Source organism: Magallana gigas, chromosome 2 (assembly GCF_963853765.1).
Source record: "Magallana gigas chromosome 2, xbMagGiga1.1, whole genome shotgun sequence".
NCBI classification, from domain to species: domain Eukaryota; kingdom Metazoa; phylum Mollusca; class Bivalvia; order Ostreida; family Ostreidae; genus Magallana; species Magallana gigas.
In genome coordinates this window covers 52,557,627-53,110,934 of record NC_088854.1, presented here as the reverse complement: position 1 = coordinate 53,110,934, position 553,308 = coordinate 52,557,627, and the positions used below count along the sequence as shown (strand labels likewise).

Here is a 553,308-nt window from a genome sequence, read left to right as displayed (position 1 = left end):
TTCACACTATTCACGACAACGATACCTGGTTTTATGACATAAAAGCTTTCATATAAATCGGCGACTTTTTCACTCCCGGTACAGATCCTTACAAAACACTACGAATAAAACATTCCGTGCTTTCCCATGGTTATAACTTAATTCGTATTTAATAGCATCGTTAATTATGTTCCGATATTCGGTAGTCAACATGTTTTCAAGTTGTATTAATGCCGTAGTGTATATAAAACCCGTTGTATAATTCGATTAAAATGTAAATATGCAAGGGGCGCAACTCAAGTTGCTCGCTAGATAGCGCCACCACATCACCAAGTTTTGGTAATGAAATCCGCCAAGGGTTTATGGGGAGCAAAGTGGACCGAAAACCCTTGGCTAGCGAAGATGAGACCAGTCCGCAATGGCATTAAATTTAAAAGAACTGGTTTTTGAATCAGGAAGTAAAAACATTGTACTTCATTATTAAACAGGTATTGATGTAAGATATAATTATATATATATATCGAATTCTCCATAAGCTGAAAACAGCTTTTAAAGTGTTGAAATTGCGTAATTCATTTGAGTAATTTGTGAGTCATTTTTTTTAAAGACCAGAGCTATAAATATATCATGATCTGTAAACTTTATTCTTATGGTATATGGTATAATTGATATGTTTTAAAACATCTTCTGTCTATGCAAAACGTTTGTCAAACATGTTCACATGTATACCTTTATATCCTAGTAGCTGTACATAAGGTGATATTGTTACTGAAACGAAACAAAGCAAGGAATTGGAAATCGTAAAAGAGGAGGGGAAGAACAGAAAGCACGGACCAGAGAGGTGTCGAGGAACCGTCCTCAGTACGTGAATCACTTAAGGAAAAAATCTGTTGGCCTAAGCATGGACAACAAACTTGATCTTATTATGAAAAGTTAGAAGCATTAGATAGTATTGTTGAAGCTATTAAAAGTACAGGTTTCCCAAATTGAGAAGAGGACCGACCTTGTACAAAATAAATCAGCAGATTTCGAAACATCGTCTGAGTATTTATCGAACAAGGTAGACGAGTTTGATCAAAATAATGTAGTGAGATATCTAGGGTAGCATCAGCACAGATTAAAAAACAGCAACAGCTTGAAAAATCCATAGATAAAGTTGAAAAACGATTAAATGTGACCGCCAAGACCGAAAGAGAGTTTAGAGACACAGTGTAAGATTTAAAGTGTCGGTCAATGAATAATCTTGTTTTTTTCCTGGTTTTGAGGACCAGCGAGGACGCGGAAGGGAAACTTCAAAATTTCGTATATTACGAGCTCGAAATCGAGAAAAAACATTGAATTTAATAATGTGTACCGTTTTGGTCAAGGATGGATCGTCATATAGTCGCCCGCTTCTTGTACCATTTTTTGGATGAAGTACATGTTTTAAAAAACGCCCACAAACTACAAGGGAAGCCTTATTGGATTCACGAGCAGTTTCCAAATGAAATCAAGGACAAACGTCGTCTGCTGTATCCAAATACAAAAACATGTAGAAAAGCTGGTCAACGGACAAAAATAGTTAAGGACTGGTCTTATTTTTGGCCTAAAATTTGGCTTTGTCCCAAATTTTTGCATGGCCTTAATTTTGGCCTTGTTTTAAATTTGGCATATACAAAAATGTTTTGTCTCAATTTTAATTTTATTTTTTTTATATTTGGCGATTTGTTAATTTTTTATTGATTTATGTTCAATACACATGAAACATTCCACTAGATGGCGTTTAGTGCCGTATGGTGATAGTTCTATTGAAACATACGAGGGTCAATCAAAAAATACGAAGACAATGTGGCTGTCTATCATATATTTTTCATGAAAGTCATACTTAACATATTAATCTGTGCACCAACACTTATGTTATTGATATGCGAAGTTTTAGTCCATTTGATGAAACAGTATTTTTGTTATCCCTTTTTAAAAACAACATGTTTTGTCACCACGGCGCAAGGTAACGCTCAAAACATGACGTCAAGGTTAAACACGCACAGTTTATAGATATACCCCATCTTTATATCACGCTTTGTCTCCTGTGCCTTTCTCCTTACACTTTAAAATTACACTGAACCACTTAACATCTTATTTGCACACATTTCTTCGAGAATCAAAGGTTAGTTCTTCAAAGTTTTCATTTTCTTATCGTGTATCTCATAGTTTACAGTAAGGATATCCCTGAACGTCGGTTGACGATACCTGTTTTTGACCAAATATTTAAAAATATTCTGCTCTTTCGGACTGTTTTATATTCAAAATACAATTACCCCCACCCCCACAAAATGTATACAGTTAAACACAAACTTGCAAATAAATGTTGACTTATTTTTTGCACCATTGAGCATTTTCACAGCTTGTGTCGTCTTTTTCCTGCGTTAAATCCATTTTGTCTGTACTTCTCGTTGCGCCTTGACGTCCGGCGACGTCGATGTTTTCAGTCAATTCTATAGAGGACTGTCTGTCTTTAGTAACTAACATCTGTTCGACAAAACAATATATCCCGTCATTATTTGGAACATAGAATACCAAGACAAAACTTAATTTGAGATTTCAACATTATTTGGTTTTAGGCCCAATTTATAGAGATAGAACTTAATTTGAAATTTGAACATTATTTGGTTTTAAGCCCAATTTATAGAGATATTACTTTCAATATTATAAGGTTTATTGTTGATAAAACACAAATTTTGACCGTGCGCCGTGACATCATTTTTGCAGGATTAGATTCTAAATAATTCTTAAAAATAAAGGAATTTATTAACCTTTTTCTTGCAAATTGTTTGAAACTATTGCTCAATTATGTCTACCAAATTTAGTAATGATATGACGTTAAGTAACATAGCTTTGACAAAAGTCTTTGATTTTGTTGATTGACCCTCGTACACATGACTACAGGTATCAGTGATTGATTCTAGTAGAATTTTATTTAGTCTGTTTTAAAAATATTCAAAAAAGAGTCAATTTGAAATAAATCGCCATCTTTTCTGTCTCCGAACAGACAAAAAGACCGACCCCCTTCGTTCAGTTTACCTTTAAGAGCTCGACCCGGATGCTTAGAGACAACTCAGACACTATCATTAAACGTTCTATAAAAACAGTGGAGGGATAAAGTGGCCTCGTTTACTATCCGTGCACATCTTTTGGTGTGATGCACTCAGAAATAAAGACGAGTACCAAAAGCACAGTCGTGGCATTGTACTTCAAATTTAATTTGGTAATATTCTTCATATCGAGTGTTACGTAAATGAACTCACCAATTAGGAGTTCTAAACTACAATGCCACTGTATTACAATATCAAAGACAACACGTTAGTGAAGAATTGTCAAACAAACCTAATAGATATATTTTGTATTCATCTTCTTTATTTGCTTCTCACCACATCCGTCAGTCTCACATAGTGTAGAATAAATGTCTGCCATTTTGAATCTGGTCCAGAGTACATTATCATGCCCCGTTTGTTACCAGGCGTGAATTCACTTAAATATGTCTCCTCCATCAAACTTTCATTTCTAGACTCGCTTCCGTTCTGCTTCCTCCATTTCGAATCATTTAAAAAAGGTCCATAACCTGAAAACTTAGCTTAAACCAAGTACAGGGATACATGGCAATGGTATGCTTCAAAGTTAGGAGTTTGTATCAAAAAACAACGCAGTCCCTGGACGGTGGTGTTCCATCTCAGGTCTTCACCACACCAAACCCTGTGTATGTTCTTGTCCAGTGCATTGTCTCGGCTACATTGTGGGGTATCCACCTCATATACCGTGTTATTAATTTGAACTGGTCTATCGGTCTCGGTCCACAACCTGTCAAAATCGAACGCATCGTAGATTAAACCAAAAACAAGTACCCAAAGCAATGGTGTGTTAGAAAGGGAAGTCGGCTGCAAAGAAGTTTTTACCATAAAGACATTTCAGAACCTGGATGCTGGCGTCCCATCTCAGGTCTTCACCATACCAGACGCTGTGGATGAAGGTTCCTGTTTAGGATGCCATCCTATACATCTAGGATAGTATGCCTCATACACCGTTCTATTGACCTGTAGGGCTGTATCGGATTTTGCTTTCCATGAATGTTCGTCGGACCTTGGCAAAGGTCCACAGTCTATAAAAATCGAACGTATCATAGATTATACCATATGCATTGTACAAGTATACAAGGCATTGGTGTGTTGAAAAGAGGATCGATTTTGTACGATAAAGACATCACAGTCCCTGGATGCTGGCGTTCCATCTTAGGTCTTCAGTACACCGGACGCTGGGTAGGTCCTTGTTCAGGACGCCATTCTAACTACATATAGGATAATACACCTCATACACAGTGCTATTGACTGGCAGGGGTCTACCGGACTAATGTTGGTAAAGCCGTTAATATCAGAATAGAATATTTGCTATTTGTAGCACAAGAAATGTGCCGTTAAAGGATACTTTGGAATCATTAGAATTCGTAATGGTTCAACTTTCGTGGTATTCTTGGGTATCCCTCACCCATGAATTTACATCCTCGACGAAAACAAATTATAAAAGATTTAGTTTTCCCCCACGAATAAGCCTGTACCTGGTATAATGGCGTCACTAACGCCCTCCTTTTGTATTGATTCCTTCTTGCCGTCGGACATTAGTCGGGCATTTGAACCTCAAAGTTTGCAGTCAGATTGTTGAGTTCTTGAGTTGTTGAGTGCGTCATTTTGCCCCGTTTTGCATGTGGTACAGTATCGATGTTCTCCATTGTTGCCTGTATAGACACTAAACAGAGAACATTAAAAAGTAGGAATGTTATACCGTCATTGATAGAATCACCCTCACCTATTCCTACGAAAATTATGTTGCTAAATAAATTGCTTAATAATTGCTAAATTAAGGGGCAACAACCATAGCTCGTTTATAGTTTTTATACATGAACAAACATATGTTTTACAAGTGATTATCTACTACTGCATTAATTGTATCAAATGACTACTTAAATCTCAAAAGAAGATGATAACCCAAGGCCTTTTATACCTTTCCACATTAAATTATTTTGCTCACCTCGAAAAGGATCTAAGATCATGTATAATATTCTAAACATGGAAAATGTTACATCTTTCAATAAATCAAAATGGGGATTATTTTTATGTTGTCAGATTTACAGTGGAAAACCATATACCAGTTACCTGTTGTCAACATTAAAAGTACCAAATTACAATGGCTGCAATTTAGAATTAATCACCACATTCTAACAACTAATAAATATCTATTTAAAATAGGAAAGTTTGGAAGGTCTCCTCCGATTCGGTAAGGAAATAGAACAATTTTTAGGCAAATTGTTTCCTTGTAAACGACAAAACTCTACATGCTGATAAACACGTTTACTCGTACGCAGACGGCAGTTGCAATTTTTTTGCGGCAATGAAAATGTTACTTTGTTCATAAGTTTTCATAAATCCTAGTGTTGCATATTTAAACGTATATATGTATATTATGAACAGACACCTAAATGGCAGCACTATATTCTACATAGTAGCTACAGTGCCTTCTATAGTAAAAACAAAAACCTACACCTTGTGAAATACCTTGTGAAGGACAAAATAGTAAATAAACTAAGGGTACAATAACATAAAAATATTTGCAAATATTTGCAAATTCTCATTCGTTTTCACCTGGAAGCGGTATCAAGCGCAACCAAGCACACGAGATAAAAAACAAAAGGCAGAAATGAAACATAATATAAAAGGCGTAAATTAAACTGAACTTAAAAAACATGCACATGATGCTCTAAAAAAGTCTTCCTATGCGAAAACATGTGCATATGTATGTCTGTTATAATATAAAAGTCAAATAAGTTTGTGTGCTTAATACGTAATAATGAAGCGTGGGAGATCACAACAACAGTTAAAACAAAAACCCGGATGTGAAAAAGATAACCATCCTGGTAAATCGTCTGTTTAAAGAGAAATAACTCATAAAATAATTTGAATTTCTAATGAGGTGAAAGGTGAAGGGGTTCTGCTTCTCCGTACTGTAGTACACAGATCGGCGATTAACCCTTGGCATGCGAAGACGAGTTACACCCAGCTAACAAATTAAATCAAGGTATCTTACGGCTTTGTTAACATTTTAATAAAAAAAAAACTGCTAGAGTCGCGATTTTTGCAATGCATGCAACAACAGACCGAAGACCTTCCGTGCTATTCAGGAAATAAAAGGGGCATAAAATGATTCTAAAGAAATATGAAATCCATATATTTTAGTTAGTGTGGGTAAGGGTTAGGTTGAGCGCAATAGTAAGCGAGTGCTTAAATGCTGTCACGCTATAAGACCCCGTATTTCATTTTTATTTTCTTAAAAATAAAATACACGTATTTACTTTTATATACATTTGTACCATGCATTATTCTTTGGACTATAGCACAGTATTAAAAACATAAAATAGGCTGACGGACGAGTACCAACTACTAGTACGTGTACAACGCAGTTAAAAGTACAGGTAAATGGTTGTTAAGTGAATACGATAAACTGCATATGATTAATATTTACATTTTGTAGTGTATCTGTGTATTATAACTCTACAAATTGATTTTGTAATGAATAGTTCAGAATATTTCATCAATGACTATTTATACCCGCACTTTCTAAAGAAAGTTCGGGTATATTGTTGTTACCCTGTTCCGTCCGTCCGTCCGTCCGTCTGTCCGTCCGTCCGTCCGTCTGTCACGTTTTACTTTCTCAAACTGCTCTTACATCTTATAAACCAGCAAACTGAACTCTTGGAGTTTGATTTGGGGTATCATGTTGTTTTGTAAAAAAGTTTCAAAAATTCTCTGTTAGTCCTGGGGGTCAAATAATTGGTAAAAAATGACGTTTTTTCACAAAAAACCTTCTTCCTCGAACTCCTCCTACATTTTCAAAAGTAGACAAATCATCTTTTGGAATATGTTTTAGGGTATCCTATAGATGCGCAATAAGGTTTCGGAATTTTCAATTTTGTCCTGGGGGTCATTTAATGGCTAAAAAATGACATTTTTTTACAAAAAAACTGGTTTAAAAAACGTCATTTTTTTTAAGCAGTAGCCAAATGATCTTCTAGAATATGATTGGGGGTGTCATATTGAGGCATGATCAGGTTCCAGAATTTTTTTTTTAATTAAGGGGATCAGTGGGCAACAAAAAATGACGTTTTTTGGCAAAAAAAATATGGTTCCCAGAACTCCTCTTACAACTTTTGGAGTAGCTACATCATCTCTTGGGATATAATTGGGGCTGTCCTATAGATGTGCAATAAGGTTTTAAAAATTTAAATTTCATCCTGGGAGTCAAATAGTAGCAGAAAATTGACGTTTATCACTAAAAAATCAAACATTGATCCAAGAGCTCCTCTTATGATTTAATGGATAGACAATCATATCTTGGGATATGATAGGGACTATTCTATAGATGTGCAGTAAGGTTTTCAAAATTTAAATTTCATCCAGGGAGTCAAAATGTAGCAGAAAATTGACGTTTATCACTTAAAAAAAAACATAGATCCTAGAACTCCTTTTATGATTTAATGGATAGACACATCATATCTTGGGATATGAAAGGAACTGTTCCATAGATGTGCATTACGGTTTTGAAATTTAACCCTGAGGCCCATTACCTACCGGTACATACCTTTTGATGCCCTTTAAGGATCAAGAATATATATGGTTAAGGGGTGGGGATCTCAACCGTTTTCGAGATATTCGTGCACTTCCTGTTCAAGGGGGGTCATGACAACCCCCGGGGCCCATGACCTACATACCGTTTGATGCCCCTTGACACAAGGTACAAGAATATATATGGTTTAAGGGTGGGGATCTCAACTGTTTTGAAGATATTAAGGGACTTGCTGTTTGAGGGAGTCAGGACCACCCACAGGGCCCATGACCTACATAACATTTGATGCCCCTTGACATCAGAAACATGAATATATATGGTTTAGGGGTCATGATTATAACAGTTTCTGAGATATATGGTAATTTCAAATTCCTGGGGGGTGGGGATGACCCCAGGGGTCAGATCTAATAAACCCTATATATTGCCAGTAACAGCCAATATATGATTAAATATGAAAACCCTATATTATTATCTTTGTCCGTTTTCAAGTTACCATTTACAATAGAGTCTATGATTCTTTCTACAAGGTTCAATGTTAGACCCCACACCCTTTTGACACCCCCCTCCCCCCCCCCCCCCCCCTCCCCCGAAAAGTGGTTGTCTAACCCAAAATGAGAAAAATCAAACCAGGGTGCACAACTAGATTTGCAGGCCTATCATATCCTAGAGTTTTGTACAATTATGTTCAGCCATCTCTGAGAAACAAGTTCAGAGCGGGAAAGAAGAAAAAGAAGATGAAGAATATATACATGTATTAAGAACCGTACAAAAACAATAAGTCTCCAAACTTCATTCAGGAGACTTAATAATTAATAAAGATTAAATAGAGATAGGATCATCAAACATCAATAATTTAAAGATAATTGACAATTTCTGATTCTAAGGGGGTCAGGATGACCCCTTAGGGTCATGACTTACATGCCATAATGATCTGATGCGCCTGCATGACCTAAGGAGGAATAATATCTTTGGATTAAGGTGGGGATCTCAATGGTTTTTATGATATTTGATAATTTCAGGAAGAGCACTTGGGATCATGACCTACATACCATCTTAAATGCCTTGAACAAAGAAACAATAATATAATATGTACATGATATATGATTCAATTTAAGAACCCAGATATAGATCAATCATCTGTTTTGTAATACTTCCTATGTATATATACATGTACATGTATTAGTTTGTGTTTTGTTCTATACTATTCATGTTCATGACTGTAGTATGGCTTAGTCTTATTTTAAATTACATTAAAAAAATTGTCAAATATATGACTTGGAACCCCCACTCCCAAACAAACTCAAATATAAACTGTTCTCTCCCCCCCCCCCCCTTCCTTGTCGAATAATCTATTAAAATCAAAATATAATTTGGGTGTCTAAAAACTTTTATAAACTGGTAAAAAATGTTATTCTTAAAAAAAATTACATTACACCTTGCATAATTGACAAATGATCTATTGAGATATGATCAGAGGTCATATTTCTACCTTGGGATCAATAAGTAGTATTCATTGACAAGTTAAAATTAATTAATAACAATAAATGATTCAAATTATAAATGTTTATACTCCACATTCATCCCCCCCCCCCCAATCTAACCTGCTTATAAAGATTCAGTCTTCTTAATACATTCTTACATGTGTACAGTAGCAAATTTTAAATCATTTCTTGATTGCTTTTTCTCTCGTGATTCACATTAACATTTTGGAAATTGCTTAATTCAATTTTTAAGATTTATAAACAAAATGTTATATGCATCACTGCCATGTGTATTCACCTATTTGGGGCAATTGTAAAGTCTCCTAAACAAAGCAGTGACATCATTAGGCTAGGAATTACCCACATGGATCAAACACTTATGTGACTGTATAACATATGAATAAGATAAAATACATTATTATTTCTAGTTCTAAAATGTCAGGGTGTCTCCAAGGGGGCATAATCTTACAATACAATTTTACGCGCAATGACACAAAGAGCAAAAATAAATTAAACGTTTTAGGGATGAGGATCTCAGATCTCAGAAGTTAACAAAATATACAGTGTATCATATCATTTCCTATTTCATAAAGGCGGGGGGGGGGGGGGGGGGGGGGGGGGGGGTTAAAGACAACACCTGGGGGTCATTAATGTACTTTACACCAGTTGATGCATCATAATGACTTTAGAAGATATTTTGTATTTTCCTGTTTCATGGGGTCAGAACAGTCCCATAAGGTCATGACCTACATTGTATTTGATGCATTATAATACATTAAGAAAGAAATACTCCTTCCTTCCTATTATTACTCATATAAAAAATATAAGTGTCTACACTTACTTACATATGAAATACACAAATTTAATAAGAAATTGTTTATACAGGGTCAATATGGGGTCAACTCAACAGTGCATGCAGTCTGACAAATGAAAAAAATAACTTTTGCAACTAAAATGACAGAAACTTTACAAATGCGATAGGATAGGTAACGATGATAAGCTTATTTAAATATTAAAAGATGATGATACAGTATGCTGTCAAAGGGAGATTACATTTAGAAAGTGAAAGTAGAACTTATATACATGTGTATGTATGCTGGCAGGAATCCCATGCTGGCATCTTATTATATTGTGCTACTGCTACTACATGTATTATGCTTACCTAAATTGGTCAACATCATAATGATAATCCAATTAAAACACAATAATGAATTCCTTTAGCTGATCTTAACTACCGTAATCCTTTTCTGCATACGGAAAACACAGACATGTATGTATGGGTGTTGCTAAAACGCGGAACGGAAAACGGAACGGAATGGAAAATATCATCACGTTTATCCCTTAAAAAGGGTATAGACTGGCCAGAAACGATTTACTTTGTATCTTTTATTTATATCTAATGAATGATTATCAACATGTTGCTATCTTATTAATATTCATATGAATGTCTATCAATTATAGCATTGTATTCATTCGGCTTTAGTTGAGTACGAAACGGAAAAATCAAATGTATACGAATTGTGAAACATTAACATGATTAAACGAGCAAATTAGCTATAACTTTTTACTTATTTCTCTTATATGGTATTGCTGGCATATTAGCGTAACGTACGCAGTTAGTGAAAGCGTTTTATGCGTGTTTTGAGTATTTTTATATTATTTTCAAATATGATGTACATGTATATACTTACATCAAAATTGAATTTTCGGTGTTCTAGACGATCTTTTATCATACAGACGATACAGTATCATTGAGATGGAAGAAAAATACTGTAGGACTGACGACATTAAAAAATTAAAATACAGTAAACATTTAATTACCCGGTAATTTGTGAAACTAGTATTTTTAGCAATGCAATTTTGTTTACGTTTGCATTACAAAGCATGCAGTTGTTTATTCCAGCAGCTATATACATATGATCCGAATAGAGAGCTCTAGACGTTGCCTGGTTTGATTTTCCGATTATATATTGGGACTATAGTCTGTCGATCCCAAAATATTCATGCAGCACATTTGGACGATTTATAATGGAAAATGTTGACATCTTTTCTCCATTTGGAAGTCACTCAGAAGACCTTGCACAATTTTTCAACACCATCATCCGGGTCTGTTAAAATGCAAAACCCCGTAGACTTCTTTATTTTTAGCCGTGTATTTATACCAGCTGATAAGCTAGAGAGGACGTTTTAAAGAAAGAATAATGAGAATGTTTAATGCTTCTAAAAGAGAATCGCTTGAACCCTGAGGTATATATAAATATACAGCAAAAAGTGAATCGAGGATATTTTGGGACAGAATATAGTGGTCAATGCATGTACTGTTAATTTTGAGGAAATAAATATTCTTGAATAAATAATCTAATATTGCTAATCTTTCAAAAACAATTAAAAAGGTACATAAAGTATATCGTTTTAGCATACTTAACAAATCTATGAGGTAAATAACATTAGATAAGATTTTCCGTTTTCCTTCCGTTCCGTTTTCCGTTCCGCGTTTTAGCAACACCCATGTATGTATACACGTGAACCCATCTAATCGAAGAGCTGGGTAAAACTAGTACCCGCTAATGAGTCATGCAAACCTGTGTTGTGTACGTAACTTCAGACAAAGATCAGTCATTTGTAACATGCATGTATTTTTATGACCTATTCTTCAAATCCACTTGCACTATTTTATTAGGTAAATAACAGCTTTAAGGTGGTGCAGGACACCTGCATATTGTGATGTACATGTATACTTCCTATTGAGATAAACAATAAAGTATGTTGACTATTGATTAAATATTTACCCCCCAAATAATGTTACCTAACATTGAAGCGCAATGGGTTAGAGCGTTGACATGTCTGTAAGAGCATTGGGGTCCAAGGTGTATTTTTGGTAATTTACGAATTTTCATGGGGAGGGGGGGGTCTGGACCCCTCACTCCCACCCCTTCTCTAAATCTGTGCACACGATGATGTTCATGTAGGCACACAGAAGCAAATCTAAAACCGGCAACCGCCACGGGGAGGGGGCATAATTTAATTTTTAATTTTGTTTGTAATAATTATATAGACCATTATACTTCCTATGACATAAAATGTTAAGATTATTGATTAACTGAAAATTCACTGCAAACAGTTCTACCCCAAATTGCACATAAAGTGCTGCTCATGTCACGATGTGTATTATCTTATGGGCAGGGATCTCTTCCTTCAGTTATGAAAATTATAATTTTTAAATGTATTACCGGAGTTTGCATGTAGCCTTCATTTTTAATTAAACTGGTATAAAACAGTGTTATTTAGGGGCAAACACATGGTGCGGGTATTACTGTCTAATGACAGCATCTAGTTTAATATTGCTCATACAATTATTGAAAACTATATAAATCTAAGTAATAAGCAATCATTCTTTGGATGTTGTGAGGTTATCAAATACGGTCGCGGTGATCAAATCTAATAAAGCATGTTTTTTGGATATCATCACCTCATAATACTAAAACATCGATATTTATATAAAATTCCTGATAGGAAAAGCTTTTGAATAGCTGCTTTAAGTGGATAATGTTGCTCTGTACCTACTAAAGCATTTCACACTAAAATCAATAAAAGCATATTCTTATCCTTAATGGAGGTTTAGATATGTGTTATTACTAAGAAGATGTTGTTCGTTTCTTCCTTCAATGGCCATATGATAATTCTGCTAGAAACTCTTTAATTGAATAAATATGAACGGTCATGACACACCAATAAATGTAATTATTGTGTTATTAGGCTACGATTGTTTATCTCTTGAAGAAAGTGTTATTCTCCGATCCAGTTAATAATTTTACGTAAAAACAAACAAACAAATTAGTTTTTAGAATGTACATTGGAATATGTAACAATTCGTAACTTAAAAGTATGTGTACACATATAATTACTGAGCCTTTTTCCATTAAAAAATTCGATGTTATTATATTATTTTTTTTCATTTTTTTTCATACTTTTGGAGTTTTATAGATTAGGTATTTGTCTAGGTCTACAAATATATCATTATTGTATCTTTACCTTACTATCATATTTTATGGGAAGAACTAATGCATCCGGCTATTGGCCTGCTGTTACATCCACGTTCACTGTATATATGTAATTTGTAATATTTATGTAATATCATGAATAAAATGATTCATAAACTAAAATAATTTTGAACATCGTTTTAATGGTAGAATTTAAAAAAAAATACACTAAGTATCATTTTAATGGTAGAATAAAATAAAAAATACACTAAGTATCGTTGGGTCAAATTGAGCACTTGACTAAAACGGATACCGTTTCGAATGCATCAACAATAGCCAAGATGATTATGGATGTCCATGTTTATCAATTTTAGCACGGATGGTGGATACTGTGTTCCCTGTATCAAGCATAAAACATAATTTAAAAAAAGAAATTGTTGAACTTATATGTCACCAATTGTATTGGTAAATTGCTTCATGATCATCGATCTAAGTATAGAAATATAAGCGATATTGCTCACTTTTACGTTAAACAGGTTTATTGAACTATGATACAAATGATACCATCCCCAACAAATATGAAGGCCCAAAAAAGGGAGACAGGGTGTTAGTCAGCCCCTTAATAGATATTCCCATCGTAACTGAATTGTACGAAATGTACGGGTTTTTTTTACCAGGCTAGCTAAGCTAAAAGTTATTATGCTCGAGCTTTTAAACATGTAAAATTAATGTTTCTTGTCAAATTGTCGGTGTTTCGGTTTTTCTTTTTGTTTGTTTGTTTGTTTGTTTTTTGTGGGTTTTTTTTTTTGTATTTTCGTTTTATTCTGTTTCTTTGGTGAAACAATTTCTTTACAACTCATCAAATATATATCTACTTTATAACATTTTTGTTTTCTTCAATTTATAAGTTTTATTTGAAAATTTGGAAAAAGCACAAACAAGTATGCAGTAAAACAAAGATCTCAGTTTTAATACGTATTTGACGTTAGAAAAGGACATACCATATTGAAATATAAAAATTGTTTTATTAATAAGCCACAGTATTTGTTTATACCAAAAATTCACATGCAAGAAATTTGATATTTTCCGCGTCAACTAAAATTGTATAAAAAATGAAAAGCGGGAACTAAACATTCTACTACAGAGGCAATTGTCACCCAGAACATTATGCCACATTCAATACAGGTGTAATTAAATGCATTTATGTCCGTATCTAAATGAGAATATGGATGTTCCTTGTCAGTTTTCATTTGTGTCATTATTATAAATCACGTGAGTCGCGGAAGTTTTTGTACTCAGGCAGAAGCCGATTCATGTTTCGCAACTGTCATTTGTACAAAATCCCCCTTTGAGTCCCCCTTTGTTTCAGGTTTCTGCCCCCCGGGGGTATTGCTGACTGTGTATTTGGATTCCTTCAATGGGACATCATCATCATCCTCGGGGGGGACGGGTGTTTTCCGCCGGCTACGATAAACAGCATACACAATGAGTGTTATTAAGGCAGCTAAAACAAGCACACCAACCCCAGCACAGATCCCTGAAAGAAGAGACACCAAATAAAAATCCCACAGAAGAAATGTTAACTTTGTAGGGATTCAGAGTATCCCTTAGATTTCTATGTAGACTCAACGCCATTTCGTAAACTCTGCAACCACCTCATCAAATCAAACACATCTGTATATATATATGCACATGCATTCAAGTTGAATAATGTACTTACCAATAATGCAGATAGTAGAACAGAATGGAATATCTGAAAAATGAAACAACGAAGAATTTCTAAACAGGCAGTTTTATAATTAGAGAAACTGCGGTTTTTTTTTTTTTGCAAGGCATGTGCAGCGGAGAGTACCTGTGCACCGGAAGTCAGCTGGGTCGACATCCCACCTTAATGTCTCCCAACAGCGGACATTAGCCGTGTCCCTGTTTAATTCGCCGTTTCTACACTGCGGAGTATACACTTCATACACCGTGCTATTGGTCTGAACTTGTCTACCGGACTTCGTCGTCCAGAAAAGTCCATCTGACATTGGCAAAGGTCCACAGCCTGAAAGTTTTACGTACATGCGTTATACGAATTAGAAATAAAAAAAAAGACATAATGTTTATAATATATCATAATATATTATACTATACATGTTTCGTGTATCGTAGGCATTTTAACTGATATAGTCATAATTAGGATAATATATTACATAAACTGGTTTCTTACATTAACTTTGATATCAGTCAGTAGAATGAACAAGAGGCATATGGGCCACATCGCTCACCTGAGCAACCATAGCCATAATAATACCAGCTTTATGGAGTTATATACAAAATATCTGGACAATATAGTTGAACATGCATATTTTGTAGAAAAAAAAGTTCAATTTTCTCTCTGGATATTCTAATGTTTATCATAAAGCCCCTTTAGTATCAGGGTGATTTTATAGTCGTATTACATACATGTATTGAGAATTGCAGTTCTAAAGATCTTTTAAAACAACCGTTAATATATAAGATATAAACCTATGAATCAAACTTTGAACCCCTTGTGAGGCCAAGGAATTGTATAGGGCCAAAGACTGAACAATTTTGAGAATTAACAATTTGTCAAAATGCTTGCATACAAGTAAAACCATATATTAACACACTTGAGGTTTTTTTAATAATCTAAAATGTTTTCGTTTGTAAAATTGGACCCCAAAATTGGGCCCCATCCTACTCCTGAAGATTTTGACGAATTTGATTCTACGCTATTTAAGGTTGCTTTCACTAAATTTACAGCTTTTCTAGCAATTGGTTTTTAGAAGAAAATGTTTAAAGATTTACATATATATATATATTCTATGTAAAAATTCGATACCCCCCCCCCCCATTGTGACCCCACCCTGTCCCAAGGATATCATGCTTTGAACAATTATAATCTATCCTACCTAAGGGTGCTTCCATACAAGTTCAGCTCTCTAGCCGGTCAGTTTCTGAGAAGATTTTTGAAGATTTTTCTCACTATATAACTATGTAAAATTGGAACCCCCCCCCCCCCCCCCCATTGTGGTCCCATCCTACCCGCGAGGATCATAATTTGAACAAACTTAAATCTGCACTACTTGAGGATGCTTTCACAATATTTTCAGCTTTTCTGGTCAAACGGTTTTGATAAGAGGATTTACTCTATATATTCTTACATGTATGTAAAAATTGGACCCCCATTGTGGCCCCACCCTTTCCCCCAGGATCATGATTTGAACAAACTTGAGTTAACCATACCTGAGGATGCTTCCACACAAGTTTCAGCTTTTCTGGTCAAAAGGTTTTTGAATAATACAAACAATTTTTTTTTAATTATCTTTCCTTTAAAGACGGCGTGGCCCTTCATTTAAAGAAATATGAATTTTCTTTACCCATTGATACTTTGTGCCAAGTTTGGTTGAAATCGGCTCTGTGGTTCTGAAGAAGAAGCCGAAAATGTAAAAAGGTTACATAGAGACAGACGGACAGACGGACGGACGCTGGGAAAAAAGTGATGAGAAACGCTCATTTGAGCTTTCAGCTCAGGTGATTTAAAACTGTGATTGTATGATGTTACTTTATTAGAAATTTCAGGTGTGAAATTATTAATTTTACATAAAATTAGCAGGTACGTGTGTTTACCTGGAATGACCCCACCCGTTGCGCTCTCCTTGCACATCGGTGTTTGTCCACCGCCTGGCATTTGAAGGTTCTCATTATTTTTTATACACTCAGGATTGGATTCTTTATCATACATTCCAGTTGCACAAACAGTGCAATACATCTGCATTCCATCATGTCCATAAACACTTGATAATAGATCAAAATAGCATTACAATACTTTCATTAATCAGACATGTAAAATGAAATTGAACAACGATGACCCTCAATTATACATTCGAGCGGTCTTGTGGATTCGCTCAAAATACTAGAGTGTGTGTTCAAATTGAGTTTGCTAAGCATGGATTACTAGTAGTTTGATCCTGCCATGAAAACACGAGCAATGTTGGATCAATGAAAACACTTACAACCGCTTTGTTTCGTTGGCCTCAAACGTAAAATTGTTTGCTGAGGTTGTTGCCACCATTAATACTAAAAACAACCATAGGTACAAAGTAGATTGATCCATCATCAAAATCGTCTTTTCCTAAGATAGATATAAGATAAAGACTCTTTACTGGGTAAGGTTATGGAATAATGAGGGTGTTTTTGCCAATACACGATGGTATATTCGATAATATTGACATTAAAAATGTTGAATTACGTTGGCAAGATATCGAGTTAACATCGGATTACGTTGGCACGATATTGAGTTAAGATCGGATTACATTAGCGCGATATTGAGTTAAGATCGGATTACATTAGCGCGATATTGAGTTAACATCGGATTACATTAGCGCGATATTGAGTTAACATCGGATTACATTAGCGCGATATCGAGTTAACATCGTACACCTCCACACTGTTTACATCATTAAATTCTTAGGGTTTTTTTTAAACCATCGTTTACATCGTATGCATCGCAAATGGTCAAAAATATTGAATCGACATCGTCACATCGTGTACCTCCCATCGTGTTGACATTATCGTGCATCGTCTCTGCATCGTGCACCTCTTATCTCATTTATATTGTTTACATTTAATTAGTCGGCTTCGCAATGCTGAACGCATCGAGATGAGATCATATCCCCATCGTGAATCATACCGATGGTTTTTAAAAGTATGAAGTGGACATTGAAATGTAGACGATAATATTAATATTTTTGATATAACTATTGTAATAATTTAATTCTGGTTGTAACGCGCTTTCTGACTGGCTAAAAATTATTTTATATCATGTAAAGAATGTTGCCTACGTCATAGTAAGACTAACGTCAAAAACGTTTGAATTTTGTACAATATTACGTCATTTTAAAGGTTAAATGACCGTTTTTATCTACAATGAAGGGTAAAAAAATTAAATTATAAGCAATGAATTCAATATTTATTAGTTTTATACGATATAAAATGGTTTGAAACAGTTTACGCATTTTTATAAACAGCTTCGCGGTTTATAAAGCGTAAACTGCCCAAACCATTTTATATCGTATAAAACAAATAAATATTGAATTCATTATGAATTCATTATGAGTTACATTTTTCACGTTGAGTTTTTTATTTTACTAAAATGTTCTTTTCTACTGAAATGACAAAAAAATCATGGTTTTTAAATTTCTGTTAGCCATATTTTTGTGGAAATGGCCGTTAAGAAGCCTTATATGGAGCAAAATTGAATTATTGTAGTCCTGTACAAAAATTGATTTGCTATATATTCCTTAGAAGAGAAATATTTTCTTTGACAAAAATTAATGATTTTTTCAAAGCTTATTTATCATAAAAGTTTAAGTTATATGCAGACTTTTCATACTAGCAGGTTTTTGCAGCAAAATAAAATTCTAAAAAATACAGCCCATATGGCTTTAATTAAGTAAATTCGACATGAAATATAATGAAAGTAGTCTGCTCAGCTCGATGAAATATTGGCTCTTTATATGTATTAATATAGATTATCTGGTTATATATTTTTTACAAACTAAATAAGTCTTTCTCTCCATTAAAATAAAGTTTACAGACTTATTTTGTAAGTCAATGTATCAAGATGATTGGTGTGGATGAGCCATTGCTGAGCTATGTAAGGACTACCGGTGTTATAGGGGTAAACAACTGTACTAATCGAGTCGAAGTCTATAGTATGCGCAATCTAACCTTTACGATAACCCATATTAATGTTATGTGTTCAGTGGAAGACTTTGATCAAAGGAAGCAATTGAGATTATGTAAGTAAAGATGGGTTTTGTTCACCGGAGTTTGACCAGAGACCTTTATAACATTTTTTTTTTCAGCGCAAAAGTCATGAAGGTGGGACATTTACGTATTTGATTATGTTTTGATTGAAGAAAAGAGCTAGTCCGGAGAAGCTAAAATAAAACCATGTACAATTTTAAGTGTTATGTTGTTTTTGGTTTTTTGGCCTCGTGCAAAGTGTGTCCCATCAAACTACATATTTGAAGGCTTTTGATTGTTACACTCTGGACGATTTGAGCCGCTTTTCCAGATTCTTCGATCGATCTAAAGAGATGCTATCCCTAATGATTGCGTACTCAAGAAGTTCTTTGACATAGAACACGTAAAGTACATGTAGAGATCTTCGATTGGTTCTCTCAGAGTCCCTATGACGCTTTGACAAAGAATGCTTTAGTTCATATGATTATTCAAGTTGCCATATTCGATAAGATTGATAAAGGTCCTAGATTTTTTTTGAAAGGATTTCCATTGAATGATATTGTATAATGAATAGTTATAAAAATAGTAATTAGTTAAAGAATCAAGTATACTTTGGGTTCGGAGGCAGTGGAGATTAGTACCCATTGGTGGTCCATCAATGATTCTTGTTAAATAATGTCAATACATGTATGAAAAATACGTAAATCTTGGGCGCAAAATAATCTTGCGTGTAAAACGTCGATGCTACCGTGCCTCCGGTCTTATTGACCATGGTACGGTTGTTCGACTGCACACGTGCTGAGCAGCAAAGCCGCCATATTGTAACCACCCATAGCCCGTGACGTCTCTAAATGACTTTAAAACGTAATTAAACAATTCATGCAATAATGGTGCATTTTCATAAGTATTAATTACACATTTGTTTAGCATTGATTCTTATAAATATTGCTAAAAATGAAAGAAATTAACAAATATTCGTAGATTAAATCGGCCTGCTTACCTGTAAAATGACAAGGTATTCTTGCATTCAATTTCCTGTTGAACCAGATTATAACTTCCTTTTTCGTCGCGGCACTTTAGCGTATGATTACAAATCAATGTTACATAACACGCATGTCGTGTGAATTTCAGTGAAAAAAAATGATTTTTTATTTTATGCAAATAATGATTAAGTTTAGATTTTAATCAGTTCAAAATTTATTAAAATGAAATGCAATTTAAGTACACGAGTGCATTTTTTTTTAAAGAAACCAGTGTTTAAGCTAAGCATGGCGAGCGTGTATCAAGTTTTCGTGCGTGTCCTTTTTTCATGAATTTAGTAATTCTGCATTCCACTTTTATTAAATTTCCCACGCATTTTCATTCTCCACGCATGAATGCTTTAACGACTACATAGTAGAAAACTAAATTTGTAATACGTGCTGGTAGCAGGCGGTAATTTGATCCGGAGAGGGGTTCAGAATGCCGCTAGTACAATGGACAGGCACGCCGGGGTAGCCATTTGTGAAAAGCTAGTAGCTTGCATTTAAACTATACAAACTGCACTGTCTAAGGTTGTTTTTTGTTTCTTACTGATAATATGCATATGAGCGAAAATAAATGCTTAAAATTTTATTGTTTAATAGTTCATGTTTTATTATTCTTCATGCAAAAAATACTTCCCAACACGCAGTAAGTGACCCTGGGTTAGCTTCCTTGTATCAATACAACCAGAATGTGCGTCAACATATTGCACTCTTTTACTCTTAAGCCACGAAACTGAAACTAATAAATATTCATTTGTGAATCTCTTATATGTCATTGCAACAAGGTGAGTCACTCTTGAACTCAAAATAAAAGTAAAAAATTGAAAATGATCCATACATATTTATTGCATCTATATAGTACATGTAGTAGAAACAATTAGCTCACACTCTGCTACAACGGTGAATAATGACTAAATGAAAGCCCCTCTCATACAATATTGGTCTCAATCTATGCTATACAAATCAATCATTCTAATTTGGATTTTTCAGTGATCTTCCATGCACCTAAAAAGTATCGCAGTCGTATTAAAATAATGTCTTTTCCCATCTGTATCCATGAAAATACTGGAACCATTTTTGAACCTGAGAACAAAACATAGAAAAAATAATTTATATTCAAATACCAGCTTAATTTCAAAGTGACTGTGACTATATTTAAAGTATAATTATATCATCAAATTTTAGTATCTGAAACATGGATTCCCTCCAATACCATGAAGGGTTATACTGAGGTGAGTTGGAGGTCCCAGTTTCTTTATGCATTTTACCCTCAATATCTTAAAATCAGGATGTAAACTCAAAGGTTTTGACCAAACTGAGTTTGTGATAACAAGGTTTCACTGTATGTCCATTACAACTGACTCAATTCAAAAGCAATACATTGGTTTGGATATTGATAAATTCCCCTTACCTTCAATTTCAGTCCAGTTTATGGCCACCTCTCCTACTGGAATGTTAAAATACTGAGCCAGGAATAGCATGTCTACATCAAAGGCCCTGGAAACATAATAAAATACCACTGTCAAATAATGAACTTGGCAACTACTGACACTTCAAGCCATTTCATCATTACTTTTTGTGAGTTGATAAGGTCACTTGTCAAGTACCCAACTAATTTTGTTTAGACATATTATTTAAAGAGACACAACTCTAACATCACACTGATAAATCTACAGATATGTTAAGGCTAATTGATTAAAAAATGTTCCGTATTTTCAAGTAATGATGTTTCTTAATAGTTTTTTTTTTTGGTTTATAACATAAAGTTACCACAGCCAACAAATCAAATTTCAACTGATATCTACTACATGTACTTGCAATTGTATGCCATTTCTAATTGATATCAAAATCTCAAGGGGCTTATACACCATGTAGTTGTTTAGAACCCTTGTTCCTTCTTTTAATTGAGTACAATGTATACATATGAATTCTACATCGATATTAAATATTCTCTTATTTGCAGCATTTCTTAAAAATATATTCCCTTGAAAATGAGAGTCTAGATGAGAGGTGGGAACAAAGCAATAGCTATTTGTTTTATTTCCAAATAGAGTACCCAAGAAAGTGACAAATGTATCATCATTATTCTCTATTGACTTAAAGGTGTCTTTACTATTTAACAGTAGCTCATCTACCCAGTAACCAACAGAGTATCTCCAAATGAAGATAATCATCACCAGAGTGCACAAAAATACATAGGTACTAACTGGCACTCTTCTTTTCCCTACTCTTTACACTAAGTAAAATATTGCCATTTTGTAAGCACTGACTGACTTTGAAACCCCAAATCATAGCAAATAGTGGATAAAAATACTGCAAGGGAAATGAAAAGCAAAATACACTGGATACAAATTTTTTATAGGTTTTAAGAATAAAGCCAATAATAATGATTCTTCAATTTATCTATCAAAATAAATATTTAACTAAGTGACGAGTCGACAAGTGTTAATGTCAACAAAAATGAAGTAAAAAAAATCTCTCGACGAAATCAAGCATATTAATAACTAAGAATCATAAATTAAAAGGTTAACAAAATATATATGATCCCTCTTCAAATCATTAAAACCAAGCTTACCATCTCTCTACATGCAGGTTAGAGAACAAAAGAACAGCTGCCTCCCTACTGAGAAGTTTAAATCCACATTGTGTGTCCTTGATTCCTCGAACACAGAGAAACCACACCACAAAGTGGAATCCTTTCATCAATATAGTCCTGAAGAAAGACCTCTGAAAATATTGATAGAAGAAAATAAAGTCATGAAAATGAAGACATAATGGAATTTCTAGGAAATATGTAGAGAAAATATGAGTCAACGGATGACTTTAATAGATATTTAAAATGTAGAGAAAATAAATTTCATCAAAAATAAGGGAGATAATAAACACTGTCAATTCTAGACAACTGTTTTTATTCCAAAGGGTTTATTGGCACCAGAGAATATTCTTTGATAGGTAAAATGAACGGTCAACAAATATGGTCATTAACATGTACATTTTGTAGTTATAATGCTGACATACACTGTACAGGTAAGCTTGTTTTCAGCTCTGACAGAGCCTTTGTTATTAAGAATCTTTTATGCATTTCTTTGCAGATGCCTAGCTATTAAAATTTGCAGATGTTCCTTTTTTCATAATCAAAAGACATACAGTATCTTGTTTGTATAGATTAAGATAGCTGTTGATATGACCTTGCCTTTCAGTTTTTCATGTGCATATTTCAATTTGCCTGTATGTTAATGGCATGTGAGCGGTTTACAAGTATTTACCTGAGCTATTGACCAACATTACCTGAGCAATGGACTCTTCCTCAAGGTGGGCCCGAGACCCACAGACCACAGCTCTATTGCTACTGTCCTTTTTCATGTTTTTCATTTCGTTCTCAAGTTTAGTAAAATCACTGAATTTACTTGCACCATCAGCATCTGCAAACAGCAGATAACGACCTCGAGCAGAAAACATCCCCTGTTGGAAATAATATTTTAAATATGAAAATTTAATTCTGAAGAAAAATTACCTTTCAAATAATATTTTAGAAAGAGAAAAATGTGAACTATAATCTACATCTTCACAACCCATTAAGGGTTCACGATTTGCTCTGCTCTTCTCCATTTTAGAAGGGCATAGAAGATCAAAAACCATTGGCTAGCAAAGATGCAACCATCATAAACCAGCATAAAAGAAAAATTTTAAAGTTTTTTGTATAGATTTATGAGTTTACTATCCACTCAACACCTTTACAAGGGAGATGAGCAGAATGGATTTCAATCATTTTTAAACAATATCAATTACAACTCAGCTGGGTAAATAATATATAATTATGTAAAACTTTTAAACATCATTGAAAAATTTCTTTTTTAGATTTCAATCTCTTTACTGTTATATAAAAAATGAAGAGCAGACAACATATTTTGGATTGTTTCAAACAATACTTCATTACCTTATTAATAACCATAACCATACAGATTATTATCTTTATACACATAAACTAAAAATAATTTCATGAATCATGCCAAATTTTGATTTATTTAAACATCTTATCAAAGCTTTGTTTATTTTTAAACATACTGTGCATACAAACTTTTTAACAAATGTAATGTTGAGAGGTAAATTATTTTACCCTACCCTCTGAATGACAACCTTAGTTAATACTCACCAGTCTAATGGCCCCTCCTTTCCCTCGATTTTTTGCGAGAGTTAAAACTCTTATTTTGTCAGATCCATATTTATTACAATAACTTTGGGCAGTCTGAAAGAAATTAAGACAATCTCAAATCATTGGAGCTTTGAAAAATATGAATAAATAGCAATCTAATGTGTAATTTTCTGAAAATTTTCATAAATATCATTTTAAAGAGTAATATATTTTAGTACCTGTGTGGTTTTATCTTTACTACCATCATCAACAACAATGACTTCGTATGTAAATGATTTCAATTTTTTCTACAAGGAAAAAGTCCTAAATATCAAAATAGATGAAATGTTTTAAATATATGTAAATAAAAATACATCGATAAAATAAGTGTTATAAATATATACCAGTACATATAAATACAAAATGTTTACTAGTCAAAGCTGTAACTGTTAACTTTATCCTTTACCAGTGTCTGATAAAAAGAAGATCTCTAATGAAAATTAGCTCTTTAACTTTACCTTTGACAGTCTTGAAATTATAGTACTTTTTAGACTATTATATTTTATCACACAAACCTTTCTCTCCTCTAAGTATTCTAAAGCTTCATCCATCATCATTGGCACTACAAAAAATTAAAGTTATAATGTATTAAAAAATATAAATGAATGAATGAATGAATGAATGAATGAATGAATGAATAAATGAATGAATATTTACATCTTTCTTCCTCGTTGTAGGCGGGTACTATCACAGACAGCTCTACACTGGCAGGGTCATTGATTGACGGAAATAAACATTTCTCTTGCTTCTCATTCAAGAAATATTTCTCACTATCATACCGTCCCAAGTCTGGATAAGGCTTAGTTGACATGGCAACAATGATCAAAGCCTGCAACATCAAAGATTACTTTAAATAATTTTACACGTACCTAGTAAATGCATAAATGGGAAGATGCTTTTAAAGCTTAATTGGGCTTGCAAAAATTTTCAATCATCTGCAAAATTTCACAGCAGTCTCACATGTCTGATAGATGTGATTGCTTTTCTAGGCATCAAAGTAGAAGTAAATAAAACCCAGTTATCCTTGAGAACTGAGCACTAAGCGTAAATGTTGCAGGAGAAATGAGCATATAAAGGTTGACAATTTATAAATCTGGACTGGGAATCAAACCTAAGACCTCTGCAACTCTAGTCAGAAACTCTACAACTGTATTTAAATTTGCCTGATTAACTAACAGGCTTATTTGATGTGAAAAAAACTTGTTGTTCATGTATATCTTAATCAAATTAACCAATGATTAACACCCCCCCCCCCCCCAAATGCACATTAGCATTAATTTTGCATGATATGCATCTGTAAAATGCAATTGATAGGTAACCTCTCTTTTTCATAATGATAATTAAAAAACACGTGTTATTTCAAAAAGATGATTTATCATAAAAAGTTACTGCAGGGGGAGGCAGTTGCAGTTGTAACATATGCAAAAAGCACAGTGACTGATTTAACTTAAAAAAAAAATTAAAACGTTCTTTAATGCAGGATTATTACTTACAATAACAGCAATAAAAATTGCCACGCCCACAAGGGACAGCAGCATCGACAACAAGTCCATCACAGCTGCAAAAGCTTGTCAACTTTGCTATTTCATCATGCTGTCGATGCAGAGCCAACACAACACAAGTTTACCCGGAAGTGGTTGGATAAATCCTGGTTTTTAAAATGTTTCGAAACAGCTTTTACTCGGAATGAAAAAAATATAAATGATTGGTAAAATCTCACAAATGTGTATACATTTTCCTTCTTTAAGCATTTTACTTGACAATTAGGAAGATATAAGGTTGCAGATATCAACTTTTGATAAAATGGTACGTAAACAATCCGGATACCACAAATCCGTCCGTTTTTCAAGCGTCAGAAAGATAATGTTTACATTTCTACTTTGGTAAAAATTCCTTGTGGATTAATGCATTATTTAAATAGGTAAAGAACCATGGAGGAACGAAGCCAGTTAATACCGCTGAGAGATCTTATCAGAGAAACTGTAAATGGTAGGTTACATATAGTGCCATTTCTGCTTCAATGCATAATCTTTGATATCAAGTTTAAATTTTGCGAGGAAATGCGGAATATGCCGGTCTATCATTCATTCATGAATATGATGATCGATTTGCTTAGCATTGTTGTACGATATCTTCGTGTCTTGAAATAACAGAGTTATTATTAAACAATTTTTGGTATGTCGAATAGATAAGTGTATATGTTGTGATTTTTGTAGGGTACGTATTTTGGTCCCTGTTTCAAGGCTTGGGCCCAATGATATGGTTTTATCCATTGAATGAGCTCGACATTTCTGGATATGAAGCATTTGCTGCAACATGGTTTAGTCCTATTCTGTTTGCAATTCCCGGTGTGATGTCACTGGTTCAGAATAGATGGGTCCTAGGAGTGCTTCGATTGCTGATGGTCGGGTCACTAGCTTCCTTTCAGGCTCCCACCACATTAAGTAGACTGATGATCCTAGCCGGAGGAGCTGGAGTTTCTATGTTAGTTCTGGCAGCCACTCTGTGGAGTCCTGATGTTAAAATTAGGTGAGTGATTTACCATAAAGCTTTGGATAATATGTAGGCCCAACATCTTGAGTTAGCAGCCATCTTGGTGTTAAAATTATGCATGAAGGTGTTTTAAACTACTTTGAAGAAAACTTAGTTTGAAGTAAAATAATTTTTTAACCTTTTTGTTCTTCACCAAAGTACACTGAAGAGTGGGGAATCTTTATCATGCCAATGCCTACTTATTTACTAAAGTCTCCTACAGCGCACACTTACTTCATAATATATTAATACATGTATTTGAAAAACTGCCAGGTGGACAGAAACCTTACCCACTGACCACATTCTTTAGGTGGTTAGCATGTAAAAAGAATATGCGTGTACATGTGTAAGACTAAGAATTAAAAATGTTTTTAACTGTCATAGAATTTGTAAATTATTTGTATGAGTATACAAAGCCAAGAAACAAACATTGTTTTTGATTTGAATCAGGTCATCCACATTCTGGGGCCTCTTTCTGGGTCTGTTATCATTGGTTACCAGCAGGGTGTGGTTTGTCTCCTTCATGCCCACATGGTGGAGTAACCAGACTAACTCGGCCATCATTACGCTTGCTGCTATTGCCACGATAGACCAAATTCTCTCAGGTATTCTGAATTTATGTAGAATTGATAAATTTTTAAAAGAATATATTACAGTCACCTCAATGAAAGTGTCCTTTAAAAAAAACTCTCCCATTGCAGTAAAGTTTTTTTTTTGGTATTGAAGCTGAAGTTCAAAGTGTTTGATATACTAATGATCATGGGATTGTTATTACTCATTTATTTTAAAAGTATTTTTTTTTATTTTCTAATTGATGCAGGTGCTGATGTCATAAACAGCAGAGACAAGGTGAAGCCAGACCAGCCATACTGGTTCCCGACAGCTGTTGGGCTGGGAAGTCTCATCTACCTTACACACTGGTGCTTTGGGGAGGTTTCCTTGGTAACAAGATGGGTTGTTACCGGCTTTCCTGACCATGGACCCACACCATATTATGGAGGGTATTGTAGTTTTATATACCGTAAATACTGTTTATTAATTCATGGTTTGCTTCTAGTTCTAAGAGACTTCAAATATGTTAAAGAATTGCCTCTTTACTTTGACCAGTCACAAAATGTTTCTTGTCAAACGTCTTTAATATTTAAAGAGGCTGAGTGGTCAACAAATTAACCATCAGATCTGCCTCATCATTTTACATATAATTTTTTAACTATACTCTACTATATACCGGTAGTAAAGAAAAATTCCTAAATTTTTTTTATAAAAATGGCCATGACGGTTGACCATCAAGCCCTCTTAATTGCTAAAAAAATGAATTTTACAGTACAAAAGTAAAGCAATGACAAGAATGTACAAAGTCATTTCGTAGTGTTTCATTTGTATTGTAATGCTACAATGTCACATGTGCACTGTTCATAAGATACTTATATTGTTACTAACCAAACTAAATTTAAAAGAAATGTTGTTTCATTGTAATTTTTATTTTAATTTTTAGGGTTGGAGTATTCTTGTGTCTTGTTTGTGGATTTTACATGTCAGGATGTCATCATGTAGCTCAGAGTAAAATCTGGTGGTTGATTGGTGCACTGTCTTTGGCTGGGCTCTACTATTTACCCACGTATCAGGGATACACAGGTCAGCTGAAATAATGCAAATAATTAACTTATAAAATACATGTAGTACTATAATCCATAAAAAATTATACCGTATCTTAAAAATTGTATGTTTCACTCTTTGCTGTACATTATTCAGGAGGTCTTGTATTAGCTGTATACACCATGTCTATCTGGCCGGAAATGGCCGACAGAGTCAGCAGATGTCCTCCAGCAAGGTCACTGTTAGTTGCCATAGTAACCTATCTGGTGGAGATCTTTTTCTTTGTGTGGACGGTGGCCTACAACTTTGTGCCGGGCGGAGTTTACACAAGGGAACACACTGACTATCTGATGGCTGCTGTCATGTTAGGCATTTTTGTTGGACTTTTTGTTGGTAAGAGACACTTATGCTAGTACTTGTACCCGTATGTTATCTCGCTTCATCATATGTATTGTAGATCTACCGGTATGTCTTATGTAGTTTCTCTTTTTGAATAATGTCTTTAAGAAAAAAATCATTTTTTTAAGGTCATATACCATTAACAAACTTTCACAAGTATGCAAAATATTCTGTACGGTTCATGCAAACAATATATCCTGCCACAAATAAGTTCTTTATTGCATTAGTTTATCACTAGTAAATTGCTCAAAAAAGTTGCCGCAAATAAAAGTTTGTTTAAAGTTTACAAGTACCAGTAAATAAAAATTATTAGACAACCTTTATACTAAATTTTGCAATTAAGTAAAAATAATTGAAAGTGATTTCTGATTTTTCAGGTAAATCTTTTGACCAGAGTTTCACTACACTACCTGTGATAGAAAAGAAAAGGATTTCATTGTCCAAGGTCCACCTTTGTAAGTTTATATAAATATAAAGAGTACAGTTATTATGTACAGTTAAACTTATATCCCGAACCCTGATATCTCATTTCAAATACAATGGATATGTCAAAGTGATTTGTAATTCCCAATCACTTATTTTTAAGTATTTTACCCTTGATATCTCGAATACTCGGATATCTCGAAGTTTTAAAAAAAATACTCCCATCTAGTTTGAGATAATGAAGTTTGACTACAATATATGTACCAGTTTGTCTTTGTTGTTGGTATAAAAATATTGTCCTATTGTTTTACTAGAATTATAACAAACCCTTTGTTTTTTTGTTTGGCAGTGTTGGGTCTCATCCTATGCTCTGGCCTGGCTGGGTTTGCTAAACGATACAAGCAACAGGAGTTCTCTCCTCCTTCCCAGGTATTTATATAATGAGCAAGATGAAAAAATTGAATTACCCCAGAACATCCTCAGTAAGGTAATAAAATAGGAAATGATTAAATTTACTCAGACTGTGTGCAGCATGAGTGTTTTTATTTTACATCAGGGCCCACAACTGTGAAAAGTAACCCAAGAAGTTGAATATCTTTAAATTGGAATAATCCAATTAAAATAAGATCGCTTGACCTACTCTCTAATGTAATGGGTTCTCATTTCATCAAATCACATACTCTGTGTCCTATTGTAGAGAGAGCCTGGAGAATTTTCTGCCATGATTTGGACCTATCATTTTGGTTATGACAACAGAGGCTGGCCAAGTCTGGAGCGCTCGGCTAAACTCATCAATGAAACAGGTAGTTATCCACCTGTATCATGTTATATGTGTATCAGATTTTATCTCTGTTGTAACCCCATACAAATCTAGCATTCAGTTCCATAGTTAGAAATGTGAGCAGCAAAAAATTCATGACAACCATTTCATCATCTGAAAAAAATGGTTCTTTAAAATTTTCTTTCAGTGCAATTTTTAGCTCACCGAGACGAAGTCAGGGGGAGCTTATGCTATACCCTCGGCGTCGGCGTCGGCGTCCGGACCTGGTTAAAGTTTTTGTTGCAGGTCCTGTATCTAAGCTATTACTTGTCCTATCTTCACCAAACTTGCATGGGTGATGCATCTGGACCTACATATGGACTTGAAAGACTTCGATGCTGAATCTGAGTCCTAAATTTTAGATGCTGGAGGAGGTTAAGGTTGTTGGACCAGGTTAAAGTTTTTGTTGCAGGTGCCCTTTGATAGCAATATCTAAGTTACTGCAGGTCCGTACTTCACCAAACTTGCATGGATGGTGTGTCTTATGATACTGATGCACCAGACAGGCTTGAGTGCTGTATCTGAGCTATAGGTTTCGGATGCTGGAGGAGGTTAAGGTTTTTGGAGCTGGTTAAAGTTTTTGTTGCAGGTGCCCTCTGATGATTATATCTTAGTTTGTCCTAACTTCACCAGACTTCCATGGATGGTGCGTCTTATGATACTGATGCACCTGACAGGCTTGAATGCTGAGTCTGAGCCATAGGTTTCAGATGCTGGATATGATTAACTTTTTTGGAACAGGTCACAAATAATAGTTAAAATAGATAATAGTACTATTTCAAACTTGCATAGTTGATTAAACTGTAATATGAATGAATATCAGAGGAAACTTCAGATGCAGAGCTTGATCTCCATTATCAAGGATGCTAAAAAATACATCTTAGTTATTACAGGTCCTAACTTCACCAAACTTGAATGGATGGTGTGTCTTATGATACAGATGCACCTGACAGGCATGGATGTTGAATCTGAGCCAAAGGTTGCGGATGCTGGAGCAGGTTTAGGTTTTAATTGCTAGTGCCCTCTGATGATGATATCTTAGTTATTACTGGTCTGAACTTCACCAAACTTGCATGGAGATGCGTCTTATGTATACTGATGCACCTGACAGGCTTGAATGCTGAAATCTGAGCCATAGGTTTCGGATGCTGGATGAGGTTTAGTTTTTTTGGAACAGGTCACATGTTTTATAGATGATCGCTTGCATAGTTGATTTAACTATATTATAAATGAAACGCAGAGGTTGCTTCAGATGCAGAGCTGATCTCCATTATCAAGGATGCTAAAGAAATCTCCTACCTCACTCAAACCTGCTTGATAGATAGATGTGTTTGTTGATAAATGTTAAACATGATTCCTATGATATAGAATTGTATGGTATGAAACAATATTGTTTAATATGATACAATAAAATATCATATGTAATATTATAAAAAGTTATATGATACGATATGATATTGTATCATTTTTTAAATTTTTTATGTTATGATATTGTATCATGATATCATTATGTATATTATTGTATTTTAGGAAACAATATTGTATAATATTATATTGTATTATTAATTTATTATTTTATCACATGATACTATTACATAAGATATTGCAAAATATAATATTGTATCCTATGATACAATATTGTATATTCTATAATAAAGTATCATACGATCATATTGTATAATATAATATTAGTTTCCTTTATTTAGAATTATATCACATGAAATTGTATAATATGATACTGTAATATTATATAATATCGTATCAAACGATATTGTATAATATGATATTGGTTTATAATATGATATATTATCACATCACATGAAATTTTGTTTTCCCTTGGACTGAAATGTCACATTTTCATTGGTTTAAACATAGCAAGTGATTGCCTCATATATCTCTATATTTGTTCTGTGAGAATTAATATTAGGCAATATGGCCGTCATTGGTCAACGCTTCGCTTACTCATTTCGACATTTCATAGTATTTAATACATAAACCGCATGCCGTAAGTTCTTAAAGTATTAGGAGTAGTCGCCCTTTGAAATTCTTTAAAATTAGAGTAGTTGCCCTTAGAATATTGACGTCACATTGTTTTGTCTGGAGCAGAACAAAATGGCAGCGTCGAAATTTGCTCAAATCTCTGCAGAGAAAAGGGAGAAAACATTTAAAATTGAATAGCAACAAAACATTGTAGGTAAACATGGGTGTAGCAAGATTTTTAAAGAGTATTGAAAGATGAGATTGAAAATTTTGAAGAGTTTAAATGAGTTAAATTGGACGAGATGTTAGGCATCTTGTACATGGCTGTGCCATGATCATCGCTATTTGTGAATAAATATGTCACTTAATAGTCCTCGGGAAAACAAAACACTTATTAGGTTAGTTACTGACTCACTACGGAAATATATTGGGTTGATCAATCTCATAGACGGCTCGGCTTCGCCTCGCCATCTATGAGATTGATCAACCCAATATATTTCCGTAATGAGTCAGTAACTAACCTAATAAGTAATAGTATTGTATTATATTATTGTATTATATCATATTATGTATCAAATATGATACAGTATCATACAATATCATACTATATTATACAATATAATATCATATGTTTCAATGTTATGATGTTTTATGTAATATGATATTGTAATATAATACTTTATTGTTTTATATATTATGATATTGTATTATGTGATCAAATACAATAACGTATAACACAATACAATGTCATATCATATGTTATATCATATCTCATCATTGTTTATTATGGTATTTTATTGTATTATATGATATATGTTGTAAATATGATAGGATGCAATATTTAATTTTATATTATTGTATTGATTAACATATGAACATATGATTATCATACAACTTTTTAACAGATGATATGCGATATTGTGTCAAAACAGAATCCATGAATATCCAAGATCATAAAGTTTGATTTTCATTTAATATGATAAAGGTGGTCTCATAAAGGTGAAGTCTCATAAGGGTGATGTCTCGTCTCGGTGAGCTTTGTAATCTGTGATTACCTATGTTTTGTTGTGGACTAATCCTGGTACTGGTAGATTATCTGTTAGATTGGGAAATACATGAAGGTCAAAAACATTGTTATTGATGGGTCTAATGGATGCAGGCTACTTGACATGCACTTTGCTGATTTTTTTGTTGCAGGAGCAGATTTTGTGACCCTCTTGGAGAGTGATGCCTCTAAACCATTCCTTGGGAATAATGACCTAGGAATGTGGCTGGGAGAGAAGCTGGGGATGTATGTGGACTTTGGACCTGCCACCAAGACACACACATGGGGGTCAGTACATTACCAGAAAGAAGTACAGCAAAACTCGGTTATAACGAAGTCACCGGGACCTAAGAAATTACTTCGTTATATCCGTAATTCGTTATAACCGTATAAGAAATTCATTAAATTTACATAGCTGGGGATCCAAGATGACTTCGCTATATCCATGAATTCGCAATATTCGTGTTCGTACTAAACAAGTTTTACTGTAGTTGTGTGAAAGATTTCTTTATAGTAAAGGGGAGACAGTTTGCTCCACTTTTCTTTTCCTGTAAAGAGATGAGTGAATTGTCCCAGTTGGTTATCAAAATGATTCAGAAATTTTTATCATACATTTATGTGGTCCAGTGAGGAGAAATGACAGACACAATAATGTGATTATTAAACTTTAATTAAAATTTTGGTTTTCTTTTCACAGGAACTTGATTTTATCCAAATACCCAATAGTCAAGTCAACTCATCACCTACTTCCTTCACCACATGGTAAGTTACCACCAGTTTACAGTGAATAAGTTTTTTCTCTAAAATGTCATCGAGTTAAAGATGATATCTTTAAATCTCTCAATTCTTTAGGTGAGCTAGCTCCAGCCATTACTGCGACAGTGGATGTGGGAGGCAGACATGTTGACTTTGTGGTGACACACATGGGGAATGACCGCGACGTCCTAGACCGAAAACTACAGGCCAAATTCCTGGCAAACGAACTAAAACAGAGGTCAGTACTTAGCTCAGTATTATTTTTATGTCTTGGTAAAGTTAAGATCAAGACTTAAATATGAATTATCATGTGGACTTTATTTGTGCGTTATAACCTTTTTTTTAGCAAGAATCCAGTGGTTTTCCTTGGCTATGTGACCTCAGCACCTGGTAGTCGTGACTACCATGAACTTCTGACAAATGGCAATGTCAAGGACATTGATGAAACAGACAGAGACAGATGGTGTGAATACATCATGTACAGGGGTCTCCAAAAGTAGGTGCTTGACATGCATTAAACAATTGGAGGTTTTCACTCAGCTGTTGTACAACTTTCCACCAACCCTTATTTTGCTCAAAATCTATAATACTGTTGAGCCTGATCAGTAATGTTAAAATTATAACATATACCTGTAAATTTGTAATTTTAACATGCAATTAAAAATGTTTTGATTATTGATCACAAGGCTTGGCTATGCTCGCATTACACATGGTGGCCTGAGTGACACGGAGGTCCAAATAGCTAAGTTCCACATTCCAGACAATCCGGATAACTACAAAGACAATACCAGGCTAACCACAGACCCCTCCAAAGTGGACAGCCATGTTCACTTCAATAAAAGGTGAAATTACATTAAGGATGACACATCCTCTGTCAAGAGATGTAACTCTCACTGAGATAAAAAAAAAACTATCATTGCTATTGTTAATTGTTATTGTTAATTAAAGTGAGATTTCTGATGAATGTCACTCTATATGTATGATTAAATTGTGTTTTGCAGATGTAACTTAGATTTTTGGAAAAACCATTTTGGTGCAAAGTAAAGTTTTAATAAAAGGGTGATGAACTGTATAATGATCTGTATTACTGTACACATTTTATACATGAAGAGATGAGTATTATAAAAAAAAGTTATGTTTTACAATGTCATTGTGATGGTCTGTCCATTCTTTTTCAGGTTTGGATCCTTTCACCGTGGTCATGGTTATTTCTCTGACCACAAATTCCATATGAGCACTCCCAAATACTTCCTGCCATAGTGTCAGCCATAGCTTGCCATTCCAGACTCCATCTTTGTCAATCAGCCACTGACAGAGCTAAAGATAGCATGTGCTTCTTTAATGTGATCAAATTCTGAGATCCTACTTAAAGATTTCTGGCCATAGTGGATTATAGCTTTTCAACTTCCAAAATCTCTTTGCATGTGTTTCTATGCAAAATAACCTTTTACTTTATAAATGAGAGTGAGAGAGGGAGAAAAAGAGAGGAAAGAAGGGAAGGGAGAGAGATAGCTAATGATATGATACTCAAGAGTCAATTGCTTCAATTTTGTCCATGGGAATAGGTGTTTTGTAACATACATACATGTATACATGAAACTTCAGTGAAGTGAGGAAGAATGTCATCACTACCAAATCACTATTTAATCTTGAGAAATTGTTTTCATTTTTATGCTGAAAGTACAGATGGATGAGTGATTTTAAAATGACAATTCATTCCATGATATGCGTTTTGTTTCAGATATTTTGTAAGCTGTTATTATGTCTTTTGTTTCTTTTTATATTTTCATGCAAAAGAAAAAAAAGGATGAAAAAAATTAATATGTTTATAAGGCATTGCTTTCTGTTGTTCTTGAAATCGGGATACTGTAATTGGTAAATGTTGTAGATAATTGGATAGAAGGGGGATAGGATATAACAATGGGGGGGGGGGGGGGGAGAGCTATCCATGAAGAACATTAAATTGATAGTCTGACAGACATGTTACCTACAAACTCGCTGTTTTGATGTCTTTCTACACAACAGAACCACATCAAACGGGTGTTTTAGAGTCGAAACACCGTCCACTTAGTTTCAATTTTTGATGGATTTTGTTAAGGTAAAATCTCCCCTGGGTACAACCCTGAATAATTAAAGTCTTTATCTTTTAACATACACTTTGTTTCCGTGAGTTTACACCGCGGAGGCTGGTGAATTTCCGCGTCACTGCGCGACATCCATTGGAGCATTCTTGCGTGTCTTAAAGCATCCAGTTTTGGATTGTAATTGATTATTTTATATCTTATTAACGATGAATGCTTAGAAACGCATTAATAAATCATGGTGTGTTGTTACCTTCCCAACCACTGCAGTCGGAATTGTCCCGTGTTACGGTGAGTTCAGCATATTGCTTGTTTCAGGGGATTGGGGTTTAATTAATTTTACTGAAATATTGCTTTCTGATTTTTTTTCGGGTGGGGGGATTGGGTGGAATTTACCAAATATTATTTCTTTGTTGTGGAGATGATTATTAAAAATGAACTTAATCCTAAGAAATATTATAGTTTTCTCGTTTCTAACATAAAAAAACTCTTAAAGATTGTTAAAACCTATCAACAAAATTTATATATTGTTGTATATTGCGTTATTTTGTATGTGTGTGAGGACAAATTGGTGAACAATTTTGTAAGTTAATAATACGGTGTCTGAACATTTATATTGGCCTTTCTCGTATGAAGGTATAAGAGAGAGTACGCGTTTTCATTTTCAAGCAATGTTTTGATTAATTTTGTAATGAGTTACAGCATTTGTCTTTTTCCACTTGCAAATTTAAAGGCGGCTAAAATCCAAGAGTTTTTAAATTTTTTTTTTAAAAATCTCTCTGTTTAAAAACCTTTTTCACTCTTTGATTTTTCATGGAATTAGCCGTATTTCTGTGGATTAACTAAATGAACTGCCGGACCTCACATGTCAGACTGATAAATTGCCCTTTGTTTGTTTTGATCTTGAAGTGTTTAAAGTCGATATGACAATGTTTGGTTGTTCGCAATATAATTCACTCCAATCTAAGTGGATTACACAGAGAATGTGATCGATAAACGAAGATCAAATAAGTAAAATCGTCTTTTCTTTTATTGATTTTCCTTTCAATTTTTTCCTTTCTAAATTATCCAAGCCTTGGTCTCTACTGTCAATAAAATGACCGGACAAGTATTTATCAAACCTTCACATTTAAACTTCATGAAAAATGAAATTTAAATGATCTTTTATTCCTGGAGAAAAGACAAGGTTCCGCACCACGTAATAAATCGTCAAGAAATCATCCAATATAAATAACAGAGCGTTCAGTTAGACAGCGGTATTGGTAATGTTTAAATCGACTCGCTTGACAACGGGACTGCGGGCTTTAACGACAGCAAATCATATGGTTCATTTGTAAAATTCCTGTTTACAATGTGAAAATGGCGACTCTGGCATATTATCGTAAACCAGTGAATAATATTCCAACACCCAAATTGGAATATGTTAACACAGAAACACGGGTAGGTCTCCATAGTTTGTCTCTACCCCACGGCTAGGGGTGGTCCTGGTGCACGTAATCTAATGGTGGGTTTCTATTCCTCAGATCGGAGACGAACTCGTTGTTCCAGGTCTCCAGAAGGATCTCCAGGCGTTCTATGAGAAGACCGATTCAGAGGCGGACCGTGCTAAGGCCTTACAACTCCTAGCCTCCTTACAGTTTGGTCCGGAGAGCGACCCCCCACCCCCGCGCCCCGCCACCGCCTTCCCAGCTTACGGTAAGTTTCTCTCTCTCTCTCTCTCTCACTCTCTCTCTCTCCAACGACGTACGAGCTCCCTTTGACGATTTTATGCTCTCTCTCTCTCTCTCTCTCTCTCTCTCTCTCTCTCTCTCTCTCTCCAACGACGTACGAGCTCCCTTTGACGATTTTATGCTCATGCTCTCTCTCTCTCTCTCTCTCTCTCTCTCTCTCTCTCTCTCTCTCTCTCTCTCTCTCTCTCTCTCTCTCTCGTTGATTTTTAATCCACCTCTGATGTAGCAAGACTTTGTTTCAGACTCTGATAACGAGAACGAATATGAAGGTAACAATCATTAGTGCAGATTAACAGGCAGTTTGATCATGCCTTTTGACCCGGTGTGTACTGCATGAAAGTAAAGGCAGATTACTTACTAACTTAGCTTTTAATTTGACGTGCAAACTTAACTCATGTGCCGGATTAATAAAGCGCATGTGTAAGCATTTATATGAGTAAATATGTTTTTGCATTTGATAAACGGCTGTTTGTATTTAGAATTAATCTACCCACAGAATATTCATTGCGGCGTGTATCGGAGAACTAACACTGGGGATAAATAATGACAATGCGATAGTTTGTACGCAAAGTAATAAGAAAGTTTCTCTTAGAATTCCTTATCAGCAATTTATCGTTCATTCCTGTGTATACATTAAAATGCTTTGACTAATGTTTGGTTTTTATATTTGACTTTTTCCAAAGAAAATTTGTTCAATTTTCTTTTTACCCACTAAAATAACCCCATATTAAGTGCATACCTGAGAGAAAAACCCCACTTTCTCCTCCTAACGGATACTATAGTAAATTGCCCACTGCTACGCAACGCCAGTTTACAACCCAACCATTAACAGAAATAAACGGTAAACAAATCAAGTTAATTGTCAAGTCAATATTCCCTTTTCTTCAGTTGTGGAAAGAATATAGAGTGTCTTGGATCACATTTACCTTTCCGTGATGTGTAGAAAAAGACCAAGACGCGGATCACTTATTATGACGTCATAAACCTTATTGTGATGTCATGAAAATGCATTGGTGTCATAATAATGGCAAGTATTTTTGTTTTTAGGAAGAAAGGATAATTTTTACACAATGGACCCGTATCAAACGTCGTACACCAGAGATTATCCAATAAAAGAACCTAAGGAAACCACCGCACACAGGTGAGTTGTTTATTTCACTGAGTTCTGTAAAAGATGAGGCTACATATATTGATTATGAGGCCTTGGTACATTAGCGTAATTTTTTTTTATTTAACTTTATAAATCATTATATTTAGATTTCATAAACAGAGTTTACGTTACTTTTTACCAGAGTTTTAAGATTGAGCTTGAAATAAAACTATTTGCAATATAGATGTGATGCATTAAGTTTTTTGGTGTTATTTTTTTTTCATTTGGAAATTACTTAGTATACTAGTAGCTTCTAACTAAGATGGCGATTATATTCTTTTATCTCGATTTTACTTATTTATAACAGATGCACACTTAGTGACTGCTTTTCTAGGGTTAATTCATGCGATGGAGGAATATAAATATTTAGTAAAGAATGGGGAAAACCCCAAATATTGAATAAATATTTCAATGATCGTAAAATTAGAATAATGACTAAATAATATTTGTCAATTGGATATTTTACAGTGAATCCTAATTCTAAGATTTATTTATTCTTAGCATGCTACGATGAGTTTTACAAATAAAATTTAAAAACAATTAGATTATAAACTAAATAGGAGAAACTAGAAGTGATTTTATAAATTGGCACAGCGGTTGTATTAGTGTCGTTCAAATTGAGCAAGTGATGGTTTCATACAATTGAAGTTTGAATTTAGTGAAACATAAAACAATAATGAGAAAAGTAACACATCTTTAACCCCCGCTCTCCCCCCCCCCTTCGTCCAGAAGAACACGCCAAAAACAAACCCACGCAATTCGTTCCAAAAGTAAGACCTGGGTGTCCCTAGGTCCGGTACTTCACTCCCCTTTTTAAAAAAACCCATATTTCACTCATATCCCCCTTTATTGTTGATCGGATCAGCTTTTTCATATTGACCTCCTCCCCACAATGAATTTTTTTCCTCATCTTTTAGCCCCCCCCCCCCCCCCCCCACTTATTTCGTGTCATCATTACAGTTGCTGATATTGTCAGACATCTCTCATATAAATAATGTTCATGTTTCTTGTAGGTTCACCTTTTGCCAAAATTATTTAGATTGACTTTTGCCTTCGATACGTTTCCCCCATTATGCTCTTAATTCACGCTGTAAATTCTTAGCATGCTACGATGAGTTTTACAAATAAAAATGAAAGAAAAAATGGGGAGGGGTGAAAACAAAGAAAAAATTATATGAACGAACATATCCATTATCTTCAGATTTTGACAGAGATAATGTCATCTTGTCCATAATATACTCAGCATTTTACCTCTTACTAAAACAATTTTTTCAGTAGTATTTGATTAAAAGATTGTTATGTTTGCAATGACGTAACAGCGGCGGCCATCAAATATTTACACAAATCTCGGACTCCTGTGCTAGGTATGGGGTGGTATAATGTATACTTACTCGAACAAATATCGAGAACTCTCCAATTTCAATTTCGAGGTTGTACGTAAATCAAGGACAAAATTAAACGCAAAGACGCAGAGAATTTTGCAACTAAGTCATCCTATATTGTAAACTGGAAAAAAAAGTTGAATGATATGGCATGTCGACACAGTCGTGACTTATACGTATAACTCACCATGCAACAAACCTTAAGATAAAAAAAAAAAACGAATTCTAGTGTACATCCTCTGTCAGCAAAATTGTATTTCTGACGGCAGGCGATGTAGCGATATAACTGTTAGAATTCACACATCGACTGATATTTAGTAAAGTTGGGTCAAAACTAAACCATATTTGTGAGAACTTGTTCCTGTAAAGTATGTCTAATAAAAATAAAAGCAGATAACTTTGGAATTATTAACATGATTTTAAATAAATTTCTTTTTCTGACCATCAATTTCGTCCTAAGAGAAGTGCTGCGACAATTCAGAATGTTCTATCGATAAAATTACACGAACGATGTATACTAGTATATTTGCAATTTCTATAGAGAAAAAAAATCAATGCCCTTTGTACCACAATCTATTTTTTTTTTTTTTTTTTTTTTTTTCTCTCTCTCTCTCTCGCTTACGCATGCATTGTTAATTATTAAGAAATACCACATATTGTATTATTATAATCTCTGTGTACCATTGTGCAATGGTGTTGAGATTGAAATAAATGAATGAATGAATTCGGGGGGGGGGGGGGGGGGGTGGTTACAAATTTCTTCTCATATTTTCCTAAAAATTTTATAGGTATTTATTTCATTAACTATTATTCTTTTTGCAAGATCTGAAAAAAATTGAAAACGAAAACGTAGTTTGATTTATGAAACAGAGCGAGATAAATAAGATGCCTAAATTTATAGTGATTTATTGGGAGTAGGGCGGAGGCTTTTATCTTATAACCAATGATTTAATTTGAACAAGTATTTGTTGTACAAAAATACAATTGGGATTAGGCACAAGTTCCATAACTTAGACCACCCGCTCCCAATACAAAGATATAATACAATATAATTATGTGTACACAACATAGATAAAGGTCAGTGGATAAAATGGCAGTTTACATATAAATGCAATTGACATGTATATAATTAACAATGGTATACTGTGTAGTAGTTTTAATACCAGTTAAATCTTTCAGAGTTTTTAATATAATCATAAACCAATGTAAATAAATGTTTGTTTTCATTGTCTCTTATTGCACTGTCACCCCAGAGTAAAACATGAGTATTGACAATGTTTAGATTTACAATATGAAAAATTTCATTGGATAGGGCATTTCTAGCATCTTTATATTTATTACATGTGAAAAAGTAAGTATCCTCGAGCTAACCACCCGAGCTTATAACCAATAGAATGGTTTCATGCCATTAATATGATCTGGTCTTTTATTATCAAAAACAGACCATCGAGTTCCCAAGGGTTCACAGCCTCGCATCCTTTGGAGGGTCCTATTGGGGACACCCACTACACGGAGGAGTTCTTTGAGAAACCTAATAGACCGGCCACGCCCATCAGAAGCGGAACAGCTTCAGGGTCAAGGAGTAACAAACCACACCCTCTTGAAGTAGGTTATAGATTTTGAATACTAGTATATTTGAATTGAAATTTTCACGGAATAAAAAAACATATTTTGTATCAATATCATAAATTTTATTATTTTAATAATTTGGGGGAAAATTAATGATTTCAAGAAAAAATTTACCGCTGCGAGCAGGGTTCGAACCTGCGCGGGGAGACCCCATTGGATTTCAAGTCCAACGCCTTAACCACTCGGCCATCACAGCTTGTGTAAAACACAAGCATATAAGTAATAAACCAATTATATACATAGTATATATATTCCAGTATTTACCTGTGCAGGTAGCATTTAATTTATCTTAACAAATAATGGATACCACTTTAACAATTCTTTATTCATACATTTATTTATTAACATCAGAATAGAAAACAAACTTCACTGAAGCGCGTATAAAATTAATATTTTTATAATACATGTAGATGTGAAATTTTCACTTTAAATTTCTCATTTATTTTGTGAATTCTGATACAGTTATTTATTTCTAATCAGTTTGAGCAAGAGATTGAATGCTCGAAATACCTGCCAACGTAGATTTAAAATTAAACCCAGACTATAATTATTAAAGGTCCCCTTCGATGCAATCCAAATATCTCTTTACGAGATGGATTTCCACTTTTACTGAGCAACGGTTCGTTATTTTGACATATGTGAGTTTGTTTTACTGCTTTTAATCCTAAAGATAAGGGTCTCCTTAGTACACGGTGTGTATTCTCTCTGTCAGTCATTTCTTGTTTGGCGGTTTCCATCGAAAGCTAAGCCGGAACAAGAATCCAGTCCGTGGTCGGAACAGGTGACGGACGAGATGATTAACCAGGTCCACAAGCGGCTGTGTCAGTCCACCTACCAGAGCGATTACCTGGGGATTCCGCAGGGTAAGGCCGCTAGCACTAAGTCAATTTGTTAATTGTTATAAAGAAAGATATGCTTCTCATAGGTTACAAAATCGCAGGATTATATGTATCTATTCTACAGAAGTTCGGACATGTCGAATTAATGATCGTCGATTTTCGTTCACTTTGCTTTTGATTTGTTTTAAATCTGTTTAATAAATGTATATTACTGTTATCGTTGTAAACTTATCATCATCGGTCGATATTAAATACAAAGAAATTAATCACACCGTATTAAATAATCGATGTCAACACATGTTTGACGCGTTGTAACAGATGGGAGGCCGAGACATAGATCAAAAGTGAATACATGAGATGGTTTAGAATAATGTTAGGTACCACTTTTCACTAAAGGAATGTGTTTCATTGAAAAAGATATACATCGTATCATTTATTTGTCGCTATCGGATTTACCACGTTAACTAGATTTAAAATATTTCACGATAACGCATGAAATATTTATATAAAAAAAATTGAAACTATATACTTGTAAATTGATGGTTTCTTTTACGGGGTTGATTACGATTGTATCGAGACATAATATGGATTATCATTTACATTATTTAGATACTAATGATATTAAAAATTATGTTAAAATTTCTGCAAATTATAAAGGGACTGGTTGGTCGTGGCAATTTTTCTAATTTGAAAAAAAAGAGTTTTTATTTTAAGGAATAAGAAATCATTCTTCGCGTATTCTGATCGAAGAATGATTCCTATACTACTTATATTCATATACTTTCCAGTAATTGTACGATTAAATATTAAAAATAGTCATTAATGAAATGTATTGGACAATACGTTATATACAAAATCGATTCGTAGAGATATAACAAAGGCACTGGAAACTGTAAATATAAAATACATTAAAAGAATGAACATGAATGTCAGAGCTTAAAATTGCATTTTACTGAAATAATGTACATAGCTAGAAAACTTATATGTAGAACTTAAAAGTGTATCTGCTGATCACTTGGCTTATTTAAATAAAACATAAGTTGTATTTTAGGTGAAGTGATCTTGCATCCATACTGAAATCCTTTAGTTTCACAGTCCACACAAAATAAAATAAAAACTAATTCAAACGTTTAATTATAACACAATATGCGGTGTATTTTTTTTAAATATGGGAAAATATATACCGGTACAATTTGAAGGAATCGAATTAGAAGCCGCAAAATCATATGCAAGTGTACATAAACCTACAAAGACGTTACGCATACAATTAAACTTTCCTAAAAGATAATTGTAGGTACATCATTCAACAACATTTTTCAATATTTGTACATCATAATCCACTCTTTCTTTCTTTTTTCTTTGGTTTAAAGTGATTCCAATGTTTTTAATTATACTCGTCAGTTCTCCGTATGCTTCACATAACTATTGAGAGATGTTGTATCTTTAAAAAAAAATGATTTGGATTATTTGCATATCTTGATAGTCATTCTAACGAATCAAAAATTATTTTTTGACGTCAATTTGAAATAGTGTTGTGAAGCTTTTGTAGATTGCGATACAAAGTAGACATATTATAAAAGAGTTATCTTTCTTTAAATACAGGGTTCCAAGTGAAGCGAGCGTTTACCTTGCCTCCAGACTGGAAAGCTAACGTACCGTACACCCTTGACAGTGTCGCCAGGTACTCATACCAGAAACCCAACCCCCAGGAGGAGCTCCAGGTTCCCATCACCAGATACGGCAGTAATAGGAAAAAGCCAATCGCCGCAACAGGAACCAGTAAGTCTTCATTCGTCGATATATCTTGGATATAAAGTATGCATTGATACTGAAAAGAGTGCAATTGAAAAAAATAATAGTAAAGTCCAAACGTTTACATAATACCCCCTCCCCCTTCCAAAAAAGATAAAGAAAAAACCCAAAACCTAAAAAAAAAAAAAGACCAAAAAAAGAAAAACAAAGAAGATGCGATAAATGAAATAACGAAATTGTTTGATACAGATAATGCCATGACCTTTATTAAATATTTTAAAATCTCCGTTCTTTTATTCAAGTTCCTACCGCCTCCTCGCGGTTCTATCACATCAAAGGACGGACCACGTACGACCGGCACTACAACGACAACGCCGAGAATGTGGTCCAACAGGTGCGAGAAGTAGGCCACAAACTGGAGCAGGAGGCCCTGCAGAAGTACATGGAGAAAGCGGAGGGTCAAGGTCAGTATCCTAGCAACGCTACTGTGTGGGAATAGCAAGAGCCAGCACACTCTGACTTCATGCATGAAGAAACGATTTTCAGCCATTGTTACTTGTATATAATATGCTACATATATTCATTAGAATTCCCATTTTAACGCGATTTTTGTTCACTGGTATTTTTTTAATTTGGAGGTTTTCATGAATTTATAGAAGCCCAATTGAAAAGATATGTTAAGCCTTTTTTTGTGAACAAGGAAACGATTTCAAAAATAAATAGACTTGAAAATGGTTAGTGATCGTGTGTGAGGGAATGCCTTTATACAAATGTAGTTAAGTCTCTTTGGTCAGTAGCAATTATGGAGATTTTTTAGACTCTATATAAAATTATGTATTTCCCTTTACTAATACCATATTGAAATAGACACAATGAAAACGAAATGATACGACTGGATGATTGTCGGAGGGGAAGGGGTGGGCCTATGGAGAGAGGGAACTAACCAAGGCCACATCCATTGAAAAATGATAACGTTTATGATGATACATGCTGAATCAAACCTTATATTTTTTAATCATTCATGGCTGAAAATTGTTTCACATTCAGTTTTGTACAATAGCACGATATGGTGCACTGCATGTCTTTGCGCATGATGCTGCAACTGGTAGCCACCGTAAAATCATCGACATCTTAGTGTAGCAGTTGCGTTCACCGTTTGCGGTTTTTTGTTTTACTTGTGCGGTGACGTCATGTTCATATATTGCCATAAAAGGCTATGCTGGAATTTCAATTCATTATCATAATTTTCACGCTGCAGGATGTAAATGAGACTGAAATATTTAACCGAGCTATTCTGATCTAAATTAATGTCAGTGACCAAGACACGAATTCATTTTACCACTAAGGAACGTACATACTATTATAGTATGCATTGTAATTGTCCTTTGTGTTGCGTCATGTATTGGACAAGGAAATACAAGTAGTTTTGATGTTACATTGCTAGCGTTTTGCTAAAACTTTAGTTGTGTGATTGTGTGTATTTTGCTTTCATTCCTTTGATTTCAGAAAAGGATACGGCTAACCGCCTTCTGAACGCGTATCAGAGGGGTGATGGCCTCTCGCCCCGCCCCCCGGCACGCATGTCTGCACGCTCTGAGGTCCCACCTGTCAGCACACCTTCTTCTTTTAAATCTCGGCCCCGCACTCCAAGTTCTGCGCGCTCGGAAACCAAACCTCCGCCACATCCATTTTATCAACAAAAGCACATACAAGTCAACAAACCACGTGGGAAGTACCCGGATCTGAGGCATTCGTCACGATCTACACCATCAGCAACGCCAGTGACGTCATTTAAGTACACGAAACGAGAATCTACCTCGTCTAGTGGCATCAAAACCCCTCCCCAAGTGACAGATTTTGATATAAATGTAGCATTACACGCGCTCCAGAATCCAGATACGCCCAAATCGTTACCAATCAACTGTTTTTCTCCGGGATACAACTTGTCCTAGGATTTGCACAGCACTCTAAACTGTCCTTTCATTTTTGCACTTAAATGTTAATATTTGTACACCTCATTGGAGATTGATATTATCTCAGCTCATTTGAGGTCGGTTGAATTTGCATTTTGCTTTAATTGTTTGTTTAATCAACGCTATGGCATTTAGTTGTGCATAAAATTGTGAGTATGTATACAAGAGCTACAAGCATGGCCGGTTGTTAGTTTTAATAATTTGGTGCCAATTTTTTTCTCTGATAAAATATTCATTTTTTTTAATAACAGATTTTATGTATATTTGAAATGAAGTTCTCACTATATTAATAAATCTTTATTTAAATTGTGTGGTTTCATTCATGATATTTGCTGAAATGGTGTTCGATTTTCTTTGTAAATATGTTACATCATAAAAGTCGATCTTTTTACAGAGAGAATAAGAAACGTCAGTTCCGATGTTCCACGGTTAGAAAGATCCCGAACATCATTTCCTCGGCTTAGTATGACACATCGGAATGCATCGGCACTCAAGCGTGTGACAACGTGGTCTGGACCAGACCACATATCCGCTTAGTTATTCCAAATTTGTTCTGCCTTCTATAAATTTCCTTTCGTCGTTTATCCAGAAGGTGTATATTGCATTTGGACATTGTTTTAAAGCGGTCAGAAACAAGTTATTATATGCTTATAGAAAAACTAGTCAACTTCTATCTTTGATGTATTTGTCAGTCACACAAAATAAAGCGAGGTGATATTCTGTAGTTCCATGTATTTGTATATAGGTCCGGGTTTGTTTTTCAGTTTTACTTGCCCAGTGTTGATACTGCTCAACCAATACAACTTAATTCAGAATACTTAACAAAATACGACATGAACTAATGACATCGTATATTTTTTTGTGGAAGAACTATTGTTTCGGGAAAATACTTGTACGCAAATCACGTGAATAAATCTATTAGAAATCAATTGGTCAACGTCTTTTAATTTATTGTATGTATAGTTTTAGTAATTAGTTCTGAATAAAAGAAGAACCAAGGCGGTAGCAGAGAAAAGGCGATACTTATCTCCGTCTGAAGTTTTGATATTGCTAGATTCGTACAATTTTTTTAGCCGAAAACACTGGTGATCAAATCCTCCGAGTACTATTATGTACAGTTGAGTACATGTAAATAAGTAGCATAATATGAAGTCCTTTCTATGTATCCTACACGGTGGCATTCCAGGATACAAACATCGCTGGGTTCTTCATCCGTTATTACTAGAACTGTACACCCACATATTGTCATACTGTGGGACAAAAAGAACTGTACACCCACATATTGTCATACTGTGGGACAAAAAGGAACTGTGATTCTCCCTCCTGTACGCTATTCACGCCGCCATCGTTTCAATTTCAGCGCGAAAACAACCTCTGGTAGGTCCAGGTCCGAAAACAAACAACCAACTCATCGTGCGAATAAATGGTACATCACAAACATTCCGGCAGTAATTATTTTTGCCCGACTTACAACAATACTATCTGTAAGGCCCCTCGCTCACTCTCTACCTTTGGAGTCACATAACGTTGACCATGCGGATTTACTCGGAAGCGACCTTATCCTAAAGAAATTCCAGATGTGCATGTGCTTTTCCTTGATAAGCCGCGTTGCATCAAAGCGTTTGCGAGATAAAGGAAGAAAGGGAGAGAGGCGCTTGTTGCTTCTAGCCGTCTTGGGTTACTGCTGGTGCCTTATTTGTAGCCTATGACGTAGGCCAACAATTCTCAAAAATTATCATGGCGGAAAGGTGTATCTTATGTTTTTTCCGAATGTGCAATAATTTATTTCGAAATCGATACTAGTTTTTTTTAAAAGAACTTTTTTCCATTTTTATTTGAAAAGGATTCGATATGTGAATTTTTACTTTTTACACAAAAAATGCTTTCCTGTTTGCATCGCCATGGTGAATAAGCTGCGGGAAATGTCTACAATGCAGCAATATGAGGGATTCTCACCATTCTGAGAACCATAAGTTTGATTGTTCGACGAAGAACTTCTTTGCTTTATGGAGTATTTGTTGTTAATTCTGTGATGTTAATAAAAACCGTTTCCAATGGGATTTATGCGGCCGGACACCTGCAGCTTCACCCACTGTAGTGACAGTAAGTATTTAAGTATATACATCTACATGCTACAGCGGCTGACGTCTGCAAGCCACTTTACTTCTTTAATTGAATAAATGCAAAGTATGACTAGAATGTTGAATATGCTATTAAATGAAAAGGACTTAGCACTGACCCAACTGTTCAACACACATGCAATGGAGAAGGCTCTGATGACGCAAACACTGTAGTGAAACAGAAGCTTCAGTCGCTACAAAAGATGACAGTAATGGCAACAGATATGCGGAAGTTGAAATGGCGGTGGCATTCCAAGCGATACTGGGATGTCTATGCTACAAGGGAGAGAATATCCAAGGAAATGGGGGTTTTGGACTTGAGTTAAACGAAGTTGGTATCCTTACGACGAAATAAATGGAACTATGGATCTGCTTGTTTAAATCACTTCATTCAGACAGTTGCTCAAAACTACTGAATTAAATTGTAACTCTTTAGTCATAACCATCTAATAATCTCTCTCTCTCTCTCTCTCTCTCTCTCTCTCTCTCTCTCTCTCTCTCTTGCATTCGTGCCAACACTTCGCCTTGACTGTAAGCAAACTTTCGATGACTCATCATATGTCTGTAGTTCTGTAAAACCAATATAGAAAACCTGCATTCCACCGCCCCAACATTTTTCCTCATAGTAGAAAAGGTGGGTTGTCAAAGATTTCAAACTCTGTCTTCTACTATTCTCCTTCTTGTCCTTTTACAATTGTGTTCAAATGTTTCTTTAGCTATGTAATTTGCTCTTCACATCACACGTGAATCAAACGGAGTTTTATATGCTTATTGCTGCTGTGCAGTATTATCAGATTCAGAGGGAGTTTTTGCTCCACAAAATCCTGAAATTCCTCTTGGCTTTTGCCCCTTTGTCAATCATTATGTCAGTGACGGGGTGTGTACCTGTAAGCAAATTAACAGCGTAACCAATCGTACTTAAGGCCATTTTGGCTGATCAGCAGATATTTCGATATATTACCTCTACAACTATCGCCATAGATAAAGCAAAGACAATATACATGTACTCCGAGAATGGAAGATAAATTTAGGCACAGAGTGAATTCGAAGCGACCATTGCCCCGTTTTTGTAAATGTCCACGGAACCATATGCACGATGGAAATATGTGTTGTATTATTCCCCAAATTCCTGACATTTGCCACAGATAACAATCTCTACTACTCACTTGATAGTAAATTCTTGCGCGTGAACCAAGCGCTAACTAGAAGCTGGTCTCCCCTTGTCTGTTGCTGTGGAGTCGTTATTACGCCAATAAATTGATAGGCAATTATCCTCTCCTCTATGATGGATCATAAAATCTTCGGGGTGTAAATTCTTATAATTCATATAATGTATTCTACCTATTTATTTCTATTCAAGTTATAGAAACAAGAATTACTGCGATAGGATATGCGGCGCAAATATTTAAAAGATTTTCAACTGCATTTGCTGTTCTTTTTTAATGCAAAATAAATCAAAGGACTTGAGACATTGCATTGTTTATGAACAGAAACAAAGTGGCTTTAAAACCAGTATAAGTTTAAAGGCAAAGAAAGAAATAAGAAAAGAAAGATCATTTTGGCACAATATTCCGAATTCACGTGATCTGCTAGAAAGATTTAGTCGGTTTGATGACGCAGGTGTTGCTATGGTTATTTTGTAGTAATTAGTCGAGAGTGCAAGAATAATTGTAAGTTTTGCTCATGGATTATCGTCCTGTGTAACATTTATTTACAGCAGCTTAAAGCACGCACAAATCGAGATAATCCACAGGAAAGGTTTAATAGCCGATAGCGTGCAATATGCACACGTACAAGTATCTACAAATAAAAAGGAGGCAATATCCCACTGTAACACCTGTCGGTGGGAGAAATCTGTGTACAAAAAAGATTCTATTGTTTACACACTTTATTTATTTTACAGCAAATGCCGCTGTTAAATATAGCATCAGATCTTTTCCAGCGAGACACGTATGACGTCATTGGTTTCTGATGCTAACAAACCGCCGGTACGAGCCTTCATTGGAGAGGGTTGTTAGGTGGACGGGATCCTTATTGTTTATGGTATCAAAAGACAAAAAATGGGGCCTGTGTTTGAGTGTAATTTTTTTTTACATCTATTAGAGGAAAAGACTATGGCGGCTCTCTCTCTCTCTCTCTCTCTCTCTCTCTCTCTCTCTCTCTCTCTCTCTCTCTCTCTCTCTCTCTTAGAGAACCGTTCTCTAGTTTAAATTTCATAGTTTAAGAATGAACAAATACTGCCTTACAAGTCGTCCCATTTTACAATTTGATGTGCAACTCAAACAGATTGCTTCTAGTAGCTCAAAAAGTCACAATTTTCCATTGATACATGCATAAAGCTTTAAGTAAAGTTAATCACCTTTTGACAAAAATTCAGAATTCTTTGAAATCCGTACATGCCTCGCGCTCGCAATTTTCCATAAACTCCCAATTAGATACGGATAATTTCAGCATTGTAATTTATTTTAGTATTTGCATTCTTTGACAATAAAAAAGATGAATGAATTACGCAGTATTACTGGATTGTCGGCATATGGATCAGTGAGCCAAGCTTCACCAGTCCTTGAAACTACAAGCCTGCTCAGATGATCCGAGTAATGGACCCTAATCTTTGGGTTTCATTCACTGCCACCTTTTGAAGAATGCGTAAAACAGATTTTATATCTGAAATTTAGTCATCTTAGATTTTGAAAAACGTTAAAACGAGTGACGCAGAAAGCGTTTTATCTGGCAATGTTCATTCATAAATATCGGTTAATAATGGGCCTCTTGTATGATTGATCACAGGGCCTGCATTGATGCTGTGCAATTATTTGATGCACCTAGTCAAATGCTATCTCGGCAGACACGCTTGATGCACACGATCGGGTGATTAGATTCCTTATTCTTGCTTAATACAAGGTGCTTGTAAAAGCTTTCCTGGTTCACATCTCTCCAAATTCTTGAACTGTGGGGAAAGTGCTCGAAGTTTAAAAGGTAAAAGGGAGTTGAAACGAATTCAAATGCATCAAAACGTAGATGAGAATTTTAAAAGTATTGTCAGCAGAATTATGTAATTTTGACCTTAAATTAATTAATTTTTCTGTTTTTTCGCAGCTATAATATATCATAAACATGTCATGAGCCTGTCAAACGAGCCGTTCTAGCGGGTTCTCTCTGCATATCCACACTGATTGCCATTAAAAGAACAAAACGCAGCGTTCATGTGTAAACTTAATTAAAACATGTTTTATGGTTCGTCTAAAATATGCAGCAATTAAGGGGGAACATTAATCGTAGCTCGTGCTACTGGTCGCAGTTCATACTGCTGCAAACCACTACGTACCGGTGTGCTCTCCAGACTTTATGACGTCACTGACCTCCACGTGACACGGTCAGTGCGCACTTGTGTAACCCACCCCCATCTCCCTACCTCCGGGTTGCAGATGTTATCGGGTGGTGACGTTCTTTGCCGATTGAATTGTTTGTCCCATTAAACCGGGAATTGGAAAGGCCGTTGACACCTGGCCTCTTACCTATGTAGAATAGGTCTCATTGTGAATGTATGTTTCAATCTTGAATAGGCTTGGAATCAGGAATTTTAATGTAATGAATTCTATTTTTGAAACATGACTTAGGAAATTTCCAAAAGCTTGTAGTTTATGATTCTTACAAACAATAAAAAGAATTATAAAATCATTAAATTATAATCCCTCAAATTTGAATACTTTCTACATCCTGGTAAAAAAAATAATTCTCTCTCTCTCTCCTCTCTCTCTCTCTCTCTCTCTCTCTCTCTCTCTCTCTCTCTCTCTCTCTCTCTCTCTCTCTCTCTCTCTCTCTCTCTCTCTCTCTAAATATTTACCTATAAATATAAACTTATCATAAACAGAAACAGATATAATTCAATAATGTGTAACGTATCGATAGTAAACGGTTAGATGCAATAAGGGGTTGTAAGATGGCGCCGCGGTGATCATCCAATGAACCAATCTGTAGGAGTTACGACCAAGCGTGTCCATCAATCATCCCATATCTAATCAAGCGTGTCGTTTCCGGACACGGTGCTGTTATTGAGTGCAGTCGGTGGACAGTTAGGGTGTCGGGATATCAGCACAGAGAATTTTTATGACCTTTTTAGTCTTTGATCATCACACACTAATGAAGGACATTTGACGTCACTGCTATCAAGTTTTACCGTTTTGATGTGAAAATGCTGCGATATGTTGCATATATGGCGAGCTTTAGGTGGCACATATGAACAATACTTTCCATTCAACAATTTATGGGTTTCATTTACCAAATACTTACACAAATAAAAGTTAATCTATTCTGTTGCTTCCGCCGAGATGGTTCGGACCAGAGTAGTGATAAATTATTCATAACGAATGGTCGGTTTTATTTTAACACGACAGTCATTAGAAATGTCTAGAGACACTTTGTCAAATTATGCACCACTAAAAATAATCTCAAAGTATGTAGATTTTTTCATCCTCGTACAGAAAATGTAAAATTTATGCAAGCTTTGGGTAATTTCTGTCCGCATAAAACCATTTTTGACACGTAACAAATTATGCTTAGAATTTTCCTTGTTCCTCAAATTAAAATTTTACGGATTACGGATTTTTTTTTATTTCAAAAAAACAATTGTGCATAAAAAACTGAAAAGGGGTGTCTTCACACAATTCAAATTAATTATCGATTACACAATCGAAAACATCAAACCTTCCGCCGACTGAAAGTGAGAATGGAATGTGTGTGGCGGGTGGTATTGAGTGATCGCGAAAAAGGCGCTTAATTCATTATCGTCCTCAAGTGTACACACTGTTCTATTAGAATTCAACAGCAATGCCCCGTAATTTCTCCTTTTAGATCTATTTACAAACAACAGGCCGCATCCCCGGATTTGTTTACCCCTTTGGACAGCCTATTATGGAGGGTTTAATCGGATAAGCAAATTCCGGACATGGTTCGCCAAACTGCGGCTGCGAGATTTGAGCCGGGGTTGGGTTTTGGAATTAGGGCGCTTGATACAGGTGGTACGGATTTGGTTCTGTTACATATTCCAGACAGACTCGTTAGTGGTGTTTACATCAGAGCCAACCCCCTCATTCTCATTTGACTCACAAACATATTTACAACATCTGCCAACTATTGGTTTGTTGACACAAACAACTGGAATAAATCACTATTGATTTTTCGTTATTGCAAACATAACTTAGTGTCAGAACGGTTCGGTCACTTTACCCTGCATGCTGATATTACATGTAGATTAAGATATTTGATCTCTACTTTCTACTTTTTTTTACTTCACGTATATAAGAGCTTTTTTGTCAGTTCTTCATACACGAAAGTGTTAAGTAGCTTTTTATGTCAACACAGATAAAAATCTAACAGAGTAGAAATAATTTCTTTCCCTACGGGGGCCCAGAAAACCCAGCGGACCTGAAACAAGATACCTGTTTACGGTCCCGTAATGACTCGTTCCGGTTGGTTGGAGCGCTGTGACAGGCCGTTTCACAGCTTGGCGCGGTAGCTCCGCCCACCGAAAATATACCACTTGTCGCTCCATATACGATAGAAATTATCTGTACTTCATATGTAGGTCGAATAGGGACCACTATCGGTTAAGGATATTATTTACATAAATTCTGTGTATTACTAGTTATTGGATTACTATATTTTTCTTGCTCTGGAATTACGTAAAAGTGGATGTTTTTCAAAATTGCAGTTCAGTAATAGTGACTTTTAAAGATTTAGCGTGCAGGTGTTATAAATTATATTCAGGAAAAGAGTGAAAACCATAGGACGACTTGATGTAGAGCTAACTCGAGCCATGACTGTCCATGGGCAACAATCAAGCGCCCAGAACAAGATGAAAATGTTAACTTCTCCCCAGAACGGGTACATGAGCTCTGTGGCGTACACTCAGGATTCTCGACTCTCTGTCAGTAGATCATGGAACGGACTCGTCTTCCAAGTGTCCCCCATCAAAAACGGACACACAAACGGACACACCACAGTCTCCCCCTTAGCGCGGGAAAATGGCTGGGATTCACCAAGATCGGGAATGTCCACGCCAGAAAAACTGCTGGATTCTCCGTTTGTTTCCGAACCTAAAGCTCGTTTTTCCATTGGTTCTGATGATGTGGACGAGCATTCCTATTTTTCTCAGTTTGATTATTCTGACACGGAGCAGGAGTATGTGACACTGGACAACAATTACATCGTGAGGGCTACCAGCACCCCGTCCTATACCAGGCATTACTCCATGCTGGACTTCAAGAGAAATCAACTCAATAACTCCACAAGGTCGGAAAAATCCAGACCTACCAGCTCCAGTGTTCATAACCAAGTGTTCATAGACAAGAACAAAAACCTCGACCAATCTTATAGCATACAAAAATCACTCAAGATAAAAGGCCTGAAGAAAATTGCGGAGAACATAGGGTCAGTGCTAAGTTTGTCCCCCCGGAAAGATGCAAATCCAAAGCTGTTCTCTCCCCGCGAGGAGGAAACGTGTGTTAAACGGGAGAGAAGTAAATCCGTGGGAGACCTGGAGATGTTTCAGGACTACATCGGGGAGGGGACAGTTAGGGAGGGGGAGGGTAGCGGGGAGGGTCTGGGACATTACAGTGACGATGATGTGGACGGTGATGACTATGGATTTCTAAGTTACCCGTTTTCTTCTACCTCCTTTCTCTCTACAGTGAACAAGACGAAATCCCCCACACCCTCACACCGTATCCTGCCGCGGATACGGAAAAGCAAGACCAAGCCTCTCCCCGGGGCCCAGCACGCGTGCATGTGGAGTTCACAGGTGAGTGAAAAGGAGAATGATTTGTTTATGTTTAAATTTATTTATGCTTGTGATTTATAGTATTTATGTAGTGATCGAAACCAATCATACGAGCTGTATCAGACTTGCCATCGATTAATTTGCGTCTGAGAACAATAAATCAGGTCGGTTAGTATCGTAAATAATATCTGTATAAATAATTTTTATTGATGGGATCCAAGTTGTCACCTTGTCGCAAAATTCAATAACAAATCTATAGATCAAGCAGTTTTACATAAGATGAAGAGATTTCATTGGATGATGACAAGATTACGTAATCTGGAGTCGAGTGTCCTAACGTTGATGTGACGTCGATTAGTTCTGGGGGGTGAACACAAAACTTGTAACCGACAATTTTCCACCGGGGTTCCGAGGTCACTCCGAGTTAAATTCGCCCCACAATTTAAGAGAACATCTCTATCCATTAATGCTTTCTACAACGATACTTTTATGGCCAGGTGAACTGTATAATTTCCCTCAGAACGTGGCTAATGTTTCTGATTATGGAGGTATAAATCATAATCACCTCTATTTAGCGTAAGCCTTTCGTATACATAGGTCCAATTTTCGGATTTAAGGAAATAGACCAAGCTGTTTGTTTATTTCTTGCCAAGAAAGTTAAATATTGCAAGCTATTGGACTGGAATTAAGTCATTCCTTGCATGACCAAGAGGATTATCTTGTCATTAATTCCGTTTTGTCTCTTGGAATTCTTGACGATCCATCTTCTCCCACCGTGACCTCAATTATTTAATCATTTGTCGTTCATTTGTTGGGTTTTATCTTAGCTGTGTCAATATTAGATACCGTCCACTGTTTACAAAACATCCAACAAGTGCTTACAAAATTATCTATACAGCTATTGGTTTTCTATTGTTCAATTTGTAACATCCTCTTTCGCTATTGCCACAATAGAACTTATTCAACTGGTGACGGAGTTACCGGCTCCCCTGTGGGGAACGTCAGATTTAAGGTGTCACTACCTCAAAAAATCCAGTTCACACTTATGTCTTCTTTCACCCCAAGCTTCAGTGTTTTAGGACGCGTGGGCAACTGTAAAATTTGTTGTTGGTATTTCTTTTGAATTTTTGACATTCAGAATCTTATGTAGTGCAGTCTTTGTTCGATCGATTCCCGTTACCGTTTATTGAAGTTTTTAAGGTGTAAAGTTTCTGTCGCGAAAGATTGCTACACTTCACACTGTCATCAATTCCCAACAGGTTTACTAAGATCGTGACATTTTTTAGAGTTGGGTACAGTTAAAATGATAAATGAGCGTTATCCCTGAGTTTGATCTTTAACTTCTTTGTTTTATCCTCTGTTACACAGAAAGAAGGGGTTGTTAGCAGAGTCCCTTGGCGTAAACCAAGATAAAACAATCTTTCATAAAGATCAATATTTTCCCCCGTCCATTTGTGTTTACAAAGTTGTCTCCGTATGATAAAGAATTAGTTTAAATCTGAAAGGTGGGGCTTTGAATCGGAGAGTTCTGGGTTGATGTGCTGTAAATGATCTTTAAATAGGACTATAAGTTGAAGTCCCCCCAGTTCGTAGGGTTTTTATTGACACACAAGAGACTGCCGCGCTGAAAAACCAATACTCCCTCTCCTTTTAAGTTAATTTTCGGTGTGAATTTTCGACGGTTATAACTTATTTTGGGTTTTCGTGTCCATAAAAGGTTAAGATACTAAACGGTGTTTACTTAAATTAGCTGTCAAGATGCCAGGCATGTCATAAATTGTAATTCAAGGACGAGCTTCGGACAAGCCCTGGCTGTGTCGGGCAGCGAGATGAATGGAAATCCATTAATCTCGAAAAGAAATTAAAAGGTGTTCTACATTAATTAGGTCTCGTAAACATTACCCCGGTCACACCCTAAACAATTGCAATCATAAAGAGGTCAACTGACCGTGCATGGCGCAGGTTTGGTCTTGTCTTATACCAATCAAGATCACATAGAGCACAAAGGCGGAAATTGTTCTTATCGTCAGGTTCAACGATGAAAATATTTTTGAAAGAATTACCATTATCTTATCTTTATTCATGAAAAGAATTTTAAACGAGATATAGGAAGAATAATTAGCATACTATAGAAATTGAGAGACAGAACCATTTTTGCACTAGACAATTCAATGAGAATAATTTTGAAAATGGAAATAAGGAATTTACGAGGGAAGCGTTGACAGAGACTAGGTTTTTGTGCACTACATTGAAATGCAAAGCAGTAAAAGTTCAAGAACCCCAAAACGCGACCGATCAGTATAACATTGACACTGGGAAGAGTGGACTGGTATTGTCCGGTGAACACTTGTGATTCTGAAGAGCATGGGGGAGAATGGGTAGGATGATCCCCTTTGTAAACAAATCCCCTCAGCTGGTCAGCAGCCCTGTACACGTTTATGCACCTGTCGGTAAATAATATACATTACATAGCGAAATGTGTTCGCCCTGCGTCATCTTGTCGATACCTCCTATAGGGGGAAATTTGGTAACATAAGCTGCAATGACATGGCCGATTTTGTTGGATACGTTTAACTTTACTAGTATAGTTACGGCGAGGGATGGGGGTATTCTAATATTAATATTCAAAAGTTTAATCATGCTGACCGCATAACTTATTGAGCAAACATTGAACCACAGTCATATCGCAGTCCCTGAACCTTTCCAACTGGAAAATTGGAACCGAATCTCAACCGCAAACTGCCCCAGTAGGGCGACCCGATATGTATTTCTTCAAATTAACCATTATTATGCGGTGTCGTGTTTTTTCATTATCTGAAAACAAAATCAAATATCGCTTTTTTTATTTCAAAGAAGAAGAATTAGCACGTAATTACACGCAACCTCGAAACAAGAAGCCTTGACTCAAATTCTGAGTATATCATGTATAAAAAATCGTTAGTTTATCGTTAGGACTATCTGTAAATCATTTTCTCACGCACGTGGTGAAATATCAGCAATACACATTCTATAATTTGTAGTCACCGCGGTTATTGATAAGACACCCGATTCTTTCGTCGGGTTCCTTGTCGTGAAATGGTTTCTCCTTTTGTCACCGATAGTGAGGGTAGTTCACGCGATACCAAGGGGGTCCCCTAGTATCGTTAAACATTCAGCTCCTATTGAAATCCATGACAAGATGATTGGAGCCCTAATCATAATAGAAATTTACAAATACCAGAACTACAAATTACTTCGCCGCGTGAATGCTGTAATGACCATGTGCCCTTTTTTATTGTTTAATCGTTCGCGATTTACAATCTCCTTAGATAACGCCAAATCTGTCTTTTTAAGATTATAAGTTTTATGTGTTCTGGTGTTGTCCGAGCATTAACAACATGGTCCGAAGACCATGTCTGGATACAGGGGCGCTGCCGTAGACGAGATGTGCCGATAATTGTGTAATCACGGTGTCTGTTTTATCACGTCACTTACTCTATTGATGATCGTTAAAACTAAGCACCCAGAGGTGTCTGGATTAGAATCAGATTTTTACGATATTAGCAATGAAAATAGATTCCTTACGCCATTGAAAGGCCACGTGGTCATTCATCAAACTCAAAAGCAATCCATCATTGGGTAATACATGTACTATCATGCAGAAAAAATCTGGAAAATTATTTTAGCTAGCTATATTGGATCGCATGGATTTCACACCTGTGTCCCTTGCTAATCAAAGGAACAAAATGTATTTTGTCAGTGTTTCTTCTGTCTTTTTGATAAAGTTATGAGAGAGATTTTCTTGACAACCACACAAAGTAAATGAATGTTGGGCTCATCTCACGACAAAAAATGGCCATCGGTAACGTAGTTAGGCCAGCTCATGCTTCATTCCCGGGGATTGGTTCATTTAGTAAATGACTAAGTGGGTCATCTAAGATTCAGGGACACACGCTCGAACAAATACCACTAAATAAGGCTCGAATAGGACGATACTCAAAGGAAAACTCCGGGTCACGCATGAGTAAAACCTCTGGGGTCAATTTATTTTACCGCGAAATTGTGGCGTGAGTAATCAAGCGATAATATCTTTGAGATGGAAAGTTACAAATATTTTTGCCGTTTGAGGCGTTATAATCTGGTGACTGTTTTTAGCACACGGAACATTAACATAGCAGATTGAATGATTTGAATAAGTACTAAAAGTTCACTTTTGTCTTATCAATCATAATTTCTATTAATAATTCAGATTTCTTATACATGTATATGACAGTGAAGAAAAATTCGCCATCATTTTCTTTCAAAGAGAATCGCAGTTTTCTTAGACAACATCTTTTTACCGTGACAGAGGTGTAAGACAGGGAATCCCGCTGTGTGCATTACTGTCTCTGATAACAACGACTTAATGGGGTGATGTAACATATGTCGTGTTTGAATAATAACATCTTCAACACATAAACATGCCACACTTACACATGTCATCGCTGTGAGGTCATGTTAAATGAGATTCTTGGTGTCTGACCTCTTGTTCGATTGTCTGTAAGAGTTATTACGAAATGTGCATTAACAAAAAAAAATACATTGACCCAATTGCCTCAATTAATGGACATTTGAAAGATTTCCTATGTTCCGTTAACTACCGGGTTGTCTTTTATAGGATCCCCTTTTCTATGAAGTTTAAGGTATATTAACGAAATTTAGACTGGGAAACTATTTATCAAAGTCCGAATATAATGACTAAACCAATACACATATAAGTTACGGGGACATGCGGGGAGAGCTGAGGTATGCGTGTTTTACTGTCCCCTGAAGCGGTGGTAGGGCAGTCAGAAGCACAACACCCTATTTCCTCGCTGTTTTCTTCGAATTCCTATCGAACTTAGTACACAGTTATATCATGGAGTGCCCTTGGCCGCCCTTCCCGTTTCGTGTATTGCATGCGATGACCGGGACCAGGGGGTTAATTTTGACGAAGAGCATTGGACTACCCGGACATTACTGATGGTTTGGATAAGAGACCCCTGGCGGCAAGTGGTTCAGTTTTTGTACTTAAAACCACAGGGGTCCTTACGTTTCTATGGGTTAGACACTCATTAAAATTCAAGGCATTGATGTACTAATTTTGCAACAGAATTAATATGCATACGAAATTCAATACTCTTTTTTATCTTACCCGTAATACAATAAAGTACCCAACATATAGAGGGGGTTGCTATTAAGGACAATGCTTTATCCTTGCCCAAGGACGTCTATAGCAAAGAATATTTGAAGGGTATTCAGAGATAGGTTTCCAGCATTCGGTGTCCGAGGATTCCATTCAAGGTCGACACCCGACTCGTTAAATCGGCGGATTGTAGAGCAATAAAAACGTTGACAACGCAGAAAACTGTCTCTAGTGAAAACCGAAAGATCGCAGGGGGCACGCATGAATACTAATGAAATTCTTAATTTGAAGGTGACAATCAAAAGCAAAGTACCTAGCGACATTCAGTCTTTTAAAAAACTAAAAAAAAAAGTCGAGGTCAAAGAAGACATTAAGTATGAATTTTGAAATTACGTTTTAAAAATCATCTGCGCAATATTTATTGAAAACTGTGTGAAAGAACGAGATGGGATAATATGGGGACAAAGCAGCAAACATAGGCAGTCGCTGAAGGAGGCAATAAAATAAGCTGAGGACCCAAGTTGAGACCCCAAAAGTAAAACCCCTTGATCGATTTTCCTCAATGGTCATCTATCCCCATTGAGATCATCTGACGACCCCTATAAAAGCACCAGTGTTCGCCCTAGTTCATAATTCCCTTCAATATGCCACCAAAGTAGAATTTCTTTTTTAATGTTTCTTTGTTTCGGGGGTCTTATAAATTCCTGATTTGGTAGCAGGGCGTCCTGGTCCCTTACTCAGGATATCAAACACAATGTCACATCGACACGTATCAACAATTCCTATTTTCATTGCAGTCATAAAAAGAGCTTTTATATTACTGAATGTTTACTTCATATAAATTTTTTTAGATAATTGTATAAACATATTTTTACCCGCAAAAAGAGATTTTTATCTAACGACCTCAAAACACATTTATTATCTGAGGAAAAATGAAGAGTCGTATAATTTTCCATCTTTGTTAATAGCCCTGGATGCGTCCTTTAAACCAAAACAAGAAAGAGTCCCAGTAATGAGACTGGTGGGTGCCATCCCGTGCCCAATCCCCGCTAGAAATACGAGACCTCCCCCAGTTCTATAACCTTAATACAATATGCTACTATAAAAATGCAATTTAAAGTCAAATTTTATGATCCTATATGGCACTTCTTTACTGAATAGAAACTTTATATTGCCAGAGACCCGACCGTGCTGCACATTTTTTTTTTACCTCTAGTCCTTTAACAAATCAAAGAGTGCCTAACTTGACACGCACTCAAGTTATCATGGAAGATTATAAACCTTTAATGCACGTTTGCATGATTATTGTCAATATACTTTTTTCAATGCACTTTAAATCGCGATATGTCCAAAGAAATGTGGGTCAAATATAAACCTTGGTTCAAATATGGCAAAGGGACAAAATCCTAGAAGAGGGCAGATATCATTTTTACTACCACAAAAATTTCTGGGGATTAAGAGCGGGACAATGCATGTTTTGACTAGAGATTTTTATTTTGATTCCTCGGGGAAGACTCTTTTACCAAAACGAGACGAGGCGCCGGTCTTCTTAAATTCCAGGGTCCAAGAAAAACAAACCAGGGGAAAACACTGTCCTACCCCCCCTGCCACCCAATGTCTTTTGTTTTGACAGTTAACCACGTGTGTTGCTGATTAAACAGACTTTTATCAAAATATTTCGCCAGAATGTTCTTAAGAAAGTTGTTGTACAAGCTTTTCTGCTGTTTTTGCTTACGTGTGCCATTTCTGTTTCTAGGGTCACTGCACGTGGGCCAGTCTGAGTGGACGCAGAGTGGAGCTAAGGCCTTTCTGTCTGCTCCAAATCACGGACGCTGAGAGACAGGTTCTACACAAGATCGCCTTGTCCAGGCTTCAGGCCCTGAACCTTGGGTGTCCAGTAGCTATTCCTAAAGGTAACGAACCATTATCAAAAAAGGATATAAGATTAAATTGAACAAAAAAGACACAGCAAATATAAATACCAACCACAATAAAGCCAGCAGCAAAGTCAACCGCTTTTGCAAAGGTTCCTCTATGCCTGCAGTTTGGCCTCTTTTTCTTATAAACTCTAAAATACAAATGTACATTCATACAAACAAATTCCATTTCATCAAAATGTTTCTATAAATTGGGACCGATCACCGACACAAATATACACTCAAACACTGTACGTAATAACCTATAAGTATATACACTTATGTATTTAAGCATTCGTAAACTATTTACTTCGAACGAATATATTATATCATAAGAGATATTGGTGCAAGAATTTTATGCATTGAATATAAAATTCTTGCACCAATATCTCTTATGATATAATATATTCGTTCGAAGTAAATAGTTTACGAATGCAAATTTGACAAATGACGTCTTTAAAACATGTTTGATGCGATGCTGCAACATTCCTTTATCTGAACTCTAACTGACCCTGAAGAGGATTTAATTCAAAACATAAAGTTTAGGTTTCCTAAATGTAATGAAATCTAAGATGTTATAAAGATACCAGAAACAAATAGTCTTTGAAGGAACTCAATTCTAGCACAATTGCTATTTTTTTCGTTGGTCCCACCTAATATAAAACCTATCTAATGAAAGCGGGCCTTTCTCTATTATCACGTCGTAAATTATTTAGCGTCTTTTGTAGCTTTCATGCTTATTCTCACTTAATCTGTCGGAGCAGAACGAGTTTTTGAGGATTACTGAAGATTCGTGTTAAAATGTCATTGTCAAGCCATGGAACCCTATACGCGTAAACCTCAACAGTAGGAGAGTTCCACATCCGGAACAAAACCTAAGATACAGTGGAGCGCGTCACTCGATGAAAAACAGATCACAAGAAACAACTCATGTAGAAACTGAACAATAGATCGCCATCCATAGATAGCACTGACCTTTAAATATTTTTGTTGTCTAGAAATGAAATAAATATATGTATTATCTAAATTTGGATAATATGGGATAGGCAGTAAGTCAACGGAACGTTCTTGACAAGTTTGGTCTCGGAAAGATATACAATATTTTTGTTCATAATAAAGATGTTATTTTTTTATTTTTTTTTATGATTCAATGGGGACTAGAAACTGCAATCTAATATTAGGCCTATTTATATTTATGAAAGCGATATTACTGTATAAATCAATGTTTTATACACAGGTGTTAGGCGGAAATCGATTTTTATTCTTGACATCCAATGCATGCAGACATCCCATGCATTCTTATAAGAATAATCCGACTCTACTATATTTACGTTGACACCTAATTTGTAGCAATCAATTTTACAAACAACAAAACATAGCTATTGTGAGTCCATGAAATATGTACTTGCATGTCAGCCCGAGCATTGCAATGAGATCGACTGGGTCTTTGTTTTCATGAAACAGGATAGTGTAATGAATAGGCAGGGTCCCATAAAAACCCGATAAAGCCGTGGACAGTCCCACAAGATTAACGAGTAGACAATGCCTCGGTCCTCAGCTAGGGCATTGTTGGGTCGTAAAAAACAGACAGGGAGAGGAGACCTCGGGGGGCCGGGACTCCCACATCAGACCCCACAGACCACGGAATTTTCCGGGGGACAACATTGAGATCTGATCAGAGATATTCCAAAAGTTTTCCTATTTAGTTTATGATAATGAAATGCTTGGAATTTTTTCTCCTCTCATCTTAGGGGTTAATTACCGTTTAGCTAATTTAGAGGGTTTTTGAATTCAACCAGGCGCTAGCAGAAACTAGAAGTCTTTTATTAACACCGAACAATGAGCAAAATTTGCATGTTCTTTCGAAGAGATGCATTGTTATTTTACTATTTACTAGTTTCGTTTTTTGACATGGTTCAGAAATAAATCCAAGCGTGATTCATTGACTAACTATTCTCTCAAGTTAGCATGTATAAGCCAAGAGAGATTTATGTAAGATTATTTGTAATAATATGCTTATTAAATAAACTATGGAATATTAAAAGCATTGTCGTATCGGGGAGTTCAACTCGATTAAACTTTTGATGGTGAATGGGAAACTTTTAAGAATGGTGGCCACGGAACGTAATTATGTCATCTAGAAGTAGGTTTAGCGCTTACTGCTAACAAAACTTTCAATTAAAGGACCAATGTTATTCGGACTTAAGTTTATTGTAAACTAAAACGACCCAGCGAAGTTTACGTCGGTCACTAGAAAGTCTCATTCATGATTTATTTTGAATGTAAGCTGCAATATTTTAAACCTAATTTGAGCTAACCTACAAGACCACAAACAACAAATGGGAAAAGAAATCCAAAGTACATTGATACTTTATATAAAAAAAAGCTAAAATATTTTCACGCGGATCTGATCAAAGCAATGTTAAACATTCCTCTCACAACTGGAGCGAGTCCATTATTTCCGGGATGATTGATACTTCATCCATCACGTTACGTTGAAATGCGACGGCCGTGTGACGCCATCGCACAAAATGGCGACAGAATCCGATCATGGTGTGATTAGCATTCCATCATCAGCATAATTCAACATCACCTCGTCACTCCTCTTCAGCAATTTCCGTCCCCTATCAAATAATATCTCCCGCCAATTATAGTTCAATTCAATTCAATTTCTTTATTGCAAAGACATACGTCTTATAGCACTTACATGTATAAATGTGAACAATACATGAATAAATAATAATAATAATGGACGGTCAGTCCTTACAAATCTATAGAATAATTTGTATTTGGAGAATGAAATAACACATATATTATATATATATTGATAGTAATAACAATTGAAATCAGCAAATGACACTTTATATAGTCAAACCATTCTGAGTGTGAGGGCTTTGTAAATGAATTTTCCTAAATTACACAATTCTTTAATATTGTTAACACTTAATAACTGTATTAATTTGTACATGGATGGTTTACACCAGTAATACTTTTTTATGAGCTTTGATCGTAATGCTAAGTACATTGGGCATACAAGTATAAAATGATATTCGTCTTCAATGTCTGTTATACAAGTTTTACAAAATCTTTTGTCTCTTGGTATATTTTTATGTCGACCTGTTTCAATAAGCAAATTATGTGAGGACAACCTCATTTTGGAAATACATTTTTTATACAACCTTGGTATTGATTTTTCTAAATAGTATTGTAAGCAAAAATTATCAACTAAGTGCTTGTAAATAAAACATTTTGTTTCTATTTGCATCTTGCCATGCAGCGTTTGAATAAAGTTGTCTTTAAGTCTTTTCTGAATAATTGGTAAACAAATACGACTGTTTAAATTATTTTGACCATTCCACATGTAGCCAAGTCCCAGATTATATAATTGGTCCTTAATAAATTTTGCCCAGCTTTGATAATTTTGCTTTTCGTTTTCACAAATACAATATGACCAGCCATAAGCAGCTCTTAATATACAATTTTCTGTCTGTAATAATTTAAACCAGAACTTAAACATTCGATATATACGAATAAGATATAAGGGTAGACGCCCAGTCTCGAAATATAACATAGTTGTATTAGTATTTTTCCGGACACCAAGCACAAAGCGTAAAAACTCAAGGTGGACCTTTTCAATATCTTGTCCCTTGTGGGAACCCCAAACTTCACATCCATAATTTAAAATGCTACACACATAGGTATCAAAAACAGAAAACAAAGTACAATGGTTTAAATAAAGCTGATTAATTGTTGATTTGAGAGCAAATATGGCTTTATCTTAACGTTCATCAAACATTCATACAAACTTTTAAAAACATTTTAGAGAAATAATGTATTCAGCGTGTCTATCAATTTGAGTGATAAAATTGACAACGACTTGAGTTTTATTGTCTTTTGAGAAACACTCGGCGTTCTTGTTGTCACATTATTCCTTGTTGTTTTTTTTTCCAGAATCGACCGACTGCCGGCGACCGAAGCGACAGATCTTGTCGTTTAAGAGGAGCAAATCTGCCAATCTCGCCTCCCTGATAGACAGAGTCAAATCTGACAAAGATGGCGATAGTAAAGGTAAAACCACAGTCACCTGGGATCCTTACAAAATGACCATGTCCAACAATTTGATCAACTCCCTGTCCACTTTTTATACAACAGTTAATTTCTTACACAATTAACATGTTTTAAAACAAAAATCCAATCCCTTATCTATATTGAACAAGATATACGTTTTATTTGATATCTGAAGCTTATGTTTGGACAATGGATACATTGTTTTGTGATTTCATCTTTTATTTTATGTTTATTGCATATTATGCAACAATTGTTTTAACATCTTATTTGATCTATCATTTTCAACAGAGCACCAGCCTGTCGGATTGGTTTTCGGAATACCTCTTGCGAAATGCATTGCTAATGATATAGACTTAAAAAAGAAAAGAAGTGTTAAAAACGAAAACAATGACGTCATCATCCATCGTAGAGAACCACGGTAATAATAAAAACTTCTTAAACTTTTCGTTATTCATCCTTCTACATCAATAAATGTTTTGTAAACATAATGTTTTATATTTGTCTTTTTCCAATCCAGGAAATCAAGCAGTTCATCACAAGGTTCCTTAGAAAACATGAATCAAAATGGAAATACTCTGTCCCCTTCCTCTATCAGCAAGGTGCGTTAATTTTTTTACCATCATTTAGTGTTAAAATTATCATAACATTCACATTATATGTTTGGGTTGACAACTGGTGTGTTTTCTGTTTACAGAGAGTCCCCAGCTCTGATTCTCTGTCAGAGTCGGACTGCAGTCGGCACACTACCAACTCTAGTCTGCTAGATGCTTTGTCATTGTCGACGTCACGTCCGGAGAGCTTGAAGAACGACCAACTTCCGTCGTACTCGGTCCGGGGACCTCACGTCCCGATGATCGTACAGACCTGTTTCAAGTACCTCGAGGCTTACGGTGTGTAGTCTATTTGTTATCACAATAATAGGATGATAAAGAAGAATTGTATGATGATTAAAAAGAGTATCAATGTTTTTGGTTTCAGCACGAAATTTGGTTTCAACAAAAAATGAATGAATCTGAATTAAAGATTTTTTGTTCATTTATTAACGTAAGCCTTATGGAGTTGTCATAAACATTTTACGTAAATTATCTAAGAAAAGTGATTGATGCCGAGTTATAAAAAACAGCAAATTATGAGATTCTTATTTTTTCCCAGGTCTCCAAGTTCTTGGTATTTTTCGAGTTGGGGCATCTAAAAAGAGAGTCAAACAGGTAAATTAAAACTCCGTTACTATTCAAAGAATTTTTGTAATTGATGTTAAATTTGCTTCTAACTGATTAAAACAAAACGTTTCTTGAAAATACCTCTCTCCCAAGGTTACTTTTAACACAATGGTAGTAGTGTGACTTCATGACATCATAAATGATTAATGACTTTTCAGACGTAATTATTTTAGAATCCCTAAAAATAAGTGAACTTGAACCCAGAAATGTTCCTGGAATAGAAACAAATTGAGATGTTGATATATGTGGTTGCATGAGAAGCTTTAATTGAAATTCAGGATTTAAGACATAAAGAGATAAAAGCTCAATATCATTAGGATGACTTTCAAAAGTAGAATAATATATAACATTGTTTCGAGTTGGGTTTTAAAATGAAACACAACTGAAAATACAAAATTAGAATACTTTATTATTGTGATGTATTGTTCAATTGTAAATGTTTTAAAAAAACAATAAATTACATGTCAAATGTTTATTTCTGTATAGCTGAGGGATGAATTTGACAGCGGAAAAGACGTCAAACTGGACGAATCTCACAACTGCCATGATATTGGTGCGCTGCTAAAAGAGTACTTCCGGGATCTACCGGAAGCTTTGCTAACACGTGATCTGTACTCGGCATTTGTCGCTACCAGAAGTAAGTAATGGACTCAACTCTCAGAGTTGTCGAAGACCTATAAAATGTTTAATTATAATTATATACATCCATATGTCATTTAAATAATCCTACTATTTTTCAGAGTTACCAACAAAAGACGCTAGGTTAGAAGCCCTTGGTTATCTAGTATCTCTACTTCCGGTCTCAAATAGAGACACTCTCTGGGCACTTCTGAACTTCCTGTCCACAGTCGATCAACATTCCACAGACAAAGTAGGAGAAGATGGACAAACAGTAAGCTTTATTATATTTACAATAATTAGAAAACACACTAGATTCAATTCTAATTTGACGATTAACACTAGCATTTAATGTAATTTATGCTACATGGAAGTTTTTTACTATTCAGTTGCCAGGAAATAAAATGGATTCCTACAACCTCGCCACTTTGTTTGGGCCAAATATTCTACACAAGGTTAAATCATCCGAGAAGGAGTATCAAGTGGAGAGTTTGGAGCGGGCAGAGGAGCGCAAGGACGTCATTGACGTCATCAAAGACATGATTGACAACTACAATCAAATTTTTCAGGTAGGCTTGCTGACCACGTGCTTTTTAAAATGCGAAATCAGATTTATAAAAAAAATATTTATTCCAGTAAAGTGAAATGCAATTAATCTTTTATTGTTGTTTGAAGGTTCGGCCGGAAATACATGACGAAGTGATAAAACTGTTGGTGGACACAGACCCCGAGACAGCCGATGATTTGCTCAAGGCCATGTCAAATGATATGGGGTGAGTAACGCTCACATCTCATACACAAAACCTGTCTTAACCTTGTAACATCATGTTTTGAAACTCAAACTTCGTATTTTCTTGTAATAGATTTTCATTTCTTGCTATTTATTTACAGAATCGAACCTGACCCGGACACTACATCAAGCAGCATATTCGAGGACAGTGATACTGCGTCACTTCCTCACTCACCGTGTAGTGAAGGGGACATAACTGCTTCCACGGCAAGAAATAGTGCTCTTCATCCGCCTCTAAGGGGAACTCATAGTGAGGATATAATGACTCCAAAAACGAGGCGGAGGTTCTTCTTCTCTGCCAGTGACAGTGACAAAAGTAAAAATAAAACAGACAATAACAACACGGAAAAGGAACGACCTAAATTTCGGATTCGAACGGACCGGAGCCCGAGTCCCGGAAATCGATCCAATTTGAGGCCACCGAAAGTGAAAATCTCTTCAGACAATTCAAGTCCAGAAAACTCAGTTCGCCGTGCTCGCTCAGAGTACTTAGATAGACCTCGATCCGAAAACTATTCAAACAGTCTTGCCATTCCAAAACCCAATTACGTCAGGCAAAATAGTGCCACAAGTTTTGGTAGTCACGCTAATACGTCCTCTAGTGACAGTGTGATAGAACCGACGGGGAGTGGACAATATTTGTTGCCATCTCCAGTTTCGGGAGAAAACTCGCCAATATCTTCCAAAAGTAGAGTGTCCCCCTCTCTGCGTCGGCCTTTAGGGGTGCGGAGTAATGCATACCCAGGCTGGGAGCGTGAGCGCTGGCGGCAGTGGGAGTTGATAGCCGCGGAGGGAGGGGAAGAGGGCTTCGAAAAGGAGACCCTCGTGTGATTATTACTATACACTATGCAATGACAATGTGTATGCGTGATAATTGGAAATATTTAAACATTTTTCATTAAACGGGTAAATATCTTATGTTCAAATCAGTGCTCTGCAATATATATGGAACTTATTTCCTGTGCAATATGCATTTGGATTGATGCAATATGAAATATAGAATTTTGTATTTTACGTTTTTTTATTATTTTGATGTCTCTACGCCGTGTTTTATAAACACTGTTAAAAGTGGGGTGTGTGGCCCACAAAAAAGGGCGGACAATCGTTGCAGAATTCCAGGTATTTAGAAGTGTTCGGTTTACGAAGTTACGAGAAAAGTGGGAGATGATGTGTTGCCTTTTTGCAGATATAATAAACAAATATCAGATGTCCTAACATTCATTGTTATATCGTTTATGCTTAGTAACTGTTTATTAAATCACAAAATAAATTATTTTATGTACGGATAAATTATTCTTGTTTTTGAATGCCTTACATTAGTTAAAAAGCCAAACCGTTTTAGCATTTAACGATGCAAATATGTGCAGATCTAATAAGATAAAAACCACCAAAACCAACGTTGACATTGTTAACAAGCCAATTTATATGATAATATTTAAGGAAACCAATTAACTTTCAATACATCTTTAGCTTGAAATCATAAGGTTCTTTGATCTAACGATTTAATACAGGTGAATTTTTGAATATATTTGGTTGAGATTGAGTGCGGCCTATTAGGACACTAGCGTATCACGATTTCTTACGATCCCGTTACAAGAAATATCCGTGGCAAAAATATCTCCAGGGGAAATTTGGGTATCTCCTTGTCACAAACAAGATGGTATGATCTATTTAAAAGGTCGTGATGACATAGTTTTCTACGTATATGTTTGTATTCTATGTTTGTTTTCTATTATATCAGAAATTACTATTATTTGAATAAAATCCTGTAATAATACAGAAATGATACAAATGCAATCGTCCGTAAAACGTGATTTTATTGAAATTAATTTTAGGTACATTAAAACTACATGAAAAAATATTCGGGAGGGGGGTGTTGAATTCATTGATGGTAAACTCTTAATCTATTCAAAGTTCGAGTAAATTAGTAAATATAAGGAGGTTATCTCCATATCAGCTATAATACACATCTGACTTCTACAACAAGTAGTTATTTACTATACTTTATATGCGTGACATGAGATACAATCCTGTAAACTTTACATATAGAGTTTATTCATAATCCGGTATATAATCAGTACTTGTATTACCCATGATATGTATTCCACAAATAAATCCAAAAACACCCCTGTCAACATCACCCAGGATAGATTCATTTACACGTTACAGTAAGGTTAAGTTCCTCTGCACGTTTTTCTTTTACACTTTCCACAACACGCTGTGTACAATTCTAAACACGTTATAACTACATGTAGGATATATTCCTTTGCACGTTATACCTGCATGTATAGGATACATTTCTGTACACATTATACGCAGGATACATTCCTTTGCAATTTATACCTAGGATACATTTCTTTGCACGATATACCTACATGTAAATACATTTATCTCCGTGTTATATCAAAGAGACATTCCCTTGCACGTTAGTTTTTACAGGTTTCTTAATTTATTTGCGACACATTAGACAAATTCCTTAATAACACGATATACCCCGATACTTCAATATCTCCATTATATCCTGGATACGTACTGTGTATGTTACATCAAGACACAGTCCATTGTACAATCGTTGAAACATATACCTAATTATATTACGCGGTATATTTCATGAAATGTCTCTATAGAAGTTATACTGAGGATACATTCCTGTAAATATTGTACAGGAGAATTCAGTTCTTAATACTACTCTGTTTCTAATACGCTGGATCCACTTCCTTCGTACTAAACGTATGTTACATTCCTGTACACGTTACACAGGATATATTCCTATGTATATTAATTAAGATACTAGGAATATACAAAACCAATGATACATGATTACACATTATTACTAAGGATGCAGTTTTGTTCGTGATATATCTTGGATAAATTCCTGAGCACATGCATTAGTTAGGAAATACCGGTATTCCTTTAACCGTTAATATTTGTTCAGAATTCATCCAATATTGAAGCAATTGAATGACGGGTAAAAATAAAGATGGCGATTGTATGAATTAGCTTAACGCAGTTATCCCCCTTATTTCTATATTTCTAACACACTGTGGACTCTACCTAGCATTGCAGTTAACGTAGATAATTTTTAACTTTATCAATAATTTAACAAAACGCAACTGATTTCTATCAGTTGTGAATGTGATTAGTGTAATATATTAAATATAAGCATGATTAAGATTGTGTAGACCGATACATTTACTTTGAATTTCCCCTTATTAACCGGGTCAAGAGGACAGAATCTTTTTAACGATAAAGCGTTTTCTATTATATCTACTGTACGATGGCTCGACTTATAGGCAGTGGCTTAATTAATAAATTTTTGGCTTGGTTATGATATTTAGATACTGTCTACTTAATGACATAATAAATTAGGTATGTCCCATTTCTCTAAACAAGTCTTAGTAATATTAAAATGCATTTTCTGTACAAATATATCTAAAAGCACTACCCTTGGATGTTTCAAACAGTTCCATAATCTTGGAAAGTTCTAATTTTGATTAATATTATCCCTTTTGACTTACAGCAACATAGACCAAGAGTACTCGATTTTTATATTATTATTATTTTTTTGCGAGTGAATTCCTTAATTAGTCAGATGAGAATTATAAAACAGAGTTAAAATTCAAAGGAAGACAACTCCTTTTACACACAGATAAAAAAGAATGTCCATATCTCCTCTTTATTTGTGATTTTATTTACAATTTAAATAACAGAGTAGTGAAAAAGTATCCATAAAATATGTTTTCTCTTTGCAACAACAAGTAACAAATAAGATAAAAGACCTAATATGTTTTAGCAGTGTTGACTACTCGCCCCTTGGGCCCTACCAACAGTGCCAAGTCGTGTTGAGGTTCATAGCCTTATGATAACAATGCTGTAGGAATGGGGACCGTGTTCCAAGAACTCAGCACAATGTAAATATGTGAAGCATCAATTCATAAAGCAGATTTAGAGCAATGCCTATCAGTACAACAGATGCTTGGCTGAACAAAAAGCAAGTCTAGAGGTAGTACACACTATACAAAGATTGACTAAATCTGTAAACAAAACACCAAAAAATCCATTCTGTAATATTGTAATTACCTCAGTCAATGGCAAGACAGGTACATTCGTAGACCAGTTTTTTGTTTAATTGCACCTTTTGTGTAGAACATTATTTTTTCACAGAAAATCAGCTTTTAGATACAATCAGAGAGAGAAAATGGCAATCAATGAACATGATGTAAATGGGTATCAGCAACTTAGAACATTGGTCTAAAAAAAAAACACTAAACAAGCAGGGCGAGATTCAGCTTATGATTGCAGTATTAGTGTATTAATGTTGACAATCTCCCAATGAGGTGGTATACATAAATGACCATCGTTTGGTAAAAATATAAATGTGACCCAAATTATGTTTCCTAGAGAGGGTGACAAAGGAATGTATTTAATAAACAGGTAAAATCATACCAGACAGGTGGAAAAACAAGAAAGGGAATAGGTTTCAAGCATTGAATCAAAATAAGCTATCCCAACACTAAAGCATTGACATACTAGTACCTGGCAGGAATGTTATACATTTCATCCTAATTTCTACAATTGCATTTGTCTAAACGACACCCAAAGTACATGAACACAAATGATTGTCTACTTAGCTACAATAACTAGAGCCCAGCTGAAAGATATCGTGATATTCGTTGACAAAAAACAAGGTGAATCCCAATACGGATCCATAGCCAGCAATGCTGGACAGGGTAAAAGAGGGAATGAGAACACTCCAGGAATTTGGCACAACTCTCTCTTTTTCTCTAGCCTCGTATATTCCATGACATTTCACTTCAAGATCTTTAACTTTATAAGATAATTAAGATGAAATGTGGGGATTGATCTAAAATGTCATGCAGAATTATGTATTGAATAACTATCTTTAATAACAATATTGATGTCAATTTGATTTGAAGTTAAACTTTTCTGATGTCACTTTTGATGAAATGTCATGGACATGATCCAAACTTTTACTTTGTCATTTCTTATTGTATATAATGTACCTGTTGTGAATAGGAGCATCATTTACAAGAGCTAATTAAGAAATAACTATAGTATTCATTACATGATTAGAATGATTAAATAATCTAATTACAACACAACTTAAAACTTGCTTGGTAAAGAATACTAGAGTGAAATATTTCACATATTGGTATACAGTCAAAATCTAAACTCAGCAGAACCAAACGCCAAGACAAAATGACAGCAAATGCTGAATCTTTCTTGCATTGCTACAAAAGTACTTAACCAATAATAATGATAAATGCTACATCAAAAAGTGGGAATAACTCTTCAACTTTTTAATGTTCAGAGATCACACATCTTCTATTTGTTGTAAAAAAGAAAACTTCACCTCACATGATTTTCACAGAAATTGTTCAGTAAAATTCTCAAGAAAAAAGCACTTGCATAGATTTCAAATGGAAATTTCATCTTAATCTAATGTTAAGTGCATATAATATAATTTTGTGAAATATTAAAGCACAGACAAAAAAATTTCAAGTGAAACTTCTTTTTCACAAGAAATTGAAGTGAGGCATAACAGACGATGTAGGATTTTCGAAACTTCTGCTTGCAATGTATTGTAGTTTCAAATAAAAAAATACATGCTATCTGAAATACTCACAACACTATCAATAAGATTATTAATATGCTTCTAGCCCCAGCATATGATTAGGTATGGTGCAGAAGAAAAAATCTTTTCTGTGACGCCATTTGTTGGAATTAATTCCCTCAATAGACATTTCTGCCAGTGTTCAATGTAATAATGAGCACCTTTGATAAACCACAGAAAATACAACATATCCAACATCTCCTCTTAAAGCATTCTATGTATGATAAAAGTTTTTGAAACATAATGACCATTACAATTCATTCCATAAATTATCTAAAAATATCTCCATTAGCAACTGAACATACATGACATGTACAAGAAAATACAAATTAAGGCCACTAATACAAATCTCTACAGAATCTCATCTATAATTGCAGAATCTGTATGAACAAGCATATGAAAGCATGATAAACATTCAGATTTTTCAAACTGAAGGTTAAAGTGTAACAACCCTGGATGTAACTTCCTTAAACACTCAGGGTGATGTTGCCCTGGATCAAATTCACTGTCCTCCAGCTATGGAATGCTGGAACAAAAGACGATGCTACATTTTATGCGAGAGCTTCTCTGACACTCAACAAAACCTACAGATTTGTAGATCTAGATATATTCCTCACACTTTTCTTGCTATGACTTTTTCTTTTTGAACGTTAACAGTTTGAGGAACTGATTTCGTTTTTTCTTGTTTTCCAGTCTTTCTGGGTCCAGCTTTCCATTGTTCTCTACACTTACTGACTTCACATACATCTTCTTTATGTTCAGCTCTGACTGGGACTTTGGCATTAAAACGGGACTGGAGTTTTGAGAGATCAGCTGTGAACTTGTGGGTAGACTATAATTACCCACACTATCTCTTTCCTTACTGGCCGACTGCGGTTGACTACTCCCACCGCTTCCATTGGATATAGAGCGCTCGGTGTGCTTGGTCCCTTTTGAGTCCGAGTCTGAATCCTCAGTCCGCCCCGTCTCTACAGGTTTATCTGTCTCTGAGGAGGAGGGAGATTCCGAGGAACTAAAACAAAATTAAGTTGGCTGGTTGAAAAGTCTGGAACACTTGTTTCACATCAAATAAATTTTTGAGTAATTCAACTAAAAGAAGCCATATGGATTTTAAAATGAGTCAAAAAACAATATAAACTTTTGTTCACAAGGAGTACCTCTCGTCCAGATTAAACAGCGGTCTGTCAGAGTCAGAAATAACACTGGTGGTCTCTGACAAGGGGGATACAGGGGACACAGAAGCATCACCCACCCTGCCCCCTACATGCCCTGGGCGGCTCAGAGAACTGTTGCTGCCTGCAAAGCCCATACGGACCAGCGAGGAACTGCTACCCACCAAAGCTTTGGGGCGTTGTCGCACCTGCATTTGGTATCCTGAAAGTAAAGAATCATGCTTACATAATAATGATGTTTAAGACTAATTTGAAATCCTTAAGTTTATTATTTTTTTTAACTGTTGATTGAAGAAAGCTATTTGATTTAGTGAGTCTAATAAGTCAATATGATATTAATGTGTCAAAGTTAAACCTTCAAATATACATACAACGTAAAAAAAAAAAAGAAACTTCAATATCCTTACCAATTCACCCCCTCCCTTCCTTTTACAAAATATAATTTTTATGCATACACACTTATTGATTGGTCATTTTTCAATGACTTGTGAAGGATGCTTTCTGTGATCTTAAAAGGTAGTTTATAACTCTTATAAAATAAATCCCTCCATGCTAGATATAACAAAAGGCGGGAAAGTCAAACAGGGCAGTCAACAAAATGGGAGTCATTCTGAACTTGATACACACATTACATGTTTATGCATGGATTTTCTCTGAATGAGAACATTGGTCAGTATCCCTGTTTTGTTACAGTCCCAATCAGAGTACTGACACAAACTTCTCAGTTGTTAAACATCCAATTATTTTTAATGTTTGAATTCTTGGGAACGCATGGACACCTACTGCACACATGGCATGTACCTAAATACTCCTTACATAGTTATAATTCCCCACAGACCCTCTTTCCAATTGCCAGCTTGTATGCTGATGTGGTTTTTTAGAACATGATATTTTATTACAGTTTGCCATCTGAGAAGTGAGTGGGGAAAAAACATACTCACCTTTTAACATATCAAAACATTCAATTAATTTTAGAAAAAATGGCAGATATCATAATAGCCTTCATTTTTGACAATTTGTCTCAGGTAATAAAGAAGTTACTTTAAAAACTCTACATATTCCTGCTGTCATATTTACATCTCAATTAGGGTTAGAAAAGTGGAAACTAGATATCTCTGATAAAATTGTTATTTAAAGTGCAGAAATATTCAATGTGTTTTATCATAGCCTTATTAGTATTTATATGCATGGATATTTCTGAGGAATAAGAAATTGTTAAAGAAATATATATAATTATTGCTAAGGAATTTAGAACAAAGTGTTTTGATGAAAAGTCAAAAAAATTCAGCTACCTGAATGCCTAAAGCAGTAATGAATTCTGTTTTATTCTCCATTATCTTTGAAATTGTCATTATTTTCTGGAAATTGGGGGAAGGGGGGGGGGGGGGGGGTACATGTGTACATTTGTAAAAGTTTCTTAATTTATGGATGTCCATCACCAAAAATTTAACTGCATATTAATAAAATGCAAATTAGGCCACAATAAAATTATTTTTGATTTTTTTTTTACCAATTTTTAAATAATTAAAGTTTGAAAAAAAATTCCCTACCTCCCTCTTGGGTCTAGAAACCTCCAAGCAGCAATTCCAAACAAACACTTTTTTACGGATACCTAACTTGGAATTATTGATTTAAACTTTTGATGGGGGCAAAGGGGGGGGGGGGGGGGGGCTGTTATCATTTGAGTGCCAATTTATTAAAATTAAGAATCCCTATAGTACCGAGACTATTGATATTTTAATTAGAAATCATGTCACTATATTGTGTACTCACAATTTCTGACAATCAATGAAGATGTTTTATTTATTGTATTTACCTGACACAACACAAATAGAGTTACCATCTTGGTGCAGCCAAAAATACACTTCAAAGTAGGTGCATTTTATTATTAAAAACTATGATAAAAAAATAAAATAAAAACCAACATTGAATTGCCTTGTTAAGATTTTTCATTGGCTTATTTAAAGATTTTGAAAAATCATTGATAAAATGCAAATATAAAAATCATCTGCCATTTAATAAAAAAGCAATTTAACAACATTTAAAAGGTAGCAAAATAATTAAAAGCTGAAAAGGAAATCAAATTTGATCCATGTAATGCCCCACATCCAAGTTCTACAGCCTATGACTTGTACATTTGATGTCAGTGGTAGTAGAAAGCCAAGGAAAGAGTGCAAGCTGAACAGAAGCAGGAAAGAGCCAGGAGAATAGAGAATACATAAAACATTGAAGAGGTGGGAGTGGCAAGGCGTACAAACAACTGCATGCTGGTACCGCAGTGTAAAGTCACGGTGAGAAAATGCCTACCTGTGTACAGGGGTGGACGTGAAAAACCATTTGCCATCGAAGACGTATAATACATGGCTGCCAGGGAAGAAAAATACACCCATGTTTGTCAAACTGTACTAGTTTCTAAAACGTTTACATCCACATGGTGCTAGATTTGTAATGTATTCTTATCTCTCAGATTGAATTACACGAAAAAAGGAATGCATTGTTTTATTTTCAAAAAATGCTCTGGATGATTTTCTTTTTCCTTTTGATTAATAAAAAGCATGACAAGCACACAGTTATATCAAATTAGCACACATATATAATCATGAATATGTTGGCAATCTGTAGGATTTAGAGGTGGGGCATTTAATCACACCAAGATCAGTTAAGGTTGTCACAGCAGTCTATAACATGTATCCATGTGTTATTCTGAATTCTCTTTAAATCGCTGAGAAAAAAAAACAAAAACAGGAACTGAAATATGGGGAATTTACGTTTTTGCTGCATGTTCGAATGGAAGTTCAGGCACAAAATTGATTTTGATCTTAAAAAAAATATGAAACATAACAAAGCTAAAAGTAAAATTGGGTATCATTCAAATGTACCCTGGGTTTGCAAAAATTCTTTCAAAACTTTATCCACATAGAAAATAAAAACACCTCAACCTGAATGTCAAGCAGTGTTTAAGAAGGAGAATTTAAGTGAGGGTAGTACAGTGTTAACTGAGGGAGTGACACAGCACCCGGACAGTGGGACAAACAAAACAAAATCACCTGCAGACTTGGGCCGATGTAAGCCTAAAATATAAAGGGAATTCTTCAAATTTATCTGTCACGTTCTTCTATAACCTATCTATGATCTGTGTGTTCTAGAACTGAAAATACAGCACATTTTGGACGATACAGTTGGTATTAATATCTCTGTGACTGAAGACAAGTGTGAAGCTAGGAGAGAGAGAAAAGGAAGAAAGTGACCCCTAAGAAAATAGGTCTTGATTTCTTGCATGCTAGATGCCAGAATGTGATACTTTGGGGGACAGGGTGAAAATAATTTTTGTTTACTTTGAGCAATGAACATGTTTTTGGATGACTAGTTGTTTGTGGGAGGGAAGATTGAAGAGATAAAGATTTGCAGCTTATTATCATCAAAATCTACAAAATTTATATGTGGTTAGTAAGGAGAAAAAAATTCAACGGAAAAGTACATGTGTAAAAAAAAATATGGGAAAAATGCTAAGGAATAGGAAGATAATAGTTTTTACTGTTGAATGCAATTGGTTCACCTGGAAACGTGACACCAATGATGTGACATGTATTCATGACAAGCTGCATTACATCGCGTGACAAACTCACATAGCTAACAGTGTCAGTGTATTCTGCGGCACGGTCATTCTAATCCATCCACCTCCTTACCATGCCAGTTTGTGAGCAGTAAGATTAGACAGTAATTCTATACATGATCAGCCACTTCATATAAATAGGGTGCTTACCAAACTGTGGATCTTCATCTAGTTCAGCCTCATCCACGTTTAAGCTGCCCAGTGCAGAATTAAAGCCTACAGTACTGCTACCTAAAACAGAATACCATGTCATACCACATATACCAGTAATTACAGCATTTGTTGAAACAAAAAAAATATCACACACATGTACTGTGATGTACAGCATTTATCTACATCAAATGTATCTCCAAATCTAGACTCTGTAATAAATGCAGTTTTATTTCTAGAAAAATTACTGAATAATGTATGTACCCTGGTATGTCAGGTAAACATATTTTTTACCTATAATAATTAAACCTTTGGTTTTTTTACCTTGTCATGTAAACATATCTTTTACTTTACCTATGTCAGGTAAACTTTTCTTTTACTCCTGTTTAGTAAACATTTCCATTACCTGGAAGTGCAGGTGAACATTTCATTTTCCTATGTCATGTAAACATTTTCTTTACCTATGACAGGTAAATTTTTCACCTACCTGAGTCCATAAACAGAGTCTGCAGCAGGTGCTCTTTGCCCGGGTTGTTGCTGATGGAGAAGCCACACAGCTGCTCTATGTGGTGCCACCTCTGGGATTTTTCTGTCAAACACTTCCTGACCTCATCCAGGGCCTGCCTATAAAGCATATTAAAGAATTTAATGGTGAGCATATCAAATTAATAGAAGTTATGATAGTTCAAATTTTGCCCACTCTTGAGAAAGTTAAAAGTTTCAAACCAACTTAATACATGTATTACACAAATAAATGTACCTCAAAATACTCTGCACAAAGTCAAACAAGAGCTAATAAATCAACAGACTTGTACTTGTAATGATTATTTCTACATGCCCTAGCAGCTTATTCAGTCAATTGTCCTCTTTCTGTTTAATTGCCAATAAGTATCATAAACGAATATCCTGACAGGGTGTATCAATGGACTACCATTAGACTACATTGATTGGTGTGTGACATCTGGTTTTAAACAGGACCATTAGCTGAACTTGTTCTAGTGTTGTACAATGATGTGATATCCTGTTCATGGTCACAGCCTCCTACTAACCTGGCACATTCTATCTTATTATCAAACTCGTCTATGGTGTTACTCGGAGCCATCCTCAGCGGCCCAAATAAAGTTCCTCTCTTCTTCTGAATTCTTCTACACTGTAACATACGTGAATGGAAAGTAAATAAATAACTCTATAAACTTGAAGTCCAATGTAAAGCACAAAAGTGTTTTTAAAATCAATTCACATTTCAACTAACAAAAATAGACCGTTGTTGACAGTGCTTACAATTTGAATAAGAAAAGCTATATATGTATATGTACCAGGTAATTGCTGAGTAGTGCATTTGCTTTAATGAATTATCATATTTTAGTCCTGCATAGTTTTATGGCAATTCAACACTCTTTTAAAACTATCATATATTACGTAACTTCCTCGCCAGTTCTTGAAAAAAGGCTTGATGGATATACATCTTATTCGCCATGTTTTTTTAGTCTCTGAGAAAGACCTTATGCAGTTTACTGCAGATGAGAATAAATTGAAAATAATACTTTTTGAAATTAGTAGAAAATATAAGATCTTACCTCCTCCCTGGCCTGATCTAGCTGTCTCTCTGCCTCTCGTTTCTTGATGTGGAAGTACATTTGTTCTGTTTCATACGTCAGCTGCAGCCATTGCTGGAGATCAGGTGGTACACTGTGAGCTTTCTTCTCCAGTTCTTTCTCTGCCCTCCTCAGGGCTGCTCTCACCTTTTTATTTTAATTAAAAATAATTAAATTTAAATCTAGGCATCAATCAACAATTTGATTCTGGTTGCAATATTTTATTCTACTTGACTGGTTAAAAAAATAACATTTGAAAAAGAAAATAAAGCTATCTTCTGTCAACAATGGCTTTTACAAGTACTAAGAACATAGGTTCAATCATCTTCAGTCATTTTACTTTTCCCTTTTAATTGCGTGCATCAGCAGATATACGGTCTGGTAGTGTATCAATTTTTTGTTATAAGACACCCCCCCCCCAACCTTGTCAAATCCACCCTCCATCACTGTAGATTCCTTATTTTTTGCGAGTACTTAATTCCATGATTCAGGCGTTTTGCATCAAATCACAAGATAAAATCGCGACCATCAATTTTTTTTTATCATAGTTTCATTAAGTTTAAATCTGTCAGAAAAATAAAAGCAAGATTTCAAAATCCACTAGATGTGCCTCTTGCAATTTTACAATGGTATTAATTCCTCACATTTAGTTAGGAATTTACAGTACCTGTTCAAATTCCCTCTCTGTATTAAAACCTCCACCCCACCTCATTAGATCCACCTCCCATTACCTGTTCTAGTTCCCTCTATGTATTAAGACCCCCACCCCACCTCATTAGATCCACCCCCATCACCTGTTCTAGTTCCCTCTCTGTATTAAGACCTCCACCCCCATCTCATTAGATCCACCTCCCATTACCTGTTCCAGTTCCCTCTCTGTATTAAGACCCCCACCCCCACCTCATTAGATCTACCTCCCTTTACCTGTTCTAATTCCCTCTCTGTATTAAGACCTCCACCCCCACCTCATTAGATCCACCTCCTATTCCCTGTTCTAGTTCCCTCTCTGTATTAAGACCCCCACCCCCACCTCATTAGATCCACCTCCCATTACCTGTTCTAATTCCCTCTCTGTATTAAGACCTCCACCCCCACCTCATTAGATCCACCTCCCATTATCTGTTCTAATTCCCTCTCTGGATTAAGACCTCCACCCCCACCTCATTAGATCCACCTCCCATTACCTGTTCTAATTCCCTCTCTGTATTAAGACCTCCACCCCCACCTCATTAGATCCACCTCCCATTACCTGTTCTAATAAGACCTCCACCCCCACCTCATTAGATCCACCTCCCATTAGATCCACCTCCCATTACCTGTTCTAATTCCCTCTCTGTATTAAGACCTCCACCCCCACCTCATTAGATCCACCTCCCATTACCTGTTCTAATTCCCTCTCTGTATTAAGACCTCCACCACCACCTCATTAGATCCACCTCCCATTACCTGTTCTAATTCCCTCTCTGGATTAAGACCTCCACCTAGATCCACCTCCCATTACCTGTTCTAATTCCCTCTCTGTATTAAGACCTCCACCCCCACCTCATTAGATCCACCTCCCATTACCTGTTCTAATTCCCTCTCTGTATTAAGACCTCCACCACCACCTCATTAGATCCACCTCCCATTACCTGTTCTAATTCCCTCTCTGGATTAAGACCTCCACCTAGATCCACCTCCCATTACCTGTTCTAATTCCCTCTCTGGATTAAGACCTCCACCCCCACCTCATTAGATCCACCTCCCATTACCTGTTCTAATTCCCTCTCTGCCAGAGACACCACAGAGTTCTCTTCTTGTTTTCCTGCCTCTCTTTCTTTTCTAAGTTTCTCTGCCTCTCTCTTGATATAAAAAAAAACAAAAAGATGAAACGATTTCCTTGTTTTATGTACAAACTATACCATAACCTTACATTAGATAAAAATTCTAAATGGCTTATGTAAAATATGTGATAAATTTTAACCTTACAGCAAATAACGGCTTTTAAATTCACAAAGTGCCCACAAGCAATGTAAGATTAACAAGACAAAACTATGATAACTTTTGCCAAAAAAAGGAAAAAGGGGGTTGAATGTAAACTGCAAACCATAATAATTTAAGAGACTTTTTTTATAGAAATGTGTAAGGGAACATTTACTTTTCTATTTGTTTGCTAACACGACCATGGTAAGGGGCTTACTGTGTAATCATTTAAATTTGTGAGGGCCAATTTTTATGAATTGCCAGGTTTTTTTTCAAGACTTTTGGGAATGTAATTTCATGGATTTATTCTTATAATAATTATGTATTTCATTGAAGATGTAAATTTGTTGGTACGGGGGACCATGAAATCCCCCCAAAACTTAGCCACCACGAATATCAATTATTACACAGTAATCATTAACACACATAGCCCGAGGGTAGAAACCAGTCAAGTCTACCTTTGCCAGATCAATTTCATCCTGGTATCTCATCTCTAGGGTCTCTTTCTCTTGATAAGCTGATTTCTGTTTCTCCTCCGCCTGTAACAGCCTAAGAGTCAGAAAGGTAAAACAATACATCAGCTTGTGGTCATAAAAAATCATCATAACAAAATTAAGCTTCTTTTTTACTTTTAATAATAAATGATCAATTTTTCATGAAAAATTATACTTTGGAAGTGATCCCATTAAAGAAACTGTTAATCCATGTGATTAAAATACATATGTACTACAAAATGTCTATGTGTCTACTTAGATAAATGAGATAACAGTTCTAAGGACTATGAAGAATTGTATACCGGTAAATTGTCTTGCATACTATAGCTTTCATGTTAAAATATTCTTTTGCCTGTCATTTAATTGACTTCATTTTGACTGTATGCCAACATAATGATGTCAATAAACTGAATTGAATTAAATAATACCTTCAGTTTCACCTGGTGCTTTAAAAACATCTCAATCTTACACTTCTTATCCAGCATATGCTACAAGGTTATAACAAGTGATGACAAAAGTGTGAGAAATCGGGATTGATCTCTCCTTACACAGTGTCACCTGTACAACAGATTACATTGATTCACAAGACTACATGTACCTCTTATACAACACCATGCTATCTGTGTGAACCTTATTTTTTATAACCAATCTCACAACAATGCAGCTTCATCTCACCCACAAAATCTAACTATAGATACTTGTTTTCTGTTATTTTATTGAATGCCATCTATGTCTTTTTGATATTGCAATGTGATGGGGTGACCTCATACGAGACGTTACAAAGTTAAGTATGAATCCGATGAAGGAAAATAAAAAGAAAATATACAGTGAAGAGAATCTCCCATGATTTCTAATCTGTTATGATTTTTGTCCAACTAGTCAAAAAAAAAAACAAACATGGAAAATAATTAATCAGACCCTTGTCCTAGATCTAGGTCACATTAGGGATAACCTACTTATCCTGAAGAGCCATCAGTGAGTCCTCAGCCTTCTGTAGGTTCTCCATCTCTTCCATCACTTTCTTCATCTGGTTTTTGGAGGTCTTGTGGAAGGAGTAGGCAATGCCACAGCCCAGGAGAGCTACACAAAGGGAGGTCACTAGGATCAAGTCCTTCACATAGTTAGGCTTATCTAAACAAAGAAAAACAATAACCTAGAATAGTCAATTGTAAATGAAATCAAAGACCACCAGTATGAATTTATTGCTTATGATAGACATCTCATGGCATTCATCATTATGAAATCAAATTTGTTTTGTAAATGTACTTATATTAGCATAAAATTTCAAACTGATTTGTGCCACCCTGGGTCTAAACTTTAATATATGTATATTTTAATAACTGGTAATTCAATAGAAGCATCTTGAAATGTGCTAAAATAAGATAGCTGCTTAATGAATTACATCTCTGTTAAAGTATTGAGGTACATGTACATAACGGGCCATTAATTGTTGTAGCATAAATTGAAGGAAAATGTTGCATTAATTATGAGGGTGGTTTTTTTTTCGTTTTATAAAAGCATAATGAAGATATTTTCAGAATTTAAAGCTCTTCAATAAATTATGTAACAGTTTCTGTTAATATGAAATTTAAAACAAGTATTGATGACAATGTCTCTTCATTCTGAAAACCCAAATGCGAACTACTTTTTAAAGGAAGGAAGCATGCAGTAATGCTACTACATGTACTAAGTAGTCTAATATAAGGACTTCCCATATTCAAAGCCCTTTCTTTATCTCTGCTTGATTTGTTTATTTTGACAAATTAAAATTAACAAAAATGATTCACACCATACAAAATTCAAAATAATCATTGTAATAAAAGTGTTTAGATTAAAAAAAACCTCAACAAATATAAAACACAATATGTTGTCAAAGACCATCATGAAGAGTTAGTTCCCTTACCTTTCGGAGGCCCAAACAGGATGAGATCCATAGCTTTGACAGAGATCTTCTGTCGATGGATGGCATTCTTAATCTTTAAGACATTTCTAGTGAAGTTGTTATTCTGAATGGCAATGCTGAAACAAGTTTTTAACATCTCTTTACTTCAAGTTGTAGTAAAATCACAACTGTTGTATGAAGACAATCATGCAATATGTACATGTATTTACAAATTTAGTTTCACAGAAACTTTCTTCATAAGTATTAAATGGTTACAAAGATCTATAATATCCTTTTCCAGAAAAATCCTTCATCCAGAAACTTAAATCAACAACTGAAGTGATAGATAGGGTTAATTCATGGAAACATACTCATATAATTTGTGTAAATAATCTGGATGAAGATGGAAATATGGAAAATCAGTGGATAGACAACAACTAAAAATAATTGTCATGCACATGGGCAACCAACAGATAGTTTACCATGGTGGTCAACTGATGTAAAAGGGGCCACAAACCAACCTACCGACTCGTTTGTTGGCTCCATGTAATTATTACTCTACCAAAATAAAACTGAATTATTTATAGATTCCAACAGCGAAACATGACAGATCAGCATGAACTTGCTAACTCTAATATATATTTTCTACCATACTTTATTGAAAAGAGTTCTCATTCTCTCTTCAACATAGACCAAACATCTGAACACGCTAAAGGATATTAAATAAGTTTTCTATGTAATGAAAGAACTTGTAGACTAAAGCTGTAACGTTGCTATAAATTTGTCGGTTACCTTGGTAGCATGGTGCCGTCGATTTTGGCCGACTTGAAGGTGGCTATGTATTGGCTGAGCTCCACATGTCTGTCCAACCAATCAGTGACCTCCTCCACTGTCCAGTTGTACACTGACGAAACAAAGCCATCTTTATAAGTATACAGTTGGTAACATCTTTAAAAATGTGTGCAGTACATATAGTTATTTGACATGCATATATCCTATACCAAATTTACATTGTAAAATTGTCAACATCGTTATGTATGTATTTAGGTGCTGTAGATTACTACATAAAAGCGAGGAATTAATATCCTTTTAAAATTGCGAGAAGCACATCTCGCGCATTTAAAAAATCTTTCTTTTTATTTTTTGGACATATGTTAACTACATAAACTACTATGATTAAAATTGGAACATTTGCAATTTCATGTTCTCGCGGTTTAGGGGAAAACTGGTGAATCGCAGAATTAAGTCAATTTTCTAAAATAAGGAATCTACAGAATGCCGTTAGATCTGCATTGGTACACAGGTGATGAAAGAGACATGTACATACCAGTATGTATATTATTTACAAGATCAGAAAGCTCTTTGTGCAAATTGTTTACAGGTAACAGCATCAGAGATACGTACACTTATACTCATTGTACACATATGAACTGTACGAATTGATCCCTATCAAAGGCATCAACTGCATCAATGCCTTGAATAGCTTTCTACATGAATTGCTTCTTTCCTCTCAACACAATATCTATATTCATAGAATGAATGAGAACAATAATCTCTATCTCATAAATGCTTGTAAAGGAATACATTTAACGGAACACAAAGTATTTCCTGGAATTTATTTTGTACAGACATCAACGATAGGGAAGGGGTCAACAATTGTAATCATGTTTTTATATTCAAGCTTTGTACTTCGCAGTTTATTTTGTTTACAAGTTACATCAAATATATGATGGATCTGTAAGGATTCTCTAAAGTAAAGTATATTTGATGCTTGAATAAATGATATGACTTGTAACACTATAATATGGAGATGGATTTAAATTATCAACTTTTGTTTGCAAAACAGAAAATGATGATTCATTGCTCCTACTTCACAAATCAATGGTTTAGACACATGAGTTATTAATGAAGTTTGTAGTTGATTATGTTTGTGGCTTTGTTTAACATTAATTCATCTCCCAAACATGAAGAAATATGACAATAATCTTGAGAATTTGGACTCCTTTTCTGTCAGAGTGGAATGAATACTTCTTTATTATATAATGTTATTCAGTTTGTCAAGAACACAACACTAACAGCATTGAATCGCCTGTAGGAGGACGGAGCTCAGTGATTGTTTAATATTAAACTGACATCACACAAAAACTCTTTATGTTGGTAAAAGATGATTGACTCCACCACAGTTCAATCAATACAAGCACTTTGTTTTCTATGACCTGTGACACAGACCTTGTAAATCTACCATTGTAAAAAAAAAACTCAGAAGAATGAATTTATAGCTCACATCATATATTGTCTAACTATGATACGGGCTTACTACAAGTTAGCTCCCTTAAAATTCTTAAACTCACCCTTGCCTATGATGTCGGAATAAATAAGGGATGACACATACAGGTAAATAACGGCTTTCAATAGGTCTCCATGTAGTGTCTCTATTAAACTCCTGATTACATATTCCTCTATTTTTACCTATGTCTTACAACATCATGCATTGTTATTTTAAAAAGAACAGTGCGTCTTAGGGATTCTGTGCAAGTTTCTCTACATGATCTACTATCCCAACTGCCTCACTTCATTAATATTGATTAGTGTGGACATATCCTTGTAGCATGACACCTCTGATATATTGAGTGAGCAGTTTTATCTAAAGGTGGATCAGTGGATATGTTAATGCTATGACTATCAAACATCATCAAAGAAATCTCTAGAATCTATATCCTGACCTAATAATTTGATGATCAAAGTTATCTACCCTTTTAATTTTCGCACTTTCATGCAGATTTTCTAGACCTAATACTTTTTTTCATATACATTTTGATTTTCAATTTAAATATCATGAAGATGCATATATTGTATATGGGGCAATTTTGCTACATTGCAAAATTTGCACTCTTTTTTGGCAGTCAAAAACATTATAAAATGGTATATGTATTCAAATAATAGGTGGTTCTCCAACATTTTGTCACGCTGTGTGTGTGTAGGGGGGGGGGGGGGTTGTTGTGTGCATTGCTCCTCCCTCTTACCTTGTGACTTTTTCCATGCGCGCCACAAATCCTCCACACTTATCAATTTGTCATTGCCATGGAAAATGGACAGCCTTTCATTTGAGCCATCTTTGTATTGAAGTTCATCTCTCATAAACTGTAAGCAAATACAAAAAATCAAGTCACACAATATGAGGAACATTTATAAAAACATTTAAAAAGTACATATATGCTTGGTTAATCCGAATAGCATGCTTTAGTGAACATCAAATCCCTTGGTAATATTTCAAGGTAAGCTATATTCCCCCCTTTCAAGAAAAATAGAAATACATAAGTTTCTTAACTTTATGCTACAATATTAAGTTTCCAAGACAGATATGTTAACTTTGGTAAACATAAAACTCTATTTAAGGTGGCTCGACACACCAATGCATTATTTGATGGATCGATGAAGAATCATTTTTGAGAAATGATTATACAAAAATGACACCTATATCGGCCTCTGATTATTTTATATGAATTTTTTTGTATTTTTTTATAGAAACAGGAAACATCGTTTTAGCTGCGAACAAGATATATTAGAGCTAAAAATTTGTTATCAATTAATGCACAATACAATTATCTATAAATACATATCAAAACGGCCAGATAAACTTCGAAATATTTTTGTAAAAAAAAATATTTATGAAAATGAAAAAAAAGGATTGTAGATATCTTTTAAATCTATGGATAAAAACTGCAGATAAACTGTTACTCGCATTTAACAATTTCTGTACAATCATATTTCAACAAGAAATTGAAATCAAATAGTGAAATTAAAGAAAAAATGGAAAATTTTAAAATCGAACCGATCCCGATTGTAATTAAACTGATCCCGAACGAAATCACATAAAGTTAGAATGAATCAGAATTTTGCAAAAATTTCAGGTTGTTTAGCTGTAAAATGGTTTCGTCATTTACTAACTTTATAATTTATATCAATTACTTAGAAAAAAACTGCAGTTTATTTGTAAAATTTCAATTTTAAAATAATTCTGATCGGGATCAGGTTTTTTTCAATCGGGATCGGTTCAAATTTGATAAATAGCAATTTTTCCAAAATTTCGCATTTTCATTTCAATTTCTTTGTAAAATATCATTGTTTAGTAAATAGTTTATGTGACTATATGTTATTTTTAAAATTTTATCCATAGATTAAAAAGATATTAAAGAATTAAAATTTTGATTTTCAGAAATATTTTTTTTAATTAAAAAATTAAACACTTGACCAAACGATCTTTGGCATGAATTTATTTATAATTATATTACACATTAATTGACAACAAGTTTTAAGCTCTAATATATTCTGTTTGTCTGCAAAACAGTTTTTCCTATTTCACTGAAAAAATACAAAAAAAATCGTATAAAATAACTGAAAGCCGATATTGATCTCTGTTTTGTGGAATCATGTTTCAAAAAAGATTCTCTATCGATCCATAAAATAAAATTTTGGTGTGTCGAGGAACCTTAACAGGACACAAAAAAAACAACATTATATTGATAACATTGTTTAATATCGTAAACGTTTAAACATAATGAAGAGAGTTGACCTTGTTATAACCATATATTTCTGTACCAATGATTTACATGCATTTATATGATATCAAAATGTCAATAATTTTTGTTAGCTGGTTATCAAATTTGTTGTTTGCATAACAACACAGATACCACAGAGCTATATTCTACTGCATTGGCTGTCAAATATTGCTAAACGCCGGTTTGTCACTTGAATATTGACAATTTCAGATCAAAACAAAATCCAACTGTCAATAAAAAAATTCCACTCATTGGTCAAAAATGTTAACAAATGTTATGTAAGAGGAAATTGGGATGACAAATGAAGCAGTTATCTGCCCTGATTGTGAGATGAACAGCCTTAATAAATGAAACATGCAATTTTTGACAATATGAGCAGGTAATTCCTGCAGTGTGATAGACATGGCATGTTACAGGGTCTCACTGTAATGATGTCCTGGCATGCAGTTAAGCATTATACAAGTTCACTGTATGAAAGTCTCGACCATAAGTCACCTGGTAAAGAGCTCTGCGTCAGTCCCGTGACACCTGGCCTTAGTTTATGTATGTACCTGGTCAGTACAGGTGTCAGGCCATACCTGGACATTGTAAACAACATGGTCTATTGCCTTCCCCTCAGCTGTTGCTCCATGTGTGAAAAATTCAGTACACAAATATAAATCAACTCCATACTGCAAACTGAGTCCAAATTATTTAATTTTCATTGTGTTCAGGACTGAGATAGTGGAATGTACCAGGTTTATTATTTCATGTCACACCAATAAATAAAAACTTTCTTTGTTTACAAATCTACATGTAATGATGTTTATCCATATTTTATTGACATGAGTCAACAAACCCTCAGTAAATGCATTAAGAGTTCTGGCAGCTTGTGCATGCCAGCTACATGCATCAGCTACACACATGCATGTAGTGACTACTTAGAAGAAAATCTTATAATGGAGCCAACAAGGAAACCCTGAAGGAGGGGTCATTTAATCAGATGACCTTGACTGATCAAATCTCCTGTACCTCTACAATGAGTCTACATGATCTACTTCTGTAACTTCCTGAGCCAAGACAAAGCATGGCCAATGCTAAATCACCCCAAATGCATTAATCCCAAACATTTTGGCTTTGATTTAGAAAGTCTTTGGCTAGCCGTGCCTCTTACTAGTTAGATGCTAAAAGGAACCAATGAAGTAATGAGGGTTTACCTATTTAATGCACAGACCCTGGTTACCTGGGGCTCCAGTATGCTACCTTATTACAAGATGTCAGATTACCTGATAAACAGGATTTTACTAACAGAACCCAGGTGAATTTTACTCCAATACCCTCTTAATGTATAAGCTAAATCTCCTCTAATCTGAAATACATTCTACTGTAACTTACTGCCTTATACATGTACCATTATATCTAAGATGGTATCCAATACTTGATTCATTATTTGACCATCAACCATCAGCAACCTTAGACTCAATCGTACTAAAGTCAACCATATCTCAAGAGGATTAAACAGAGCAAATACATTCTAACCTGTCAAATGGTCCTGAAGAGGATTTGCTAAGAAAAACAATAAACAACTTTCATATACATAACTTATGTCTGAATTTTCCCATGTTACCGGTAATTACGGTAAGTTTTTAGACAAACAGCATTGAATTTTTTGTTTGGTGTCAGCTAGCTTGCAAGTGTTTTACATAAGGGTTAAATTGACAGATCGTGTTTGATATGATTGGACACTTACCTCATCGCTCTCTGATTGGTCAACATTGCCATTTTGGTCGTCATCTATGAGATGGTGTATCTCGTACACAGCTTCAAGACTAATGTTATCTCGCTTGCAAACAATGTCTTTCTCGTCACAAACTACAAAAAATAAATAAATTGCATGTTTGAAAATGAATTTTCAAATTCAAACCAATTTTAAGGATAAAATATTAAAATTGTGTGTCAAAACCCTCTTATAAGGCAGATTCTATAGATGAACACATATATATAGAGTTCATTTTTATATGGAGCTTTGATATACATGTATTCCCATGGAGAATCTCTAACTTGTTCATCATGTCACAATCTATCGGTAAAGGCTTCTTCGTATATACATCTATATGATATCATAAAATTTCATATCATTTTATCACCTAAATACACAAAAAACCTCCTGACAATACAGACATAAAAAACATCTGTACCAAACATAATTATGTCCCAGTACAATAGAAAGCTCAGATCAGGTTATCAGACAACCTGGACATTCATAGAATCTGCTGCATGGTTGAGTTTGTACACACAATGCCGGGATGTAAACAGTCTTGTCAATGACCACAATGAATAACTCTGGGGTTACAGATACACAATGATTAGTGGTGGGTGGAATCTTTCTTCTTGACCAATCTGTTGTTAGAGGTTATAAGGTGATTGTGTTGGGTGGCACATTTACTCTTTTACTCAGAATCTTCTGGGTTAGAGATACAATGTTTTCTTGTTGGGGTGGCCCTATCATTCATCTAGTCAACTTACTGAGTATCTCTTGAGTGATGAGCTACTGTTTGGGGGGGGGGGGGGGGCTAGTCCATCTAGTCCAAGACCAGTTTGTCTGTCTTTTGGCTGGAGCTTTACATTTCAGGGACTCGTGCACGAAAAATCACAGAAATGCAGATAAACTTTACTGGTATCTACCTCATAAAAGGCTCCAATTATGAAGAATATTGCAGATGCATAAAAATTGAGACTTGGTTGGTTTGCATGGAAAATTTCAAATTATGCTCTTACAATAATGTGCAAAAAAAAACCTATTAGCAGATGGGAAAACCATGTTAAAATATAAACCAACAAAGATCTGAGTGACAGGATGTACATGTATGTTGTTAAGTTATTTTTACTTCAATTTGTTTACATCTATGTAATACACTACTTCAACTTGTAGCTACTAGCACATATGTAACATTGCAGTGGTATTAAACATATGTTAGTCATTAGTACTTGACAAGGACTTCTAAATTTTGATTCAGCGCCAATTTCATTTTGGTATTGATTTCTATCAATGGATTTTTTTTCTTTCCTAAAGAAATATATATCAATGTATTTTCCTCTTTCATAAAGTAGAGAGCCATACTTTTCCATTAAAATTCCTTATTGGCTTGTGAGCGTAATATTGGCTGTTTCATACAAAGCCACAGGTACCGCTATCTACATTGTACCCTCTGTCACCCCAATATCTGTGTATGGCTTGATCTACTTGTACACCAACTTCTAAGTCATATACACCAGATTGAAACACTCTACTCAGCAATAAACTTGCCTCATAAATATTAAAATCAAACAAGGCACACATTTTCAATGGCTCCCTGCCATGGAGTTCTTTCATGTTCCATAACCAAGACTACATAACTATGTATGTTGTTTTGAAAATGAAGCCACTACACCTCAACAAGGAACAATCATTGTATTGGCACATCAATAAAGAAATCAATTACATTTTAATTATCTTTCCCTCTTTTCTGTACTTTTCCCTGCCTTATTTTTAACTTTGGCTTAGAAGTCTACCGGGTATTTCATTTTTTTCTAAATAACTTAATCCCGCCAACTTGCAATTGTTGTTGTTGTTAACTTGATTAGAGAAAAAATTTTGCTTCTTAATTAATAGACATCGCATTTTGCATGCAGTAAGAAGTCCCCATCTTTTGCTTTCTAACAGACAAATATAGAATTTCACACACAGTAACAAGTTTCCATCTTAATAAATTAATGCTTAACAAATACACCAATCTTTGTGAGAAATTCCTTCCTTATTCAGATAAGTAAAAGTACCCTCTCCTCAGAGCATTAAATGGTAGATATAACATGTGTAGTACCCAGTTACATCTAGTTAGTATCAGGACATGTACTTATTGCCTGAGGCAATGGTCGTATATCCTGGTACCTTATTTAATTCCAGTGATCATGTACAGTACTGGTGTGTATATCTCAAACAGCTGATTGGAAACAATGGATGTCTGGTAATTAATTTCAGAACAATGCAAATTCATGACCACCTCATCTTATCGGCAGTCAATGCTCCAATGACTTGAAATTTAAATATCAAGAAATGCAAATTTAGTCAGATAAAACGAGACAGAGCTACAAACAAATCAATACAAAAGTGGCTGATTTAGATTCATAAATTGGGTGGGCCATTGCATGGACTATCAAACACTCTGCACATGCATGCAAACAACGTTGACATATAGGGGCTGTTTTTATCAAGTGTAAAAATAACATTGTGTACACATTCGCTGTACTAAATAACTTTATATGCATCCTTATGTACATGTACACTGATCCATCAGATGGGTTAATTGGAAATGTAAACATGTAATTAACGAGTAATAAATCTGTCCAGGAAGTCTGCTGGTGTGCGGCCATCACAAAGATCAAAGATGTATTGATGATCTCTAATCAAATATTGATACACAGTGAAACATAATAGTCAATGTGCAGGTTTACCTGAGCATGTCTAAGGTTGAGGGCTTCATGACAAAATCCTAACAAAATCATAAAAACAACCCTCTTAACTTGTTTTTCCCTGACTATACACACAGTTGCTTCATAAACAACATTGGCTGGACAAAAGAGATTGTAAAATTGCATGGGTTTAATCTATTAAACTGAAAATGAATCCAGCTGAATACTCAGATTAAATTACAAAGAATATTTTTTAACAACTAGACATTTGTAAACATTCTTAGAAAAGTAAACATTTGCATGTTGGAATGTGTTTGTATGACACTTGTACCCTGAGCGGTAATTTGTGTAATGTCTGCTGTGCAGTTTTGGGTTCACAACGCTTGCTATGCTCATGACGTGATTACAAAAAAGCAATGCAGGTGAACAAAGAGAAGACTATAGAGAGAGGTCAAGCAGTGAGACAGACCAAAGGCAAGTGTGGTGTGATTTATGAAGCAAATGTAACAAAAATCTCATTTCCTCATAATCTATTTCTTGATTTAGCCCTTTCATCACATCACCTTTCATGGCCTTTTTGTAACATCCCTTTCATGTAATAATGATCTGTGGGACTAAGATTATAATACATAAATAGCATTATTCCTGTCTCTGGTATCATCAAGCATATTTCTGAAAGAATTCCCCAATGCTTAAGCTGTGCGACACTTTCACTATAAAATGGTTCATCATCACATAAGAATGCATATATCATTGCACTGGATTATTTGTAATATACTGGATCAATGTTACTCATGAACAGAAAATGTTTGTAAAAAAAACACATAATTTCTTTCACATAGCAAGAACTGGAGGTATTTATTGAATTCATTTTACTATAGTATAAAATGTGAAATAACCTTACTGAAAAGTTCATAAACAGACTGATAAAAAAGCAAGGAAATGAACAATAATTTGTGAAAGCAGTCCCCATTAAAACAATCTTGACAATGAAAATCCATCTTCACTATCAGAATATGATTTCATCAATTAAAAAGAATAAGAATAATTATGATAACCCAATAATTAATATAACCCAAGCTAAGATAAGCTTAGTTAGTAGTCCCTGAACTCTCAATATCTTTTTTAAAAATCAATAATTTAAAAATTAAAATCCCATACCCCTATATATTCACCCTGTCTCTTACCAATAACAAACTTTCCATCGGCATTGAACATCTCAAAGTTCCTGAGAGGTTCACTTCTGTTTGTTGAATTGGCAGCAAATCCGAGAGCAGTGAAAGCAATGAAAGCCGACACTGTTACACAGAAGGCACTTGTCATTTCTGAAAGACGTTGATGATGATAGTCCTTTTCCATGAGAACAATAAGATTTAAAACCGAATTTCATCATTAATCCAAATATACAAACAATGCCACATACTGTTCGTTACAACATTACTGTGACAATTTTATAATCCCGGAGTGGTCTTCGCAATCTCGAATCGTCACCAACAGGAAAACCTTCCCCAGTTATCGGACCTGCTCTACTCGGAACATATCGTATTTTTTCATAAAGTGAAAGTACTGCTAAAAAATTTCATTCATTTTACTAAAATAAATGTTTAAAAATATTTGAGTATTGATGCAATGATTCATATCAATTCATTAAATTCGGCATGCTTAAACCACAGAATGATACTTTAAATGGGGAACAAAAATGATGAAAGCCATCGATGAAATTTGTAATAATCTGATTGGTTAAGAGAAAAGTCACATGTCTAAAACATGGCTGCGCCCAGGCCTGGTGAGTTGGCCCAGATTAAAAACAGAACTATCATGATAATGTCGTTTACATTGACTATTTACAAGTCAAGTTAGCTTTTTGATTGTTAGATTTCATGTGTTTTGGTATATTTGCTCTATACAATCTGATTTTTATTCAGGAAATTACATGCATTAAAGCGTCATACAAATCAGAGTTTGTTTTGATCATGACCATTCCAGATGGTAATAGGAAACCTCGTATCTTGACTATCTGGTACCTAAGTCAACTCGTTCCCTAAAAGTTAACTCTAACACAATATAAACAATTTTAAGAACTAGATCAGCGGCCCTTATTTAATAATGTTACAACTGACAGGAGGTAACATGTCACTTCCAGTGTTTGTTTTTTATGGCACCAAATGTAACGTGATTTTAGAAATAATGACAGAACAACCCAGGATATGAATAATAACACCTTGTAGTCAGATGCTCTATCAACTAAGTTATCTGGTGCAGTCGATCAAACTAAAGTCTGACCTTCTCATTCCTTTCCCTTTAACCCATTTTCCTCTATTGAAAATCAACATCCCAGGTTAAAGATCATTTAAAGGGTAGGGTAAAATAATCAGAACCAAAGACAAATCCAGTGTATTGCAAAATACTAAGAAGTACTTTATTTTTCTTACAGGGAATACAGACAGAGGATGGAATGACCCCCCTGTGTTTGATTATCAATCATCAAGTGCACTTCAGTCGGTACATAAAAGGACGAATCTGAATAAGAGAGTTGCTTATCCTTTATCTGACAGCAAAGACCAAGAAAACAGTGTCATTGCAGGTAAGAATCCATAACATTAGTTCCAATATAAAACTAGATGCTGTCAGTTCCAATATAAAACTAGATGCTGTTGTAAGACATTAATACAGGCATGCCATTAAGGTATGTACCCCTAAATAACACCTCTTTGAAACTGTTTTAATCAAAGAGAAGATGGGGATGGAGGTCGGATAATCTCAGCAAAATTTTTCAGTCTTGACGATTCTTGCTAAGATTATCTCTGATCCCCAACCCCTGGCAAACAAACACCACAACTACCGGTAAATGTATCACTATAAGACCCCCCCCCTAAAAAAAATTAATTATGGATCCACGCACATGCCACTACTGCCCAGGAGATAAATAAACATTAGAATATTTACTGGTATGGTGTTCAACTTGTATTTCTCAAATTCTCAATTCAAATTAAACATTAATGCATGTATGATTATTACAAATATGATCAGAATAAATTTCTTTCAACAGGTGCAGTATTGAATCCTTCAGAGGGACCTCCCCTTCTGATGACAGGTCCTGCTATCACTCCCTCTCCCGTCCAGCTTCTACCCCCAGTACCTACCACCTGTGCCCCGGCCCCTGTGCCTATCCTAGTCCCAGGAATGGTTGTTGCACCACCGTCAGTTACCACATCACCACAGTCTGTCAGTAAAAGCTGCACAGTGGGATATAACAGTTTGGAGGAGGCCATGAAAGCAATGAATCTCCAGAGTTCTGAGGAATTGGTGGATGCTATCAAAGGCTCGCTACAAGAGGGACTTGACAAAGTCAAGGCCTCATTCACTGTAAGACATACACTACTACTGACTAGTCCCTACTCCCTAATTATCAATAGATGAAGTAGGTGTGATTGAAAATATCTTTCCAATTATCAGCAACAAATATAGATAAAACTATAGCTGTATAGATCCTATATACTCTGTATTATTAATGTGAAACAGGCAAAAATTTGATTGAATGACTTCTCTTTCTGATATTTAAATACTTTTAGTTCATTTTGAAAATTAAAGGTATTTTAAAAATACTCAATTATCATAATGGTTATTTTGAATTAATTATACTTACAGGAAAGGTCATATGATGATGTGAAGAAAAAAATTAAGATGTTTCAAGAATCCTGGGACAAGTTGTCTTCCCCTGTTAAATGTGGAATGTGCAGTTTAGGAGACGGTAAGCCCTATGGTAATCACAGAGAATAAAGAGATAAATAACCAGTAGAATCTTCAATTTTTCTGTTATTCAGTGACACATTTAATAGTTCAAATAGTTTTTTTACTATGTTATCATACATACAGTATTCTATTCAACATCAATTATATTTATGCCCCCCTTCAAAGAAGGAAGGGCATATTACTTTGCTGCTGTCCACCTGTCTCTCTGTTGGTCGGTCGGTCCACTAAGTTTCCTTTCATTTTCGTCGCAAAGGTTGCACGTGCTGAAATGAAATTTGGTATACAGATTTATCATAACAATATCTAGGTCAACTTCAATTTTGGTTTAGATTGAGCAATTTTGACAGTAAATTATGCCCCTTTGGACATAGAAAACTTACATTTATTTGCAGTTCCCAATCATTTTCTTCGCAGGGGTTGCACTTACTCAAATGAAATTTAGAATACAGATTTATCATAATATTATATCTAGGTCAATTTCAGTTTTGAGTACGATTGAGCAAATTTTGACAGAGTTATGCCCCTTGGACTTAGAAAAATTCCAATTATTGTCAGTTTTCCTTATTTCCTTGGCAGAGGTGTCCAAAGGAGGAGTGCATAAGTGTTTTTACAAACATCTCTTGTTATTTCAGCTTTGAGAAAGGGTAACTATGATGCTGCATGGTCTGCTCATCAAAATCTAATGGTTGACTACACTGCTGAGGTATGTTAATGCACTTTTTATATCAAACAACAGACAAATGATCAATTGAAACAACAACCACTTAAATACAAGTATATCAAAATATACAATTATTTATTTTAGATATATGCATGGTATGAATAACTTTTTTAATATACCCGGTAATTGCAAAACGCTAAAATGGGAGCCATAAATCTGAGAAATACTGATATGTACGTAGCAGTACTCGACACAAACAATTAACCAATTTTCTCTCCATTTTATGGAAAGGTTAATGCTTGGATGGTTGGCATAAAGAAAGTTGTTCATGAATTAAAAAATCTCCCGAACTCTTCTCCAAAAATCTCTGAGGACACAGAATTGTCAAACCAGGACAACAGCCAGGTGAGCTTACTTGACTTAGGGACAGGCACCAGTGTAGACAGTGCACCAGTAAACCAGACTGCAACAGAATGTATTACAGAGGACAACGCTGCTGATACAGGGTCAAACATCACAGAGGATAGCAGGAAAGACGACACAGAGACTTGAGAGAATAGTGAAATTTTAAATATATGAATTTAAAAGGTTGAAGGAATATCATTTCTTATCTTGTTCATAGGAATCATAAAGGAAAACAAGAGAAGATAATATCATCGGTGATGGAATTTCAAAATTCAAAAAAAAAATGTAGAAGAATTTTGTCACAAAGCATATTTGTCTAGGTAGATTCATATGTGAAATGAATTGGTATTTTTAGATTTAGGAAATTGTGATAAATGCATTAGAATTTTTATGACTGATGGCCATTATTTTAAGATAGATTATCATTCTGAAAATTCAATTTTATATTATGGATTGAAAATTATTAGATCTAAAGGCTGATGCACAATGGTGCTTTTACAAATGTGGTGGCAAACTGGTGCAATTTTTAATTTTTATACCTGTAATCTATATCGTGTTGCTATGAAAAATGGTAAGGGTCCTGCTCAGCAGGTGCCCTCTAGTGATCTGTCAGTCCATCTGATATCACTCATTTGAAATTTATTTTCTCTCCCATTCTACAAGTGCTCATGAATCAGAATGGTTTGTGTAGTGACTTTGAAGCAAGGTTCTAGATCAGAAGTCATGGTCAAAGAAAATCTCTAACCAGAATCATTGTTAGCAGCATGATTTCTCTCCCCCTTGGTCTTATCTTCCTCACTAAGGTAAAGATTAAGTAAATCTCGGTGTAAAATTCTTGCATATTTTGACACTTAACGAGGCCGGGTCTAATTTGTTCTGCCCTAGATTTTTGAATGAAATTTTTTACATGAATTTCTACCGATATGATTATTATTTTAAGGAAAAAAAATAAGACATTTACCACACCGTTTGTTTAGGAGGTCATCTCAAAGTTTGTTAATTTTTAACATAGGACCCTATGGGATTTTGCTTGAAATGTATGAATTTTGCACATTTTTTACATTTTTTTTAAACTTCTGCCCTAGGGATTTCTCTTTCTGTTCTACATATCAAAGTTATTGCTAAAAGGCATCAACTGGTCAAATAATAAAAACCTTTTACTTCCTGGTTTGATCCTGGGGTCTTATCAAAGTTGATTTTTGGATGCCCAATTTCCCAGATTTGTCAGATAATGGCAATTTTTTATTTGACAAAGGCGGAAATGGTGATTTTTATAGCAGTGGCGGATCGCGCACCCCCCCCCCCCCCCCCCCCCCCCCCCGTTTGATTTTTTTTTTTTTTTTTTGTGGATGATTTTTTTCTGATCATATAAAGTCATGCTTTACTTTAATATTAAATTCAATTTGTAAAATGAAAAATACAAAGATTTATAATTTGTAGGCATATTCATGTAGAAGTGTTATTTCATTCGATATAGTTTATTCTACTACAGTTATTGCCGAGATTAAAGAGATGCCGCGGACATTATTCTCCGTGTACGATATTTTGAAGTATTTCTTGTTTTTATTTATTTTAATTATTTACGACTGACAAACTCATTGGTGCAAATTTTCTCTTGGACAATTATGACAAATAACAATATTATTGAGTAAAATTGCAAAAGCCTACAAAATGAACAAAATTTAGTTAAAAGTCTTATCTCAGATACAATGAAATAAATACTTCTTATTTGTAAGAGCTCAATTGAAACTTTCTGCAGCTTTTGTTACTTCAAAATTAAATGTCTCATAACATTTTGGTAACATTTCTAGTGACTAAAATGACTGGAAAATAAGTAAAAATTGGCCCTCCAGACAACATGATTTTGCCTTTCAAAATATCTAGATTTCAGGAGCTTCATAGGGGCTTCGCCCCCTGGACCCCCTCCAGGGTTTCGCCCTGGACCCACTGGGGGCCTCAAGGCGGCCCCCAGACCCCCTGCCTTTAACTGCGCCCCCCCCCCCCCCCCCCCCGTTTTCAAATTCCTGGATCCGCCACTGTATAGTATTATCAAAACAATCAGACATATTTAAGTAATAGATAAATTAATATAACATCACATATTAAGGGTCATTAATATAAAATACATGGTTACTGTCTTGAAATATATGAATTAAGCTATATTTAGGCGGGTTGAGAAAACGTGGCAGAGGGCTAGGCTTGCTAAACCCTCTTCACGTTTTTGACCCGAGCCCAAACATACCTTATACTTCGAGACTTTTATGTTTATTCCACAATATAACATTGATTTTACGCATCTAACGAGCTATTTTCAACAAATTTCGCTGAATATCTGCAGTTGAAACTATCACGCCATGGCGTCAACCAAGCAAAATAGTGACGTCACAATACAAATGAAACGCTGCGCGAAAGCGTCCGTACTCGTTCTGTACTCGGCCTCGTTAAATGAAATGCCTGCTTGCAGTGACCCTGAACCAAGGTTAAAATCCAAGCACAACCCTTTTATCCTTATGTCCTAAGATATCTGCAGCATGGGGTCCCCCAGAAATAATACTGACACAAATGATACTTAATATTTTTACTGGAATTTTTTTTTTTAATTAAGGATTGAGTGCCAAAGGTTAGTGCAATATTGTATAGAGGTTTACTTCTACATGTATACATGTAGTTCAAATTGTAACATCAAGTATTTATCTGTTCCAGTACTGCAAATGTATCCCAGAATTACAGTAAATGTTTATGTTTGTAATTTTGCATATTAATGGGTTGTTAAGAATCAATAAAGTATTATTATAAAAAGAAAGTTTTTTTTTGTTTTCCATCTTCTTTGAGCTTGTGTGGTAGAAATATTAGAATCAGATACTAACAGGTCATACAAACCTGCACCTCTGGTTGTACAAGACGGCTTACTTGATGAAGATTCAGCACTTATGAATCTCAAAAATGAGGCAAACTTTTAATATGATGGTAGAATAAACTCTTTTGTTTGAAATTATAGGGTTTAGTACGCTTTGGGGGTGGGAGATGTAACCAAGCAATCAACAGAAATTCATAAGATGTTGTAGAGAGGTTACCATGTATTCTGTTTACCAATCGTATTCAACATCTGGCAAATAAATCAAGACATGTCTAATTACATGTATCTTTGTGGTTTGACAGATGTTAAAAAATTATTATTTTTTCTCCAGTTTCAAGAAGTATTACCAGACATCATATTGTTTCTGCACCTGTCAGAAAAAAATGTGTAACAAATGTTTATCAAAGACTCCGCTTTACTGGTGATTAGGTCAGCTTGTAAACATCTTTTCAAAAAGACTATATTTAAAAAGGGTGTAAGAATTTCCATTTGTAATGTTTTCAATGCATTAAATGACTTTAAGCCAAAATTTGAGTGTCTTTTGACAAGTTATAAGTGAGACACAGAGCTGACGATTCTTTGTTATGTAAACCAGCCTCTCGACATGTAAAATTATAATAAGAAAATAAAAAAAAAACATCTTGGGAGCAGTAATCAATTTTGTCTTTATGTACTCAAAAAAATGTTTGGGTAAAAGCACCAAAGTTTGATATTTATAAAAAAAATCTTCAGTACCGGTACATGTATATCGTCCTAGATCATAAATTATATACATTGTATACCCCTCTTGTTCAACAAGATCATTATTATTTTATCAGATCTAACCTGGAACTGTAAATCTCTTTAACTGATGCTATTGTTGTACACAGTAAAATCCACATGGAGGACCCGATTAATGATATACAAGTATATGTAAAATAAACTTCGCATGCTATTTTTACTCAGGAATCTGATGAGAATCCAACAACATAATCACAAATGCACTGTAAATGTAAATGTTCACTTCTCAATGAATACTCGTGCACCTGTTGCTCAACTTCTTGTCTGCTTCAAGTATATGTCTGTGTATACTGTATTTAAAACAAATACCGGTAGATTGTGAAAGCTTGGCTCCAAATGTGTCAATTTTTTATTATTCTGCTCAGTGGATGAACTAGATTTAAGTAAAGGATATCTATCAATTTTGGCCATATGTGTAAATCAACATGATCTGGCAATTTTTGTTTGGTAGAAGATTTGACATAATGTAGTACAGTCAGGTATATGGCATTCCTACTGGCTCTGGCCAGTGGGATTACCCTTTAGCTTGATCAGTAGAGTGCTGGATTTGCATGCCAGAAGACCTGGGTTCAAACCGCAGCAAAGGCAACCTTAATTAGCTTTGTCTGTATCACATTGAGATATTTTTTCACTCATTTATTAGCACTCACTGGATGTACATGACATGAAAAATGATGCATTTTTGCAATTCAGTAAAATTGAGACAAAAATTATTGGAAAAAGAAAGAAGCTTTGAATGAGCAAAATCTTTCTGTTTGCAACAAATTCATTCTTATGTAAACACATCTTACCATTGGTAAAACATGATCTCATAGATAATTAATAAAGATTTTCATCATCATTAAGTAATGAATTTTGCAGGTGACTGGACCCTGTAAAATCTGCTTAAAACTGAGCCATGAATGTACATAATGATACAGTAGTCTTGTCTGCTTGATCATATAAAGTATGCAGTAACTGGATATTCAAGGGTCCAATCAATGGAAAATTTCCAACATTATTTAAGGTAGTCCTATACTCGGCACTAAATGGGCTCAATCATTAAAAGCTTAATTATTAGCTTTAAATGATAAATATATATTCTAGCAATACATATACAAAAGAAAATATGTATGTTTACATGCTAGTATGTTTGTTATCACCTCTCAGACGGGTGTACCCCATTGCGAAAATTATTGACAATTATGAAATTTGCCAGACGTCCGTTTTTCCTAAAAATAATCACCAATTTTGGGAAAATTAGAACTGAACATACAAAATAGAGTATAAATATTTATTTAAGCCATATCTCATCAATAATTTTGTGCAAATTTTTGTAAGTAAGTACGCTTTATGGACCTGATGTATTAAAATAGAATACAAAAAATGCAATGCTAGTATCGCGTTTGGTAATTTTTTTTTACTATTTTATGAACTCAAACTTAAATTCATGGTGTTCATTCTATAGATTGACATCTTAGAAAAAAGATTTGGTAAAATAAATTATATGTTTACGGATTACTTTTCACGCTATAAGCTCTAAACCAAGTAGACCCTGACGAAAAAATCCGTAAAAATCACATTTTGCTTCAGTTTTCTGCCTAGATCTGTCAACAATGTTAGATATCATTTAAACATTAATTAATTGACGATTGATTAAATTCGAAATGGCTTCTGTCTCTAAATCTAAACCAGTTTTAGTAAAAGAAAAAGAAAAATTCGGGGGTGGGGGTGGGTCAAAACAAAGAAGATATAAGCATACCCGAGATCCTGGTTAATTTCAAAAACTTCGTTTCTCATTTTACGTTAACAGAATCAAGTTTCTCAACATTAATCATTTCTATCTCTCATAGAATACATATATTACCGCTCTAATTGCTTATTATTGCCATTGTTTACAACAGCGATGTAGAGCAAAATCAATATCGGGTATCAAAAACGCTTTGTAAAAGTCGAACCAATATTGTAAAATCCGTATTATGACGTAGTGCGATACTCGGACTACTTTAAGATAGACCAATACTTTCTTGCCAGGTGGGAGATGATAATGCATTTTAACTCAGGGTTTGGGACAAGGCTCAATAGCATGTATGGGAATCAAATTCCCCTCTATTAAGAGATACCATATAGAATTCCTTCCAACAGTCCAAGCAGTTAATACAGTATTAAAATAAAACAACACAAGCATTCATGACAATTCTATATTTGCACAAAACATGTGTGATTCTTCCCGTATAAAACTTGTTTTATTGCTGTATAGATTAAATTAGAAGAAATGACGAAAATCTCCCGTTCTCCTTCCCAGTCTACATGGAGAGTAATGAGATAATGTACACGCGATGGGAGAAATGAATGGTAGAATATAAATAAAACAATACAGCAGGCTCCATCTGACAAACTCGCTATGAGTACAACTATAGCTCATTATTATAAAACAGCGTAGCTGGAAAACACAACAGTTTCGAGACTGTCCATATCTACATTTTATATCTTCAGAAAAAGGAATAAATATGTGTTCAAAAATGATCATGAATCAAATTGTATTCATAACTGCATAACTTAAATTTCAACAGAGTACACAAATCACAAAACTAAAAATCAGTCAATAAATTTCATAGTGGGGGTACTGATTGAGAGAGACGGAGAAAACACTCTGATGTTTGAATTTGTAGACGTATGCCACTGTTAACACATCTCTATATATAATCTATGGATAACAAATATAACAAGATAGACTACTCCATATAGATAAGACATGACACTACCACAAACAAAGTCTGTACAATATAATCTCTGATGATCAGTAACAAACACAGACAAAACACGCCAAGCCAAAAATGGACAATTACTGACACAGTTTTAGATACAAGGTCTTTCATAAATGCAAACAGGAAAAAAAAACCCATCAGAGTTTGATTTACTCTTCATCAACATACACTGGTTATTAGACATCTAGTAATTATGAAATTTTGACAAATGTAAAATATTGTAGTTCAGAATATACCAATTACCAAACCAAGAGTGGGACAGTTCTGTTTACTTTTATCTTCAGATCTGTGTGGTGCTACCTTTCCATTGATAACAAAAAAAGTTCATTTGATGACAACAACTATAGTGAAGAGAAAGAGTGTGAGAAAGGATGTAAAATGCTAAGCTAGAGTTGAACCAAGAAGTGTTCAAACTGTTCACTACATACTACCAAAAAATTCTACACATATCAACCAAAAGCAAAAACAAACACCAACCAGGGAAGTAAACATTGGTATATATAGAAAACATGATGTAAAAGATTAATAAAAGGGGGCATGATTAAATTACTCAACAAGTCAAAAGTCTATCAAAGATCACAAATGTACAAGAAAAGGCTAATACAGTATATAATTATTAATAATTCTTTTTCCTAGCAAATATGAAGACTGGCTATATTCTAGTATGGTATATATATATATATATATATATATATATATATAAATCTATAATGTGAAATGATGTGAGTAAGTTATGCATACTCAAGTAGTATTGAATATTGGTTTTGAAATAATAATATACATGTACGCAAGATTTTAATTTATAAACCTTGAAATTTACAAGCTAATACACTAAAATTTACATACGATTTACATATAATTTACATATAACAGCCATGCTGCCTAGTGCTGGTGAGATCGTTAAAAGGCCACATACGTCACTAACACACAACTTTCAAGCACAGAAGAATGTCCGTCCTCAAGAGGCCTCCCGAGCAACGTTTCACTCCTCCATGGAATGCAGAGCTAGGACATTCTCCCGTGTACCTCATCTTCGTCAGAATGACCCCAGCAGCCATTGTTTCGCAGAGAAGGTGATGAACTTTATATACAGATGAAAGTTAAATACAGGCAAAAACAGCACTTCTTTAAGTTTGGGATTTCCATTATGATGTATTGTACAAAAAAATGTCAACTTCCTGAGGTAGTCCACAATTACAGTACAGTCCAAAATCAGTCTTCTCCACTAAATGTGCTCTTAAACTTCCATTAGTTTGACTGCCAATGCCTAATAGTGCTTAAAGTTTGTACAGTGCAATTTCTCCTAATTCTACCTATTTCGGTGCATTTTTGGACAGACACATTCATGTCTGTAGACTGATTTATGACATGCACAAAACCTAATCACACCTTATTATGCTTGGTTAATACTAAGCATCAAATAATCTGAGTCTTTTTATGTGAAAAAAGATCATCAACAATCTCAATGTCTGACCACTAACATTAAAATTAATGTGAAATCACATTAAAGGAGATAAAAAAAAAGCTGTTTGATAAACAATTGTTTTTGTTTACACAACTTGCATAAGGGATATGGAATAAATCATTTGTACAAATTTATAATACTATTTATAGCATCATACAAAACAAAGTTGATTTCATTTTGTGATTAATATTATACATATAAAATCAATTGCACTCTTCAACATTCCTGTGAAAAAAGGATATCACACACACTTGAGGAATATCTCCTCAATTTCCAGCAAAATGTATCAATAACATACATATTTCACAAACAGACTTGTCAAAGCTCTAGGAGATCTGCGAACCTCCTTCTGAGTTTACATGGCAAATCTGAGTCTCCTTCATCCCATCCAGGGACGCTGACTGTAGAATCATCACAGAGCTTTCATTTTATCCTGCCAACTTGTATATCACACTTGTATCTCCTTCATTGTTGTGTATCAAGCTTCTAGCATTCAGTTTATCTTGCCTACAACAATTTCTGAGAAATACACAGGATTCACAAAGGAACCCTTCCAATATCCAGAATCTCCAGTTCGATATGGAGTTCATTACTGACCAAACATCCAGAACCACAATGATCCAGTTGGTGGAATGACTTTTCAGTTCATCCACTGAACATCATCACTGGCTAAAGTGACTGATTAGTCTTCAGAGACCGATTGTTTATTTGGTCAGTTCATCCACTTCCTACAGCCTGGTGCTCCACAACAACAAGGAATCTTGTGCTGCTCATCCTCAAAGTCAAACTTGTAGTCATAAGTCAGCTGAAATAAAAACAAAAAAACACATAATTAACTCACATTTCAAACTGGATTAAATTCTGTCCAGATAATTGTTCATTGTGATCTGCCATCATACCTCTTCCCCTCTTGGGATGCGCCTGTTAGTGATGATGATGATCTTACTCTCCTTATCGAATGGTACAACCTCTGCCACACAGTTGGGATTACAGGAGTGGTTGATGTAGCGTGCAGGGCCGCCGGCCATGGTAGCATCCACTACCGTCTCATTGTCAATGCGGAACATGTACACTCCTCGATTCTATAAATATAATTCAAGCAATTCAGATCAATTGAAGATGAATCTATTTCATTGTCAAAGCAGAACAAGCACATTCCTTGATTCTGTCCAAATTTTTTTTTAATGTAATTCAGAGAATACTACTTCAACTACAAGATCCATTGCAGATAAATTTAAGAACGTAAATGCACATCATTACTTGCATACACATTAAGACATGTGGTTACTTTGATACATTTGATGGCTGTTACATTTTCATGTACGTGCAATACGTAAAAAACTCCATACCCATTGTGAATGGACTAATTTGAATATAGAAACCCTCTTTTAGATATTTCACTTTCATAATTGTAATCTTGTATGCCATATGGGACCAATATTGGAAATAAAACTATTATTATATATTATTATACTTTCATGTTAAATACTGAATTCTGATTGGTTTAGAGGCAGTTGATAATCTGTTCTATTACCCTCAGCGTTAGCAACGCACTTAGCAACGGGTAACACAACGAATTGTAACATGCACGTAAATTATGCGCGTACGGTTCGCCGTAGAATTCACGACATTTCTATATAAAAGCAATATAAAAATTCTCTAAAATTAAGACATTCAGTATAATAAAATAAATAGTGCCTGTTTGGGAGGATAACAGTTGAAATTCACACCCCTCAAAAACCAGTCAACCTCCGCTTCGCGTCGGTTGACAATGGTTTCCTCGGGGTGTCAATTTCAACTGTTACCCTCCCAAACAGGCACTATTTATATAATCTGAACTTGACATTCTCACTTAAGAAAAAAAACAGCAATTAAAAAAATTCACTAGGATAAGAACTTGGTTGGTCACGTGATCAAATCCTGTAAAGCCCAAAGGGCTTTTCAAAAGATTTAATCATGTACTAACCAAGTTCATATCCCAGTGAACTTTTTAACATTGCTGTTTAATACTTATTTTTACTTTTGAAAAAGGCAAACCGTTTAGAATTGCCAAAATTACCGATGTTTTATATTTACAATAATCCAACTGACAAGTGATAAGCCCGTGCTATGGTCATTGTGACGTAATAAAATGTTCATACAGAATTGAAAGTTTTCGCTATTCTATAGGTTCATAAGGTATAAGAAAACATAATTGCTAATGTAGATATTGGTCTTTGACCATCATGGCTGGTTTCTTACCTGCTCCTCATACACAACTTCTGTTCTGTTTGCCACTTCATTCCTGATGAGATATCCAATGTACTCAATCACCATTGTGTGTTTCTCCAAGTCACGGGCAGCAAATAATCCCAGACCCTGCAAGGCATAAAATATAGTAAAAATCTAAAAATATTTTAAAAGTACATGTCAGAAGGAAACAAATTTAAAATGTCCACCATTAAACTGTTTGTACATTTTGAAAATCTTAAACCCACTTTACCTGGATTCTGGACCGCCCTAGAAAAACATTTGTCCTCCATTCGGTCTTAAGTTTCCTATACTGTGCCGACTTGGAATGAACAAATTGTTTCATGTAGGGAGAATTGATATCTCCTGAGACCCCTGTCACAGTCTGAGGGAGGGAGCGTGAGGTGTTGGCAGATTGGAGGGTATGGGGTCTGTAACACATCATTGTATAAAGTAATACACATAATCCTATACACATTTATAAATCTTTAAACATTTTGCTGGCTTGAAATTTAAAGAATACAGTTCCACTTTTAAGTTGATTTTTGGCATATCACATAACAGAGAAAATGCTTACTTTCTGAAATGAGTCCTCAGTTTTGGCTCTGTGCGTGCACACCCTGTGGGGTTGATAGTCAGGGGCATCTCAATCCTCAGAGAGCGAGGGAATTTAAAGTTGTAGTTTGTCAGCAGATCTGTGCCAGGAAGCTGTGAAACATAAAAATCTCTGGTGTTGACAGTAACACATTAACAATACAAAAACAACTTCTCAATGCCCATATAACACTGTGAAATCAGCTTACTGATTCAAGGACTCTAACAATGGCTTGCTCTGTTAAACCAAACAGTTCCTCCCCACTTGTGAAGGATGGGAAAATTTTCACCAAATCTGCATTCCGCCGGAGTTTATCCAGTGGCTCCAGGACTTTGTTCCACACAGCTTTTGGTGAAACGTCTAATAGGACAACATCTTCCTCTCCCGGCTCCACAATCCGTATCTTAAAGCCAGGCTGACCCTCATTATCCACGATGCTGCACACATATCTGCATCTCTTGTTCAACCGTTTCATGCTCCAGTAATAACGACTAGATTTATACCCAACCTGCCACAGAAAAATGTTAACATAGAGAAGAGATCCTGATCAAAGAATTATACACTACACTTATATTTTCTAAGACCTTTTTTTTTTCTGGTGAGATCATTAAATTTCATTGAGTTTCTCCTTGACTTTGAGATGTATTATTGGACTTACAGGATAGATGCAGTCCCTTGTGTGGAATTTGCCGGTCTGTAACTGGTGAGGTAGCAGCTGTCCCACACTGTGTAGAGTCAGGGAACCAATACGCAGGATGTAATGTCCCTCCTCTTGTCCATGCACCATACTACAACAGCACACATCATTGATATATCATAAAATTACAAACTGATCAAATAGCAATTAAATTTATTCTTACATCAGAGAAAGCTTTTCTATTGAAACTTAATGGAATTAATTCTTCATAACTTCATTTCTTCTTAAAAGGTGACAAGTTGAAACAATGATTTTATACATGTATCTTACTATTATCTTTTAATAATTAAATCAATTTTCTTCGCTTTGTTAAGAGAAAACAATATCTAATCTGATTACATATTGATTGAATTAGTGAATCCATGCGTAATCATTCATATAGAAATAAGGGTCCACAAAACATTTGCTTTTATCAAATGACAGTATTATGGTGTGTGTCATACTTTGCCACTTGTTTGTCCTCGCTCCTGTTGATATAGACCCGCCTGAAGACGGACAGTGATTCCAGGACATTCTCTGCTCCTTGTTTGGCAGCATGGGAGGGACATAGGATTGTCTGCAAACATACATTAGTCAATTAGATTCAACATCTACAAGCTAACACATGTATACCAAACAGTTTCTTTCACAGGTGGACTTGATGGAAGAACCCTTTTTGCATTTCTTGAATCTTATTTATTTTTCACTATGTAATCAAGATACCTTATCAAAACCTCTTAACTGAAAAATCTATGAAACAAATACATGTATTGAAGCATACATACCTTATCTTGAAAGAACATGCATCCCACTTTTTTAGCACAACCAAGATGATAATACTTTGGACACCGATTGTTAAAGCAACCCACTGTGGCCCCCTTGATGCCGCAAGCAGTACACTCAATCTTAAGCCCCCGCTTGTAAGCACTGTCCACATTCATCAGGGCCCCATTCAGAGTCTCGTACACCTCCGACGACCACAGGGCACAGTTCAGATGGGCATAGCTGTCTATATCCATGTTCAGCAGTCTGTAAAAACAGATCATGGTTAACATCACACATAGTCATGTAAACCCTGTACTGTAAGTACATGTATGTGAATGATTGTTAATTTTATTTTGCCTCAGAAATACACTAACCTCCCAGGGCCGTCCGTCTCCCCATCCCCCTGCTGCTGACAAAACAAACACTTCCTGGTGTCCTCGGGTAGAGTCTTTGGCACAATGATTGTTCCAAGGGCTTTCCACAGCTGTAAAAAGAGTAAGAAATTAGCATTATCTCACTTATTTCACAGTCTTCATACTATTGCTACAGAGACTGTCTGCGCCAGTGACTTACATTCTGTATTTCTTTGTCTGGTACTCCAGGTTCCTGGGGCAGAGAGTCAGTAAATGCTTGATCCCAACGCCTATACCTCACGTTCTTGTGCTTCTTAATAAGAGGCTGTCAAATACAATCACATATTTTGTTCGTAAAACTCAAAACACCTTCATTTATCATGAAAACTTACACGAAGCAAAAATGTTTCTTATCACAAACACATACATGTAAAAGTCACAAAATGTTTCCGATTGTAAGGTCCTTAGAACAGCTGACACTCACCTTGGGAACTGGGGCATCAATACTGGCAGTCCTTCGATGCTTTTTGCTGATTTTATCCTCCAGGCGAGATTTGATTGGGGGACTGGGCTGAACTGGGGTGAGGGCTCCCCCAGAGTTAGGTGTGGTGGGGGTGAGAGTGAGGGTGGAGTCACTTTTGGTGGGGGTGGTGGGAGTGTGACTTCCTAAGCTTCTGGGACTAAAGTCTGAGGAGTGATGCTTTGACAGGGTCAAGTTTCTCATGGGGTCCTCCGGGGGAGGCTTGTTGATTTCTTGATAGACCGTGGCAAATTTAGTATAGCATTTCTCTGTACAAAATGTCACTTCTTCATCATCAAAGTCCTGGAAATGATAACACAATAATTAAAATTAATTATTCTGAAAAACAATTAGCAAAACCATATTGAAAAGAGTACCGGTAATTGACAATATTCATAATTGCACAGCATTTATTTTTGTAAAAAGGGATGAAATCATGCAAATATTGCATTTAACAGAAACACATTTTTTAAGTCTACACAATTGCTAATATCAATTTTAAAAACAAAAAATATTTCTTACCTTGATACTAAAGTAATCCTCCTTTGCTAAGAATGGTATATCACATTTCCTTTTCCTGAATCCTGAGTCATATACAAAGGAATCACACAGTCGACAGAACTTGGCTTTGGATTTAATCAGGTTCTGTACATTGACCTTATCCTCCAAATCTGCAAAATCACAGAAATGTTTCAAATAACAAAAGACAAGGCTAACACTGCAAATAGCAACAAACTGTCTGTTAATATTGAAATGTGTATCATTTCATAATTTTTTCCCCTCCACATTGTGCTTATCATTAAACTCTTTCTAAAACACTTACGTTTGGAGTTGATTTTCCCTTGTTCAGGTGATGGACTCCGACTGCCAACTTCATAAGAAGGGGGCACTGCTATTTTTAGCAGCTCTGCAATCTGAGAAAGGACTCCTCCAATGTCATCTGCAGCATTAGCAGACAGAGTAAGAGTTACAGAAATGTCCTGATTTAGATTAGCATTTTGGAAAGGTCTTGTTAAAGCTGACAGGTTGGGAGGCAGTTTTCCATTTTCATGTTTATCAGACATAGTCAGTTTCTTCTGTGTGAGGTCAGTGTCGGTAACGGCCTTGACCTTGTCTTTGGGTTCCGACTTAATCTGGATAGCCGGCTCCTCCTTAAGCTTCAATGGCACTGATTTGACGGCAACTGGTTGTAGGATAGGAACCAGGGGTGAAGATCTGTCGTCAGCAGCAGAGGCTGGCTCTATGGGTTTCAACATGGGGAACTCCTCATCCAAGTCGCCAAACTCATGCTCGGGTGAGGAGGAGGAAATCACTGTGCAAGGGCTATCACTTCCCCTGAAAATACACAAAATATACAATAAAGCCTCTCTACAACAAGTTTTTATGACAAACAGATACAGAATTTTTTTTCTAAACCAATGTTTTGATACAAATAATAAACTGGAGAAGAAAGCTACATATAGGTCTTAATAAAAAAATACTTACTTCAAATAATCCAATCTTGGTTCTATGCGTGGAGATGGAGGTAAAGAGGGAACAGGAGGTTTTTCTCCCCTGCCAAAGAATGGTGGCAGGCCAGGCAATCCAAATGGGGGGCCAGGAATCGGCAATCTGTCCGAGTTCAGATGGTACCTCTGCTGGTCAGTGTGAAGATCTGTAAAAATGAAAGTGTGGAATAACAGTTTATGCATATACATAGCTTATGTTATGTTTACAGTGTTGTTCTATTGATAAACACACCTCCAAATAATTGTAATTTTTTTTTTTTACCACATCATGAAAGCTTGCTTATGATTTTGAAAAGTATATCCAATGTACAATGTATATGAACAAATTTAATCAGAATACTGGAAGGCTTAAAAGGTGTGTTATAGAGAAATAAACTTAAAAGTTAAGACTTTATCAAACTTTAATACTCTTTTTTTTATAATTGTACATTGTGGTCTGATTTCAACAGGTGCTGAATTGATCTGGCACCCCAACTGGTAAAGAATTGATACGGTAACTTATCATCTGTCCACAATTATTTGCCAAGCAGATGCAGAATTTAATGCTTTTGTTTTTTTCACCATTTTTTTTTTTATTCCTTGTTTGGCCTAACATAAATATATATTTCAACTGGACCAAATCTTTCTAAATAGAAATATGTTTGAAAGTTGTTGAAGGAATAATATGCAAAACTTATTGTTGCTTGTTGAGCAAGTTTGAAGCCATAACAATACTTTGGCATTGATAATAAGTATATACCTGGCCCGCTCTCTTCTTGCCCCCCTCTAATGAATTGTCTCCTGGACTCAATATCTCGTGGCTTGGGCATTCGGACAAAGGACCCGAGAGGATGCAATCCATGTAACAGAGTATTTCCATAAAAGTCAGCTACACCCTCCAGATAACTGTTTCCAAAATTTCCTTTCAGACAGTTTTCTCCTGCAAATAATTCAAAAGCTTTAGTATTCAATTGCACACACTATTCTCAGACACAAAAAAATCAAATAATTTCTAGCATTAAAACTAACATGTATTTCATAAAAGAGCTAACAATTACGATGCAATAAATACAATAATTAAGATTAATTGAACAGTCTTACCTGTGATTACATTCGGACTTCCAGGCACATTTAAAACTGAGAAGAAATTCCCCACCCTGGGTTCCTCCAGCGGGACTGTGGGGAGGGTTCCCAGCATCTGGATGAAGTGGCTGGCCTTGGCATCAAGGTCCTCCTCCAGGGAGTCAGGCTTCTTTTTACGTGGCCTTTTCTTGGCAGGAGGTGCAGGCTGACTGGGATCCACCATCAGGGCAGCCTCCGCTTCCTTCTCTTTCCGCTTTCTCTTCTTGTTTTCAGCATTCTGCTGCTTGCGCTTCTGCTTCCGCAGTTGTTCATATTCTTTCCTCCTCTGCTCGTAAGCTTGCTTCTTTAGTTCTGTTAAAGCTATCAAATAATTAGTAAAGTATTCCATCTATGTCAATAATAAGCCTGTTTTGGGGTGATTTACACAAAATAAATGACCAACAATTATGGTGTGTTTGTTTGTTAACTTTGTAAGCGTCTTACCCAGTAATCTTTCCTTCTCTTCTGGTGTTTTGGCCTCATGTTCCATCACTAGTGGCATGTTCTCAATAAGTTCTAACTGTTTCTGTTGCTCTGGTGTCAATTTCGATATTAATGGAACTGAATCTTCAGTATCCTGTAAAAAAAACAACTTTAAAATTCCATTTTTTTCACTGAATTAGAGTACTGGTACTGTTGAGAAAAAAAAACCAATTCTTGATAATATTTTACATTTATATCAGTGTAAAAAAGCCTACACACCTCTGGGTTTACCTTCAAATTCTTTCCCAAAAGCTGTTTTAAGAGTGCATTGTGTTGTTCTTGAGTCATCTCTGAAAAAAAAAACCCCAATATTTCTACATTAAAACAATGTATTTAAGCAGATAAGAAATTAATGAATTATAAAATTGTCATTTCATACCTGTTTTTATGCTAGGGTCTATTGGTTCATGTTTGACTTGAGTATTTTGAATCATTTCATCCAGGTGGGCTTGATCCACATTGGCTGGAGGTGTTGCCGGTACCTTGGGACTAGGTGAAGAGCTGTCAAGGGGAGAGGGCTGCGGTCCTGTTCCTATACTAGGGGGACGCCCCTGGGAATGTACACTTTGCATGTTGGGATCTGTCGGCAGATTTCCATGCTGACCAGGCATCATTCCTGGCATAGATTGTCCGGGGGAGATCAGACCATGCTCCGAGTTAGGTGGCATGTTAGGAGGCATATGAAGTGGTGCCATAGGACGAGGTGGGCGTGGTCCTTTAGCTCTAGGACCTCTAGGAGGATGTTCAGGTGTGGGGCCTCCTGGGGGTCTTTGATGGGGACCAATACCAAATGGCATTCTATAATTGTAATTGTATGCTTGTGCACCATCCATGGAGACAGGGGGCATTCCCGGAGTCATGCCACGTTGTCCCATCCCTGGCAAATTGGGGGGCATTCCTGGTCGGACATTCTGACCACTGACCGGTGGACCCTGCATTCTTTGAGCTAGAGAAGCCATAGCTTGCATAGAGTTAGGAGACAGAGGGCCTCCGTGGGGAGGGGGGAGTCTCTGCATGTGAGGTGGCATTGGGAACCCCTGGGTTGGAAACCCAGGCATGCGCATGTGTGGAGACATCATCCTATGTCCATCCATTCCTGAGAAAGGCACACCTTGAGTTATCCCAGGAGAGTGGTGAGGCAGCATGCCAAATGGTGTCTGTACGTAGCCCTGGGGTATAGGTGCCATGGATGTTGGAGGTCCGAATGGAGAAGGCATGTTAGGAGCAGCAGATGTAGTGGAAGAATGGGGCGGTGCAGCAGACCTCTTCTGGGCAGTTTTCTGTTGTTCCCCCTCTGGAGCCCCCTCATGAGAAGCCTCTCCAGTGTAAGGTGTTTGTGTTACAGTGGGTGTTGCAGGTGATGGTTGACTAGATGAGGTTGAAAAAGACTGCATACTAGCAGCTGATTCCATTTGGGAGGACAAAGTACTGGTTGTAGGAACTGAGGATTTATCTGCAATTCAATAGAGATCAATTTTTAAATACAAAACAATCTGCATCAGCTGCAGTTCAAACTTCAAAGGATTTTAATGATTATGTCATTTAAGCAAGAGATGAAATGAATTTATTTATGTGGCAAAATTTTTTTTCGTAAAGATGAATCCAAATGCCCACTAAAATAGTAATACTTGTTTTTTTTAAATGACGTAGCCTACAGGGTTATGAAACTCATGATTCATACAGATTCTAACTTTTACCATACTACAGCATGTACAGCTTTGACTAATATGTACACAAGTAAGCAAAATTGTTAAAATATATAGTGCAAATAAAATAAATATTTGTTGATCATGAATGTGAATTTTACATACCTGTACCAGAATATGTTGACTCTGAAGAGGACACAGGGTATCCAAATAAAGGAGGAACAGCCTCATATTGTGGGGTAGATGGACTACGACTCACTGACGAAGGCCGGCTTGAGGGATCAGCAGAGGGCGGACGACTGTTACTTGATGGAGGACGACTCACAGAGGGGGGTCTGTTAAGGGGTGGTTCAGTAGATGTAGGTCGACCGACCGAGGGAGGTCTATTTGCTGATGGGGGCCTGCCTACAGATGGGGGCCTACCTGCTGAAGGAGGTCGACCGGCAGACGGAGGCCTACCACTAGACAGGGGGCGATTCATAACATCATTTGGTAAATGGGGGGCAGATGTTGATGCAAGTGCAGTCTGTACTCCGGACTGGCTCTGCAACTCTGTGCCATTTGTACTGTTTGAGTTCATGTCCATTGGATTGCTTCTAGAAGTCACAAACTCCTGAGCATGAGGACCTAGGCCCTGTTTCCCTGGTTCGTGTGGATGATGAGACAATGGAACATGCGGGTAGGGCTGGCCTGGGTGAGGGGGGATGGGATGATGTGGTTGTTTCTGTGCAGAAGAATTAGCTGGTTGAGAGCCCTCAACACTCATCGGTTGACTAGGTATCATACTGGCTTGAGACTGGGAAGGTAACCCTTGAGGTTGTTGTTGCCCGCCAGGAGCTACACTTACACCTGTGGGTTGGGATGAAGGGGGGTGTGATGCGCGGACAGCCTGCTGTTGGGCCTGTTGCTGTGCTTGATGCATTCTTGCAAACACCTGCATTTGTTGGAGTAACTGTGGAGGCATCATACGAGGATCAGGGTACCGCATTTGCAACATCCTTATGTTTTCTGGGCTAAAGTAGGTCGACATCAGTCTTGGATCAATCATGGACATGGGACGTACACCTCTGTTGAACTGGTCAGGCATCATTCGTGGTCTCATACCCTGTGGTATTTCTTGCTGAAGCTGATGTGGCCTCTGCTGCCGCTTTGTTCCTCCTTTTTGTGGAATTCGTGGCTGTTTGGTGTCTTGGCTACTTGGGATTTCATTATGTGGTCTGACAAGCGCACTAGGTGCCCTCTGCTGATGCATGTCTCCAGGTCCTGGTGGGTGCATGGGCATGCCTGAATTTGGGTCAAACATAGGTCTGTACATTGGTTGATGATTATACACTGAAGAAGGAGGAATATTCGGGTGCATCTCTGGCCTGATACCTGGATGATGTCCTGATGGCTGTTGATCATTTGGTGTATGTTCACTACCAGTATCCAAACCATGAGATTTCACTAAACTACTTAGCTGTTCAGAAGCACTAGCATGATGAGGATTATTTGAAATCCCATAATTTGCACTAGCTGGTATTGTTTGACCCTTCATGTGAGGATACATTTGAGGATTGTATGGTTGATTTACTGTTCTATCACCATAGTTTGTATGTGGAACTTGAGTTTGTTTCGGATTTGTCTGATGCATATAGTGGGATGAATGACCATAACTCTGTACAGCTCGAGAATCACCTGCTGTACCTTTAGCACTATTATTTGAATCAAGATCACTAGGTTCATCTGGGGGTATATTGTGAGCAACAGAATTTATAACAGCATCAATGCTACTCATAAAAGGGCCACAAGTAGTCACATTTCCATTCTTAGAAGACACTGAATTTGAGCTTTCACTTTTAATTGGCTGAATCTCACTTTTGGGGACAATTTTTTCAGGCTGTGTTACCTGCATTTCAGTTTTAAGAGGGCTTTCAGAGTGTGAACATGAAACTGGAGGTTTTTCTTTTTCTGTTGGCCCATTCTGATGTGGTTTTGATTTGCCCTGCATTTCCACAGCAGCTGAATCTGCTGTGGGTTTTGTTACCTCCATTTTTATTTCACTAGTGTCACATCTTGGTGATTTTTTGCTGTTCAAATGACAACCATTTTCCTGTGAGCTACTTTCTTGGAGTGTTTTTAACTCCAAATTTGACTCTTTCTCACTTTTTTCCGTTGACCCATTTTTACTTGTTGGTTCCTGAACAGCTTGAGATTCGGAAACTTGCAAGACCTCTTCCATTGTTGAACGAATTTACGAATACAATTAATTCCAACGATGCAATTATAGACAATGCAGTTTGTGAATACATTTGTTTCGTGCTTATATCCATTCACATATAAATCATGAATCGTTACCATGAAAATATAAATTTCAAAGAAATGTCGCCATCGCGGCGGCCATGTTGTTTATATTTCAACACAAAATAACAGCAATATACCGTCCATTTTGCTTTCCATTTGGGTTAAATATAAATCCCTATCATCAAATCACATTGTGCCATCAATGATTTGTCCATTGTGCTTTGCTCGTTTCCACACATTTACTATTCCATTATGTTTCAAGCTCAAACATTGTTAGGTCATCGAACAGGAAGCGAATGTTGTTACTTCCCTTGTTTTGTTCAGACTAAAATACGAAAAAATACACTTCTCAGGAACAGATTGGTCTTTTGATGTTTATTTTTACTCCACTCAATCTGATCATGAAATTACTTCACAAAGGTTTTTGGAAATATACTTATATTCTATTTATTCATTTTTTTCGGGAGAATTCTTGAACTTCTTAAGTTTAAGTTTATTTAACTCTACAGTTCGCGTACAGTGAAAGAACTTCTTATCTCATCAAAAAACTATCAAAAACTCAAAGTAGCAGTTTCATTACACTTGAATATGTATAATTATTTTGAAAGGGATCAATTTCAAACGCAATAAGAAAACTTTAAATAAATCATACCTATTTCCTCAAACTACGGATACATGCTACCTTTATTTAAATCCATATTGTTAAAGGAAAATATTGCTGTGGTTTTTATCATGAAATATATTTAAGTTAAAGTGGAATATATTTCACAGAATGCGCATAAAGATTACTGACAATATTTAGGAGGTGTCAATAATAACAAATATCATACACATGGTAAGTAAGAGCATTACAATTCTTTCCCGTTAATACTGCAATCCATATTTACTTAACAAACCCCGCGTTTGATAGATTATTTGGATTATTTTTAGCTATTTATTATATTCTGTCGCCAATAAAAAATCCATTAAATATTTTTCTTGTAAGAGATTGAAATGATTTTACTGGAACAAGCTTTCATGGGGCGTAATTGACAACAATATTTACAAGCTAAATAATGAGGTTAATGGGTAACGCATGCGCGTTGCAAACAAGTACCTGCTTGATTGCCAAGAAGTGCGTAACGGGAAGAGGGGGAGGTGTCGTTTGGCTATGACTTTGGAAAGCAGGCGCGTAGCTAGGCGTACGCAAGTACGCATGTGCTTCCACATCATTTTCACCAAAAAATTAATAAATAAAAAAAAACCTTAAATAATGCTGATTAATGAAAAAAATTTTTTAGGAATAAATATTAAACTAAGCTGTTGGTATCTCAGAATTTGCTGAGAAATAGCATAGACGACTTGCCTTTCTTTTTCAATAAATAAAAAATAATAAATTGCTTTTCTGATATTTTCTATTATTATTTGCATACAATATTACCTAACCTGAGTGACAGGTTGACAATGATTATGAATAAAACAACGGAATCTTAAAGTTTAAATATATAATAATCTTTTGTATCATAAGAGTATTTTTGTAGAAAAAAATGTTACTGACCATTAGGAGAGAAAGCACAAAACTTATTAGATATAAATTAAAGCAATATGAGCTGTATTTTTTTAAAATTTTATTTTGGTGCAAAAACCTGCTAATACAATAGGTCTGCATGAAACTTAAACTTTTATGATAAATAAGATTTGAAAACATCATTAATTTTTGTCAAAAGAAAGAATTCTCTTCTAAGGAATATATAACAGCTCAATTTTTGAACAGGACAATAATAATAGGATAATAATTCAATTTTGCTCCAATTGAGGCGTCTTGACGGCTTTTTCCACAAACATATAGCTTATAGAAATTTAAATACCATGACATTTTTTGTCATTTTAGTAGAAAATAACATTTTTGTAAAAGACAAATTCAAATTGAAAATTGCAGCTCATATTGTTTTGAATTAATTTCATTATAAATCAGGCACTACTTTTTTTTATCGTTAATTTTATGATGATGATGAAGTTATCATTTTACACATTAAAATCTGGGGTTATTTTGATCAAACTCCTTTTTCTGGATACTCAAAATTAAGTGTCTGAAATGCTGAAAACTCGCCGGCTTCCGGGGTCCTGAGCCCCCACCAGAGCTTCGCTCTGTACCCATGTGGGGGGGGGGGGCGCTCAAGGCGACCCCAAACCCTCTGCCTTATTTTGCTTCCGCAATAAGCCAGCCTTAGCTACGCCCCTGGAAAGGAGAGTGTCTCTCTAAGTAGCACAAAAGATTCATAGATTAAGATCCACATTTGGACAAGACGAACTATTTAAAAAATATTTCGCGACATTAAAATACCTTTTCACCAGTTACACAGCACTGGAGGATACTGGAGGAAGGAAAGAAGCTAGGGTGGGGATTACCAAGAAAATGATTACGAAAAGATACTATATATTTTACAACGCCATTCGATATCATTTTAAGATGCACATAAATTAATTTGATTTAAAGAATTGATTTAATTGATTGAAAGAAGGTTAACTATTTTCATTTAATTTCACCTTTAATTTTATACGAAAAAGTATATTCTCTCTCTCTCTCTCTCTCTCTCTCTCTCTCTCTCTCTCTCTCTCTCTCTCTCTCTCTCTCTCTCTCTCTCTCTCTCTCTCTCTCTCTAATACATTCATATTCTGAGCCCAAATAGCAGTTACATACGTACGCGTCATATACATCTCACAGTTCACTATATGTATATAGATAACTGTTAAATTGCTTATTTTAATTTGCATTACTTCATTATTTCCATGTTTAATTTCAATCATATTTCTTATCTGACAAGTCAATATTGCATGACACAGTTCAAAAGTTTCCCTTGTTTTTCACTGCTTATTTTGTTGAAACTTTTCAACAATTGCACGTACCGACGCATTAACTGAAATAAAATTGGGACTGTGTAACTCCCGTCCAACTTGCTTTGCTGATGAATACTAGAAATACTGAAAATATTGATAATTTAAAGGGTCGTAATTAGACACGATTTTAGCTTTAAAAAATTCCCCATTTTTAATGTTTGGAATACATGAAGTTAGTATGAGTATTTCTAGTGCTTTGTTAAAATTAGAAAGTCAAATATTGAGTTATAAGCAAAATACAATCTTTTGGCCAATCATTCAAAATGCACAAGTAAATCATTCTATACATAAATATTGTAAAATATTATCTAAAATCGTGCCTTAGTCCTTTTGAATATCAATCAAATACGGTCGGGGGGGGGGGGGGTTGGGGGTTCAAATATATCATGAAAACCTCGTTATTTTTTAAAATTGGATTATCTTAGTTTTCAAAATAAGAAAATAACGATGATTTAGATAAAATCTTTTCAATGTAGCAATATGTTACCTTTGTCAATAAAAACATGGCATAAGTCTGGTAAACATAACAATTGTCTGGGTTTTGTATCTAGCTGGTTACCTAACATTTGACATTAACATTTTGGTCAGCCATAAAAAAAATTTAAAACTCGAAACATGGAAAAAACAAAATTTGAAATATTTGAGTTTAAATCGTGACCATGTCTTGGACATACATGTATGTCAAAGCCAAATTTGCATTACGATACTAAACGATTCTATACGTCATATATACAAGTTTTCAATATATATCTCACCAATCACGTGGACTCTAAAACGCGCTCATTTCAGATCATAATAAGAAGAGTTCTGCTTTCATTTAGATCTAAGTGAATTAAAGATAATAAATATTCTATGAAATCAAAGAAAGATCCATGAATTGACACGCGGTCGATCAGCGAACGTAGACGTTTGCGTTCCCGAGTTGTAATAAGTAGGTATAATGACGTAGATGTGGTATCTATATATGACGTCATACACGCCGAATTTTTAAAATGCTTGTGAAAATGAATGTACTTTTATAACTTTCGATAAAAAAGGACAGATTACATCATATCCTATTATATCACATCACATCATTTCTCAAACTAGCATTGTTTAATAAACGCATAAACTTAAATTTTTATTTAATTTCATGGTACCTAGTATTTGTTTAATGATTACAAAAGTAAATTGGGTTATGAGAGTAAGAATTCCAATGGACCAATATATTTTTTTTATCACGATTCTTTATTTTCTCAACGACAAGGCATGCATGTCATATGATCATGGCAGTTTAAATAGACGACCAGGTGGGCTGTGCGTGATTGGTGAATTGTATGCTCTACTACTGTCCTATAATAGTTTGTTGTTGGGTGACGAAATTCTGAGCAACCTTCTGACAAGTTTCCATTTCACGCCATTCGATGGTTGTAAGCGGTCAGTGTGTGGCCCGTAAGTCAACGTACGACTTATCTCTGCTGACCTCACAGACAGCCATTGCATTGTGTATTCAAGACGACGTTTTTCCCCAGACTTTTGAAAGGATGTATTACCAGTGGGCCACTGCATAAATCGATCTACTCTTAAAATGCACAGTTAAATAGAAGTTACGAGACACAACAACTCTTTTCTGCAAGTCATCAGAAAGAAGACGGGACACAATCATGGTGATTCAAAACGGTGACGCAACCAGGAACCGCGCGGCAGATGCGTCGTCGGCGTCACTGGCGTCATCAAATAACGTTACTGTGGTGCAGTTAAAGAAACAAATCAATTTATTTCATGCTGTTTGCATAATAGTTGGCATTATCATAGGATCTGGTATTTTTGTGTCCCCTGTCGGAATTCTACAAAATGTTAAATCGGTTGGGATGTCGTGTGTTATGTGGGCCGTCTGTGGAGTTTTTTCGGCGCTGTGCGCGCTCTGTTACGCCGAGCTGGGCGTCACCATCCCTGAGTCCGGCGGCGAGTACACTTACATCAAGCGAGCCTTCGGCGATTTTCCCGCCTTTTTGGCGATGTGGATAAACTTTATCATTATATGTCCAGTTTGTGTTGCAGCATCCTGTCTAATTTTTGCAACTTACATTCTCCGTCCGTTCTTCCTGGACTGTGACCCCCCAGTAACCAGCATCAGACTTATAGCAGCCCTAGTAATAGGTGAGGTTTCCCGGACTATTTTCACAATATGGTTTAAAAAGAGAACAAATATGTTAATTTGGCACCGTTTAGTTCCTCGTACATAGATTTTAGGGGGCTTATCTTCTTTATTTTATATACGTGCTAGTAATATGACTTGTAAAATAATATAATGAAAGCAAAATAGAAGATCTGTGTTCGTATAACTAGGTTAAGCTAAAATGTTAATTTTTGTTTGCAGTTTTTCTAATCTTAGTAAACTGTGTCAATGTCAAATGGGCCACAAAGATTCAGGTTGTGATCACGGCCAGTAAGCTGCTGGCACTCTTCCTCATCATTGTCATCGGATTCGTCTCCATGGGTCAAGGTGAGATGCTGTCTGAATAGGCATTGTGTAATCTGCACACTCTGCATAAAACATATATAAGTCATCGCTTAGTGCAACAAGTCTAAAGTGCATCACTGTCCCAGTACAACTGATAACCACTAGACAGCCCACTATTCCCGCTCTGTACTGAGATAGGAGGTCTTCTTGACACTGGTAAAAACAAAGCTGTCATCCTAGAGACACTTGGAGTACAATGTTTGTACTGCTGATAAGTCACCAGTACTCACGGTCCATTAAGATGTTGGTATTTCTGATCACCGGTCAGGGACAGCCCACGTTTACACAACGTTTCTCTCGCGTGACACCGGCAAAATAATTTATGATTAACAATTTCAGTCGTCGGACACCTGCACCTGGAAATTCACAGGACCTAATCAAGTTGAGGTCGGCCACTGCAACGACCGAATACCTGGCGTGGTCATAGACATTTTACCCACGTAAACTTGTATAGGAAACCGTTGACCCATTTCTTTCCCAGTGCGCGTCTTAGTTACGTATCCGGGCAGCAGCCACAAGAAAGGTACCAGGTCCTTTAACTTGCAAATGCCATTAATATTTTAGAGGATGCCCGCAGTTCTCATAGAGATTAATTTCCGTAAGTGATTAAATCCAGAAATTATACAAACTCTATGTAAGGATACGTGCCCGTCTTGAGAAGTTACTTTCTGTTAGAAAAGAATTGATAATGAAGTTTGAGATATCAAAATTTTCTTTAAAAATGCATACAGTACATGCAACAATATCGTTGGCGCTTAGTTGTTGATGAAAATGAACTTAGCGCAATATTTGACAGGTGTTAAGTACCCAATTTGGATGAACGCATATTAAATATTAAATGAAATATGAAGTGTACTTAACCCCCCCTCCCCCCAATAAAAATATTGGACATTGCTGCGTTTTAGCGTGATATCGCTGCTTTAGTGTATGGAAGATAGATGACGTTGCATTTATCATGCCATCGTACGTCGCTATCGCGTCATAACGCTCTTTCTGCTAGAATCTGGAGCAAGCGACGAACCCTAACGATCTTAGTGTCTACTTGTGCACACTACTCTAATGCTTAGGCTTGATGTTATCTACAAGTTAGATTTCCCATTTACATTTATCACTGTACTTTTTCATTCATATTCAATGTCGGAAATAACTATTTCCACCTCTCAGTTCTTCAACATTGCACCAGGAAATTTAATACAGTTTTAACGTATAAACCTGTCGCGTCGTGGACTCTGAGTGTTGATTTGTAACGCAGGATTTTATTGCCAAAAGTAGTGCAGCTGTTGTAAAGTCAGATTTTCAATGGAACAGCCTCAACGTACAGTCCTGAGATCCATCCAGCGAACGTCATTTTCTTTAATATATACATGTACATGAGCATGCGCGAGTGTATATGTATATATGTAATAATTTGTCCAAAAACAATAATCTCCGTTGCACACCCACCCTTCCTCAGTTATATGACAGCATTTTTTAAACGAATTTTGGAAACTTCTACAACAAAATAATAACGTACATGTATTATGTACTAAAACACAAGAGCCGGCGTTACATTGCCACTCCCTTCCTTGGTTCTTAACGAATTTCAAGGACATCAACAGTTTAAACCTTACATAACAACCTTCACTCAACTGTTCAAATGGTTTGCCGAAAACATTGTCGTAAAAGTAAACTATCATCTCGGTTATCCTTTCTATTTTCCCGTAAACCATAAACCATAGGACCGTCCCTGTGTGAAGAGTTAAAAGAGGACACATCCGAGAAGAACCAAAGAAGGAAGTCACCAGAGTGGGCTTAAGGACCCGTAATTGAAAGGTCAAGAGGCGATGCCCTTAAAACCAGAAAAAAGCCTCTTAAAATAGACAATCTGTTTACAGAGGTGTCCGACGGAAACTCCTCCTTGCTGTAATCGTGTGATATGTTAATTTTCAATGCTCATCCCAAATCAATGTCTGAGATAGAGCTCATTATAGAAATTAATCTCAGCAGAACTAATAGGGTTCGTCATATTACTCTGAGTGTCACAAATTCACGATTCTTTAAGAATAAATGCAACCAATTTGCAAATTCAGAAATAAAATACTTTATATCATATTTGAATAGAATAAACAATGGCATTCAAAACTAGTTGTTTTCTTTTTTTAAGGCAATGTCGAAAATTTCAACAAAGCTTTTGATGGCAGTGATTTCAGCGCAGGTGCTATTGCAATTTCATTTTACTCAGGATTTTGGGCATTTGGGGGATGGTGAGGTTTTAATCACCAATATGTCATTCAATTTAAATTTTAAAAAAGAATAATCAATGTCTTACTTGGTCCAATGCTATTTTCAGGAGTTATCTGAACTTTCTAACGGACGAGCTGATTGACCCTCACAGGTACAGTACAAAAAAACCCCTCATTATTGAGGAGGCCGGGTGGTCCTCAAATTAACCATCAAATCTACCTTTAACTTCGACATATGATATTTATGGCCATAAACTATTATTTAGTCAAGAAAAAACATTTTTATTTTAAAGCGCGTAGAATGATATCTAATTCTTTTAGAATTAAAAGGCAAATTTTCATCCTGTTGTAGAAACCTGCCATTAGCCATCATCATTTCGATGACCATAGTGACCCTGGTTTACCTGGTGGCTAACATCGCCTACTTCTCCGTACTTACACCGATGGAGATGCTACGGTCGTCAGCTGTAGCGGTGGTAAGTCACTGACTATATTGGTGATCTTAAATAACGAAGACCATAGATGGCATAGTTGAATAAATATTTCTTTGCAAGTAAAATATCAAATTTGTTAAAAAGCCAAAAAATGTCAGATATTTTGGACTACCATGGATTGCAGCGAGAAATATGACAAAGGTCTTGCCAGTGTCGGAAACCCACTATACACGCAAACGTATGCGATTTTCTAAATAAGCCTACGCGACCATGAGTTTTCGACGATTAGTTCTTGCGAACATCGCATAATTTTTTCTCAAGCGAACTAAAGTTGGTTTACAGTATTTTAAAAAGACGATTTTTTCTTATTTTGGTCTTTTCTACTTCTGATTTCTAATATCTGGTTGCTCTCCTTCCAGACCTTTGCAGAACAGACAGTAGGTGTAATCGCGTGGATTATGCCCGTTCTGATCGCGATTTCAGTGATGGGATCCATGAACGGGACTTGTCTATCCATGTCAAGGTAATCGAGTATTTTCATTGTGTACTTATTCATGTGTATATTTTTTTCTAATATAATGTTGGATATCATTACGTTAGCTTTTTATTGTCTGTAACAGGTTGTTCTTTGTGGGGGCCAGAAATAGCCATCTTCCAAATATAATCTCCATGATTAATTACAAGTATCTCACTCCGGCGCCCTCTCTCCTGACCATTGTGAGTATCAAACCTGGATAGATTCAAAGTCCGCTTCTTTTGATGGAATCCGTTTAATTTACATTGGTCTCTCTCTACAGCTGATATTGACACTGGTCATGCAGAGTTTTGAGGAGATTTTCTTCCTGATCGAGATGATGGGGTTTGGTTTCGCCATCGTTTTAACCTGTGTCTTCGCTGGCCAGATCTACCTGAGATTCAAAGAGCCCGACATTCCAAGGCCCATTAAGGTAACCAGAAAATCCTATAAAAAGAATAAAGTCCTGTACAGATTGTTAAGTCTATGATATACGTATACATTTGAATTTACAAAATATTTTGGTTATCAAGAGAGGGATGTACTGTAATAATGAAAAGTCTCCTTCAACTTCAACTTTAACCAGACGTGTCTGGAAAGAACATTTGTTGTTCTACGCGTTGCGTAGCCAGGGTGCCAGGTTGAAGGGGACTATACGCTACAGAAGATTTGTTGACTAGTTTAGTTTAAGAATTATTTAATTAAAAAATATGTATACAAATAAGTATATAAATGAATATGGATTGAAGAGCAGGCAAAAATAGCCTATATTAGTTCTCTCCATCAAAGATCCAGGTATAAATATTGATTTACTAACAGTGTATATTTTTCAAAGTTTTACATGGACACTTTACTAACATATAGAAAATATAGAAATAAAGGATTGTTGGCTACCAACATGAACCAGACAAACCATTGTATAATGCTGTTTCTTACATTAAGTTTTGCTTTCTTTAGCTTCCCATCATCCTCCCCATTTTTCTGCTGGCCGTCAGTTTACTGATTTTAGTCCTCACGTGTCTACAAAAGCCCGCGGAAAGTATGCTAGCAGTTATCCTCATTTTGGCGGGAGTTCCGCTCTACCTCATTGGTGTTCTATGGAGTTCAAAACCTCGCGAGATTTCAGACCTTATACGTGAGTACAGTTCTAGTATTGTAAAGATATCATAAAATACCATAAAATATCGAATGAAGCAAAACCCTATTACAAGTACTGAATGATTGAAAAATAATCGTTGTTTTGGTTTTCAGATCAAGTCACGTGTTTCATACAAAAAATTCTGCTGGTTGTTCCCCAGGAGAAAAGCAAGGAGTTGAAATAATCAGTTAAGGAATTGGTCCCGAAATCGAGAAACACAAAACTGACCAATATTTAAGCCGCATACTAGTGTTCATATCATGGAACATATTATACACTGGTGTATATATATATACATAGTCTATATGTTGTTTTCTTGGTGTGCTGTAACAGTGTGTTTTAGTACTTGTACTATAGAGTAGACTAGTACACGATATACTAGTAGTTTGAGATGCCTGCCAGATTCCATTTGAAATGATATAATGACTTTATTATTAAGTCGGTAATATTGAAATGTATGGTGTAAATACCTTTATATTTTATTGTGTTCAATTTGAATTTAACTTTCGAAGCTATATGAGAATTTTTATAGTTATATTCTTTGTCTGTCATTTTATTTAGATACGATGCTAACAAATCGTTATATAGAAATAAAACGACCTTTCCATTGGTTTAAGTCTTCAATGAATCCAGCAACTAAGGAGGTAAATGCAGAGGATACAGGAAAATATTCGCCCCGTTTTATTTTCGTCCCTCTCGCCCTCGTTGTCAGCGGGCAAATTAAACTGGGCGAATTCCAAGGTCATAAAATATCTCTCTTTAAACAAACCTATGTCTGGGCGAATTCAAGACGGGGCAAAATCGTTTGCAAGTGAAGAAGGGCGAAAATAACACAGGGCAAAAATAACCCTGTATACAGTACTCTCTTTCGAGTATTCTTGATATTTCTAGAGGCATAATTGCATCGTTAATCTAGAGCTTTAGTAGATGCTCTATATATATACTATAACAGTTCTGAATTTTTGGACTACTAGAAAATCATAATTGTAAAAGGTAGTGGATATCTAGTTGTACGTGATATTCAAACCCACCATTTCATTAAATTCAGACTTGTCCGAGCTACAAAACGCTTATGTAAAACGTACCGGGTATTACAGATTATTAAGTCCTCAACAAAGAATGAAACACTGATGAACATATGTTTCGAACATTTCAAATGTTTACCTGGGGCGTTATATCTGATTTATCTATTTGATGATTCGATTATTAATGGTTATGATAATGATAATATACTGTCATTGGAGATCTTGATCTAAACATAACCAGAAGTTTATCCAGCTCGTTAATTAATTAATTTTTCAAAGTTCGGGTAAAAAACATAACTAGGGTACCAACTACCCCCATCCCCTTTTCAATAAAAAAGCACGGCCCCATATACACAGCTCAATCGCAAATAATGGGCACTTGATACAGGAAAAATTTCCCATGCTTTAATTGCTGGTGAATGACACTTGACAATTAGACAATTAAATAATTAATATATCAAAACTACAAAGTAAAAAAAACTTCCCCTTTCCTCTTAATAAAGGATACTTGACATCAACGAATTTCTATCCTCTGATGTCGATAAGTCATATTAAAAAATATAAATTGGACTATAGTTGATTTGTATACCATCTGTGTGAATCAAAAATATATTTTATCGCGTGTGATAAATATATACTTATTTTGATTGATTTGTTTGACACACAAGTAACAAATATAAATCCGTATACATTGTATAAGCTCATCTGAGTTGTAGACTCAGGCAAGTTGCCCGCTGCGTTAACTCTTTTCCAAAGCTGACATGAATTCATATATACGAAAATCTTCGTGTCCAACGTAATGTGCAAGAGTTGGTTAAATTTTCAAATGCGACGAAGCATCAACAGTGCTCTCACCGTTATGATATAACAGGACTGGTGTGTAGCACCAAGAGTAGCTACGGAAACCAAGAAGTAATATGGTGGTAGTTTTAGTTATTAAAAAGATAATAATTCAGAAATTTTCTTCATCCGAACAAGTTACATTAGATGCAGAAATTTATAGAAACTGTATTGAAGAAATTGTGACAACAACTGCACTGATAGGAAATATCCAATGAAAGACTTAACAAAACAGACCGAAATCTAAACAGACATCTAAAATAATTCACGATAATTCCAAAAGGTTTTTATGTTAGTAGAATAAAAATAGAGTTCTTGTTATTGTGAATGTTGCAGATTAACCCTTTTATAATTTTATTTTAAGCAACAGTTTGAGACCGGGGAGCCTGAAATATTTATGAAAACTCGAGCTTTATTTATTTAATATGAATGATAGATTTTATAAAACTATTCAAATATGTTAAAATCATAACATCAAAAGTCCATCGTCAGAAACCAAAGACCAGCCTTTCATACGCTTAAGATTATACAAGACTGGTCGTTTAGGTGTCTGACGACGTCGAGGACAATGATTTGCTTTAATTTGATTGGAGTCCAAGAAAATCAATGTGATAAAGTAATTTGCAAGTTATTACTCTTGCGAGCCATGTGGTCAAAGGGCCTCATATCCTTCTTATATGCTAGTTTATTAATTGTACGGTATCACAACATATGTATTCAAGGTCGAGTTATTCTAAGTGAACGTTTGAAATAGTAGGCTAGCAAACCATCGACTTTGTCTTGATAGCTAGACGACCAGTTTACAGAATTTTCACTTGAACTCTTATGCACAAGTTTCTTAGAAAGCTAAATGTATATTATCACTTATCATCATCCAATTTGTGCAAGAACCTTTCCAACATTCTTCCTATTTTAACCTAAATACTAGTAACACAAAAACTTCCGTTTTTTACATTAAAAAAAAACATCAGTTTAAGCAACTCTCAGTTACTGATGTTTATCGTTCTTTTTTCCGATCCTAAAATCTATTTTATCGCTAGGATCTACATCAGTAATTGAGAATTGCTTAAACTCAAAACTTGCCAAAACTGAGTTTTGTATTGTGTTAAATGAGGTACACACTATCTACATGTCTCTACATTACCTCAACAAAAGCATTCTTAAAGTTTTCAAAGGCCCATGAGCCACCCTGCTAACCTGAGCAACACTATCCATATTAATATCAGCTTTATGAAATCATATACATGTAGATATACAAAATATCTGGACAATGCAATAGAATAGATCTTGTATAAAAAGATTGTTTTCTCCAGATAATCTTATGTAACACATAGAGTCCCTTTTGTAACAGGATGATTTTATATTTTTAGAAGATTTTTCCCTATATATTCTATGTAAAAATTTGCCGCCCCCCCCCCCCCATTTGTAGTCCGCCCTACCACCGCAGATCATGATTTTCACAAACTTGAATCTATCCTACCTGAAGATGTTTCCACAGACAATTTACAGTGTTTCTGTCCAATTGTGGTTTTTTTGTTGAGAGGTAGATTTTTTTTACATTGCTATGTAAAAATTCGACCCCCATTGTGACCCCACATTGCCTCCGAAAATCGTGATTTAATAAATGTAAATCTACTCTACCTGACATTGCTTCCATACGAACTTACAGCTTTTCTGGCCAATTGATTTTGATAGAGGTGTAGAGCACTTTAAATACGATTTTGCCCACAATATAGTGCTTTTGAAAACATTAGACATTTTTAAAATTATACAAAATTTAGTTCAATTTATTATAAGAAACGCAAATCACAGTTTTGATTATCTTACACAACATCACTTAAATCTTCGAATGTAGTTATGGATAAATAGCAAAATACATGTAGTAACTATATGCAATAACAAGAGACCCATGGGCCACATTGCTCACCTGAGCAACAATAGGTATGATAAAATCAGCTTAATGAAATCATATGGAAACTATCTGGATAATGTAGTTTACATGCATACCCTGTATAAATAAAAGTCCATTTTTTTACTCTGGATATTCTTATGTTTATAAGCAAGTCCTTTTTCTAATAGGATGATTTTATATCTTTATCACATGTTGAGCATTGCAGTTCTAAAAAAGATCCTAAACAAATGCTTATATATGGGATATTAACCTACATTAAACATCAAACAATTGTAAAATTGGAATCCAAATGTGGCCCGACCCTACTCCTTAAGATTTTAATTTGACAGAATTTAAATCTACATTATCTGAGGTTGCTTTTAGTAAAGTTACAGCTTTTCTAGGCAAGTGGTTTTTAAAAAAGATATTTTAAAAATTTCTCTATCTATATTCCTATGTATATATTTGTTTGCCCCATTCCCCCCCCCCCCCCCCCCCCCCAAATGTTGTGACCCCATTCATGATTTGAACAAACTTGAATCTTTCCTACCCGAGGATGCTTCCACACAAGTTTCAGCTTTCCTGGATGATTAGTTTTTGAGAAGATGATTTCAAAAGATTTACACTTAATATTCCTATGTAAACCCCCCCCCCCCCCAATTGTGGCCCCACCCTACCCACAGGGGTCATGGTTTTAAAAAATTTGTAACTATACTATATAAGGATGCTTCCAAACAAGTTTCAGCTTTCCTGGCTGATTAGTTTCTGAGAAGAAGATTTTAAAGATTAACTCTATGTAAAACTTTGACCCGCCATTGTGGCCCCATCTTACCCCCGGGGACTATGATTTGAAAAAACTTGAATCTACACAATCTAAGTATGCTTCCACACAAATTTCAGTTTTTCTGGCCAAATGGTTTTTGAGAAGAAGACTTTAAAAGATTTACACTATATATTCCTATATAAAAGGTCAAACCTCCATTGTGGCCCCACCCTACCCCTGGGGGTCATGATTTTCACTACTTAAAATTTACACTACATGAGGATGCTTCCACACAAGTTTCAGCTTTCCTGGCTGATTGGTTTCTGAGAAGATTTTTTAAAGAATTACTATTGTGTACTGTATTCTATGTAAAACTTTGACCGCCCCTTACCCCCAGGGACCACGATTTGAAGAAACTTGAATCTACACTATCTGAGGATGCTTCCACACAAGTTTCAGCTTTTCTGCCCAAATGATTTTTAGAAGGAGATTTTTGAAAAATATCAGCAAATTTTCAATAAATCCTAATTATCTACCCTTGAAAAAGAGTATGGCCATTCATTTTCGCAAACTTGAATCATCTTTACCCAATGATGCTTTGTGCCAAGTTTGGTTGAAATTGGGCCAGTGGTTCTGGAGAAAAAGTCAAAAATGTAGAAAGTTTACAGACAGACGGACGCCGGACAAAAAGTGATCAGAGAAGCTCACTTGAGCTTTCAGCTCAGGTGAGCTAAAAAGTTGGACCACTTCAAACAAACCAAAGAAGTCCGATTATGTTCTACAGGTATTGTAGTATACTTTCACATTAGGTTTCCGTACTGAAAACTAGACAAAACTTTCAATTAGTGACTTTTTTAAAACAATCATGTATATAGCCACATAGCGATATACTGAAAAGACTTTAATTAAATGCGTTGCCTAGTCGTAACGCGTCCAGGTCTTTTTGATTTTGCGGTCGCTGGATCAATTGCACCAAGTAGTATATATATATTTTTTCTTTTCACTCAAAACATGATTTTAAAGAATAGAAAGTTTAAATTACATGCATCTAATCTGCTGATTTTTTTTTTCAAACTCTTTCGTATGATTCTGAGTATGAGCAGATCTAATAAAAAGAGATCTCTTCAATAACACTTTATACTCTAATTATACTTGCATTAATGGCACTTTGCTGAAAGTAATCACAATTCAGAATACCGACTGACAATACACAGTTCTATATATTCATTCCTCAATGCAGGTATCCTGAATTTATGACAAATCAGTAGCTAGTTACAATTATAATATTTAAAAAATCATTGGGACAGGAACCTGTATTTATTTAATTCAATTCAATACTGATGAGGGCAAAAGAATGGGAAAAGGTGCTGTACCTCTTTTACCCCCATTACCAAGGATTCTTGATTTGAAAAAAAAATAAAACCCAAAAAACTTGAATTTACAATACCCAAAGATTTCACTTTTTTTGGTCAAATGATAAAGTACCAATAAAATTTCAATAATTCTTAATTATCTCCCCTTAAAAGGTGGTGTTGCCCTTCATTTTAATAAACTTGAATCCACTACACCAAATAATGCTTTGTGCCAAGTTTGGTTGAAATCGGCTCAGTGGTTCTGAAGTAGAAGTCGAAGATGTAAAAAATTTACGGATGGACAGAACGTTATTAGAAAAACTCAAAACTCAAGTGAGCTAAAAAGACAACTCAGCTCAAGTGAGCTAAAAGACATAAACTATGACTATGATAATTGTCATGTGTTTAAATTACATTATTATTACAAACTATAAATGAACAAATTTATGCAACATCTTTTTTTTTATCCAAAAAGGACTACAAATATATATATCATTGTTTCATCATTTATTTCAAGTAAAGGAGAGACAATTTGGAAGGATTTCTCAACAAGGTGTTCAAATGACTGGACATTTTTAAACAAGCAGTGATTTAATACTGAAAAGTAATTCCATTTAGAAAGAAACTGATGTTTCATAAGAAAACAATGATGTTTTAGTTAAGTAGTCAACTAAGGCAAGCATTTGATTTAATAGTTATAAAAGTATACAAATAAAAATATGCATAATACATTTACATACATGTAAATTCATAAATATTCATGAATATTCATAATGAAGTTAACTCTGATGAATACATGATTTTGTTCACTTTGTTGTGTTTAAAGTCTTCAGCAACAGAATACCTGATAAATCATATTAATCTCAGACTCTCTTATACAAACTCAACAGGTACTCTTCCCATGTTTACTGAATCCGGAGGTACACATGTATGTACATCGTAGTTATCTGGCAGTGGTTAAAAGGAAACATGCAGTTCTACTGATGATTACAGAAACATGCAGACAATACAGAGTACAACCAACAACAGAGAGCAACACAACAGAACACAGAACGACCGAGTACACATAGGGCATTTTAATTCTAAATTTAGCACAATCAAAGAAGTCCATAGGGGATGTACAGGAATTAAAGAATGGTCTTGATTTTATCAAGATTTCATATTTTCTCTTGAACAAAAGAGCGAAATTCAAAGAAAAAACATGGAAGCCCAAATTCAGGCACATAATGTGATTGACAAATTATTGCTTTGTTTGTTAATAATTTTATGTTAATTCGGCAACAACAAAAAAGTTTGGTCCCTTCTGAAGGGCAAATGAGAAAAGAAAAGATCAAGAGATTCCAAATTCTAAAAACATTGTCTTCATTTCTATTGGTGCTGAACTCTTTCAGTCTGTAAATGTTAGATCACTGATGACCGAGTTTCACTTCTTGCCCTTCTTCCCGAGCGTTGACATCTGGGCCTGGTGCTGAGCCTTACGTTGCTGGAACGCCTGCATATCGGCCTCGTACCGCGTCTTATTGTCCTCTATCTTCTTCTTTTCCTCAGCATGTTTCTTCTTCAGGGCATCAAATCTGTCGTGTAACTGTAATGCAAAAATGATTAAAGTATGTAACCATAATTCCTTTCTTAACATATGTACGGGTAACTTTAGACCAACAATGTATATTACAAAGGAAAAAGTTTAATGTTAGTCAACTTATCCTCCAAATCTAAACAGAAATGTATGAATACGGTATATAGAATGTTATGTGTTTCATAAACTAGAAACCCTTCTTTTCATCTTGTCTTAAAGGTGCATAAATTACTATCCAGTATATTCACCTAACCAATGAACTAATCTCATCCCTATCTGGCTAACCCGCCTGTTCTCTTTACTGTCACTCACCTCTTTCTCTGTTTCCTTGAGTTGTGCCTCTTTTTCCTTGACTCTGATGACAAAGGTCTGTCTCATCTCATCTTCTTTTCTCTGTAAGTCTGCCAAATGCTGCTGTCTCTTCAATTCGTATGTCTCTGATAAACTATTAACATAAAAATCATCCAAATGAATAAAGTTTCAGAATACAGACAGACTTGCTCTAAGAGCAATAACTAGCATTTCCAAATCTACTTCCTCGTTATATACATTGTAAGTCAAGATTTTTATTTTAAGGGCTTTCTACTTTACATAAAGCACCAGCAGCTGAAGTGATATTTCACTTCATTATTCTGTATTTCTAATATAAAAACATCAACCAATTCATATACACTCCTACATTACATTTTCTAGCTTATCTTATACAAACAATATACATTTTTGGGGTCATTTAATTAGGGGTTGTTACTTACCTCTTGGACTCGTTTTCAGAGAATCCCATCTCCTGGAGTTTGTTCCTGCGGAAGAGTTCGTAGTGTTTGCTGTGTGTGTTCTCCCGCATATCCTCCATGTTGGTACGGATCAACATCTCTCTCAGCTTCACAAAGTCACAGTGATTCTCGTTCTCAACTGCCGAGACAATATTCTGTATACTGTGTTTTTGCAGTGTTATATGTGTACAAGAGTACAGGATTATATTGAGAGAGACAACTACTGGTACTCATTAGCCGAGGTTTTGAGATCAGCAATTATGTATTAAAATCACACATCAAGCATCGTTGTTTTCTGTGATAGCACTGAGCAAAAGTCAATAATATTTACAGGTGTGTAATACATGTATTAATAAAAATAATGGGATTACTAAACATTTCCAGACATGAAAGCCAAATCTATGATATAAACTAAAGATTCCAAGGTATTTAGTGGTTGCTAAGGATCAGATATCTTTAACTTTTCATTAATCATCTTGTTACCTTGTACTGTTCCCCACGGATACTGTCTGGCTTTCACCATTTTGTTTCCAATTTTGACCTCATCACTGCTTCCTACCACAGCGAAAGGAACATGTCCCTGTCAAGATAAGATAACAAATCACTGATATAATTCCACACAGAGTCCACAACATGGAGATTTTAAAGCAGGGTTACTTGTTAATTGCTCTCTTACATTCATGACTTTGTTGGCTTCTGCTACAGTTTCATCATCAATAGGGAAGCTGTAAATCTGGACTCCATTCGCACTTAACTCGTTCATAATCTGTTTGAAAGAGAAAGACAACAGCTTTTATTAAAAGGGAAACAAAAAAAACCCAAAGAAACTAAATAGAGTCAAATTTTTATAATTATGGTGTAAAAAAAAAATTGCATGCAGGGTAATTTTTGCCCCATGTTTTTTTCCTCGCCCTTTCACACTTGCTAAAAGTTTTGTCCTGTCTTGAATTCAACCAAATACGGTTGTGTTAGAAAGAAATATAACTTGAACAATGGAATTCATCTAGTCTCAAATTTGCTTGCTGACAAAGAGGGCGAAAGGAGCTAAAATAAAACGGGGGCAAATATTTCCATGCATACAGTACTTCTGGGTATATAATATGTAACAATGTGAAATACATAACCTTCACTATTTACTCTGAACATTAACATTCTAGGGTTAATATTACTTCAGAATTTACATTAGAGTAAATAAGATTCATCCACTATCATTCTAGCAAGATAAAGTTGTATGAAGGTCTGACTGACTGCTAACCTTTTGTTTAAATTTCTGTAGTTCAGCCTTAGTAATGGTGTCAGCCTTGGCGATGACTGGGATGATGTTGACCTTGTTGTCAAGTTTCTTCATGGTCACAAGGTCAAGGGCCTTCAAGCTGAAATGAAAGACGATTGAAACAAATCTCCTCCTTGCTCCAACATTAATTCACAATAATGATACACATTAACAATGGCAAAGTATTCAATAAAAGGTACACATAATTTCCTTATCAACTACAAAGTTTCATGAAACTCTATTGAATGGTTTAAGAGGAGTTGCACCTACATACTGCTTATATCTAATAATGACCAATAAATGACTATGACTTACGAGTGTCCTGTGGGGGCCACAAAGTACAAACAAGCATGGATCCTGGTGTCATGGTAATTGTGTAGAGATCTCTTGATCTTCAGCTCCTCACTCAAAAAGTTGTCAAACTGGGCATCGATGTAGTCCACAATGGGCTTCCAGCTGCAGACAATCAGAGAGGATATTTTATTAATTTCAAGCTAAAATTTCAAAATACATAGATGCCTAAAGTGGCTATGTAATGGAAAAACTGACCTGTCTTCTTTGTTAATTTGGTCTCCAAACCCAACACTATCGACAATGGTCAACTTTAATCTCACACTGCTCTCTTGAAGTTCTAGGAAAGAAAAGTGAAGAAACTGTCAAAAAGAGGTTCATCTCCTAGCAATGTGCACTGTATCAACACCGCTTTTATATAATGCATTTGAATATTCAATTAGTGAAGAAACACCCAACATAAATATAAAATCCAAATTCTTTTATAGTTTCATCTTTTAAAATATAATGTTCATTAACATTGTGCACAGTGTTATTATCCCCTACCCCCTTCACCCCCCCCCCTCCCCCCATAAAAAAGAAATCCCCAAAACTTACCATAAGTGCTAGCCTTCAGTTTGACCCCTGGAAGGTCATGAGTACTAGGGGTAGAGTCAAAATGGGTATTGAATAGTGTGTCCATCAAAGTGGATTTGCCAATGCCGGTCTCTCCTGTGAAGTAAGAGAGCAAATTTGGTAAAATGAACTACAAAAAAAGACAGTAGTAAAGTCTTTTAAACTAAACTTAAACTTAAAATAAAGAATTATAATTAGAAAATATAATAACAGTTTCAAATCTTAAATCATGACGCAGAAATAAAACAAATATTGAGCAGAAATCTGAAGCAACACTCACCAAGACAGAGGATGTTAAAGCAGAAGCCCTGGGCCACAGACTTGTTGACCAGCTGGTCTGGGAGACTGTCAAAGCCAACGTGACCGTTGAGAGTCATGTTTCTTACTCCCATAGAGTGAGGGGGCTTGCTAGGCTGAAAATATAAAATAATAAAAGCTGCATCATTGAGTCATAAAATAACCTATAATGAAAGTGATACTAGTCATTAGCTCTAAATAACATGGTGGGAAAATAGTGAAAAATAGAGCCCTGTTATTTTAAGCACAAATATATGAATATAATAACATACCATGGAGCATGTCTGTGGAGCAAGGTGTGACACAATGTGACAAGTGGAGGAAAACTTATACCTGAGACTCCGAACAGACATTGTGTACCTCTGAGTGGGCACGCCTCCCCCTTACCGCTCAGAGTAAATATGACTACATACCTCATCCCTCCAAAGCAAGGCCCGTATTGTTTATATAGGAGGTATCTATTTGTGAAGATTTTTAATGCATGATTTGACCTCAGCCGGGTCTTAATGATAATAACCATCTGATGTTTATCGCCATGTGTAGCACAATGCTATACAACATCTGTACACTGTTTATAAAAACTGTATACAAAAGCCATCTGGAGAAATAACTTGTACTATAACTTTTCTTCACCCCTTCATCAAAACTATAAATATGTTATAATGAATAAAACAAGAAAATCAGTTATTATAATAAAAAAATAAATTTGATTAGTATTAACAGTGCAAGTTTCAATAACTGAACAGCAACTGTAACTTGTGCAACAGAACAGAACTTGAACCTTTCCCATCAACTGAACATGAACAAGTGCCAAAATCACCTATGGGTTCACCTTGGAGAAGTCTGGATACAGACTGCTGGTGGAGATAACTGGAAGTTTGTCCCACTTCTCAGCCCTCATCCTCTGTTTACAGTAACAACAAGAACATTAACTCTAGGCAAGCTGATGTTTTACCCACTAAATTACCGGTATATAAAAGACTGATACATCCTCGATAATACCAACAATAAAAGGACCATACACCAACTAATACATGTACCGGTAGATAAAGGTAACAGTTCTCATATGCATCTTATCTATAGTATTGTTTTTTTGGTATAATTCATATCATGATATGTATTTTGTCCATAATAATGTTTGGTAAACAGGTATAAACATTGTAAGATAATTTTTGACATATGACACAAATAAGTACACCATTTTTCATTATGTATTACAATAACCACTATGATAGGTATTCAACACTAACATGTTAATGACATTTCTCTGTTTATTATTCATATGACAGGTTTACTTGTCCAGAGGAAAGACTTTATACATCAAGACTCAGCAGGTAGATGTTCCAGACATTCTGAGGCGGTGTTTATGACACACTACACAAAGAATCAGTTAGATATAGATAGATACTGATGACAGATACTTATTGAGAAGTCTGAAAAGTAATTCGCCATGCTGAGATAGGAAATAACTGTATCATATCTTGACAGAGACAGATGTATAAGGACACACTGGGAGTAAATAATAAAATATTCACCTTTCTACACTGAGAATATGGCCTTGTTATTTGATTTTAATGAAGCACAGCATCAAATTAAAATCAAAGTACCGGTAATTTTTATGTTTCTCTTAGAATTTAGTATTGAGCCCCAGCAATAACGTTGGCACATAAATGGATATAGTGTTTTAGGTTTTAGTCAGCAGCGTCAGTTTAAACAGAAAAGTATATTTCTGTTGTTTTGCGATACTTCATTTGACATTACTAGTACAATGTACTTCCAAGCCCTCAGATGCCCTAGCATTAAGAAATCAGTTGCCCCAGTATGAAGAAAACAGACTGGCAACATGCACAGATTGCATGAAGCAGTATCTTAGGATGCAGAACAGACAAAGCTAGGATGGTAAGTCTTGGCGGAGGAATACCTGTCCTGTTTTAAGGAGTTCCGACTGGTCAAGGGAGAGATCAAGTGATAGATCAGCTGACTGATCTAAAGATGTGTCGCCATCTGATGTAGGATCAATCTTGACAAGAAATACATAGCACTTCTGTCATTTTGTGTAATATTTCTTCTGCTTTCATTGATGCAGTTCATTTTGATATAAGATATGCTTCAAATTCAAACTCTATCCAGAAAATTGTGCTTCATGTGAATTTCATGTGAAAAGCACATTCACATTCCATAAACAAATTTGATGTCAAAAAAAGAAAAAGAAATGAAAAATCCTTCTGTACGCAATTTTCATAAAATTAAATTCAAACGAGTTTAGTGCAAGTGCTTTTTCCCAATTTGAATTTCACCTAAAATGCATGTAATCAGAAGCACATTTTCCAGAGAAGTGAAGTAAGAATTTGCAGCAGTTTTTTATAACCCTCCACGTTCCTAAAAATTTATTGTCAAATAATCAGAAATTATTTGTCAATGTCCTGAGCCTAAGGTCTTAATTTGTTATAAATATATAAGGAGTGAAAATTAACTTCTTGGTCCTAGAGAGGAATAGCAAAGTCTTATCATATCATATGCGTTACATCAAATATTCACCATCATCTTTGATAGAAAATTTATATAAATGAAGAATTTTTAATTTTTATTTTCAAAATTGTTTCAAACATAATTAGATGTGATGAACATTTAAAAAAGTACAATTCTTCACATTTCTCCAGATTTTAAACTCTCTTTTTAAAAAAGTCTTTGGACATTATCAAAACTAAAAAGGCTATGAGTATGAAATACTTTACCAATAACATCAAATCTGAGATGTGTAGGTTAGAGAACACTAAAACTAAGCTTTCACTCTATCACAAGATGATGGAGATAGAAATCACAAGTCATAAGCAATCAGAGTTTCAGTCATCATAATTTTCCATCAATAATAACGATTTTTTTTTATCTCCATGATAAAGTTATGCATCAAAATATGTTCAGTGTATGATGACTGACTATGACATTGTTTCTGAATAAATGTTGGTGTTTCTTCACATTCCTGGGGTTTGGTCGACAGTGCATTTATTCTGAGATTTTTTATACATGTATTTGAAGCTTCAACGAATTTAAGTTCAAACAGTTTGTGAAAAAACACTTAACCTGGATCTCTTCATTATCAAATAAAATATTGTCGGACCAATTACCTGCATGGTGCCGCTGATTCTTCTGTCCATCAATATTAGACTAGACTATTTCTTAGTCCTTACTATGTTTATCCTTATTTGGTCTTAAAAATTTAAAAATTTTCAATTTTGGACATTACCAATTGTTCTTTTAAGTCATAGTTCATCAAAGTTAGTTTGATTTTCAGTGTCTGAATTTAAACTATACATCAAATTATACATTTTCTAGTAAATAAATGAAATCAATTGCATTTATCATGGAGAGGAAACGGTGAAATAGGGTGTTTCCGCCTTTGTGTGAGAATTTTGATTCAACATGATGCATAATCTTCTTTGTTAAACACGTTACCAAAACAAAATCAAAAGACTAAATTCAAAAACTAAATACACAGATGCACATGTAAGAGGACAGAATGTTTTACATACCCTTTGTACGTCTGGAGTTGACATTTTTATGTGTGAACTTGACGGATTCCTGAGATTCCGTTCTTCCCTTTAAACAGACCGGAAGTAAATCATTTTTATTTCTTTTTGAATGTTGGAAGAAAATTAAATATCTATGATTAGAATGTCTTATCATTATTTAATAAATTTCTTAAACTTAATAGTTAAAACAAATTCATTTTATGTGTGCATCTTTACTAAAATCACTGAATCTGATAAAAACGGAATTTCACATTACACCAAAATTTAATTTTATGGATCGTTAGAGAATCATTTCTGTAGCAAGGTTGCGTTGTTCAAAGAGGGATATATGCCCTAATTTTCTTGTACGATTTTTTTGTATTTTTTTTTTTACGAAAAAGTAGAAAATCTATTTTGGTTGCAAGTAACGCACTGTACGTTAGAGTTAAAAATTTGATGTAAATAAATTCACAATATAAATATCTAATAATTGTCCAGTAATATGTAAGACGTTTTATTTAAAATATATATATATTTATGAAAATAACAAACTTCTTTTGATAATATTTTTCAAACCCATGGATAAAATTTTCGAAAGAAATGTAAGGCAATCATTTTTTTTTTTTAAAAAGATGGGTTTTTTTGGGCAAAATAATTTTTTATTAAAAAATTTAAAACATCTTGTTGACATTCTTTGTCATCGTTTATTAGATATTTAGATTATGCATTTATTCATAACAAGTTTTAAACTTTACAGTGCGTTACTTGCAACCAAAATAGACTTTCTATTATTTCTTTAAAAATACCACAAAAAATTCGTATAAAAATTAAGGGCATATATCCTTCTTTGAACAACGAAGTCGTGCTTCAGAAATGATACTCTAACGATCCATAAAATAAAATTTTTGTGTAGCATTCCACCTTAAAGTGTCCCACTCGTCATGTCATGCATGCGCATTTCAAATTCATATCATAAATATTCATTTTTTTTTTTCAAAATAAGAAATAGCAATTTTATAAGTTTATTGAATCGGCATAAAAAGATTCTTATGATCATTATTCATTGCCGCACAACATACATAAAGAAAATTTATATAAAATCAACTACAGACGGATTAATTAATTTTTCGAAACTATATATTAATTTTGTGCGAAAGATTTTCCGGAGGAAGAAGGTCAAAATCATGAATGCTTGATCTGTCAATTTCAAAACTTTTAACATTTAAGGCTGTTCAAAGTTAATTCGACGTTTAACGTAACCCGCAAGGTAAGTTGAGGAGAAATTGGGTTTTCGAAACAAAAAAAAACAAAAAAAAACCAAAAAAAAAAACCTATTTAATTTGATATTTTTCCAGTTTGATTATACTACAATCTGTAGAAATTTGAAATGTTTAGAGCACATTATGGACTATATAAATCAGATACTCCATGGGATTTCAAGATAAATGAATCGAAATCATTTGTTTGAATTTTTTTTTTAAATTATATCCCCTCCCTCGCAGGTTTGGTATTTTAAAGTGAAGATTAAGGTTGTATAGACTAATTTGGGCGGTACGTCTTATCTAACTTTTGATAGCATGTCAAATTCAACTTGCACAAAACTGATCTTAGTTTAACTTTAGAGAGTTTGATAGGTTGTAGCAAATTTATGCATAGGAAAAAGTCAGAAAATATTTTTAAGTCAAATTTTGCAATATTTTACCATTGAGACCTATTCAAAAGATTGACTTCATTGATTCCCAATTTTTATCATTATATCTTTTTAAATTATATCCCCTCCCTCGCAGGTTTGGTATTTTAAAGTGAAGATTAAGGTTGTATAGACTAATTTGGGCGGTACGTCTTATCTAACTTTTGATAGCATGTCAAATTCAACTTGCACAAAACTGATCTTAGTTTAACTTTAGAGAGTTTGATAGGTTGTAGCAAATTTATGCATAGGAAAAAGTCAGAAAATATTTTTAAGTCAAATTTTGCAATATTTTACCATTGAGACCTATTCAAAAGATTGACTTCATTGATTCCCAATTTTTATCATTATATCTTTTTAACGGTAGACAAACTGCCTGCAATTTATGAAATTGTTGAACTTCAAAAGGCCTTTTTTCACATTGAATTAAAACTTATAAAAACCCAGTCTGATTAAAACCACCCTCTCCTCGTTTACACTCGTCAGTGTGAGAAGGAAAGAGGGGGATATTAGACAGAATAGAACCGTTTTACACGGGCTTGGAATTTGGGCAGTACATAACAAACTCTGATTTGACGAAGGCGGGGTCTACTCATGGTTAACTACCCAGTCATTGGCTAATAGATATGAATATATGAACGCAATGACACTCGTCGGACTTCATACATGGATGTATATTTCGCTGAAATAGCGTCAATTTCACACTGCAAAGCAGATCTTGGAAAACAACTTTCCAGTTTTGACAGTCTAAAAATATTAATGAGCATCTCTTAGCGAATTAGAAGAAAGGAGGCAGGCACGTAGCATCGGGGAGGGAGGGGGCAAAGATTTTTTGATAAATTTACATACAAAAAATTGAATTAACATGGAGTTGCCCCCCCTCCCCCCCCCCACACTTTTATGGGATCATGTAAAAAAATTGAATTGAAAATAATAAACAGTGAAATGATACATGTACACTACCCCCCCCCCCCCCCCCAGGGATTAGGATTTTCATGATTTTGGAAGTAATCTTTTTTTTTTGCCTGTCTGTTTTTTTTTTTGGATGAGTCTGCCCCCCCCCCCCTTTGAAAAACGATGCTACGTGCCTGGGAGGTCAATATCTGACAGCTTGTTTTCACGAGTGAGCAAACTAGATAGAAACATCCCACAGAAAGTCCAAGCTCTTGTTAAAACGGTTCTAAAAAGAACAACGACATTTAAAAAAATGTTATTTAAAGTTTCATGCAGCTGTATGTAGATTAAAAAAATTATATGCAATTTTACTGGTGTGTATACTTGAAACAATTTGCTGTCATTTTTTCGCGTGGTTAAAATACGTGTACTAGCGACAAATGTCAATAGGAATTAGGGCGTCGTGTATTGCTTTTTTAGTGCATAAAGGTCAATTAAAAGCGTCAAAATGTACAAGGAAAAACAATGCCCTCTCTCTCTCCTTTGTATTTTATGAAGAATTAAGATATACAGTGTACTTCTAAAGATATTTTTGATATACGGCCATATTGATAAGTGGGGTTATACAGATAGTAAAATTAATATGAGAATGAGAAAATTAATTTTCAGTTACTGTTTATAAACTGTTCATTTCACTTAGGTAATATATAAAAAATCATACTGTATTTCTCATTCATAAGAGTTGATATAACTATAAAACACGATTTTTCTCAGTAATGTTGAATAGAACGGGCAGATAGATATTTATGCGATGAACTCCAAAAAAAAAAAATGATAGTGTTTTTCTTATTAAACGCAAGCGTAATGCTTCTTTTTCCAAATTTATCCGATCAATGTTTTTTATCCTGTGTCTGTCCTGAAGAGGAAGTTGTTCCGGCATCTCTGCCGTAAGCTGAGGGTTTGACGCATCAACATAGAGATATTTTAGGCGTTTGTGTGTGTATTTCTACTCAATTCCAAGTTGACACGAGAGGGAGAATAATAGCGAGGTGTCTGCATTGTAAAAGGTGCAGATATGTCGCTCACTGCGACCGCAGAGGAGAAAAATGGCACGTCCACAGGGTCAACAGATGACATTCTGAAATCAACAGGCAATGATGAGCTGAAGTTTGGTCTGTTGATTAGCCTGTTGAAGGTGGATCAAGTCCCCAACAAAGATGTTGTAGATACAGTACTTCATCTGGTATGTATAGCAATATATTGTCAGTGGGCGTGGCGTTTTACCTGCAATTTTGAAATGCTTCAAAGTGAAACGAAACTGATGTAGGCTTGATATCATATGTATATGTCATGTTTATGTCACACCTGAATAGACTCATATTATGAAAATGCACAAATACTACAATATTTATATAAATTTTGAAAAATGCCAAAAGGAGCACGTTTAAAAAATCCTCCAAAAGTGGTTTGTAATTATTTGGTTGGTTTGAGATTAGTAATAGGCTTATATAGTCTATTATATTATTATATTTAAAAAAAACCCCACAATTTCAATTCAATAAACTAATCAATACTTTTTCTTTAAATATAGAAAATACATTATACCTGAAAATTGTGACTTGGAAATTGTGGCACCAGGCACACTTAAATAAATAACTATAGTAAATCTGAAAAAATATCCAAAAATCCATTTTTGATTAATAGTATGTTTGTTTGGCATTGGTATGAAAAAACTGAAGAACTTGTACACCATTGTTACTTTACATTATCTATACAGAACTTATGAAAAGAATGAAACTGTTTTAAATTGTCATTTTGTCAGTAACAAGTTATCTTTTGTTCACATAAGCATCAGTTATGATTAATGGTTAATTTTAATGTTATAGCATTAAATCTTCACCTTAAAGGTATACGTTGTAAACATAAAACTTCTAGGGTCATCACATAAAATTAAAGGCAGTGGGTAACAGTAAATATAAGTTTTCCTTATTTTTCCCAAATAGTTAAAAAATAGTTTTCTTCATTTTATTGTATGTTACCTATGCAACAAAATTTACCCAAAATTTCTGGGTTTTTTTTTTAATGTCAAAACTGTAAGGGAAATAACTCATTTGTCTTCAGGAAGTGCATATTTTAGATATAATGGAATTGTTAAATCATTTAATTAAGTCCATGTGGATCAATACATATTGATCTGCACCAGGTATTTCCGACTTTATGGTTAAATCCATAATTCAATAGAATCGTTGCTGTACAAATTGAAACATAGATGTTACTGCTTAATTACTAGAATACAGTAATGTTCTAATAGTTTTCAATAATTTAGAACTTATTTGTAAGCATAGCATGTCAATATGATATTACACACATCATGCTTATGAGCGTCTTATCTTGTTAATTTTATCTTTGTTCATTGAGACATGAAATTCTCTGAAATATTATGAGAAAAAATTGTTAAACCTATTTAGAAATTAATTTTCAAAACAACAGCTTAGCGAGAAGGGAGATGAAGAGGGTCTTTGACCTATGGCTTTTAATTGATAATGGGATATCTATGTAATGTTAACTCTCAATTTCTGAGCTTTATATATTTATTTTGAAAAGGGTTTTAAAACATGCTTTTCCCATTTTGATGGGGGATCTGGAAAAGGATGACTGAGGGGAGTCAACTCATTATGTAGTTCAGTTAGTGGTTCATGATCATTACGACAATTAGAATTCACTAGCTAGCAAAATGGTAGTTGATGTCTATAATCAGAGTTGTTTCATACTGGAACAGGAAATGTTTTCAAAATTACCAGTGTACAGAATTTGAGTCAGCAACCTAAGGCAAATTACTCAATAGTACAAAAAAGGAAAACCATGTATTGTCATTATTGGCCATTACAATGCTGTTTTCCATAAACAATTGATTTCTTTTCTTTGAAGAAAGGTAAAATGAATATTTTAACGAAAATATGCTGCAATGTCTTTAGTAAGCAAAAAAACTTCATAAATTTTCATGACTTTTTATCCTTGTGAATGATGTGGACAAACATTTCATCATCATTTCCAAAGTAAAAAGAAATCTCTGATTTGAAAGGGTGATCATATTGATCTTTCTAAATGCATGTGTCATTAAAGAGGTCTTGTCTTTTTCCTGGAGATGTCTCTTACATCCAAAACCACCATGAGGAATGTGATGGTGCATTTTACTGTAGTTGTGTTTCAGGCAAACACTATAAAAATGCATTTGATTTATTGATCTTACCTGGTAAATACCAGAAATACCAGGGGTATGATTTATTTACAGAAGAATATACCATACAACTTGCAGTGTCAAAAACAATATAATGTAGTCTTATGAATTTTTTAAAATCCATTTAATTTCCAAACAATTTCAATATAGATCTATCAGAATGTTACTGGCATTGTGTTAGAACATTATTTTATGAAATTTTTACATTAGTTAATTTTGTTGTAAGATCTTAACGTTAAACACAACCCATGTTCTCATGAAATGGGTAAAAATATAGGACATAGCTTATGTTATTTTTAATTAGATAGAGCATTTTATAAGATTTGAATTTTATTTTATATGAAGATTAAGATCTCAGAATTAACTGGTAACAGATTCTCGGATAGATCACTCTACACACTGTGTAAAACGGGAGTCTGGGTAGTTATTTATATTTCTGGTCAAAGTCACTTAATGGCATAGCGTACAATTGACACCTTTTAAAAGCAGTTTTATTTACCCATCATTGATTTTCTTTTTTCCCAATCATGATAATAAAACTAGTAATCGACTGTGAAATTATAATTGATTGGTATTCCTAGTGAACTGTGGGGTATGCTCCACTCCAGACTTGTCCCTAAATCTGATTGATGCCAAGGATCAGGCCTGAGGAGACAGGATCGCATATCCTTACCCCTAAACTCTGACCATCTAAACCACTTAGGAATCATTAGGATAATGCTTTTGGCGATACATTGACATTTGTGAGAATTTAAAAGATTTTAGGAAATTCTCCATTTTCAAATCATCAAGCAGATATGTTGAATGTAAATTGTGCAATCTTTTATGAGTGATTTGATATTTACCGGTATCTGGCATATAAAGAATTTATTAACTTTTCAGTTTGCAGTTGTTGCAGCTAATTGGCCTCTTGGTGATTTATTAGTCCTCATAGAATTAAAGTAAATGTTTTATGCTTAATATATTACTTGTATTTTGATTAATTTTTGACATTTAAAAACAAGTCTTAATTGAAAAAGGATGTAGAAATAACTTTTTGACATTGATCACTGAAGGTGAGCTAAAATGACACCTTGATGAGTGATTGATTGACTCTGTAAGATTCAGTAGAAACTGATTCAGCATTGATTGAGAAAAATCTCTATTTGGATTTTTCACATCGATGAGGCCATTCATGAAAATATCTGTTTCCCTCAAATGGGCTCTATAAATTCTGATGTTTTGTCCAGACCTTATAATATCCAATTGAATGTCAACTCAAAGTGGAATCAAATCAATTATTCTGATAAAATAAAGATTTGTATTTCATAACAAGTTACATTATAGCAATAATAGAAAAAAAGAATTACTAGTACATGAACCAGGTAATTGGTCGGTTGTGTAGTGGGAAACAAAGGTATTTTTCACTTTGGCCCAAAGACTTCCATATATGGGCTTGGCAATGATTATGGATGATTCCAGCACCTATGTAAATAAAGGTATTGGGACTTCATAGAATCAGCAACATTGTTAGGTGTAGGAAATGAGGCATGGCTCATTGCAACACCTTTGTACATGAAGACATCCATGTTGTGATTCATTGAAGTAGGCAGATTCTAAAACCTAGTTAGGCAAAGACTTTCCATATTGCACTCAATGCACAGTCAGCAACTTTGTCAGAGTAGGATGTGAGATATTGCTAACTCCAACAGTTATATACGTAAAGACTTCCAAATGGAAACTTAGCAGATTCTGCAACTTTGTCAAAGTAGGATATGAGATATTGCTTGCTCCAACACTTATGTACATGAAGACTTCCATCAGGGACATTGCAGAGTCAGCTACATTGTCAGTGTAGAAGGTGAGGCATGGCTCACTGCATGTCCTCACTATTCAAACAAGCCGAGGCTAACTGGCCACCAATATCTCATCAGATATCTGATCATCATTGTCCTCTTACTAAACTGTCTGTGTTTTTCATGACTTGTTTGCTCTCTCAGGAAGAAATAGTGAAAACAGTTTCATGATGACAATGGGTTACTGTTGGGTCTCCATAGATCTCTCTCTCTCTTGCTGTGAGAATGTTTAGAGGGAGGAGTGTTGTTGTAGAGATTGATTTAGTTCCTCGTTAGATGCATGTCATCCAGTCCCACCTAGTGGTTTATATAGGGCTGTAATTAGGCGGTAGATGGCCACTATTAAACTGATTGAACGTCAATATTTGCTTCACTTTCTCTTACATGTTGTGCAAAAACTAATGACAACTGCGCATTGATCAACTTTAATAATGTTCATTTAAAAAGTGATATAGACAGAACTGAAATCAATATTAATTTCCCAGTAATGGTTTCTTCTTCTTGTCGGGGCCATTATATGACCGTCTTTGATGCCCAAAAGAATGAAACTTTAAAACCATTCTAGTTTATCAGAAGATAATGGATCAAGAAGTATGGAAGTTGATTGAAATCACAGTGTACATGTGATTGATTGGACAATGTCAGAGGGATCTTCAGTAGTATACTTAGTTCAATGCCAAGACAAGGATGAATGATAGGGCACCATTCACCAACCATTATTGGTCACAATGTTATTACTAAAATCTCTGATACCAATATGGTTTGGAACAATTAATTTTTGCTGTGATGGAAACTGTATATGTACCGACGAAAATTTAATTAATCTCTACTGCCCTGTATTGCAACTATAAGAATGAGTTGCTTTAGTCAATATTGCAACTATTGGGTATTTGCAAATTTATTTCTCAGTATTTTCAACTTACAAGAGTTGATTTACACCTGTGCATCTCTTATCAATTTAATTGCCAGTATATATGAAAAATATGATGTTAAGAACATTTGCTTCATATTGATCTTCAAAACTGACCATTTTGATAGACAATGGGAGTCATATTTGTGACAGACTTTTATTTTTCTCTGTAATTATTGGCTTCTTTTGTATCCATAGTACTTAGTGTTTTCTACAAAAACACAGCAAGACTGCAAGTTTAGAACCTCAGATACAGAGTATAAAATTACTGAAATTTTATTTACCATCAGTGGCATCTTTAGAATAGTAGGTATATGGGTGACCAAGATTGCCTGAACACAAAGCCGGCATGTAGGTAGATGATCAGATGACAGACCAATGGTTATTAATTTTCTGTAGGTACATGTTAGCTGTAGGTAGAACTGTCAATTTTACAGTACTGTAGTACTAGAACATGAGATCTCTAACTCGATACATCAAGGAAAATCCATGACAAAAGTCGGAGAACCATTGGGGATTTATTTTCTGTCTTACTAAGCTGTACATACATTGATCTTCTGTACAAGTATTTTGTCATATGGATTCCTTTGTTTTGTCTTCTAAACATGCTGAATGCCATGATACAATAAAGAATGCAGATGTCTAGGAATTCATCCCTTATTTATAGACCCACGTACTCAGAATCAATAGCTCTACCCGCTGGGTGTTCAACTCAACCGAGGACCAAGTCTTCAATTTGTTTAATGAACTCGCTCAAGCAAGTTTTAGTTTATATAGCATTAAAAGGTTGCTTTTGGTTTAATGAGTTTTGGATTTTTTTAATTGATATTTTTTATTGGACAAGCCGTAGTTGGATCTATAATAACTTCACTGTGTCTTTTTTTTAAATTTAAATTAACAAACTACCTTGGTATGTGTTTGAAATTAGAACCATACAAGTTATTCCATTTTAAGGCAACTTCACAGAGAAAAAAAAATGATGAATTTTATTAAGTCCTACCTTTAATCTAATACATGTATGATGTAAATTGTAATTTAGTTGATACAGACATGACATTACATGTTTATATTGATTTATGTCAGCAAGCTACCAGTACATATACATTATAGTTAGCAATTGTTAACAGAAAAAAGGATATGCACAACATCCTGTTTGTTAGGAGTATAAATATTCTGGGCCAGTTCTTTTTGTGTACAAGAACATAATTGTAGGAGATACAAGTATTAATTGACTGAGTCTTTGAAAACAACCTTAGAAAATTAGTGTAAGACAGGCTATAGAGTTGGCCATTCCCCTGGGTACAGTTAGAGGAGTAATGAGCCAAAATGGTAACGAGCTGTTTAAGGAAGGTGCAAATTTGGTTTAAACCAGCCATGAAAGTGTCCCCTATAGTTGACTACAGCAGGCATTATGGTTCATTTCATGAAGACCCCGAAACCATGTTTAGAAGACGGAATCCCCTTATTATAAGCTGACAATTTCATCATGTCCAGCTACAATGAATTGATTTTTTAGGCAAGAATTCCTTACAAAGTAGACTCTTTGAAACTTAATTCTCAGGGCTTCTAATGAACAACATTGGAACCAATAGCATTGAGTTGGGCCATTGATCATTGATTGGGGTTGATTGTGAAAGGTCTGAGGGTTTTATTTGATTAGAAGAGAGGACTAACACGAAAAATAATTTTTCTCTACGCAGTGGACAAGAGTCATTAAAAAGCCTTTATTTGCCTCATCTACTTCTCATCTTCAGATCTCTTAAGTCTTATTGTGAAATTCCTGAAAATCCATAGAATCCTCATAATTCATTGCACAGTATTATTCAGCAGGTCCTTCAGTATATTTCTTTTTAGGTATGAACTATGAAGTATAACATATGTTGAGTTCCTAAAGATGCTGATTTATTACATAAAAAACATGAAATGATATAGATCTGGAATTACATGTTTACAAGATAACTGTGTGATTACGGTCACTGTTAATCAGAATTGTCGCTAGTTGCATCCTCAAATCTTTATTTCCCACATTTAATTCTGTTTCATTTAATTCACTTTTATGAAAATGTATTGAAAGCATCTTGATCAAGAGAACTAGTTTTAGCTCATTAATTTCAAAATGATTTTGCAACTGAGTGAATGATATCACTATGATTATGGATGAATCACTATGCAGCTGTTTTATCTATTGACAGGATCTGACTGTCATTACCAGGTCCACTGAACTCTCATTTGTAACTGCATCAATTGTTTATTTTTCAGCTGGTGGGCGGAGAGTTTGACATTGAGACTAACTTCATCATCCAGGAGCCACAGAACATCCTCCATATGCTGAGGGTCTTCTCCAGCTGTACCTCCACACTACAGGTATCAACAGGTGTCTCGCACCCATGGGATGTCACATTTACCCATGCAATACTGGATAGACCTTAATTGCTGCGTGCCGTGCCCATGTGATGTCTAGTGCTCATGTGATGTCAAGTACCAATCATCTATCACACACCCCATTGATTGCCCTTATGATATATCTTGCCCATGTGATGACTCATTCACAGTGATATCATGCCCCATTTGATGTCTCATTCACAGTGATATCATGCCCCATTTGATGCCTCATGCCCTTGTGATATCATGCCCCATTTGATGCCTCATGCCCATGTGATATCATGCCCCATTTGATGACTCATGCCCATGTTTTTTTTTCTTGGTTGAGAAAGGTCTCAATTTTTTTTACTGTTATTATAAAATCTCTTACAGCAATGGATTATTGTCAGTCTAAATGTATCTGATTATGTATTGTTTTTTTTAACTTTTGAGAACTTAAAGATCTTGTTTGAACATGAGAGTTTTTAGATATCAATGTAAGCAAGACAAAATAGATCAGTTACATGATGTACTTGTACTAATTTAGCAGATAAGGAATATTGTGATTTGATTTAGATCATATTGTATGGCTAGATATTTACAGAGAAATCTGGTCTGTTTTTCAGGCTGAAATATGGAGTGTATTTACTGCAATGTTAAAGAAGAGTCGGCGGAACCTACAGGCTTGTACAGAAGTCAGGCTAATAGAGCACACACTAAATTTGATGAATGATGCAGATGATGTCATAGCTGGTATAAATGCATTGTGCCTTAATAAATAAAAATGAAATTAATTTCATCATGATTCTGAATAAGTACAACATTTCTTTCCATAATGTATTTGGTTGGTGGCAGTACCTGGTAATCCTTTATCTGAATGCATTTTTGACAGCACTGTTGATCATCAGTGTATGAATTTCCTTGTATTTTACAGATTTACTGGTGGACATGTTGTGTACACTGGCCAGTTACAGTATCACCGTCCGAGAACTCAAAATGTTGTTCTCCATTCTACAGGCCGCTGAAGGGCAATGGGTAAGTCTGTCCTCTATTACAGATAATAGGGTTGTTTTTATCAGCTCATTTTGGTCTTGAATACATAGTTCCTACTTATAACTCCTTGTATCTCACAAAATGGCTGTCTTGTATGAAAATAACTGCTACTTGAAAGTGTTATGGTATGTTATGCAGTGGGACTTCAGATATGTATACATGTATTGTTTATGAAACAAATAATGCTGTTGTCTTGCATGGAATATTTTATCGTGTGTTTGTAGAAAAGACATGCTGTGAAATTACTGTCCGTCCTCCAAGTGATGCCGCAAAGGGAAGGGCCCGATGAATTCTTCAGTTTTCCTGGGAAAAAAGGATCAGTATGTTGAAATTTTTTTCTGTTTTAAAAAAAAAAACAATTCTGCATGATATTTTTTTCTATTCATTTAGAATAAAAGCAGATGTTATAGACAACATGTACCGGTATACAAAAGAAGAGTTAAGAAAATGTCAGTTCAAAAATGCTACGGTATTCAGAATTGGGTTCATCTCTATGTTTTATTTTTATTTTTTATCCATAGTTCATTGCCCTGCCTCCAATCAAGACCTGGCCTTACCAAAATGGCTGGACTTTTACCTGCTGGTTACGACTGGACCCTGTTACCGGGGTAACGGTGGAGAGAGAGAAACCTTACTTATACTGGTAAGTGTCTACCATATTTATGCAAAAAGATATAGATGTTCTAACATTGGTGGCATTTAAACACTGAAATATGATTATTTGTGGATTTTCAACCTTAATTTTTGCAGTTTTAAAACCAATAAAGGTGTTGGATATTCAGCTCATTTTCTGGGAAATTCTCTAGTCATCACAACTATGAAAGTCAAAGGCAAAGGATTCCAGCACTGTGTTAAATATGACTTTCTACCAAGAAAGGTAAGATATATAGAACAAACATGAATTTAAAGTACCTACATTGTAAAACCAGTGTGCATAGTAAGATCAATCTTATATATGTATTATTTTTATTTTCAAATTATGGGCCAAAAAGATCTTTTAAAGAGAAAATAAGCCTATGATGGCTATCGGATACTTGAATGGGTGATTGTTATTTTTTTTTTCAGTGGTACATGGTGACTGTGGTGCATGTGTACAACCGATGGAGTAAATCAGAGCTGAGATGTTACGTGAACGGAGAAATCGTGTCCGGTGCAGACATTTCCTGGCTAGTCAGCACCAGTGATGTAAGACTCGCTCAGCCGTGACACCATAAACCACAGCCGTTAATGTTCATCAACTTCTCGCATTATTGATTTCTATAAGATAATGGCAATTAAACTTGCATGTGGTGAAATTTATGCAATTTTAGATTCCCTGGATGACTCTTAACTGTTGGCAATTATTCATCCAAACAAAAAAACAAGTGAAAAAATTAATAATAATTAATGATAACAAAGGATGATGGAATTTAAAAGCTTTAACAATTATCTCATTACAAATTTTTTAAACTTTAATGATATTTATGATGCAATTCAATATCTATTTAAGTTTTTGTTTTTCAGCCATTTGATAAGTGTTTTCTGGGGGCCAGCTCAGAAGGGGAGACGGATCACATGTTCTGTGGTCAGATGTCCACAGTGTATCTATTTAGTGAATCCCTCACCCCACAGCAAATATCAGCCATTTACTACCTGGGACCAAGTTATAAGGTAAACAACGTCTGATCTTTCCAAAGCATATCAAGGGGAGTGAAATTTGTTCTTTTTCTGGCTGTGCTTGATCTGTCAGCATTACCTCAGTAATCATATAGTATATGTATTTTTTTTTCAGAGTCAGTTTCGTTTTGACAATGAATGTGGATTGGGAACAGTTGTAGTTAATAAGAGAGTAAGTATTTTAAAACAAGATTCTGATGTTGAATTTGATACCTTATGATCTTTAACTCTTTAACAAATAGAGTTGATTTATCAATTCTCTGTCCTTTGCTCCTGTTGTAGCCATTGACACCTTAACACCTTATGTTATTTGACAAATCAAGTTTATTTATTCACTTCCTGTCCATTGCAGCTGTTGTATGATGGGAAGCTGACCTCCCTCATCGTGTTCATGTATAACCCCATTGCCTGTGACGGTCAGCTGTGCCTGGAATCCTCCCCTAAAGGAAACGTCCCCCACTTTGTCCACGTACAACATGCTCTCATGTCAGGGGTATGTATTAAAGGGGCAGGGTCACAATTTTTGTCAAAAGCATTATTTTGTTTTGAATGTTTTAAATGATTCAGTAAAGTATTTCTAATAGTCAACCAAACTTTGAGAGTCAGTCATCAAGTTATAAGCGGGATACAGAGCTAACAATTCCTTGTAATAAAAACAAAGCTCTCCCCATGTTCTTGTTTACATTTTGAATGTTGAGGTGAAAATTCCAGTTTTAGATCTAGAATGAATGTGATAGATGCTAGGAACTTTTTATTTATGCATAAATCAAATTAGCAGATATGAAATTAACTTGCAAGAGTTTTTACTTATATATTGAACTAATGTTAACAAAAATAAGGGTACAGGCCTTGTTTACATAACAAAGAATTGTTATCTCTGTATCTTTCTTATATCTCTACGACTGACACTCAGATTTTGGTTAGTCATTAGAAATTTTATGCATTTCCAATACATTGTAAACAATAAAAATAGAAAAATGAAATTTGACCAGAATTTTGCCCCTTTGAAAATCAAGTCTTGGTCAAAGAAAGTTATGTCTTTGATTTTTTTATGCAAACATGCATATGATGCCTATTTTTGTGAATGTTCAGAGCATTTTTGATTTACCTCTACATTATTTTAATATCAAAATAATCTTGAAAATATGATAAATAATATGTTTTCTAATTAAGTGTTGGTCATAAAGAGAGAGAGAAAAAAAAAGAGAATATTAGCAATATGCTTCAAATATAAATAATTTGTGAAATGTACAGAACATATATTTCAATTGAATTTTGTTTTGATTAGGAGGTCAAGTCTGTGATAACGCATTCCATCTACAGCACACTTCACTCCTTGGGAGGGGTCCAGGTCAGTCTCGTTTATATCTGCTGCAGTGTCATCAACATCAAGTTAACATGTGCTAGCTTATGCTGAGTCACTGAAGAGTAAAATATTAACAGGAGGTTATTTTTCTTCTATTTATAAGGTGGTGTTTCCATTGTTTGGTCAGTTAGACATGCCAGTTAGTAAGGGAGATAACATTCCAAGTGAGGTGGATTACACTATCTGGTAAATCACTGTTCATGCTAAACTTAATATCATGAATATGTTAAAAGATTAGAGATATCAAAATGAATTCCAGTAAAGATAAAAGTGAGGATGATTATCTTCCCCTTTTTTGTAGTGCTAAGTTGATGAGTATCTTATGTAATCTGATGGAGAGCTCAGTCACCATTCAACAACAGATGATGCAGAATCGGGGTTTCCTGGTCATTGGCTATCTGCTGGAGAAAGTAAGTGCAGAATTTACGAAATTAATTCAATTCAGGCCATTTTATCCAATTAAGGAGATTCAAAGAGCAACAAGATTGTACATTGTAAACATCATATAAGGCATATACATATGTACATGTAATACTTCATACACATACATATTGAAGAGAGAAAGATATTTATAATTAAAAGAAACAGATATAAAAAGGGGAATAAACTGAATAATACATATAAATTTACTCATATACATTGTCACGCAAGTATGTATGCATGCAAATGCTAACTTAAACATATGCACATACGTATGCATGTACATAATTTTACCCTCCCCTTCAGACTCTTCATCAAGTTGGACTTACAGGGTAGTTTAGTTATGTTTCTGCTACTGTATCATACATATGTCTTTACAGGCCAACCGACAGCATGTGACCCCTGAGGTTCTGGAGATTTTCCTGAGGCTGACCCAGTACCTTGTGGCTCTCCCCACAGGCAGTGTCATCTTAAAGCACCTGTTTGACCATATCCTGTTTAACCCCGCCCTCTGGATTCATGCCAGTGTTGAGGTTTAAACTCTTTCATTAGAATTTAGAATTTGCAGTCTTTTGATACTGTAATTTCTATGATCAGAAAAAAAGCTAACCAAATTATTTTGTGCTTTGAGTGATATTTAAGGAAAAGTTTCTGAGTAATATGTTGTCTTTTAAATGAAATTCTTAAATGAAACATGATTGCAGGTCCAAACCAAGCTGTATTGTTACCTGGCCACAGAGTTTATCAACAATGCTCAGATCTATAACAACATTCGGCGGGTTAGTGCTGTGTTACAGACAATGCACACATTGAAGCTGTATTATTGGGTCGTCAACCCGGCTGACAGGAGTGGGGTGGTCCCTAAGGGAACAGGTAGGTCAAGAGAGTTTCTGACCCTTAGTTTGTTTGACTTTTAATATTTGTAGGCAACAGAGATCAATTCTTGTAATATTATTTTCTGTCCTTGGTAACAACTTTTAGTTATTTCAAAATGTCATGATATGTGTTGCTTTGTTATGCAGAAAAAGGTTGAATATGAATTTCAATGTATGATATGCCTTGTAATTTGTTTAGATGGACCTAGACCAAACTATGATGAGATTGTGAAGCTGCGATCGTTTATGCTGATGTATCTCAAACAGCTGTTGATGAAGGGACCAGGGGTACAAGAGGATGAGCTCCAGAGCATTCTAAACTACCTGTCCACTCTACACGAGGTCAGATTCTCTCCCTTTAACATAATTTTTTCTCTGTGTGTTGTGGATTGAATGCCATATGATGTTTTTGGTATGATAATATATATAAATTTTGTCTTCTCTATAACAGGATGACAATTTGATGGATGTGTTGAAGCTGTCTGTGGAACTGATGGCTGAGCATCCCATGTCCATGGTGCCATCTTTTGATAAGAAAGGCGGAATCAGGTAACTAATCAACCATTTCATACTAGCTATATGAAGCATGTAAAAAATGCTTCATATTAAGAAAGACCTCTCAGTTACATGTATGTAAAGAGTAATCAGTTTATTAATTACCCTCCTCAAAAAATTATTGCAGAACTGTGTTCAAGTTGCTGGCCTCCCCATCAGAAGAGTTGAGGATTCAATCTCTCAAGTTATTGGGCTACTGGTTGATGAGAAGCACGCACAAGTAAGTCCAGCCACCATTTACCTCCCTTTGTTCCTATATCTCTCTGCCTTAAGTTTGGATCTTGTTATCTTATCTAGTTTATGTCCAGGGTGAACATTGTATCCTTTTACAGGAGGTCTCCTCTACACAGGATAAAAACACTTTTAACTCGGTCATCAGTTGAAAGTCATTTCAGGTTCTGCAATAAGCACATTTAAAATTCTGCTGCCTATAATAACTCGTCTATCTCATGTATTGGTATTTCTCTCTCTCAGTCAGGACGGAAAAATTACTGCTATTCTTTCAAGTCAAGTGTTTCTTTTTTCTCCTTAATGTTTAAAATCAAATCATATAATCATTTTATAAACTACTGAATAAATTAACTTAAAAATTTAGAAATATTCTGCATGATTGCAATGTACAGCTTTAACTCCACTTATATTGAAATCGCTTATTTTGAAATTCCGCTTATTTGAAATAGAAATAAATTCCCAGTTTTTGCCTCTCATTTTCATTGCATTGATTTAAAGGTTATAATGAAATCGGCTATTTTCAAATATCGCTTATATTGAAGCCACTGATCGGTCCCATAGATAATAATTAGTTGTTTTTATAACGGTTATATTGAAGTACTCCCTGGCAGCTGTCGTTGCGGTTGGTGACAGTAATTATGCCAGACTGACCGGTTGATATACAAAGGTGTAAATTGATAAGTTCTCATCATGTGTGTTTTTATACTTCTTTTAAAAAGTGAAATTTATTCACTGTTGAATTTTTTGTTTTTACGTATACGGATATAATGAGGTTAGACATAATATGGAAACCCCACGGAAAAGAAAAACCTTATCTTTGGACACTAAATACGAACTAGTTATGGCTATTGATAAAAGTACAAAGGCTATATTCAAAATAGCTAAGGATTTTGAGATTATCGCGAGTACACTTACAAGCAGCGTTCAGCAGTATTTGAAGCGTTTGAGTCTGGTGATTTTTCTCTAAAACGTAAAAGAATGCGATCGGAGATTATGATGAGGTTTAAGATAGTAACAAAATGAAACTTACAGATATGATTTTAATTAAACTTTCAAGGACTAATATCCATGTAATCTGTTCACTGTAATAGATAAATGATGACCACATAATTTGTTCGGGTTTGGTTTTCTATGCTAACATCGGGATTAAACTTTCAAAAATGGCAGCTCCACGTCAGTCAATTTCGCTTATATAGAAATACGGATATATTGAAATAATTTGCATGGTCCCCTGAATTTCAATATATCCGGAGTAGGCTGTACTTCTAATTATTGAATTCTGTTTTGATCCATTCGTGACTGTCTCCATGCAAATGTCTATAGAAACATACCCTGAATGGTCTCTTAATAGCTTAATACTTGAATGTCAACATTATTTGTTTTTATTTTTACAAATAAAGAATCAATGTACATTGGTTTATTTTTATATAAAATTCACAGAATAATGTAAGTGTGTACCGGTACATACGTTGGATGACTTGATAAATGTTGTGTGACTTAGTAAACGATAGCTATATAAAATGTTTAATGTAATATAATATGTTTTCTTTAGGAGGAAATCTGAGGCCTTGGGACCACACAACTTGTTCTCGTTGATTGGAGAACGCCTGATGCTGAATGAATCCACCATTACCATGCCCATATACAACGTCCTGTTTGAGGTAGTTAGTGATGCGTGGTTATACAGGGATTTAGAGACTTATCTCATTAACATTTACTTATAATAGGATGGATCAAATTGATGTTCCATTGCAGAGGAGCAGTCTTTGTATAGGACATTTGTCTTACACGCATTGTTTGTCTCCAGAAAACATGTATTTTTCCACCAGCATAAATAACCTTTTTTACAGTTTTTCTTGATGCCAGTTCATGTGTTTACAAATCATTGGTCAATATCATTAATGTCATTAACTTTGTTACTTAAAATCCCTGTATGCTTTATTTTTATTCTTAAATTCATTCATCTGTTATTGGTTTGAAAATTAACTTTCATAATGTTTAAAAGAGTAATTTATTACCGGTAATGTATTTATTATTTATTATGTTTCTTGTTTGAAGTATTGAAATACAGGGTTTATTTCTGTATTTGGTGATAATATAATCTCCCTGTAATCTCTGTAAATGTATTTTGTGACAATACAATCTCTATTGTCTGTGTAATCCATATTTAGCTCCTGACTGAGAGGATGACCCCAGAGACGTGTACCAAAAAACACAATGAACCAGAATCTTCATTTAGAATAGAAAACTCAGGTATGATCCAGATTCAGTTAAACGTTGGTTAAATAATGCTCCTTATTACAGTTAAAACAACAACATTCTTCAACCAAAATAAACTAGAGATTGCCTTATTTTATTTAATGCATTATGCTAAATCTTTGTATCAGCTGTACTAAAGGTGGTGGCTACCATGATCCGACAGTCCAAGGTTGGCCCGGTGGTGATGGAGGTCAAACGCTGTTTCCTGTCTGACCTCACCATTCTGTGTAACAACAATCGCGACAACAGACGGTAAACTCAATTTAGACCAAGATGATTCCGTTTGAAATCAGAAAATCTTAACACTTGTAATTTAATTTTTCTATGTAAGGTGACTACAGAGTTCACTATAATATTTGCTCTAATTAAAAAGCAGTTCTGAAATCTCTACAATTAAATTTTGTAGAACTGTGCTGCAGATGTCGGTTTGGCAGGACTGGCTGTTCTCCCAGGCGTACATCTACCCCCGCACCGAGGAGGAGCAGAAGATCACGGACATGGTGATGTCACTGTTCCGCATGCTGCTGCATCATGCCATCAAGTATGAGTTTGGAGGATGGCGAGTCTGGATTGATACTCTAGCTATTCTTCACTCCAAGGTATAATAATTTGTAACATTCAAAGCTTCCCCCATATATACTTCACTCAAAGGTATTAACAGAAGTGATTTTAACACTCAGAGTCATGTCCCATAGTTGTTTGTTAAATAATATGCTCTTCCTACCTTTCATTCTTTTGGTGCTTTATGGAAAATTCGTTCCAATGTATGAAAATCTCATTCTTTCTGAATTCTATTAAATATACTTGGATAGTTGGTAGTACTACATGTAGATTTCTAAATGCATGTATTTACACAGGTAGCATATGAGGACTTCAAAATCCATATGTCCAAGATGTATGATCACTATGTCAAGGTCAGGACTGATGACATTGACCCCAGGGACCGAGATCACCACCCTGTCAGTACTGTGTCGGGAGTATCAGACCGGGTCCTTAATAAACCCCTCCCTAAAAGTACAGTCAAAGTGACAGAAATTCCAGAAGAGAGCGAGGAGGCAGACGACTCTAACACTAACAATGCGGGTCAACTGACCAATGGGGACGTAGCCGAACCCAGAGAGGAAGAACCTAAGGGTGAGGTCAAACAGTTTCTGGAGGACATTATCAGTGATGTTGTTAAACAAGTGGAGTCAAAGAAGCCACAGGCAGAAGCCGGTGAGCAGGAAGTGAAGCAACAAGAGGCAAAGGAGTTTGAACGCCAGAAGGAAGTGAGAGAATCGGAGCAGGCTGAAGGTCGTCCGACTGTGAGGAGGTCAGCATCCCTGGACAGACCCCGGCCCACAGAGAAGAGGCAGTACCCCACTCGCTCACAGTCATTCAGGGAGGGAGCCACCAAGATGTTCAGTGCTGGACCTCAGGCCCCTCCTTTCAGAATCCCTGAATTCCGGTGGTCAGGTTTACACCAAAAACTTCTCTCTGATCTGTTGTTCTCCATAGAAACAGATGTACAAGTCTGGAAAAGGTAAGTTTAATAAAAAACTGTATTAGAATGAACAGGGGTATTTGTTATGTACATACAGCTGGTTTACAATTTATCAATCCTTTTTTTTTTATGTTTTCAGTGCATTTTTAACATGTTGTGTATTCTTTTGTAGTAACAGCTCTAGGACGGTGATAGACTTTGTGAACTCCAGCGAGAACCATGTGTATGTCGTCAATGTCACACACATGATTTCCCAGCTGGCCGACAACCTCATTACATCCTGTGGAGGGTTACTTCCCCTCCTGGCTGCTGCCACTTCACCAAATGTAAGCATTTATTTAAAAAAATTGAGTAGAAAAACACATAAGGATTTAAATACCATTGATATTTTGTCTTCAAAGTTTAGAGAAATCTGAGGCTGATTGAAGTTTGTAAAAAAAAAAAAAAAATCTTTTAATTATGCCAAAGATCAGTTGAGATTGAATTACAGGTATTTAAATATTTTTGAATGAAAAAATGTTGTTAATTTTGAAGTAAAAAGGGTTGTATATTTTTAAAAACTTCTATCTGATGTTGTTTGATTTTCAGGGAGAGGTGGAGATACTGGAGCCGACCCAGGGACTGAGCATTGAGCAGGCGGTGTCCATCCTCCAGAGGATCATGAATCTGACAGACGTCCTGGTGTTTGCCAGCTCCACCAACTTTGCCGAGTTGGAACAGGAGAAGAACATGCCTGCTGGTGGAATCCTGAGGCAGTGTCTCAGACTGGGTAAGATTCTTCAGAAAATACAGTATAAAACCAAGTTTCATTTGCATGTAACAAAATTCACAAGATACACAAGGAACTTCATTTATGCAATTGTTTATCACTAACAAACAGTTCATTTATTGCCCTTGTTTTTGTTAAATGTTATGAGAAAGCATTACTTGTAGTTGCAAAAATGGACTTGTAATTGTGTAATATTTCATCATCTAAAACAGAATTTGTTTTTGTAATGATGTGAAATACTTGAGATATTTTGAATAACTAATTAAAAAACAATAAGAAAGGATTTGTGTGTTGTTGACAGTATGTACTTCTGCGGTGAGGAATTGCCTGGAGTGTCGCCACCGGTCCAACTTTAGATCCCCTCCCAGCACACCCTCAGCCTCTCCCTCCAGTAGCAGTCTGAGGGGGTCTAAGACTTATAATGGGACAGACCCCATACAGGCACTTATCATGGCCTCTCACCCCACAGAAAGGGTATGACCACAGTTGATAGTGGTTCTAATGAAGATTTTCTCTGATTTCATGAATAAAACATGCAGTTAGATTCAGTTCAATGATTTTCATGATGGTCGGTGATTTTTAAATTGGTTTAATGAATTTGTAGAATATAGTGGAGAATCTGAATGAACAGGTGTCCCCCATCAAGGACTTTGATAAGCTTCTACAGGACACGGATGTTAACCGACTGAGAGCCGTAGTGTACAGAGATGTGGTAAGTCCCACTATTGTTCTCAATGCACGTTATGTTACATAGTTTTACTTACTATAATAACACCCCCACCCCTACTTGACAATTTCTAAGACCTCTGAAATAATAATTTATTGAAACATTTTGAATGTTTTAGATGATTGTCAGTACTTTTTATATATTGAATTTTTTTGTTTGTAGGAAGAAACAAAACAAGCACAGTTCCTGGCCCTCGCCATTGTATACTTCACCTCAGTGTTGATGGTATCTAAGTACAGGGACATTTTGGAGCCCCCTAGTCTGGCAGCCACACCCACCTCACACAGAATGTCCATCAACTCACCCTCAGGTAAGTCATACCTGTAATCTATTGTACATATTGTCATACTAATCAAAGAGTCAAATTTTCTGTCTTCTCGAAATGTAGGGCAAAAATCAGGTGTATTGTGATTACACATAAGAAAATTTGTTTGTTCAACAAGCCTCAACAATATTGCAAAACCTAAGACCACTTTTGGAAGGACCTCAAAATGGAAGTGTTAAATCAGGAATACAGGTAGCAAAGTCTAAGCATACAGAGAATGGAGTTAGATCAAGTAGTGAAGAGGAGAGGTCGGACGGAGAGCAGGTCCCAGGGGACCTTCAACACAAGCCTCTAGACCAGGCCACCTACCAGGCAATCATAGCGGCAGACGATGGAGGGGGCAGTGTGCTGTCCGAGATGTTGAGTGGAAGTCGAAGTCGCTATGATGAGATCCTGGTGGACCCCAATACCCAGACCACAGAGACTGAGTCAGACTCGCTCACACACACTAACACTTGCGAGTCTGAATCCACTGACAATGGGACTACTGAGTCTAAGCAAGGTTACCTGGATGTTTATTATTGTGTGTCCCACTTAGCTGCCTGATATTTGATGACTAGCATGAATATTATTTTGTCTTTCTTGTTTATTTCTCTTTTCTGTCTATTTCATCTCTTGTTGTTTCACTCTCTCAATTTGAACAGTTGGTTTCTTGTCATTTTCCTCAGTTTTCACAGATATCACTTTGACATATGAGTTATCTTTCTTTTCATGTTGTTTTCATATTCTCTTGCTTACATGTATATATCCACATTTGTTGTGCATGGAACCATTTCAGTGAAAGTGTGAGAGGCCTTTCTATTCAGGCTACTTCTTGCTGTTCTTTAAACTTTAATGTTCAAACCTCATATACTTTTCATGATAAGAATACATGTAGTACAAAGTACATAGCAGTTTAATGAATACCTTGGAATCATTAGATTTTGTGGGGGCTCAATTTTCTTGGATTTCATGGGTCTCCATCACCCATTTATATCCTCAACAAATTATGCAACACAGTATTAAATTCTGTCTTACAAGTACATCTGGTACATGTATATCCCCATTAGCCTGTAAAAATTGACCATCCATGAAAATTGACCCCCTCAAAAGTTACTGATTTAACAGTATATGCTGGTTGAAAGAGGTAAATTATTCTGAATTGTTGAACACCAGGATTGTTGTTTTAGGTTTGTTGTGTAACTCTAGCTCTGTTTTGTGACAGATGAGGAGTTTGAGAGTGGAGATGTGACCAGTGATGGCGACGTTTCCCGGGAGGTGATTGACGGAGAGGAGGCTTCCCTAGACCAAAGTGCAGAGGAATCCCCCAAAGTCAAAATCAAAGCTGATGTCCGCATCACTGACACCACAGGTAGAGTACAAACCCAAATACAATGTACTGAACAGTTGCTTAGCAGTGTAGAAAGATGAACAACAAATGACATGTAAACAGATTCATATAATTGTGTATCAAATGTAGGTAGTCTAGAACATAACCTGTGAGTAATTTGCATGTCTAATTTCAGATGAAGATTCTGCAACAAGATCTGCCACACCAGGAAGTGAGGATTTGGACAAAAGTGCCGACTCAGCACAACTTGAAGAAGGAGATACTGAAGAAGGAGATACTGAAGAAGGAGATACTGAAGAATCAGAGAAGGAAACTCCAGTAGAAGAAACAAAGCAGGAAGATAAGGAGCCAGAAGGAGCTGAGGAACAGGCCACTGCTGAGGCTGAGAAAACTGAGGAAGAGAAAGTGGAAGATAGTGAGGAGAAGGTGGAGGATGGTGAAGAGAATGTGGAAGATAGTGAAAATAAAGTGGAAAATGAAAAAGAAGGAGGAATTGAAACAGAAGAAAGGATAGGGGATGGTATTGAGGAGACTGAGCTAACCCCTGCAGAAGCAAAGGAGGAAGCAGCAGAGGAGAACACACAACAACAAGAACAGAATGAACAAGGTATAAAATTGTTTGAATCAGATGTGCAGTCAGGGTTCAGCTCATATTTTATTTCATTTAAATTTGTATGCCTTGAACTCATTTTCTCTTTTAGAAAAAGGAAATGAGGAGAAACCAAGTGAACCAAAACAAAATGGAATTGCACAAGAAAATGCGCCTGAAGAAAACCCCTCAGAGGCAGCAGAGTTGCCAACTAATGTGGATGAAGAGAGGGATGGTAAAGAGGATGAAGACAAGAAGGCTGAAGCCAACAAGCCAATCCATGCAATCTCATCCCATGCCACCAACAAGGATGACCGACCCAAGCTGGAGAGGCTTCAGATGCCCAACAGAATCCCGGAGACCCTGGCCAACTTGCCCGCAGTGGTTGGGGAACACCCAGAGTCCCTCACGGAGAGGCTGGAGAAGGCCCTGGGGTCGGTGTCACCACTCCTGAGGGAAATCTTTGTAGACTTTGCTCCTTTCCTGTCAAAGACTCTCATTGGCTCACATGGACAGGAACTGCTTATTGGAGGTAAGAAATTGTGATGATTTTGTTACAAATTATGCAATATTATTATGCATGCTAATTTAACTTTTGATACTGTGAAGATTATAAACTGTATATTACAAGTACAACATGAATTGATGTTTATTTCAGGTTTAGTGACCCTGAAGCAGAGTAGCTCTGTGGTAGAACTAGTCATGCTGCTGTGTTCTCAGGAATGGCAGAACTCACTGCAGAAACATGCCGGGCTAGCCTTTATAGAGCTGGTCAATGAAGGAAGGTACATATCCTAAATAATTATTTTGTTTGATGGAGCTATACAAATGACAGTCTTAAATGAAAAATTAAATGGTGGAAGAATAAATGACATTTTTGACTATGGGAATTATTTTGTATAGATTGCTTGCCCATGCTACACGGGATCACATTGTGAGGGTGGCCAATGAAGCCGAGTTTATTTTGAACAGAATGCGAGCTGAAGATGTACAAAAACATGCCGAGTTTGAGGTATGCAATACTGTAGGAGTTGTTAATTGAGCATTCAAAGGCTATGGTGTCTCTAATATGTTAGGGCATCTGTATAAATCTTGAAAATGTTGAAATTGTTCTTTATATATAAAGGGACTTGGACACGATTTAAGATCAAAAATGTTATTTTTATTTTTTATGTATAAAATGGTTTACTAGTGCATTTTAAATGATGGACCAAAATATTGAATGTTTAAGTCAAGTTACAAGCGAGATACAGAGGTAAGAATTGATTGTTATGTAAACAAAGCTCGAGTCTTATAGTTGTTTACAAAAAATGTAATGTAGAGAAATACCATTTCTTTGACAAAATGACATGTAAAAACAATTTAAACTAATTCAGTATCTTCATTAATACTATTATCAACGAAAGAAAGATACATTTAATTGAATCTTGCACCTATACAACACATATGTAAAAATGACAATATTCGAGCTTTGTTTACAAAACAAAGAATTATGAACTTCGTATCTTGCTTATAACTTGATATTTGACTTTCAAATTTTGACATAGCATTATAAACTTCTATATTTATAAGTATAAACATTGAAAATGGAAAAATAAGATTTGAAAATTTTAAGTCAAATCGTGTCCAAGTCCCTTTAATAGATATTGGTTTACTTTATTTTTCATTTAAATTTAATGAATCCTTGGTTAACCAATATTTTTATAAGAAATTATGAATTTTGAACAATAAGCTGTAACGCCTTCCCATTTCCATCATATGTCTACGAAAGTTTTTTTTTGCCTCTACATTTTCTTCATGTGTTAAAATCAAAAAATGATTTTATATTCTAGTCCCTCTGTGCTCAGACCATGTTAGACCGAAAGGAGGAAGAGAAAATGTGTGATCATCTCATCAAAGCAGCCAAACGGAGAGATCACACAGTGGCCATCAAAATCAGAGAGAAAATACTCAACATCCTCACTAACAAACACGGGGCCTGGGGCCATCCCGAGGGGGACAGGTAGGGCAAACGTGTAGGGAGGGGTAGATCAATTCATTATATGGGTACATGAGGCTTATTGCTTTGGGTAAATCCATCTGTTTTACAATGTACTCAAGTAAGTCTGCTGAAATTACTGGGTAATGTTGCGAAAATGATAGAAAATACCTATTTAACAGCAATACCACAGCAAACATGAAAACGATAATTACTCATTATGCTTTAAAGATTGTTGTTATTTTTACAAGGCTGATACTTAAGTTTCTTTTGACAGTGACAGAGATTTTTGGAGATTAGATATTTGGGAGGATGATTCAAGACGTCGAAGACGATTGATTAAAAATCCATATGGATCAACCCACCCAGAAGCAACCCTAAAGGCAGCGTTAGAGCATGGTAAGGAATCTAAACTAAAGGCAGCGTTAGAGCATGGTAAGAAATCTACATCTAAAGGCAGCGTTAGAGCATGGTAAGGAATCTAAACTAAAGGCAGCGTTAGAGCATGGTAAGGAATCTAAACTAAAGGCAGCGTTAGAGCATGGTAAGAAATCTACATCTAAAGGCAGCGTTAGAGCATGGTAAGAAATCTAAACTAAAGGCAGCGTTAGAGCATGGTAAGAAATCTAAACTAAAGGCAGCGTTAGAGCATGGTAAGAAATCTAAATCTAAAGGCAGCGTTAGAGCACGGTAAGAAATCTAAATCTAAAGGCAGCGTTAGAGCATGGTAAGAAATCTAAATCTAAAGGCAGCGTTAGAGCATGGTAAGAAATCTACATCTAAAGGCAGCGTTAGAGCATGGTAAGAAATCTAAACTAAAGGCAGCGTTAGAGCATGGTAAGAAATCTAAACTAAAGGCAGCGTTAGAGCATGGTAAGAAATCTACATCTAAAGGCAGCGTTAGAGCATGGTAAGAAATCTAAACTAAAGGCAGCGTTAGAGCATGGTAAGAAATCTAAACTAAAGGCAGCGTTAGAGCATGGTAAGTAATCTAAACTAAAGGCAGCGTTAGAGCATGGTAAGAAATCTAAACTAAAGGCTGCGTTAGAGCATGGTAAGAAATCTACATCATAAACTGGAAATTGCTGAATGATTTAGTTCATTTTGGATACTTAAGCTACCTTTTATGAAATATTAGTAAAATAGTTTAATGATATTTACAGGGTTTGATGCATGTTGATTTACCTGATTTTTTTTGTAGGAGAGAATGAAGATGCCATAAACCAAGCTAGAGAGGCTTTCCATGCCCACCTGTCGAAGGTCAAAAGGTCTCAGGTTCAGCCCGACTACACTGATGAGGAACTTTTGATGGAGGAACGAGATATTGAACAGGATTACGCAGGTAGATGACAACAAATTTTGTATAAATCCACTCATAAAAGTGAGAATGATTAAGAAACCTATTTTGGATCAGTTTTTTTTTTTTGTGGATAGAAATCGAATATGAATTTCAAAAAAAAAAATGAGTAAAGTAATCGATTATGAAATAATTGAATTACAAGGTAAGTAATACATGTGTATGATGAAAAAGGCTTTATCTCTTGTTCCTTGATTTGACAGGCCCTGTAGCATTGTCCACCTCCTGTAAACTGATCGCCCCTGGAGCGGCCATTAACGGTACAATGTCCATCACCAAAACAGAGATGTACTTTGAGATGGATGAAGAGAACGAAGAAAACAAGAAGCTGGACGCTCAGGTATTGACTTTGTGTTTGTGTCTCACCTGTGTCAGCCCAGGTAAGTCAAATCAGCTGATACAGGTGTTTTGTGCTAAGGGTAAGTGTGTAGGTATCCAGGTATCAGCTTTCCTGAAAAGGATGGCTGATATCTTAAGATGGTTTGTACAAGACATTGGGAATACTGAGGTTGACAGCGGCTGAAAGGGGGGCTGTAATGATACAGACCCTTACAATTTCCCTGCTGGTCATCTTAGTGGGTTCCTAGAACAATAATGTGAGGGGTAACTAACTGGGATTTGCCTTTCAGGGTTCTTTTTTAGTGTCATTACAGTTTCCATGGCTGGTTTTGGAGATGGATAGCAATAGAACATTTGGAGCAGCATCAAATAAGGAGGAAAAGGTGTAAATAGATGCTCAAGGACCCCTTCACCATTTGTACTCTATGGTTGTGGAAGATGGACAGAAAGTGGATTAAACTGTGATGGAGTCAGCACCAAGTTCCTATATAATGGTAATCCTCTCTTCCAGTATTTGAAAACATAGAGACACTCTCTTTCCACTTTTTCCTCTCTCAGGTGTATATACTGAATACTGGGAAATATTTGCCCCCATTTTATTTACACCTCTTTCGCCCTTTTGGTCAGCGTGGAATTTAAGACTGCGTGAATCACAATGTCTCAGATTTTATTTATTTAAACACAAAAATAACCCTGTATACAGTAGAGAATGAACACTTTTAATAATAGTTTCTGCAACAAATTAAATAATTTTTCATACACTTTCCTTATCTTAAATATAAATGGCTTAGGTATTAGTCTTCATTAATGTATACACAATTTTCCCTTTGAAGAATAATCATTCCAATCATTCATTTGACTTCATCATATCTAAGGTCTGGATGATAAAATAAAACAAATGGATGTGATAAACAAAATGAGTCAAAGAGACCATTGTTGAGTAGTATAAAATTCAAATAACCTGAGAGATCTTTGATCACAGCAATGAACATCAATGCTGTCAGATACATGGAATGGCAAGAACATCTTGTAAAGGGGGGGGGGGTTAAAAAAATTACTGTTGAAGCTTGCTTCCTATAATCTAATACCAAATATTGTCTGTATGTTTGACTCTCTCAATCGTGTCACATTCTGGTCAAGATTAAGGAAGACAACTCAGTATGATTTGAGTTATATACATGCACTCTTTCCAAAGATGGAATAAATTCATATTTATCAGGTTGAGAAGATAATAGAACTGTGGGTTGGTTTGAATTTCTTTTTTTTATTCCCCATCAACAAAATTTTCACAAACAGCATGAACTACTGGTACTTCATATTCACAGCAAATGGTATCACTTTTGTCTGGCAAGCACCTTGTATTATTCATCATTGAAAGATCAATGCTATATGATATGAAATAATTTTTTTCTACTATTACTGATGCATCCATCCACTGAACAAAATATGAGATTAAATTGAAAAAAAATCCACCAGTCACAAAAGGCACCATTTTAGTAATTATGAATAAAAAAGGTTTATCAATTTTACTTTTATTAATGATTTTTTTTTCAAGGTCTACACGTGAATAAAGGTTACCTTTTGATAAGACCACCCAAATATCAATTACATTACAAAAATTATGAGGATTTTTTTTTACCAAGACATTTTCTGCTGCCTATGTACACAGAAATGTTTGGAATGTTCTTAAACTCTCTACTGTGTACAGATCAGGTACTATGGGAATTATGCTGCATTTTAGCTGATGGAGCATACTTAGGAATTAGCAATGCAGTGAGAAATTCCTTATGAAAAAGTCAATCATTGCACAAATTCAATTAGGGCCTCTTCTTAAAACCACATGAAAGACATAACATAGAACTCTGTGAAATCTATATTGTGTGAAAAAGTTTTTGTAGTAAACCACAAAAAACCTTGAAGGAATATACTTGAATATGTTTTTCAGAAAGACATTGATTTGGTTTGAAATTCTTATCACTTTTACATTGCAATTATCAAATTAATTCATTTTACCAAACTATCTTTGAATGTACATCACCAGCTAATGAAAAAAGTAAAAAAAAGAAAAAGTTAAATGTATCATATTTAATTACTGTGTCACATTTGTTTTTGATGTCATCCATTGCAAGGTTCTAAGGCACCGATGTTCAGGATTTCTGTAGAAATAAGCTGAATAATTGATAGGAGATTGACAATTCAACTTAATGAGTTTAGAATCCAGTTAAGGTTTACGAAAAAAAATTTCAAAATCAGCATGAACTTTTATATTCTACAACATTATGATAATCTTGCGTGTTTCTGATTAGTAAAAGGCAGCATAAGTTTCAGGTCTGATGCTTTATTCATTAAGGGAGCTGAAAAGAATTACAGTAAAACACACTAATTATAAATGTAACTTGTTTTATTTGTTAGTTTCACAATATGTGTAAACCAATCAATTCACTATAAATGTCAATTCATTATAAGCATGCTTCTATAAGCCTGTGTTACTGTACTAACAAATGAAAAATAACTCCACAAAAGGTTTTATATCTCAATGTTGTGACCCCCAGTTATAAAAAGTATGTCACAGGGTGTGGAGGACCCTCAAATAGGTCCATTTCAAGAGAATTTAACAAGGCAAACTAATGATTGCCAGCAAGTCCATGTCTAATAAAAAGGTCTCACTTCAATCTGGAAATGTCACACAGGAATAGTTTCTTTAATTTAAGAGTAGAATGCCCTGGTGAAAAAAATGATTCTCTTTCTCTGGGGCACTAGATTCCTCAGCATCTGAAATAAGTTAATCAAATCCTGTGTTTTGTGACATTGTAATTTTAGTCAACATGTCCTGTAGAGTTGGCTGTAAACATGAGGGAATGCTTAAAAGACAATTAATGTAGAAAGGTTAAAGTAGCGGATTTTCTGCTTTGCTGGTTTTGACAGAAAGTTTGATAAATATGCACAATTTATATTGCCTTTTTTGTAAAGTATTTTGAAGAGCCCCTTCCTTTCAAAAACAAGAATGGCAATAGATATATTTCAACTTTCCAGGATAAGAAATGAACTCATAGGGTATAATCTTTCTCTATTGTGAGATTGAACAGAAAATACATTAACTAATTGAAGTCATGATTTACCAATGTTACCTTATAACAGGTTTTCTAATTTCCACTTTGACATTCAGGAATTCTCAAACATCATTAAATGTTTTTTATTTCATACAGAACTCCAAATAAAACAAGTGACTGAGTACTTTGTCATTAAAATCTTAATTAAACAGAACTGGACTCATAGCATCGACAGCCCCCATGCCCTTGATATGTCGTGTTGTATCGGATCTTACATACGTTACAAAAGTTGTTGCAATGTTGTTCCTTGAACATACACTTGCACCATCAGGTGAGTGAGAGTTTGAAGTCTAAAACGCTGACATTTATTCCAGCCCCGACACAGTGTGGAAGAAGAATCGTCTGGCAAGATCCACTGACAGATAATGGCTTAACATGTAAGTAGTCTAACACAAAAGGAATTAACTCAATTAACACAAAAATCAGCACCTCTCACCACCACCACCTCTCTGCATTCCCCTCCAGTTTTTGGCTTGTACATGTATTTGTCCTTTATCGGTTTCTGCTAGGTTCTGGTTTACACATGGTTATGTCTTATAATTCAGTAAGTGTCATAAATGGTTTGCTGGTATCTGTTTTCTGTGATCTTTTTGTGATGAAATAAAATATAAAGTGAATATGCAGGCAGTTAAGATTTATGACTGGGCCTTGTTCTTAGCCATGCTTCATTTGATGAACAAGGGGACAAGCTTTCTTTCAGTTCTTTATGAGATGTCCTTCAGCACATCCTCTCCTTATAAAGTTTTAGCATGATGTTAGGTTTTCAATATGCTTTTATAAAAGCTTTATGTACAGTAATGAGTAAATCCTAAGTTATCACCGTCTACTGGAAATTCATTTCTACACAAACTAAAGTCTTTAATTACAAGTTTTTCACCAATACAAAATCTTGTTATAGACACTTAGCCCTCATTCCTTTCTCTTAGATTTTCTACGTTTTATTAGAATGAAATATGTCCAAAAAAACCCTGTTAAATGAAATCTTGTTTGTTTCTTTATTTTTGCCAGTTGTGTAAAAAATGTTATCAATATCTACTGCAATAGAAGTCTAACTAAATTTTTGAATTGCAAGACGGAAATAATCATGAAATACAGATTGTCCAACAATTACTCATATCAGCGTATAACGGATGAGATTTTGTAAAATGGCTTGTCTACATTTTGAACTGCCACAAATGAACATTTGTATAGTTGGAGATGGGCCTTAAGACGATCCTTCCTATATCATATAGGTATTTGTTAACCTGCATGTTAGGTAATGTAAAATATATAGCATGAAGTTTTAACATTTGACCTAAATTTTACTACTTCACATTAATATTCTGTTCCAATGTTTCTCAACAAGTAAAGCCTATTAATTTGTGTAATTTTTCATTTAATCATCTTGTTTGTTGGTAAGATATAGAATTTTGCGGCTTTCTGGGGCTTGAAAAGGATGGCCATTTCTGAGTGCAAGTCAATTCTTTATTTTTTGGGGAGAATTTTCGTGACGTGGAATTTTTGTCTTCCCTTTTACTATTGTAAATACGGATGTATTAATGGCTAATTCTGAGGGCCAAACAGTAATTAATTAGGCCCAGCTTGAACATGTTATCGTCAACAAAACCAATTTGAAACAATGCTATCCATGTTTTTGGTCAATCCAAAGAATTCAACGTTTGTGCTTTTCCATTGTTCTTACACACATATTGCCAAATTTTTTTTTTTTGGTTATTTTGTACAAATGTACAATTAGACAAAACAAAGTTAAAGGAATGATATTTAGGAACGCTCATCAAACTGTAGACAGTGGGAGGCATGTTAAACTTTTATGGACGATCGTTATGAAACGTGCTGTCTAAAATATCAAAGGTTTTCTCCCTGTTTTATTGGTGTCCTAGACATAACACTTAATTAAAAGATGTATGCTCACCATATTCAGCGACCATAAAATCAGTTATTAGATTTCATACTCTCATAAACGATGTAAATACGGATATTTATCTAAATTAAATTCTGGCAAATTGCAATTAGTTTGGTCCGTGGCTGATTTTGCATTCCTCTCAAGTGTATCTGATATGCATTTAGTGGGTTCGATTAGTGCATACAACCACAACGTGACATCTCCACGAGCATGCGTAGGGACGACGGACGTGCTGATGATGTCACAAACATGATAGCCAGCAGACGTTTGTAAGAGATAGATGACCCACGCTTCGCATTTTGCCATCAACCAATTTAAGCAAAATAAAGAATGAATGATTTCTACTTGATAGTGCTTATCTAGATTTGTTACAACACAACAGAACAAGAATGTGGAAAGAATAAGCAGTTAGTGTCTTTTTAACGAGAAATAGAAGTCCCTGCTTATCGTAGCTTTGTGACGTCGATAACGGCAACCCCCTTGATAAACGGTTGATGATAAACTCTACAAGCTTGGGAGATAACTTCGTTATTCCACCATTTTTCATCCAGAAATTAGATTTTTTGCCCCTGTCATTAAAAAGAGAGACAGTTAAAAGATGTTGAGCAGAAATCATGGCGGAAGCCCTTTAGTCTACCACTGCGCGTGATGGCACCATCTTCCTCGTGACTGAACTTTGTCTTCAGCAGACGAACCAATGACATCCGGTTTTATCTACGTTTTTATACCACGTTTTTATCACGTCTTGCATAACTCCACAAAATGATATTGTATGAAACTGTTTAATGAATCAGTGTGGATAACCCTTGGTAGATATGCGAGTTTTCTCTCTGTCAAGTAGACATTCGGTGCATGATAGAGACCACCATCATCTTCAAATCAAAATAAGAAATTGATATTTTTTGTAAACCTGACGTTGTGTTATATAATAAGACCAACCTTCTAGCTTATAAGCTATAAATATTTCTGCCGGTTGTATAAAGATTCGGCCGTTCGTTAGGACACTTCATAGGGTCGCACAAGGTCATTCCCTACAGGAAGCTGTTTGATGTACAGTCGAATCACCTGCCGTTACCTTTGATTCAGAGTAACTCATTAGTGGCGTCAATCTGGGCTTTTTTGTACCTTGTTTGATCCCTAGGATTTACAACTCTTTGCAAAATGCAACTGTCGCTCGGTGATATTAATTTCACCAGCCTTTTGGGACATTGTTTTGACTTCAATCTGTGCTGCACGTATACATGTATGTAGTAATTGCCCAATTTGGTTGCTATAATTGCTTATTATATACTTAGTTTAAATATTTTTCGACGATGGCGTTGTTTTCAGAGTATTCTTGGGATTCTCGGGATTATTTATTTGCTCAAGTTATTCTTTCGAGGCATACTAATAAATTATCAATGTTTGAATATTTACTGGTGCTGCAAATTTTCTAACGGTTAGCCAGTTCTTCGACCCTACCAATAATTTTTTCTTTTGATATATATTTTGTTCAAGACATTAAAAAAAACCTTTGTGGCGCAAGAATGGTAACCTTTTGGCAATGGAACGACGACAAGATGGTAATGACGTAAGCGAGATCAATTCGTCGTTGTCTGAAGCATATTTTATGCGGAAATGTAGAACTCGTCATCGTTCTAACGGAAAATTGGATCTGACGAGGCCTTTCTGAACGTCAGACTTCATCAGCGCCCGACCCTCCTCATCCCTGAAAATGGTCAGCCTCGCTCGCTATTTCCAGAGACAAACTGCATCTCCTAATTGGCTTTCTTTGTCTCTCCGAAAATCCGCTGATTGAGGAAGTTTTTAAGATTCATTTGTTCTGCAAATGAGATACATTTTTAACTGTCAGTACGTCACAAGTATTTTGTTCTTTTTCGCGAATGAACAAAAATTGTGATTTTTATTGATTGTGATTTTAAGCATCATACCGTTTTGTTCCCAGTATCCGAGACGCCAATTCTTAATCCTCAACAGTAAATATATAAACTGAAGGGGTTTTCTCTCTTTTTTTGCCAACTTGAACGCTTTAGGATTTTCAATCTAAATATCGTATTTTTAAACGTAAAATATCTGACTCGTGTATGTCAGAAAATTAAAACTTGAAATCTAATATTCCTATTGCATACACGGTTATTTTTTTTAAACCTTCAATTAAACGCATCATTGTATAGCCCCCAAACAATATGTCAGCGCTGTGTTGGGTCCATCATATTTTAATATTTGACAATATATATGTCGATTAATGTTCATAAAGCGGCTTGGCACTGTTGTCGCAAGATGTTATCGCCGACCGAATCCGATTCTGGTCTCGTCTTACCGTAGTTGACACTTAAAATATATGGGAGACATACGCCCAAGATCGCGCCCGATGTATTAAAGGAGAAGGTCGGACAAAGCCAGTTGTCTTACGGAACAGAAGGGATGGCCCTATTCGGAGAGGCCCCCGATGCTGCCATCTTTAGTTTATAGGTGGGAGGAGACCTCTTCTAAAAGAGATTCTTATCGCGGGTGTATTTCCTTTCAACATTGTCTTAGATTTTTGGCAATTAAATTTAATACGTGTATTAGGTTATCACTTCCAATAAAGTGCCGGTATTTGGGTAATTTAAGAGTCCTCCTACATTGAATATAAGATGACAACTAGAATGTCTGCAAACCCAAACAAGTGGTAATGAATTTGGCTATAACATGTATGTAAATGGAATAATCTTCACGTATTGTGGAAACTACATGTAATTTAGAACAGTAAGACGCTTTGTTCTATAAAAGTTTCAAACGACACGTTTAAAAGCTTTTCAAATTCAAAACATATTTAGAACTTTTAGGCGAATGTACATCCGGTTATTTAAAAAAAAAAACCAAGAATAAACCAATGATTGTATGGTTTGTTAAGCATTTACCTACGTTAGTATGTTTAGAAGTCTATAAATGCTGTGTTTTTACCCTTCTGACAAGAAAGGCATATCGTATTAAAGCCGGTTGATTAACTGTTGTCGGCGGGGCCCTGGAACCACCCGCGATGTGCTCGCTATAACCATCTACTTCTCGACACTTTATAGCGCATTTCATAAATCATGGAAGGGACAACACGCGACAAAAGAGCGTGAAGATTTCAACCCGGCCTCAGAGACCGGAAAAAAGTCAAAGCGCTTGGTTGCGTCTGAATTCCTGTTTTGCTTTGTAATTTCCCCCCATGATTGACTTTATATTGTATTGGAATTGATAAGGATAGATAAAAGGTAGTTGTAAACGTGAAAAATTGATGATGAAATGAACAAAGCTAACATTTCAACGTGTACAGAATGAGTAAGAAAAACGTGAGATTCTTCCTATTTTTCAACTGAATAATTCGTTAAAACAAGCAGGACCACACAAAAAACAAAGCTAAAAATTCGGGGAACTGCATCCAGATGTGCAGATTATCAGAGATAAGATAGGATTGTCATTGTCTCAGAAAAACTTGACAGGAATCCGGGTTTGATTGACGCTTGTTGCTGAATCTGGCATCACCAAAATTCTTTTCGCCAAATAGTAGGCCATGGAGTTTTGTGAAATTCCCGAAGTCTGGCTTCTTGCAAAGTCTTGCACGAGTTGCACACTGTATTGGCATAGAATGTCGGCTCTTTCCTTTGAAGTTCTGCAGCGCTGTTCCTGCTCATTTGTTACTTAGACAGTTTTGGTTTATGGCCTTATTAGCATATATTGGCCTTCGAGAGTTAATCCTGGGTATTATTTGAGCCTGTAAGAGTTTTTTACAAGTCTTGGTACTTGATATCTCAATCGAACACGGTGATCTGTTTGAAGTAGTGCACACTGATTTACAGACTTGGCGATTCCTCCCCAGATAAACCTGCTGCAATTCCAGGTCTGTGCAGCCCTGGTATAACAATGCCGATCTCGACCTGTGAGTGGCTATTGAGTTTCTTTGGGTTGAGATAAGAAACAGTATTGATCCGGCACCGGGACATTTCGCCTCCGGAACTCTACACCCATCGTAAATCAGCGGAATATTTCGACTTTTTAAAATTTTGTTTAAAACTGATGTAAGAAATAAACTTAAAAAATTACAATTTTCGCATTGTAGAGATGTTTGGAATCTCAGAATTCGGAAATAGAGAGCTCGTGTTCGATTTTTGTTAATGTTTTGTTTTGATTTTTGTCTCTGGGTTGATGGTCTCTGAGATAATCACAGTAATCTCGATGCATTAGCGCGATATCTGGCCTCTTATGTTTGAGCTCTAAGCGTTTTACTGTCATTAATTGATTAAGCGAAAATACCCCGAGTCTCAATCTGTCATAATTGATGATTCTTTTATGCACTGTAAATACACTGTAGTGACTGCTAGCAGATTGACTGTTTTGGTTTGAGGACTACCAACACTTTAGAACAAAATCATTATTCATGGATGGCTGAAACAGAATAGCGGGCTATGATTTAGCGCGGATTTTTAAAAGCGCATATTATCTTTTGCAAGAATCTATCCAATGACATGCCTTTTGCGACATGTCACCATAAATCGTCTGCTACGGCAGATACGGGTGTTTTACGACCCATCCGACTCATTAACGATTGTTAAACAATCATTTTACTTTACTGTGTGTTTGTAGATTATATCAGAAAATTACATCCAAATAAAATATCCCGTATTTTCAAAGACAAATTATAAAATTTACGAGAGTTTAAATGTTTTCAGCCATTGTACTGTGTCATTGTTACGTCATGGCTGTTGTACGCGGTATTCTCTAATGAACGGGTGTCTTTTATATTCCATTTCCGTCCCCCAAACAGCGGGCTAAATTTGAGTTAGTTTTAACGATTTTTCAAAAGCCTCTGCATGTTTATGATTTCTTTATCTGATTTAAATAAATGAGACATTTTGCATGGAATGGTATACGGGACCGAATCGTACGGAAGCAACCCGTTGTAATGCATGTTCGACATCAACAACTAGTTCACATAAGTTATTAAAGTGACAGTTGTTTTATTCGACAATTTGCTTCGTTTTGTGCCTTGAACAGTTTACAAACTGAGAAAATAACCACAAATACAAAAACAAAAACATCAAACACATGTAAAGATAGAGGGACAGAAAATTAACAATTTTTAATTGTACTTTTATTTTATAAATCACAAATGTTTTACGTGACACAGGACGTTCAGCACAGATTTGAACTCGACCTGAATTTAAAAGTATTTAGGAACTTGAACATGGATCATTCGAACAAGGGTTATGTCAAAATTTATGCAAGAACTGTTTTCCAAAAATTTCCTGACAGGAAATGTATTTAAAAAAAAATAATTTATCCGCACTGAAATTAGATAAAATTAAACATCGCTTGGAAAATTGTTTACATTTATTTTTTTCTCAAGGAAAAATGATTTGCGTATTTCGCTTGATAACCAAAACCAACGGTTGTACGAAACAAAAACTCATTAATTCAATGAATTGTTTAACTTGCAATCGTGAAATTACTTTTGATGAAAATTTGCCATTGAAGAAGTACAATTATCGACATGTAATAAAATATACAACAGCATTACCTCTATAACAGTAATCATAACAAAAATGTTCACTGATCGGTAGTTCCAAAAAATTTAAGTGTTCTTTCTGTTTTCCCTCATTATTGGTAATAACGCGCGATTATGTTCTAAAGTTTCAAATTAAAAGATAATTTCTTCGGGTGAGTGCCTTTTAGGCCATCACGTGTTAAAAACCGGCTGTGAATTTCATACATCAAAAACAAACTATTCTTAGTTCAGCGGGGATAGATACCCTCAAATATGTCATAATTTCAGGGCCTCAGTGTCGTAAAGCCTCACACTATATTATAATCGTTTCCAGTGGTGTAGTTTAGCGCCGTAAATCAGGCCGTGGCCGGATTGGGTTACTCCTGGTGATTGATTGGGGTAGGGGTCTAGCCCGTGGTCTGTGATCTTGCTCTGTCGTAGATTTGTTCAGTGACCCACGCCGCGGGATCTGTGGGGGAAGGGTACCAGATTTATAAGGAATCGTTAATGGCTGTGCACTCTAAATTGTCAAGAGTAAGGTTTTGTCACGGAAAGCCAAAGAGTATAAGACGAAAGGAAAGTGAAAATATCCCCAATATTATAAATAGGACTTTGTCTCATGTCGAGATTGAAAACTTTTCGAGTTCTCTGCAGTATTATAGGAATTATATATCTAAAATGGGAGAGAGAAAGAATTCTCTATAGATCCGATTGCCACCCAGGAGATCACAAATAAAAAAAGCACCCTGAAAAATACAAATAAAACCGTACTGCAAAATGGTATGGGAGAAATACGAAGTCCTAATTACATGTTGCGTCGTCCCGAGGCGACGATGGAGAGCTGGAGCTTCTGTCTGTCCCTGGGTGTTCCCCAACTGTTTGTTGTTTCGCTCCTTCTGACTTTGTCATATGTTTATCCGGGGTACTCCCTGCTGTCGTCTGCTTACAAAATTAGCGGGTAAATGGAGCTCGGATGTCGTCTGCCCTTTGTTTGCTCATCATCGTCTGCTCGTTCAGACGGACTTTTCTCTCCGTCCGGTCCCCGAGGAGCTGTGTGAAAATTTTGATAGATAGTTATCGTATTTATTCTATTCCGGGACTGAAATGTTAATGAAAATGTCTGACTTTCTCTCCCTTTTATCATTCTCCAGAATCTAGATGCAGAAATTACGGACAAATTATGATTGTTGGAGTACATCGTGTTAAAAGATTGCGGTCATATTCTTGGTCTTCATAATTTGAGTACATCCATAAAAAAAAATGATGCGACCCTGTTAGTACGTGCCGTCTGGAGACTTCCCCGAGTTTTACTTCAAATTACAAATGTCCTCTACATGATTAAAACCCAACATGAAGTCATCTAATTCTACTTTTACCGGAAAAAACAACAAATTTAAAATGTTTTGTTGGATTAAAAATAATTTGACACCCATTCTAGCATTGTTTTCACCGAAGTAGAATGAAAGTGATTTATGTTTGGAGAAGTCCCCTTAGAAGACAAGGTGAAATTTCTATCATATCTGTGTGAGCTCCGCGGAAGTCAAAGTAATACAACCCCTAAAAATATTAAATTTATCGAAGTTTCCCTTTTCCCATATCTTGAAATATTTATCACTGAAAATTGGGTAAATTTAGATTAATTTTTTTTTTAAGAAAATTTCGTTTTTGTCCGTTGTATATTAAAGTTATGATGGAGGTATTTGTCCTTTTTTTTTTTTTAACATGTATTGGAATATTTATTAAAAAAATTTCGTTGTTGTTTAAGACGGTCAGATAGTCAACTTATCCATTGAATATTCCTAAAATTTTTAGACATAATTTATTCATCCATTAATTATTATTAACCAATAAATTTAAAAAATATATTTAAACTTAAAGGGACTTTGACACGATTTCACTTAAAATTTTCAAATTTTATTTTTCCATTTTCAATGTTTATACAGATAAATGTAGAAGTTTTTAATGCTATGTCAAAATTTGAAAGTCAAATATCAAGTTATAAGCAAGATACAGAGTTCACAATTCTGTGTTTTGTAAACAAAGCTTGAATATTGTCATTTTTACATATTTATTGTATTGGTGTTAATTTCAATCAAATGTATCTTTCTTATGTTGATACTAATATTTATGAAGATATTGAGTTAGTTTAAATTGTTTTTTACATGTCATTTTGTCTAAGATATGGTAAATCTCTACATTACATATTTTGTAAACAACGATAAGACTCGAACAACCAATTCTTACCTCTGTATCTCGCTTGTAACTTGACTTTAACATTCAATATTTGGGTCAATCATTTTAAAATGCACCGGTAAACCATTTTATACATAAAAAATGAAAATATATAATTTTTTGATCTCAAATCGTGTCCAAATCCCTTTAAGAAAGTTTAAATAGTTTTAGTTATATCTATGTCGTCTTTTAGGAGAGATAAATAAAGTCTAAGAATAGCCCTCTTAATAAGGATTTTACTTTTTACAGAACATGATTTATTACGGGAGATATTTTACGTAATTTATAACCTATAAAAACTACACAATTTGTGTAAATTCTTGATTTTTTGGCGAACGTTTATTTTTAAATGAATGCTAATTTCGTGTCATGGCCATGAAATTATCATACTTTAATATACAAGTAACCATCTTTATAGAATTAAAAAACAATTCAGTACATGTTTTGTTAATATTAACTGGGTTCACTTTATTAATCCTTTGGTTTTTTAATTAAAATTACTTTGAACGAAAAATGTCATAATGATAAAATGATAATTATTAAGATAATGATAAGAGGTTTGGCATAACGAATGATAACTGTGAGCAAAGTAAATCGGCTGGAAGCTTTTGTCAATGTAGCTAACCCTGCCAGGTGCTTGCTCCGAGTTGTGAACGGATTGTGTGTACGTGTGACAACGGGTCCCTTTCTTTGCTTGAATCTTCGACCTTTTCATTTAACTGTCGTCAGATGGCTGACGTGCACGTCTGTTAATTCTGAGTTTTACAGAATTCTGCCATTTTTACGGCGTAACTGAGACGGAATCTCGCAAAAATTGCAAATGATTCACAGCGGTGAAAGTACACAGGATTTGAAGTTTGTGGGAGAAATCATCGTTTATATCGCCCCGTCCTTATTCAAAACAAACACTTTAACATTGCCTTTGTTAAGAAATATTTGGTGATAGCGATTGTGGCAAATTTTTGACACGACGTTTGTCATTTATGTTCTTTTAGCCTCTTTTCTGTTGCTGGTAGAACTATTTCTCAAGTAAATGACTTCCAACATATGTTCTAATAAAAAGCAACAATATTACAATAGTAACGATTTGTGTAAAAATTAGCGAGGTTAGATAAAACCGCCTTTCTTGCGGAGGCATAGAAACGTTAATCCCATTATCAATCATTTCACGATATCTATACCGAAGAAAACGGTGTTCCAAAAAATACACAACTTCAAATTAAAAACAAAACAAGCAAAAACTAAAAAAAAAAAGTTGAATTTGATCGACAGTGGAGTCAAGCAATAGACTTCCTGCCGGGAAAACTCTTTGTACAAAAGGAGGCACAGCAGTTATCCCCGACAAGAGATGCTAAGGGGCCCTCTCAACAGAAGAGGAGGTAATTGCTCCGAGTGCAGGTTCATTCATAACTTCAGACACCCTCCCATAAATCTCCCCGACGAATAGGTTTCCATCAACAAGTACACGGTTTTATAATCAGCCGTGAATTACTTCTGCGAGTTGACACCTCTCTTTACCGAGCGCCAAAATTCGCCAAGAAATGTGACGTGGCAGCCCTTGGTATTCGATGTAATCTTTTTCTCCATTATTGAATAATTAATTTTTATCAAAATTAATGTTGGAGAAGCCAGGGAACTATATTAAGATAAAGAGAATAGTCGACTTTAAAGCTGGAATCGGACTCATTAATTGTGTAGTCGCGGAGAGATTTAACTGCTTACTGATGTTTTAAATATTACCTTTTAGTTACCACGTAACCTTTAGTTATCATCACCGACAGACAGACATACATCATATCTGTTGAACAGGTCCCTTATTAGACTAGAAGGCGCTCTTTGATAGATACCAAGTACCCACTTCACGTTTCAGACTTCTGGCAGAATTGCTCCACAGTATTTATATTGGCAGTGTAGATATCAGTAAAATGATGTTTTTAGTGAATACGGATCGGTGTTCAAGAGGTTAATGATTTTTAAAACTTGTTAAAGTTTGATCATTTATGTCATTTTTAATCTCACTCAAATTCTCGACTCTTACGAACTATATCGCAGCATCATCTTGGATAATTCTCGACCCTCGAGATTACACGGGAGTCTGAAAGCTGTTGGCGACAGTGAGCAATTTTTGGAATTTTTTTCCACCATCGGTTGACTTGTATTTAGAAATTCAGAATGTATCATCTACGGCGGGTAATGATGAGCGCGGTATAGGAGAAAGAGAGGAGCCAATTATCCCAAAATCCCCACAGAAAATGAGCGACAGAGATTGTCTTCCGTGACTGACACGGAATCCACTACTAATTATGATGGAGGGGCCGATAAAGCAGACCTACTATAATCTGCCAATCGAATTTATTCCCTTACTCGAAACATTTAAATGTCGCATCGAATTAGAATACACCGAATATTAATGGATCCCACATGTATTATTAATTTTCGAAAATTCATCGGATTTCTTTGTTGGATCACTTCTTTGAAGTACAGAGAGCGTTGTCGAGGTTGGCGTGAGCTAAGTCAAACGGTAGCCAGGCTGGAGCGGAACGTATATAGGACTTATAAATGAAATGATAATCGGCTAAAAAACAAAAGAATTCGTGTAGTTTGTTTCCTGTGATTTTTTGTCTGTTTTCTCTCAGACCTAAGAAGCCGACGCAGGAGAGGGACCCCTACCTAGAAAAAAGAGTCGAACATCAACGGCGCATAATTCTCCGGATGATCTATCTGCTTCAGACCTAGAACCTCGGCTACAGTCTAGAAATTCATCATTTCGCTGCATATTTACTATTATTTTGTAATTAAAATAATAAGCTTGATTATCACTGACACTATGAAGCAAGCCAGACCCTCTTAACGCGGGAAACCACTCGGCCCCCCGATCTGACGGAGAAAGTTTTAACCGGGAAATCGCGTGCCAAAAGTTAGCATTTATGAGCCTGGTAATAGCGTTGCGATGTAGCAAACTTCAGACTAGAATTAACTGTCTTGTTTTGTTGGAATAACGTATAGGTTTCTCTCAGTCCTTGATTAGCATTGAGAGGCATCATCATTATCATCTCTCCATCGAATTATCCTAAACTCGTCATCTCCAAATTATCATGTGTATAAGATCCCAAAGCCGTTCGTTTTAGTTAATCTCTAGGGCTTATTCGAGCAAAACTTCTATTATGGAAACATTTGGATAAAAATATTATGGATTGCACTCATCAATTATCAAATAGATCCACGATGGAATTTGCTGATTTTTGTAGAAAAAATCGTTTGAATTTTCGATACTATAAATAGATTAACATAAAAACTCCATACATTTACATAGTGAACAATATAACCTGTATTAATTTAGTGATGCAAAAATTCAAAAAAAGTTACAGTACTATTTTACATTATAAAAAGTAGGGGGACTGGTGTTTTGATTTGATTTTTTTTCTCTTTTTTGCAACGTTGATTAATAAATATGCTAGCATTTTCTCTGAGCGGACTTCGGGGGAAATAGCGTTTTGCCGTTCAGCGGACATCCTTCAATCGATTTTGTGCGCAATGTTTATCTTGATTATCTTTACAATGGATACAGAGCCTTAATTATCTTCAATTCCACTGTATCAAACTGTAATTAGAATTTATTTAACTACGCTTAAATGACCCTTAATACGACAGCCCCGCTTCGATAGCGGCAAATTTGCATTTAAGTAGCGAACGGATCGAGAGAAGTAGCAATTTTCCAGAAACTATTGCTGTAATTTTTAGATCTTTATCAAGTGAATGCGCAACCCCTTGAATCAATATTTATTTTATTTCCTGCAAGAAAATGAATTTTATTAACGCAATGAAAAGTAATGGTTTCTCCATACGTTTTTTACTACCAGCTCAACCAGGGAGGTATAATTGAAAATGTAATGTTTTCGTTTTCTTTATTTATTGCAGAAAACAAAGAGAAACAACAGCAGAGCAATAAGGCGTACTTAAATGATGTCCATATTTCACCCCGTCTGATAAACTATGTAGATTTTCGCCGGTGTGGACTGTGTGTGTTTTCCGAGCTTGCGACAGCTTTCATTCGTTTTTTACCTGTTTATTGCGCGGATGACACAAGCACCTGTCTGTCTGTAATTAGCTGCCTCCCCTCGGGCCTGCATCAGCAGCAGGTATTTCCCCGTGACAACCTTTTTTCTAAATAATTCGAGACTTTTTCATCGTTACACGGGTCCAATAGTGCCGTGAGGGTATTGACGATATCCATTAAATAGTTATATAGCAGCGTTTTTGTATCAATGATGCATTTTCTATAATTTATCATCGTCATTTAAAGCTCCGAGCAAAAACTCTTTATACTTTATGACTCAAGATCCGTTTTTGAGAGAGAGAGAGAGAGAGAGAGAGAGAGAGAGAGAGAGTTGGTTAAACAACATTGGTTATATATGTCTCGGCCACCTACCGCTCAAATAATAATAAGCTGATTTATTCCTGCGATAAAACCAAGCGCAGAATCAAATTTGAGGATCGAGATAGTTTTTTTTGCTCCATGGTAGACATCAGTTTTGGAGATTACATTGGTATAAAGTGTCTATGTAAATTTATGAGTGTATCTAATTGGGAAAGAATGTCGGGGACCCTATGCACTGTTATATGAAAAATTAAATTTAAAGAGGTTTTTTCCTTTGAATGTTGTCTGTGATTTATGGCACGTTTTTATGGAATTTAAGTATATATTTATAGAGATTTAGGAAATGTTCAGCTCCTGTAGAAGGGAGGGCGAGAGATCTGGTTGACTGGGTGCAGAGGAAACTCGGCTTCTGAAGCTGCCACATTCTGACACATATAAATACTTTGACATTGACAGGCGGAATATTCTTAGATTAAAGAATTAAATCAGATGATAGTTATAACTGCGTGTACCTACATTTGGTTATGATTTTTTAACTGTTTGCATTGTGAAGTGTTTGTAACATTTTACGAATTTGTAAACCTCATGTAGTTTTAGAAATGTGTAATATATGATCGGCTTGGGAAGCTTGTACCGATTGTCCCCCATGTTCAGAAGACACCATCTAGTTGACTATGCCACTTATTTACACGGTGAAGAAGCGAATTAGTGCAGTATTAATGCCTTTATGTTTTTATGTGTTCATTACAGGCTGTGAGTGACAGGAGGGGACAGTTAATGGAGCGTCCAGGCGACGGGGGGCCTGCTCGGCATTTGACCTGGGTGTGGGCGTCACTGGTCAGGTAAGTTATCACACCTGAGTCGGCCTCAGGTCCAGGTAATGAGTACTATATCTATTGGTTTGTCAAAACTTAAGATGAAGGGTATTGTATGTTGTGTGCGAGGCCTTTTTATAGGGTTATTTTATCAAATACCCCCCCCCCCCCAATAAAGATATTGAACAATAGAAAATACTGTACGCTAAAAACTGTATGTTTTTTAAAATGGACATTGGAATACTAAGTTTTGCTGCATTAAAAGGGGGAAGGGATGATCCCTGCTTCCTTCATATCTTGACATTGAAAATAGTATACGACATGAATTATAGAGTATAATTTGTTACATTTAAGAAGCTCGAGAGTTTAATTGCAGCTTTAGTTTATTAAGTTAGAAAGATATAAATGAGTGTGTGTGATATGACTCGGGACTTGTTCGCTCATCATTGTCATCTACATAAGTGTCATCTTCTATATCCGTCTACCGCCGAGGCCCGCCTGCTCGTTTGTAACATTTATACATCATAACTTTTCAATAATATGACAGATGGGAGTCAATTTGTCACTCGTGGAATGGACAGGGTCTGGCAATAGCTACACGCCGTGGTGGTCAGTTTCGGACTGTGTGTCGCCGGCCCTATGACTCGGTCCATGTCTATCTGTATGTAGTACTATCTACTGTACTTAATGGATGACCACAGCGGTTTGTGATGGGGGAAATAAAGCCACTTTTATTATATTCTACTTATTTAGTAGTTTGCTTGTGTGGTCCCTACACTGTTTTGTTTAACAAGGCGACCAAAGTATAGCCAAACTATAGCTCATGAGTTCGTGTAGAAGGAACCTCTCAAAGGCCCAAAGAAACCGATTGAGTAAAATCTCAATGGTATACAAAAAATATTGGCTATGCCTCCAACGGAAATATATTAAAACTTACTTTGATGCAAGCGAAAATACCAAAATGATATGAAAGGTAAATTTAGAAATGAAACATTTTAAAGATTATGGCCAAGATGACCCACATTAAATGTCATCAGATGATGTATAATGGCGCGGGGTCAGGGTCACTCGGCGCCGGACATCGGTCAGCGGATGTCTTCCTCCAGTATAGACCTTTTAACGGGGCCTGTTTTTTTTTGTCGCCATGATTTGTTTAGTAAGGTTGTAAGACGCATACCTAAACCGTTCACCGCTAGGCGACAGTCTGTTACAGAGAATTGCGAATGTATTTGGCCACACAAGGAAACAACATCGGAAAAGAATATAACTGATGATATATATAGAAAATATATCAAATTTTTAACAAAACAACGCCTTAGAAAAGGCTCCAGACATATAAACATTAAAAAGAAATTGTTCTTTTAATATCACGCTTTTTAATTGACTATTTCCACCAAGTTATACTATGCAATCTATTTTTATGTTCATTTCTACATTCTTTTAACCTTTTGCAGTGGTAAGGTCATAACCCATATTTACCTTGACCTTTTGTAGATGACCTATACTTATTTTCATTCCTTAATCTGACATGAGAATACGCTTCGTCCATAGATCGTCTTTGATGTCTTTTTGTTGTATTCAGATATGTATAGTCAAAATATCTAATAGGAAGGGATATAAAGATGTCTATCTGATGTAGTCGAGGATTTTTTGTTGTTGCTGTAGTGTTGTCAGGGATGTCAATCTCTTGTAATTAGGGATCACTTTTGTAGTTACGAATCTCTAACTGATTTAGTCGTTAATGTTTATCTGTTATAGTCAGCGATGTCTAACTGTAGAAGATCTATCGGCTGTAGTCAGCGATGTCTACATGTTGTAATTACACGGGTGTCTAACTGTTGTAATCAGGGATGTTTATCTGTTGTAGTAAGGGATGTTTACGTGTGGTAGTCGGGGATGTCTAACTGTTGTAGTCATAGATGTCTAACTGTTGTAGTCAGAGATGTCTAACTGTTGTAGTCATGGATGTCTAACTGTTGTAGTCAGGGATGTCTAACTGTTGTAGTAAGGGATGTTTATATGTGGTAGTCGGGGATGTCTAACTGTTGTAGTCATAGATGTCTAACTGTTGTAGTCAGAGATGTCTAACTGTTGTAGTCATGGATGTCTAACTGTTGTAGTCAGGGATGTCTAACTGTTGTAGTCAGTGATGTTTATCTGTTGTAGTAAGGGATGTTTACATGTGGTAGTCGGGGATGTCTAACTGTTGTAGTCATGGATGTCTAACTGTTGTAGTCAGGAATGTTTAACTGTTGTAGTCAGAGATGTCTAACTGTTGTAGTCATGGATGTCTAACTGTTGTAGTCAGGGATGTCAAACTGTTGTAGTAAGGGATGTTTATATGTGGTAGTCAGGGATGTCTATCTTTTGTAGTCAGCGATGTCTACCTGTTGTAGTTAGGGATGTCTATCTGTTGTAGTCAGAGATGTCTAGCCGTTGTTGTCGGGGAGGATTTGTTACGTTCTGGCATTCTGAGGCCAAGGAACTCGGTGTGTATTGCTCTATATATCCATTACATGTTACAGACAAATCCACACAATGCACGTAAATTTAAAATATCAACTATTTTCACTCTCCCTCTTTTGAGAATTTGGTAACCTTTGATAAATGTCAAACAATCAGAAGAGTTTTTCCAAGTGAACAATTCTGTTTTATGTGTGTAATTGACAGGAGGAGGGGTGATGTTCATTTCTTTAATCCACTGATTTGACAATTAATTATACTATAAGATATAATCTATTTTTGAATTAAAAGGTTACTGAAAAGAGTTAAAATGGAAATCAATTTCTCGGGCTTTAGCTATGACGCCGGCGTGCCTGGATGTACAGCGGGTCGATTGTTATCGTGGGTGTTTGATCTAGTTCGTTTTTATGGAGATGGCTTGGGGCAGTAAGAGGACCCACAAACCCACACATACGCACAACCTTTCTTGCCGGTAATTATTACTTTAATAAGACCAAAATTCAACAGATGTCTGGTGTCTCCTTTTTTGGCTTCATAAAAGTGCAATGTTGTACCTATTAACTATTTGTCAGGTAAATAGAAAAGTATTTAAAAAAAAGGATGAATAGTGTACTCGTACTTTTATATACATTATCTAAATGTGAAAGTAAAATTGCTTAAATAGCTCGCTTAAGGAAATGGTTCCTGGGTTGACAAGTACACGCAATTCTTGCCAAAATAGAACTGCAGGAATACCAAGACTTGCATGTAATGGATACCATTGAGTGACCCACTTGTATAACAGTAGCGGGTTTTTTTTTCAAGTTGGCTTTGAGACATAAAGCACCTGTTGAAAACAAAAAAATCTTCATTCCGGATAATTAACCTGATATTTTCAGCGTCTGTCACTCGAGTTTGATTCCCACTAGTAAGGTTCATCCCCGAGATCTATCCATTACAACAGTGGCAGATAACATTATACAGTGTTTCTGTATGTGCTGGGCGATAATTGTGCATTGTTGGGGAAGAGCTACATTACATGACTTCTTTTTACATCACGAGGTGCATTTGTAGAAATGGCATGGCGCCGCCGGTTTTCCCGCAGTGACAGGCACGGGAATTTTCGCGGACTCTGTTCAGGCTCACTCTGTGTTGCATCGCTAAAGCCGTACTACGCTACTTAATGAAATATGCGCAAATGGATTACATCTTAATTAGTCCACTTAAGACTAAGTTGATTCTCCTTTGGTTGTGATTAGGAAAAGCTGCAGTATCACTCGGTAGACACAATGCTCCAGCAATACACAGCTCCGAGATACTGGTATCTCTTCCCAACCCTTTGGTCAAGAATAGAAACAAATTACAACAAATAAGACAACAAAACAGTGATAAAGCTGTACATTTTTTGTTACTGAGCCGTTGACGGAAATTGCAATTCAATGCCATGTTTATTTTTAGTAAACATACATTCACGTTGACTTTTAGAGGTAAAAAATTCCTGCAAATTCCCTTTTCAATAATACAAAACCCCAGTGGCTGTCGGAGTATATTATCAAAGGATGACAAATTTGACTACACCACTAAGTCGATGTTCACAAAATATCTTATTCCTCTTGACAGCTTTTAATATTCATCGGCCAACTAAAAACTTCACTTTCATGAATATTGAAGAGGGTTATACATTATAAACTTTGATGAATGGCATTTTTGTCTTCTACATACTAATTATTATTCATTTTAAGATTCATTAAATTAACATGAACTGTCGAGCCGTATAAAAAAAGAGCGTGAACAGTCGTATTTTGTTGACGTTTAAATTAAAGTTAATTCAAATGCTTGAATTTTCAAGTTTCAAGAAAAACGCAATGTATCAGAGAATATTGATATTGTAATATCAATAAAAACCAGTCTGTAAGACAGTTAAAACATTTTTTGCTAATACCATGTGTATTCCCACAATTTTATTTTATCTAAAAAATCAAAGTTCATGCTATGGTTTTTAATTATAAAACCAAATAAAAATTGTGGAAAAACTGGCATTTTCCGATAAGTTTGAGATATTTTGCAAATACTGTCTGCATATAATCTGTTTGTATGAGTAATCAAAAAAAAAAAATAGATAAATATATATTGATTAATACGAGTAAATATTTTCGTTAATAAATCAACTCCTTTGTGCATTTGGAAAAAAGTTATTATGTTGGTTTTTATGGAGTCTGGATCTGTGGATATATACCTGTAGCGAATACCTGCCTGGATGGCCTTTCAAAGGTTAGGCTCAAGGACACTATCCGATATTTCATGTTATTCCATAATCCTATTAATCGCTGATTGCAGGTAATTCTCCGAACCCCTTTATGATCGGAACTGCAACATGTTTGGCCTGGAGGTGATTTTTTGTCGATCAATGAATACAAGTGAATGGCCTGGTTTCACTTTAGTCTCAGTAACCATACAGAAATAACTAGCCGTAGTCTAGGCACCGACAACAGAGCTGGGTTTTTTTTTTATGTTTCGTCGCTTCATCCGTGGTCATTGTTCATTTTGAATAAAGACCCCCCCCCCCCCCCCCCCTAAAAAAAAACCAGAAAAGAAATGAAAATCTTCTTATCCATTCATATATTTTTATTTAGAGTTTTAAAAAATATAACGATATCGTAAATATGTTTTGGAGATTTTGTTTATCTAGAATTTTTAATCTAAACAGTTGAAATAATTTGGGATAAGGACTTTTCAGTGTTTATTATATGTTAATTTTTTTTCTTTCAAATATCGATATCAAGGATTTTTTTTGTCTGATAATTATTACCTCATTTGACAAAATGGGGAAAAATTATTTTTAGATACAAAAAGCGTGTAACGGAGATTTCTCTCATTAAGTTTTACTTTTGTTTCAAATTAATATCGATACAAATTTATCTTTAAAACATTGCATATGTTAAAATGTGTTCATCATGCAAGAACTAAATATGTCAGCAAAATATGACGAAAAAATCAAAACATTTTGATTCAGTATACATGATTTAACGTAAAAATACACAGTTTTCAATTTATACTGCCGTTTTTTTAGTAATTGCCCAGGTGTGGTAATAATTTTATGCCTGATTGACAAGATCGCGTTTTATCTAGTCCAGATGCTCAGATGCTGCGCGCGGAAGTCGGCTGCTATATCAAGCTTCTAGTTTTCAACACAAGGTGAAAACACAGGAAAAAAGTGAGCACAAAAATTGGTGAATTTTCAAGAATCTTTTCCTTGTGAGCGAACTGGATACATTGCTTTCCGTGTCAATAAATGAAATACACGTGTGTTATAGTCTGCATCGTATATTGTTTACTTTCGAGAAGTCTAGCTAAAATGTTTCCAAACTCAAAATTTCTGTAAAACTTAAAATGTGCCACTGTGTCGAAATATAACCATTTATTGTTTCTGATATTGATGTTCATTTGCTCATGTCAAAGGCTGCTTAAAACTTGTATCTGTCAATTTTATCACTGTATGATAGAGCTGCATGATAGCGTTTGATTTAATGTCGTTTTAGCGTGAACAGTCAAGTGACGAATAAACGCTGATTAATTTACATAAACATAAGATGATGAATCTGCCATTCGCTATGAATTTTTAGGCACAAAAAGCTCAGTTATTTTAAAGAAAATATTTGCACAGAAAATTTTTATTTATAGTGAGTTTTCTTGATAAACAATAGGCAGTATTTGAACATCTTACAGAAAAAATAAAAAGAAGTGAAAACAGCGAAATCATAATATTATACGATGATGAGATAAAGGTTTTTAATTTATTTTAAGTAATTCTTATGCAGTAATTCCCATGCGTTTTTGTGTCATTTTTTTCATGCTTTTAAAATTCTGAATGTTGAAAATTGAAGAACATGTCCTTAAAACGTCTTCCAAAAATATCCGCCATTTTTTTTTTGCCATAGCTGGTAAGAAGACGTTTGTATTTAAATATAGCTAGGAAATAATAATTTTCGCATAAAGAAAAAAGTAATAAAAATAAAAGAAAGAAAAATAAAAGAAAGTGAAAACAAGGTGAGCAGAAGGCCATGGATAATTTTTATGTAAATCTGAAGATAAATATTCAGTCCTGTCACGACCCGGCACGGCGTAACGACTGTTGGTATTATGAACTTGTAATAAAATCTTGTTATAATATTTATATCGTCTTTGTCCCATGCATTGCATTAAATATTCACAATTACACTTACATGTTGTCTTAAATATATATCCATGCAGTAATTGTATATTTGTGTTTTGGAATTATGATTTATTCTGATTGGGGTAAGTTGAATTTTTAATTTTTAGATTAACAAATACTAAGTATCTAATAATGAAGGCCTTTTATTATATGATATCCGTTTCGTCGTTTGATAAATTGTGTACTATCCATCACTTATGTTTTTGTATGTTATAGTTTATGAATTATGGAATGGTGCCTCTTTATCTCTTTATCCATTTTTTAGTTAAAAAAATACTAGTAATCCTTACTTTCAAATAGAAATGTCTTGTTTTATTTCAAGTAAAAAATGTGTTTTGAAATTTGTTAACAATTCTGCTTTTTAAAATCTTAAAATCTAAGAAACTAAATATATTAAAACATCTAATTAAACTGGATTTATTGAAAAATGAATGAATTCCATGATTTCATTAATTGATAAAATTAAAATTTTAACCTCAAATTCTTTTCAATCAATTTGAAAGAAATCCACAAAAAGTGCATGATTTAAGTTGGTTATTAGTGTATCCTGTACATTAATATGAAATCGTGTACAATATAAACCCCTTTGTCGTTTAGAAAAGGCCTGGGAATTTAGGTGCTGTCACACGAGAAGCAATGTTTTTGTCCGTTTTAAGACCCCCAAATTACATCCAAAGTAAAGATCTTAGTTTTTAGGAACACCTTTTTGTATCATTTGTATCAAATCCACGAATTATTAAGCATACTCGTATTTCTAGCAATAGAGCGAAAATTAAAAGCCTCCGAGCTTATTTAATTAGACACCCCATCCGAAACCCCGTGTGGATTGTAGGGCTAGCTCCTCTGTTATTCGATAGGCCAGAAGACTGTTGGAATATATGATTTCATGGTAAAGTGACGGTTAATTATTTCACTTTTATACTCTTTTTATTGCAAAGTTTTCAGCATTTAAAGATAAAAATGAGAGATTAGGAATCCATAAATCAGATCCGTTTTTATCCGGCCACGGACGGGTACATCTATTGTCACTTTCCCAAGGTGTTTTACTCTTAATTTTCTGCCGCTTCTTTTGACGTGGTTCAAATTTGGACTCCGACTCTCTGGTTGAATTCCCTGTTTCCTGGTCCAATTTTAAGCTGCATTTTTGCTTTATTCATTCAAATTTAATTGTAATTAATTTATGAATCCTTAATTGAAGGATAGTAATCCTGGTCATTTTTGTTGCGGTAGGACTTGACCCCAAAACCTTTGAGTGGACAGGCGTTATAACATACCCGCTGTACTTTTAGACACGGTGCCTGGTGCCTATTTGTACCAATGATTCTGTTACATATCTCTCCACGGCAACATCTTACATGTGTAACTTCAAATGCTTTCCTTCAAATGCATCATCGTCATCTTTATGACAGATTTCGTCATTTCTTTCAATCATATGTTGTATTTTTGCCCAACAATCACAGTGGAAAGGGCATTTTATGATGGATCGGTTAACTTGTAACTAAGAAGTAATGCGAATAAAACAAATACCCGGTTCTAGAAAATTTGAATTATCTTAAAGATTAAATATTTTGCCATCAAAAAATATCAATACGAATTCTGAACGTTTTTCAAAGAATGGGTGAAAACATTAAAAACGTAAACTTTGTATTTTGAAGTAATTTAAATGTGTAAACATTAAATTGTAAACGGCAGACAGGGAAGTTTATCACAGCCTCGATCAGTACTGGTACATGTCATGAATATTCATTACTTAATCCCTCAATTAGTAAACAGATTGTATAATGTGTATGTATATTCATTTAACAATCGATTATTATGATATTTAAATTATTCAAATAAATACTCATTGTAAGATACCTTTTTTCTAAGATTTTTATCAACTGTACATTGTAGAAACAATCAAGTTGAAATGAAAGCAAAGATTTAAATTTGTATATTTGCATTATACTTATTTATTATAAATTGTAAAAAGGAATAAAGAGTGAATGAAATATGTCTTTTTAAAAATATTTTATAAAAATGAAAATATTCAATTCATTACAAATTGGTCTTATATTATTTATATTAATATATTTATGCGTAAAACATGAATAGTTGTGGGGGTTTCAAGAAAAAGAAAATTAAGTATTGAATGTTAAGAAAATTTGGACTTGAAAATTGGTGTGATGAAAATCACGCTATATTCACTAATGATTTTGTAAACTTGAATTTATCGCCCCAAAAATTGAACGGAGAGTAAAACTGTGAAGTTTGGTTTGATTGACGTCTCTCACGGCATGTGTGAATTTCATAAGTGGCAGTTTCAACAGAAGCCAAAATATTGAATGTTTTGTAGAGTGGTGATAGAGTAAAGGTTATTATGACGGGGGAAATTTATAAAAACAAGCGGCGTTTTCCCCCCGGACTGTCGGTCTGAGAATGAACAGAAATCCTGCAACTTGTGCATTAAAACTTAGACACATTTCCTTAAATAAACATTTTCTCTGCCTACTTGATAGTTGTAAATTTTTCGTGCATTTTAAACATTTTGTGAATGGTGTGGAATTTCGTTGTTGATGGCATTATGTCTGCATGGTTCCCTTGCAAGATAAATTGTATATATGTTGTGAAATTTGACTTTCTTTATCAATTGTCATGGTGACAGAATGAAAAATTTCCTAATTTACAGCGTAATATGCAAATTACAAGAACGTTAGTCACTTGCATAAACGCAATTACGTGTAGAAACAAAAATATGCAAATACGTGCTTATATTTATTTTGAATGTCAAACTTTTTCTCACGACACTCATGATAAAAAAAATATACACGGTTTTTTCCCCAAAAAATCTTCATGATTAGACGGTGAATTTGGTGACATTTTTTGGGGTGACCGATGACCCAGATACTTGACTCTGGTCATCGCTGACCACCGCAGCGTCATCTTACGAGAATGTGTGATGCATGCCCCCAGCATTACAGTTTCCAGACCAACTTACCCAAGGCACTCTATATGTCTATCTTCTGAACGTGCCGTTTGTGGAGACTGCTTATCCAGAATATTAACAATAATCCAGCACATATCAAGGAGAAATTATTTTTCACTTTCAACTGTCAGTGTTGCACAATTTACCATCTCTGACCTAAGAGGCCCTGCTCATTTTGAACATTCGTCATTTCGGAATGACTGGATCTCTAATATAAAACATCTGCTTAAGAATTATGGGCGATTTGTAGCTTGTTGACATCCCAAAAATATCTACCTTTATGCTTTAACAAAATTGACAGAAGCTTTTTTTCCTGGAGAAACAATAAAGGGCAAACTTTGTTAAATATTTTAATAGACACAAAACAACTGGACATCACAACAAACAGGTTATAACTAGGTCAGAGTTTTTCCAAACTCTTTGGGTTGGTTAATAGTTCCCGGAGAATTCTCCACACCTGTTTGGCAGCATTGTCCATAGAAGAAGGGGCTTTGCCCTTAAACAAGTCCACATTTGGCAAGAAATAGTGCGGACACCGGCGATTCTGAAGACATGAAATGGTCTGAAGAAGAATTCCGTTAAGTCGGTCCCCTAGAGAAGTGTCGTCCCATTCCATTTCCCGTGGATGTTTCTCACACTCGTACAGGAGCAAAGTTTTGAAATGATAGTTCGTGATAGGATTCCCAGGGAGGTCCAAATGTCGCTCTCTCAAAGTCTTTAGAATGCTGAGACACCGGCGCCGACACCCCCCGTACAAGAGCCTGTCCTCGGCGTACTTAAACGACATCACCCACGCATCCCCCTCCGCTGCACTCTGCTTGTCCTTCATGTAAATACTTTCCCTGGACAGCAGATCGAATCCTTCGGTTTTCACCTCCGCTACCAAGTTGGGGTTGGGCCACTGGGTATGGGGTACAGGCCAATGGGCTGCGGAACGACACCAGATTCCTGCGCACCGGAAAGCTGGTATAATTTGAACCACGTACCTTTCTTTAATTCGGAGCTTGACTTCTGTGGTGTCTGCTACCATTTTGACGATATCCCTATAGCTACATTTGTCGACGGCCTGTGCCACAAGGGTCTGGAACCGGGACCTGATTTTCCTGGCGGAGAGGTATCCGGACGCTGTGATGAATTCTACCCATAACGACATCGACCTCTTCCGCCCGTCACTCAGTTTTAGAACAGCACAACCCGGAATTGTTCCATCGTCCACAAAGTTGAAAACACCCATTTGGTTAAGGTACAACACAACTTCGAATTCATTTGGAGAAACTATGTCCAGACCTTCAAATCGTCCGTTCACTTCATTGAGAGAACTGATAAACCTGGGCTCCTGGACCTCGACTTCCTTCAGAACATCCTGAACTACTTTACACACCTCGCGAATAGTTTTGATGGTGTTCCCCTGGCGAGTCTGTACCCGTTCGTTATAGTACTTGTTTAACTGGAACAAAATCTTGGACTGGGCCGCTAACATATCCGGCGAACTCCCCTCCAGAAGCATACTCGCAATTTTTTTTAGGTCTTATATTTTGCCGCTGAAAATCCAAAGAATTCTTTTTCACGATGATCACTTGTTAATTCATTTAATTAATTTCTGGTTGCGTTGTTTCCTCCGTGTGGCTCCTGGACAGCAAAGCGTGTCAGTCACGTTACTTTCACTTTTCCAGTTGCATGCTTAGCGACACAGCGGAATATGAACTCGCTCTCTTTATTGTCTCTGTATTATGATTGTGAAAATATTTTTTTTTTGTATTTATTAGCCACGTTGTATGCTTGGATGGAGTCCATATACCAGTTGTAGCGCACTACGTCATGCGTGTACAAATGCTCCGTGGCTGACTATCAATTGCTGGTAATTGAAAAATCAACTTGTCGGTAATTCTGCACCAATCGCTGCGCAGAAAATTCCACATGCAGATTTTTACCTGAATTAGCCCGCCCACCTCATTAAGAGAGGCTGTTCGGCATTTGTTGTTTTGCGACTGGCCCCGCCCCCTCTATCTGTTCATCAAGCGAATGATTAGCTCGAGACACCCGCAGCGATGAGCACTGGATATTAGCCATGCATCGTTCAACGGGCAAATAATCCTAGCGGGGTTCTGATAAACCACCATCTTCTCTCTCAACGCTTTTCTCTGCCTTTTTGTGTCTACCAACAATATAGCATGTCATCCACTTAATAAAAATTCTTTTATAAACTTGAACAAATTAGGGAATTTTTCAATAATCGAGCGACCTGTGTCACTGAGATCGCCTTGGAATGAGACACAGTTTCCCTCGCGCCGACTCAATTAGTTGTCTTTCTGTTTAATTCCTACGGACGCCAATTCAGCATAATTTAAGAAATGTTTACGAAATTCAAGAATCCTTGCACATTTTATTTTTATTTTTGGTTGTACTCAGTGTTTACTAGAAATATATATATCCATACTTTTTGTAAGTTAAGAACGGAATAAAAATAGTTTGTTGATATTTTTTTTGTTAATCCTAATCGTTTATAAAACCATTTTTAAATAAACTTAATATTTTAAAATTCTTTTTTCCGCAAAATTAATTCATTTATTATTATTATTTTTCTTTTAATATAAGATACATATACAACTATTTTGCATCGACCTTTTCCCAGTATTTTCGACCAAGTAAATTCTGTCATTTTGGATGAATTTTATACTATCGAGGAGAAAAATCCATGTATGACTGCAAATACTTATTAATATTTTATAACCACGCATATCGTAAATGTCATTCCAATCCTTCTGGAGGCAAGATATGACTTTTAACTAATGAACATTATGTTTAAAATCGACGAGCTATATAATTTAATATTTATAACATTGAGAATATAATTTATTATCTTTTTAAAACAAAAATGTTATTAACTAAGATTAAATTTTAATTCATATAATGAATACATTTGTAAATGAGGAAATATTGCTGCTTGATGTCTATTTCAAAATGTCGCCAATTTCTTAGAAGAAATATTATAAAAAGTAATGCTAATATAAGAGGGAATATTTTTCTGTGATGGTCTCTTTGGATATGCCTAGTCCTGTTATACTAGCACACCCTTCTTTCCCTAACACAGTTATTAGCCGCGTGCCTTTCCCCGGAATATTGGCATTTGGCGGCTGGAGACGGGCTGATATATGGAAGCGGGGCCTAATGATCGTAAATAATCACAGAACAGATCAGACCGTGTCTCCAGGGACGGGGAAATATATCGGGTGTCCCTGCCTCTTCTTCCTAATTTGATTGTTCCTGCAAATATTTCCCGAGCCTTTTGTGGAGGCTCAAGTCTGGGTTTTCTAGCACGTGAGGCTGTTCCGAACTGATCTTCGGAGTGTGGTTCTGTATTTACGTACCATCGGAGAGGCTCCTTTGTTCACAGCCACCTTTGTAACTAGAAAATACCGTCGGTTGTGCTGAACTATTTTTTTTCACCTGTCAGCAGTCCTAGGTGCATCCCACATTTCATATTTTCCCACTAAATATCATTGATAAAGGACGTTTTATATTCCTTATTTTTTACCTTAAAGATGGCCTCCAAATGGGATTTTTTAAAAGAACGATAAAGGACAAGACAATAAAAACTATACACTTTTTTAAGTGGCGAAGATTTTTTTCTTTGGGGGTCTGGGGTCAGCAGACGACGTCTCGCTGATTGTCAGAAATGACGTCACCTCTGACCGGTATTTCGTCTAATTCATTAAGGGTCGTCAGTTCCCCTCTCATCCGGCAAATCTACAGCCATAGGCACTTACCAACCATAAAAAAGATTCTTTCCAGTTTCCGGTGAGCTCATGGCGTATTTTATAGCTAAAATGATGTTAAATTTGGGTTAATCATGAGAATGATCATTTCTAAATAATCAAATTTGGCTCACAATTAGTAATTTTAATTTTGGTTATGCAAACAATACTTCAATCTGGGTTATTCATCTGTTTCGTGACCTCGTGTTTTGATTAAGTGCGTGTTTCGGGTACTTCGTTCTGTGCTCAACTGCTGGAAAATAGATTTTTGCGTTTCATTAGCCCAGTGGAATACAAAACCCTTTCATGTCCAGCCCAAACGACAGCAGCCAATTTGTCTTCCATCATTTATATCTTTTCATTGACTAAGCGTGCTTCATTGTATTTTAATCGAAGCTTGATTGAACTCAGAAAAAAAAATGGTTACTGTTTAGTAATCCATATAAAAATGTCTAATTATAAACTGTTATGTGATTGATGGTGAACCTCTGAATAGGATGATCGTATTATCTATAAGGTGAATTATGAATATTCAGTGCTGGAATCTGAGAAAAATGGTTTGCTAGCTGATCACGTGTGTAGCATTTATCTGTGTAATCAGAAACAAACAGAATCAGTAACAATACCGCCAGCATTCCTCCTCCAAGTTTTGGGTAATTGATCCTGAAGTTCTTGGAGAGTACAGTTGGCAATCCTACAGTTCTCAGCTGTTTCAGTAGAGCAATGGTCCCACAGTAGCCATTGTAACAATAAAACTCTTCCATGTGGCATCAGTACAGAAGTAGAATGTTTGCTTTCGCACAAAACGTCTTCATAATTTATTTCCCTATTTTTTGGTATATCATTGTATTTTGTATCTAGATTTAATTTTAACTTTGAAATATATATGCAATAGAATTACAAAATAGTTGATATTTATCCGTGTAAATGAAAAAGTAATGAATGAATAAATAATATTTAATTTATTAATGAAGGTCTATTATTATACGTGAATTAAGTGTTAGCAGTGAATTTCTGGGTATTTGGTTGTAATTCTTGAGAGACGTTTACAATGTACATTGACAGTCACAGTTTCCAGGTGTTACTGATCCTCGGGAAAGCCTTGGTCACATTACACATCCTTCGGCCATAAGGGGCAAGAAACAGACATTTATAGGGTTTTGATGAGTCTCCATGGGAACTACAAGTTTCATGTCTTAGAAGAATAATTAGAACTAACAATCGACAGAAAAATTTACGGTCCTGTTCGATTGATAGAAAACTACAAAGCATGCTATGAATTATCATCGGGTTTGAAAGTTGAAATTGATGCGATTTTTTATTTGGCGGGAAAGTAGCTGACGTGAAGTGATGTATAAAAAGTCTGACTACCTCTGACACGACTTTTATCAAAAGGGAACACGCGCATCCTTAATGAGAGGCTGGGAGAGCAGTCATATGTCAGTGTACATCTCTCTGGACTGCCCACCATAAGTCACTGGCGAAGATCTCAAGCAAAAATAATTGTAATTTATTTGAGTGTCAGTTTTTGCTGCAATTCTGTTCAAACCCTTTCAATTTGAAATACTCAGTGCACTTCGAAGAAGAACGAAGAAAAAATTAATTAGAATGTACAAAACTTATTACAAACGTTCCGAAAGTTATGCTCGATGCGAAATTTAGTTTCAGTGAATAAATGAATGAAAATTTTGCTCAAGTTTTTTATTTTTTTATTTTTAAATACACACACGGTAAATAAATTTGATAAAAAATGTACTATTTCAAAGAATAAGTTGAAATTTTCACTTGATATTTTAGAAACTGCCATTTCATCCACATCCAGCGGCAGAATTGTGGCTCTATTCTTATTTTATTGTTGGTTGGGTACAGGGAATTTTGAGAAGTTTTTACGCTGAAATAAAGATTGTATTTGCCATAAGCCTATAACTGGTTTCACTTCTTGATAAGCCGATTGCTGCGGACGGTTTATTGGGGAGAGGAACACAGAAGTTATTTATGCTTTGGCGACACCACTGATCTTATCATTTCGCCTTTTTGCCGGAATCCTTTTAATGATATGTTTATTTTCAAAATAGTTATCTTTTAATTTGAAACCATTGTTCGTGTATATATTTTTCCCTCTGGTACAAGAATATTGAAAGTGTGGCAAATGTAAGGGTTTCGGACAGATGGCTAAAGATACGTTTTATTACAAGCAAAATTAAACACATTAGGTATAAAAAAAATCACCTTTTCACAAATTTATCATTATTTAAGTATTATATCTCTGGTTTTTATTTCTTTTACAGAAATTAATTTCGTCATCTTAGCAATGTTACTTTTCTCCATTATCGACGAAATTAATGCCTCAAAATAAAATATTGCTGTTTATCAATTAGCAATATGTTGCTTTTGTGTCCAGGAGACAAGAAATGTCAACTCAACATTTTTTCAAGATCATAAATAAACAAATTAAATATGCATAAAACTAAACAGCGATGAATTAATTCAGTTAATCAGGATTAACCAGAAATGTCATTCTAAACTCCTGCCCCCTGGGACCATCGTGGCACATTTATAGCCAACATGCTTTTCCATGTTAAAGATATTGAATTTGATAAGACTTATTTTGACTTACATCAGATAGTGTTTAAGGGGACTATAATCGTTTGTCGGTCCATTGATTTCCTAACGATCGGAACAGAACAGATCATTCGGACACCCTTGGATATAAATTAACACTGGTCCTGCGGATAACTCCGAGTTTTTTGGGGGTTGACTAATCGTTTCCCTACTTAAGGGTAAGATTTATTTATATAGTAATGGAGTGTGCCTGGCAAAATATAAAAAAAAACTTGTTAATTGAGGCCATATCCAGCCCCTTCCAACCTTTTGCGGTTTCTCTCTCTCTCTCTCTCTCTCTCTCTCTCTCTCTCTCTCTCTCTCTCTCTCTCTCTCTCTCTCTCTCCAACAATTGCCTTAGCAAACGTGAAATATTAATTCCTACAGACTTTGAAATACTCTTTCACATGGTAGTTTCAAAGAACTTAACAACAAAACTGTATAAATTTTGCGTTGAAGTTTTTCTTTATATTTGGATTTGAGAAAATTTGATTTTATCCCACCAAAATGCAGTATTTAATTTTGCTGTAAATTCTACGACAGAATCAGGGCGTACGTCGAAGTACTTGAGACTGTTACATAATCCTGGCAGTGACTGAGATACCACGGTCACTGTGATCAGTTCCAGCCCCCCGGGGCGATAGGTCAGGGCCCCCGGCTCTCTTACTGTCACTGCAGTGAACCCCTCCCCGGTGCGACGAGGGCAGGTTTTACATGCAGTGTATAGAATGCCGGGGACCGGTGGTAATTATCAACAGAAAACAGACCGCTTTATGTCGACAGTTTTATATCCGGGTTATTTACTCCCTATCTATCTCCCCCCCAATAATTCCAGCCACACATGGAGTTTCTGTGTAATGGATTCTGTGTTGTTACTGAAATTCTTCAGCACTTATCATTGGAATATTAAATCTTTGTTTTTCCCTCCTGCATGTTTCCTTTTCAAATTCATAAACCTTTTGTTAATGCATTAAAATTTTTGTTGGAAAATTTTATTTGAATTTGTGATATATTTCGAAAAATCATTTCATCATTTGTTTATTATTTTAAAATGTTGAATTGCCCCTTGAAGGCTTTTGCAAAGTAATTCAAGTAAATTACCTTTCAAAAACGTTAATAAGTGGGGTTTTTTTTATATGCATGAAAATCATTTCATTAATTATTTTATATAAAATTATTTCAATTTGTAAGAAAGGAGATTAAATCTGATTTTTAAGCAAGGTTTTCTTTGTGATATAAATATCAAAAGAAAAACACCGGTAAGAATTGGAAAGATCTACGTACATGTAATAAGATTAGAAAATTTATTCTAATATTATTTTTTATAAATAACATTTCCTCAGTTCATTTACACTAAAAGTTTTAGTATTTGCTCTTGTACATATAATTTATTCATATATTTAAATTGAAATAATTATTATCAATCTTTTTTAATGAATTCAAAATAAAGGAATATTTGTATTCTTTTGTGCTGACGACCTCGTATATTAATTATACTATAATATAGAAAATCTCATATAAAAATAAAATAAACAGTCCTTATGTATTCAAATGTTTCCAACCAACTAGAAATGCGGTTTACATATTTATAGTTATCAAAATCTTAAGTTACCACCAACAAAAATTTAGTACTTTAAGCGTTAAATAAATTTTCTCTCGTGTGAGTTAGAAAAATAATGATACAGTGTCTAGGGTATTTAAAGGCAACACAGATGAGAGAGAGATTGATGTGAATATTGGAATGACAGAATGTCGGCTTCTTAATCGCCTCTCCCCACCAAACTCCGCTACAGTAGGTCTCGCAGAAATAGCTTCCATTTGTTTAAGAATAACATTTTGTTTCTACATGCTCTCTTAATCGGAAGAAGTATGCAAACAAAGTGTCGCGTTCAGTAGGAACTTGCCGGGGGATTCCACCATTATGATTATCCCGCTCTTTTCTATCCTATAAAATATAAATAAATAAATAAAAATAAATGAACCCAAGATAAAGACGGTGTTCTTTGTTCATATTTTGTCAAAACTTTTAGATATCACATTTATTTATCAATTTTTTACGGCGAAATAAGTAAGCTAGGTAAAATGTAAATTTTCAAGGATAAATTATGAATTAAACTTATTATTCAGGTTTATCTATTAAAGACCGAAGTAATATATTTTAATTTTCTTTTCTTTTTTTTTTATTGAAATCGGCAGTATTTTGCGGTGTGAAATTCCTTTTGAAATGAATTCATTATCAAGTGACTGCTGTTATGTCAGCATTTTGAGCTCTCAAATTATTTATATACTTTTAACTTCTTAATTTTATGAAAAGCTTTCCCTTTTATTTAACGATACATATTACATGTTTAAATATTTATTTGAGCACACTTTAAGCCGTATTTTAATGTTATGAAAAATACTGAAAGATATCATTTAATTACAGAAATATTTTCATCTAAAAATACCGACAGTTTGCGTCTGATTAATTTATCACCATTAATTTTAAGTTGTACATAGGTTCGTGAGTTGTTAAAGATTTGGCGGGGTTTTTTTGGCGATATTTGTCCGCGTGTCCACCTGTCGTCTGACAATCAGCCGACGTCAAATGAGGACTTAGCGGTCGTTAATATCACAGGGCGATGTCCAGCAATGGAGTGTCGTACTTAGCTGGCTGCCATGTCTTAGGCCGACTGATCGTAGCTCATCTGTGTCAGTCCAGTGATAAGGCAACAAGTATCGCACAAATAAACATTTTGAGGACTAAGATGGATAGGGCAAAGGACTCTATCATGTAGCAATTATTTCTGTGCAGGTTTTAATCAATGTCACATTCTTACACTGAGTGCGGTATTGCACCGTCTGTCAGTCTGTGTTATGATAGCTGTGTAAAGATTTACTAACGGAAAGTGTCGAATGACGCTAATGGTTATATTGATATTAGATTCACGGGGACTTTTTTAAAATCATTTTCTATTAAAATTTGCATAAAAGAGGGGGAAAAAATAACCTATGATTTTAAATGCACGTATGATATTAAAAAAAAGTAATAGACGAAATAGAGACGAAAAGCCATACTTCTTTTTGTAAAAAAAAAAAAACCCCAAAAAAAACCAAAAAACAAAAAACCAACTGTTCTGTTGTCCTTTAAATTTCTACAAAAAGTTAAATTATGTAGTGGACAGTAGCCACGAGATTGTTGCAAATTTTTTAAAAAAATGGTCTTATTTGTTTGAGAACATTATTTATTTGTTTATTTATTTATCTAGAATTTATTTATTTTGCAATAAATATTTAGATAACTTGTCCCTTGTTTGATATAATTCTGCTGTTTCACACAAGCTTCCTTTCTGTGTGTAACGTTGGTATGTACTGGCGTACTACTGATACACACAGATATAATAATTTCCCAGATTTCTCCGCCTGTGATATTATACCGGGACGATGATCGTTGCCTCTCCAATTACCCGCTGTAGACGATAATCACGGATTCGTATTTTCAATGTGATGTATTGGAAATAAATATATTTACAGAGTCGTAGGCGAGGGGATTCGCTGTGGGGGCACAGATTGTATCGGTTCCCTCCTTGTACGGGGTAATCGGCCCCAGGGGTAACCATGTAGCTTCAAACGTTACCGCTGATGTTTACTAATCGTCTTACCATTATGTCTGTTAATCAAGTTCCAGTGGGATCGGAGCAAATATTTATCAGGGATATTACTAATATTGAACCTGTGACCAATCCTCATCTTTATAATCGCTCGCTCATCTCCCCGAATAGCTAGTCTGTAAATCTGCATTTATAGAATTTGAACGGGGAAATTTCTGCTGATAACGCCTATTAGTGTGACCATACTGTAGAAATAATGTCGGGTTCGATTTCCTTGAAGTAGGATGGCAGGAGAGATAACGCTCTCATCATGTCTAATCTTTACATTTCTGTGGCATCTTGTCGGAGAAAGTCTTAAAAAGCGTATATTTTTGACCATGCATAAATTTGAAGGACAGCTTCACGGGTTTTTGGAATTGACACTAATAGAATTGGATTTAGAGAACCGTTTGTTCGGTTCGTTTTCTCGGTCATCCTTGCAAGAATGTGAGCACTTGCAACGCCACTGATCATAACTTGAATTTTTCTGAAGTACTACTGGTAGATATAAATAATCTGTGATCAATCGTAATGAACATAATTTAAATTTAGGAACTGAAAACAATAAAAAAAAATATTGTTTTTAATTAGCTTGCAGATATTTGCAGATGTAAAAACATTTATTGAAAATTTGATGCCTGTCTTTCCATCTTCACATTTTACTTTTAAGTATCTCTTGACATTTTCTATTCTTTGTGTCTGCTATAACCAAGACACCGTATAAACCATGTTTAATTCTCATTAATACGCGAAACTTTTGGTTTTATTAATAGGGTACCTGCTTAAAACGGTGTATTATTTCCATAAATTTGTAGTTTTAATTTCTAGGCCGTTAATGTGACGAGGTTTTGTAACACTGAAACTGAGTGACGGAAGTGCCAGGCTGATTTATCGGGCCGGTCGTGCCTGGCACCGGGACCCACATTAACGTCCTAAGAGTCGGCCCAAAAACGTCCCTCTCCGCGGGTTTCCTTGACTTTCATTTCAAATCTACTTCGTATCTCCATGTCTTCGTCTTATAAAACACAATAATTAATCAATTATATACACTTAATGTTAATTTTTTCCCCAATCATTCCAGCAGTTGTAACTGCCAAATTATAGGGTTGTTCATCTCAAAAATAATGTCGTAATATGAAATGATGTTTATTAATCTTTTTTTTATTTTCTTTAGACGAAATTGCGTGTGACAATAAGCGGACAATGGTTTGTTCTCCGTGGCCAGCGATACATGTAATCTCTGAGGAAAACCAACGCTTGGGAATGTCCAATATTTGTTTCCCTTAATTCGTCATATTAACAATGTTTATTTTCTCTTGCGAATTACCAGATGCTTAATTGAGCAACGTCGTAATTAGAAATTTGTCTTCATCACAGAGAAAATTTATTTGAAACTGATCCCCTCCTATGATCCCCCAAGCAATAGCTTTATGATTCAGGGGCCATTATAACCAATTAGATCCGAACAGCTTCCATCGGAGAAAACCCAGAATTTGGTCAGCTACGGATGGCTTGTTCCATGTTTAGGAATGAGTCCTGCAACTCTTTGATTGTAATCTCTGTAACAATCTTCTCTTTGATAAGTTTCTCCAGTATAAAGAAGGTTATGACGTGTTAACAAGGCCCCTTAATTACTTGGCAAATTGCTATCTGGTCAGTTTTGGCCAAAGCCCCTTATAACAAGAACAAATGAAGCTATGGACATCCCTTTAATTGTTTCTTTGGTGATGCCAGAGTGAACTCTGTTGGTTTTTATTTTTCTTCTTTGACAGTGATGCTTATGGACACTTATGTATAGAATCATACTGACCTTATTTGTGTATGAATATACTAAGAAATTTTATTACTATAAAATAAAATAAGGTCGAGATTGAAATGGAACGTAGTAATATAAAATCAATTATCTATGTACAATAACTAGTTCACTAACAATTGATTTATGTGATCTTTGATGAACAAAATTTTCTTTTATTTGATTTACCATGAGTTTCTCCTACAAAATGATGTCTCTAATGTATATATGAGTAATTATAATGCGAAATTAACATTTTTTGTTTATTTCCGAAATTTATTATTTTGGGTTTTTTTTTAATCTGGATAACATTATTTCCTTCGTCGTCCTTTTATAAATCGACTTATGCCAAAACCAACTATTATTTAAACGACTTTTAAAAAAAAATTCGACACGATATGTAAATATAAGTATTAATCACTCTACTGTTGGGTTTGTCTGTATGATTTTTTCAAAACCTTAGATGTATTATAGTACGCTAAATTATTGAAAGAAACCATTTTTACATACACGTATTTGCTCGATTTATGTTTGAAAATGAATCGAAAACTCATATTAATCTTGTGGGTTTTTCTTTTTCTTCAGTAAGGGAATCATGATATAAAAGTTTTGTTGTGCCGGGGTATAAGAAAATAATTCAATTGTTAGACTGTCATTTCTTATCTCTACAGAAAACGGAGAGTCTGGTTTTGGATTTCTGGAATCGGATAGTTTAAATGGCCTCATTACCAACTCTCTGCTGTAATGATGCCATATCGAATCCTCGTATCCCACATACGACACATATTACTTTGGGTAGTTGCAAAAAAAGGGGAAGCTGACCTAAATTAGGTAGCTGAAGGGTTGAATTTTTTGACACGAAATAAGGTCATCTTGGCAAAAGAATGTAGATATACTTATAACCCAAGCACGTAAATGAGGTACTTTCGATTTCGATCTGTAAATTTCGTAGAACTTTTTTATGCTTTATATTTATAGATAAGTTATAATTAGATTTCTTCCCTTGTCCCACATATGGTATCTGGCATATCACTTCATAATGCCCAGTCTCCGGACCGTCTATAGTATTTACGTGTATTGTATCTGAAAACTCGGCAGTATGCTAATTTGTCTGTCATTTAGATCTGTCAATATTTGCATTTCCATCTTTGATGCATTCTTCTTGCTTTGGTGTGGTTTGCTTAATATGATTTATGTGATGGTGGATAGCAAATTCGATCATGCACCTTGCAAGGAATATTATTTCAATTTTCAAGCGGCGTTAGGTTTCCCATTATGGTGGTATTAGCAATGACAGTCTTCATATAGCGAATTATTTCCAAAAATCAATGCTTCATACACTGCTGGGTAACAGCGGGTATATTTTATAATCGAATATCACCTTTTCTGGCCATCTGGTACATTTCATTTATCTTAATCAATTAAATTGATTTTATCTATAACAACTGATTTTTCTACGCAATACACATGGCTACACGTTAAATAGTGAAACATTTCCAGCGGTCGGCTCCGGCAGTCAAGATCAAAGAGTTCAAACGTGTCCCGTGTCCTGTCAATACTAAAACACACCTGGTGTTCTATAAATCACACCTGTAATCAGAACAGGGGAGAGAACTAAGCGTGGCAACGACATACAAATGGCATAGGAAGTACAATAAATTACGGACATAGTGTCCGACGAATTGCTACTATATGAGGCGATAAAATAGTTCTGAGGACCCCCGGCCTTGAAGAACCGCCAGGACACTGGGTATTAGTATTGACATTAGGCAAGAACAGTTTGTCGGAAAGTAAAAACAGCATCTTTTATATTTTCCCTTTTTATAACTAGCTCATGCACAAGATATAAAAAAAGTAATACATATAGTAACTTCAGAAGTTTCTTTTGATGAAAATAGGTATCACCATATTCGCAACTGTTGTAATGGACATGATTGTTTGAAAAAAATACATAAATAAAACTGTAAATTTATCTTTGCAACAGCTTTCAGTGGCGGATCCAGGAATTTGAAAACGGGGGGGCGCAGTTAAAGGCAGGCGGTCTGGGGGCCGCCTTGAGGCCCCCAGTGGGTCCAGGGCGAAGCCCTGGTGGGGGTCCAGGGGGCGAAGCCCCCAGAAGCTCCTGAAATCTAGATATTTTGAAAGGCAAAATCATGTTGTCTGGAGGGCCAATTTTTACTTATTTTCCCGTCATTTTAGTCACTAGAAATGTTACCAAAATGTTATGAGACATTTAATTTTCAAGTAACAAAAGCTGCAGAAAGTTTCAATTGAGCTCTTACAAATAAGAAGTATTTATTTCATTGTATCTGGGATAAGACTTTTAACTAAATTTTGTTCATTTTGTAGGCTTTTGCAATTTTACTCAATAATATTGTTATTTGTCATAATTGTCCAGGAGAAAATTTGCACCAATGAGTTTGTCGGTCGTAAATAATTAAAATAAATAAAAACAAGAAATACTTTTAAATATCGTACACAATTATAGCTGTTTTATTTAAATGGATTGTTAGACACCATTCTTCTTGGGTTTTTGTTAATGAAGATGTCGACAATTTTCTTGTAGTCTAGGGGAATATCTCTGTGAATTTGGAGAAGAGTAAGGGCGTTTAACCGGTCCTGTCCCATAGTACTTCTCTGGGACGATTTAATACGTTTTATTGCTGAGTTTCCTCGTTCAACAGTAGCACTCGACACAGGAATAAGTAATAGAAGAGTAATTATTCTGTGAATTAATATTATGTACTACATAAACCGAGTCTTACACAAGAAGTCCACTCGTACACAAGTTGAGCCGTTCCTATTTTTTTTTTTATTACTAAACTATATCGAATGAAATAACACTTCTACATGAATATGCCTACAAATTATAAATCTTTGTATTTTTCATTTTACAAATTGAATTTAATATTAAAGTAAAGCATGACTTTATATGATCAGAAAAAAATCATCCACCAAAAAAAAAAAAAAAAAAAATCAAACGGGGGGGCGCGCGCCCGGCGCGCCGGCGCTGGATCCGCCACTGGCTTTTATTGGTATTTTTGGTTTATTTGATGCATTAACATTTTTTTTTATTTTGATAATATACTTTTAAGTTAATACTCGAAACGATTTGAAAATGATTTGAACACTAGAATATGTTGGGGGGGGTCTTCATTTTTGTTATCAAGTTGTTTGTGTGTTCTACCTTTTCGAAAAATCGAACCCAAGATATAAAGCGCTTTTAACGTTTTGGAAACATTTTTCGCACAGGCATTATTTTACATCGGGATCGGTGTTATCGTGTAGGTGGCGTTGTCAGAATTTCTCTTCCGGCCGGATGAAAGTCGACATTTTTGCTGTAATATAATTATGCAGATTGCATGATTAGAATGGTAATAGAAGTTTTGAAGACTATGCTATATAATATTTTTTATTGATCTTTCAATTTTATTCACTTCTTTGGTGAAACAAACACCTGTTCCCGGTTACCTCCTCATACTCTCAGCTGCTTTGACCAGAGACATAAATAATTGTTATATATGTATCTGCTTTGATGATTATTTGCTATAATACACTTTTATGATATATTTTATGTTTTTAACAAAGCTGGTAGCTGAAGATAACGGAATCATATATGTGGATTATACATAAATAATAGCTTGTACATAACAATCTTTGCTATACATATTGAGCATCATCAGATTGGACACAAACCCTAGTTTGGTGGTATGAATCCAATATGGTGGTTAAATGCCTGAATGGTTTATCTATTTTACCTACCTAATGGGATTCATTTTTTGTTCATCTCGGATGACGTTTTCAGAAAAAGAGCACTTTGTTTGCACTTGCCTGGATGATAGGAATAGAAAGTAAAAAGTTCGAGGAATGAGGCCATGTTTTTCTTTGAATAAAATAAATCTTTTTGGAGACAGAAGCACTTTGTTTATACACAATATCTGAGATGCATATCATTTTGACCTTTTCATTAACACTTGTGCAGAAAAATTGACATGATTTTTTTAAACGAATGTAATATTATGAAGTAGACATGTCAGAGCTCTTGCCCTGGTGGTAAACTTATGCAATTTTTCTTGATTTATATTCTCTATATTATTTACCATTAGTAGTGTGAAATTGGCAAGCTTTTCTTGGGTGCACAATAATGTTGATATCTTCGACATGTGCACCCCTTCGGTCATTTGCAGTTGTCAGTTATTCTTAGAGATGTCAGGATGAACGAATTCAGATCCAATACATTTTTGATTTAGGATAAAACTTTTTTTTTCAGTCGACTTTACCGTTGCACTGCACTTGGAGATAACGTCAAATTGCTCATGCTGTGATTTTTCCTGTACTGGCGGTATAGTCACACAACATATCGCTATATAGAAAATGCTAAAGATTTATAAAAAATGTAATTAATTAAAGATATGTTCATTATTATATTCATTATAGATATAAAAAATTCAAAATATGTAAGGGTATATATCTACAGCATCCATATATTCAGATAAGGTCATTATGATTGTTGTTACAAGGGCTCAACAATTTTTATTCTGATGATAATTTCATTTCAAATTTCAATGAAATCAAATACTTTTAAGTTGTATAAATCATATTTATTAATTAAAACTTTGCCTAGATGCACTTTGGGTTTAAACTTTTTTATCAGAGTTAGGTTCATTGGATATGAGCATGTGTGATAAATTTAAAAGTTGTATTCAATGGGGTAATTAGTTCAACATAAAATTCTTCTTGTTAATAATTTTTGAATAATTATGTTTTAGGTTATATGTTGGGATTGCAAATGAAAAAAAAACCCAAAAATTTATTTACAGAGCAACTATACACTGAATGTTTTCTGCTTATGGTTTTTGGGTAGAGATGAGCTTGTAATATCATTTAATAATAAATATTTTATTTCAAAAGGTCTATTTACTGTCTGGCTCAATAATAAATGAATTAATGTGAACTTAATGCTGATCCTTTTAAAATATGACTGAGTTAATAATATTTTAAATAATAGAGGAGGATAAAAAAAATACCGGTACACATTTTTTCCATAATAATGTAATATTATTTGTTACGACAATAATGATTTTAAGAAAAGAATTATTTATTTATGTGTAGCTTATTTTTCTTTCTGATTAAAACTAAAAGGAAAGAGGATTTTCAATTGGTTTTGAATTAAAGGAAGTAACTTAATTGTCTAATGCTACTAGTTAAGGAAAGAGGAAACTTTTTGCTTCCTTTACACATTGCAATATGAATTAATGCTTACACTATTCATATTTGTTATTAACATAAATGAACAGTAAACCATTATTGTTAATCATTTATGACTAAGTGCGCTTTGTAATTTATAATTTTTCCTTCATTTAAAAAAAGTAATAAAAGAGAAACTCGATTTTTCTTATTGAAGATTGAAAAAGTTTAATTGGAGGGAAAAGTGCTTACCGGTATTTTATAAAATAAAGATTTTTAGATAACTTTTTGGTTAAAACAAATCATAGTGAGGACTTGCTAGTAAAGTGAAACTGTGAGGTTTTTTAAATAACTTCTGATCACTATTAGGTAGAATTTCTATTATTATTGTGTTCTTTTAGTTTATGGAATCTTGAAATGTCTGAAAATATCTGCATATCTGAAAGAATAAAAACCAAATTTGATTGATCACTATCATTTTTGAGTTGTTCTAAGCTTTTGTATTTTACAAACAGTAAAAACCATTTTCTGCCATTTCAAAATAAAGAGTAATTTAGTTACATCCATTTTCTATCTAAAAGCTAGGAAAAGAGGTGTTTTGTGCCTTTCATAGTTGGGTGTCAAATCTTGTTAAGACTTGGGACTTTCTGCTTGGTACTGGCATTTTGGAGTGAGATAATTAGATTCTGTCTTGAGTTATGATTCTCCTGAGTCGGTGCTATTGATTTTTATGTCTGCAGTTTCGGAGGCAGAAGAATTTATTTTCCTCTTGCTTGTTGTAAAGGTGCAAATTTGGTGCCATTTTCATGGCATTCTTCAGGGAGCTTCCACAGCTCTGGGATTCGGTTTCTTTGTTTATTTGCTCTCTGCATGTAATGAAGGAAGGCTTTTGTGTTGCTTTGTCAGGAACTTAAACTGGCAAGGGACACTCAGGCTCGATAAGACATGGTAGAGAGATTTGATTTTTAAGTGAAATCCTAGAATGACAATTACTAATGATGTGTTAAATCCCATTTAAGAGCCAAATGCCTTTTGGTTTTTGCATGTGGAAGTGAAACTTCTAATAATTTGCAATATCAAAGGTGTTTGGTGTGGAGGTATTTCATTGTTAACATAGTGTAGGCCTGGTGATTGATATGGTAATTACTGTTGTCTTGTACACAGGGTCTTGTAATTGAATTCCTTGATAAATGATATTGGTGCAAATTTAAGACATTGAGAGATGATAGGAGCAGAAATAAAAATGTTTGATTTTTTTGTCATCTCATTTGTTACTTATGTTGTTAATACCGGTATTTCATTTATTTTTTTTAGACCTGGTTGAAGGCTTCGGCATGTCTGATTTTGAAGAGGCTGTCCTGAATCCGAGCCTGAAACCACATAGCATGTCACACTGCCTCCCTCTCCTGCACAAACCTAAATATTTGATTAGAGCACACAGCCACTTCATCCTGATGAGGGCAGCCATTAGACCTTGTTCCTCATCCATTAATTCCACTGGAGATGTCCAGAACCAAATCATGCAGCTATTACATTATTCAGGTATTATTTGATTAAGTGGCGCAGTGTTGGTCTCTCATGACTTGATCACCGAAGTCATTGAAGGACAATTAGGGGCTGAGAGTTAATCAGTGCTCTGTTATTCCTAAGTGAATCCAACTCATGTGAAACTGATCTCATTAGAGGGCCTGCTACTCAGATGGTGTGATTGTAATTTGATTTGTAGCCTTTTCCAGTGATGGATGAAATTTCACTTCTTTTACTTCTTTTGGTTGTGCATTTATAGAATTGGGGGAATATGCTTCTATTAAAATGAAGAATATTAGGCAGTATGTAACTTAAAAGGATATAAGTGTTAAAAGGTTAATAAATGTACATAAATTATGTACACCCTGAAGAAAGATTGTATGTAGACATGTATGATAATAGAGGTTACCTTGTCTTGTAGATTTACACAACTTCTGTATTCTGTAAGATGAATGGATTGCTGACATCTCTATACTCACACCTTTGATCTTCTTCTATTTTCAGATGAGCTTGGCCACCAACTTCTGACAGAGTAATGTATGGAGATTGATTATTTCAAATTTAAATGAAAAAGATTCCTTCCTGTATTCAAAACTTCCAACTTTAACAAAAAGTTACGGATTGAATTCATTAAGAAATGTTGATATTGATAATGATTTGTTGCATCTTTTAATTAATGAGTGTGTTTTGTTTCCAGATTGTTATATTGCTGTATGAAATGTGTTTAATGTCTTGTACAAACCATTTATGTGGGCTTGTTTGATTGATCCACAGTGAGAGAGTAAACCTCAGTGAAGATCAGACAAACAGAGGCCTCCTATTATCTTTATTCACGGGTGTATAATGGACCAAATGTAGCTATAATTAACATCTTTTGTGTACTTTACAATAATTTCCTGTTCTACATTTATATTCAAATTTCATGCATATATACTCTTGCAGACATAAATTCTTACTTAAAATGCTAAAGATATGATAAAAGTCACTTTTGAGTCACGATTTGAATAATTTATGTTGCGAATTATGTTAATAAAATTACAAAATCCTTCACTCTTTGCATAGTAATTATTTATGCGACGTTGAGGCTCAGATCTAATGGAGACTTTTCTTTTGTTTAGGTGTTGGCCTATGTGGAACATATTCATGGAAAATGGCACTTCAATGAAATTCGGGCAATTTTCTCCCGCTTATATCTCCTGCAAAATGTTGCAATTGAAATCTTTATGGCTAACAGAAGTAAGTATGGTAAAATGAAAAACAGGAAAATGTTACATAAAGGTTAGTTGTGGGCAAATCAAAACCACTGGTTGTCTACAATGTACTGTATAGAGAGTTATTTATCGCCCTGTTTTATTTTCACTCTTTTACACTTGCAAACCATTTTGCTCAATCTTATATTTGCCCAGGCAGTGTTGTGTTAAAAGATAGATAATTTAAGACATTGGAATTCACCAAGACTTAAATTTCCCCACTGACAATGAGGGCAAAAGGGGCAAAAATAAGACGGGGATGAATATTTCCCCATATATGATACCATATAATGTGTTAATTTGTTCAGAAATCAGATCTACATATAAATTAAAAAAGGGTTTTATGTTGCCTTCCAATCCTCCACCCAATCCATATTTTTCTCCAACGGTAAATATTAATTTGCCCATGCTTACGGCGCTAATTGTTAAGCACTTTTGATAAGGATATTTCTATCGGACAACAATTAGCCTAGCGGTAATGCGCGTGATACGAGACATCAGGCGGTGGTGGAAGTCCGCGAGATGTGGTTCCACGTCAACGATTCATAATACTTCTGTCAATCAAATCGTAACTTATTCTTGTCGACGTCCCAGTTCTCCGAGGTTCTTTGATCTTCTGTTTACTTCAGAAATTTTAATTGCAGAGTGTATGCTAAATGTCTGGTAGTGTTTTTGGTATGTCATATGGAACAAGTAACCGATTTTATGAAAAGTCAACGTTCGCCAGAGAAAATGATGACATTAGGCGTAAATTACTGTAGTTATGGCAGTGGTATGCAAATGAAATTCAAATATGCTGCATGAATTGCAAAGGTACAAGCCTTAAAGCTAGTTGTCGCCAGAAGAGAAAATTATTTTTTATGAAATTAAAGAAGAACGGGTTAGTTAAAGGACCTGCAAGGTCAAACAGCCGTCAGATTGGTGCACTTACAGATTCAGAACACTTTAAAAGTTCACTTTGCTTTTGTCCTATTGACGTAATTGATAAAAACACAAAACTTACACTTATTATAAGTTTTTAGAATTGAAAAGTAGATTGTTATTAAGGTTTTCCAAGGACACCCTTGCGGATTTTGCCTTTCATTATGCCTGCATTAAAATGTTGCAAGATACTGTAATATTCAACAAGTTCACAATATATCCAACATTTCCGTGTAATAAAATAATGCTGTAGTCTTGTACAATGAATGATATTGATGAATGACCAGAATTACATATGAGTTCTATTAAACACAAATTTAAAACCAAAAAATGAACACTGCAGGTTTGTCCTTACAGAAAGAAAGATAGAATTGCCAACAATACTATGTGTGACAGAACTTTTAACAATTTTTTATTTCAGCTGCTGTTATGTTTGCCTTTCCTGATCATGCCACGGTCAAACGAGTTGTCAATGCGCTGCCGCGAGTCGGAGTGGGAGTCAAGTATGGCTTGACGCAATCTAGGTAAAAATTTTCAAGCCAACCATTGGTTTGTGCTAAAATTAAATGTGGTTTTCTCATGCTAGACAACATTTTACATTTCATTTGACAGACATGAAAATTCACTTCAGATGAAAATGTTATGTTAGATTAATAGTGTATCTACAATAGTTAAATTTGCCCTCTGTTATTTTGATCCACTGGCATTGAGAAATGGTATATTTGTCTGAAGTCAACTTTTAAATACAATTTGTACATGTACCATCAACTGTTAACCATTTTTAATATATCTAGCTTTATTTGCCCCTTGTGTGTGACACTTGGGATTGGATAATAACATGTGAATAAAATGCTGACAAAATCAAGTAATATTACATGGTAGCAATTCCTATGATTAAGTCACATGCATCTGATGTTATGTATGTTTCCTATAGTAAAAAAATATACCGACTGCCTTATAATACAGTATTATTGGGTAGGGGGTTTATATTTTGTTATGAGAGGAACACATATTGTCATGTGCCTTTGCATTTAGTAATGGAAGAAACTCGAGCTCACAATTTTCCCTACAATTGCAGGAGAATGTCAATGGCATCAGGAAAACAACTGTTCAGACTGTCTGGCATGACCCAGAAATGGCAGAGGAGGGAAATCTCCAACTTTGACTATCTGATGTACCTCAACACCATAGCAGGTCCTGTCTGATTGCAAATGACATCATATTTCAACAACTGAATTTTTTCTCTATTTGATTATTAAATACAGAAAGTAAACTGTATCAATCCATGATACAGACATTTTAGTAGCTCTTTGAAATATCAAGTTTATCAAGCAGTTTTTAAAACTACTTGATGCCATTTCTCTCTGTATTTTTCTGATGTATTGGAGTGAATGTGAATTTCACCAAACTAATGAATTTGGGAATGAATCTTTCGTCTTCAAAAATTGATAGAATAACAAATGTGATACTTTCCTACCAAATTGAAAGAGCTTTGTTTTAAGCAATTTACATATCTAAATTTGAGCACAACATTTGAATCAAAAGATGTCCATAATTTTAAATATTTTGTTTGAAATGATAAACCTTAAATCCACATTTTGATAATTTTATCTGTATAAACATGTTTGCATCAGTCCTAGTTACAGAACTGAAGCTCTACGGGCAATTTTGGCTGACTGATGATAGAGCTACAGTTTCACCTACACAAAAAAAAACTACATTTATTGTGCACAAAATGTTTTTCAGGGTTTTAGACTTATTAACCTATCTTTTTCTGTGAAAATTTTTATGACGAAAAGTTTCTGAGACATTTTACTTAATGTGTCACGACTTGACTTTACTTGGGAAGGGATAAATAAGTAGTGGTATCTTCCATTGCAGGTCGTACATATAATGATTTAAATCAGTACCCAGTGTATCCCTGGGTGATCGTCAACTATGATACGGATGAGTTAGACCTTAAACAACCAAGCAATTTTAGAGATCTGTCAAAAGTAAGTCAAGTTTTGTAGGCTCTATCCTTTGCCATCAAAGAAATATAGAGGAAACTTGTGAGGTTTCATTAAAGATCACAATGTTGAGAACTAACTGGTGAATGTAAGAGGAATAAATAGAATATACATTTATTGCTGGCAGCAGAAATTGATTGTTATTACAAAATCAAATTGAATTGATTGCTCAGGAAATCAATGATAAACTCTGGATTTCTGACACATTTTTTGGTTAATTCTGTTCCAGCCTATAGGTGCTCTGAACCCCACAAGAAGAGAATTTTTTCAGGAGCGTTATAACTCATGGGAGCATGATCAAATCCCACCATTCCATTATGGCACTCATTATTCAACGGCAGCTTTTACTCTGAACTGGCTCATAAGAGTGGTAAGTCAACTCAGAACTGAACTGGCTCATCAGAGTGGAAATTCACCTCTAAACTGGTTCATAAAAGTGGTATTAATAAAGTCAACTTTAAACTGAACTGGCTCATAAGAGTATTAAGTCACCTGAACTCGTTTGTAAGAATGGTTAGTCACTTGAACTGGTTCATGAGAGTGGTAAGTCAACTCTGAACTGGCGCATAAGAGTGGTAAGTTGGCTTAAAATTGGCTTATATGGTTTAAGTTGGCTTTGAATTGGCTTATATGAGTTTTAAGTTGGCTATTTACTAGCTCTTACTGGTTGTAAAACTAATTCTAAAGACCTTGGAGATCATCTTTGATGGTAATTACCGGGTGTCATAACTTTTATGTACAACACTTGTATGAAGACCAATGAAAAGAGACATCCTGAAAAAAATAAAGGAAAAACAAATGAAAGAAAAAGTTTTCTTCTAAAATATTGTTATTTATGGCTTGTTTTTGAAATAATCGAAAGTGTTTTTCTACACTTTGTATTTAATAGTGAGAAATTTGTTTTGAGAAATATTTTAATGAAGAAAAACTGAAAAACTTGTCAATATTTATTAAGAAAATTTTCAAAGTATGTTCTTCCAGAAATCAACTTTAACAACCTATTGAATTGTAATTTTAACCTCTTTTTGTCATTATTACTCCTACTGTACATGTGATCCTTGACTGTGTTTGTGTACATTTGTATATACTGATTTTGAACCTCAAATACCAGTGAACTGGTCTTGAGTGAATAAAGAATTGAATTGAATTGAGAAAAGATTTTATATACTCAATATACCTTGTTAGTGATTAAATCTTACAGGAGTCATTACCTATGAATTTTGATACCCAAGATATATATACAATACTCTACTAAGATAGGTTTATTAGAAAGTTTTTGTAAAATAAAGTGCACATTATGAAACAGAATATAAAAGAGGTACTTCTCAGTTTGTTATTTCTGATGTCTAATGGCTTTGTCGTGCTTCTGATATGCTATAGAAATGAAAACTTTCTGACAGAGGTTCGTACAAATGAATAAAAGTGCTTAAATTGTGACATAGTCATTAAAAATGTTCATGAAAATACATACTTATGGTAAAAAAATTTCAGAAAAAGGACTATATTTGCATGTTAAGTGCCTGAATTTTGTTCTATGGTACATATGTACTTTAACTCTGAAAATGTGTTACTTTATAAGCAGAAATAAAGAGGGAGAAAAAAACCCAAGAAAAATTATGATTTTCCTAATACCTGGTACTTGCTTTATGAATGAATGAATTCTTTGTGCTTGTTTTATTCTTTATTTTATGCCAAAAAAATTTTCATTCTAAAAGCTAAAATATGTATTTACTTTTTATATGAATTTATTAGATTTCTTTTGTTACATATCCTTAATTTTAGGTTAACATGAAAGGACCTGTAAAGAGATTAAAAATTGTTGAAAAAGTAATGATGTTGGGCTCAGTGAACCCTGTTTGACTGTTAATCAAAGAATCATCATATTTTTAACAAACCTAAGTTTTTCTGACAATTTTATGCAAAGAAATAAACAGCAAACTTTAAATTAATGTAATTGTTGATTTTCTTATGTATTGACATGATTTATAATTAAGTCCAAAATACAGAGGAAAGACTGATTATGACGCTTAGTTTTTTAATTACCTTTATTTACAATTTATTGCATATTTTTTTTTTGCAGGAGCCATTTTCTACAATGTTTTTGAACCTTCAAGGTGGCAAATTCGACCACGCCAACAGAACCTTCAGCTCTATAGCTCAGTCTTGGAAGAATTGTCAGAGAGACACTTCTGATGTGAAGGTAGTTTATATCTCTAAAAAGCGTTGTTAAAGCTCTAAACTACTCTAAATCTGTTAAATATATTGACAAGTCTGTGGTTTGTCAAAAAGGAAACAGCAAAGGGAGAAGACTGATATCTCGAAAACAGTTAACAAATCCGTTGGACACCACAAGAAGAATAACTCTTGGTTCTATCTTATCTTGCAGGAGTTGATCCCCGAGTTCTACTTTCTCCCAGAAATGTTCATCAATCAAAATAGATACAAGTTTGGAAAGCAAGAAGATGGCGGAGAAGTTGGTGATGTGGAGATGCCACCATGGGCCAAGAACCCTGATGATTTTGTCCGAATAAACAGAATGGTTAAGCATCCTTTCATTTTACAGTCTTTGCAGAAAAAATCAAGAAAAAAGTTCAGCTGGGCAAGAGCTCTACTAATTTCAATAGTCCACTACATTAGTTGTACACGAATTCAAGAAAAATTGAAGTAGTATTATTCTTGAATTTTAGGGTTTAAATCATGCTGGTAATTATACTTGTGTTAACATATTAATATTGTAGTCTTTTTCTCTGAATGTGTTTTAAAACTTTATTATTTGGATTTAAAACTCGTGGGTTTTTTTCCAGGCCTTAGAATCTGAATTTGTGTCTTGTCAACTTCATCATTGGATTGATCTGATATTTGGCTACAAACAAAGAGGTAGGCTGAAACTCTTCGATAAGCTTATTGTTTGTCACCAAAAGATAAAGTAAATATACAATTTTGTTTAGTTCAATCTCAGCTTTTGTAGTTGAGAGGTAGCTGTAGTATCTAAATAGAGTGAGGGTATATTTTGTAGGTCCAGAAGCAGTGAGGTCCACCAATGTCTTCTATTACCTGACCTACGAGGGCAGTGTGAATCTGGAGAGTATGACTGACCTAGTCATGAAAGAGGTAATGTACATAGAAGCCATGCATTAATAAATGAACACAGGGTCAAGAAATGACAAATACACACCTTATTTTACTTAAATTATCATTTATATATTAGAAGTGACACAAGCATTTCTGTAGTTACATGTGAATAGAAACAAAACAGTTTTATAATGTGCATTTTATTAACTGACAGGCCATAGAGAACCAGATTAAGAGTTTTGGACAGACCCCCACCCAGCTCCTGGCTGAGCCCCACCCTCCCCGCAGTTCTCTGATGCACTTGGTAAGTCTGAGGGACACCCTCATTGTGAGACTGACCAATTGTCCTTGTTTTCTAATACATGTACTGACTGCATAATACATGATACTGCCTCTGTGATAAATTGCTGCACTTGCAAAGTGAATTACGTGTGATTTGTTGGTACAAGCTTTTCATCATCATTGTTATATAATCAGAAGCTGATGCTGTGACTGTGTTGATACCTGATTGTTGGGTTTAACTACTAATGTGCTAAATTTTCAGATGTCTGAGCGATATCAGGAGAATAAACTCAGAGGGAGAAAGGTTAACCTTATGATATATAATGTAGTTTATAATATTGATAAATGCTGGTGGTAGTAACAACAGTATATTTTGACAATATTTTTTGACTTTGCATCAAGATTATCTAACCTAAAAGTATTCTACATCAGTGAAGGAATTAAATGTAACATTTACAAATGCCGATATAATTTAAATTTCATACGACTAAGTAAAGAGGAGCCTATCTACTAATGCTGTCATATTTTATGTTAAGACATACAAAAGAATCTAGTTTTCACCACTTCATATGATTATTTGAAGCCTGTAAAGCAAGAGTTTTTTTCAAGATTTTAAGGAGCTACCCATTTTGTAAACCGTTTCTATTTCTCTTAAAAGAGTCATATTGACATAGATAACACCTTATACATAAGAGGATTTATAAAATAAGATATTTAGCTAATAAAATTGTACATTCAAAAACATTTTTATCGTTAGAAGCAAATTAAAATGAAATTTACCCAATTTTAGTTTTGTTAATCTCTGTAGATTTCCTAGAACATCTTTTACCTGTATATCTTCACAAGGTGTTTTGAAAATTCGTAATCTTTATCTTAAACCGCATGATTTTGTAGGACAACTTCATGGTTTTGATTAAATTTTGCTAAGGGTGATGGTGTGAAAGATTTTCATGTATACATGTATGGTACTCGCTTTTGTAAATGAGGGCTGTGTTTTTGATACAGTCATTTTACATTTGGTGTCGGGAAATATATTTATCATTGCCATGAATTATTCATATACTAGCAAATACATGCACTAAACTTATCAATAATCATATGTTAAGTCAATTTGTTTTAAATTCCTCATTATTTTTGTTATCAGTTGAATATGTTGAATAAAATTTTACTGCTTTATACACACTATAATTTCACGTATTGGCTTTTAATGGAGCTTGGTCATGATTTGAGCTGAAAGAACTATATATGATAAGAGTTAAATTTGGCCCCCATAATTCGCCATTTTTTAAGTGTTTCGGGTACAATAAAATGTTAACTAATTTTTTAGAAGAGTTGATATAAAATATAATTTTCATCGATTTATTTGATTTATTTGCACTCACTGGCAGTATATGGCGTCAGAAGTGACGCCATTTCTATAATTCAATCAAAATCAGCCCAAAATTGACATTTTTCTTATCTATTTACGAATGGGAAATATAGAGCGCATGCTTGAACAAGGACAATTTTTTTGTCACTTATTAGTCTTGGCTAGATACATCTCTGATTAAAATATTTAATTTGTTCAAGAATGCGCTCTATGTTTTCGGAAGGAAAAACTGCTTGAAAACAAGCTGTTTTACGCTAAAAATGCAAAAATGGCGGGAAAAGGTTGTCTTTACAATGTCATATTTCTAAATTGTGAGCACTTGAACCAAAATGAATATTATGTAAACACATCACATACATATGTACATATCTGTACTAAGAAAACAAAGAATGGTATTAAAATGATGATGTTCATTTTAGGGGGCCATTTTAGGCCCTTATCATATATAGTCCTTTTTCAAATTCATTTAAAAAAATTGGTTTTCCAATTTTCTTGTTTACAATGTTTACCTATTTAAGGTATTTCTAATAGTGAACCAAAATTTGAGAGGCAGTTGTCTATATATAAATGAGATACACTGCTCACAATACTTATGTAAAAATTAAGCTGTGTAACAGTGAATCTTGCTTAATACAACTGATTTTCAAATTTTGGCTGACCATTAAAATTTCCTAAGCATTGTTAACATTACCATTTTTAATTGAAGAATGAAATTTTAAAAATTGTTGTTCAATTTATTATTTAAGTCACAATGACAAATCATGTTTGATACAAAATTGAAGAAATTGTATTTATTAAATTTGGTTGTGGAAGTGTTTTTCTCAGATATCATATCTGAAGAACCTATGCTACAGTTTGAATATTTGCACATACATGAACCAATTACATGTATGGGTGAATATTAAGATGAATGAATGTCATCCAAATTGCAGATGTTTTGTTTGCAGAATATGATGAGTAAATACATGTGATAGATAAAAATGAAGCCTTTACATGCCACATGACTGGAGTTTTCTTCACATAAAAGCATTGATAAGCAAAAATTCCACTGAAAAAAACATCACCTGAAGTAACACAACTGAAATCCATATCATAGAGACTGTTCAAGCATGCACATGATTAAATTTATCAATTAGTAGTCTTAACTTTTTATCTGAACTGAAAATTTTATTGTAATAAAACAGCTTCACTGTCATGAAGGAATTGCATTGCAGACTCCGATGATGTTTTCGACAGTCCAGGATGATGTGTGTATGATCATGAAGTTCCTGTCCAACTCCCCGGTCATTCACATCGCCGCCAACACCCACCCTGCCGTTCCCAACCCCGCGGTCACAACCATCACATGTAACCACAACTTTGCTGTCAACAAATGGAACACCACATACCAACGTAAGTCACTGTCCTTGACCTATTTAATCAAGGTCATTGACCTGTGCTCTCCAGGGTAACCAGATTCTGATATGGTTTGGCTGTTGAACTTAATTAAAGCATGTTTCTTCATCTTGATTTGTATTTTCTTCTAAATCGCATGAATTTCATCTGCTGTGCATTGTATGTGTTTTTGCATTGAATTAAATATAACAGCTTTCTGATGAAATGGAATGTTACAGAACAAGGGCCTCCCACAAGTTTCTCTTCTGACAAACCAGATCCACAGATAAACCTACCACTGGCTATGGACCAGTTGTTAGGTAAGGAACACAGCTGCAGTTGTGTCAATCATCTGAAATACAGAGATATCAGGCATTATTCAGTGATTGATTTAAACATTGGATAACCAGTTTTAGTTCTATTCTTTATATTCTGATTTTAAAAGCATGTATGACTTTTGAATGACACTTTAATTCTATTTTTTTCATCAGCATTTTTAAAAAAAAAGTGAATCTTCTTGTTGTAATCTATACATTTGATCAGTATACTAGTACTTTTAACTAAGTATCTTTAATGGTCATTATTTTGTTCAATCTAAGCACAAATATTTTTACCAAAAAGCAAATTTGAACACCAAAAGGCAATGAGAGTTTACAGTAATGTTTCAGTTATTAATGGGATTGATTTTTATAACTACATGTAGTAACCAACACTGGCCTTCAGAGAAGATCCCTAGGGGACAACTTTGATGAGAGAATAAAACCTACCCACCAGAGCTTTGTCACTTCAGCAGACAACCGCTTCATCTTTGCCTGTGGATTCTGGGACAAGAGTTTCAGAATATTCAGTTCCGAGTCTGGTTAGTATATGAAAAGACCCAGAGGTCTAGTAGTATATGTGTCATCAAACGATTATTACTGGGCTAGAAACTTCTTAGTAAAATGATCAGATATACACAACAATAAAACTTGGTTATAACAAATTCCTAGAGACCATTGGATTTACTTTGCTATATCCATAATTGGATATAGCAAAGTTATAACTGTATCATTATAACTATATCACAAATTCATAATAATTAGCATTCATAATAATTAGCATAGCAGATTCGTTATTTACATGTTTTCTTCCACATGACCACTAAATGTATTTAGGCATCAAATAAAAATAATTTTTAGATACCAGGTAACCTAAAATAATTGGACTGAGACTTGAAAAATATTTGTGATACTAGTAATAAATTCATTTTGACAATTTGGTAAGATGCTATTTCTACCTTTTAACAATTTAATTTGTTACAAAAGATGTAAATTTTGATAGTTCTTTTTGCCTCTTTAGGGCTCAAAATCAGTTTGTTATATCTGTAATTTCATGATAACTGAGTTCATTTTAATTGTAAAATTTTACAAGAATTTGTTTAAGAGTTTTGCCTGGGACACCAAAAAACTTTTCCATATCCAAAATTTTGCTCTATGTACTTAAAAGAGTTTTACTGTACTTAGGAATTTTATTGGCTGAATAAGTGTTACTAAATAGAGCTTCAGATTTTGTGTGGTTTTTTTTCACTTTCTAAAGTCAGTTCAACTTCTCTTTTAATAGGGAAGATCCTTCAGGTGGTGAATGGCCACTTTGATGTGGTGACCTGTATCACGCGCTCTGAGTGTAACCTGAATCAGGACTGTTACATTGTGACCGGGTCCAAGGACTGTACCGCCATGGTCTGGATGTTCACCTCCAGGAACCAGGCCATCATAGGCGACAATGGAAGTAAGTGGATCTACTACATCTTGTGGAATTTCTGGTTCATGAACTGTTTTTCCTCTGGTGTATGGAACATTTAGAGTGTTTGCAGGCTTATTTTCATTCACACAATTATAAGGGCAAATTTTGTTCGTATACATATTCATTGAATACCAAAGAACTATATATGATATGAGTTAAATTTGGCCCCCATAATTCCCCTTTTTTTAAAGTGTTTCTGGTACAATAAAATGTTGTGTTATATTTTAGAAGAGTTGATGTAAAATATATTTTTCACCTATTAATTTGATTTGCACACACTGGCAGTATATGATGTCAGAAGTGACGTTATTTCTATAATTCAATCAAAATCAGTCAAAAATTGACATTTTTATATTTTAATGAATGGGAAATATAGAGCACATGCTTGAACAAGGAAAATTTGTTTGTCACTTATAAGCCTTGGCTAGATACATCTCTGATTTAATTACGGTATTTTGTTTGTTCAAGGATGCGCTCTATGTTTTCTGAAAGAAAAATTGCTTTAAAACAAGTTGTTTTACGCTAAAAATGCACAAATGGTGGGAAAAGGTTGTCTTTACAATATCATATTTCTGAATTGTTGGCAGTTGCATGAAAATGAATATTATGTTAAAACATCACACATATATCTGTACAAAGAGAACAAATACTACAGTAAAATGATAATGTTCATTTTAGGGGCCATTTTAGGCCCATATCATATATAGTCCTTTCTTAGATTTTGCTGTTGAGTTGATTCATGAAATAAAATGTGCCACTGATTGCACTTTCTTAAAACTCTTGTACTGGTATAACCATTTTCTATGAATATACCTATCCTTTAAATCTACGAAAAGTGATGCCCATGAACATTTATGAAAACACAGTACATGTATTAGGTAACTTGCAAACAGTGAATTAAGTATTGTTTAACTTATTTAATTTCAGTGAAATGAAATATAAAATAAATTTCAGAACCATTGTGTGAAAAAATTGGGAAGTAAATTTATTCTTTTCTAAATGAATACCTTGTCATTTAATATGATAATTTCTGACCCTGTTGAGAAACTCTATGGGAACCGGTATAACTATTATTTATTATGCTATAACGTTATACATATCATTTCAGTTTATGATTGTTTATTTGCTATTTATCTAGGGATTAGGAAAGAATGCAGAATGGCTTGTGCTGTAGGTTGTGTTTTATTTTACAGGTCTAGAACACCCCACTCCCAAGGCCACCCTCACCGGTCACGAGTCAGAGGTCATTTGTGTGGCTGTACTCGCTGAACTTGGACTAGTACTGAGCGGCTCTAAAGGTAACGCAACTGTCCACCATCTACCTCAAAAGTTTGTATGGCACTGTTCAGCTATCATTTTTTTATACAAACATCTCAAAACTGTGATGTCATGGCAAAGCATACTCAATTGGATTTTATGAATTACTCATAAGAATTACTTTATTTTGGGAAAAAATTGTTCAGTAAATATTGTGTAATATCAAATCAGTTAACTTGAAAAATTAAATCACAAATATATAGATGAATATGATGTTAAATTGATGTTTAAACAGGCGGTGCTTGCTTGGTCCACTCTCTGAATGGAGACCTCTTGCGATCCCTGGACCCTCCCAAAGGCTGCCTGTCCCCAGAGCTTATCATTGTGTCCAGAGAGGGCTTCGTACTGGTCAAGTTTGACCAGGGACATATATGCAATTTCAGCATCAATGGACGTCTGCTACAGAACGTGAATCACAGAGATGTTGTACATGTAAGACTGTTACTTCATCAAAATGTAGACTATGGAGAATCAATCCATGACTCGCTGTACTTAGAATTGGGATATTTTTGTTATGTTTAAATTAATTTATTTACAAAACAGCATTTTGATTTATTATTATTGAATCTGCGAATCAAATTCAGTTACTTTCTTTTTTACAAATATTATGACCTTTTTGATTGCTGTATTAATGAACAGATTGTATAAGTGGATGGTTGACAATTTCAATTTTATGATTTAGTGAATATGGTACATGTCTATCTGTCTTATCCTTGCAATGGTATGTCACTATACTGTTACGCTGTGTTTTGTAGACGATGATACTGAGTCGAGACGGACAGTACATGATGCTGGGTGGGGACTCTGGGATCGTGGAAGTTTGGAGGTCACATGATCTAACTCTTCTGTATACGTACCCCCCGTGTGATAGTAGCATCAGGTCACTAGCCTTAACGCACGACCACAAGTAAGTCCTAGTATCAGATTGTACTGAAAATAGATGGATAAGGGGACCCATTGGGAAACCATGTACAAATGACATGATTGCTGTCATTAAAATAAAAACAATATTTGAACTCGGGTCCATGATAAAAAGAGGGGTCTGAAAGCCTTGCCCCTACACATACTTTGTCCAAATGATGCTTACATTTCTTAACAGTAATGATGTATTTATGTATATGTCCTTTATTGATTCCAAATTTCTCCATTTTATTTTCATACCTATCTTTTACAGGTTCTTGCTAGCAGGACTTGGCACAGGGTGTTTGCTGGTCTTTAACATCGACTTCAACAAGTGGCACCACGAGTTCCAGGAGAAATACTGACACTCCCTCTCTAGTCTCCAACATTCCAATGTGTGTGGGGGTGGGGCTTTGGGTTGAGGCTCACAGAGGGCACACTCCCCCTCCCCCTGGATTTAGGTCACTGTATGAATTATTGCGATGCAATATCTTGTTTGTGGATTTATTCTGTGCAATGTTGACTTCATAGCCCGGACGTAAATGTGTTTTAATATTAGGGAATCATGTAGCTGTTTATTAGAAGAGTGGGTTTTTTTATATTCAGTTAGGAGGGAATCTGTGATAGTTAGAGAAATATTTATTTATAAAGCATGAACAACATACTTCTATTTTTTCACAAGTGCAGTGGAAAAATGACACATAATTTATAGATGGAATATGCTTTCAAAGTGTATGTCTACTAGAATAACATTCCATTGGACAGCTGGTGTGATATTTCCTCCTATTTAAGGAGATCTGCAGATGCTTGTTAAGTTTTAGTTCTGAACTGAAACCCATATGTACCAAAAATGTTTATTCAGCTTTTTCATATGTAAAAAATTATATCATTATGCAAAATAATGGCTTATTTAATGAAATTATAGCTTTTTTTCTTCAAGTGCCCAGCCATTTTTTTTTTCATATCTAAGATATATCCTGACTTCGTAGCTCTGATGTCTGTAGGCTGGGGGTTCTATATGGGGGACACAGGCTACATCTGGCCCTGTACACAGTGCACATACATATCATCTCATCCCTCATGGCGTGTTAGGTTGTGTATCAGTCACTAACCAATGGCTGCTTGTCTTTATTTTATGCTGGATTTGTAAGGGAAATTGTGATTTGTTGTTATAAATAGAACCATAGCCTAATAAACTATTACACTCAGACTCTGTTTTCTTCATTTATCAAGAAGTAAACATGATTATGACAGTATATCTTTTTTTATTTTAAAAATGGTGTTCATAAAATACAAACTGAGTATGTCTTTAATACACTTGCACATAGATTGCATTGAAATGTTGTATACGAGAACATGAATGCATTTTTTTTTTACAATATTATAAATAAAATGCAGAAGAAATAAAAATTAAAATGACGTAATAGTACATATAACGCACATATGTAAATCAAGTGGAAGTATGGGGACACAGCTACAAACAAAACACAATTTAGTGTGGAATTTGAACCATATTTGACTGAATTTTTTGTTGTTTAGTAGTAATAACACATTTTTGGTAAAATATTGCTATATGAGTATTTGATACTTTAAAGTATATTCATACATTTATATGAAAACGAATGTACAACTTCAATCCATTTATACAGAATTTTTTGTCAACAGAGGATTACAAGTAATGCTAGCAGTAAATCGTATTGAGTATCGGTATATGAGAAATCCTTCACAATTTTCTAAACAGCAAAATTCCTTCAATCCCTCAGTGGACTGAAGTCAAGATATAATTGTGTTTCCACTGAAGTACAGTACTTAGCGTGATCACAGACGTGATAACTTTTAACACAGGGTATGCACCTCTCTCTGTTTTTTGTAAACATCATGGTTGTTCAAAGGGACATCTTATATATTGGAACCAGTCACGGTTCCAATCTACGAAAGGTTCTTCATATATTAATGCTAGTTATTTAATTTGAAATCTTTCGAAACACTCGGACCTGGAAAAAATATTGTACATTAAATCTATAATGGCCTCCTTTTCTATTTGATAGTGAAATCTACTCGCTGTGATCATCATCAATATAGTAGATGGGGTTGTCCTGGCTCTGTAGTGGTTCCTCCTCCTTAGGAACAAGCTGCAGGTGCTCGCTCCCCGGGGATGAGGGTGAAGGCGATGGGTGGGACACGGTGGACTGTCTCTCCAGTGTCCCCGTGATGCCCACCATCAGTCCGTTCTCGTTAGAATTGACACGGAGCTGTATACTCTCCATTAGAGTCTCTTTCTCTGTTTCATGTGCATCGCCATTACTGTGCCCATTGGTGTTAATGTCTGCGCCTTTCTCCGTGTAAGTTACGGCAGGGCGCGGAATTTTCGTTAGTGTGAAATCTTCGGCCTGATACATGTTAGCGAATTCAAATGTGCGTGTTCTTTTGCGGTGGTAATATTCGCGAATGCAGATCACCAGGCCCACGAGTATTAAAACGAGGCAGAAGGAGCCTGCGGCGATGAGGACAATGAGGTCAATCTCCTCGAGCCCCGCGGCCCCGGGCGGCGGAGTTTTGTCTGACGTAATCGTGGGCTCCGTGTTTAACTTCAATGCTCGGTAATATTCCAACTGTCCGGATATTGTAACATTAATGTGAATATCACTTACTATTTCTTTCAGGGAAGTGCACAGTTGTTTGAAATAACTTTGTGGAATGAAGACATATGTAAAAGTTATTCGTAAAGGTTCACAGGCAATGTTATCAGCTTTCACCAAATAAGATTTGCGGACAAGCTTGCCTTGTAACTGATTCCAGAAAGCCTTCAAGAGAAGTTCATCATTCACGAGTGGTACACAGTTTCCCTGAAATACCATCTCAAATGTTTGGTTCACAAACTGCATATCCTCGGGATGCGGTAGGCTCGTTGTGGCTGTAGGTTGGACAGTGACGTTGGTGGGGAAATCACTAGAACTAGAGGTCACGGCTGTAAACTCTGTTGTCGTTGAACTAGCGCTAGAGACCGCGGAATGTTGTGATTCACCACTGGTTACCGACTCGGAAACAGTGGTAAAAACAGAAGGTGGTCTACTGAGCGGCTGGGTCATGGACGGAAAGACAGTGTTGACCACATAGCCGGTTGCGTGTGTTGGTGCGATAGAAGACGCTTCACTGGGCCCTGTAGAAGACCCCAGGACATCAGATGAAATGATGGAATGTTGAGAGGCGTGGTCCGTAGAGGAAAGTGAGGTCCCAGACGATTCCAGTCCGGGGGAAACAGAAGGGGGTGTGGAAGTTGCGACATTGGAAAGCTGTGTTGTAACACTCTCCTCTAGAAAGCTGCTTGTTTGGAATGAAGAATGGGGGGTGGTGTTCTTTGGTAAAGAACTCGATATTGAATCGCTTGCGTTTTGAAGACTTACGGAATTATCAACAAAAGAGCTAATTACTGGGTGTGTTGACGTTTCCAAAAGCAACGAGGTTTCCATGTTTGTTAGAGTTTTTAAAGACCAGGAAGATGATGGAGCCATTGATGAGTCAACGAACCGGCTTGACGATACAGCTGAACTGTGAAAGTCTTCCGATGTAACCATTGTGGTGTCTGTCGCGATTATAACATTCGTTAAGGTTACGTTCGGTGGTAGCGACGAAGAGGTAAATGGTAGCGATGAAGTGGTTAGTGGTAGCGACGAAGAGGTTAGCGGTGTTTGTGGTAACAATAAAGAAGTTCGTTGTTGCAGTGGAGAGGTTAATGATAGTGATGAAGATACTTGTGGTAGCGTTGAAGAGGTTAATGATAGTGATGAAGATACTTGTGGTAGCGTTGAAGAGGTTAATGATAGTGATGAAGATACTTGTGGTAGCGTTGAAGAGGTTAATGGCTGAGATGAAGAGGTTAATGGTTGATATGAAGAGGTTAAGGGCTGAGATCCAGAGGCTGTTGGTAGCGACGAAAAACTACTTATGACCGAATCTGTTGCAGTTGACTGTATATTGACGATCATTCTCCCTGTATTAAGCAACACAGAACTCGATGTCTCTGATTGACTAGCCGAATCAGTCATTTCCGTTGTAGATATTGGTGACGAAGGGACAATAGTAACATCAGAAATTTTGGGTTGATGTGAGGTGATGCTATCGCTGTGAATGGAGCTGTATGGTGCTGTAGATGGCTGTAAAGTCGTGCTGTGTACCGTGACAACGTTCGATGATGATCCCGCGAACACGGACGATTCGGACGACGACGAGACTGATGATGTTTCCGTTGTGTTTTCAGACACATAGCTCTTTGTTGAAAACACTAAATGTTCGCTGGATGATATATTGGCTGAAGTTTCAAAAACTTGACCGCTTGGTCTTGAGATGACCTTATTTTTTAGGGCCAAGGCTACAGTAGAAAGGTCATTTGCTATTGAAGTAGGTCCGGTGTTAGTGGCGGAGGAGGGCTCTATCTCCTGGGTAGGAGCGGTCATTGTAGACGATGTTAGATACACTGACGACGCTAGGTTAGATGTCGCGTGGGTTTCTTCTGGCATGCCGGAAACCGTTTCATCTCCGTTAACATTACCTGCAATAATGGAACGAGTGGAAGTAATGATTCATCGATCTCTTTAAGTGTAGGGAGAAAAATATTTTTCAACAGAACTATAAATATCGCGGAGGTGAAAGATTTGAGAAAACAGGATATTATTAGGGGCCCGCTGAGTCTTGAGAGTCAAGAAATAGGTTACTTCGTTTAAAAGCGTATAATTACCCAGAATAATGATGTAAATTGTTACTCTCCACCACATGGCCAAACCAATTGTCTGTACACTGCACACCTAGAAAACGAGAGAAACAGAATCGGCCTCAAATCAGTACTGAGAGATTGGGGACCTCGCTTGAATGTCGCTGTATCGGCACTGCGACGTTCATCTTATTAAAAAAGTCAGAAAATGGCTCCATCAGATTCATCTCCTTAATTTAGAAGAGACTGATTAGTCTGTGTTTATCGACCAGTCCTGAGTGGCCGAGAAACAAGCGCCGCTCTCGGCTCGCGCACTTTTGGTGCACTCTGTGAATCAGGATGACAAATACTACAATACACGATGTTAACATCGATGAATTATGTAAACTACAAGAAATTCTAATCGGAAGAAAACATCTCTTTACTTGACTAAAGCACAGCTGCATTAATTAAATTTATTAACATACCTTTTGTAAATTTTGTTGCGTGCAATTAGGAAAAGCGTTGTACAATGGTTTACTTAAAACTCTAAAGAAAATTGTTTATTATAATTAGTTTTGAGTAAACGCCATATTACCAAGAGCGCGATGGTATCGTACCTTAGGGCCCTTAAAACATTCCGCTTTGTGTCCCCCGAGATAAAGCGACACGGCCCCTAGATAACGCCATTGATGAGGGGATCGCATTACAGAATTTGTGTTAAATTCTGATAAAGCCATTGCGACTGTCACTTTCAAAAACTCTTTAGCGTTATTTCACCACAAATAGTTATTTTTTCTTTATTCAAAAGCTGTGTAAGTCTTCGTGTTAAGTACTCCAGATGTCTGAAGAGTCGCGTTTAACTTTAGGCGGGATGGAAAATTCTACTCGGAGACACCGAGGGTATAATAGTGAGTGTTGGAGTGTTGGGGCCCGCCCACCGTATGACACAGAGCGCTTTGTCTCCGTACCACAAAGATCAACTATTCATTGCATAACATACATTACACTTATAGCCAGCTAATACTTATTTTTAAATCTCTAAAGAAAAATAGTTAACACGAAGATTAGAAGAACAAATATCAGTGGTATATTATGAATGTCATCTTAAAAAGTAAAATAAATATTTAAAAAGAAAAGTTATCTATACGCACAAAATAAAATTGTCGTAACTCACTTGTTATGTAGTAAAAAAGCAGTTCTCCGAGAGATTTGAACGATTGTCTCCTGCAGCTGATTATACATATATAAGTATATAGTATTTACCTTGAAGCACCGGACTCTGCGAGGGTGTGAGGTTGAGTGTTATCTACTCATTATGGGAGAAGAGAGGAAATGTACCAGTCGCGTTAGGAAATGCACAGTTAATAATCCGCTAATCACTCACCTTGCACGGTTTTCTGGGTCGTCAGAGGTGGGATGGGGATACAGTTCTTTCTCCCTCTCCGTTACGGGGTAGTATACATTATAAAAAAAATGGTTTATTTATTTCAGCGTTAGATATTTTGAAGTGTTTTTTGGGAGTTGCCTCGACTTTTTTGATTGTTACTATCAATGAAATAGGATGCTGTATGATGTTTGATTGACGGCTGAGGGTGTGTCTTCATAGGCGCCCATTAAAGAAGGGGATGCTTGAGTACTGAGTGGACGAGAGTTGAATTACTTCATACACACTAGGCAAACAGTCATGGGAAATTACTATTGAAGTGTTATCAAAAAGATTTTCTCAATCAAAATATACTTTTAGATATAAAAACATGTTGTAATGATGTTATTGAATGTTTATCAAAGGAATAATCTATTTCTAGTTGAAGGTTGTTTAGGAAATTGATTGTTGTGCGTGATATTTGGAAGCACTGGAATATGTAGTCATTTTCTCAGTATTGTTCCAATATGCATACACATTTATCAGTGCCACCCCCACCCCTTCACCCCACCCTAACCTACGCCTTAATTTCGCCTTCCACCCGGCTCTACTTTTTGTGAGTCAAGGGTTTTCAGTCCCGTCCCACAGAAACGTTTTTGGGGACAGAGTGGACCAAAAACCCGGCCTTATTTCATGGAGATGATTTATGTCACCGTAAGTGGTATGTATATATACGGTCTGTCGGACTCTCTGTGTCCACATATGGAATTCAGCTTTACCGGGGTGTAAATAATTTGCTCGTACTTGATGTTCCAATAAAGAGATTTCTGACATTTTCCTATGCTACTTAGCCACCGCACAAACTTACACCCATCGCAGGTATTTTTCTGAATCTACATGTTCATAAGCAATAAACTTGCTCGTAGAAAACGTTAATTTCATATTAATTTCTGCATTGTTTCAGAAACTCAACGCATTGTGACATTTAGTTTCAAAACAAAGCGACCACTGTATGGTTGACATGGCAAAACTAACTTGCACACAAATGTTGGAATTCCAGTCTGGCTCATTGTATTCAAATAGTTTATTACAAACAAATGTTTATTAATGCTCCGAACTGCGTTCCTGTTGCTCAAACTGGAACACGCCTTGTAACGTGATGAAGGTTTGATAAGTGTGTGGTGTATCATTCAAGAACTTCTACAACATCCCAGGCTACTGAGCGTGACCAGAGAAAGCGGCCCATCCTAGTGTACTGATAAAAGCACAACTGCTGCGCTCTGTATAATTTATCAACTTTTTATTGATTGATTCGTATTATTGTAAGTCATATAATACATTGATATAGATTTTAGATATTTGGGAAGTCAAAATACGTAAATAATGTACAGACAAATACTCAAGCCTGGAGCATATCGAAATCATCCGTAATTGCTAAGCTTTTGATTGACTACAAATTATATTATTAAAGTAATTAAGAAAATAAAAATTACTTGACATGAGGATTACTCAGTTACATTCCATATAAAGCAACCCATCTCTTGCCTAAACATCATTCTAAAATTATCACAAAACATATATATCCAATATTTCATACTCAATGTTATCAAAGTAACTTCTTTAAAACGAGGATGACATTTCGATCTTTGCTCAGTTTATTCGTCCTTGAAGGTCTTGACCTTACCTTGGATTGGAGCTTATTTGCTGATATCTCTACCAGACATGACCTTGACCCTTTCCTTTCTGACGTGTGTCTCGTCATCATGGTATTCTGTGTCATTGGAACCTTGACTTTTGTGTTGGAGCTCTATTTAAAGTACATGGAAATTTCCAAACCAGAGAGTGATCTTAACCCGGATGTATTTTCAGCTGCTACCACGTGGTTAGAGGACATCCCTGTGATCGGTTTAGGTGTGTACGTGGCTATGACCTTGAGGTCGCACCTGTCACTAGTTCTGTATGTCAAGGCCGTGTATGCCATATTTGAGGCGGTGATTAGACTAGGGACTTTGTACTGTAGAGGAAACCGCTCAGGTAATTGGACACAGTGTTTGTTTTTCAGTCAACTGTTCTGCTTCTTTGCAATAGTTTCGTGTTCAATGACAATTTTATCAGTCATTGTTCTGTAGTTTGTTCTAATTGAATAAGTTATAAAGGGCTTTTGTTGAGTTGTGCCTGCATGCATTTGATCCTTGCACTATAGTAATTATTTCCACTTTGAGTCTAAAACTAAAACCATCAAAATATATCTTTAAAAATAAAACTTGCTTCAACATTTTAGAATTATACGTGTTATTTAATATCGGTTTTGTTTTTACCACGGACGTATATACAGTAACATATACGTCCCCAATTTTACATGCATCTCGTTGATTTTGTACTTAACTTATACTATATAATTATAGATGTGATATTGATTATATATCATTTTCCCAAGTGTTTTATATCTAGATTTTAGGTTAGTTTTTGGAAAATGCAAAATTAAATCCTCTTTTAAACATTTTAAAGATAAGCATTCAATAATTTGTTCCTACATATCATGCATATATTGTATTTATAATGGCTTGATTTTTAGTTGTGTTCAGTTTTTATTTATTTAAATTAGATAAAAAACAACATAAATGGTCGAATTTAACGAAATTATCTACATATTAATTTTTATCGTTCAGATAAACTTAACAAGTGCCCCCTTCCACCATCTTGAGCAATCATTCAGTGGTGTTTTTTGCGAATAAGAATGACAGCTTTAAGTAATATCAGTACTTTGATTGTATTCTTAAATATATTTTTAGATAGGGGTTTAAAAAACCAATTCACTGCAAATATCTTAACGATAGTTGATTTTCTTTATTGGCTATCTGAGTTCTTTCGTTACAGTAAAATAAATTTATTTTTGATCCAGGTGATTCTCTGCGGAGTATGTATACAATCTGCACTTCCGGTTGAAATTGTTGTACGAAAAACAGAAAAGAAAAAGGCGACTGGACAGTTGAATAAAAAGCAAGCTTCAAAATGATGGAATTAAATCTTACACGGGTGGACTACCTGCAGGTTATTGTCCTGAAATATAGTAGTTTATTTTTTGACAGCTCTTAATGAAAACGTCGAGGAATTGAATGATTTTACCTCAGACTGCATTTGTCAATGTCTGAAGTAGGCCTTGTTGTCGATATTATTTTATACCATATCAGCATGTAAACGTTTTATTTTATTTGTATGTGTTTTGAAATACAATCTTTAACCCTATAAGCATGATATCGGGGAGAGAGAGAGAGAGTGAGAGAGATTCTCTTTAAAAGTCTTTTGCTTATCTAGCTGACGCAAAATCCCTGTCTTTTTCACCGTAATATCATTGGGCAATTAATCAGTGTGCATAGCTGTAAAGTATTTGATAGTGGGAAAACTGCAACATCAGTCATATCTTTGCTAGCTTATGCCCCAGTCACACATTCACGGATTAAATGCCGGATTAGCTACGGAAGCGATCCGGAATCATTCATGGCGATATGTATTTACCCGTGGCTTTTCCGTCTGTTATCGTATCCAAACGCAGCAATACTTGTATAGCTGCGACAATTTTTGAACATGTTCAAAATTCCACTACGGATGAAACCACCGTAGTACTACCTTAGAAAAACTTACTAAACCGTTTTAGAACGTAGAAGTCCGTTTTAACTCCGTATAAATCCGTAGTAATTCGTATGTATCAATTTGTATCCATTCCGTAGTGCATCCGTACTAACTCCGTATCATTGGATTTTCCAGTGTCAACCGTGGAAAATATTCCGTAGTAGAACCTAGGAGTTGATCTGTGAATGTGTGACTGGGGCATTAACTATTATTTGATTTTCCGGTGTTAACCGTGGAAAATATTCCGTAGTAGAACCGTGGAGTTGATCTGTGAATGTGTGACTGGGGCATTAGGGTTGCTGATGTATGTCACTGCAGTGTTTGAATTGTGTCATTCAATTTAATGACAAGTGCTTGGAGGAATATTTTCAAGAACTTTGGAAGAATTTGCACCAAACAGTAATGATTTTGATGATGACACACACTTTTGATTATCATTTTGAAGGAAGAAATTTGTAGTTCACATTTGATTCAACTAAATACATTTGTGTGAAGTGATAGTGAATCGGCCTGCAATACAATAGATTTACTTTTGTGGTATATTTCAGGTGGGTGTCACATCCAGTAAGTCCATGCGTCTCCTTCCTCCCCAGATTCCTGGCAAACCACAGAGAGTAAGTATTTAGTATGTTACCATAAATAGAAAAAAAGTCATAATTGACCATTAATCAGTGTTAATGGCATTATTCACTAATTTATACAGTATGACTTGCATCTATAGTTAACATCTGTCAGTAATGTATGATGATAGAATCATCAAAACAAAACAAAATTTGTCAAAGAGATGTTGAAAGCTAGGTTTAAGCAATATATCTACCTGGTATGTTTATAAATACTGTTATCAAAATTACCTTTCCTAGATATAGCTATGATGTAAACAATAGTGTTTTACCCCACTAACCTAGCTGTTCTATTTTAAGATTGTTGTGGGAGATCACAATGGAGAGCTTCAGTGTCTTGGTATGAAGAAAGGAGAAGCAGTGGTATGAACTTAACCCCTCCCCTTCAAAAAAAAAAAACAAGAAAAAAAACATATTAAAGAAAAACTGGACAAGCTTATCATAATGTGACTATGCAAAGATATAATATTAGAAATATATTTAAATGTCAAAATATGAGCTACTTTTTTAGCCTAGAGGGAACATGAATGAATATTTTTTCTGTTTAGCCTGTTTTTAATGCCACGCTTAAAAAGAAGATAACTCGTGTTGAGTTAGGAGGACCAGTGGGAGGAACAAGGGAGAGAATTTTTGCAACTTCAGGGTCAGAGATCAAAGGCTATACCAAAAAGGGAAAGAACTTTCTAAGCTTTGACACCAGTCTTGCGGAACCAATCCAGACAATGTAATTGAGTAATCCTTAGTGTTTGTTAGGTTAATGCAATTTTACATTTTCAATAACTCTTAAGGAATTTGAAGTTCTGTGTGTCTTGGTGTTTGCTTGTTTAATGCAAGGAAATTTAATGTTCAATATGAATGTCCAAGGTTACTGTTACCGGTAGTAACTGTGTCAGATTTATAAATCCTGTAATCAAAGGCTTTGTTTTACAGGTATGTTGAAGGAGCAGAGTTATTTACCTGTGGTAACTATGTCTACAATCATTACCATGACTGCAAGGATGCCAACCACTTTCTGTCAGCTGACAGCATCTGTGATGTCATTTGTATTCCAACCAATAAGGTTCCAGATGTCACACCAGTTTTAGCTTGTCAAGACAGAGTATTACGAGTCTTACAGGTATGTCACATGACCCATCAGTATACATATCTGAATAGTCTATGGGAAGCTTAGAAGGAGTTGTTTTGAATTGCTTTAATGATTTTACATTTTTGTTTTATTCAATTTTTTTCAAAATTTTACAAGTTGATTTCAAATTTTCTTTACAGTTACCAGATATTTTAAATTATGAACATATTTCTAAGAAAGTGAGATGTAAAACTCATCAAAGAAATAAAGAGTCTCTTTCAAAATACTAGTTCATTCTGACAATTACTTGTACATAGAGTGTATCTGTCTTGTACTCTCCATACATAGACACTTGTGTACTTGCAGGACTCTGATTTGCTATACGAGGTGGAGGTCCCTGGGCCTCCCTCAGTGATGCAGCTCTATGGAAATGATGGGGGTGAGTCTGATGTCTAGACAAGATATTCCTCATTTTGTTAGGGTCTGTCCAGTTAAAATACATGAACATTCTGGTTTTTTTTCACAATTTGCTTGACAATTTACTTGTGTGAAAGTTTCCAGATACAGTGAAAAATGTTCACGTGGTCATTTGCAAATGAAAGACACAAATTATCTAGTCAATGTAGACTGATAATAGTATCTCATTAAATGCTCCAATATTTCTTTAATACTTGGTTATGCCCTTGATATCTAGGGGAGGAAGGGGATGAGATTTTGTACGGGACATCTGATGGAAGAGTGGGCCTAGTTCAAATCGGAAGGTAAGCAGTAAAAGGCTGATTGATTGATTGAAATATAGCAGTTTAAAATCATGTAATAATTTTTTTTTAAGATGGTTCTTGTTAATTGAAGGAGTTACATGTACATGTATTTGTGTTTTTATTCAGAATGGCTCCATCACATCGCTGGGAATTGCCAAATGAAAAACGAAATGGAGGTAAGAAATAGACCTGAGAAATTTCATCACTGGATTAGAAAATAAGTTTTTCATATAAACAAAGAATATATTTATGTTCTGTAATTTGCAGGAGTATTGGCCCTTGATAGTTATGACATCACTGCTGATGGTGTCCTTGACCTGATTGTTGGACGAGATGACGGTCTAGTGGAGATCTACAGCTATGACGAATCAGACGAACCCATATTTAGATTTAAACAGGTAAGCACTCGTTCTTTTCAATTCATTTAATAAACCATGCAACTATGGTCTATAAATTGAAATGTAATAAAAATCCAACTCTTGCCTGTTTTGCAGCAATTAAGTGAGAGTGTGACTTCAGTACAAGGAGGTGTAATAGCTACACAAGGATTTGACGAGATTATTTGCTCTACATATGCAGGTCAGAATGATTTAAGAATTTATTTTAACTTCTTCATTTATTTAAAGAAAGTAAAGTACAACTGAATGTGCATGTATGCAAAAAAAAAATTTAATGTCATACAAAAAAAGATACAAAGCTTTATCAAATATTCTCCAAAGGAAAAAACATCTCTTAGTTCTTTGAGTCATTATTTTGATATTTCTTTTTCTGAATGAAAAATTCACCAGCACAAACTCCCAGGCATGTGAATTATGATTTTCTTTTATCTTTTTTAAGTACAGATGTATATCTATATCATTTTATCAATTTTACAAAAAGAAAGACCTTTGAATTGCTAACTCCCTTCGACCATTTTACTGACTGTTGCTGGATGATTTTAGGCTGGATCAGTGCTCTCACATCTGAGCCCAATATCAAAGAAAGCGGGCCAGATGTTTATCATCTCTCAGACCAGGGGCGCGAAAAAATTATTGGTCTTAGGTAACAAGGGTCTCACGGCTTGATCAGCTTATTTTTGCACAGTTTGCAGCATTTCTCCTGAAAACACGATGCTCTAGACTGCCAGCGGTTTTCTTTTACATGCATTTTGTGTTTCTTCGAATTTTTTTTAGCTAGGCAACAAATATAGAGTCAGAATAACAATATTTAATTTTTTAAAAATTTTATGTGTAAATTTTAAAACCATTTCTTGTGCTTGATATTGTATACCTGTGACAAAGGCTCTAGAGCAAAATGGGTGAATTTCCTCTCTATTTCCATGGATTACTTATTAACATTGTCTCCTTGTCATGGCAACCCTTGAGTTTTTTTCCATGTCACACCTTATACTTACCCTCCTGCAATTACTTCAGTACAATGATGCCTTCACACTCACAATCGTTTCACATGCTTTAATTTTACTCGAATATTTCCAACAGCATTAAACCAGTGCATGCCAGGAAGCTAATGGGTTAATAACTTTACTGAAAATTTAAATATCAAACAAATTTAGGGGTTAATTTTTGAAGAAAATCAAATGTTCTAGGGTTTTTAGATCACTGGCATTTTGGAGACTACGTCTGCCATTGTTACACCTTCCTGGCATGCTTCTGGTTCTAATACAGTTATCTGTCTGCTGTAACACTGGGTTGATGTGCACAGGTTGGGTACTAGGGTTGACTTCCGAGCAAATGTCCAAAGGCTTGAGCTCTACTCCCATAATTCCAGACACAGCGGCCAAAGCCAAAATCAACTCACTCAAGTATGTATAAATGGAGAAACACTGTACATGAGTTCTTTGTTGATGTAAGTATGCGACCTCAAAGATTTAGCCACTATGGGTCTGAACTTGTATTTCAATGCTAGTATTAGTGTTGTTGTTTATGCCCAGTTTTTGTACCAAATTGGTAAACTTTTTGATTACAGTTTATAGAATACAATGGATCAGTTTTAAAATCGGTCATTTTTAAAACTATCATTTATAGATAAAGATTTTTAAAATCTGATACATGTATTGTAAACATGTGCATTGATTTCCATATCAAGGACTTTTTAAATCCACAATTTATGTCTTGTGATTAATTTACACAATTTGAAGATTATTTGTAAGTACCTGTGACTAGTACTACACTAAAGTTATTTCTATTTTTAGCATATCAATTAAGATTCATGATTGGCTTCTCTTATATGCTTGTGTGGATATAGATTTAGATATTTGCACAATGATAATTTATCCATCTAAGTATTCATCTGATTTAATTCATTTGATATTCATCTTAGATATAATCCCTGATCTCATTTGAGTTTTCTGTGATTTTGTTAATCTAGAGGGGAGTTAGAGGAGTTGCAGCAGAAGGTAGTTACAGAGCGAGAGAAGTACCAGCAAACGGCCACCAGTAAAACCGCAATATCTGCAGTGCCTCACTTTGACATCAATGACAAATTTGTTCTGAATCGTGAAGATGCCAGCTACACCTTGAGTCTAGAGTTACAGCTACCTATTGACAATGTCCTTCTGCAGGTAACAATGTCCTTGTAAAGGTAAAAATTAATGTCTTTGTACAGGGACAATTAAGGAAAAAGGGTTATGTTTTCAAAAATCTTCTTCTCTACTCCCACACATGTTGGAAAAAAACCCTAAATGTATGATTACATCAATGATGTCCATAAAGTCTTTTACCAAAATTGTGAAACTAATGGCCTATGGATCAGGGTTCAGGCCCATGGGTGGGGTCAATAAGGACATATAGGAAAAATGCATTAAATCTTAGAAAATCTTCTCTACTCTCATATATATTTGAGAAATTTATATGCTTGGTAATAATGTCCATGAAGCTTTTTGCCTGTGATGTGAAATTCATAGTCCCTGTTTCAGAGGTTCAGGTCCTAGGATGGGGCCAATATTGACAAATGAGAAATTTAGCCATATAGTGAACATGTAAATTTTTTAGGTCCCTTAAGTCACTCGGGTAACCTATTGCGACCATATTTTAGGGAATTTACTTTAATTTCCTGTGCAATTTTTGGCATCTGGACCTAGGATATAAATAATCTGAGATTCTTCTGACTCTTGGTCCCCTTCCCTTCCCTTATTGAATTTTTTTAAACATCAAATTCAGATTAGGGATTATGGTTTAGATTCCAAAATGAAGCTTAAAATGCAAAAATGAGACCCACTGTCAGGTCCGTCTAAGGGTTATGGTACTCAGGTGACCATTAAGGCCTGTAGGCCTCTTGTTAGATTGTTTACTGGCATTGTATATCAAATATGGTAAATGTATAATAGAAACAATTAAGAGATGCAATGATGCTATCTGATTTCTTGTTTTAGAGTGATGTCCCCATAGATCTTTTGGATGTGGAGAAAAACTCAGCGGTGGTCAGCTACAGCGCCTGTAACCCTGAGGTCAGTACAATCCGTGATCATATGACAGTGTTTGCTAATAAGGTCAGAGTATGCTCAAAGTAAACCAGAGTAATCTCCCTTTTGATGTTTATACATGACCATTCTATAAGCACCCTTTTCATTAATGTTTACATGTTTATTTAATTGAAACACCACTAAAGCAGTTGTTAAATGAAGAAAAAGGAAGAAAATACAGATTGATTTTAACAGATAGACTTATTGCATTAATTTTCTTGATTTTTGTTTTAATTTTGTAGGAGGGTAACTTTCTTTTGGCCACCTACCGCTGCCAAGCAAACACAACTCGTCTAGAGCTTAAAATCCGCTCCATTGAGGGGCAGTATGGTACCCTTCAAGCATACATCACCCCTAGGGTCCAACCGAAAACCTGTCGGGTTAAGCAGTACCAGATCAAGCCATTGTCTCTACATCAGAGGACCCATGTGTTCGATGATGCAAGGTATGAGTTCAAATAAAGTGATGTGATATTGATTTTACCTGTTGGGAATAACAAGAATCTATCATAAAAAACCAATTGGCATGGGTATATTTTCAGTGATTTTACAAAATAGCCACAGAAATTGTCCTCTTTTTACTATTACTGATAGCAAGAAATACAAAAGGAAGATTCACAATTTCACAAGTGATCAATATTTTACTGATTTGTATTACATTTACATGGTAGGTAACCATTTTGTTACAAAAAATAGCTTGTAAACTCTATTACCCAGTACTAATATTAAGTTGATTGGATCCTCAAAAATTACGACCATTGAACCCCAACAAACAATGGGGATTCCTCAACATGGTAACTGGACTTTGAAGTACAGACATTGTCAGAGTGCTAACTGTGTTACAGGCCTTTGAACACCATCAAGTTATCAGGGCCATTCAGTCTGGCTGAGGTCCACTCCTGGGTCTGTTTCTGTCTCCCTGAGCTCCCTGAGAGGACACCCCCAGGGGACTGTATCACATTCCATTTTGTGTCCACATTCCTTGACACTCAACTCGAGTGTGTTTACAGGTGAGTGAGAACAATGGAGAATTTTTCTCGTACTTTTTGATAACTTTCATTTAGTAGCTTTTTTAAAATCTATTTCATTCATTATTAAGTGGTTGGGTTGATAGATCAAATCTTATTTTTTTCATCACTAACTTCAGGCTTGATACATTTAATGTAAAATGCAAAGGTTTTCACTAAATATGCATATATTACTCTTATGTTTATTATTATATTAAATGCAATCTCATTTGTGGGTTTTCCTGCAAATTGCCCAAAATTGATACAAAAGATTTGTGCTGATATATTAGTGAAGTTTTGCTTGTAGTTCTTTAGATGGAAATAAAATCTTTTGTATGGAGTTTAATTGATATGAATAAATAATTTTTGTAATTTTTTAATCAACTTTTATTCAAGCCATTATTTTTACTGACATTGAAAAAAGTAATTTTTGGAAAAATAGGAGGCAGTAGTGAGCTCAAAACAATTACCATAAATATAGATATTTCAATGTGGAGTCAAAAGGGGGCTTGATAAATGTTGTGGTAAATGCACTGCTTTACAATTTTTCTACAATTTTAATGTTTTTAAAGTTTTTATTATATGTTTGATTGACACGATTTATGTGGATTTTGTCAGGACTGGATTTGACAGGTTTGTATGCTATTCCTGCACGGCGTGTTTGTCATGCACTGGTTGTTTGGTTCCACTAGATGTTATCTTGATCCTGAATTTGACCTTTGTCACTATACCATTCACCTTTGAACTCAAGTTTGATCCAATTTCCTGTTATATTCTGCCATTCTTTGCAAGTTATTTTCTAAAAGAAAAAAAACAAAACAAAAAGAAAATGTGTTCAATCTGCCACAAACTTGTTGGTTCTCTGCCTTACAGCTACATGTATGTACCCTGGTATCTGATGCTACACTGTTGTTCTTCCTGCAATATGTACATGAATATATTTTCATTATTAGGCAAATAATTGCGTTGACTTCTGAAGATGTAAATGACCAGAATATGCTTCAATCATTAGCCTAAGTACTAATGGCTTCACATGTATATTCAATTAACATGTAGATAACTAATGAAGCCTCTTAAGATTAATTAACTTGTTTAATGTACTACATTGTCTTGCAAGATAAATGTATTCATGCCCACAACATATTTGGCATATCGTGATCAAAACTAGATCAAATATATCCTGCATATATTATTTACTGAAGTAAATTTATTTACATATACCCAACTGCTTTTCTGCTCTGTGAATATCACAGAAACTATACATGGCGGTCTGAAAAGGACTGAATCTAAATTGAGGCCAAAAAACATGCATATATGTGATCAGGGAAAGCCTTGCTTACTTCAGATATAAATTGAATTGTGGCAACAATTAGTGCATTACCTGTATATGCAATGTCAGATATCTGCATCTCTGTTTCTATGCTTGTTATATTGTATGGGTATGAAATAAAGGAATGCATTGCTGCTATAAAGGATATATTTCAGTCAAAGGACTATGTGCGGTATTATGCATTTTTTGCCCCCAAAATTTAAGTTTTTTGAAAAGCTTTAAAAATAAGGTGGCAGATAGTTGAAAACACATTGATAATAAGTGTGTAAAAGGTTATCACCACAGTTACGTCATAATGTAGAAATGACGTCATGAGAATTGTCTTATTTTGATAAAATCAAGTTTTGTAGCAAAATATGGGTGTTTTCCGATGGTTTTTCGACTGAGAAACATCGAGCGCAGGCTTGCTCAAGTACCATCTTTTAGTATGATGTGTGTAATTATAGGAAGAAAAACATATGTTAAAATTGTACTTGAGCAGACCTGCGCTCTATACTTTTAAATGCAAAATATAAAAAGAAAAAATGACAATATTTTCTTTTTTTTGCAAAATTGCGGGAATTGTGTCATTTAGGTGACGTCATAGATAAACAACGAATGTGTAATGATGACTAAAATCAAGATAAAAGTGATAGGCATCCTCTGTACACTGATTTATGGAGATTTGATTTTTATACAGCACTATTTAAAAATTGGTTAAAATTGGGGGCAGATAATAAACCATACCAAATATAGTCCTTTAGTGAACTGACACATCTTATTTATGTTTATAATGTTATATTTTAGTTGTTAAGTAAAAGTATATTTTTTCCTCAGGTAGGACATATAATGTAAAAAGTTCTAATTTCTGTCAGGTTAAGACCATGCAGTGAACATTCCCAGTTTATGAAGGTTAAATTCATCATTCTATTTACGTATTAGGGATTATGTTTACATAGAATAATGTAAAGCTTATCTGATTGGTATTTATATTAATTGATGTTGTCAATTTTGCTTTTTTACAGTGGTAGTAATGCCAAGGTCACCAAGAAAGGTGAAGCTATATTTAGATCTGACAACATCTCAACCATCTCCATTCTTAAGGATGTGTTGACAAAGGAAGCAACAAAGAAAAAGATCAGTCTCAATATTACCTATGGTATATTTCTATATATTTTGATTATGGTTAGATGTAAAGAATTAAAATTATTGAATTTTTGCATTTGCAAATCTCAGTGAGATACCAGGTACTTAATTAATATACATTTACCTTATATCATGATGTCATGTTGACTTGTGCCACAATTTCATTTGCAGAAATAAATGATGACTCAATCCCATACACATTGAACCTGATACATCCGAAACTGGAATACCAACTCCTCCTAGCCAAAAAAGTTCAGCTCATTGATGCTCTTAAGGTAGATTGTTGATTTCTAGAAGAGAAAATGTTTCCCCCGACTACAACAATTTTATTGGAATATTAATTACATTTCATTTATCCAATGTATAGCAATATATAGTCAGAATATTGTTGTATTTTATAATTTTTATATAACAGGAGCTTCAGGTTCACGAGAATGACACAACTTTTATGTCGCCTGAATATCGGCAAATTCTTGAAGATGCCGAGGAGCTACAGGCTGAGTTCAAAAGACAGCCCTGCCACCTTGAGAGACTCTATGGTACACTATTTTTTAAATGTGTCAACATATTTTGCACTATATTATATACCTTATTGTTTTCAAGAGAGCTAGCAAATTTCTATGAAAAACTTTCAGGTGTTATCCAAATTGCTACATTACATTTTTAGTCCGATAACTTGAACTTGTATGCTGACTACAAACTCTGATTCAGCATTGTAGAGTTTGTAGTCAGCAAACAATTAAGTTCAATTTATCGGACTAAAAATGTATTAGACATTTTACATCAAAATGAAAAATACACTGGAGTATGATGATCATAAATATGCTTCATATTAACAATGAAGTTACCAGAATCTCTTTCTATTACAGGAATGATCACAGACTTGTACATAGATAAGTTCAAGTTCAAAGGTCAAAATGTCAAAGGTCGGGTCCCTGCATTATTGGAGGTCTTGGATAACTATGATTTACAAACACTTGTGCAATTCTTCGAGTCTGGTGGAGAAAATCGGCCATCTTAAAGATGAAGCGTGTGCAAAGTCTCTGTTTAATGTAGTGCTGTCTTTGTTGGAAGTGATGAAGAACTGAACTGTCCTACGAACCGTCCATTGAAATGTTTTATCCTTAATGAAATGTGTTGGTCTGTGATAAATCTTATGAATATACATGGTACATTTGTGTGTATATTGCAAACTAAATGTCATTCATCATTGATATGATCGTTGTTGTGATTATTAAGAATCAACATCTATTAAAGTGGTAAATGTATTGAGATTGAATTCAAACCAACTTCACTGTTTAAAAGATACTATAATCAATAACCACTTTAAATTGCAGAGGTTTTTGCCAGTGAATTTATGATTACTGAAATTTATCTATAATGATAATATAAATCTACATACATATATGAATCAATGAACTCTTGAAATCATTACCTGGTAAATCTCATACTTAAGTCTGTCCCAAGATATTTTTGCCGCATATTTTCTTAGATTATTCTATATTTATAAATACCTCTTGATTCAGACAATGTTCATTCAACAGTATGAAAAAATCTTAAGATTTTCCTTTTGAAACACCCCCTCTAGCTTGTCAATTAAGTTTCAATTCATGGCTAAAAATTGAAAGTCTACGGGGATTATGCATTGCATCAGCCATTAATAAGCCCGGATGATAACATTGAAAAAATGTGTGAGGTATTAAGAGCGACTTCCAAATGAGAAAAGATGTCAACATTCGCCATTATAAATCTCCGTAGGAAACCTGTGAAGTTTTATGAGGGAAAATGATAATGTATGAAAAAAGTTATCTTGGTAATTTTTCCTTTCATCGATTTCAATTGCACTTCTTTCACAGGTATACATGTGTATTTTTATTAAAAATTGTTCAAATGTGCAGCAAAAATATCTTGGGACAGACTATAGTTGATCAATAACATTTGCCTAATCTCAGAGTATAATTAATCAAAGTACTGAAAGTACTGAAAAGCGCTAACCTAGCTTGGTTCTAAGAAAATTTACTGTGTGCAAGCGTAGGCGGAAATGAGCCTTATTGAAATTTTGGTTTGTTTAATGAATATCAATTTAAAGTATCGAAGGCCAGATTTCTTTAAATATATGTTACTTTCTTAAGATGATGTGAATTAAAGCTGAACACGACTTGTATATGGATACTTGCCTGAAAAAAGATATATTAAAATCACAAATTATACCTTTTGAACAGTAATTTATCACAGTTTTTGACATTTTCTTGCAAAGAATCGATTTTATTTTTCTATATTTTAGCTTCTGAATACGCACTATATTTTTTCATCACTGCGTAACATCCCGTGCTGATGTACGTAAGCCCCGCAAACCAATCGTATCTACTCGGCCATTTCCGTCACCCAGATAACTGGTTCCCTATACCTCTTACCAGTTTAAATGATGTATATTTCTGCTCATAGAGGGCAGTTATTCCTTGCACCGGAAATAGAAGTCTAACGACAATAAAGCGCTGAGCTATGCTTAGCGCTTTAAAAAGATATCCATTGAGGTCAAGAATTTTATTTTTAAAAAAATGAATTAATGTAGACATATAAAAATATATTATATATAAAATATATCATTTCAAAATGTCAATATTCTCCTCGAGTGACAATCTGAGGTGTTTCAAATGCCTCAGAACTTGAGGTGCTAGTGCATGTCTGAGGAGTTCTGCCTCAGAACTTGAGGTACTGCTGGAGGTATTGTTCTTTGATGTTGATCCCAGTGAAGGTCTCCACGGCAAGATGTCCAATACCCAGAAGGAACATTCCTAACATAGCCATGATGCATTTCACTCCAAGCTTAAATCCTGGTACTCTGAGGACAAAACACAACCACTGATAGAATAATTACAATGTAACTGAACTACATGTAATTGAAGTGGACAAAAGTTCTTATTAACTTTTCATATTAATATTTATCAAATATTAAGTCAAGAACAATGACTCTAAAATAAATTATTTATATCCCAAATACTATTTTTTAATACCTTAATACCATTAATTACACGTATTACATGTAAATTGGTTAAGTTTATAGAAAATAATTCGACATAAAAACAACTTGTTGCTTTAGAACAGAATAGATTTAGATAGACTGGTGCTGACAGCTTACCTATCTTTGACGCTGACTATGTAACCATTGAAGTATTTATTTCTGGCATATATATACACAACCCCAGCAATAGCAGCAGGAACTAAATAAACAAAATCAGAGCTTACAAATTTATAGCCTATTACACCATTTAATACAAGGAATCAGTGTTTGTCAGTGTCTAACCATACCTTGATGGAAAAACAGTCCACTCATCCACAGAGATGTTGAAAAGATGGGAAAGAATTCAAGGGTATTCATTCTACAAAACAAAAGGCCCATGAACCACAGTGCTCACCAGTGCAATATTTTTTTTATAGGTAAATATTTTAATCTCTTTTTAATTTTTGTTTATATAAACCTCTGAACTCAGGGAAGGTAAAGAAGATGAGAGGAAAGGGGGTGTGTGTGGGGGAGGAGGGTTATAATAAAATATATCCTTAGTTGTTGTTTGCATTATGATATCATAAATTGTAAAATTGGAATGCTTGCACAGTAATGTCACAAAATTGTAGCGATGCAGCTCTTTATAATTTTTCCCCTAGTAAATATTTCTGTGTTGAAATGTGAACCCCTCCTTGGGCCTCATATTTGACCCAGGGGAGGGGTGTCATGGTTTAAACATTTTAAAAATCTTAAAAGAAGCTTTGATGTAAATGTTTGCACTTTTATGCAGTGATTTTTTTTTAGCAGAAGATTATTTCAGAATTACTTATTTTCAGAGTTTCGTGATTACCCCCCCCCCCTTTGAAAAAAAGCACTTTTTCAAAATGTTCAAATAAAACCCCATATGGATACTTTGCGTCATGTTTGTGGAACTGGCCTAGTGGTTCTATATAAAGAGGAAGTCAAAAGTAAGAATTGTACAAAGAAACTGATAGACAGTCATGAATGTTTGGTTCAGATGAGCTAAAAAGAGTGATCCAATAGATATACCAGGTATAAAAGTAACACTCACTGAGCTCTGTAGTAGCGTTCGAATTCTTCATTGCCACTGATTGCTGGATAGTTCACCTTAAACTTTCCCCGAGCAGCACCAACTCTTCTGGCAAATTTAGCTGAAATGAAGCGATTCTTAAATTATGTGTTATTACATTTATGATTTCATATCTTTGGAGTGGGGCTGTACTGCGTTACGGTGGTTGGTAGTGTTTTTAAAAACAAGTATTTTTCCAAGATTAAATCAACACGGTCGAATCTTATTTGTTAATAAACAGTATTGGGCCGCCATACTTGGATCGAGATGGGGTCAGAAATTGGCACTGTGAATATTGCAGATATACAGTTTTAATGCACTGAAAAAGTATCATATATACAGGTGCAACAAATACTACAATCAAAAAGATGAGGTATTTTAATATACCCATTGAAAGTCGCAATTAACAGAGTCACAGAACCGAAACAGTTGATCAATATTATACAGCAAATTTTCAGACAGCGAAAAAAAATTGTCGTATATGATACATGTATATGTCTACAATATTAATTTCACCTCATATACTTTTTTAAATTTTCGAATACTGTAATATTGGCCATATATATATATATATATATATATATATATATATATATATATATATATATATATATATATATATATATATATATATATATATATATATATATATATATATATATATATATATATATATATATATGGAATAATTAACCCCGTAACTTGCAATCAATTTACATATCACTGTGTACTGCAGATAGTATATTATTTAAACAATATTTGTCAACTGACGGTTCTAAATCAAAAAGTCTCGGAATCATTCGCATAGTATTTATATATACATAGTATTTATAGTTTACTTACCCAGCTGCCAAGCGTGCATTACACTCACACCCCCCAAAAGAGCAACGTCCCTCAGTTCCACCGGCATGATTTGTTTACTTACTACATCAAATAATGTAAGGCGGCCTATATGTACATGCATATATATGCGAGGTGTCTTCCCACTTAGCCAACATTTTGAAAAAATACAGGTAAAATACAGGTAGATTTGTGTTGGCTAAGTGGGAATGGGGTGCAGGTGGAGAACAAAAGAATTTAATTACAGGTAAGCTATAGTCTGTTTTCAGATGATTGTATGAGAAATAATATATATTTATTAGCCTACAGAAGAATACATATAAATTGAGCTTCTGTCACAGTACTTTATTTTATTTGATAAATTCAGATGAAAATGTAAATTTTGAAAGTGAACTGTTACATATATTCCACTATAATTCATGCCCTTAATTAGGGTACAAATATCATAGTTTGTCTATTTTCATCATAAATTGTGATAATTTTATAAGCTTGGCATTGAAAAAATAATGTAATTTTAAGAATCACGTTTGAAATTTTAACTGTACATCATATGGGTCATATTTCAATTCTTTTTTTCCAATTTTCTTTGGTTTCTATGATTATTCTGATTAATTCCAATCTACAGAATATGAAATTGACAAAACACAAAAACGCTAGAGTAAAGTGCTTATATTTTTAATGGTGTATACTTCACATTTAATAAGATTAATTGTATGATGATCAATACATCATTAGTTGACTGTTCTGAAGATGAAATCCTCTGTTGTCACTTTCTTAAAAGTTGATCTGCACCTGAAGATTCTGCATTTTGGTTTTTTATGTCTTTCAACTAGCAGTCCGTTAAACATTAAAAACTCATGATTTTCAGGCTTTCGGTTCTGTAAATTAACAGCCATAATAATGCTTCTCAATTTCATTTTGTTTATTTTTTCAAACCAGTAAAATACACATGAACATGAGGTACAAAATTGTGTTATTTGCATGAAATTGCAATGGTCTTATTGAATATAATATTATATTACAACATAGTAACACATGTTTCTAGTCTATTCTTTAAAAACGGCTGATCAGTCTTATTTATGTATATATATATTATATACATCCAATTTAAACAGTTTAAAATTATTTACATAAACCTTTTAATCATGCAAGTGCCCATATTGGTTTCAACATATAAAATGTTTAGTGCAATGATTTCGCAGAAAATTGCTGATCTATATTTAAAAAAGAAATGTGGTGATTTTTATTTATTTATTCTGATTATCATGTTATAGGCAAAATTAAATGCTTTTTTAGCTCACCTGAACCGAAGGTTCAAGTGAGCTTTTCTGATCACCCGTTGTCCGTCGTCTGTCCGTCCGTCCGTCCGTCTGTCTGTCTGTCCGTCCGTCTGTAAACTTTTCACATTTTCAACTTCTTCTCAAAAACCACTGGGCCAAATTTAACCAAATTTGGTACAAAGCATCCTTATGGAAAGGGGATTATAAATTGTTAAAATAAAGGGCACAGCCCTTTTCAAAAGGGAGATAATTGCGAAACAGTGAGTATAGGGTGCATGTCTTTAAAAATCTTCTTCTCAAGAACCACTGCACCAGAAATGCCAATATTTACACAAAAGCTTGTATATATAGTGAAGATTCTAAATTGTAAAAATCGTGACCCTCGGACAAAAACTGGGGCCCCAGGCGGGGTTCAAAGTTTAACATAGAAATACATAGGAAAATGTTTAAAAAATCTTCTTCTCAAGAACCACTGCACCAGAAATGCCAATATTTACACAAAAGCTTGTATATATAGTGAAGATTCTAAATTGTAAAGATCGTGACCCTCGGACCAAAACTGGGGCCCCAGGCGGGGTTCAAAGTTTAACATATATAGAAATACATAGGAAAATGTTTAAAAAATCTTCTTCTCAAGAACCACTGCACCAGAAATGCCAATATTTACACAAAAGCTTGTATACATAGTGAAGATTCTAAATTGTAAAAATCGTGACCCTCAGACCAAAACTGGGGCCCCAGGCGGGGTTCAAAGTTTAACATAGAAATACATAGGAAAATGTTTAAAAAATCTTCTTCTCAAGAACCACTGCACCAGAAATGCCAATATTTACACAAAAGCTTGTATATATAGTGAAGATTCTAAATTGTAAAGATCGTGACCCTCGGACCAAAACTGGGGCCCCAGGCGGGGTTCAAAGTTTAACATATATAGAAATACATAGGAAAATGTTTAAAAAATCTTCTTCTCAAGAACCACTGCACCAGAAATGCCAATATTTACACAAAAGCTTGTATACATAGTGAAGATTCTAAATTGTAAAAATCGTGACCCTCAGACCAAAACTGGGGCCCCAGGCGGGGTTCAAAGTTTAACATAGAAATACATAGGAAAATGTTTAAAAAATCTTCTTCTCAAGAACCACTGCACCAGAAATGCCAATATTTACACAAAAGCTTGTATATATAGTGAAGATTCTAAATTGTAAAGATCGTGACCCTCGGACCAAAACTAAGGCCCCAGGCGGGGTTCAAAGTTTAACATATATAGAAATACATAGGAAAATGTTTAAAAAATCTTCTTCTCAAGAACCACTGCACCAGAAATGCCAATATTTACACAAAAGCTTGTATACAAAGTGAAGATTCTAAATTGTAAAAATCGTGACCCTCGGACCAAAACTGGGGCCCCAGGCGGGGTTCAAAGTTTAACATAGAAATACATAGGAAAATGTTTAAAAAATCTTCTTCTCAAGAACCACTGCACCAGAAATGCCAATATACACACAAAAGCTTGTATATATAGTGAAGATTCTAAATTGTAAAAATCGTGACCCTCGGACCAAAACTGGGGCCCCAGGCGGGGTTCAAAGTTTAACATAGAAATACATAGGAAAATGTTTAAAAAATCTTCTTCTCAAGAACCACTGCACCAGAAATGCCAATATTTACACAAAAGCTTGTATATATAGTGAAGATTCTAAATTGTAAAAATCGTGACCCTTGGACCAAAAGTGGGGCCCCAGGCGGGGTTCAAAGTTTAACATAGAAATACATAGGAAAATGTTTAAAAAATCTTCTTCTCAAGAACCACTGCACCAGAAATGCCAATATTTACACAAAAGCTTGTATGTATAATGAAGATTCTAAATTGTAAAAATCGTGACCCTCGGACCAAAACTGGGGCCCCAGGCGGGGATCAAAATTTAACATAGAACTACATATGAAAAATGTTTAAAAATTTTCTTCTCAAGAACCACTTCACCAAAAATGCCAATACATACACAAAAGGTTGTATATATAGTGAAGATTGTAAAAATCGTGACCCCCGAACAAAAGTGGGGCCCCAGGAGGGGTTTAGATTTTAACATATATAGGAAAATGTTTTAAAATCTTCTCAAGAACCATCGTGCAACTGTTTGGGATATTACTATGCATACATGTACATCCTTAAATAATGTAGATTCAAAAAATTGTAACTCCCGGACAATTGATGGGCACCAAGAGGGGTTCAAAATTTAAACATTTTAAAAAACAAAGGAAAAGTTTAAACAATTTTCTTCTCAAGAACTACAATGTTTTAGTTAGTGGAATATCTATGCATGCATCCTTCGCTTATGTAGATTCCTAATTCGTAAAATCGTGACCCCCGGACCAATAATGGGGCCCCAAGATGGGGTCAAAGTTTATTATAGAAATATAAAGGTAACAGGTTAAAAAATCTTCTTCTCGAGAACTACAATGCTTCAATTTGTGAGATTACTATCATGCATAAATGAAGGTTCGACAGTTTTAAAATAGTGACCCCTGGACTAATACTAGGGACCCAAGATGGGTTTAAAGTTAAATTTAGAAGTACCGGTATATATGGAAAATGTTTAAAAATCTTCTTTTCGAGAACTACAATGCATCAATTTGTCAGATAACTACGTAAGCACCCTCAAATAGTGTAGATTCGAAATTATAAAAGCCGTGACCTCAATCTAATACTGGGGCCCCAAGAGGTGTTCAAAGTTTAGCATAGAAATATAGAGGGAAAATGTTGAAAAATCTCTTTCTAGGGAACTATAATGCTTCAGCTTGTGAGATAACTATGCAAGCATCCTTAAATAATGTAGATTCCAAATAATTAAAACTTTAGCACTGGACTAATACTGTGGCCCCAAAAGGGGTTCAAAGTTTAACATAGAAAGATATATTGAAAATGTTTTTAAAAAGTTCTTCTCGAGAACTATAATGCTACAGTTTGTGAGATTACTATGCAAGGATCCTCAAATTGTGTAAACTCTAATATAGTGGAACCAAGAGTTATCTTTCTTAATGTTCTGTACAGTCTGAGAGTTATTCCTCTTGAAGTGGAACTCTTCTACGTTCAGTTTTTCAGGTTGTGTACGTGCGGTCCCACCGCAGTGCTACACATTTTCATTCCTATTTTACTATTTATGTTGTTCAAGCCAACCATAAACCTCGGACCATTACTGGGTCCCCAGAAAGGGGTTCAATGTTTAAAATAGAAAAAGCATATGCTACGAAATGTAATGTTACAAGGAACTGCTGTTCAGGTGAGCGATGTGGCCCATGGGCCTCTTGTTTTTATTTGGTTTCAACAAATTATTCTCAGGTAATTGATAACAAATACATTAACATGTGAAAACAGACTATAGCCTCCTGATCACTCGGGTGTGAAAAATCTAAATGTTGGCCAAGTGGGAATTGAGAATTTCAGAATGTTGGCTAAGTGGGAATAAACCATATGCGACACCTTAGTGTGAAAAATTCAATGAAACAGTCTCATATTTCATTGAATTGTGCACAAAAACACGTGTCAGATTTTTATATATGAAAAAAAAATCAATTAATGATCAGAATTTGTAAAAGATTTAAAATAAAATGGGTATTAAATAAAGAATAAAGACCTGTCGTTTAATCTGCACATGTACAACTTTGCATGCCAACCCCCCCCCCCCCCCAAAAAAAAAAATAAAGCAGCCTACTTTTTAAAAAGTCTTTAGATTAAATGCGTTTTTTCCAACCATATATAGTAAGAACGAGGTCATAGAACAGCAATAATTCAATCATATATACTTTATATGAAAATCTTTAGAACACGTACGTACATCTGTACGTAGAACGTGATACATGTATTGATGTATCTTTGATTTTTTCTCTCTCAATTTTGTTGTTGTTGTCCTAGCCACCCATTAATGCATGTAGGTGCCTCCTTTAAGGATTCCACCTATAACTATCATATCTTATATCTAATAGATTGCAGGTTTGATCACTAAAATTTTAATACGATTTTGAGGAGTTTATTTAATAATTAAGATTCACCTTTGAAATCCTTAAAAAAAAACCCAATATTAATAAACTGATCATATGCTGAAGTTAACATTGAAGTTAATGAGATAAATGCATTTTTGAATATTTTTTTTTAGTACAAGTAATTTTCTCACGGTCCTGCTTTATCCGGAATCTTTGAATCGACATCCCAGCGGTCATTGACAAATTTATCAATGCTAAACAAAGACGTCTTAAGTACCAAATATAAACACGCAATGTGGTCTTACAGTACCATATTAAAGAAACAGTACACAATGCATGTACCTAATAAAGATAAAAATTATTTTTCATTTGAACTTAGTTTTACACATCATTTTAAAATCCCCCCATAGAATATCACAGCCTATTGCTTCATTACCATAGCTTCATTACCATAAACTAGGTAAAATAAAAGCTTTGAGTGGGTCAAAAACAAACGTTAGTGTTAAAAATCGTCAGAATCCATGAGCTTCCGGGGCCTTCGCCCCCTGGGCCCCCACCAGGCTTCGCCCTAGACCCACTGGGGGGGGGGGGGGGGGGGCTCATGGCTCATGGCGGCTCCCACACCGCCTGCCATTTTAAGCATGCACTTCATTTTTGGTCAAGCTACGCCAATGATGTCAGCCTCATAATAGCTTTAAAATATGTATTTGATGTGGTATAAATCAATCAAAATTGTTAAATTCGCCATAGTTATGGATGGACTACCTTAAACTACAATTTCTCTTAGGTAGTTTCAACTAAAATATGATTCTTTTTACGCAGAGAGAGAGAGAGAGAGAGAGAGAGAGAGAGAGAGAGAGAGAGAGAGAGAGAGAGAGATGTTTAAAATTTGCATCTGAACAAAAAATAATTTAAAGTATCTAAGTCGAAACTCACAAGCAACAACTTTAACCAGACTGTAATTTCTTAAAATGAAACATGGATGTTAACATTTACGCTGCGTTCATTTACGTCCATCCAAACTAATGGGGCACTGTAACGAGAGCTCTCATTAATGATCTTTTGCTAATTATTTGTCTTTCTTTATTGAATACAACGTAGAATTAACTTGTTACATTTGGCACCCAACACACCAAACCCAGTGTCATTCCACGGGAATTAACATGGAGTAGAAGTAGAATTGTACTCCATCGTAATTTTAAGGACAACTTTCTGTTAAAGAGGGGAATGGTACATGTATGTAGTATACGTGTGTGACTGTCAGTCAGGATATCTGTTCTCAAGAGCTTTGGTGGCGCTGGTCATAGACAAAGGATAAGTCCATGGGCGGAAATAGAGGAGGTACTCAAAGGACTGTATATGGTTTGAGGCTAAAATGGCCCCCTAAAATGAACATTGTCATTTTACTGTAATTCTTTGTTTTATTTGTACAAATAGACATTTGAAGTTTTTTCATACTTTTCATTTTGATTTTAGTGCCCACAATTTAGAAATATGACATCATAAAGTTTACCTATTCCCGCCATTTTCTCACTTTTAGCATAAAACAGCTTGTTTTGAAGCAGTTTTTCTATGAGGAAACATTGAGCGACTGCTTGAACAATTAAAATATTTCCACCAAAGATGTATCTCTCCAATACTTATAAGTGACAAAAAGTTTGTTCTTGTTCAAGGAGTCGCTCTATATTTCCCATTCGAAAAAAGATAAGAAAAGTGTCAATTGTTGATTGATTTTGATTGAATTATAAAAATAGCGACACTTCTGACGTCATATACTGCCAGTGAGTGCATATAAATCAAATAAATAGGCGAAAAACGTATTTCATGTCAACTCTTTTATTAAATACACAACAAATTAATGTACCTGAATCACTTTAAAAATAGCGAATTATGGGGGCCAAATTTGATTAATATCATACAAAGTACTTTATTAGATTTACGTAGAAAAATTCCCGAAAAAAGGCCTCAGGTCCCACGTGGAAAACAAGATTATCATTCGGACACCCCCTGGAAAAATTTTCTAGATCCGTGCATAAAGTCTCTATAAGTTTATTTTACAGTATAGAGGGACTGGGTAGACGTATATAAATGTATGTGTATCTTATCATTCTTAATTTGCAAAATTAATTAAATGGGGAGCGTCTATGACCAGCGCCACTGAGCTCTGAGACCCGATATGTGACTGACTTGAAAATCACGCGCGCACCTCTCTCCCTTTACTGTACATATCAGAATTTTGTCCTTTAATTTTCGATCGAGTAGAATTCTGAGAAGTAAGAAAATTCTTCTTATCGGTAAAAGCTTGAATTGATTTCACAGTTTGTAGTATCCGATTCATAAATATCCCACAGTTGTGCCATACAGTATCTTGTTCAATAGAATTATTTTTCATTGCAGCGACTGAATCTAATCGGGTTCGAGATTCAAAAAATTATGATGAGAGAAAGACAACAACTTCGGTCTTGGCAACTATAAACATTATTTCGCAAGTGCTTTTAGTTTAATTTCAATTATTTAAGACTGTGAAGGTGTGATTAACAACTTGTTGAAAGGTGCACAAATGCAAATTCTTAATATAGTGTCACCCTACGGTATAATGTGAATATACGATTTGAATGGTTTAACGGTCAGTGGGTAAGTATCTCAAGACACTGGTATTTAAAATGACAATGATTTTGACCATAAGAGGATTTTTTTCTTGGAGTCTGCTTCTATTACTACATGGATTTTGTTGTCATTAAATAATATTAGCATTAATTTTGTTTTAGTGATAAGATGGCGCATGAAATTTTCATATAAATGAATTAAGATACAATTATTACAAATTTACAATCATTAGAGGATGTTTTGAATAATTAATAAACTGCATATGTATCAGTGGTAACTTGAACAATTTTGCATGCCTCATGCAATTTTTATCAATTCCTTGTACAGTATTTGTCACAAATGATAGGCATGCATCTATTGTCCATTGCTGTATGTTAAATAAAAATTTCAGGACAATTTTAAATACAGTCAAACTTCGTTATCTCGAACTCGATGGGACTGTTTAAAAACATCGAGCTATCAGAGTAATTGGGATATTGAGGGTAAAATACTTAAAAAATAAGTGGTTGGGACTTAAAATCACGTTGACATATCCACAGTATTCGAGATATCTGTGTTCGAGATATAGAAGTTCAACTGTAGTAGTCAATTACATATCCACAGTATTCGAGATATCAGTGTTCGAGATATTGAAGTTCAACTGTAGTAGTTCAGTAAGCACCAATTCTCAATATTTCAATAAGATATTTTTGAATGATCAACATACTACAAAAGTGAACCCTAGCTTTCACATAATTTTTGTTAGGACATAAAAATAACTTGAACTTAACTTTTAATTATCTCATGATCAAATAAACAATAAGAAAAATAACTTAGTCTTATCTTGTCCAATTTACAAAAGGTAGTCTTATATGCCACTAGGATATGCTAGCTTTCCTTTAGACACTAAAATTAATTTAAAAGCTATTCTGAATTATTGGTTGACTTTGATACATAAAAACTGATAAAACAGACAAGACAAAAAAAGGACATTTAAAGAATGTCAGAGAATGGATAAACGCTTCATCAAAAGAACCAGTATATTGATAGTTGTATGTGTGATTTACTGGCAAGAAAAGGTATTGATATTGGTACATAAATTTCAATATATTGGCACCACTGCCTTACACTAGGATACAGTGCTTCTTGTTGGGAAGATGGAGTAGATAGATTTGTATTTCTGGTAGATGCTGCTCTTGCTGATATCTTGCTCACTCATTGCATATTGTTTCTAGTCTCATATGTTCCTCAACTTTCAATTGTTATGGAATTTAACCAAGTGACTTGGTATGATTGTTCATGTGTTACAGACACCTGGGTCAATATAGAACGGCATTGATAATTGATTCAAAAGCCACAGGTTTTAATGATTTCAGCATCAGTTATTTCTGTTCATTAATTCTAGTTATATTAATCTCTGAAGTTTTTAAAATTTGATTTCAAGTAATAAAAATTGTCAACTACCGGTAGTTCATAAGTGTGCATGCAAGGCAATTAATTAAGTGAAATATTATGTAAGACTTGGGTGACTAATATCATGAATATTAATTCTTTTTAAGAGCTGATGATGGAATACATAAGTAGCATGCATTAGTGAATCTCACTCTCTTATTAATTGCCTATTAATAATGTATCTTTGATAGTTACATAGTAAATTGGAATTTAATTGATTTGATTTCTGAGCTGCTTAGACATGGAATGTTTAACTGGAAATCATTTACATTTTGGACTGAATATGCTTGTGTTTTGCTTTGCATTTGTCTTATGTCAGAGAGAAAACAATAATAATAATACCATAGCACACAAGTAATAACTAAGTCTTGTAGTCTTGTTTTTATCTCTTAATTTTTGTCAATATATTTTAATGTTAAGATGGAAATCCTGTCTAGATTTAACGACACAACAAAGCCCCGAGTAAGTTGATATTTGGTAGATTGGATTGCCGTGTTGTGGGCCCATAATCCCACAGTTCCAACATTCTCGCTGGCTGAAATAAATCCAAAAATCAATATTTTTATTTGCAGAGTTCATTTCCTCTTGTATTTATATTGTGGTGTTGAATACATAGTTAATGGACATTAACTTTGTCATTTAATGGTATTTGTTTAGTTTTAGCAAAGTGTGATGACTAAGATGCTGATTTTTAGCTTTGATCTAAAACTTTTGTCTCACCTAACTTACTAGTATAAAAATTAAGTTTAACTGACTATGTCCTTTAATACATGTATCAGATTTGTGAGTCTAGATCTGCTCTCATAACTAAATTAAGTAAAATCATGTTTGAATGTACCATCCAATGAAAGAATATGCAACATTATAATGAATGAAAATTGATAAAATCTGCAAATTTTTGACAATAAACAAATTTCAAATACATGTACCGGTATATGACAATAAACAAATTTATTAAAGTTTAATAATATTTTGTTTGTTTTTAGTAAAAAAAAGTTGATGTTTAGAAATTCAATATATGCATATTTAGATAATGCTACTATGGTAAAGATTTTTTTTAAAAACAAGATGTGTATACAGCTGAAGGTTGTTAAATGAGAATATGTGCATGTACTATCCAAAAAATTATCAATGTCCTCGTTGTGTTTCTTTTACTGATAATGATGTGAAAAATGCCTTAATGGTATCACAAAATGGAACAGTGTATTTCACTAGCACCAAAAAAACCTATAACTAATTGTATGGAATTAGAACTATAAGATAAATACATACAGGTTCTGACAACTTCAAGAAATAGTTTAAATAATATATGCATGGTAAATGTACCAGTTCATCATTCTTTAAAAATCAATAATTAAGTGGAGAATTCGTGCTAACTAGACACAAACTGGAATCATTGCAGTGCATGAATAGATCTTATGCATTGGAAAGGGGGGGGGGGGGGGGGGGGGTAGGGGTCCAGGCGCACTCTGGAAAATTCAGCCTTATTAAATTTACAAAGTAAAAATAGGCCTTCGACCTTAGACCCTCCCATCCTCTATTTCTGGGAAAAAAATTCACGTTATACATGTATTATGTGACATATTGTAAAGATTTGGCATAAGAGCTATGAAGAGTTCAAGGACAGAGTTTTATTTATTTCATGTAAATACCTTGTACTATAGTTTCAACTATTGATCGGGGATTAGCCAACTTTTAAAACTTGATTTAATTAAGTGATCCAGTAGTAGAACAAAATTTTCATATGGATACATTTATAATGAATTTCAGTTAAATCAAATCTAAATCTCTCATCCCTTAGTACTTCACTATGATCATGTTTTTACTGTAATTAAACAAATTAATTGTAATTGTTCGTGATTTCATATGATAGAAAATCATGAAGAAACAAATTATGGTGATCTATGGATTGTGATTTCAGATGATAGAGGATCATGAAGAAATCAAACGAAGGGTCCATGACCCTGGTCAGTATGTCAGCTGACAACAGCCAGGATGAATCCGACGGAGAACCATCATTTAGTACCTTCACAGCTGTTGCTTCCACCGTCAAGTTCCGCAACCTACGAAATCGTCATCTTAAACGAAATCCGCAGGTCAAAGCCTTTGAACGGCGGTACACAGAATTAGGACCTGCTCTGATTCCTGAACAGAAGCGGATAGACTATGTGCTGGTTCACAGAAATAAGTTCTCAAACGAGTATAAAGATGACGAGAGTAAGAGGGAGGAATTGAGTCGGAAAGAGGCCAAGAGAGAAAGGTTTGAATCTGCTCTGAAGAAGGAGGGATTCGACATTCAGAAGGAAGTCATTGGTGATAATGTGTTTGTCAAATTGCACTGTCCTTTCAAACGGTTATGTGCAGAGGCCGAAATGGTTAAAATGGAAATGCCATTACATGGGGTAAGAGATTAAGTTCCATGCTAAATTTGACCACATAAAATTGTCCTTTTAAAAACTCCTCATTCAATGAGAATGCATATGGTATCTTTCTAAAAGTTGTATTTATACAACTGATTAATTATTTAAAAGGCTCTGTACAGTCATCATTTTTAAGATCTTTTAAATCTATGTCTGTTTGTTTCAGTGTATTAATTACCCTGAGGAGCGTCGGAACTGTTTTTGGAGATTTATCGAAAAATACTTTGAAACAGACAATGAAAGTAAGCCATTGTTGTTAAAAATGATCTTAGTCTGTTGTAAAAGCACATAATAAAGGCAATTTGATGACTGAAAAGATTTGAAAGTCTGCATCTATATCACAGGGATGGGACAGAACACATGCAGACCTTAAGATACAATACATCATTTCGTGATTTGTTACATTTAATTGTAATCAATACATGTATTTCAATATAATGTTAAAATAAATTTTCTTTAACAAGATTACAATTTTTTTGACATTAATCAACATAAAAAAAGTAGATACACTGATCTATGTCCACCATTTTACATATTCCGGCTTCAATGCATTCTTTCAACAAACTGTAATATACACTTTCTACCTGTCATCTGTGTATCATTCTGTAATGGTATTACAATGCATGTGTCTAAAAGAGTATAATTGCAAGATATATTAGTTTTTTTTTCATGTAAAAAATTGCAATGCATGTAAGTATGGTAGCAAGAAATATTTCTTCTTTTTCAGTGGACTTTGTAAGTGCTCCCTTCATGATGGACAGAATTAACTTGTATGAAGGATATGAAGACCCCACTCATTTCTTTAGACCAGCTATCCGATCAATGCTTGTGAGTCTCTGCTGCAATTCTTGCTGTCAAATCTATATATCCTTTGCATTGTAATTTCTCTTTTTAAAAAATGCAAATAATGTTTGGATGAATTATGAATCATTCACTTTTTGTGAAACATTACATGTTAACAGAGAAAGATGTTAGATGCTTGTAACAGCAGGTATAAACTAAACATACCCTGATTAATGAGGTTAAACTTTGATGGAAGAAAATGGTCAAAATTTTGATAGGATGGTGCAACTATACAGAACTGTACCTGTACTTGTATGTATCTTTTAAGATGATGTTTTGATATGTTATAGGTGGACCACATACTGTTAAATATCGACATAAGGAGTAAAGATGAGAGGAAGGATAAAGGCAGTGTTAAGAGACCTAAAGGTGAGTGGATAATGGCCAAGGTAAACTGACTGTCTATTTATACAGGTATCAGGTAGACTTATTGATTGCTTTCAAAGCCATTCCTTGCTTTGTAACATCCCATGCAAAATTGATGAGCTTATAATTGTTACAATATGAAACCTGTGATGTGAATCCAGGGTACCTGAATTTAGAAATGTTTGGATTAAATGGTCAAACATTTATTACTTTCCATGATATTTTAATGCATGGATAATGAACAAAAGGAACAAAGGAAAATCATATGTTAAAGATAACCTTGGAATATTAAATGCAGTTTGGATTTTGTTTGTTTGCTTTATAGGCCCAGTGGTATACTGGTTTACCTTTATGGTGCATGGTCTGTAAGAAATTACTTGAAGCTGAACGCTTGTCCAGATCATGGTTGGATCAAGGGAGGCTGGGGGGTGGGGGGTGGTTAAGGCCTAAAAGCAATTATTTAAACCATTAATTATACAAGGAATTGATTGTTATTAATAAGAACATTCAAATTTTTTGAATTAGTAAAATAGTAAGTGGTGTTTCTATTACCTTTAGATCAATTGAAAATCCTTTCAGTATTAATGTCAATACCCTTTCTTCTGAACATTAATGTCAATATCCTTTCTTCTGTAATGATTAATTCAATAATCTCCTCAATATGTATGGATATCAGATGAACTAAAGTATGAAACAGTAAATCTACCCTTAAAGAAACTAAAATTTGTACCTTCACTCTATAGACATTTTATCTCAGGCAAGTAACTTGCAATATGATAAAACATGTGGTTCTGCACATTTTTAACATGCAGAGCTGTGGTTTTTAATTAAAAAAAAATTTCCTTACTGATAGATAAAAAGGATTGGGAGACTAATTTTGTGAGGTTCTTAGTTTTGAAGTAACAATGAAATTACCACTGTACAGAACAATTTGTTTATTGCAAACACAGATGTAACAAAATCACAGATATAGTGAAGTGTTGTTAGTTCTAGGCAAAAGAATTTTTTGGTTACGACAATCTTTTAAGGTGCCTCACTACACCTTGAAAAAGTTTCTCAAATCAGCAGAAAATTACTTGATTATGATAGAAAGCATGATGGATAAGAAGTATATATGTCAAATAGGCGAAAAAATGTGCAATTTAAGTTAAAAAATGATATTTTCAAAAATTTCATTCAGTAAACATAAACAAAAGCCCCAGGTGGATTCGAACTCATGACATGCAGTTCACAAGCCTGATACTTTAACCACTGAGCTATGACGATATACATCTAAATCGATTGATACAAACAGTTTAACAAAACTTTGAAATCGCCATCTTGTGACGTAGTGCCTTAAAAAGTACAAGTCTCGGTGTAGTGAAGTACCTTAAGTAACAATTTTAACCATTGTTAGAATTTTAAAAGTGGATTCAAATATTGAAAATTGAAATAAAAATCTAATCTCGATATCAGAATCTTATATTCCTCCTTGAGTGCATATTATAGGAATTATAAAAAAAAACTATATGACATATCCTTGATCATTCAACCTTAAGTTTGTTTCTCTTTTTAGAAAAAATAGAGTCAAGTAGCTGTTGTTGCCTTCCTTGTGTAGACTCGAAGGAAAAGGACAATTCTGGGGACACTAAGATAAGTAAGTATACTGGTAAAGCTACAGTCCTCTGTCATGTTGCTGAGATTGTCATGTAATTGTCTTACTCCTGAGCCGATACTAATGATGTTTACATTTTCATGAAGCTGAGATTGTCATGAAGCTTAGATTGTCATGATAATTGTCATGCTGCTGTGTTTCTAATGATGTTGACATTTTCAAGAAGCTTAGACTGTCATGACACTGATATCATTATGATAATTGTTGTGATGCTGACATTGTTTTATCAGCTGCTCATTCGGTTATTCAAAATTTGGGTACATGAGTACAACAACTTTCAGGAGATTGAGTGGAAGAGGTCTGACTTTTTAAAAAAATGTAGGAATACATGACATTGCAGAGTACTTTGAGTCCAGAATATTTTCATCACATAAAACATTATTGATGGTTTGTTTATCAAAGTGATAAAAACTGAATTGCCACTCTTTTTTTGTTATGTACTGTAAGGCAGGAACATTTATTCAGAGTTTGTTAATTTTATTTATTTCACAGTTAATTTCAACATTAGACAACAATTTAAAATCACATCCTTTATGGTTATTAGGGCCCTGCTTTGTGGGCACCCTATAGTGATCAGTCTGTCTGTTGGGCCATCTTTCCACCCCTCTGTCCATCTGTCCATTAGAGATCGCTTTCCCAGAGCATATCTTCTCTCCTCTTTGCCCAATCTGGCTCATACTTTACCCACAGAGTGCCTTTGGGTATAGGGTTTGCAGTGACCTTGAACCATGTTTTTAAGTCTAAGGTTAAAGTCATGGCAGAATTATATATAAAATCCTTGTCTGGGGCATGTCTTCTCAAATATGGCTCGTACTTCACTCATAAAAAGTCTATGGTCAAAGGATGTGCAGTGATCTTCAATGAAGTTTGTTGGTCAAGGTCATATCAGACCATAGAAAAATCCTTTGTTCAGAGCATATATACTTTCCACTTAGCCCTGTTTGGCTGATACTTCACATAAACAGAGGTTTTGAGTAAAGGATGTGAAGTGCCCTTGAACCATTTTCAAGGTCAGATGTGAAGGTCATAGCATAATTATATAAAAAATCCTTGTCCTAACTATATCTTCACTCCCTGTGCTCCGATCTGATCGATTCATACTTCACCCACATGGTACCTTTGATCAAAAGGTATGCAGTGACCTTGAATAATGTTTGTAAATTAAGTGTCAAGAACATATCTGATCACACAAAAATATATATAAACTCCCTGCATAATCCTATTTGGCTAATACTTTACTTAAACAGAACCACTTGGTTAATGGCGTGCAGTGACGTCAAACCAAGTCAATGTGAAGGTCATAGCAGATCTCTTTATACTCAGTTTTAGACCGTAGATTTTTTCCCATTTGCTTAATCTTGCTCATATTGAACAAAAGTGTCTGTTTGTAATGGGTAATGAGATTGAATTAGAAGTTCTATGCCAGCTGGACAATTTCTAAATTATAGGTCAAGGTCAAAGCAAAATTCTTTGAAATTCTTTTCATCCTGTTGTCCATTGTTTAAGTTGAGCCCTTTGAGGTAATGCTGTTTAGTTAGTCAAATATGGTTTACTTATTTTTTTTAACAATTTAATCCCAACAACTATCTAGATTATAAATAAGTAAATTCCATGCAATTTTGAATTAATTGCTATTACCATTGGGAGTCTTAATGGATTATAAGGTCAATCAAAACAAGTCAGTTTGAAGTTCAGTTTGATGTGATATTTTTGCATTAGATGATACAAAGAATGATGAAAAATTAGGTAAGTACTAAATATGTGATCAGTGTATTAACTTTTCTAATGGTCTAAATGGTTCTATTTTTCTCAAACTAAAATATATAAAAGCTATTGTAAGTACATGTACTTAGATCATTGTGATAAAAGCATATTTCTTATAAAAACCACACTTTTTTAGTTTATTAGTAACCTTGAATGGGTTTTAGATATTTTGAATCTGATTTTCATTTTTTTCTATCATTAATTTGTTTATTTCACTTTTAAAAATCATATATTTAAATAGTATGACCTCCTTCTGTGATTTTCCTTTTGAGACTAATCTCTCCATCTGTCCTTCTCTGTCTATCTGTCCTTCTCTCTGTCCATTATCTTTTGCCTGTCCATTATCTTTTGCCTGGAGGATTTGTTCTCTCTTCTTGACCTATTCTTGCTTCTAAATACTTCATCCATAGAATGTCTTTAGGTAAAATCCTTGTTTGAATCATATATTTTCTTCCTATGGTCCACTCTAGCTCATACTTCACCCACATAGTTCGTTTTGGTAAAGGATGTGCAGTGACCTTGAGCAAAGTTTCTAGGTCTAAGGTCAAGATCATAACATACCGTATAACATGTATTTTTTGCGTGCTGCTAATTTTTACTAATTTTTACGAGTTATATAAATCTGTAAAAATTAAACGCGTAAATTTTCACAGAAGTAAAAAAACACCGCACGTAAATTTTCTACATCGTACGTATGAGAGTAATGTTCATGACCTTAAGCTCAGTCCCTGACGGCTGTACATGTAGGTATATTTGAGCGTTTTTGGTCACATGGTGAAAACAGTTCAGATCTTTCTATTCAGTCTTGAGTATTTTTTAAAACTACGTATAATGCCACGTTAGTAGCTAGATGTCTCTTTTTGTTGGGAGAGAAAGAAAAAGAGAGAAAAAAAATTTTGAAATGGAGTTGTCTTTCTTTTTTTCCCGGTAAATCGAACTGAGACGAGCACATGGTGTACATCAATGATGATACCCAGATTAATAGGAATAAGTAAAGTGTATATCACATATGAAATACTGTAAAGGTAAATGAATAAACACAATCATAAATATAAGGACTGTCGATCGTCAACAGAAAAACGATTTTCTGATTTGTATGTGTGTTAACTGTAAAAAAGTCACCGTGAAATTTTCCCCCCTTTTACCACAGATGATTTTAATTTTTACGGACATGTCCAATTCATAAAAAAATTATGCGAAAAAATTCAAATCGCCCTTTTTAAAGACAAATTTGTAAAAAATCACAGCAGTAAAAATTACCCGTTATACGGTACCACTTTAAAAAATCTTTGCCCTAGGGTCTTACATCCTTCCCCTCCTTTGTAGTGCATACTTCATTAAGAGTGCTTGTGGCTTAAGGGTGTGAAGTGACCTTGAACTTAGTTTCTATACCAAATGTGAAGGTCATTAGCAGATCTCTTCAAGATTGATTCAAGTGATTGCCTGTTGGTGAGGGGTTTGCAGTGATACTGAACTATACCATGATCAAAGCATACCTCTTGGAAAAATCCTTAGCAGAGCCCCTTTTTTCTCCCCTCTACCCTCTCTACCTATACTACACCCATAAAGTGCATTTTGGATGAAGAATGTGCACTGAACTTAAATTGATCCTAAAATAAAATCTCTAAGCTAGAATTATAGGTCAAAGCAAATTCCTATTTAATGCTCTATAGATGAGATGATTTGAGATGGTCCCCATACATGTATCAATGAGGTCTTATTATGGTAGTTGGTGTTGTCTTCTTTAATAGCCATAGATGTATTTTCTGCATTCTTCTGTTAAAAAACTTAGAATCTTGTTAATTAATTATATTATGTGTGATATATAAATTTTATTGCAACTAACAGTAAATTGTTTCTTTAGTACATGACATAGGGATTTTAGCTCTACAACAGCATGTTAAAAGTTTGTTGACCTAATTAAAAAGCAGCCAAGAATTACAATTTAATTTGCTACAGACACTTTGACAGGAATAGAGTACTGGTATTATGCCAATGTATATACATGTAAATGTATCATTATAGTTAATCTAATATGACTATTAAATCATAAAACAAATCTGAATGAGACATGTATAGCATTAAATCATCAGATTACTTAAATTAATGCTCTGTAATTTTTTAAAACTAGGAAAGTCAGTCATTGATTAGTAACTTGTAGCTTATTAGCAGTGTTCCTCATACAATAAATTCTGTCAGTAGATGATGATAATGATGATGAATTTGATGATATTGAGACCTATGGTAAGTATGGGTTAGAGGTGTTTTTTGCGAGTTTTGCTTTTAATAAACCATTTCAAACAATCTTGTATATTATGCTGATGTTTTTATTTGTTTTACGTTCATTGTATCTTTTCCTTATAATCTGGTTTTAATTTTTGAAATATAGGCAAAAATTAATTACTTCTGTACATGATATTTACATTCTTCTTATTCAGCTGTAATTACATTTTATATTGAATATATATAAAGCTGTAAACTAAATATTCTACATGTCAATTTCGAAGTTTCTTAAATTATGATTATTGTTAATTTAGCTTTTAATATATGATTATTACATGTACTGGAGTATTCTACTATTGCTCGGTCATGCAGATCATCGACTTAAATTTTCTTAGTCGATTATTCAATAGAAAGTAAGGAAGAAAAAATAAAAAGTTTTTTTTTCTATATGTGGAAATTTTTGCTTTCAAATGAAAAAAAACCCAGTATTTTTTCTCAGCATCGTGTTACACTAGCTGTGCATCAAATGGGTGGCCTTGGTAAATTTTTAAGCGGCTAAAAATGTATCTCTTTTGATTTTGTAGATCAAATTTTTTGTTTTGAATAGAAGTACTTAAGCAAACATGTACTTAAAGAGATAAATATTTGGTTCCTCTAATCAGTTATTTATTGAATTAGATGTTAGTATTAATCAAAAGTTAATCATATCAATAATCATCTTGAGGTATTTGTTTGTATAATCATGAGCTAACATGAAACAGGTCACATTTGATTTGCCTAAGATGATACGGAGCTCAACAGCATCACAAGAAAAAGAAAAACCTAAGATATTTAGCTAATATGGATATTTAGAAAAAATACTTATTAATTTATTTCAAATTAACTATATTTAGCATGTATTATAATTTTTTAGAAATATTGATTAGTTAAATAACAGTATACATGTATGTGACAGTAACATTATTTATTTTTAAAAGGACACACAGTTTCAAATAAATCAAAGATTACTTGACTATCACTCGACTAAAGCCTCCGATTAATTGCCTATTTGCCTAAGCCAGCCTAGTTTTAATTCATCTTTGATATCTCTTGGCATCTCTAATCAACAATGAAAACAGAATGATAAATATCACATGTATACTGGTAGTTTTTGAAATTTAATTAAACAAAGAATTTTGAGTTTGATCATGCAATGGTACAATCTAACCAGGTACTCGATTAAAAATGTTTTATTGCATGTACCGGTACATGGCAGTACAAAATATTACAGCACTTCTGGTTGACTGTGGTCTTTTGATATATCCTATGGATGGTTTGCAGAATGTTATAAATATTGTAGAGTTTCTTTCTCTTTTGCACAAACAACAGCTTGATTTGAAAAATGAATACCAGCATGGTTTGCTTTCTGTAGATGACTTTGCTGGATATATGGATGTGATGACAATTTAGTTTTTGCAGTGAATTACTTAAAGGATAAATGCAGATAAAGAATGAATCTTTTTTCTTTCAGCAGTCTAATATAAGTTAATGTCATTGATGTTGTTCGGTCGACTTCTGTGTTATTGCATGTAAGTTAATCAATGATATTTTTCGCTGATTGTTGGTATATTTTTTTGTTACAGTTATTGGCAAAGACGAAGCAGTTGATGAAAAAATCTACATCCCTGGGAAAATTCATAGTAAGTTACCGCTTCAAAAGTTTAGCTTACATAGAAAATGACTAATATAATTAGAATCACAGGCTTTCACAAAGAACAATAATTATACAACAAATATTTTAGATGTGCTCCTGTTTACATTAATGCATGAAAAAGTTTCTAAGTGTCTTTAGATTGGGTTAATTTTTAAAATTTTGGTTTTAAATTATACCGCTACATCCTAGCCGTACATGGATGTAAATTGAGAAATTAATGTAATTATATTCACCATTTTGGGCTATTGTCTATCTGCAATATCCACCCCCTAATACAATGTACTCCATTCATAGACTTTTATGAACAATTTGCAAGTTATTTGGTTTTATTCTTTAAGTATACCTCATTCTGACTGAAAGCCAAGCAATTATAGTGTCAATATAATATCATATCATTTGTTACATTATTGTAATGTATCATGTGATACAATATTGTATAATATGATATAAATTGTGTCATGTAATACAATACAAAAATACAATACTATATTGTATTGTGTAATGTAATACAATAATATATAGCTCATTTATCATTATTATGTGTACAAGCATCACAAGAAAAAAGAAAAGCCAGGATATTTGATATTTGATATGCCATGGAATAATTTTCAATTCATTTCAAATTCAAAAACTTTAAGTACATAAATTTGTAAGTTTTTAATATTGTTTTAGTGAAAAACACTGTATGTGACAGTAGAACTATTTTATTTGAAAACGACACCCTTTCAAATAAATGAATGAATCTACTACTGCTCTACTAAAGCCTTCCATTATTGAACTAGTCTCTCCTAGTAAAATTGACATCCCTAGTGTTTATATTACTGTAGACGCAACTCATGTATTTTAAGCAGAGATGAAGGTTCATGCTATATTTGAATAATTATACTTCAAATTTTCAGTGAAAAAGCGAAGATTTAATGGTACATACTACAAAAAACTTTTTTTCTGTTATATCATGATTATTTGTTCAGTTTTTATTGGTGAACATTATGCTTTCATTTCAATCAGTAAAATTATTTTTAATGATGATGATTAAATTACTTTATTAAGTACAGATATGCAACAGAACTCCTCATAATAGAGTAAAAGCTTGCATTGATCTATAATATACATATACAGAATGAATTTCTTGTGATCATGATACATTTGTATATCATCTTCATACCTCCAAAAACTAAAGAGTTTCTGTTTCTCATAGGTGAATGAATAGGGAATAAATAATACTTACGAAACTGATAAATAAGTTCATTGAGTTGGCCCACTGTCAGTAATTATAAGTTTATGCAAAACTGGTTGTCTCAGGGTACATATGTTGCATCCTGACAATGGCTAAATTGACAAGACATATTGTTCCTATTTCAGCATGTATTAGTGTGTTTCTGTTGTCATTTTGACAGCCTGAGTTTATGTTGACAGTGAATTAAAGGTCATATGAAGTGATTTGTTAACACTGTGATATTCCTTTTTTTGTTCTTTCATAGATAATTTACAATTATTGCTGTGTTTTAGGTCAAAATGATGGTTTAGCTATCCAAGAAGTACAATATTCACTGGGGAGAGGTGCATGAATATTGTACTTTGAGGGTTACAGCTAAATCATTGTACATGAATTGATAGAAGAAACAGCTACAATTGTTTTATTATAATTCAGCAATGCAGATAGAAATATCATATTTAGTGTTATCAAGCAAAGAAAATGTCATCATCTTTTATTTTGAAGCTACAGCAGAACAAATTGAGAAACGCTATATTTTATTTTGGACAACTTGATTAAGGATAACCAATTGTAGCATTTTGGAAATTCCCGATCTATTTCTAGTCCAATATAGAAAAAATCAAATATGTTTAGTTTACCTCCCAGGTCACTTGTATGGCACACCAAATTAAAAAACAATAGCTAATCAATGTTTCACAGTTGATAAACTGGGTTTAACTGATGTATAAACTAAAGTTTACGGACAGAAAACTACAGTTAACCAATCATCTATGTTTCAGAAGCCCTCTAACAAAATTGTGAAATTCATGGCCCTTGGGTCAAGTGTTTACACCCTACAGTGGGGTCAATATGGCCATATAAGAAAAATGTATTCAATGTTAGAAAATCTTTTTCTCTACTCCCATGTATATTTGAGAAAAACTAAATGCATGGTTATTTCATGCAGTCCATGAAGCCCTCTACCAAAATTATGAAATTCAGGGTTCCTGGGACAGGGGGTCAAGCCCTAGGGCAGGGCCAATATAGCCATAATAATAGTGAAAACGTGGGCCTCTTGTTAATAAACACATTCTCTTTTATAAATCAATATGGTAGGGATATGGTAGTACATTTCATATGACCTTTAAGGATTTCACATGACAGTTGTTTTAAATTAATATGCATGCTTTTAAATTATATCAAATATTTTGTTTGATGAATTAAATTTGAATTGTCGGGTAACAGATTTGAATTCATTCAAATGTATTTCATTTGTTCCATATCAGTAGGAAATTATTTTTCAAACAAAAATAGATTGATTTTCTCAAAATATATTGGAAAACATTTTGCAAATAATTTCAATCATGAAATGTTAAGAAAGAAGAATCGGATTTATTCACGGTACAAGAATGTTTACATGCATACAAAAAGTTGATTAAACATGTGAGTTATAGAGACAATATGTAGGTAATGGATTATGTAAGATGGCTCCTGGATGAATACCCACAATTCCCCAGGCATGTACTTTTACATTTACATCCCAATCTTATTTTGCAGGCTTACCATATTTGCTAATGAAGGGTGTATACTCGGATTCCTTCATCCTCCATGAGGAGTCTGAGTGCAAAGACGATGAGTCTATCCTCAAGGACAAATACTTCAGCGAGGCAAATGTGGATTTGGAGGAGAACAAGCCCAAGGAAGAGTTAGAGACAGACCCCCGGAAAAGTCTCAATGATACCTGGACCGTCTTCTATAAGTTCCAGCCACTGTGGAAGATCCGGAACTATTTTGGAGAGATGATTGCCTTGTACTTTGCCTGGGTAGGAGAAATGACCACCAGCTTGTGGATCCCAATGTTGCTAGGATTTGCAATATTTTTGTATGGTCTGAAAGTGAGGTAACTATGATTTAATTAGCTCACCAGTTGTATACCTTACAAACTAATAATTCTGATGGATTTGTTTTATGTCTTTTTCTTCTCTTACAGCGTTGAAGCAAATGAATCCAAGTTTGATATTCCATCCAATATTTCAGACTCAGATAGGTTTGTTCCTTTGAATATATGAAATTTGAATATTCACACATAATTTTGCTTAGCATATGTTTTTTTCTTTATCATTCCATCTGTTGCTGTTGTTTTTATTAGGGTCCTGCTCTGCATGTCCCCTTTAGTGATCACTCCAACTTTACTTGCCCTTAGCATATCTCCTTTTCCCTGACTTCCAAGTCAAAGGTCATGGTCCTAAAAGACCTCTGAAACATTTTTGTTTGGAATCATAAATTCTCTTCCATTTTGCTTTTAAATTACCTGGTATTTTGTTTATATGCTTCACAAAAAGAATGCCTGTTTGTAAATGATGTGCAGTGCTTTTAAAACAAGTTTTCAGGTCAAAGGTGAAGGTCTTAAGAGATGTCTTTGAACACCCTTTTCCTCCCTTAGAGCTAGTCTTGCTCACATTTTAGAAAGACTGTAGGTTAGAGATTGGGTAAAGTTAATAAGTCAAATTAAATAAAGGTCATAACAGGCCTTTATGGAAACAATTCCCCATCAGGACCAATAATAATCTCCGTTCTTGGCCCAGTCTGGCTCAGACTTTACCAAGAGTCCCCTTATGATAATAAAGTGTCAAAGGTTTTGATTTTGTCTAATATATAGCAGTTTGTATCCTTTAGTAGTTCATAGTAGGTTCTATTTACAATACATGGGCAATCATTTCACTGCCCAAAATACCTCATGTGATGATATATGTTCAACTTTTAGGGTCTAAATCAGACAAACCATTTTAATCTAAGTAGATTGACTTGTGTCATTTGTTTAACTTATTTTTCCTTTGTTTTGTAAAAAAACATATCTTTATACAAGTACATGTCATTGAGTTTTACATTGATTAATGCAATTTATTTCAGGCTAAAATATGAAGTTGAAGCTCTTTTGACCACCTTTCGGAGTTCTTTTGACAATGATGTCACTCCATATTTTGCCCTGATCATCTGTATATGGGGTAACTCAAAAAATAAGATTGTTTCATTTCTTTGAAGATATATTTATTCAAGGAGTAGGTTTTCCCTATAAACAAAGAAAATGAAGATTTGAATGTATGCATGTACTTTAAACTAACTTTTTATTTATGACAATTTTCTTTTGCAATATACTAGTGGTAAACTTTTGGTAATTTTTGCAACATCTAGTCAATGAAGATATATAGGTCTGGTTGGCAGTGAGACATTCTTGATGACAAAGTTGTAATGGATCTTGTAAAATATTTTGCATGAAAATAAAAAATGGTTTACATAATGTATTTAAGTAAAACGTTGTTATCTCAAACTAGATCGATGGGACTGTTTAAAAAAAAACTTTGAGATATCAGTGTATTTGAGATATCAAGGGTAAAATACCCGGTACTTAAAAAATAAGTGGTTGGGACTTACAAATCACTTGGACATATCCATTGTATTTGAGATTTCAGTGTCCGAGATATCGAAGGTCAATTGTATATTTGTAAACTAATGTTTGAGGAACAAAAATGATTTTTTTATCTTGAAAAGGAACCATGTTTTTGGAGCGATGGAAAAGGAGGAACGCTCAACTGGCTTATGAATGGGATGTGGACAACTTTGAGCATAACGAGCCTGATCGACCCCAGTTTTATGGGTTAAAGGTCAAAAAGGACCCCGTCACTCAGGAACCCAATTGGTTTTATCCATTCAAAAGGCAGATTCTGAAGTTCACCGTCTCAGTTTCTACACTGTTATTTATGGTAATTGATGTCAAAGTTGTGTGATATTTATAGAAAGTTATAACACTTACAGAAATAGGTTTTGAATTGAACAATGATTGAACTCAGCTCTGGTTATTCTTGCGTGATATGAAGATAGCAACATTGCAGAAAACATACGTAACCTGCGTTAACGGGGCATGTAGATTTCAGTCCTGTCAGTTTCTACAGGCTATCAATTACAATCAATGTCCTTAAGAAATAGAGGGAATCATACTTGATGGATGTAAATAGATATTAATGGATTGTAAAGTGATTATATTTTACTGATGAACAATTTTGTGAAAAATGCTCTCATGTTATACTGTATGCAGGTAAATATTTGTCCCTGTTTTATTTTCGCTACTTTCGTCTTCAGTGTCAGTGGGCAAATTTAAGCCTGGGCAAATTCAGATGTCTTCAACTTTTTCTCTTTTAACACAACTGTGTTTGGGCGAATTCAATACAGGGCGAAACTGTTTGCAAGTGTAGAGGGGCGAAAATTACACGGGGTGAAAATAACCCTGTATATAGTATGTGTTTGACTTCCTAATTTAACATTGAATGGCGTGATTTGTTTGCAGATGATGATTGTCCTGGTGAGTGTGGTGGGAGTTATTGTGTACCGTCTAGTCACCACCCTCGAGTACTGTCCGGGGAAGAGCGCCATCCAATGTCTGATCACCTCCACTCTCCTGTCTGCCGTTCTCAATGCAGTCTCCATCCTCCTCCTGGGAAAGGTCAGAAAAATCAACAGATATAATCTCAGTGATTTCCAATTTATCAGATACATGTATTTCATTGATATTACTGTACTAATATCTTATATTAGGCTGTGTGCATGTTTAATGCCTGATTGTATAAAAGTAGATATGCAGAGTTTTATATACACTTTATTGAATATTAATGAAAATTCATCAATACATCAGACATAATCCCATTATTGATTAATATCATGTGACAAATTCAAAAGATATTCTCTGTGATGGATGGTCAGAAAGCCACCAATCATCTGATCAGTATCTTGAAACAAACTGATCAGATAACAAACCGATCAGATACATTTGCATTTATCACATTTTTTCATTGATATACATGCATGTGTACATGAGTTCTGTCATATGATTCATCAGATATTTTCATGAACATATTCAGATATTATAGCAAAATTACTTAGTCAATTCATTATGTGAACATTATATTTTTAAATCAAGAGCTTACCGGTATAAATATTGAATGCTGCTGAGTTATGCTATTGATAGTAGTTTTATTAACAATGAATGATGAATTTATATCATTTCCTTTTCAGCTTTATGAAATACTTGCATTCAAACTGACAGAGTGGGGTGAGAGTCTTATAATTTATAGATGTGAATAGCTCTCAATTAGATATTGATTTTATCATCTCATGTTTACTGTGATCCATATCAATGTGAATGATCTTTCTTTTCTAGAGAACCACAGGACCCAGACCCTCTATGACGATGCTCTGGTCACCAAAATGTTTGCTTTCCAGTTTGTCAACAGTTATGCTTCCTGTTTCTACATTGCATTCTTCAGAGGGGTAAATACATGTGTTGTTTTCATATAATTCTTTCATCTCGTTCTTTAGCATAGTGTTTTCTAGAGAACTGGATTGATTTCATCCAATATTTTACTCGTTACTTTTAACTATTTACATGTGGTTAAACCTGTCTCCTGACTTATTGTGACCATGAAATTTCCTCACAAATATTTTCCTTCAAAGCTTACTTGCTTATAGTGATTCCTTTTCTAACCCAACATGTTTTTCTGTCAAAAAGAAGTTAGAAACTCTGAATTTAAAAGCTTTCTCTACTTTCAATTACAAATGTTTGGTATTTGCTATACCCATTTTCTGTATTGATCAATGATAGTTGATGTACATGATACAAATTTTTATCTACTCACAAGTTTGTTAGTCTTTGATGTTGCATTTGCAGCGCTTTGATGTATTTGGTTACTCTGATGAATGCGTGGGGGACTCAGGAACATGCATGTCCCAGCTGTCTTTCCAAGTCCTTATTTTGATGATCATCAGACCGTTCCCTAGAATTGCCAAAGATCTCATCATACCGTAAGTCCAGGGCTGTGTTTTACAAAAGAACTTACGACTTATGACCAAATTAATGAATGCTAATTAATCACCAACTAATCAATGATTTATTCTGATGGCTAAAAAAATATAATAATGGGAATTGAAATATTTGTAAACAAATGGTTTTATGTCAATTTTTTTTATTAAGGATCATTTTAAGAGATTGTAAATATTATATTTACGACTTTGTCGTAAGTTCTTTTGTAAAATCCAGCCCAGATCTGTGAATTAAATCTAGTACCGGTAATGAAAGTTTTTTCAACCCCAGAAATGTGTTACAGGAAAAACAGTTTAAGGAAATATGTATTTAACTTGTGTCCAAATTCATGCTTACAGTGAAAATCGGTTTCATTTCCCTAATCTTAAGGATGTATTAAAACTCCGTTTAGATATAACAAAATAAATTCATAACAAATCAGAATAATTCATCCTGTTGCTTTGCTATAACAGTTTTTGTTAAACTTAATTGGTTTCAATATAGATGTGAATTTATTTACTTGCAGACTGATAAGGAAGCTATGGAGAAGTCGACCTAATTGGTGTTGTCGTATAAATGCCTGTCCTTGTGATTGCTGTAATAAAATCAATCGCATCAGCACAGAAGAAGCCAAAGATGTGTTTGAAGCAAACAAGAGGCTGTTGTCCAACTTCTTGGAGCGGGAACGATTGAAGCATCCACTCGGTGACTTCACACTGAATGAATATACGGAAAAAGTCATCCAGTATGGGTTTCTAATGGTAAGGATAAAACTTCACAACTTTTTATTATGATTGTGTATACTGGCGATATCATTGCCATTTATTCTCTTATGTTATACATAAAAGTATATATAGTTAATGCATTTGAAATTTCTACCCAAAATCTTCTCATAGGAAAGTATTGAAGGGAATTCTATTTTGTATCTATGCTTAAAGCATATTAATTCTACTTTGCATTGAGCTATGTCTGCACATGTAATATTCAGCTGTGCACACACAAAATAAAAGAAAATATTACTGTTTACTAACCTTTGCCTCCCTACTTTTATTGTTGGACATGTTACTAAATGTTTTCCAATTTCAGCTGTTTGCGGCCTCTTTCCCATTGGCCCCCTTGATGGCAATCCTGTTGAACCTGATTGATATACGAATTGATGCTAAGAGAATGCTTTGGAGCAATAGACGCCCTATTGCATATATTCGGCAGGACATAGGTTTGTCACTTTATATCGTAATTTTATCTTACATTTTAAACCTCTCCTGACCCGTTGTCGAATGAAATTGGTACATCATTGAATAAAACCTATTTATCTTAACAATGGTAAAGTGGCCGTAAATTCCTTTGCAATCAAAACAAAGAGGGAATGTGGTAATGAATTTGATTATTGATATATAACTTCTTATTTACCTTTTAATACTGCAAAGAATATTATAATTATCTCTGTAAAATCTCTGTAAATATACTATATTTACATCACTACATTTGAATGCCTTTAAATACATTTACTATTTCCAGGCAAGTGGTTTGGTATTCTGAACTTTGTGAACACTGTTGGGGTGATCACCAATGGATTCCTGATAGGTTTTACATCCACCTGGGCCTCTTCCTTTGACCTATCATCCAAACTCTGGATTGTTCTGGGATTTGAGGTATTTTTTATACATGTATTTCCTCAACAATCTTTCATGATAGTTCTGTTATTTGAGGAAACATTTAATTGTTTATGTGATGCAGGTAAGGCCAAGAAGAAATGTTGTACATGAACTTATATATAACTTATGAACTTATACATAATAAACTTATAAACTTATGAACATGAACTTATGAACAATGAACATAATGAACTTATACATAATTATGTTTATAAAGTTGGTTTGTAAAGGGAATATGATTGATGGATTATTGCCGTAGCATGTTATGTTATTATGCTCTTTATTCCTTTCTTTTACAGCATATTGTATTTGTTCTGAAGTTTCTCATCGCTTACCTAATTCCTGATGTTCCTAGAGATGTTCAACTTTCAATACGTCGAGTAAGTAAAAAACAATCTACCTTCTCACACCACTCTAAATACAAAAACCAGGGCTATCAAAAAAGCTTCTAATCAAGCAGTTTGAAAATAATCTAGATCTAATGTAACAAATTGATCCAAATGCCTACCTACTGTATTTAACAGTAAAATTTTGATTCTTAAAATTTTCCCATGCCATGGATGAAAAAAAACCCATTGTACATGTATTGCATATGCATGATTTATCCTTAATCATTTTTCAATAAGAATTAAAATGATTTATTTTGCAAAAAATAAAAGAAAATGAACTTAAGAAATTTTTTTTAAACTCTTTATGTAGATTACTTGTAATTACTTTCTACAAACTTATTCGCAAAATTCAACACTATTACACCATACATTTAAACTCGCAATTTCCATTTTCCCCAGAATCTTGTGTTATAATACTTAAGCAATTTTTTAATACCAAATTTTGATTATTTTACTGCTTCTTTCAGTTTTAAGAATATGTACATGTAATTATATACTGCAATATTTTAATATGTTTTAACAAATATCTTTTACTAATCAAACAGGAGAAATATCAAGTTGCCAAAATACTAGAGGATGCCAAATACAGCGAAGCTATTAACTATGGGGAATTGGTTCCCAAGCATAAGAAGAAAAGGTAAACTTCATTTAGATTTGCATTTGGCTGACTACATGTATATACTTGTTGCTTTTCATGCTTGAGTGAGTAAAGATTTATCTTTATATACAGCTATTTAATTGGTCATTTAATATGTGCCATTACAGTTGTACATCTGAGGAAGGGTAACAAATATGTAAAAATGTGCATCTGAATTAGATTATGCATGAATCTCCACATATTTCTTCTAGCTGATTTCTGAACACACATTCTGTTTTCAAAATTGCATGAAAAAAGTCTTTAAAACTTTACATACAATGACTGTCCAAAAAAATAAATAAATTAGTAAAAACTACCAGAAAGGATATATCTTAATTAAATTTCACACAAACTACCAGTGAATTTTAAGAAAATATAAATTTCAAACAAATATTGCAAAGTTATATTTATGATTATATACTTCTAACAATGTAGTTGATAGGTATTTGAAATTGTGAAAATTTTTAAATGAAATATATTTTAAACATTATTAATGATCCTTTTACTTCAATTTAGATGGGGGAAAAATAGACTTGGCAGGGGAAAACCTAGCTAAGAATGTTGTATTAATATGATTGACATTTGGGAGGCAATGTATTTCATTTGATTCAAAAGTGGGCAGTCACTCTTCATATATCTATTTCATACTGTAAAAAAATAATTATCAAACACCAATGTTTTCTATATTTTGAATACTGGTACATGTTATGCCATTAAATGAAATGTTTTCAGTTGTTCTTAATATACTTACTGTATGGCATGTATTGCTTTAATATTGTGATTCACTCGATATTATAAGCATGTAATATCTGGACTGGAAGGGAGAGTTAGGGTAATGTTGTTCTGCGTGTCTTTTATGTTTCTGTTGTACTCACATGGCTGCTTTTGTGTTGCTAATGCTTCACTCCTCACCCTTTTCACAGAAAGCACCGATCTTCCAATTATGACACCTTTGTCCAGTTGGATGAAAGTGTTGGGAAACCTAAAGAGGATCTTAAGGATACTGCAATACCAGAGGAAAATGTGTTCAAAGAGACAGAGTCTGCCCCGCAGGAGAAGTCCGATTTCAATCGATCATCATCGTATGTATAATCAAAAACAGTAATCCAACTTGTTGTTTTATCCCCAAATATATATCCGTGTGAAAAAAATCCTTCTCTAATGCTTATACCTCATTTGGAAATGCCTTTGATTCAGCATTTTAAAACAAGCAAGTTTGATTTTATGGAACATTCATCTCTTTTACAAAAAACTTTGAGAAAGACAATTTTGAGTGAAAGTCAGTAGATAATCTGCCTAGCTGAAACATTGTAAGTTGGAAATAGAATCAAAAGCAGATCATGTTAAACCTATCCTTGAACTTTGACCTTTTATTACAGACTCTATAGACTAATAGGATATGCCCCTCATCTGGCTACCGGTAAATCAAAAGGAGGCCAATAAAACATTTAAAACAATATCAAAATTGCAAATGGGTGACATTTGATGCACATAATTAATCACTAGTGAGATCACACATCTAATTAATACACTTTTATCTTGTTCTGATAACACAGAAAATGAATTAATAATCATAGGGTACAGAATATTTACCCTAGGAGAATGAATAGTAAAGCTGCTTGGGTATTTCAAAGGCCTGTCAGTATTTTATTTACTAATCAATACTTAGTTAGTTCTTGAATAAAGTCCCATCTAAAACTATACATTTGAACTCAAATTGAAATTTCAGTGCAAGAAATAATGCAAAAAAAGGTTTAAATGAAAGATGGATAATGAATGAGAAAATAAAATTTGCAAGGGTGTTATTTTTAAGTGTGGAGGGAAAAGGGTGCAAATAAGGACACCTACTATACTTGCGAAGTGTTGCAATCCTTAAGAATTTGCATAAAGGGTATTTTATTTATTCACCCCTCAGAAAAACTGAAAATCACCACTCCCTTCCTCTAGAAGGCATCTATATACATATACATGTACTTATAATTCAAATATTAGATCAATTAAGTGTACCAGCTTGGCAGCTAATTAATATCAAGTCCTTATTCCAAGCTGAAATGAATCTGAGCATTTCAGCTTTCATTTCAAATTCTCTCGCATGGTTTGTAAACTATTTGCATGTCTTCTGTGTCAGGGAGGAATCTGTGAAGGAGCAATGGTATGTTGTTAAGAGAGACATAAGCACTCCAAAAGTCGCCAGGTAGGCCCGCTCTCACTGCATGCTTCTCTGTGTGTTATATTGCTATCTGCTTGTCTCAGGACTGTGTTGTTGGTCCTGTCTCTGTTACTTCAGTATAAGCTGTGCAAGTGCATATACGGAAGAGTTTATTTGAACTTGTAAAAGGTTATATACATTTGTAAACAATTAACCAGTAACAGTTCAACTTGCCTGGAAGAAAATAATCATTTTTTTCAGTGATGTCTTTAAAAGATGGCATCTACAACTGTAAATTGTTGATGAAAAGGTCAATAAATTATCATTTATCTAGATCAAATTTTCTTTTCTTTCAGAATGTTATTAAAGTTTTAGTTTTCTTTCAAAATGTTAGCTGTCTGAGTTTAATTAGGCTCAAGTGAGCTTTCCTGACCACCTGAAGCTTGGCTTCCATCATTTATTTTATAATGTCTGTTAGTCTGTCCATCTGTAAATATCCACATTTCTACTTCTTCTTGGACAATTTCAACCAAACTTTGCACGGATCATTCATGGGTGATGGGAAAAACAAAACCAAAGATTTATGTCCCTTATGTATAAAGGAAAAAATAAGGAATCAGTAAAATGGTGCAAGAGTCTTTAAAAATCTTATCAAGAATCAGTGCAGTGGTTATATGCATGCAGATACATAAACAAGAAAACTTTCTTATAGCGAGTTTATATTCTAAAATGTTCAAACTTTGACTCCAGGTATAATATGTTGCCGTTAAGAAATAATCTTGTATATTCAATGCTGTTCAAATTACTACTGGTACCCAAGTTTATCAACAAGAGGGGTTTAGGGTTTTTCATAAATGAAGATAATGTGAAAAATCTGGAATATGATATAGTATAAACATACACTCATAAACACCTAGGAATGATTTTTTTTTTATTCTGATTAAAATTTGATTGAATTATAAAAACTGGAGAGCTAGATTGTGGCTGTAAAGGAAGCTTAGTTTAGATATGGATACAAAAATTTGTTTGAGAACTGTTACATAGGTGAGCCATGTGGTCCAGGACACTATTGGCAACACTTCATTGGTTGATTGCATGTTTTACAACAGTTATAGTTATAATTGATCTTTTATTAGGTAATTTTCATTTGTTTAAATTCTGTGTCATATCTGCGATCTGATTTATCAAAACAATCAGCTGTTTTGAAAAGCTACTGCTAGCATATCAGAATAGCTGAATGTAATATTGACTTACATATCTGCTTCACTTTCCCAGTATATCCTAAAGAAACCTGCATCCTTGAAATATTTAGCTGGCATAATGTTTACCTGTATACCATTAGTTGTTCCAGTCCAATGATTTTGCATTGTGTGATCAGATGATGGTGGTGTACCATATCTAACTAACCTAACACCCCCCCCCCCCCCCCCCCAAAAAAAAATGCTTAACGTTTGAAACGGGAAAATATTTTATTTTGAATCATTTGAACTTCATCAAGGTTTGAAATTTGCTGTACAATAATTATAACCAAAGCGTTACATTATTTTATTCTCTATCAAGAATAAATTAGACATTTACTGTATTGTATATTTTTTTTACACAATTTTGAAAGATGGCAAAACATTTTAATATCAATGAAAAATGGTTAATAATTAATGAATACAGATTAAAATAATTTTTTAAGAAACATCTTAAATTGAGATAAAATGACCAAGGCAGCACATATTAAGTGTTAGTTTGGCCATGATCGCTTAGTATGCTATTTCAACATCATTGGATACAGTGAAACCTAGATTGTCAAAAACCCATTTGTGCTTCGCTTGCTGATTTTGTAGTTTCACCTAGTTTAAATTTCAAGATATGGAGAACCCTGATAAAATACTGTTTATTGTTGTGTCTGTAGGGTATAAAGGGTCATTTGCAAAAGCTCAAAAAAGCATTAAAAGAAACATATGGCATAACTTGGCACAATCTCATTTTTAACCCTTCATAAGACAATATGCTGCAGTGTCATGACAGAGTTGTTTTTGTAATGGCAAGTTTTACAGTACTTGTGCATTGGAGCATTGTATGTTGTTGTAACAAATCAGTGAAGGATGGAACAAAAAATGGCAGTGAATAACATTACAGCCAAGCATTGTATGATGGTGTACGAGGTGGAACACAGCATTGTGATGATGCAACAATGAATTTTATGATGATGCAACAGTACATCTTATGAAGGTCCAACAAATCATCGTAGTTTGTGCAACAGAGCATTGTGAGATGGTGCAACAGAGAATTGAATGATGATGCAGTATGATGGTTCAACAATGCATTGTTTGATTGTGTAAAACAGATCATTGTATCATAATGCAACAGGGCATAGTATGATGGGGCAACAGAGATTTGTATGATGGTGCAACAGAGCACTGTAATAAAGTGCAACAATGCATTTTAAAAGGGTGCAGCAAAGAATTGTATGTTGATGCAAAAGAGCATTGTAATGGGGTGTAATAGGGTATATTGTATGATGGTGCAACAAAGCAGTGAATGGTGGTGCAACAGATGGTGAAACAAAGCATTATATGATGGTGAATTGGAGCAAATTGTTGCTTTTGCAACAGAGCATTGCATGATGGTAAAACAGAGCATTGTTGGATTTTGCAACAGCATCCCTCAAGTTGTGTTAGCTTGGCAGGCATTGCTGTGTAAAGGAGTAATAGCACATTGTTTGATATTGTGTTTCTTTGTGAAATAGTGATGGCTGGGTTTGTTGCATTCTTTTTTGGTTTTTTGAATGTATGCAAATGACCCATCTGGTCATTAAACTCTCCAAAATATTATTTATTGATTTTCCTCTTTTAATGTTAATCGTTAATTACAAAGCCATTTTGAGGAATTAATGAATAGAAGTCATTTTATGAATGTAAGCTAAATATAGTATGTTAAGCATTTATATATTTTTATGCGGTTTGCTCTTAGATGCTATCACAAGGTTTAAAAGAATATATGTAAAATTGTAAGAATGAAAATTAATTCAAAATAGATTAACTGAATCAGAGAAAATCATTATATTATATATGCTTACTTAAGCTAATAAAATTTCTTTGATATAAGTATTATCTCCACTTTGCTTTGTTACAGACATTGGTAACAGGAAAATAAGTACAAGCTAATTTTTTTTTATTTAATATAGTGCAAGAACAGGAGGGGACCTAAGTATTTCTGGGGTGGATCCCAAGTTAAAGAATGGTAATGTATTTCAAGGCTGTTTAACATGTTAATGTAATGTACTGGTTATCATAACAGCGGCCATCAATAAATCAAAGAATGAATATTTACTTATCTAAATTCTTGCAAAAAGAATCAATTGGCACATGAATATTTTTCTGTTTTATATATATTACAGGTGGGTCAGCAGATTCTATTGTGTAAAGAAAGGGGAATCAAGGAAGCTGTGCAAACCCTAACAACACATCATAGACAACCTCTTACTCTGTGAAAGGATGCTTCCAGACTGTTTCTAGATTTAGACAAGAGATTGGAGATTGATATGGACAAGTAGGAAACTGCAGTCACAGAATTCTATGGATCTCTTAGTGTATTTAGCAACTAGCTATCTCATACATCAATGACATTTGCAGTTATGACCAGCAACAAGTGCTCCTTATAGAACTTATACACTGTTATAAAAAAAATCATCGGTAGCCTTTGTATTCCATAATAAGGTATCCCCCTGTTAGAGACACTTAAATTAGGGTAAAATAAACATTCTCTTTATCATCTGTAAGCTGTGGCAGTACATGTACTGAGCTGAGGCTGTCTGTCTGTTCAAAGACAGTCTCTAGGCTTCTGATCTCATCTTCTGGTTAAGTTGATTTGTTTTGGAGAACAGCTCACAATAGCAATGGTACAGTAAACATTGCTTCAAGATCTCACTTAAAGACTGAGTCTGAGTATTGAGGATATCCAATATAGAAATAGGAAATGGAATTTGAATCAACCAACTTATACAACAGATTGCTAATACATGTGCTTTTTGAAATTTGTCTAGATTTAGCTATAATGATAAAATTATGTAGTAGTGCTACCTTGTATTTATATACACTTTCAGTTATACCATATTGTAATCCTGAAAACTTATAATTGTAGACAAGATGATCAAAACACTGTCTACATGCAGGTTGTGTTCCATCTTAACTTGATTTTTGTTTATACAATGTATTTTGATTTGTCCACCCCAAATTGAATCGATTGAAGTTGGGCCAACTTGATCCCCATGCAGTGCTGTAGTGGGTATAATTAATGTGGTGCAAATTATACCCAGTAAATCTAGTAAATTATGGGATATTTTCACTCTGCAGATGATTTTGTGGAAGCAATATAGTTATATAGCTGCATGTGATACATGTAGAGATACATGTATACCGGTATGCTGTGTTTTCATCAATATTCGCTGTGCACCAATTTTTTAATTTTTGTAGATGTTAGGTTCGAGTCAATTAAAAAAAAAAATCAAATATAACACTTCTGTAATCATATTTCAATGACAAGACCTATTTTGTCCACGAGTTTAAGATTAGTATAATCTGTCCACGAGTTTAAGATTAGTATAATCTTTAGAACTGTCAATTGAATTCCCTTAAACCACAGAAATTGATGCTTTCAGATATTAATGAATCTACAGTTATACATGATCTTTTAATTTGCTCATAGTACCTCTAAAGGACAGTGTAACACTCAAACTTAGTATCTTTCTTGCCAAAGCTAGTACTCAACCATGAGAGACATCACCCTTGTATTATCTTCATGAAATGGCACCATTCTTCACTCAGTTGGTTCTTATCTTACAATGCAATTCATTAGCATAATAAAAATACTCAAAATGTTTCTTAAAATGTAAGAATTCTATACCTTATCTATTTTCAGAAAATCGTGGGTACATATTTCATGTTTTTCATTTATATTAAAAAATATCTTTGAACTCAGGTCAAAGTCTTTATTGGTTGGTTGTTAATGTGCCTTAAATCAACAAATATAGGTTTATTAAAATTGTTTGTAGGAAAATGTAAAGAGTACTAGCACTCACAAACAGAAAAAATTAAGGAGCAATTCATAAGTGATCCTCAGTTGCAGTGTAACAGAAATTATACTAGGTATAATTGATGCCTACAAATATCAATGAATCTACGGTTGAATCTTTTCAATAAATAAGTGAAGAAAGAACTATATATGATAAGAGTTTAATTTGGCCCCCATAATTCGCCATTTTTTAAGTGTTTCGGGTACAATATTATGTTAACTAATTTTTTCGAAGAGTTGATATAAAATATATTTTTCATCTATTTATTTGATTTCTTTGCACTCACTGGCAGTAAATGACGTCAGAAGTGACGCCATTTCTATAATTCAATCAAAATCAGCCAAAAATTGACATTTTTCTTATCTATTTACGAATGGGAAATATAGAGCGCATGCTTGAACAAGGAAAATTTTTTTGTCACTTATTAGTCATGGCTAGATACATCTCCAATTAAAATATTTTACTTGTTCAAGAATGCGCTCTATGTTTTCGGAAGGAAAAACTGCTTGAAAACAAGCCGTTTTACGCTAAAAATGCAAAAATGGCGGGAAAAGGTTGTCTTTACAATGTCATATTTCTGAATTATGGGCACTTGAACCAAAATGAATATTATGTAAACACGTCACATACATATCTGTACTAAGAAAACAAAGAATGATAGTAAAATGATGATGTTCATTTTAGGGGGCCATTTTAGGCCCTTATCATATATAGTCCTTTCTGAAATATTTCAATTGTCATAGAATACGACAATTTAAGTGCCAAATAATTACATAATTATATTTTATCCTTATGATTTTTGACTTTATTTCTGATTGTACATATTTACTTGCATATATAGATGTATGTATGGGTAGAAATCTTTAAGCTGTTGTAATACATGTTCTTTCAATTTCAGTACATTTTAATATTGTATATATGATTAATGATATTCTAATTATTTCCACTCTCTTTGTATACAACAATTACCTCATTTTATGGTGTGTTGTTTTTCCGTCCATTTGTTGCTCCTTTTTTTCAGTCATTTTTAGTTGAGTGGACTCGTAGCCATTGGTGATATTTTTTCTTTTACATGTATGTTATTTTTTTTGTCACATTGTATGCTGTATTTTTCTTCTATGGTTCCCTCCATCCAGCCCTATTGACTCCCTTACTACAAAGATTTATTCAGTCCCGGGGTTTTTAAGGTTGTTGTAACAGCTTTTGTAGTTTTTTAAAAATTAAAATGTATATTATTTTCCTGTGTATAGATGCTCAATGTTTTTTTTGAAAACAGAATTTCATATTGTCCAAATATAGATTACTGCATGGTCATTCTTTCCTACTTATTAATAATTACTTTGAAATAAATTTGATAAACTAATTAGTAGAATCAGCTGGTAGAATGCACTGAACACAAATTCATACCAGACTAGTTAACACCTTTTGTTTGTTTTTGATTACTACTATAGATGAAGCATGCAGGTACAATAAGGAGCTTAAACATGTTGCAAGACATTTTATGTATAGTCATGAAAGATGAAAAATATTCTTTTATGTATAGTCCAAAAAGTTGTTCCATGCATTGCTGTTAATTTGAGATTTTTTTTACTTTGATTTACTTTTAAAGAATACATTCCATTTAGTTTTACTACACTGGTAGTATATAAATTGTCCTCTGTAAACTGATATTGTAAAAGATGTTACAATTATTTTTTACACTTGTTAATGATCTTTGTAATAAACATACTAGAAATGTGAAGGGTTTTTGTTCATAACAGAGTTTGAAAAGGTTACACTCTTTTCTCACAATGGAATTATGATCTCTATGGAATAATGAATACATTAACAACCTATTTACTTATTTATTTGAGGACAATTACAATTTGCCCCCTCAATATCAATTTCAAGTGGGACAATAAACTTGTTATGGTTCAAATAGTCAGTAAATAGATATTTTATTACCAAAGAAAACTTTATTTGTTACAGACAGTCAAGTTTTTCATTGGTAAACAAGTAAGAGTAATGCAACTTTGAATTTTATGTAATGATTCTAATAACACCCTGGGTGCATCCTTTTTCTATCTCCAGAACTAGCTAGTCCAGAATCTCTGCATCGTCTACTGGCTATATAAAAAGATACAGATCTACTGGAGATATCCAAGTTGCAACCTTGGAGCAAATTAGGATTACTCTTGCAGTTTTCCATATGACCAAACAAATACACACCAGAAAAGATTAAAATCAATGAAAAAAAACAGTATAAAATTTCAATTTCATTTGCCATAGTTTTACGGAGAAAATATCCACTAAAGTATAATATTTTATGTTTGTTATTGTTTTCTTTACTACACGGTATGTTAACACTGATGAGATATGAGACCTGTAAAATACTGGGTGATCAAAAACAGAAGGTCATATAATACAGAGAATCTTTTTATTAGATATAAATTGAACAACTATAAAATGATCGAACATTCTTAAAAAATTAACAATTATAAAAACTATAAATAATCATATGATAAATATTCATCTTAAAAAGAAATATTAAATTCAAAACATTTAAAATTGCCATGGAATTGCTGTGATCTCAACAATGGCTGAATGCATCTATTGAAAAAATAAGCTTGCAAATCTTTTCAAACCTTTGACCACTTATTATTTGTGAATTGTACATGTACTTACGATTTGAATTTGTTCGATATCAGAAGGGTTATCTACTATATGTAAAGGTAGTTCAAACTACTCTTGACTAGGTGTACACTAGTAAGGGTCTACAAGCAAGGATCAACTTCTCACACCATTCTGAGTATTCTTGATAGGTCTAAAGCTTGTTAACCTACAACTCTACAAAAATAATTCAGTTTTCATAATAAATCTGTTTAAATATATTTCTATAAAAAATTAAACAATAATTTATTTAAGTTATCGTAGTGTAGGTACTAAAACTGTTGCTATATATTTTTATTATAAAGAAATACAATCTAATAATCCCCCAATTAAAATTTATACAACAAAAATACAACCTAAAATTTTATATACACATTAAAAACATATATAAAGGATACTGAAAAAATTGAAAAAGCACAAAGTAAAATGCATTTTTTTAAGGAAAGACAAGAAGAGTTTGAATTCTGAAGACCAGTGTCTTATTTGCTAAATCTTCCTTTGGTCCATACATTGTATGATCAATTGAGTATAAACATATGCATATTAATTATGCTATAAAACAAGTCTGTTATTGTAGACAATTCATGAAATGTACATAACATCACAAACAATGTACATACAAGCACCACTAATCAGAATATTAGATATAAATAGGATGATGAGACAGCTAACAACAAATACCTTGGAAAACCTGTACATGTTTATAAAACCATTTTCCACATAATATTATAAAACATTGGGACTTTATAAAAAAGGATAATATGTGCCTTGACCTTAACAGAAAAAGGGGAGCAACAATAATCTCCCTATAAGGATTACATATGAACTACAGAGAGTGGCCTTGACCCTGACCTCAGATAGAAAGACTACATTTAGGTTCAAGGTCACAGCACACTCTTTACCCTAAGGCACTCTATGATTATAAACTTGCTATACCGGGTAAATGGGGTCAAGTGATTAATTAAGTCAAGATTAATTGATATAACTGCATTTTTCTGAAAAGATATGTAAATTAACTTTGATGTTATTGTGGTTTTCAGAATAGAAATTTTTTTTACAGAAGAAATTCTGATAGAGAGAGAGAGAGAAAGAGAGAGAGAGAGAGAGAGGGGGGGGCATTTCAGAATCCGTTATTCTTTAACAATGATACCTTTATCCATCTCTAAACAGTACAAAATTTACCCCAAATTTTTTCTCATCCATTTGTTAAATAATATTACAAACTACTTATATTATTGAATAATCATCTATATACGAAATGGAAGCAAACTGAGTACTTTGGTATTGAATTTAAACATCGTTTATGGTATATAATATCAATAATATTCACAACACAACCAGATTCACCTTGCACCTTACTGGCGATCGTTTGAAAATAAAAAATCAATTAAAAATTAACTGCTCAAAACCTAACATTGGACGGATCATGAAAATATAACAAAATTGAGAATATGAATTCTTTAGTTGTAAAATGATATAATAAAAAAAATATAAAAGTAAAAATGCTTTCCAATAAAGGTACATCTATATATAATAATTAAACTGAAAACTAGAAAACTGACCAGTCAGGAAGGGCCCCACTATGACAATCAATATAGAGAAGTGAAAAAAACTTTGAATCCATCCTCTTTATATTAACAATGATGAAAAATAAATGCCCGGCATAAGCTGTAAAGAACTGCAATATATAGGATCTCATGATTTGTAGTTGGATATGATTTTCATCCAACAATCAAAGTGTTAAACTGAGGGGTAAAAATATAAGGGTGCAGCTCATGGAATGAGAGTTTAATTTGATTACATTTAAAAAAAAAAATTGAAAATCATAAGTAACAACTGTATTTTTAAAATTTCAAGATAATTCCTGAATGTCCAAAAACTCTAAATGGTAACCTTGTATCTGCATAAAACAGGGATAACCTCATGTCTTATAAAAAAAACTAAATTAAATGTGTATTTAAAAAAAGATTTGAACAGGTGTTTTATAAAATGCAAGCCTTCAGTGAATGCAAATACATTGTATCACCCAGGGTTGACCTCAAATTCAAAACAAACAGTTGCATACAAAGGTGTTCATTAATCTTCATATGACAGATAGAGATAAGCCTCTAAATTTTCTGCAGCAGGCAAGATAATTAATCCTTTTCTTCTAAATTTACAATAAGATTTTTTTTTCAGAAATGACAGAATGTGGTTATTATCTGATTACCTGTTAAAATTAACAGCATTAAGGCAGAAAAAAATAAAATAAATACTTAAAAAATAAAATAGTGGTAAAGGATATCTTAATATATATCTTGATTTTAGAATTCAATAAAATTATCATTAATCATTGTGTACAGTATTTTAACCAAAATAAAGTATGAATATTATATTTTAAATCCATATTTCAAAGAATGTACACAATACTACACATCATTCAAAATTGACCTTAACTTCAAAACAAAGTTCCTTTGCAGACACAGGCAGTGCAGTAATTAATCTCAATGTGACAGATAAAGATAAAGCTTAGGATTTTCTTCCTGTGGAAGGTTAATTAATCCCAAAGGACAAATATTGCACAGCCTTCCAAGTATACAATGGTAACATTCTCAGAAGTTATCTCTCTTTGCCCATTCATTCTTATGCATAGTTAAGGAATCTACCCCACCACCCCAGCTCCAAACCAAAAGACATAGAGAACCACACTTAGCATCAAAATATGTATTTCTGTCTACTGAACTACCATACCAAATTTGAACTTGATTGGGCTACCACAAAAAAAGTTATTAGAAAAAAACAGAAAATTTGTGGACGGAAGAGTGACAGACCGACGGACAGGACGGACGGACAGAGTGATTACTATAGGGCACCCGCAAATCCTTGCGGGGCCCTAATAATATTATAAATAGAATATAAAAATATGTCACAAAACACATGTATAGAAAAATGGAAGTTTTGCAAAGTCAAGTATAGAGAAATACATGTAGATTCGCTAAGTAAAAATATCCTTCAAAAGCTGGTGTTTTGGATGGTTTCTATTTAGACATCTATTTCTGATCTAAAAAAAAAAAAGAAAGAAAAAAGAACATAATCATTTCATAAAATGTCAGGCTCTGAGTTTTTAGCTCACCTGAGTCAAAGGCTCAAGTGAGCTTTTCTGATCACAATTTGTCCGTTGTCTGTCGTTGTCGTTGTAAACTTTTCACATTTTCATCTTCTTCTCAAGAACCACTGGGCAGATTTCAACCAAATTTGGCACAAAGCACCACTAGGTGAAGGGGATTCAAGTTTGTTCAAATGAAGTGCCACGCCCTCTTTAAAGGGGAGATAATTGAGAATTATTGAAAATTTGTTGGTATTTTTCAAAAATCTTCTTCTCAAAAACTATTCAGTCTGAAAAGCTTAAACTTGTGTGGAGGCATCATCAGGTAGTTTAGATTCAAGTTTGTTCAAATCATGGTCCCTGGGGGTAGGGAGGGGCCACAAGAGGGGGATCAAGTTTTACATAGGAATATAAAGAGAACATCTTTAAAAATCGTCTTCTCAAAAACTATCAGGCCAGAAAAGCTCAAATTAAAATGGAAGCATCCTCAGGTAGTGTAGATTCAAGTTTGTTCAAATCATAGTCCCCGGGGGTAGGGTGGGGACACAAATGGGGGATCAAGTTTTACATAGGAATATATAGAGAAAATCTTTGAAAATCTTCTTCTAAAAAACTATTAGGCCAGGAAAGCTCAACTTTGAGTGGAAGCATCCTCAGATAGTGTAGATTCAAGTTTGTTCAAATCATGATTCTCGGGGGTAGGGTGGGGCCACAATAGGGGGATCATGTTTTACATAGGAATATATAGAAAAAATCTTTAAAAATCTTCTTCTCAAAAACTATTAGGCCAGAAAAGCTCAAATTAAAATGGAAGCATCCTCAGGTAGTGTAGATTAAAGTTTCTTCAAATCATGATCCCCGGGGGTAGGGTGGGGCCACAATTGGGGGATCCTTTTTACATAGGATTATATAGAGAAAATCTTTAAAAATCTTCTTCTCAAAATCTATTAGACCAGAAAAGTTCAAATTAAAATGGAAGCATCCTCAGGAAGTGTAGATTCAAATTTGTTCAAATCATGGTCCCCGGGGGTAGGGTGGGGCCACAATTGTGGGATAAATTTTTATATAGGAATATATAGAGAAAATCTTTTTAAAAAATTCTTTTAAAAACTATTTGGCCAAGAAAGCTCAAATTGGTGTGTAACCATCCTCAGATAACGTAATTCAAGTTTGTTCAAATCATGGTCCCTGGGGGTAGGGCGGGGCCACAATGGGGGATAAATTTTTATATATAGAGAAAATCTTTAAAAGTCTTCTTCTCAAAACTATTAGGCCAGGAAAGCCCAAATTTGAGTGGAAGCATCCCCAGATCATATAGATTCAAGTTTGTTTAAATAATAGTCCAGGGGTAGGGTGAGGCCACAATGGGGGATGAATTTTTACTTAGGAATATATAGAGAAAATCTTTAAAAATCTTCTTTTGAAAGACTATTTGGCCAGAAAAGCTTAAACTTGTGTAGAGGCATCCTCGGGTAGTGTAAATTCAAGTTTGCAAAATCACAGTCCTTAGTGGTAGGGCGGGACCGTGATGGCTGTTTGAATTTTTACATAGGAATATATAGAGAAAATCTTTAAAAATATTCTGGGAAAGTTTTCGGTCCAAAACTCAGTACTTAGTGTGAAAGCACAGGTTATGCAGATTTAAGTTTGATGAAACCATGATTCCCTAGAGAAAAGGGGGGGGGGGGGTTATATAGGAAAAGAGAAAAATCTTCTTACAGGTACAACAACAAAAGGGGCTTGGTATTTACCAAAAAATAAGAGGTGGATAAATTTTTTTTAGCAAGATCTACTGTACTCAGTTGTCAAGATATTTTGATACTGTAATGCTAATTTGATCAGAATTAAGGCAATTGTTGCTCAGGTGAGCGAAGTGGCCCCTGGGCCTCTTGTTTGATGGTGTTTTAATTAGATCACTAGGAGGTCTAGTGGTTTGGTTTGCCACTTCTTGTACAGAGGATATGGGTTCAATACCAAACAACAACAATCATTTTTTTTTCATCAAGGAAAAAATGCTGATTTATCAATTAAAGTTAAGGAAGTTATCATGATGTTTATTAGTTATCAACAAGAACAACTTAAGTCACTCGAAGTCACTCACCTGTCCCTGAGGACGACCTTTGCTGAGCTGCCAATCGGGAAATTCTCGTCATACACCCTGGTCTCCCTGTGGTCTGGAATATCTTCCACTGAGAAAAGGAAAGGCTTATGATCATAGCAAACAAAATTATGAACTCTTTCAACCTTGACCTTTCTAATCATTTACCCGAATTGTGCCGTGTCCTCTTCTTCTTTCTCTTTTTCAACTTCCTCACAGGGGAGGTAATTATGTACTCCTGGGGTCTAACATAAAATGAAAAGAATCATTATACCTTATCATAGTCATTATTATGAGAATCTAACACAGAACATATAAATCACTTTTATAAAATAACTATGTTACATCACTTTATAGGTTGAACACAGAATGACAAAAATTGTAATGTTTAATTTAGAAGGAGAGTTTACAAAACTTACAACCATCAATAACTCTCATAGTTCAAAAGATCTATTCATAATATTCTCTCTTTTTCTGTCATAGTCGTTATTACCTTTCACATTTCTAAACTTCACAAATATGGGTGATAGTTGGTTCTACAATTCACAGTTTTTTCAGTTTTCAGTACAGGTGAGACCTTACACCTTAATCTCAGCGAGATTCGTTGAGACTGAAAATTTTTGACGGATGTCTCTTCTGTTACTTAGACCTGAGAGTGAGCACCTCATAAGTAATTCAGCACACAGGGGAAAAAAATATGGTATTTGAGGATTAACGAAAAAAATCCTTACTCATATTCTCTGTCGTAGGCTGCATTGTCGTATCCTTCATCTTGGTACTCATAATAAGTCACCTCCCTCGGTCTATCCAGGATAATGTCTGTGGCTGTAGTTGCAGAGGGGGTGGTCCTAAAACAGAGAATGGCAGGTAAATCTCCAACAGGGACAGAAGACAGAATTGCAGTAGAATATTATATCTTCAAATTTAAGTGACCTACTCTACATTTAGACATACTAATTGGAGACCTTCTCTGAAGTAAGACTTGCTTATTAGATACCTCTCTAGACTACACCAACTAAAATTGGTGTCAATCTATAATTAGACTTACTTATTATAACATCTATACAGTTAAGCTTACTCATCAGTGATCTCTTTACAGTCCCAATAAATGGTCTTCCCTCTACTGTTAACTTACTTGCAATTGATATTCTAAAAAATAATCTTACTAATTTGCGAACTCTCCACAGAAGGACTTACATTAACTTGTAATTGACCTCTCCTCAGTGACATCTCTACAGTATTTATTAGTGACATCTACATCTTGTTTAACTGTAAGTAACTTCTCTACAGTACCTTTAACATACCCGGTACTTGTAAGCAACATCTCTAAAGATGGGCTAACCTACTAATAACATCTTCTTTTCTCTTGTTAAACCTACATGTAAGTGACCTGCAGCTTACCTCTTGTCACCAGTTTGACCTACTTAAAAGTGAACTCTTGTCAGCAGTTTGACCTACTTGTAAAAACATCCTTCATTACAGTATGATACACTTGTAAATGATCTCTTCTAAAAGCTTTGACCTACTTATACATTTATGTAAATGACCTGTAACTGTCCCCTTCTCTACAGTTTGACCTACCTGTAACTGACCACTTCTCTACAGTTTGACCTACCTGTAAGTGACTTATGAATGACCACTTCTCTACAGTTTGATCTAGCTATCAGTGACCTGTAACTGACCCCTTCTCTACAGTCTGACCTACCTGTTACTGACCCCTTCTCTACAGTTTGACCTACCTGTAAGTGACCCCTTCTCTACAGTTTGACCTACCGGTCAGTGACCTGTAACTGACCCCTTCTCTACATTTTGACCTACCTGTAAGTGACCCTTCTCTATAGTTTACCCTACCTGTAAGTGACCTATAACTGACCCCTTTTCTACGGTCTGACCTATCTGTAAGATACCTATAACTGACCCCTTCCCTACAGTCTGACCTACTTGTAAGTGACCTATAACTGACCCTTTCAGAACAGTTTGACCTACCTGTAAGTGACCTCTTCTTTATAATCGGACCTACCTGTAACTTACCTCTTCTCTACAGTTTGATCTACCTGTAACTGACTTATAACTGACCCCTTCTCTACAGTTTGACCTACCTGTAAGTGCCCTATAAATGACCCCTTCTCTACAGTTTGACCCACCTGTAAGTGACCCGTCGGTGAGGGTCCTGTCTGGGTACCCCACCCCAGTCCTGGTCCACATATCTGTAATCTCTGTGATGCTCCTCCTCCAGGGTCCTACAGCATTGTAAATCAAACATTGAAAAAGCAAATATGAGACAGTTGAACTTCCATATCATGAACACTGATTTCTCTAATAAAGTGATTTGTAAGTCACAACCCCTTATTTTTAAAGCATTTTCCCTCGATATCTTGAATACTCTGTTATCTCGAAGTTTTTAAAACAGGCCCATCTAGTTCAAGATAACAAAGTTTGACTCTGTATATATTTTACAATTTAAAAATTTATCCTTAGATGGTTTATTCCATAAAATACAAAGATGTATGTACTAGTTCAAAAGACTCAATGTTACAATACACATGACTAAACATAACATATGTGGAGTTACCTTTGGAACTTGTCTATCGCTTCTCCCATTTTATATTTTTTCTGTAAATAAAAAAAGAATATAATTGACATGATTGTTATGATATTTCAATAGTGCATGCATATTGTTTTAATGGTGAATAAATGGTGACCGATATATTGAGGGATATTGTTTAAATTCCTTAAGTAAATTTTGGCATTCCATTTTCTGAATTGCGTGAAAATACATGTAGAAGGTCAAAACTTTGCCAAAAAAAAAATCATTTAAGAAAGTCAATAAATAGGTGGTGACGCCTCTCTCCATTGTTAGTGTTGCCTAAAATAATTGCACAACAAATTAAATAAACATGAAAATAAATCAAATTCTCATATCATCAGTTGAGGTGGATCTATTAGTGTTGAAACAGACGAATTAAATCAGAACAGGTCATGCAGCAGCAGCTTTTTAATGCATAGTTACCATGGCTTCAGGCACATTTGCCTTCCTAGGATGGCATTTGAAATTGGTTAAGAAATCAGATTTTAAAAAGATTAGTTAAAACACTGAACACCAAAATACAACATACTGTACAATTGGGGAAAATATAATAAAACATATAACAAATTAAATGACCCCCACCTGTTAATTTTATTAAAACGCTACAGTATAAATAAATAGATCTTACACTGCAGGTACATATCAATATGTCAAGAAAAAAAATGATGGGTCTACTTACAACAGATCAACAATCAAATGGTATGTTTTTAAGCAATAAAAAAATTTAGAGTTAATATTGACAGATTTTTCCTCAGGATTGGATTAATAAGTTTTAGGTAAATCAAAGTATTCCTTTAAAATATCATAAAATTCATTTGGCATTAGTTAGAAAACTAATGTGAGGTAGTTTAATGGTGTTACTATAACACAAAGCATTAATCATCAATGACTTCGGTTCAGGAAAGCCCCTTTAAAAGCAATGTCAGTTTCATCAAAGCTTGGCTTAGTATTGATAAAGCTTGGCTCAGTTTCATTAAAATCATTTAAGTTTGACTTTCACAAGAATTAAAGAATTATAAGCATTGTCATCAGCCTTTCTCAATGTACACTGACCCAGTGCTGTTTTAATACTTTGAATTTAAAGTATCAGAAAACCAGAAAACTCTATCAATTCGCAAAGACAGGGGATGTTTTGAATAACAAATTTAATTATGTCATTAAGGTCTTACGGGTCTAAGTTGGGGGGGGGGGGGGGGGTTTAATGGGGAAGGGTTGGGGATGGTGTGTGTTTTGGAGGGGGCTGAGGTTTTAATGGTGTTGGAATTTTTATAAATGAGTGATTTGTATCATACTATATAAATATATAGGGTATACATTTTTTTCATTTTAAATCATATTGCAAATTTTCAAATCAAGTCCAATTTAACTTATATAGCATAATCAATTTCATTCAAGTATTATTAACCACTTTTTTCATCATCTGTACAGATAATCTATACATGCAGAAAAAAGAGATGACCCTTTGAATCATTCATTCATAAAATAATTAAATTATTAATTCAGTGCTATGAGGGTGAGATCAAAAGATAAATTTCAAACAGGGCATGGGGGCATAAAGTACTGCAAGTTCATGTCATTGAACATCAATAATTGTTTCATTAAATGTCGTGCACATTTACTTGTACATTAAACTTTACATAACTGCATGGCTTCTTTTCAGGAATAAACAAATAAACAAAATTAATGTTATATTACACTCTTCGTAAATAGTACCTAATATACAACATATCATTTTACATATATATAGTACTGAAAAAGGGGTTGTTATGAGAACTTTAAAAATTTAGTTTTCTGTCTGCATTGAACTTTTGATCTCGCCCCTTTAATAGCTAGGCTAGACGATTTATATATAGGCCACTCCATTCCACAGGAACTCAGTGTCGCACATAGCTTTAAAAAATCTCACCAAACACCATTTAGCAAAAGTAAATTGTTTTTTAGGATTTTGGAAAGTTAGTCCAAACTAAGACACATGATTAAATATGGTAGAACAAAGGATTACAATGATATTAGCAAAACAAACTCAGATATACAGTAGATATTGAGGGACAGCAAGAAAAAATTTTAAGTGTAAAAAAAGTATTAACATCTCTATTCTGTAGACGCATTTTCTGAAATACAACAAAAGACATGTCTGAGGACAAGTTTTCAAAAACATATACACTGTAATGCACATTTTCATTGAAATGCTTGTAAACTTGTACCATTTGGAAAGATTACAGAATAGATAAATTAACAGGGTACACATTTTAAAGTAAATAAAACCTTTAAGGATCAGAAAGTGGTACAGTTAGGTCAAGCCACACCATTACTACAAAGTCAAGTACATCTGTATAGGGAGGGAAGTTCTAGCGGAACAAAAGTACATGTACCTTGCGTTTCTTTAGGGCAACATCTGCTGGTGTATCGGGAACAATGTACGCAAATATAAACATAATGATTAAGGCGATGTGCTGCAAAAAAACATACAAAAAGATTATTACGACATTTTGGTAAAGAAATAACACGCATTTACCTCTAAAGCCTTAAGAGGGATGAATTTTTTTGCAATGCAGTAAAACACGATTATAGCGAACCTGCTTATAATGAATTAATGCTTATAGCGATATGGTGTTGCCAAGAAAATTGCTTTTTTCTGTTGTTGTTACCTCAAACCCGACAACAATCCAGACTTGTTCTGTTGAGTTGAATGAATTTCCCCAAGTCGAGGTGAAGGCCACCAGGAAGGCATTGGATACCACCCCACAGAAGTTCATAAATGTAAGGATGGTATACCAGGTTCCTACAAATGACAATTAAAACCATTTTTTGCAAGTATTATTACCACTTTAATATTAAGCACAAGGAATTTTTATTCATCAGTATACAGTATTTTAAATTTGTCGTCTTTGATTATTTTACTTGGAAAAAATCATGTAGCATTTGTTGAAAACAAAAAAAACCAAGATCAACGGAATATGTTCAAATTTGTTTAAGTCAGATAACATTTTTTATAAGTGTGTACGAGGTCCTTGGTCCTGCATTTAAATACAATAATGAACGTAAACTATACATTTAGTATTATCTGTACCTATGTCTTGAGCCATGTGTGCAACGGGCCGTTTATAAATCCAGAGCAGACGCCAGGCATCAATCCTGATGTCTAACGCTGTGGTAATGAGGGCCATTAAAGGAGCCAATGGGAAAGAGGCAGCAAAAAGCTGAAATCACAATTTAGCAACAAATAAAGAAATTATATTGTATCAAAGAACTTGTAATCAAAGTAATCAAAACTTGTACCAGATACAAAGTCACTAAATAAAAATATGGCAAAGTAAAATCTTACAGCAGCTGCTACATACTCTAAATGTTCCTACCGGTATTTATGTAAATTATCAAGAGTACATGTAGATTAGATCATTCTATGTTAGCTTCTCTCATTTTTACCGTAAGGAAGCCGAAGATGATGACTTTCTCTGTGTATTCACTCAGAGTGAAGTCTTACCATAAGGAAGCCGAAGATGATGACTTTCTCTGTGTATTCACTCAGAGTGAAGTCTCCTAGGTTCTCCTTCTTCACATGCTTCTCCAGAAACGTCTCCTCCCTCTTGCTCTTCTCCGGCTTCTTTCCTCCAAAACAGCACCAAGATGGACGGTGCCTCCACTTTTTCTTCAAAAAACTGCATTAAAAAGAAGATATAACTTCATGCTACACAAAAAAACAGGTCTTTGAATATTTTGGTATTATGGAAACAGGGCTGTAATAACTTAAAACAAAATTATAAGAAACTTACGGCAGTATGGCATCTGTACATAACTTTGGGAGGGGCTTGGAGATCATCAATATAAGAACTTGGAAGGAGAGCTGAGACATGCAGGTTCCCTCACAGCGGTCTCGGTATTCAGATCCGTGGCCAACTATTCCGTCTTCATCAAAACGCTAAAATACACACTGACATGTTAAACCAGGTACATATGTACTTATCTTAAATGGATCAATCAAATTAAAATTGAAAAAATTTAAATTATGTAAATGTTTATTAAAACAAAAAATGCTTGATTTTACTAGATTTTACTAGAAATACCTACCCCTCGGAAAAATGCAATGTAGAAACAGGAAGAGTAGTTATTCACAAATTGGAAGACAAACAGTTTTATGATCAAGGAATCATCATATTTAGTTTGAGTCCTGTGGTTTTCTGTAAGAAAATGCAGTATAGATTATTAAAATATAGGCAATTTCCAGAAGATTTCTTCTCACTACCTCTTTTTCATTTATTTTCTCTAGAACTTACCCCAGTCAGTTAACTTGACGGCCAGAAAGTCATAAAACTGAAATTAAATAGAAGTTGAATACAGAATAATGTTACAGAGATCTGGGACAATTTATTTATATTGTATACAAAAGAAACAGAGAAATTAGCAGTCAGTAAGACTATTACTTAATGTATTAACATAATTCTTAGAGAAGTAGTATGACACAATTTAAAAAATATCCCAAATATAAAAATTAACTTATAAGTATATAAGCTACATAATGTTACATCTTCACCAAAAGAAGCTGTTGTGTTTATGAGATATAGATATTTTCAGACAATATTAAGATGTTGGGGAGAATTTTTCGACAGTCACTTAAATAATTTCTCCAATTGATTTGGAAATCTACAGTAATTTGGTAACATGTACAAACCCTGCCCAGCACAAAGATGGAGAAGGCGTTGAGAATGGATGGAACCACAGTGGTGGTGATCAGGCAGAGCTCAGGACTGGCCGAGCCGCAGTAATCAACCGTCACAAGGACGCGGTAGATGATGACCGCGGTCACACTCGCCATCACCACCAGTACCATGAACAGGAGGGTGACCACAGAGGTCAGGTACTTCATGAACTTGTACCTCATCGGGTACGTTAGGATCTTGAAGCCATCTATAGGGTCCTAAAGTTACATAAAAAACAGGGTCATGTAATGTAGATTCCTAATTAAAAGCGAGGAATTAATATTCACGCAAAATTGCTAGAAGCACCCTATGCGGATTTTAAAATCTCGCTATTAATCTATGAGAGGTGAGAACTGGAAGAGTTAAGGATAAAATTCCGCATTTGCATTTTATCACGATTCCATAAAAATAGACTGGATCACAGAATTAAGTACTTGCGTAACATAAGTAATCTACAGTAATACAACATGAGAGCAAAAAAGATCAAGGTGGTTTATTATCATAGAGTGCTTTAATTGAGTATCAATAGAAATTTTTCATTTAAGGATGAAGCTAATGCCATTTACCAAGAGGTAAAGCTGACATTTGAAAAATCTAGTCACAACAGTGCTATGCTGTGTAAATGTCATCACCAAAACAGAGCTTTAGCAACAATTTTTTTGTGACTTACAGGTACATGTATCTGTAAAAGGGAATGTATACAAAAGTAGGCATATAGGACATCAAGGAAAACTAGTGCTTTTCTTCTCCTTACGTTTTCTGTTGCGGTGCCATAGAACTCTGGTCTGTCGGGCTCATTGACCTCGTAATCCGTCACATCCCACAGAAAAGCCCATCTGCTCTCTGTTCTCTTCCAAAACTCCAAAAATATTGTACCTGAAATGTTTTTCATAACATTTTACATCTTGAAGGATTATGCTTTGGCCTTGAAGTTTGAGTTTGTTTCAAAGTCATAGCGTATTGTTTCTCACAAGCAATCTTTGAGTGACATACATGTATAAGGCAAACAGAACTAAGGGAAGAGATGAAACACTGTGTCAGCAATTTGCTGAGATAGGCTATAAACAGGAGGTCACTACACACCTTTTACCGAAAGGAGCTCTGTGAAAGAAGTGAAATGTAAAGGGGAGAAATATATATGGTTCATACAAGGATTAGTTTAAACCATAATTTTTAAACAGATGTCTGCTATGACATATACCTTTGACCAATAAACTAGGTTCCAGGTCATTGCACACCTTATATCTAAAAGCATTGTTGGTGATGTACATATATAAGCCAGATTTTGTGAAGGGCAATAACATGCTCTGAACAACTGATATGTGAGACAGATGGACAGTACAGTTGGATAGAAGAATTACCAGACAGATCACTATGGGGCCCCCACAAAGCAGGGCACTGGATGAAAAAAAAAGTTTGCTTATAGTATGTAACCTTACCCCAAATACAGATGACCATGGCAAAATATGGAGTCACTTCATTATCAAAGGACTGCTTAATGGTGTCCAATAGACTGAAATTAAAGCATATATTTACATTATTTTAGTATCAAAGAGATCATTTCGAAAACAATTTGAGAAATTTTTTAACATCAGGTAATTGACCGATTTGCAATACTTATAACTATATTAAATTTCAAATTTTATTTCTGACAGACATTTTTCATTGTTTAATTGAGCATCATACAGTAAATTTAAACCTACATGTGTAATTTTTTTTAAGAAACCCTAGTCTGTTTCTCTTACCTAGTAACATTCTGGTTTTTGTCTTCATACTGAATTCTAGTTTTGATGCTGGAATACAAAGCAAGACAATATTCATGAATGTAATTGATTATTTATCAACAAAAATAGGAAATTATCGATCTGCCTTAGACACACTTATACAGTGAAACACATGGTATTGTTTTCCTACATCTAATGTAGGTGTACCTTTTGAAAAGTCCATAAATAAAGATGGCCAACCCAAACAGCATAGGGAGCCAGAGAGACGTTATCAAGTGTCCGGACCAAGCAAAGTAAAGAGCAATCTTCTCCCCATAGTAGTTCCTTATCCTCCATAATGGCTGAAACTGGTAAAGAAAGACAGCCTAATATCAGTGTTCTGATTCATAAACCAAGAGAATAGTTCAACAAAACAGAAGAATAGTGTTTATCTTATTCATTCCTCAATACTACTAGCAATATTTTCTTAATACTCCAGTTCAATAAAAAAAAATGTCTTTTCCAAAACATTTTCTTGCACATCTAATATAAATTTCTTTCCTGGACCAAAAATGGACATAAGTTGAATATGTCTACCCCTCAGGTGCCCACCTTGAACAGTTTGGTCCAAGAGCGGTTGAGCTTTGCCCGGGGGTCATCGGCCTTTTGCTCCAACTCTTTGGGGTCCTCCTCTTCCTCATCTGCTGAGTCTTCATCATTGATTTTGCCGACATCTGACGCTTCATGCAGCACTACAGACTCCTTGTATACTTTCTTCATGATTAAAAATGGAAGATCTGAAATTAAAGATTACGAGAAGATTTTATTTACCAGTACTTTCAATTAAATCTAATTACTTTATTATCAATTTGTTAAAAAAAAAAACCCAAAAACTACAAACTTTGGAGCGGGAGTTTTGTATTGAAAATAACACATCAGACTTGATACTGCATGCATTAATGAATTAAATCACACAGTGATGACTTTGAGCAGAATGAAAACTTCCTTTTTAGAAGATTTCTTCTAAATTGACATGATTAAGTTGATACAAGTATGATGAAATATTGAAATTTGGGCAATCAGTTCTTACTTATTTTCTGAAGTTCCTGATCACTTTCAGCTTGCCTCAACTCCTTCAGGGTTTTTGCTCGGCCACAGGAACAACAATTATCTGAAAAATAATTATATTTATTACAAAGCTCAATCATGGTGAAAAATAAATAAGCAGTTTTAAGGATTTAAAAAAAAATTCTATGATTAAAGTGAAATACATGTAATCTTTGTTAATTTTTCAAACAAAACATACCACTTAAATGTAATATATACCAAATGAATATTTGCAAAAGATTTCATGAACACCAGGCCATGGCACTCAAATAAATCTGTGTATTTTGAATAAGCTGTGTTAGACTAAATGCATTTCATTCATATAATTGACAAAGTTATGAATGCAAACAAGATGATCGAATGCAAAACAAAATGCATTTAATAGTGGTATAAAGTTAAAAAATCCAATAAAAAGTGAATTGGATCCGAGGTAAGAGACCTGTTGCATGCAATATGAATGATTTTTTCTGCACCAAGTCTGGCAGACATTGGGTCTCATATTGACCTAGATAGGTACAAACAGGCCAAAAACGTTAACTTCTATATTGCATGTTAATCTGTGTCATAAAAAGGGGTCATAACCTATGACTTATGGAAATCATCCTTTGAGACATTGTGCAAACAATGTTTGCCTTGAATGGATTACCAGCAGCAGATGACCAAACTACATTTTGCTACAAAATGTATAATACATACATGTATTTACACACATGTCATTAAATTAAGAAGGGCTTGTACTGACTATATAGACATAGCATATTTTTTCTTACTAGTACTTGTTACAAGTGCATGAATTAAGACAACTTCAGGCCATACCTTCCTCCTCCAATGAATCAAACACACCATATTCTTTCAGGTCCTTTGAGATGTCCATATTGATCAGGATTTTATGCACCTGTTAAAATGAAAGACTAAAGATATACTCACCTGTATATACTGGTAGTAAAATTATCATGCAGTGCATGGATGACCTGTTGTAAATTAAATTAAGGTGTCAATTACAAGCTTCGTACGGGTTAGAAAATACATGAAAATTTAACCAGCTTAATCTATAAACAGGTATAATATACATATATACAATTGTATAACTAGATTTTACAAGTTTAATAAAGATGTATATTTTATGATTTTTACATTAATGTCTTTATATAATACAAAAATGTTTGGCAAATTTTAAAAGCTTTAAAGTGTCTGAACACATTTTATAAATTAAGCTTTATACAGGACATTACAGGTCCGACTGTGATCAATGTCGGAAACCCAGTGGTTACATAAATACTTTATTCCTTTCTCCATCAAGAAGAAGGAGAAGGAGAAAGATATGAAGCATTTTAAACTTTGGGTAGCCGCTGATGATAAGGTGTGAAGTACAAGTACTTGTCTACAGTACTACATGTATTATCTAGGACTACTGTAAGCTGACCAGAAATGAACGGGTGGCAGGGCGGAAGAACTCGGTGGGGTTGTTGTAGTTTTTGTACAAAACTAATCTGTCCATATCAAACAGGCACGTGTAATCATCCTCTAAAATAACAGGATAAAAAAATTCATTGGTCGTGGCTTTCACACATAGGATCATCCATGGTTTACATGTACATGTATGATTAGATGTATTGGTACATGTAATATGCATCCAATAAGCTGTTTGTTTTCTATTTCCCAAAGTTAATTACGATGACTTGGTCAGAGTATATTGTAACTTAAGGGAATATAAATAATTCTTAAGGAAAAATTGTGATCAATGTCATAAACATATAAATATTCACAAACATTCATTATTTGAACACATATTTTATTACCTGTTTCATCATCAAAGAATAATTTACTCAGCTTTGCAAAACAGCTCACATCATCACCATTTTTAGATTTTTCATCTGGTGGCTACAATATCAACATGAAAACATGAATACTTTACTGTATTTGTGTGTTTCAACCAACCCTTTTACACAACACATAAATAATGGACCCGTATATGAACATGTGAATTATGAGTCTTAAATGAGAAAAAACATGAAATGCGTTTGAAATACTTCTCCAGTAATGTAAGTTTTTTACAATAAGTAAGAGAATTGAAAGATTAAGTTCTCCGGTCAGGTGTCATATATTTATTAGCTATTTAATTAGCATCATTAAAACTGCAAGCAAATAATGCAGACCTTAAATTACTTGATTCTAGGCTTTTAGCTTAATTGCATGTGAGGAACTTTGAATATTGATCAAAACCATCTACTGGTGATTATACCTAAACATGTTTGGACTAAAACTTATTCAGATAATCAATATTTAAGCTAACCTTGATCTAATAATCTTTTATGTAGCCTTCAACTTCCCACATTTAAGTCTTAAACCCTTATAGCTAAGGTTATTGCACTTTGCAAAATAAACTTATTGGATGGCTTAAGAAACTTAATGTATTGGTATTTTCACAGATGTTAAAAATAAGGAGTTTTATAAAGAGTTAAGGAGTTTCACTTACATTGTCTACTGGCTTGATACAAAGGGTTTATCCAAAAACAAAGAGAGTCCACTTTTTACATTACTAATGTAGTATCTATTTAACAATGTCCATTAACTATATCACAGCAATTTCTTATCATTCATATGCATGTTTAATTCACACTAATACTAATTTAAATTACCGTTACCATTAATTTTACATCTCTCTAAGAAGATGAAGGTGAATAAGTTGGTTCAAAATTTAAAGCAATTCTTGAATCTGCTATGCGATCAAAATGAAATTACCTAGTAATTAAGTCTTAGAATATTTTTAAACTGCAGATGAAAGTAATTCTTCATACAACAATTCATAAGATTAGCATTGATAAAAAATGATTAGCATATAAGGTGAAAGTAAAAAAAAAATAAGAAGAGAGGTAAATAACATAATGTAAATGTACCAGGGGTACGTATCGCACGATTATCTTCTTGTTCATTTGTCTTTACCTCATCTAGGGGTATTTCCAGATTGACAAATTGAGCCATTTCACAGAGACTTCTAAACGGACAATGGAGGAGCTTGTAGTCCAAATCCCCAATTGTTTCTTTCTTAATCACAAAGTTATATCTCCTCCTGAGCTTGTCTTCAAAGCATTTGCGGATCTCTTTGGAGGCTTGATCACTCTTGTCATCTCTTTGGTGGATCAGAACAATATCAATTCTCTGTTTCTCGGGCTTAAAGTCAGGACTCATCTGAGCCTCCTTCATGGTTTGGTCAAACATTCGAAAATCTGGCATCTCATCATGGTTTCCAGTTACTTTACTTTTTTTCTTCTTCATTTTGATTTTCTTTGAGTAATCTTCCATGTCCTTTGAAGGTTTGACTTTGCCCTTCTTTGATTCCATGTGTGAATGTTTTTGGAGTCTCGTTTATCAATCTGCATTTAAAGATACATGTATTACTGTAGTAGAATTCAGAATCATAACAAAACACAGTATCTTTGAAGTACATTAATTATAATTATATATATTTGTAATACATGTATCAATATTCGTTGGATATCACTCATGTAATATATTTTTTATATTACATTGTGTATTCTTACCCAACATGACATGATAATTGAACATTACATAAATTGAATGTTTGTTAATCTTTAATTAAGGAACTTTATTCCATGTGTAAAGTTGTTGACGTCTTGTAGTAAATGTGTTTTGCAGCTAATTATTACAGAAAAGATTGAAGTTTAGTAAGAGAAGTGGTAAAACATGTGATAAAATGAATCTCTCGTGATTTGCAATGGTATATGATTTTTATCCAATGCTTTGTGTGTTTTTTATCTCCTCGCTAAGCCTCGGGTTCATATAGTAAACACACAACGAGTTGGATAAAAATCATAGAACATCGCAAATCATGAGAGATCCTGTATAAATTAGACATTAAAATATGCATGAAACAAAGTATAACACTTTAACGATTAACTTAATATTTATCAGTTTATTGTAAACATGAGAAAAAGCAACTGAAAATAAATTAATGTACACCTCTCTCTCTCTCATCGATAAGTTGCACGCAGAGAGATATATGGACAAAAATGTGGCTATATGAAAAATAGACTAAGGCCTGGCGCTACTGGTACTAACCATGCAATGGAAATGCCTCTGTTCATATTGCATTCACATCACTTGATGTCCGAGTTTCGAGCGTTGTTTACCAGTTGCCACGATGAAAGGGGCATAACTCGACCGGTGCACCGGAAGTATATCTGTTACGAGTGGTTTCGTTCAGGTTATTGAATATAATATGGTCTTTTTCACAGATTTGATATCTTTCTTTTTTTTTAACCAATCTTTTTTTATTCTAAAAAATTCATGTTTAATTTCAAATATTTTTCATTTGTGAAAAATTACTTTACACTACAACGTCAAGGATTATTTTCCGCCAGAAAATCCTTTAAATTGATATACTATATACTATATATATAGTTATTTATTTTCCATATGTACGTTTCATTACATCTACATATTTTCCGACATAGAAAAGTCGTTGACAATTCTATTTCATAGATTCATTTCTTTTTAAGGTGTCGAATGTACAATTGAGCATGAGAGCTCGGGATTTTCCGGGATGAGCTCGGTAGATTACGGAGCTTGAAATAAATTTTCAAAAAGTCGCACTATTTTTGATCAAACATAATAAACAAAAAACAATCGCGTGACGTCGTCATGGTCATTGTAAAAAAAAAAATTCTCAAAAATAGAAAAAAGATATTAATAAATGTAATCAATTTATTTCAAAACTTTATTTTTATTAAAATATGTTGGCAATTTTTATTTGAAAAATATTATTTATTAATCATGGATTTCTTCTTCCCCCTAAGCCCTGCGTGGATGCATCCAGTCCGGCCGCGCTTCCCTCTACAACCGTGTGGACGCTGCGGATTAAGGCATGGATGGAACATCTGCAGCGCCATTTCATCTCAATGTTTCAAGTGCTGTAGAAAAGGACATTATGCGCGGATGTGCAGAACTAGGAACTCCGGAGCTGCCATCAACGCCGTCTCTTCTATTCCAACTCGCACAATTGGAACGCAAACAGAAGAAGTTGGGAAAAGAAAATCGGACAGAAAACGAGCTAGGGATAAAGAACGCATAAAAGAATTCAACAAAAATCGAAATGAAAGAAACAATTTACGTGAAATGCATTTTGCAACCGTAAATGTTAATGAAATTCATAGTGAAATGATAGAAACAGAAATCGAAAAATATAGGCAACAGGCGGCATCCAAGAAAGCAGAGGCGGACTTTTGGAAACGTAATCGAAAAACCCTCGAACGTCAAATGTTGGAAAAAGACAATACCATCAAGAAACAGAGTGAAGAACTCTGTGCCCAAAAAGAAGATCTGGCGGGAGCAAGGATAAAACAAGCAGAGCTCCAAGTCGCATTGCAGGCTTTACAAGACAAACTTGAATCAATGCAATCGAAAGAAGATCAAAAAGCATCATCAGAGAGACCAAGAGCTTCATACCGCGCTCAATCCGGACCAAAACATCATCCGGGACAACATTTCCAAACACGAAATCCTCGCCATGCTTTTCCGATTGCCCATTCATGTACCGGAAGTGCTACCGGGAGTGCAAAGAACCATCGGAAACACGAGGACGTGTTTCAGGGGGCGAGAGGGTATTGTCACCGTGTGAGAAACACTTATTTAGAGTGACATATTGTGTTTTATTTAATGCTAATTAGTTCTTATTAGACCTTCACCGCCGGACATTAAGATGTCACCTGTTATTGAACTAATTATATATCTTGAGTAATCCTTTAAATTATTTATTGTATGTGTCAAGAGTAACTCTATTCATTTACACCTGTATGTATGTTTTACCTATAAATTAGTCGTTATCCATAATGATCGTCAGTTGGAGACTGGACCTTGTATTGTCCATGCCGACTGCATAGATCGTGTAGAAACGACAAGTTTGGATCGTTAATAAATGTTATTCGACATACCGACTTGTCCACCAATTATAACCGCCGGGTTTGTACCGTATGGGGTATTTTCCGTACCGGGCGATTACTAGGGAATTAGCTCAACACTCGCTGTATTTTCCACATTTATTCCAGTTAATAACACAAATATACAAACAGTTACTCTCCACTCCGTGCACATTAAAAAGGGGAAACTCGCTTATTAATAATTCTAACTTAATGTTAACCTACATATGACAGTGAGGGAAAACGTAACGGATTAGACGGACGACTTGTACCTTGACTCTTAACCTCTAACTATCGCACTCTGACTTTTTTTTCTCTTAGATTCATCTCTGAGATTCACGTGACCAGTCATGGCGCAGTAGGTGGTTTTCGGAGGCTCTGACTTTTTTGCCCAAAATGTACACTTCAAAAGACTGGAGCTTGAAATTCTCGCAGCGTAAATAGGTATTTTGTATGCATTATGCTCAAGAGCCTGTATTTAACCATTATCTGTTGAAATAGTAAAGATAAACAACATATAGGGACAAGGGCGATAGACATTATGGTGGTATGAACTCTTTTCACTATTCAAAACAATCAACGTCACTAGTGTTACTAGTGTATCACTGTCTAAATTTTGTCTGTGATGTCCTGTGTTTGAATCGTGGTAATGCTTGAGTAATAAATGTTTACTCTCTGACAATATTCAACAACGAAAAATTCAGCTCGCCTGTTTCCGTTAAAATTCGAAATCACCACATCCAATATCCAGTTATCTAGTTAATGAACATGGGTGGACATAACCAAAACAAACCCCACTCGTCATCACGAGACGAATCAAAGTCCCAAACAATGTCCCAATCAAACAAACGTCAGAGGCCAAACTCTGATACAGATTCCTCGCAAAACTTGACTCAGGACCTGTCAGACTTAAGTTCCTTATTAGAAAACCTGTCAAATGACGAGGAAACCCTACAACAAGCGACAAGTATCATTCTTAAAAACTCAGCTTTCAAAAACAACATTGTTGACAGGCTTGCGGCTAGAATCGGTGATCTTGAGCAAAAGATTAATTATCTTGAAACCCGAGTAGACGACCTCGAACAATACAGTCGGAAAAACTGCTTGAAATTTTCTGGAATTCCTGAGCAACACAATGAAGATACTGACCAAGTCGTTCTAAACACTGTCAACAACTACATTTTGAAATCCACTAAAATTACCCTCGATCGATACTCGATTAGCAATTCACATCGTTTGGGACCTCCACAAGGTTCAAAGTCTCGACCTAGGGACATCATTGTGCGCTTCACAAGATATCGAGACCGTGACGCTGTTTTCAAGAATAAGAAGAACTTAAAGAGCTTCAACACAAACCCGACGAACAATTACAAAATATTCGTTAATGAGGCTCTAACAAGACGCAGGGCCCTGCTGTTTAAGAAGGCCCGTGCAGCTGTCAAAACAGGCCATGCATCTTCCTGCTGGACTAATGACGGGAAAATAATTGTTAAACTTAACAATGACAAGAAAATCACCATTCGTTCCGAAGAAGATGTAGATAAACTTTCGGCAACAGGTAAATCCCGCCATCCAAGCTTTGCAGCCGCTGCAGCTTGCAACGCTGACTAGTGCGCGCTTTGTCTTCGGACAGTCTGTGTAAATATCAAACAATTATTATTATGTCTCCCTTGCTATGTCAACCAAACCAAGTTCAGAGCCAATCAGTTTGCTTGGTGTTTTTTTTTTTATATATAAAAATTGTACAGCATTCAATCATGTTTTTCTTAGATGTTCCTACAATGCCAAACACGTGTGCTTTTGTATTTGTTGTGTATCACATGTGTGCTTACCTCTTTACTTTTTCATATAAGAGGTACATGTACGTGTTTATACAAAATACGTCTCTCTTGTACATACCTGTTTACTTGTATATGCTCAATATATTGCATGTGATCTCTATTATCTCTTGTTCATTTAATACTTTTTTCATTGCTTTTGGTACTGATGTCCTACTTTCACTTGTTTTGAGGACAAGCAATACCTTTCACCCACTTTGCGACACTTGTAAAATATTTTTTGATCTGTTTTTGTGTTATTCCATACTCTCAATATTTTTCATTATTTTGCTCTTTTTTGCTTATTCTAGTTATATTCATAACGGCAACTGTCATCAGTTTTTGGTTTATTTGGAATTAGTTCAAGAATATTATGTACATGTTTTTCACAAATTTCCTTGTTGCGGCGATAAAGTCATTAATGAATCAAAGACACTAGATAATGGGTAACAGCATTGAGCAATATCGAGCCGCAATAGGTAAATTTTACTCTACGTGTAGGCAGCTTATTCGTTCAGAAATTTTCGTTATTTTCAAATTACAACATATTTTGTCGTTTATTAATATGTTGATGAAAATGTGTGATTTTAGTAGCTTTCATAGAGTTTATGGTATCGTTTCATACATTATTTTTTCCATGTACTTTTTTGCTTTAGTTCTAATACTATCAGGTGATATTGAAACCAATCCCGGCCCTTCTTATGAAAGTGTAGTTGAAATTATTCATTTAAACGTTCGAAGTATTAGAAACAAGATAGATTCCCTTAACGCCATAGTTAGTGATTTCGATATTGCGTGTTTTACTGAAACGCATCTGGACCACAAAATTTCAGATAATGACATACTACTAGACGGTTTTGATACCATTTTTCGTAAAGATCGAAATTCTTATGGGGGTGGGGTCATTATTTATACTAGTAACAATATTCGATCTCGAAGACGTATTGATCTCGAACCAGGTAATACTGAATGTATTTGGATAGAAATTGATAATCTCACCTCGCGACTACTCTTATGTTGTGTTTACCGTCCACCGCATGCCGATTCCGCTTTTTGGAGAAACTTCTCGTGGTCTTTAGACAAAGCCAGTGAAATTTCCGACAAACTCATAGTAGTTGGTGATATAAACGTCGACCTTCTTACTATTCCTAACACACATATTTTGTACGATGTAATATCCAACACTCACTTCGTCAACAAAATCCATGAACCTACAAGAATCACGAATTCCTCACGAACACTTATTGACCCAATTTTTACAAGTGAACACATTGACGTAACTGAATCCGGAACTTTAAACGTAGAGGCGCGGCTTAGCGATCACAAGGCAACCTATGTGTGCGTTACTATGAATTACAAAATTAATCGTTCATACAAACGTAATGTCTGGCGATACAAAGATGCGGATTTTGACAAACTTAACAAACTAATTAATGACTGCGACTGGCGCAACATAATAAGCAACGCAGAAAATGTCAATATTGCAACTGAACACTTTACTTCACAATATTTAAAGCTTGTACGTGAATGTATACCAGAAAAATCGGTCACTATCCGGCCCAAGGACAAACCATGGTTTGACTCAACGCTTAGAAAAACCATTAGAATACGCAACCGGCTTCGAAACAAAGCATTAAAAACAAAGAATGAATCTGATTGGATAAATTATCGTAAACACAGAAACAAAGTTAACAACATGAAAAAACATGCACTTTGTAATTATTATGATAGTATTGACTTACAATTGTCGGACGCGAGCTCGAATAATAATAACAAATTATACTGGAAGTTAATTAAAGACGCTTTTCATGCAAAACCAACGAAAGACATACCACCGATACAGTATACGTCTGATACGGGTGGATTTAATATTGCTTTTACCGATACAGAAAAAGTTGATGTATTAAACAAATATTTTTCATCTGTTTCAAACGTTGATGACTCTTTAAGCCAACTACCTCAATTGTATCACATATGTAATGACAAATTAAACAATGTAACTATTGAGGAGCAAGAAGTTATTGATATAATAAAAATACTCCCTGTTAACAAAGCCATTGGTCCCGATGCAATAAGTCACAAAATGTTAAAATCTACTTTACAATCTGTCGCCAAACCACTATGTTTGTTATTCAACAAATCTTTGACTGATAATGTGTATCCAAATGATTGGAAAATTGCTCATGTCTTACCATTGTTTAAAAAGGACGATCCTTCTGTAGCAACAAACTACAGACCTGTATCACTTTTGAGCTGTGTTAGCAAAATTATGGAAAGAATTATTTTCAAACATGTCTACAATTATTTTATTAAAAATAACCTATTTTATAAATATCAAGCTGGTTTTTTGCCTGGCCACTCAACTTTATATCAATTACTAGAAACATATCACAGTATTGTTAAAGCTATAGATGAAGGGAAATTTTGTTGCATGGTTTTTTTGGATTTGTCGAAAGCTTTTGACAGAGTGTGGCACAAAGGTCTACTTTTTAAATTACAAACATATGGTATATGTGGCAATATTCTTAATTGGTTTGAAAGCTACTTATGTAATCGTAAACAAAAAGTTATGTACAAGGACATATTATCCTCCTGTAGAGGTGTCATTGCTGGTGTACCACAGGGCTCAGTTCTTGGCCCTCTTCTATTTTTGATTTATGTTAACGATGTGTCAGAAAATATGCTTTCACTGTGTAGACTGTTCGCTGATGATAACTCTTTACAATCTTCTTCATACAATGTTGCCAATATTGAATATGTCCTGAATCATGATCTGAAAGTTCTAGAAAACTGGTCATCCACTTGGCTGTTAAAATTTAATCCATCCAAAACAAAAGCAATATTTTTTACACTCAAAACAAATTTTTACTCTCCCAAACTCCAATTCCAAAATAGTCGATTAGAATATGTTTCATCACATAAACACTTAGGATTACTTTTTTGTCAGAACCTTTGCTGGTCAGAGTATATCGATAATATTGTTAAAAATGCATACCAAAGACTTGGCTTGTTGAAGAAGCTCAAATTTAGCATAGGAAGAAATACTTTATCAAAAATGTACATGACTTTTATTCGACCTTTAATTGAATACTGCTCTGTTGTTTGGGATGGTTGTTCGTTACAAGATGTCGAAAAATTAGAAAAAGTTCAACTCTGTGCAGCAAGAATCATCACTGGCTTACCCATATTATCTTCAAGAGAGTCCCTTTATTTAGAAACAGGTTGGACGCCTCTTTCCGAGAGACGAAAATTAACTAAATTGAGCACAATGTATAAAATTCATAATAATTTGGTACCGGATTATTTAAAAGAAATCTTCCCTTCTATCAGGACTTTAGAATCGAATTACAATACACGTAATAGAGAAGACTATACTATTCCAAAATGTAGACTAGAAATATTCAAGAAATCGTTTGTTCCTGACACGATCAATAAATGGAATAGTTTAAGTTTACTTATCAGAAACAATTCCTCCTTTACAAGTTTCAAAAGCAGTATTCAATTAAACCAAATTAAACCTCCGTCCTATTTTTGCTTCGGCAAGAGACGACTTAACATCATACACACAAAACTTAGACATAACTGTATCTTAAACTTCGACCTTTTCAGAAAAAATATTATTGAAAGCCCTAATTGCCAATGCGGATTACCAGAAGATTCTTATCATTTGTTTTTTGGTTGTAAAAATTATATCAATGCACGAAATGAATTGTTTTCAAACCTTTTGAACTTAAATCAAATTAATATTATTAATTGTCATTTACTTTTGTGGGGAGACGAATCTCTGAGTGTCAATTTAAACCAACATATTTTTTTAGCTGTTCAGAGATTTATAAGAGATTGTGGCAGATTCGTGTAACTTCAATTTTACTGCCTAAACCAAATTCAACAGAACTTTTTATACATGTACGTTTGTTCAATAACTTAACTATATTAGTAATATCCATTTCTATGTACTTTCCATTGTAAACTACTATACAGTTGTAAATTGTTATACTTGGTAAGAACCTCGTAAGTTGTAAGAACTTGTGTTCGAACCATTTGTATATGTTTATACAATAAAATATGTTCAAACTAACTATTCATCTCTAAAACATATAATAATATTTTACTGGCGTGACCCTCTAAATAATTGACCTATATAAATCATCCAATCAGATAATATATTTCTTGATCCCTAACTGACCATTGTCCAGGTAAACGCCCATTTATTCACCTGCGTTAATCCGCTAATTGTTATGTAATTGCATTAACTCTATTAGTGTCAAACACACATTTCTTAGCTGAAACCATTGTCCTTCAATCCTGCCTTTTTAATAATTATTTTTCTTAAAGCTACACTTGATTACTTTGATGTCCTATTTCTTTGTTACAGTTAAGACGTTTGATAAACATTAATTTACATTCTATCACATCACAGTCAGGGGGAATTTCACGATAATTAAGAAGAGTAAATAACGTTAATTTGCCAACAAGCTAAACTATAGAAAATGTTCGCAACATGTAAAATATACATTTTACATGGTGATAATAAACGGAAAAATGCAAGATTTTGGCAACAAATTGTCAATGTACATCCAACGGCAGTACTGATATAAATGCAAAATAATCTGCTATACAGGACTACGACTGAGTACAATGTAATTCAAGTCTTGATTAATTATTGCAGGCGTTTCATTATTTTAGTAGGCCATTTAACATGATGCCGATGGACTGATAAATATTGTGCTATGTATTTGTAATGTTATATCTTTGTTGTTCAAAGTGACTTTATAGGTCCGATGGGCCGGGTGTAACTGATCATTGTCAATATAATGCATTGTATAGAATATTCATTTTCCCATTTCGACAGCTATGGCATGTATAGGGTAGGGCTTATAGGAATAATAATTTTGCGGAGATTAAGTAAATCTTAAGTAAATGTAGAAAAATATATAAAATGTTCGTCAGACATGCAGGCAAAATACGCCGTGAAACTGTTAATAATTTACATAGTTACCAATAATTCCGATTAACAATTTAGTTTTTATATATATGATGACATCATAAATAACAGATGTTGTTTCTTTGATTCAATTGTGAGTGATGTATACGTAGATGCTGTGGAATGTATGTACATGTATATATCCTGACTGTCTTGGGGAGGGGGGGGGGGGGGGTCTTGCATGAGTATACATGATGCCGCGTCACGGGACTACAGACATTTTACGATCACAATTTAACAGTACCTTTTATAAAGTGTATTTCTAGATCCCGATAAAGTTCAAGACTAAAGGAAAAGTTTAACATATATATATATAGAACGTGTGTGTCACATGTTCAGTTTTAAATTAGAAAGAGTCAAGTGAGGATGATGGTCACATGCTGGGTTTTGTACGCTTGCATGGATGTTGTGGTGTTTTATGTTTAAGGCGCCTAGTATTGGGAGGGAGGCTGCCCTCACCCCCCGCCCCCACTTTTGTCGCAGCGAAGATTTTTCTTAAATTTTGATAATTTTTCTATGCATTTAAATGGAAAGTAGAGAGTTCAGTTTTTAATAGTTTACAATCTTGCCATAGAAAAAGATAGACACGTGCACGTGTCTATTCCAATGTATGAAAGACTTTGTAATATTGTCACACTATATGAATTTCATTTTTTATTTAGCTGTTCGAAATACATTCATTTGAGGGCAATTTTCTGAATAAATTTATGTATACATGTTTTCACAGAAACAATTTTTCAAAAATGTCAGATATCCTTATAAGGCTATATCGAAGTTCTATTTTAGTAATAAATCTTCAACAGTGTTGAAAATAACCCTCTCATTTATCAATAAATGTACATCATACAGAAAAGGTCTATATCAAACGTAAAATGTAGAGCTGTTTTCCTTTAATATGAATGTAAAATGTATTACTGATGTAACCTTTATATATACCGATGTGTGAAAATAACAATAATACAGTAATACATGTAATACTTCTGTTTATGCTACTGTTGGGCCTGTACCCGGCAATTATTATACTCTACATGTAATGTAATTGTATTTACATATATGCCATTAAAATATTTGTATTTAAAATTACTTTTGATTTATAAGTGTTTAATCTCCATGACAATTTTTGTTTCCAGATTGAAAAAAAAGCTGCATGGTAATGAACGGATCCAGAAAAATGTTCCAGGGGGTCCAAAGAATATCCATGTTTCCAACTGGTCCGAGGGTTATTGTCGGTAATTTAACAACGTAAGCAATTTGAATTTTCGCCGGAGGGTCCAGACCCACCCGCCCCCTGTAGATCCTCCGTGCGTGGTGGTTGTGGTGGGTTGAATGGAAAACGAATATTGTACAAATTCATGTAAAACATAAAGTATAATTATCATACAGTCTTGATGGAAAGTTTTGTCGTAATTTGAATTATCGTTGGTTATGAAACGTCCGGGTGGCGAAGCAAAATTAGGACCCCCCCCCCCCCCCCCGAAAGAAAATCCTCCACCGTAAACGATGCTTTATCAAAATTACCGATGACAATTAAAATGCAATTAAAATAAACAAGTAAAGAATGAATGCAAACTTTAAACCTGATTATAGGCCTAATGTTAAGTGTCAAATTAAATTCTTAAAATTAATTCTTCCATACTTCACAAATGATAAGAGAAAAAAATAACCAGACATAACAGGTAGATGTCTTTTCGTATAAGTTCTGTCCCTGGAAATAAACATTGTCATGTGCCTTTCCCAAAAGTAGTAAAGCTGTAGGCCTATGACGCTCACGTCAAACAGATCTATCGAACGTCACGTCAAGGTCAATTTCAGCGAATCAAGTAAGCCGCACAACCGGATGTCAACAAACTTGACTCGTAACAGCGATCCAGTTCGCATGGTTCTATGATCGCTGACAGTGAAAGGGACAATGTGTGAACACGCAACTCTTCAGAGTGGGATCCATCACCCTGTTTTACGTTCATGGCAAACTACGAATACACAAATCAGGGCAGAGAATCTAATATATCCAATATTTATAACGTAAGTAAAGTGCTTTTACAAATGTCTGACATTTCCTATTTCGTAAGATAAGGCGATATACTTTTTGGGACGTTTCATTTAAGTGATAAAATAATTTTACAAGATTTAGAGTTAAGACACTTAAAGCTTATTGTTGGTTGTAGCGGTATGTTTTGAAACATTATTGAAAAAGGTTACAACTTACACATTTTCCCCTTGGCCAAGGTACACTACAAATAAAGCATATGTTACGCCAAATATTAGAAAAGATTTCTACATTTTTTCGTGAAATTAGAAGTGTTAAATTATTAAACAAGAAAAAAGCGAATTATTTTTTGGACTCTTCCATCATTATAGTTTGGTACTTATCCACATCAAGGTATTTCTCATTTATAGTTACTGTGGGATATTCACAACCTGTGCAATGTAGTTATGTATGTTTAGTGGAGACATAGATTAGATAATGTAGCAGAGATAGAGAAAAAATAAAACTCTTTACATTTTAAGGAATTTGACAACAAAATCACTTGTTGAACACTTCCTTGTTTTGTTCAAACAAAAAGCCAGTACGTTTGTTTCATGTTAGTTATTTTCAATGTGTTTAATGTATTTGCCGTTTGGCAACCACCTTTTTAGTTTGAAAATGATTACCTTAAAGGTAAAAGTAAAGAAATGACAGAACTTTTTAATTAATTAATCAATTCTGTGTGCTAGCTAGCACATACATTATGAAGATAAATTAACAAATGGATATCCCAAGCCTTCATATTTATTTTATTTCGATATAAATCAACATTTCTATGCAGTACTACTTTATCATTTAAAAGGTTAAGTTAATGAAATATTTTTGTGTAGTAAATATCAAGGTGTAGCCACGGAAAATCAATAAATACCATGTATAATCAATCTACATAAATCAAACTATAAATGATTTATTATTCTGATAGCTCACTGCATATACCGGTACTAGACTAGTATGCTAATCAGTATTTTTGTACACTTCAGCACTCATGCAGACAACATCTGTAAACTTAAAATACGATATTCTGATACTGTCAGTTTATGTGAGGGGAAAAAAACTAGGTTGATCAATGTAATCATAAAATGACTGATCAGTTGCATAATTTTCTCAGTCAGTATGTATTAAATTGTTTGATAGTTTATAAAATACACTGAATTGGCATTTTATGCTGAATATACAGGGCAATAAGATTATGACAGCTTTTTAAGAGACATTATGTAAACCACCACTACATGTATGTCAGAGGTTTTGAATATAGGGCTTTATAGTAGACATACATGTATTGTACATGTAGTTCTTATCTGTACATTTCAGTGAATGGAAAATTAGGCCACTGTTTATTGTTGTATAGATGAAAGAAGACCATTCAAAACCTTAATCCTAATTTTAGAGTAAAAATGATACTGTGTAAAAAATATTTACATTTCTATTCAGATGTCAACATACATAAAATCATTTAGAATTTTTTATTACACCAATATGACCTTGGTTGTTGTTTTTTGTACTGTTAGGTTTTTCATAAGCTTACTACCTACAAAAAGGTGACAGCAAGAACTGGTTATCACAATTGGAGACTTTTAGTGCTGTAATATTAATACATGTATTAATGTATAACTAATAATTTCTGAAGGTTTCAGATACATGTAGATTTGTGCAAGAAATATATGTATTAATTGGGTCAATGAAAGTCTTTTGACTGCACACAAGACATTGTTACGTTGTAATGATATTCAACAACTCTTAATTGTTACTTAAATGCAAATGGCTTTGAAATAAAATAATTTAACTTTACAATATGCAGTTTTATTGAGACTGAAGTTTTTTAGACCTGAAGAATTATCATTTTGAATAAAAATGACTTTTTGTCAAAAGTAATGATTGTGAGTCAATACGCTTTACCACAGGTCAGAAACATAAAAGAATGGCCAGTATAAGAACATAACACTTATACATTTAAGTTATGATAAGAAAAAAATATATAGAGGTATAAAACCGGTATGTATATGCAAAGCAACTAAGATGATGCCATGAATTTTGAAAAAGATCTGAGGAATGTTCTTTTGGTGGGTTTTATTCCTTCTTTTACAACAATCTTTATCATTTGCATTTTAGATTTTATATGCAAAACCATTATAAAAGTTGAGAAAGCTCAATCCTGTGAAGTAACATGAGATCTTCCTGAAGGTCATATTTCTTGGTCATGTGGATTGAAGAACAACCTTGGTACTGTCACATGACTCTCACAGAGTGAGGTTAAGAAGGTGTTTGCTTTCGGAAAGAACACGAATATGGTCTGGTACATGGATTTAAGGACTTCTTTGTGGGACCAAAAAAAAAATTGCATGCCATTTACATTAACAACAATTTTTTGGTAGTCAAAACTTTTGGGTTATGGCTATCTTTGATACACACTGCCAAAGGCCATTAGCTGGGAACAATGTGAATCATGTGATGGGAGATGTTTATTCATATAATTGTGTTACTGCATCATTTCTTTGTACTTGATCAAGGCAACTGAAGATGTGTGACTGAATTGTTTCTTCCTCCTGTTGTTTACAGAGACAGTGAGGATGACATACAAGAGGTGGCCAGTATGCCAGGTGTGGCCAGGTACGGCATCAACACACTACGCCAGGCCCTGGAACCCATGGTACAGAACGGCCTCAAGTGTGTCCTTATATTTGGCGTCCCCAGTAAACTACCAAAGGTGAGCGGCCAATTTCATTAAGGTTCACGATTATATAAACGTGCTTAAGTTATATTGTCAAGTAATATAGAAGTTTTCATTAATTCTGAACTTGTTTTCTTGATTTAGAAATTAGAGATCAATATTTCAAAATTGTTAAAAATATAATCAATAAAGTATTGATTAAATCAATAATAAAATTAGAACATTTGTTTATATTCATTTATTAAGTTGAGTTATCTATTTTAAATGGTAGCAGAATTTTATCTATCGATGGTACATATTGATTTCAAATTTTTCTGTATCATTACTACTTGAATTCTATGTATACCTTTAATCTCTCTCTCCCCCAGGACAACAATGGTACTGCAGCTGATACCCCTGACACCCCAGCCATCCTGGCCATCAAAATGCTGAGAAGCTGGTTCCCCAACTTACTGGTGGCCTGTGATGTTTGCCTCTGTCCATATACATGTCATGGACATTGTGGTACGTACTGAAGAAAGCAGTGAATGTACATGTAAGCTATGAAATTAAAAAAAGGATGAAGAATATTTTGAGTTTGTGAATTAGAAACATTGAAATTGATTCATATTATTCAAGAGTTTTACCAATTGTTACATTATACACATGTAGCATTTATAGATTTGTGTGGTTTGTTTTGTAGGTATTCTACGTGAAGATGGAAGCATAGATAATGTTGCCAGCATCAAAAGACTTGCAGAGATAGCAGTGACCTATGCCAAAGCAGGTATGTTAAGTTGAAATGCATAGAAGCATTAGTACTTGTATTAATTAATGTAGTACTTTTCTTTGATTTTAATAACTTGTTACCTGTACACTTACACTTTCAGGTTGCCAGATTATCGCCCCCTCAGACATGATGGACGGTAGGATCGGCTCTATAAAAGCTGCCCTGTCAGGGGCGGGATACGGGAACAGAGTGGCAATTATGAGCTACAGCGCCAAGTTTGCCTCCTCATTCTACGGACCATTCAGGTATGCTGAAATATAGAGCATGATATAGTTGGTATGGAGTACACAAAATCTTCAATACAGCCTTGCTCAAGTCATTATGTTGTTATATTTACATTTTCCATTGTCTTTGCCTGTGATAACACTACGTATCAATTTTTGTACTACGGTATATAAACCATAATACAAATGACGCCAAATTGAGGCGCCAGCCGGGGTTCCTTATTTATATTTAAATATTTAATCGTACGATGGCTTAAAACAATGTAAATATAAGTGATAAGGAATCATTCTTTGAATATTGTGAGGTGATAATTTTGGTCAGGGCGTGATCAAATCTAATTTAATCGTACGATGGCTTAAAACAATGTAAATATAAGTGATAAGGAATCATTCTTTGAATATTGTGAGGTGATAATTTTGGTCAGGGCGTGATCAAATCTATCATAAAGCCCTTCGGGCTTTATTGGATTTGATCACGTCCCGGCCGAAATTATCACCTCATAATACTCAAAAAATGATTCCTTATTCTTTATTTATGTCTTTACCATTAAAAATTTTGAACAAGTTTTATTGTGTTTCTACCATATTTAAATGATGTTATCCATTTTTGAAAAGTATTAAGGAGAGAATTGATTATTATGATGAAACAGAGACACATGAACAGTTCCATTTTCAATTGTTAGATTCAGCATAGTATTCTTTAATTTCATGATCTTTTGTCAGTATTTTGTATTAAAAATGTCATTTATACAACTTTTACTGAGTGCATTACCTTTTTATAAAAACCCAGCTGATTTTGATTTTTTTTTATGACTGGTGTTTTAGAGATGCTGCAAAGTCAGCTCCCTCGTTTGGAGACAGGAAAGCTTACCAGCTGCCCTTTGGATCCAGCGGTTTGGCCGAGCGAGCTGTTGATCGGGACGTCAAAGAAGGTGCAGACATGCTGATGGTTAAGCCTGGTCTAGCGTACCTCGACATCGTCAAAACGACCAAAGAAAAGGTGGGTAAAAATTCAGATAACATTGATGCAAATATTCATATTGATTGGAATTGGGTGATCTGTCACAAGATCAAACATTACAATGTGTTTATCTTCTCTTATCATGATAAATTTATTTTGTAACTGACATAGTCTAGTAGACAATTTTAGTCTCTACTCTCTTTATTCTCTGAACATCATGTGGGATCTCATCATACCATCATTTGCCTTTGGTCCAGCTACTGTCTGTGTGTAAGTCTCAAAATGTATGTTGATTCTTTGTCACAGTATCCAACACACCCACTGGCTATTTATCAAGTGTCTGGGGAGTATGCCATGCTGTATCATGGAGCCAAAGCGGGTGCATTCGATTTGAAGACAACTCTGATGGAGGTGTTGTGTAGCATGCGGCGGGCAGGAGCTGACATTATCATCTCTTATTTTACACCGCAAGTCTTGGAGTGGCTGAAGACGTAGGACAGAGAACCAGGACAGAAAAGCAGTCCAGGGCAGCCATTGCATCATAACAAAAATAATTAAACACCAAAACAAACATGGTGATTGTGAAAAACCAAAGGCAAAACAAACAGTATCAATTAAAACATGTTTTGCATTTGAACTGGGGAAAAATTCTCAGCTATTGATTTACAGGAAAAATTCTCACACCTGTTATATAAAAAAAATTAACGCAAAATATGAGAAAATTACAACACATACTTGAATAATTATTTTTTTTGTAGTAAATTTAACATCATATACAATTGCCTGTTTAATTTGGTTGTCGGAGAGCTTTTATTATTTTTTGGGGGGGGGGGGGGGGGTTGGGGGGTTGGGTTGGGTTGGGTTGGGGGAGGGGTTGCTGAGTCTTATAAATACATTTCTTTTTATGTTCTTATCTAACTATACATGTTAGTGGATCATAGTGGTTGCTACAAGAACTTTCTCACTGGGGATCTAGTGTTGAGGGCACTGGGGATCTAGTGTTGAGGGCTTTCTTGGTCAAGTCAAAATATCATTGGAAAAGGTTCAACTTGTTTTTCTCTAGATAGCATAATCTTCAGGACAATTAATACATTTGATTTCATAATAAATATATGTGTTCATCTAATATGTTAGAGCCGCACTGCCAGAATCTCTGTGAAGGAGACAGAAAGAGCCCTGGCCAAGTGTTAGAGGAGATTTCAATGTGCTTATAACAGCATTGATTTACACATGGTGACACCAAAATGGCACACATCAATTTTTCCTTGTGCATTGATTATTGGTAATCTGAGTTGTCCAACTTGCATTACATATGCAAGGAAGATAACTCTTCCGTATAAAAAAAATTATGATTTGTCTTGGGCATTGCATTTACTTAAAAAAAGCATTTGTCTGGATATAAAAATCTTTGTTTGCTAAAAATGAATAAAAAAATTGTTATATTTACTGAATAAAATATTAATATATTATTCCATGACTTTTTTATATTTATAAACATAATGGCCATAAGGGATCTATATATATATTTAAAACAATGAAATAATTGTGGTTATATAAAAAAAAAGAAGCCTAAGAATTTTTTAAAGAACAAATATTACTTATGACCTTAGCGGCCATATACATTCATTTAAAACAATGTAATTTAAATGATGGTTAAATTTCTGAAAATAAAGGAGTTTGCTTTTTAGTATTCTTTTGTAAATTTACTACATTGTATAAGAATTCCAATTCTATTATTATAAAGCGACAATTTTTACATATTCTTTCTGTTCTATGTTTATTATTATATCTGACCAATTCTATGAGAAGTCTGTGTGCTGATATACGCATTCTATAGATTGGCTTTTTGTATTGAGGTCTTAATAAAGTTGAAGTCTTTTCCAGTCTGACTGGTTTTCAAAAATAAATAACAAGTTTGCCATCTTTAAGTGTTTCATTTGAGTACAGCTTATCAATCAAATTATTTTTTAGTTTGAGATTGTTTTAAAGAAGTAACAAAGTCCTTTTTAGAATATGTCAAAGATTGTTTTAAAGAAGTAACAAAGTCCTTTTTAGAATATGTCATAGTGTTTTGAATACTAGTAAAAAATGTTACCAAATTTTCTACAGAGGAATACCATGTTGTATTTTGGGCGAGATGAAGTTCTTTACTACATAAAAATGCATCTATTGATAAAGGAAAATTCGTTGTTGATTTTTTATAGTTTAAAGGACGTTTTTATTCAACGTTGAGCCATTTGGCTCATTAGTTTTGTACTAAATAACCGGACAAGCGTGAACACAGATGATTTTTTGACATAATTCTTATGAAGAACACAATATTTCTTCTTTGTCTATATGAGTTGTAAGCTGGACAATTTAACCAACTTTTCGGTAACATACGAGTGATTCTCATTGATTCTTTCTCTGCATGATGGAGCGTGGTTCATAGTGCTTTGTGACGATGGATGGTTGCACGCTTTGGTTAAAAAAAAAGAAAACAATAATTTTTTTATTTGCATATATAAAAATCCCACATAAAAGACCCGACGGTAAAACCAGTTGCGTGAACTGATTGTCTTAGCGATATTGTTGATCTCTCCATATCTATCAAATCCACAACATTTCCAAAAATAAATAAATAAATGGAATTCTTACATAAAAAGCCCCGAGGGAAATAAAGCCTCGATTTGTTGACATACACTTGAACAACTGCATGTCATCAATATAAATGTAAACTTACTTCAAAATCTGCAAGTATAAAGATATTGTTTGTCATTCTCCATTGCTGTTGCTCAAAGTAATAAAAATGAATAGAATACACAATTTAAATACCCATGTTTTTAATCACAACAATCAAAGATATATTGCATGCACTGCTTTTTATCAATTTGTTTATTCAGTTTCTTTGTCAGAAAGTTACGGCAAAAGTTAATATTTAAACTTCGTGATTGAAAAAAAGAAATGTTTCATCGAGCAGGGACATTTTATCGAGTTAGTTCGCAGCCCTCTTTCATACCCACTGACTTGTAAAGGACAGACAGCGTGCCTGTTCATTTTATTTTGCCTGTCTACAATTGTATCCAGTGCAGTTTTATTTGTGACCCTATTGGTCATCAAGTTCAATCGGGTTAAGCTTATTTTGCGTCAGATTTGGATTTTAATCGACGAGGGAAATATTTTTGTGTGTGTAAATTATTCAAACAAAATTAAAACATCTAATTTACACATACATGTGTTTATTCTTAAAAGTATAATTTATTTTAACATTTCAGGTACGCAGCAAAATCCTGCTAATTCGGAAAGAAGTATATATATGTATCATTTATAAATAAAAAGCACTTAAGGACGTTTGATCCTGGGATCAAAAGTCTCTAAGTTTTTTTCTTAAGTATTTTTAAAATATCTACACACATATCTAATCCAAAATTCAAAACAAAATTTTTGGGTCTATATGCTCCTTTCGGTGCTACGGTGTATTTAATATGACCTTTCTGCACTGAAAGTGCAAATTGCACATAAATCGCTTTTCCCTCTATAATTTTTTATCGAAATGAACCATGGTATCAAATACAAATTTACATTATTTAGAATTAATAAAATTAAAATTATCATAATGAAAAAGTTTGCAATTTCTTCACCTTATTGATATTTTGACCTTTTTGCATTGAAAAAATACTATTGTTATTCATAAACGATTCAACATGCAATTAAGTAATCTAAAAGTCTCAAACTTTTTCTCAAATTATGACAGACTTGTCAAAATAAACTTAAATATTCAGAAAATAAAACCAAAAGTATGGGTCTATAATGTAAATTTTGAGATATGGCATGAAATAAGCTAATTTTAGGGGAAAATTGGAGTTGATTTTTTTCTTTACTTTTATGAAATATTACTTAAACATGCCAATATATGTCGATAGAAATATTGAAATATTGTTGAAATATGTTTTTTGAAACAATACGATGATATCCCAATGCATAAACTATCTGAAAATTTGGTCTGCACGGAAAATAAGAAAGCTAAAATTAGGGTACTCTAAAACAACTGAGTTATGAAAAATGTTCATTTTCTTCTTAAAAACCTTCCGCCACAAAATATAGTCCCTTACAACTCTTTCTAAATATGGAATTTTTTCTTCACTATTTAATTCAATAGAGTTTATTTGGCATTGTAAAAAGGAATTTACAAGTAGAATTCATATATGACACAGAATTTCCAGACTAGAGGTGACACAAAATGGCTACCCAAAATCAGAGGATCGAACCTCTTTAAGTAACGCTAATTGAAAAAAAAAAATCTTATTAAATAAAGAGATGTTATACAATTCTTTTGAAACAAGTAAACATACGGTGATTTATAATGTTAATACGAGATGATACTGGTAAAAGTGAAGTACAGCTCTGATATATATATATATATATATATATATATATATATATATATATATATATATATATATATATATATATATATATATATATATATATATATATATATATATATATATATATATATACACACACACACACACACGCACACACACATTTCCCTGTGTCTTTGTCTGTGATAACACTTCGAATCAAGTTTGTAATGTATAGTCCAATACAATTCATTATGACTAATTTAATATTCAATCGTGCAATTACTGAAAAAAAAAATTAAGTACATGTAATAAAGAATCATTCTTTGAATCTTTTGAGGGGATCAAATACGGTCGGGCGTGATGATATCTTTCATAATGCCTTTCGGGCTTTATTGATTTGATCTCCCCGACCGCATTTAATCACCTCATAATCCTTAAGTAAAAATGACATTTGTCCATCCATCAACATTAAAGAGACCAACTGAAAAGAGTCCCTAGAATAAATATCTCACTATTTGTAATTATGAATTACGATATGTTCAAGTATTGAAAGATATCTTCCCTGCACATTCCTTACTCACTGAAGAATTAAAAACATGTTTAATTTTGAAATTTTTGTTAATGCGTACTATAACTCAATTAAAAAAAATATATATGGAGAGAGAAATTCAATAAAGTGTTTGATATCTTAAAATACACGCAGTTAATGATGTCATTATATGCGATGTAGACTTCTTTTAATGATGATAGCTTCCTAATATTTTGAGGATAATTTGTGTAATATGTCACGCATATCGATCTAAGGGACGGAATGAAAAATTGACCCCACGATTCTAGGTGAGTGTTGTGTAGGTTAACCACCACACCTTGGGAATTCGATTCTCTATAGCGAAGGTCCTGACCTCGAGGCTTCTCCCTTTGTAATTCAATAGAAACATTATATCATAATTGTATAACTGGCGTTTTATGTGGTTCATAATAGGTGCTATGAAACGTGTTTAATAGATTGTTTGTATAAAATAAATTCTAGCATAAAAAAATCAGATTTATTTCCGGACGTTCATCAGGCAATGAAAAATGGTGTCAATGACACGGCCATGGCCTGAGCAAAGTGTTTACTATATAAAGGAAGGAATCTACATGAATATGATTCTTGTTTCACTCAAGCAAAAAAAAAATGTAAAGATTGTAAGCGATTGGCACTTTTGCCAAACTCATTCAATGACAGCTATACAGAAGTTTTATATGGATGTACTCAGTGAAATCACAACTCGGCTCCTTACAAAAGAGTGTCCCTCTTTAAGGACAACGTTTTTCAATAGGTATATTCAGTCGAAATAAAAGTAAGATGTTTGCAGATGCAATTCTGAATAAATATATAGCCCATGTTTCTCAAGAAATCAGACCAAAGTTTGCGCTTAGGAAATGATTCCCATAAACTTTCCTGCTATTTAACAATTTTGCTATATAATCTTTCAATCAAAAGTGATTTCATATCTACTTTAAGAACGACGCATAAAGTCTTTGTTCCGCATCCAGTTTATTCAAAAACAGACTGAGCAAGTACTAGTGCTCGCTTTAATCATTTGTTTGAAAATTGATCTCAGCGCATGAAACGTTTTAAACGAAAACGAAATATTTGATTCCAGCGATCGGTAGGAAAACAAATTGAGATCTATTATGAGAAAAAATTAAAAACCAGTGTAAAAGATTTAGGAGAAAGAAAGAAAAGACGAATGGTCGCATATTTGATTTACTATGTTTGGTAAAGCAAACTTTTTTGGGGGTGGTTGTGGTTATGAACATTCATTTTTACATCTCCGAGTAAAAATAGTCCTTCGACGAAACAAAGAATCCAAAAATCGGCAAATCTTAGGAACAATTAATTAATTCAAACTAGCACAATAAAATTAGTGAAAGAAAACTACATTTACTACCAGGCTTGCCCCAACTAACTTATTGTGAAACAAATTCGAACCTTTAGGACTCAAACAACCGTGAGTTTTCACATGGTTGTAAAGAAAGGGGATTAATTTAAGTGTAGCACACAGACTAAAAAACAGTAGTTTGCTAAAACATTTTTAATACACTGTATAGTGCCAGTAAAATTGAGTAAACACTTCGGAGCCCGAAGATTATAATGCAATGCATGCGCTTATATTTCTAGATCTGTTCAATCTGTATGCAATGAATTGAGACAGTTTTTGGCCTATTTTTGTCAACTGAAAAAAAATCCAACCAATGCTCGGAAGTTAGAATGTTAACAATGTTATGAATGGTGAGCATTTCAGATGAAAGCAAACACAGACGAATGAAGTCCGACTTGTGATGAAAAGAGGACTGACAATGCATTCTGTAACCTATTCGCCACGGCAAATACAACCAGGCATGGAACCGTCGACTATTTGTGGCGCTTACTCCTCTATGTGATGACTTATAGAAAGTGATGTCATGTGAATTAAGAAAAAAACTGGATATACAGTGTATATAATTCTGTTGTACCCGATAAATGGTACATTGTTTTCTTCTACGTTTCCGGGGACTGACGATGTATAAAACAACTTTTATTGTTCTTATTCTTACATGGAATATCAATGAAATAGGTATATTTTAGTTACTTCATTAAATGTTTTTGTTAACGGCGAAAAAATGTGATATATTCATACTTCTATATGATTATTAAAACAGAGGTGTTCAGAAACATTTAATTCTCGTACTTTTCAGTAAACCAAAAATAATTCAAATATATTATCCATTCCATTTTTTTCTCTACATTTCAAATCTCGTTGAAGCAAAATACATTCTTCAATATATCATAAAACTAAGTAAGTTTCCCCCTTTGTTACAAGATATCAATAAGTAGGAAAAAATTATAACAGATATTGTGTAACACGTTTATTTATATTTTATAAAATATTTATCATATTGTATAACATTTTATTCATATTAATATAAAGTTTTTACCATAAGCTGACAATTGTGATTTTTTGTCAGTGGGCCAGTGTGTAGCTGGAACCAACAATGCCGGAAAAACCCCCACCGTGGACACGACAGACGCCGGCACAGGTCAGTGATTGGTCAATGATACACAATAAATAACATGTTAAAATTTCTGACGATTGTGAACTGACGATCACAATGTGATGCAAACGTATTTATTGGCTGTTTTTGCAATTTTATATTACAATGGAATTTACTTCCCCCTTTACTAGGTCTAGGCAACCCCCGTTTTTGGAGGTAAAATTTGTTCCTCTAAAATTGGAGGATATATGCTTGCATGTGCTCTGAACAAACCCGGTTTTGCTCTTTTTCAGTTTAGCGCAGGTTTAGGGCTGACCGATTGACTGTAATGAAATAAATATTTGTTATTCTACACATGTACCATATAGATCTAAATTTTGATCTCACGACGCAGTCTATATTTCGAAAAGTTTATTACTAGTAATTTACTACATGTAAAAGAACAAGTTCGATAATTCTCAGGAAAAGGACCGACACAAACGCAAAATATTGCTGGGTTTGCGATGAAAAAATAACGATTTTTTTTAAATTGAGATTAAGAAAGGGGGGATAAGATAGCGCTAATGCCCATTTGGTTTAGTCGTGAAATACAATTTCAAATTTATTTTTTTTTCAAATTAAATCTGATTGATAATGTTTAAAATCAAGTTTGCAAAACGCACAAATTCTAACTATATTCAGTTTTAAATATTTTAACAAACAATAAGAAAAAAATAAAATGCCTTAATTTTAGGTGTTATCTAACCCACAACGTAAAAAACTTTGCATTACAAGGTTACAAAATATGTGGTGCTCTAACCGATGAATCAATTCAATCACAACAAAGAGCGCTGTATAAATGCTATATACGACTTGGCCACGAATTTACGGACGTATTATTTCATTAATTTAATTCAAACATATTTAATTGAGTAATCAAATGGATTGTGTAACAGGCAAAGCTTTTGCAACCCCTCTCCACAATACAAAGTCAAGTATAGTGGTGTTATTATTTCATTTGTTGGGATATAAACTGATATCTATGAAGTATAGTGGGTAATCTTTCCACATTTGTTAATTGAAATCGGTTTTTTTTCCATTTGACCTTATTCAGACTATGAGAAAAATATAGAGCACAGATCCATTCTATAAAAGAAAACGCATTGAAGTTCAAAAAATGACACTATTTGCAGGTTTTGATGCGCATACGCCAGTTTAAATAAACACATCCCAAGTATTGAACATATTTAAGGATCACAAATCGATGGTATGATAAATATACATTGTTTTGAATGAATTTTAATAAAAAAAAAATCAGATTGATTGATAATTCAATTTTTCAGTATCTTATCCGTAATTATATAGGCAATTTACACGCCTTATTCACCAATTTCCGTTGTAAGCACGTGCTAACAGTGCTTCAATGTAGAGCTCTACACTACTGTCATCATAGAAAGAGTTCATATCATTGATACACGATAAATATAACGTTTAAAGTTCATTATGCCACACCAACATACGTTCTTGTTCGTCGGACATCCAGTGAAAAAAGGTACGAGCGGGCGAGTGATAAAGTAATAAAATTATTATTTAATATAAATTGTACAGAAAAATACACAGAATTTCCTGGATGAGGGAAATAAATAATAACTCTATTTGAATAGTTTTATTTAAAACGAGCGCACGGGGTGCGACGAACACGAAATTATAATGGTGTGGCTTTAATTAAGGCACATAAAATATCTCATTTCAAAAGTTTTAATCATTGAAACATGATAAATATTTCGTTCAATAATTTGAACATATATATACATGTATTACGAATTGATACACAGTGCATTATGCTTAAGTTTTAATCATTGATACACGAAAAATACATCAGTGTTATGCTGACATCAAAATGTTGAAATTGACATTAGATATACCTTAATGTAGCATTACAAACAACCAAAATTGAAAAATAAAACTTTAAAAATTTCAGCTTAAATCGTGATCATTTAAATGCTTGTTTTTGGATATCTATGTAAATACATGTACATGTCCCTTTAATTATAAACAAAAAATTAGCAAGCACTGTTAAAGGGGCATGGTCACGATTTTGGTAAAAAATTATTATTCAGTTTTTATGTTTACAATGCTTTAGTAAGGCATTTTTAATAGGCAACCAACATTTTTGACCAAAATCGTGACCATGTCCCTTTAAAAGTTGTCAATAAAATATCTAACTGTGCTTCGTTTCAATAATTATATAAAACGCGTCTTTTGATTTGTCTGGACAGTTGGAAATCCTTTAATAAAAGTTTAGAATTTCAGTATATAATAAGAATATCGCATGAAATGTATTGATCACCAATACACAATTGAATGCAATATCAAAGGTTTTCATTTTCAGTTTTCATCATTGATATGATAAGAGTTTTTGTCATTTTTACGTTTTATTAATGATGTCTTAAACACTACTTAGACTATGCACAAATTAAGATTCATCATTATTTTGGTTTCAGTAAAGTATTGTACACAAAATATACATCTGTAGCTTATAAACAATACTGACTGTCTAAAATGTTTTGCAATACTCAGTACGTGTATGTGAGACTGACCGTGGATTTCCGAGGATTAATTTGATACGGTAAGCAAACAAACTGATTTGCTATGTCGTTTTCTTTTCTATTTTAGCGAGGACGTTCATCTTTAATTCCATTGATAACGACTACCAGATTGACTGCTGTGGCTTCGTTGCCTCCTGGGAGTTCTATGTGGGAACCGCCACGGGAACGTTGTATGCTCAGGTGTGGCGACTGTCTGGGACAGACTGGGAACTGGTGGGCCAGAACGCAATCACAGTCACCAGTACGTTAACATGTGTGGTACAAGTTTGTAGCAAAAGTATATAGTATGTAATTAATTTTGGCACAACAGTGTCACTAGTATGCAATCAATTGTAACACAGAAGTGTCACTAAATAGTTTGTAATTAATTGTAAGACTTAAAAAAAAAAATATAGAAGTAACCAATTGTTATACAAACCTCAAATCACTAGTATGGTAGAAGTAGATCTTGTTTTTATGACTTAATCGCTGATCATATTTGATAACGCTACATGTGAAATGTCTTATAAACGTTTTCAAAAAGATAAAAAAAAACCTTAAAATTAAGCAGATGAGAAGTTCTTTAATTTTTGCATCATTTTGCAAATTGTACGTATATGTTTTTGAGCAAATCTGTTAAAATAGTCTGTTGATCTGTTAGAATATATAGTTTTAACAAATCGATGAAAGTTCGAGTTTTTGAAAAAATAAATACGTCCTGGCAGAGCGAAGACCTTAGTAATAATAATAATAATAATAATAATCATAATCATGATCACTCAGTATCTAATGATAACATTTTTTTCATTTGTTTTGTGGTTTACTTTCAGCGGGAGACCAAAATGCACTTAAAACCGAGCCAATTGATGCCTCACAACAAATTCCTGTCAAAATAGGCGATTTTATTGGATTGTAAGATTATATTTTAAATAAATATTGTAAAAACGGGTCCCAATTTTACATTAACCCCAAAACTGACTCTGAGATGTGCCTGTTTCAGTAAGTCGACTGCCGCCACTATACCGATGTACCACCGGACCAACATGGGGACAGGGAGCGACAATGAGAACATCCAATTCTCAGACTCGGCCATCACTACTCCCGGATCCACCGACACATCATTCATACAATACGGTGTCACTAACATTGAGTTTAGCTTGAAGGCCAACCTAGCACCGGGTAGGCGCCGTTTAATGTCACTGCTCTCTGTCATAATTCTTATGGCTTTTGAAAAAAAAACGTTTATTAAAATGACGCCTTTTGTGTTTGTTTCCTAGGTAACGTACCTACATTCGGGGCATCACCAACGAGCAGCTCCGTGACAGACGACACCGCCGTGGGGACCCCGATTGCCACGGTAACCGCTACAGACGCCGACACCCTGGATACACTAACCACCCAATGGACGGCGACCTCGCCCGCCGGTAACTCAGGAGTGTTCAACTACGACAGTGTTACAGGTAACGGGGGGGGGGGGGGGGAGGGGGGCTTTTCACAGTTTTGAGGCATTATCAACTTGATAACACCTTATAAACGTTATCGGTGAAACTATTTTGTTTATAAAATCATATTATCAAATCAAGTCTTAAACAATTATTTAAAGGTGCTTTAACGACCACTCAATTATTTAAAGGTGCTTTAACGACCACAAACCAACTTCCTATTGGAACAACAGATTTGACCTTCACCTCAACAGACAACTGTGGGAATACCGTCACACACGTTTATTCTCTTACCGTAACAAACTACGTAAGTACTCTTGTCAACCATTGGCCATTTCCAAAAATATACTTATTAATAAGATAAAGTATTATTTGTTTTATATCTACAGCCTCCCGTTTTCCAAAACCTCCCCGATACAACGTCTATCAGCGAAGACATTGCAGTAGAGACTCAGCTTAAAGTCCTGACGGTTACTGACGCCTCATTGGCTGACACAGTCACGTGTTTGGTCAACAACATCAACCCCACGACCACAGACCTCTATCTCCGATATGCCCCTGGAACATCTGGTAATAACGATTATGATGGTTCTTATAAAAACACTCGTCACTATCGTTATCATGATTATACGTCAATTGCCTTAAGACTTACAGGCAAAACAACCACCATAAAGATAAAGACATTATATACATAGTGCCTGTTTGGGAGGGTAACTGTTGAAATTGACACCCCGAGAAAACCATTGTCAACCGACGCGAAGCGGATGTTGACAATGGTTTTCGAGGGGTGTCAATTTCAACTGTTACCCTTCCAAACAGGCACTATTTATTTTATTATATTGAATGTCTTAATTTAAGAGAAAATTTTAATGCTTTTATATAAAAATGCAGTGGATTCTATGGCGAACCGTACGCGCATAATATTCGCGCATGTAACAATTCGTTGTGTTACCCGTTGCCAAGTGCGTTGCTAACGCTGAGGGTAATAGAACGGATTACCAACTGCGTCTAAATCAGTCAGATTTCAGTATTTAACATGAAAGTATAATCATATACACTGTTGCAGTAAAACTGTAAATATTTTTTCTCTCCTGACAGATTATGCCGTTTATTTGAAAGGAGACAATTCTTTGAACTACGACACACAGCGCCAGTATGTTATAACGATCGACTGCACAGACACCAAAGTAACTGTTCAGGAAACCTACACAGTGTACGTTCTGAGGAACCAGCAGCCGACAATAACTAATCTACCCGCCGGTAAGTTAACCAACAGCATTCGATAACTATTCTATCCATCGGCAAGGTAACCATCAACTGGTAAGTTAACAATCAGCCGACGATAACTACATGTAATCTACCCTCCGGTAAGTTAACTGACAGTCAGTAATAACTAATCTACCCGGCGGTAAGTTAACAATCAGCCGACGATAACTAATCTACCCACCGGTAAGTTAACTGACAGCCAGTAATAACTAATCTACCCTCCGGTAAGTTAACTGACAGCCAATAATAGAGAGGTTAAGCATTTGAACGTGTACGTGTACGAGTACGTGTAATTAGGGGAATCCCCTAGTTATATGTGTATTACGTCATAATTTTTGCACACCGCGTAAATCTACAAGTTGTACAAAACGTGTAGAATCAAAAGTACACGGAGGTGAAAACTTGTAGCATTTTTAAATAAAAATATGGACTTTGTGTTTATCAAGCATTGTTTTAATTAAAGCAGACGATAAATTGAGGACGACTGTGGATTTGGTTTCATCAAATTCATAGAATTATTTAATAAACAGTGAGAGTAAACTGAACATGTTGAAAATATTAAATCTAATGATTTTACACGTTCGCTTACACGTACAGATTATTTAACATACCATAAAGTTTGGTACGTGTACGTGTAAACATACTTGTAGCTCCAGACGTACCCGTAGACGTACATGTTCAAATGCTTAACCTCTCTAATAACTAATCTACCCGGCGGTAAGTTAACAATCAGCCGACGATAACTAATCTACCCACCGGTAAGTTAACTGACAGCCAGTAATAACTAATCTACCCGCATGTAAGTTAACTGACAGCCAGTAATAACTAATCTACCCGCCGGTAAGTTAACTGACAGCCGACGATAACTAATCTACCCACCGGTAAGTTAACCGACAGCCAGTAATAACTAATCTACCCGACGGTAAGTTAACTGACAGCCAGTAATAACTAATCTACCCGCCGGTAAGTTAACTGACAGCCGACGATAACTAATCTACCCACCGGTAAGTTAACCGACAGCCAGTAATAACTAATCTACCCGCCGGTAAGTTAACTGACAGCCAGTAATAACTTATCTACCCGCCGGTAAGTTAACCGACAGCATTCGATAACTAATCTACCCACCGGTAAGTTAACCGACAGCCAGTAATAACTAATCTACCCGCCGGTAAGTTAACTGACAGCCAGTAATAACTAATCTACCCGCCGGTAAGTTAACTGACAGCCGACGATAACTAATCTACCCACCGGTAAGTTAACCGACAGCCAGTAATAACTAATCTACCCGCCGGTAAGTTAACTGACAGCCAGTAATAACTTATCTACCCGCCGGTAAGTTAACCAACAGCATTCGATAACTAGTCTACCCACCGGTAAGTTAACCAACAGCCAGTAATAACTAATCTACCCGCCGGTAAGTTAACTGACAGCCAGTAATAACTAATCTACCCGGCGGTAAGTTAATAATCAGCCGACGATAACTAATCTACCCACCGGTAAGTTAACTGACAGCCAGTAATAACTAATCTACCCGCCGGTAAGTTAACTGACAGCCAGTAATAACTAATCTACCCGCCGGTAAGTTAACTGACAGCCGACGATAACTAATCTACCCACTCTCTTTCTCTCTCTCATGATTTTAATGTCGGCAAAGCGTCAGAGAGCGACTATAAACAAAAATATGTCTGTCTACACTCTGTCCCGAGTTTTTGCTTCCACCACTTTTTGCTTGATATTTCGATAATCATAAATACCTTTGTGCTCAAACTACGTTCATCCACTAAATGTCCAGATTATCTGTTTTGAAACGCCCCCTCGACCGCTTCAGGTTTCAATACACATCCCAAAATAGAAAGTCTACGGAGATTTTGTATTGCATCAGCCATTAATGAGCCCGGATGATAACGTTGAAAAATTGCGCGAGGTATCCCGAGTACTTCCGAATGGAGAAAAGATGTAAACATTTCCCATTATAAATCTCCGTAAGATATTTGTTTTCGTTCCTGTGAACTTTTATGAGTGAAAAATGATAATTATTCAATGAAGATATCTTGAATACATTCCCTTTCATCGATTTTAACCGTATTTATTTCACAGGTATGTGTATTTTTAATAAAAATCATCAAAAATTGATGGAAGCAATAACTTGGGACAGACTATAGTAGAAAAAAATTCAACAGTTGCTGCCTTGAATTTTGCAATAAGCGTTATAAATTCAATCCCCATTTCTTCAATACGCAGCAAAGTAGTTCATGGAAATTCATGCGCATTGTATGTGTCCAATTGCAAAGTCTTGTTTTTAAAACACTTAATTAATAAGAAAACTAAAAATGATAGACAATTCTCTAAAAAAAAACCCCAAAAACAAAAAACAACCCACTTTTGACAAAACGTGGCTCTTTGTATAACTATTTGTTATAGCGGAAGCTTTTACTTTGACGCTGTTCGGTTTTTTGTTTACTTTTGAAGTTGTGCTATTTATTGATTAGAATAGGGTACCGTCCTATAATAATCAAATCTCATAAGACAGCAATGGTCAATCCCGCTAGTCCTACTATAGGACTACTACGACTGCCATGCGCATCGACCCCCCCCCCCCTCCTCAAACATTCAGAATTACTTGTAGATACTACAATATACATGAATGCTGTCTATATTATCAAGTCATTTAGGACACCTTTTATAATCAAAGTACTGAAGTACTGAAAGCCGGGCTCTTTTGGTGTCTTTATGCATATTGTGTAGTAAAGACTGAAAATCACTCTCTCTCTCTCTCTCTCTCGCTTTAATGTCGGCAAAGCATCAGAGAGCAACCAAATTTTGTAAGCGGCTATAAACAAAAATATGTCTGTCTAGTAGAACAGTTGCTGCCTTGAATTTTGCAACAAGCATTATATATGTTCAATCCCCACTCCTCAACCCGCAGCAAAGTAGTTCATGAAAATTCATGCGCATTGTATGTGTCCAAAATGCAGTCTTGTTTAAAAAAAACCCGTTATTAATAAGAAATTAAAAAAGATAGACAATTCTCTCGAAATTAAAAAAAAAGAAACAAAATGCCAAAACATTAGACAAAAAGTGGCTCTTTGTAAAACTATTTGGTAAAGCAGAAGCTTTTTACTTTGACGCTGTTTGGTTTTTTGTTTACTTTTGAAGTTGTGCTATTTATAGTAACATTGGCGATTTGCCTGCCTACAGTCAGGACTCTGCTTTCTGCAGAGCCCGGCTAAAAATCAGATCAGTTATCCAAGGAGGAACAAAAATGAAGTAAATGTATAGTGAAATAATAACTTTTATTTAAGTTTTAAAATTTCATACCTACAATGTTGTTTCTTGTTTTTAGGTTCCAACTCCATAGAAATTGCTGGATCCACCACACCAATTGGTACCAACATATTCACCGTGACCTCGACTGACCCGGAAAATGACCAGCTTCATTACAATATGACCTGTATTCCAGCATGTCCTTTTAAGATATACGACTGTAGGTGTATAACCACAAAGACTTTCTAATTAATCAATTAAACGTCTATTTATGCACATGGAATATGTTACAATAACAACACCAAGACTTCTTTGTGCAAGATTAAATGCAAATACCGTTAGCCAATAAACAGTTACTGCTCATGAACAATATTTGTCAGAGCACAAACTCGATTTTGTTCTTAATAATAATAATGTACATATTTAAAAGTATGAAAAAATTGTTGTTCTAGAACATTATATTTATTAATTTGTTTTATGTAATAGTAATATTTCCTTGGTCATAGGTAAATCTTTATGGAAAGACAAACGATATCCTTGGATATTCATGGCAGTTTTGAAAAAAAAAAGATTGATACTGATCTTCCTAAAACACTTAAAGCAATGTAAACGGTGTTTTTATGGAATTTTATTTTGCTACAAAACATGTTAACGTTATAATGATAAATCTGCATATAACTTAAACCTTTCTGATAAACAATATTAAAACGAATCATTTATATAATTTCCCTAATATATATTGCAAACAATTGTTGTTGGACGACAATGATGTATTCTGCTTTAATCATGACTTTTAAATAGCTTTTTCCTCCAAAAACGATTTTATAAACTGTAGTCTTTTTTGTCAATAAGTTTGAAATGACTTTTTCACAAGCAAAATGTTTGACTTGAAAATTACAGCTCATATTGCTTTCAAAATATATCAGAAATAACATTTTATTAAGTAATGTTTGAATTTTTTTAACATGATTTAGGAAACTTTAAGTGTTTGAAAAACGGAAAAGTAAATAGTTAGTTCCTAGGCATCCGTACACTATCATATTATGTAGAAATGCATCTGTGTTTTTCAGCCGGGAACATACAGGTGGACAGCAGTTTGGCTGGTCTGACGTCAACAGCGTACGACCTGTTTGTCTACGTCTATGACGGCAGCACGCTAGTCGGGCCCAGGAGTCTGACCGTCAAAATATCAGGTATTCATCACTGGATCATAACATTGAAACTATTAAATGTAATTGCATTTGGCTAACGTTGCTAAACTAATATTCATTTCAAAAACTAAAACAATATGTTGATTGTTACTATTAACCATCATACCCATCGGTTCAATTGCATGTGTACAAGAGTGTCTGATATTCGCTCAACTATTGGCACCTTATCACTAGCTCGTGGGTATACCCTATCGCTTTTATTGGTAGAGGTTGGTTTGTAAACTAAAGATCTGAGAGTTCGACCGAGCCTTGTTTTGGTCATCCTCACAAGTTCAAGGGGCCTGAGTCCTCTCCAGGCAGTGGGACCAATCTTTGGCCCGCAAAATCTGAATTAAGTTTGTCAGGTGTCCCACGGCCACGAGTGGACTCGGGACTCCAGACATTGTAAAGATGTGTTTTGGTCAACCCAATGCTTGTGTCACGTTATATGTTGTTTTTTTAAGATATCAACACGGCTCCAAACATCACAAACCTACCCTCGGGGATAGTCGTGCCAGAAAACAGTGCCCCCTCCACCACATTGTACACCCTGGAGAAGACGGACGTCAACAGTCTGGACACGCACACGTGGACCTACTCCATCAGCTCGGGGGGCTCCGTCTACTTCGCCGTGGATAGCTGTATGTATTTTATCTATTTACTTCAAAATCATTGAAGGATAGCCAATATCTGAAACAAACAACATGTGGTTTTTTTATAAATCATTTGCAAGTCACTCTTCATCTTTTCCTATTTAGTTCACTTGGATCACCGGTGTCCGTCGTCTATAAATTGTACACGTTTTGACTTCTTCTCTAGAACCACTGGGACATTTAACCGAACTTGGTACAAGCATCCTTAATATCATCTTCGCTAGCCATGGGTTTTCGGTCCACTTTGCTCCCCATATGGGGAGCAAAGTGGACCGAAAACCCTTTGCTAGCGAAGATGCCTTAATATGCAAAGGGAATTCTTAATTGTTAAGTAAAGTGTCTTGCCTCTTTTTTTTGAACGGGGAGATCATCACGAAACAGTGAAAAAAGGCGTTTGTCTCAAAAATCTTTTTAATGTTCACGACACCAGAGGAATAAATTGAATTCTTAAAACCATTTGGCCAGAAAAGCTGAAACTTGCGTGTAAGCATCCTTAGGTAGTGTAGATTCTAGGTCAAGGTCAGATGGTGTTTTTCATAGGAATAATTAGTGAAAAATCTTTGAAAATCTTCATCTAAAAATCTGAAAGATCAAAAGAGGTTCAAGAATTAAAGGATTCTAATGTTTAACACCGGAATGTGTGAAGAAAAATTAAAGGGCTTGCCATGTGATGCAAAGTTTGCCTTTTGATTAGATGTGTCCTTTCCATTTCCATTTCGTTTCTCTATATGTTGTACAGTTGGTATATGGTTGTTCTCTGCAAGATATAATTTTGTGATTTTGATTGCCCACAATATCTAAAGGATATTTCTCTTACATCTGTTTATAATTGATAGCAGTTGTTTCAATTGGCCTCTGTACAGCAATGCTAAATTCATGTTGCTAGTATCAACTTGCTACTACATGTTAATTTTCTGGGTTTTGTCCATAATGTTATATGCCTGGAATGCCATTCTTTTCGAATCATGTCCTATTGAGTGTAAGCATTAGCAAATTTTGATTTTACCTCACTGTCAGTGCTCCCAAGAAGTTAAATAAAACTTTCACGACATGTAAACGATGTTATATAATTTGAAGTATGGTGTATTATTAATTGCCATCTTCTTTCATAACTTCTGACTTTTTTGTTAATTCGAAACCCTACTTTTGCTGCAGAATTAATATGGGTTTTTTCATGCATTTGAGACATCAGCGTAAAATAAGAGATCCAAATTATCAACATCAGCAAAATCTATGTCATCAAGCTACTTCATAAGATTCTACTTTTTCTCTACCTTTGTTAGTACTCAGTAATGAGCATTGTTTGAATTTAAAACCAGCTGGTATTGTGAAGACAACTTCCACTCCAATCAATTACGAGACCATCACCCCCAAGACATTCTACGTGACGGCCTATGTATCTGACGGGCAGGCGTCGGCGAGCGGGACGCTCACTATTGACGTGTCTAATGTAAACGAGGCGCCATCTTTCTCAAAGACGACGTACTCCGTCACCGGAAACGAGGGAGCGGTAAGTATTCTTTGTCCAGGACAAGCTACTATTCCGTACTTTGGGATGAGGTAAAAATACATTTATTTCACCATCGCTTTATTTCTAGGCTGGGGCCACTATCGGGACGCCGGCGTTTGTCGTCACCGATCCGGAAGGAGACACCGTAACGTATTCACTGGCCTGCCCAGAATTCACACTGACTTCCGGGGTTTTGACGTTCACCAGTGACTACGATGTTGACGCAGGCCTCGCTACCACTGTATCCTGTGGTGTGACGGTGTCCGACGGAAGTCTGACCGACACGGCTACTCTCGTGGTCAACATAAACAACATCAACGATAACACCCCAACCTTCTTCAGAAGCACCTACTCGTTTTACGTCACTCACGACTCCACTGTTGGTACAGTCATAGCTGATATTCCGGCGACAGATGGGGATATAGGCACTTTTGGTAATAATTAGTATTGTTTTTATTTGGGCAAGTTGTACTTAAAAACGTTCACTTGAATAAATATAATTTAAAATAATTTACAAAATTAAGAAAAAATGTCGAGATTTGTAAATTTTTCTTACTGTTACACAATAGGTGAGATTACGTATTCCATCGACCAGACTTCAACCGGGGGAACATACTTCAGAATGAACTCTGACGGGGGTTTGTACGTGGCGTCAGATTTATCCACTTTCAGTGCTGGGACCACAAAAGACATCATTATAACCGCCACTGATGGCGGCGGCCTAACGGACACCACCACAGTTACCATAGTGATCCCAGGCGTCACCACTACCACCGTCTCCACAACCACCGACAGGTACATGACTTTTTTCGAGGACACTCGGAATGTGGCGTGGTTTGTGGCGTGTATGGCTCTCCTCGTGGGACTTTTAATACTGATCTCGGTCTTTATTGTTCGATATGGAGACTTCTCTTGGATGAAAAGATTGTGTGATGAAATATCCAGAAAGTGCAAAAGGAAGCGCCGATTTAAAATAAGGTTTGTAACAGTGGCCAAATTGATTAAGCAAATTCTATATCGAGAATATCATTTTAAAGTCATATACTGTTTTAATCGTTGATTATATGAATTTCAGAAGAGAACCAACAGAAATATCTTACGTAGAACCATCACGTAAGTTCTTTTGCTTAGTATAAAACCTTAAAAAACTATCGTAAAAGGTACATGTACTTATCCATGAACAACCTCCAAAAATTTTCATGCATATAAAACCCCCCACCGTAATTAACGTTCTTTATATATTCATCAGAGATATTTAATAAACGAACTGATAACTTAGGTATATTAAATGTATGGTACATAAATTAATGATAATAATCTTTCTTTTTGGGGTCTGTAAAATCCTGGTACTGGTATTCTTTTATTATCAAGTCTGCTCGATTCAGAATCTTAATCCTACAGTATATCTATCGTAAATAAATTGTGATTTATGACGTCACCCTGACCAATAAAACTTCTGTTTCTTTTCAGGTGTGCGTACACCGGCGTCGTTAACTACCTGGGATGCATGGAAATCGAACGATCACACCTTTAATTGACCAGAAATCGAATATTGAAACCTTATTGATTTGTTATTGTTTACGTATTGTTATGAAGAATATGAATGTACAAAGATTTGTATAATAAATGTTTAGTTTTTTTATTGCATGAATTTTGAATATTTCTTTCCAACGTTTTTTAAATCACACGACTGTGAATTACATGTTTCCTAAAAACACATCAAAATACCAATAAAAAACCCCAAAACACCAACCACACATCTCAAATTAAACTAATTACGGCTGAATATGATTATAATGATGACCCAAATGAATTTTATGATAATCTACTAAGCGTATTGAAAGAAATCCCCAAACCAAACAACAACAAAAACCAAAGCGGCAACAAACGTGGTCGTTCGAACTGATGGTTTTTTTCTGAGTTAGTTGATTAAATCATCTGTATCAATTTTACCGACGGTTGTATCAATTTTTTTTAACCCTCAAACCAACAATGCACACCAAAAGAAATTGTTGGGGTGTCAAAGAGGCAACAACCCATTACCAAGTTGTTGGGTTGCATTAAATGTTTTGATACTCGAACTAGCAATACACACAGAATCGTTAAGGTGGGAAGGGGGGGGGGGTTTAAAGAAGAAGGAACAACCCTGGGTACCAAGTTGGTTGTACATGTTATGTACCTTTAGTGACCAGATCATGATTACAACATCTGTTTTTGGCATACGTAAAGGAAAGAACCTGCATGGATATTGCCGGACTTTACTAAAAAAAGATGGCTGTAAAAATAAATTTCCATTATCTCTTCCACAGCCTGTCAGAAATGGCCGAAAAACAAGAATGCTATCATTTTGTCAAGAGTGTTATCCTTTGCGAATAACATTTCTCAGTTCACAAATGTATTTCTGAACCGATGAATTAGACTTTTTCTGAAATCAGAGCATAGTTGGCGCTTTGAATAAGATCTCATAACTTACAATGTCTTTAATTAGTGATTTTACATTTGATGTTCAAGAAAAGTCTAAATTAAACTCTAAAATTCGGCATCTCCAAAACAGCAAGTATAAAAAAATAGCCTGTCCCTTTCATAGCCGTGACTTTCAAAGGAATGATCTCAACTCAAGAAAAGTTTTCAATGTATTCTCCATGTCATCTCAATGAGAGCCTAGATCTTTGTATACTCACAAAACCAACTGCAAGCTATATATTTACATTAGATTTCTTCAAAAATTTGCAAATATCAAGGCAGTGTTTGTCTTTCTGTATTACAGTTGCAAAAAAGAATGAAAGAAAAGAATACACTTGCTCCGTATTTGATAAAGACAAAATTAATACATGTATTAATATCTTGTTACACAAATATTTCATTTACACTTTTTAACGCTCTTTTATTCATAACTTTTCTAAGCTTAAGTGCAAATCTATTCACGACATAATGAAAGTAAAGGTTAAGCAGATACTGGTATTGGTTGTAAATTTGAGCGTGTCCATAAATATAAAAGCGTCATCCTCGACAGGTTCTAATATGAATATATATTCTAGTATGTTTTTTGATAGTTGAGCCAAATATACAAGAGGGACAACAAGCAGACACACTTACTTATACACTGTATGTTATAAATTTCAAATCTGCGTTTTGAAAACTGGATCATATGAATTCTAACTAGTCATTAATGTATCATTCATAATGGCAAATGTTCTTATGCTATCTTTTCTATCTTTTTAAAAATATTTGGATCCGCAAACAAGCAATGTTCACAGGATCGGGAGTTGGTGTCAAGAAGTGGCAACAACCCTCGATACCAAGTTGGTTGTATCAAATGTTTGGATCATCACACACTTGTTAAAGGGGGGGGGGGGGGGGGGGCAAGAAGAGGCAACATCTCCGGACACTAAGCTGGTTGTATTGTACCTTTATAAATTAATTATTTAATTATCTTGAAAGAGTGCCCTGATCATAATTACAGCTTCCTGTTTTTGTATTGGTACAGGAAGGAACCGAACTGGATATTGTCGGACTTTACTTAAAAAATGATTGCCAAACTGAAATGTAGCTGGCACATTTTCCATTATCTATTCAACGCCTGGCTGAAGAACCGGATTGCAATCATACAATTATATTACGATTTGAAAGATTGTAACCCTCTGCGGAAAAAAATTTCTCAGTTCATTATTGCATTTTTTAACTGACGAATTACGCTTCTCCTGGAATCAGACTATAACTAGCTCTTAGGAAATAGATATCATAACTTAAAATATACAACTCCCAGTTCACAAATGCATTTTTTTATCTGATGAATTACGCTTCTCCAGAAATCAGACCATAACTAACTCTTTGTCCGGCGCCCGTTTGTCAGTGTGTTAAGTTTTTATATTAGTAAATAAGAAATACTAGGTGAACACTTAGAACTTTGGTTCTGTGTGTGTGTGTGTGTGTGTGTGTGTGTAAAGCGCTGATTAGAATCAACAATACTAGGCATCTTAAAATACAAGCTATATAAAGTTACTTTCTGAAAGTACTGAACAGTAAGATGTTTTCTTTGGTCTGTCATACGGGTAAGGGGTATCAAACATAGCAGAAAAATTGTACAAAATAACTCGCGTTAGGAGTTATTGGACATTTATTTCTGCAAAGATCTTTACCTTTATACATGTTATAGCCATTACAAAATACAACAGAAAGTTATTCATTGTTCGTATCCACATATATCTTTAAAATTGATTTCAAGTATTCACATCAAGTTAGTGAAAATACGTATCGTATCGTAATTGTCGATTAGATATTATATAGTAAGAATAATTATTTTCTTTCAACAGGAAAACTTAACTAAATACGACCTTTTAATGACAACAAGTATATGAAACACAATACAGTCTCTTTAAAAACTACTAAAATACTCAATGCATGTTAATGTACTGTCATTTTCATGCAATAAATATAATCATTATAATGATTGTTAATTTTTCCGTTTTTATAAACAAATCAACAACAATCTGGGCTATACCTGTGTCGTGTGTTTTATAGCCTTTTTCCTCCAGTACCATCTCGTGACTTTAGCTTCATTTTTTCCTTTCAACATTGAAAATATCTGTCCCCTGACAATTTGTTAAAAATCATTGAAAGTTCGGTCCAATTTAAGCAAGCCTATAAACCACAAAGATATTTACATGCATATAATTCCAGCATAGTCATTACATTTGGTAGCTATTGGTCATTATTCCATACAATCCGAGTTGCTTTCCTATTAGCAAATGTAAAAAAAATAATTGTATAAAAATGATACCACAAGTCTGGCAAAAGTAAACAATGCATATATAATGAAATTCGATTAGAAATAACCATTGACGAACAGAAATTGAATTATAAGGCCTTTTTACAAGTGTAAAGTGAACAACAGATAAATATTCATAAACCATATTTCTAAATAATTTAATAATTGAAAATTGCGGTTTTTATTGCTTTAAAATCCTTAGATAATATTGAATAAACAGACAGTACAACTTCTAGACTGTTAAGTCTATTGGGACAGGTGAATCCGTTCACAAAAAAAATATATATACAAACAAACCCCGCCTCGACTTATATAAAAACCCTTTTAATTTATGTCCATTCCAATCATATCAGCTTGATAAATACATGTATTATTTAATACCAAAGGAAGACACTAAACTGATTATAGATACTAACAAACGTCTTTTTACTTTTGCAGTACACCATCAATTTTAGCAATTTTTATGAACAAATGATGTCATCACAGGATTATATTGAAATATGAAAGTCATGCACTTTTATAATATGTCTATTTGCAATGAATTCGGGACAAAATTGAAATTCTTGAAAAGCCATTTATTTATTACATTTTGTCAACAGTGTTGTAGAATGTTGAATGGTGAACCTCTCAAAAGAAAAAAAACCGTACACAGCTGGATGGCAATAGTATTTTTTTTAAGGAAAAAAAACATCGAAGCATTACAATAATTTCTGTTTGCCTCTCTGGGGATACGTGGAAATGAATTTTCGAACATCGACTATTTTAACTATTTCGCTTACCCGTATTAGCTAGTATAAGTAGTGGTGTTGAAGTAATGCTTGACTAGATTTAAAGTATTGCTACTTACAGGATTCAATTTCTGTGGAATGATGATGTATAAAACCACAGTTACTTTGGTTCTTGTTCTGACATGGAGTGTCAAAGAAATAGGTAAACTTCACATATGACTTTAGAATGGAAGGGTTTGTTCGTACAGTGATAATGAACGTGCTCTGATCCATCATAATATACAACTATAAGATTTCTTGAAGTTGAAAGAGAACAGAAAAAAGGGAGAGAGGATGAATAAAGAAAAAAGTTGAGATATTTGAAAATTGCTCTATTTAAAAAAAATAGCGCGTACATTTCTAAAGCAATATGACATTATTCGAGGATGTTATTTTTTTTATAATGAAGTAAGTTATTTGAATTATGCAAGTAACTTTAAACTCTACATTTATGCATTCACGAAGTATATATCCCAATATTTCTTAAGAAATCAATTTTTATTTATATAGCTTTTTACAGGATAAAAAAAAAATCAAATTTAGAAAAAAGTTATACATGTACTTTTTTGCTTAAAGTCAAAACATACATTTATTTAAAAAGATTATATAAATGATTTTCCGTCAACAATATTATTTAAAAAAAAAGAAATTGATTACGTCGCTAAATTTCACGGCATTTTTGTCTACTCTCAAAACTATTAAATGTTCTTCATATTTAACAGTAGGGCACTTAAAATGCAATTCCCATCACCTTTTTCACTGAATACGTAATTGTTTATATTGTTTTGCATATGGTTGTAAAAAAATCGTGTTGGTGCAAGCATACATATTTCTTTGAAAATGATATAAAATATCCAATTTTTGCTTTGATACAACTTTTTCTTGGATTGTCGATTTTTCCCTTGGTTCTTTCGTTCTTGTAGTTGGTCAATGTGTCGCAGGAATCAGCAATGCCGGAAAAACCCCTTTTGTGGATAGAACAGACAGTGGAACAGGTTGGTGATCGATTATTGATATAATTGGACTTAACTTACTTTTTCATTTTCTCATAACAAGCAGCTAGTTAAAACAATTGCCTTTAATTAGGGTTTAAGCTGAAAAAATTGACCTTTTTGTTATAATGAAAAACAAGTGACATTTGAAATGACGTAATGGTAATTAATTAGGTCAATGATCAATGTTACAGTGTTTTTTTTGTTTATTTTTTTAGAAAATATATGTTTAAAAAAAGATTTTGGTGATATATAACATGAAGATTCAGTAAATTTTGTTATAAATATTTTTCTGAAGATTCTGAACTGCACATATATACATAAATAGATGTACATATGTATTTCCCCCCAATTTTTCCCATATTAATCAAAATATCATAAGAAAAATATATACACATAAAAATGCATACATATACACACATATTCATATTCTCTGACAATGAGACTGCTTTTTATGATAAATCAAGAGAAAAAAGATGGTGGATGAGTGGTGGGGTGAATTTACATGTACATAGAATTTTAGTATTTATTTTCAAATATAAAAATTTATCAAACAGTGAAAATACCTGAATCTGGTGAGGACCAGTTAATACTTTTGTTTAATCTTTTTTTGTAACCTTAATTCCCCCCCCCCCCCCATATTAAATATAAATCCTCGAATCGGTTTCACTGGAATCTCTATCATCTCAAAACGACCGTCTAAAGTTGTGAAAGTGTACTTTTAAGCTGTCATACTAAGACGACTACTTAAACATGTCTTTTTCTATTTCAGCAAGGACATTTATCATGTCTTCTACAGACAACAACTATAGGGTCAACTGCTGTGGCTTTGTTTCTTCTTGGACGTTTTATGTGGGAGCCAGCACAGGGACATTGTATGCTCAGATCTGGCGACCGTCGGGGACAGATTGGCAGCTGGTGAACCAGAACGCAATTACAGTCACCAGTATGTTAATACAACGATAGTGTAATCAATTGTCACAAAACAATGCAAAATAACATGAAAGATGCAGTGTTACAAAATAATTTAATTATCAATGGTAACACCACAGTGTAAAAAGACTAGTAAAATGTTAAAGAGGCATCGTCACAATTTTGGTCAAATTCTTTATTTCTGTTTTTATTATTTACAGTGCTTTAGAAATGCTGCCCCAATGATCAAATGCAATTAGATAGTCAGTCGTTGAGTTATAAACAAGATACAGGGCTCACATTTCTTTGACTTGTAAACAAGGCTCGTGCCCTATTTTTATAGGTTTAATATACAGTAAAAATCTTTTTCAAACTGATTTGTCTACATTCTTATTCATTTTAAGCATAAATAAACTGTTCCTAACTTTTAAAACATTTTGCAATAGCGAATATATCATTCAATGTAACATTGTATGTAATAATTTGTAATATATTTTATCCCATAAAAATGACCAACGAATATTAAAACCCCCAAAATTAATGATATCACAGGTAAAAATATTTAATAATCAGTGATCAACTGTTACTTAGGTGTTAAGAAAACAAAAATTAATGACGATTTTTGTTTTTTCTTTCGTTATATTTATCTACAAATTGTTGGCATTTTTAAAACAGATTGTTTGCAATAAAAGCAACTTCAATGTGAAAACATGCAGTTTACTGTAAAATTTCAACATTTACTAAGTGAAAAATATAAAAAAGCAAGTTATATTAAATGAATTAAAATTGTCAAATGACTAATATATCAAATGAATGACAATTCAATTAAGGTACCATGCTACATCAACACTTATAATTTTGAAGACACTACGTCACAAGAAGGCGATATTGTTTAATTGTTTGGTTCATCATATGTCAGAGGTATAAGTATTTGAATGTGAATTACGAGTTCGAATCCACCTGGGGCCTTTGTTTTCATTTAGTGAAGCAAAGCTTTGAAATCATGATTTTTTCTCATCAAAAACTGCTTCTCTCGCCTACTTTACCTGTATACCTCTTAAGCATTACTGTATGCCATCTATCAAAATGAAACAATTCTTGCTGATTTGATTTTTTTTTTCAAGGTGTTGTGAGTCTTTTTTAATATTAAAGATATAAAACGTCATCAGCAATTAAGATGAATGTGATAAAACGATGTTATTATTTGCTTATTAAGATTGTTTTGTATCATACAATGTATATTTGAGATGTTTTATAGCGGCGGATCAAAACGCAGAGAAAACAGAACCAATTCCTGCCGACCAGCAAATTCCAGTACGTCCAGGAGACTTTGTCGGATTGTAAGATCGGTTATCTTAGCACTGTATAATGTTCCCTTTTCTACTGCAAAAAAATAACATTTCAGTCTAACACACCTTGTTTTTGTCCCAGTAAGTCCACTGCAGCCACAATACCAATGTATCGCAAGACTAACTGGGGTTGGGGTAGTGGCGACGAGAACGTAATATATTCGGAATCGGCCACCACCAGCCCCATGGCTACCGACTCCTCCTTTATAGCTTACACTGACAACAACATAGAGTTCAGCATCGAGGCCAGACTATCACCGGGTTAGCAGCACGCAATATTGTCATACTTTTTTCTGTTTATGTTTAGCAGTATAATATATGGCAAAATATGTAGCGAATGAGTGCGATGAAACAGCCATGATAATTTAAAAGTGTGTAAAACCATTGGTGATATTTTTTTAAAAGTTAATTTGTATATGTTTTCAAGGTAACGTACCTACATTCGGTGCATCACCCACGAGCAGGTCCGTGACAGACGACACCGCCGTGGGGACCCTGATTGCCATGGTAACCGCTACAGACGCCGACACCCTGGATACACTAACCACCCAATGGACGGCGACCAACCCCGCCGGTAGTTCAGCAGTGTTCAACTACGATACTGTCACAGGTAACACAAGCATTGTTATATAAAAGGACTATAAAGCAAATGGCCGTGAGGCGTCATTTTCATTATGATATCAACGCATGTCCACTAAAATGCCATATAAGTCAATTTTTCTTTTTTCCCAAATAATTCATCAGTCTGAAAAGTCGTGAAAAAGTAAATTATGGTTAGATTCAGAAAGGTTTTTGGTTGATTAACGCATATATATTTGTGACATGTAATAAAAAGTAAAAGAATACACATTGTAGGGAAATTCGATATTTTGCAAAGCATATTGATATTTTTGAGCTTTGATATGTATCACATTTGTATTTTTCAGATGCAAAAATAAAAATCTTGAATTGGATTGTCAGAGAGACATTGTAAACAGAGAAGATACTGTCTAATAACTCGACTAAGGTCGAAAGCTACTTCGATAATGTATGCATTTTAATTTTTTCCATATTTGACAATTTTTCACCGGTATTTTTTAACAGGTGCTCTTACAACAACAAACCAACTCCCTGTCGGAACAACACAACTGACCTTCACCTCTACAGACAACTGTGGAAACACAGATACACATGTGTACTCATTGACTGTTACAAATTATGTGAGAATAGAATCATTTTCCTTTCGTTAATAATATATAAGGTTTTATATACAAGTAACGACATTTTATTTAAGATTTATCTGATGATTAAAAATATTCCTTCTTGACAGCCTCCCGTTTTTCAAAACCTTCCCGATACAACGTCTATCAGTGAAGACATTGCTGTAGAGACTCAGTTAAAAGTCCTGACGGTTACTGACGCCTCATTGGCTGACACAGTCACGTGTTCTATCAACAACATTGACCCAACGACCACTGATCTATATCTACGATATGCTTCCGGAACAGCAGGTAAAGAAACGGTAATTGAAGATACAATCTGTTTCAATTAATGAACAACCATAACACATAGATAAAAATATTTGGTAAAAGACCAAAGTAATATGTTTCATCATCTGGCAGATTATGCAGTTTATTTGAGAGCTGACAACGATCTAGACTACGACACACAGCGCCAGTATGTTATTACAATCGACTGCACAGACACCAAAGTAACTGTCCAGGAAACATACACAGTGTACATTCTAAGGAATCAGCAGCCGACAATAACTAATCTACCCGCCGGTAAGTTAACAATCAGCCAACAATAACTAATCTAACCGCCGTTAAGTTAACATTCAGCCGACGATAACTAATCTACCCGCCGGTAAGTTAACATTCAGCTGACAATAACTAATATACCCGCCGGTAAGTTAACATTCAGCCGACAATAACTAATCTACCCATGGGAAGTTAACATTCAACCGACAATAACAAATCTACCCACGGGAAGTTTACATTCAGCCGACAATAACTTATTTACCCACGGGAAGTTAACATTCAGCTGAAAATAACTAATCTACTCACGGTAAGTTTACATTCAGCCGACAATAACTAATTTACCCGCCGGTAAGTTAACAATCAGCCGACAATAACTACTCTACCCACGGTAAGTTAACATTCACCCGACAATAACTAATCAACCAACGGTAAGTTAACATTCAGCCGACAATAACTAATTTACCCACGGAAAGTTAACATTCAGCCGACAATAACTAATTTACCTGCCAGTAAATTAACAATCACCGGACAATAACTAATCTACCCAAGGGGAGATAACATTCAGCCGACAATAACTAATTTACCCGCCAGTAAGTAAACATTAAGCCGACAATTACTAATCTACCCACGGTAAGTAAACATTCAGCCGACAATAACTAATGTACCCGTCAGTAAGTTAACAATCACCCGACAATAACTAATGTACCCGTCAGTAAGTTAACAATCACCCGACAATAACTAATCTACCCGTCAGTAAGTTAACAATCACCCGACAATAACTAATCTACCCGTCAGTAAGTTAACAATCACCCGACAATAACTAATCTACCCGTCAGTAAGTTAACAATCAGCCGACAATAACTAATCAACCCACGGTTAGTTAACATTCAGCCGACAATAACTTATCTACCCGCCGGTAAGTTAACAATCAGCCAACAATAACTAATCTAACCGCCGTTAAGTTAACATTCAGCCGACAATAACTAATCTAACCGCCGTTAAGTTAACATTCAGCCAACAATAACTAATCTAACCGCCGTTAAGTTAACATTCAGCCAACAATAACTAATCTACCCGCCGGTAAGTTAACATTCATCCGACAATAACTAATATACCCGCCGGTAAGTTAACATTCATCCGACAATAACTAATATACCCGCCGGTAAGTTAACATTCACCCGACAATAACTAATCTACCCATGGGAAGTTAACATTCAACCGACAATAACTAATCTACCCACGGGAAGTTAACATTCAGCCGACAATAACTTATTTACCCACGGGAAGTTAACATTCAGCTGAAAATAACTAATCTGCTCATGGTAAGTTTACATTCAGCCGACAATAACTAATTTACCCGCCGGTAAGTTAACAATCAGCCGACAATAACTACTCTACCCACGGTAAGTTAACATTCACCCGACAATAACTAATCTACCCGCGGAAAGTTAACATTCAGCCAACAATAACTAATCTACCCGCCAGTAAGTTAACATTCAGCCGACAATAACTAATCTACCCACGGGAAGTTAACATTCAGCCGACAATAACTAATCTACCCACGGGAAGTTTACAATCAGCCGACAATAACTAATCTACCCGCCAGTAAGTTAACAATCACCCGACAATAACTATTAACCTGTCAGTAAGTTAACATTCAGTCGACAATAACTAATCAACCCACGGTAAGTTAACATTCAGCTGACAATAACTAATCTACTCACGGTAGGTTTACATTCAGCCGACAATAACTAATCTACCCGCCGGTAAGTTAACATTCAGCCGACAATAACTAATCTACCCACGGTAAGTTAACATTCAGCCGACAATAAGTAATCTACCAACGGGAAGTTAACATTCAGCCAACAATAACCTTTTTACCAACCAGTAAGTTAACAATCACTCGGCAATAACTAATATACCTGTCAGTAAGTTTACAATCAGCCAACAATAACTAATCTACTCACGGTAAGTTAACGTTCAGCCAACGTTACCTAATCTACCCGCCGTGAAGTTAACAATCACATCAATCAGCCGACAATTACTAATCTACCCGCGGTAAGTTAACATTCAGCCAACAATAACTAATCTACCCGCCAGTAAGTTAACATTCAGCCGACAATAACTAATCTTCCCGCCAGTAAGTTAACAATCACAAGGCAATAACTAATCAACCCACGGGAAGTTAACATTCAGCCGAAAATAACTAATTTACCCGCCAGTAAGTAAACGATCAGCCGACAATAACTAATCTACCCACGGTAATTTAACATTCAGCCGACAATAACTAATCTACTAACGTTAAGTTAACGTTCAGCCGACATTAACTAATCTACCTGCCGTGAAGTTAACATTTAGCTGACAATAACTAATCTACCCGCCAGTAAGTTCACAATCAGCCGACAATAACTAATTTACCCACAGGAAGTTAACATTCAGCCGACAATAACAAATCTACACACAGGAAATTAACATTCAGCCGACAATAACTAATCTACACACGGGAAGTTAACATTCAGCCGACAATAACTAATTTACCCACCAGTAATACAATCAGCCGACAATAACTAATTTGCCCACAGGAAGTTAACATTCAGCCCACAATAACTAATCAACCCACGGTAAGTTAACATTCAGCCGACAATAACTAATCTACCCACGGAAAGTTAGCATTCAGCCGAAAATAACTAATTTACCCGGCAGTAAGTTAACAATCACCCGACAATAATTAATCAACCCACGGTAAGTTAACATTTAGCCGACAATAACTAATCTACCCACGGGAAGTTATCATTCAGCCAACAATAACTTATTTACCCACCAGTTAGTTAACAATCACTCAACAATAACTAATATACCTGTCAGTAAGTTAACAATCAACCGACAATAACTAATCTACCCACGGTAAATTAACATTCAGCCAACAATAACTAATCTACCCGCCAGTAAGTTAACAATCACCCGACAATAACTAATCAACCCACGGTAAGTTAACAATCAGCCAACAATAACTAATGTACACGCCAGTAAGTTAACAATCACCCGACAATAACTAATCTTCCCGTCAGTAAGCTAACATTCAGCCGACAATGACTAATTTACCCGCCAGTAAGTTAACAATCACCCGACAATAACTAATCAACCCACGGTAAGTTAACATTCAGCCGACAATATCTTATTTACCCGCCAGTTAGTTAACAATCACTCGACAATAACTAATATTCCTGTCAGTAAGTTTACAATCAGCCGACAATAACTAATCTACCCACGGGAAGTAAACATTCAGCCAACAATATCTTATTTTCCCGCCAGTTAGTTAACAATCACTCGACAATAACTTATATACCTGTAAGTAAGTTAACATTCAGCCGACAATAACTAATCTACCCGCCGGTAAGTTAACATTCAGCCGACAATAACTAATCTACTTACGTTAAGTTAACGTTCAGCCGACATTAACTAATCTACCCGCCGTGAAGTTAACAATCACATGAATCAGCCGACAATAACTAATCTACCCGCGAGTAAGTTAACAATCACCCGACAATAACTAATATACCCGTCAGTAAGTTAACATTTAGCCAACAATAACTAATCTACCCGCCAGTAAGTTCACAATCAGCCGACAATAACTAATCTACCCACGGTAAGTTAACATTCAGCCGACAATAACTAATCTACCCACGGAAGGTAACATTCAGCCGAAAATAACTAATTTCCCCGCCAGTAAGTTAACAATCAGCCAACAATAACTAATCTACCCACGGTAAGTTAACATTCAGCCGACAATAACTAATCTACCCGCGAGTAAGTTAACAATCACCCGACAATAACTAATATATCCGTCAGTAAGTTAACATTTAGCTGACAATAACTAATCTACCCGCCGGTAAGTTAACATTCAGCCAACAATAACTAATTTACCCGCCAGTAAGTTAACAATCAGCCGACAATACCTAATCTACCCACGGTAAGTTAACATTCACCCGACAATAACTAATCTACCCACAGTAAGTTAACATTCAGCCAACAATAACTAATCTACCCGCCAGTAAGTTAACAATCACCCGACAATAACTAATATACATGTTAGTAAGTTAACAATCACCCGACAATAACTAATCAACCCACGGTTAGTTAACATTTTGCATATTTTTGTTTTAAATTAAAAGATACAGAATATCGTCAAAATACCCACAAAGTGTTATGAATTGAAGTTTTGGTAAGAGAAAGTAGCATTCGAATTAGTCAAAAGGACGAAAACCAAGTTATCATAACCGATGTTTTTCACCTCACATGCTAAAACAATCCATGTTGTCATTTTGTTGATTTGTAGAAGTAAAAGGGACATAGAAACTGTGTAAAGAAATCATTGAAAGATTTTAATTACATATACAGAAATATACAAATTAAACAAAAATGCGGTATAAATAAAATCCACGAAATAGAGACCTCTTAATTCTGATAATTCAACCACACCAATAAACTCCAGCGTTTCTGTTGTTGTCTGCAAAACAAAGAATCACTGCCAAATGAGCTTGTGAAAGAAATTGATAAAAAATAATAAATGAAAACAAATCTAATCAAAATGTTTATATAAATTACCGTATAGGTTCCAACTCCATAGAAATTACTGGATCCACCACACCAATCGGAACCAAAATATTCACCGTGACCTCGACTGACCCGGAGAATGACCAGCTTCATTACAATATGACCTGTATCCCAGCATGTCCTTTTAAGATTTACGACTGTATGTGTGGAAAAGTTTAAAATATATTGGTGTTTATCTTTGAGTTTTTAACAAAAATGTCACACGTGAAATGTCACTTATTTTACATATTTCACGTAAAAGGTGTTATACTCTTAAAGTTATTTTCTTATGTATCACGGAGATCAATAAAAAATGAAATACAATACCAGTATTTTTTCCATTTTTACTTTAAGATAAAAGGGAAACGTTTGGTTTTGTAGCGTTTTTTTTGCTGTTTAAAGCAATATCCTTGCAAATGATAATGTTCAATTTGTGTTTTAGCTGGAGCCATACTGGTAGACAGCAGTTTGTCTGGTCTGACGTCAACAGCGTACGACCTGTTTGTCTACGTGTATGACGGTAGCACGCTGGTCGGGCCTAGGAGTTTGACGGTCAAAATATCGGGTTTTCATTATTACAGAATCACTCTTATTAAAAAAAAACAACAAAAATCTACATGTAGCTGCATTAAAAATGCCGGATAACTGTGGCAATTTTTAGGTTTCACTATTCGTTGTACAAATGTATATTGATCTTATTTTAAACAAGAGCTCTATGTGAAGATATAAAGTATAGTAAAATATTTTAATTTTAAAGCTAAAACCAGTTTATTTCTTCCCCAAATACAATTTTAAAGTTTAAAAAGATTTGAAAAAGATAGTTTATTGAACACTAATCCTTTCCAAGGGAAGAATACTTATAGCATTGGATAAAGAATGACAGACATGTTGTTTGTTTCAGATATCAACACGGCTCCAAACATCACAAACCTACCCTCGGGGATAGTCGTGCCAGAAAACAGTGCCCCCTCCACCACATTGTACATCCTGGAGAAGACGGACGTCAACAGTCTGGACACGCACACGTGGACCTACTCCATCAGCTCGGGGGGCTCCGTGTACTTCGCCGTGGATAGCTGTATGTATTTTATCTATTTACTTTAAAATCATTAAAAGATACCCGATATGAGTGCATTTTACAAATACATTGACGTTGATATAAGTTACTTATAGTACCTAATGAAATTATTATTTTTTTGCAAGCCGGTAACGTTAAAACAACTTCCACCCCAATCGACTATGAGACCATCACCCCCAAGACATTCTACGTGACGGCCTATGTATCTGATGGACAGGCGTCGGCAAGCGGGACGCTCACTATTGACGTGTCTAATGTAAACGAGGCGCCATCTTTCTCAAAGACGACGTACTCCGTCACCGGAAACGAGGGAGCAGTGAGTATTTAGTTGCCAAAACGTACCAAAACTAAGTGGTTTTTACTATTTATATTCAAATGGCTTTATTTTTAGGCTGGTGTCACTATCGGGACGCCGGCGTTTGCCGTCACAGACCCGGAAAGAGACACGACAACGTATTCACTTGACTGCGCAGAGTTCACACTTAACCCAATTTCCGGGGTTTTGACGTTCACTAGCGACTACGACGTTGACGCTGGCCTCGCTACCACTGTATCTTGTGGTGTGACGGTGTCCGACGGAAGTCTGACCGACACGGCTACTCTCGTGGTCAACATAAACAACATCAACGATAACACTCCAACCTTCTTCAGAAGCACCTACTCGTTTTACGTAACTTACGACTCCACTGTTGGTACAGTCATAGCTGATATTCCGGCGACAGATGGGGATATAGGCACTTTTGGTAATTAATCGTGATTATATGCACTGACCCTTTTTTATTTCTCTAAATTTAGTTTTGAGATCAAACTTAGTTTCTTGTGATATTTTTCTAATAATATACTATAGTTTGAAAAAAATTGCAAAAACCAGTTAAACTGCTGATCCAGTGATAACCCTTTTTTATAGGTGAGATTACGTATTCCATCGACCAAACTTCAACCGGGGGAACATACTTCAGAATGAACTCTGATGGTGGGCTGTACGTGGCGTCAGATTTATCCACTTTCAGTGCGGGGGCCTCAAAAGACATCATTATTACCGCCACTGATGGCGGCGGCCTGACAACCACCACCACGGTTACCATAGTGATCCCAGGTGTTCCCACTACCACTGTTTCTACAACCACAGACAGATACATGACTTTTTTCGAGGACACTCGGAATGTGGCGTGGTTTGTTGTATGTATGTCTGTCCTGTTGAGCCTTTTTATACTGATCTCATTTATCATCGTCCGCTATGGTGACTTCTCCTGGATGAAAAGACTGTGTGATGAATTAGCCAGGCAATGCAGAGGAAAACGCCGCTCAAAAATCAGGTTTGTAACAGGAGCCTTGTTAAGTCATTAAACATGTATATTCAGAATATAATTATAATAGCAGGATGAAGTTTAAAAATTATTTTCTGGTTTCAGAAGAGAACCAATAAAAATGTCCTACGTAGAACCAGCTCGTAAGTATGTTTGCTGTATTTAACAAATGTAACGTGTCGAGGGGTTTCTGTCAATTCTAGTGTCATGAGTTGATAAAAAAATATTACATAAATAAGTTTCTTAGACTGTATCTAATTATTGACCTGTAATATATATAACTCCGTGGCCTTTCCCTTAGAAAAGGAAAATAACAACTGACGTATGGTCTGAATTGCAACATACTTAATATCACAGACTAGCTGCTCACAATTTACGCATGTAGTCAGACTTTAGCATAAGATACCTTGTGCTGGATGAACAGTAAATTGCCTCCAATTATGGACGTTTTTCGGTCGGCAGCTATTTTGCGGTGTGTTGGCTTGTCTTTAAAAACTACCAAATTACATGTAGTTATCGATGTGCACGCAATCACTCGTTGCAATGCAATCAAGATACCATGCTTTATTGTAAGTTTTCAAGTCCTCTTTCGTGTGTTTTCTTGGGAATTGCCCTTTAATTAATAAAATTACAAACAACCAGATATCCCTTAATATTTCTTCGTTCTAATTAAACATTAATAAGTTTCCTAATCTTGCAAGACAAATAAATTTCCCATCAAATGAAAAAAAATGCACATGTAATAATTCAGATTTGGAAGACAAACTCCTGTGTTAATCTTAACTGCATGATCTACTTTCCGTCTCCTTAACAGTTTCGTTGCCACTATTCTTTTCATGGTCTTTGTTTTAAAGTTCCATAGTGGCTTGTAGCTCGTCCAAGTTTTCTATATGTAACATGCACTGAACCTCTGGATATTTCTTCTGTTCCTTTTGATAATGAAGTCGTTGTAGGCTTCCTAAAGATTTGTTCCTTGGGGAAACAGTCGTCCTCTTTATTATGAAATTTAGCATTTATATCAACTATAAGCATTTAATATTATCAACTAAAATCACACTAATGTTGTGCTTGCCTAATGTTGTGCTTGCCAACATTTTATCCTTTGGTTCTGTTATTTCTTTCGATTCCCTTCTTGCATTCTAGCTTTATTGATTTTTCCTTAACTAAAATCTGTATCGTGTTTCATGTTTCTTTTACAGGGTAACGTCGTATTTTGTACAAAAATGGGAACAGAATTTCGTGAAATCACTTTTTTAAATAATCAACAGGTTTTAAATTCAATGAGGCTATGTAAAATTCCCCCGCGAATATTAATAATTCCATGGAAATGTTTGTGCTACAAATATAGTGAACACTTCATACAACGTCCTAAAAGATTTTCGGCGACGACACAAACAGAACTCCAGTAGGTCAACCTGTACAAAATCAAAAAAAATGTTGGCCCTAAAAACGTGTGGTTTTAAAACTATCTTTTAGTTATTGATAAAACCAGACTTAAAACCAGATTATTCGTTATTAATAAAGTCAGACTTCGATGCTAGGTAATCAAAAAATAACATCCTGGTTTAGTTAAGGAAGAATCAGTTAATCAAGAGTATTATTAATAAAACTAGACTTCGATGCAATGTAATTAACCTATCAAACTGTTCCGAAATCTCTCAAAATTACCAATTTTGTGTTTCAACGTCGCTGCTGAAATGCACCCATAGATATGCTCTACAATACAGATTTGTAAACTAACATAAAAGTATATATACGATATACATCCACCAAAATATTTGATGAGTATTTAAAAGTATATGCTTATACATGCTTTGTTAAAGGTATTCATTGAGAAATTTTAATTTGAGAAATATTTCAAAGGTATTAAACTTTCATTTATTAAAACATTCCTTCCTAATACGACAATGAAATGCATTTATAATCTTCCATTTATTTCATTGATGATCAGATAATTGTCCATTTAACAAAATACAAATTATGAATATTAAAAAAGGACGTTATTCTAACTAATAGTTACGTCTGATTTTGTTTAGGTGTGCGTACCCCGGCTACAAAGATTACTTGGGAGGCATGGAGAACGAGCGATAATCGCTTTTATTGACACACACGTCAGACATTGAAATTAATATTTAATCAAAATTGACACTGAGTTGAATTTTGTTAATATTTATTTTATGGTTATAAAGAAACTTTTTTTTACAAACAATAAATGTTTGATTTTGTTCTTTAGTTCATCTGTTATCAACGGTTTTTATTTGAGTGATAATAATAGAATAATTTGAAAAAAAATATCGAAAAAAGATCAACGACATCAATAAAGGGATGTTGCATATTTTATTAGTGTATTATATATAACGATAACAAAATATATGACATTGTATATACATGAAAGCTACTTTGGGGGGTTGACATTTTCCTTGTAGGATCCCACGAGGTTCCCTGCGGGTCGGTAACTCGCCACCACAATCACCTTACCGCCAGAGGTTTTGGCCTTTCCCACTCCAATTTCTTTACTTCCTTTCCATACCATTTGAGTAAAATGACCTTAAAACAACAAATTGGTTCAAGTATCAATTCTGGTGTCACTAAAATCTTAAATCAAAGAATCAAAATGCTGATGCATGTTCGGAGAGAATGCAGCATAAAATTGCGTGTAGTCAATGATGTCAAAATATATTGTGTTTTTATGTTTGATCTACTCCCATTCGTCCAAATCGATGCTATACTGTTTGCAATAGTTTAGCTGCTTTTGTTCAAAAAGTAAAACCAATTTCATGTAAATATACTAGTATCATACATTTTTCTACAATTCGTGTAATTTTGAATAACATTAATGAAATTAATAATTTTATTTTAAACCAATTTAAGAATAAGTTTATACGTGAAATATTTTTGGTAAATTGTAGTTTTCGTCAAACAACTAAAAAAAGTGCGATTTAAAAATTATAAATCCAGTTTGAGATCCGTTTTTTTTAATGTGAAATGCGATTCATTACTTCAATGATAAAAAATATAACGGTTATAAACTTCTGTAACGCATATTTTTGTGGGAAAAGCTATTTATATGCCCTGAATAAAGAAAAATTACATTATTTTATTCCTGAACAAAATTAGTTGCTAAAGATTCTTTGATAGAGAAATCTTACTTCTGATGATATTGTTTAAAACTTATCGACCGTGAAGGTTGGTTTATAAAAGGTATACACAGAATCATCGTAATATAAGATTTCTGAACTCGGACAATCTCAATGAAATTAAATCCTTTATCCACAATGTGAATCAATTCACTGAAGCCTATAAAGGGACCTATTTTTAATTGAATTAGACTTAAGTATGTTGACGACTTACCTGTCCCCGTTGATCTTGGTTCGATTTTAAAATCGTGTTTACTGATCTCGCTGTACCACTGGTCGCATACCTCTTTTCCTATAAACACAACCACACATCATATATACATCTAACAACTCATACAAGTTTAATAAAATTTGAATGGTATTCTTAAAATAAGCAGAGTGCCACCTGACCTTGCGATACATCATTTATAGATTTGATTGGGTTACATATATTTTTCGATTAAATTTACTGTGGAAATCATTAAACTGGTGGGGCTATTTTGCGTGGAATTGCCCTTTATTTAGATTCATTAGGACAGTGAAGTAAACTTGCTTCTATTTTGTGATTAAATGCTGTATTTCATATTTCCTTGAGGATGTAAATGGTTTTTGGGGAGGAAGACCTTCAAGTTCAAGGAAAATCAAATCACCACGAACTAATAATTCCACAGTATTTGGAAAACGGGATATAAGACTGGTGGTAATGTATTTTACCCGAGTAATCTCCCCCTGAGGAGGACCATTTACAAGCGATGTTCTCCCCCAGTCGGTCCCCTTTGTGCATGCAGTCGCTGTGTTGAAATGAATTTGAGGCTGCAAGGTGTTCCGCCCACTTTTGAGCAAATGCACTCAAATCCTGGAAAATCAAGATAAGTATAGGTTGCAAAATTTATATGCATGCTTCTTGCAGAATTTCATAATTCCCAGCTTTAGATTTTAGAGTCAAGTCTTGGGAAAATAAAGTCGGTTTTTAGAACGCAGTTCGCAATTGAAATAGTGTTTGGTTCTAGAACGCAGTTCGCAATTCAAAATTAAAAATTCATATTTGGGGCTCGAATTTTTTAGGGGCATTTACTGGTGGTATACCATTACCACTGTGAAAATTTATTGAAGTGGTCTTCTCTAGTTTTTGAAATTTTGGCCTTTTCGCAATTGAATAGTGAACTGCGTTTTAGAACGCAGTTCACAATTCAAAACTTAGAATTCATATGTAGCGGCCCATGATGTGTGGGAGCCCGATGTTTCAAACCCTATAACACCGAATTGTGTTCCATAAGCGGGGGCCCACATCTCAAAAATTAGAGAACGCAGTTGCGAACAACTGCGTTCTAGAGCGCAGTACACTTTTCAATGCAAATAAGCCCGAATCTCAAAAACTAGAGATGACCACTTCACAAAATTTTCACGGTGGCAGTGGTATACCACCAGTAAATGCCCCTGAAAATTTCAGGCCCCAAATATGAATTTTAAATTTTGAATTGCGAACTGCGTTCTAGAAAAAATATTTGCACACGGAATTCAATTTGATGCAATTTCGCCCACTAGTTATTGCTCATACAGTGCTGCACTTTTATGGGGAATTTACATAATGGATATAATACATGAATCTTTATACAACACGCTACCGACTTAATACTTTTTACTTTAAAGTTATTTTATATATCGAAGCTGCTTCTATTGTAGAATTGAAACTGAAAATATTTTGCAAATAGAACGAAATTCTATTCTAAATATCTTTATATTGATTTAAAAAAAAAAAAACCAACTTGTTAACGGATTTTATTTTCTGGTTTAAACTTTTTTTGAAAAACTGTATGCAAATTAAATCCATGTACGTAAAAAATATACTAGAGACAAAAACCTTTGATATTGTATAGATGAGGGACAAGGGCGTTTTTCTTCCATTTTTTATCTTCATATATTTTTTATTAACTGAAACAAACTTTAAAAATCAAAATTAATAGTTACAGTAAAACAATTTTCGATTGAACGGTTCCGATCAAATACTAGATCTTACCTTGGCGTGACTGAGGGATGAGACTCCATGCTTTTTCCTGTACTTATTGTGGACCTTGACACATTCGTCGATAAATGCTTTGATGGACTGCGGTTTCTTGGACCGCTCTTGAGACGACCCCGAACTTGAACTGGACGAGTCTCTCTTCTTATCCTTGCTCTTAAAAATCTGTGAACAACAGCAACCCATGATCAGATCCTTAGTAACTCTCAGTTTTAAAACGTTATCTTGCTGCTTTTCAAAAACGACGCAATTTTGAGTCTGAGCACTAAATCGATATGAAACGAGCTGTACGGTATCAGAATGTAATCTCGTGAGAAAAAAGAAAAAGAATTGAGGGCTTTCACTAAAGTGCAAGGCTAAGCACGGTGTTGTCAATAAAAACAAGTTGTCTGTGTAATACACATCGGGCGGTCGATCACAGTAAAGCGAAGAGACGAGTGTATATTTATTTATAGTGTTATATAAGTATATAAGTATGTCAGCTCCATCTCAAGGTTCACGGAGAAGGGGAGCCAGGGATGCTTGCTGTGTGAAGCTTTCAGTTTCTGATAGATTGTTTTATTCCTCTAAGATCTAAGAGATGGGATGATATATCTGAAATCTTTAAGACGCTGATGAATGTGGAAACTTTAAACAGTTGCTGTATCTGTCATCAAACGGGAGGGAATTGACTGAACCCCTCGATAATGACTCATGTCTATAGAGTGAAAGAAGGCGGTGTTCATCTGGCCTCGTATATATGTTACAAATCGGCCGTAAAATAATCAATGTCTGACAACACACGGACCTTCATTACTTACAATAATACAGTTTAATGCTTAAACCAACGAACCAGATCATGTCATGTTAAGCCTGTGCTTTCTCTTTTATCTTTCAAATGAAATACTTACATATTTCCATGTACATACTTAAACGAAAACAGGAACCCTGCAAGGCCTGATTTATGAAGAAGACTTAGGTTAAACATCACGTCTGAAGCTCATTAGCGATACATTTCATTGCGGACAATATGTTGCTACAACTAGGTTTTTTATCGAACAGAAACCTGTTGCTCGTCTGTCTGAGAACTGTTATTGTTATAAAATAGGGAACGTTATAGAAATCGGTGGAATATTATTTTAATATAGGCATCTTTGCTAGCCCAAGTTTTTTTTTTGCTTCATAAGGTTCAAACAAATAACATCTGGCTTTGGAAGATTTTTTAACATCATGGATCTCTTCAAACATTTACAATGTAGTTAATATACAGTACTATGCACAACTCTTTTTGTTTTTCTTAAATTTTCTTCAAGCGATTTTATAGGAATATAAACCTGGTATTCGTCTGAAATAAAATTACAATGAAATGCACATTCAGCAAAGTTCTCATCAATGTAGTATGATCAAAATTTGAGAGGTTGAATATGCAATGGATTCTATGTTTGACATTTAAGATAATTCTCTCCATATCTTTACATTACATTATGTGATGCTCATTGTAATTAATAATGTAACTGATGAAACCCTCAAAGACACCTAACTTGTAGTTAAAAGTGTAAAATACAGAATTACAAGAGCGATAACTCTAGTTGATCCTATTTTTTTTTAGCCAGCACTGTTCATATTTAATTTTTTAAATATGCAAAATGACTTCTTTATCATAGACATGTATCACTTTAAAAAAAAATAAAGAAGACGACTGCAGGATCAAACGTACTAAGATAAGAAAAAAATAATTTAATTGATTTAGCTTTTTGGTGTATTGATAAAAAAATGAACTTTATTTATTTTACAACGATTGATAAACAAGTTCTACAACTTATGTTAATGTCTCTCGTTGGCACGGGTGTTAGCGCGAGGGGGTCATTGGTGTGGGAAGAAGCCGGAGTACCCGGAGAGAACCCACGTGTCCAAACGGGCGACCGCCATACCCTATCACATACAACCACTGTCGATCACGGTGATCGAACTCGGGTCGCGGCGGTGAGAAGCGAGTGCATTGACCAAGTACGCTACTTGGACACCTTATTGATATGTATTGATCATACTGCATATACAATAAATATCATTATACAAATAAATAAAATAATATAAAACAATAAATATGCCCTATACTAATTTTTAATCTAAATATTAATTATAAATGACAAATATAATTTGTCATGTTGTATTTTTTGAATTTAGATTACAAAAAAATATAGGACAAATGTTTACTATTTGCACTACCCATCAAAAGTTTCTCTCACACATACTACGTACCTTTCTCTTTATAATTTGATAGAAAATGCAATTGCTTTCATTGAGAGAAACTGAATTTTTTGGAGAATATTGGAAATAAGACGGGAGTTAACAATGTCTGTTTGTAACTTACTTAAAGGGATTTGGACACGATTGGGGCTCAATTTGAATTTTTATTTTTCCATTTTTAGTATCTAAATTGATAAATATTGGTATTTTCAATGATTTATCAAAGTTTGAAAGTCAAATATTCTGTTACATGCAATATACAGAGTTCGAAATTCTTTGTTTTGTAAACAAAGCTCGAGTCTTGTTATTGTTTACATACATTGTATGTGTGGTACTGGTATGAGTTGAAAGCAAATGTTGCTATTTTGTTGACATTATTATTCATGAACAAAATGAATCAGTTTATCATGTTTGGCATGAGTCATTTTGTCAAAGAAATGGAAATTTCTGTACTCTGCATTATTTGTTAACAAATGTAAGAATCGAGCTTTGTTTACATAACAATGACTTCTTACTTCTGTATCTTGTTTGTTACTTGAATTCTAACATTCAGGTTTTTGACAATCGTTGAAAATGTACCAATAAACCATTTTGAAACATAACACTGAAGAAAAAAAATTGATTGCAAATCATGTCTAGCTCTAAAATACTTGAGTACGTGAGGAGGTCACCGGAATATGCACCTAACAAATCCAGGAACAGATACCTACCCCTAACACCCCACTCCCCTTATCCTTTTTGTCGTCTTTTTCCTTCTCCCTCCCCCTCTCTAACATCATTGGTCCAGAGGCGCTAGCTCCGCCCTGTTCACCACGAGTTATCGTTTCTTTCCGGTTGGTGACCTTTGACCCATCTGCTTTGATGATGGTTTCCTCTACAACGGTCTTCGTAACTTTGTTGGCACCACTTCCGGTGGTTTCTGTGAACGTCCTTGTGGACTTGGACTCCATTCTTTTTCTTGGAATGTCAGATGTATGTGAATTGAACGTTAGAGGCGTTCTTTCCTTTTGAATGCTTGGTCCTGAAATATTGCCATATAGGAATGCATTTTTATGGAGCTTATTGTGAACACTTAAAAATAGATATACCATAGTAAGCAAGTGGAATCGTCCATTTAATGATTTTTGCATGGAAGTGTTTGTATGATTTGGGATTTTATTACTTGGCAGAGTAATTAAAATGCATCTATTTTTCTGTGTTCCCTTTGTGCAATGAACATTGCAACAATAGTTAATTTTTCCTGTATAACTGTACGTAATGTGTATATCGGTTACTTTGTATCAGCACATAACACCCCTGCGAATGTATTCGGAATGTTTTCTTTATTGTTGCTAAGTATGTAATTAATCTAGAGGTGCTCGAATGAAAGTTCACGAGATTTCACCGAGATTTGTTCAGTTCCTGTGAAATTTCGAGCGGAAGTATAAGTGTTCGGATAATATTCTCAAAATACGTAAGTACTGATCGATTTTCTTATTATATCCTACTTGGATTTATGCTAAAACATCAACATCTTTTAAGATGTATGTCTTATTTCACCATCTAGCGGTTTTTTTTTTAAATTAAACGATGATATTCAGAACAGAGTTATCGTTCGTTTAAACCACGTGAAGAGTGGTTGAAAACATAAACATTGGGTTGCTTAATAAAATCATAGCCATGTTTGATGCTTGTGGTGGGCAATACCATGGGTTTTTTTTAGATAATGGGTGGCTGTTTTGCATAGACTTAGTATATCGAGCCATTTTCAAGGAACATTCTGCATAAAATAGTACAGTCTGTTTCACTATTGATGTTATTACTAGGTCAGGCGCGGATCGAAAATTAATTCTTAGGGGGGATCTCAACTACGCATGTTAATTGTCGCAACAACAGAAAAAAAACCCTTTTTTGTATTGTTACATTTATTTCTAGAACACATTTTATCCACCAATTAATGAAGATAAAGTTTAAAATCAATAAACCTCTAGAATTTATATTTGACTACAAGTACCTAGATTCTCTAAAATAGACTATAAACACGAGGCACGATTTTTACTGCGAAACTGACAGGGTCAAATAAAACCACGTGATCTAAAATTTTAATGACAATAACCCCTGTCCTTCGTCACATACCGGATGCCATTGTCAGTTTATGGTGATAACCAATTTAAAAACATTATTACCCAGCTTTACAATGTCTTAAAAGTCCTCCTACGTATTGCTATAACACGAACTTATACAAACATGCGTCTTTACAACCGATTTAAAGACTGTGGAATTTCTAAAGGATACTATTTTATACAGGATAAACTTATACAGAGAGAGAGAGAGAGAGAGAAAGAGAGAGAGAGGTATATAAAATATCCTTGTTTAGGATGATGTTGATGGACTGTTATCTGACCTCTACATGTAACCTATCAACACGTACTAATACAACCATATTCTCATAACGAAAATTAAACATGTCTAGATTTTAATCAAACGTGTTACAAAGAAATTTTTAAACTTGTATGCTTGAAATAATTGTCAGTCATAATACGTCACTTATCGATGAAGAAGATGTTCAATGATTTAATAAAATATTTCAATCAATTACAGTGCATTTTAAAGATTATATTTCTATCTTTTGTATATTCCAAAATTTCATGATCAGTTCAAATCGTTTACAAAGTTTTTTCAGCAAAAAACATAAAAGTGAATCAAAATCTATTTTTTTTTTAAATTTCAAAATTCAATGATATTTAAAATGAATCGAAAACCGATTTAAATAGAAAAAGAAATTTTGAAATTAAACTTTTATATGTAAAGGAACACACGTACTGAGTCAGATTTACTTTACATCACGTACCTTTGTTTTTACGATTTTGTATTGTTCCGTGATCTCGGCCGCAATACCGAATAAATCGATCCCAGAAAGATAGAGAAAGGGATAGAGTTTAAATGGCCGGCGGGTAGACAACGCCCTGGTATCCCACGCAAATATTTTATGATATCAAAATGGGTCAAGAGAGAAGAGCGTGAACATTATGGACGGGTAGAGTAAAAAGTCGTCCGACCTCAGAAGAGCTTTAATGATTGGGACGAAAGCAAACAATACAGTTTATGGATTTATCGGCATACCATACAGATGTGCTGGGTTCCTAAAACTGAACAATTTATAGATCTTTTTATCATCTTTCATTGCACAGTCTATTTGTCACGCGTACATTAAATTTGAACTATATATATGTATCTTAATGTACTCTCTCTCTCAAGAAATATCAATTATATTCATAAATTTATTCATATTTGTATTCTTCTGAATCAGCAGAGTGTATCATGCTGATCCTCAAAAATGACATTCAGGTTTAAATCTCTTATATACCCGTCAAAATTTACAACATAAAAGTAACGTATTCTAAAATTTAAACTTTTACATCTTTTATTGATAGGTATATCCAAAATGTCCCAATTTCATCAAGATCCATCTAATTGTTGAACCTCGCCTCGCCCTTTGCAAAATAAACAAGAGTCCAGTCGCTCCGGACGTCGCCACAGATAACGTCCAATACTTAATCCATTATTCAATATTTATCAACATTGGTCTAAATAGTTTAGACCGCATTAGTTAGCGAAAAAGTCATTGAATGTTCTAGTTTGATCTGAGCATACGCAAGTTCATTTCATTTCTTAGTAATAAAATCTTTCCTTGATTTTTTTTTTTAAATTAAAAGTGCCTTATAAATCTACTTTGGCAAACAAAAATGAATTCACCAACACCAATTTAGATAAGCGGCATATCGATTGCAAACTTTTCAAAACAGGTAACATCTATTTGTATCTAACTTGTTCCGTGAAATATGCACACCTGTTCACTCTTCAATCGATTTTCACCATTTGCATTGACAAATCACCAGGAAAGTATTATCATTTCATAATTCCCGTTCTTCAACTCACCACTACCCGCCAGTCGGCGTGGAATCCCCCGATCAGAGGGCGCAGGGACATTTTCTGAGAATCTACCAATCACGTTACCAGCCGGCCGGTAATTGGCCACCACCAAGATTTTCCCATCCTTGGATCGCGCTTTTCCTACTCCGATTTCCCGACTTCCTTTCCAGACAACTTGTGTGAAATGTCCTTGAAACAATAAAAATATAATTTAACAAGATGTCAAAATGTTTTGAAAAAAAATAATGTAGATTAAAAAAAATTGTTGAATTGCTAGCATAGGTGCATGTAAAATAACCGTAAACATTTTGATGCGGTAGTGTTACACTTGTACATTGTATATGTATATTGAGTAATACACTGAAGTCTTTGTAGGCATCCCAAGTTGTCATGTTATAGATTTTATTGATACAGAAATGAACGAGTTGAATGTCAACAATGCCATATGCTAGACCTAAACCAAAGATCAAGTCAGTATAGCCCAATCAGCAACAAAGTAAGATTACAAGTATGCAAAAGGCACAAAACACTAAAAACGGCATGGTATTACGTTAACGCCTGATTTCCGCATAACATAGGAACGGATTTTGACCACAACTCCAATATACTAGCAATTTAGATTTTTATTCAATACTTGTATGCGTTGCATTAGATTAAAACAATGATTTTGGCAAACGATTTAGAACGATTTTATGGCTTCAAAACTTAAATTTCATTACATTAATGCTGACGCAATTTGTATCCTTTGCAATGCTTTAATACCTTTTCACTAAAAAAAGATCATAAGGCGTCTAAAATTGTTAATTATCGGGTTCTTTTTGTTCTTTTTGTTGTTGTTGTTTTGTATTATAAAACTAGCACTATTTATAATAGTGTTGTTGTTTATTTCTGTTGTTTACCTGCGGACAGATTCCGGGGTTCTCCGCCAAACCTGTACAACTTTATTTCACTGTACCACTGGTCAGTGACCTCTTGACCTACAATTTTTTAAAAAAAAGTTACATTTATGAATATGTAACAGCAAATGTTATGGAACACCTCTCTCTTTCTCTCTCTCTCTCTCTCTCTCTCTCTCTCTCTCTCTCTCTCTCTCTCTCTCTCTCTCTCTCTCTCATTAGTAACCATGTGAAAAGAAATTAATTTTAGAACTTTTATCTAACCAATTGTCCGTTTTATCTTAATCCTCTCCTAAAGTTCTATTCATTGCAACAAAAGATTCCGTGTAGTCGCAAAAGTTGAATGAATTTGGTTCTTTTACGATGATTTTAAGATGATTGAAACCACAATAATTTAGTAAAATGAAGAATCTTATCTTTTAAATTGAAATTGACAAAAGAGGAGAGATACAGTGACCAATATGTTGTCTTAATTCTATAGTGACGGAACACATATATATATACACTTCATGATGTTAAGTTACCCGAGTATGTATCTTGGGGACGAGAAGACCATTTCATGGCGATGTTTTCTCCGAGACTCTCTCCCCGGAGGGAGGCACTGCTGTGCTTGAACGTGTTCGTTTGAGCCAACACTTCCGCCCATCTCTGCGCCTGCGTGGACAACTCGGGTGAATGTCTTAGCGGTTGTGCTCCATGTTTCTGTCTGTAGTCATTATGACAGCGGATCACCTCATCAGTGAATGGTTGATCGTCTCTCTGAAAAGATGCTACAAATTTTATAATAAGGTCATAAATACTTATATTTAGCTCTTCTTTTCGAATTTTAAAGGCACGACAATGCTAGCAGTTTTAAAGGCAAGATGGTGCTCGCTGTAGTGTTTTGATAGTCTATCAATCGTTGTTATTTTAATGTAAAGATTTATTCTTGAAATTGAATGCAAATAGCAAGTCTCCTATAGAATAAATTACTAAAGCTACATATAGAAAACAAACACGTATCATAAACTTTTAAACAACTCAAAGGAACGAATAAGGAAGTCTAACCCTAGAAAGGGCATAATGTTTGTGAGGAGAAATATATGTACAAGCAACGTATGACGTAGTGACAGAGATTTGCCTTGTGGTAATATCCATATTTATGATTTATTATCATTCTATGATCGGAAAACTCTTTAAAAATAATTAAAAATAAAACGGGTCTGAAAGAGTACTTTTTTTCGTTACTCCACTGTCTCACCAAAAAACATCGTCAACAAAGCTCAGGAAAAACTAAAGCAATTAACATGGAAGAGAGGACAGTGTTTCCAATGGAAAGTGTCCTACCTGATTTGGAATTCCTGTTTGTCGTACTTGTACTCGGAAACCACTAGAATGCATTTACAATTTTATATATGTTTTCGCCATACATAGACATATACACAATGTATCACCCAAAGCATAAACACCAAGTTAACCACTTAGATATGACGGAAGTACATTACGGAAGTCTTAGATATTGTGTTATGTGTCATTAACAATAAAACCATTCAAATATTTGAGAGAATACGAGGATGGGTAAAATATCTCTCTCTCTCTCTCTCTCTCTCTCTCTCTCTCTCTCTCTCTCTCTCTCTCTGGCCACTCAAACACGGTAATTCTATATGTATTGAACGAGATTCTTTACAAATTTACGCACAAAGTTAAATAACAAAAAAGATCAATTCCTTACCTTTCGTCTCTTCTTCCCCGATTCAATGAAATCGGGATCCCACAGCCATGGGGGTATTTCCAGGTCTTCGGGGGCAACCCGCTTTTGTCCCATGCTCTACGTCATCTAACAAGGAATTCAGCAGCATCAGAATATTAAAGAGTCACAATCAAAAAATCTGTTTTAGACCTCGCATCAACATACTGATCTTAGACTGCTTCCTCATTCTTTAGAAATTTAAAATTGTTAAAATGAATTACACAACAACGTAAACAGAATTCACGAATCTTTTCTTCATATATCGAATAATATTATTTAAAATCATCAAATTTGAATGAAAAAACCAACAAAACTCACGCACAATCTTTGAGATCCAGCGGGCGTGGGTGTTTTTCAGCGTTATTAATTACACCTGTATTTACCTGTACAGCAGCTCTATATTTGGGTGCTGCACTACCAGCCCCTCCGGCAAGGACTCGGTAATATATATAATGAGGTCCTTTGGATGTTGCAACAGTAATTTTTAACATGTGTGCAATTGCATTATAAAGACCGCATGGTGCCACGAGAAACATTTAGTATGCTTTAAAATATGTAGTTCAAGAATTTTTAGTTAATAGAAAATTAAGCAATGGAAGAATAAATGAGGACACAGAATGATTTACGGCTATCTACACAGCAAAACAACTGGAGGCGAACAAATAATTGGGTCGAAACCACTAAATTAAATTCAACCCACTGACACGACATCTTTACAGTTATATTGTAAAATTATGTTTACAAGTACATGTAACCTCAATGTCAAATACGATTTCAAATAACATTTAAACAAAAAACTTCAAATAGATCAATCTATTCTGAAAATTAATGTTATTAAAGTTTTTTTAATTATAGAACCGGAAATACTTCATTCAATTTTAATTATTCCCTCGCCTTTCATACTACACTTCAGTAAACATGCGCGCATGTAGACTGCAAAGTTAAAATTTCTTTTAGTTAAAATATTTACAATTAAGGAATGAATTCAATATTCATTTTTATATCGTATAAAACTAATAAATATTGAACTCATTGCTTATAATTTAATTTTTTTAATCTTCGCTGTAGATAAAAACGGTCATTTGACCTTTAAAATGACGTAAAAATGTACAAAATTCACACGTAACATCAGGCGTATCGATACGATTTTGACGTTAGTCTTACTATGACGTAGGCAACATTCTTTATACGATATAAAATAATTTTTTAGCCAATCAGAAAGCGCGTTACAAACAGAATTAAATTATTTTCCAGTGTCTTTGCCTGTGATAACACTACGTATCGATTTTGTACTATAAAACCCATAGCTTCAAATAACGTATAATTGAGGCACCAGCGGGGTTTGGTTATTTATATTTAAATATTTAATCGAACAATGGCAAAAAATTATATGGACAAGTTATAAGGGATCATTCTTTGAATATTATGAGGTGATGATTTCGGTCGGGGCGCGATCAAATCCAATAAAGCCCGTAGAGCTTTATCATAGATTTGATCACGCCCCGACTGAAGTTATCACCTCATAATATTCAAAGAATAATTTCTTATTACTTATATCTATATAATTTTATGCCATTGTGCTTACGATTAAATATTTGAATATAAATATAAGCAAACCCCGCTGGCTCCCCAATTACACTTCATTTGAAGTTATTGGACTGTATAGTACAAAATTGAAACGTAGTGTTTTCACAGGGAACGACACTGAAAAATGTAAATTTTATATATTCTTATTAAAAATTGTTTATGTATTTTACAACGTAAAATGAAGGGGGAATTTACCTCTGACTCATTTGATAAAGGATAAAAAAGCATACGTCTGTAACATACCAGGCTGAAGCTAGCAGCCACTAACAGCAGCCACTAAGACCGTAGAAGCTAGCAGCCAATAAGGAAATTCATCAAAGTACTGAGAGTACTCGAACAAAAGTTTTTATTTTACTTAATTATCGACATATTTTAATAAATATCAAAATGATTAATGCTCAATAATTTGTCCGAGCATTGGCGACTTCCGAAGCTGTAAAGCTCACCTGGATAAGAGTTATAAATGCGTCTTTGTTGGATAAAAATGAAATACGTTTATACGGGTCATAAGTTATGAAAATAATGTTATCCTAAGTGTAGTCTTATTGATACAAATAGAAAAACTATATACATCGTATAAAGTGATTAAAAATTAAAAAGACATCGTATTATTACAAATATGAGACAATAGAACACCCAACATTGTGATTTTATTCACATAAAAAAATTATCATATGTAGCAGTCAAAAACAGCGAAAATCATCAGATAAAATTGGGATTATTTTGTCTCAGCCATGTTTTGACGTGAACCTTCGAAGAATACAACAATGACAATAAAAAAGGTCGGTTTAGCTCACCCGAACTTTGTTATTTTAGCATTTCACACTGCTATATGGGTGAGCGGCGGGCCATTATCTCTTTTGTCTTTGAAGTGTGCATTAAACGGATACCAGGGCAGTGTAGGGGACCTATGGGGCTATTATTTCCCGGTCTCAAATTTGGGCTGTAGGGGTACCACCAAGTGGCTCCCAGGGGTTCTGGCTCATTTCAGGGGTTTATATCTCACTTCAGATTGACCACAAGAACTTGATAACACTTAGATTAGGTAGAGGACCTCAATAGGTATTCATAATAAGCGTGAGAGGGCACCTATGACCCCTGCAAGGGTCCAGTTAGCTCACCCAAACTTTGTCATATTTTAGCATTTCACAATGATATAGGGGTTAAAAGTGGTCCATTATATTCCTTATCTTTGAAGTGTGCATCAAACGAATAACAGGGTAGTGTAGGGGACCTATGGGGCTATTATTTCCCGGTCTCAGATTTGGGCTGTAGGGGTACCACCAAGTGGCTTCCAGGGGTTCTGGCTCATTTCAGGGGTTTATATCTCACTTGAGATTGACCACAAGAACTTGATAACACTGGGATTAGGTAGAGGGCCTCACGAGGTATTCATAATAAGCGTTAGAGGGCACCTATGACCCCTGCAAGGGTCGGTTTAGCTCACCCGAACTTTGTCATATTTTAGCATTTCACACTGCTATATGGGTGAGCGGCGGGCCATTATCTCTTTTATCTTTGAAGTGTGCATTAAACGGATACCAGGGCAGTGTAGGGGACCTATGGGGCTATTATTTCCCGGTCTCAAATTTGGGCTGTAGGGGTACCACCAAGTGGCTCCCAGGGGTTCTGGCTCATTTCAGGGGTTTATATCTCACTTCAGATTGACCACAAGAACTTGATAACACTAGGATTAGGCAGAGGACCTCAATAGGTATTCATAATAAGCGTGAGAGGGCACCTATGACCCCTGCAAGGGTCCAGTTAGCTCACCCAAACTTTGTCATATTTTAGCATTTCACAATGATATAGGGGTTAAAAGTGGTCCATTATATTCCTTATCTTTGAAGTGTGCATCAAACGAATAACAGGGTAGTGTAGGGGACCTATGGGGCTATTATTTCCCGGTCTCAGATTTGGGCTGTAGGGGTACCACCAAGTGGCTTCCAGGGGTTCTGGCTCATTTCAGGGGTTTATATCTCACTTGAGATTGACCACAAGAACTTGATAACACTGGGATTAGGTAGAGGGCCTCACGAGGTATTCATAATAAGCGTTAGAGGGCACCTATGACCCCTATAAGGGTCGGTTTAGCTCACCCGAACTTTGTCATATTTTAGCATTTCACACTGCTATATGGGTGAGCGGCGGGCCATTGTCTCTTTTATCTTTGAAGTGTGCATTAAACGGATACCAGGGCAGTGTAGGGGACCTATGGGGCTATTATTTCCCGGTCTCAAATTTGGGCTGTAGGGGTACCACCAAGTGGCTCCCAGGGGTTCTGGCTCATTTCAGGGGTTTATATCTCACTTCAGATTGACCACAAGAACTTGATAACACTTGGATTAGGTAGAGGACCTCAATAGGTATTCATAATAAGCGTGAGAGGGCACCTATGACCCCTGCAAGGGTCCAGTTAGCTCACCCAAACTTTGTCATATTTTAGCATTTCACAATGATATAGGGGTTAAAAGTGGTCCATTATATTCCTTATCTTTGAAGTGTGCATCAAACGAATAACAGGGTAGTGTAGGGGACCTATGGGGCTATTATTTCCCGGTCTCAAATTTGGGCTGTAGGGGTACCACCAAGTGGCTTCCAGGGGTTCTGGCTCATTTCAGGGGTTTATATCTCACTTCAGATTGACCACAAGAACTTGATAACACTAGGATTAAGTAGAGGACCTCAATAGGTATTCATAATAAGCGTGAGAGGGCACCTATGACCCCTGCAAGGGTCCAGTTAGCTCACCCAAACTTTGTCATATTTTAGCATTTCACAATGATATAGGGGTTAAAAGTGGTCCATTATCTTCCTTATCTTGAATTGTGCATCAAACGAATAACAGGGTAGTGTAGGGGACCTATGGGGCTATTATTTACCGGTCTCAGATTTGGGCTGTAGGGGTACCACCAAGTGACTCCCAGGGGTTCTGGCTCATTTCAGAGGTTTATATCTCACTTGAGATTGACCACAAGAACTTGATAACTCTGGGATTAAGTAGAGGGCCTCAAGAGGTATTCATAATAAGCGTTAGAGGGCACCTATGACCCCTGCAAGGGTCGGTTTAGCTCACCCGAACTTAGTCATATTTTAGCATTTCACAATGATATAGGGGTGAGTGGCGGGCCATTATCTCTTTTATCTTTGAGGTGTGCAATAAACGGACACAAGGGTAGTGTAGGGGACCTATGGGGCTATTATTTCCTGGTCTCAAATTTGGGCTGTAGGGGTACCACCAAGTGGCTCCCAGGGGTTCTGGCTCATTTCAGGGGTTTATATCTAACTTTAGATTGGCCACAGAAACTTGCAAACATTTGGATTAAGGCCCTTTACCTAATTCCAGTGTTATCAAGTTCTTGTGGCCAATCTCAAGCGAGATACAAATCCCTGAAATGAGCCAGAACCCCTGGGAGCCACTTGGTGGTACCCCTACAGCCCAAATCTGAGACCGGGAAATATCAGCCCCATATGCCCCCTACACTACCCTGTTATTCGTTTGATGCACACTTCAAAGATAAGGAAGATAATGGGCCACTTTTAACCCCTATATCATTGTGAAATGCTAAAATATGACAAAGTTCGGGTGAGCTAACCGAACCCTTGTAGGGGTCATAGGTGCCCTCTAACGCTTATCATGAATACCTCTTGAGGTTCTCTACTTAATCCAAGTGTTTGCAAGTTCCTGTGGCCAATCTCAAGTGAGATACAAATCCCTGAAATGAGCCAGAACCCCTGGGAGCCACTTGGTGGTACCCCTACAGCCCAAATCTGAGACCGGGAAATATCAGCCCCATATGCCCCCTACACTACCCTGTTATTCGTTTGATGCACACTTCAAAGATAAGGAAGATAATGGGCCACTTTTAAATCCTATATCATTCTGAAATGCTAAAATATGACAAAGTTCGGGTGAGCTAACCGAACCCTTGTAGGGGTCATAGGTGCCCTCTAACGCTTATCATGAATACCTCTTGAGGTTCTCTACTTAATCCAAGTGTTTGCAAGTTCCTGTGGCCAATCTCAAGTGAGATACAAATCCCTGAAATGAGCCAGAACCCCTGGGAGCCACTTGGTGGTACCCCTACAGCCCAAATCTGAGACCGGGAAATATCAGCCCCATATGCCCCCTACACTACCCTGTTATTCGTTTGATGCACACTTCAAAGATAAGGAAGATAATGGGCCACTTTTAACCCCTATATCATTGTGAAATGCTAAAATATGACAAAGTTCGGGTGAGCTAACCGAACCCTTGTAGGGGTCATAGGTGCCCTCTAACGCTTATTATGAATACCTCTTGAGGTTCTCTACTTAATCCAAGTGTTTGCAAGTTCCTGTGGCCAATCTCAAGTGAGATACAAATCCCTGAAATGAGCCAGAACCCCTGGGAGCCACTTGGTGGTACCCCTACAGCCCAAATCTGAGACCGGGAAATATCAGCCCCATATGCCCCCTACACTACCCTGTTATTCGTTTGATGCACACTTCAAAGATAAGGAAGATAATGGGCCACTTTTAACCCCTATATCATTGTGAAATGCTAAAATATGACAAAGTTCGGGTGAGCTAACCGAACCCTTGTAGGGGTCATAGGTGCCCTCTAACGCTTATCATGAATACCTCTTGAGGTTCTCTACTTAATCCAAGTGTTTGCAAGTTCCTGTGGCCAATCTCAAGTGAGATACAAATCCCTGAAATGAGCCAGAACCCCTGGGAGCCACTTGGTGGTACCCCTACAGCCCAAATCTGAGACCGGGAAATATCAGCCCCATATGCCCCCTACACTACCCTGTTATTCGTTTGATGCACACTTCAAAGATAAGGAAGATAATGGGCCACTTTTAACCCCTATATCATTGTGAAATGCTAAAATATGACAAAGTTCGGGTGAGCTAACCGAACCCTTGTAGGGGTCATAGGTGCCCTCTAACGCTTATCATGAATACCTCTTGAGGTTCTCTACTTAATCCAAGTGTTTGCAAGTTCCTGTGGCCAATCTCAAGTGAGATACAAATCCCTGAAATGAGCCAGAACCCCTGGGAGCCACTTGGTGGTACCCCTACAGCCCAAATCTGAGACCGGGAAATATCAGCCCCATATGCCCCCTACACTACCCTGTTATTCGTTTGATGCACACTTCAAAGATAAGGAAGATAATGGGCCACTTTTAACCCCTATATCATTGTGAAATGCTAAAATATGACAAAGTTCGGGTGAGCTAACCGAACCCTTGTAGGGGTCATAGGTGCCCTCTAACGCTTATCATGAATACCTCTTGAGGTTCTCTACTTAATCCAAGTGTTTGCAAGTTCCTGTGGCCAATCTCAAGTGAGATACAAATCCCTGAAATGAGCCAGAACCCCTGGGAGCCACTTGGTGGTACCCCTACAGCCCAAATCTGAGACCGGGAAATATCAGCCCCATATGCCCCCTACACTACCCTGTTATTCGTTTGATGCACACTTCAAAGATAAGGAAGATAATGGGCCACTTTTAACCCCTATATCATTGTGAAATGCTAAAATATGACAAAGTTCGGGTGAGCTAACCGAACCCTTGTAGGGGTCATAGGTGCCCTCTAACGCTTATTATGAATACCTCTTGAGGTTCTCTACTTAATCCAAGTGTTTGCAAGTTCCTGTGGCCAATCTCAAGTGAGATACAAATCCCTGAAATGAGCCAGAACCCCTGGGAGCCACTTGGTGGTACCCCTACAGCCCAAATCTGAGACCGGGAAATATCAGCCCCATATGCCCCCTACACTACCCTGTTATTCGTTTGATGCACACTTCAAAGATAAGGAAGATAATGGGCCACTTTTAACCCCTATATCATTGTGAAATGCTAAAATATGACAAAGTTCGGGTGAGCTAACCGAACCCTTGTAGGGGTCATAGGTGCCCTCTAACGCTTATTATGAATACCTCTTGAGGTTCTCTACTTAATCCAAGTGTTTGCAAGTTCCTGTGGCCAATCTCAAGTGAGATACAAATCCCTGAAATGAGCCAGAACCCCTGGGAGCCACTTGGTGGTACCCCTACAGCCCAAATCTGAGACCGGGAAATATCAGCCCCATATGCCCCCTACACTACCCTGTTATTCGTTTGATGCACACTTCAAAGATAAGGAAGATAATGGGCCACTTTTAACCCCTATATCATTGTGAAATGCTAAAATATGACAAAGTTCGGGTGAGCTAACCGAACCCTTGTAGGGGTCATAGGTGCCCTCTAACGCTTATTATGAATACCTCTTGAGGTTCTCTACTTAATCCAAGTGTTTGCAAGTTCCTGTGGCCAATCTCAAGTGAGATACAAATCCCTGAAATGAGCCAGAACCCCTGGGAGCCACTTGGTGGTACCCCTACAGCCCAAATCTGAGACCGGGAAATATCAGCCCCATATGCCCCCTACACTACCCTGTTATTCGTTTGATGCACACTTCAAAGATAAGGAAGATAATGGGCCACTTTTAACCCCTATATCATTGTGAAATGCTAAAATATGACAAAGTTCGGGTGAGCTAACCGAACCCTTGTAGGGGTCATAGGTGCCCTCTAACGCTTATTATGAATACCTCTTGAGGTTCTCTACTTAATCCAAGTGTTTGCAAGTTCCTGTGGCCAATCTCAAGTGAGATACAAATCCCTGAAATGAGCCAGAACCCCTGGGAGCCACTTGGTGGTACCCCTACAGCCCAAATCTGAGACCGGGAAATATCAGCCCCATATGCCCCCTACACTACCCTGTTATTCGTTTGATGCACACTTCAAAGATAAGGAAGATAATGGGCCACTTTTAACCCCTATATCATTGTGAAATGCTAAAATATGACAAAGTTCGGGTGAGCTAACCGAACCCTTGTAGGGGTCATAGGTGCCCTCTAACGCTTATTATGAATACCTCTTGAGGTTCTCTACTTAATCCAAGTGTTTGCAAGTTCCTGTGGCCAATCTCAAGTGAGATACAAATCCCTGAAATGAGCCAGAACCCCTGGGAGCCACTTGGTGGTACCCCTACAGCCCAAATCTGAGACCGGGAAATATCAGCCCCATATGCCCCCTACACTACCCTGTTATTCGTTTGATGCACACTTCAAAGATAAGGAAGATAATGGGCCACTTTTAACCCCTATATCATTGTGAAATGCTAAAATATGACAAAGTTCGGGTGAGCTAACCGAACCCTTGTAGGGGTCATAGGTGCCCTCTAACGCTTATTATGAATACCTCTTGAGGTTCTCTACTTAATCCAAGTGTTTGCAAGTTCCTGTGGCCAATCTCAAGTGAGATACAAATCCCTGAAATGAGCCAGAACCCCTGGGAGCCACTTGGTGGTACCCCTACAGCCCAAATCTGAGACCGGGAAATATCAGCCCCATATGCCCCCTACACTACCCTGTTATTCGTTTGATGCACACTTCAAAGATAAGGAAGATAATGGGCCACTTTTAACCCCTATATCATTGTGAAATGCTAAAATATGACAAAGTTCGGGTGAGCTAACCGAACCCTTGTAGGGGTCATAGGTGCCCTCTAACGCTTATTATGAATACCTCTTGAGGTTCTCTACTTAATCCAAGTGTTTGCAAGTTCCTGTGGCCAATCTCAAGTGAGATACAAATCCCTGAAATGAGCCAGAACCCCTGGGAGCCACTTGGTGGTACCCCTACAGCCCAAATCTGAGACCGGGAAATATCAGCCCCATATGCCCCCTACACTACCCTGTTATTCGTTTGATGCACACTTCAAAGATAAGGAAGATAATGGGCCACTTTTAACCCCTATATCATTGTGAAATGCTAAAATATGACAAAGTTCGGGTGAGCTAACCGAACCCTTGTAGGGGTCATAGGTGCCCTCTAACGCTTATTATGAATACCTCTTGAGGTTCTCTACTTAATCCAAGTGTTTGCAAGTTCCTGTGGCCAATCTCAAGTGAGATACAAATCCCTGAAATGAGCCAGAACCCCTGGGAGCCACTTGGTGGTACCCCTACAGCCCAAATCTGAGACCGGGAAATATCAGCCCCATATGCCCCCTACACTACCCTGTTATTCGTTTGATGCACACTTCAAAGATAAGGAAGATAATGGGCCACTTTTAACCCCTATATCATTGTGAAATGCTAAAATATGACAAAGTTCGGGTGAGCTAACCGAACCCTTGTAGGGGTCATAGGTGCCCTCTAACGCTTATTATGAATACCTCTTGAGGTTCTCTACTTAATCCAAGTGTTTGCAAGTTCCTGTGGCCAATCTCAAGTGAGATACAAATCCCTGAAATGAGCCAGAACCCCTGGGAGCCACTTGGTGGTACCCCTACAGCCCAAATCTGAGACCGGGAAATATCAGCCCCATATGCCCCCTACACTACCCTGTTATTCGTTTGATGCACACTTCAAAGATAAGGAAGATAATGGGCCACTTTTAACCCCTATATCATTGTGAAATGCTAAAATATGACAAAGTTCGGGTGAGCTAACCGAACCCTTGTAGGGGTCATAGGTGCCCTCTAACGCTTATTATGAATACCTCTTGAGGTTCTCTACTTAATCCAAGTGTTTGCAAGTTCCTGTGGCCAATCTCAAGTGAGATACAAATCCCTGAAATGAGCCAGAACCCCTGGGAGCCACTTGGTGGTACCCCTACAGCCCAAATCTGAGACCGGGAAATATCAGCCCCATATGCCCCCTACACTACCCTGTTATTCGTTTGATGCACACTTCAAAGATAAGGAAGATAATGGGCCACTTTTAACCCCTATATCATTGTGAAATGCTAAAATATGACAAAGTTCGGGTGAGCTAACCGAACCCTTGTAGGGGTCATAGGTGCCCTCTAACGCTTATTATGAATACCTCTTGAGGTTCTCTACTTAATCCAAGTGTTTGCAAGTTCCTGTGGCCAATCTCAAGTGAGATACAAATCCCTGAAATGAGCCAGAACCCCTGGGAGCCACTTGGTGGTACCCCTACAGCCCAAATCTGAGACCGGGAAATATCAGCCCCATATGCCCCCTACACTACCCTGTTATTCGTTTGATGCACACTTCAAAGATAAGGAAGATAATGGGCCACTTTTAACCCCTATATCATTGTGAAATGCTAAAATATGACAAAGTTCGGGTGAGCTAACCGAACCCTTGTAGGGGTCATAGGTGCCCTCTAACGCTTATTATGAATACCTCTTGAGGTTCTCTACTTAATCCAAGTGTTTGCAAGTTCCTGTGGCCAATCTCAAGTGAGATACAAATCCCTGAAATGAGCCAGAACCCCTGGGAGCCACTTGGTGGTACCCCTACAGCCCAAATCTGAGACCGGGAAATATCAGCCCCATATGCCCCCTACACTACCCTGTTATTCGTTTGATGCACACTTCAAAGATAAGGAAGATAATGGGCCACTTTTAACCCCTATATCATTGTGAAATGCTAAAATATGACAAAGTTCGGGTGAGCTAACCGAACCCTTGTAGGGGTCATAGGTGCCCTCTAACGCTTATTATGAATACCTCTTGAGGTTCTCTACTTAATCCAAGTGTTTGCAAGTTCCTGTGGCCAATCTCAAGTGAGATACAAATCCCTGAAATGAGCCAGAACCCCTGGGAGCCACTTGGTGGTACCCCTACAGCCCAAATCTGAGACCGGGAAATATCAGCCCCATATGCCCCCTACACTACCCTGTTATTCGTTTGATGCACACTTCAAAGATAAGGAAGATAATGGGCCACTTTTAACCCCTATATCATTGTGAAATGCTAAAATATGACAAAGTTCGGGTGAGCTAACCGAACCCTTGTAGGGGTCATAGGTGCCCTCTAACGCTTATTATGAATACCTCTTGAGGTTCTCTACTTAATCCAAGTGTTTGCAAGTTCCTGTGGCCAATCTCAAGTGAGATACAAATCCCTGAAATGAGCCAGAACCCCTGGGAGCCACTTGGTGGTACCCCTACAGCCCAAATCTGAGACCGGGAAATATCAGCCCCATATGCCCCCTACACTACCCTGTTATTCGTTTGATGCACACTTCAAAGATAAGGAAGATAATGGGCCACTTTTAACCCCTATATCATTGTGAAATGCTAAAATATGACAAAGTTCGGGTGAGCTAACCGAACCCTTGTAGGGGTCATAGGTGCCCTCTAACGCTTATTATGAATACCTCTTGAGGTTCTCTACTTAATCCAAGTGTTTGCAAGTTCCTGTGGCCAATCTCAAGTGAGATACAAATCCCTGAAATGAGCCAGAACCCCTGGGAGCCACTTGGTGGTACCCCTACAGCCCAAATCTGAGACCGGGAAATATCAGCCCCATATGCCCCCTACACTACCCTGTTATTCGTTTGATGCACACTTCAAAGATAAGGAAGATAATGGGCCACTTTTAACCCCTATATCATTGTGAAATGCTAAAATATGACAAAGTTCGGGTGAGCTAACCGAACCCTTGTAGGGGTCATAGGTGCCCTCTAACGCTTATTATGAATACCTCTTGAGGTTCTCTACTTAATCCAAGTGTTTGCAAGTTCCTGTGGCCAATCTCAAGTGAGATACAAATCCCTGAAATGAGCCAGAACCCCTGGGAGCCACTTGGTGGTACCCCTACAGCCCAAATCTGAGACCGGGAAATATCAGCCCCATATGCCCCCTACACTACCCTGTTATTCGTTTGATGCACACTTCAAAGATAAGGAAGATAATGGGCCACTTTTAACCCCTATATCATTGTGAAATGCTAAAATATGACAAAGTTCGGGTGAGCTAACCGAACCCTTGTAGGGGTCATAGGTGCCCTCTAACGCTTATTATGAATACCTCTTGAGGTTCTCTACTTAATCCAAGTGTTTGCAAGTTCCTGTGGCCAATCTCAAGTGAGATACAAATCCCTGAAATGAGCCAGAACCCCTGGGAGCCACTTGGTGGTACCCCTACAGCCCAAATCTGAGACCGGGAAATATCAGCCCCATATGCCCCCTACACTACCCTGTTATTCGTTTGATGCACACTTCAAAGATAAGGAAGATAATGGGCCACTTTTAACCCCTATATCATTGTGAAATGCTAAAATATGACAAAGTTCGGGTGAGCTAACCGAACCCTTGTAGGGGTCATAGGTGCCCTCTAACGCTTATTATGAATACCTCTTGAGGTTCTCTACTTAATCCAAGTGTTTGCAAGTTCCTGTGGCCAATCTCAAGTGAGATACAAATCCCTGAAATGAGCCAGAACCCCTGGGAGCCACTTGGTGGTACCCCTACAGCCCAAATCTGAGACCGGGAAATATCAGCCCCATATGCCCCCTACACTACCCTGTTATTCGTTTGATGCACACTTCAAAGATAAGGAAGATAATGGGCCACTTTTAACCCCTATATCATTGTGAAATGCTAAAATATGACAAAGTTCGGGTGAGCTAACCGAACCCTTGTAGGGGTCATAGGTGCCCTCTAACGCTTATTATGAATACCTCTTGAGGTTCTCTACTTAATCCAAGTGTTTGCAAGTTCCTGTGGCCAATCTCAAGTGAGATACAAATCCCTGAAATGAGCCAGAACCCCTGGGAGCCACTTGGTGGTACCCCTACAGCCCAAATCTGAGACCGGGAAATATCAGCCCCATATGCCCCCTACACTACCCTGTTATTCGTTTGATGCACACTTCAAAGATAAGGAAGATAATGGGCCACTTTTAACCCCTATATCATTGTGAAATGCTAAAATATGACAAAGTTCGGGTGAGCTAACCGAACCCTTGTAGGGGTCATAGGTGCCCTCTAACGCTTATTATGAATACCTCTTGAGGTTCTCTACTTAATCCAAGTGTTTGCAAGTTCCTGTGGCCAATCTCAAGTGAGATACAAATCCCTGAAATGAGCCAGAACCCCTGGGAGCCACTTGGTGGTACCCCTACAGCCCAAATCTGAGACCGGGAAATATCAGCCCCATATGCCCCCTACACTACCCTGTTATTCGTTTGATGCACACTTCAAAGATAAGGAAGATAATGGGCCACTTTTAACCCCTATATCATTGTGAAATGCTAAAATATGACAAAGTTCGGGTGAGCTAACCGAACCCTTGTAGGGGTCATAGGTGCCCTCTAACGCTTATTATGAATACCTCTTGAGGTTCTCTACTTAATCCAAGTGTTTGCAAGTTCCTGTGGCCAATCTCAAGTGAGATACAAATCCCTGAAATGAGCCAGAACCCCTGGGAGCCACTTGGTGGTACCCCTACAGCCCAAATCTGAGACCGGGAAATATCAGCCCCATATGCCCCCTACACTACCCTGTTATTCGTTTGATGCACACTTCAAAGATAAGGAAGATAATGGGCCACTTTTAACCCCTATATCATTGTGAAATGCTAAAATATGACAAAGTTCGGGTGAGCTAACCGAACCCTTGTAGGGGTCATAGGTGCCCTCTAACGCTTATTATGAATACCTCTTGAGGTTCTCTACTTAATCCAAGTGTTTGCAAGTTCCTGTGGCCAATCTCAAGTGAGATACAAATCCCTGAAATGAGCCAGAACCCCTGGGAGCCACTTGGTGGTACCCCTACAGCCCAAATCTGAGACCGGGAAATATCAGCCCCATATGCCCCCTACACTACCCTGTTATTCGTTTGATGCACACTTCAAAGATAAGGAAGATAATGGGCCACTTTTAACCCCTATATCATTGTGAAATGCTAAAATATGACAAAGTTCGGGTGAGCTAACCGAACCCTTGTAGGGGTCATAGGTGCCCTCTAACGCTTATTATGAATACCTCTTGAGGTTCTCTACTTAATCCAAGTGTTTGCAAGTTCCTGTGGCCAATCTCAAGTGAGATACAAATCCCTGAAATGAGCCAGAACCCCTGGGAGCCACTTGGTGGTACCCCTACAGCCCAAATCTGAGACCGGGAAATATCAGCCCCATATGCCCCCTACACTACCCTGTTATTCGTTTGATGCACACTTCAAAGATAAGGAAGATAATGGGCCACTTTTAACCCCTATATCATTGTGAAATGCTAAAATATGACAAAGTTCGGGTGAGCTAACCGAACCCTTGTAGGGGTCATAGGTGCCCTCTAACGCTTATTATGAATACCTCTTGAGGTTCTCTACTTAATCCAAGTGTTTGCAAGTTCCTGTGGCCAATCTCAAGTGAGATACAAATCCCTGAAATGAGCCAGAACCCCTGGGAGCCACTTGGTGGTACCCCTACAGCCCAAATCTGAGACCGGGAAATATCAGCCCCATATGCCCCCTACACTACCCTGTTATTCGTTTGATGCACACTTCAAAGATAAGGAAGATAATGGGCCACTTTTAACCCCTATATCATTGTGAAATGCTAAAATATGACAAAGTTCGGGTGAGCTAACCGAACCCTTGTAGGGGTCATAGGTGCCCTCTAACGCTTATTATGAATACCTCTTGAGGTTCTCTACTTAATCCAAGTGTTTGCAAGTTCCTGTGGCCAATCTCAAGTGAGATACAAATCCCTGAAATGAGCCAGAACCCCTGGGAGCCACTTGGTGGTACCCCTACAGCCCAAATCTGAGACCGGGAAATATCAGCCCCATATGCCCCCTACACTACCCTGTTATTCGTTTGATGCACACTTCAAAGATAAGGAAGATAATGGGCCACTTTTAACCCCTATATCATTGTGAAATGCTAAAATATGACAAAGTTCGGGTGAGCTAACCGAACCCTTGTAGGGGTCATAGGTGCCCTCTAACGCTTATTATGAATACCTCTTGAGGTTCTCTACTTAATCCAAGTGTTTGCAAGTTCCTGTGGCCAATCTCAAGTGAGATACAAATCCCTGAAATGAGCCAGAACCCCTGGGAGCCACTTGGTGGTACCCCTACAGCCCAAATCTGAGACCGGGAAATATCAGCCCCATATGCCCCCTACACTACCCTGTTATTCGTTTGATGCACACTTCAAAGATAAGGAAGATAATGGGCCACTTTTAACCCCTATATCATTGTGAAATGCTAAAATATGACAAAGTTCGGGTGAGCTAACCGAACCCTTGTAGGGGTCATAGGTGCCCTCTAACGCTTATTATGAATACCTCTTGAGGTTCTCTACTTAATCCAAGTGTTTGCAAGTTCCTGTGGCCAATCTCAAGTGAGATACAAATCCCTGAAATGAGCCAGAACCCCTGGGAGCCACTTGGTGGTACCCCTACAGCCCAAATCTGAGACCGGGAAATATCAGCCCCATATGCCCCCTACACTACCCTGTTATTCGTTTGATGCACACTTCAAAGATAAGGAAGATAATGGGCCACTTTTAACCCCTATATCATTGTGAAATGCTAAAATATGACAAAGTTCGGGTGAGCTAACCGAACCCTTGTAGGGGTCATAGGTGCCCTCTAACGCTTATTATGAATACCTCTTGAGGTTCTCTACTTAATCCAAGTGTTTGCAAGTTCCTGTGGCCAATCTCAAGTGAGATACAAATCCCTGAAATGAGCCAGAACCCCTGGGAGCCACTTGGTGGTACCCCTACAGCCCAAATCTGAGACCGGGAAATATCAGCCCCATATGCCCCCTACACTACCCTGTTATTCGTTTGATGCACACTTCAAAGATAAGGAAGATAATGGGCCACTTTTAACCCCTATATCATTGTGAAATGCTAAAATATGACAAAGTTCGGGTGAGCTAACCCGACCCTTTTCATTGTCAATGTTGTATTCGAAGGTTCACGTCAAAACATGGCCGATACAAAATAATCCCAATTTCACCTGATGATTTTCGCTGTTTTTGACTGCGACATATAATAATTTACTTATGAGAATAAAACCACAATGCTGGGTGTTCTACTGTCTCATATTCGTAATAATACGATGTCTTTTTAATTTTTGATTGATGTTGTTTCCGGGGGAGTAAAAAGGCCCGAGGATAAATTTTTAAACACGCACATGTTCAACGTCGATGTAAACAAATTATCTTGCCACACTGAGTTGGCTTTGAGTTTTTATTGTATTTGTATCGTTTTGTGCCTTTTAATTTACTTTAATTTATCATTTCTTTTATATCACAATACGCTTGCATATCACTCAATACGATGCATATAGTTTTTCTATTTGTATCAATAAGTCTACACTTAGGATAACATTATTTTCATAACTTATGACCCGTATAGACGTATTTCATTTCTATCCAACATAGAAGCATTTATAACTCTTATCCAGGCGAGCTTTACTGCTTTGGAAGTCGGCAATGCTCGTACAAATATTGAGCATTAATCATTTTGATATTAATTAAAATATGTCGATAATTAGGTGAAATATAATTTTTCTGTTCGAGTACTCTCAGTCCTTTGATGAATTTCCTTATTGGCTGCTAGCTTCTACGGGCTTAGTGGCTGCTGTTAGTGGCTGCTAGCTTCAGCCTGGTCTGTAACATTACTAAAATCATTCAGCCATTTGGAAATGACATTTACCCAGTGTAGTGTAACTGTTTAATATATTTAGTGAATTGATGAGAGAAAAATTACTCTGAAAAAAGAAAAACACTGTTTGAGAGGCGAAAAGAATGAGAGTGATTTCCCTTTGATAAATAACAGACATGCCGAACTTCGAACGGAAAGTAGTTCTGATCACGGGTAAGCGTAAGGCCGTATTTTTTGTCTGCTTTATAGACATTTCAGATGAAAGTGCATTGTAGCTCTAACCCTCCTTTTGTAGACGAAGTTTTTAAACGTACTTTGCATTCACGTACTAGGTTAGGTCGTGTATGAACAGTTTGTATTGTGTAATAGGGGGCGGATCAAAGTGCACGAATTAGATTTCAAAACAGTGTAGCTTTAAGGCTCTAGAATAGAGATTTTAAAATAGTTATAATCTTGGCCTGAAAGATGTAAATGTACATGTATGTGTGAAATTAGTGTTTCAACTATTTATTAATAGGCACCAGTGCTGGAATTGGGGAAGGTATAGCTCTCCATTTTGCATCCTTGGGTGCCCAGCTTTCACTTAGTGGACGAAATAGAGAGGAACTGTCGCGTGTGTCTACTCTATGTCAGCAACAGGGCGCGAAGGAGGAGCAGGTACGAGTGTACTCAACATAGATCATCTTGTTCAAATACAATGTATATATCATAGAATATGAACAATAATAATGATGTTTTTATCATTTTCCTTCCAGATATTAATTCAAGATGGGGATCTAACATCTGCAGAGTTTAGAAAGAAACTGTTGTTGAATACCATAGAAAAATTCAAACGATTAGATGTATTGGTATGTTTTTTAATTTGAAAAAAATTCTGGAAACATTACCCTTTAATAATAAATGGATACATGGAATGTTTTTAATTGTTAACACTTTAAAGATTTTTTAAATATATTATATTGGATAAAAACAATTGTTGTCAAACTGTGATATCATACTTTAACCTCGCGATATATACCACACAGCAACCAACTCAACGTATAACCATATTAATGAAATTGTTATATGATAATTAGGTAGGTAAGTACAATTGAATGAAACTAAAAATTGAAATTTAACGTTCGGGGTGGGTTGGAAAAATACATGTAGGTAATAACGTTTTTCAGCGAATATATCGTAACACGATAAACTACTATTTTTATAAAATAGTTCAAAAAAAATATCCACGGCTTCGTATTGCTGAAATGGCTGCAAAAAACAAACACTGTCCCCCAAAATTTTGCTTATTTTACCTAGGTGAATAATGCTGGAACAATGTACTATGCTAAAACCACTGAAACCACAGAAGAACAATATGACTCAATGATGGAAACTAACACAAAGAGTCACTTCTTCCTGTCTAAGGACGCTGTTCCATATCTGAAGGAGTCAAAAGGTATCTAAAAACAGTGATGTGGTATCATAAATGTTTGTAAGCGGTCAATTTTCAGGATGCGTAAATCAATGAACATATCATTACAAAATGTTGGTTGAAATTGTTTGTAGATGTTAAACGTTGTTTATATTTTACGCCGAAGAATTGTCATTGTATAATTGATTGAAATTTTTATCTAGAAAAGGAAAAAGGAAAAGGAAAAAGAAGTACTTTTTAATTCAAATTTTTACTCTTAAACATCTTTTTCTGATTGAGAATCTTCTTTGATTTTTTAACATATCTAAGATTTTGTTGTTTTTATGGACCCGTTTTTTTTTATATATGTATATTTTTAATTTTAGGCAACATTGTAAATATATCTAGTATCTGTGGCCCAAAGCCGGTAGGTTATTATATAATATCTAAATCTAAATGATGCAGACTTTTTAAAAAGTGTATAATATCCAATCTATTGTTTTAAACTCATGAATTATTTACAGATGGCGGAGGTAGCCGTGTATTGTATGAGTAAAGCAGCCCTTGATATGTTTACACAGTGCCTATCTTTAGGTATATCATTCATTTAATAAATCAACAGCAAGTTCAAATGTTCACCGTGATATGAAATTGGTTGGCCACGTGATCAAATCTTGTAAAGCCCGAAACATTTGAATAAACATACCCATATTTGACTTTAAGAATACAGGCAATATAGGATAAAATATACAAACATACATGTAGGATACTCGAAACTTTCGTGCATATTAGTCATAATACAAATGCTACTTTTGACCTGAAAATTTTACTTTATATCCACATGTCTATACAATCTTTTACAGAACTGGCTCCATTTGGTGTCCGAGTGAATGCAGTGAAGTAAGTGTAGATGAATAATATAAAGATTATATCGATATTTTTTTCAATTAACAAGTTTATTGTGTATACAAATCAATTGATTTTCTATAGTCCTGGTACGGTCGTAAGTAAAATAGCCAGACGAGATCACTCCGCGTATCAGGACGAAGGAAAATACCAACAGGTAATGTATTAAAATTGATTTTAAATTGAAGGAATCTCTACCATGGCCAGTTTTTATAAATAACTGAAACGAGAGGGAAATAGAGATAATGCTTGCAAAATTTCTTCAGTTTTTAGAGATCCAGAAATCAAAGCACCCGATTGGTCGAGTTGGACTTCCGGCGGACATTGCTCAAGCTGTAGCGTTTTTAGCGTCAGATGACGCATCATTTATCACGGGACAGATCTTATTTGTAGATGGGGGGCGCCATTGCGTGTCATCCGCTGTGGCAACCAGTGTGAAATAAAGAAAATGGGTTACTTGTCTATATTGTTACTTGTTTTATCTTGATTAAAACTACATATTGAACTAGCCCATTCTTAAAAAGGCTAAATGTTCACGCGTTGCCTCAGTAATTGAAGATATTTTGACCCCCCCCCCCAAAAAAAATAAAATAAAAAATTACTAGATAGTATACAGGGAGATATTTAAGAGACCAGAATTGTTTTTCACTAGTAGTTATAATGGCAAAAACAAAAATCGAATTTTGAATTTTTTAAGGTTGTTTTGACCGAGAGTTTCTAGACTTTCCAGCCTTGTAATTGTATTACAATTAAAAATTATAAATGAATATTGTTTAAAAGGTTATGTACGGTATGTTTTTAAATTCTTTATCGTGCCAATTTAAAGTACATTTAAATCAAGGTCTTGCGTAAATAGAGATTTAAAAAGAAAGATTTTATGTAATAGCAAATGCATTTATTCATCTGATCATTATGTAAAACAAAGCATCAAGGGTTGAAGATAAATTAAAGCTTTTTTTAAAGAATGATGAACGCGGTTTTATAATTGTCTTATTGATTTTTACACACAAGCACGTTTGCATATTGCATGATTATTTGTTTGTTATGTTGACCCGATTTTTTGCCAAATAATACTGCAGTGGAATGTGTTGTGATAATAAAATATCTTGCCTTTGTAACCAAAAAGGCATAGTAAATATTTGTATATTTGCATGTACAGCTTTATTTCGTATATAATAGTTAATGAAAAATACTTAGGTCAGAAAAATAACTAGAGCGAAACAACCAAATTAAACTTCGACATACTACATGTAGTAACTTGTTGACATCAAAATAAGCTGCGGTACTTACAGTAAACGATGTCTACAAATACAGGAATGGAATAAATGTTTTTAGAACAGTTTTACAGTGACGAAAAACAAACAAGGGCAAAAAAAAAACACCCATTAAAAGACGATGGTTAATACTGTAGAGAAAATAGAATATATTAATTGCAAACTAAATGGTACCAACCCCAACTGTACCTCTTCTATCCGTGTTGAAAGTTGAGATAAAAATTTTGCAATAAGAATGAATAAATCTAACAACAATCTGCAACAAAAACTGCAGTCCCCATCCGGACCCCATGCAGCCGTGTGCAACAAGTTGAAATAAGATATAAAGCGATGGGACTTTTGGAAACCAACAAAAATGCCGAATATCAAGCAGAAGGTAGCCCTAATTACAGGTAAGCTATCTGTGTTTTGTACACCTACATCATCAAATACATTATATTTCAAGTTGGATCTTATACAAACAAATCTAATTTTTCCCTTCTGTTGACAATTCAATCATTTTAGCAATCGGTTTACCTAAGTATGAAACCATATTACATTTAGCTGTAAGATTTTAAATGTTAGCTTATCTAAAGTTGATAAATTTATTTAGGTGCCTGTGGTGGTATTGGTAAAGGGATAGCTCTGCATTTCGCGGCATTGGGGGCGCAACTTTCTTTGAATGGAAAAGATAGAGAGGAACTGGTTCGTGTGGCCAGTCTGTGTCAGCAACAGGGTGCGAAGGAAGAGCAGGTGCGAATGTAATTGAATTTTCAGAGTACCTGGGTATTTGCTGGTCCACCAAAAAAATATTATATATTGTGTTGTTGTTTTTCATTGCAGATACTAGTTCAAGATGGGGATCTTACATCTGCAGAATTTAGGAAGGAACTGTTGAGAAATACAATAGAAAAATTCAAACGTTTGGATGTCTTGGTAGTTTTATATTACCAAACTGGTTTAAATCGGCTTAAATTTACTAACATACTTTTTAAAAAGAAATTACAAATTTATTAAATATTACAAAGTACTACCTATCGAATAAAAAAATAGTTTAATCGGTTTGACCAGAAAGGAATTTATTTTAAAAACAATAAATGAAATGTATATATTTCTGTTCACAAATTTGTAATTATATAGAAGGCTGTTGTACAACATATTGATCTTGTCTAGGTAAATAATGCCGGAATAATGCACTACGCTAAAACCACTGATACCACAGGGGGACATTACGACTCCCTGATGGACACCAACACAAAGTGTCACTTCTTTCTGACTAAGGACGCCATTCCACACCTGAAGGAATCTAAAGATATTGATAGGATATTCATGATATAGCTTAAATGACAATGTCCCTTGAAGCTCTATGTCTCTGCAAAGCCCCACACAGTAGAAGATTTCACAAGTCCATCACGTATAGGGAAAAGTCACTTTCTTCATCAAATCAGAGCATTAATAGCGAAGTAGTTAGCAATGATCTTTGTTTGCAGAAGAGAGCTTCGATGTTGAGCAAGAAGCTAGAGTAAGACAAGGTACGCTGACGTTATCAATGTATTCAGATAGCTCATATTCTTCTTTCTTGAAATGTATAAAAAAAATAAAAGGACCAAGAGTCCTTTGCACATAGTAGCTCACCGTACGCCTTTTTTTTTTTTTTTAAATCTAAAATATATTTTCTTTGTTTTGAATATTCTAGTAGACTTAGCGCGTCTTATACCTCATACAGCATAGATATCGATAACTTTGTTACAATAAATATAAATTTTACGCATATTTTTACTTTATCATCTCATTCAATATTTATCAGCATATTTTTATGCTTTGTCACACCGGTGGATAATTTTCAAACCTGCTGCGCCAGATCAATTTTTAAAAGAAATTATTGCGTTGGGCGTAATTTAAGAATTTGAATCATATGCCGCAATTACTAATTCAAGACATTATATTGTTATTGTGTCAACTTGCATGACTTTGACACCGGTTGATAAACGATACTGGACGGCTCAGAATTTATACTAGCTGGATATCTACCAATGAAACACTTTCTATATCGTAAAATAATCAACTTAAAGGTTTTAAATCTCTTGTTCTTTTGAGAAAAGATTATATTGTGTGTTCCTTTTAGTTTTATTGCATCTATACTCTGTATACTTTATTTTCTTATATTAATATCAATTTTTGTTGAATCTTATTTTTTTTTAGGAAACATTGTGAATACTTCGAGTATTTGTGGGCCAAAGCCGGTAAGTTATTTCAAAAATTAATTGACTCTGTACATTTATAAATCATTCGTTGTTTTGATGTATAGACAAATTTAATTTTTGGCCACCTTTTTTCACATATGTTTAAAAGTAAACAACTTGGAGGCCACTACATTGTATTTATGGCATGTTGTAATTATATATTTTGTACAGAGAATTAAGAGTTGTTGTAAATGAGCGGCCTCCCAGTATTGTTTGTAACTGGTCAGATTTTTTTTTCGTCATTTTAATGGGACATGGTCATGATTTCGGTCCGAAATTACCTTTCTGATTTTAATGTTAACAATGCTTCTGTAAGGCATTTTCAATAGGTAACCAAAATTAGAATGTCATTCGTTGAGTTATAAGCAAATTACAGAGCTTACAATTCTTTGCTGCGTAAACAAAGCTTCTGTTTACAAATTGAATGTTGAGGTGAAAATTCCTGTTTTAGCCTAAAGTGATTGTGTTAAACCTTAGGAACTGTTTTTCTACGCTTAAAATAAATAAGAAGATAGACAAATAATTTTTTTTACTGGTAATTTGAACCTTTTTAAAAAAAAAACAAACAAACAGGGTATGAGCCTTGTTTACATGACAATGAATTGTGACCTCTGTATCTTGCATATAACTGCGACTGACTCTCAAATTTCATTTGATCATTAGAAATGCATTCCTAAAGCATTATAAATTGTAAACATAGAATTTTACCAAAATCGTGACCATGCCCCTTTAAAATAAATGACTTTGAAATTACACATTATGTTCAGTTGTTTGTTTTGGAGCGAATAACCAGCTTCTTTGAAGACATTGAATTCTGAGGTCTAAAAAGCTTTACTTAAAAATGATTTACAGATGGCGGAGGTGACAGTTTATTGTATGAGTAAAGCAGCCATGGACATGTTTACACAATGTCTATCTTTGGGTATGTTAATTTTAATTTCATATCTGTTTGGCAGTATAACACATTAAAATATGCAATAGATTCATTGAAATAAATCTTTGTGCAACAAAATTTTAAATTCAAATTACGATAATTATAAATGGATCTGTAAAAGAAATTAAATTTTTTTTCTCGATATTTAGATTAGTAAAACAATACCTATTGGTAACTTCTACTTACTTAATACACGTGTTCAACAGGTAGAACCAATGTAAGCTAGTATAAAGAGTTGGTTCATGTACATATTAGATGCGTTTTATAAATCGTTTTTACCATTCATCAGCATATACCCAACAAAAATACTACTGATTGGGTCTTTAACGAGGCCAAAATTTAAACTGAAATTTTGGCAATATTGATGTAGGCCTATGTAAAATGGTATTATTTTACAAACCTATTATCCACAATGATGTCAAGGTTAAAGAATATTCTAGATATTTGTAATGTTCACCCTTTAAAATTATGTACACGCCTGAGGAAGATGTTACCTGTCGGGTTCACTGAATTTATGTCTTGAATCGAGGTAACGTAATTTATGTTGACGTTGCATATAAAAGAAACACGATGAAAAGGGTTTTCCGGTGTATATATTTTAATGATATAAAAGAACCATAAAAACAACAAGACTAATTTTAATAACAATTCGAATCATTCGTAATAAGATTTGAAGACCAAGCTCAAAATATGTACAGTACGTATTATTTATTCTTTTTTTTACTTTCAGTGTTATTTAAAATAAAATTCGAAATTGTTAACAATAAGATTAGTTTAGAAATGAATAAAATCTCTACTGTAAGTTATGATGCTAAGAAAAATATCAACAAAAAAAAAAAAAAAACAAACAAACAAAAATCCCAGCAATAGACATACGTGTTCACACTTTTTGTTTACAGAATTGGCACCGTATGGCGTCCGCGTGAATGCTGTGAAGTAAGTTAATTAACAAATGCGAATTGCTTACTTAAAAGCATCGTTGAAATATTATCACTTAAATATATCACATATATTCTTGTTGTTTGCAGTCCTGGTACTGTTGTGAGTAAATTGGTCAGACACGATCACTCTCCGTATCAAGATGACCGGATTTACCAAAAGGTTCATAATGAATAACAAATCATATTTACAAGGCAAATTTTCTTCTAACAGACGCAATGAGGTAATAAATGAATAAACTTAAATAAATATCATTTTTTTTCAGTTTTTAGAGATCCAGAAATCAAAGCACCCGATTGGTCGAGTTGGACTTCCGATGGACATTGCTCAAGCTGTGGCGTTTTTAGCGTCCGATGACGCATCATTTATCACCGGACAGATCTTATTTGTAGATGGGGGACGCCACTGCGTGTCATCCGCTGTGGCGACCAGTGTAAAATAAGCAGAATAACATTACTTTTAATATTATCGCTTATTTTTTAATCACTGTGACTTCATAAAACACTAATGATTGTTTAAGTATTGTTGTTTCGCTCGTTAATTTTCGACGTTTGTTGTTTTAATATACACGCAATACATTTGGAATAAAATTTAACCTGAACGTCTTGGAGATACGCATTTTGTAATCATTTATCAAAGACGAAATACAAAAACAAAACAAGTTTGGGGAATCGCCCGATGAAAGACAACTACACAGTATTTTATTTTAAGTTTTATTTGGCGATGATTGGCCATGGCTGCTTAAAAATGTGGGAGCCAGGCATCAATTCTTGCCTTATAGGGCATCCCTAACAAACAAGCAAAGCAAAAGCTTGAGCCCTGGGAACAGATGCTCAACTGCTTGCTCACCTAGTCCATAATATATATACAAATGCAAATAACTGTCAATTAATATTGTTGACATAAGCACTACTGGTAAGCCAGAATGCCGCCACGAGACTATGCACAGCATAGTCTGCGCCACCAGTAGAGCTACACCGGGCCATGAACGAGGGCTATAGGTTGAGATTAATTATTATATACCATTAAGCTATTACAAATTTTAAAAGCGAGATCAAAGCATGAGGGCAGGGAATATTAAAGCCCAAAGGCATAAAAGTATAAGACAACTACTTGTTATGGGAGTAAAAAAGTGCCCTTGATTGAAATGATAAAGTAACAACAATGCAGTTCATTAATAGTTATATGGTCTGCAAATTGACCGAGTAAGAAAAAACACACATTTTTTATTTTTTTTTTATTTTTTTATTTTTTTTTTCTCAAGTCATCATGACTGAGACCGAGTGGACTAGGTGAAATAACAACAACATAAAGTCACCGTCAAGTGTGACTAACTATGACCCAATTAGTCATAGCGCAGCCATGGCCCCTCTTCCCCTACTCTAGGCGACGCAAACACAGTGGGGTCGGACAAGAATGTTTGTAGTGCTTGTTGCAAGAGGTACAGAAATAAATCATTGCCCAGGCCAGAAAGATGTACCTTGTCTGTGGCAAACAAACCAGGGCTATCAATGCGCAGCTCTGGATATTTTATATATTTTCCACCCAACCTTTTAAGTGCAGATGCAACAGCCCTATTTGTTCGCTTCCTAACCTCTTCTAAAGCTACTGGGTTCCTCCCACCCCTCCATACACCCCTGGGCAGAATCTGGGACCAAACTAAAGTGGTGGATGGCATCAGTCTTGAAAGTTTTTCCAAGGTTTTGATAATACTAAATCGCAGTTCAATTGATTTAGCCCCGTTTTGCATAGGGATATTATTGCCTCCGCAATGTATGACCAAAATCTGAGGTGGATCTTCTACCTTAAGCAATGTCTTAATCTTAGAGTAAAGTTGACCCCACCTCATGCCCCCTTTGCCCTGCCAGAAAATGAATGCCTTGTGTCTATCTAGCTGTAAATCAGTGCCCCGGCAAGACTTTCTTGCATGACAAAAAGCATGTTTAATGATGGATGACCCAACAATCCAGATTCTTGTATGATCTAAAAAAAATTTACATACATGTAAATAAAACATGAGAGAAGGTTGTCACCTTCAATACCTTAACATTTTTGAGAGGAGCTACTGTCTTGTATAATTAAGCAAGCAAGAAGATTTCCATCTACCCTCAATTGCAATAGACTGCTGACTTGCTCCTGACGCCCAAGCATTAGATGCTGCACCAATACGGAATGAATGTGTCTTGTACACCCTAGTGTCTAAACCTAATTTCTCTAGTAACATGTTGAAAACTGATACTACCTGGTATCTAGTCACGGGACTTCCTGAAATATGACAAAACAATGACCCCCTACACTTCGGCCTCAACTGTAAATATAACCTAAAACAGGACACATGACAAACAATCTTATGTGTAGACTTAAGTTGAATGGCAGCCCCCTACCCGCCTGATCAGTCTTTGAGTGATGAAGTACAATTTTAATTGTGTTGTCCAGTGGTGAATATGACACATTTTGCACTTGAATAGCATGCCCCACATCCTGCTTTGTGTTTTGTACTAACTCACCCATTCTGAAAAACCCAAAGAATGCTGTAACAAATATAGTTGTAAAAAGTGTGGATTCATAATATGAATGGCAGATGCTTGGGAGGGTCTGGACCATGGTGGTTAAAATCTGCAAGGTAATTGGTTTTCTAGTGTCATGGAGGGGATTGCTGCGGCTCAGGCCCAGCAAAACTTTTTTAAGTAAAAAATCTTGGGTCCTGTCTGGGAAGCTATGTAATTTACAGTGGTAAGAAATACCTGCAACATATGTTTTAATTGTGTTGGCTTAAAATTTCTGCAGTGATAGATATGACACAAAATTGACTAAATCTGACTGAGATGGGGGCCAAACTGGCCGACTTTGATAGACTCGACAAAACAAATGGAATGCATTTACTGCAGTATCATATAGTTTGCGGGTATTGTTTGACAAAGCATAACTCAGAAGCTCCTGGGATCTAAGCTGTAAATCATGTGCAGAAATGATGCAGGAATTGCTGATGGCTGGCTGTTTGCTCCTGGAAAACTGGCCTTGAACCGATTCCATTGCTGTCGGGAAAGAGAATCTGCTTTAACATTGTATATCCCTGCTATATGTTTAGCTTTGAACTGAATAATAAGCATCAGACCTTGCAAAACTAATTGCCTAAGCAAATACATGACTCTTTTGGACTTTGAGGTATTACAATTGAGAATTGAAACTAAGGCTTCATTATCAGTATGAATTATTAGCCATTTACCAGACAGATTGCTGCCCCAAATTGCAAAGGCCATAGTTATAGGAACTAGCTCCAAAAATGTTATGTCCGAGAAGATATCTGACGCCTTCCAATGGTCCGGCCAACCCAAGTATGCCCAATGATGACCAAAAACTGCCCCGCAACCTAACTCAGCATTACCTGCACTATCTGTTTATAACTCGAGATCAAAATCATTTGACCAATTGACCAATCTATATGATGTAACTCCATTGAAATTTTCCAAAAACATTAACCAAGTGTCAATATCCCTTCTCATTTCCTCAGTAACCCTACGCCTATGATAAGGACGCGACAGCCCACAGGATGCATCATACAACCTTCTAACAAATACCCTACCAGCTGGGATAGCACGAATACAGAAGTTCAGCAACCCAGTTAATTCTTGAAGTTCTAGTAAAGTTACTTTGTGTTTTTGTAAAATATGCAACAACTTGAACTTTAACTGCTGAATTTTGTCCGAGGGGATCTTAACAGTCATACTAGATGTGTTAATTTCTAAGCCAAGATACACTAGACAGTTTGTGGGACCAAGAGTTTTGTCTTCAGCTAACGGGACTCCTAACTCTGTTCAAATTTCCCTAAAAACACCCATCAGATAGGCACAGTCCTGTGATCTAGCTTTTCCAGCTAGTAAAAAATCATCCAAATAATGCACTATGTTGTCACAACTTGATCTGTCCCAAAATACCCATTCTAAAAATGTTGAAAATTTCTCGAACTTAGCACAGCTAACAGAGCAGCCAAATGGTAAACACTTGTCAATAAAAATCATGTCCTGTATCTTAAAACCTAACAACTCAAATTCAGACTTGTGAATCGGTAGCAATCAAAAGGCACTTTTAATATCAAGGCGAGCTATTTGTGCCCCGGGGCCCAGATTAGCTAACATGCAAAGGGCTTCATCAAAAGAGGAATATTTGACTGAACACAAACTTTTGTCAATAAAGTCATTAACACTAGACCCAGGTGGGTATGATAGGTGGTGAATGAGTCGAAATGAGCCATCTTTTTTAGGTACCATGCCCACCGGTGACAACCTTAGATTACGAAGTGGTGAAAACACAAAGGGGCCCGCAACCCTCCCCAAAATTAGTTCCTTGTTGACGGCCTGCATAGCTTCACGCTGCAAACAGTACAAAGATTTAAGGTTTTTAGCGTCTGATGCAACCCGTGGACCCTGGTATCCAAGCTTAAACCCATATGTAAAACCCTGTAATAATTCAAAAGCAGCTAGTTGATCTGGATAGTGAGCGAGATATTTACTTAAGTTTAGGACATTAACCGGGGAGTGAGCAATGCTGCTAAGGTCTAAATTGGTGGGTTGCTTGGGGGGCTCTGGGACGCTGAGGTAGGGCAGGTCTAGCATAGGTAGACGTGGTTGACTGCATTCTAGGTAACTGAGGGCGCCAGGATGTTGAAACGCTGTTTGGCCTGTAAGTTGAATCAGAACCTGAACCGCGTCTGCATTTGATATAGGGGTGATTTAAAGAACACAAAATGCACTCATGCTTGTATTGACATACACTTTTGTTGCATTGACCTTTATAATTGAATTCATAACATCTAAGGGGGGTGTTTTGTGTCACAGACCCTTGAACAGCCAGAGGGCTGTACATATATAAAAGCCACAACTCTTGGTCAACAACAGCAAATGACATATTTGGATTACGTTCTTTTTTCAAACGGAATTGGATGTCATAATCTCTCCAGCCGAGAGCTTTTGCACGACTAGCCCCTAGCCTGATAGTATGCATATATTTGAATAAAGCTGTACTGCACTCAGGGTGTGCTAGGACATATATAGAGGCATAGACCAGAAATGCATCAGTCCATACCTGAATATCTGTAATAACCTTGGGTTTGTATTTGGATGACAAGGTAATGTTGCCACCTAGCCCAAAATTTAAGGCCGATGGTAAGGCCAATACCAGGAGGCGCAGATTATTGTGGGAATAATAGTTGTGAAATACGTGCCTAGATTTACAAGTTGATAATAAAATAAAATGTTAATCTGATGAAATTTAAATATGATTTCCCTTTGATAAATGGATTTAACTCTGATAAGTTAAATCTTAATAATATCACATAAGCTTATTTTATCTTACCACGCTTTCTACGGCATAATTGTTTCACCATCACAACACATTATACAAAATCAAAGTACTGAGGAACTGACAGGAGTTGATTTTGTCGATGTTTATTTATTTTAAAATCAAAGATATGTTATTTTGCATGACAAGTACATGTAGTTTTTAATTTGAATTACGTACATTTTTATAATATGAATTTTTGGACTGTCGAGAAACCCCCATATGAATCATGTTAAATAATATTTAAAGATAAAATTTCTTCAATCAAACTATGTATCAGTAATAAAAATATTTCTCGAAAATTGTATGGATCCAAGCAATATTGAACTCTAGTCTCGTTCAACCAAACGCTCGGTTGACACCGTAAATCTCCGACAAGGATTTACGGAGACAGCCGAGCGTCGAGTTGAACGAGACTGATGAACTCTTGAGTAGGAATACATACGACTACAAAAAATATTTAAATTGTTCGTACCATTTAAAATCTGACTATTTTCAAGGTATTTATAAATAGGTTTCCTTGAAAAACAATGCTTTAGCATACATTACATCGAATTTATCAATTATTTTCAAGAACTAAGTCTTGTCAGCAGCAATGATTTGTGCTGAGGTCCAAACACTGTTTCACTTTCAGTTTGTCTGAGTAACTGCATAGGAGAGTTTATTAAAATCAACTCCAAAAAATAGTAATTAAGTACAAGCTGGTCAAAATGAATGGACATATCAATCCAAAGGTTCAGTATGTAAATGTGTTTACGTGTTAATTTTATTGTTAATTTACATTGTACTTGTTTTTAAATAAATATCGTTTATTGTGTAATCTTAATATATTTTGTTCCCCTTAGCCAATTTTTTTCCCTTAAGCGAACATGTACAGCTCAATACAATGTTTTTTCATATTTACATTGGAGTCTTAAAGTGTTAGTAATGGTTTATTATTTTAATTATGCCATCTTAAGATTGGCATTATTATTAAATTCATATAAGTTCATCCAAGTAACCAATTTGAAAGCTAATTCAGAATTGCCAAAATTAGTGGATATATAGACAATCATTATATATATATATATATATATATATATATATATATATATATATATATATATATATATATATATATATATATATGGCCGCTCATTGCTAGGAGAATGGGTTCCAGAGGTCGTGAGTTCAAACCCCGGCCGGGGTGGAGGTGGAGCTCCAATAAGGTGAATTTCTCTGTGCTTTATGTATATCTTTATCGTTCACTATGGGCAGGTATATGTCAATTTGAGAGTTATTGCAATGTTTGTGCTTATTATATGTAAATATCTATGCATTGTGTATCGTCCCGATCCTCTCAAATTGTCGTTTAACTGCATTCCACCTGTATCTCTAACGACCGTGTAGTGAGCGACCAGCGCGCTAGTTTCCCTTCGTCATCGAAAGCAAGATTTTTGTCTTGTCTAGATGGCACAGTGGTTAGCGCGGTGGCCGTTCACTGCTAGGAGAATGGGTTCCAGAGGTCGTGAGTGCAAGCCCCGGCCGGGGTGGAGGTGGAGCTCCAATAAGGTGCTATATATATATATATATATATATATATATATATATATATATATATATATATATTTATATATATATATATATATTTATATATGTTTGTGGGGTTCGTGGTTACCTCTCATCCACGAATTAACACCCCCCCCCCCCACAAATTAATAAATTAGGGTTATAAAGTCATATTTCATTTCGTAGGAATAAGATAATACATGACATAACGTCCCACTTATCTGTAAAACTTGAGCAATCCATGAAAAGTGTCTACCACGAAATTTAATGATTCCACAGAATAAATGGCTCCAGAAAAGTAACTGCAAAATTCTATGAAAATACTTTATTTTGTTAAGTTATCATAAATTGGACCAATAAACAATATACGTGCCTAAGATTTAAAATGAAATGAAACAGTATGAGTCATTTACCAGTCTACATAGTTTTTATGCTGCCTTGTGCAAGCTGTTTGCTAACCACGCACAACCACGGTCATATTTTTTTGTGTGAAAAACACTGTCATCGTGCAAAAAAAGGAATAAAATTACAACAACAACAAAAATTTACAAAATAGGAAAATATAAAACCGTTATTTTATACCTTAGAACAAATATGTTAATTTTTAAAAATACATTTTGAAGAATGTTTTATCATAATAATAAATACTTCACCTCTCATGAATTTTTAATTTGAATAATAAACAACACACTCATCGTCTAATATGAACATATCAATCAATTGAATATACCCTGTTCACAACAAAGTTATTCATGGAATAGTTCTTCGTTAATCGTCAAAACACAATGAGCAATATACAGAATGACACATAAAAATAATTTTAAAAATTAGATGCACATTTATAATCTTTTATTACACGATCTTGTTAGTTTGCGCACGTCTATCACTTTCAACTAGTCCAGTCGGCCTTTGGTTGCGATGTGCATCACGGTCCTTCAAAAGAACGACATCACCAATCCGGATGTTATCTTAAGTATATTTCTATTTTCAGCACACAAAACTCAAGGTGCTTTTGGGTCGATCGATACTACTATCGCTGTCACTTCAGCCATTAGACTGTAAGAATGATCTTATGGTGGGATTTTCACAAAAACAGTATTTATTCCAAGTCCCCGAGTTCAATCGATGAAATGTGTCCCATTGTCTGAATAAAACTCTTTCGCTTTTCCTCTGATAGATATGTCGCGACGTTAAGCGTTGATGAACGACAAAGTAGTCGTCCCTTCTATGTGGACACCACAGCATGATCGACATGCAAACAATACGGCACGTCGTTTAGAGTTCGCAGAACCACCACGTGTTTGACGTGTGACAGCATCCCAAAGTCCAAAACAGTCGACACCAACGTAAGTAAATGGAGGACAAGGGTTTAGTTCATCAGGTAGGTCTGCCATCTTTTGAGAAACAAGGCTGCAATAAAGTCGACGACATTATACCCAATCGGATAGAATCGAATATACAAGTGTTTTACAGTCTGTTATCCAATATCCTTTATCTCTTGTTGCCCCGATGGTTAGATGGCGTCCTTGATGACGAATAATTTCATAGAAGTGAAGTACTAGAAGTTTTGCAATGTGCTTTTTGGTTTGGATTGAAAATTGGATTCTTCTCTCCCAAGGATAACTCTGGACTCTTCCTCCAACAAGTTAAACTCCGGATGAATCAAAGAATGGGTCAAGTTCCAACAAATCTCATTGGATCAAAGATACTGTTCAGTGTCGAAAAAAGGCCTCTGCGGATGTAAGGTTTATCAGCATCAGAAATTTTGAACACAAACATATCACAGTTCAAGTCCCACAGCATGCATTCCTAAACTGTGTTGTACAGCCTACAGGTAAGTTGCATATGTCTACACAGTGATTTAGTTTCCTCAATTCGATTCCAATGTCATCTATAGGATAATTTCATCATATTTTCACTGTTTGAAGCGATTTTGTAAAGGCGAATGTATTTTGTTGTTTTTCTGTGTTGCTTTTGTTTGTCTCATCAGGTTGATTGCCTCTGTTTCTGTAGCAAATGACCATCATACACGTAAAAGTGATTGTAAACAAATTTACGAACATCATCGTCAGTTCTTTTCTAACTCCATAGGTGGCTACAACTGGAAATGGCGTGTATCCGAAAACGTGAGCTTTTATTCAGTTTTATAACAGTGGGTTTTTGAAATGCGTTATCCACATACTTAATGAATCTCAGATAATCACGATGTTCATCATGAGCGCAAAATGCATAAAACATTTGCTGAATGCCTCCACTAATAGCTATTGCAATTTTACGAAAACCCATGCGGATTCCAACAAGGTTGTTTGTCAAATCTGCTCCAGACATTAAATGAAACGCGCTAAAACATAACCGACAAATCAAACACTCCTCAAATTTGATCTGTTTTTCTTTTTACGAGGGTCAATCAAAAAATACGCAGACAATGTGGCTGTCTATCATATATTTTTAATGAAAGTCATACTTAACAGATTAATCTGTGCACCAACACTTATGTTATTGATATGCGAAGTTTAAGTCCATTTGATGAAACGGTATTTTTGTTACCCCTTTTTAAAAACAACATGTTTTGTCACCACGGCGCACGGTAACGTTTAAAACATGACGTCAAGATAAAACACGCACAGTTTATAGATATACCCCCATCTTTATATCGCGCTTAGTCTCTTGTGCCTTTCTCCTAACAATTCAAAATGGCACTGAACCACTTAACATCTTATTTGCACACATTTATTCAAGAATCATAAGTTAGTTCTTCAAATTTGTCATTTTCTAACAGTGTATCTCTTAGTGTACAGTAGGGATAAACCTGAACGTAGGGTGACATTACTTATTTTTTGACCAAATATTTACAGATATTTTACTCTCTTTCGGACTGTTTTATATTCAAAATACAATGACCACCACCCCCAACAAAATTATTACAGTTAAACACAAACTTGCAAATAATTGTTGCCTTATCTTTTGCACCATTGAGCATTTTCATAGCTTGTATCGGCTTTTTTGTGAGTTAAATTTATATTGTTTGTACTTCTCGTTGCGCCGTGACGTCCGGCGACGTCGATGTTTTTAGTCAATTCTAAAGAGGACTTATTGTCTTTAGTTACTAATATCTGTTTGACAAAACAATATATCCCGTCATTATTTGGTACATAGAATACCATGACTATACTTAATTTGAGGTTTCAATGTTATTTGGTTTTAAGCCCACTTCATAGAGATATTACTTTAAACACTATATGGTTTATTGTTGACATAACACAAATCTTGACCGTGCGCCGTGACCTTATTTTTGCAGGATTAGATTCTAAATAATTCTTAGAAATAAGGGAATTTATTAATTTTTTTTTCTTGCAAATTGTTTGAAACTATTGCTAAATTATGTCTACCAAATTTAGTAATGATTTGACGTTGAGTAACATAGCTATGACAAAAGTCTTCGTATTTTTTGATTGACCCTCGTAGAATTTGTAAACCCCTAAAAGGGGGTAAATACCAGTATTCCCCAGATATGTCAGAAGGAGCAACTCCTGCTACCCCACTAGTTAAGACCTATGACATGAATGCAAAGAAGCGTTGTCTTTTAATTTGTGTGTCGTTTCTTTAAACAAGTGTTGAGGATCAAAGCACGCTTCCAGGCCTGCAAATGATTATTTGGCATCTTTGGTTTTGACTCCTTAAAAGGTAATGGTGCGGACCAATAACCATCAGCATTTTTGTGAAACTCTGCATTCATAAGAGTTACTAACTTGCGGTCCTCAACAAAATGCCTTGTTGTCAAATGGTGTTCTTAGGAATTGGTTCACCATCATCGTCCTTGACATTGATATTATTGATATACACTGGAAAGGTGGTGCATCTTCTGTCATTAAGAATTTGTTTTTTGTTTACATTCACTTCCTTTGAAAGATAAACTTTACAAATGCAAACTAAATCAATGACGACCAATCCTAGTGAAAGACGTTGGGCAAAGGATTGACGTTCGCTGCCAGTAATTTGGTGCACATCAGGTAAGTCACGTCATATGAGCAGTTCAAAATCTACACTGCGATCTAGGGGTGGTTTGAAAGGTGCGATGCATTGTAGATGCGGTTGTGATTGAGCGACTTTGGTAGTAGGTATTTCAAGGAGTTCACATGGAATCGAGTTTCATTCAATGACTTCGAGTAATTTGTAAGTGGTTGTTCCATCCAAGGATGGGTCTCATGAATTTTAAATTTGAATTTTACACTTTGCAGTCCGAGTTCCTGTATATCAACCAATACAACAATACCGATGTACATGGACTGGTGTTATACTGGCCTAATTTCCATAAATAATATCAAAGATAAAGTAGCTTCTAGATAAATGTCCAATAATTTCAACTTATATGATAAGAGCTGTCGAGTCATTTTGTGAGTAAATTCTTGACACAGTCAAATCAATCTGTTATTTAAATATGTTGTCTTTCTTCTATGGAATTTTGTTTTTACTGGCATTCTGTAAGTAATTACCCCAGCTGTGTACATTGATATTCTGTGTATTAAATGAACAACAAATAAACCTTTAGATCTCCCTTAAAGTTTTAGATAAAATGCCTTTATCTATAAACTGTCATTAAGTAAAGAAATAAATTTTTTAAGATAGACCTCTCCTTTTAAAGGAGATCAATTCAGTCTTGAATGGCAGAAACCATCGAAACGTTCTAAATGTTGGAGACGAGTATCATTTATTTTTACAATATCTTTTTTTATCACAAAATCATGAAATTATATTATATATTAAAAAGAATCATTGATATACATCAAGCATGTATAAACTGATGCAACTTCTATCAACTGTGAATTTAAAATAATAAATTAATGTAAGGAAATCTATACAGAGACAAAAAAAAATGGAGAAATTTACTTGTTTACACTGATGAAAGTTTTGTTGAATAATAATTGTATACTCAGACAATAAAGATTGGTGTTGTATCATGCTGGTTTTGTTTTTACAAACTATTAATTTGATATTATAATTATTCTTCTTATTATAATAATTGATGAGCCATTTGGCTTGAATAAACAATACAATCATATTTATGAAGGTTTATTTGCAGATTCTCAAAGTGATGCGTTTCTCTTTACGCCAAAGCCTGTATGCCATTTATTTGGTACGGTTGCGAGACACACAAACATTTATGTACATGTAATTGAATCATGCATATATTAATAGTTTTTAATGGAAACACGATAGCACAACAAACGTCTTTGATCTACATGATTTACAGCATCAGAATGCCTAGACTGTGAAATACCAGGATTCTATCCTTCTATGTACTGTCCCAGAATAAAAACCGGGGACATGTGTTACATCAAAGTGGTCCATAATGATACGGGGATATTTACTATTAAAGGGTACAACAATTTATTGTAAAGTATGTTGTTAAAAATCAAACTGAAAAAAAACCCAAATTTTAATGCGATATTGATTTATGATTTTACCCTATTGTGTTTTCTTTAGAGCAGCATCGACTTCATTTTGTGAGGCTAACAAATACAAGAATAGCCTATCAACCCCGTCATGTAGGACTGGAAACCTCCCGAGAGGAACCGAGTGTATCGATTGCTGTAAACAATACAGCTGTGACCCCCAAGACCTGTACTGTAACAAGAACATCATACAACCCGAACACATGGCGTGTATGTTCATGTATTGTCTCTAGTACACTATGTAACTGATGTAGTGAATACACCAGCTTTAGTCATTATGGTCTCCCCTGTAGAAGGTAATGCTGAAATATCCTGGATATGAATTATGTCATCAAATTGAATGACATTTGTTTAAAACACAGCAACTACTATCGAAACATTTATTCGTGATTCATGCTTCAGTTTTTCGATAAAGTTGGTGTTCTTTTTTATTTGAATTAAAAATTCATCAAAAGTTTTTAAATAGTACTAAAATCAATATTTCGTTAATAATTTGGATTTTGTCAAAAGATTTCGTTCTTTTGAAAAACTGCGATTTGGTCATAAAAGGTAACCGGGTGACTAAAACCATAAAGATACATTCTTTAACAAAATGCTAAGGAATAAATTGCATAACTTTTTCTATTGCATGTGTGTTCTATTTTATGATAAAATGGGAAACTTAATTATTGATAAACCATGCATTCCAATACAACATCAAATATTCCTTCTAAATTTTATGATATTACAATATTTTATACATGTAGTTACTGTAACTACTAGAAGAACCACGCCCCCAACGACTGTGAGAAGCACTACTGCCACTACACCCCAGTCCACCGCCCAATCTACCAGCACACGATCCACCACTACTCTATCAACATCTACCCAAGCTCCAGGTGAGGACTCTCTCTCTCTCTCTCTCTCTCTCTCTCTCTCTCTCTCTCTCTCTCTCTCTCTCTCAACTCAGGTTAGAGACAAAATCAAAAGCATTTAATATTATCAAATTGTGTATCATGATTATGAAGGGTTTTGTCAAGTGTGTGCAGAGGGAAATGGTCAGAACTGTGACGTGTGACGTATCCAGCATCTATTACTGCAATGAACGGGAAAAGTACTGTATGAACACTATTGTTCCCGATCCGAAAGGGGGATTGTTTGTACTCAAAAAGTAAGTTTTGAAAGATAACTGGACCAGGTTTGCATTTAATGTGATTGTGCGAGTCTTTAGATGCGTTCTTTACGTCAAAGTGGGAAGATTAAACAAAATCAATCTTAACTCTTCTTTATATGAGTTGGAATTTCATTGAATGCTGCAGGTTTTTAGCTCACCTGAGCTGAAAGCCCAAGTTAATTTTTCTGATCACTTTTCGTCCGTCCGTCCGTCTGTCTGTAAACCTTTTACATTTTCAACCTCTTTTCCTAAATCACTGAACCCATTTCAACAACACTTAGCACAAAGCATTACTGAGTAAAGGGGATTCAAATTTGTTTAAATAAAGGACCACGCCCTATTTTAAAGGGAAATAATTAAGATTTATTGAAAATGTGGTGATATATTTCAAAAATCTTCATCTAAAAACCTATTTGGCCAGAAAAGTTGAATCTTTTGTGGAAGCATCCTCAGATAGTGTAGATTCAAGTTTGTTCAAATCATGGTCCCCGGACTTAGGATGGCGCCACAATGGGGGGTTAAATTTTTACATAGAAATATGAAAAGAAATTTTATTCTGAATCTTCTACTCAGAACACGACTAGCCAGAAAAGCTGTTTAAACTTGTGTGAGGTATCATCAGGTAGGGTAGATTAAAATTTGGTCAAATTATGATCCCCGGTGGTAGGGTAGGGGCACGATAGGTAGGGGGTAAAAATCTTTACAAAGGAAAATATAGAGAAAAATCCATTTTCTTAGGAAAGTTGCAACATAAGTCAAAGCAACTTTAGATAGTGTAGATTCAAATTCGTCAAAATCATATTTTTCAGGAGAAGGGTGGAGCCACATTGGGGTCCAATTTTACAAAGCAAACATTTTGAATTCACCGAAACTCAAATGTTATAATATGCGGTTTTACTTCTCTGCAAGCATTTTGACATATTGTTGATTCTTGAAAATTGTTTCGATTTTGGCCCGCGGCCAATTCTTGGGCTTCACAAGTTTGATGAATGCTTATATCCCATTTGATTTAGATCTTCTTGAGAAGTGTTATGCTCAACATTTGAAATGTCTAAACTGTGATTAAAAGGGATCAGTGATAAACAGAATATTCAGGAAAATTTGATTTTTTTTAAAATACAGGATCTGTTAGATTACATTGTCCATAATTTTTTTGTGTATATGACTCCGTAATATATATTGTTGCTCATGTGAGCAATGTGGCCCATGGGCCTCTTGTTTTGAACGGTACCAAACAGATGTTGAGAAACAAATTGATATTTTAAATGTTAAAGTGAAGTAGTGTTTAATTATACAATCAGATAAGGCCAGTTGGCTACATCAACTTCTTTATTACATGAAAATGTTGTATAGCGGTATTGAAGTTTATCATTTATCTTATAAAATCTCATTTTATTCATTTGATAATTCCGTGTTAGTTAGAACTATAAAAAAAATATTTACGGCTCACCTGAATTTTTCGTGATATTTTTCACGTATAATCTAAATAGAGAGCAATACATGTCAAAACCTGTTTCACATCCCATATTAATCCTCGATCAATATCAGCCTCGGGTTGATATGCAATGTGATGCGTATTGTTTTTTTTAATTATATGTTTTAATTTAGAAAGCTAATTCTCATGTTCTTGTGAAATTAAAACTTCCAAGTTCTTTATCCCTATCTCAAAACCGCGAATTTTCAACGTTCACATTTTTTCTGACGCCATCTATACTGAAATGTTCAGATTATAATGTCACAGTTTCGACTGCAGATTTGCACAGAAAAAGAGAATATTAAGATTCGATGTATTCCAAATCAAAAGTGCAAAGGTATTCCGAAAAGGTGAATCAAAGGGCTTGATAAAGGGTAAAAAAAAGATGATGATATAGTAAATCTGTTATAGGAGGGTGCCACTGTTTAGAGGTCCAAAATTTCTGTATAATATACCAAGTATATAATAAAAGTAGTGTAATAAAAATAGTAAAAGAGCAATCATATATGGAGCGAAAAAATATTCACATAAATTTCAGTAGAAGTATATGTCTTGTTAAGTGTATACTAGTATCATATAGATATGACATGATTTTGTTTTGTCTAGACCACACCTTTTTCACATGAAAGTTTTGGGGGAAAATATCTCAATCTTATCCATACTCCGATCTAAGGCGGAGTAAACAGACGATAAAACGGCAAAAGACGAAATATCATTTAAGGGAAGTAACAATTACAAGGCTATGTATGGTGTTATAAGAAAAATTAGAAATTTTAATTTACCAGTAAATTGTCAATTTGATTTGTTTGATAAGGTTGTTTTACCAGTTTTATTGTACGGCTGCGAAATTTTGGGCTTTGAAAAACTAGATATTATTGAACGTGTACATCTGAAATTTTTGAAAACAGTACTTAATTTAAGAAGCACAACACCGAATTTTATGATATATGGAGAAACAGGGCGCTACCCGTTGTATATTAATGTTTATACAAGAATAATTACATATTGGGGGAAATTGCTAATAAGCCCTGAGAACAAAATTGTATATACAGTGTACAGATATTTATTTTCACAACATTTTAATAGCGATTGTAAAAGCCCATGGATTGATTGTATTCAAAGAATTTTGAACATGTGCGGGCTACAATATGTCTGGCAGAACCATAATTTTGTCAATATAGAATGGTTATCTGCTACTGTAAACCAAAGATTAAAAGACCAATTTATGCAAATATGGTCAAATGATATAAATTGTTCTTCCAGAGGTCAAGTGTATAAAATTTTAAAACCATATTTTGGCTTTGAGAAGTATCTTGATATTTTACCTGTAAAACTAAGAAAAAAATTCATTAAATTTCGTACATCAAACCATCGCTTTCCTGTAGAGACAGGCAGATGGTATAACATTCCTTTGAATGAGAGGTTATGTCTTTTGTGTAATAAAGGTCTCATTAGTGACGAATTTCATTATATTTTAGAATGTTCGGCACTAGAAGAAATAAGGAAAAAATACATAAACACAAAATATTGGAAAAGACCAATTTTTTTAAGTTTTCTGAACTCATGACTAATTGCAATTGTAAATCGCTAAGAAAATTATGTGTATTTATTTCAAAAAATGTTGACGCTGCCTGCTCCTCTTAGTTGTTTTCCTATTATGATCCTTTATACTAAAATCTAACATAAGTAGTGATTCTATAGTCTGTTCTTTTTTTATTTATATTTTTTCCCTGTATGAAAATGTACCTGTTTGTCTGTACCTCTGACGATTTGTATTTGTATATATTATATATATGTTCCTCTTGTACCAAATTATTTGGTTTGAGCAAATAAACTGAACTTGAACTTGAACTTGAGCTAGACGATAAGCATTTAAGAAAGAGATTTACATGATATACATAAGCAAACTTTGATAAATTTAAAATGGAACAAAACCCCGTTACAGGTGCGCAGATGAGGTTGAATGTATATGGAACTATTGGGTGGACACTCTAGGAGATCCTAAATGTAACAATGTAACAGGACCACAGGCCGACAATGCCTGTAGCTATTGTTGTGATAACACAAACGGAAACCTGCCATGCAATCGGAATACCATACCGACACAACTGTCTACATTCCAAAATAGCCAAAAAGGTACGATTACTGATGTTAAGCTTTTAATTTTCTTTATACAAATGGTATTTTTGAATTAAGCTAATCAAGATCAAAAATAAGATAATAATATATGATATCAGAGATAATCATAAATTGATAACTTAGAAATTTAAAGTTGTTTGAGATGATCTAAAATTGCATACCTAATTTTCGTTCGCTAAATTAGGTCTTTCTCTCGTTTAGTCCATCCGTTTTCGGTTACATTGTCTTTTTTATAACACCTTTGCTTCCGGACGATCAACGAAAAACTAATTTTGCAATATACGTTGATCTTTGTTATGATCACTTCCTATAGACTAACAAAGACCCGGATTGATTTTGGGTTAAAAGTCATTAGTAAAGGTGTTTAATTCCTACGAATATTGCACGTTATTTTTTTTAGATAATTATCTAAGTTTTCTTTTACCTCTTTCAATGAAATACCGATGTAACAAACTCTCTTGTATTAAGAAGATCAATTTGATTTTGAGATCAAAGGGACAATCAGAAGTTCGCTATACAATTTGTAAATATGTGTTACTTTCGTTTCAAATGATATCTTAAAATGTCTCATGCTTTTTGCAATAAAATAATGTACCAAATATTCAAAAAAGCATTTATTGTATTTATTTGGAGGTCAAAAGGGTCAAATGTAAAGCTATAATACTTTACATAATATAAAATAATTTACAGATGAAACCTTCATTATCTCTCTGCTTTTGCAACGCAACTTCGGATATCGACATCTTTTTGATTTTCAATGGCCAACATGTTACGGTAACATGTAAGCGGTAGAATTTTAGTTGTGATAAAATATTTTTACTTTGCATTAAACATTGTGTTCAGGGCGTTAGACATTTCTAGGTTCTTTTCAATTAAACCCAAAATTTTGAATTTCTTTTATCTAAGAAACGCCTTTTTTCAATTCGAGGCATAAAGCTGAACGTTTAAAGTTACTTTTGAATTTTGATTTTTACCTGTACAGGTTCATTTGTAACTTTTTCCTCTTTATTCATTTCACATCGAACCCGATAAAGAACCCGACAATTAAAAAAATTGAAGTATAAAAATTTAATTTTCTAAAAAAATACGTATGTCGACCACAGGCTACAAGACTGTAAACTTGATCTGCTGTTTGACATTTTGAAGCTGTTCAGCAAGTTTCATTTTATTCCTCAATCGCATAAAGGAATAAGTGTGGAAAACTGAAGTGGGACAGACAGACGGACGCGGACAGATGGACCAACGGACACAGCTATAGTCCCTTCCGGTGAAACCGATAGGGGGACTAATAAAACGTATTGAAGTTCTAAAAAATTACATAATTCGAAGTTTTTGATAAGCATTAACAATATCAAAGAGATACAATTCAAGTATTGAACTTATTTATGGGGTACCTATCGATGTACGGTTAAAAAGATGTTTGGACGAATACTGTATATGTTCAATTATTTTTTTTTCTCAGTATTTTATCCGTCACAATATAGGCATTTTACCAACCTTATTTCCCCATTTCTTTCTTTCTTTACAACCATAATTTTCTTTGCCACTGACTGAAATTGTTTTGTAGTGGAACAATGTATGACCGGGTCTTCCATCAGTCAGTATAAGTTGGAAACATGCTCTTACGTTGCCTCGTATTGTCTGAATACAGTAAGATATGATACAACGGCAAAACATCCGGAGGTGTATGTTGAGAAAATGTAAGTTTAATCTTTGCTTCCGCGATTCCTTTTCCGATATCAAAGTTATGATTACTCTTTGTATATACACAAGCGCATTGATGTCTCCATGATGTTAGGTGTGCTTACGAGGCTGAATGTAAAGGTCAATGGTGGGAGAAAACTAGGAACAGACCGGAATGTCTCAGCCAAAATTTCACAGGAATTGCAGACAACAATGTTATCTGTACTTATTGCTGTGTTTCTGATGGTAGTGGCCCTTGTAATGGCGCATCGGTGCCGGAACAGATCGCACACTTCGGGCCTGTTACCACTGCTAGTAAAGTTAAATTTACTTTTAATATTCATGTACTATATTTAGGTATATGTATAAGTGTATTATGAAATGCTTCCCTTCAATTCTTCTCACACATTCTTACATGAGGCCATCATTAAAAATATCTCTGTTTCCCCTAACCTGACCCTAGATTTTGAAGTTGGGTAGGTAGGTAAATAATTTTTTTCTGTAAGTGCATATTTGAAAATACATTATAAATAAAGGTGAAAAAATCAATCATTGCTCTTATGAATAACAAAACGAAATAAAATTATGACCTGGCAGTTGTAAAACAAAGGACTATATATGGAATGGGCCTTAAATGGCCCCCTAAAATGAATATCATCATTTTACTATATTTACATCTACCAAGTATTATTCCTTTTATTTCTTACGGAAAATTATAGTTAATTCATAGCTCTATAGAAACAGCCAGACTGAAATCTACACGCCCCGTTTATTGATTGGTCGAAATCTACAGCGGCTGAAACTGACAAGAAAGTGACAGGACCAAACTTGACACGCCCAGTTTATCGATTGGTTGAGACCTACAACTACGTAGGAAAAATCACGGAAATAATCACGTCGACGTCAAACTCAAAGTCTCACAGGAGACGATCTGGCTGTTTCTTTTAGTTAACGTACTTACGTACATTGACAGTAATATAGTGAACTTTACTTACTTTTCATAATCAATTTATCAATTGGCTAAAAGAAAGATGTTAATATAAACTACAAAGAATTATATAAACAATAAAATGCTTTCTTTGATGATTCATTCTGGTAATGAAGGTAGCGATCATTGCAGAAAAAATTTACATAACCCGCGGGTTATGTATTTTTTCTGCAATGTCGCTACCTTCATATCCCGAATGAATCACCCAAAAAAGCATTTTATTGTTTTAGTAATTCTTTGTTTTCTTTGTACAGATATATATGTGATGTTTTTACTTAATGTTCATTTTGATTCAAGTGCCCACAATTTAGAAATATGACATTGTAAAGACAATCTTTTCCCGCCATTTTTGCATTTTTAGCATAAAACAGCTTGTTTTCAAAAAAATTTCCTTGTTCAAGCATGCGCTCTATATTTCCCATTCGTAAAAGATGAGAAAAATGTCAATTTTTGACTGATTTTGATTGAATTATAGAAATAGCATCACTTATTCTGACGTCATATACTTCAATTGAGTGCAATTAAATCAAATAAATATGTGAAAAATATATTTTATTTCAAATCTTCTAAAAAATAACATAACATTTTATTGTACCCGAAACACTTTTTTAAAAATGGCGAATTATAGGGACCAAGTTTAACTCATATCATACATGTATATAGTTCTTTGTTATACTTGTGGAATGATGTAAAACAAAAAATATCCAATTCACAATTTGATATTGTTTATTCTAAATTTCAACATGTTTGATTCAATGATTAAATGTGCATGAATAGATTCATCATTTTATGATGATATACAACTGTACACACTGTTAGATTAAAATTGGATTAAAATTTAATCAAGTTAATAAAAAATAAAACAACTTCTAAAAGTTTAAAAAACTTATCCAATCGATTAAATTTAATTCATTTAATGTATTCATACATTTTATAGATGAAATGTTTTGTAATATTGTATTAACTAAATGACAAATAAAATAAGTCTCTGTACTTCTGTGATTTTGGAGGTATTAGTCCAACCATTTGACCCAATTACAGCTGTTGTGTTTACAAAGGATCATTTTAATTTTAATCATTAATTTGGCAAAGTTATTCACTGCAAGTTACCAACTAATTGTAATATCAACGATAAAAGTACATGTAATAATCATCGGTTGTGTTTTTATGCACAGTAGGCTATTTTTTACATCGTCCGTATTTATTGTACCCCATAAATGATACGACAATCACATATTATTAATCACAACAGTGGTTAAGGATTACGTTTACTCAGGGTTTGAGATTTCAAAAAATAGTTTTACAAAGTTCAATACCTGAAGTCAAAAGTTGTTTTGATAACACAAAATAAGAATTTTTTTAACAAAAATCAATATTGATATCCGTGTTTTGTTTATTTGAGGAAGATATGCTACGATAAAGGTAGAAAAAATTTGAAACAGAGGAAATTCGGGCTAATTTTTTCATTTTCTTATTTTCTCTTGAAAACTTTCTATAGCTATGTAGTTACAAAAGTTAAGTTTCTATGTGTTTTTTCATATCATTTTACATATTTTATTGTTGTATTATATCGTGTTTTATTTTTATATCACTGGCTGGCAAGCGATGGGAAAAATCTTTAAAATACTTAAAATCAATTCCAGATAGAATATCTCGAAAATTTGATGATTGACCTTATATAAAGTTAATGTCAAAATAATACAGACAATAAAAGTAGTTTTAGGCAATCAATGGTTTGGAGCTCCTAATAGTCAGTTTTTTGTAAAACTCGATCAAAAATGGGTAGAATTTTGAAAATTGATAGGAAATTCGGACTAAATTAAATTTAAAATATGAGCTTAAAACGATTCTTTGAAATATGAAACTAGTTAAGCTATCCATATTTTATCATTTTCCAACCAATAAATTGTTTTAATATTTCTAATAATTGCAAAATAAAAAAAATCTTTCAATAAACATTCAGTGATCACTAGCATAAAAAGTATGTCATTGACCTAGTTATTTGAAAAACAGCACCATAGTAGTAGGGCTGCAATGTAGAATAAGTAGTTTTTCGTTCCTACTAGTAGAATTTTTTTCGCTTCTGAGTAAACGTAATCCTTGAACTTGATCTTGAACTCAGAATTAAGGGCGACTTCAACTTCTCTTTCGAAGGGTATTCTTGCGAAGTTACCGACCATTTCGCCCATGTTGATGGTCAAGGCTAACAATGATTGTAAAAGGAAAAAGTTATTGGTCCCATAAAACGAATTTTGGTAAAATTAGGTTTCTTTAAAAAAATATCTTTATTCAATGTGGTAATAAAAACAATTCAGTTGGTGGGATTTAATTGGGTCGGTCGCGTTAGGAGAAACATAAATATTTTTAATTTTGGCCTGAAACATGGTTTTATTAATTTTCAAAGATAAAATCTTATCAGATAAAAATGTCAAGGTGGTAGTGTGGCTCTTGTAATGGCGCATCGGTGCCCGAACAGATTTGCGTCCGTCTGCACTGCTAGTAAAGTTAATTTTTGTTCAAGGGGATTTTTGCATGTTGTTTTTTTTTTTTTTTTTTGGTCTATCTATGAGTGTATTATGACATACTTTTCTACTTTTCTTTTCAATATTAAGCCGTTATATCAGTTAAATAAATTTTCATATTACATGTAAATAGAAAGTAATAATAATAATAAACAGGTTAAGACTTAAACGCCATTACTTCGAATACAATAGATATACACCTAATAAAAAACTTCTACCGATAAGTGTTCACCCCGATACATAGAATAATTCAAAAATTACGAAATAAAATAATGGAAAATTTCGCCAATAGCCAAAGATAAGATAATTAAGACAACGATTGAAATCTATTACCCGTGACGAAACATCAAAACAGTTGGTATTTTTCTGCGAGTGCTTGATATGATCGGCAACTCTTTGTGATTGATATTAGTCTTTGTCAAAAAGGTTTTTTTCTTCGTCCCATCGAATTTAAGATACAAAGTTTAACCGTTTGATAACTGGTTAAAAGAAAACGTATGAACTTCATTAAAGGTACTCAAACAACAGCTACCATCTTATCGACAACTGCACACGGTCATGGGCACCACAACACGCACGTGCAAACAGACCACGGTCACCACCACACAGTGACCACCACCCAAACAACAACAGAGAATACGACCACCACTCCCGCAACGATAGTGTGTTCGGGTGCGTTGTCGTTTTGTTTTGATAAATGTCCTTTACATTATACAGCAAAATGTACAAAATATGTATAATATGTATCATAGATGTTGAGACCAAAATGACATATGATATGATTATAATTATGTAAAACATGTGTATCATATATGAATCATGCATATTTTTTAAACACATGTTTTATGTTATGAAAAAGCCGCATGTGTGTTAGTTTTCCGTGGTAACCATACGTTATATACATGTACGTGTTATTAATGTGTGCGTGCCTTCTCATCATGAGCGCTACATAAGTCACTTTACACGCGTTTTAATTGTATTGTAAAACACCTAGCCATTTAACGTACCAGAATGATTTTTTCGTTTTTTTTATATGTTAAAAGATCAGTTTATCTTATGAAAATTTAGATAGAGTAGAAGATGAGAAGCATTTGGTTCGATTTTGTCCAAGATTTAGATCATTCAATTTGAAATCGAATTTGCCACATTCATGTTTAACCCTGATAAGCAACGCGTTTGTTGGGAGCAAGTTGGGAGCAAGTGTTAGTTTTTTTAGTCCTAGAACCTTCAGTATTGACTACGTTGCAGCTGAATTAATGTCATTTTCTTTCTTGAAGGCAATACTTCGATAGTATGTGAAGACGACCCTCTGGCTCACTGTGCTACCCTATTATCAGTTGGATTTTGCCAAAAGCTGCAGTACAACCCTGATGGGGAGGATGTCAAGTTTTGTCCGAAAACATGTAACCTGTGTGACAAATGTAAGAAACACAATTAATCGTGCAGTAACACTCATGATGAGTTTCTACTTGTGGTCAGTTATTACCGTTTCATACAAAGACAGGAAACAATTCATATTTTGATAACTGCTTTAAGTTTTTGATTTTAGAAATATCATAAACACGTTTACTTTCCGTACGATTTTATCTTACGTGATGTGTGTTGAAGGCTATTTCATAATGAACAAATAAACAATTTTTTCTGGTCACATTTCGTCCAGCGTCCGTCTATTCGTCTGTAAACTTTTATTTACATTTTCGACTTCTTCTCTAGAACCACAGGGTCAATTTCAACCAAACTTAGCACGAAGCATTAATGGGTGAAGGGTAGTCCGAACTCAGATTTTCAAATAAGGGGTATGAAAACAAATAAGAATTATCAAAAATTTGTTAGTATTTAAGATAATTTCGGCCTAAAAAGCTAAAACTTTTACAATTAATTTGTGGAATATATATATATATATATATATATATATATATATATATATATATATATATATATATATATATATATATATAGACAATTGTTTATGGACTCCTTAAGAACAGCAATGCTCTTAAGAATATATGGATGATAAAAGTATTGAAAAATTGATTAAAGTTTATACAGGATTTTTTTTCATACACTGTTTATGTAATTACTTGTTTGTCAGGTGAGAAACGAGGCTCATGGGCCTCTTTTTAGGATAGGAACCAATACATATTATGTGAATTTTAAAAATATTAAAATACTTTTATCTAAAGTGTTTTGAATGTTATTTTATAATGAACAAATAAACAATATGTTGTCTAGATTGCGAGTATGTTCTACCACCGACAACCACACCGACAGCCACACCGACAACCACACCTGCTCCAAGTAAGATAACAACATGTGTGAATCATTCATATTTTTTAACATATGTTATGCGTACGTTCAAAATCGCATGTTATATATAAGACAAATTAAAATGAATACGATACGCTATACAATTGTTATTCATGCGTGCTTTTTCAACATTTACATGTATATCTTTGCTACATTTCAAGAGGTTTGTTCCTCTGTTTTTTGGGTAGCCATTTTCGGCCCCTGTAGGCTAAAACTTCTGCATCATGTATAATTTCTACGCGTATATTTATGTTTCACGATGCCAAATGAACTATTTTGAATAAAATAGTCATGGTAAAATTACATATTTACAGAGTTTAGTAAGGATAATATTATGTGACGGAAGATTTTAAAGAAGAAAATTAACATTGTTCATAACTCGATAATTTTAAAGTACTGTAACTTAAGCTTCCTAGTTTTCCGCGCAGACCAAACTTTTAGATAGTTTGTACATTAAGGTTCCCTCATTTTGATGCGAAAACCATATTTGAACAATTTTCAAAATATTTCTATCAACATATATTGGCATATTTAGTTAATTTTATTAAAATGAATTTTCCCAATTACCACACATGATATTTCAAATAAATAAGTTTTACAGTCATATTAGAAAACCATTGACTTATTGAATATGTTGTACTGTACAATGCAGTAAAAGTAAATACATTGTAATATATATATATATAGAGAGAGAGAGAGAGAGAGAGAGAGAGAGAGAGAGAGAGAGAAAGAGAGAGAGAGAGAGAAAGAGAGAGAGAAAGAGAGAGAGAGAGTATAAGTTCATTGTTTACATACATGTATAAATATAAAATATGAACCAGATTTACGATACGGGTATTTGTTTTACAAGGATGCTTAATAACGAAATAAAGAACAGTGTAATAAAAAAGAAAACATAATAAAGAAACAATTTAACCATATAAGACCGCAGAACATTAACTGGCAAGATTGGAAATATACAGCGTACGTCAATTTCACTTGTTGCGGTCAAAACATTTGAAATGGGCGGGAACAAATTGACACGGACGTCTGAGAAAACATTAGATTGAAACTATACAATGACATTTAGTTATAGGAAATGTATTTTCAATCCACCTAAGCATTTCTAACATTTTTAACATTTCTTATAACTACAGTTTCAATCCATTGTTTTCTCAGAGGTCTGTGTGAATTTGTTCCCGCCCATTTCAAATGTCTTGAGTGTAACAAGTGAATCTGACGTAAGCTGTTTATTTCCAATCATGCCAGTTCATGTTCCGCGGTCTTATACTACAGCTCACACATTTTCTGCCAATGGCTTACATACATTTTTATCTACATTTTTTATTAGCACATATTTTTCGGTTATAATCCTTTATATTATAACTAGCTGCAATAATGTAACCCTCTCCGATTTTTTTTTTATATCTGATGTTCACTTGAGAGGGCTACAATTCCACAGGATCTCCGAAATGGTGCAAAATTAATTTTTAAATGCTACTGACTTCGGTCTGAAAAGAAAATTTTATATTTGATCTCGACTTCCTTTAGATAAAATGAATTTTTAATTCAGGTTGAACAAACTAACCGTATATAAATCAAAACCAGATAAAACATATCAGCATGTTTACCAGTCGTCTTTTCAGCAGCCATGACAGAATGGCACGCCAAATTCACAAAAATGAGCTAAACATAGTTTCACAGTCGATAAACTAGGTTTATCGACTGTTTATTATAGTTTAATGGTCGTAAACTATAGTTACCGACGTTAATCTATATTTCACAACTGTAAACTATAGTTAACGCGGTATTCTATGTTTCACATCTGTAAACTATAGTTAACACTAAAAACAATCATTTGCGGTTGTTAAACATAGTTTATCTGATATATTGGGTTTCATGATCAGTAAACTACGGTTTACAAATCTAAAGCACGTCAAATTCACATAAATTAGCAAAACATTGTTTCACAGTCGATAAACTAGGTTTATCAACTGTTAACTATAGTATATGGATCCTAAACTATAGTTTCCAACGTAAATCTGTATTTCACATCTGTAAACTATAGTTTACGAATGCAGATCTATGTTTTTCTGTCTGGAAATACACGTTTACAATAGATTTTGCTGATAAATATAGATTCACATCTGTAAACTATAGTTTACATTCGTAAACTATAGTTTAGAGTTGATAAATATAGTTTCACGATTGTGAAACTATATCTATCAGATAAACTATGTACAATTTGCATTCGTGAAGTATAGTTTAGAGTTGTTGATAATAGTTTCACAATGATGAAACTATATTTATCAGATAAACTATGTTTAACAATCGTAAATGATTGTTTTCAGTGTTAACTATAGTTAACAGATGTGAAACATAGATTATAGCGTTAACTATAGTTTACAGACCTGAAATATAGATTAACGTCGGTAACTATAGTTTACGACCCGTAAACTATAATTAACAGTCGATAAACCTAGTTTATCGACTGTAAAACTATGTTTAGCTCATTTTTGTGAATTAGTCTGATTAATGTAGTTTCACGATTTGTGAAACTATAATAAACAACTCTTAACTATAGTTTACGATTGTAAATTATAATTAACAAACGTGAATCTATATTTATCAGCAAAATCTATTGTTAACTTTTTTACAGATAGATAAACTATGGTTATCATTCGTAAACTATAGTTTACATTCGTGAAATATAGTTTCACAGATGTAAACTATATTTCACGAATCGTTATATATAGTTTAGGATCCGTAAACTATAGTTAACAGCTAATAAACCTAGTTTATCGACTGTGAAACTATGTTTAGCTCATTTTTGTGAATTTGGCGTGCCATATGACAGTTCTCCCGTGATTTTATGGGATTTACGCTTGGAGTTTTGATGGGTTTGATAACGTGAATGTCAGTCTAGATAATCGATCTTACCTCGTTCTATCCCTAAATCATCATTTAAGGAAATGGTATATAATGGAAAATTCATATTCATCGCGTTAAGGTCAAGGTCGGTAAACATAACGGACAAATTCAACTTGTGTTGTTGACATACACGAAAAATAACCGATATTTGGACTATACTTGATATTTTTGGATTAATTTATGCCATAGACATCTACAATCCTTGAGTTCAGGCAAGAAATGCAAATGTTATTGTCATTTATATACGATTTGAGACGAAATCGTTGCGGGAGTGAATCACTCCCGCACTTGCACCATTACGGAGATCCTATGGAGTTGGAAAAAAAAATCGGGAGAGTGCTACATTATTGCAGCTATATAATAACATTTTAATACATGCATATTTGGATTTGTGCTTATTTTATATTTACAAGAAAAAATATATTGCTTTATAATATAAGGTTGAAAGTTAACAAAATTTATTTATCAAATTAAACTATCCCAAAATCCATTCTTTAACAATACATAATATTTTTTTTGATAGATTTTGTTCCTGGTCTCTTGTGCATAGTCATGACCCTTTTCTCTATGTTTAGATAGAGATGTACGTGTCTTTCCTTTACAACTAATAATAAGCTAAACATAGGTTTGCAACCTTTACACTCTTAGTAAACAGCAGGATATGTTTAGGGATAAATAGGCCATCTGCATTTCTTATACTTGCTTATTGTATAAAATTTGTCTTTGGATTAATTTGTTTTTATTTCTCAAAGCTTATAAATGTTCTATTATAAAATATGATAGTACTTTTGTCAATTATCAATTGTACTTTTCTTTACTTAATGCATTTTACAACCACATAGAAATTAAAAAACATCATTTTCAAAAATTTAAGCATTCGATGCTTGGGTTAGGAATAATGTTAGTATAAAATGATTTCACTTTGGTATTATTAATTTCTTAATAACATTCAATGTCACAAATCAGTATCTACCGGTACTATATTTTTATCTATACGTATCCTGTAGTGACCCTCTTCCTGTGTTACTAGTTTTTTTATTTGTGTATGTTTTCCGAGTTTGGAATGCTAGTCAAGAGAAAATTAACTGCATTTTTTACCTAAATTCAGCTTATTTCATGCCATATCTTTAATTTTACATTATTGACTCATACTTTTTGAATGTATAAGATTTATAAGATTTCTTTAACAAATCTGTCAAAATTTGAGTAAAAGATTAAGAATTTTGAATAGTATAATTGCATGTCGAAATTTTAATGACTGAAAACTGCAGCAATCTATAAGTGAAAAGGGTCAAAATATATAATGGTGATGAAATTATGAACCTTTTTTATAATCATTTTCATTTTATTGATTTTAAATCGAACAAATTTGTATTTGGTGCCATTGTTCATTCCATTAAAAGTAATAGAAAGAAAGACGATTTATCTGTAAATTGCACTTATAGTGCAGAAAGGTAAAGTTCAATGCACCGTTGCACCGAAAAAAAGCGTATAACTCGCAATTTTTGCTTGGAATTTTGGCTTAGATGTCAATGTAGTTTTAAAAAGATAATTTAGAAAACAAAATTGAAGACTTTTGAACGCAGGATTTAACCTTTTAAAGATGGCTAGATGGCTGTGGCCATTTTAGGTTACATTAATCTTCTTTAGAAGAAGAGTTTTATAAAAGATATAAGTAAAGACTTAAAATTTTAATGAATAAATATTGGGATTTATTTTTAAATAACAATAGTTTATGGCTTAAAAATCATATCTAAAACTTTAACGAAGATCTGATGGTCAATTGTTTGACTATCCAGCTTCCTAATCCTGATATGCAGCATTCTCTCTTTGTTTCTACCTGCACCTTCTTGTTTTTTTTTATAAAGTCCTTAAAGAAATTTTACTTAGTCTTTAATAAAATGTTTTGTTATTCTTTATTCATAATATTTGATCATTGTCATGGTCAATTACGAACACTATAATATAAACACTTGCACGGGGCGTTAGAAATTTTGACTAGTATATATCGACATTCTGGCGCCGAATTCTATTAAGGCAAATTAAATGTAAAAAAAAACTTTACAGGGAAAATAAAAAATTATTTAAAAATCAAGTGTAATAGAATATTTGATTCATAAAACTTTGCATTTAAACTGTCACTATCTCTAGAAATCAAAAGCAAAATTAGAGAATTATCACCGGACATTTGTTATTTTCCGGTTAAAAATCAAATGCATCAATATATATTATGTATTATAATTATTTTTAGCAATGCACATCACAACAGCGATGACAACAACAACACTCCAAACGTCTGGTAAAGTTGACAACATATTTTTACTCCATTTCTTATAACATTAGCTAATTTTATCCCATAATGAAATGTGTAGTCATGATATTTTTGATATTTGGCCGTTTTGAATGCACTTAGAATTATAAATGAATACCCCTTTTATTGGCTTGTATTAAATCAGGTAAACCCTGTCCATTTTGTGACGCCAATATTAATTGTGTGTGGAATCAGACATGCGCAGATAGTGAGACGTGTATGGTGAGAGCTGTTTTGGAATCCGGCTTTCAGTTCTCTGTCCATTGTACTTTAGTAAGTAGCTTAGGATCTGAGTATATTCTTTTTGGGGCATGTGTGTGTCGGAGGAATTGGGGGTGGGATTGATCGATTATTCGAGAACCCCGATTGTGAATCAAAAAGCCATTTTTTAAACTTATCCCATTTGAAAATAAAGTCGGTAATTATATTAAATTAGATTTAAGACTTTAGCTGCAATTGCTATATCGGGTTATAAAACGAGTGATTTGACCCCTTAAAATGAAAGTATCGAATCGAAAAATAAAAATGCATCACTCCGCTAAACTTAATCTTAAATATTTTTACTATGTCATTCAAAACCATTTGTCTGTATGACATGCGACTTTATGTTTCAGACTTAAAGCTGACATGAATTCATAAATATGCATTATTTCCCTTTTATCTCTGACTACCGCCATATTAGTTGTCGATTTCTATTGTTCTGCTCATCGCTACACACCCACCATATAAGGCCGAGATCACTGTTCATGCTTCACTGCATTCAGGAATTTCATACACCCGAACACGTTACCTTGGACGAAGAGACTTGTAAAAACGCGTTTTGAACAAAAATAATATGACAAACACTGCACTGGCAAGATATATCCAATAAACGACGAAACAAGACAGGCTGAAATACAGGCGCAGATACTTCGAAAATTCCTCGATAATTGTAGACCGTTCTCCTGTGTATTACATCGCACATGCGCAAACCACACGCTGTGGCAGATCGAGCAATGTCAATTATCGCATGGATTTTAGAAACGGGGCGTTTTTGTAGGAACGGATGCTGACGTTATTACTTTTTTGGATTTACTATCATTTAGCTACTGTGTTGGATGTAGTGTCGCCGGGGTTTTCAAGAATATGCAGGCGTTATGCACTCTGTATGAACGACACACGTGTTCGATGTGCATGCGAAGTAAGGCGGCACTGTCTGTACAAAATAATACGGATACCTTGGACATCTATTCAAAGAATAAATAAATATTGCATTTCATTGACTGTTGTTTTCTTTATTCTTTATTACTACATTTTGCTACAATGTGTACTTCATGCATTTAGAAGTCCGTGCAACGTGAATGCCTCGGTCGGAAAGCAGCCGACCGTAACTTTCTCAACCGGTATATATACCCCAGTGGCAGTAGAACCAATATCCACGTAAGCCTGTAGAATTTATTACATATGATACAAAATATAAATATATGACCTTGAACACCTAAAATACGTATTCTTTGGTTTTTATCTGCTACCTTAGTCATGCATATGTTTAACTATGTTGTATACATACTTATAATTAGCCTTTTTACACTCAGTGTACTCGGCAAAAGACAAGCGGGTACAATATTCATATCATTCTGAAGCCATGATAATATAGTCTTAACATACTTGGGTGCTCCCGCTCTTACACGTAAATTGCATGTCTACCTTTATCAAATGCAAATTTTGGCACCTTACTACATAGTGAACTGCATAATATTTCCTAAACACAAATTTCCGTTCATTTCTTTTTTTAGTCGATCACCAAAATCAAATGTCCATTGGAGTTTAACTTACAAATATTATATAAGGAGAGCCAGGGGAGACATGCATTCTTCAAGATAATTCCTCAAACATTCTCTGTCATCACAGCAATAGACGTCCTCGGTTTTGACGAGTGGCTGAATTTATTGGCAGTCATTCTTCTATAACACACGGACAGACACACGTTCATAGACCAAGAAACAGTGGAAATGGTTGACGTTTGATTAGTAATGTTATCGCATAAGTTTCTATCAATTCCAGTGGGGGTTTCAAATTAAACTAACATGTTTTTTTCTAATGTAGACAATTAGGTGATTAAGAGCCATTCTCTGTAAGCATTTAAACTTTTTCGGCACGCATAGAAACGGATTTTGCCGAAAGTTTTCCAGAATGTAGACCTTATTAAACTATCTAAAATGCACATGCCAAATTGTCTATATACTGACCAGTTTCCATGGAAACTCGACCCAAACTTCATTTTTTATCAAAATAGGCCATTTTTAATGCAGTGTTATAAAAAAATGCGACAAGCTCAATGTTTAACAAGCAATGAATTAAAATTATCAATCCCTCATCTATCTAAAAATGTAAAAACATGATGGGGAAGCTATCCTTATTGTTGTGAAATAATAAGTTAAAAAATTATCACATTTTTGGAAAATGAATTTGCAATTTAGAACTCTTTTGTCCTGAGAGTTCAAAAAGAGAAGTGTTGAAACAGCATGTCAACAAAGTGGTTTTTTCCCCAAAAACTTGAAGATTTTATCCTTATTTTTGTTAAGACCCATAGATATTGTCACTACACAGCTAACATGAACCTCTATTGGTGTTTCTGAAATCCCATCCAATGCCTTATCATGTTAATGTAGTGTAGTTAGATTTAATGTATCTTCGTTACTTCAGGTATGTTATGCATATGAATTACTGAGAAAAATCATAAATTACAAATAAAAATACCAGTTATATTAATTACAATACCACTGGGACTTATTTAACATGCATGTGTTATTAATGTTTTTTTTTCAATCTAAAATATATGAGTTCTTTCCCCTTTCAGTACCTTCAATCCCTGCATAAAAACAAACAAGAAAATCAATACACACCAGAAAACCAAACAAATAATTAGTAAGCAAAAAACAAATGTGTGCAAAGAATTATAGCTATTACCATACATATTATGGTATTCTATTAATTAGTAATATGAACATTACCCCCTCCCTTACCACAAAAGCTTGGAAAATACACACAAAATCACATGTATATGTGTCATTTGAAAGTTTGAAAACTGATTGTTAAAACCAAACACTTTTCACATATGCTTATATGTACATGTATTCATTTTTAAAATACATGTATAACAACTGTTTGTTGCATGTACATTTATGTAGAATGCATTCATATATGTAGGGGATACAATCAACAGTCAGAGGTAGTTTCTAAATTTTTGAAGTAGCTAGAGAAGTTTGTTATTTTCTTATAAGTTTCCTGCTAGCTATTAAGAAAGTTGAAACATGTTACCAAACTAACTGTTATACTGTTTGAGGGGATTATTTTTCCAAGCATACTCACATCAATAAATAAAAATGTGTGTATAGGTAATGTATTGATAGGTATTGTTTTAAATCGGCTTGTGTTTACTGGTCTTTATGCCAGTAATGGTCATTGGGATATAGGAATAGGACTGTAAATATCAGATTCGCAGATCTTTTAACTTTTTATTTCTTAAAACAATTGAGTATAAATAATTTGCCATTAAACGCACTGATCTATAGGGGTGTCGGGAGTCAGGGTCACTTCCCCTGTTGTATTTAGAATTACAAATTTCATAAAGAGAACTAAAAAATCACAATGAATCCGGCCTACCCAGGAAAACACTTAAAATCATGTTTATTAAAATGTATTGTGGGGTTCATTGTATTATGATAGGAGTTACCTTAATTTACTATTATTATGTATTGAAGTTCACATACCTTAAGATTTATAATTATTATTAACTTTTGAAATCAGCATTAAATTTTATGACATTTGGGATAAGTAATGAATTTATAGCTTACTTGATGAAAGTAATATTTTTTTCTGCTGAGAAATTATATTTAATACATAACTCCTTTGCTGATTTCTTTATAAATGAGCCATTCTGATTCAGCCAAAACTGTTAATTGGTATGAAACAATGAAAGGAATGAAGTATTATGCATTAGAAATAAAAACATAACTTTAAATACAAACTTGCTATTTGGATGAACATGTTTAAAAATTCTCTGCATTGGTAAATTGCAGGAATTGTATTTTTGTAAATAATGCATGTAAATTATTAGTTATACAACATTATATCGGGTACTTGTATAATATAGATTGTGAAGTTTTAAAGAAGATCATTTGAAAATTCCTGATCCTTGATTACAGTTAAACAGGAAATATGGAATGAAATTAGCAGCCATGCAAATACTTTGATCTAAGGGGAATAGAGTGTTTCAAATACAGTTCTATTACAATGACTTATTTGGTATTAAAAAAGTATATCTGGTAACTGAAAAATAACCTTGTATGCTGAGTAACAGTTTCTAGATAAATCTTTAAGAATTCTTTAAACTTTTCTTCAAACTGCATGGTTATAAGCATATGGGTTCATCCATGAATTAAAAATTCAAGTTGTTTGAGTGAGTGAATTGGCATTTTAAGCAATGGAGAAATGGAAACTACAACAATTGGGATTCTGACCAGCATATTTATAATTAGAAGTACTTTTATTTTTATTTTACAGCTAAGAAAAATGCAAGCATTCATAAACATAGTATATACTTAATGAACACATGGATCATTACTTACAAGTACAATTGCATGAATATATTTTTACACACACACACACACACACACACATATATATATATATATTTTAAAAATTATCTTTTTCAGCATTCTCATCTTTATGCATTTTTTAAAATTCATTAAAGTTATAATAAAATAAAATATAGATGTATGATTTTATTAGTGCTGCAACAATTACCTGAGGAATTGAAAAAGAAGATGGCAAAGGATGTCATGATAATTTATATAAGAATACTATTTATAACTGGTATGAGTAATAATTATCATGACAATATATTACAATACCTTAATCATTAAACTATTTGAATGAAAATTTAACATCAAGGAAGAAGTCAACTGTTTTTTCCGCACTAAATGAATACATGTACATGTAGCATTATGATCTTTCTTACCATGTAATAAAATATTACCAAAGGAATCAGTTTTGCAAACAAGAGGCTTGAGGGCCTCATGGCTCACCTAATTAACTGTACCATAACTCTGATGAAATTAGAACACTGTATCTTGACAAGTTGGTAAAGTAATTCTTGTTTAGAAAAGATCTTTAAAATTTTCTGCGCATATTCTCATTTTAAACGTCAAATTTTTTTTTCTTCGAGAAGAACAATTTAAATTTTTTCTTTTTATTTCTATGTAAAAATTCACAGTTTAAATTTTTTCTTTTTATTTCTATGTAAAAATTCACCCCCTTTGATTGTGGGCTCACCCTACTCCTAGGAATCATACTTTGAACAAACTTGATTCTATGCTACCCTGGCAAGGATGCTTCTACACAACTTTCAGCTTTTCTGGCCAAATGATTTTTGAGAAGATTTTTAAAGAATGCCAAAGAATTTTTAATAATTATAAATAAGGGTCGTGCTCTGAATGTGACCTATACTATAGTGATCTGTTTGTCTGTACATTCATCCATCCAAACATCTGTCCATCTAATGAAGGTCATATCAGATTACTCTAAAAAAAATTCTAAGCATATACACCCTCCTTCAAGCTCTGTCTGGCTCACACTTTTCATAAACAGCACTTTTTATGTAAAAAGTGTGCAGTGACCTTGTCGAATTTCATTTTTTATTTTTATTGTAACGGATGTCACAGGTTCATTCAAGAATATAGTTTGACAGCCCACTGATATTTTCAGTATATCATTACTGAAAATATCAGTGGGTTGACAAAAAATATTCTTGAATTTCAATATCTGCGTCAAATATGGGTTTGAAGCAAGGGAAAGCTAGTTTAATTGATAAATGTATATTGGTGATTGAATTCGAACCAGATATACCCTGTTTGACGTTGTAACATGTACTTTGACTCGAATATTACATATATTTTTCACATGACGGATACTAATCCATTAAGTTTAACATAGATAAAGCTATGAAAATTAAATCATATATTTATATATTTCATACTTTGCTGCACAAAGTGAAATAGCTTTTTTAATAAAAAAAAATCGGTTATGTTTATTATAGATCCTATAGAAATGGCAATTCTATTTCAAATCAGAATTTATTAAATTTTAATTGAAATACATTAAAGGGGTCAAAGAAAGTGACTTTAAATTCGTATGCAATTTGTTTTTGAGGTGTTTGCCTCATATAAAAAGTTATAAAAAAGAAATTTCAAAGTGAGTTGGGCTTGCATCAGACGTGTATTTCATTACATTACTGATCATTTCCTGATTCTGATTGCTGTATCACAAAAAAAATGATCTGCACAGCAATCGACCGCCTAGAAAGACTGTATGATAAGTATATATACAACAACTCATACAATGTGAGAATAAGACGATTTATTATTTAAAATCTAAGGACCGTATAACTGAATATTGTCTGCAGGATGCAATATTTTGCTAAGTTTGGAGTATTTTTTTTTATAACCGCCTTCCCGAAACAACAAAATGCATAAATTGAGCGTCCTATTTTGCAAAAATATTTTTTTTACTTCCAAATTCGCACAATTTAAATTAATATTTTGTAAACAAATTGCTGAAACATGCACCCGCAAAAAATTTCATTCATACTGATTGTTAATATAAATGTGGTAAGAAAAAGACAACATACGAGTTATTAACAAATATGACATACATACTCTACATGAATAAACTTTTTTTCTTCACTTATAGTATAGCTCATTAAAACCATAAACTAAATACTTGGTTCTCATGCCACCCGCATCTGATTCAACAATGCGCATTGCTAAGTTTTTTGTGAGTTCTGGAAAAAATAATCTGGAATTTTACCGAGTTTTAGATTTTTAGTCAGTGAAACGTTTGACTTTAATAAGGATCAGAATTGCAACCATCGTGATTATCCGAACTAGATCATAACAAAAACTACAAATGGCCCCCAAGTTTAGCCATGAGACGGTGTGTTCAAATTGGAATCACGATAGCAATGATTTTAAGTAAGATACAAATTATAAGTATTGCTTAACACAAATGCATATTAAAGGATTTGTACAATACTTCTAAAAATTTAATAAATGCTTTCACCGAGGGTTCTTTCAATACTTCTATACTTTGACATTTTGAAAGTTTGCTACTTTAATTTGTTTTGTTGGGTTAATAAACCGATGACATATTATTTGTAAGGTAACTTTTAATGCACTAAAACATTGGTTTTTCCTCCAATATGGAAAACGCTGCTATATGTAAAAGAATAATCTCGCGTCCGTCGTTATGAAACAAAATATAACAGCACCCTGCGGCATTAGTTTTTTAATTAAATAGACCAGAGAACCAAGTTATTTATTTTTTATGGCCTAAAATAGCCCAAAAATATGAAACATTGAGAAATAAGCCTCTCATATTTGATCAAAATTTGCTTCTCATTCTCTCTACTAAACTGATGGAAATGCAATCAAAGTAATGGGGAACCTAAACTCTTAATCCCGGTTGGTTCATTAATCATTACCACCGTAAGAATGGGTTGATCAAACTAATAACTACAATACATAAGATAGATTATACTAACATTCATTAATTTTGAATGTTGAAATATATACAAGTACACACATTTTGCAATAGAGAATTGTACATCCTAATTATATCGTCATATACACAACTTTAAATTGCTTGAACCTTCTTTAAACAACCCTTAGTAAACCATTCCGTTCATGTCGCAAGCTTTGCAAAATTTGTTGTGAAAGCATAACAAATCTAATGAATGATAAATCCTTTACATGTATGTATGTATGTATGTATGTATATACTAAAATCTTATTTAGACAATCTATTGCTATATTAATCGTATTTTGAATCGTATCGACATCAACTAAAACGAGTCACTTACTGACTTTACCCCTATGCATGTACATGTACCCACATTCGTACTACATATACGTTTACAAAAACATATACTGGTATATATATATATATATATATATATATATATATATATATATATATATATATATATATATATATATATATATATATATATATATAAAAGCAAAAGTGTGAACAATTTATGAATGTATCATATATTATTCCCCGTAGATGGAAAGACTACTATGTATTATGTGTTCTGTAGAGGGGTCAACTATGGAGGAAAAGCTTATATGCAATACCGGTAATAAGTTCAAAGGAACTCCTTAAAATACCTTACAAATTATACATTTGATAAAAAATATAAAATATTTATTAAAAAATGTCGAACTAAGATTTTTATCAAACAATATTTTTTCTTACATAGCAATTTTACTGAGAAAATGGAAAAAAAATTGAAATCTTAATTATAGAGCTTAAAAACAAGCACTTATGTTGCATTTTTATTAATTACAAAACAACCAATCAAAAAATAATGCAACACCACCTTGTAAGATTCTTTAAAAACCACAGTCAATAACAAACATTGACGTCCTCAACCAAGAATGCGGAAGAACATGAGTTAGAATTGAAATGAAAATACAAAGTGTATAAATTTTATTCTTAAATATTGCAAAAACAAAAGTAGGTATACGAGATTTCTGTAAAAAATCTTATTAATCAGTTTTTGAATTCTATAAGCAAATTGTGTCGTATATGGTATACAATCATTTGTGCGACATTAACATTGTAACTCTTCCAATCATAATGAAACCCCCGCCAAGGTCTGAAATCACTAATCCAATCATGCTTCCTTTCGTTTACAAACTGGGATAGGGGAATTCCAAAGCTATTAATAGTACGGTCATTTGTGTTTTCTATCATGAGCCAGATACTGTAAGTGTAACACAACAGTGCATCAAAACTGTTAGTTTACCATGTCCTGTTTAACCACACGACTACTACTTGCAACATTTGTGTTATCATATATGTATATCTGTCTGTTCTTTTATGTATTTTTTCTTCTTTTTGAATTTTTCCATTCTCATCCTTAAATTTTTGCTGTCAATGCATCCTTTGTTTGAACATTTGATTTCACAATGTTATCTTGATCTTGTTTGTAGGGTAAGGAAAAAAAATAGGCCATGCCTGCTGTCCGATCCTATTTCAATTTGAAATAAAATATTGTTTAAACAAAAAAGGTCAACTCTTTATTTTTAAGGTGCCCGCTGTTTCTACGATGTATAGTTCAAAAGTTGTGTTTTTATGAAATGAATAACTTTCGGAGGCAAGAACTGCTCAAAGGAAACATCAGATAATTTTGTAATGAAAAGATTGAAGAATCCTTTAGGTAAAATTAAGGCATGAATAAATTTTCCAAGTCTTTATATCCAAGTCTCTATCATTCATGGTTTCCGAAAAGAAGCGATTTCAAGCATGTCACATAGGGCAATACTTTGTCAGTTCTGTGAATTATTAGTCAAAGGGTCGTTTGATGCCATTGAATAAGTTGCAAATTACGTCAAGAAAAAAATGTATCGAATATTAAAAAAGATTTACAGAGAAGTAGAGGAACACAATAAGAAAAAAACATAGGAATACCAAACGTCTTTCAGGCCTACTTCGTAAATACATAAAATGTAACATTTGACTGGTAAGTAAAATGTTAGCATGTCATTTATACCTTTAAAAGTAGACATAGACATACATGAATTGATATTTTTTTTTTTATTAAAGTTAGACAAATTTTGAAACTAAGAATTTTCCTAATGTTTTAAAAAACCGACCAAAACTCCTTAACACCACCGAGCTAGAATTCAAACAAAATCTTTGGCTTCTTCCATTATATAGGTATCGTTCTTCTTTTTAGAAGTGGGGAAGTGGCTCAAAAATTGTTTTTCGTAAATAAACAATACCTTTTTTTCTTTCATTCCGAATTCTAATTCTTGAATTTAATTCTGTAGCTGGACAGTTCTCAGTGACAAAAAGCATTGTTCTGTTCTCCTATGCCTAATTTGCATTAAAAATAAAATGTAAACCATCATATTTATTGCTTTTTACCTTTTGAAAACAGTTCTGGTCAGTTCCTCAAATCCTTAAATGGAGGACTTCATTTTTTATTCAAATTACATCATAATCTAAAATTATGTCCATATTATTCAACATCGATAGTATTCTGCAGCTGCTGTCTGCGAGAGGAAAGCATCTCTCCTTCTCATGAGGTCATCTCTTTCCCGTGTTAGCTTTTCTTTTGTAAACTTGACATTTCCTGTCTATAATTTTATTAAAAAGACATTTATTAACTTAAGTTTTGTTGCTGTCGTAATTCATTGCATTTTTGTCGCTAAGAACAAAACTTAAAAAATAAACAAGTCAGTATTGCAGTAAACGTTTATAATAAGATTTTTAAAAATAAGTATTTTAATGTACTTAAATACTCACTTGATCACTTTCAATTTTCTGTAATTTTTCATTTATTTCAGTGAGTTTCTTAAGGAAACCTTCGTTTGTTGTAACCTCTGTTGAAGCCTGCCGGTACCCTCTTGAATTTGGATTTGGATTCAGTTGTGATCTTGGATGTTTTCGAAGATGCATTTTATCCACATGCCTATTCTCAAGTGAAACGTCAAAGGCTTTAGGTCCTGACCATGTAAACCCCAGGAAAAAATAAACTGTTTTGTTATACAAGGTTCTATCAGTAATAGGAAGAGACGTGGGTATTGTCACAGGGTTGACATTGCCCTCTGAACTTTTTAAAGGCACCAAAACTTCCGTACCGCTTGGCTTTAGGGTTCCCTCTAGTCTATTTAATCGTCTTCTAATCGCAGGTTTCTGCCATATTGAATCACCTTTTCTAAGATATCGAGACCCATGCTCATCAATGAAGAGATCTTCATAATAGACAATTTCAGCAAATTGAACCCCATTGCCAAGATAAAAATAAGTTGTTTCTCTTTTGCGATGTGGGTTATTCTCGTCTTTTTGACGCGGATACTTTATGTTAAAAGCGTTTCTCCACTTTCCGATTGCCTCCTGTAATTGTTGAACTGGACAAATGTTTTTGGCGTATGCATTTTTATTTTCAGTTTGCCAGTGAAATAAAACAAAGAACAAGAAAGATTCTAAATAGATATGGGAATTGTGTAGTTTGTTTGACATCTCATATGCATGTTTCGTCCATGTAAGAAGTTCTAAAAATTCTTGTCCTTGTCCTTGTGTATTAAGGCATCTTGCAACACGCGCACTTATCAATGTGATTAAATCCGGCAGAGTAAGATGATGTGGCAAAAGATTTTCTTGAATCAAACTTTCTATTGTAAGTAGTGTCTTCTTTCCATCTTCAACTCTAAGATCAATCATGGTTTTCAGGTCTCTTCCACTTAATTTCAAAACTCTTCGTCTAATATGATCTGCGGTTTCTTCGCCTGAATGTAAAACTGGTAAGTCAATTGACTCCTCTCCGAAGTATTTGTCTAAATTTTCTTTCAGGTCAAAAAGAAGTTTTCGCTGATCCGGATTGTTTGAAAGGAAATCACTGTACACCCCCCACTTTAGTTGGGAGTTCTTCTCGCTGATGAATCTCATGATACAGTTTGTCCTTTCATTAAAAGTTTTAATGAACTTAATTTTTTCTGGATCTAAAAACTCAAACGAGGGTGGGACAAACTTAGGTTCGACCAAAAATCTTCTCAGTGTGGCTATATTATTTGTATCTGGAAAGAAACTGAGAAGATCAAGAAATGTTACGATTGTTGCAACTTCTGCAAAGTATCCGTTGTCATTATTTTTCGACTGATGCTCCTTTTCACAAGTAGTTTGTTCAAATCTAAATTTGTCGATTGCCTTAGATGTTAAACACAAAGCTGTGCTCACCTGGTCTTCAGTTAAAATGTCATTGCTTTTGGAACATTCCATGTACATTTCTTTTAGCTGTGTCTTAAACACTTGTCCATATGTGTCCCACAGAAATGAATTATCTGGTACCATCCCTGTTGCAATATTTGCAAATTCTTCTGCCTTTTCCCAATTTTTGTAATTGTAGTATAGACGAGAAACTTGTTGTGCTACCATTGGATCCTTTAGCAATTCAAAACCAAACATCAAAACCTCACCAGCCTTGTCCGAGTCCTCATGCTGCAAAATATCCGTTATTAACGGCGAAAATTTTTCTCTCTTGTTGTCTCCAAGTATCTGACGTTTTTTTAATATGTCTTTCACAATCTTTTGTAAAACCTCTACTGATTTGTTGTAGCTGTTAAACATTGGCGATTTCAGAAATTCAATCATAATATCACTAGTTGTCATATTCAACTTTCCTTGCAGATATTTCAAAATTTCCTTTGCAAAAAGTTGGTTAATAATGCAAAGACCTTTAAGTTGAGCACTGAATTGTACCCTTGCACCTCTATTAATAAGAACAAGAAGTGACTGCGTAAGATTGACTTCCCATCCTCGTTTTCTTACACGCCTTTGAGGAGAATGAATTCCAAAAGAATAGACCTTAGTTGATTCCTTTAGTGAATCTATCGGATGTTTTCTATCTGTCATCAACACGTCAAAGGCACTGATGGGCACTGACTGAAAATCTATATCAAAACTGTTCATGAGCGAAAGATACCGCAGCAAGGACATTTCTTTTTCATCTTCAATATTGTCAACAAATTGTTGAATAACTTCTTGTCTGTATTTTTCATTGAAGTTTTCTTTCAACAAGTTGAAAGATAACAACAGACGAGGGTCTACACCGTTTTCATTCATATGTTGATTTTTGAGAAATTCGCCTTTCTTCTGAAACCAATCAAGTTCTACATTTTCAAGTTCGTGTCGGAGCTGAACTGATCTTTCAGGAATAGAAAGCGATAAGTTTGGTCTCCTTACACAGAGTAATAACACGCAAAATACTTGGCATTGATCTTCAAGCCTTCGGGACGCAATTTTAGCCCTATTTTCCAGTTGAGAACAAAGAGTGAACAGTTTGTCTTCGTCGCCATTGTCTATGAGAACAATTGGGGGTTTGGGGGTATCTTGTTCATTAAAAGTTCTCAGCCTATTTATTTGCTCACAAGTGAAGTTTGAAATGCGTTTAACAACAGCACATCTATACTCTTTTCTTGATTCCCATAAAATTTGCTTTGCCGATGTTGTTCCCCCTGCGCCAGGTTGATGATAAAGAGTCACAATGCTTACTTTTCCTTGGTCTTCATTATTAGATTTTGAGCATGCAAGTTTTACCATTTCAAGCAATCTTGTATGAATACACCGTTTTAAGACATGGTCCTCTTTAAACCATAAATTCCACCACGTAACACTTGCCCCTTTGAAAAACTCAGCTTCCACACTTTTTCTATGGTTCATCCTTGTAGTTTTATCTTTCATGACATCTAAATCATTTTCACATTCGTTGACACACAAAATTTCTAAATCAAAAAGTTCACTTTTGAGCTTTTCTTTTAAATTGCATGGCACTCCATTCGCTGTTGGAATAAGAGACCCGTTTAGTTGCGTTGCCCCAACTACCGCTTTGATCATCAAGTTGACTTGACTCCATGGTATACCAATAACACATCGGTAATCAAGTGTCTTTTTGTCCACGCATTGACGATGAACGAGTTCTTTCTTCCAATGATTGGCAATTTCTTCGTTTTCTGCCAACATCATCCAATGATTTTGGAACTTTGAAATAACTTCTTCTGCTGCATCCAATAAAACCTCATAATTCTTGGAAAGGAGCATGAAAATAACAACTGCCCTCTGATGTGGAATTTCAGAGCTATAAAATCTTACAGCTTCTTTAAAGCCTTCAATCCTCTGTTGCTTCCATTGAAATCGAGATAATGGTTCTTTCATGGTAGGGACATGGCCATTACAAAATATCCATGGCTTAGTTGGTGTCTCTTTCAAATCATCAAGCAGATTTATGTAACTGTCTTTTTTATGTACGTGTTCCTCACTTGATTTGTCAAACGAATCTGTTGTTAGGACCTTGAGACATTGTTCCTGGTCATTTTCTACAAACTGATACATTCCAATCTCTTTGCTGCAAGAATCAAAATCAAATACAACCTCCGGATCAATATCAGTTAGGAATTGAAAATTCTCTGACACAAACTCATCATCTACATTATCTTCCAAAGGGCTTAACAGCAGTACTGGATGTACTTCTTCCTTCATAGTTTCAAATCCAGCCGAAAATAAGTCAAGGAACTTTTGCTGAAGATTTTCATTTAGTCTTTTATCCATAGGATTTTCTTCCTGTTTTTTTCTTTCCTGGCTAATTTTCGATTTGATCGCCATGTAGTTTCGAGATTCTTCATCATTTACGAAATTTGGTTCATTTGAACATTTATTTAGTCTATAGAGCATCAATTGTTTCTTACTGTAATCGCCGGATTTTTTACGAGTGAAAAACACATTTTCTTCGGTAAAAAGTGATGACGGCTTTACATCGATTTCAACAACATAAAGATGTCCCTTTGAATCCCTCGAGCCAATAACTGGGATAAATTGTGGTTGACAGACACATTTGCAAACACTTTCATAATCGTCGTCATAAAATGTAGATTGTAATGCTGAGTAAAATCTTCTGACTATGCGTCTTTTTTCTATGGTTATCCCAACAATAGTCCCTTGAGTTCTGTTTTCAGAAGCAATCTGAGAAATTCCGAAATGAATTGTTCCATTTCTACGTTCATTTAAACATGCTGCAATAAAAGGCATAGCAATATTTGCGATCCAATCGGGAATGCTTTGTATATCCATTTCTTCGTAGACAAACTTATGAATCGGCTGTAAAAGACTCGACAGGTCGGTTCTATCGCAAATTAATGCTGAATCAAGTCTGTAATAAGATGATTCTCTCATAGTACATCCAAACTTTCTAAATGTTTCCCTAAATTTTTCTGAAAATGAATCATCTCTTTCTTCAGAAGTTGGGCAGCCATCATCAAATATTATGTCTCCAGCATCCTCTTTTTCTTTTAATTCATTTCGAATAGACACGATTTCTTTTATCTCGACAAACTTCAAAGAGGGATAAATATCTCCAATTTCCTCCATACTTAGATTCATGAAGATCTCCTTTGTTACTTTTTTCTTTATAAGTACGTCGACCAAAGAAAAATCTAATTTTCGGTCAATGAAATACTGTTTTAAAACGGAATTGAAAGTTTTATTTGTCATTCCTAATTCCATTTGAGGCCGACAAGAGTCTTCTGAAATAAGAATAAAAGTATTTGTCGTTTAAATTGTTTACAGATGTTTGTTGGTTGTATATGTTATATGTATATGAAAGATATAATGCCTATCATGACTTTATACCATACATTTTTACATGCAGATTAAACCAAATCAAGTATTTAAAAAAAGCGTTGTATTCCAACTTGGGTAAAAAAAAACCCGTTCAGATTAGTTTAGAACGTTAAAAGATCAGACCAACACTATTTAAGCATTTTACAACTCAGACAAAGTCAAATCTCTTTGGATAGTAAACGTACTATAATACTATGCCATAATTCGTATACAAAAATTTTTTTTTGATAAAAACAAAAACAAGCAATTCCTGGATACATATTATTATCATACATTGCAGAGGTAAGATAGGGAATCGCCATTTAAATAATTTTTTTTTATTTTAAACATCTAATGAAAATTTAAACGCAATGATAACTTACCTTCAGCACATTGATGATCCATATTTTCACTTTTCCTTTTTAAACAATGATAAATTGGATCATTTGTACCCCTAGATAACAAAGATAAGACTGCTAGATAACAAAACATGAAACAGTAATTTGTATTTTCAACAAAAAATGTTCTATCAGATGAACTTTTCGAATAATGCTTTATACAAATCAACAAAATACTCAAAGGTTACTTGATCGAATCTTAATTTAATCATTAAACGATTCTCTAGATTAAAACTATTCCTATAAATTTTAAGATAAAATTTTTGACGTGTGTTCCTTAATAGTCATTAGATTGATTTACCATGTTACCATGTTGATTTGGAATGCATGTTTATTTCATTTGATGTTAAGTCATTTTGTGCTTAGTGATTGCTGAATTTCCTTTCCATAAAATGAAAACATGCGGCCAAAATAGACAAATTGTATTCAAAAGTACTACTTTTGCTGATATGTATGACAGTCAATAAATGCAGTTTTGATATGAAGACGCTGAAGTTAAGCGGATTGAATCCGTTTGGCACCAATCTCCAACTTACTGAATTTCTTGTTTTTCTTTTGACAAAAGTTGAAGACTTTAAAGGGGAAGGAGACTAAAATATATAGTGGAATAAATCAATCAATTATCAGATACTATAATTATAAATCGTATTTATTTTCATTTATAACTCCGGAACAATGAATAAATAGAGAAAACCGATCGCATTATTTAAATTTCAACTTTAACCTTTGACGTCACACCATCTATTCCGTTTAGTTTTATCAAGTGAACATAGCTTCAGTATCAAATCTTAGTATTTGCTCTAAATGACGAGTTCTGGAAAAATTGAAACAATATCGATTTGAGACCGTTCGTTTTACCTTTGACTTTCCACTAAATTACAAACTTCAAACGAAGCAGGTTCATTGAAATCTAAAACGTAAGTTAGAGTCGGAGCAATCTTCGCGTAGTTGTGGAAATTATCAACTGATGCCAAGTATCGTAGAAAATGTGTGCCCTCGTTATTTCGACACGGTAATTTCGACTTAAGAGAATGCATCTTAAACATCCCAATTACAATATACTTTTTCAGTTAGCGAAGAACTCGACTTTGAATAAAAATTAACTCGAGTTTATTTTCAACTTTGAATGATAGCAGCTGTGATTCATTTAATAAAAATGCATATATTTATGCATATATGTAGTTATTCTTTAGATTGACGTGTGAACTTAAACATTATTAATTTTCTTCAGTCGATTACTCGAGAAACAGAGAGGCACAAATTAGCGTTTTATTCAGAGCATTGTGTACATTGTATATGTAAACCAAACCGGAATAGATGAGTTGAAAAATTCATATTTTATGGTTTTTAATACAAAAGAGTTCTACATCATGTCAGCCTTCAGTACATACAATTTCCCTAACTTTAAACGTGCCTTAAAGCTTATAGTTTGTAAAGCTATTAGTTTATTTTCAAACATCATGACACATTGTGATTATTTAAACCAATTTATTTTATAGGTTAAATATGATTTTTACTTTCCTTCCCCTTTAAATGGTTAAGGATTAAAGACATGTTGAAGATGTTTTTACTTATATATGCGCTTTGTGTCTCAGATATGACATACCATATATCTTTTCTATTGTTTCCACCTTTTAAGAACAAGTACAGGTCTTCAAAATTGATAGAGTAGAATTTTGTGAATAGTTAATTAAAGGCCGGGGTCGACCTAGATTTTCTGCCACCTGGTAGACAATTAAGCCATAAATGCAAACCTCCATCACCGTCGGTGATGCTGATAATAGTAAACATTGCATGCGACTCAGTCCACTTTGTTTATACACTGGGGAACACCAAATGTATTAAAAGGGGCTGTATAAAATTTTATAAAGAGGGATTTTGATAACGGTTTTAATTTTACCTATGTTGTAACATATATTTAGAATAGAATTGTCACAAGGCATTATATATAGATATAAATTTTCAATTTACACAGACATCAATCTGCACTTGACAGTCTTAAATGCACAATCTGCCATATGTTACGGATGCTCAAGGAGATTAAGGTTTTTAGAGCAGGTTAAGTTCTTGGAGCAGGTGTCATTTGATGGCCATACTTGTATATAAGTTATTGCTTCTCATTTCGTAACCAAACTTTAATTAGATGGTGCGTCTTATTATACCGATGCACTCCACATGCTTTAATGCTATGTATGAGGTATAGGTATTAGATGCTGGACAAGGTTAAGGTTTTTGGAGCTGGTTAAAATTATTGAGGCAGGCACCCTTAGTAGTTATTGGTTCAATTTTTACCAAATCTAGATAGATCGTGCACCTTGTGATACTGATGCACTCCACAGGCTTGGGTGCTGAAGTTCTGGATGCTTGATGAGGTTAAGGATTTTTGAGTGTGTCATCTGTTTATGTAAATTACTGTACTTACTTATTTAAATTTGCATGCTTGATTTAATTATATATATTAACCACAAGGGTAGCTTCAGATACGGAGAGTGATCTTGATTATCTGGATGCTTAGGCAGGTTTAATATTATAAAACAACCCAAACTGTGTTACGGTCTGGGGGCTGGTTACAAAATGAAGAAAAATTTGTTTATGCCTTCTTCAGGCATTTAGACTTAATATAACTTTACAGTGTGTTAACAGATTAAGCTTCAGATATCTAATTTGATATTGATTATATTGATACTGGAGCAGGTGAAAGTTTAAAAAGAAGTTAAATGTAGGTTAGAATGTTGAAAGAAATATTTTCCTTACTAATTTCATGGTTCACGTAACTTTAGATTTGAAACATAAGGCTAGCTACAGATACGGAGCCTGATCGGCATAATCAAGGATGCTAAACAATGGGCCAATTGGCCTTAACGGTCACCTGAGTAGCATATATCCCATACACAAACTTGTCATGGAGTCTCATATATGCATCTAGTTAATTAGGTTTCATACTGTAGTAGAAAAAAATTTAAATTTGTAATGACGACCACATTTCAAAAAGAACTGTGAAACCTATAATTTTGGTGAAAAACTAAAAGATTTGGTCTACAAAATCATGAATTCAGTTTTCCTTTCAGGTGTGTGAGAGTAAAGAAGATAATTTTTTAACGTTATATGCATTTACATCCATTTTGGCCCTGCCCTAGAGTCAAAATCCATACCCCAGGGGACATGAAAATTGAAATTTCAGTAGAGGACTTCCTGGTAAACATAAATATTAGTCATTTTTTTATACAGATGTGTGAGAAAAGAGAAGATTTTTAAACATTATATGCATTAACACTATATTGCCATATAGCCCCCCCCCCCTCATGTCCTGAACCCCTGACCCAGGGGCCATGAATTTCACAATTTAGGTAAAGGAGACTGTGGATATCATAACCATGTATTCAGGTTTTTGCCCACATGTGTGGTAGTAGAGAAAAATATTTTTTAAGATTTAAAACATTTTTACTAAATGGCCATATTGGCCCCACCCTAGAGCCTGAACCCTTGACTGATGGGTCATGATTTTCACAATTTAGGTAGAGGGCTTCATGGACATATCATAATCATGCATTTAGTTTTTTTAACAAGTGAAAAGCTGTCAATGTGACAGCAAACCGGGTTTTCTTTTATGTAAACTGTATCCATAATCCATGTCAACCCTTATCCAGTGAAATGGAGTACCCTACATGTATATGCAACATTTTGCCAAAAAATGACTAAGTTCAAAAGATGGTATTTTTTCGATAAATTATCGGAAATCAAAATCCTAGCAATATGCACACCTCTGATATATGTACAATTGATCTGCAAAAGAACAACTTCCTATCTTGAGAACTGTAAGAGGAGTTATCCGTACAATGAGGGTTCCCTTTATGCAATATTTTGCCAAAAAATGACTAAGTTCAAAAGCTGGTATTTTTTTCATAAATTATCGGAAATCAAAATCCTAGCAATGTGCACACCTCTGATATATGTACAATTGATCTGCAAAAGAACAACTTCCTATCTTGAAAACTGTAGGAGGAGTTATCCGTACAATGAGGGTACCCTTTTGGCAGCCGTCCGCCCGCCATTTTCACCATTTTAATAACCGGATTTTTCCGTTGGAAAACCCGGCTAAAAATATATATGGTAGTAGAGAAAAAGATTTTCTAAGATTTAATACATTTTCACTATATGGCCATATTGGCCCCACCCTACACAGGTAAAATTGCAACATATGTTTCGAGTAACATATGTTGAACATACGTTGAACATATGTTGAACATATGAATTTTTCAAAGTATGTTGAACATATGTTTGAAATATATTGTTAACATATGTTTGAAAAATACGTTAAACATATTACAGACTCAAAACATATGTTGAACATATATTTGTGGTATTCATATGTTCAACGTATGTTTAACATATTTTGAACATATGTTTGTTTAAAACATATGATCAGCATATGTTTTCAATTTGCGTTATGTTGATTAAACATGTTTGTTGGCTTAAATTTTTAGATATGTAGTAATGAATGCGTGTATAAACAAATTATATAATCAACATTAGCCATGCATTTTTTTCATATGAAGTGTTTCGTTAACAAATCCGGATTTAAGCTTGAATCGGTTTTAAATTTAGTGTTCATAAACATACGTCAGATTTTACGTCACGGAGGCAGAAGATCAATCTGCAGGATGGATTTAAACTTGTACTTATAAGGTAAGAATGCGTTTTTATTTACCTATTTAAAATTATATAGTGGCAATGAGTCAATCTACGGGCTGTAGTTGTGTTCTTCTAGAAAATTCGAATTGAAAAACCATACTGTATAAAATAATGTAATGTCAACAACTGCAACCGACGGTCATCATTGTTGTTAAACTTTTTAAAAACCAGCTCTATAATTGAACCTCTGAGGCTGTTGAAATTGTTATAAAAATACAGTGAATAAATCATACAGTAATTACCATGTCTACGAATGACAGAATGTAGAATATCTCAGAAAAGGTTAGGTCTGTAAATTTCTTCACACAAAGCTACAACTCAACAGCTTACTGTCTATAGTTTATTTAGACCTTACAAGTTTAATGGTAAACAAGCATAAAAATGTAGATTTGAAAAATATATTAAGATCAGACGCATTTAAAAACTTGGAAAGTGAAAGTAGCCCCCAAAACTAGAGCAAAGCTCATTGCAAAGCAACGAGTATGTCTTATATTGCTGTTTTAAATCAGTTATTAATGGAAATAGTCTTTACAATCCCACAGGGAAATTCCTAATGAATTATTTTGTGTCAACACAAATTGTACAATGATTTATATCTTTTCATTGAAATATTTATATCAATTCAATTTATTTTTCTTTTTAAAAAATCTTTATCAATATTTATAGTGTAATTTTTATTACATGCAAATTGAAAAAAAGTGTTTTTATTTTAGGAATGCAGTGACTAGTGGACACATCACAGATGGCATCAAATAACACAGTGTCAGAGATTATGAACAAGTCAGTACATAATTACAAAAATTTCTTACATTTCTTCAAAACTGCAGCATGATGTTTATTTTTTAAACATGTAATATTATTGTAGGAAAGTTAATTAGGTTCAATGAATATCAAATAATGAGTAACACTGTTTGACAGAGTATTATAATTTGTAGCAAATGGATGTAGTAGTGCAGAGGTTTGTAAGATTTCTTGGATGCAGTCTGAAGACAATGAATAAATGAAAGATCCAGGATCCAGATATTCGTCCTGAGCTCAAAGATATCTGCACTACATTTTCTATACAAGTTATGGTAATTATATTTAAACATGGCTCTGACTGTATGATTGATGCTAATTATAAAATTTTCTTAGTTCTAATGATTTTTTGTAAGATTTTAAAATCTCACTTTGTAAACATAACACAAATATATTAATGGTTTTCCACTTCTTAATTTGCAAAATTTTAAAAGGTCTGATTGTGGTTACTTGCATTTGTATTAATATTTTAGACAGAAGTTTAGACTTGACTTGTGAAATGATAAACAGCACATCGAAAAAGAAGTTGGACAAAAAGTGGGATTAATGCAGGTATATAGTTATTAATTTCTCTCTCTCTCCTCTGTCTCTCTCTCTCTCTCTCTCTCTCTCTCTCTCTCTCCAGAACTTACAATGATGTTAGATTTCAACAAAATTTACTTAAGGAATAGAATGAAAAAACTTAAATCATGTTGTATTTGCAACTTGATCTTGATACTCTTCAAACTTTTATTTTAATAATGGAACAACATAGGCATTTATAAACTTATAAACCATCTTAAAAAGTGTTACATTCTCTGTTTCTTTTTCAGAAACTATTAAAGCTGCAGTGAGTGAGAACCATTCACAGGAGAATAACAAACTTGTCTATATGATATTTGCAACAATAAAAATGATATGTATTTTTATCTCTGTTTTTTTTTCATCAGATAGCTGGAGCTGCAAAATTAATGCAATTTTTAAAAGACTCAGTGTTGTAAAAACAGGATAATCAGTTGAAGAGGGTAATTCAGAAAGAAAATTTGTACCAACAATGAATTCAAAAATAAAAAAAAATATTTAACGGCATATTTTCAAATATGCATGACATATGTGATACATGTTGTGTAAATAATCCCAAAAGATAAAGAAAATGAGTAAACACAAAAATGAAATTAACATATGTTCAACATATGTCTAACATATATTTATAAACATATGGTAACCATATGGTTATCAAAAACATATGTTTAATATATGTTAAACATATGATGAACATATGTTTATGAACATATGTTTAACATATGGTGCTCGTTTTTTATGGCGAACATATGTTTCAGAACATATGTTCAACATATGTTAAACATATGTTGAACATATGTTGCAATTTTACCTGTGTAACTGTATTTGTCTGTCCGCCTGTGTGTCTGTCTCTCGTAGCAAATTTCATCAGAGTTTTCTTAGCGCAGATGCTTCATATTTTAACTCATTCTTTTTTAGGCGTGTTATATAGTGGGATCTATTTTTGTACCAATCAAATTCCATGTCAACTTCCACTTATATGTCGACTTTGTTTAATTCTAGATTATATTTCTTATCAAATTTGTATCACAGATATCTCAGCAACTATCAATCGCAACTGCTTGAAATTTTAACACTTTTTGAGGCATTCCACATGGTGGGATTCATTTTTGAGGACTTTGTTTATTTATAGCCTTAATTTGTAAACAAATTTACGACACAGATTTTTAGAAACTTTTTTTTTAAGATGCATGAAATTTTAACAGATTCTTTGTCAAGGCATGGAATGGATTTAGTTTTTAACTAATTTCATGTCAACTTAATTAAGCTTCATGTTAAATGTTGACTTTGCTTATTTTGTAAATTCACATCAGCATGGGGGTATCTCTAGTGAGCTTTGTCTCACAGATATCTTATTTTGTATGATATGATATTGCATAATTTTAAGAAATAAACTTTTCTATGATGTTATTATAGTTACATGTTTTATAGTTGACCTAATATGGTTTATACATATTCAGTTAATTCCAAATCTATTTGAATAAATGTATGAAATAAAATTAGGGATGCGGGGGGGGGGGGGGGTGACCACTCTCCCCATTAGTTTTTTATTCTTCAAATCAGTCTTTTGTCTGAAATTCTCATTTGGGACAGTGATAAAAATTGTAGTAAAATTTGACCTAAAGAACACAATTTAGAGATATGACGTCCTAAATACCCACTCACTGGTTTAAAAAAAATCATTGGTATCGATCATTTTCCACTTGGCCGATTCGGAAACAGAAAGAATTAAGGCCATGTTCATTTATATATCATCCCATACAGTTTAGATTTTTCACCCCTTAGCTAAATTTCGAGCAATGCAGTTTGGTTTTTTATTCAATTTTAAAGTATAGTGTAAAGTATTATTTACCGCGCTTGCATGGGATATCATCTAGTATATCATATGTATAAGATACTTTAACAGTACCCATGCACCTGTACCCATACTATTGAATTTATATTCGTGGGGGACCAATTTTCGATGATTGCCAAGGTTCTTTGAGATGTTGTTTTACTTGTAAATCAGGATAGTGTATTTGAAATTCGTTGGGAGTGTTTATTCGATGGTGAGGGCTACACACGAAATCGACCATAATTGAACTTTCACTAATTCTAAAAACTCTTTAGTACTCAATTGAATCAGACTAATTTGACTTTTATTATTAGTTACCTGTTGCCTTTTTTTTTTCTTTTCTTGGGTTTAGCAGTTGGGAAAAGTTTCTTAAGTAATGCTTCAATGAGAAGCACATTTTTATCCTTCCAGTGTTTTCCTGCTGTCAATAATCCGAATTCAACTTCTTTTACAATTTCTTGCATCGGTACGCTATAACCGCCGCTGGATGTTTCGTATGTGTCTGCAAGTATGTCATGGACTTGGTTTTCCACTTCTTGTTGAGCTAAACAGTAAATGCAAAAATAAAAATATATTTCAGAACACTTGCCAAAAAAAGAGTTTTTATAATCAATGATGTTTTTGGGAATTTCATTTGGGAATTAACGTATCTAGCATTGCAAAAAATACACAAAGGTCAACCAGTCCATTCTCTCATTACAGCTTTTGATCAATCACAAGTCATCGGCTCTCGGGCTAATAAAAAGCGATCTTGGGCTAATATAGGATGCGGTGCAAGAGTCGTAAGTAATTTTAAACGACTGAATATTTGGGAACCGTCTTAGAAGTACAATGTAGTTATTGATTAGGGAAGTATCAATCATAAGCAATTCTTCAAAATTCTTTAATCGTTCATATTCTTAATTCTAATATTCAAAGTCTTTATCTGATAAGAAATATCATTATTAAGATCTTCCATTTCCGAACAGAAGACCTTACTATTATTCTGAAAATTTTTCAGATTTCTTTATATTTTGTTTTCTTCTAGACGTCAACTTTGATCCTTTATATCTAGCTTGTTTGGTCACCTACTGTATTTATTTTTAAATTTTCAGGTCGGATAACATGCCGCGTGATGTTTTCGTTTCATATTTTACTTGATGAAAATGATAATGTTTAGGATTTATCGTCATTCTAAAGATTAACAACAGCTGCTATCATTCAAAGTTGAAAATGACCTCGAGTAAATTTTTATTCCATCTCGAGTTCTTCGCTAAATGAAAAAGAGTGTTATAATTGCAATAGGGATGTTTAAGATGCATTCTCTTAAGTCGAAATTACCGTGTCGAAATTACCGTGTCGGAACACATTTTCTACGATACTTTGCATCAGTTGATAATTTCCACAACTACGCGAAGATTGCTCCGACACTAACTTATGTTTTAGATTTCAATGAACCTGCTTCGTTTGTAGTCTCGTTCAACCAGACGCTCGGCTGTCTCCGTAAAACTCCGACGAGAAGATCTCTGCTTGTCGGAGTTTTACGGAGACAGCCGAGCGTCTGGTTGAACGAGACTACTTCGTTTGAAGTTTGTAATTTAGTGAAAAGTCAAAGGTAAAGAACGGTCTCAAAACGATATTGTGTTAATTTTATCAGAACTCGTCATTTAGAGCAAATATCATGATTTGATACTGAAGCTATGTTCACTTGATAAAACAAACCGGAATTTTCAAAGGCAGCTCCCATGGCGGCGGGAAATTTAAATTAAACGGTCGGTTTTCCAGATTTATTCATTGTACCGGGGTTTTAAATGAAAATAAATACGATTTACAATTATATTAGATGATAATTAATTGATCTATTGTACAATAAATTTTTAATTTCCTTCCCCTTTAAAATAGCTCATTAGCTCATTTCATAAATCGGAACACTTTTTACCCCCCCCCCCCCCACGTGAAACAGAAATTCCTTTTTAAGGGTTTAATAAAAATTGTTATTCAGCATATTCATACCAAAGGGTTTGTTGTTTCACCGGGGGAGGGGACATATGTCTACAGACTAAAATAAATTCCATAAAAAGCATTTTGCTTTGTAACGTTTCAAAATATAGCTAACAAATATGAATTAAAATAAACATTTACTTTAATATCTAACGCATACATGTGATTATTTTAAAGTTTATATGCACAATATGCTAAATAATAGTTTTCTCACTCATACAAACCGATTTCAATGCAGAAATTTGTAGACCCCCCATAACCAAACCTTTCGTTTAAAATTTATAATTATTTATAATAATTATTTGACTACAAATCTTATTTTGGTATTATAAATCGATCAGGAATTGATTATACTTTATAGTAGATAACTTTGTTTCTGAATATCTGACAGAAATTCCGAAAGATTCGGATTGAAAATGTAGGCGGGGAACGGGTGTTTGCGTTTGAAGTTCTTTGAACGAATACGGTATTGATTTCGATAGATCTAGAACGCTTTCTTTTACAGTATTACAAAATACCAATTTAAGATGAAGACAATATCATAATTGCTAAGATGATTTCTAAAATGTAAACTTACTATTCGTCAATATAATTAGTTGAATCCAAAGCCGTTAATTTTTAGTTACGGTTATTTGAGATATGAATTATGACTCGCACCGCGTTTGGCGTTTCTAACTATTCGCAAAACATCAACAAAGTAAAATATCAAACTGCCTTCATCAGCAACTTATAAACTGTGTTGTACATACAAAATTTTAAAAAGGTAATTAAAATAAATTGTGATTTATAAATGTACTCAATATCCACCGGGAAGAAATGTTTATCAATATCGCTGTAGCCTAAGCAATCGAAGGAAATTAACAAAATGTATATGGACAGATTGACAAATTAACAGCAGTTCAGGCCTGCACTGTGTGTGGCAATACAAATAAACAGTTCAAGCGTTGAATTTTTAAAAGTTTTTGTGTAAATGCAAAGCTGCGAGGCTATAAAGTCAAACAATGTGTATGGTGAGTGTTTTAATCGGCTGTTCAAAGTGTGAGCGTGAAAATTTATTAAGACACATATCTTGCATCTTATTTAGGCGAATGAAATCGTCCAGCAGTTAGAGAAAATTTGGCTTCTGAAACAAAACTCCCTGGCATTTTAGTTCTTCATGTTAACTGTTCAAACTGTATGTCAAACTTATGGTTTTGTTTACTAAAAATAATTCAACATCAATTATTGATTAACAATGTACATCCATCCACACTAGTACAGTCTTGTTGCGATGACACCCCCCCCCCCCCCCGACCGTGATACATGTATATATTTTATTAAAACAGAATTACACACGTACTTTCATGTGGCAGAAGACAAGCTGGAACTCGATGTTAACTATCAGTTACCGATATAATTGCTTTGGAAATGTTTTTCTCCTTTAGTAAGTAGTAACTGATGATTGTGAAAACCATAGAGTAATGCGCATAAAAACACATATTTCTTCTTTCTTCGAATTTTTGTCTAGTATGATACTAAGAAAATATGCTAAACTTAATATGGGAAATTACTCATTATCTTTAACCCCTATTCAATTAACAAAACAAGCCAACAAGCAGAATTGATCCCGTTAAATATTACAAAAAATAAACCTCCAAAACATACTACACACACAACGTAGCTTTTTTTTTTATCTTTGTCATCGTTGTAGATTCATATTTTTTACTTATATCATCATTAGAATATATTTACGGCATTTTGTAAATTATTCAATTAATGCTGAAACTTCAAAACGTGCATGTATATATACGCCAGACTTATGCACATTCAGTCTTGCCTGGCAACTTGTTGTAACTATATGGTTTTTTTTAGCATTTTGAGTTCATCATGTGAGAGAGAGAGAGAGAGAGAGAGAGAGAGAGAGAGAGAGAGAGAGAGAGAGAGAATTTTCTGTCCTTTTCACATCGATATCATAGTACTGATAACTCTATTCGTTACAAAATCGTAAATATTATTAGTAGAGCATAATAAAAAGAATAAAAATACCCCCCCCCCCAAAAAAAAAAGAAGCATGCTCGAAAAAGCAATGTTACAATGTTTCAGATGTGCTGGCACGACATAGAACCCCTCGCTGATCAATATTTTGATTTTTTTCTTGAATTTCTTTTTAATTGTTCTCGATCTCTCTTTATTGTTGTTTGTTAGTTGTAAATCTACGCTCATTGTGCATATATTTTTGTATTTTAAATATTGATATTGTTAATGTAAAAAGTCTGCCTCTTTAAGACAAAATAAATTGACATAATCAAGAAGAGCCTAACAATCTCTACTACCTGCAGGTATGTAGCTCTCAGTCTCAATAAAAAAACTATGGGACCTGCCACCCAGATCGTCCATTCGAATTTCTTAAATATTGCATTTATTTCCTATGCGTAAGCCGGTTGGCCAATTACTCACCGAGACAAAGTGGTTCGTTCTTAGTATTTTAAGTTTTAACTGCACAGGGACCAAGCCCGATTTAACATTATAATTTTAATGTTATCATAAATGAAGAAAGGTGTCGAACTCTGACCCAGATAAAAAAAAACTACCAACTCAATTCAAAAGCCTAATAAATCAATCAATTTTTAATACACTTGCAATGTGCATGTCTTTTTTTTCAGAAAAATAATCATTATGTCTGAGATACGACTCCGAGAGAATAATGACGTATATCTCCGCTAATTTATAACCCATCAACTTGATATTTGGCGTAAGTGTATCTCAGACATTACTTTTTTGAAACATACATGCAAATTGCAAGTGTTTTAAAAATTGATTGATTTATTAGGCCTATGAAGCGAGCTGGTAGTTTTTTTTATCTGGGTCAAAGTTCGATCCCTTTCTTTATTTATGGTTACATTGAAATTAATGTTAAAACGGGCTTGGCCCCTGTGTTTAACTGCGTTAAAAAGTGATATTGGCATTCCGATAATTTTGAAAATCGTTAATTAAATGAATATGATTAAAATACCAAAACAAGAGGCTCATGGGCCACATCGCTCACCTGAAGAACACCAGGTATGATAAAATGGGCTTATTGGTATCATAATACAAATTATCTTGACAATGTTAATACATGTAGATCCTATTATATAAATAAAAATTCTTTTCCCCCTGAATATTCTTATGTTTATCATCATTAGTCATTAGTCATTTCTAACAGAATGATTTTATAGTAATATCACATGTTAAGCATTGCAGTTCTCAAAAAGATCCTAAACAATTGTTTATATATAGGATATAAACCTACATCATACTCTGAACGCTTTGTGAGGCCCAAGAATCATATTTTTCAGAGCCCAACAAATTGGGAATAATAACTTGCATTCCGAAAAGTGGTAAATCTAAACAGTATCTAAAAAACTGGAGACCAGTATGCCTTTTAAATGTTATTTATGAAATTGCATCAGGCTGTATTGCTAATAGGTTACAGTTATACATGGATAAATTAATTAGCAGAGATCAAACTGGATTCCTGAAAGGTAGATTCATAGGTGAAAATATCAGATTAGTATGTGATCTAATGAACTATACCGAAAGAAACAATATTCCAGGTTTACTTATGTTAATTGACTTTGAAAAAGCCTTCGATTCTATATCATGGGAATTTGTTTTTCATACACTTGACCTATTTAATTTTGGAAATTCAATAAAATTTTATAATGGCATAAAAACATGTATTATTCAAAATGGAATAATATCGGACTATTTTTACCCTCAAAGAGGGTACAGACAGGGTGACCCAATATCATCCTACTTATTCTTGCTCTGTGCAGAAATATTAGAAACAATAATTAGAAATAATAAAGACATTAAAGGTATAAAAATAGGAGATACTGAATACAAAATTTCACAATATGCAGATGATACTTCTTTATTTACAAATGGATCACCAGAAACATTAGACGGTATTCTTAGAGAACTAGATTTTTTTGCGGATATATCAGGGCTAAATATAAACTTTTCTTAGACAAAGATGGTGTGGATAGGAAGTAAAAAATTCTCAAAAGAAACTTTTCATCACTCGAGATGGAAACTTGATTGGAACAATACAAACTTTGACTTGCTAGGGATAAAATTTTCGGTAAACTTAGATGATATGATAAACTTAAATTACAATGTAAAACTAGACAATATAAAAAAAACTAATAAAGCAGTGGAAACTACGTAAATTAACAATATTAGGAAGATTAACTGTCATAAAATCCCTTATAATTCCAAAAATGAATCATTTGATATTTACATTACCAAATCCAAGTAAAGACTTCTTAGAAAACTTTGAGAGAGAATTATACCTTTATCTTTGGGGAAGCAAAATACACAACGTAAATAAACAAACTATTACACAAGACTATAGATCTGGCGGTCTTAAAATGGTAGATTTTAATGACTTTATTCTGACCTTGATAAGGAGACTAACTCATTCAAAATCTATATGGGTTAATTTGTTAGAGACAAGTCTAAATAAACCAGTGAACAGTTTATGGCTAAGAGGAACATACTTTCTATCCAGACTTGGTAATATAATGCATAACTGTTTTTGGAAAGAAGTATTTTATAGCTGGCATTTCAGCCCTGAAAAATGAAAACATTCACAGTGAACACATATGGTATAACCCACATATTAGAATCGATAGTAATTCAGCTTTCCTAAAAAGTTATTTTAATGCAGGCTTTATATTTATAATTGATCTTTTTGATTCAGAAGGCAATTTCATAAGTCTTGAATCCCTTAATAATTTACATGTAAATACAAACTTTTTAGAATATGCTGGACTTAAAAAGACTGTGTTGGATAGAATTGGTACTTACAATATGAAAGACGCAAGAATTAAAATACAAGCACATATCAAATACAATTGCAATTTTCAAGAAAGCAAACAAAGGTTGTAAAGATATGTATAATATTTTAATAAGTAAAAATAAAGAAACAATCAAAGCAGTTTATAAATGGCACGAAGAAGGTTATAGATTTAGTGACTCAGATTGGGGTAAAATTTTTGAGCTCCCTTTTAAAACTACAAAGGAATCTAAATATCACTGGTTACAATTTCAAATATTACACAGAATAATTGCAGCAAACTTCTTTATAACGAAATTAAAACTAACGGACAATGAGCTTTGTACATTTTGTAAGGTAGAAATTGAAACCATTGAGCATCTTTTTTATGATTGTCCTAATGTTAAAGAGATATGGTGTGCAGTTGAAGAAATGTTTCTATCAAGGTTTAATTTTCCAATAGCTTTTGATAAGATATATGTATTATTCGGTAAATTTAACAACAATAATGTTTACAAAGGTCATAATTTATTGACACTTGTTGTGAAACAGTTTTTTTTTGCCTGTAAATACAAAATGGTACCCAAATTGGATATGAGTGCATTGTTTACCATAATAACCGATAGATTACTTATTGAAAAATATTTACTTTTAAAAAATTGTAATTTTACTCAGTATGAAAAACACTTGAAAAAAATTTGTGATCTACTCTGACTGATGATATTTTCAATGAAAAATCGACTTTGATAAATTTATGTATGTCAATAGATTGACAATTTTACTTATCTAAGTGCTCCAATACAATGTTTCTGTACATAATACAATCAGTCTTTCTTTCTTTACTTTCTCTCCTATAACTTTCACTAATTGTATATTTATATGCATATACATTTAGATAGATAGATAGATAGATAGATAGATAGATAGATAGATAGATAGATAGATAGATAGATATATATATATATATATATATATATATATATATATATATATATATATATATATATATATATATATATATATATATATATAACACTAGCTAATGAGAATTTTTTTTTTGAAATTGAAATTTCACTTGCTATTATACCAATGACATGTTTATATGCAATTGTGAAAATGTCAAAAATAAAAAATTTAAAAAAAAAAAAAAAAGAAAAAAAAAAAGAATCGTCCAGGGACCAAAGTCTAAACAATTTTTAAAGAATCACCTGGCTGATTTTAAAGATTTACTCTATTTATTCCTATGTAAAAATTCGACCCCCATTGTAACCTCACCCTACTCCCGGGGGTCATAATTTTCATAACTTTGAATCAACAGTAGATCAGACTGCTTCAACACATTTAAGTTTCAGCTTTCCTGGCTGATTAGTTTCTGAGAAGTAGATTTTCAAAGATTTACTCTATCTATTCCTATGTAAAAATTTGACCCCCATTGTGGTCCCACCATATTTCAGGGGGTCATGATTTTCACAACTTTAAATCAACAGTACATTAGAATGCTTCAACACAAGTTTCAGCTTTGCTTTCTAGGGTAATTAATTTCTGAAAAGAAGAAGTTTAATGATTTACTCTACATATTCGTATGTAAAAATTCGACCCCCATTGTAGCCCCATCCTGCCCTTGAGGGTCATGATTTTCACACCTTTGAATCTACACTACATGAGTATGCTTCCACACAAGTTTCAGCTTTCTTTTCTGATTAGTTTCTGAGAAGAAGATTTTTAAAGATTTATTAAATATATTCCTATATAAAAATCCAATCCCCATTGGGGCCCCATCCTACCCTTGAGGTCATGATTTCACAACTTTAAATTTACACTACCTTAGGATGCTTTCACACAAGTTTCAGCTTTCATGGCCAAATGGTTTTTAAGAAAGAGATTTTTGAAAATTGCTCAACTTTCTTAATAACTCTTAAATTCCCCCTTTGAGAAAAGCATGATTCTTAACTTTCACAACTTTTGAATCCCCTTGGCATAAGAAAGTTTCGCGCCAAGGGTGGTTGAAATTGGCTCAGTTTTTTAGAAGATGTTGAAAATGTGAAAAGTTTATGGACAGACAGACGACAGAAAAATTAGCCTAGTTGAGCTAAAAAAAAAACCTCGGTCCTTCCCATGCAGAGATTAAGGGGGGTGTAAAGGGGTCAAAATCCCTCTGTATACCATTCCTTTAAACTACATGATAGAAATATCAAAAACATGCCTCAGACCCCCTCCCTCCCCCCCCCCCCCCCCGTGGAAAACTCAAATAATTACCCCCCCCCCCTTGGGAAAAAAATTCATGATCCGCTCTTGATCCCCCTCCCTAAAAAACAAAATCATCCCTCAGAACCATCTGTAAAAAATTTCAGGATGTCCGCAGATAACTGTATTTTTTAAAAGATTCATTGGTGCTAGCTGCGTTCGTTAAAAAATGCACGTAAAATGTTATGTCTTTCGACCCTCGTACCGGGCATACCCACAGAGTAAATATAATCGTTGTCTCTGCGATTCTGTCAATATTTAGCAAATTATAATGATTACGAGGGTCAATAAAAAATACGAAAACAATGTCGCTGTCTGTCATGTAGTTTTCATGAAAGTCACAATTAACTCATTTATAGATGCACAAACCAAATATTTCATTATTAAGTTTCATAAGTTCGTTACATTTGTTAAAAATGTAATTTTATTTTACTATTTTGTATTTTACTAAATCAAAAGCAGCATGCCTTGTCAACACGGAGCACGGTAATGGGGAAACATGACATCATGACGAAGTATATATTACCTCATCTTTATTTCAGACTAAACACCACTAAACAGCACTATCTAGTGTCTTTTCTACCGCATTTTAAAACGACCCTATATGTGATTTACTTCTTATCTGCTCACAAATGATCGAGAAATAAAAGTGATTTTTCTGATGTTATATACTGATAATCTTATTTCTCCTGTGATGTCCAAAACACAGTGTACACCATCTAAAGTATTGTATGACATTAAACCACAAATGCAAAATTTTTTTTTTTTTTTTTTTTTTTTTTTTTTTTATAAATTATTGTTGTAAAAGTTTTTGTCAAAAGCGCATTTTCAGAGCTTGCATCGATGTTGTTCATGGTTAAACTCATACTTTTATCACTTGTCGCTGCTCTGTGACGTACGGCGACTTCATTTTGTTTAGTCAATTTTAATGAGGACTACCTGTTTTAATAAACGATTTTTGTTCAAATAAACAATATATTCCATCATAATTTTATCCATAGAATATCACCATAATGCTCAGTTTGGTGTTTAAATATTATATGATTTAGACCCAGTTCTTAAAATAGATATAAAGGGATATATTTATTTTTAGCTTAAACTAATGGGAGTTATTGCTTTATTACGTCTACCAAGGTTTCTGATAATATGACGTTAAGTAAAAATGCTACGGCAAAAGTCTTCGTATTTTTTGAATGGTCCTCGTACACATGTTTCTTAAAGTAAACTGCATATGCAAAAAAAAAAGTGCGGAGAATCAAACCATATACAATTTTTAAATATCTCTTTTTTGTAATGCTGCCTTCAAAATAATCGAAATTGTATCGATATGATTACGTATTCAAAACGATGAATACAGTAATTGACATTTCTGAGCATGCATCGTTTAAGAGATTACAAGATACTATATATTACTAAAACCGATTTGGTTTGACTTTTCCGATCGCGTCGCGTTCAACTTTTTCAGCTACGTCATACATAAACAATACCCGCACCTTAACCACAGTTTTTTTATTGGTGGATTCAGCTTACCGCTGATTGGCTGCTGGTTAACTAAGACTAAATTATGCACGGACAGAACAACAACATACCAGAGAATGAAAAATTCACATGGGTACTCGTGACTGTCGAAATTGGGCTATTTTTCGAAAGTGTACACTTGTGATAAAACAATACATACGGTACATAACATATATAGCTGTAGCTCTGTGTATAAATTTTGGGTTAGAAAATATAAAGCTACAGAGCATACAATACTTACATGTACAAAAAAACTTTACGGCAATTTGCCGCGTATAAAAATAACACTATTTTTTAAAAATATTTACATCATACCATACCACATTTTGTGCAAATAATCCATTTAAATAATTCTTCATTTAGTTTACTACTGTTAATAATTGTAGCTAAACCCGCCCCAAACTTTCTCCTGTTAAACAACCTTTAACCGTACTCGGAAAGCGGATCAAGAACTGTATTTTTTATGTATGTAAACAAACCAGTGTTCATGTATGGAGCGGGTGATCGGGGGTTCAGAGACAGGTAAAATAAAGAAATCTGCAGTAAATGGTTTGTGGATATTTTAGTATATATATTTACACCGAAAGTGTTAGGGCAACAGAAGAGAAACGAATCGGACACTTGCCTAATGAAGACGCACATGTACAAACCTCCTTGCACTCTCAACTTCCGTCTCGTTCTTTCACACCATCGTTCAATACTTTTATTGACTGTCGATTGCCGCAGCCGATCGAAAGGTGTAGAAATCGAGGAATTCATACCTATCACTTTGACTGGCAAGTTAGTAGGTAATACATGTGCATTATACATTAACGGTATTTACATGAAATGAACGCTTAGCACATGCAACTTTTAAATATTATATTTTTTATAACGCCGTACTCTGGACCGTAGCTTGAGGCTATGGTTTAACGCCCGTTTACACAGAGAGAGATAGAGAGAGAGAGAGAGAGAGAGAGAGAGAGAGAGAGAGTTTAGCACAGAATTTAAACATACGGGATAGTCGATTTTGAATGAATAATATTGGGGGGAAATAAACTGTTCTGAGAAATCCTTCAGCTCTGGCATTGCATAAGCGTATACTGATAACTCGGCCTAAAAATAGGAGTTAACCAATCATATAGTTTTCACACCGGCGGCGTGTATAATTTATGCATGACGTAGCTGACAGAAATGATCGTGACGCTATAGGAAAAGTCAAACCAAATCGGTTTTGATAATAGTTATGCAATTAAAAACAATCGATAAATTACATGTATATATATTAGTTCCAGACAATCCCCGAACAATTGATAAAAAATAAAAAGAGCCGAAAGTCCTATGGCAAAGATATTTTCATCTAATCTGATAAAACACACAGCACAACGAAGAAAATAACGAGTTGGTTGTATTAATTTTTATGATAAATTTTAATATACTTGCAGCAACTTGTTTTGAAGTTTAACATTTTACAATTTTCATAAAAAATCGAGTTCGTTACTGTAAGCATTTCTAATGGTAATTGTATGATCATTGCCATAGTATGAAGTAATGGAGAACACATTTATTTGTACATTACTCTAATACAAAGTTCAACTTATCATTTTTCTCTTGGAGATTATGTATTTCAAACCATTTTGTTTTTTTTATTGCATTGTAATGAATGAAATCTTAATGCATTAATTTATATGATTTCAAGGGACTACATGATAGAATAGAAATGGATTAGTTCAAATTTTCCAGTCAATTCAAATTTTAATTTCTGTCATATTTTTGCGTAAATAATTGATATGAATGTCATTTCATGATATTTTTTACCACATTTTATTTCATTTAACACGGCACATAGAAGTTCCAATATATCATTTATATAAAATTTAATGACATTCAGGTCTTTAGTATTTCAGGTCTTTAGTATGTCCCACATACCGATGCCGATGCATTGTTTTGAAAAGAAATTTTCTGAATAGATTATAGTCTTGATAAAAACACGCCAAACACGACAATCTACTAAGTATGACCTATTTTTTATTTATGAGTAAAACTAACAAGAGGCCAATTGGCCTTAATGGTCACCTGAGTAGCATATATCCCATACACAAACTTGTCATTGAGTCTCATTATGCATCTAATTAATTAGGTTTTATACTGGAGTAGAAAAATTTTAAATTTTTAATGACGACCACATTTCAAAAAGAACTGTGAAACCTATTATTTTGGTGAAAAACTAAAAGATCTGGTCTACAAAATCATGAATTCAGTTTTCCTTTCAGATGTGTGGGAGTAAACAAGATAATTTTTTAACGTTATATGCATTGACATCTAAACATCCATTTTGGCCCTGCCCTAGAGTCAAACCCCATCCTTGAGGGGACATGAAAATTAAAATTTCAGTAGAGGACTTCCTGGTTATCATAATTATTAGTCAGTTTTTTTATACAGCTGTGTGAGAATAGAGAAAAATATTTTTAAACATTATATGCATTAACACTATATTGCCATATTGCGCCCCCCCCCCCTTTCATGTCCTGAACCCCTGACCCAGGAGCCATGAATTTCACAATTTAGGTAAAGGAGATTGTGGATATCATAACCATGTATTTAGTTTTTTGTCCACATGTGTGGGAATAGAGAATAAGATTTTTTAAGATTTAATGCATTTTTACTATATGGCCATATTGGCCCCACCCTAGAGCCTGAACCCCTGACCCAGGGGTCATGAATTTCACTATGAAGGTAGAGGGCCTCATGGACATCATAACCATGCATTTAGTTTTTTAAAAATATATAAGGTAGTACAGAAAAAGATTTTCTAAGATTTAATACAGTTTTACTATATGGCCATATTGGCCCCACCCTAGAGCCTGAACCCCTGACCCAGGGGTCATGAATTTCACAATTTAGGCAGAGGGCTTCATGGACATCATAATCATGCATTTAGTTTTTTAAAAATATATGTGGTAGTAGAGAAAAAGATTTTCTAAGATTTAATACATTTTTACTATATGGCCATATTGGCCCCACCCTAGAGCCAGAACCCCTGACCCAGGGGCCATAAATTTCACAATTTTGGTAGAGGGCTTCATGGACATCATAACCATGCAACCAGTTTTTTCCTCACATGCGTGGAAGTAGAGAAGAAGATTTTTGAAAATTTGGCTTTTTTTGCATATTTGGCCCCGCCCGTGGCACCCCAGGAATGGTAGAGCCATGAATTTCACAATTTAGATTCTTCTTACCATAGAGATGCTTCACACCAAAAATGGTAACGATTGGCCTGGTAGTTTTCAAGAAGAAGTTAAAAATGTAAAATTGTTAACGCACGACGCACGACGCACAGACGCACGACGACGGACGAAGACCAATTGCAATAGGTCACCTGAGTGACTCAGGTGACCTAAAAATATGTGATATTTTTCAAAAGGCATAAAACATATTTCTACACGCAAATTTACCTTTAATTCATATAAATAAGCATAATATCAATTCTATTAAAAAAGAACTATCCCGCAGAAACGCAGTAACAATATTTAAATGTATATCAAATAACGGACCTCCTTCCGGCGGCCCGTAATCATCATGAAACACACTCTTATGTATATCGAAAGAATGTGTCTCGTTTACTAAGGGCCAATAATCTAACATTGTATCATGGCCAGGTATCAATTTCGTATTACGTCACAAGTATGAGGCAGCTGTAACGGGAGACCGAGTCGTTGCTTTGCAACTGCTCGTTTCTAGTTAGTAACTACATTGTGAAATGAAAAACAAATAATTGGCTCGCAGATATACTTAAAGTGAAATATACAGTGCTTTTGAAAAACTACAAATGGCTTTTATGGTATTGTATAAAAGGATACCTTTTTCTATTTGGAGTGGGTCAACTTCTGTTTCCCTTATTGCCGTTGCTAAAAAATTATAGCCACTCTTATCCAATGACTCACAGAATGTGCCAAGACATCCAGGTTTTGTATGCAGTATTCTCAAAAGCTGACGTACTCTGTTATAGGATATAGATTCAGCTTTGATGCGCTCAATATCTACTTCTGAAATTACGCCAGATTCATATAGATGATCCAACAGTTCACCTGGTAATATAATGTTCTCTATTAAGCCTACGCAATTTTTACGTAACTTCTCTCTTTCTTCAAAATTCATTTTCTGTCTGTCAGTGGTATCTGGAAAAAAGAAATATTAGAATCGTAACTTCAATCTAAAGATGATTTGCAAATATCTCAATTAAAAAAAGTCAAAACTTAGCGCGAATAAAAAATTCTAAGTCAAAACTTAGCGCGGCATAAACATAGAGCTCTAGTTTACAAAAAAGTGTAATTCGATCAAGTATATAATATAGTGTCCTTGCGTTTGCAATATAATAAAAACGAGAGCGATTCACCAATGTCATTTAAACAATACAATCCTTTCTTTGGTGATTCATGCGGGATATGAAGGTGGCGACATTGCAGAAAAAAATTACAAAACTCGCGTAATTTTTTTTGTTTATATTAACATTTTTCTTTTAACAAATTAACGAATTGATCGTAAAAAGCACGAAAACTTGATAAAAGAAATTGATAACTCGTCTGATATAGAAAATTTGAGTCTGACATCATCATGAATGCTAGTATTCCGTGCAGTCCGTGGTTTTTTTTTTTTAGGTTACTGAAGGTTTCGACCGATCGATTATCTTATTGATTTGAACTGGATCGTATGTATTTCAGTCCTTTCAGTTTCTATATAGCTGTGAATTCGATCAATTATCGCAAGAAATAGAGGAGTAAGTATATAAATATCATACAGTAATTTGACCCTCATATGTATTTTTCTATTTTTGATTATTTCAAAATTTAGTTAAAGTGACTAGACTAGATATAAATTTTATTTACTTCAAACGATTATGTTAGTGCAGATTTGCGTTGATAAATAGCCATATAAACCTAATAAAAAACTATCTTTGGTGATTTCATGCGGGTATACCATAACGGTAGAGATCATTGCTGAAAAAATAACGTAGTGTTTTGTTTCGTTTTGTTTTTTGCAGTGCATGCTACCTTCATAGCCAACATGAATCACACATCACGGGATTCATGGAAATCCATTTTGAACATTTTTACAGACTGATATGAGAACACTGACTGAAAAGTTAAATCAATTTTATGTGGACTCAGTTGGCGCTTACACATGCATAATTATACACTTAAATACTACTATATTAAAAAAATCAAAGTACTGAAATTACTGAAAAGTGTTAACCTAGCTTGGTTCTAAAGGACATTTACTTTGTGGCAGCGTGGCAGCCTTAGATTCACAATAGTCTGTACTTTATATATTAACAATAACATGTGCAACTATGTGCGTAAACCCATGAAACTATCGGGTAGTTCCCTAACCAGTTTAACTGATGTTAATTTCTGCTCACAGGGGCGGTTATTTGATGCACCGGAAGTAGAAGTCTAACGACAATAAAGCGCTTAGCTATGCTTAGCGCTTTAATAATAGACTCCAATTTTTGGGCTTTAGTACTGTCTTTTGCTTTATATATTTTAAACATCATTGGTACTTGAAGATTACCAATTTGTTTTTATTTTTTCTCAATCAAGCCTCGCTTGTTAAAAATCAGCAAAAATTCCTTTAAAAAATCCGGAAATCATCTGAATTATTGGATTTTACAATCTTGCGCATGCGCATTACATTCCCGCTTAATCACGGGAGGCTCTTTAGTTTGTTTAATATGTTTCCACAATATTACGTTTGCATGGATAAACTCAGAAACGATTTTACAAATACGTTAAATTTTCATTGAAAATTTGTCATATCTGTTCATTAAAGGATTTACGGGATAAACCTCTAACTCAGTGCATTTAATATGAAAAAACCAAGAGTTCCGAATGTCAACACAGTGTGAATATTCGATGCGAGTAATAAACGTTCGTGAAAAACTTAAGTGTTGAATTCTTCTTAAATATGAATCAAATTTATAGATGAAAGGTATTTACGGCCTCAAACTGGTTTGTTAAGAATAATTTGACTGTTATTTTTTAATGCAGCTTCGTTAATTTTCTCCAAAATTGTTTCGGAGCGATTCTGCTACATTACAGGTATATGGGAGGCATTTAAACTGTAGTGAAAGCCTGTCCCGAGACACAGTTAGATTATTCTAACTAAGTAGAGTGTAGTGAAATTAATATAGCATTATTGTAGGCTTATATTGTAGGCTTAAAGCTTAGTTATGATGGTGTATCCAGAGACATAACGAACAGAGATTGGCAACTCCGCCATTAGCGTAATTTGTTGTTGAAAAATGGTACGGAATCAACCTTACTTTGAGAACTACATTTTAGTAAACTGAGATAATGATCTTTAACCAAATGTATATTGTTTTAATGAAAAGTGTACATAGGTTTTAGACATTTTTTAAACAAAAAATTGAAAAATAAGATTAATATGTAGAAAATATATTTGCCAGCTATAAAACATCCGATTCGGCAAAATCTCGGACGACGGGTAGCCAACTGCCTCCTAAAACTCTTCTATTAATATTGTTTATAAGACATAAACTGATGAAAATATAATATTTTGAATGTTTTGGTAATAGGTTTTATCTGTTTATATTTCGATATAGTTGTTCATTAGAAAGATATACTGATTTAAACTGGGAACACTTTACAATAGGGACCGAGGGATTTCGCGAGATTTCAATCAGTTGCCAATCTCTGTTATTTATGTCTCTGGGTGTGTCGATGTATCTATTTCGTAAATGTCCAACATCATATGCAATGTCAACCCAAGCACGCACTGGTCAAAGTCTAATCTCTAGATAAGTATAAATTTGAGTTGTGTTATCTTGAAACGCGTTATCAAACATTAATAAACATCAAACATTATTAGTTTTAACCTGGCTTTGTTTCTTGTAGTGCCGTCATCTAAGTGACAAAATTAAAATTAATTTATAAAAGATAAATTACCATTTGATATTTTATTTTCAAGTTTAATCAGTTTTAAACTAAGCCTCCCCCTCCCCAAATTATACCTTATCAATCAAATTCGCCGCCCCAATATGAAATACCTTCCGATGTCTTGGCGACAATTGAGCCTGGATATCGTACTTTGATTTAGAAAATAGACCCAGAGGCAGTTTTTTTCTTTACTGAAATATTTTAACCCTTTAGAAAATTGACCCTGACTTAACAAATTTATGTCAAATATAAAGGGTTGGGCTCAAAGTGTCAAAAAATGGGTAGTATAATCGTATAGTATTTTTTTCATGCCTAATCTGACCTTGTAAATACAGTTCAATTGATATCTCCAATGATGGATACTTGTATTATTTAATACAATATCATAAAATATGATACACTGTAACACATTATATCGTATGATCTTGTATCGTGAATCAATATAAATTAAGCAATTATACGTAAGCTAATAGCAGTGATTAATAGAAAATAAGGATTGGGGCTTGCATCTAAGTCATAAAGATGTTGTCAATAAAAATCAAGTTCCTTATTTCACCCCTGCAAATGTGCTTGGAATGTTTTCCTTAACGTTGCTAAGTATATAATAAATCCAGAGGTGCTCGAATGAAAGTTCACGAGACTTCACCAAGATTTATTCAGTTCCTGTGAAATTTAGAGCGGAAGTAAATGTGTTCGGATAATATTCTCAAAATACGTAAGAACTGATCGTTTTGTCATATCATATCCAACTTTGATTTATGATAAAACATGAAAATCATTTAAAATGTAGGTTTTATTTTACCATCTAGCGGTTATTTTAATTAAACGATGATATTCAGGACAGAATTATCGTTCGTGTTCAACCACATGTAGAGTGGTTGAACATATAAACATTGGGTTGCTTAATAAAATCATAGCCATGTTTGATGTTGTTGTGTGCAATACCGGGTTTTAAAAAAATAGGTGTCTTTTTTGCATAAAAACTAGTACATGTATATTGAGTCATTTTCAAGGAACATTCTGCATGAAATAGTATAGTCTGTTTCACTATTGATGCTATTACTAGGTCAGGTGTGGATCGAAAATAAACCCTTAGAGGGGTCTCTACTAAGCATGTTAATTGTTGCAACAGCAGAACAAAAACTATTTTTGTATTGTTACATTTATTTCTAGAATACATTTTATCCACCAATTAAAGAAGATAATGTTTAAAATCAATAAACGTTTGGATTTTATATTTTACTACTTGTGCCTATGAAATAGACAACAAACAAACGATATTTACTGCGAAACTGAAAGGGTCAAATATAACCACATGATCTTAAATAGAAATGACAATAACATTCGCAGGGATGTATTTGAAGCTTGTTAATTTTCGATATTGCATGTAACATAAATCACACACGTCTTTTTTTTAAATGATATAAAACTTCGAAAATCCATGTATTATTCAGTTTTCAGTAAGTGATTTCATCGAAATTTAGAAACTTTCAGGGGTAATGACTGCTAATAGGGGGCATTGTATCCCTTTGATATAAAAAGATTAACAGGCTCTTTAAGTAAACAGAGGAGTAGTGATAAAAAGCATTTCTTACAAAAGGGCCAATAACTTTTTAACTATTTCAATTTGGGGGCTAAAGACCAAATTATAAAATTTTCAAAGAAGTGTCCTTTCTGATATATTTCATTTTATCAAATACAATATACAACATGACTACTTTAGTAGTCATGTTGTATATTATATTTGATAAAATGAAATATATCAGAAAGAACAGAAGTCTTACTACATCCATGAATTTTTTTTTTATTTCAACGGCCTATAAAAATGAGACATGAGAACTCTTCAATACACAGATTCACTGATGACCTTGACCTTTGACCTTTATTTCATTTTGTTCAGCTAAGATAGACACTTTCGTATCAAGTGGGTTCGAGTTTTCTTTTCGACGAATGATTAAAAAACTGTAAATATTGTGTGTGGGTTTTTTTTAAAGAAATGTTTTGGGGCAATAACTATTAGATGGGGCCTAGGGCACTTTTGGTATGAATAGATATGAGGACCATCTTAGTGAAGTAAGCACATAAATTAATCTTCCAAGTCTCTTTCGAATAGGAGTAGCAATATCAAACATTTCCTACACAAAGGGCATTACCCTTTTTTTAGGTTCTGGGAGTTATCAGGCAACGGGTCATATTGTGTCGTAACTTTAAATAGCTTACTTAGTGAAAAACAAATTGTTTCACTATATCTGATGATAAAAAAGCTGTTTTTAACGAAATTAAAATATTTTCAGGGGCAAAAACTACTTAAAGGTGACATTGGATCTTATTGAATAATCATTAAAGTAAACTAAGGACATTGGTAAACGTTTCTATATCTTGTGGTTTCAGAGAGGTGGGAATAACAAACCATTCATATGATAGGAGCAACAAGTAAAATTAATATTACTTATTAGGTTTGTTACTGGCTGTTTAAAGAAATTTGTGGGGTCGGTAAAGTCCATAGAAGGCGAGGCGGAGCCGAGCCTTCTATGGACTTTACCGACCCCACAAATTTCTTTAAACAATCAGTAACAAACCTAATAAGTGTTTTGTTTTGTCGAGGACCTAAAGTTTGATATGTAAACAAACGTTTGTGTAGAAAATCAGTTCAAATAACGTTACGTCCGCCATGTTGCCCTATAAATTTTGACGCTTGCCTTATAACGAAATTTGTAAGGCAGCCACGTGACGCGTTTCATCCAATGACGTCGCGACATTCTAGTCCGAGGCAAAACAAATATACTTCAAGATGTGGGCTTAAGGGTTTTATTTGGAATATTTACATTTTCCAGTGCCTTTGCCTGTGATAATACTACGTATCGATTTTGTACTTTAAAACTCATAACTTCAAATGAGGCCAAATTTTAGCGCCCGCAGGGTTTGCTTATTTAAATTTAGATATTTAATCGTACGATGGCTTAAAATTATATATACATATAGGTAGTGAGGAATCATTCTTTAAATATTATGAAGTGATAATTTCGGTCGGGGCGTGATCAAATCTATCATAAAGCCCTCGAGCTTTATTTGATTTGATCACACCCTGACCAAAATTATTACCTCATAAAACACAAAGAATGATTCCTTATTCCTTAATTCTTTTGAAAGAATTTAATTGAAATTCAAACTAGATGCTGTCATTAGACAGCAATACCCGCACCAAGTGTTTGCCCCTAAATAACACAGTGACTGTTTTGTACCAGTTTAATTAGAAATGAAGGCCACATGCAAGCTCCGGTAATACATTTAAAAATTATAATTTTCATAATTGAAGGATGAGATCCCTTCCCATATGATAATACACATGAGCAGCATTTGATGTGCAATTTGGGGTTGAACTGTTTGCAGTGAATTTTCAGTTAATCAATTGTCTTAACATTTCATGTCATAGAAAGTATAACGGTCTATATAATTATTACAAACAAAATTAAAAATTAAATTATGCCCCCTCCCCGTGCATCATCGTGTGCATATATTTAGGGAAGGGGTGGGGGCGAGGGGTCCAGCCCCCCCCCCCCCCCCCATGAAAGTTCATTTATATCAATTGTAAAATTACCAAAAATACACCTTGGACCCCAATGCTCTTACAGACATGTAAACGTTCTAACCCATTGCGCTTCATTGTTAGGTAACATTATTTGGGGGGTAAATATTTACTTAATATTTAATATACTTTATTGTTTATCTCAATGGGAAGTATACATCACAATATGCAGGTGTTCTGCACCACCTTAAAGCTGTTTTTTACCTTATAAAATAGTGCAAGTGGATTTGAAGAATAGGTCATAAAAATGCATGCATGTTACAAATAACTGATCTTTGTCTGAAGTTCCGTACACAACACAGGTCTGCAGGTCTCATTACTTGGTACTAGTTTTACCCAGCTCTTCGATTCACGTGTATACATACATGTACCATAGCTGCGGTAAATTTCTTTTGATCTTAACTGTGGGTATCTTTACATAACCAATAATACCCAGTAGGCGTGGTAAAACTTTACTAATAAAACCATGACGCAACACATCATTTGCATAATTTTTTTCATTGTAAATTGACACCATTTTTATTCAACAAAAAATGACAAACAAATCTAGTGCGTGTTTCGCCTCTCAGGCTGTATGGGTAAACATAACTAGTTCACACATGGCATTTAACAAATAAAAAATGCTCAACACTTAAGACTCTTTCAAAGGTTGAAATATACTTTACAGTTATTGAACATGTTTTTACAATCTCCACACTTCGGATTTTCAATTCCATCCAAGATTTTGGCCTTTTTGCTGACTGGTTCATTTGGCTCCAATGCATTGGAAATATCACGCAGCATCTCTTCACTCGGACGCTTATATTTACGGACACTCTCGATGGATCTATGTCCTGTGCGTTCCATGATTTTCTGTTCCGGAACCCCGGCTTAGTAAAGAGCGGTTGCACAGGTGCGCTTACCCAAATGATTAGAGAAGAATCCGGGAATTCCGGCTTTGTCGAACATATTTTTCATAATTGTAGATAATTTGTTGACTCCAATAGGCTGTACACTGAAACGGACTTCGTTGTTTTCTCCGTTTGCCTGTGGTCGCCGGTAAAATCGGTTATTTTCTGAATAAACTACCACCAGATCGAAGTATTCCTTGTAGATATTGAAGACTTTTTCGCCCTGGAAATGATGCCTTATAGATTTTGCGTTCACGTGTCTTTGATACAATCCACCTGTAAAGATAGCAATAACCTTAAATACTCATTGACAAATATATATTTTTTTCTAAAACGAATTTTTTTTTTCTTTTTGGGCAATATCACCTTTGTAATTATTATAATTTCCATATAAGCTTTATCAACCGTTGTAGACTAGTAAGAACAAACCAACCGATAGATGCGCAGATGAACAGTTATTTTGTGTTAGAATAGCCATTTACAAAAACATTACACAGCTGTTAAATTATATGTATTAGATTTTAATTATTAGTAAATTTAATTTACCTTTATAGGTCTTGTTAGCCCTTCCTGTAAAATTTATAAACTTGCCCTTCTAATCTTGACCAAGCTCAAACTGGTCTACGGATAATGTTTTGTGTTCGTCAACAGCTCTCAAACCAAAGAGCTAGCAATTGTAGAAAAACAGAGTGTTTAGCATTGATTCTCCTGTACTGTTACCGAGGAGACCCTTCTCCCACAGAATATTCTCTGCCTCTTCAGAAATTGGCTCGGCCTGCCTAGTAGATGTCCCCACGCCTTGTGCGGTAAGTTCTGCCATCCGCGCGCTTAGAGTTTTCCGGTATTCGTAAAACTGGGAATTCTTCTCATCAAGAAAATTAAAATGCACTCCGTTTTCTCGAAGATGTCTTAAAAGTCCAGTACAAAGCATGTAAAGTGTTTTAGGAGGGTAGGCCTTGCCATCCTTGCGTCGCGTTTCAACAACAAACCTTGATAGCCAAAAATTAAGCTCCTCTGCTGAGAAGGCCAGAATATCCGGGATCTGGTCCCCTGTCATCGTCATCCGAGCGGAGCGTCAGTCGTTGAATGTAGTTACCGACCAATTTGTGTTCTTCCGCGTGTTCTTGTTTTCTGTCGAATTGAGCAAAATTTTCAAGTCATTATCATTAACAAAATGTTCATAACGACCCACCGGCATGCTAGATCCTCCCTCTTTTTTCGCAAGGAGGTCAAAATCCACAAAGTAGTCCGATTCCATGTCGGCAGGTCCGGGATTGTACAAGTCGATCGCTTGAGACAACGTGATGTTCTCCAACAAATTTTCGCACTCAATCTCCATATCTATCTGCTCACTTGCTTGCGAAAGAGTAATATCGTCAATTGTGGTGTCCCATAGCCCACCCAAATAAAAAAAAACCCTCGCATGTGTCGTCTACTTCCATTTCTTTTGATATGTTGTCCTTTCTTGTCGACTTCTAAGCGGGAAATGAAGAGCCAAAATTTCTCTTTGCGCGTGCTATATGATTTTTGGTTGCCCTGATACATGTGACTTAAACAATAGGTTTTAATTGGTTATGTACAGAAGGACGAAGGTGGGGCAAAAATGTCACGAGGACGTGCAGCGTCCGAGTGACATTTTTGACCCGCCTTCGTCCTTCTGTACATAACCAATTAAAACCTATTGTATAACTTCTACATGTCTGTGTTTTCCATATGCAGAAAAGGATTAGTTAAGATCAGCTAAAGGGATTCATTATTGTGATTTAATTGGATTATTATAATGATGTTGACCAATATAGGTAAGCATAATACATGTAGTAGCAGTAGCACAATTAATATAAGGAGATGCCAGCATACATAAGTTCTACTTTCACTTTCTAAATGTGATCTTCCTTTGACAGCATACTGTATCATCATCTTTTAATAATTAAATAAGCTTATCATCGTTACCTATCCTATCGCATTTGTAAAGTTTCTGCCATTTTCGTTGCAAAAGTTATTTTTTCATTTGTCAAACTTGCACTATTGAGTTGACTCCATATTGACCCTGTATTAAAGGATTATGTGCGGTATGGTCTAATATCTGCCTCCAATTTTAACCAATTTTTAAATAGTGTCGTATAAAATTCAAATTTTCATAAATCATTGTACAGTGGACGCCTATCACTTTAATCTTGATTATTGCGCATTGGCTATTTATCTATGACGTCAACTTTATTACCTTATTCCCGCAAATTTGCACCCGGATAAAAATATTCTCATTTTTGCTTTATATTTTGCATTCGGAAGTATAGAGCGCAGGTCTGCTCAAGTAAGATTTTAAAATATGTTTTTCTTCAGATAATTATACACATTATACTAAAAAATATCTTCTAATGTCATTATGATGCATCAAATGGTGTAAAGTACATTAATGACCTCCAGGTGTTGTCTTTACCCCCCCCCCCCCCCCCCCCGCCTTTATGAAATAGGAAATGATGATACACTGTATATTTTGTTAACTTCTGAGATCCTCATCTCTAAACCATATAATTTATTCTTGCTCTTAGTGTCATTGCATAGAGTATGCCCCATTGGAGACACCCTGACATTCTAGAACTAGACATAATAAAGTATTTTATCTTATTCATATGTTACAGTAGTGTTTGATCCATGTGGGTAATTCCTAGCCTAATGATAATGATGTCACTGCTTTGTTTAGGTGACTTTACAATTGCCCCAAATAGGCGAATACACATGCATATAACATTTTGTTTATAAATCTTAAAAATTGAATTAAGCAATTTCCAAAATGTTAATGTGCATCAGGAGAGAAAAAGCAATCAAGAAATGATTTAAAATTTGCTACTGCACACATGTAAGAATGTATTAAGAAGACTGAATCTTTAGAACCAGGTTAGATTGGGGGGGGGGGGGGAGGGGGGTGGGGGGGGGGTGAATGTGGAGTATAAACATTTATAATATGAATCATTTCTTGTTATTAATTTTAACTTGTCAATGAATACTAGTTATTGATCCCAAGGTAGAAATATGACCTCTGATCATATATCTCAATAGATCATTTGTCAATTATGCAAGGTGTAATGTAATTTTTTTTAAGAATAACATTTTTTACCAGTTTATAAAAGTTTTTAGACACCCAAATTATATTTTGATTTTAATAGATCATTCGACAATTAAGGGGGGGGGGGCAGTTTATATTTGAGTTTGTTTGGGGGGTGGGGGTTCCAAGTTATATATTTGACAATTTTTTAATGTAATTCAAAATAAGACTTAGCCATACTACAGTCATGAACATGATTAGTATAGAACAAAACACAAACTAATATATGTATATATACATAGGAAGTATTACAAAACATAGATGATTGATCTATATCTTGGTTCTTAAATTGAATCATATATCATGTACATATTATATTATTGTTTCTTTGTTCAAGGCATTTCAGATAGTATGTAGGTCATGATCCCAAGTGCTTTTCCTGAAATTATCAAATATCATAAAAACCACTGAGATCCCCACCTTAATCCAAATATATTATTCCTCCTTAGGTCATGGTGCATCAGATCATTATGGCATGTAAGTCAGGACCCTAAGGGGTCATCCTGATCCCCTTAGAATCAGAAATTGTTAATTATCTTTAAATTATTGAAGTTTGATGATCCTATCTCTATTTAATCTTTATTATTAAGTCTCCCGAATGAAATTTGGAGATTTATTGTTTTTGTATGGTTCTTAATACATGTATTATTATTCTTCGTCTTCTTCTTTTTCTTCTTTCCCGCTCTGAACTTGTTTCTCAGAGATGGCTGAACAGAATTGTACAAAACTCTAGGATATGATAGGCCTGCATATCTAGTTGTGCAGTCTGGTTGGATTTTTCTCAACCACTTTTCAGGGGGGGGGGGTGTTAAAAGGGTGTGGGGTCTAACATTGAACCTTGTAGAAAGAATCGTAGACTCTATTGTAAATGGTAACTTGAAAACGGACAAAGATAATAATAAAATGTCACATTTTCATTGGTTTAAACATAGCACGTGATTGCCTCATATATCTCTATATTTGTTCTGTGAGAAATAATATTAGGCAATATGGCCGTCATTGGTCGACGCTTCGCTTACTTATTTCGACATTTCATAGTATTTTATACATAAACTGCATGCCGTAAGTTCTTAAAGTATTTGGAGTAGTTGCCCTTTGAAATTCTTTAAAATTAGAGTAGTTGCCCTTAGAATATTGACGTCACATTGATTTGTCTGGAGCAGAACAAAATGGCAGCGTCGATATTTGCTCAAATCTCTGCAGAGGAAAGGGAGAAAACATTTAAAATTGAATAGCAACAAAACATTGTAAGTAAACATGGGTGAAGCAAAGATTTTGAAAGAGTATTTGAAAGGTGAGATTGAAAATTTTGAAGAGTTTAAATGAGTTAAATTGGACGAGATGTAAGGCATCTTGTACATGGCTTTGCGAAGATCATTGCTATTTGTGAATAAATATGTCGCTTGATAGTCCTCGAGTAAACAAAACACTTATTAGGTTAGTTACTGACTCACTACGGAAATATATTGGGTTGATCAATCTCATAGAAGGCTCGGCTTCGCCTCGCCATCTATGAGATTGATCAAGCCAATATATTTCCGTAGTGAGTCAGTAACTAACCTAATAAGTAATAATAGGGTTTTCATAATCATATATTGACTGTTACTGGCAATATATAGGGTTTATTAGATCTGACCTCTGGATTCATCCCCAACCCCCAGGAATTTAAAATGACCATATATCTCAGAAACTGTTATAATCATGACCCCTAAATTATATATATTCATGTTTCTGATGTCAAGGGGCATCAAATGATATGTAAGTCATGGGCCCTGTGGGTAGTCCTGACCCCCTCAAACAGCAAGTCCCTTAATATCTTCAAAACAGTTGAGATCCCCACCCTTAAACCATATATATTCTTGTTCCTTGTGTCAAAGGGCATCAAACAATATGTAGGTCATGGGCCCCGGTGGTGGTCATGACCCCCCTCGAACAGGAAGTGCACGAATATCTCGAAAACGGTTGTGATCCCTACCCCTTAACCATATATATTCTTGATCCTTAAAGGGCATCAAAAGGTATGTAGGTAATGGGCCTCAGGGTTAAATTTAATTTTTCAAAACCGTAATGCACATCTATGGAACAGTTCCTATCATATCCCAAGATATGATGTGTTTATCCATTAAATCATAAAAGGAGTTCTAGGATCTATGTTTTTTTGAAGTGATAAACGTCAATATTCTGCTACTTTTTGTGTCCCTGGATGAAATTTAAATTTTTAGAACCTTACTGCACATCTATAGAACAGTCCCTATCATATCCCAAGATATGATGTGTCTATCCAATATATCATAAGAGTAGCTCTTGGATCTATGTTTTTTTTTTAGTGATAAATGTCAATTTTCTGCTACTATTTGACACACTGGATGAAATTTGAATTTTTAAAACCTTATTGCACATATATAGGACTGCCCCAATTATATCCCAAGAGATGACGTAGCTACTCCAAAAGTTGTAAGAGAAGTTCCGGGAACCATACTTGTTTTGCAAAAAAAACGTAATTTTTTGTTGCCCACTGATCCCCTTAATAAAAAAAAAATCTGGAACCTGATCACACCTCAATATGACACCCCCAATCATATTCTATAAGATCATTTGGCTACTGCCAAAAAAAATGACGTTTTTGAAGCCAGTTTTTTTTGTTTAAAAAACCGTCATGTTTCAGACTTTAATGACCCCCAAGACAAATATGAAAATTCCGAAACCTTATTGCGCATCTATAGGATACCCTAAACACATTCCAAAAGATGAATTGTCTACTGTTGAAAATGTAGGAGTTCGAGGAAGAAGGTTTTTTGGGAAAAAACATCATTTTTTACCAATTATTTGACCCCAAGGACCAACAGAGAATTTTTGAAACCTTTTTACTAAACAACACGATACCCCAAATCAAACTCCAAGAGTTCAGTTTGCTGGTTTATAAGATGTAAGAGCAGTTTAAGAAAGTAAAATGTGACTGACAGACGGACGGACGGAAGGAACAGGGTGACAACAATATACCCGAACTTTCTTTAGAAAGTGCGGGTATAATGACCTTGACCTTTGCCTTTTTTTATTATATTTAATTGGCAAGGCAAGTGGTCGATGTCTCTTTGATAAGTGCTAACTGCTAGAACGAGTGGCAGATCAGATCCTATCGGTATGAATAGATTTAAGTCTCTGTTTCTTATGGTTTCAGAGAAATAGCATTAACAAGCATTTCCTACAATAGGGATATTTAATCTATAACTATTTTAAGATTGGGGCTGAAGGGTTTTCTTTTAAAATGTCTTGAAAAGTCCTATTAAATCCATTGAATAATTTTCTATACACTCTTTAACCAAAGCATTAGACTCAGGCTCAACATTGGAGCCAAAGAATTCGAAAAATACTTTGAAGATATCTTTATTGTGTGATTTTATATTTGCTTTATCTAACAAGTTAAAAATTAAATGGTGTATATATTTGCGAGGCATGCAGAGCGAATATAATCATTACAACGAGTTGGGTGAAGCAAATTTAAAATTACACATTAATATTAGAGATGTTCTATTTATCTCATACGATTTGATTTATATTATAAAATTTTGAGACAGTCCCTTGAATTACACAAATTGAATTTTTTTTAGCCTTATGATGATGCAACGTTTTGTCGTGCAGTTATTGTGACCTTGCACAATACAATTAAATGTGTCATTTTGGAGGTGAATTTAGCTGTTTAAATGTAAAGTTTCACTGAAATAGCCCTTAAACTGATTTTGTTTCTCGATTTTTTTTCTTAAAGTTAAAATTCTGAATTTAATAGAAATATTGAAAACTTGAATTGCCAAGTGTGTTGACATACTCAAAGTTGCGATGGCATTTTTTAGGTAAGTTCTTGTATAGAATCACAAACAAAACGTTATGTTTTCATCGCGTCGTCAAAATGGGTTCTTGATAGCTAACGTGATTTTCAGTTTTAAAAACTACACAGTTATGTGTTTTTCCTTCAAAATTGTAATTTAAATCTTCGAAAAAATCCTTTTAAATCAATTTAAATTTTTGGTAATTATAAGAGTAGGTGTGGCATATACAGGAAAATCTTCAAAAATAGATCACTCAATCGTTGAAGCGAGGGGCTGTGTCAAAATAGTTTGAACCAGAAGCAGGGATGGGGTCAATTACAATGGAAAGTAATTAATTAAATTACAATTACTTGCTTAAATTTTTCAATTAAATTACCATTACCATTACAAGAGTTTTCAAATGTAATTAATTAAATTACAATTACTTTGCAGATGTAATTAATTAAATTACAAATTACATTTTGAAATTCATAAAAATTTAATAAAACTATGATTTATCTACAACACATAAACATTTAAGGAGGTATGTCTATAATGTGAATAAAATTCCGTCATAATAAAATTCTTTCATTGTTTGAGAATTTGTTAACTACTTTGATAAGTAACAATTTTTTGAAAGAAAAATATAAATTTGGTTTTATAATTATTGTTTATTTCAAAAGCAAGTACCGGTAGTCACAATTTGGAGGTGTCCCATACCACCTTGATATTCAATAAACATTAAAAAGTCATATCCCCTAACCAACACCAATCATGTCAACTAAAGTATTTCCTGCAAGCAAAACTATTAAATAAAAACTTTCTCCTTTGCATTTTTATTCACTATTTTTTTCTTTATAAATACAATGCCAAAGTACAGGTTAATCTCGGGTAGAGGGCAGGCTTTAATTGTTATCAAAACACAATTCACACCTGTTGTTCTCTACCTAATTATCAAATGATTGCAATAAGGGAAAACACCCTGTGGACATGTAAGGCATTAAAAACTTAAAACCCATTTGAAGCCACGCATTATAGCTCTATGTATTTTAGGCTATCAACTACAAAGCATGACTTGATAGTTTATATAATTTCGATAACACTGATTTTGTTTATAAATTAAACAGTGATGTTTTAATCCAACTCGATGATAATTGACACAATAATTTTTCTAATAAGAAGGGAAATAAGTATTTTTTAAGAAAAGATAAGAATAGTTCAATTAATGCTTTTTAACTACTCTTCCTAACTTTATCTTGTACCATTGATAGTGTGGGGAACAATGGGTAGTGGACAGTTTCATATTTTATTTGTACATCAGTATGTAATTAAAAGTAATTGAAAAGTAATTGGAATTACATGCCTTTTTGAAAGTAATTAATTAAATTACCATTACATGTCATTGAAAATTTGGCCAATTACACATTACTTTCAATTACATCAAAATTTGTAATTAATTACACTCAATTACCATTACAAATTACCATTACCCCATCCCTGACCAGAAGTATTTGAAAAAGCATCACCCGTTTGATGAAGCTACGGTTTAGCACACGGGTCGTGTACACCATACGTGTTAGATGAATATGCATATCCATACTACTATATTAAATTAATAGATTCGAATTTTTGGCCTTTAATACCGATAAATTGGAAGTGGCTTTTGTTTTATATATTTTAAACATCATTGGTACTTGAAGATTACCAATTTGTTTTTATTTTTTCTTAATTATGCTTCGGTAATAAATAATCAATAAAACTTTCTTTAAAAATTTTGGAAATCATTTTGATTTTTTTAAGATTTTACAATCTTGCGCGTGCGCATTACATTCACCGGCTGTTGACGCTAAATCACGGGAGGCTCTTTAAAAAAAACTTAAGATAATTTATAAAATAACAAATATATATCAACTAAGAAAAAGATATATTAACCTTGTTCATCAAACTATTGAAATTGATTAAAACTGACACTGTTCTCCAGAGACTTTTTAAAAAATTTGTATTTTTTTACCTGTTTTTATTCATATTCTTACAAATGTTATGTAATGGAGACTTGCTTTTCAGCATACCTGTTAACCCTCCCGCATTGCGCGGGAGACTGCCGCAAAACGGCCTAAAAATCTAAGAAGATCTCCCGCATCCAACCTACCTCCCGCGTTGGAGACAATTTTCTCCCGCAATCGTATTTGTCTTCCCCATACCCCCCTCCCAATTCTGAATCTTTACATGTAATTTCAACAACCACTGCGGGTTTTTCTCTGATTTTGAGTTAAAAAGCTGCTGTGTATCTTTAATATATCAAAATCCATCCAAGTACTGTCTACCGTGATCATAGTATGACATGTTATAGTCCAGTTTACTTTTTGGAACACGTTTACGCAAAATCTCCCCCTTAGCAAAGTTAGTAAGGGGGAGATTCTCCCACATAGCAGCTTCGAAAGGTTAACAGGTATGTTTCAGGTCTAAAAATGATTAAACCAATTATTGTCAATGATACATAGGGTAATCCTATTGCCCCATATCTATTCTACTCTGTGCAGAAATTCTATCTATTATTATTAAACAAAACAATAATATTAAAGGCATTTTTGTTAATGACAAAGAACATAAAATTTCACAATATGCAGATGATACTTTGCTTAGTTAACTCTTGATGGCTCACCAATTTCTTTATTTGCTGCTCTTGATAATTTAGATTTTTTCTCAAAATTTTCTGGTTTAAAGATAAATTGTTCAAAAACTATGATTATTTGGATTGGCTCTAAAAAATCTCAAAAGAGGTCTTCCATCATACTAGATTGAAACTAGACTGGGGTTCAACAACTTTTGTTTTGCTTGGAATTCATTTTTCAGTAAATTTAGAAAACATCACTGAATTAAATTATAATATTACTTTACCAAAAATTAAATCACTGATACAACAATGGAATAGACGAATACTCACGCCAATTGGCCGAGTGACAATTGTTAAAACTCTTATTTTGCCAAAACTTAATCATTTATTTATTTCTCTTCCCTCACCAAAATGTGAAAAAATAACTTTACTTTGTAAAGATTTATTTGAATTTATATGGAAATCAAAATGTGATAAAGTAAAAAGAGTTGTTGTATCTCAAGATTACTTATCTGGGGGCTTAAAAATGGTTAATGTAGACTTTTTCATCAAGTCATTAAAATGTTCTTGGATTAAGAAATTAACCAAAAACAACAAGCCATGGTTAGATATATTATTAACAATTAATGGTAGAGACGTTGTAAATGAAATATTTGATTTTGGTGATGCATTTATCTCAGATATTTTGATACCTAAAAATAATGATTTTTGGAATGATGTTTTTACCTCATGGCTATATGTAATGAAGAATACTGAAAATGAAATGTATGCAAAAAACAATTTTTTAAATGTTCCAGTATGGTTTAATTCCAATATAAGGATTAATAACAACAGTGTTTTCTACAAAAAATGGTATCAAAATGGTGTTAAAAATGTTGGTGATTTTTTATCAAACGAAGGTAATTTTTTAACGAAAAACATGTCTCAGCAAAAGTTCAATATCTCAAGAATATGTATAATGCAATACAATAGTATTAGGCCTAAAAAAAAAATAGGTTTGTTTCCGCTTTCCCGACCGACCCTAACTTAAACCCGTTTCGTTTTTATCCGATTTAAAAATTTATTGTGTCCTCCAAATTTAAGTCGTAAAAACGCTTATAGAACTTATTGATATGTCATCAGTGTTGTGTAGATGTTTGTTATTTACAAATGGCAGCACATGTCGTGCCAGTCGAGCTCGAGAAATGTTCCCACCAGCCGGGGAAAAAGTTCATCACATCATTTAAACAATGACAGCAAATACTTGGTTTTTTTTTATCTTACACAGTTTAATAGATAAATGGTTTAATATGCACAATTGAACAGATGGAGAGGGGAAAAAAAAGATTAAAAAAAAAAAAAAAGCCGACCGACCGACCCTAATTTTTTTCAGCCTGAAAGCGGAAACAAACCTTTTTTTTTTTTAGGCCTAATATTACTGCTATTTCCAGTTTTTTGAAATGAATGTCATTGAACAAAAATGTTGTTGAAAGTAGATGTGGTCCATATCTACCTTTTTATTTTGAAAATATTTTACTAAATGAGAAATGTACAAAGGTGATTTATAATTGTATAAACAAGAACAATATTGTTCCCACTTCAATATACAAATGGAATGAAGAGTTGTCTCCACATGGACTTGATAATACATGTATAGAAGATGTGTTAAAAATTTGTTTTAAAATTACTATGAATTCCTCATTACAATGGTTACAATACAGAATCCTTCATAGGATTCTTCCTGTATGTTACTACCTTATAAAAATCAAAATTAAAAACGATGACTGTTGTAGATTTTGTGGCAATGAAATAGAAACTATACTGCATATGTTTGTTATGTGTGAAAAAATATTACCTCTGTATAGAAATTTTAGCATGCATATATACACAACAACATCTAATAGAGTCGGTTTTAATGTTACTAATATCATTTTAGGCGAGACTCCATTAAATGTAAATAACAAGGTAATAAACTTTATTATTTTATGTTGCAAACAGTATATTTTTTCATGCTTGTTGCAAAGTAGAATTCCAAATATATGTGGCCTTCTTAGTCATTTAAGAATGAAATATTACATTGAAAGGTGTGTAGCAATACACAATTCAAAATTGTTAATTTTTGATAACCATTGGTCGCTCTGGAAAAATATTTTTGAACAAAACTAGTTATGTTATATTTTATCTTTCTATATTTTTTTTAGTATCAAGAGCAGTAATTGATTAAGTTATTCCATTTACCTGTGTAAATTTTAAAGCATATTACTTTACTAATGTGTATGTGTGTGCATGTATAAATGGGTGGTGAAAGGAAAAAAAATTCATTGTAAAACCTGTATATATCTTAAAAGTGTTTATGAAAATACAATGAATAAATGTTAATTAAAAAAAAAAAATATTGTCAATAATGGGTTTAATCATTGTGAACACAATGGATGGTCACTGAACCCTGAAGCTTGCATTTGGTGTGTACCAAGTCATTTGGTATCCACAAAAATTCTATTTATCAAGAACAATCTATTGTCCGAGATATGAAGCATGAACTAAATATAGATATTATTCGTCATTTACACAATTGGCTGAGGAGAGCGCATGATTACATTCACCCGCTATACTGACTTCTTAACTCCACACAACAACACATAACGCTACATCCCTAAAGTACGTTTTCGGAAAATCAAGCGTTCCTGTTAATTTTTAGTGGAATGCAATTCGAAACCGAAAGTTGAGTAAAGTTTTATATACTGTAGGTGAAATTAGGCTAGTTATACATGTACTTACAAAATATGAATTGCTGCTATGACATTGATTGATTATTAATTTATTTCATCCATCGAAAAATAAGGGAAACTATATACCTAATCGTGCGATTTTTAATTCTGTTGAAGGTCGGAAGTACGAAGTATTAGATAGTAACGTTTTGTTCAAAATATAATGAATTTGCATTCACATATCAAAATCGTTTATACATTTTGAGAATAAACAGAATACAGAAAAAAGGCATATTGTAGTTACCTTTTTTCCATGGAGCAAGTGGTATCTATCCTGCAGTGTCCTAATGTGTTTTCAGAAAAATCAAAACCTTATCCGTATCACCCCTGCAGAATGTTATTTGAATTTATATCACGTGAATTAATTCAACCAATAGCAGGCTCATATATAGCATTGAATGATTTTTTTACGTCGTCCTGGCAATACTTTCCGCGCCAGGGGCCCGTTTCTCAAAAAGGTGTAAATCTGGGCTGAAGTTAGTCCGACTAACAAAGTTACGCCAATATTTAGTCGGGTCTAAGTTGCGTTTCTGAAAAAGGCGTAAGTTAGGGTTTAAATGTCGAAAAAATTAGACATCTCCGTTGAGTACTAAGCATGCGCATATCGTATTTTGTTTTGCTTTGAGGCTATGATTATATGTGGTGGATCAATTTTCCAGTTCATAGTATATGTAGTACAAGAGGTTTCAGAAACCAAATATGTGACAATTAAATGCATTGTAGATGATATTGAGGCACAATCTTACATATTGATTGAACGAAACAATACATAGAAATTAACTTCAATGTTCGTGTAAACTTCAAATATTTATAGAATACATGGACAAGGTAGAGTGGATATGCCCCAATACGTCTGCAGAATGAGAAGTATGCTTCATAGACACTGTAGATCTTTAGATATTTTCAGATGCTGGGATAAGGCTTGATTCTTTTTTATCAATTCACTATATCATTTATAGAAAATAATATGACCATGAGTATAACAGCAACCAACTGAAATCGAAAATATCTACTGTATAAATAATATTACATGGGCCTTGTCCATCTTCTGTTCCAATATTGAAAGAATGTAGACAATGACATGGAAACGATTCTTGATTTTCTGCGATTCAAATGATAATAGTTTTGAAAGATATTAATATCAACAATTAACAAGACAGGAATTATCAACAATTGAGGCCGGGGTCTCCCCAACTTTCTTTCCTGTTTTGGGTTTACATCGATCGATTTTTTTTGGGGGGGGGGGGGGGGGGGGTGAAAGCAATATACACCTTCCATAAACAGGGAATAATTCGCCCTGTTTCATTTTCAATCATTTCACCCTCGTTGTCAGCGGGCAAATTTATGTTGATTTTCAATGTCTAATATTAAGTAACTTAGGTAACAGCTGTGACTTGGCGAAGTCACGACCGAGTGAAACTGTTTTTAAGTGTAGAAGGACGGAACTATAACACTGTATACAGTATCTTGATTAAAATAAAGATATAAAAACACTTATCTAAGAACACCCTTCCTATTTAAAGAAAGTTTTAAAAATAAAAGGCTTTTACAAGTTTAATGGAAAAGGCATCTAAAAATTCCCCTATCCCCTTCCGGATAAGACATTTTGCATCTTTGCGATTTTAACAAGTGCATGTGAGTTTTACTTTCTTCCTTTTTAAAGAAAGTTTTATAAATAAAAGGTTTTTACAAGTTTAATGGAAAATGCAAAATGTCTTATCCGGAAGGGGATAGGGAATTTTTTTAGATGCCTTATCTAAAAAATCCCCCATCCCCTTCCTGATAAGACATTTGTCATCTTTGCGGTTTTAATAAGTGCACGTGAGTTTTACTTTTTTCCCTATCTGCTTTAGGTTATTGGGATTGGGTGTATACAATTGTTTATATAATAAGTATGACAAATGCAAGCTAGCTAAATTTGTAAATAATGCACACTGTTGTAAAACTGCTAAAACAACGCTTTTGTATTGCAAGTCGACAACTTCGAAATAAAGAAAAATCCCTTGATATACGTACATCTTAAATGTGATGAAACAAAACTATCATGAATTCAAGTAGTTAAAGATCAATTCAATTAAATGAGTAAAAATAAACAATGCATATGAATATGCACGGATATCATTGATAGTACATGTGCCCCATACTTTTTTTTAAAAAGAATTACGATCGATGTTAAATATGAACGCAATTGATCACTTCATCCTAGAATTAATAAGATTAATAAATTTGATTTCCAAAAATTCAAGGTGTGCATGTGAAATTTAATAATAATCGATAACCTTGACAAACGCTTGTCAACAGATCTAAAATTGATGCACACTCTGCACCCTTCTTAAACATATTTTTAAGTAATATTTTAACAAACAAAAATTGATTGTATCTAAATGCGAGTTCATAAACATTCCAAAATACATGTAGCTTTCATACGGTTTTGTAAAGATACTAGGAGCAAAAAAAAAAAAATGAAAATGATAATGCATACGTGTTGTAAAGTTTTCAGTAATACATGTATAGACAAATTACAAATGTAAACGTTTTGAGTTGCTCCTATTCATAATTTTGAAATCAGTTTCGTTTCACAGGTTCAAATTTGATTAGAAACATTAAATTCTAGTTCATGCTTACTGAGAATTGATAAAAAATCAAAGTACTGAAGAACTGGCGGGAGTTGATTTTGTCTATGTTTATTTATTTTAAAATCAATGATATGTTATTTTGCATGACAAGTACATGTATACGTAGTTTCTAATTTGAATTTTTGAACTTTTTCGACTAGAATGTCGAGAAACCTCCATATGAACCATGTTAAATAATATTTAAAGATAAAATTAATTCAATCAAACTATGTATCAGTGGTAGAAATATTTCTCCAAAATTGTATGGATCCAAGCAATATTGAACTCTAGTCTCGTTCAACCAAACGCTCGGCTGACACCGTAAATCTCCGACAAGGGTTTACGGAGACAGCCGAGCGTCGAGTTGAACGAGACTATATTGAACTCTGGCGTAGGAATACATACGACTACAAAAAATATTTAAATTGTTCGTACCATACCAATCTGACTATTTTTAAGGTATTTGTAAATAAGTTTCCTTGAAAAACAATGCTTTAGCATACATTACATCGAATTCATCAATTATTTTAAGGAACTAAGTCTTGTCAGGAGCAATGATTTGTGCTGAGGTCCAAACACTGTTTCACTTTCGGTTTGTCCGAGTGACTGCATAGGAGAGTTGATTAAAAATCAACTCCCAAAAATCAATAATCTATTCGTACTTATATACATCTATCTTCTTGGGGAATAAATGTTTAATTTAGAAATAAAGCATTTTTTGAATAATTGTGTTTATATCATTTATTGGGGTAAACCCATTCTTCACACTTTAGGTAAATTTCATTACGAGTAGTAATGTATATTACATACGTTTAATAAGGTGAGCCCATTATTTATCAAATTGATTTGATCTTATTTTTTTTAGAAATAGAGACAGTTATCGAATAATAGGTATTTCTTAAAGTTATATGCACATGTACAAATAACACATAAAACAAACAAAAAAATAAAATTATCTGTCTATTTTGCCTTAGAAACAAAACACTCGCCATTTTTTTGCACAGACTAAGAACTTACGCCTACCCATTAGCAGGCGTAGATTTAAACTCAAATTTAGTCCCGACTAAGTTTACGCCTTTTTGTGAAACGCAACTTAGTCTGGTTTTGAGGTCTAGTCCCTGATTTAGTCCGGACTAAGCTTACGCCTGGACGTAGGTCTTTTTGAGAAACGGGCCCCTGGAGAGCAGGCGATAGCGTATGATGGTACACAATTTAAAAGTTGAAGAAGTATTTACAAGAAGAAAGGCTGATTCACCAAATGAAATAAAATATAGACTTAAATGTATTTTAATATCAGGGGCTTATTTCATAAAAAAATTTGAATTTGGGTTAATTTCTTTTTACAAAAGATATACGAGGGTCAATATATATATACAAAGACTCTAGGCTAATGAATTTATAGTTTCACACCGTTACAATAGTATAGCCAAAAATTATTATCTTGTCCTAACGACATGTAAACGGGGGTCCTTTCATGTAGTTAGTAACACTTGTATACATATTAATAGTCAATTGGAAATGACAGGTTTGGGTAGTATTCTTTTACATTCTTTATTTCGAAGTTTTTTAGTGCACGATCTACCCAAGCAAGTCAAGTTTAGCCTATAGTAAAGTTTCTTTAAACTTTGCATATGAACAGGCTTGTGAGAACAAGTTCACTGTCCCTTTGTTTACCTCGCAACTACTACGGACTTGAAGGTTTTCATTGTTTTTAGACACAAACCGTTGTAATTGTACCATCTATTGTTTTCCTGATGGGCGTTGTTGTATGAAACATATACTAGTATATAATACAACCCGCTTTGTGACAACGAAATAAAACCTAGCATCCTTCTACAGCGTGTTATAATATATATCTTGTTCTGTTTCTCGTTATAGGTTAATTAAAGATTGGACTTTTAAATTATCAAACTTAAATGTATGATATCAGGGGCTAACTTCATCAAACGTGTCCCAATTTGGTCAACTTTAGTCACGTCTGAAGATTTACGCTGATACTCAGTTGGGCCGATTTTGGTTTCATAAAGGGGTGTAGCTTTTGGCTAAGACTATAAAATAAGTCATTTTTTCATCGTATACAGTTGAAAAGACAGACGGTTATCAGAAAAAATGTGATCAGAAAATCTCACGAGAACTTTAAGCAAATATGAGCTAAAAGCCATAGGTTTTATTCTCAGGTGTTCTCGAAAAACATTGAAAGAAGAAAGAAAACCCTGTGTGCTGACACATTGACTACTTCCGATCGAGATCAACAGAGTGTCAGCGGAATGTGGAAAAAAAAACCGCAAGTAATGTATGCCGCGGAATGGTGCTGAGTTCTGGTTATTTCAATAACGTAGGGTGCTTGATGTTCATCATCAACCAACCCTTCGTGGGAAACCCCTAAAGAAAGTTAAAAATAGGTTGCAGTAGCGGACAGTTGAAGGCCCTGTTGATTTTTATAGTATAAAGAATGTATATGTTAGTAATCCTTTTCCGAGTACCATGAGATTAGGTGCCAAACGAAGCGAGGCACAAGATCGAATGGCGAGGAAAAGGTTTAACAACATACTTGGTACATGTTTGACATGAAAAATTATTTCTTTATATTTCAATCTATTTTTCACTATTCAATTGTGTTATATACATGTATTAATAAATCAAGGTAATTATGATGAGTTAAATGTAACTAGTTCAGGCCATCCTGGCCTGGTAATATTTTGTGCCATGGGGCAGGTTACCTGTATTAGACAGTTGAGGTTTGAAAGTGAGTAGAATTCAAACTAAACAATAAATAACACATTGACCCTTCCATTCATGAATGAAACAAGCTACATGTAGTTCAATATTTCTTTCCAATTGGATTTAAGCCTGGAACTAAGAAGCCTCTTTTTATATTAGCCATTGATTTCGAGAAACCCAGTGTGTAGAATGTGAGAGAGCGCCTTCCGTAGCTTCATCATCAACATTGACTGCAGAGTCTACCAAGGGTGAGTCTACATGCAGCAATGTAATAAGGCTGACTATTCCAACTTGCAGAAACAAAATCGTTATTAGCAAGGATGAAAAACACATATCAACCTTGTACATCAAATTATTGAAATTGATTAAAACTGACACTGTTCGCCAAGGAAATTAAAAATATGTAGTTTTTTTACCTGTTTTTATTCATACTCTTACAAATATTATGTAATAGAGACTTGCTTTTCAGGTCTAAAAATGATTAAACCAATTATTGTGTATAATGGGTTTAGTCATTGTGAACACAATGTATGGTCACTGAACCATGAAGCTTGTATTTGGTGTGTACCAAGTCATTTGGTATCCACAAAAATTCTATTTATCAAGAACAATCTATTGTCCGAGATATGAAACATGAACTAAATATAGATATTATACGTCATTTACAAAATTGGCTAAGGAGCGCGTATGTCTGATTACATTCACCCGCTATACTGACTTCTTAACTCTACACAACAACACATAACGCTACAACACTTAAGTACGTTTTCGGAAAATCAAGCGTTCCTGTTAATTTTTAGTGGAAGGCAATTCGAAACCGAAAGTTGACTAAAGTTTTAAATACTGTAGGTGAAATTAGGCTATATAGATAAACTTACAAAATATGAATTGCTGCTGTGACATTGATTGATCATTAATTTATGTCATCCATCAAAAAATAAGGAAACTTATATACCTAATTTTGCAATTTTTACCTCTGTTGAAGGTCGGTGAAGTATTAGATAGTAACGTTTCGTTCAAAATATAATGGATTTCTATTCACATATCAAAATCGTTTAATAAATTTAGTGAATTAACAGAATATAGGAAAAAAGCATATTGTAGTTACCTTTTTTCCATGGAGCAAGTGGTATCTATCCTGCAGTGTCCTAATGTGTTTTCAGAAAAATCAAAACCTGATCAGTATCACCCCTGCAGAACAAAAGGCAGAATGTTATCTGAATTTATATCACGTGGATTAATTCAACCAATAGCAGGCTCATATATTATAATAGCATTGAATGATTTATTTTACGTCGTCCTGTCAATACTTTCCGCGTCAGGGGCCCGTTTCTCAAAAAGGCGTAAATCTGGGCCTAAGTTAGTCCGACTTACGAACTTACGCCAATATTTAGTCGGGTCTAAGTTGCGTTTCTGAAAGAGGCGTAAGTTAGGGTTTAAATGTAGAAGAACTTGGACATCTCCGCTGAGTACTAAGCATGCGCATATCCTATTTTGTTTTGCTTTGAGGCTATGATTATATGTGGTGGATCAATTTTCCAATTCATATATATATAATACATGTCCCGAAAGTACGCATGCTATTCTATACCACTGTGCATAGTTCAAGTCGCTCATAACAGTGTGTATTTATGAAAGTAGAACAAATGCCTATACACTTCTTAACATAATGAAATTTTAGAGAAAACAGTTGATATGAAAAAGGCATATATAAGAGGATTCAGAAACCAAATATATGCATTGTAGATGATGTTGAGGCACAATCGTACATATTATTTGAACGAAACAATACATAGAAATTAACTCCAATGTTCGTGTAAACTTCAAATATTTATAGAATACAGGGACAGGGTACAGTAGATATACCCGCATACATCTGCAGAATGATAAGTATGCTTCATGTAGATATTTAGACACTTTCAAATGCTGGGATAAGGCTTGATTCTTTTTTACCCTATCACTATACATGTATTATTTATAGAAAATAATATGTCCATAGGTTATAAACAGCAACCAACTGAAATAGAAAATATCTACTGTATAATTAACATTACATGAACCTTGTCCATGTCTACAAAAGGAAAAAAAGTTCCATCCTCTGTTCCAATAATGAAAGAATGTAGACAGTGACATGGAAAGGATTCTTGATTTTCTGCGATTCAAATGATAATAGTTTTGAAAGATATTGTCAACAATTAACAAGACAGAAATTATCAACATTTGTGGCCGGGGTTTCCCCAACTCCCTTTCCTGTCTTTTGGTTTAATCGATTGATTGTTTTGTTTTGGTTTTTTTCCGGCGGAGGGGGGGGGGGTGAAAGTAATATATACTGCATACAGGGGATTATTCGCCCCGTTTAATTTCCAATCATTTCACCCTCGTTGTCAGCGGGTGGATTTTTTAAGTAACAACTGTGACTGGGCGAATTCATGACAGAGCGAAACTGTTTGCAACTGTTAGAAGGGCGGAAATTACACGGGACGAAAATAACTCTGTGTATAGTATCTTGATTAAAACAATTATGACAAATGCACGCTAGTTAAATTTGTAAATAATGCACACTGCTGTAAAATGCTAAAACAACGCTTTTGTATTGCAAGTCGACAACTTCGAAATAAAAAAAAAACATCCCTTGATATACATACATCTTTAAAAATATGATGAAACAAAACTATCATGAATTCCAGTAATTAAATACCAATTCAGTTAAATGAGTACAAATAAACAACACATATGCATATGCACGAAGATCATCCATAGTACATGTAAACCATACCTATTTAAAAAGAATTACACTCGACGTTTAATATGAAGGAAATTGAACACTTAATCCTAGAATTAATAAAATAAATGAATTAATTTGAGCTCCGAAAATTCAAGGTGTGCATGTGAAATTTTAGAATCGTCAAGAACCTCGACAAACGCATGTCAATAGATCTACAATTGATACACACTCTGCACGCTTCTAAAACATATTTTAAGTAATATTTTAACAAACATTGATTGTACATGTATCTAAATGCGAGTTCATAAACATTCAAAATACATGTAGCTTTCATACGGCTTTGTTAAGATGCTAGGAGTAAAAAAATGAAAATGAGAATGTATACGTGTTGTAAAGTTGTAAGTAGTATACATGTAGGTATAGAATATACAACAACACACAAGGACAAATTACAACTGTAAACGTTTTGAATTGCTCCTATTCAAAGGAGTATTCTCAATATTTTGAAATCAGTTTCGTTTCATAGGTTCAAATTTGATTAGAATCATTAAATTCCAGTCTATGCTTACTGAGTATTGATTTAAAAATCAATAATCTATTCATACTTATGATTACATCTATTTTGTATGGGAATACATGTTTAATTTAAAATTACAGCATCTTTTTAATTATTGTGTTTATATCATCTATCGGGGTATACCCATCTTTAATTCTTCATACTTAAAATATAGATTTCATTAACGAGAAGTAATGTATATTATATGTGTTTAATAAGGTAAGCCCATTAATTATCAAATTGATTTAATCTTAATCTATTTAAAAATAGGAACAGCAGTTATCGAACAATAGGTATTTTTTTAAAGTTATACGTACATGTACAAATATTTCAATAAATGGTGAATGTTTACCTTAATAACTCGTATAACAAACCAAAAATTAAAATTCTCTGTTTATTTTGCCTTAAAAACAAAACACTCGCCATTTTTGTGCACAGACTAAGGACTTACGCCTACCCATTAGCAGGCGTAGATTTAAACCCAAATTTAGTCCCGACTAAGTTTCCGCCTTTTTGTGAAACGCAACTTAGTCTGGTTTTGAGGTTTAGTCCCTGATTTAGTCCGGACTAAGCTTACGCCTGGACGTAGGCCTTTTTGAGAAACGGGCCCCTGGGGCTACCTTAGACATGTTTAACTATGTTGTATATATACATGCATACATCTCATCTTTTAGCTTATAATTAGCCTTTTTACACTCGGTGTACTCGGCAAGAGACAAACGGGTACGATATTCATTTCATTCTGAAGCTATGATAATATAGTCTTGACATATTGGTGCTCCTGCTCTTACAAGTTAATCGCATGTCTACCTTTATCAGATGCAAATTTTGGCATGTTACTACATAGTTAACTGCGTAATATTTGCTAAACACAAACTTCCGTTCATTTCTTTGTTTGGTCGATCACCAAAATGCAAAATCAAATGTCCTTGGAGTTTAACTACAATTATTATATTAGGATAGCCGCCCAGGGGAGCCATGCATTCTTCAAGATAATTCCTCAATTCCTCAAGCATTCTCTGTCATCACACCAATAGACTTCCTCGGTTTTGACGATTAACTGCATTAATAGGCAATCACCCCTCTATAACACACAGCCAGACAAACGTTCATAGACCAAGAAACAGTGGAAATGGTGGACGTTTGCTAGCTAATAATATCGCTTAGGTTTCAGTCAATTCCAGTGGAGAATGTCAAAATGAACTAAAAAAATTTGATTCACTTAGGTGTGTATCAAATTACATTATAATTAAATATAATTATCCTACATTGTTCCAACCTTACTAAACTTAAAGCATTTAATACCAGAATTCTTCTTTAGGAAATACAAAATAATTTTTAAGAACTTGTACTTGATAACAATAATTTCAAATCGTCTTTGATTTACTCTTATGTATAATAATTAAATGTATTTGCGTAACATTTCGAAAAAAACTTTTTTAAAGCAATTTTATACAAAATGACCGTTATCTGATATTCTAATATTCCCATAGGATACGTTTTGGCTGGGGTTTTTTTTATCAAACGAACTGATGTACATTAACAGTTATTTAGTAGATGTTACTTACTTTTTACAATCAATTAATTAAATTGTTAAAAGAAAGATGTAAATAAAAACAATAAGATGCTTTCTTTGATGATTCATGCGGGTTATGAAGGTAGCGATTGTAACGTGATTGAGCCAGTCAATCTCTAAATAACACTCAAGACAGTTTCAATTACTGCACTTATTTACATGAAAAAAAAAACCAATAGAGAATATTTTCAAATTTTTACTCACTTTCACCCTCACTCACATACTCACTCTTGTTCAAAAACTAAGTGCTGAAATCTAAGCCCCCAAAATCATGTACCCGTTATGACAGCTAAATGATTTTAAACTATTAATGTTTAGTTGCAAAACACACTTTGACAGAAACGTTAACTTTATATTCTCTGTGTTGCCAAACATTCACAAGAAAACTTCTTGTCCACTAGTCCTATCACTATAGGGGGGTTGTGGTGTGGCGTGGTAGTCAAACAAAGTTTTACTAAATCAACGCATGGTAGATTTAGTAGAATTGAGTTTTAAGTCATTCGAGAATCAGCTGTTTTCCCGCAACTCCGCTCTCACAACCAGTTACAAATGTTTATATATATTTGTTGACATGCAAGAAATGCAATCAGATAGGAATTGTAAAAAATATCAAATATCCCCTACATGTGCCTTAACAGTTATCACTGTGACTGGAGTCGAACCTGTGTTCCCGAAGAGACCTGTATGGCGCGAGGATTCACGGGAAACCTTCGCTCGACTGGCCGGTCACGTTAATCGATATTGCTTAGAATTTTGAAAAGTCATATTAGTAAAATAAATGTGACACACATACATTTAATTTTTTAACCTAGAAGTAAATCAAAGATGATTTGTAATGATTGTTAGGAAAATACAAGTTTATAAAAATGATTTTTTATTTTTTCGAGAAGAATTCTGATCAAAAATTATTCAAAGTTTATTAAGGTTAGAAATATGCTTAAATATGCTTATATCTATTATGTATGTATAAATATATATTTATATACGCCCACCCTCCGAGAGAGACAGTCCCTCTGTTGTATACAAGGGTTTCTAACATGGACACAGACTTTGACTGATGGTAGTGAAACCCTTTCTTATGTGTGGACAAAAAAAAAATCACATGTAAATTATCAATGCAAGGATTTTTTTTCTCACTTTTTTCTGATTAACACATACATGTATAAATGTACGTACGGTGTACATGTAGCAACATTATTTCATAAAAACTTGATATATATCGTATACGTTTTTTCAACAAAGGTTGATTTTTTTCCTTTTTTCTGATTAACTCATATACATATACATGTTCAGTGTACATTTTTAGTTTATAAAAACCTGAAATATATTGTAAATCTGTTTTCACCATATGCTATTTTCTGATAATAATTATTATTGACATAACAATCGATATGTTTACTAAATTATGAAATTAGGCTCTGACAAAATTTGACTTTTAGCAAAACAGAGGAAATTTGGACTAAATTTTTCAGATTTTGTTTTCCACTGAAATATTTTTGGTAGTACTATGATATTTAAAGATAAGATTTTATTTGTTAGACAACATTTTGTATATTTTCTGTTTGTTTCATCTTGCTTTTTCGTTTAGATAATCGTATGGCACACACTACAGAAATATTGAAAAATGCTTTAAAATGATAAAAGACACCATTTCTCAAAATTTTGATCATTGACTTCATATAAATTTTATGCCAGCAGAGAAAGGTCAATATACTTGGTTTAATATACTATAAATGTTTTAGCATGTTTTTGAAAGTGAAGAATAACACTACCACGTAAGGTCTATAACACACAATAGTTGGTTTTTCATTATCATCAGTGGAATTTTTTTTCATTCTGAGTAAACGTCATCCTTAACGTAATTTGAATTCAAACTATTTCAGTTAATTTTTAGACTCGTGAAAGTTGGCAGACGTCCATCATTTCCATTGTTGTTTGGTCTATGAAGGTTTATCTGCTTTTATGTTATAAAGGAGGACTGCCTATTAATTTAGTCAATCGTCAAAACCGAGGGAATCTATTGCTGTGATGACAGAGAATGCTTGTGGAAATATTTTTGACTTTGGTCTTGACAAATTAAATGTCGAATCAATATTATGTGTCAAATCATTTGTAATTTGTGAAATTCTAATAACATAGACACGAACAACCTATGTAATCCCATTACAGAGTGTAAGAACATCCCATTATAGAATGTAACTCTTAATAAGACTGTTATCAGTGTTGGAGTGTCGAAAATCGAGACAACGGGCGTTGGGAAACGTGACAAGTATATAATTGTATATATGACATTCTAGGGGTTTTTTTGTGAACAAAGCTAGAGTTTCGCTTTTTGTTTGTTTTTGTTATACTGGAAAAAGTTTCATTCAAATGTTGCTTTTGATGTTTATAAAGCTATTTATAAACAAAATGAAATTTTGTTTCTTCCTATGAAAGGTGGGGCTGACAACAATCGCAACTTCTCAGGCCTTTCCGGCAGACTCGGAAAAACACCTCGAATGTATTACCTAGGCGTCCATGACAACCCCCCTTTTTATAGAACTTGATATAAATACAACACATTTCATGATCTGTTTAGATGTGAGCTATACTTCATTAAAGTAAACGATATACACTAAAATATAACACAGAAGCGACATACAAGACTGTCTAGCCGATACTTATTTTAATGGGAAGCGACTCCATTTTGTATAAAATCCTAACATCCGGTGATGTTAATACATTCGAGGTGTTTTTCCGAGCATGCAGGAAAGGCCCGAGAAGTTGCGATTGGGGCTGACAAGTGAGTTCACATTCGGCTGGAATAGATGATAAAGAATGGAATGATATGGAATACTGCGTAGATGATTTTTTTTTTAATTTATTCACAAACTATGCATGTACAATCGTAACATAAAAAGATGAATGAAATTGGAAACTCAAGTAACTAATATTTTTGAGATGATCCGCCAACTATCCTTGACCTCATTTTCTTTTCGTGTGTTCAATGAATGGGAAGAGTAGATGTCAACATATCTAATCATTTAATGTATTCGAACAATGATTTTGTAGAGGGTAAAATATACTTACATCTGTTAATATAAATTAACCTTTTTGCTAACAATATCAATAGATTAAGTGCTCTATACAATACAGGGATAGCATGTTTACATCCAAAAATTACTGTTTGTTCATTAAAACACACATCAATATTGCACAAGTTCTTTAATTTTTCCTGTATTGTAATCCAAATGTCTCGTGCATGCAGACAACCATAAAAAAGATGACTTATTGACTCCTTAGTTTCATGGCAAAATGAACACATTTCAGTATCTATAATATTTTGAATATAAATAAACGAGAGTTAGTGCACAGAATTCTATGTAAAATTTGGAATTGGAAACGTATAAATTTTGTGTTCATTGTGACATTATGAGGAATCATAAAATATTGCTCCCATTCGTTTTCTACAATATCTATAGACAATCTCTCTTCCCATCTGTGTTTTACATTTACAGGGGTTTCGGCGACAGATGATAAAAATATAGGGTAAAAAAGTTTTGAAACCTTTTGCGCCTTTCTTAATTTTTCAATATTGCCATCAGATATTTCTTCTCTCGGAACATTCTTTATCAATTCTTTCCAATGTTTTGGGATAGCTGATATTAACCCATTATAAGTTAAAAAATTAGTATGAACATTGAATTTGTCTTGAAAGTTTTCGAGAGAAAGAAAATTACCGTCGTCATTGATAAGATCATTGATAAAGAATATCCCCTTTTTGATCCAATGAGATTTACAAACACGTTGTTTATTTATTTTAATATTTCATTATTGTGCCATAGTGGCTGGCGTAGAATTTCTGATGGGGCTGTGGTAGGATGCTGCATAATTTCGCTCCAAGCGTGCATTACACTTTGCCAAAAATTATTAAAAACTTGCATGGCAGTCGACAAGCCTTCTCTCCGAAGTTGCCATACATTTGAGTATCCCCACTTTTCGAGTTTATCCGCTATTAAAATTTTCCATGAGGATTTACATTGCGGATCCAAGCATTTTTTGACCCAGGTAAGTTTATGACTTTTTGCGAAAGAAAGAATATGTGGAACTTTCAAACCCCCCCCCCCCCCCTTTATGCTTGTCATTAATCATAATATTTCGGCGGATTTTATCAATTTTACTGTCCCAGATAAAATTAAAGATAAAAACTTTTTATTCTTTTTTTTAACTCATCAATAAATTGGTTATAAAAAGTAATTAAAATTCACTAAATTACTGCTAACGTACATAAGTACGTTAGCTAAAAACAAAACAGCCAAATCGTCTCCTGTGAGACTCTGAGTCTGACATCATCATGATTATTTCGTGCAGCCCGTGATTTTTCTTAGGTCGCTGTATATTTCGACCAATTGGTATCCTTTTCTTACACGTACATGTATCAAAACTGACTTTGAATATCAAAGCAGACTGTCAATGCAAGGGTTTATTTAAAACAATATGCAATTCGCATATATTTATGATAAGTTGCATACTCAAAATATAATAGTAAGTACTTTCTCACTAGCTTGTACAATATACATTGTAAAAGAACGTGATCAATGAACGGTTTCATGCATTTCATAAAGATCTTATACACATTCCGTTGATCTTATCACGCTAGTCTAAAGGGCTTGTTGTAAATACGATTTTTTACGCAATTCTCTAGAAACATATTTTAATGCAAAGGTTTCAAAGACCTTACTTCAAATGCTAGTATTTCTAAAATGAATATTCTACGAGAGAACGCAAGTAAGACAAAATACTGTACAGTGCATGTACACCTGTACGAGATAACCCTGTATAGCGTGATTGCCCATGTTTAAGGTGGATTGAGGAAATACCAACTTGAAGGATTTCAACTGATAAGAGCATTTGAGTCATTTAGTGAGTACAATTTCAGCACTGCCAACTTAATATTTTTAACGTAAATCATGTTGTATTTCACTTATGGAAATTTATTTATTCTCATATTCTGTAAGTAAATACTTGACTGTACTATTGATTTCTTTCCATATTGTAAATGACGATAAAGTGTCACTGCCTTGAACGTTTCGTTACAGGTTTTCAAAGTGAGGCGTTTTTATTTACGCAAAAACCGCCTTGCGATGTATCAGGTAGGGTGGCGAGTTACACATTGAACATCAACTTCATTTACATGTTTGAATCATGCATTTATTTAGCTTTTTTAGTGAAATCACGATTGCGCCATATTTATCTTTGTTTTTCAGTATCAGAATGTATGAACTGTGAAAGAGTGGGGTTCTTTCCTACAATGTTCTGTCCTCAAATTGAATACGGGGAGTTCTGTTACACCAAGGTAGTCCACAATGATTCGGGGATATTCACTATTAAAGGGTATAATATGATTTATTGTGAAACGAATCGTTTAAAAAAAATAGAACATCGAAGATTGGAAAACAAACACTTTATTGAGAGACTCATCTTTCTTCTAAGAAAAAGTGATCTTCTAATTTGAATTAGATTATAATATTTTCTTTAGACACGCATCAAAATCATTTTGTGAAGCTAACAACTACAAGACTAGCATATTGAATCCGTCCTGTAAGACTGGAAACCTTCTGAAGGGAACTGAGTGTATCGATTGCTGTAAACAATACAGCTGTGACCCCCGAGATCTGTACTGTAACAAGAACATCATAAAACCCGAACACATGCCATGTACGTATCGTTATCAGTACTCCTAACTGATGTAAAGAACAAATCAAATGTTTTTCTCCCCCTCCCCTTAGCAAAGGAGATGATTATGTTTTCCGACTGGCATGGCTGCAGTTTCATCAAATTTTGGTTTCAAAATATGTCAACTGCATCGAAACAATTCTTTCATACATCGTTTTGGTGTGCCATCATTTTTTATATATAAAAGTGAGACTTTATTCTATATTCTATATATTATTCTATATATTCTATACGAAATGATCAAAAAAATATTTTACGTCGGTTATTATCTGCAATCATTATGTTGGGAACTGATCAACCGAAAACCACAAAGATACACATACATGTACTAAAACGCCTCTGTATAACCTGCTCAAAAAATGTAATGAACTGCTTAATCATTATTATATAGCTCACATTGTTAAAGTAAAACAGACAACTAAAATAGTGATAAGTCTTGTACTTCATTTCATCAGATGACATGGTATTTCTATGATATCGTAATTATTTATTACACAGTTACTGTGACTACGATAAGAACCACGCCCCCAACAGCTGTGAGTACCACTACTACTACACCCCAGCCCACCACTCCTCTACCAACAACTACCCAAGCTCCGGGTGAGGATCTCTCTCTCTCTCTCTCTCTCTCTCTCTCTCTCTCTCTCTCTCTCTCTCTCTCTCTCTCTCCAGTTATGATAACAAAACAAAACAGTAATACATAGCAACAAAAAATATTTTTAATCATTTATTATGTAGATGAAGGACTTTGTCAAGTGTGCGTAGAGAGTGATGGTCGGAACTGTGACACATCTTCCAGCAACCAGTACTGCAGTCAACAGAAGAAGTACTGTATGAACACTATTATTTCCGATCCGAAAGGGGGAATGATTGTACTCAAAAAGTAAGATTGGATAAGTTTGATGACAGGAAAATATTATTATTGTGTTTGAAACGACTAAAATCTTTTTGAGGGTCTTGAAATACGTTCCTCATATATTTAGAGGTTTTAAAAGATATACTTAAAGGAGGCAAATTTGGGTTTTTTGCGTCAAAACTACAGTAACAAACCTCTTTAATTTTTAATCATATGTAAAATACACCAACTCTAGTATATTTACAAAGTTTAAAGGAAATCTTTTCAAGGGCCGTCTAAAAATACAATTACATTTACTATAGAAATATAAAGAAAATTGTCATTTTCCACACTTCGAAATTGATAGAAAAAAAGTTTTGCCGATTTGTCTAAAATTGCAATGTCGTTTGAACATTTTTATTGTTAAGAAGGTATATACAAAAGGATCGGGCACAAGTTTGTAAGCTTAAAACGCCCTCTCCTATAAAATTTTGACACAAAGTTTACACTATTATGATAAAATGACAATATCAGAGGTCATAAAATACAATGAAGTTATACTAAAGTATATATACATCGGGAAAAAAGAGGAAAAAATGTGATGTTTTTTATATCAAATTTTAGACAATGTTAAAAACACCCAGATCTCTTTAAAAATGGTTGAACGTTAAAAAATTAATTATTATTTTCTGCAATGCTGAAAATTGTAAAAAGTTATTAGTAATATCATTTTCTATCTAATATGTTAAATAGAATAATAAATTCTGTCATCTCAAAATATCAAAATGCAACAAATTTTGCTATATATTTAAAGTGATTACAAAATTAAAATAGATTTGTACAATGGGTTCATTCAAAAATAGGAAAAACTAGACACGATCTCGTTGCGAGCAACGAGGAGGTCTTCCGTCTGATTTTTAGAATAAGGAATGACCTTACTCTTGATCTTCGTCAACGAAACGTATCAAGAAAAGGAGGCGGAATCTATGAGTGTAATGGGTGAACGACTATCTATCCATTTGGTGTCCCTTTTTGAGGGATCAGCCCCTTTTCATTAATTTTAGTGAAAATGTATTTTTGTGTACCGCTAATAAGTATTTAGAAATTGGTTACCGTTTTTTGAGATATCTGGGAAAAATCGTTTTGTTATCCGGTCCTAAAACTCCGTTTAAGGTCCAGATAACAAACAATGAATGGTTGCACATTGTTAAGCACATTATTTTGAGCATCTTTTGTTAAATACTGCTTTCCAGATTGAAGATCAAAGTGTTGGACTTCTGGCCCCTTAAAATCCCTAATTACATAACATACGAGTGAAAGATTACCATGTATAGATGAATAGCCTTAGAATAAACTGAATTGCCTCTATAACGTATCACAACATATTTTACAGTAAAAATGTATCATTAAAAGACTTAAGAGCCCCACCAGCCCCTTAATTGAAGGGCCAGCCCCTTGTTTGATGTCATAAGAGTATTCTTGTCAATTCAAACACATTTTGTTCAAGAAGTGTTTATAAATTATGTACCATTCTAGAGATATCTTGACAGGGTCGTTTTAGGGGCCGACCCTGTAACTCCTTTTAAGGACTGCATAACAAAGAAATTATGGTTGCAAATTGTTAAGCTCAATATTTAGAGCATCTTTTGTTCAATATTGCTTTTCAAAATTTTCCTCTATTTTGAAATATTGAGCATCAAAGTTTTGGACTTCTGGCCCCTTAGAATCCCTAATTACGTAACATAGGAGTAAATGACTGCCATATATAGGTAAATAACATAAGAATGAACATAATTGCCTCTATAACGCATCACAAAATATTTCACAGTAACAAGTTATCATTAAAATACTTTAGAGCCCCCTTAGCCCCTTATTTAAAGAGCCAGCCCCTTTTTCATGATTTAAAATGAAAGCTCTAATCAATTCAAACACTTTTTGTTCAACAAGTGTTTACAAATTTTGTACCGTTCTCGAGATATCTTCAGAGGGTCGTTTTAGGGGCCGACCCTGTAACTCCTTTTAGGGACTGCAAAACAAAGAAATTATGGTTACAGGTTGTTAAGCTGAATATTCTGAGCATCTTTTGTTCAATATTGCTTATCAAAATTGTCCTCCATTTTGAGATATTGAGCATCAAAGTTTTGGACTTCTAGCCCCTTAAAACCCCTAATTATGTAACATATAAGTAAATGATTGCCATGTATAGGTGAATAACGTTAGAATGAACATAATTGCTTCTATAACGTATCACAAAATATTTCACGGTAACAAGTTATCATTAAAAGACTTTAGAGCCCCCTCAGCCCCTTATTTGAAGGGCCAGCCCCTTTTTCTTGATTTTAAATGAAAGCTCTAATCAATTCAAACACATTTTGTTCAAGAAGTGTTTATAAATTATGTACCATTCTCGAGATATCTTGACAGGGTCGTTTTAGGGGCCGACCCTGTAACTCCTTTTAAGGACTGCATAACAAAGAAATTATGGTTGCAAATTGTTAAGCTCAATATTTAGAGCATCTTTTGTTCAATATTGCTTTTCAAAATTTTCCTCTATTTTGAAATATTGAGCATCAAAGTTTTGGACTTCTGGCCCCTTAGAATCCCTAATTACGTAACATAGGAGTAAATGACTGCCATATATAGGTAAATAACATAAGAATGAACATAATTGCCTCTATAACGCATCACAAAATATTTCACAGTAACAAGTTATCATTAAAATACTTTAGAGCCCCCTTAGCCCCTTATTTAAAGAGCCAGCCCCTTTTTCATGATTTAAAATGAAAGCTCTAATCAATTCAAACACTTTTTGTTCAACAAGTGTTTACAAATTTTGTACCGTTCTCGAGATATCTTCAGAGGGTCGTTTTAGGGGCCGACCCTGTAACTCCTTTTAGGGACTGCAAAACAAAGAAATTATGGTTACAGGTTGTTAAGCTCAATATTCTGAGCATCTTTTGTTCAATATTGCTTATCAAAATTGTCCTCCATTTTGAGATATTGAGCATCAAAGTTTTGGACTTCTAGCCCCTTAAAACCCCTAATTATGTAACATATAAGTAAATGATTGCCATGTATAGGTGAATAACGTTAGAATGAACATAATTGCTTCTATAACGTATCACAAAATATTTCACGGTAACAAGTTATCATTAAAAGACTTTAGAGCCCCCTCAGCCCCTTATTTGAAGGGCCAGCCCCTTTTTCTTGATTTTAAATGAAAGCTCTAATCAATTCAAACACATTTTGTTCAAGAAGTGTTTATAAATTATGTACCATTCTCGAGATATCTTGACAGGGTCGTTTTAGGGGCCGACCCTGTAACTCCTTTTAAGGACTGCATAACAAAGAAATTATGGTTGCAAATTGTTAAGCTCAATATTTAGAGCATCTTTTGTTCAATATTGCTTTTCAAAATTTTCCTCCATTTTGAGATATTAAGCATCAAAGTTTTGGACTTCTGGCCCCTTAAAATCCCTAATTACGTAACATAGGAGTAAATGATTGCCATGTCTAGGTATATAACGTTAGAATAAACATAATTGCTTCTATAACGTATCACTAATTTTTTCACAGTGAAAAGTTATCATTAAAAGAATTTAGAGCCCCCTCAGCCCCTTATTTGAAGGGCCGGCCCCTTTTTCTTGATGTCACATAAAAGCTCTAGACTTTATAAAGATTTTTTGTTCTACATGTTATAACAAAAAACAATCGAGGAAAGAGATATTGAAAGAAAACCACGAAAAATCACGACGCTTTTTCAACTGTAATTTTCGAGCTCGGGCGAGATTCGGCGCTTTTGGTCACAGGAAAATATATTTACCACATGTCAGATCTACAACCTTTTGTCTACAATCCCTAAAATTTTGAACTCAATATCTTAAATCGTTTAGGAGTTTACCCCTGGACAAGCCGACCGTCTGAAAATCGTTAAATTGTAAATAACTCAAAACCGGAAGTGACGTCATCATTAAAAAAAATTTCCAATAAGGTTCAGATCATTATCTATCAGACCTGAAAGTTTCGTGTAAATCGGTCGAGTAGTTTTAGAGAAATCGCGTACACAAAATTGGTTGGAAAAAAAAAGAAAAAAAATAATAATAATAGGGAAAAAGAAACCGAACGAAAACAATAAGGTCTTCCGTTGGAAACGGAAGACCTTAATAAAGCAACTTTGCGTGTAAAATTCCCAAGGTGTACACTTTTTACTTTAATTTTCTTTTATGTTATTACTTATAACGTACTCCTACATAGCTTTATTTTATCATAACGTTTTAAAAGCAGGATTGGGGTTTGGGTTAACAACACTCACTTACCAAACAACGAAAAAATGGTTTAGAAATAAACTTTTCTGACAAAAAAAAATCTGAATATGTTTATTTGTATTGTGTTTATTATGTTCAATTTCATAAATAGCATTTTAAAAATTTCTTAGAAGTTAAAAAAAAACTATATTTAACTAGATCTCTATAAAACATACGCAATGAAAATTAAATGAGTGTGAATTTCATGGTATTCTCCATAGCTCAAATTGTGCCGTTTTATTATAAAGTGAAATTGAATTTGTACAAGAAACTCAGGATTCAATTTGGTGAAACAGCGACTCATTTTTTACATGAAAACTGTCTTTTTAATTATGCCAGCTCCTTCAAATGTCCAGCAATGCAGCTGTTTCTTGATTTTAATAATTTAAAGAGTAGGTAAAGAAAGCAATTAAGAAAAATTACGGACACAGTATACACAAAAAACCCCTATATATTTATGGTTTAACATATAAGGCATTGTATCATATTAATGTTTAAGTGTTAAATTCCCGCGCTTGCGTGGAATATCATCTAGTGGTTAATAATAATAGCAAAAAAGAGGTATACACGTATTGCGTTGTTACTTTTTGCGTCGAGATCAAAATGCATCAAGTTTCTTTGGAGTACTAATGGGGTTGTAAGTTAAAATTATATAGCTGAATAAATTCCGAAAACCCTATTGGTCCATTAGAAATCGTTTTTGGATATTGACCGTTAAAAGCTTAATTATGTTGCACGATAGTAAAATGCTTTTGCTCTCTCTAAAAAATTTCTTTTATCGTATCTGAGATTAAAATTATTACTCTTAGTTCTTCGAGTCCATGTTTGTATATCATAATAACATTATATTTGCATCAGTTGTTACATTTTGTTTGAGATCATCGCAAAATCTAACACCATAAAACGTAATGTGCATGTTAAGACCTTGCCACTGACAAATCAACGTCAGTTTAATATATTACGAAATAAAGGTTTTTATTTAAACAAAGAAGGGAACAACAAAGTTTGAAGGAAAACTCCCGTTACAGGTGCGCAGATGAGGTGGAATGTAAATGGAACTATTGGGTGGACACTCTAGGAGATCCTAAATGTAACAATGTAACAGGGCCACAGGCCGACAATGCCTGTAGTTATTGTTGTGATAACACAAACGGAAACCTGCCATGCAATCGGAATACCATACCGACACAACTGTCTACATTCGATAATAGCCAGGAAAGTATGAATATTTATTTTAGATCTTTACTCTTAATACAAACAAATACTGTGAATAAAAGCAAAAATTATAAACTCGTAAACGTTATTTTACACAATCCAAATTAATGGTATTTGTGTGTAATTTTCCTTTGCTTTAAGCGAAAGTGGTGGATATTAATTTGGGTCTGTTTGTCATTATTCTGTCTTTGTGTACAACTTTTGTTTCTGGGCGATATCCTAAAAAGAGCTCTCGAAATTCGATAATTGTGTTAATCCTTCTGGACTAAGTAAATGTTATTAATTTCGCCATACATTTCACGTAATTATTTCTAGATAGTTACGTAAGTTTTCTTTTATCTTTTTCTATGAAATACTAGTATATTAATGGTCAAATATAGTAAACATACAATCTCTCTGGTCTAAAGAAGATCAATTATTTGATTTTAAGGTTAAAAGGACAATCAGAATTTAGAGTACTATTCGTTATACATTTCGCATGTTTGTGACACTTTCGTTCCAGAAATTTTAAAATGACACAGTTTTTGCTATGACTTAATGTTCCAAATGATGAAAAGTGTCATTATCAGTCTGTTTTTGCAATATTATTTTTGTATTGACTTTTTTTCTCAAAGGCCAAAGTGTTAAGTTTTCTACATGTAACGTTCATACCGGGAAAATTAAGGTTGGGGTCGATATTCCCATAATGCTATAAACATAATTTTCAGTGTTTTTTTTTATATTTCTGGGTTCTATCAAACCAAATGTCTTGAGTTTCTATTATCTAAGAACGACTTGAGGCCAAATGCCGAAAGATCAAAGTTAATTTGAAGGTTTTTTTTTCAATACTAGTATACATTTTTCTTTTTCGGTCTTGCATCCTATATTTATCTTTCCTTTGCAGGTGACACATATTCCATGAATTAGCTTATTATAATATATAAAAACAAGTTTTAAATCTTAACAACCATAACATTCTTTGCCTTAGATTGAAATTTTTTTAAATTTTTTTGGTAGAGAAACAATGCATGACCGGGACTTCCAATACTCAATATCAGTTGGAAACATGCTCTTCCGTTGCCTCGTATTGTCTCAATACAGTAAGATATGATACAACGGCAAAAGATCCGGACATGTATGTTGAGAAGAAGTAAGTTTTCTCTGTGTACCCAAGACACCTTTCTCGAGATCAGAGTTATGATAACATTTTACTTTTTGTTTAAACTCACCCTCCTTGATGTCTCCATGATTTTAGGTGTGCTTATGAGGCTGAATGTAAAGGAGAGTGGTGGAATAAAAGCAGGAAGAGACCGGAATGTCTCACTCAAAATTTCACAGGAATTGCAGACAACAGTGTGATCTGTACTTATTGCTGTGTTTCTGATGGTAGTGGCCCTTGTAATGGCGCCTCGGTGCCGGAACAGATCGCACACTTCGAGCCTGTTACCACTGCTAGTAAAGTTAACCTTAATTTTTGCATTTAGTTTAATTGGTGTATGTATAAGTAAATTATGAAATGCCTTCTCTGCAGTTATTTTCAATATTAAGCCACCTTTACATAGCGTTATAAATTTTCATATTGCACTCGAATCAAGATTATAATAACTGTGAAGTTTTAAACGCCGTAATTTCAAATTCCATAGTTATATCTAAGTGATCTTGAACTCAAGACCCATTTTTCTCTTGTAAATTTTTAACCCATCGAATCTTTTTAACCTAAAGTATCTATCCCAGTCATATCGAGTTCGAGATTCAATCTTAAAATTGTTTGATAACTATTTAAAAAAAAATAAAGTGTGAACTACATTAAAGGTACTCCAACAACAGCTACCACCTTACCGACAACCGCACACGGTCATGGGCACCACAACACGCACGTGCATACAGACCACGGTCACCACCACACTGTGACTACCACCCAAACAACAACAGAGAGTACGACCACCACCGCTACCTTACCGTCAACAACACAATCAATCCATACTTCTACTACGTCACCATCAACGACAACTCAGACAACGGCAACCACCTTGCCGTCAACAACGACAACAACAGCGACAACAACAGCGACAACAATGCCAACCAGTACAACCACCCCCGCACCAATAGTGTGCTCGGGTATGTCAATTTTTTGTATTTTCAAATATATACCTAATACAGCAAAATTGCAACATATGCACCATAGATATTGAGGCCAAAATGACATTTTATGACATTATTATAGTTATGTACTAGTATACCATATGTGAATATTAATCATACGTATTGTTTTCAACAAATGTTATATCTTCTTAAAAAACGAATGTTATGTATGTGTGTAGAAACACATATGATTTTACAAGGTTACCATACGTTATATATGTGATTTTCATGTGTTCTCTCTCATCATACAAGTCACTTTACACGTGTTTTAAATGGGTTGCAAAACACTTCTTTAAACGTACAACATGAGTTCTTCGTTTCATATTCTTTGATGTGTTAAAATTATTTTGCTATTGGTGTATTATATGAAAATTTATATATAGAGTATGGTACGTAGCACTTGGCTCGATTTCTTATAATTGGATCAATAAATTTGAAATCAAAGTTGCCATATATAAACGCTTTCGCTTTGGGTGGGGGCAAGTTTGAAGTTTTTAGACCCAGATCCTTTAACACTGGTTACATTGCAACTCAATAAATGTCATTTTCTTTCTTGAAGGCAATACTTCGATAGTATGCGAAGACGACCCTCTGGCTCACTGTGCTACCCTATTATCAGTTGGACTTTGCCAAAAGCTGCAGTACAACCCTGATAGAGAGGACATCAAGTTTTGTCCGAAAACATGTAACCTGTGTGACAAATGTAAGAAACACAATTGTTCTCACACTGAAACTCGTGATCGATTTTTGTGGTCAGTTATTAAAGACTGTTTCATATAAAGATAGGAATCAATTCATATTTTGATAATTATTGTTTCAAGTTCCTGATTTTAAAAATATTATAAACACTTTTACTTTTCGAACTATTTTATCTTAAGTAAGTGTTTTGAAGGTTATTCAATAATGAACAAATAAACAATATTCTGTCTAGATTGCGAGTATGTCCTAAAACCAAAGCAACCACCGACAACCACACCTGCTCCGAGTAAGATAACAACCTTCAAATTACTTCAAATTATTGCAATTGAAATTTAAAGATTATTTTTAAAGATATGAATAATAGGTGTATGTCGTAAGTAGCGTTTTCTGTTTGTGCAGAAACTAACACTGCGTTTGTTATGTATCCAAATCAATTATTCGCGCTCCGTGACACTCTTTCTGATCGTAACTTCGGTTTGTTGCAAAAAATAGTTCATCAAAGAAGATACAATGGACTTACGATATAAAAGTACGTTTTATTTATTCATTTTATTTTATTTTTGTATTTATCTATTTTGCTTGCAAAAATATGCATGTGTTATTTTCTATGCAACTAAGAAACATACTATAATCTTGATAGATTTAAAGCTTGAAGTAAGATTTAGTCCTAACGAAACGGGTATTTACAGAAACATTGAGTTAAATTCAACTTTATATTCCATGTTGATATTCCATGTAGCGCATCAGATGACTACAAACCCAACAACAGTAAAGCCTCTAACAACGACGGGCAAAGCTTCCACTACAACACGGAACACCAACATCTCAACCAACACAACAGCAGAAACAACTAGCTCTAACCCTACAATCAAGGCAACAAACAGTTTTATTCCCAAATCAACAGTCACAACAACAAACAAGGACCAAAGAACTACTGCAACAATGTCAACAACTAGCACTAACCCCACAACCACAGCAACAACCGCAACAACAACCACAGGAACAACCGCATCAACAACCACAGCAACAACCGCAACAACAACCACAGCAACAACAACCACAACCATTCTCACAACAACCACAGCTGCACACCGTGAGTAAAAGTTATTGACCAGACTTTCTATCAATTTGATTCTACAAACCAAAATATTTTTTTTTTTGCTAACCGTTCCTATTTCTAGTATTATCTATAGTATAAACTATTAAAGTCAGACTGTTCTTCGTGTTTATTTTTTTTCTCGGAATAACTTTTTCTTAATATATTGTTTTTTAAAACCATCTACAGCTGAGTGCTACATTTGTACTGGACCTGTCCCTCTTTGTGAAAACTTGTATGCACCTCAAGGTTGTTCTTCAGACAAACCTTTCTGTATCAATGAGGTCAACAATAACTCAGATGGAACCAGAACTGTTGCAAGGCGGTAAGAACAAAGCTTAGATACCTGTAGTACACCGCAATCGATCTATACAAATTGAAGTGATTGATAATATTATCTTATGTTCATGATAAAAAGAATTGTGCATTTTAATAGGTGTGCTTCCAAGACAGAATGTATACAGAACTGGTGGCTAGGTTCATCTAGTCGCTCAGAGTGCGCGGGATTCGATCCTACATCCCCGACTCTCGATCAATTCTCGTGTTCCTTCTGCTGCACCACGCCTCTCTGTAATAAGAACATTGTACCACGTGATCTCTATGTCCAATAAAATTCATATGTCTTTTGGGCAAATAAATAAACCAATAAAATGTGGAAATCAGGACAAAAAGTGTCATCGTTATCAAAAATATTTTCTTTTAAGGTTGTTATTTTATTTGTTGTTGTAATCAGTTATTTAGTAGACCTGTAAAACAAATAATGAGTGAGGCTCGCTCAATATTGTCACGGCAGTTTTTTGCCCCTTTGAGACTGTTTAATTTCACGCCAGTTGACCTTTATACATTATTTATACCCAGGTCCCATTTTTAACCTGTTTGTACCGTAACGACAGTGATTCTACAGAACGCGACTAAGTGCGTCATTTTAACTGTATGGGGGTTTTGTTTGACTTGTACTAAAGGCTTGTGCTTATTTTGTTTCAATGCACCGTTATTACTCCCTTACTTCTGTAACCATCCCCCTTGGACTTCAAAGTATTTGTTACATCATTTCGACTCCAAATTTTTCCTTTAAATTAAGAAACTTAACCTATCAATAAAATAAACTTGGTAGCATAAAAGTATGAAGTCCCCATTTAAAAACACGAATTATTTGCATGCTCCTATAACTTTTTCATATGGTTTGTTCTACAGAAAGAAGGTAACATTATCTTTGCAAGTACTGAATCTTATATACATATGTATTATAGAGGGGAGGTTCTGTAAGGTATGTGGAGACAGTGACTCCAACATTCCCTGTGACACCCGGACCATCTTCCTGGGAGATTCCGTGGAGTGTCCGGCGGGACAGGATTTCTGCATGACTGACATCATCCACGACAGCAGCAACAACGAAATGATCTACAAACGGTAAAACATTTACTATTATTTCATACTGTGGGTTTTCATCAATATTCTTGGAATAGCAATTTTCGTGGATTTCGTTGTGAAGTTGATCCATGAAATTATATGTTCATTGAATTGCAATTTCTATTAACACTTTGTATTGATAGGGTCATTGGCCACAAATTTACGTATTTTTAGAGTGCGAAATTGCGATTTTTACTTTATCCACGATAATTGATACCATTGAATATTAATGATACCACAATACGCATGGGTTCATTTGCGATTTAACGACTTTTCCTTTTTTAAATTTTCCCTTTTAAAAACCATATCCTCACACTGGCATTCAATATGTATGATTTTTTTATCAATAGGTTCAATTAAAAGCATCATCAAAGTAAATTTGCTGTTTTGCTTCGATATCATTATATATTGATTTAATATTTTTGAATTGAAGCATACCTTTGATTGCATGAGCCGGGTTCAAACTAGCACGTTGATTAAGGTGTATTTATTTTAGCTTCAATTATAAGAAGTCCTGTTCATATTTATGATGTTTTGTCTCTCTTTGATGACGTGTAGTTGTGTAGATGAGGCGACCTGTAGAAACGAGTGGATGTCGCAGACCTCCGACCAGGACCACTGTACAGGCTACCCCAATGTGGTCGCCACCGGCGCCTACTCCTGCCACTTCTGCTGCACGTCCGATTCCTGTAACAGCGGGCTATTACCCAAAAACAGCACACTGTACACCAAAGCCAGATACCGCTTCTGATGTGGAAATTAATTTCATTTACATATTGTAGTTATTATGTGAAAGGCTATGCGTGTTTTGGTTTTTTTTATTAAAGTCTATAAATGTTTTGCTATTACAGTCTACAACTTTGCCAAGTGGTTTCATATTGGTCGAAAATTATATAATATCATATCATCGTTTATTTCTTAAATACTTGTCTATTGAGGCAGAATAGTCAACAAATTATTCATCAGATCTTCATTAAAATTTAAAGTGCGATATGTTTAGTCCTAAACCATTATTTAGTAAAAGAAAAATCCAAATATTTAAGCTTTCAAATTCGTATATCTTTATACAAAGCTCTTCTTTTAAAGGAGATTAGTATAGCATAACAATGGCTGCGACCACCCAGTCCTAATGGCCGTTTATATTTGGCAAAACATTTGATGTGATATTGATTAAGGTCTTTTTGTTTTTGTGAATTTTGAATTCCCAAAGTCAACACTATAAATGGCAACGACAAATTAAGTTAAAAATCAAATAAAGTGGATCCATAAATCCTGACCAAAACCAAGGCATGTGGTAATTTATGGATAACAAAAGATAGGACGTTTCATACAAACACAAAATTATAACAACAGCGTCCAAGTCTTTGTGAAAATACTTTGGAATTCGATTTCATACAGTCACATCAATAATCTGCACTTATTATCATAACAGTCACAAAATTCAGTGCTCACTTGTATTGCAATGGTACCTATTTTATCTAAAATACTTTTACTCGTTCATCACTAACATTTGAATTGTTGAAGTAACTGTTTGTTGATATAAATTTTAGGTAAAATATATCAGGTTCCCTATTATCATCAATAACAGAAATATCGATAAGATCATTGACACCAGAAGACATATATTTCGACTGTCTGATAAGGACTAACGATCATGCTCCTGACCAAACACCGTCTGTGACGTCATTTCTTACAAGTATTCCACACTCTTAAGTCTTTTAAAAATCATGAGGAAGATTTGTTGCTTGATTCTTTTTGTAATATGTAAGTAATGTGTAAGTTCTATTCCTTCTGAAAGCAAGAGCACATGTTTATATGAACGTAACTTTGCACTCAGTTTCAACCATTGCGATTGACAAAGTATCACCGATAACCTCGGTATCATTTTGTCTGTCTAGTTCAACTTGTTATACTCCCCTGTTTATAGTATATTATTGTATGTCGACACAATACAAGTTTTTTTTTATAGGAAAGAACATATAGTATGTACAAAAGCATTCTTTCCTATAAAAATATCATTCTGTTGTGTCGACATACTGTTATTTACTATACATATAAAAATTAGATTTGTTTTGCTGAAAAAGGGCATTGATTTGGTGAATTTTACTCCTCTCATGCCACCCGTGGGGGGGGGGGGGGGGGTTCTATTTGCTTGTTTGGTTTTTTAAGAAGATGTTTTTAAAACAAGAACCTTTATATTCAAGTTCACTTAATAATCATTCTCTTTCCACTCCTGTCATCGATTTAATTTTAGTTCCTGTCATTAGAGGGACCACTACTTCGGCGCCCTCTACAGGTTAGTATTGAGTTTAACCGCGTTGAATAGCTGGTATTATGTTTGAAAATATATTTTTGTTAATATTTCAACATAATGATAACATATACTGCGTTATGCAGCTTCCAACTTACGATTTCTGTTTGCATATTGAAATAGTACAATCATGTATCATGCATTCCTTGAACTGTTTAATGCTGTCTTCAAACGCCTTATTTAACAGTTTTGAATTAGTGATAATAAGGTGACAATCTTTTTTAAATACATGAATAGTCAACATAATGTTAAGGATGCATCGTTGAATGGTGTCTCATTGCGTGGACCCTGAGGTCCACGCAGAAAATATATAAGCGAGGTTAAACAGGATGCTATGGGGAAAATTCAGCCTGCGCATGAGCTAGTCTGGTTCCTGTGCGTAATGGGTAGCTCAGGGAACCAGGCTAGCACACGTTTATCTGAATCGGGATAGGGATTCTGTGTCATATGCACACATAAGTTCAAAGGCGCTGTAAGTGTAAAGTTGTCGGTAAACAGGACAGAAACAAAGTATTCCTTTTAAAGAAATGATTGGCATGTGATATGAATTATCAGTATTATGAAATAAGTTAATGTTATGCCGAAACTACAACATGCATCAAATAGCATAATTTGCAATGTTCTGTTGTTTTCCGAATACACATGTAACTTAACTTTACTTCTATAGTAGGCGAGGCTAGAGAACTTCCCGATTAAATCTTTAAACATTTAAGTATGATTGAATAAATATTTCACTGTATAAAAGTTTAAATCTCAAGAAAAATGCACCAAAATATGAAATTTTTAATTTACACAAAGCTGTCACTGCATAGTTAACAAAGTAGTGCGAATCGTAATGTGTGCGCAAATAGTAGAATTCACCGAGTGCCTGATACTATACATGCAAACTTTATTCATAGATAGATCATAATTATTTTAGAAGTATGAATCCTTTAAATTCTGAGATGAAAAGTCAGGGCTGTACATACATGTATACGTAATACAACGTACAAATTTAGTGGTTAAAAGCAGAAGGTAAGAGTCGGTGGAATTTCTGATAAACTTAAGGCTTTCACGTTTTCGTTGGAAACACATGCAAATGGTCCACGTATTGTAGTCCTTTTTTAAAGGACAGCAACTTGTTAAATATCATTGATAATTATGTGTGGATTATCTAATATTCGATCGACGTTTCATCTAGATTAAAAGAACAAACTGCAAGTACTTATTGCGGACTTCAAAATAGTTTGATGAAAAACTCTGAATGACAAAAATCGCCTGTTTCTTTTATTTAGCATACAAAAAAGATAATTTACTGAGGTTTAGTCATCATCATTTGACCATCAATATGGAAAATGAAATGAGATTCAGAGAGAAATATCGATACAAACTGTAAAACGTGTTCTTTAATGGCTCATACATAAATAACTTTGGTTGACTTTAAGCCAATTTAATGTCTGTTAGCGCAGACTTCTAACCCAGGGCCCAAACATTAAAGTGTTCCTAAAGGTATTACATTTTGATAATGCGTAGTTATATCTTAATTCATTATTAAACTCTTAAAAATGGTATGTTGTAATAACGCATGATATGTGCGTACTGCATATCAATACTTTGATTATGTAGGAGCGCCGTGTCCGTCATGTGACATCAGTTATCACTGTGACTGGAGTCGAACCTGTGCCCCCGGGGACACTTGTCTGGCGCGAGGATTCACGGGAAACCTGTACCACTTCAGAACCCATTGTGCACCCGTTAGTACTTTTTTTAAATTGAGTAAACTGTCATTTTGTATGATGTTGCTCAGATTACAGTTATTTTTGTATTTGATTTGAACTGTTCTATGAAGTGTGCTGTCGAGACATTGTTTGTTTATTACAGAAGGAGGACTGTCTATTAATGCAGTCAATCGTCAAAACTGAGGAGGTCTATTGCTGTGGTGACAGAGAATGTTTGAGAAATCACCTTGGACTTTGGTCGTAATAAAATACATGTAAATGCCAAGCCTCAAATGAATATCATGTGTATTTTTTATTTTTTGGATAATTTTTGAAATTATATACTAGGCACGTAGCAACAGGGGGCCTTTTTGCTTGTCAAGATTTTTTGGATCAGTCTGCCCCCCCCCCCCCTCCCACTTTCAAAATCGATGCTAGGTGCCTGTATACATAATGGCATTTATAACCGAAAAACGGCAAATTTATGTCCTTACTAGAATTTGAATAGAACTGTTTTTCAAATAACGATCTAATTAAGGAGGTAACGTGCATTACAAGGGTCATTCAAAAAGTTTTGTCCTTCCTAGTCCTCCTTATAAATTGTAGAGTAGATCACTTCAAAAACACTTGTTCCGGTACGTCGATATTTTTTTTATCGACAACTCCATCCTTGCAGAGAAAGAATTGCTTTCGAAGATTTTTGAAGATTTATAAAGTTTTTAAAATACCCTACACCTAATATTCTTTTGTTTTATCATGGGAAAGAAAGTTAAAATACAACAGCAAGAACAGAAAACTAAATAAAAGAATGTGCTTTACTTAAAAAATCCAGGAAACGAAACACTCGAAGAAGCATACAATATTTTCGGAGACCTAAATCTGTCATATGGAACAGTTTCCAGGTGGTTAAAAATTAAAAGATGGAAGAGAAAGTGTTGAAGATGATGTACGATCCGGAATACCAAATGATTAGTAATGCAAAACAAAAATTGTGTTGCAATTTTGCATAAACTCTAAGAGCAATACAAAAACAATGGCTAGTATCAAGGGTCTCTTTTTGATATCATTATCGCAATAATGCTCTAGCCGAGAAGTCAAAGTTAGTCACATATGTCCTCAGTAAAGAGGTGGTTATTGTAATCCCTCATCCTGCTTACTTCAGACCCCCCCCCCCCCCCGTGACCCTTTTTTTTTTTACAAAACTTAAAAGTCATTAATTAAGCTAGAGGACGATATAACTCTAGATTACACTTGGGTCCGCAATTCATCAGTTTGTGAAGGGTCTGCCTAAAGAGGAATATTAAAAGGCATTTCAGGTCTGAAAAAGTGTATACGTATTAAATGGGAATAGTTTGATGGAATAAAATAAAGCAGGCACGTAGCATCAGGGGGGGCCAGGGGGGGGCTGGCCCCCCCCCCCCCCCCCACTTTTTCTCGCAGCAGCCAATTTTTTAAAATTTACATATAAAAAATTGAATTATCATGGCTTTTTTGGGAGTATGTAAAAAATTGATATGAAAATAAGGAAATGAGGAGTGAAATTGAAGTTATATACTTCGCCAGCCCCCCCCCCCCCCCCCCCCACTGTTTAGGATTTTGAAGATTTTGAAAAAGTTTAAAATTTCCCGTTTTTTGTTGTTGTTTTTTTTTTTTGCTTGTCAAGAATTTTTTGGATGAGTCTGGCCCCCCCCCACTTTCAAAAACGATGCTGCGTGCCTGTAAAGGAATGCAAATTATTTTATCACCCTAGCTTTTACTACACTATAGACAAAACATTTTGAATGGCTCTCGCAAATAAACGAGTACATTTGTACCTGTTTTAAATACATCAATTGGAGGGAAAATGAGAGTCGTGGCCGGGAATCATTCAAGTCTTAACTGATCAATGATTAGTATATACATGCTTAAATACGATGCGTGTGTGGTTCTACGTTCAATTGCTAATGTACTTGGCAACAGTAATATAGTATAATGACTAATCTTGTGACTGTCATTCTATTAGCACATTGCTGGGTTGTCGAAACTTTGGGGATTTTGGAACTTAATAAGTATCTAGATGTTCCTAGCATAGCTACATATGAAATTATAGGGTTGAAAGGATGCGCCAAAGAGTGTTATAAGCGCCGTGGCCAATGCGTGGCCCTGAACTACCAAAAGGAACACTTAATTTGCCATCTTTTGGACACTACATCTGCGACAGCTCCCGATAAACTGAAAAATAAAGTAGGTTTCACTTACAGTGAAATCAACACGTGGATTGGCGTAAGTTGAAAGATAAAAAAGATATACTCTATTCGTGTTATTTTGTATTAAAATTAATGAAATATAACAAGTAATTATGAGTTTTTTAAAATTATATGTATTAGAAATAAGTGAATATCATGATAATGGTACGAGAACTGATAATTCAGATTAATGATTACTAGTTAAATTTAATATTTGGTATATTCGCAATGACTGGAACATTAATTGATCAATGTGCCCTATGGTTGTATTCTGATTTGTACGTAGTCAGTGTGATTTCAGGACTTTGACTCTAGCTGTGGAACTGTTAGTTGTGGGGCCGATAAGATGTGTGTGGAACTAAAGTCAGGGGAGACCACTTGTCAGGTTGATCCTACAAGTAAGTTTCCTGCTCCTCTTTATTCTTAGCCTTACGGCTTTACATGAAGCAGTTCTCTTTATGTGGGTATTCATTTCTAACAACTTAAGTAAGGGTTTCATGTTCTCTCTAATTACATCTTCCAGTGGCTTTGTCTTTGAAGGTTGATCACACTACGAATCGATTTTATAAATCGTATGGTCCAATACATTTCATCAATGACTCTGGTGATATTCAATCGTAAAATTGCTTAAAATTACATAAATACAAATAATAAGAAAAAATATTATAAGGGTATCAAATATGCTCGAGGTGACTAAACTTATCTTAAAGCATTTCGGACATTATTGGATTTTGAATTCCCTCGATCGTATTTTGTCACCTCATTATGCTCAAACAAATTCCTTATTCCTTAAACTCTTGCTCTTGGTAAACTCAATTAACTACAATATAGATTTGAGCATGTTTATTTTTTATTATTATTTCATTTTTTTTTTACTTCATTTATTTTTTATTATTATTATTTTTTGCATAACAGGTTGTCCGAAAGGCAAGTTTTTTAACGACAGTGGCTGCACATTCTGCCCGGCGGATGAATACCAGCCGCTCAGTGGTCAGGCCAACTGTTCCGTCTGTCAATCAGGGCCAGGGGCACAATGGAAGAGGCCAAGTTTGGACAAAACAGTGTGTCAAGGTCATTTTTCTTTCTTCAAATAAGCTTTGTTTTAAAAAGATTCAATAACGTACTATACTCTGTCCCAAGATATCCTGGATTTACATTTTACTTTATTGCATGATATTTATAAATACCTCAGGGTTCAAACGATGTTCATTCAAAAGTATGAAAAATTTCCAAGATTTCTCAGTCGAAACGCCCCTGTTAGCTTATCAGGTTTCAATACAATGCTAAAAAATGTGATGTCTACGGGGATTTTGTATTGCAGTAAGCCCGGATGATAGCGTTGTAAAATTGCGCGATGTATTCCGAGTGTACTCCGAATGGAGAAAAGATGTAAACATTTTTCGTTTCTGTAAATTTTTCCGAGTAAAAGATGATAATGTGTCAATGAAATTATCTTGGAAATTATCCCTTTCAACTATTTCAATTGCACTTCTTTCACAGGTACATGTATTTTTATTAAAAATTGTCCAAATGTGCTGCATAAATATCTTGGGACAGACTATAGTGCATTTATATTATAAATTTCGTGTAATTTTGGCTTTCATACATTTATACAAAAATACAATGAGGTGTAAATGTGATATGTGTTGCATTGAATTTATGTTATTTTTTTAAAACGCAAAAACTATTTGCGAACAATTTACAATCTTAATTATTGATTTTGAGGACCTTTTTAATAGTAAAGTATTCTATTCCCTATTGGACTAAAGTTACGTTTTAATAACAAAAACAAAGTTTATTTCAAAGCAATTAAACTTCAGTTGTCATAAAGCGTGGATGAATGATTAAAATGAAATCAATTATTCCGTAAAGAAATGTGATGTTTAAACAATCTTTGTACTCACAGGTTGCTGGAATGTGATTGGGACGTACACCGAGGGCGATAACCCGAATCGAATGTCGACACACACGGTGGCTGACCGAAATGAGTGCTACTTGCTCTGTGAGGCCCAGCCCAGCTGTCTCGCTGTCAAGAGTGCCAAGTCAAACACCGAGTGCAGTCTCTTCTCCACCAAGACCTGGGCCTACGGTTACGTGTTCGACTCCGTAGTTATTCTCGTTTGCAACCACTGTCGACCTTGAATTAATTTGAGTGTAAAAGCGCTTTTCCCTTCTGTTGATTATCAGCGTTTATCAATTTTGTACCTCCTCGAAAATAAAATCATAATTGTCGTGTCTTTAAAAATTAAAATATTGTTGTTTGTTTGTTTTGTTGACTGGTTGTTTGTTTGTTAGAGTATATCTTTTCTTCAGTGTCAAAGGAGAAGGCAAACGCGATACAATGATAAAAATCTTTTAACGAAGTGTAATATATACCATCGCTAGTGTTCCTGCTATGAAAATCTACCTACTGGCCCTTTATAGGGGCCATCTAAAGATAAAGGTATATTTACAGTAGGTAAACATAGAAAAAATACAACTTTCCGCACTTTGAGTCAGATAATAAAAAATACTACAATGGACAAGGAAATGGTCATCATCAAAATATATTTTTAAATAATATAATACATTTGACAAAAGCACAATTTCTAACTAAAGTAACTATTATCTAAACAAAAACGAAAAAAATGTAATTGCTATAAATTTTTAGTGGCATAGAACCCTCAACATTATAAAATGCCTGATTTAGTATCTTTTCCGTCCTAATATAGGCATTTCATATGTCTTATGTCCTCATCTCCTTACTCAAATTGTAATATGTGATTAGTTATACGAAATATCTTCAACCTTTAATGTAAAAAAAACCCCACAAAGTTCTACCATCTGGTATTTGAAAGAGCGCAAGTTATTAAAATGCATTAGATTTTGTCATTTATTTGGAGTATATATACATGTAGATTGATTTATTCAAGCAATTTTAGAATAAAATAACTCAATGGATGGATATTTCTGTTTATAAAATTTCCAAGGCGCTTCCTACTTTTTCTTTTATGTCGATTCTTATAAGTAGTCCTACAAAGCTTCATTTTATGATAACGTTATAAAGACACAATGGCGACGTTTGCCCACCGAATTGCAGGAAAATAGGATGAAAAATAACTTTTTCTTCAACGATCCAAAAGATATAGTATGTATTTTGTTTATTTTGCTCAATTTTATTAACGGTATATTTTATAAACGTTCCTCCGGTAAATATAGGCTCCTCGTTTTTATTAACTTTATGAATAAAAATTAGCAAATTACACATTGGGTATGCGTTTCTCCAAAGCCGAATTAGAGAAAGGTCTTGCTAGTTTTATGCATAATTGTGACTTCCAATCAATTAATCGCATTTGATAAAGATTGGCTTATTCTAAGAGTCTGTAACTTGAGAAACAGTAAAGGTTTATTGTCTTAGACGGAACGCTGTGGTTAGACAGCAGTCCTACTATGTGTCATATTGCTAGTGTTGTCTATTTGCCATGGTTTGGTATTCTTCCTGGTGTGTCATATTGCTAGTGTTGTCTAGTTGCCATGGTTTGGTATTCTTCCTGGCGTGTCATATTGCAAGTGTTGTCTATTTGCCATGGTTTGGTATTCTTCCTGGCGTGTCATATTGCTAGTGTTGTCTATTTGCCATGGTTTGATATTCTTCCTGGTGTGTCATATTGCTAGTGTTGTCTATTTGCCATGGTTTGATATTCTTCCTGGTGTGTCATATTGCTAGTGTTGTCTATTTGCCATGGTTTGGTATCCTTTCTGGTGTGTCATATTGCTAGTGTTGTCGTTTTGCCATGGTTTGGTATCCTTTCTGGTGTGTCATATTGCTAATGTTGTCGTTTTGCCATGGTTTGATATCCTTTCTGGCGTTGTCTAGTTGTCATGGATTGGCATTCTGTAGCTAGTATGTGAAAATTATTTAAATGATGCTAGAGACATAAATGTATTCTTTCTGGTACATAATATTGCTGGTTTTGCCCGCTTGCCATGGTTCGATATTCTTTCTGGTGTCATATTGCTAGTGTTGTCGTTTTGCCATGGCCGGTTTGGTATCCTTTCGAATGTGGCATATATATCGTTGGTGTTGCCTGCATGCCATGCTTTGTTATCCTTTCTGGTATCATATTGCTAGTGTTGTCGTTTTGCCATGGTTTGGTATTTTTTTTGGTGTTTCATTTTGCTAGTATTGTCTATTTGCCACAGTTTGGTATCCTTTCTGCTTTCTCGTATTTCTAGTGTTGTCTGTTTGCCACGGTGAAATATCCTTTCGGATGTGGCATATTGCCAATGTTGTTTTCTATATGCCGTGGTAGGGCATCCTTACTTTATGTCATATTGCTGATGCTGTTTATTTGCCATGGTTTGCCATCCATTTTAATGTGGAATATAACTAGTTTTGTCTATCTGCTATGGTTTATCATTCTTTCCGGTTCATAATATTGCTGGATTTGTCTGTTTGCCAAGGCTTGACATATTTTGGTGTACCATAACGATGGCGTTTTCTATCAACCATCCTTTGACATTTTGTTCTATGATATTGTTGGTATTGTTTATTTGCAATAGTGTGATAACAGCTAAACTGGTGTATCATATTGTTGATGTATATCCATGGATTTACATCATATCTGGTATAGAATAATGCTGATGATGTCTTTTTGTCATGTCTATTTGCCATGGTTTGACGTCCTTTCTGGCGTTGTCTATTTTCTATGGATTGGCATTTTGTAGCTAGATCTTGAAAATCATTTTAATAATGCCAAAGACATAAATGTATGTACGTAGGAATCATCATAGTTTTAGGTATTTAAAAAAACCATTTTTATTTGTACAAGACAAATGCAAATTCTCTTTAAAAATTTCATTCATTTATTTATTATACAAGTAAATTTTCTAAATCATACACTTAGTGTGGATAGAACGTTCGATCAACATATGTAAGTTGAACGAGCCTGTCCCGGACGTTGTGCGCCGAATCCAGAAAGAAGATGGGTGAATAAGGCGTGTAAAAGTCCATATGAGGAATGATTAGATACTGCAAAATTAAAAACAATAAATCTGATAATTTAAAAAAAAATGAATGTATTTTTAATGTAACATCGGTTTGTAACCCTTTAATTTTTCAAATACTTGCAATAGGTTGATTTAAACTGGCGTATGCGTGTCAAAACCTCCAAATAGTGTCATTTTTATAACTTCAATACCTTTTCTTTTATACAGTGGGTCTGAGCTCCATATTTTTGTCATAGTCTAAATGCGGTTTAATGAAATTTAAACCGATTTTAATAAAAAAAAAATGTGGAGAGATGACCCACTATACATTAAAAATAGCATTTTGTAGCCCAACAATTGAACGCTTTAGAAAAAATAATACAAGTCCGTAAATTCGCGGCCAACGTTTCATATAGAATTTAAACAACGCACTTTATTGTGAATGAAATGGCTCAGTGGTTAGAACACCAAACCATGATTAGGTAACTTTATATAAGTTGGGTTTTTAGGTTGTAGGTTTGATACTACCAAAATTTAAGAATTGTTTTTTCTTATCGTTTTTTGCAATATTTCAAACTGAATATAGTTAAAAATTACCCTTTTGTAAACTTGTATTATAACATATCAAATATATTTAATTGAATAAATGTTAAATTTGTATTTTACGACTAAATCAAATGGGCAGTTGTGCCATCTTATTCCCCCATCTTTTTTATTTTAACAATTAAGTGGGAGGGGTGTTCGAGGAATAAATTTGTTTAAAAAAAGGGATCAAATACCCATTTTTATGTGAATGAAATGTGTTAACATTAATCAAACAAAAATTTTCAGTCTGAGATTGCATACTCTCCTATAAAACGTGGCATTTTGGATTCAAACACTGTGTATTACTGTAAATTGATTCGTAATCGGAGTGCGAATATGTTTACGTACAACTAATGAATAACTTTTGATGCGCATGCGTAATACGATTTTGGCCGGGCGGATTCAAAATAGTAATTAACGAGGCCGAGTACAGAACGAGTACGCACGCTTTCGCGCAGCGTTTCATTTGTATTGTGACGTCATCTTTTTGCTTGGTTAACGCCATGGCGTGATAGTTTCAACTGCATATATTCAGCGAAATTTGTTGAAAATAGCTCGTTTGATGCGTAAAATTAATGTTATATTGTGGAATAAACATAAATGTCTCGAAGTATAAGCTATATCTGGGCTTGGGTCGAAAACGTGAAGAGGGTTCTGCAAGCCTAGCCCTCTGTCACGTTTTCTTAACCCACCTAAATATAGCTTAATTCATATATTTCAAGACAGTAACCATGTATTATATATTAATGACCCTTATTATGTGATGTTAGAAATTTATGTATTACTTAAATATATCTTAATGTTCTAATAATACTTTAAAGATCACCATTTCCGCCTTTATCAAATAAAAAATAGCCATTATCTGACAAATCTGGGAAATTGGGCATACAAAAATCAACTTTGATAAGACCCCTGGAACAAACCAGGAGGTAAACGGTGTTTTTTATTTCACCATTTGATGCCTTTTAGCAATAACTTTAATGTGTAGAACAGTAGGGCAGAAGTTAAAAAAAAATGTAAAAAATGTGCAAAATTGATACATTTCAAGCAAAATCCCATAGGGTCCTATGTTGAAAATTAACAAACTTTGAGATGACCCCATAAACAAACGATGTGGTAAATGTTTTATTTTTTTATCTTAAAATAATAATTATATCAGTAGTAATTCATGTAAAAAAATTCATTCAAAAATCTAGGGCAGAAAAAATTACACCCGGCCTCGTTAAGTTGGATTGTTGATTGAATTTTGTGAAAATATGTATTCTTACAAGGAAACGGCGTGAAAACCCTATTGATTTGAGCAAAAATTCAATCAGACCAAGAAAAAATGATTGTAAGATGTTTTACGGTGCTACCGTTCTGGCGAGCGCAGCAAGAATTACACATACTTTGCATCATTGTCAACTTATAGTTTTATTTAGGTATCAACGAACGTCAAAGAATTTTTGAAAATGTAATGCTCTACAATAAGTATGCCAAAGGTACAAATTTAATCATAGGCGTCGGAACCGCCCCCCCCCCCCCCCACACACACACTATTTTTGGCAAATTAGACCTAGCCCCCCCCCCCCCCCAAACCACTTTTTCTCGCAGGAAATATAATTATTCCTAAAAAGGTTGAAATATGGAGAAGTTGGAGTCATAGGCATACTAGACCCCCCCCCCTCCCCACCCCCCTCCCCGGATTAGGAATTTCATGATTTGGGGAAAAAAATTTGGAGGGTAAGATTTTTTTTTTTGGAACTATAGGTATACTCCCCCCCTCTCCCCCTCCCCCCCCCTCCCCCCCCCCCCCCCCCCCCCCCACGGATTCGGATTTTCGTGATTTTGGGAATTAGTTTTTTTTTCTCCAATATTTCTGAGGATAAGTCAAGCCCCCCCCCCCCCCCCCCCACTTTCAATTTGCTTCCGACGCCAGTGAATTTTAATGGTCATGATACATACAGCGCAACCCCTTACCGAGAGAGAGAGAGAGAGAGAGAGAGAGAGAGAGAGAGAGAGAGAGAGAGAGACCGGTACTGTAGGTGTGTAGTTTCCCACTTTTAGATTTAATGGTCTGACTATATGCAATATCTACATAATTTTTTTTTAACTGTTTATTTATTCATTTTATTCCTTTTTATTTTGTTCAAAATGTCCTATTGTTTATTTCCTCCCTACTCATATACTTACCTGCCTTCTGTACATGCATGCACAATTAGCTTAAAAATGGATCGATGTGACAGTAAAGTATGGCTCTTGCTAGTATATATATATATATATATATATATATATATATATATATATATATATATATATATATATATATATATATATATATATATATATATATATATAATCTCTATATTAAAAAAAGATTAAAAACAAATCATATGTCAATGAGGCAGGTATCGCAGTCTATACTGAAATAGCCAGTACACTCATTACAGATGTTTGATCCACCTCTAAATTTATCGCGGGAAATATAGCACGAGTGCACTGTGACGTCATCCATGACTTTGTTCGTCTTTGTTTACGTTTCTCGTATGGAAGCATGTAACAAATCTTTTGAGTCTCCCCAAAGCATATGCGGTACTCAAAACGTGTCTTCAAACTTTATTAAATGTATGAGAAGGGAGGGATAAATACCCTATCTATGTACATAGGGTATATATCTCTCCCTTCCTATACATTTAACAGCTAGATAAGGTATATATTATACATATATTACATGGCATCGAGGGCGACATACCAGAATATTTGCCCCGAGGTGGCAGGAAAGCCCTGGAGTGTTATGTCGCCCGATGCCGAAGGAAGCAATTTTCGGGGCATAGTAATAAAATTATCTCATTTGTGACATAACGAGAAAACTTATTCAAAAATGGTATATATACTATATATCTACCTCCCCATGTACATTTAACAGCTTATAATACCCCCGCTTCCTGTTAAATGACGACTTTGCTTATTTTTTTACCAAAATTTTCAAACAAATTTTCGTCAAAGATTTCTCAGCAACTGTTTATCGCAGATGCTTAAAATTTTTACACAGTATTTGTATAGGCATGCCATATTGTGGGATATATTTTTGTAACTTTCTGTTAAATGACGACTTTGCTTATTTTTAGCAAAAAAATTTTTCAAAGAATTCTCAGCAACTATTTATTGCAGATGCTTGAAATTTTTACACAGTATTTGTATAGTCATGCTATATTGTGGGATGTATTTTTATACCAATCGGACGTCAACTTCCTGTTAAATGAGTACTTTGTTTATTTTTAGCCAAAATTTTCAAACAAATTTCCGTCAAAGATTTCTCAGCAACTATTTATCGCAGATGCTTGAAATTTTAACACACTATTTGTTTTGGCATGCCATATTGTGGAATATATTTTTGTACCAATCGGATGCCAGCTTTTTGTTAAATGTCGACTTTGCTTATTTTGCATATTCACATCAGAGCGGGGGTATCACTAGTGAGCATTGGCTCACAGATATCTTGTTGATAGAAATATAGAGGCCTGTGGTCCTGATTGTGTAAAGGAACAGTGCACCCAGCAGTAATGGCAGTCCATTCAATATCATTATGTAGAGTAATGTATATTATGATTTTTTTAAGATACATAGATGATATACATGTATTTTCAATTCTTTCAGATTGTCAAAAAAAGGCATATTTTGTATCCAAAATAAATTGTACATAATTTACAAGCTGACAACAAAGTCATATTAAAATGACATATCTTTGACGGATAATGCCGCGATACAATTAGCGGGAGTCCCATCGCGGCTCCAGTAGACGCAAAAGTCAAACACCAGGTACCTTGTCATATCTTTTTTCTGTGATAATCTGCTTGTACTTATTTTTTTACTTTTAATAGATAAATAATACATGTATTTGTTTGCACTGGTTGAATCATTGACAATCATAAATAATGGTACTAATGAATTAAGATTGATATTATTTTCTTTTTAAAAGTACATAAGTCTGTAGTGGAAAAATCCCCCAAAAAGAGACGATTTAGATCAGGCCAGAAAGCCCTGAAAGAAATACGGCATTTTCAAAAGACAACAAATTTGCTTATTAGGAAGCTACCCTTCTCAAGATTGGTAGGTCTAAAATCTTAATTTCATGTGTATGTACATGTTTGCCTTAAATGAATATTGTAGTTTCATTAATATTCAAGGGTATCAATTTTTGGGATAAAGTGAAAATCACAGTTTCAAGGATACATAAATTCGTGGCCAATGACCCTATCAATACAAAATGCTAAAAGAAATTGCATTTCAATGAACATTTAATTTCGTGGATCAACCAAATATCGAAATCAAAAAGTCATTCAAAAAGTTTTGTCCTTCCTAGTCCTCCTTAAATATTGTAAAGTAGATTACTTCAAAAACACTTGTTCCGGTACGTTGATTTTTTTATCAACAACTCCATCCTTGCAGACAAAGAATTGCTTTTGAAGAGTTTTTGAAGATTTATAAAGTTTTTAAAATACCCTACACGTAATATTCTTTTGTTTTATCATGGGAAAGAAAGTAAGTACAACAGCAAAAACAGAAAGCTAAATAAAATAATGTGCTTTTCTTAAAAAATCCAGGAAACGAAACACTCGAAGAAGCAAACCATATTTTCGGAGACCTAAATCTGTCATATGGAACAGTTTCCAGGTGGTTAAAAATTAAAAGATGGAAGAGAAAGTGTTGAAGATGATGTACGATCCGGAATACCAAACGATTAGTAATGCAAAACAAAAATTGTGTTGCAATTTTGCATAAACTTTAAGAGCAATACAAAAACAATGGCTAGTATCAAGGGTCTCTTTTTTATATCATTATCGCAATAATGCTCTAGCCGAGAAGTCAAAGTTAGTCACATATGTTCTCAGTAAAGAGGTGGTTATTGTAATCCCTCATCCTGCTTACTTCAGATCGCCCCCCCCCCGGTTACCTTTTTTTTTTTTTACAAAACTTAAAAGTCATTGATTAAGCTAGAGGACGATATAACTCTAGATTACACTTGGGTCCGCAATTCATCAGTTTGTGAATGGTCTGCCTAAAGAGGAATATTAAAAGGCATTTCAGGTCTGAAAAAGTGTATACGTGTTAAATGGGAATAGTTTGATGGAATAAAATAAAGGAAAGCGAATTATTTTATTACCCTAGCTCTTACTGCACTATAGACAAAACATTTTGAATGGCTCTCGCAAATAAGCGCGTACCTGTTTTAAATACATCAATTGGAGGGAAAATGAGAGTCATGGGAATCATTCAAGTCTTAACTGATCAATGATTAGTATATAATTGCTTAAATACGATGCGTGTGTGGTTCTACGTTCAGTTGCTAATGAACTTGGCAACGGTAATAAAGTATAATGACTAATCTTGTGACTGTCATTCTATTAGCACATTGCTGGGGTGTCGAAACTTTGGGGATTTTGGAACTTAAAAAGTATCTAGATGTTCCTAGCATAGCTACATATGAAATTATAGGGTTGAAAGGATGCGCCAAAGAGTGTTATAAGCGCCGTGGCCAATGCGTGGCCCTGAACTACCAAAAGGAACACTTAATTTGCCATCTTTTGGACACTACATCTGCGACAGCTCCCGATAAACTGAAAAATAAAGTAGGTTTCACCTACAGTGAAATCAACACGTGGCTTGGCGTAAGTTGAAAGATAAAAAAGATATACTCTATTCGTGTTATTTTGTATTAAAATTAATGAAATATAACAAGTAATTATGAGTTTTTTAAAATTATATGTATTAGAAATAAGTGAATATCATAATAATGGTCCGAGAACTGATAATTCAGATTACTGATTACTAGTTAAATTTAATAATTGGTATATTCACAATGACTGGAACATTAATTGTTCAATGTGGTTGTATTCTGATTTGTACGTAATCGGTGTGATTTCAGGACTTTGACTCTAGCTGTGGAACTGTTAGTTGTGGGGTCAACAAGATGTGTGTGGAACTGAAGTCAGGGGAGACCACTTGTCAGGTTGATCCTTCAAGTAAGCTTTCTGCTCCTCTTTATTCTTAGCCTTACGGCTTTACATGAAGCAGTTCTCTTTATGAGGGTGTTCATTTCTAACAACTTAAGTAAGGGTTTTCTGTTCTCACGAATTACATCTTCCAGTGGCTTTGTCTTTGAAGGTTGATAAGGAATCGATTTTATAAATTATACATTTCATCAATGACTGGTGTATTCAATCGTAAAATTGCTTAAAATTATATAAATATAAATAATAAGAAAAAATATTATAAGGTTATCAAATACGCTCGAGGTGACTAAATATATCTTAAAGCCTATCGGGCTTCATTGGATTTTAAATTCCCTCGATCGTATTTTGTCACCTCATAATGCTCAAACAAATTCCTTATTCCTTAAACTCTTGCTCTTGGTAAACTCAATTAACTACAAAATAAATTTGAGCATGTTTATTTTTTTATTATTATTTCAATTTTTTTATTTTTTATAATAATAATAATAATAATTATTATTATTATTATTATTATTATTATTTGCATAACAGGTTGTCCGAAAGGCAAGTTTTTTAACGGCAGTGGCTGCGCATTCTGCCCGGCTGATGAATACCAGCCGCTCAGTGGTCAGGCCAACTGTTCCGTCTGTCAATCAGGGCCAGGGGCACAATGGAAGAGGCCAAGTTTGGACAAAACAGTGTGTCAAGGTCATTTTTCTTTCTTCAAATAAGCTTTGTTTTAAAAAGATTCAATGATTTACTATACTCTGTCCCAAGATATCCTTGATTTACATTTTGCTTTATTGCATGATATTTATGAATACCTCAGGGTTCAAACGATGTTCATTCAAAAGTATGAAAAATTCCCAAGATTTCTCAGTCGAAACGCCCCTGTTAGCTTATCAGGTTTCAATACAATGCTAAAAAATGTGATGTCTACGGGGATTTTGTATTGCAGTAAGCCCGGATGATAACGTTGTAAAATTGCGTGATGTATTCCGAGTGTATTCCGAATGGAGAAAAGATGTAAACATCCCCCATTATAAATCTCCGCAAGGAATCTTTTTTCGTTCCTGTAAATTTTTCCGAGTGAACGATGGTAAAGTGTCAATAAAATTATCTTGGAAATTATCCCTTTCAACTATTTCAATTGCACTTCTTTTACAGGTACGTGTATTTTATTAAAAATGTACAAAGGTGCTGCATAAATATCTTGGGACAGACTATGGTGCATTTATATGATAAAGAGCTAGAGCCACGAAGCATAAAAAATTGCCCTATCATAAAAAGTCACCATTATTTGGTGAAAGATAGGGTAGAATCTTAGCTTTTCATTACTGTTTTTCTTTTTTCGATATCTATCATACTTTTTTATAAACGGAGTTTACAATATGGCATTGTTTTGATGAAAAAATGTAGAACAGACGTCATTTTTGTTAAGTAACGTCATGAAATGATAAAACTACAATATGACTTGATTATAATAAAATAAACAAAAACAAAATAAAATTATCTTGTAGAAATTATAATTAATTTATGAAAATAAATTTATTGATGAAAATACTATGAAAAGCTTATTTACAATCAAGTTTAAATTACAGGGACCAGTGCTGAAGGTCAATTTAACGGCAGTACATTAATATACATATGTCAGTGTCTCAAAAGTTCTTTTTTGTGCATGCAATTTGAAACTGCATGAAGTAATGATGATGATGCGCAGTGTATAACTGAGGATAAATCATTGAATTTTACTTAATAGAGATATATGTAATTTCGAATTTTGGTGCATTACTGTAGCAGTCTGTGTACATTATTCTGCATGATTATTTTACTTGTTTCAAGGCTTCAATATTTTCACCCAATTCTTGCAGTTTACAGCAGTTAGATGCCAGGGTTCAGTCCTTTGAAATGTTTTATTTCCCCATTTTCCCGTGGGCTCACCTTGCGTTCATGTGCAATCACCGTGCGTTCACTTGCGCTCTCCGCTCCGCTCCGTTCCCGCTCATCGTTCACAAAGCGCCCACCGTGCGTTCACAAAGCGTTCGCCTTGCGCTCACCGTTTGTTCAGTGTTCACTTATTGTTTAGTCAGATTATATTATATTTAGGCGATTTACAAGACATACATGTTGTTTATTGTTATTATTTCCTGATTACGAACGAAACACAATGTTACAATACCTCCCGGGGCACTCCGAATAAATCGTTCGTCTTGCGTTCACACAGAGTTCATATATCGTTTACCGTTCACTTTGCGCTTGCGTTCGCTCACAGTTCACCGTTCATTAGCGCTATCCAAATTCCGCTCAGCGTGCACTTACCGTTCGCTCAGAGTGCACTCAATGTGCGCTCACCGTTCACGAACTAATAGAACCTTTCAGCGACTGTGTATATGTAAAGAATATACTAGTATGCCGAAAGCAGTGTAATTTTGGCTTTCATACATTTATACAAAAACTTTAAATTTTGGCGAAGGTTTTTTCTTCAAACAATCTGAGATATTAGCAACTCTTTTCCTCACCTGATCACTCGCTTCATTTTTTCTCAGAAATATATCTATATAAGGCTTTAGATTCATAACCAAAGTTGATTTGTGTAGCATATGAACTGTGGGGCAAAAAAGTCTGGGTAAAAACAGTGAAAATTGATCTTATACATATTTTACTCATTTATTTGCATTTAATACAGGAACAAAAATCATGTACGGAAGCTGTTTATATATGAACTAAAATAGTAATTCTTAAAAATCCAATCCCTACTGCTGGATAATTCTACTGCTGACAAACTTATTCATGCAACTTTGAACAGTTTGATAATGTACCTGACAGCATCCAATGTGTCCTTAATTTATTTCATTTTTCAATAAGGCAAAGCCATTATTCTGTATATTTGAATTTCACAGGCCGTTTATTTTGGCATACACCGAGAAACCCTAACTGAACGCTAAACTGAAGCAGAATGATTTATTAATTTAAAACAAAATTGATGTGGAATTGCCAGGAGCTTAATCAATAAGATACTAGTATGACAAATTATTATTTTTTTGCCGTGACAAAAGAATAATTCTTAAGTTTTCATCTTTAATGAATTATTCTTTTATTCTCATTTCCACCCTATATTCCTTGTAGTTAAGCTTTTGTATGGAATCATTGTTCAAAACAAACCGCCAATGGACGCGTGTATAAATTTCACAATTTATGTTCCCCTTAATTCCCTTAAAAATGCCCAACACCGAATTAAGTCAAGAAAGGTGAAGTAGTTAATGAACTGATATAGATCTACATATTCAAAACATTACAACGGACACAAAAAAAACGGGCACCACTAAGTATCGAGTGAGTCACGTGATCCAGTCATGTAACATAAAGGAGGTTTTTTTTTTGTTTTTTTTTTAAATAATTTTATTTCCAGCACACCTGAAATACTATTAAACTGCATGTTTAATAAATATAGGTAAAAACAACTAAAACAAAATGTTTTAACATTCTAGGAATGCTATAAACTCTGACCTTTTCCTTAAAAAAGGAAAAGATAAAGAATATCTCTTACAGGGTCGAAAATTCGAGGTTGATAGTATGATGGAATTAAAGAAGGCTGTAAATACAATTAAATGTTTAATAGAAACTGTTTTAAAGTAGATACAGTATACTGATACTGTATATGTAGAATGGAATTTAACACTGAAACAAGAGCATGAGGTGTAAATGGGATATGTGTTGCGTTGAATTTATGTTATTTTTTTAAAACGCAAAAACTATTTGCGAATAATGAACAATCTTAATTATTGATTTTGAGGACCTTTTCAATAGTAAAGTATTCTATTCCCTATTGGACACGACCAAAGTTACGTTTAATTAACAAAAAAAAGTTTATTTCAAAGCAATTAAACTTCAGTTGTCATAAAGCGTGGATGAATGATTAAAGTGAAATCAATTATTCCGTAAAGAAATCTGATGTTTAAACAATCTTTCACTGTCTCTCTGTACTCACAGGTTGCTGGTACGGGATTGGGACGTACACCGAGGGCGATAACCCGAATCGAATGTCGACACACACGGTGGCTGACCGAAATGAGTGCTACTTGCTTTGTGAGGCCCAGCCCAGCTGTCTCGCTGTCAAGAGTGCCAAGTCAAACACCGAGTGCAGTCTCTTCTCCACCAAGACCTGGGCCTATGGTTACGTGCTCGACTCCGTAGTTATTCTCGTTCGCAACCACTGTCGACCTTGAATTAATTTAAGTGTAAAAGCGCTTTTCCCTTCTGTTGATTATCAGCGTTTATCAATTTTGTACCTCCTCGAAAATAAAATCATAATTGTCGTGTCTTTAAAAATTAAAATATTGTTGTTTGTTTGTTTTGTTGACTGGTTGTTTGTTTGTTAGAGTATATCTTTTCTTCAGTGACAAGGGAGAAGGCAAACGCGATGCAATGATAAAAATCTTTTAACGAAGTGTAATATATTCCAACGCTAGTGTTCCTGCTATGAAAATCTACCTACTGGTTCTTTTTAGGGGCCATCTCAAAATAAAGGTATATTTACTGTAGGTAAACATAGAAAAAATACAACTTTCCGCACTTTGAGTCAGATAATAAAAAATACTACAATGGACAAGGAAATGGTCATCTTCAAAATATATTTTTAAATAATATAATACATTTGACAAAAGCACAATTTCTAACTAAAGAAACTATTATCTAAACAAAAACGAAAAAAAAATGTAATTGCTATAAATGTTTAGTGGCATAGTACCCTCAACATTATAAAATGCCTGATTCAATAAGGTTTCTAAAAGTCTGATGCTCTATTTTTTACTATCTTTTCCGTCCTAATATAGGCATTTTACATGTCTTATGTCCTCATCTCCTTACTCAAATTGTTATATGTGATTAGTTATACGAAATATCTTCAACCTTTAATGTAAAAAAACCCCACAAAGTTCTACCATCTGGTATTTGAAAGAGCGCAAGTTATTAAAATGCATTAGATTTTGTCATTTATTTGGAGTATATATAGATTGATTTATTCAAGCAATTTTAGAATAAAATGACTCAATGGGTGGATATTTCTGTTTATAATGTTTCCAAGGCGCTTCCTACTTGTTCTTTTATGTCAATTCTTATAAGTAGTCATACAAAGCTTCATTTTATGATAACGTTATAAAGACACAATGGCGACGTTTGCCCATGCACCGAATTGCAGGAAAATAGGATGAAAAATAACTTTTTCTTCAACGATCCAAAAGATATAGTATGTATTTTGTTTATTTTGCTCAATTTTATTAACGGTATAATTTATAAACGTTCCTCCAGTAAATATAGGCTCCTCGATTTTATTAACTTTATGAATAAAAATTAGTTGCGAATTTCACATTGGGTATACTTTTCTCCAAAGCCGAATTAGAGAAAGGTCTTGCTAGTTTTATGCATAATTGTGGCTTCCATTCAAGTAATCGCATTTGATAAAAGATTGGCTTATTCTAAGAGTCTGTAACTTGAGAAACAGTAAAGGTGTATTGTCTTAGACGGAACGCTGTGGTTAGACAGCAGTCCTACTATGTGTCATAATGCTAGTGTTGTCTATTTGCCATGGTTTGGTATTCTTCCTGGTGTGATATTGCTAGTGTTGTCGTTTTGCCATGGTTTGATATCCTTTCTGGTGTTTCATATTGCTAGTGTTGTCTATTTGCCACAGTTTGGTATCCTTTATGCTTTCTCGTATTTCTAGTGTTGTCTGTTTGCCATGGTGAAATATCCTTTCGGATGTGGCATATTGCCAATGTTGTTTTCTATATGCCGTGGTAGGGCATCCTTACTTTATGTCATATTGCTGATGCTGTTTATTTGCCATGGTTTGCCATCCATTTTAATGTGGCATATAACTAGTTTTGTCTATCTGCTACGGTTTGACATTCTTTCCGGTTCATAATATTGCTGGGTTTGTCTGTTTGCCAAGTCTTGACATCTATTGGTGTACCATAACGATGGCGTTTTCTATCAACCATCCTTTAACACTCTGGTCTATGATATTGTTGGTATTGTTTATTTGCAATAGTGTGATAACAGCTAGACTGGTGTATCATATTGTTGATGTATATCCATGGTTTTACATCATTTCTGGTATAGAATAATGCTGATGTTGTCTATTTGTCATGTCTATTTGCCATGGTTTGACGTCCTTTCTGGCGTTGTCTATTTGCCATGGATTGGCATTTTGTAGCTAGATCGTGAAAATCATTTTAATAATGCCAAAGACATAAATGTATGTACGTAGGAATCGTCATAGTTTTAGGTATTTAAAAAAAAACATTTTTATTTGTACAAGACAAATGCAAATTCTCTTTATAAATTAAATTTATTTATTTATTATACAAGTAAATTTTCTAAATCATACACTTAGTGTGGATAGAACTCTCGATCAACATATGTAAGTTGAACGAGCCTGTCCCGGTGTAACGAAGAATTTTGACCCGGGTTGAAAATTGACCCGGGGGTCATTTTTCCACGTTGAATATTGAGACCAAATGTGTTGAATAAAGACCCTAATCCGTTGAAAATTGACCCGCATCGTTGAATTTTGATCATGAAACCGGTTCAAAATTCAACAGCAAAGAAGCACAAATTAACGAATCAATATTATAACTTGAGTTTATTTAATTAAAAATTATCAGTTTTTATATATTTATTCTTTAGATTTACATGTTTCAACAGGGGGGGGGGGGGGCGGGGGGGGGGGTTAAAATGAGACTTAAATAATTATTTTTTGAATTTACATAGTATCCCTTTAAATATGTACATGTAATAACTATTTTATTCATAATAAACTTATCGCGTATAATTATTGTTTTGTGTGATATCTATATATTTTTAAAGAAATATATGTTTTTTAATAATATTAGTATACATGGTTACACGTTAAAATATTCAATTCAGTAAAACTATTTTTTTTAATTTGCTGGAGAAGTGTACAAATATAAATAATTGTAAAAAAATTACAATACGTCATATTATTTAATTTTGGTTTTACGTTCACCCAGTAAATTGAAACTTTGATATTGTTCATTGTAAATTTTCTGAGTGGGTGTAAATAAAAAATAATTACAGTATGTCATATTGAGATTTTTGTGTTTGCACCCACTCAGTTTGTTAAAACTGTGACTATCTGAATTTTGTATTCACACCCATCCAGCCAATAACAGTTTAAAAAATGATGATATGCTAACATGATTGTACTCTTTCATGAACAATGCAGTAGTAACTGTATCTTGAAGCCGATTTTTGGTGTTTTATTTGTAACTAAATATCATCAAATCGCAAAATTTTCTAGGCATCAACAAATCTGCTTCATGGAATCTGTAGCAAGTTGGCAACCTAATTTTTGAAAAGGATGACAATAGAATTTTGCTTTAAAGTTTCTAAATTGCTTTGATCACAAAAATATATCATAAATTTACTAACAGTAATTGTTTTCGTCAATAAATTGGTAAATTGCATTTTTTGAATAGAAATAAGTTGTAGAAGATCATACAGCAGCGTTGGAGTAGATGAGTGACCTTCCTATCACAGCCACCTACATTATTAATTTAATTCAAACGTGTTAAATGTGTATATAATGTGTATATAAGACATGAGGTACTTGAATATTAAATAATTATCTGAATATTTATCATATATGATTGTATGACATATTGTTGGTAGACATGTTCACTCACACCTATATTAACAAACATATCACCTTCATTTATACCTGCAGAGATACAAACATAAGAATGAGATTTTCATGATCCAGCCCATTTGAAAAGAACAGTAAATAAAAGGGAACTGTATATTAAGTAAATATACAGGTATAATACTTTAATAGGTTTAAACAGTGTACCATAAGAGAATCAAAAACGCTTTGGAGATCTAATATAAGTATAAACATGGGAAACAATTATATGAAAAATCAGAACTACCATAAAGTATATAGTTCATATAATATGGTACACTAATGTCAATAAGTTGTTTAAAAAGTTCGTCTCTTTGTCGAGTGTATCTTGGATATCCAGGGGAAAAATCGCATTTCCTTCAGATTCAGACCCACAGTATAAACATCGACTCACATCAGATGAAAAAATCCTTAAATAAGTAAGCTTTACTAGCTTTATTCCGTAATTGACGTAAAATGATATTTCCTATTGTCTTAACTGAAAGGTTTGTAAGCTCTAGGTATGTTTTTTTTTTTTAAAGTTTTGATTTAAAAGAAAGATAAAGTTGATGAAATGTTCTTTTCTGCATGAAGATTATTCCATAATTTACATGTAGACGAAGCAAAGCTATTGTAACAAGTATATAGTGGTAGATAGTAAAAAAAACTAATTTGATCTATGATTATATGCATGTTCAGTAAGAAAATATGATTGAATTCAATTTAACATATTGTGGTGCTAAACCATTTATATTCTTGTGGAATATAATTAGTTTATGGTTATCCCTTCGAGATTGCAAGGTTTCCAAATTACGCTCACTATATAAAATTATTTAAGAAGAATAAACTATTCTCCCTGTCACTGTCCTGGTTGCTTCAATTGTACATGTTAAAGCAATTCGGATTTTTCCTTGATACAGCTGCTCCAAACAACATATCTATCAGTTGTAGACTTTTCGCATACCTTTTCATGTATATACCATTAATATAATTAAATCAACAATCCTCCGACTGTATATTTAGATGCAAACCTACTTTTTTTTTAAATTGATAACATTTTTCCTGTAGAGGGTATATGTTTTTAATTTTGAGAAAATATATTACGTCAGTTGCTTGTGTTTCTAATTTACAGGTAAATAATAGAATTGAAAACTCAAAATAATAGAAATAAATTGCATTTTTAAGAAGAACTATGACTGTATATGCAGAAAATTGGATGGTGCTTCAATAAAGTTAATCAGACAAGTTTATAAAAAAACAAAAATTTTAGGTCGTAAAAAATTAAAACCATGTGTAATTATGTATATGCTGTAGATATATACGTATAAAAAAACCAGAATATATGAAAAAGGATAAAAATATGACAACCATTCATTTATTATTTTGTCAGTGAAATATTCTGACTTCTTCAAATTAAGCATAGGTATCTGACATTATATCCTTTTGTCTTGATATAAATATTTATACTCTTTACCCAATAAAGCAGTATAGAGGTTATATATTTTCAGTTATTAGAAAAATATACAACGTCAGGTGCCTGTCGAATAGAGCTCTGTTGAATTGCCTTAAAAGTGACGATAACGGGCAATATGTTTGTAAGATATATTTATCAGAGATTGTGACAAGTTTAAACTTAAAATTCTGTCACATGAGGGAATGAAAACCATGTCATCTATGTCAAAAAGTATTCTAGCCCTACTCGCCTGCTCCATTCCGATGCAAACGGTCATCTTCTTAGCTTTATTTACATAGTATTGTAATAATAAATGGATATCATATTTTCAATCTAAAAATTAAATGATTAATTGGACATATCAGCCTAAAAGAAATTAGCCACGTCCGCATAAGTATCGGACAGTATGTACATTTTAAAACTGAAACTTTCAAATATGTGCATGATTGTACATTTAAACCGTGTAGAGTTAGTTCCAGTTCAGATCAAAACTCTGAGGTTTGGGTCAATCCTCAACAGGATCAATTTTCAACGGGTCGAGGTCATCAGAGTTTAAAAAAATCTTTCTCATACCGTTGAAAAATGACCCCGGGTATAAATTTCACGATTTTGGTCTCAATCTTCAACGTTGAAAAATGACCCCCCGGGTCAATATTCAACGTTGAAAAATGAACCCCGGGTCAATTTTCAACCCGGGTCAATATTCTTCGTTACACCGGCCGTTGTGCGCCGAATCCAGAAAGAAGATGGGTGAATAAGGCGTGTAAAATGTCCATATGAGGAATGATTAGATACTGCAAAATTAAAATATCAATAAATCTGATAATTTTTTTAAAAAATGATTAAAATTAATGTATATTTAATGTAACATCAGTTTGTAACCCTTTAATTTTTTCAAATACTTGCAATAGGTTGATTTAAACTGGCGTATGCGTGTCAAAACCTCCAAATAGTTTCATTTTTATAACTTCAATACCTTTTCTTTTATAGAGTGGGTCTGAGCTCCATATTTTTGCCATAGTCTAAATGCGGTTTAATGAAATTTAAACCGATTTTAATAAACAAAAATGTGGAGAGATGACCCACTATACATTAAAAATTGAACGTTTTAGAAAAATGATACAAGTCCGTAAATTCGCGGCCAACGTCTCATATAGAATTTAAACAACGCTCTTTGTTGTGAATGATATGGCTCAGTGGTTAGAGCCCCAGACCATGATTAGGTAACTTTATATAACTTGGGTTTTTAGGTTGTAGGTTCGATACTACCAAAATTTAATATTTTTTTTTCTTATCTTTTATTGCAATACTGAATAAATAGTTAAAAATTACCCTTTTGTAAACTTGTATTATAACATATCAAATATATTTAATTGAATAAATGTTTAATTTGAAATTGTATTTTACGACTAAATCAAATGGGCAATTGCGCCATCTTATTCCCCCATCTTTTTTATTTTAACAATTAAGTGGGAGGGGTGTTCGAGGAATAATTTTGTTGGCAAAAAGGGATCAAATACCCATCTTTTTATGTGAATGAAATGTTAACATTAATCAAACAAAAATTTTCAGTCTGAGATTTCATACTCTCCTATAAAACGTGACATTTTGGATTCAAACACTGTATTCCAATATTAAAAGATCCAACTGTAAATAGATTCGTAATCGGAGTGCGAATATGTTTACGTACAACTAATGAATAACTTTTGATGCGCATGCGTAATACGATTTTGGCCGGGCGGATTCAAAATAGTAAGTTGGATTGTTGATTGAATTTTGTGAAAATGTGTATTCTTACAACGAAACGGCATGAAAACCCTATTGATTTGAGCAAAAATTCAATCAGACCAAGGAAAAAATTATTGTATTATCGGGTTGTCAATTGATTTCTTGCCGTATTGCATTTGCAGAGTTGATGTCAAACGCCAAAAGTTTGTGCAAATTTAGTCCAAAATATCTGACGTTTTTCTGGCTTTTTAAAAGGTTTTGATATTTACTTTCCTGGCAAGTATATATCAAAATCGTTAAAAAAGCCAGAAAAACGTCAGATATTTTGGACTAAATTTGCACAAACTAAAAAAACTAAACAAACAAACTAACTATATATTTCATTGAAAACCATAATTTCTCAAAGACGCATATAAAAATAACCCCATGATCGATTTTTAAAAGACTTGGATTGATAAATTCAGAATTTCTCTAGCTTTTTTTGCATTATTTTTAAATATTTTTACCACTTTTAGTTCTTGATATTTGATGTTCACAATCCAAAGTAAGATTTTTAGGCTCTAATATTGCAAAGGATATATAGTAGAGCACTTCAAAAATATCTTCGTGTTGTGTTTGAAATATGATATTTTACAAATGAGTTGTCAAAAAAACGATTTCAATGTTTGTCAAAGAGTGCAAATTGAATCCACTTTCACCAATAAAAATTTCTTCAAAATCTGACAAAAAATAACAACAAAAACTCTTTTAAATATAAGTCTTGTTTTCAATGAAATATATAGGGAAAAAAGAAAAGTTGACATACTTTTGGCACGTTAGTGTATATTATAGCTTTAAAAAATTATACATACATTTAACAGATTATTGATAGAAATATAGAGGCCTGTGGTCCTGATTGTGTAAAGCAACAGTGCACCCAGCATTAATGGCAGTCCATTCAATATGTAGAGTAATGTATATGTATGATTTTTTAAGATACGTAGATGATATACATGTATTTTCAATTCTTTCAGATTGTCAAAAAAAGGTATATTTTGTATCCAAAATAAATTGTACATAATTTACAAGCTGACAACAAAGTCATATTAAAATGATATATCTTTGACGGATAATGCCACGATACAATCAGCGGGAGTCCCCTCGCGGCTCCAGTAGACGCAAAAGTCAAACACCAGGTACCTTGTCATATTTTTTCAATTTTTTTTCTGTGATAATCTGCTTGTACTTATTTTTTTACTTTTAATAGATAAATAATACATGTATTTGTTTGCACTGGTTGAATCATTGACAATCATAAATAATGGTACTAATGAATTAAGATTGATATTATTTTCTTTTTAAAAGTACATAGGTCTGTAGTGGAAAAATCCCCCAAAAAGAGACGATTTAGACCAGGCCAGAAAGCCCTGAAAGAAATACGGCATTTTCAAAAGACAACAAATTTGCTTATTAGGAAGCTACCCTTCTCAAGATTGGTAGGTCTAAAATCTTAATTTCATGTGTATGTACATGTTTGCCTTAAATGAATACTGTAGTTTCATTAATATTCAAGGGTATCAATTTTTGGGATAAAGTGAAAATCACAGTTTCAAGGATACGTAAAATCATGGCCAATGACCCTATCAATACAAATTACAAAATGTTAAACGAAATTGCATTTCAATGAACATTTAATTTCGTGGATCAACTTAATATCGAAATCCACGAAAATTGGTATTCAACGAATATTGATGAAACCACAGTAGGTGATAGCACTAGAAGCTATCATTAAATCTGTTTATGCACTATACAAACCCTTGTTTTGTTTGTAAATATTACTAACTAACTGTTATGTCTTTGATGAATATTATTCCACCAATTTTATAGGTGAGGGAAATTGCAATGGAAGTTGTTGGTCCTTCCCAAACCATGATGTGGAAAGCTACAGCGATAATGGCTCTACAAGAGGTGATATTTTTTTCCCCATTTTATTGCTGTAAATATGAAGTTCAAAAATAACGTTTTAAATTACATGAAATTTATTGCTACTATCTTGCATTAGTCCAATTATGATGTATAGCAATTTTTGTTTATGTTTTTTGCTTGCTGTTTTGCACACAGTGGTGATATTTGGATAAATGGATGTGATATCATATTATTTGAACAGTTGAAAATATTAAGTAGACTTTTATATTTTACCGTGCAATGTAGCAAACATGTAGTTATATGTGTATATTGCAGGCAGCAGAGGCTTACCTAATTTTACTGTTTGAAGACGCTCTATTGTGCGCAATTCACGCCAAACGGGTAACTGTCACCCCTAAGGACATTTGGTTAGCTCAGCGGTTACGTGGAGGAAGTTGATCTAATCAGACACTACCAAATGAACTTATATTCTATGTATTTTTATGAAATATTTTTAGTTACATGTATTAGATTTTTATATTGAAAATAGTTTTAAATTTTTATGAAGATACAAATGAAAGAGAATAGAGTTATTGTTTTGAAAATTCTGAGAGAATGACTTATCCTCCATTTACTCTACAATTACCGGTAAGCTTAGATTTGCAAAGAATCTCTTGTCAGATAGGTTTTTTTTTCACAATGTATTTGATATTGTCAGCATGAAATCTCCAATCTATTTTTCACAAGGTTATCGATATCATTAAATGATCTACAACCAATTTTTTTTTCAAATTTAAATCTGAATTTTAAAAATATGCATTTTGTAGCAAAGGTGTGAGAAAAATGGGCTCAGTTTGGACATTTTTTACTGTACATAGCAAGTTTGAATTTACTTTCACAAAAATATTAATTAGAAAAACTTGTTTTCTATAAATCTTATTTTATTGGCTTTCTATTTTGATAAATGTTGAGGGCCAGTTTATCATATTATCAAACCAAGTCATTATGTATCAGTTTTTTGTGTATTGTAAAATGGCATTGCATTCAAATTTGCAGGAATCTACATCTCCACACAACTGTTTGTTAACTCTAAGAGAGAATGATATGGTTGTCATTTTTTTAAAATATTTGATATGGCAATTAAATATTTTAAAACAGTTTTTTCTTTTGTTTTTGTGACATTTGAGCAGACTTTTTTTGTTTTGTGCTTTGAAAACTGATAAATCATACCTTTTACAATCTGAAATAATGGAGTCAAACGGGAATAAAAAATAAGGTGTCTTTCTGGATTTATGTGTTTAACAAAGCCAAGCATCAAAAGAATAATCATGAAAATAAGAGGCCCAAGGGCCACGACACTCACGTGAGCAACAATAGCCATAACGATATCTATTTAATACTATATAAAATTTAGCTTTCTATTGTGGCTCCATCCAACCCTTGGGGTCATAATTTGAATCAACACTACTTGAGGATGCTTCCACCAAAAAATCAGTCTTTTTCGTCAAATGGTATTGAGCAGATTTTTTACTCTAATTACAAAACCCCTGTTTGAGGCTCCACCCTTAGTTACCAGTGAAATATTTAAGCATTGAATGGTTATTTTTTTTATATTGTCGGTCCTATAACAAACAAGGCCATGCAGAAAATTTGAATACCATGAGTTAACGGAGTATAATAAAACATCTGCATGATCTGATATGTTATAGGACCAACCATATCCAAAAAATAAGCATTCAATGCATATATTTTATTTTGATGTCAAATCGTACGAAATATTTTGTGATTCATCACTTTAAGGATGGTCAACAAGTTAACCATCAAATCTACTTTAAAATTTAAGATCTGATTTCTTTAGCCATAAAACCCTGTTTAGTAAAGAAAAATTTCAAAATATTTTAGATTTAAATTGAAACATTTCAGAAGTACCGGTACATATCAAATTGATTTTGCAAGTTTTAATTAATCATACAATAACAATTCTATTCAAAACATGTGATGATGTTCACTTGTACTCATACACTGTTATTAAAAATTGGCTGTCACTGATTTCCAGTGCTAACATAAGGGAAAAGATACACCAAAGTAAATATATAATACAGTAATACATGTATTACTTGCGAAAATAAAACCAAACCAATTTATGGGAATCTATATAGGTATGCAAAAGGTCAAATTCTGAAATTCAAATGAATGTCACCTTATTTTGGATGCTTAATATTTGTAGACTAGATACTAGTACATTATTGTAAATGTTCAAAGCAGAGAATTCTGTATATACA

General features: G+C 34.4%; 28 protein-coding genes, 2 long non-coding RNA genes and 1 other non-coding gene across 70 annotated transcripts; 20 read left to right on the top strand and 11 right to left on the bottom strand.

The window, feature by feature from the left end:
• Window positions 1-14,030: 14,030 nt before the first annotated feature.
• LOC105336534 (dolichyl-phosphate beta-glucosyltransferase) lies at window positions 14,031-25,711 on the bottom strand. The gene is made up of 14 exons (XM_011440894.4): window positions 25,552-25,711; window positions 24,716-24,887; window positions 24,574-24,620; window positions 24,238-24,306; window positions 24,020-24,112; window positions 23,155-23,328; window positions 22,442-22,593; window positions 21,278-21,363; window positions 19,842-20,949; window positions 17,107-17,225; window positions 16,721-16,887; window positions 14,937-15,131; window positions 14,805-14,837; window positions 14,031-14,621 (listed from the first exon to the last, which is right to left on the bottom strand). Exons 1-9 carry the CDS (start codon window positions 25,609-25,611, stop codon window positions 20,834-20,836), a joined length of 969 nt encoding a protein of 322 aa, XP_011439196.3. The 5' UTR covers window positions 25,612-25,711; the 3' UTR covers window positions 14,031-14,621; window positions 14,805-14,837; window positions 14,937-15,131; window positions 16,721-16,887; window positions 17,107-17,225; window positions 19,842-20,833.
• Window positions 25,712-25,890: 179 nt separating this feature from the next.
• LOC105336532 (PGAP2-interacting protein) lies at window positions 25,891-35,445 on the top strand. The gene is made up of 15 exons (XM_034447385.2): window positions 25,891-26,047; window positions 26,275-26,587; window positions 27,041-27,195; window positions 27,411-27,591; window positions 28,086-28,225; window positions 28,343-28,579; window positions 28,963-29,040; window positions 29,358-29,437; window positions 29,706-29,811; window positions 33,006-33,141; window positions 33,551-33,615; window positions 33,706-33,847; window positions 33,956-34,105; window positions 34,296-34,451; window positions 34,788-35,445. Exons 1-15 carry the CDS (start codon window positions 25,990-25,992, stop codon window positions 34,867-34,869), a joined length of 2,079 nt encoding a protein of 692 aa, XP_034303276.2. The 5' UTR covers window positions 25,891-25,989; the 3' UTR covers window positions 34,870-35,445.
• Window positions 35,446-36,847: 1,402 nt separating this feature from the next.
• Window positions 36,848-47,074, top strand: LOC105336531 (uncharacterized). Of its 3 annotated transcripts, none has more exons than XM_034447397.2 (9): window positions 36,848-37,130; window positions 37,214-37,385; window positions 37,663-37,689; window positions 38,468-38,561; window positions 41,395-41,557; window positions 42,294-42,444; window positions 44,023-44,199; window positions 44,475-44,636; window positions 46,540-47,074. In XM_034447397.2, the coding sequence occupies exons 1-9, from the start codon at window positions 37,050-37,052 to the stop codon at window positions 46,680-46,682; spliced, it is 1,170 nt and encodes a 389-aa protein (XP_034303288.2). In that variant the 5' UTR covers window positions 36,848-37,049; the 3' UTR covers window positions 46,683-47,074. The 3 variants fall into 3 exon arrangements, with proteins under 3 accessions (XP_034303288.2, XP_034303285.2, XP_034303286.2); XM_034447394.2 differs by lacking the exon at window positions 46,540-47,074 and adding an exon at window positions 45,679-46,454 and having other exon boundaries at window positions 36,852-37,130; XM_034447395.2 differs by lacking the exons at window positions 37,663-37,689; window positions 46,540-47,074 and adding an exon at window positions 45,679-46,454 and having other exon boundaries at window positions 36,854-37,130.
• Window positions 41,696-41,777, bottom strand: Trnas-uga (transfer RNA serine (anticodon UGA)). The gene has a single exon. It is a non-coding gene; the product is annotated as a tRNA-Ser (tRNA).
• A 793-nt stretch (window positions 47,075-47,867) lies between the features above and the next one.
• Window positions 47,868-70,088, top strand: LOC105336530 (rho GTPase-activating protein 6). 2 transcript variants are annotated; one of them, XM_011440889.4, is made up of 13 exons: window positions 47,868-48,248; window positions 54,955-55,064; window positions 61,943-62,099; window positions 66,054-66,170; window positions 66,459-66,588; window positions 66,688-66,769; window positions 66,865-67,060; window positions 67,323-67,378; window positions 67,877-68,027; window positions 68,131-68,282; window positions 68,398-68,577; window positions 68,684-68,781; window positions 68,900-70,088. In XM_011440889.4, exons 1-13 carry the CDS (start codon window positions 48,200-48,202, stop codon window positions 69,627-69,629), a joined length of 2,208 nt encoding a protein of 735 aa, XP_011439191.2. In that variant the 5' UTR covers window positions 47,868-48,199; the 3' UTR covers window positions 69,630-70,088. The 2 variants fall into 2 exon arrangements, with proteins under 2 accessions (XP_011439191.2, XP_011439190.2); XM_011440888.4 differs by lacking the exon at window positions 47,868-48,248 and having other exon boundaries at window positions 53,806-55,064.
• A 2,380-nt stretch (window positions 70,089-72,468) lies between these two features.
• Window positions 72,469-95,817, bottom strand: LOC105336527 (stromal interaction molecule 1). 5 transcript variants are annotated; one of them, XM_011440883.4, is made up of 16 exons: window positions 95,476-95,817; window positions 91,590-91,711; window positions 88,325-88,442; window positions 86,094-86,205; window positions 85,323-85,438; window positions 84,376-84,550; window positions 83,384-83,474; window positions 82,715-82,804; window positions 80,946-81,110; window positions 80,418-80,518; window positions 79,856-79,992; window positions 79,369-79,449; window positions 78,653-78,676; window positions 77,913-77,969; window positions 75,591-75,807; window positions 72,469-75,445 (listed from the first exon to the last, which is right to left on the bottom strand). In XM_011440883.4, the coding sequence occupies exons 1-16, from the start codon at window positions 95,645-95,647 to the stop codon at window positions 75,061-75,063; spliced, it is 2,163 nt and encodes a 720-aa protein (XP_011439185.3). In that variant the 5' UTR covers window positions 95,648-95,817; the 3' UTR covers window positions 72,469-75,060. The 5 variants fall into 5 exon arrangements, with proteins under 5 accessions (XP_011439185.3, XP_065933290.1, XP_011439187.3 ...); XM_066077218.1 differs by lacking the exon at window positions 95,476-95,817 and adding an exon at window positions 92,038-92,158; XM_011440885.4 differs by lacking the exon at window positions 77,913-77,969.
• On the top strand, window positions 87,668-100,397 carry LOC105336529 (steroid receptor RNA activator 1). Of its 2 annotated transcripts, none has more exons than XM_066077219.1 (6): window positions 87,668-87,695; window positions 96,723-96,872; window positions 97,338-97,654; window positions 97,937-98,039; window positions 98,674-98,744; window positions 98,994-100,397. In XM_066077219.1, exons 1-6 carry the CDS (start codon window positions 87,683-87,685, stop codon window positions 99,252-99,254), a joined length of 915 nt encoding a protein of 304 aa, XP_065933291.1. In that variant the 5' UTR covers window positions 87,668-87,682; the 3' UTR covers window positions 99,255-100,397. The 2 variants fall into 2 exon arrangements, with proteins under 2 accessions (XP_065933291.1, XP_034303275.2); XM_034447384.2 differs by lacking the exon at window positions 87,668-87,695 and adding an exon at window positions 96,006-96,074.
• Window positions 100,398-104,910: 4,513 nt separating this feature from the next.
• On the bottom strand, window positions 104,911-119,463 carry LOC105336526 (histone-lysine N-methyltransferase 2D). 3 transcript variants are annotated; one of them, XM_011440880.4, is made up of 21 exons: window positions 116,998-119,463; window positions 115,566-116,639; window positions 115,406-115,476; window positions 115,148-115,280; window positions 114,683-115,024; window positions 114,342-114,521; window positions 113,580-113,748; window positions 112,918-113,429; window positions 112,617-112,765; window positions 112,059-112,397; window positions 111,795-111,899; window positions 111,596-111,705; window positions 111,242-111,485; window positions 110,921-111,033; window positions 110,439-110,568; window positions 109,989-110,288; window positions 109,763-109,893; window positions 109,439-109,616; window positions 109,198-109,314; window positions 107,856-108,038; window positions 104,911-107,761 (listed from the first exon to the last, which is right to left on the bottom strand). In XM_011440880.4, exons 1-21 carry the CDS (start codon window positions 119,051-119,053, stop codon window positions 107,669-107,671), a joined length of 6,729 nt encoding a protein of 2,242 aa, XP_011439182.3. In that variant the 5' UTR covers window positions 119,054-119,463; the 3' UTR covers window positions 104,911-107,668. The 3 variants fall into 3 exon arrangements, with proteins under 3 accessions (XP_011439182.3, XP_011439183.3, XP_011439184.3); XM_011440881.4 differs by having other exon boundaries at window positions 114,683-115,015; XM_011440882.4 differs by having other exon boundaries at window positions 115,418-115,476.
• Window positions 119,464-123,267: 3,804 nt separating this feature from the next.
• Window positions 123,268-129,412, top strand: LOC105336525 (large neutral amino acids transporter small subunit 1). Its single transcript, XM_011440879.4, has 10 exons — window positions 123,268-124,131; window positions 124,352-124,477; window positions 126,639-126,738; window positions 126,825-126,869; window positions 127,070-127,193; window positions 127,571-127,674; window positions 127,772-127,868; window positions 127,949-128,098; window positions 128,623-128,800; window positions 128,917-129,412. The coding sequence occupies exons 1-10, from the start codon at window positions 123,636-123,638 to the stop codon at window positions 128,985-128,987; spliced, it is 1,491 nt and encodes a 496-aa protein (XP_011439181.3). The 5' UTR covers window positions 123,268-123,635; the 3' UTR covers window positions 128,988-129,412.
• A 6,205-nt stretch (window positions 129,413-135,617) lies between these two features.
• LOC105336523 (septin-11) lies at window positions 135,618-143,169 on the bottom strand. 3 transcript variants are annotated; one of them, XM_011440876.4, is made up of 12 exons: window positions 143,027-143,164; window positions 141,418-141,516; window positions 139,480-139,612; window positions 139,182-139,295; window positions 138,843-138,924; window positions 138,609-138,749; window positions 138,276-138,393; window positions 137,697-137,786; window positions 137,504-137,600; window positions 137,003-137,159; window positions 136,563-136,695; window positions 135,618-136,259 (listed from the first exon to the last, which is right to left on the bottom strand). In XM_011440876.4, the coding sequence occupies exons 1-12, from the start codon at window positions 143,048-143,050 to the stop codon at window positions 136,098-136,100; spliced, it is 1,350 nt and encodes a 449-aa protein (XP_011439178.1). In that variant the 5' UTR covers window positions 143,051-143,164; the 3' UTR covers window positions 135,618-136,097. The 3 variants fall into 3 exon arrangements, with proteins under 3 accessions (XP_011439178.1, XP_011439179.1, XP_011439180.1); XM_011440877.4 differs by lacking the exon at window positions 141,418-141,516 and adding an exon at window positions 140,329-140,400 and having other exon boundaries at window positions 143,027-143,091; XM_011440878.4 differs by lacking the exon at window positions 141,418-141,516 and having other exon boundaries at window positions 143,027-143,169.
• A 3,329-nt stretch (window positions 143,170-146,498) lies between these two features.
• On the top strand, window positions 146,499-232,792 carry LOC105336522 (neurobeachin). Of its 5 annotated transcripts, XM_066077211.1 has the most exons (58): window positions 146,499-146,832; window positions 153,832-153,936; window positions 154,560-154,686; window positions 154,868-154,968; window positions 155,211-155,306; window positions 155,508-155,629; window positions 155,737-155,863; window positions 156,052-156,171; window positions 156,490-156,636; window positions 156,758-156,814; window positions 156,995-157,135; window positions 157,931-157,993; window positions 158,112-158,194; window positions 158,310-158,418; window positions 158,809-158,961; window positions 159,133-159,301; window positions 159,503-159,645; window positions 159,755-159,852; window positions 159,986-160,078; window positions 161,642-161,750; window positions 162,261-162,342; window positions 162,477-162,600; window positions 162,755-162,947; window positions 163,206-163,870; window positions 164,004-164,157; window positions 164,420-164,600; window positions 164,902-165,074; window positions 165,205-165,312; window positions 165,490-165,637; window positions 165,771-166,154; window positions 166,857-167,003; window positions 167,158-167,589; window positions 167,684-168,103; window positions 168,230-168,356; window positions 168,475-168,583; window positions 169,404-169,573; window positions 169,827-169,948; window positions 170,751-170,891; window positions 171,110-171,246; window positions 218,425-218,542; window positions 219,899-220,001; window positions 220,556-220,671; window positions 221,359-221,471; window positions 221,716-221,856; window positions 223,567-223,686; window positions 223,873-224,025; window positions 224,291-224,363; window positions 224,503-224,597; window positions 224,773-224,862; window positions 225,103-225,144; window positions 227,424-227,601; window positions 227,823-227,903; window positions 228,287-228,442; window positions 229,183-229,350; window positions 230,559-230,663; window positions 230,918-231,114; window positions 231,438-231,589; window positions 231,857-232,792. In XM_066077211.1, the coding sequence occupies exons 1-58, from the start codon at window positions 146,665-146,667 to the stop codon at window positions 231,945-231,947; spliced, it is 8,640 nt and encodes a 2,879-aa protein (XP_065933283.1). In that variant the 5' UTR covers window positions 146,499-146,664; the 3' UTR covers window positions 231,948-232,792. The 5 variants fall into 5 exon arrangements, with proteins under 5 accessions (XP_065933283.1, XP_065933287.1, XP_065933284.1 ...); XM_066077215.1 differs by lacking the exon at window positions 165,771-166,154; XM_066077212.1 differs by lacking the exon at window positions 225,103-225,144.
• On the top strand, window positions 171,261-189,190 carry LOC105336520 (uncharacterized). The gene is made up of 3 exons (XR_002200468.3): window positions 171,261-171,739; window positions 174,670-174,732; window positions 189,131-189,190. It is a non-coding gene; the product is annotated as an uncharacterized lncRNA (long non-coding RNA).
• Window positions 199,152-200,663, bottom strand: LOC105336521 (protein mab-21-like 2). The gene has a single exon (XM_066077210.1). The coding sequence runs from the start codon at window positions 200,320-200,322 to the stop codon at window positions 199,216-199,218; it is 1,107 nt and encodes a 368-aa protein (XP_065933282.1). The 5' UTR covers window positions 200,323-200,663; the 3' UTR covers window positions 199,152-199,215.
• Window positions 232,793-233,244: 452 nt separating the features above from the next.
• On the bottom strand, window positions 233,245-237,813 carry LOC105336519 (uncharacterized). Of its 4 annotated transcripts, none has more exons than XM_011440867.4 (3): window positions 237,657-237,813; window positions 236,318-236,384; window positions 233,245-236,131 (listed from the first exon to the last, which is right to left on the bottom strand). In XM_011440867.4, exons 2-3 carry the CDS (start codon window positions 236,352-236,354, stop codon window positions 233,637-233,639), a joined length of 2,532 nt encoding a protein of 843 aa, XP_011439169.3. In that variant the 5' UTR covers window positions 236,355-236,384; window positions 237,657-237,813; the 3' UTR covers window positions 233,245-233,636. The 4 variants fall into 4 exon arrangements, with proteins under 4 accessions (XP_011439169.3, XP_011439170.3, XP_065933288.1 ...); XM_011440868.4 differs by having other exon boundaries at window positions 237,536-237,756; XM_066077216.1 differs by lacking the exon at window positions 237,657-237,813 and adding an exon at window positions 237,447-237,517.
• A 2,724-nt stretch (window positions 237,814-240,537) lies between these two features.
• On the top strand, window positions 240,538-251,847 carry LOC105336556 (Bardet-Biedl syndrome 7 protein homolog). Of its 3 annotated transcripts, none has more exons than XM_034447380.2 (20): window positions 240,538-240,686; window positions 241,814-241,879; window positions 242,186-242,248; window positions 242,434-242,609; window positions 242,816-243,002; window positions 243,318-243,390; window positions 243,646-243,712; window positions 243,839-243,888; window positions 243,980-244,110; window positions 244,207-244,291; window positions 245,414-245,513; window positions 246,080-246,272; window positions 247,083-247,157; window positions 247,415-247,617; window positions 248,017-248,181; window positions 248,797-248,811; window positions 250,513-250,646; window positions 250,805-250,908; window positions 251,049-251,172; window positions 251,503-251,847. In XM_034447380.2, the coding sequence occupies exons 1-20, from the start codon at window positions 240,648-240,650 to the stop codon at window positions 251,652-251,654; spliced, it is 2,202 nt and encodes a 733-aa protein (XP_034303271.2). In that variant the 5' UTR covers window positions 240,538-240,647; the 3' UTR covers window positions 251,655-251,847. The 3 variants fall into 3 exon arrangements, with proteins under 3 accessions (XP_034303271.2, XP_034303272.2, XP_034303273.2); XM_034447381.2 differs by lacking the exon at window positions 245,414-245,513 and adding an exon at window positions 244,654-244,753; XM_034447382.2 differs by lacking the exon at window positions 248,797-248,811.
• A 1,315-nt stretch (window positions 251,848-253,162) lies between these two features.
• LOC105330981 (microsomal glutathione S-transferase 2) lies at window positions 253,163-255,721 on the bottom strand. Its single transcript, XM_011432965.4, has 5 exons — window positions 255,571-255,721; window positions 254,710-254,809; window positions 253,943-254,013; window positions 253,773-253,854; window positions 253,163-253,475 (listed from the first exon to the last, which is right to left on the bottom strand). Exons 1-5 carry the CDS (start codon window positions 255,689-255,691, stop codon window positions 253,334-253,336), a joined length of 516 nt encoding a protein of 171 aa, XP_011431267.3. The 5' UTR covers window positions 255,692-255,721; the 3' UTR covers window positions 253,163-253,333.
• Window positions 255,722-263,246: 7,525 nt separating this feature from the next.
• Window positions 263,247-294,511, top strand: LOC105330982 (anoctamin-4). Of its 9 annotated transcripts, XM_066077204.1 has the most exons (28): window positions 263,247-263,462; window positions 266,788-267,268; window positions 267,453-267,528; window positions 268,014-268,114; window positions 268,420-268,498; window positions 270,051-270,131; window positions 271,869-271,895; window positions 274,116-274,157; window positions 275,759-275,815; window positions 276,729-276,749; window positions 278,582-278,924; window positions 279,015-279,071; window positions 279,935-280,029; window positions 280,574-280,785; window positions 281,367-281,522; window positions 282,092-282,128; window positions 282,237-282,346; window positions 282,744-282,877; window positions 283,402-283,636; window positions 283,962-284,091; window positions 284,394-284,527; window positions 284,830-284,910; window positions 285,465-285,556; window positions 285,685-285,702; window positions 286,480-286,638; window positions 287,685-287,750; window positions 290,884-290,939; window positions 291,097-294,511. In XM_066077204.1, exons 2-28 carry the CDS (start codon window positions 266,801-266,803, stop codon window positions 291,120-291,122), a joined length of 3,093 nt encoding a protein of 1,030 aa, XP_065933276.1. In that variant the 5' UTR covers window positions 263,247-263,462; window positions 266,788-266,800; the 3' UTR covers window positions 291,123-294,511. The 9 variants fall into 9 exon arrangements, with proteins under 9 accessions (XP_065933276.1, XP_034303268.2, XP_065933278.1 ...); XM_034447377.2 differs by lacking the exon at window positions 271,869-271,895; XM_066077206.1 differs by lacking the exon at window positions 276,729-276,749.
• Window positions 294,512-295,802: 1,291 nt separating this feature from the next.
• On the bottom strand, window positions 295,803-314,902 carry LOC105330992 (anoctamin-7). 2 transcript variants are annotated; one of them, XM_066077202.1, is made up of 26 exons: window positions 314,777-314,902; window positions 313,640-314,070; window positions 312,496-312,577; window positions 312,120-312,220; window positions 311,513-311,591; window positions 310,680-310,760; window positions 310,202-310,386; window positions 309,818-309,957; window positions 309,632-309,679; window positions 309,326-309,399; window positions 308,641-308,762; window positions 307,859-308,104; window positions 307,464-307,500; window positions 307,258-307,367; window positions 306,963-307,108; window positions 306,674-306,848; window positions 306,260-306,389; window positions 305,838-305,971; window positions 305,562-305,642; window positions 305,277-305,300; window positions 303,175-303,215; window positions 302,747-302,842; window positions 301,334-301,450; window positions 300,771-300,847; window positions 300,606-300,693; window positions 295,803-298,459 (listed from the first exon to the last, which is right to left on the bottom strand). In XM_066077202.1, exons 2-26 carry the CDS (start codon window positions 314,036-314,038, stop codon window positions 298,441-298,443), a joined length of 2,832 nt encoding a protein of 943 aa, XP_065933274.1. In that variant the 5' UTR covers window positions 314,039-314,070; window positions 314,777-314,902; the 3' UTR covers window positions 295,803-298,440. The 2 variants fall into 2 exon arrangements, with proteins under 2 accessions (XP_065933274.1, XP_065933275.1); XM_066077203.1 differs by lacking the exon at window positions 305,277-305,300.
• Window positions 314,903-315,490: 588 nt separating this feature from the next.
• Window positions 315,491-316,354, top strand: LOC136271675 (uncharacterized). The gene has a single exon (XM_066072072.1). It carries the CDS (start codon window positions 315,491-315,493, stop codon window positions 316,352-316,354), a length of 864 nt encoding a protein of 287 aa, XP_065928144.1.
• A 1,046-nt stretch (window positions 316,355-317,400) lies between these two features.
• Window positions 317,401-318,243, top strand: LOC136271671 (uncharacterized). The gene has a single exon (XM_066072062.1). It carries the CDS (start codon window positions 317,401-317,403, stop codon window positions 318,241-318,243), a length of 843 nt encoding a protein of 280 aa, XP_065928134.1.
• Window positions 318,244-325,255: 7,012 nt separating this feature from the next.
• Window positions 325,256-330,860, top strand: LOC105330983 (delta-aminolevulinic acid dehydratase). Its single transcript, XM_011432970.4, has 7 exons — window positions 325,256-325,455; window positions 328,016-328,163; window positions 328,496-328,631; window positions 328,810-328,893; window positions 328,997-329,141; window positions 329,946-330,120; window positions 330,388-330,860. Exons 1-7 carry the CDS (start codon window positions 325,343-325,345, stop codon window positions 330,574-330,576), a joined length of 990 nt encoding a protein of 329 aa, XP_011431272.1. The 5' UTR covers window positions 325,256-325,342; the 3' UTR covers window positions 330,577-330,860.
• A 5,764-nt stretch (window positions 330,861-336,624) lies between these two features.
• On the top strand, window positions 336,625-350,984 carry LOC136269624 (cadherin EGF LAG seven-pass G-type receptor 2-like). 2 transcript variants are annotated; one of them, XM_066077200.1, is made up of 17 exons: window positions 336,625-337,030; window positions 337,422-337,493; window positions 340,104-340,277; window positions 340,846-340,927; window positions 341,016-341,194; window positions 341,293-341,475; window positions 341,619-341,764; window positions 341,847-342,027; window positions 342,556-342,717; window positions 346,067-346,207; window positions 347,058-347,180; window positions 347,642-347,818; window positions 349,150-349,340; window positions 349,429-349,774; window positions 349,910-350,318; window positions 350,416-350,453; window positions 350,811-350,984. In XM_066077200.1, exons 1-17 carry the CDS (start codon window positions 336,937-336,939, stop codon window positions 350,876-350,878), a joined length of 2,766 nt encoding a protein of 921 aa, XP_065933272.1. In that variant the 5' UTR covers window positions 336,625-336,936; the 3' UTR covers window positions 350,879-350,984. The 2 variants fall into 2 exon arrangements, with proteins under 2 accessions (XP_065933272.1, XP_065933273.1); XM_066077201.1 differs by having other exon boundaries at window positions 336,628-337,030; window positions 341,649-341,764.
• Window positions 350,985-356,642: 5,658 nt separating this feature from the next.
• LOC105330984 (cadherin EGF LAG seven-pass G-type receptor 2) lies at window positions 356,643-406,014 on the top strand. Its single transcript, XM_066077198.1, has 22 exons — window positions 356,643-356,813; window positions 358,038-358,119; window positions 358,211-358,389; window positions 358,556-358,738; window positions 359,212-359,327; window positions 359,438-359,618; window positions 359,730-359,891; window positions 364,480-364,620; window positions 364,903-365,025; window positions 365,362-365,538; window positions 365,664-365,854; window positions 365,930-366,281; window positions 366,446-366,854; window positions 366,951-366,988; window positions 398,257-398,396; window positions 398,495-398,587; window positions 399,036-399,174; window positions 399,516-399,556; window positions 399,654-399,723; window positions 399,993-400,029; window positions 400,120-400,192; window positions 405,670-406,014. The coding sequence occupies exons 1-22, from the start codon at window positions 356,654-356,656 to the stop codon at window positions 405,844-405,846; spliced, it is 3,264 nt and encodes a 1,087-aa protein (XP_065933270.1). The 5' UTR covers window positions 356,643-356,653; the 3' UTR covers window positions 405,847-406,014.
• Window positions 369,164-380,834, bottom strand: LOC105330989 (uncharacterized). 2 transcript variants are annotated; one of them, XM_066077199.1, is made up of 9 exons: window positions 380,727-380,834; window positions 379,540-379,774; window positions 379,019-379,096; window positions 378,126-378,308; window positions 374,918-375,228; window positions 371,979-372,146; window positions 370,676-370,817; window positions 370,197-370,274; window positions 369,164-369,392 (listed from the first exon to the last, which is right to left on the bottom strand). In XM_066077199.1, the coding sequence occupies exons 1-9, from the start codon at window positions 380,817-380,819 to the stop codon at window positions 369,241-369,243; spliced, it is 1,440 nt and encodes a 479-aa protein (XP_065933271.1). In that variant the 5' UTR covers window positions 380,820-380,834; the 3' UTR covers window positions 369,164-369,240. The 2 variants fall into 2 exon arrangements, with proteins under 2 accessions (XP_065933271.1, XP_011431277.3); XM_011432975.4 differs by lacking the exon at window positions 380,727-380,834 and adding an exon at window positions 380,342-380,497.
• A 10,281-nt stretch (window positions 406,015-416,295) lies between the features above and the next one.
• On the top strand, window positions 416,296-435,849 carry LOC105330995 (uncharacterized). The gene is made up of 15 exons (XM_066072058.1): window positions 416,296-416,770; window positions 417,370-417,423; window positions 417,541-417,667; window positions 417,774-417,952; window positions 418,489-418,620; window positions 418,750-418,892; window positions 422,315-422,505; window positions 424,076-424,208; window positions 424,307-424,506; window positions 428,215-428,373; window positions 428,979-429,122; window positions 429,934-429,999; window positions 435,170-435,217; window positions 435,375-435,502; window positions 435,844-435,849. Exons 6-15 carry the CDS (start codon window positions 418,777-418,779, stop codon window positions 435,847-435,849), a joined length of 1,191 nt encoding a protein of 396 aa, XP_065928130.1. The 5' UTR covers window positions 416,296-416,770; window positions 417,370-417,423; window positions 417,541-417,667; window positions 417,774-417,952; window positions 418,489-418,620; window positions 418,750-418,776.
• Window positions 435,850-441,611: 5,762 nt separating this feature from the next.
• On the bottom strand, window positions 441,612-499,772 carry LOC136273127 (sterile alpha motif domain-containing protein 9-like). Of its 5 annotated transcripts, XR_010711324.1 has the most exons (9): window positions 499,653-499,772; window positions 499,379-499,461; window positions 493,179-493,261; window positions 473,096-473,413; window positions 459,032-459,257; window positions 450,814-450,884; window positions 445,586-450,354; window positions 445,205-445,416; window positions 441,612-444,305 (listed from the first exon to the last, which is right to left on the bottom strand). XR_010711324.1 is itself a non-coding variant. In XM_066077193.1 (8 exons), the coding sequence occupies exons 4-8, from the start codon at window positions 473,391-473,393 to the stop codon at window positions 445,303-445,305; spliced, it is 5,478 nt and encodes a 1,825-aa protein (XP_065933265.1). In that variant the 5' UTR covers window positions 473,394-473,413; window positions 493,179-493,261; window positions 499,379-499,461; window positions 499,653-499,772; the 3' UTR covers window positions 441,612-445,302. The 5 variants fall into 5 exon arrangements, 4 of the variants coding, with proteins under 4 accessions (XP_065933265.1, XP_065933266.1, XP_065933267.1 ...); XM_066077193.1 differs by having other exon boundaries at window positions 441,612-445,416; XM_066077194.1 differs by having other exon boundaries at window positions 441,612-445,416; window positions 499,565-499,690.
• LOC105347991 (uncharacterized) lies at window positions 455,335-457,226 on the top strand. Its single transcript, XR_010710505.1, has 5 exons — window positions 455,335-455,514; window positions 456,234-456,300; window positions 456,456-456,593; window positions 456,792-456,870; window positions 457,131-457,226. It is a non-coding gene; the product is annotated as an uncharacterized lncRNA (long non-coding RNA).
• Window positions 499,773-508,007: 8,235 nt separating the features above from the next.
• LOC105320250 (mucin-5AC) lies at window positions 508,008-521,364 on the top strand. Of its 4 annotated transcripts, XM_066077192.1 has the most exons (16): window positions 508,011-508,119; window positions 508,206-508,259; window positions 508,374-508,500; window positions 508,646-508,824; window positions 509,341-509,442; window positions 509,581-509,725; window positions 515,010-515,200; window positions 516,193-516,325; window positions 516,431-516,630; window positions 516,988-517,293; window positions 517,877-518,020; window positions 518,249-518,302; window positions 518,756-519,015; window positions 519,079-519,109; window positions 519,302-519,437; window positions 519,549-519,801. In XM_066077192.1, exons 1-16 carry the CDS (start codon window positions 508,077-508,079, stop codon window positions 519,721-519,723), a joined length of 2,280 nt encoding a protein of 759 aa, XP_065933264.1. In that variant the 5' UTR covers window positions 508,011-508,076; the 3' UTR covers window positions 519,724-519,801. The 4 variants fall into 4 exon arrangements, with proteins under 4 accessions (XP_011416531.3, XP_011416608.3, XP_065933264.1 ...); XM_011418229.4 differs by having other exon boundaries at window positions 508,008-508,119; window positions 517,003-517,293; window positions 518,756-519,109; window positions 519,549-519,806; XM_011418148.4 differs by having other exon boundaries at window positions 518,756-519,109.
• Window positions 521,365-526,255: 4,891 nt separating this feature from the next.
• On the top strand, window positions 526,256-528,973 carry LOC136272489 (uncharacterized). Its single transcript, XM_066074120.1, has 4 exons — window positions 526,256-526,792; window positions 527,057-527,153; window positions 527,671-527,826; window positions 528,662-528,973. The coding sequence occupies exons 1-4, from the start codon at window positions 526,502-526,504 to the stop codon at window positions 528,895-528,897; spliced, it is 780 nt and encodes a 259-aa protein (XP_065930192.1). The 5' UTR covers window positions 526,256-526,501; the 3' UTR covers window positions 528,898-528,973.
• An 8,578-nt stretch (window positions 528,974-537,551) lies between these two features.
• Window positions 537,552-542,605, top strand: LOC105338132 (uncharacterized). Its single transcript, XM_034447366.2, has 4 exons — window positions 537,552-537,956; window positions 538,214-538,310; window positions 538,833-538,988; window positions 542,271-542,605. The coding sequence occupies exons 1-4, from the start codon at window positions 537,666-537,668 to the stop codon at window positions 542,504-542,506; spliced, it is 780 nt and encodes a 259-aa protein (XP_034303257.2). The 5' UTR covers window positions 537,552-537,665; the 3' UTR covers window positions 542,507-542,605.
• Window positions 542,606-549,015: 6,410 nt separating this feature from the next.
• On the top strand, window positions 549,016-552,186 carry LOC117681710 (uncharacterized). Its single transcript, XM_034447361.2, has 5 exons — window positions 549,016-549,166; window positions 550,156-550,317; window positions 550,487-550,617; window positions 551,009-551,089; window positions 551,363-552,186. The coding sequence occupies exons 2-5, from the start codon at window positions 550,254-550,256 to the stop codon at window positions 551,483-551,485; spliced, it is 399 nt and encodes a 132-aa protein (XP_034303252.1). The 5' UTR covers window positions 549,016-549,166; window positions 550,156-550,253; the 3' UTR covers window positions 551,486-552,186.
• Window positions 552,187-553,308: the final 1,122 nt, after the last annotated feature.

Excerpts from the sequence above, each read along its gene's own strand:
- LOC105336534 (XM_011440894.4), bottom strand. The coding sequence starts at position 25,611 with ATGGACTTGTTGTCGATGCTGCTGTCCCTTGTGGGCGTGGCAATTTTT. Across the intron at positions 24,888-25,551 it reads CAATTTTTATTGCTGTTATT|GCTTTGATCATTGTTGCCAT; the intron begins GTAAGTAATAAT and ends TTGATGTTGCAG. Across the intron at positions 21,364-22,441 it reads AACCTGCATGTAGAGAGATG|GGCCTTTGATGTAGACATGC; the intron begins GTAAGCTTGGTT and ends TTATGTTTCCAG.
- LOC105336532 (XM_034447385.2), top strand. The coding sequence starts at position 25,990 with ATGGAGGAACGAAGCCAGTTAATACCGCTGAGAGATCTTATCAGAGAA. Across the intron at positions 27,592-28,085 it reads CCCACACCATATTATGGAGG|GGTTGGAGTATTCTTGTGTC; the intron begins GTATTGTAGTTT and ends TTTAATTTTTAG. Across the intron at positions 28,580-28,962 it reads TTTTGTTGGACTTTTTGTTG|GTAAATCTTTTGACCAGAGT; the intron begins GTAAGAGACACT and ends CTGATTTTTCAG.
- LOC105336531 (XM_034447394.2), top strand. The coding sequence starts at position 37,050 with ATGGCGACTCTGGCATATTATCGTAAACCAGTGAATAATATTCCAACA. Across the intron at positions 37,386-37,662 it reads CACCGCCTTCCCAGCTTACG|ACTCTGATAACGAGAACGAA; the intron begins GTAAGTTTCTCT and ends ACTTTGTTTCAG. Across the intron at positions 44,637-45,678 it reads GGAGAAAGCGGAGGGTCAAG|AAAAGGATACGGCTAACCGC; the intron begins GTCAGTATCCTA and ends CTTTGATTTCAG.
- LOC105336530 (XM_011440888.4), top strand. The coding sequence starts at position 54,081 with ATGACTGTCCATGGGCAACAATCAAGCGCCCAGAACAAGATGAAAATG. Across the intron at positions 67,061-67,322 it reads CAAGTACCTCGAGGCTTACG|GTCTCCAAGTTCTTGGTATT; the intron begins GTGTGTAGTCTA and ends ATTTTTTCCCAG. Across the intron at positions 68,782-68,899 it reads GCCATGTCAAATGATATGGG|AATCGAACCTGACCCGGACA; the intron begins GTGAGTAACGCT and ends ATTTATTTACAG.
- LOC105336527 (XM_011440883.4), bottom strand. The coding sequence starts at position 95,647 with ATGGAAAAGGACTATCATCATCAACGTCTTTCAGAAATGACAAGTGCC. Across the intron at positions 86,206-88,324 it reads CGCATGGAAAAAGTCACAAG|TGTACAACTGGACAGTGGAG; the intron begins GTAAGAGGGAGG and ends TTGTTTCGTCAG. Across the intron at positions 75,808-77,912 it reads ACGTCCACCCCTGTACACAG|GATACCAAATGCAGGTGCGA; the intron begins GTAGGCATTTTC and ends CTTTACTTTCAG.
- LOC105336529 (XM_034447384.2), top strand. Across the intron at positions 97,655-97,936 it reads AAGTCAAGGCCTCATTCACT|GAAAGGTCATATGATGATGT; the intron begins GTAAGACATACA and ends TTATACTTACAG. Across the intron at positions 98,040-98,673 it reads AATGTGCAGTTTAGGAGACG|CTTTGAGAAAGGGTAACTAT; the intron begins GTAAGCCCTATG and ends TTGTTATTTCAG.
- LOC105336526 (XM_011440880.4), bottom strand. The coding sequence starts at position 119,053 with ATGGAAGAGGTCTTGCAAGTTTCCGAATCTCAAGCTGTTCAGGAACCA. Across the intron at positions 115,281-115,405 it reads ATTTGAAGGTAAACCCAGAG|GATACTGAAGATTCAGTTCC; the intron begins GTGTGTAGGCTT and ends TTTTTTTTACAG. Across the intron at positions 110,289-110,438 it reads CAAGGGACTGCATCTATCCT|GTTGGGTATAAATCTAGTCG; the intron begins GTAAGTCCAATA and ends TTTCTGTGGCAG.
- LOC105336525 (XM_011440879.4), top strand. The coding sequence starts at position 123,636 with ATGGTGATTCAAAACGGTGACGCAACCAGGAACCGCGCGGCAGATGCG. Across the intron at positions 124,478-126,638 it reads ATTCGTCTCCATGGGTCAAG|GCAATGTCGAAAATTTCAAC; the intron begins GTGAGATGCTGT and ends TCTTTTTTTAAG. Across the intron at positions 128,801-128,916 it reads CGAGATTTCAGACCTTATAC|ATCAAGTCACGTGTTTCATA; the intron begins GTGAGTACAGTT and ends TTTGGTTTTCAG.
- LOC105336523 (XM_011440876.4), bottom strand. The coding sequence starts at position 143,050 with ATGTCAACTCCAGACGTACAAAGG. Across the intron at positions 138,750-138,842 it reads CAAATTAACAAAGAAGACAG|CTGGAAGCCCATTGTGGACT; the intron begins GTCAGTTTTTCC and ends GATTGTCTGCAG. Across the intron at positions 137,601-137,696 it reads AAGCCAACAAAGTCATGAAT|GGACATGTTCCTTTCGCTGT; the intron begins GTAAGAGAGCAA and ends TTATCTTGACAG.
- LOC105336522 (XM_066077211.1), top strand. The coding sequence starts at position 146,665 with ATGTCGCTCACTGCGACCGCAGAGGAGAAAAATGGCACGTCCACAGGG. Across the intron at positions 154,687-154,867 it reads TGCAGATGATGTCATAGCTG|ATTTACTGGTGGACATGTTG; the intron begins GTATAAATGCAT and ends TGTATTTTACAG. Across the intron at positions 168,357-168,474 it reads GAGCTGGTCAATGAAGGAAG|ATTGCTTGCCCATGCTACAC; the intron begins GTACATATCCTA and ends TATTTTGTATAG.
- LOC105336521 (XM_066077210.1), bottom strand. The coding sequence starts at position 200,322 with ATGCTTCTGGAGGGGAGTTCGCCGGATATGTTAGCGGCCCAGTCCAAG.
- LOC105336519 (XM_011440866.4), bottom strand. The coding sequence starts at position 237,009 with ATGGCTTTATCAGAATTTAACACAAATTCTGTAATGCGATCCCCTCAT. Across the intron at positions 236,385-236,889 it reads AATGTTTTAAGGGCCCTAAG|GTGTGCAGTGTACAGACAAT; the intron begins GTACGATACCAT and ends CTCGTTTTCTAG. Across the intron at positions 236,132-236,317 it reads AATTTACATCATTATTCTGG|GTAATGTTAACGGAGATGAA; the intron begins GTAATTATACGC and ends CCATTATTGCAG.
- LOC105336556 (XM_034447380.2), top strand. The coding sequence starts at position 240,648 with ATGATGGAATTAAATCTTACACGGGTGGACTACCTGCAG. Across the intron at positions 243,889-243,979 it reads AAATGAAAAACGAAATGGAG|GAGTATTGGCCCTTGATAGT; the intron begins GTAAGAAATAGA and ends TGTAATTTGCAG. Across the intron at positions 251,173-251,502 it reads CCACCTTGAGAGACTCTATG|GAATGATCACAGACTTGTAC; the intron begins GTACACTATTTT and ends TTTCTATTACAG.
- LOC105330981 (XM_011432965.4), bottom strand. The coding sequence starts at position 255,691 with ATGCATGTACATATAGGCCGCCTTACATTATTTGATGTAGTAAGTAAA. Across the intron at positions 254,810-255,570 it reads AATGCACGCTTGGCAGCTGG|CTAAATTTGCCAGAAGAGTT; the intron begins GTAAGTAAACTA and ends GCTTCATTTCAG. Across the intron at positions 254,014-254,709 it reads GAACGCTACTACAGAGCTCA|AATGAATACCCTTGAATTCT; the intron begins GTGAGTGTTACT and ends TTTGTTTTGTAG.
- LOC105330982 (XM_066077204.1), top strand. The coding sequence starts at position 266,801 with ATGAAGAAATCAAACGAAGGGTCCATGACCCTGGTCAGTATGTCAGCT. Across the intron at positions 281,523-282,091 it reads CCATCCTCCTCCTGGGAAAG|CTTTATGAAATACTTGCATT; the intron begins GTCAGAAAAATC and ends TTTCCTTTTCAG. Across the intron at positions 284,092-284,393 it reads ATATATTCGGCAGGACATAG|GCAAGTGGTTTGGTATTCTG; the intron begins GTTTGTCACTTT and ends TACTATTTCCAG.
- LOC105330992 (XM_066077202.1), bottom strand. The coding sequence starts at position 314,038 with ATGGAATCAAAGAAGGGCAAAGTCAAACCTTCAAAGGACATGGAAGAT. Across the intron at positions 308,763-309,325 it reads CATGGTCATCTGTATTTGGG|GTACAATATTTTTGGAGTTT; the intron begins GTAAGGTTACAT and ends AAAACATTTCAG. Across the intron at positions 301,451-302,746 it reads CACCGACGGGTCACTTACAG|GACCACCCCCTCTGCAACTA; the intron begins GTGGGTCAAACT and ends TCTCTGTTTTAG.
- LOC136271675 (XM_066072072.1), top strand. The coding sequence starts at position 315,491 with ATGGATTTCTTCTTCCCCCTAAGCCCTGCGTGGATGCATCCAGTCCGG.
- LOC136271671 (XM_066072062.1), top strand. The coding sequence starts at position 317,401 with ATGGGTGGACATAACCAAAACAAACCCCACTCGTCATCACGAGACGAA.
- LOC105330983 (XM_011432970.4), top strand. The coding sequence starts at position 325,343 with ATGTGTGAACACGCAACTCTTCAGAGTGGGATCCATCACCCTGTTTTA. Across the intron at positions 328,164-328,495 it reads TCCCCAGTAAACTACCAAAG|GACAACAATGGTACTGCAGC; the intron begins GTGAGCGGCCAA and ends TCTCTCCCCCAG. Across the intron at positions 329,142-329,945 it reads TCATTCTACGGACCATTCAG|AGATGCTGCAAAGTCAGCTC; the intron begins GTATGCTGAAAT and ends CTGGTGTTTTAG.
- LOC136269624 (XM_066077200.1), top strand. The coding sequence starts at position 336,937 with ATGGTACATTGTTTTCTTCTACGTTTCCGGGGACTGACGATGTATAAA. Across the intron at positions 337,031-337,421 it reads ATGGAATATCAATGAAATAG|TGGGCCAGTGTGTAGCTGGA; the intron begins GTATATTTTAGT and ends ATTTTTTGTCAG. Across the intron at positions 347,819-349,149 it reads CTACTTCGCCGTGGATAGCT|CTGGTATTGTGAAGACAACT; the intron begins GTATGTATTTTA and ends ATTTAAAACCAG.
- LOC105330984 (XM_066077198.1), top strand. The coding sequence starts at position 356,654 with ATGTCTTCTACAGACAACAACTATAGGGTCAACTGCTGTGGCTTTGTT. Across the intron at positions 365,539-365,663 it reads GTACTTCGCCGTGGATAGCT|CCGGTAACGTTAAAACAACT; the intron begins GTATGTATTTTA and ends TTTTTTTGCAAG. Across the intron at positions 399,175-399,515 it reads ATATCTGAAGGAGTCAAAAG|GCAACATTGTAAATATATCT; the intron begins GTATCTAAAAAC and ends TTTTAATTTTAG.
- LOC105330989 (XM_066077199.1), bottom strand. The coding sequence starts at position 380,819 with ATGGGACAAAAGCGGGTTGCCCCCGAAGACCTGGAAATACCCCCATGG. Across the intron at positions 372,147-374,917 it reads AGGGGAGTGGGGTGTTAGGG|ATTTTTAAGAGCAAGGATAA; the intron begins GTAGGTATCTGT and ends TGTTGTTCACAG. Across the intron at positions 369,393-370,196 it reads ACCAAGATCAACGGGGACAG|GTCATTTTACTCAAATGGTA; the intron begins GTAAGTCGTCAA and ends TGTTGTTTTAAG.
- LOC105330995 (XM_066072058.1), top strand. The coding sequence starts at position 418,777 with ATGGTCAGAACTGTGACGTGTGACGTATCCAGCATCTATTACTGCAAT. Across the intron at positions 418,893-422,314 it reads GGATTGTTTGTACTCAAAAA|GTGCGCAGATGAGGTTGAAT; the intron begins GTAAGTTTTGAA and ends ACCCCGTTACAG. Across the intron at positions 435,218-435,374 it reads AACAACACTCCAAACGTCTG|GTAAACCCTGTCCATTTTGT; the intron begins GTAAAGTTGACA and ends GTATTAAATCAG.
- LOC136273127 (XM_066077193.1), bottom strand. The coding sequence starts at position 473,393 with ATGAATTTTGAAGAAAGAGAGAAGTTACGTAAAAATTGCGTAGGCTTA. Across the intron at positions 459,258-473,095 it reads CCCACTCCAAATAGAAAAAG|CTCAACAAGAAGTGGAAAAC; the intron begins GTATCCTTTTAT and ends TTTACTGTTTAG. Across the intron at positions 445,417-445,585 it reads AGAAAATTGAAAGTGATCAA|ACAGGAAATGTCAAGTTTAC; the intron begins GTGAGTATTTAA and ends ATAAAATTATAG.
- LOC105320250 (XM_011418148.4), top strand. The coding sequence starts at position 508,077 with ATGTTGTATTTCACTTATGGAAATTTATTTATTCTCATATTCT. Across the intron at positions 508,501-508,645 it reads GGGATATTCACTATTAAAGG|ACACGCATCAAAATCATTTT; the intron begins GTATAATATGAT and ends TATTTTCTTTAG. Across the intron at positions 519,438-519,548 it reads ACCAGAACTGTTGCAAGGCG|GTGTGCTTCCAAGACAGAAT; the intron begins GTAAGAACAAAG and ends GCATTTTAATAG.
- LOC136272489 (XM_066074120.1), top strand. The coding sequence starts at position 526,502 with ATGACTAATCTTGTGACTGTCATTCTATTAGCACATTGCTGGGTTGTC. Across the intron at positions 527,154-527,670 it reads TTGTCAGGTTGATCCTACAA|GTTGTCCGAAAGGCAAGTTT; the intron begins GTAAGTTTCCTG and ends TTTGCATAACAG. Across the intron at positions 527,827-528,661 it reads GGACAAAACAGTGTGTCAAG|GTTGCTGGAATGTGATTGGG; the intron begins GTCATTTTTCTT and ends TTGTACTCACAG.
- LOC105338132 (XM_034447366.2), top strand. The coding sequence starts at position 537,666 with ATGACTAATCTTGTGACTGTCATTCTATTAGCACATTGCTGGGGTGTC. Across the intron at positions 537,957-538,213 it reads AAATCAACACGTGGCTTGGC|GACTTTGACTCTAGCTGTGG; the intron begins GTAAGTTGAAAG and ends GTGTGATTTCAG. Across the intron at positions 538,311-538,832 it reads TTGTCAGGTTGATCCTTCAA|GTTGTCCGAAAGGCAAGTTT; the intron begins GTAAGCTTTCTG and ends TTTGCATAACAG.
- LOC117681710 (XM_034447361.2), top strand. The coding sequence starts at position 550,254 with ATGCCACGATACAATCAGCGGGAGTCCCCTCGCGGCTCCAGTAGACGC. Across the intron at positions 550,318-550,486 it reads ACGCAAAAGTCAAACACCAG|TACATAGGTCTGTAGTGGAA; the intron begins GTACCTTGTCAT and ends TCTTTTTAAAAG. Across the intron at positions 550,618-551,008 it reads AGCTACCCTTCTCAAGATTG|GTGAGGGAAATTGCAATGGA; the intron begins GTAGGTCTAAAA and ends CCAATTTTATAG.